The sequence below is a fragment of the Urocampus carinirostris genome, chromosome 8, assembly GCF_059441175.1.
Source record: "Urocampus carinirostris isolate Australia breed hairy pipefish chromosome 8, RoL_Ucar_1.0, whole genome shotgun sequence".
Classification (NCBI taxonomy): Eukaryota; Metazoa; Chordata; class Actinopteri; order Syngnathiformes; family Syngnathidae; genus Urocampus; species Urocampus carinirostris.
This window is the reverse complement of record NC_142356.1, coordinates 29,962,839-30,447,814: the sequence shown is the minus strand read 5'-3', so window position 1 is coordinate 30,447,814 and position 484,976 is coordinate 29,962,839. Positions and strand designations below refer to the sequence as shown.

The 484,976-nt window shown below is 39.5% G+C and overlaps 24 protein-coding genes and 1 pseudogene across 45 annotated transcripts; 11 read left to right on the top strand and 14 right to left on the bottom strand.

The window, feature by feature from the left end:
- Positions 1–574: 574 nt before the first annotated feature.
- LOC148361586 (uncharacterized) lies at positions 575–13,328 on the top strand. 2 transcript variants are annotated; one of them, XM_088342321.1, is made up of 11 exons: positions 575–779; positions 1,023–1,047; positions 3,265–3,845; positions 4,243–4,558; positions 6,154–6,195; positions 6,279–6,379; positions 6,440–6,501; positions 7,986–8,137; positions 9,269–9,424; positions 12,288–12,532; positions 13,156–13,328. In XM_088342321.1, exons 1-11 carry the CDS (start codon positions 675–677, stop codon positions 13,252–13,254), a joined length of 1,884 nt encoding a protein of 627 aa, XP_088198447.1. In that variant the 5' UTR covers positions 575–674; the 3' UTR covers positions 13,255–13,328. The 2 variants fall into 2 exon arrangements, with proteins under 2 accessions (XP_088198447.1, XP_088198448.1); XM_088342322.1 differs by having other exon boundaries at positions 13,125–13,328.
- Positions 13,329–15,977: 2,649 nt separating this feature from the next.
- Positions 15,978–35,555, bottom strand: vps54 (VPS54 subunit of GARP complex). Of its 3 annotated transcripts, none has more exons than XM_088342318.1 (24): positions 35,370–35,555; positions 32,704–32,863; positions 30,987–31,228; positions 29,502–29,589; positions 29,384–29,418; positions 28,690–28,827; positions 26,912–27,297; positions 26,648–26,774; positions 25,281–25,304; positions 24,812–24,919; positions 24,689–24,744; positions 24,517–24,613; positions 23,438–23,691; positions 22,897–23,029; positions 21,693–21,874; positions 21,510–21,622; positions 20,838–20,901; positions 20,657–20,762; positions 18,871–18,958; positions 18,681–18,802; positions 18,526–18,606; positions 18,340–18,447; positions 18,166–18,260; positions 15,978–16,890 (listed from the first exon to the last, which is right to left on the bottom strand). In XM_088342318.1, the coding sequence occupies exons 2-24, from the start codon at positions 32,855–32,857 to the stop codon at positions 16,788–16,790; spliced, it is 2,904 nt and encodes a 967-aa protein (XP_088198444.1). In that variant the 5' UTR covers positions 32,858–32,863; positions 35,370–35,555; the 3' UTR covers positions 15,978–16,787. The 3 variants fall into 3 exon arrangements, with proteins under 3 accessions (XP_088198444.1, XP_088198443.1, XP_088198446.1); XM_088342317.1 differs by having other exon boundaries at positions 32,704–32,867; positions 35,370–35,554; XM_088342320.1 differs by lacking the exon at positions 25,281–25,304 and having other exon boundaries at positions 32,704–32,867; positions 35,370–35,554.
- Positions 35,556–36,822: 1,267 nt separating this feature from the next.
- Positions 36,823–52,945, bottom strand: LOC148361584 (UTP--glucose-1-phosphate uridylyltransferase-like). Of its 2 annotated transcripts, none has more exons than XM_088342316.1 (10): positions 52,768–52,945; positions 48,657–48,772; positions 47,798–47,905; positions 44,270–44,455; positions 43,914–44,047; positions 41,514–41,799; positions 38,705–38,902; positions 38,372–38,614; positions 38,166–38,270; positions 36,823–37,961 (listed from the first exon to the last, which is right to left on the bottom strand). In XM_088342316.1, exons 2-10 carry the CDS (start codon positions 48,753–48,755, stop codon positions 37,854–37,856), a joined length of 1,467 nt encoding a protein of 488 aa, XP_088198442.1. In that variant the 5' UTR covers positions 48,756–48,772; positions 52,768–52,945; the 3' UTR covers positions 36,823–37,853. The 2 variants fall into 2 exon arrangements, with proteins under 2 accessions (XP_088198442.1, XP_088198441.1); XM_088342315.1 differs by lacking the exon at positions 52,768–52,945 and adding an exon at positions 51,065–51,204.
- A 1,391-nt stretch (positions 52,946–54,336) lies between these two features.
- On the bottom strand, positions 54,337–71,529 carry LOC148361583 (malate dehydrogenase, cytoplasmic-like). 2 transcript variants are annotated; one of them, XM_088342313.1, is made up of 9 exons: positions 71,368–71,529; positions 63,511–63,609; positions 61,471–61,567; positions 58,593–58,768; positions 57,400–57,522; positions 57,150–57,326; positions 55,622–55,735; positions 55,447–55,536; positions 54,337–54,687 (listed from the first exon to the last, which is right to left on the bottom strand). In XM_088342313.1, exons 1-9 carry the CDS (start codon positions 71,419–71,421, stop codon positions 54,565–54,567), a joined length of 1,053 nt encoding a protein of 350 aa, XP_088198439.1. In that variant the 5' UTR covers positions 71,422–71,529; the 3' UTR covers positions 54,337–54,564. The 2 variants fall into 2 exon arrangements, with proteins under 2 accessions (XP_088198439.1, XP_088198440.1); XM_088342314.1 differs by lacking the exon at positions 71,368–71,529 and adding an exon at positions 65,647–65,812.
- A 4,987-nt stretch (positions 71,530–76,516) lies between these two features.
- On the top strand, positions 76,517–98,827 carry ifngr1 (interferon gamma receptor 1). The gene is made up of 4 exons (XM_088342312.1): positions 76,517–76,780; positions 91,183–91,488; positions 94,357–94,514; positions 96,132–98,827. The coding sequence occupies exons 1-4, from the start codon at positions 76,711–76,713 to the stop codon at positions 96,666–96,668; spliced, it is 1,071 nt and encodes a 356-aa protein (XP_088198438.1). The 5' UTR covers positions 76,517–76,710; the 3' UTR covers positions 96,669–98,827.
- On the bottom strand, positions 98,143–114,222 carry ltv1 (LTV1 ribosome biogenesis factor). Of its 2 annotated transcripts, none has more exons than XM_088342311.1 (11): positions 114,011–114,222; positions 112,576–112,707; positions 112,278–112,472; positions 110,629–110,716; positions 109,841–109,961; positions 107,298–107,526; positions 105,935–106,062; positions 105,731–105,867; positions 102,650–102,702; positions 101,092–101,292; positions 98,143–98,660 (listed from the first exon to the last, which is right to left on the bottom strand). In XM_088342311.1, exons 1-11 carry the CDS (start codon positions 114,011–114,013, stop codon positions 98,547–98,549), a joined length of 1,401 nt encoding a protein of 466 aa, XP_088198437.1. In that variant the 5' UTR covers positions 114,014–114,222; the 3' UTR covers positions 98,143–98,546. The 2 variants fall into 2 exon arrangements, with proteins under 2 accessions (XP_088198437.1, XP_088198436.1); XM_088342310.1 differs by having other exon boundaries at positions 110,629–110,719; positions 114,011–114,221.
- A 3,333-nt stretch (positions 114,223–117,555) lies between these two features.
- On the bottom strand, positions 117,556–140,587 carry capn9 (calpain 9). The gene is made up of 20 exons (XM_088342309.1): positions 140,333–140,587; positions 135,456–135,525; positions 131,349–131,467; positions 131,069–131,202; positions 130,589–130,757; positions 130,437–130,520; positions 130,277–130,362; positions 128,558–128,635; positions 126,898–127,058; positions 125,930–126,087; positions 124,444–124,652; positions 120,435–120,471; positions 120,265–120,345; positions 120,081–120,138; positions 119,389–119,453; positions 119,112–119,180; positions 118,336–118,414; positions 118,056–118,172; positions 117,919–117,977; positions 117,556–117,837 (listed from the first exon to the last, which is right to left on the bottom strand). The coding sequence occupies exons 1-20, from the start codon at positions 140,525–140,527 to the stop codon at positions 117,811–117,813; spliced, it is 2,055 nt and encodes a 684-aa protein (XP_088198435.1). The 5' UTR covers positions 140,528–140,587; the 3' UTR covers positions 117,556–117,810.
- Positions 140,588–147,068: 6,481 nt separating this feature from the next.
- On the bottom strand, positions 147,069–159,490 carry taf5l (TAF5-like RNA polymerase II, p300/CBP-associated factor (PCAF)-associated factor). The gene is made up of 6 exons (XM_088342308.1): positions 159,326–159,490; positions 156,660–156,804; positions 153,741–153,845; positions 152,164–152,510; positions 150,585–151,007; positions 147,069–149,433 (listed from the first exon to the last, which is right to left on the bottom strand). Exons 2-6 carry the CDS (start codon positions 156,799–156,801, stop codon positions 148,648–148,650), a joined length of 1,803 nt encoding a protein of 600 aa, XP_088198434.1. The 5' UTR covers positions 156,802–156,804; positions 159,326–159,490; the 3' UTR covers positions 147,069–148,647.
- A 2,335-nt stretch (positions 159,491–161,825) lies between these two features.
- On the top strand, positions 161,826–179,527 carry ccsapa (centriole, cilia and spindle-associated protein a). Of its 3 annotated transcripts, none has more exons than XM_088342304.1 (5): positions 161,826–161,947; positions 163,949–164,316; positions 165,342–165,655; positions 167,636–167,841; positions 179,400–179,527. In XM_088342304.1, exons 2-5 carry the CDS (start codon positions 163,968–163,970, stop codon positions 179,458–179,460), a joined length of 930 nt encoding a protein of 309 aa, XP_088198430.1. In that variant the 5' UTR covers positions 161,826–161,947; positions 163,949–163,967; the 3' UTR covers positions 179,461–179,527. The 3 variants fall into 3 exon arrangements, with proteins under 3 accessions (XP_088198430.1, XP_088198432.1, XP_088198431.1); XM_088342305.1 differs by having other exon boundaries at positions 161,830–161,947; positions 163,952–164,316; XM_088342306.1 differs by lacking the exon at positions 179,400–179,527 and having other exon boundaries at positions 167,636–168,147.
- cdc6 (cell division cycle 6 homolog (S. cerevisiae)) lies at positions 172,713–183,774 on the bottom strand. Its single transcript, XM_088342303.1, has 12 exons — positions 183,610–183,774; positions 182,396–182,656; positions 181,723–181,989; positions 180,781–180,980; positions 179,662–179,810; positions 177,846–177,952; positions 177,612–177,751; positions 175,318–175,418; positions 175,182–175,243; positions 174,865–175,037; positions 174,652–174,792; positions 172,713–172,915 (listed from the first exon to the last, which is right to left on the bottom strand). Exons 2-12 carry the CDS (start codon positions 182,646–182,648, stop codon positions 172,826–172,828), a joined length of 1,683 nt encoding a protein of 560 aa, XP_088198429.1. The 5' UTR covers positions 182,649–182,656; positions 183,610–183,774; the 3' UTR covers positions 172,713–172,825.
- Positions 183,775–185,322: 1,548 nt separating this feature from the next.
- Positions 185,323–210,197, bottom strand: LOC148361576 (WAS/WASL-interacting protein family member 2-like). 2 transcript variants are annotated; one of them, XM_088342300.1, is made up of 8 exons: positions 209,637–210,197; positions 203,846–203,986; positions 203,644–203,776; positions 194,755–194,847; positions 193,276–193,884; positions 189,198–189,440; positions 186,695–186,796; positions 185,323–186,603 (listed from the first exon to the last, which is right to left on the bottom strand). In XM_088342300.1, exons 2-8 carry the CDS (start codon positions 203,891–203,893, stop codon positions 186,560–186,562), a joined length of 1,272 nt encoding a protein of 423 aa, XP_088198426.1. In that variant the 5' UTR covers positions 203,894–203,986; positions 209,637–210,197; the 3' UTR covers positions 185,323–186,559. The 2 variants fall into 2 exon arrangements, with proteins under 2 accessions (XP_088198426.1, XP_088198427.1); XM_088342301.1 differs by having other exon boundaries at positions 210,059–210,192.
- A 1,392-nt stretch (positions 210,198–211,589) lies between these two features.
- On the top strand, positions 211,590–217,756 carry mrpl21 (mitochondrial ribosomal protein L21). Its single transcript, XM_088342298.1, has 2 exons — positions 211,590–212,078; positions 217,117–217,756. The coding sequence occupies exons 1-2, from the start codon at positions 211,803–211,805 to the stop codon at positions 217,411–217,413; spliced, it is 573 nt and encodes a 190-aa protein (XP_088198424.1). The 5' UTR covers positions 211,590–211,802; the 3' UTR covers positions 217,414–217,756.
- A 3,915-nt stretch (positions 217,757–221,671) lies between these two features.
- c8h6orf120 (chromosome 8 C6orf120 homolog) lies at positions 221,672–225,488 on the bottom strand. Its single transcript, XM_088342299.1, has 2 exons — positions 225,361–225,488; positions 221,672–222,651 (listed from the first exon to the last, which is right to left on the bottom strand). Exon 2 carries the CDS (start codon positions 222,579–222,581, stop codon positions 222,033–222,035), a length of 549 nt encoding a protein of 182 aa, XP_088198425.1. The 5' UTR covers positions 222,582–222,651; positions 225,361–225,488; the 3' UTR covers positions 221,672–222,032.
- A 2,488-nt stretch (positions 225,489–227,976) lies between these two features.
- npepps (aminopeptidase puromycin sensitive) lies at positions 227,977–256,854 on the bottom strand. Of its 3 annotated transcripts, XM_088342295.1 has the most exons (24): positions 256,693–256,854; positions 251,776–251,939; positions 246,330–246,414; positions 246,156–246,233; positions 241,943–242,064; positions 241,271–241,378; positions 239,567–239,767; positions 238,730–238,826; positions 238,619–238,652; positions 237,598–237,712; positions 237,361–237,525; positions 237,175–237,279; positions 237,037–237,097; positions 236,636–236,745; positions 236,492–236,555; positions 235,495–235,643; positions 235,282–235,416; positions 234,857–235,088; positions 233,047–233,189; positions 232,610–232,666; positions 232,434–232,541; positions 230,928–231,083; positions 229,794–229,841; positions 227,977–229,709 (listed from the first exon to the last, which is right to left on the bottom strand). In XM_088342295.1, exons 1-24 carry the CDS (start codon positions 256,769–256,771, stop codon positions 229,563–229,565), a joined length of 2,763 nt encoding a protein of 920 aa, XP_088198421.1. In that variant the 5' UTR covers positions 256,772–256,854; the 3' UTR covers positions 227,977–229,562. The 3 variants fall into 3 exon arrangements, with proteins under 3 accessions (XP_088198421.1, XP_088198418.1, XP_088198420.1); XM_088342292.1 differs by lacking the exon at positions 256,693–256,854 and having other exon boundaries at positions 251,776–252,135; XM_088342294.1 differs by lacking the exon at positions 256,693–256,854 and having other exon boundaries at positions 234,869–235,088; positions 251,776–252,131.
- Positions 256,855–256,985: 131 nt separating this feature from the next.
- On the top strand, positions 256,986–271,691 carry mrpl45 (mitochondrial ribosomal protein L45). Of its 2 annotated transcripts, none has more exons than XM_088342297.1 (9): positions 256,986–257,108; positions 257,267–257,374; positions 261,537–261,735; positions 262,475–262,592; positions 264,578–264,676; positions 265,022–265,070; positions 268,768–268,917; positions 270,654–270,827; positions 270,905–271,691. In XM_088342297.1, the coding sequence occupies exons 2-9, from the start codon at positions 257,312–257,314 to the stop codon at positions 271,001–271,003; spliced, it is 951 nt and encodes a 316-aa protein (XP_088198423.1). In that variant the 5' UTR covers positions 256,986–257,108; positions 257,267–257,311; the 3' UTR covers positions 271,004–271,691. The 2 variants fall into 2 exon arrangements, with proteins under 2 accessions (XP_088198423.1, XP_088198422.1); XM_088342296.1 differs by having other exon boundaries at positions 257,036–257,079.
- An 867-nt stretch (positions 271,692–272,558) lies between these two features.
- gpr179 (G protein-coupled receptor 179) lies at positions 272,559–300,701 on the bottom strand. 3 transcript variants are annotated; one of them, XM_088342290.1, is made up of 12 exons: positions 300,537–300,701; positions 299,601–300,446; positions 298,253–298,361; positions 282,980–283,076; positions 280,466–280,674; positions 280,259–280,327; positions 278,819–278,928; positions 278,466–278,704; positions 277,848–277,986; positions 277,662–277,764; positions 276,793–276,933; positions 272,559–276,535 (listed from the first exon to the last, which is right to left on the bottom strand). In XM_088342290.1, the coding sequence occupies exons 2-12, from the start codon at positions 300,383–300,385 to the stop codon at positions 272,924–272,926; spliced, it is 5,613 nt and encodes a 1,870-aa protein (XP_088198416.1). In that variant the 5' UTR covers positions 300,386–300,446; positions 300,537–300,701; the 3' UTR covers positions 272,559–272,923. The 3 variants fall into 3 exon arrangements, with proteins under 3 accessions (XP_088198416.1, XP_088198415.1, XP_088198417.1); XM_088342289.1 differs by having other exon boundaries at positions 299,601–300,701; XM_088342291.1 differs by lacking the exon at positions 300,537–300,701 and having other exon boundaries at positions 282,952–283,076; positions 299,601–299,731.
- A 2,620-nt stretch (positions 300,702–303,321) lies between these two features.
- Positions 303,322–324,654, top strand: socs7 (suppressor of cytokine signaling 7). Of its 2 annotated transcripts, XM_088342287.1 has the most exons (10): positions 303,322–304,927; positions 305,053–305,117; positions 306,777–306,884; positions 308,386–308,520; positions 311,490–311,635; positions 313,859–314,027; positions 316,391–316,519; positions 316,747–316,882; positions 319,376–319,502; positions 322,452–324,654. In XM_088342287.1, the coding sequence occupies exons 1-9, from the start codon at positions 303,648–303,650 to the stop codon at positions 319,476–319,478; spliced, it is 2,271 nt and encodes a 756-aa protein (XP_088198413.1). In that variant the 5' UTR covers positions 303,322–303,647; the 3' UTR covers positions 319,479–319,502; positions 322,452–324,654. The 2 variants fall into 2 exon arrangements, with proteins under 2 accessions (XP_088198413.1, XP_088198414.1); XM_088342288.1 differs by lacking the exon at positions 308,386–308,520.
- A 6,743-nt stretch (positions 324,655–331,397) lies between these two features.
- sp2 (sp2 transcription factor) lies at positions 331,398–351,766 on the top strand. 3 transcript variants are annotated; one of them, XM_088342286.1, is made up of 9 exons: positions 331,534–331,771; positions 333,834–333,910; positions 334,624–335,400; positions 337,139–337,360; positions 338,089–338,226; positions 338,302–338,389; positions 345,336–345,519; positions 345,690–345,883; positions 349,957–351,766. In XM_088342286.1, the coding sequence occupies exons 1-9, from the start codon at positions 331,747–331,749 to the stop codon at positions 350,055–350,057; spliced, it is 1,806 nt and encodes a 601-aa protein (XP_088198412.1). In that variant the 5' UTR covers positions 331,534–331,746; the 3' UTR covers positions 350,058–351,766. The 3 variants fall into 3 exon arrangements, with proteins under 3 accessions (XP_088198411.1, XP_088198412.1, XP_088198410.1); XM_088342285.1 differs by lacking the exon at positions 331,534–331,771 and adding an exon at positions 331,398–331,494 and having other exon boundaries at positions 338,089–338,389; XM_088342284.1 differs by having other exon boundaries at positions 331,535–331,771; positions 338,089–338,389.
- Positions 340,740–340,861, bottom strand: LOC148361569 (U2 spliceosomal RNA; annotated as a pseudogene).
- Positions 351,767–352,016: 250 nt separating the features above from the next.
- abcc10 (ATP binding cassette subfamily C member 10) lies at positions 352,017–382,306 on the top strand. Of its 2 annotated transcripts, XM_088342282.1 has the most exons (25): positions 352,017–352,387; positions 353,802–354,006; positions 356,526–356,812; positions 358,007–358,677; positions 361,622–361,834; positions 362,875–363,000; positions 363,090–363,317; positions 365,068–365,224; positions 365,782–365,927; positions 366,025–366,104; positions 366,281–366,452; positions 368,534–368,632; positions 368,707–368,896; positions 369,857–369,934; positions 370,002–370,208; positions 370,333–370,471; positions 371,906–372,086; positions 373,327–373,670; positions 376,476–376,645; positions 377,739–377,899; positions 377,962–378,215; positions 378,380–378,525; positions 378,646–378,743; positions 379,183–379,295; positions 381,546–382,306. In XM_088342282.1, exons 1-25 carry the CDS (start codon positions 352,348–352,350, stop codon positions 381,700–381,702), a joined length of 4,662 nt encoding a protein of 1,553 aa, XP_088198408.1. In that variant the 5' UTR covers positions 352,017–352,347; the 3' UTR covers positions 381,703–382,306. The 2 variants fall into 2 exon arrangements, with proteins under 2 accessions (XP_088198408.1, XP_088198409.1); XM_088342283.1 differs by lacking the exons at positions 352,017–352,387; positions 353,802–354,006; positions 356,526–356,812 and adding an exon at positions 357,339–357,493.
- Positions 382,307–386,447: 4,141 nt separating this feature from the next.
- On the top strand, positions 386,448–399,446 carry LOC148361566 (uncharacterized). Of its 2 annotated transcripts, XM_088342281.1 has the most exons (6): positions 386,448–386,867; positions 386,950–387,026; positions 393,362–393,402; positions 393,483–393,603; positions 393,949–394,118; positions 394,233–399,446. In XM_088342281.1, exons 3-6 carry the CDS (start codon positions 393,400–393,402, stop codon positions 398,547–398,549), a joined length of 4,611 nt encoding a protein of 1,536 aa, XP_088198407.1. In that variant the 5' UTR covers positions 386,448–386,867; positions 386,950–387,026; positions 393,362–393,399; the 3' UTR covers positions 398,550–399,446. The 2 variants fall into 2 exon arrangements, with proteins under 2 accessions (XP_088198407.1, XP_088198406.1); XM_088342280.1 differs by having other exon boundaries at positions 386,448–387,026.
- A 2,175-nt stretch (positions 399,447–401,621) lies between these two features.
- mrpl4 (mitochondrial ribosomal protein L4) lies at positions 401,622–410,285 on the top strand. Its single transcript, XM_088342278.1, has 9 exons — positions 401,622–401,822; positions 405,380–405,461; positions 405,529–405,700; positions 406,691–406,742; positions 406,818–406,935; positions 407,004–407,110; positions 407,171–407,280; positions 408,760–408,833; positions 410,069–410,285. Exons 1-9 carry the CDS (start codon positions 401,769–401,771, stop codon positions 410,212–410,214), a joined length of 915 nt encoding a protein of 304 aa, XP_088198404.1. The 5' UTR covers positions 401,622–401,768; the 3' UTR covers positions 410,215–410,285.
- hyls1 (HYLS1 centriolar and ciliogenesis associated) lies at positions 409,506–421,663 on the bottom strand. Of its 2 annotated transcripts, XM_088342277.1 has the most exons (12): positions 421,554–421,663; positions 419,052–419,168; positions 418,453–418,554; positions 418,325–418,389; positions 416,441–416,568; positions 416,312–416,367; positions 412,497–412,630; positions 412,373–412,418; positions 411,989–412,040; positions 411,827–411,908; positions 411,730–411,756; positions 409,506–410,791 (listed from the first exon to the last, which is right to left on the bottom strand). In XM_088342277.1, exons 2-12 carry the CDS (start codon positions 419,149–419,151, stop codon positions 410,657–410,659), a joined length of 927 nt encoding a protein of 308 aa, XP_088198403.1. In that variant the 5' UTR covers positions 419,152–419,168; positions 421,554–421,663; the 3' UTR covers positions 409,506–410,656. The 2 variants fall into 2 exon arrangements, with proteins under 2 accessions (XP_088198403.1, XP_088198402.1); XM_088342276.1 differs by lacking the exons at positions 409,506–410,791; positions 416,312–416,367; positions 416,441–416,568; ... (2 more) ...; positions 419,052–419,168; positions 421,554–421,663 and adding an exon at positions 412,808–414,365 and having other exon boundaries at positions 411,693–411,756.
- A 1,536-nt stretch (positions 421,664–423,199) lies between these two features.
- col9a1a (collagen, type IX, alpha 1a) lies at positions 423,200–458,934 on the top strand. Its single transcript, XM_088342275.1, has 32 exons — positions 423,200–423,330; positions 429,142–429,216; positions 431,484–431,522; positions 431,592–431,654; positions 437,477–437,530; positions 437,633–437,668; positions 437,740–437,763; positions 437,931–437,984; positions 438,058–438,111; positions 438,200–438,232; positions 438,416–438,472; positions 438,564–438,617; positions 438,750–438,803; positions 439,559–439,612; positions 439,681–439,734; positions 439,922–439,975; positions 440,057–440,110; positions 441,323–441,376; positions 441,465–441,518; positions 443,167–443,211; positions 443,302–443,355; positions 443,424–443,477; positions 443,546–443,599; positions 449,703–449,774; positions 449,873–449,908; positions 449,985–450,029; positions 450,128–450,160; positions 451,197–451,343; positions 456,509–456,563; positions 456,639–456,827; positions 456,969–457,046; positions 458,560–458,934. Exons 1-32 carry the CDS (start codon positions 423,265–423,267, stop codon positions 458,766–458,768), a joined length of 2,058 nt encoding a protein of 685 aa, XP_088198401.1. The 5' UTR covers positions 423,200–423,264; the 3' UTR covers positions 458,769–458,934.
- Positions 458,935–460,446: 1,512 nt separating this feature from the next.
- On the bottom strand, positions 460,447–481,735 carry nup133 (nucleoporin 133). Of its 2 annotated transcripts, none has more exons than XM_088342273.1 (25): positions 481,491–481,735; positions 480,360–480,475; positions 477,638–477,741; positions 476,932–477,165; positions 475,347–475,517; positions 474,726–474,881; positions 472,875–472,945; positions 472,652–472,799; positions 472,412–472,562; positions 472,187–472,341; positions 470,452–470,543; positions 469,706–469,869; positions 469,523–469,617; positions 469,056–469,280; positions 468,093–468,215; positions 466,711–466,810; positions 466,196–466,447; positions 465,905–466,038; positions 465,194–465,352; positions 464,966–465,101; positions 463,754–463,872; positions 463,321–463,401; positions 463,169–463,236; positions 461,665–461,753; positions 460,447–460,644 (listed from the first exon to the last, which is right to left on the bottom strand). In XM_088342273.1, the coding sequence occupies exons 1-25, from the start codon at positions 481,604–481,606 to the stop codon at positions 460,508–460,510; spliced, it is 3,396 nt and encodes a 1,131-aa protein (XP_088198399.1). In that variant the 5' UTR covers positions 481,607–481,735; the 3' UTR covers positions 460,447–460,507. The 2 variants fall into 2 exon arrangements, with proteins under 2 accessions (XP_088198399.1, XP_088198400.1); XM_088342274.1 differs by having other exon boundaries at positions 463,169–463,233.
- Positions 481,736–484,976: the final 3,241 nt, after the last annotated feature.

Here is a 484,976-nt window from a genome sequence, read left to right as displayed (position 1 = left end):
TTTTTTCTTTAGTTTATCCATTTTTATTATTTTTTCTTTTTTTTTGTTTGTTTCCCCCTATTTTTGAATAGTTTTTTTACTGTGCCTCCCATTTTTTCTTTTTTCCCCATTTGTCTTTATTTTACCCTTTTACCCATATTTTTCCCTTTTTTCCCTTTCAATTAGTTTTTTATTCCTTTCCCCCATTTTCTCTTTCTTTGTGAAAGCATGGACACAAAAACTAAAAGACAACTGTGCAGTTTGGTCAATTTGAGTCTCAGTAGTTTGTATCTTTCCTTGTGTTTTGTAGCACTCGTTTTCCATTTTCAAGGGGTCAAATATTACATACTGTCCCTTTTAAAAACCTACGCTCTTGATTTTGACTGTTCCCTTAGCTATTCATGTTGATGTATTATTTAAAATCAATTGTTTGTTGCCAATTTTGTTTGCAGTACTACATTCTTAAAACAATAGACAGCACGTAATAGATAAATCATATTGACTTGAGATAATGGCAGCGATTTACATTTTAGCGACCTCTGTTGGCGACCGATGACACCACAGCCAATCACAATCAGGCCACTGATGAATTGCACTTGCGGTCGGCAAACAAGCGGCCGCTAATCAACAAGAAGAGTTGACGTCACTCACATTTTGTGACATTTCATGTATGTTTCAAAACACAACAATCGCAAATGCAATCTCAACAAAGATTTGCTCGCAAAGCGGCGTCGCTTAAAAGTCACGCCCTGGTCCTGGGCCTTATGTTCGGGCCTCTGTGGACCTCCTGCAAGGCGCAGGTAAGACCAGCTCGGAACCCTTTTGTGTGTCACTTTCTGTTTACTACTAGTTTGCCCAAAAAGTGCACTGCTTTCTACACTTTAAACGGTAGTGTGTTCATGTCATTGAATATATATATATTTATATATATATATATATAATGTGTGTGTGTGTGTGTTTCACAACAACGTTTCTATTTTTTACTTTTGTGTTTCGGTAGAGAACACTAACTGTATGTTTACTTTTTTGGTTTGCTGTGACAGGAAGACGAAGTCAAACAGATCAATGGTCAGTCAAACTATTTTGTATGTGTCCTTCTTGATACTTTTTTTATTTTGGTGAGCTGTGTTTTTAAGGTTTCTTTCATTTCACACATGGATTCTTCTTGCAAATCCATCCATGCATGATCGGGACCGTTTATCCTTAGCAGGGTCACAGCTTTGGGCAGGGGGCACCCTATTTCACAATTTCCTCTCTCATTCACACCTAGGGACAATTTGGAATGGCCAATCAACTTGACATGCAGGTTTTTAGATTTAGAAAACTCATGTTAACTGGATATCGTAGTACAGTACTCTCATTTTTCGTGAGGTTGTGTTCTGACAAAGTCTCGCGATTATGGTTGACTGTTTTTTCAAAATGTTATTTTAAAACTCAATTATAAAGGCTTTGTCCCGGCTGATCAATAAGTATCAAGTATCTGGGAATGATTTTAGCTTGATAAATCACCACTAGATAACCAGAATGGCTTTGCTCAGATCTTTGTCCACACACTGAGGAGCCACCGTTTCTTCCTCTATCCAGCGATTGAGAGTGTGTGGGTGGCCCCCGAGTGTCCAAAATCATGCGACGATGGCACGGGAAACATCGGGCATCGAAGTTCATGCGTTTTTCTTTGAAGACCAAAGTAGATTTGTTTTAAGTTTCAGTGCCATGGGTGTAACCAGCCTGTTTTGGGGGTGTTTAATAACTCCCAAATTCAACCCAAGGACCCCTAAAAATTATAGCTTTTTTAAGAAATTAATTGATGTAGAAAAGGAAATGCTATGACTGTGACAAACACTTGATTATAAAATCTGTACAACGCAGCGTCAGAAATACTCCACTGCCTTGAAATGGTTCAGTTTATTTGTATCCTAGCACCGCTCTTCCGTAATAATGAGGTGTTGAATAAAATGTATTATAGAAGTAACCAGCCCGTTTTGGGGGGTGCTCAATTTATGGATACTGTTGTAAAATAAAATGTAAAATAAATGCAATCTCCTTAATTTATGAGTATTTATAAAAAAATAACATTAGTATAATAGTTCATGTATTTACCTGTTACTAAAATGTGTTTTTTTTGTTTTTGTTTTACTAAATGAATGATATATTTTTGTACCACTAGAATGCACTAAATATTGCACTGTCCCTTAAAGTGAAATGGGGAAAAAAAAACATAACAAGCCTTCACAGGTTTTGAACTTCATTTTCAAATTATTGTGAACATTTTTCATGCAATTAGTATGTAACGGCGTGCTGATTGAGGCATGCAATTCTCATGCCTTATGGCAGAGAGCGCTAGTGAGCCCAAACAGTAGAATTGGTGACAGTATTGGCAAATTAGCAGTAAGGCAAGCCATCCTGTAATGTGGTGTCCTGTTGCCTGGACTTTTTTTTTTTCATAATGGAGGATTACTCAATCATTTGTTTTAACAAATAAAAGTGTTTTACTTTTTTTTATTTTATTTTTTACAAATTATAAACTTGCATGAATTGCAATAAGGGGCGGAAATTATTTCGGCACACAGTCTTTACTTCACTTGTCATATGGATATTATGGAAAACTATTTTCCTTTAGGCCAGGGTTGGCAACCCAAACTGCTAAAAGAATCATATTGGACATCCTGAGAATAAGTAAAAAAAATGTCTGGAGCCATAAAAAAGCCTTTTATTGGGAAGCAAACACATACTTTATTTGTATTCATTAAAAGACATTACAAATGTGTCCTGTTTGACCACCTACAGAGACCATATATTTTTCATTACAATCACTTTTGAAAAAGTGGCATCAGAGCACGTTTAGATGGTCGAGAAGTCCAACTTTGTTGGCGACTGAAAGCATCTTCCTCTGACTACTGATGCTTGTGCCAGTCCAAAGCGATTTGTTGACATGAAGGCTTTTACAGAAATTTGTAATTGAAAAAGATTGGCGCGTATGTAATGTAGGTTCGTTAAGCTGTTTTACGTGTATGTCCAACTGACTGCAACGTCGTTGACGAACGGGCAGAAATGGAGCGGGGCAACTGTTTAGTCAATCAGAATGCTGAACACAATGCATGCTGCGAAGTAGCTAAACCATGATCCAGCAAGTTATTACTGTCCTGTACTGCATTTGTAAATTTGACTCTCATCACACACTAACTTCACCACACATGACTGATTAACCTTGTAAACATCTATCATGTGAATTAAACGCAACACATGCTGTCATTTGTGTGTTTTAAGGGTCTTTTTCTTTTTAAGGTCTTGCAGGTGAAGGTGGCGGTGCTTTCTACGCCCTGAGAAGTTGCCACCAGCGTTTAGGTGGTGACAGCGGCGACTTCTTTTCCCCAGACTACGTTTGCGCCAACCCTCCGCTCTGGTGCAATTGGACCATCCAGGCCCCCTCCGGGAAGCGGGTCCACCTACACCTCCAAGACTTGACCCCTGATGAGAACTGCCTCCTAAAGCGGGACCAGATCCACGTGGACGAGCCTGCCTTTTCGTCCAGAAATTCTGCAGGTCACAGGATCTTGGTAGGGTGCTGGCGTGAGGCCACGTACACGTCCCGCTCAAACACCCTCCACGTGGTTCTGCTGATCTCCGGGTGGCCAGGTCAGGAGTACAGAGGATTCTATGCGCGGTATCGCACCTTTGGATCGCCTGTGGTCCCTCCACCGCTTGATGGCATCTCTGGGCGGGACTTCCAGAACTGGGACAAATTTGGACCGATGAGTACAGGGGACCCCAAGGGGCGCCCCACAGCCATCGCTGACGTGTTTCCTGGGTTTGAGTATTCTGGTCGAGCTGCAAACTCGCCAGAAGACCTAGATGCACATGCTCAGGTGAAATACATTTTTCAAGCCTGTTATAACTGCTCTCACTTACAGGATCATTACGTTTTGACGTTTAGCTGTTGCATAGCTTTAAAAAAAAAAAAAAAAAAAAATACTTGATACCTTTGACTGGGCCTATTGGTCGAGGCATGATTATTCATGTTTTTGGGGTTTAGTTTCTGACAGTCTTTTACCTATGGTAATTGCAGTTTTGAAGTCACGAAAAAGTCCTTGTCTTGAATTCTAGTTCTTTTGACCTTGTTCTCTATGCTCGAACACGTCTTCTTGGTAAGCTTCTGTTTGGAAAAAGAAATGGTGATTTGTGCAAATGCATACAAAATTGATAAAATGAACACTCCTTTTTTTGTCCCTTGTTCACCCTCAACTCCTGCCTGATTTACTCTAGATGTCGTCGTCGACAACGCCAGTGGAGGAACCACTAGGGACCTCACGGACAGAAAGAAGCTCCTCCCAGATGCTATCTGACCCACCGGACCTCACGGGAGCATTTCACGAGCATTTAAATGGAGTCCCTGGCGGCTTCGTTCACAGCCTGCCCAAGCGCAGGGACGCTGGTTCAAATCTGCCTCATCAGACTAGTGAAATGGGACTGACTAAGATGGAGATCAAGGCTACATCCACATCTTCCCAACAAAAGCAACCAGGGTGGACTCCTCCACACTCTAAAGTAATGGAATCCCATTTGAATCACAGAGGAAAGTGTAAGTACTGTTAAGTCCTAAATAAGCCGACTTAAATGGACCAAAACTGAGCAAACTACAACCCCCAGACCAACATTCGGCCTGTCAGGCATTTTAATCAGGCCTGCCAAATGTGTCATGTATAAATTATTTTTTTAAAAGTGACTACTGAGAAAAAAAAATTATTTGGGGCAACTCATCCCCGGTGTGCCCAATACTCAAATAGCTGGCTACATTTTTATACACGCTGTTTTTGTCAGGTATCAAATATTTATCAAATTTAGTTCGTTTTTTTTTCACACCAGATTTAGAAATGTAGTGTTTAAAAAAGAAGCATTTTATTACTTGGCTCTAATTCTTAGTGTTTCAAAAGTATATTAAATGGTCTTTTTATAGATGCAGACACTAAATGTGTGTTTCTTTATCCCTGCTGTAATACAAAGACTTATTTAGATTTTCTTTTGTCTCTTGTTTTGCATGAATGGAATGTTTACAAAATGACTGTACATTTATTTTGCTGTATTTCTACAGTTATATTTATATTTAACCATGGCATCATTTTTATATCATATCGGTAGTCTTTTTGTTGTACTACTGTAGAAGCACCTCGTAAAGCGCTCTGGTAGGTCTTCAGCGATGAAATGAGGAAAATTCAGTGTGCCTACATTCATTTTTTCCCCTCATATATTCCCAAGGTATCTGATTGCAGACTATTGATAGATACAAAAAAATCAGTAATTGTCCTCCTAAGCTGGCACTTCTGCCAAAAAATGTTAACGTGACGCCGAATCAAAGTTTGCCCACACTTTGACTAGAAAGTGGCAAAAAATATATCACTATTTATATAAAATGAATAATCATGGTCAAAACGGCACATTACTGTTAAACACGAAACCCATTTTAAGCTAACAATATACAGAATTCAGAACTTATTTTCTTGAGGCTGTCGTCATCATTGCAGCCGCTGAAGCACATTCATGATGCGCGTGCAAGTTCCTGCATGTTGACGTTTTTGAGACCAAGGGTCTCAAACTTGGTGCCCCTTAAGGGACAGCTGAAGTGCCCGCAAACCTGTTCTGAAAATGGCTAACCAGTGATGAGGCAGTTGCTTTCTAGTAAAAATTATTTTTTTTTTTTTGTGGTTGACTGGATCTAACATAACCCTACTTCCAATAATTAACATGTTATACTACTGTTGTTACCGTATTACTAAGTTATCTATAAAGTTATTTTATAAATGCCCTTTAACTAGTAACAAAGTAGCTTGAGAAGCTTGGTCCTGAGCATTGTTCTCTAATTTGAAAAAGAAAATTGGGGTGTTGGACAGGTATATGAGAGCACAAGAGATTTGTCATGTAATAGATGCAACAAGGAGAATGGGTTGCCCAACCCAACGTGCATTTGTCTGCTAAATGGGCCTAGGGCAACCTAACTAAATTTCAGATAGTTACGGATGCCTTCAGGCATCTTGCAGGATTGATACAGTTAGCAGGCCAGTGGAATCAAACATGGGCATTTAATGCATATCGCCTCCTGAAAAAAAAATAAGGGTGCTATCACGAAATGACTTTTCTGTCTTAAAGCATATTATTAATCCAAGTACATGCACTTCACAGTCAATGTCTGGAACGCTTCTCAAGTTCTACATGAGCCTGGTGGTGAGTCCATGTCGGATCCAAAACTGTCCCGGTTTTCCCGCTTCACTTTTGTCCCCTGCGTCTTTCCCTTGCTATTCCTGTAGATCAGCTGTTTGAAGTGTCCGTGGAGGTCCAGCTCAACCGAGAGCGTGATCAGAACCAGGATCACTTGGACGGCTTGCTGATGAAGTCTGTCAAGGCTTTGGTATGACCAGTCTCTTTTAATTTCCTGACAACTTTAACAAACTTAGCTCGTCTTTTTCAGGTCCTCCAACACCTGGAAGGGATTAATGTCCCGCTAGGATTGACCTTTAAAAGGATTAAACGGTAGGTTGCTACTGCATTAAAAGAAATGAAAGATGGCTCTGCAGAGTTTTTGCCTTTAAAGAGACGGTGTATTTGAGCACTAGCTGTCACTGTATTGTGTAGTGCACATGTCAAACGTCCGGCCCATGGGCTGGATTTGGCCAGCAAGACATTACTGAGAGAAGCACAAAAGAAATGAGCAACAATGACCTGCTGTTTTCAGAATGTCGCCAAAGCCACGTCCCACTCTGTACCACCCATATTAGCTGTGCAGCATATGCTAACTACAGTTTATACATGAGAGGAAAAACCCAGCTCGATGTTATTTGACTAAAGATAGAAGTCACTCTGTTTATGGCAATGCGATTGGATGCCATTTATATCCAAAGCCTTTAATACTTAACTATACTGTTCTTTCCAGTGATTGACAATTGTTACCCACACTTTGTCTATGTGGTTGGCTCCTAAATGCAATAACATATAAATCACAGGACAATGCCATTTTGAACATCCACATGTTCTCACAACCAGTGGGAAATTTTAGCTCCTAAGTGTGTGCTTTTCATAACTCCTTTTGATTGAAATACAAAGAGCATGACCATATACATATTATGTACCTGCATGCCTCGATGGTTAATAAAGACATTAAATCAGCGGTCTCCAACACTCCCTAATAACACTGGAGTAGCCTGCAGACAGGTTCTGGAAATGGGTCATTGTGATTAACTAGTAAATTTGAATTTCTAACTGACGCGGTGTAGTTGACCTCTAATAATTACAACCTGGTAATGACATATCAAAATTGTAGCCTCTTGCGCCAATTGTAAAACAAAAAGTAAAAGTTTTAAAATGTTGGTGACCCATGCATGAAATCTTTGCTAAGGAATTAAAAAAACCTTAATCCAAACTTACACCCTTGAATCATTATCGTAATTTAACTGTGAGCCTCCAACCAAGGCACTTTTTATGCCAGTTACTCGTCCAAGAGCCGTGAGTGTGCTTTTTCTACCATGTGGCACCGATTGTATATATTAGTTTGACATCTGAGGTATAGTGCCAGTAAGAATACAAACTTTGGAGACTCTGTAACCAAACGGGCCCATTTTTATATTTTTGGGCACCTTTTACCAGAAAGGTTGCAAAAAATTGTCTGCTCCCTCTAGGTGCAGCTCATTTTATGTAAAACAATTTCTACGCGTATTTTAAACAATGCACATCTATATGATCAATTTTTGGTTATTATTTAAATCGTTTAATGTTAATTCTTTAGCACCACTAGAAGGTTCTTGATGATAAACAACTTTTATGTCACCCAAGAAACTAAACCACACACACAAGAATATTGGTGTGTTCATTACAGAAAGTCATGTACTGTTTTTTTTTTTTTTTTTTTTTTTTCCTTTTTTTAATTAGCTTTTTACAACTCCTTTTGTATACCTAATGAAATTCAGGTACAATGCAAATATGTGGTCATGATGATATTCTCATTACATGATGCGGTACAGGCTCCGTGCAGGGGAACTATACATCATGTGGCTGAATGCAGGCCGTGGGCAGGGCCACATTTTCTCCGGCATCCACCAGGACCTCCACAAGATGGTCGGAAGCAGAGTCGGAAATCCGCATCGTGGCGTCGTCGCGTCTGTCTCCGTTGGCGGTAAGGAACAACCGGCAAAATCAAAGGCTGTTTTAGGACTGTGGGTTTTTTTTTTTGTCTGTTGTGGATTATCTTCTGTACTAAACATATTTCATCCAATACAAACATAATGTAGTTATCAAATGTTAAGCTTTTTTTCCCCTTCAAGCGGCACTAGGGCAGTGGTGTCAAACATGCAGCCCATGGGTCAGATCAGGCCCGCCATTAGACTGAACCCAGCAGCTGAGAAAAGGGCCACATCAAACTATGAGCTGCAGATTTAAATTAATCCACTGGTTTTGCAAAAGCCAGGCGCCACTCCCAAGGCTGTAGTTTCTTACCACCATTTCTCAACCAGAGAACATTTGAGGAAACTCCCATCCCAATGTTTTTTTCTCCTACTTGGAATAAAACTATTGAATGCACTGTTTAAGGCAGTTTGGTGCGTGGATGTCTCTTAACTGCGACATTTTCTACTCAACTTGGCCTTTAATTCCCAGTAATTGGAAATTATTGTATAGTACCTGGGTGTTTTTGAAGCTTTGGCTCCTTTGATTTTATATAAAATCAAACAGGTTTCCCAAATCGTAAGAATTTTCATAAATACCTAAGCAGAAACTGACTCATCATTAAATCATGTGTACTTCAAATATTGTGTGTCCTATTTTATTGTCACTTTCCAGTTTGCATGTATTTCCCTAAGTTACATAAGTTAGTGGAACTCTGTTTTGCCTTTTTTACAATGTACAATTGATAAACACTACAAGAGATGATATCTTAATTCTGAGAAACTTGAATGTTTTATAATCTGTTACACCCCTGAATCAAAATTGTTTAATTGTGAGCTTTTAAAAGGCCCTAAAGCACACTTGTTATGCCAACGTTGTCAAAGTCCAGCCCCATGAGTGGTTTTTCTACCATTATGCCCCCCGAGATTAAATGAGTATGACACCCCTGCAATAGGAATTTGACATCTCCTTCCTCAGAAATTTATGGGCAGTTGTCAAATTGTGAAAACCTTTTGATTAGTAGGTGGAAGTCACTCAAATTAATTGTCCAAATGCCCTGCTTATCACTGTTAGTTGCTTGTAAAACATCAACAATTTTAGTCGCGCTGACTTTTCTTGTTGATTTTTCTTTCCCAAACTTCAGATGTCAACGAATGTGGCACACAGTTGGCGCTGTGCGACATAAACGCCGACTGTTTGGACCAGTTTGGCTCGTACGGGTGCCGCTGCAAAGACGGCTTCCGTGACGAGTCTCATTTGGGGCCTATGGGAACCGTGTGTGTCGATCACAAGCTTGCGGGTAACATGACAAATGCCAACATCTCATTCTTTTATTCTTATTTTTTCTATTTTTTTTCATCACAGCCTAAAAATGCCTTCATTGGTCTTCCATCTATAGTGCCCCTAGTTTTGTCCTATTCTCAACTATTTTTTGATATAATTCTGTCCTCAATTTTAATTTCCCACTTGTGTTTTCTATTGGTATTAGGTTTTGTGGATTCCTTGTCATGTGTTCTACCTACTCAGTCTTATTATACAGTTAACGGGTACGAGTCTTGTTCTCAACTACTTGGTTACACTTTTCTCCATCTACTGCGGATCTTCATTTTAGCCTTTTACTAAGTGAGTTTTTTTTTTTTTTTTTTTGTATTTTGGTAGACACTCAAAATGAGAAGGACATCAATGATTTTTTAACTGGCAAGGAGAACTGATAAAAAAAATCCAGGCTGTTCTGAGACCTTTTTCTTCTAAAATCTCAAGCAGATTTACCACTAAGGGTGTGAAATCAAAGAACAGCAACATTATATGACAATAGTGACACCGATGTAAATGATACATAATGGTAAAAGTAACATACTGTGGCATCATATGCAATCTTCTTTGCAGTTGACATTAGTAAAAACAAGTAGCTTAAATGTATCAATTCATTTGGTCCTTATTTAGCTTTGTTCTCTACAATATTTTCATTTTAACTTTGTCCTTAGCCTCAACTACTTTTGTCCTCAATGTCTTTATTACTTGAGTCTTCTCTTGGATTTGTCTTCTTTTCCTTGTTTGTATTCTCAACTGCTCGTATCAGCAATTTTCTTTTACCACTACTGCTTTTTCTATTTTTTGACTAGTGTTCAAAATGAAGCGAAGACATGTATGAATTTTGACTGGCAAGGAGAACTGTACAAAAATCAAGATAAGAAATTCCAATGTTCTAAAGGTCCTCCACTGAGCCTAGGCTAGGTTACAAAAAGCAGATCCGCCCTAAATGGTGTAGAGGAAAAAAAACTGCAACATTAGTGACCGATAGCGACTATGTAAACGGTGCATAATAGCCAAATATCGAACAACAAAGAACAATAGTCAAAATAATGAAACCCTGGCATCTTATGAAATCTCCTAAACGTGTTAATACATTTGGTCTCTTTAGTTTTCTGTTTTCCATAATTTAACCTTTTTGCTTTTCAACTACTTTTGTCATAGTTCTAGTTGGCACTTGTATTGGTTTTGTCATTTGTCTTGTATTCTGCCCACTATTATTATTATACAGGTACCAGTCTTGTTCTCAACTACTTGTGTCATCACTTTCTTCCTCCAACTGATCTTTTTGATCTTTTAGTTTTGTCCTAGTGTCCTCTTTTTCAATTGTCATGAGTCTTTTCCTCACTAAACACTAATCTATTCCAGGTACATCAAGTGTTGTCCTATTGCACTCTTGTCCACTGCTAACTTTTCCATGCACCAGTTTTGTATAGAATATACCTTTTTACAGACATGGGGACTTGAGACTTAGTGACTTGGACTCGAGTCGACTCGAGTCGCTGTTTTTATGACTTGTGACTTGACTTGGACTTGGCAATCTAAGACTCGGGACTTGACTTGTGACTTGACTTGCCCAAGAAAAAAATACTTGGGACTTACTTGGGACTTGAAGGTGAAGACTTGAGACTTACTTGAGACTTGCACATGTGTGACTTGGTCCCATGTCTGCCTTTTTATTGTCATTGTTACAAAATGGGTTGAACATATTGTGACAACGAAATTGGACGTGGCACTCCAGGTTCACATTTAAGTGTCCGCTGCTAGTCATGTGTACCCAGGTGTTTTTCCCAAATGAGTCTTTTGCTGGTCATATTGTTACGCTAACGCACATGCAAATTTTGTCTTTGTGTTGTAATATACTTGTGTTCTCATTGTCTGGTCTTCTAAAGCAATGTCCTCTTCTAGGTGGGACTAATTTTGTCACCTACTTGTTTGGTCCTCTATTCTGTCTTTGTCCTTCCACTTTGTCCTACTTTTATACAAGTGTTATCTACTGGCTGTGCCCTGTTCGTCTTTCTCTGCTATAGTGCCTATTCCAAATTAATTTTTATTTTTCTATCTACAGTAATCCCTCATTTTTAGCAGGGATTGCGTTCCAAAAAGGACCCTCAAAATCGGCCAAGTAGAAACTTAAGTTCTAATTTCGTATTTACCAAATTTCAATATACATTGAAACCAAAGAACAAATGCTTAACAAATAAAATCACCTTATATATATTTTTTTTTACACATAACCTCTGTACAGTACTAGATAGATTATTCATCCCCGCAAGGAAATTCACTATCCAATTATTCTAATTTTGAATCTAGCTGCTATATTACATTACTTGAATCCATTTTACTTCAGATGATATTTTGAGGACATTATTGGGAATACAAATGTAGCATAAAAATGCTTTTACCTTTTTAGCATGTCAAAGTTCAACTTTGTCAGCAATAGAAAGCCTCTCTTGCCTTTTGGTGCTTTTGCCTGTGCTGTGCGATTTGTTGACATGACGGCTTTAGGAGGAACTTGGCATTGAAAAAGATTGGAGCCTTTGTATTGCATACGTGTACAACATTCTTGATGCATACAATGGAGGGGCAGGATGACTATTTAGGTGATCAGAATGCATAACACTATGAATGTAGTGTAAAAAAAAAAAAAAAAGTTTTGAAACTGAGAAAAGTAAAATGACAGCGAGGGATTATCACACTTGTTTTTCTTTCTACTGTCCATCTAGTTGTGTCTTGTACTTGGTTTTCATTTTGAAATTGTGTCCCTCCCAAAATAGTTCTCCACGATCTTTTCTCATGAACTGGTTTTTCTCCCCTGTTTTTTTTTTTTCCACAATGTGTGTTTGTGTCAGATTGCAGTCGTGCACTATCTGATGAGACCAAAGGTGTGTACGTGCTGTTCTTCCTGCTCACGTCACTGCTGCTGACAACCCTGGTTGCCGGTTGTGCTCTTTATGGGCGGCACCGCTGCGGGTCCTTCCAGCCCAAAGACCAACTGTCCCAAAAAAGCCACCGCTTTCCCCAGGACACCACCTCAGACCTACCCCCTCCTCCGCCGCCAGCTAGAGGCCCACGGGACTCTTGGAACCTGCGCAAGGTGGGTGTTTTTTTTCGCAGCTGCAACTTGAAAATGTATGACAGTGTTGCCTTGACAGTAATTTGATTGTGCCCATCATAATTAAATGCAAAATCTGTTGTCATAGCCAAATTCAAGTACTTTCAAAGCCAATTTTTCTAGTACTATTCATAAAAGAAACCGAGAACAGGACCAAAAAAAGTTGGTTTCAAACACTAACTCTAGCCCCTAAAATTTAGAATCCTTAAAATTGGATCAAAAGCATAACTTGTAGCCTAAACCCTAGCTCCTAGTCATACACCTAATTCTAGCCGTGACCCTAGCTCTATTTTGGAACCCTAATATGGAGCTCAAACCTTAGTTCCTAACTAGTTGTAACCCTAGCCAACCCTAAAAATTTAGTTTAATTAAATCAAATTTTAAGCACATTTCAAACCTTGAACACAAAATTAAAATACAAAGATTTTCAAGTCCTCGTATGAACCCTGAATACAAGGTTAGCCAATAACAAACCTAAAAAATTATAAATCAAAGTGATTTATGATTTTGGGTCAAGGTAACACCGTACTTTAAAAAGTCATACAACCCTGGTTTGTATGAATGTAAAATGAAGGGTGTGTGTATCTCACTGTAATGTACGCAAGGAACAATGTGGGGCTGTGGATCTTCCGCTGCTTCGCTTCAGCCCTGTGAAGACATCTGATGTCTACCCAGATGCCCAGGATGGCAACAAAAAGTCATAAGAATATTCCCCCCCTCCCTACCTTGATTGCATTTTTTTTCCACTTTTGAGATCACAATAAAATAAATCAGTCAATTTGTTTTTTGACTCACTTGCTAATGTACTTTCAAAGTTTTTGAATTGTTTCATTGTTTTTCATACACGTTTACATTGTCAATTAATGACAAGAACTACTTAAATGTGCTTTGATTTACTACAAAATTATAGCAAATATTGGAATGTTTTCAGTGCCTGGATAGACTACTTATTTAACAAAGTATATTGGATTTTGTTTTCATCGCAAAAAAAACAGCTAACCGCCCCCCAAAAATTGGGGTGAGCTGCAATTTAAATATATTTCCTATCCTGATGTGTTCCATGTGTGCATCCTGATTCTGCAATATTTGTATAGTGGGATGATATACAGTTACTTGCAAAACTATTTGCCCCCCTTAAACTTTGACCTTTTGCTATATTTCAGACTTCAAACTTAAAGATATAAAACTTACTTGAGAAGCACCAACAATAAGTGGGACACACTTTATCAGATATTTTAAACTTTAACAACTAACAAAGTGGGTGTGCAATATTTATTCAGCCCCATAGAGTTAATACTTTGTAGCGCCACCTTTTACTGCGCTTACAGCTGCAAGTCGCTTGGGGTATGTCTCCCAGTTTTGCACATCGGTAAACTGAAATTTTTGCCCGTTCCTCCTTGCAAAACAGCTCGAGCTCAGTGAGGTTGGATGGAAAGCGTTTGTGTACAGAGGTTTTCAGTTGTTGGAAAACAAATCTCCGTCCCAGTCTTGGGTCTTTTTTGCGGATTTCATCAGGTTTTCTTCCAGAATGGTCCTGTATTTGGATACATCCATCTTCCCTGTCCCTGCTGAAGAAAACCAGGCCCAAACCATGATGCTGCCACCACCATGTTTGACTGTGGGGATGGTGTGTGGAGGATGATGAGCTGTGCTTTTACGCCAAACAACGCCTTGCATCGTTGCCAAAAAGTCAGATTTTGGTCTCATCTGACCAGACTACCTCCTTCCACATGTCTAGTGTCTCCCAGGTGTTTTTCTGGATCTTTAAGAAATTGCTTCTCTCTTGCCACTGTTACATAAAGGCCAGATTTGTGCAATATATGACTGATTGTTGTCCTATGGACAGATTCTCCCACCTCATCTGTTAGACCGCTGCAGTTCATACAGAGTGATCTTGGCTGTATTGCTGATCAGTTTTCTCCTTATACGAGTTGAAAGTGTATGCCTTACATTTCAATATTATTGCTTTCACAGTGCTCCTTGGAATGTTTAAAGCTTGATAAATCTTTTTGTATCCAAATCCGGCTTTAAACTTCTTAACAGTAATTTGGACCTGCCTAGTGTGTTCCTTGTTTATGATGCTCTATGCGCTTAAAACGGACCTTTGAGACAGTGCAGATGCATTTATACAGAGACTTGTTTACACACGGGTGGATTCCACTTATCGTTAATCATATAAATCAACATTGAATCAGAGATCCTTACTAAACTTGTAGACAGTTTCCTGCACTGAAAGTAAAGGGGCTAAATAATTTTGCACACCTTTTTCATTTTAAAGTTTAAAATACCCAATAAAGTGTGTTTTACTTCATAATTGTCTTATTTAAGAAATTGGTTTTAGATCTTGATGTTTGAAATCTGAAATGTGGCAAAAGGTCATAAAGTACAATGGGGCCAAATAATTTTGCAAACCACTAACGTTACATCTAGGTGGTTTTTTCACCAGTAACTTGACTTCCTTGTGGCATGCAGGTACCAATTATGTACATTTTCATGCTTTTGTATTTTCAATTATAGAAATTGTTAAACACTTGGTCTCAAATTTCCCACAAGTTGTGAAAACATTGCAGATGTTTAAAATTGTATTGTGCTGTGATTTATATATTATTGCATTTAAGAGACACTTAAATGGTGTAAGAAAAGTGTGCTATGAATACTATTGGGATGTATAGACATCCATTATGATAATCTTTGACTAATCATAAAACTTTCTATGCATTTTCCAGGATTTTTTTTTTAGTGCCATCCAGTAAATTGTATGCAAAGAAAAAAGTTGAGTGGCGCCAAAGCCCAAATATAATGAATTTGCTTGCAAACCACTGACTGCAGGCCTCATGATGCTGGTATTGAACACTGTGGCATGTATCCGCCCACGACAATTCTTTTGCTGCCCTCTGCAAAGCAATGCAACAAGAATATTGCCCTTTCTGTCTTGTTGCAAAATAAAGCCGTGGAATTGATTTACTTGTGTGCCTCTTGGCACAGCCAATGCACTTGTGGGGTGCTTCAAAGGATAATCTGAGAGATTCTCATTGAAATGGTAAACGATTCAAATAAAAATTTGTTCAACGCTCGACTATTATTGGACAGCTGTTTGAATCAGATTGTGACCTCTTTGGGAGAATGTATATAGGGGGCTGCCTCAATCCATTGCCATAGCACTGCATTTGATCATGGAGGGAGGGAGAAGTACACGTTGTGCAACAAAAAATTGTATGCCACGAGGGTTAATGGTACAATGGTAAAAAAACACTAGTGCTATGAATTGCATCTTTGCTAATACTTGTTTGAGTAAATAAACCATTGTGGTCAAGAATTGAAGAAAACCTGACTTTTCAAAGATTAGACTATACAATTGTTTTGCTTGGGTTCTTTGCCCCCATGAAGTAAATTTTCATTTGATATATTAGTGACACACACACAGCAATAATAAACCACATTTGTTTATTCAGATTCGTTTGGACGCCTTACATGCATCTTCAATTTCATACAGTCATACATTCACCCACCAATACACTCTTCCTCATGGCCATGCAATTACACACAAGATGACCTCATTCACACTGATTTGTAATATCTGTCACTCCCAATATCTGTTTCTCACACAAACTCAATTGTGTACAGGCACAATGTCTGCTGATTGTATAGTAGAGTTTTAAACAACTTGAGCCTTAGTTGTGAAAAGAACACAGTTTTCCTGAGCTGCCACCTAGCAGAGTGACAGTTTGGTCCACAGCTTCGTCATGGGAATGGGGGTTTGGTTTGTCTGCTCCTCGTGTTGTCATGGCAAGTCATACATAAGGTTTTTCATTTGTCTTTTCAAAAAGTTCATAAGTTTGTTAGGAAATGTCCCAACTATGGAAGTAGCTGTTAACAGAATGCTACTTGCACCATCATAAAATTGCACTGCTTGGTATGTGACCCTTTGTGTTGCACTCGGAGCTTACAAATAGTAGGGCTTTGGCTCACTGGTATTTAAGTCATTCCTCTAATGATAAGCACACTAGTACCACAAACTGTAGAAAAAAAATAAAATAACATTTTGTCAATAATTGCACTAAAGGGCCAAAAGTGACACTGTAGTCAAAGTAGGACAGATGCAGCCAGCATCCAAACCCAACACAACGTTGAGTTGGGAATCTGACATGGGCCTTGGACAGCTTTCCATCAAAGATTACAGCATGGTCCAACTAGTCATCCTTATTTTGATTCCGTTAATGTTGTTCTCGGCGTAGGGTCACCTCTTTTCCCAGATCTCAGCCATGTGGAGGTCTAAAGTCTCGAGGTTTTTGAGGGCTTGCACGTTCTTCGTGTAGAAAGCCACATCCGCCATCACCAGCCTGAGAACAGCACGATATGTAGGAAATGACCTGCTGTGCAGTAGTTCTCAAATAATGGGGGCCGCAAGGCTCTGTCAAGGGTTGTGTTTTATTTCAAGGAGCTTTTTAAAAAAATTCCTAAAAAAAGTGCAATTGCACCACCACTACACTAAAGGGCAGGGCGATGTGTGTTTTTGTTTACAGTATCATCTCTTTATGCATATACAAGATATCAACATTGAGTATGTACCTTAGACACTAAGTGGAGCATTTTAACAGCTATGGAGACAGGAACATATAGAAACAAAAGTCTCTTGAAAGCTAACAGAAATTTATGAGCTATGTAGCACAAACACAGACTGGTGTGCTTTCTATGTTTAAAAATTTTGGCAGTGGACATTACTAAGCCAAATAAATTAAGCAGTCACTTAAAGACATTACACCCTGATAAGACTATTTCCTTTTAGCAAAATGTACTGAACAAAGGCGTAGACTTGGCATGGTCAGAGGGTGAAATGTTACCAATATCAAGCTATCATTGTCTTGACCCTAACAATATATGATCAGTAATAATAAACGGTTGAATCAACCTTTTATTCAACTAGCAATTAGAGTATTCTAAGTGATGATTACTATTAAAGCTGTACATTTGACAATTGCCTAATTGTGGCATCCTTGTGTTACACTAGTGTTTGTCAACAGGTGGGTCAGGACACAAAAGTTGGTGCCTGACCAGTTTTCAGGGAGTCGCAGGCCTTTACCTTGGTAAAACGATGCCAAGAAAACAAGGGTCATTTAAACTCCTTATTAATAAATGGTGAGAATTCCCAACAAAACTGAGTTGACAGATGATATTTTACGCCAGAGAAAGGACCAATAAAGTTCATTTACACATGTTCAGAATGGAATGATACAGCGAATAATATATGAGGTAAGGATTTTATTATCCAAGACAAAGCCACTAAATCGAAGCAACTTGGACTTGCAGCTAATGAGCAGTATAAGGAATATTATTACATGAAATCATTTTGGTTTTGTTGGCCCTAAAAAATCTGGATATTCTGTTTCTGGTTTCAATTGCAAAACCCTTTCATTTGATTTATTTTCCTCACTTGGGTCACAACTTGTAATCAGGGTGTGATGGTGGGTCCTGAAGTCTGACCAGTTAAAAAGCACTGGGTTAAACTATCTTTTCATTTTAGTGACGCTGCCGACCGTTTCTGCCTGATTATAATACAACATTGCAGAGTAATATTCCTAAAACAATACTAATCCTAATGATTATGTGTGCATTACCCGTGCTGTGGCCCTCCATCATTGACAACACCGAGTCGAGCCAGCTGCCTCTTCAGGTTCATCTTCAAGCTGCTGTTTATCTGGACAAACAGCATCTAAGGAAACAAATGCCAGTTAACACCCACCTATGAGCTGATTGTTTTGGAAAGGCCTACGTTGAAAACGGCGACGTACCTGTGTCTGATCGGGAGGCAAGAGGTCGTTGATGGCCTCATGCATCTTGACCATTTGCTTGCACACGTTGCGGAAACACAATGACGGCATCGGGGCCTTCACCTCATACTGTGCAAACATCTCTTTGTTAGATGAATGAAAGAAGACCAAAAATCCAGAAAGTGGCTCTTGACATGTACGGTTTACCTTTGTCAGAAACTTCTCAAACACGCTGTCCATAATAGCCACCAGCTTGGCCCAGATCTCAGACACGTGGTCATTGTAATCCTGCAAAGCACAAAAATGCGAATAACTAAACACGTAACAAGGAAACAGATGGCTTGTGTGAAAGTACAGGCTACCTTGGTGATGTGGTCAAAGTGTCTGAGGACGCTCATATGTTTGGGCTGCAATTTGCTCTCAAAATGTCGCCTCATGACGGGAATGTAGAACATTACCAGCTGCAGGCAGCGTGATGCTAACGCTAAAATGAACACATACAAGTAGAATTTGCACTATTACTGACTCTTGCGCAGGTGCGTGTGTGCCTACCAAGGTTTTTAGTCGTGATGGTCTTGAGGCCGACCAACTGCAGTGCTCCTGCGCCGAGAACCAATTGACAACAACGAGAATTGAAGTGCTGCAAAACATACCCAAAATGCCTGTGAGGATACGTTGAAGACTTGTTTTGGACATTGCAAAGAAATATTTTTAAAATACCGGAAATTTCGGACTACAAGTCACTACTCTGCTATATTTTACAGGCTTTAAATACAGTGTGGTTTATTCGTTTTTTGGGGGGGGGCGGCATCAAGGAAAACAGCGAGATGCTCTTCACTACAATGCATGCGCTCTAAATACTGTGACATCTCATAATATGTATGATACCTTTTGATAGATGTTAGAACGTTTTTGCCAACATTTTTCATGTAATATATAACAGGAGCAAAACAGGTGATATGACAGTACTTTATGTAATATTAACCCCTTACTGTTCCAAGAACATTCACCTAACATCGCAATCCAAGAGGTACCCAAAGTAAATTCAATACTGTTTGGAGACGGTTGGATGGTTTTGGTTCATTTTAAAAGATAAAACTCTGAAGTTTTGTCCCAAACTGAAATAATCACTGCAAGTGCTACTAATTGAGTAATCAGAGTTGTAACACGCAAAAATAGAAGGTTTTTATTCTCATCCAACTTTTTTTGCAATCAAATGCCTGCAAAACAGTGTGACAAGGGCATCTTAGCAGGAAAACAGGTGATACAATAGCTTGAAGCCTTACTTAGTACCTAGTCAAATATGATCACAATCTGAAAAACTTGTGAGCAGTCCACAGTCCTTACAACTTATATTTGAGTATTTTACTTTGGCCAATTTTTAGACATCATATAAGAGTTTTTAAATGTTTGACTCTTTCTAAATGTAAATCCATTATTGTGCACACTTGTGCCTAATAGTGGTGCGTAAAAATTCATCTTGATTGGCTTTTCGCAGTTATCTTCGGCCCGGATTTGAATACACACCGTAAATGATTACATATTTATGTTGGGAATTTATCGGCTAACCAACGTGTCAGTCCACCTTTGAATCTGTAACCATTTTTGAAGCAGAATTGGTCATGACTTGATTTTCAATACAGGCCCTCAAACCCTGTCACAGGCTAAGGACCGCGAAAGAAAACTTGCAATTTGTCAAAAATGGTTTCAATCCAAATGTCATAGGCCAATGGCTATACCGGAAATCATCTGACGAGTCTGTTTATTTTTAAAGGGACGTTAAGAAACCAAGCAGACGAAGCTCGCTAAACAATGCAGGTGAATATTTTTTATATTTTTCCGTCGGGATCATGGTGTGTTTTGGAGTGGATTTTCGTATTGTAACCACACCATATTTGCGGTGAATCGTATCATGAGCCGAGTCTCAGGAAACGTTACGGCTGAGCAATACAGAATTTATAGTTTTCTGGTATCTTGTTTCAGACTGATCAAATGGTCACGTGATCCAAAAATAGGTGCAATAAACAATTCTGAGCAGAACTGTGTGCGGGGGCACGGCGCCGTTGGCAGTCCACAGCCAAAGGTGTCAACACCAGATTCCCCATGAGGTTGGTGCCAGGTGTGTGGCAGGCTTGAAATGTAAAAAATCCTGTGAATTACTTCATTTTTATGGCTGTTCAAGCCTGCGTCTTCAAACCCCGGCAAGGCATGTAAAATTACAAAATTGAGTTTTTTGAATTTGAGGATGCAGCTTTTAATCCGATGAGCTTTGTAGTCTGGAAATTACCGTAATTCATTATGTAGTAAAAATGTGACATCAAAAGCAAAGCACTGAGACCTTGAGGAGGTCAGCCAGTCGCGTCAACATGTCGGTGGCGATGGCCGGGATATCGTTGACACACTGGCAGTATTCCAGAAAGATCCGTATGAGCAGTAGCACTGTCCTGAACACAAAAAGGTTGTAGGAACGCTCGCTCTAGCTTCTGAACAGGTAAGGTGAGTCGTGTGATGATACATACCCAACTACAGCGTATTTGTGCCCGTTCACCATCAAGAAATCACCGGGCTTCCTGTCATCTGGACCTGATAGGCACAAAGTTGATACAAATATCAACAAAATTGTGTAACAAGAATGTGACAAGTGACAGCTGAAATAGAACAGCAACTTTTACAAATCTTTGGCGATGAAGGTATTTGCGATAAGATTAATATGTTTTCTCTGCGTAGTAATGGGATAAAAATGTAAAAATCCCAGCTGGATGACCCGCAGGGAGCAATGACGTTTCATAGGACACTGCCGTACAAACCAATTCCATCAGCCGTTAATCACTAGGGAAGAAGGAATGCGATGGCAGAGCTAAGCCACCAGAGAGTAGTAGTGTTGGTGTCATTTTTAAGCCGTCTCGTTAAAAAACATGACAATTTCCAGCATTCACATGCACTTCACCCAAAATTCAATCACATTTTAGTCCTTGAAATAAACATAAAAATTCAAGCTTTTTTAGGCTTTTAAGGACGTAGTATACCAACTCTGGTTAATAATTACAGTAATCCCTCGTTATTGCGGTTAATGGGGACCAAAACCACCCGCGATAAGTGAAAATCCGCGAAGTAGCGACGCCCCTTCAAATATGCTTGAAAAAAAAAATATATATATACATACATTTTTTTTTAAACTATTCCCACTGTACCTGCTGTTTTGCGCACAGTGAGTGCTATTGTCCCATCTGCCATGGAGTCCACCAGCTCTTGAAATTCAACGGGCACTTCCGCCTGCTTCCAGCGCTCGTTATCCAAAAGGAGACTGGGGGAGAACAGAAAAAGTTTACAATAAAAGCGGTTATCGTGGCACTTTGCCCAACGCGGTCACTCACCTGAGTTTGGTCTTGCGCTCCTCGTGGAAGCGGTGAACAAAGCGGTCGGCCTGACTCTGCAGCGCCCCCCGAAGGGACACGCTGCGCCTGCCACAAAGCCCCTCTGTATTCATTGCAAAACACTCCACTGCTAATGAGAGGTCCACAAACTCCGCTGAGCTGATGCGCTCCAGAGAGCCATCCTGAAATTTAAAGGAGGAACATTTAAAAACAAACAAATTCTTTGGAGGACGGGCATGCGCTGCCTAAACCCAAACATTCCACCTTTTATGGTTTTTGCATAAAATCTATTTATATTTCATTGGTATGTTTCAATTATTTTCAGAGAATGCATTTTGAAGACAGCCCGTCTTGTCTTCGTTCTCCTGTGATGTCATCTGAGACACTAGCATGCTTGCAGCAAGCCAGTCCCCTTATTGTTTAACGTGTTAATTAAAGAGGCATTGTGCCGCAGGTGGTTGCAGTAAGGGTACAACAAAGGGCGAGCAGCCAAAAAGCGGCTAACTGGCAAAAAAATTAAAATAAAACGCGGAGAGCCGCCAACAGCGGACTAACTGGGACCAATCAACAAAAGGCAGCAGTAGCCTTGCCGGAAAAACACGATGCTGGCAGACTGAAAAACACGCAGTGAGCAGCCAGGCTAACCTGGAACCCCAAAACAAATGGCTGCAATGGCAATAAACGCAAAACCACCAAGAAAAAAACCAAGAGACACGGGAGGACTGGCGCTAATACCTACCGCGACCCATGCGACCCAACCCCCCCCCCCCCCCCCCCCCCAAAAAAAAAAAAAAACACACAATTGAGGGGGCAAACAAGTAGCACATGCCGTGATGACAGCAAGTAAGCAAACACCATGCAGCCCTTGGAGGGCAAAGCACACAACCCCAACACAACAGTCACAAGGCCCCCGGCTACAGAATAAGCAAAGTTCCAATTTCTCCGAGCAGAAATGAGCAGCATCAGTGGTTGTTCACTACAATCACTGTTTTTGAGCTGGCCTCAAGTTGTGTTTATAGGATTTGCCATTTTCAAAGTGTTATGTTACTTAAATGATGTCACAGCTCTACAGCAAACAAGCCAGATAGGTCATCTTTGCTAAATATTTGCATAATTGTGGGGAGGAACACTAATCGTTCTGCGCCTAATTAAAAAAGAAAATCTGTTTGGGGACACCTTTAAATAGAATGCAACCAGTTTATACCTTGGCTCGGGCAGTGAGGAGCTTGACGCAGCGGTCGTGGCTGATGTCAGAGGCGGCATGCAAAAGCTCCTGGATGTTGTTCAAAACACGGTTCAGCTCCAAATCAGACGGCATCATGTCCCCAGAAGTATACCTGATTGAATTATATCAACAAAAGTCAGGAATGTTGATCTTTTGATCATTTCAAAAATTGTGTAATCAACTCAGAACTGGTTTGCATAGAGAAACCGGTATCGTTTTTTGCTCCAAATAGAATTTGCAAGTTGGTTGACCAAAGTAACAAATTATGTGCTGCAAATTTTGGTGTAGGAGCAGCTTCTGATGGACAAAGAGTACCTAAAAATAAAAGATCCACTCATTCTTTTTCCTAAAATGTTTCTCTTCAACTGCATATCGCCCGTTTTTAGGAATGCAAAATAGTAAAGAGGAACATTTAACTCAGCATTTGATAAAAATCCAGATTTCGATTGGATAATCACCCAATCAATGAGGCTGCTTGAGTTTAAAGGCGAGAACAAGAACTGAAGTCTGTGCAACTTACATAAGATTCGGATCTTCAGATGCCAACCCAGCATCAGCGATCGATGCTCCAGCTTGTAGGGCATGTGCACCGTGGATGGCATCACTGATAAACGGGCCATCGTGAGTCAGGTAGGCCAACTCAGCAACATCACCACATGTGACATCCACCTCGGGAGGCTGTCGATGGTCCATTTGGGACTTCTCCAGGGATGAAGTCTTCTGGTGCGATTCTATAACCTCCAAGACCACCAACTGGATCACACCAAGACTGGCCTGGGAGAAAAAAAATGAAGGTAATCAGGACTTAAGTAAGAATTTTACAGAAAACGTATTGAGAAATGATTCAAGAGTGACATTATGGACTCAAGTCTGCCTTGTCCCCCAAGAGGAATGAAACATTGACGCAAACAAGTGATAAATGTTTAAGTTTGGTAGACACTCAAAACAAGGAGAAAAAAAAATCAATACATTTTAAACTTGCAAAAGAGAACGAGAAAGGACTAAACAAAAAAGCCCTCATGATGCCAAATCCTGAATCTGTTAAATGGTAAATGGTCTGCATTTATATAGCGCTTTTCAAGTCAATGAAGACCTCTCAAAGTGCTTTACAATGTGTTTCACACTTACCCACTCACACACACACATACACACCAATAGCGGCCATACAGCCATGCAAGGCACTGACCTGCTTATTGGGGGGCATTAGGGATTCAGTGTCTTGCCCAAGGACACTTCGACATATGACTCGGAGGAGCCGGGAATCGAACCTGCGATCTCTAGATCCCAACACTTTAACTCCTGAGCCAATGCCGTCTAAAGGACCTCCCCTGATCCCTTATTACTATATCTCCCTGAAAAGCGTATACGTCCTAAAGGTTGTGGAAATCAAAGAGCAGCAACATATATTGACAGTAATGAAAAAAAGTGCAAAATAGTCAAAGTAATGAACATCAGTCAAAATAATGGTCAAAATAAACAACCCTGGCATTCTTTAAAGTTTCCTTTACAGGTGTCAAATAGTAAAAACTGAAACAAGTAAAATAAACTTACAACAAGTAAAGACCGTGTCTCATGTAAAAAACAGAAACAGCGACTGACCTTTATCCGGTGGAGGAAAAGCAAAAAGGATTCAAAGACGTCCTTGAGAAGTTCAAACCACTGAGGGAAGGTCATGAGACGCATCTGCTCGGCCAACCTGGAGGGAGGAAACGATCACAATGTGGAGGTATTCCGATTTGAATATGGACATTGTGGAGCTGTCTCAACTTACTTGGTGACAACTTCCGTGTCAATGTCATCAATGGACAGGAGTCTCTCAGCAACGCACTGTTAATGCAAACCTGTTAGTTTCCATTGCCAAGAAAGAATAATAACAGGAAAAAACGGGTCAGACCTGAGATACAATAGCCTTGGCCGCTGCCATCATCTCATCACCATAAATGTCCAAAAACTCCAATTTCCTCTGCCGCAGAAGACCGAACACTAGCGACTGAAGACGCTCCTGGAAACAGAAACGGGCACGAAGTGATAACAGTTATTGTGATGAACAGAATGTGTGCTCTCATAAAAAGAATAGACGGAAGCAATAAACTAAAGAATAATCACTTTAATTAGGAGAGGCAAACATTGATCCAGCATACCAAGCAATTCAAATCATTAAAAGTCCTGTGAGCTTATTGCATTAATCTGATAAGAGGTTTTATAATTTGAAAAGTTCGATGAGATTTTTTAAAACAGTAGACACACCAAAAAAAAACTTGTTTAAAAGTAAATTCCATTCTCAAAAAAGAAAACACCGATTACTGATCAAGCCATTGATTCCTAAGCAGTCACAGTTCAACATGTGCGCGTTTGTTTCCCACCTTCTGAGTGTTTGCCGAGTATACCTGTGACAATCACACAACACACACAGGCACTGTCAGGATAAAGGTAATGGGATACACGACAAATGCGACAAAGAATTTTGTGCAGTAGATCTGGATCCCTAATTTGGAAATTCACTTGTTGTTGCTTTTATATAATTCAAGCAATGAATTGCATGCCATTCAGATGTGATTTTACCACATTTCCAATGTATTTTGCAGTGGGTTGAGGGGCGGGCTGAAATTGTTGTAAAAGTTATAATCTACACAGATTAGTGCTACCTTTTACAGTCGCTCAAAACGTGACTGTAGTTTTAAACCAGGAGATGTCCCCAGTTGGTGTTCAACTGTCACCGGGCGTTTTGACCCTGAACCACAACGCTCTCGAGTTGGCAGGCCGGCACTGCCCAGTCACTGCCCATCTTCACCTCGTCCCCAGCTAAACCTCTCCCTCCTATTCCAGAGCTGGTTTCCCTTCCCCCACCAGGGTTGTGTGAGAAGGGACTCTTGTGGTTGAGGGGTGCGGCAGATGTAGAGAGTTCTCCTATACTGTGGGGTGCTTCCTGACTGGAGTCCTCCTACGTCTCACTGAGTGTTTCCACCATGGGCTGCATCGGTTTTTCCCTTTCCCACAGTTGGTCCTGGGTTGATGTATTATGAGGCCCCTTGCGTTTTTGCGATTTTCCCGCAGTAGCACTTCTCTTTCAACACATTACCGGGTAGTGTAAGCAGTCTCGTCATCTGTGTTTGTGCCACAGCCGTTACCATTGAATACGTCCTCCTGAGTCTCACTTGATTAAAGGAGGTAAAGTCCTAACAAGGTTCTGTAGTGAACCTGCTGAAGATCCATGAGCAGCAGCTAGGCAAAGTCCAGGTTGAGATTGCAGCGTGCTGTACAATGAGTGACATTAGAGATGCTGGTGTCCACTCAGCTAGTACACTGTTATCTAGTCTTATCTACCTTACACCAATGATCAGCAATGCAAAAACAAAAAAGCCAGTCTATAAAGTGCTAAACATCCTTACAAAACAAAAATCAAGCAGTACTTAATGCAAGTAAATAAACACTTGATTGTGTTTGATAAGTTTTGAACCTTGGTAAATTTGTCAGTTTCCATGGCTAATAACAGTAATTCTATCTCTTTTTAATTCTGATAGTTGTTCTGCTGCGTTGTCTGTTCATGCTTTTTCTGTTCCGTCCATCAATTGAGGAGTTTGTCTTCATCTGATGATGTATAAGGTAGATATGGGCTGCAGTTATATTGAATACAAGTACAGTTTATATCCATGCCAGAAAGAAACCTTTGCTGGATTTGTGACTTGATCTGAAGTGTGACCATAGATTTTGAGGTGATTTGCAAACAGACCTTTTCAAGGAGCTGTATATCATCCTTTAAGCTGCGGTTGAGCTCACTACGTGCATATAAGCTAAAGTCCTCCACCATCATCTTGTCAATCAGCTTTTCCAGCTCACACAACTGGGAACCCAGATGTCTGCACAAAAATAAGCACAGAAAAACATTGGGAAAAAAACAGAACAAAGATGAACAATGATGCCTGGCTAAGCAATAGTAATTTAGATTGCTTGTTTTGGTTCTCAAAATGGAAGATAGGTCTTTACTAATTGTCACCTGAAACTGTGGATGCCTTGCAACTCCTGCTGCAGGACTTCCTTAGTAGTGGTGATGAGCTCCAGTGCTCCCACAAACTCAGAGGTGGAGAGCAACAACTGCACAGTGGGCTGTGTCTGGTGCACAGCTGCCATCAGTTTTAGTTTGTTATGCAGCTTGATACAGTTATTGCGAGTGAGGGCGGCACGCAGGGCTGCTAAAGGGCCCTGGCACATGACACGGTCGATGGCAGCAGTGCGCCGCCGCAGCACGGCCACAGCCTCCTGAGTCTCTTTCAAGCGGTCCCGCAGCTCGTGCTGCGATGACATTGCGTGGAAGAAGGCTTCCGAGCGCAGCGAGATTTGCCGCGCAATGCTCACCTCCACCACGTCGAGGTAGTGACTCAGCTGCAACACATCAAAAGACAGAAGACAAGGATTCCTTTAAAGTAAAAGCTTAACGATGCGAAGCTCGAAAATACTCAGACTAAGAAAAACTGTCCGGAGTGACTTGAATGCAAGCAAACCTGCTTCAATTAGCATTGAGTTGAAAAGTTGAATCACTCATTGATGTGGGCTTTTGTCAACAATGAGAACACGTAATGTCACACTACATTCTTCGGCAGCTCTGGTATTGCACTTAAAGTTCTCAGGACTATTTTATTGAGAATTATTTGATTTGATTTGTGGATTTGATTGGCGACCCATGCAGTTTTTTTTCCCGGAATAACACATTTATTCTAATTTAATAAATGTGGGTTTTTTTGCTCAATACTCATTATGACCTTAAAACGGTTTTAATATAGACACCACTATATTCATATCTGACAAAGTACTGGGTAGGAACATTAACATTTGCCCCATTTCACAATAGAAAAAATAGCTTTCAAGCATCCGATGCAGAGGGTAATAAAAATGAAATGAAAAAAAGAACTTTATGGTATACATACATAACCTTATTTGAAGTTCAAAAGTGCCTTAGGTCAGGTGCACACAGCGGCCACAAATACGCCCTTACTCAACAAAAAAGTATTTTGACAAATCAACATCTGGTTAACAAATTGACTTTCAACTTTCTAGAAAGACAGGCATACTGCGATTGCCCCTCACATCAAAGGACCTTCAGAATCTTCAGGGCAAGGGGTGAATCAAATTAATAGTTTAGCTTCAAATAGTTTAACATTAATTATTATATTTGGAATTTATCACTTTATTTCTCAAAATTCAAGATCACAAAATTTGTTTTTAGTTTAAGGTTCTATTTATTTTAGTTCAAAACCTTCGGCCCCAAGCCAACTCTTTACAAAGACCAGGTTAGTCTCCAATTCAAGCCAAGCCAGTTGTAGCTTTTCCAGGTACGGCGGTAAAAAACGGTGCAAATTGGATGCATAGTTTTTGTAAGACGGCGTCTAAATAACTTTAATACAAGCAACTATGTCATTCTCACTTTATTTTATTAGCTTTGACCAACTTGTATCTCGCCTTCTTCTTCTTAGCCCTAGTTAGTCCCTTGTGTTGTGTTTTTATGAATCCTTTCTGTAGATTAGTATTACACATGCACATTATTCCAACTTTATTGAGCACTTGTGTCCAAAATAACATATACAGATTAAAATAAATAAGTAAATAAATAAATGAAGAGTAAAAAAATCAAATAATCTTTAAAAAGTCCTTTGTACTGTATGTACCACACCGGAGTTCCTTTTGTGGACTAGCTCATTAGACCAACATGTGTGGTATGGAAATGTGAACGGTGTCACTTAGAAATGTGCGATGTAATTACATCCGAAGCATGTGTACTTTTTCTTGAAGCAGTTTGGAGGATGCTAGGTCTCGGCTGTTGCGCCCACTGCCGCCACCATTGTTGAAGTGCGACCATGGCAGGACAGCGTTGAACGTCGATGGCTCCTCTAGGGTGAAGTCCGGCTTCAGGAACATCTGAAAAGTCATCACAGGTACAGACACAAGTGAAAGACAGAAACACATTCTCCTAGCGCATTTCTATTAACAGATGGCTATCGTTTATTTGATCAAAGGCAATTACTACCCAAAAGTAGTCTCAGTTTTTTTAGAAGGGCCAAAAGAAGACTATGTGACTTGATATGGTAATTTCAAGGGGTCCAGGATCAAGCTTTGAAATCATTTGAGATGGAATTACAGTTACTAGAACTAACATAAACTGAAAAAACTAATAGGTGAACACATGTGCTATTGCATTAGTTCAGGGTTACTTTTGGAGCGAAGAAAAGCCTTGCACGGAGACTAAATTTATGCATCTGTTAGCAAATTGCTTCAGGTTCAAGCAATACGAAGTAAATATTTAAATGGGGCGCCTTAGTCATCTTTATTGGAAGTAACAAGTATTATTAGCATGAGGTTAAAAGAATTGTTGGGACGTGGCTGAAAGTGAAGGTTTTAATGACCACAAAAACTTTAGAGATGAATACACAAGCTACCAGAACAGGAAAAGGGAAGTTGAACACAATCTTGTTACCTTTGGGACTTGGTCCAATTCTGTTCTAGACTTTTCTACATGAACCAAACAAGGGAAAAAAAACTTTAATCACATGATCAAGACAATCTGTTACATTGTAATAAGAGTATACTGTAACCTTGATATGTGCCGATACTAGAAATTGCTTCCACAATGTCATCTTTGATAGGACAAAGAGTCTTGCATCGCTCGTGGATTCTCTCTCTCTGAAAATAAAAACAACTGTCTCTTGATAGGGTCAAAAAACATAAGGAGACAGCAAAAGGAGGGCACAAAATGAGATGAAGAAGCATAAATTGACAAAATATGTAAGAATAAGAACAGTAATTGGTCATAGTTGACCCCATTACGGTGGGAATAAAGATGAGTTGATCAAGATTTGAAAATAACGAGGTGACAACTGAAAAAGGATCATGAGGCATAAGGTGTGGTTACAAGATTAGAGGTCAAGGTGCACGCTCACAATGCAATTTCTCCTAAAATAACATAACACAAGGACTCAAAACAATCGTGTTTGAAAACACGCCCGTCATCGAATGAAAAGAAAAATAAGGGTTTCCCAGACCTGCTATTGCGTGACACACAGGAACCAGAAGATCAACTTTAACCGTTCGACTGTTCTCTATGCTAATAAAAAAACGCCAGTGTAGTAACGTTTTTTAAACCCTGCTACAGAAGTCAATTACATCAAATGAAGAGGATCTCAATAATGTAAAGAAGCTTAGTGACCTCTAACAAATGATTTATCAAAAAAGGAGCATTGCTACTGATTATTTTAGAAAGGTAGTGAATAATATGACTGAAAATTCAAATCAATTATCTACGGATAAAAGATTTAGCTTATTTATGAACAATTATAAATGTGATGGAAAAATAAAACTTTTGACATATTTTTTTTGAAAGGGACTCCTTTTGCATCTTTACCCTAGCACCTACAAAACTAAAGTCCCCACAACTTTTTTTAATGTGACTGATTAAAACAAAATGGCATTTATCTGTGCACAAATGGCATTCCCATGAAAAGAACAAGCTTTCATTAACAAAGAAAAACTTACTTTTTTTAAAAACAAATTTGCCAGTCTTTTAGATCTGCATAAAGACATTGTAGCTGCTTGCACTTTTGGTTTTTAATGTGTACAAAGAAACGTTATTGTAAGGTGGGTACTGCAAAGCGAGACTGATTATTTTTGAGCCTCAATTAAATTTACAGGATTGGTACATGTTTTAGTAAACATACAGTAGATAACCTTAAATGGACCTTGTGGATCACACCACATTAAAATGTTTCATGAGCTGTAATTTCCCACTTATTGCCTGAAACATTATCATTTGTTTAACAGTACGAAGGAAGAAACCATAATTATAATCCAGTTTACATATTGGGTCACAAAAAAATAATTTAAGTGTGTTGGCATGGAACAACTATTTTCTTTTGCCAACTTTTAAATCGTATGGCAGGCTAGGCTTGGGCAGTTGAAAATAACTGGTCCCATTTAACTGGTACTTGTTGTAATTGCAAAAAAAAAAAAAAAACACTCTGTGATTGGCTGCAGGGTCCATGAGCACCCAGTGTTACCGAAACACGAAAATGGCTTGAGCTCACCTGTGCACTCTCCTGAAGGTAGGCGCTGAAGTGTTCCAGTGTTACATTGCCGAGGCAGAAAGATGGCATCACCTCTGTCTCGCCAAAATCCAGACCCCATGTTTTAGTGAAGAAGTCCGACTCACGTTTGGCCAACCTCGGGTCGTTGAGCGCCGCTGGCAGGTTGACCTTGGAACTGTAAACTGTCCAGCGGTCGTGCTCAGAGACCAATGAGGGACCTTCACGCAGGACTCGCCCATCACCTATGCAAGTATCGCACCCCAAAACACCAGAAGATTACATTGCACTGTTTCTTGCATTATACTTGAAATTTGTGATGTATTTTAAAAAATCCAATCACTTACTTGGGATCAATAATTTAAGAAAAATGGCAATTGCATTCAACTAATTGCAGTTTTCTAAATCTTTAAAGAAAACTAGTTTCCTTTATGTTGCTTAAAAGGTTTTAATTTAACATATTTGATAATTTATTATAATCTATTGATCATTTACAGTGTAAAACAATGCTCAAATCATTTAAATTAAAACTAACACATTTGCAAACTGCTTTTACTTTATAAAATACTTAAGTTATTTTGCCTGTTTTTGCAAAAAGTAAACTGAATTAATATTTTCGCACTTTCAGTGATCCATCCATTATCAACACCGCTTATCCTGAATAGGGTCACGTGGGGTCTGGGGCCCATCCCAGACATCTTCCGGCAGTGGGCAGGGGACACCCTGAACTGGTTGCCAGCAGGTCACAGCGCACAAGACAGACAACTCACTTGCTCATTCACACCTTAGGACAATTTTGACCAGCCAATTAACCTGTCATGCATGTCATTGGAATGTGGGAAGAAACCCACGCAATTAAGGGGAGAACATGCAAACTTTGCACAGGAAGGCTGGTAGCTGGATTTGAAGCCATGACCTCAAAACTGTGCTGCGGACACGCTAATCACTCAGCTGCCGTGCCGCCTACTTTCAGTGATAGCAATCTGAAAAAAACTTTCTTTAAATATATTAAGGATAGTATTTTCTTTGATTAATCAGCTATTTGGCAAAACAGTCACCATTTTTTCTTTAAGTATTCATCGATTCAAGGTCATGGTAATAACTGAATTATTCCTTAGATCTTGGCAGAGGACTGTTGAACTTTGAGAAACCACTGATACCCATGGATTTTGGGTTCCCTAAATTGGAAAACATCAGAATTGTGTTGCCATTAATCTGAATTGTCAATGACATTTAAAGTGTTTTAATTTACAGATGAAAAGTAAAGCGTGAGGTGGAGGTCAACCCAAATGTTATTAAATAGTAATAATAATGTTTTTACCAGTAATTGGGTTTCATAAAGCGAATGAGCAAAAAAATGTGCAGTTTTTTTCTGGAAACTTTTTAGCTTTGTCGCTAGCAATCTTTGTACAATTTTAGTTATCTAGCAAGCTATCTACCAAGCTTTTTACATTTTTTTGCATACTCTCGAGCTAATATTTTAACTTTCTTTATGATTATTATTTTTTTATAATTGATATGATCATGTTTGGCCTTTGGATTCTATGTGAACCAAGTGACACATTATTCTGTTGTTCTGCTCTGTAGAGCCCTTTGAGACTTGTTGTGATAAAGGGCCATACAAATAAATATGACTTGACTATTTGAAGTCATATTAGCATTCAAAAGTCATTTCATTACATTGGCGATGTGTTCAGCAAGGATTTTCATCTTTCCTTACCAGTGGGTTCCTTGGGGCACACATCAGGGAGAGAGCGGGTTGCCCGTCGACGGGAAGGGGAAAGGCAGGGCGATGGGGGGTTCCGCTCCTTGCAGAAGAGCCCATCCTGGACGGGGGGCCGAGGCACTGACGAGGAGATGGGGCGGGCTGCCATTACAAGCTAGCTGCACAAAGAGAGCATGCATTTACAGGTTGGAAGTCATCCGCTTCAAGACATAAATGTGATTTGAGATTTGTGGGCAATTCGTATAGGGCTACCATGCGTTAGCCGATGCGAAAAGGGGAGTCTGAATGTCATTTGGCCATTGACATCCCTGAGCGGTGGGTCAACAAAATAATGGTGAGCCGCCTGGCTTATAAAGTACTCGAGGTAACTACAGCAGAATCACATATGGAGGTGTCTGCAATAGTAAATTATCTTTGCAAAAGACAAAAGAATATTTGTATGATTATGACTTAGATCAAAAAATACTAGCTCAGGCCTTTGTGGGTTGTTTTTTTTTTGCATTAGTCTATCAGGATCAAGCAAGACAGACTTTCCAAAGGGAAAAAACAAATGAGTTGAGTTATGGCCTGGAAATTGGGGGAAAAAAAGACTTGTCTTCAAGGTTTCATTGTGAGTGTAGAATGTGTAAAGTTAATCAAGAGGTCGGATACCTCATTTCTAATCTAATGGCAGTCAAAAGTGGTGTCATGTGACATGTCCTTTGGTAACCCGTGGCACTATCTAATCTATCACTATCGAATAAGTGAGATTAAAAAAAATGCTCAAACAGGGCAAACATTTTCGGCACCATCAAGGCGAAATAAAGTACACTATCATTCTAATTAAATGCTAACAATTAACCCAATAGTGAACTCGATAATGGTAAAGGCGGTTACTTAATTTTGGTGTCATTTTGTGATATCACAGCAGAGCCATCTACATTATAAAAGGACTCCTCTTACCATGGCCACCACCTTTTTGACCTGCCGCCCTCTGGCAGGCACTACAGGTCCCACTTGAGAAGACAGAGCTATGCCCCTGCACAATAGTATTGCCCTTTACACATTGGTTAACTGCTGTCAAAAGTGTCGATACAAATTGTTCAAACCTCATATAGTTAAAATATGATATAATGAAATTGTGAATGTATTTAATTACTGTTAAAAGTGTCGATAAAACTCATTGTTGGAATATGATATAATGAAAGTGTGAATGTGTTTAATTGCTGTTAAAATTTTCGACAAAAATTGTTCAAACGTCATATTGTTAGAAAATGATATAACGAAATTGTGAATATGCTTAATTGCTGTTAAAAGTGTCGAGAAAAATTGTTCAAACCTCACATTTTTTATTTGCTGTTTTTCAAACCAAACCCTTAAAACAAGGACTAACAGGTTTTCGTCCCCAGGGCCATTAACATCCTAAACAGGCGCACAAGACTGTTGTTTTGAAAATGTTGGATTTTAAAGAAAAATAGGTTTTTATATATATCGATTTATTTGGGAGGCAGCACGGCGGCGCAGTGGTTAGCGCGTGTGCGGCACAGTTCTGAGGTCGTGGGAACCTCCTGAGTGGGTTCAAATCCAGCTCCCGGCCTTACTGTGCGGAGTTTGCATGTTCTCCCCGTGCTTGCGTGGGTTTCCTCCGGCACTCCGGTTTCCTCCCACATTAAAAAAAAAAACATGCGTTTCAGGTGAATTGGCCGGTCCAAATTGTCCCTAGGTGTGACTGAGTGAGTGAGTTGTCTGTCCCCATGTGCCCTGCGATTGGCTGGCAATTAGTCCAGGGTGTCCCCTGCCCACTGCCCGATGATTGCTGGGACGGGCTCCAGAATCCCCGCGACCCTACTGAGGATAAGCGGTGCAGCTGATGAGATCAGATGAGATTTATTTGGGATTTTGTTTCTGCGCAATACAATTGCACTACTTTACATTATCATATTGTTAGGATGAATCTTTTGATGCAACATAGTTACGAGCGAAAAATTGTACTAACAGCTTAGACCTGTCTCCAAGCACTACCTTGAAAATATTGTTGCCTATTTATCCTGACATTCTTTTACCTCATGTTTCTCTTTAAGTCTTTATTGCATGTTTATGTTGTTAATCCTGGAGTGCCATGTCCAATTTTTAGTTTTGTTGCAGACAACGTTCACTACAATGTTATCAATGACAGTGACAATTGTATTTCATATATCGCAGATAGAGTACTGCGTTTAAAATGTCACACTTTAATGCAATGCATGAACATTTTTCGCTGCAACTACGCTTTTTTGTGATAGTTATAAACAGCACCTTGGTTTTTATTAATTTTATGTCAATAAAGCTAGTGTTAAATATGCATTTCGGCAAATTTTGAGTGACTGGACTTGACACCCAAGACGAGCAGCTGACACGGACGCGTGTAGCTTTAGCATTAGCTCACCCGTTGCCGACACTTGTTTTCCCGAAGCGAACAGAACCAACGTCTGACAAGTCGAGTTAGTACCAACATAAATCTGGACAAAGTATGTATTTTAAAATGCCACCGCAGTAGTCTCGAGTGCCATAACTAACGCCAAAGCTAAAATTGACAGCAGCTCCATGTAAACAGACGCTAGGCTATGCTATCCAAACAGCTAGTCAGCAAAGCATGTACTCCGGTATACAAACAACAGTTTAGGTTTAGTTCCAGCACTTACCGGTCATCGGAGGATGGACAACAGCTGTCGTCGTCTTCGTTTATTTTGTTGCTCACCATCACATCACCGAGCGAGCCGAGGACATAGCGAAAACACCAGCGTCCACTTACAAAACCCATAAGCCGAGCATCGCGCACCATAAACGGCCAGCGGCGCGTTTCACTCACGGCTATATTGAGTTGGCGCTTTGCTGTCATCTACTGGACAAGCGCTCAACTACACCAGTCACTGATTCTGGAAAGAACCCCGTCTTTTCGCGTATCCTCATTCGCGTTCTAACCATTCGCGTTTTTGGTTCTGTCGACCATTAAGTTTCATTACTACATTTACCGAAGCGGTTCATGCTCATTCTAATGATCAGATTGTATGTTTTAATAAAAATAGATTCATTTGTCTTACGATGCAAAAAAACCCTCAACCATGACTGTTGGATCATCCTGCATAATGGAATTAATATGGGAAAATTGCATTTACTGCATTGGCTAATTCCTTCAAAATTGTAACCAAGCTTCATTAAAAAAACAAAACGTTAAGTCATGTTTATTTGAATAGCCCAGGGGTGGCGAACACGTGGCTCTAGAGCCGCATGCGGCTCTTGGCCAATAAGAATGCGGCTCTTTGCCTCATCATATTTCCTTTATACTGTGGTTCTTTGCCTTGTTTCATGTTTAGTTTTTGTTTTTATGTGTATTGAAGGTGGACACTTTCCTTGAAATCAACACAAGAACAATACTTGTTGTATTGTAAGGAGAGGAGTGTGTTAAAGGAAAAAATGTTTTTAATTGTGTGTGTTTGTCTGTCATGGCAGGTCAGTGCGTGGTGTGGCTCTTTAACTCTCACAGTTAAAAATGTCGGCTCTTTGTGTCAAACTTGTTCGCTACCCCTGGTATAGCCCTTAATCACAGAAAGTCTCAAAGTGCTGCAGATACAACAGAATGTTACAGACTACTGACTATCGTTACACTATCCCTGATCTAAAACCTACATGAGGGCAAGGGAAAAACTCGTAAGGTCACATATTGTTTGGAGACTTACCTGAAAATCACCTAGATGACACAACACAGTAACAATGGTAAGGCACTAAGGACCAGGAGGCTGAACTTGCCAAAAAGATTAAAAACGATTATTTGCGAAATATCATGCTTTCTTCTTGGACGTCGTGAACAGGACCAGGATCTGGATCCATATTGAAATAGATTACACACCTCGCAACCTCTGCCAATTACACAATTTATTAATGATTGCAATCTACAATGTCGTCTGCCTGCTACCAGGAACTGAGGTGAAGATATGGGATAGAGCCGAAATGGGCAAGATGAGATGAATTTAACAAAAAAGTACTAATAATCCCCCCCAAAAATTGTTCAACTGCATACACCGGGGGTCAGCAACCTTTTTGGTGTGGAGTGCCACTTTCAAATTTCCTTGTAAATCAGTGTGCCACAACAAAGAATGACTCGCACAACATTTTTTTAATATCCAACAGGGCTGTCATTTTACACCAGTCCAAATATATAACATGGATAGACATTTTAATCGTATAACTCAGTGTTTTTCAACCCTTTTTCAACCAAGGTACACTTTTATTTGTAAAAAAGTTCAGAGCCACACGTCTGTCGAAAACGTTTAAAAATGAAGTTTTGTCAAATATTTCACTGTGCTACCTCTAAGCAGATAATTATTATATAAAAAGAAAATAATACTTAAAATAAAAAAGAATGATGTGCTTTATGTTTTTATTTTTTACAGTGCAATCTTAAACCACTTTGTTAAACAAATTAAGTTATTAAATGTAGTGTGCTACCTCGTGAGCATATAATTAGTATATAAAAATCTACTGCCACCTAATGATATGGATGACTATTACAGTTCCTCGTCTGAAAATTGCAAAAATACTGAATAATGGCCTGATTTTTTAGAAAGATAAAATTGGGTAAATTCCAGCGGCACACTAGACAATGTCTCACGGTACACTAGTGTGCCCTGGCACACTCGTTGAAAAACACTGGTATAATAAATTTATCTTCCACTATTCTTGTTCATCAATCAACTAAAAAATGAATGTGAATAACATGTGGAAAGGCCTGTAGCCATCCATGACTAACTTTTTGACACAAGAATTAACCAGAATTAACCATTTTTCATTAACAATGAACTACAATAAAAAACAAGTGGTATGGACAGCTACTATACCATTCATCAATGATATCTTGTTGCAGAAAATATCAAAACTTGAAATAACAGCAGCAAAGCAGAAAGCACGCACGCGCACCCACACACTATTTTTTTTTTGAAATTTTAACATGAGGAGCCTCAGGCACAACAAACCAAGTTCATATTTATTATCCTCAAAGACACACAATAATTTCATACTTGGTGACCATTGAACGGAAAAGGGTTGAAGAAATCTTGCTTGTGGGTCAGACGTTGCGGAAAGAGCACTTTGGGTTTTCTGCAGTCGTTTTTGTTGCCGTCCTCTTATGGTTAGTGGTCTAAGATGCGCAGGTTTCCTGACACAATCTTGTTCTCCAACATGGCTCCAGAGGGGATGTCAATTCGGTCGCCGTGGTTGGCGATGATGATTACAGTTCCCTGCGCACAAGAACTCATAAACTCATGAAGCACTTTTTAGGGAAAAAAATATACACTTTAAGTTTTGCTGCTTCAGTTAAAATAATTTGAAAGCTTATATAATGCAATAGCATTTGAGATAGTTTCACTAAATCCGGTGATTTACAGTAAAGGTAAGCTTTTAGCCGCATTTCTGTTTGATTAGTTGTCTCTGCATAACTGTACCTTAAGTGAGACGTTTTTTCCAAAAGTAACATCTCCCGAGACAGTAAGGTGGTCCAACTCCAACATATCAGGGATGTTGTCAAAACGGGACAGGAACTCTTGAACCTAAAAGTGACAACAAAAGAGATCATAAGCATAGTGTTTAAGCTGCAACTTGCAAATATAAATGTAAGTGCACTTGGGAAAAAATGTCAACAAGCGCTTACCTTGGTAAAGCAGCTCCCTAGCTTGACGTGGGGCGTGGTTTGAAATTCCCTCTTTTCGCTCATGGTAAGCGAACCTGCGTCCAAGCTGTAAAGGTTGGACATGACCAGTAGGAGGTCAGAGGACGTCTTGACTGGCAAAAACCGAGAACGAGGCACGTTGACACCCATGGCATTGCGGAAACTCTTGATGCCTGCACCAACTGCCGTCTCCAGCTGGATTACATTCAGACCGCCCTCCAAAGTCTAAGAAGACAAAAAAAAACATTCAGTGATATCGTATACTAGTAACTAGACCAATTAGAAACATGATTGTATGATGTGTGCAAGCCTGACCTTGGGATTGACGATAACCTCCATGTCCATTGCATTGCTGTCCAACAATCTCTTAATGGCGCCCAGTGAGATCCACAAATTGTTAGTGTTGAAGATCTTGAACTTGGTGACAGACTTAAACTCGTCGACGTGAGCTTTGGGAACCTGAGCAATCTCCAGGAGCCTCAGGCGGTCTTCGTACTGGATCAGTGTGCCGCCCTGGAAGTCACACTTAGTCAGACTCGCTTCCAATTAGGCAAACCGGGCGGTTGCTTGGGCCCCCATCAACAGCAAGAGCCTCTAAAAGGGTCAACATATTTCACACAAAGCGCAAATTGTATTCTTTAACTTAAACACTGCCAAGGTGTAAGGACATCTTAACTCCCCCTTCAAGGGACCTGTGAAACAAAAATGTGTTTTGTCTTAAGCAAAGAGTCCTGGTTTGACATATGTTGAAATGGAGAGGGATGGGCACCACCGGTCGGTACTTGCCCAAAACACACCACAGGTAATGGTGCCCCATTAACCCTAGTGGTGAAAGTATCCAACCAACCACACAACCGTATATATATATTATAAGGCTAAAGGGGCAATAATGATAAATTAACCTGTAGCCATTAGTTACTCTTCTGTTAACGCATTGTTTACATTTGAACTGTACAGCTTTTTTGGGTCAATTTTCTGAAGTGTCTTTCAGTTAAAATATGTTGAAAACTTGAGCATTTATGCTTTTTCTTCGTTGTAGAAAAGGGCTTGTTTTTGTGGATTCAGTCTAATGAGACATTTTGCGTTAGACATATTTACCATGATAGGAAAAGAGTCAGAAATGTGTAAATTGACTTTAGGACATCACTAATTTCTTCTTTCTAAATTCAAATTGGTACTTTTTTGAATAATCATTATAAAAATCATGATATGATATTTTGCCATATTACAAAAGCTGCCAACATTGAAAATCATATTGGATTGAATGCTGATACGTTTATTCTGTTTTTGATATTAGAAACCTGCAAAGGAGATTGCATAGGATGCCCGTTTGTTAAGTTGACTGTTATACATCGCTGTTGTTATAGTATTGTGCACCGTTTACATCATTGTCACTATCTGCTAATCTTGTTGCTGTTCTCTGATTTCCACACCCATTATGGTGGATCTGCTTTTGCAACCTAGGAGATTTAATAAAAAGGGCTCAGGGAAGGTCATTTAAGACAAGTCAAGTCACATTTATTTGTATTTATATAGCCCTTGATTACAAAAATTCTCAAAGGACTGCACAGGTTACAACAACACCATCCCCTGATCTTTAACACCTGCTTGAAGGCCACAACTGTCTCCCATGCGCAGAAGAGGACACGTGATGTCACATGCAATGCGCTCAGTATTTGCTGAAGTACACATGGATGTTAACGGCGGAGCGTTGTACACCCAAATATTTATTAAATCCAGAACCTAGCTTCCGCCATTCAATGCTTGTGATTTGAATGTAAATTTTGTGTAACTCCTACTAGAGCAGGGATGTCAAACAGGCGGCCAGCTAAGGGATTGAATCCGGCCCGCGAGACAACGCAAGAGAAAAACAAGCTGCAGGTTGTAATATGTCCACTTGATGTTGCCAAAGCCAGGTGCCTCTCATTAACACTGTACTTGTTTTTCTCTTTCTCTCTCTGCCTCCCTTTTTCTCTCACTTTCTATCTCTCTCTGTCTCTCTTTTTCTCTTTCTGTGTTCCTGTTTGTCTCTTTCTCTCTCTGTGTCTTTTTACCTTCTTTTTTCCCTCTCTTCATTTTTTCCTTTTCTCTGTATCTCTCTCTCGCTTTCCCCTTCTCTCTTTCGATGTACTTAAATTTCTCTTTGGATTTCTTTCTCTTTCTCTCCCCATCTCTATTTCTCTCTTGTTTCTCACATTCTCTCAATCTGTCTATCTCTCTTTTCTATTTCTCTCTCTTTCTCCCTTTCCCTCTTTCTTTGTCCCACCCTCTCTCTTTTTCTCTCCCGCTCTTTCTCTTATTTCTTTCTCTCATTTTTTTCTTTGTGATCTAGTAGTCCGGCCCCCGAGAGAATGTTTGTTCTATCGTGTGGCCCCAGAGTTAAAATGAGTTTGACACCCCTGCACTAGAGGATACTATCGCTTTGTCAGTGAGCGCCACTCCCTGTTTACAGCGGCGACGTCGAGCAACATGTTGTAAATCCAGTTGTATTTGATGCGACTATGGCAGTTCAAGTGTTCATCTTCCATGAATTGGTGAATTCATGACACTCTGTGTTTTCGTCCGCCATGCTTGTTGATTTCTCCACTTCCTTCTGCCTCATTAAACACAGAATAGTGACGTGTGCCACTTATCGATGATGTGAGGGTCGCACAAATGAGTCTGGAGCGTTGACAAAGCAGTCGTCTTCCAAAAGATCAGATATGTATCGGATTTGGGACAACATATATAGCGTTTAGGGGTACTTTGATGGATCAGTGCAAAATAATCTGATTTCAATGCAGTGTGAACGTAGTCTTAGATCAGGTTGGAATTCCTCTTCTGAGGTTCAAGCTCTCTCCTGTTCTTCTTGCAAGTTCAAAATTCATTGATGTTTTCTGTCTTTATTATGAGTGTCCACTAAACTATGAACTTATCAAAAGATAAAAAACAATCCGATTTAGAAAAATGTTTGTAGTAGCATTTACAAGCACCATTTTCAAGTCGAAAGTGGTTCTTGTCATGCCCTGTGCCAGCCTCTATTCAAACTAGCCATTAGGAAGCTCAATCTATTCTTGCTATGCCACTGTCCACAGACAATAGTTACAGAAGGCAACACGTGCCAGGCTTTTAAAAAACGACACACCTTGACATCGGCGCGTGTCTTATCAGTGACCTCCATGATGAATTCGAAGCGCCGGTCCGCGGGTTGGCTGATGAGGTGTCTGAGGATGTGCAGGTCGACAGTGGCGCCAAGATTGTCAATGTTGGACACGAAGATGTACTCCTTGCCGTCGTCCAGAAGCTGCTGGAGCAAGCCTGAGTTCGCCAAGCTGGTATAGATGTCCCCGTGACCTGGCGGGTACCATGCCTCCATGCTGTCCAGAGTCTTAGCAATGGGCAGGAGGGACTCCTTGTTGATACGCGGGTACCTAGGTACACAGGTGCCACATGCCTGTTTCACTTCAAAAATGAGGGGGTGGGTGTAACAGTTTTTATGTACATACAAAATTCTTTAACTTTTTAGGCCCGATTAAATGATTTTACTATTACTGTGTGGACCTTTAGTTATTAATAGACCATTTTGGTTGTCTTAATGTTTTTAGACCCCTTTTAGAGCTAAAACCTGGTTGTCAAGTTTAAGTTCAAATTTAATTTCAGATTATGCAATCATTTGTAATGGTCAAGGTTTGAGTAATGGCTAGGGAACGCATTATGTCTTCAGAACACATCGACAAGGTTTGAAAACATAACTGTGTATGTATGTATACCAGCTCAGTAGCCTAGATGGTAAGGCGCCGCTTTGAGACTGGGAGGTCGGTGGTTCGCGCCCCGGCCGAGTCATTCCTAAGACTTAAAAAGTGGTCGGCGGCGCCCTCTGTTGGCTGCGGCTGCATCGGCTCGCTACAACGGGTCAGGTGCAATCGACATTTCGTTCTGTGTACATTGTTACACAGAATGACAATACAAGGAAATTATTATTATTATTATTATTATTATTATTATTATTATTATGTGTGTATCTGGTCATTTTGAAAGTGGACTTCATGTGATTGGATGTATTTATGTTGTGTTCTTTGAGCGTTTCAGGACTTACCCTTTTAGCATTTTTTATTTTACAAGAGAAACTAGTTGAATATGGTACCAAACCAAAAACCTAAACAAGGCTGATTAGAACAGGGGTCTCCAACGTGGTGCCCCCTCAAGACAAGTGGATGCCTGCAAACCTCAAAAATAGTTCAAGTGCTTGGTCATTGAGAATACATAGTCAAATTATTTTTTAGTGGTTGACTGAGTCTATTTGACCCTACTTTAAAAACTTTAACCTGGTGATAACATAGTATCATCTTTGCTCCCTCCATCTTCTCTATCTAAGATTGCAGACAAAACTTCTCTTAGTGAGGAGCAGAAGTTTTGGAACATTTAGTGTTTTAAGACGCAGGAACAACTGAGAAAGTATCCTAATAGTTTCCCCAAATGAGATTTTACGTATTGTAAATACAATAGTGCTCTTACTTGTGATATTACGGTAGGATGTTCTCCATCATGTAACGTCATCACTTGCATACTGCATTGTTTTAAGTTATTGTAGATGGCTGCCATATTTGGTTAAATGAGAGCTGTGTTCATGTTCGCCTGTTGTTCGTAGATAAATGTCCAATAGGCTGACCGAGGATGTTCTGCTCATCTTCTTTACACACAAGAAGAGACAAAGTAACCCACCACTTTTGACCGTCAGTAACGATAAAGGCGTTGTAAAAGCGGGAAAAATAAAGTTAGATTACCCTATTGCTAAAAAAAATAATGCCGTGTTTATAATGCCGCTATTCCACTGCCCGTAACGGAGGTCCGCGACTGACTGCTACCGGTTTCCCGCCGTGTCGGATGACGGTGGCACCTCAGAGTTCAGGTGTCAGCTGGGCAATCCCTCCCACTCATTCCCTGGAACAGTCGGAACCCAATTATACTTTTAATCACTCAACCACAAAGTGGTAAACACACACTTTCTCATCCCAAGGTTACTCAGACGATGAAAGCAGGTTATAGACTGACTGTACATAATGCTCTAACGTAATGCCGCATTGCGGTAATTTACATATGCCAATCGACATATTGCATTTATCAGGTCAGAAATCTATAAAGTCGGGGGAAAAAAAATTACTTTACGACACAACATTCCACACTTTTGTTAGTTACTTGTTATACAGTTAATAACTCTACCACGCAAATAATACTGGGAAAAATTAAGACATTTGAGAGTTAAATTTAAGACTTGTATACAATTTAAGACCTTTTCAATGCACTAATCTGGGGTAACGCTGGTATAAAACAATTAATACAGTACTTAAAAAGAGGGAATTTTTCTTTGTTTAGGTTTAAAATGAATTTTGGGGGTAGGTTTAGGGTTAGGCAATAGATTGTGATTGTTAAAAGTTAAAGAGAAATAAATGCATTGTCTATTGGCGTCTTCACAATGGATTAAGTACAGCAATGTGCAGATGTAAAATGTGTGCATGTAGTATAATGCCCATGCGTGCCATTCTACCTGCTCTGGTTGAAGGTGTGTATCTTAAGTCGGTGATGTTTGTATTTCTGAAGAATTTTCTTTGTTTCTTGGTCTGTGTTGAAGGAGTTCATCAGCACCAAAGGAACGTCTGCATTGTATGTTTTGTTTAAATGCTACAAATTACACACAAGAAAAACAAGAGACAAAGGGTTACAAAGAGGAGGAATTGGACGAAAGGAATCTGGCATTATATACAGTACAAGAGGAAGATAATATAATAATAATAATACAAATTGGTGGATGAACGATATTATTAAAAAGGAGCGTAAAACAGATGCAAGAATAAGTAAAAGTGAAGGAAACAGGAGAAGAATAGATGCATTGAAGTGGCTAACCTCAATCTGCTTGACGGTGAGGTCGAGGAAGGTGTTTTCGTTGCGTACGCTGATGAGACTCTTGGGGCCTTTGCAGCCCATGCTGGTGCCCAGGCCTCCGTTGAGCTTGACCACCGCCAGCTTGTTGAGGCATGACGCTACGTCCAGCGGCACGTCAGCTGCCACGATTTTCTCGTATGCAACCACCTTGGCAACAAAAGGGCACTCATCACAAGTATCTCCAGCATGGACACAGTCTTTGGTGGCTGCACTCGAAAAAAACTAAATTCTTACCACGTTGGTAGAAAATGAAGCTCATTTCAAGTATTATTGTACTTATTATAATTTATTTATCTTGTTTGATTTAAAAAAAAAAAGATCAGCCAATCCCTTGACGTCCTGGGTTGTAGGAGGCACCACAACCTGTAGTGTTGCTAGAAATCATAAATATTTTACCATTAGATTCACCTGTGAGTTAACTGTATTTTTTAGTCAATCCACTTTTTCTCTGACCCTTTGTCCATTTGACTTAAGTAAGACCTATGCTTTGAGATGGCTCTGAATCTGGAAAGGAGAACCTTGGGAACAGGCAAATGCCCACATGTCACGGAGTCGATCGCCCTCGGCTGGGTAACCTGGGTGACGGTAAATAATGTCTTGAGACCTGAAACACCCCATGAATCCAGGAAACATTACTAATGATGTGTTCAGGTGCATCAGTAGATGTATTTTAGACCATGCTAGAAAAAGAGCGTTCATGGTTTGCCGATCCCTAACCACCTGGATCGTCATGGCACCACTAAGGTCGCAACTCTGTACAGCTTTCTCCACTGTGAATTAGTTCTTGGCCTGTTTTGGGGTCCTGGCAAACCGGACACCAGTTCTTTCTTGATGCTATCAGCCCAGTTTTCGGTCTTCATCTCCTCATGCTCCCTTGGCCAGTCCTGATGATTTTGTGACGTGACCATACCAATGCAGTTGACAACAATTCTTCATAAGATCCAAAGAGCCCTTCATGGTATTGCGCACTGTTTCGTTTGTCTCATTGGCTATGTAGCTGGTCCTAGACGTTTACTGTAGTATTGCATCTCAATGGCCTGGATTTTCTGTAAGAAAGCTTTGCTGTAAGAGACAATGTCTCACAAGCATAGAGAAAGATTGAAATAACCAGCGAATGCATCAGTCTGATCTTTGAGTTCAATGCTATGTTCTTTTTCTACAGATGGTTTTAGGTTTGACAATTGCGGCTGTGGTTTGAGTTTTCGTGGCCCTGATTTCTGGTTCTGCCCCTCAGCTGATATGTCAGCTCCAAGATATCTAAAGTTGGTGACAGGTTCAAGCTCTTGTTGGTTGATAGTGATGTTTGTGGGGATACCTAGGGGGGATTTGGTCATTACTTTAGTTTTTTTCTGTACCGATTTCCATCCCATACTGGGTTGATGATTTGTCTATGCAATTGACCAGCTTTCTGAGTTCTTGTTTTTCTCCTGCCAGTGCGGCAATGTCAAAGAATAGAATAGAAAAAGAGCATTACCAATTCTGAAAGATTATAATATAATCTGCTTTGGGTTTAATTGTTATTTTAATATTTTGACTTTTGGTCTTTGAACTCGTTTACTGGCATTGCGTGTCAGATTTGGCTGGGCTGTTTTAAATGGGTTACATGTTCTCATTATTTGCTAAGCGCCCCAAAACCAAGACAACAGGGCTGGCTTCACATGACAAACATGATAAGAAGCACACACCGCCAGAGGAGTGAAGGTCAGGTGCAAGGAGTCAACATGGACAGTGACACAACACACAAGGTCGCCATGTTGTGTTCTGACCCTGATGCGCGTTCCGACATAGCTGCTGTGCAAAGGCCAGCAGTTGTCCAAAGGTCTCGTGCTCAACACCCAGACAACGACTATTCCTGGCGCTGACCTTAACTTGCGCTGCCGCTATTCCATGAACGTGTGGGTGTGCGTTTAAAGTGACGGCGCGTTCTTTCTTGAACTGAGGAGAGTCGAACCAAAGAGGACAATAGCATTTGGCTCAACTAAACAAATGTGATCTCCGTTTCGAGCTGATATATAAGGTGGATCGAACAGTCAAACGACCCAACTAATCATGAGCAGATGTTACATATTTTGAGTCTTCGATATTTTGACTTGTTTTAATTGACATTCTAACGGTTACATAACCTATACCGGTGTAGAATACCTACTAGTCGTTTTTGTCATATATTCGCTGATTAAGTTTCATTTTATATTAGAGATTTTCTATGCTGTTAGCAAATGCACCTTGAAGACTGTGGGGACAAAAGCTGCACTCTCTTATAGCAGTAAGCATATGTTGAGAAAAAATGTTAAAGTATTCTGTGTCCTGGATTGTTTCTTATTGTGCTCTGAACACATAAAGTAAGTTAATTCGATCACATATAAGTTACACCCTGTGCTACAAATCGCATCTATTGTGCATAAAATGTAGTCTAAGCACCATCAACTGTGCCCATTTACTATCAAACTATTGTCATTGTCTGCTAGGATTCAAGTTTGTGTATGATGTTGTGTCAAGTTATATTGGTATGCTAAGAAGGCTAATTAAGTATTTCTTGTGGGACCACTTCACTGTAAAAGGCAACCTGTGAGGAATTCTTTAGGTGTGTGAAAAAATAAAAGACCAAATTAAAAATATTGAAAATTAAAAAAGGCTCCAATTACATTATAAATGTCATTATCTATATGCGCGTTATTGCTATTAGAGAACTATAAATGCTTTGAAGATGTTGTTAAGGGGAAAAGCACTATATAAATGAAGTTCGGTTTACCATCAAAAGTCAACTGTATACAGACGCTGCCCTACTTATGGACGAAATAGGTCCCGGATGATCATTGGTAAGTTGAATTTGTTTGTAAGTTGCTCCAGTGCTATATTTTGTATGTTTAACGTTTTTATAAGTATGTTTAAGGCTTGTATAAGTAACCTGTATTGTTTTGTACTAAAAAAATAAACATTTTATAAAATGATATGCTCTATAAAGATAAATTTCAGTTTAACTTACTTTTGGAAGATGCGCTTCAAGAGGTTGTCCATGGTAAAAAGTGACAGAAATAAAGCGTTCCGACCATTTTCTCAACCGCATCGAGCTTTCTTATTCCAATTTCATTTCAAAAGAAATGGCTCGCCTCTTCTTTACACCAACTATATTGAATGGATGCACGAGATATTAAACAATGAAAACGTCAAAGTTCTTAGCGCGCCAGAGATACAGTAGAGTATACGTAGTACTCTATATTTACACACGAACAAGGAAATAAAAGCCGGATTTCTTCTTCGGGTTGATGCTGGGTGACCTTTTACATTGCCACGCGGCGGAAATAAGCACTACAGTAATGTCCTGTACTCGGAAAAAGGTGCACACAATACAAAATCTAACTTACAGCAATGTCCGGGTATTTTTTGACATCCCGAAAAAAATGTTCGTATCTATCGTTTTACATAAGTCGAATGGTTGTATGTTGGGGAGCGTCTGTATTTATAAACATGGTTGAGAAGGAAGATACTCACAGCTTCCTCAGGTGGACGGCTGATTTTGGCCCAGTCCACTGCAGGACCTTTGACTTGCAAGAACCGTTGGAAGAGCCTCTTGAATCCCTCAAAGTCTTTCTTGCAGCTCTAAAAGCATAAAGAAAAGTACCCTCACTCAGACGGATCGTAAGCAAATTAGCTTTTTAGGTTACAATTTGAGTTGGGAAAACAAAGTAGTGAATTACGTGTCAAGTCTCACATTTGTTCCAGAGTTTCTGTTTTCAGTCGTATTTAAACAACGGGTAAAGAAAATAAGCTAAAAATTTTGATTATATATAAAAAAAAAAAAAAAGGATAAATACTTTAATTTACGGTTCACGGCTCGGGGCATTAGTTCCTATGGTTTGTCTTGGGCAAGTACAACCCGGTAGTGCCCATCACTCTCCAGGCCTTTATTGGGGGGGAAACCTTTTGCTCCCTCACATGAAACGGATAGTTCTGGTTTGCATGGTTACCAGTAGTAGGAGAAGTCTCCTGATCTGACTTGGATACAGCACCTTCCTCATCTGGTTGCTGTTGTTTTTCATAGAATAGTATGTTAAAAAACATATTATAAAGTCGCAAACAAAGACAAAACATATGAAATATACATAAAAGAACCATACAAAACATGATAAGAATGCAATAAGTAAAAAGTGCATCACCGAAGGCTACAATAGCAGTGCCAAGATATCTTGGACAGATAACATCCTTTGGGCTATACTTTCTTATAAAAATGGAGCAAATTTTTTCATTGGTGTTTTCACTAGGGAAAGATAATTCCTCAAACAGCCTACTTAAATTAAATGAAAAGATCAATCATTTTCACCATAAACTTTGAACTATCATTTCCTCTAACCTGTGCGTGTGCGTCGCCTGCTGTGGTGACGAGTTCGTCCAGCTCGCGGCACATGGACTCTTCGTGCTGCTGCCGAAGCTTCTCTTGGAACTCCGTCATGGCTCCTGCTGCAAGGTCTGCACAAAGGAAGTGCAAAAATTGAAGCACCAAAATACAGGCTGACTAGAGATCAGATCAGGTCAAAAAATCTTGGCCTCACCCAGGCCCACGGGTGTTAAAAGCTTGACCCATCATTGATGTATTTTTTTTAAAGAATGGACAGGAAAATCTTAAGGCTGTCTATCATTTTGACAGCAGCAATACATCCTTAAGAATCTACCATGGCACTTTAAGAGAAATGGAGAGAGGCAGAGAGACAAAGAAGAACCATGTAAAGTAGATAATAAAAAAGAAAAGAGTCAGCAAAATAGAAGACTGGCCAAACCTGAACCATAATGATTGACATTTCAAACCTGACCCGGGTCGAAATTCGGGTCGGGTCTGCCGTGGACTCGGGCTCAAAATGTTACCTCAAATGCCCAGTGCGGGCCATGTGGTACATTGTCCAAATGATTTGAAACGGCAGTACAGTAAAAAACCCACTACTTTGTGGTTATACATTTTAAAGCTACTTGTTTTAATAGGTTTTTGAGAATCGAACAGTTATTTCAAACCTTCATCTTACAAACAAAAAACAGATTTCATTAGTCATTGAAAAATTGAGCATTCTACTCCAAACTGCATTGTTTTGCAAGTTAAATCATTGGCAAAAAAAAAATTTACAATACTGAAAGATTAAATTGAAATTATGTCGAAATGTAGTGGTTTTGTAGGCCTGGTTAAATGGAAGGCTGATTCGTAACATACATCTTTGAGTTTTGGCCAAAATAGAGATCGGTGATAATTCATTGCATTTTCTAATAAAAATCAGCCTACTTGTCCAATGTCACCCAAACTTTTGATGGATGGTCATATTGTTGAATTACTTCAAACAAATTCTTGTAACCATCAAGGTGTGAGTTTGTGTGTGCTTAAATTTTCTGTTCTTCTGACACATTTCATGCTTAGTCTTCTGCATTAAATACATATTGCATGTGTTATTGCACAGCCTTTTATACATGGATTAAAAATATATCATAACTTACATATTTAGAAATTGATTTGCACATTTGTATTTATACTTTTTATAATTTTAATGCAGTTTTTTAATTTATGGATTTATTCATGTATATATGTTGCTGTTTTCGCTTCCATTTATCTTAGAAACGGATTCATTTAAAATGTAGAGTACACTACTGTATACTCACCTAGACATTGTCGGACTATGGGTGATGTAGTAAAAGCAAAAACACTTTAAAATTCACAATGCACTTTCAAAATTTATTTCAAAGATGAATTTATTTGAATATTTTCTTACATATTGAATTTTTTTTTAATTATTTCAAAGAAATTGTACATTACTAAATCTAAGCTATAAGGCGTCCGTCCCCCAGGAAGTTTATTGAACTCTGCACTTAGTGCATGCAGAGTCAACATTGTTTTTGGATGTTTGTCCTTTTGATTTGAAACTGTCGGTAATAAGTTAATAATTAGAATTATTTGAATTGTCTTTATTGTTATTGATAATAACGTTGTAACAGTTGTTTACAATTACATTAGACGTGTCACTCAAGGATAAGCACGCAATAAAATAATAAAAAGAGAAAACTAAGATGAAAGAAAATGTCAGGATGAATAGGCAAACATTTAAAAGGTAGTGCTTGGAGACTGGCCTTAGTTGTAAGTACATCAGAACAAAATTGCAAGGAGAAATATAGATCTTTGGGAGTAACATTTTTCCAAAAGTCAAGAAATAAAATATGAATACACATTTTTTTATACATGGGCCAAATATATATTTCTCACTATCTTTTGACTTGTTTATTTATGGTGGTTATGCCCGTAGGGAGAAAACTGTCGCTGAGGTTGTTAGTCCTTGTTTTAAGAGACCTGTATCGTCTTCTATGAAACATGCATTGTTTAAAAAATAAAGAGCACCAGTCCATAATTGCTGTATAGTTAAAGCTTTTTATCAACATGTGGTTATTTTGCTATTTGCAATTTACTATGATGTCAGGTAAATGTCCCCATATAACACATGCCAGTTTGTGACTTTTTTAAACTATTTTTCTGAATTCATGCATGAAGTTTCTCATTTGCAGTGTGGACTGAAAAACAGTCTGTCCTAAATTGTATAATCTGTGATTAATATAATCAAAACCTGCCTTTGTAAAACCAATGGTAAATGGTAAATGGTCTGCATTTATATAGCGCTTTTCAAGCCAATGAAGACCTCCCAAAGCGCTTTACAATGGGGTGGGTTCTGATAGCCACTTGCTAAGGTTGACTATGGAAGTATTTTTTAAAAAGTGATGAGAAAATAAACTCACCTGCTACCGTTAGAGTAGACATGGTGTCACACAGCGATTTTAGTGCTCACACATCCACACTTGTCACAAGCTTACTCACTGACTGACTGGCAGGCTGCGTGACTGAGGGTGGGAGTGGGGGAGTGAGTGAGTAATGCCCCTTTTCTACTACACGGTTCTGGCCTTCCTCGCCTCGCCTCAGCAGGCCTTTTTTAGTTTCCCATTATGAAAATGTAACTGGTTCCTTGTCCCTGGGAGCCCAGCTATGGGTACCCTCTCTGTTGAGGCGCTAGACCCCGGATAAGGGACTTAAAACGTCTCGTGCGTCAATGCAGACCATGGAATGGTGTGCCACCTTGGGACACTGCTGACCCATTGTTGCTTGTCTAAGTGTGAGTGTGATTCTGGTTCACGTCGAAGATTTAAGCCGAAAACTCGCGCCAAATATGACGCTGAAATAATGTCAAATAACAGCACCAGCCTATAATAGAAAATGTACCCGGGGAGAGGCGAGAAAGGCCAGAACCGGGTAATGGAAAAGGGGTTTAAGTGAGTGAGTCCAGTAAACAAATGGAGAATAGTGGCATGCCCCTCGCATATTAATCACTTTTCTTGAAACGATCTTTGCTGTGAAGGCTGACAATCAATTATCAGTAAAGCAAAGTTCATTTTACAACATGTTCCCCAAAGCCGCTAGCAACCCACTTCTTAGATAGCGTCAATTTGCCATTGTTGTGGCCCTTTCTAAAGCTTTAGTGAAGGATGTGCTAACTTTTTGACGGGTTCAAATGGGACAGCACTTTGTTACTATGGTAAGACTTGTCACAACAAAGCCGTTTACTACCAAGAGTAACAAGAAAAGGAATACTGTAGAATCGAGCATAAAAGGATAGACGGAATTTAGGCACATTAATAATTCATACGAACCACAAGTGCGTTTTATTTTGATTTAAGTTTTCTGTCATTATGTAAACATACGTTGCAGAAATATGTTGGACAATTATGTGAGCTCCCTCGAGGTGACGCTCATGTTGTGTCATTTAATGCAAATTTCTCCAACCATGCCGATTTTGAAAATGTAGGTTCATATTGTTCATGTGTTTTGGTTTACTTTTTTTCCTAATCGATATTGGGGTTTTTTGATGAATGGAGAATTTTTGAACACTTGGAGGCGCTAAATAAAACCCAGTGTTCCTTTAATATTAAGTAGTGGTTTTAACCCAACATACTGTTTTCACGTGTATGCCAATGAACGTCGTGATTGTACATCCATGCATTAAATGTGTCAAGACTAATAAGAGATGCAAGATAAAGCGAAAACATGTCATTATCGTTAAAAAGATAGTTGAGGGCATAATTTGAATTTGCTTGGTTCCATTTTATATTTGTGTCTGAACATTCAAACTTCGTGCATTGTAATGTGAGCTTTAAGATGACATTTAGACTGGCCTCAAATGTCAGAGTTCAAACTTTTAAGTCTGGTGTTATTAATAATAGGATTGTCTAAATCGAATTTATAGAAATGACTTATGAAATTTAAAAACACACATTTTTTTGTATAGATAAAATCTTTAATCGAAATAATGACGCAGAACCTACGTCGTATTGGTAAATTAAAATGTATGCACCTCAGCTTTTATTAGTACATTTAAAAGCTTGTATTTCTTTATTGAACATAAACAGACACACAGGTGGACTCACATGGGCTTGCACCACTTTCTTACCTCAAAACAAGAAGCGAGTCAGCCTCAGCCAAGCAAAGCCGCAGATGTCCAGAAACTCATCGAGCAACACAAAAGTTATCTTTAACGGGTCGAATATAGACCTGTCATCACTTATTGAGAGCTAGCTCAAGTAGCAACTAGCTTAGCATTCACGAGATGACCCCGCCTAATCTGTGACTGTCTCGCTTCATCTGATTTGTCAGATTATTCTGTCAATCATGGGAAGCGTACTGGATTTTTTTAACTTTACGAGCAATACGTTTCTATTTAAATTGATAAATCATGTTGTTGCCACTTGGTACCCTGTAAATGATAAATTAATGCCAATTCTGTTTTCAGAAAACATAAAACATTGAGAAAAAAAGACTGTATTTTCCACACTTTTAGGCGCACACCCCAAAATACATTTTTCATATGGAAGGCGCATCGGACTATAAAGTGCATGGAATGAAAACTATAGTTAGATCTACTGTTGTCTGTATTAATCCATGTATAATCTTTGCAATTTCATATACTTAAGCTACATTTATTATTGATCAGTCTGACAAATTGAATAACATTAAATAGAAATCGAATCTGGACTGCAGCGGTGAGAGTGCAAAAACCAGGGTTGGGTAGGGTTACTTTAACTTGATTACTTTCAATTACTTTTGGATTACTCCAATACCAAATATGCTAATAAAAGACAAAATAAACTAAATATGAATAAAATTACTCAATTTTGTGCAGGCTCGGGGAGTAACGGAATACATGGAACGGCAAAAATGATGTTGGCAAGCTGTTTGGATTTATTTTCATTTTGTTTCTGTCGCATTTTATGTTGGTTTTGCCAGAGATCAAAGACAGAAGAGAAAGCTTACGTGTTGTGAGTCATAATTTTATTCATATTTAGTTTATTTTGCATTTTATTAGCATATTTGGTATTGGAGTAATCCAAAAGTAATTGAAAGTAATCAAGTTAAAGTAACCCTACCCAACCCTGGCAAAAACCTAATACAAAAAAAGCATGACGAGGGAAACAAGTCCTAGGTGTATCTGATTTAAACACCAAGTCCGATTTATAGCTTTCAGGAAGACTTTCTGTTTTCTCGGTTCTCTAACATTCATTTCTGGCCGGTAAAAAGATTTCAATGAAGAGATCAAATCTAATACCTTTTCACATATTAGCTGTATCAAGAGGTTAAGTGTCGGCACTTTCACTGCCACAACCCAGGTTCGATTTAGTTTGCTTGTAATGTTTTCCGATTTTGTTCAGTGATGTTTTTTTTTTCAGTGATCCATTATTGCACAAATAAAAACGCCACAGTATTTTGCGGTATACAAGCCTAAGCGGGTTATAAGGCACACTTAAATTTCTGGCCAATTTGTGGTTTTTAGGTGCGCCTTATAGTCTGTAAAATATTGGTAAATCTTGTTAAGACAACTGAAATTTGAGTCTCATGAGTAAGATGAATAGTCTTATTTTCTCTTTTGTATTCATTCAGTTTTCTTTCAATCTTTTATTTTATGAAGAAAAAATAATTGAATAAAAAAAGAGTCACTTTAAAAAAACTGAAACTGAAAGTAGTCTGTGGTTAAGCATTAGTTTTTATTATTTTGTTGTTGTTGCTTGCGAGTTTTTCCTCCAACACGAGTTTGTGATGAATGACAGCTTTAAAAGGTCTGGACTACTACACACAGACACGCGTTCACATACACGGACATGGAAAGTGTAGGTGGAAGTAGGGCGCGTGGTCTGGTCAGGCTCAGTCTTCATAACCGTGAGGAGCTGTGGAAAGGAGAGTGTACCGGTCCCAGTCACTGGGAAAGGAAGTTCATGGCGGTGTCTCGTTCCTCCACAAGCTCAGCGGCCGTGGCGTCCATCTTGGCCCGGGAGAAGTCGTTTATGCTGAGGCCGTCTACTACCTTCCAGCTTTTGTTCTGACAATGAATAACATATCACTAGTTCAGAAGATTGTTCAAACATAAAGGTTATTGTTTGAATCACCGAATGTTACAGGGAAATTAAGGTGCTTTATTTGGACAATAATTGTGCTCTGCTGGTGAAAGATGATGAAAAATATATATTTTTTGGCTGCATATCATGCAAATCACATTTATTTGCATAGCCCTCAATCACAAAAAGTCTCTCAGGGCTACACAGATCAACATTGCTATGTGAACGTGAACAAAACAGGCCTACTCAAAAATTTGGAACAGTATCCCTTCATAGTCGAAAATGTTTCCCAAATGATTTAGGACCTGGCATCTGTATTATCACACTCATATCAGAAGGCTTCGTGAGCAAAGTGCACTGCGTTGGGCTGCAGGAGACACTCGCTGAAGCTGCTCATTTCTGAAGAGCGGGAGGACGCTTTAATCCGACAACAATGGCGACCCAAAGATGAAGATGCTGTATCTAAGTCAGATCAAGGGAACTTCTCCAGCTACTGGTAAACATGGAAACCAGTCTGTTTCATGCGAGGGGAGCAAACCCAACCACAAAAACAGTCCTGGAGAGGGATGGGTGCCACCAGTCTGTACTTGCCCAAAACACACCACAGGAAGTGGTGCTCCAATGACCCAGGTGGATAAGGGATCCGTAAATCAAATCGTAATATTGCAGACGTGTTTCAAATGTATGCCTTGATTCAACCGGGGATCCACTGTACTTGAATAAAAGGGTGATTTTGCATTTACTTTAATCTGGACAGGAAAGGAGTAGATGAGGTCCTCTGGGATGCCGTAAGAATTTCCTGCAGCATACACGCCCATAGAAACAAATTCACCCTGAAAACAGAAAGTTAACAACATGAACAAACTGTCTGAGAACCATAAAAGTCGCATGATCAACTTTCACATGGCATGTTCCCACCTCCTTGGTACCAAACCAGAGGTCCCTCATGTGGTCGCAGATGGCCTTGGCGGCAGACATGGCGCTGGACAGCTTCCTTGCCTTGATGACGGCAGCACCACGCTGTTGCACTGTCTGAACATTAAAAAGAAATGTTTATTGTTTAGAAAAAAAACGGGAAAATGCTCCAACGTTATTTGAGTGCTACAAGTAGACCTAGCATTGCAAAATTGTGATGTTTGTGACAGAAAGACTTTTGGAAAATAACTTTTTTCACCCCAAAAACATTTATACAGTAAAATTATATCAGTAAATACTAAAGATGTTTGATACTATTTTTTTCCAGGCAAAGAGCAATAAAGAATATCAAAACCAGGAGTAATAATTGATATCAATACAACAAAATGATACTAGCATAACATAAAATTCCCTACTGGCTCTAAAAGAAGTGAGTGATATTTTGGAAAAGTAGTTTTTAATTACAACATATATTTCCCTTAATAATGCATGTATTCAATGTTAAATTAAAGTTCTTTTGATTCCAGGTTTCTGTTTGCCGAATGGCCATGAGAAGGTAGCTGTAGGCTATCATCACGATTACTGATGCCTGAAAAAGGATTTAGAATCGATGCACTGATTCAGTTTTCGCCAATTTCTAGAAATTACGTTTTTGTTTTTTATTCTAACTAATATCCATTGTGACAACCCAAGGGCCCATCTGATAGGGAAGGCTGCAGTAAGTGGGCGAAAACAACCTTTTATAATGGCCAGGGTCGTGAACCACAGCAATCTCCCATTGCATGCCTTCGAATCAGTTGGAGCTTGGGGTGTGGTCACACATGAGGCAAATCCACTGATTGCCCACGGAGCAGCATTTAAACGCTAGAGGGAAGGAGAAAGCTGACCAGGCTGGTGAAGCCAATGCGCCAATCCCTCCATGGCACTGCAGTAAGCAGTCAGTGGCCGCATCCTTTTTGAAGTAAGAAGAGGAACTTCCTTTTGTATGGGCCGAAGACGAGGCAGAAGGCTGGCTTTTGGGAGCGTTTGAAGATTTAAGGTTTAATTTTGATACTAACTGTTCACCCTCTCTGCCTATGGCGTTCTCGCCCCAGGAGAGGGACCTTAAAGAACCCGTGTTCAACCACTGAGCAAAGCCTCCGCTCACCACAGAAAGCCCAGCTACATTTAGAGAAGAATCGGAGTAATTTTTGGACCACCCCCTTATTTTCCCAGAATGTTTTGGTAATTGAAAAACCTCTTTGTTGAACCCTGGAAAACACTCTCTTGTGTAAAACCTACCTAATTCCCCGGGTTGCCACACCATTTTATATATTGTTAGAACGCTGAACTTCAGCAGATTCGAATGATTCCAAACATTTATAAGATAAAATCCTATTTGCAGGCACGGCGAGCCTTTAAGTCAAACAATGGCTATACTCCAAATGGTTCAATTACAGCTTCAGTTTTACTTTGGCTACACCTTTTAAGGAGTTCAGGTAAAAATGCCAGTTACCGTTTTATTATGGTAAAAACGTTTTGAATAGCTCACCGAGATAAAGCCACCCCTGAGCCAGGCGTCGTCCTTGACGCAATCGTACCCGGCCACCTCAGCGCCGTGCATGTTAACTTTGGTGTGGTGAATGTCCGGGTATTGAGTGGAGGAGTGGTTGCCCCAGATGATGACGTTCTTGACTTTGTCAGTTGACACCCCACAGCGCAGCGCTACCTATGGAACCAAGGGGAGCCGCGCAATCGTCAACGGCCTTTTCCCTGAATGCTTTGAACTAGTGTGAGCGTACCTGTGAGGCCGCACGGTTGTGGTCCAGCCGAGTCAAGCAGGAGAAGTTCTCCTTGGGGATAGATGGAGCGGACTTGGAGGCGATGAGGCAGTTGGTGTTGGCTGGGTTGCCTACCACCAGAACCTTAACGCAAAAGCAAAACGATGAATGTCTGAGAACCAGAATCTGTATATCATTCGTTTTTGACTACAGTAATCCCTCGATTATCGCGGTTAATGGGGACCAAAACCACCCGCGAAAAATGAAAATCCGCAAAGTAGCAACGCCCCTTCAAAAATGCTTAAAAAATAATAATAATAATAATTTTTCAAAAATGTTATTATTATTATTTGCTAGACCCGCGAAGCTCTGAACCCGCGAACATGGAACCGCGAAGTAGCGAGGCCCCACTGTATTCGTTTTGACGTTTTTGCCACTAGAAGTTGCTAAATAATACACACTGTCACTTTAAATACCAAACATTAAATACCAAACATTAAATACTGAACAGGTTTGTGGGAAGATCGGCCGGGCTTTCAGCCGCTCTGCCCCCCAGCTCTGGAACTCATTACCAGCTGACCTCCAAAAATCCGCCACTTTGTCCACCTTCAAATCCGGATTTAAAACCCACCTTTCAGATTTTGCCTGTTCATAAATATCTGCCTCACATACTGCCCCCTTTATTTTAACTCTACTTCGTTTCATTTTGTATTTATTACCTGCCTAATTTTATTCTTGTTTTTGTTGCTTGACATTCTGTGTCCAGCGACCTTTGGTGTCCTGAAAGCCGCTTTAAAGTAAAATGTATTATTATTATTATGATTCCGAATAATGATATTATTATTACGTGGCATTATCCGAAGTGGTCAGAAGATCCAAGAAGACACGATATAATTTTTTTCTATTTTAATTTGTGCACATAAGCAAAAATCACAACGCGTTATCAGTTATTCCCATAACAGTTCAGAAACAAATATAGACGGAGTAAACTGTTTTCTGTCTTTTTTGTTTCCCGATTTAATCAAATTGGAATGCTGACGAAAAGGACGAAATTTTTTCCGCTGACTACATAGTAATTTAACCACATGTCAAATTCATGGCGGACTAGTCAGACTAGCGGCTGTTGAACTTGCATCTAACTGCACTGTTTGGGTCTTCCCTCAACTTTTTTTTTAATTGAATTATCTTTACTTTCATCAATAACAACGTAGTACCTTAACAGTCTTCTTTGCGTACTTGTCCAGGGCGGCGCCCTGCACCTTGAAGATGGCCACGTTGGCCTTGAGCAGGTCCTTCCTTTCCATGCCCTCCTTCCTAGGCATGGCGCCCACCAAGATAGCGGCGTCGATGTCCTTGAAGCCTACCTCCGCCTTGTCGGTGGGGATTACCTCTGAGAACACAGGGGAGATAGGTTGTTAACTTGTGGCATTGGTGTATTCATTGAACACTTTGTTGAATAATCAATGCATTGGGCAAACTAAAGAAGTTTAAATTTTAACCGTTTCTTCACAATACATCCAAGGGCTGGGCAATAAATAAATGTACATGGTCTACATTTATATAACGCTTTTCAAGTCAATGAAGACCTCCCAAAGCGCTTTACAATGTGCTTCATACTTTTCCCTTTTACACACTAACTAACCGATAGGAGAGTCAGCCATGCAAAGTAACTACCTGCTATCAGGGGCATTAGAGATTCAGTGTCTTGCCCAAGGACACTTTGACATATAACAGGGAGGAGCCGGGAATTGGACCTGCGACCTCTTGATCCCAAGACGAGTGCTCTACATCCTGAGACAATGCCAAATCTTCAAAGATGTTGTCAACTATCCAATAATAGCCACTTGCTAGTTAACTGTAGCATTTAAGTAAATTAGTCACAAGTTATGAGAAGTTTTTTTTCCACTAGCTGTGAGTGTCACGGTTTTAAATCTGGTTTAAAATAAATTCTGCTTTTTGGGAAATTTTGAATAATTATTTTCTTAAAAACGTATTTTTATATTTATATTACCAAATAATATATACCGTATTTTCCGCACTATAAGGCGCACCTAAAAGTCTTGTTTTTTTTCAAAAGCTGACCATGCGCCTTATAACACAGTGCGCCTTATATATGGCTCAATATTAAATTCGCAAGGTCTCGCAACTACGAGAAACAGCCGCCGACTCCATTTTTCGCGCTGTGCATACTGGGAAATATTAAACGATTGGTAGTTGCCGGGGCTCGTGTTGTATTTGTTTACTAAGTGGCAAAATGGCTACCCCATTAAACTGCTTAATTCATATTCAACAAATACAGTATTTGTCTGAATCCAGGGTTATGACTGGTGAAGATGTAAAGCACAATTTACCTTAAACAAACGCAGAATTATTCAGAATGTCACGTTTGAGAGAGAGAGAGAGCGAGAGAGAGAGAGAGAGAGCGAGATTCTCTTTCATACGTGCATTTGTATAAGAAAATGGCTCCTGTTAAGAGACACGCGTACAACGCCGAGTTTAAACTCAAAGCAATCAGTCACGCAGCACAACACGGCAATAGAGCGGCAGCGAGAGAGTTAAACTTAAATGAATCGATGGTACGGAAGTGGAGAAAGGATGAAGATAAGCTCCGCCAAGTAAGGAAAACTCAACAAAGTTTCCGTGGCAATAAAGCAAGATGGCCAGAGTTAGAGGAGACACTTGAACAGTGGGTTGTTCAACAAAGAGCGGCAAGCAGAAGTGTCAGTACGATAACTATACGTATGAAGGCAACAGCGCTGGCACAAAAACACCGGACGTGTTGGATGGCCCATTCACTGAGATATGGTCAATTCGAACACAGCAGAAGAAGAATTCGAGGGATTCGTCGATGAGGAGCTTATAGAGTGATCTTTGTTTTTCTTTTGTGTGTTTACGTTTTACATTTTACAGTTATTATGTTATTGCTTTGCACTCGTTGTTTTTGCACATTACGAGTGTCACTTTATTGCGATTGCACTAACGTTTCATTTAAAATAACAGTATCAGACGTTTTTTTCTTTGCGTGTTGACTAAATGGACAAAAAATAAAATGATATGTCGATGTTGTTCAAAGATGTCAAAGATGTGTCACTAAAATGCTTTACCTCAGAGAAAATAATAAAACAGCTGTTTATTTATTTTGGGAGTGAATGGAGTTGTGGAAAGCTTGTTTGTTAATAAAGTTTGACCTTTTTGAATATTTTGTTGACATTCCCTTGAGCGTGGCAACATCTAGAGGTTGCATGAAGTAACTACATTCTCTACTGTAGTCAAGTCGTCACATTTATTTACCGTAAATAGCCCTTAATCCCAAAAATGTCTCGAAGGACTGCACAGGATTACAATTACAAAATTGCACAATTACCTGATCTTAAACCAGCATGCACTTATAGCGCCTTATAATGGGGTGCGTCTTATGTATGGCATAAGTTTTAAAATATATCATTCATTGAAGGTGCGCCTTATAACATGGTGCGCCATATAGTGCGGAAAATACGGTAATTAACAATTATTCAATAATAAATTACCAAAATTATCCCACATTTAATTATTGTTTAAAACCAATTAAAATAGTGATTGTCCAGGCTGACTGATTGAATTAAGATTTTTGGAACGTATTGCCCACCCCTAATACATTCATATATTGTTAAATTGTAGTAAAGAAATAATCATTTAAGTACTCAAGCATATTACTCAACAATGAACACAAGCAATCTGGTGCAAACAGGGATTTGGGGGGCAATAAGGTCTTATGTTCAATATTTTAGTACACAAACAGAGACCTAGTAACACACCATGTAAGTTTACAATCATTCCCCTATTGGGTGATAAATAACCATTGAGATGCTTCCACAAGGTTGATAAGTGATGATAACAAGCTTGCTGTTGTCATTATCAAAATGGACTTCAGTCCCTATTCACTGCCCCCTTCCACTCACTGCTCTGATTGGCCAGCTTCTGAGTGAGCTCCTTACTCACCTGGTCAACGCACTCAAAAGTTCTGCGGCGACCCTGATCTTTGCGCCATTTTTTGAGAAGCCGTTCAAAAGGTTGTTATGCAAACTGATGACTGACCACAAGATAGAGGCTTACCCCTAAGCAGTGGCAGGGCACAGTCCTGCAGCTCCATCACAACGCCATCCAGCACCGGCAGCATGGGAGGAATGTCCAGCAGAACCAGGATGATGGGCTGACATACACAAATTACAAGTCAAATCAGGCAAATTACTTGATTTGAAAAGGTTGGACTGCCTCCTTTGATTTTCTGATACAATTATAGGAAAATATACCAACAGTATACCATATTTCCAAGATTATAAGCTGATACTTTTTTTCAATCGAGAGCTCATACAGAGATGAGGCTATTCTCTAGAATTTTCTTCCACCAATACGAGTGTTCTAGCTCAGGGGTCACCAACCTTTTTGAACCTGAGAGCTACTTTTTTTGTTACTAATAGTGTGAAGGGCTGCCATTTTTAAATGAATTGCTAAAATAATAAGAATGTTGTTACAATTTTGTTGTGATTATTAAATGTAGGGTTAGAACAAGCTGTCAACCACTAAAACAGTGTTTTAAAAACACTGATCATGTCAATGATTTCTTATGCCAGTTAGAAATCAAATTTCCTGGAAAATCACTATGACCCATCACTGGTGAGCTATTTTCAGAACCATCCCACAGGCTACTTAAGTGCTTTTAAAGGGCTACCTGGTGACCATAGACATTTATGTTGGAGTGGCCTACTCTAGAGAAGTAGGATTAAAAAAAAACACAAAAACTCAATGCAAAGACAAAAAGGGGTCTTTTGTGTGGCAGATGGAATTACAAACTGTAAAATGTTTTTGAATTATCGCTTCTACATAATGGAACCTACATCAAGAAGTTCGTATGATGCGAGCATTGTGTTGATAAATACTTTATTTTCACTTAGTTCTGATGCGTTTTATGTAGCTAAAATGTTGCCATATTCAAAGGCCATGTTCGGAAAGAATCTGTTCAGTTTCATACATTTCAATTTATAGTTCTAACTGGTTCTGTAGATACAGTAAACATAATTTTTCAACATACAGATTGCGACTTATAGTCCAGTGCATCTTTTTTTTTTTTACCCTCAATAGAGTGGGTTCCGCTCATACAACTGGAAAAGCGGTAACAACTCTCCAATTTTTATCCGAGCAATATTTCTGAATAGTTGGAATTATAAAATTTTACACATTTAACATATCATGGGTATCAACCTGAAACAATTTGTTGAATTCTCCTGAAAAGTAATGACTTTGGAGATGCAATATTTCAGGCCAATGTCACTGGTGTATATAGTAAAGCCAATATTATATATGCCAAAATATATTCACAAAATTATCCATGTCCGTAGTTGTACATCTCAAAGGTTGTATCTTTAGTTCCAATATGACTACAAAATCTTACTTAGGCCTGCCACTAATAATTATTTCTGCAATCAAAAAATACATTTTTAAATTAAATGACGAATAAAAATCACTTAAAATAGTCAAACATTCAATCTTTTTTAATAAAACAAACATTCCGTAATGCTACATTTTATTTTTCAGGCTTCGTACACCTTTTTAATGGACACATTCAAGCACTTTCAAAGCCATTTTTCCAATTTATCCAGTACCCAGCATCTTGGTCCACTTGGGCGCAAAGGGGGCAACGACAATGCTATACAAACTGCCAGCTTGCTGTTAGTCACGAGGGAAGAAGAAATGTAGTGGCAAAGCCAAGACACTAGAGCAGGCATGCCGGTGAAATTTTTAAGCAGACTTGATTTATTTTCCTTTATTTATTGCGTGGTCTATCGAGTTATACTGCTGTGAAACATGGCAACAATTTTAAGCATCACCCAAAATACAAGCACCTTTCAAACATTGAAAAAACATTAAAATTAAAGCATTTTTAAAGATTTTAAGCACCTGTACGAACCCAGATTTTGAAAACAGTGAATAGGACTGCTAAGATGCTAAAATTTGAAGTAAAAAAAAATCAAAATAATTGAATGGCAATTTTGTTTTTTGATGGAATTCTAATGTTGTTCTTTATAGCTTTATAGCATGCTTACTGCGTGGGACTGTTTACATTCAGGTCAGCATCTCATTACATAGCAAGCTCACCTGCTCCTTCCCGAAAACGTCGCCATTCGCGATGCTGTAGAGCAGCGAATAGGCGATCTGTCCGGCCGCGCCGGTAACCACTACTCGGACTGGATCAGCCTGCGGACGGACAAGTGCAAAATATTTTCATCTATTATTCAGACAACGCCTAGCACCAAGTCAAACTCATAAAATAGCTGTGCACATCTTTGTCTAACAGTTTGCAGTTGCTGTAACTTTACATCCAAATGGCAAGCTAAATTTAGAGTTGATATCATGTCTGTGCTTTGTGCACTGCAGGAACTACTCCAAGTAAAAAAAACATTGGCTTTGTGCATTGTCACAAGGCATTACAAAAAATAAATTTGGACAGAAACAATTTTCAATCAAGTTTCATTCTTTTTTTGCTTCTTTGCCGTAACTTGGAGTGCATTTAGTGCAAGGAAGCCAATGCACATTAAGAAGCACTTTCAGTGCATTGTATCGATCCAACTAAGCAGTTGTGGTTGTCTTCAAATAGGTATTTCTTCACATCCATTCATATGTACATGCCTGCATTAAAAGTCTCTATTCACAATACAGTGTAGCACTGAGCAAGTCTTTTGTGATCTGGTCTAACATTTCATTGCCATGACCGTACTCACTTGAATGAATGAGAACTTAGCCTTAAAACCCCAGTGTGTATTATTTGACCACTAGATAGCACTGTTGTCTAATGCGAATGAAAACTCGTGCCACAGTAAGCAACAAAACGGCAGACAAAGTAGAGATTACACTATGTTATAAGAATACACACTTTTTGACCTCTTTTTTTTTTTTTTTTAAATAAAATGAACATTACTATGATCGTTTGTGTATTTTTGCCTTGTATTCAAATCAATATTTTGTTTGGGTTTTTTTTTTACTAGATGGAGTTTTTTTGTACCACTAGGAGACCCTAAATATTACACACTATCCCTCTAAATAAGACACATGTTTTGACTTTTGCACGACACGTACACTTCTAGCGAAAAAGGATACTCGAAACAAATATAATCCATGACAGATCTCTTCTTGAGTGAAAAACTTGACTTAGAAATCATGAAGCATATACCTTCCCTCCTAGTTATAACGCGGTTCACACACGGTCTCGCGGTTTCAGAGAATTTCAATGTGTATTGTAATCTGCATTCTGATTGGCTAAACAGTATACAGTAATTTCTTTTTTTGAACAGGGGGTCAGCAACAAGCAACTAGCTGCACGTGCCTCTTTGGTGCTCCCTTGTGGCTTGCACCTTAATACATACGTTTTTCTTTTAATTTGAGTTTTTTTTTTCAATGTGGCTCTTTGAACACTTTGGGTTGCCAAACCCAGTTTTAAACGACTGCTTGGGTAGTAAAAGGTGTTTGTTCTTTCAGTTTCTATGTATAATACGGTATGTAATTGGATACTTGTAAAAAAAATAAAATAAAAAGCTTTCTACTTCACATATTTCACCTATCAGGTTCTCTTTGGAAAGTAATCCACATGCTAACAGGTTCAATTTTCATATTAAATGAGATACGTTCACTCGTCTTCCGGTTGTAGGGTGCAAATTGTATCCATATTCCGAAAAAAAACCAAAGCAAGTTTGCACGTTGTTACGACCGTGCAAACTTCCATAATTAAAATGGATACTGAAATCGGTGCAGAACCACGAGTGCCACGTCCAAACTCCATTCAATGAAAATACTGTATTAACAGAGTAGGTACAAAAAAGCATCACTGTTGTTGTCAAAATTGTGTCCTGCAAATAATATGATTGCGTTGCTTGTGAATGGAGCCTTGATGAACTGTGTTCCCCCTACCGTCACAGTTTAAAACCATTAGGGGTTATTTTGCAACTCGCCTGTCGCGTGACAGAAGTAGGTTGACGTCACCACGATCCGAAAACGAGACCATAAAGTTATCTAAACGAATGCTTGGTTGCATCCACAAACCACATAACATAAAAACTGAAGCGGATAAATCGTTTGAAAATGTAATGAAACAATCGAGGAATAAATGAAAGTCATTCTGCTGCATAACAGAATAGGCCGCTCCATGCATTTATAAAAATGACCCCAACCCCAAAAAAACAAAAAGAAATAACACCCACGATACTTTACGAAAGTAATGACTGAATGGAAATGCTTTACCATTTTAGACGACGACGGGCGAGTACAAGCGCTTAGCGAGGAGAGGATGGAGGAGGACTCGAGTGCTTGGAGGCTTGAGGGTCACCTCTATCCAGGACGACGCCTCCTTCGTGATCCACGAATAGCGATGGGATTTGTAGTTTTTTAACGCGTCCACACCGGTTAGTCTCCCTAAAATAAACTACGTATACCACAATACATCGCGCTAACCTTCACGGGCCTACTTTCCCCAAACAAGGCTCATGACCGGAAATGTAACGGATTATGCAAATTAGAAAGCACAGTATGTACAGTATAGAATATATAACACATAGGTAATACTCAATAAAAACAACAACAATGATAGTTATTATAATAAGCGACTACTTTACACAACGAATTAATTGATCAAACTCGAGACTTTTAATGCAATAGGTGCGTTCAGCCCGTTTTATTGGTAAATTATTGTTTGTTTAGTTTGTTGGCTACAATTTCTTTATTTGCAATGTTTTCTTAATCTAATCTATGAGGAATTAAATATAAGCGGATCGAAAAATTAATAAATGTACGTACTGTGTTAGCGACACCATACTGCGAAATGTGGAATTGCAACTTGTATTCGCGGCCAAGGAGGGAGAAGATAGACCGTCAGACAGGCATCGTCTTGCTGATAGAAAAGTGAAAAAACCTGTCTGTGAAGTTGACTATTGATGTCTGCGTATTTTTTTTTTATAACATTATTGTTTCTATTAGTGTTTATTTTCATTTTTCTTGTTTTGGCTGTTTGTTGTCTTGTTTTAGCTTTTATGTGGATAACTGTGTGGGTTTATGCTATAAAACCCAATAAGATATTTAATTTAACATTATTACCCTTAACAATATTTCGAAGTGATAGATCTTTTTGTTTTTTTGGGGTACTTAATTTCTGTCAAAACACGGATCAGGTTAAGCATTTCTCACAACCATTAGAAAAGATTAAAAAAAACATAATAATTAAAGGGACTGTTTGTAATATTTAGTGCCTCCTAGTGGTACAAAAATATTTAATTCAGTAAAACATTGATTTGAATACTACAAAAAATCACGAGCTATCATACCAATGTCATTTTTTTGCATAATTCTTGCAAATATTCTATTTTTCTTTGTGTTCGTTTGCATTTTTATTGGTTTGGCTGTTGTGTAGGTTTAAGTTGTAAAAGCCAATACAACATTTGATTTAAAATGACCTTTCTAAAAAATATTTCTAAGTGATAGCTCTTTTTGTTTTCTGGGACTTAATTTGGTCAGATTAAAGATATCTAACAGCAATCAGAAGACATATATTTTAAAAAAACATAATTCATTTCTTTCTACAACTCTATCATTTCTATTTTACCAGAAACTCACACTGACCTAATACAGGGGAGGTACATTTTTAATGAATCTTGGTGCATTTGTTAATTAGGGGCTCTCTGGTCCCCACAGGCACCATAAATGTGACACCTGTTATATAAAGTATAATATTAGAATCCGGGCCAAAGTATTTCTTTAAATTTTCATACAAGATTCAAGTGAAAGAAAAACTAAAAGAAAAACAGTTCAAAAGCATTGCCAAATGCTTGCTGTGGGGAAGCTGGAGTCATATGATTTGGGAGCAACTGTTAAGCAGCATTAGCGTACTTAACATCCTTTAAGAACCTTGCAGCCGCTATGGCAACAAGTACGACTTAAACAACTGCACTAATCAATCTACATAATTAAAAACTTTCAATTGCATTCTCGAGTCAAAAATCTAACCTAGAAACAAATGTCCAAAATATGAATTGAGGCATCGCTGTGTGTGTGTCTTTGTAACAAGTAAAAAGAATATGAAAACAGCTTGTCCCATCTTAAAAGACATGTTGTGGTTAAATTATTATTGTTGTTCGGTAAAACAGTGTTTCTCAACTGTTTTTGAGCCGAGGCACACTTATTTAGTCAAAAAAAATCTTGAGGCACACTCTCTGTCAAAAATGTACGTATAATGTACAAATAAATGTACATATTTATTTTCTTTTTCTAAAAAAATAATAGTATAAAAATAATACTTGAAATGAGCAAAAAGATCTGCCAGTAAAACTTTTTATTTTACGACATTAACTTTTTCTGTTTGTCTTTTTTTAAATAAGAAATGATTAATCCAAATGAGTACAATTAAAAACAATATTTTTGTACTGATTAATTGTATCATTTTTATTGGAGGTACAATCTTGAACAGCTTCATCAAACAAAATAAGTTATTAAGAACATTTCCCTGTCTACCTCATAATTAATATACAGTATAAAGGGTAAAAGAATAGGAAACTGCTGCTGTAGATGAATGTTAAAGGTTTTTGGCCGACCACTGGAATAAAAGGAAATATACTGAACAATGGCATGCTTTTTTATGGAAAGATAATATCAGGAAATTTCCTGTGGCACACTAGACAAGGACTCCCAGCACACTAGTGTGCCCCGGCGTACTGGTTGAAAAACAATGCTGTAAAAGACGTACAAAGATCGGATACAGTTTTTAAAAGCTGCCGCGTAAAATAAAGATGACCCGTCAATCATGGGAGCTCAACTATTTCAAGAATCTGACCCTTTATTCTTAGTGTATTTCAAACAAAACTTAACTGAAAAGTGACAAAAATACAAAAAAGTGTTCTTCATTCTCACTTTATAAACACATTCTTCACAAGTATAGAAATGTTGTGCAAATCTAACCATGATGTTCCAAGATTACAACTCCAAAAATACAAGAGAATCCTACACTCCAGATGCTTTGAAAAAATATACAGGAGCTCTAGTTAAATAGGCTACGTCCAATGACGTTCTCCTGTCATCAAAGTGTACATATACTGTGTATACATATATATATATATATATATATATATATATATATATATAGAGAGAGAGAGAGAGAGAGAGAGAGAGAGAGAGAGAGAGAGAGAGAGAGAGAGAGAGAGAGAGATACGTAGATAGATAGATAGAAAGATATATATATATATATATATATATATATATATATATATATATATATATATATATATATATATATATATATAATTAAAACCAGCTTGGTGGCCTTGGGGGTACGGCGCCCTCCCAGAGTCTGGGAGGTTGTGGTTCAAGCCTCGGCCGAGTCATACCTAAGACTCAAACATTGGTACCCGTTGCCTCCCTGCTTGGCGTTCAGCATTAGGGGTTGGGGTGGGGTGGTCACCTAATGACTCCCAACACCTCAGTTCGGTTGAGCCAGGGGGGTGGGAATCCCCTCCTCTGTATCAATCTCCCAAAAAGAGTCAGAAATGACTCTAGCCACCTCCCACTAGGGGGTTATGGCTGCGGTATACATAATATATGTATATACAGTGAAGAAAATAAGTATTTGAACACCCTGCTACTTTGCTATTTCTCCCACTTGAAAATCATGGACAGGTCTGAAATTTTCGTCGTAAGTGCATGTCCACTGTGAGAAAGACACATAAACTAAAAAGAAAAATCCAGAAATCACAATGCATGATTTTTTTTAACAATTTATTTGTGTGATACAGCTGCAAATAAGTATTTGAACACCTGTGTGTCATCTAGAATTCTGACCCTAAAATACCTGTTAGTCCACCCATTAGAAGTCCACCTGCACTCCATCTATCATCCTGAATCAGATGCACCTGTTTGAGGTCGTTAGCTGGATAAAGACACCTGTCCACCCCTTACAATCAGTAAGACTTTAACTTGTAACATGGCGAAGACCAAAGAGCTGTCCAAAGACACCAGAGACCGGAGCAATTGCCAAGCAGCTTGGTGAAAAAAAGGTTCACTGTTGGAGCAATCATTGGAACATGGAAGAAGCTAAACAATCTTAATTGGAGTGGAGCCTCATGCAAGACATCACCTCGTGGGGTCTCAATGATTCTAAGAAAGGTGAGGAATCACCCCGGAACTACACGACAGGAGTTGGTCAATGACCTGAAAAGAGCGGGGGCCACCGTTTTACAAGATTACTGGAGGTAAAACACTGAGCAACATGGTTTGAAATCATGCATGGCCCTGCTTGTTACCCTGCTTAAACCAGCAGATATAAAGGCCCGTCTTAAGTTTTCATATGACCATTTGGATGATACAGAGGAGTCATGAGAGAAAGTTTTGTGGTCAGATGAGACCAAAACAGAACTTTTTGGTCATAATTCCACTAGCATGTTTGGAGGAAGAAGAATGAAGAGCACAATCCGGAGAACACCATCCCTACTGTTAAGCATGGGGCTGCTTTGGGGGTCTTTTTCTGCACATGGGACAGGACAAGTGCACTGCATAAAAGAGATGATGACTGGGGCCGTGTATTGTGAGATTTTGGGGAACAACCTCCTTCTCTCAGTCAGAGCATTGAAGGTCAGCCGTGGCTGGGTCTTCCTACACCACAACAACCCGAAGCACACAGCCAGGAAAACCAAGGAGTGGCTCTTTAAGAAACATATCAAGGTTCTAGCATGGCCCAGCCAGCCTCCAGATCTGAACCCAGTCAAATCTTTGGAGGGAGCTCAAACTCCATGTTTCTCAGCAACAGCCCGGAAACCTGACTGATGTAGACAAGATCTGTGTCCACGAGTGGGCTAAGATACCTCATGCAGTGTGTGCAAACCTGGTGAGGGACTACAGGAAACGTTTCACCTCTGAAATAGCAAACAAAGGCTTTTGTACCAAATATTAACATTAATTTTCTCAGGTCTTCAAATACTTATTTTTAGCTATATACCACAAATAAATCGTTGAAAAAAAATCATGCATTGTGATATCTGGATTATTCTTTTTCTCTCTCTCTGTGGATATACAATAAGGATGAAATTTTCAGATCCCTTGATGATATCTAAGTGGGAGAAATAGCAAAATAGCAGGGTGTTCAAATACAAATTTTCTTCACTGTACATGTTATATATATATATATATCAGTGTTAAAAATTTTCATTTGAATTCAAAATGTTTTTTTTTTTTTTTTTTTTTTTTAATGTAACGTATTACTGTGCTGAGCATCTACAGAGTGAGGTTCACAATTCTCTTACCTCAAGACAGAGGGCAAGAATTATGATCTGGCGCTCACCTCAGCTCCAGGCAATAGAATTTGTGATGTAATTCGCAAGCTGAAAACAAGTCTAGCCATCCAGTAATTATTTTTTTTCAAATTGCATGGACTTGTTTTCATAATTGAGGATTTCTCATCTATCAAGGCTTTTATTCAACGGAATCAATATGTAACGTAATACTATGATGAGGGTCTGCAGATGCGAGTGAGGCACGCAATTCTCTTGCCTCTTGACAGAGGGCATTAAGGGAGACTGAAGATTCTGATTTGGCTCACACCTCAGCCACAAAAAATAGAAATAGTGATAATATTAGCCACCCAGTGTTTTTATTTTTTCTTTGTATGAACTCTTTTTTTCATAATGGAGGATTGCATATCTATTTAGGTATAGAAGAGGGAGAAAGAAAGAGAACGTTTGGAAGGGAGTCGATTCCTTATTGATGGGGAGCTGGCTTATATTGCCATTACGTTCGTGAACGACACATAACTAGATGTGACAACGCACCAGGAAGTTTCCTCTGAGCAAGTTCACCTTGTGACGTCATTAGTTAAGAAGATCGCATCTGAAATTTGTCTGAGACGCAGAAAAAATATGACTGTACCGCATCATTGGACACAAACCATAAGGACAGTAAGGAAAAACAGGTGCAACTCACAAAACTCACCTGCGACGAAAATGTCCTTGTCACCAGATACATGGAGGTCAACAGTGTTAACATGACTCTTCAATCGCCTTTTTTCCAGTTTTCAGAATAAAGATAAAAAAGACGTTTCTTGTCCTCCTTTCCGCCACCAGGTAAGAGCGATTGATAGAAAAACAGGAGAGAAAGCTGCGCATGCGCGAAGGGATGCAGAGACGTGATGCTACACGCACCAACTCACACGTTCAGCGTCTAGTCTCCTAATGGGATTTCAAAAACAAAAATAGCTGCTACTAAACCGTTTTTGTGTCAATCAATCTCTGATGCACCCCCTGAGCACAAGTACTTTCTTATTTTGATTTGAACAAAGTGGAGTGTTTACAAAAATGACGAACCCTGAAAATTCCACAATAATTGGTCAAAATTGTATGAAAGTTACATTTTGCTACTTGCCGTAAAAAGAAAAAAGAATTACGTCTCTATTCTTTAGTTTGGACCCAGAAAATACAGCCTTGAACCTAAAGTTTCTCCAGTTTGAAACTCTTTATTGTCCATTGCAGTGGGCAACCAAGGACCATTACCGGGCCATGGGTCTTTTGGGACCGGGCCGCAAATAAAGGACAAGAAATGACAGTATTTCATTATTACACTGTAGATACACAGGGCAGCACGGCGGCACAGTGGTTAGCGCGTGTGCGGTACATGGTCATGGGTTATGGGTTCAAATCCAGCTACCAACCTTCCTGTGCGGAGTTTGCATGTTCTCCCCGTGCTTGCGTGGGTTTCCTCCAGGCACTCCGGTTTCCTCCCACATTCCAAAAACATGCATGTCAGGTTAATTGGCTGGTCCAAATTGTCCCTAGGTGTGAATGAGCGAGCGAATTGTCTGTCCCTGTGTGCCCTGCGACTAGCTGGCAACCAGTTCAGGGTGTCCCCTGCCCACTACCCGGAGATAGCTGGGATGGGCTCCAGCACCCCCGCGACCCTACAGAGGATAAACGGCGCAGCTGATGGATGGATGTAGATACATCATTTCTTTCAACCCAAAAAACTCAAAACGTTGACATAATTTGGGTGTAAAATACTGATTTGTTACTGTAGTATACCACGCTATTTGAGCAATGACTGATCTCCAACCTTTTTCAAGTCGCGGTTTTTTTATTTTGTCACTTACTGGCGCAAATGGCACCCAGTTAGATATGTATTTCCAAAATAACAACTTATTACTATCTTGGCAACGAGTTAATTGCTGGAAGTAGTGTTAAATAGACTCTGTCAAACACTTAAAAAAAATCACTTCACTAGAAAATCACAATGACGCCCCACTCGTGATCCATTTTCAGAACAGTTCAGCGGGCACCTCAGTTGACCTCATTGGGCACCATGCTAGAGACCCCTGCACTAGATCATTAGGATTGTAGATAACAGAGGAAAAAGCATGAAGTTTTGTCTCAACATCACACAATTTTGTAACGGAGCATTATGGGAAGGAGTTCAGCCGAAACAGCATTGTACCATATGGTACCATGAGTAAAAATCGTGTGATGATGAGATAGCATCTCATGCCTTTTCTAATGTTATCTGGGCCCCTAGTCTTACATTGATCACACAATCGATTCAGGCTTATTTTTATTATTGTTATTACAGCTTTTGGAATATAGTCAAACATTAAATCGGCCCACGATACAGAAAATATTGCCGACCACTGGTCTATAGGGTTTCAATTGAGTTCCAAATTGGGTTAGTTTAGTGTTTTTCAACCAGTGTGCCAAGGTACACTAGTGTGCCGTAGGACCTTGTCTAGTCTGCTGAGAAAATTGCCGAATTTTATTGCGGCAGTAAAACCATGTTGTTCAGTATGTTTGTTTTTTTCCAGTGATCAGCCAAATAACTGTAAGATTCATCAAAAAATAGGTGGCAGCAGATTACTTTTTTTCTCTTAATATAATAACTATTTGCTCGTGATGTAGTGCCTAATATTTTATAAATAATGTTGTTTGATGGAACTGTTTAAGATTGCAAGGCAGAAAAAAATAAAATTACAAATATCATATATAAATTTTCCTATTTTAAATATTATTTTCTTATTCTACAAAATAAATGAATAAATAAATGAAAAACTGTGGTGGGCAAACTACGGCCCAAGGGCTTATTATTCACGCCCCACAAGCAAAAACGGTGAAAATCTAAGAATAATATACAATGGTTAAAAAAAATGATTCAAATTAAAATTGTTTTGTGGCCACCTCTTCTATATAAATATATTTTTCATACATACATTGTGTACTGGGGGCAGCACGGCGGCGCAGTGGTTAGCGCGTGTGCGGCACGGTTCTGAGATCGTGGGAACCTCCTGAGTGGGTTCAAATCCAGCTCCCTTACTGTGCGGAGTTTATATGTTCTCCCTGTGCTTGCGTGGGTTTCCTCCGGGCACTCCGGTTTCCTCCCACATTCCAAAAACATACATTTCAGGTGAATTGGCTGGTCCAAATTGTCCCTAGGTGTGACTGAGCGAGTGAGTTGTCTGTCCCCGTGTGCCCTGCGATTGGCTGGAAACCAGTCCAGGGTGTCCCCTGCCCACTGCCCGATGATTGCTGGGATGGGCTCCAGCATCCCCGCGACCCTACTGAGGATAAGCGGTGCAGCTGATGAGATGAGATGAGACATTGTGTACTGCACGTGTACGTACTTTCAAATAATGTAATTGCCATTTTAAATATCATTCTAACCATGCAGTTTTCTGCATTTTTTGTCACGCATTTATTTTATCTATTAAGATATTTATCAAATGTCATACAAAAGAAAAATCACGTTTCCATTATGATTTTTCAAACTGATATTATTAACTATAGTTCTTAAAAAGCGACATATTACATTGGGACAGTTTAATTAGTGTTTGAAACCCAAATGGATGAAATGGTCTATTTGTAAAAACAGAATAAGGAAGAGAAACATTGGGTTAGTGTATTAAAGAGGGGTCGAAATAGGTGTAAGGTGTGTGAATTCATATAATCTGTAGGGGGCGACAAAGACTTAAGAGATACCTGGGATCGTACCCTCAAAATGAAAGCTCATTTATCACCCTTTGCTTTTATACGTTGACATTTAAATGTTCTTCGTGTTTATTAAGTTTTAATTTAAAATATCCTCATATAATTGGTCAATTAGGTAGTTTTTGTCTGTTTGGTCGCAAATGAGTGGTTGTTTGGCAGGGTTTGGGTAGGGTGACTTTAACTTGATTACTTTCAATTACTTTTGGATTACTCCAATACCAAATATGCTAAAAAAAGACAAAAGAAACTAAATATGAATAAAATTATGACTCACAACACGTGGTAAGCTTTCTCTCCTGACTCGAAAATAAATCCAAAAAGCTTGCCAACATCATTTTTGCCGTTCCATGTATCCCGTTACTCCCCAAGCCTGTACAAAATTTAGTAATTTTATTCATATTTAGTTTCTTTTGTCTTTTATTAGCATATTTGGTATTGGAGTAATCCAAAAGTAATTGAAAGTAATCAAGTTAAAGTAACCCTACCCAACCCTGTTGTTTGGTGACTTGTTTGTTGTTGTTTTTTTACGGGGGCGGTTATTTGTTTTCCTGTTTACACAAAAGGAAAAACTTTTTTTTTTTGCCTTGAATTTGAAAAGTAGCTTACTATATTTATCTGTTTTCATTAAAATCATAAAGAACAGGATAATGCGTGTACTAAATCGGGGTTCGCAAAATACTGCCCGGAGTCCAGATGTGGTCCGACAGGTTTTTAATATTGCCCGCCAAATGGAAATGGTTGCAATATAATATAATATAATATGATATGATATGATATGATATTGGATTATATAGGGCAGCACGGCGGGGCAGTGGTTAGCGCATGTGCAGCACAGTTCTGAGGTCATGAGATCGAACCTTCCTGTGTGGAGTTTGCATGTTCTCGCCGTGCTTGCGTGGGTTTCCTTGGGGCACTCCGGTTTCCTCCCACATTCCAAAAACATGCACGTCAGGTGAACTGGCCAAAACTGTCCCTTGGTGTAAAGAAGCAAGTGGTTTGTCTGTCTCAGTGTGCCCTGTGACTGGCTGGCAACCAGTTCAGGGTGTCCCTTGCCCAAGATAGCTGGGAGGGGCTCCAGCACCCCTGCGACCCTACTGTGGATAAGCGGTGCAGATAATGGATGGATGGATGGATGGATAATACATTACAATATAATAGTAAATAATGTACTATCATTAAAAAAAATGTCTCTAGTGCCAACTTTGTCCTAATAATACTACTACTAAAATAACACTAAATTGCCACAAAAATAAATATCAAATTTAAAACTTAATACAGGGACTTTTTATATCATTTTGCTTTCATTCTTAAATATATATATATATATATATATATATATATATATATATATATATATATATATAAGGATATGGAAAAACAACAAAAATAATATTACGGTACTACTACAATTTAAAAATACTACTATAGAAACATTGCAACAGAAATACTACCAAAATACTATTATATAAATACTTGAAAAATACTACCACAGAAATTGTATGACAGAAATACAACTAAAATACTAAAAAAAAAAAAAACACTACTGCAAAAATACAGTACTACTACATTAATACCACAATACAAAATACAACAACAGAAATATTGCAAAATAAATACTATAACAAAGATACTGCAAAAATACAACTAAAGTATAAAAATACTACAGACGTACTACAAAATTGTACACTGGAAATAGTACCAAAGAAATACTGCAAATATAAAACTACATAGATTCTACAAAGGTTCTACAGAAAAACCACAAAAATTCAACTACAGTTTTACAACAAAATCGAACATTACATTTATTGGTTAAAACGGGGATATAATAGATTATTTGTGTATAATTTTGAGCGTTTTAAAACCAATTTGATGAAACACATATATTTAAAAACAAATATGAAGAAATACACCACGTTGATGTCTGCATGTATATGTATTTCTTCGTAAATGAAAAAAAAAATCGGATTGGTCTCCAGGATCGGCTCCTTGGCCAATTTCTTTTGACCTAATGTGGCCCGCGACTCCAGAAACACATCCGTCCCAAATTAAGTAGCGTTCAGAAAATTATTGGTTTTAATTTGAAAGGAATCAAAATCAAGGTAACTTCCGCCAGAGGCCAGGTAACACTGATTTGATTCCTCATTATGAGCAACAGCGAGAAAGAAAGCGAATGCACTCGCCGTTTTGTCTTCATGGAGGCAAAATAACAGCTTAATTATAGTTAGTGAATAATGTCAAGTCAATTTTTTGGATCCTTGTCTAAGTTTTGTACTATGATTTTGATGTTTTATTAATCGATGCCCGCGTGACGGCCATGCCAGGAAATGTTGGGTTTATTTCGCTCCTGACACTGATGACATTCATGGGGTTGGCCACATCTGAAGGTTTGTTGACTTCTAAACGATTACTTTCTTTCCCCCATTCTATATTGCCGACTTATATCTTTCTTCTTTGTCCACACGTCTTATTTATTTGCAATTACCCAATTCTAATTTATAAGTGTGTTGGCACAGCTCTGTACCAAGGCTTAATGTATAGTCTGAAAAATCGTAATTTTCTAGATTTAATTATGTGTTTATATTGTAGTATATAAAGCATACAGCACTTTGAGTGGAAATTAATTACCTGAAAAGTGCTTGTTAAATGAATTTAATTTGATTTGTTGATAATTACATTGATTGAGTCTATTTCTATACATACTTTTGTTTTTAGGTGTTTTACTTTGTGTGCCCTGTTTGAAAATATTTCTTATTCGAATTCATTATTCTAAAATCAAAAGTCATACGCATTTTCTCATGTCTAGATTTTTTAAATTAAAAAATAAGAGTTAAAGGAATATTAAATTGCGATTAGTTTCGTTTTATTTTAAGAAAAAAAAGATGTTCGTGTAAAAAAAGGCATTTCTGTTTAGGGAGAATTTATTTACATTGGATGTTTCTATACAGAACTTCGAGTTGCATTTTAGTGTCGGAAAAGTACGGTATGAGTAAACTTGGATTTGGATTGAGAAAATGTAGCTGCTAGGGGTGTCAAAGTCAAATAGACGGAGGGCCAAAAAAAAGGATTCTGCTTCAAGCTGAGGGCCAGACTGATAGAAAGTTTTCAAAATGATCCATCTAGTCTAGTGAACCTAACTGAACCTACTGAAAACCTGAAATTATATTATAATATGACCAGATAAACAACACAATATTTTCTTATTGGTTTGTTAGTCATTTTTAATTTTCAACAGACACAAAAGACACATTTCCCTTGTATAAAAATCCCCTTAACATGTACATAAAATGAAATAAGTCTGTCTTATTCAGGCACAATCAGTAGTGTCAATAGATAGATAGATAGATACTTTATTCATCCCCCCCAGGGAAATTCACATTTTCAGCAGCATCCCTTCGCTGAGAACACTACAATAATAAGGCAAAAGGAATACAATATACAAATACCCAATGTGACGTGCTAATACCCACTGTAGCGTGTTGTATAGAGTATTTAAATAGTGCTACATAAAATACACACTGCAATAAAAGTACGGTAATATGCAATGTAGGGGGTGTGGTTTAATGTGGGCCTTTACTCCGCCGGGTGGAGTTAAAGAGCCTCATGGCATGAGGATAGCACCAGTGGGCAAAGTTTTTCGTGCCATAGGCTGCAGTGGGTTGAGAATTTTGATAAATTTGAAAATATTTGTTTAATTCCATCAAATCAGTTTTGAAACCATCAAAATTAGAGCGAAATCATCTTTTGTTTTCAATTACTAAATAAATATTGCATAATATGCAATGAAAAACTTGGAATAAAATATGGCAAGCTCAGGATTTTTTTGGGGGGCATGAATTTTGTTCGATATTATGATGAATGAAAAATACTTGATAAAAAAATTGCAAATACAAAATAATGTAGCCATTTATTTGAATGTTGACCTTGCACACAGTAACAATTAATTCTTAGTAGAAAATATGTTTTCTTTAATGGGGGACTGGCACCAATTATGCATCTTTTTTTATTAGTTTTACCATTTTAATCTTTTAAGAGCTGGATGATGCTTTAAACCGAACAACAACAGCGACCAGATGATGAAGGTGCTGTATCTGAATCATATCAGTGTGGGAATATTGGGAGAACCAATGGGCGAAACCTGTGTGCCTGTGTTGGGAGTTGACTAGGGACATTAAAGGTGGCCCCCATTCCCAGAGACGATGTATTGTGGGATACCATTTATGAACCGTGCAAATTCAACAAAAAGAGCCAATAGCCAGGTGAATCAGACGAATCATTCATTTCTGCTGTGTACAAACTGGCAAAACACTGCAACTCTGGTGCAAAGCAAGAAGAAACAAGTTGGTGGTTGGCATAATACACCAGGGACTGTCAGAAAGCCTGCAGATGGACATTGAATTAACACTTGCCAAAACTGTCCTACTTAACATAAAATTGATCAGAAATACATCAAACGTACCTTGTAAAAAATGCTCGCTGCAAATCCTGACACAATTGGAGGGCTGCAAGTCCTTCCGTTTGATTGCAGAAAAACATTGCTGTCTTCTGTCATTATCCAATAGGGATATGATAAAATTCCAAATCGGGCTTAAAACCTTGCCGGTTGGCACAGCTACAGCACAGCAATAAATCACCATTGTGAAAATTGTGGCTATATCCTTCGGTCGTCGTTATATGCCCTCAAAAAATTAATAACATGTGGTCATGGCTCTCATTCAGTGAGGGAAGGCAATGTGACATTGCGTGCAAAGGGTCAGTATAAGAATTATTCATTGTATTTACCGAAGAATCGTAGAAAACTTGCTTGGGGGCCACATCCGGTCCACAGGCCTAGACTTGGATACAGGTGTCTTAGAGGGAGCTACTGTTGATCTTTAATCTACATCACTTTTTGTATATTGCTGTTCCTGGTTCCCGAATCTCTTAACCACCAGGGTCGTAGGGGCACCACCTTCCTGTGGTGTGTCTTAAGCAAGTACAGCCTGGCGGTACCCATCCATCTAGAGGCTAGTATTTTGTTGAGGGATTTGCTCTCCGACTACTTCACATATTTATACTGTAGTTCTGTTATTCAATCATTTTATCTTTTATATTCTGTACCTGACATGCGTTGAACATGCATCTACTAGGTTAATTACATAAAATGGTACATCAATATGTGCGAATGATTCAGCAAAATGACTGATTCCTTTAGCAATACGTTTTTATTAGATGCCCTGTTTCGCGTACGTAAATGGAAAATGTATGTATTGTATACAGTAATCCCTCCCTATAACGCTATTTACTTCGTGTATGTTTTGTGTTCTGCATTCTGATTGGCTAAACGATGTCCCTGCTTATTATTATTTGATGGAAAAGTAGTGATTTGCAAAAAATGGTAATAATAATAAAACGTTTGTACAGTACTTTTATTTGTTTAACACATTTTGAACCTGTAAAATGATTTGTTGATTGGTTTCAGTGTACAATAGAGCAGGCATGTCCGAAGGCCCAGTTACGGCCGGTGATTACATTTTTACTGGGGCCTCTGTCACGAAATTAATAACATGTGGTCCGCCAGTAATGTTGACCGCTGTATGAAAATCCATTTTTACAAAAAGAAAATGATGTGTGCACCATTTAATAAGATACCGGCAGTAGTCCTTTGGACACCTTGCCCTTGGCTTTCTGTGAGAATTTTAGCACAGCGCATTTTCGACATGGAGACTGTAGATTAAAAAAAAGGCTGATTGTGAGGGCCGACGCCTTCAGAACAATTGGAAATTGGAGTATTTTTTTCACCAAAATCTGAAACAACTGCGTCCACCTCATTTGCCAAATGACTCTGGTTGTTTTCAAATAATATAACATCAAAAGGCACTGCCAGACACAACATGCCGACTACAAAAAGCAAACTGGAAACGAACACTGTGAAAAGGTAAAGCAACTGAAAGCTGTTTTAACGGCACAGCAGCGCTTTTTCTCTGGACCCTTCGAATCAAATGAAAATGCTACAAAGGCGAGTTACGAGGTCGCAACGCTGATTGCCAAGCACTGCACAGGTTTATTTTGGAACCTAATTCCCGCGATAAATGAGGAATCTCTGTATTCAAAAACAGAAATATGAGTAAAACAAACTACCGTAAATTCCGGACTATAGAGCACACCTGATTATAAGCCGCACCCACCACATTTCGGGAGGAAAACCGATTTTGTACATACACAAGCCGCACCTGTATATTAGCCGCATGCGTCCACATTGAAAATACTCAATACCAACACGAAATTGGGGTTTTTGGGGTTTTTAAGGGTTATTGTTCTATCTTCGTTATTCATTATCCATTATCCGTTATCGGTCAGTTCATAATACGCTACAAAGCCTAGGAGCTGGGACACTTACTCTCAGCCAAAAGGCCAAGCTAAGGTCCTAGCCCTAAAGCCTTGCTGCGATCATTGCGAATGCACCGTTCCCGGAGGTACTGCTATACCGGGCCGATGCGTGGAGTGGACAGAGCAAGCTCTTATTCAGTATACGAAATTAACCCATACCCGATACAGTCCTAAAAACACAGTCGGCAAAGTGAACGGAAAATGTTACCGGTACTTAAAATTTAATGCAGACCTGCAGAGTCCGGGTGCCTGTTGAAAGTAATCCAAGGAAAAAAGTGTATATTTCCAAAGGTAAGGGTGGGAAAAGTATACATCCACTATTGTCGGCCGCGTCCACAAACACGTCTCACCTTTACTCCACTTCCCGTCAGCCCGTGTTTGCCCCGCCCCTTCTTTCTCATTTGCTCGTTCAAAACATATCAGAATAAGTTTCTAAAATACATACATTACAAAAATATACAGTTGCAAATACATACAGTATTATACATGGTTACACATATTTACAAAGAAAGACAGTACACCTAGAGAGTTTTCAAAGCTTTAATAATATAACTTTCATCCTAAACCGTGCCTGTGAAGGGTAGCAAAACGCCACTAGCAACACGCTCACAACACAGTAGACAGCTATGTTAAAAAAACATACCATACCTGTAGTAAGACCGGTAAAACGACCTCATCTTCATCCTTATAACTGACGTCACCAAACTCGTCTTCCTTCAGTATGCGAAAGAGACTTTGTCACATAGACGTCGTCCCACCCTCTCCCCTTTTCAAAAACATGCTAACGTCACGCTCGCAAAGTAAAGTTTACGTGCGGTAGCTCTGTTTCCTTCTATATCGGACCGCTCGATTGCTGTTGCGTCATGTGCCTTTCTTTTTGCAATCTGCATGATGAGGATATGTCTATGCTAATTTAATTTGTTCACAAGCTAAGAAGTTGCAGTCTTAATCTTACCTTTTGTACTCGAGCGCCGCTGGCGGCCGTCAGAAAAATTACACAAATTGGCCGCATCACTGAATAAGCCGCAGGGTTGAAAGTTTGGGAAAAAAGTAGCGTCTTATAGTCCGGAATTTACTGTATTTGTAATGTGGTTACGCTGTTATAATGCACATCAATATTACAGGTTGAAAAAACATCAAAAATCTTACATTAAAATCTGTTATTTAGTTTTTTTGGGTGACACATTCTTGCACATCCGTTCTTTATAAATTCAAATGTGACTTTTAAACCATGTCAAATTTTATAATTCACATTCGTCTTTCTGTTTTGTAAATCCAGAATTAGTAACAGACTTAAAGGCTTTGTATCTTTATTGGGATCAAAGAGTAAAGAACACATACACGCCTTCATCTAACACAGTTGAGAACAATAATAAACGATAAGCATTGACTTCCCCGTTCTCTTAGTTTTTAGGACAAATTCTAACTCAAATACACATTGCTCCCTTAAATGATCAACAAATTTAAAAAGGTCTTATTTCGATATTCAATTAAATTATTGTGAAAAAAATGTATCCTGATCGGTGTGTGATTGGTAGACTTCCCTGCGAGGTAACATTTTAATTGATAATGTGTTTGAGAAATATAAACTAAGCCATAAAAGTTGGCCAGTATGTACCAGGCAAATTTTGATACAAACTTTGAAGATAGGAATGCGTTTGTCACGGGTATCGCTCGTTATATTGAGCAAGCTACAGTCCACTCTAGCATGGTGAGGTTCCCTTTTTATTTTGAAAGATTTCCATCTGACTGGGGTGCAGTTATAGATACTGCTGCATAGAGCATGCAGTTTGACATAAATGATCACTAGCTCTGAACTAGACACCCCTGGTTTTTTTTTCTTATTTTATTTTGATATATGTAAAGTTGATCGGACTAACGTGTAGTATTCTCATTATTTAAATGATCACAAATGCCATGGTGTGTATTTGTGCTATGTATCTTTGTCAGTCAAAAGGAATCTTAGTCAACCACATGACATTTGGTGGTTGCGTTATTTGTCCAGCCCCGCTTAAACTGTGATTAGACAGCTGGGTAAATCATTACATTGAAGAGCTTCGCATTTTTTCCCAAGTTGAACATACCCCTAACCTTAACACCAACCCCCTTGGGCTTTCAACCCACCTGGGTCTCATAAAAAATATAAGAGAAACACTGTTAGTTTATTGTCATCAAACACTCATGGTCACAAATCTAGTCAAATTCCACTCAGATCATTGCATTTGTGTTGGTGTGACCCGTGTGAGTGGACTGACAAATAGAGGAAGATGTGCTTTATTCAACTCTATCCAAACAGGAACTCCCATTTAGGCTGCTGCCGGTCTATTTGATTATATGAGAGTAAGACGGACTGACAGGCTATTTCTGAATGAAAGAAATGTTCCACTGCTGAAATATTAATAAACTACTATAAAGAGGGTGCTCATCTGGGAGGAATGAATCTTCTATTATGAATAAACTACAGAATGACGTAGACTAGTGAGCAGTAAAACCAATGAGCAACCAATTATTAAAATGGGTCTCTGCAGATAATACAATTGAAACAAAACCAGTAATACAATGTTAAAATATGAATTTGTTACATTACCACAAGGCAATATTAATCAAAATGTTGCGTTTACAGACGTGTGGGTGCTTTCTGGCTTTCCCCAATTTTATCGTTTAGCTCCTCAGTGGCTTTGCTTTGCCATTGCATTTTTGCTTGCATTAGTTTGGTCTAGATCAGGGGATGGTGTCATAAGAGACGGCTCAGCTAAAAAGTCTCTGTAGTGCGAAGTGGAAGGAGAAGAGGACGACGAGGTGAGCGGGGAAGATGAGGTAAAATTTTGGATTATTTGATAAAGTTTCAGGAGCGAGCAGAGAGAGTGGGAAAGGTGAGATGGCACAACATTCATTTGGACAGGTAACTTAAAATTAGTTTTACTTGGTTATATCAGTATCAGAAATTATTTTCCCCCCATTTTATTAACACTCCACTTATTGAAACATAAATATTTTGTTTGTTTGTTGTACATGATTCAATTGTTTGTTTGTTTGTACATGATTCAGATTGAATCGTTTCTTGTACATGATTCAATTGTTTGTTTGTTTGTACATGATTCAAATTGAATCGTTTCTCCGGCGCCGTCACGAATGGCAGCCACTCCAGCAGCTCCCGTGTTATTTTCGATTGTTCTCAGTTATTTTCGATTGTTCTCAGCTTAGGGATGCTGCTGGAAAAGTGAATTTCCCTTCGGGGATGAATAAAGTATCTATCTATCTATCTATCTATCTATCAGTGTCAGGGTCAGCCATTTTGTCACATACACTTTTGTGAAAATTACAATGACAACATTTATGTGCAGGGAAAAAGTCTGACTAGAACCAAAAGTTGGATTTTTGGAGTAATCCCATTGAAATGTTTACATGCCTAGAGACAATGTTAGTCCTGTCAACACAGCGTTTTTCGAGTACAGTAAACCCCCCGTTTTCTGCAGGGATTGCGTTTCAAAAAGGTCTTGCGATAGTCAAAGGCCGTGAAGTACAAACCTTCCATCCAGCCATCCGTTATCTGCACCACTTATCCTCAGTAGAGTCACAGGGGTGCTGGAGCCCATCCAAACTATCCTCGAGCAGTGGGCAGGGGACACCCTGAACTAGTTGCCAGCCAGTCGCGGGGCACACCGAGACAGACAACTCACTCGCTCATTCACACCTAGGGACAATTTGGACTGGCCAATTAACCTGACATGCATGATTTTGGAATGTGGGGGGAAACCGGAGTGCCTGGAGGAAACCCACGCAAGCACGGGGAGAACTTGCAAACAACGCACAGGAAGGCTGGTAGCTGGATTTGATCCAATGACCTCAGAACTGAGCCGCAGACGTGCTAACCACTCATCCGCCATGCCTAAGTAGAAACCTCTTTATATTTCTTTATTTAATAAATACTCTGTTATTCACTTCACCCAAAGAACATGCCCAATTTAAGGCTCACACGTTTGTTTGACAATTAAAAGTACTGCACTTTCTAGACTTTTTCATTTTTTACAAACTACTTCTGTACTGTATTATATTAAATTTTTGTTCCCAAAAATATCTCATCTCATCAGCTGCACCGCTTATCCTCAGTAGGGTCGCGGGGATGCTGGAGCCCATCCCAGCAATCATCGGGCAGTGGGCAGGGGACACCCTGGACTGGTTGCCAGCCAAACGCAGGGCACACGGGGACAGACAACTCACTCGTTAAGTCACACCTAGGGACAATTTGGACCGGCCAATTCACCTGAAATGCATGTTTTTGGAATGTGGGAGGAAACCGGAGTGCCCGGAGGAAACCCACGCAAGCACGGGGAGAACATACAAACTCCGCACAGTAAGGCCAGGAGCTGGATTTGAACCCACTTAGGAGGTTCCCACCACCTCAGAACTGTACCGCACACACGCTAACTACTGCGCCGCCGTGCTGCCCTCCCAAAAATATAATTAAAAAAAAAAATCTTTTGTACTAAAGGGCGGACTTGATTTGAGGACACTATGTTTTTACTTACCATGATACTTTGTCGCCATTATCTGGACTTTATGGGAAACTTAAGTAAGGCAGAAGTTGAAAACCTAAAATGTTGAAAGAGACATATTGGACCCAAAAAAGGCTGGAACAGCAAAAAAGCCTTACATAAGCCCTATAAGGAGGAAAACGGATACTGTATCTCTATTCATTTGAACACCATATACTTTTCCGTCGTCAAACATTTTTGAAAAAGCGGTAGGGAGCGCCAAAGATTCAGATTCAGATTCAGATCTACTTTATTGTCATTCTAGTACACGTGTATACAGAACGAAATGTCGATACATCTGACCCGCACAGTTTCCTCGAATGTACAGATATAAGTAAAAGTTGTATTGTAATTATGGCTACGTATAGTATTTTACCATACCATAGTGCCGATAGTGCAAGAGGAGTAGCTAACCAGATGTGCAAAATGGGCATTCAGGTTAACAAGTCAGGTAAACAGTAACATTAACACTGTAACAGTAACGCTGTAAGTACAATAGTGCAGAGAGCAAATGTGCAAGGAGTGGCAAGCTATAAAGAACTGCCAGTAGTAGTAAAGAGCGGCATGAGTGAGTTTAGCAGGTCAAAAAGTCCAACTTTGTTGGCAATAGTAAGCATCCTCCTCTGCCTTTTGGTTCTTTTGTCAGCCCGAAACGTTTTGTTGACATGATAGCTATTAGAGACACTTTTAATTGAAAAAGGGGGTTCACAATTGCATTTCTTTTTCCTTCATGGTTAATGGCAGCTGGCATTTGTTTGTAAGGCATTGTCCTATGAAGCTTCATCGCCTCCTATAGGTCGCACCCAAGAGTACTGGTGCATGCGAAACCTAACACGGCACTACGAACGTTGTATTCGTGCCAGGATTACAGATCAGTTATCGACATTTATCATGGGCCATGCCAAAAATTAAGGTATCATTTTCTTAGTAGTAAATTTTAATGGGAAGAACTTCCTGCAACTGAAAATGTAAGCTACATGTTATTATCACTTGGTCCAACACCTATATGGGGGGTAATTTGTTTCAAAAATAATTACACACATATTGTTTAGATCCACAAATATGCGATTTATTCAAGATCTAAAAACACATCTTGATAAATGCACATGCAAGATTACACATTGCATTTGTAAATTGTAAATATGATTCACACCAGAATTTTTTCTTTTGAGGATACTGGAGGAATTGGAAAATTGGCTTTGAAAGTCCTAAAAAAGTGCTTGAATTTGGCCATGAAAAAGGTGTACGACCCTTTATGAGCAAGTATTCAACAATATGCTGCTGCTAATGCTGTAGAGCAGGGTTTGGGAACTTTTTTGACCCAAAGAGCCAAGAAAACAAATATATATAGATTGATTTCACGACACACCATATACTTTAAGACAAAACTAAACAAAGCTGCCAAAATCCGCTCTCCAGACATGAGCTTATTCTTCAGTGCATTTTATTTAACTAAGTGACGTTAGATGATTAGATAAAATCTATCAAATAATAATAATCCTAGAGCCTGTGTCCCACATCAATACCACTTCAAATTCGTCTCCCTCCCCCAGTTACCTAAGAGTGGTGAGGCTCATTTTGGTCCTAAATAATAGTTTCAAAACCGGGTGCAAACAAAGTTATTTTTTAAGTATGTCAAAAATACTGCAAACCTCAGTGGAGGCGGCGCTGGTCAAATGAGAAAGATTGCGCATGCCCTGTCTATAGCTCCGCCCATTCCTACCGCCCACCCAATCAAATTGGTCTAGGTGCTTTGCTAGAGCCTCTGGGTAAAACGGTTGTTTTGGGTTAAAGTCTGTTCTGTGCCATCCATCCATTATCTGCACTGCTTATCCTCAGTAGGGTCGCGGGGGTGCTGGAGTCCATCCCAGCTATCCTCGGGCAGTGGGCAGGAGACACCCTGAACTGGTTGCCAGCGAGTCGCAGGGCACACAGAGGCGGACAACTCACTCGCTCATTCACACCTAGGGACAATTTGGACCGGCCAAATAACCTGACATGCATGTTTTTGGCATGTGGGAGGACACCGGAGTGCCCTTGAGGAAACCCACGCAGGCACGGGGAGAACAAGCAAACTCCACACAGGAGGTTCGATCTCATGACCTGAGAACAGTGCTGCACATGCGCTAACCACTGCGCCGCTGGGCTGCCCCCTGTTCTGTGCCTTCTCATCATAAAGTGTTTCATTAATGAATATAGCTCCCATATAAAGGATAATTCAACGATTTAACAGCCAAAACGGGGGCTGTTGTGGTGACACCTCGACTGTAAACTGTAGTTAAAATTTTGTCCTATAAGCACTGGACTAAATCCTTAGTGTTTCATTATTACTCAGATTTACATGCATCATAATTGACTCTGAAGGAATTGATATATAGTAAAAAGATTTTAATGTTCGTGCAATCTTAGTGCAATGTCAGTGCAATTTTTATTTTATCTTCGAGCCATATTTACTTGACCACTGCTGTAGAGTTTTAGTTCCATGTGAGAGTTGCAGCACCAAACAGGCAAAAATATCAAATACATTTTAAAGGTATAATTAATCCACAGTATCCATTCAATTATATTTTAAACCTGCAGCCCCAAAATTAATTTAGTTATTGGTGTACTATTAAGCCATTACTCCTTTTGAATTGTTGTGCAGAAATGCAAAATTCATGTTTGTTTGTTTGATCACACAGGTTTTGACTGTAACGTCTGTCAAAAAAATCAGCAAATATCATATTTAGCATATTATATGCTATATTGACAAAAGTAAAGTTGCAAAACTCTTCATTTCTACCCAATGCCCACATGGGTCGAGATTTGTCTCCAAAACAAATGTTCTCACAATTTACTCAAGATCTGAAAATCCTGTCTGGATAAAGGCATAAATAAAATTAAAAATCACATATTTAGATCGCAGATATATTTATAGCTATGCAAAATACATGATTCACACCAGATTATTTCTTTTAATGGTACTTGGGAAATTGTAAAATTGGCTTTAAAAGTCCTCAAAAGTGCTTGAATATGGCCATAAAAAAGGTGTTTAAACCCTAGTTTTTAATTTCTTATTAACTATTTAACTATTTTAATCATTCATTGCCATTGACGACTATAGACAACAAAGATTGTTTTTAATTTCTTTGCCGTTGACTACTATGCAGAGCAAATATCGATTTCGATGTAAAAATGTATTTGAATTTCAGGAGCATTAACCATCAACATAAAGTATTGATGAAAATGGGGATCGCAGTGAATCACTTAATTAGAATGTTAATGACGTGAGGGTAGCACAGTGAGTGAGTGGTTAGCGCGTCTGCGGCATAGTTCTGAGGTCATGGGATCAAATCCAGCTACCAGCCTTCCTGTGCGGAGTTTGCATGTTCTCCTCGTGCTTGCTTGGGTTTACTCTGGGTGCTCTGGTTTCCTCCGGCATTTTAAAAACATGCATGTCAGGTTAATTGGCGGGTCCAAATTGTCCTTAAGTGTGAATGAGCGAGCGAGTTGTCTGTCTCTGTGTCCCCTGCCACTGACTGGCAACTATTTCTGGGTGTCCCGTGCCCACTGCCTGAAGACAGCTGGGACAGGCTACAGCACCCCCTTGGGACCCTACTCAGGATAAGCGGTGCAGATGATGGATGGATGGATCATTGACATGGTCATCTATCTCGTGTATTTGTCTTCTCCTTGATGTGAGGCGAAAACATAGATAGATAGATAGATAGATAGATACTTTATTATTCCTGTAGGGAAATTCACACTTCCAGCAGTCAACATGACATTTTTTGAACTAATAATGGTTGAGGAAATACAATGACTGGAAGTGTTAATGTTGCAGAGCTTCTTTGTGTGTGTGTGTGTGTACAGTTGTAAACAGCCCAACAGAAACCGATCTAAGAAATATTTCAGACAGAGCTTGGTTTTTTTTTCAGTACCAAAGAAAACTCAATTTGCAGTCCAACGTTCCATTTGATAACAAAGCCAAACCTGAAAATCATCTTCATCAGGCTTTGTAATTATGTTAATGGAAGTCGTTTTTTGTTTTTTGGGTAATTTGGCAGACACAAAAAAGCAGTCCTGTTGAAAAGCTGCACAAAACAAACAAAGATTTCTATAGACAAATTGCTGTCACATTTAGGACAAGTTATTGTGTCAGAGTGAACCCTAAATTGCTATAAAACACATTAGAATAGTAATTAAACATAGAAAGAACAGGAATAAGATAGATAAGAGCGTATTGACCAAATAAAATGTAAGTTTACAGTGTTTCGCATAGAGTTTTGCTAGACCCCAGTGGGTGGACAGTCTAGGGGGGTCTGAGGGCATGACCCTCGGAAGAAATGTTTTCACATTTTAAATTCAAACTCGTCGACCTGGTTTATTTTTAGAGCGAAACAAAAAAGCTAGATCTATGATGAATGTGTGGCCTTGTTAACTATTAAATCATTAATGCACTAGTTATGAAAGGAAATGACACTGAATACAAGTCACACCCACAAAGCATGGTAAGCAAGACAAAAATCTGCTCGTCATCTAATTAAACTAAAAATAATGAATGTTTTTCAATGGTGATGCTGTACTATTTTAAGCTATGGTATCAGCAATTAAACAGACCAAATCACCAAGATGAATTTTAAATTAAATTAAGTGTTATACGCCTATCTGTGATTTGGTCAGTTACAGTATCAAATATCAGTACGGCTGCTATCGTGATTGCTGCTCTGACAGGATGCCTGTCGACCTCAGGCAATTTCTTGTTAATGATTGCAATTCCCCTTATTGAGCAATAAAAAACCTTACATACACAATGCAGCACCTACTGTATTTACTCGCAGCAAGACCGACTATGCAGTGTAAAAAACTAATTGTATAAACAATACACTTGGAAAAATAAATGCTCGATTGAGGATACCATCTGGTTTCGTACCACAACAATATTAGCAATCTATGATGACGTTGTTATCTGTTACCAGTGACCGAGACGATCTGGTTTAGAGCCAAAATGGGCAAGACATGATCGGTCTAGCAAAAAAAACAAAAATTCCCGTACACGTTACACCACGCATAATAAGTAATCAACCAACTAACCAAAAGAGAGAAGACAAAAAAAATGTGCAGGCAAGCACACCATGGCGTTAGCAATCTTTTATGTAGTGAGAAGTTTTTGAGACTCAGGCAAGACCAATTAGACCCTGGCAGCCTGCCAAAGACTTTCTATGGTATCAGAAACCCTGGTTTATGATGACAACTTACTATGGAGGGAGTCACCGGTTTCTAGCGTTACAGAGGTGTGAGAAGGGGGGTGTGCAGGAAGATTGACGTAGCATGAGAGACCATTATTGATACGTAAACACTTACTATACGCTTGCAATTAAAGTTACTGTTACTTTAAATAAACGTACACTCAGCACACCAATTTTCTTCTCTTTTTTTGGGGGGGATGAAGCAAAACGCTACAAAAACATTTCCATGGCTTTGTAACCAACGCTCATTGCTTCTTTATGCCATATGATAGTCACAGAGAGAGGTCTATTTGATTTTCCAAAACCAACCATGGCTTCTGTTTGAGACCAAATGTGGAGAAAACATTCTTAACGTTTTCCAATGTATACAGATATACACAGTATAGATATATACAATATGTGTTCATTGGTTGATTGTTTTATTCATTTAAAGCAAGGCTGCAATGAATTCAAAATCAACAATTGACAAAACAGAAGAAAAAAACGGCTGACAGGAAAAAGACTAAGCTTAATGCGCTGTCTTCCTTATAAAGGCTTATATAAATCGTTGGATTTTTTGCTTGAAATACATGTTATATATGGCTCTTTCAACATTTTGGGTTTCCAACCACTGACTCCGCTCCTTGTTTAGTTTGTTTTTCCTGATTTGTTTTTCAGCATTGCCACTGGCTCCGCCCACTAATGTGACAGTGAAGTGTGGCAACGGCTCAACTGCTGTGTATTGGGAGTACGCGGATGATGCCGTCGTCCGATTCACTGTCTACGTCGACAAGACCCTCGTGTGGTCCGGCTCAACAAAGCACGCTGAGGGCAACCTCAGCGATTTGGTGTGGAAGTCGATGGACAGCGTGATGAAAAAGCACCATGTCAGAGTGGTCGCAGTGGCCCCCGACGGCAGCATTTCTGCAATAGCCTCCTCCCCCACTTTTACATACAACGACTTGAAGATGGCCAACGTCAAGTGTGAGTGAACACTGTTAGCTTTTTATCGCCGATTTGACTTAATCATAGGGGTCGGATTTGTTCATGGTTGTTTAAATTTCACAGTTCACCTTTTACTATGTCGACTGACAGCAGTTTCACGCTAAATTGTACAGTGGCCGCTCTACATACGAAATTCATTCCCAGTCCGAACTTGTATCTAGATTTTTTTTGTATATTGAACAAATTTTTCCCATAAGAGTATACTGAAAACCAATGAATCTGTTCCCTGCCTCCAAAATCAATCATCCATGTTAACGCTAAATAGCTATAGAATACATGTTCCTGATGACTAAAACCCATTGAAATTGTATTCGAACAAAAAAATACAGTAATGAGATAAGATGATGATACCAAAATAAAATGTAAGTTTATTATGACCATTGATCCTTGAAAGGTGATAAAGACATTGAATTCATTATTCTAAGAATAAGGCCTTAATTACCATTAAAATGTCTAGAATCGAATTTTCAAAAGTCTTAAGAATGTCAGCACAGAGGCATAAGCGAGCTAAGCAGCTGCATAGGGCCCCGCAACCACTTTTTAAAAAAAATCTATTTTAAAATACTTCTACAGAAATACAACAAAAATACTACACAATAACGACAAAGCTAAATATTAAATATGGTGCTTAAAAACAGGGACATGATGTATTATTTTGCTTTCATTCTGAAAATTAAAATAGTATAGAATTACTATTAAAATACTACTATGATACTATGTTACAAAATACTGCTATCGAATTATATACTACAAAAATACTACAAAAAGATGACTGATATTAAAAAAATACTAAAGAAATTTGACAAAAATACTACTATGGAAATACTATAAAAATGCTCCCATTGAAATATCTCAAAAATACTACAAAAAAAGTACAGTAACACTGTACTACAAAAATGCTACAGAAATACTAATGACATACAACAAACATTTTCATATGGAAATACTACAAAATACAACAGCGATGGTACAAAAATATAAAAAAAAAAAAAATACAACAAATAATCTACTTTCAACAAAAGTTTTACAGAAATACTAAAAAAATGCTACTATGGAAATACTACATAAATCGTAAAAAGATACAACTACAGTAATACTACAAAAAAACTACAGAACTTAAAAAAAACAACTTCAGAAATACTAAAAAAAAAAAAAAAACTATAGTAATACTTAAAAACTAAATAACAAATGAAGGGCTTAAAACAGGCACCTAATATACTATTTTGCTATAATTGTTGTTGTTTCAAAACCAATTTGATGAAACTAATCTATTTAAAAAGTAGTATAACATGTCACACGCGGCCCCCGACTCCAAATAGGTGCCCACCCCTGGAGTAGAACATGGAATGAGTTCTAGTAGGTATGCAATTTATCAAGTAATAGGGGGCCCGGGGCCCCAAATCTATCTTTGCTTTGGGCCTCTTGAAGGCTTGGGCCGGTTCTGTGTGAACACATGAATATTTCTTTGAACTAAAAAGATTTGGTAATGTTTATCAATTGGCTTTTTTTAACAATTCACTGATTTACCTTTGGGCAGCGCAGTGGTTAGCAGTTGTGGTTAGTGGTTGGCACAGTTCTAAGGCCATGAGATCTAATCTTCCTGTGTGGAGTTTTCATGTTCTCCCCGGTCTTGCATGGGTTCCCTCCGGGCTCTCCGGTTTCATCCCACATTACAAAAACATGCATGTCAGGTGAATTGGCCGGTCCAAATTGTCCCTAGGTGTGAATGAGCGAGTGGATGGTTGTCTGTCTCTGTGTGCCCTGCGGCTGGCAACCAGTTTCGGGGTGTCCCCTGCCCACCACCCGAAAATAGCTGGGTTGGGCTTCAGCACCCCGCGACCCTACTGAGGATAAGCGGCGCAGATAATAGATGGATGGATATTTTACTTTTGTGGCAACATCACATGACCGCAATAACGGAACAATCAAAACGGTGATTTGGTTTTAGTTGGGCCTTTCGGAGCAGATGCGCGTCTTAGGTTTACCCACCACACACACACACACACACACAGCAACTTTGGACTAGTCAAGTCAAGTCATTTTTATTTGTATAGCCCTTAATCACAAAGAGTCTCAAAGGGCTGCACAGGTTATTGCAAACCACAGACTATTATTACACCATCCCCTGGTCTAAAACCTACATAAGGGCAAGGAAAAACTCAAAAACCTCAACATGGACAAAAACATTTACTTTGGACCATGTTAAAGTGTAAACTCATTGTTAAGTGGCTGTCCAACGAACATTTTTCGCCATTGCTAAAAGCTGTACTAGGTAATGAGTACTAGACGCGATGTATTGTGTTCAAGAAATAGTTGTGTTTTTTCCAACTGGGATTTTTTCCTTGTCGACTTGGTCTTAAATTTGATTTCAAAAGGCATTATAAGTCTTAAAAATTTCTTGAGTTTACACCTGATGATATTTCACAAAAATGATATGCAATGCGATAAAAAACACACCGCCAGTGCGTGGGATCAGTTCGGTATGGTGGAAACTGCACATGCTAACTGGGACAAGCTGAAGGTGGTATTGAGCAGTCTCAAGTGGTTTCTAGCAGTAGAGCCTAGAAATTCTTGTAACAGTACTTCTGTCGAATTTCTCGTATCTCGGGTAGCTCATATGTAAACCCCCACTGTGGAATTCAAGTTGACGGTTAGCCAGACTGTATTTGCCACATTGCTGGCTACCATTTCTCAACCGTCCTGCTTCATCAGAAAATGTATGAGCTCGTTTGAGCAATCCAACACAGCGTTAAAAGTAACGAATTCGCCGTTAATCTCGATTTGAGCCAAACGTTGTTGACGCGAGTCAGTTTAAATGAAATCCTTTTTCTGGGGTATGTGGTTCAGGCAAGATGGACTTTCCTCTCGTGGACGTGAAGGCTAGCGAGACAGACAGCGGGAGCGTAACGGTCAGCTTTCTCAACCCGCTTCAACACCACCCACAACTCCTGCATGTGATTAGGAGTAACAACGTCAATTTCAAGTTCAGCGTCACGCATGACAAGGTGAGCACCTGTTTGAATCTCAGGCTTCAAAATGGAAATAACCTTTTAAAAAATGTTCCACTTTTTTTGTAATTTTAAGTGTCCTAAATTCCAAACTACTGAGCGCACCTGATTGAAAGAGGCCTGTGCTAATAATTCAAGGAAGAAACTCAGCTTTGTTCTTCCTCGAGCCGCACCGGATTTTAGGCCGCAAGCTTAAATAGCCATGAAAATGAACTTATTCCACGTCCATTTCTAGCATAATTAAAAAAATATATATAAATACCGGCGAAATGTCTATGACAGAGAGGTAACACATTGTGCCGCTATTAAGACACTTGTTAGCAGACTGTTTTCGCAGCAGTCAATATTAACTAAATTTGCGGGAGTGCGACAGAAATATTCTCATAACAATGCAGACATGCAAAGCCATGATCTTAAGCGCTCCCATCCCTTGCACACAAGACAACGGGATAGACCGAGGCACTGGTATTGCTGCTACTACATAAAAGCAAATTATGATACATAAACGCTTGAAAACTTTCTTGGAAATATTTTAGTATGACAGCAGGTGATCAATTATCCGCTATATTTTTACTATCGGGCCAAAAACTATGTCATATTAGGCTGTTATCAGTCCGACAACAACCAGAGCGATGGTTATAGTGTAACCCTTCTTAGTTTGTTACTAGTGTCTGGATGAATGTTTATTTTTATTTTTATGTAGTACTAGCAATAGTTAGTCACCTCTATAACTTTGTCATGTGCGCAAGGATTGGGAGGGTGTAAGATCATTAACATGGCTCTCTATGTCTACATACTGTTGTGATTGTTCGGGCTTCTGAATTTTAGTCAGAACAATACTTTTAAGTTTGGTTTTTGAGAATTTTTCAGGCGCACTCCTGCGTGTCTCTTAATGCCAATTTTATAAATATCAACTGCTGCGCTAGTTGACTAACATTGACAGCTACGGCCTGTTAACAAGTGTCTCAATCGCGCCGGTGGACCGCGAGGGGGACGCCTCGCTCGAAAGATTCTTGGGCCCGGCGTGCCTCTGAAGTCGCGGCCCACACCCTCTCAACCATCCACCTGGTAAAAAAAAAATTCTTAAAGAATACAGAGATTTTCTCAGTTTTCGTGGTTAACAGGGACCAGAACCATCTGTGAAAAGTGAAAATCTGCGAAGTAATGTCGCACTTTTTTTTGTTTTTCTGTTTTCTTTTGAGCACCTTCATTTAAGCTGACTTACAAGCAAAAAGTGAGAAGAAATATAAAATGTTCAAGTTTTAAAAGGTAAACAGTAGTTTCGATTACTAAATGTTTTCTAGGGCTCAGCTTCATTAAAGCCGGCTTACTGACTGAGAGAGATATGTCAAATCGTGTTTATTTGTATAGCCCTTCATCACAAGGAGTATCAAAGGGCTGCACAGACCAGATTGGTGCAAACCACAGACTATTATTACACCATGATCTAAAACCTACATGAGGGTAAGGAAAAACTCAAAAAGAAATAGCAAACAATTGATTTCAAAAGTAAACATTACATATTTCACATTAGTTTGACATAATCCTCCATGACGCCATACTGTGACACGGCACCACTGCAATCGTTAAGTAACATCTTATCTTTCCTTTTAGTGGACGAATTATTCTTTCTGCCTTCGGGACCTGACCACGTGCCGGACGGATGTGGCGATCCCGCCGGGATCAGACAAGTGTGTTACATTGGAGGGCTTCATGTTCGACTCAGTGGGCCGCTCTGTCAAATGGGGGCCGTCGCCACGCACTTGTATGAAACGCCAATCCTTGGCCGGCCTGCTGCCAATGGTCCTGCCCGGCGTCCTGGCGGTGCTGCTCGTCGGATTGGCTTTGGCAGTGTGGAAGGCGGTGCATGAGACGAAACCCTCCAAGGAAACTCTCTCTGATTCCTTTTTTGCGATTCCGAGGAGTCCGGGGACAGGATACTCAGACGAAACCATCTGTAGAGTTGCTTTCATCCCTGAGGCAAATGACGACTTGGAGCAGCAAGATAGCGAGGCGGAAGAGGATGAGGCCGAAGTAGAGGAAATCGAGGAAGACGATGTCCCCATCGTAATTGAGCGCAATTACGATTGTGGTCACGTGGAGGTTGTTCTGGGGGAGGACAAGGCTTGGGGTTACACGGCAGAGGAATGAAATGACAAGATATGAAAGTCTTTCGTCAAGGTTTTTTTGATGCCCCTCGGTTCTTAAAGCTGTATTTTCTGACCACACTCTGCATTCGGGATTTGAATTTATTCTCTGTCGGCTAATCGAACATGTGGAAGCGTGTTTATGGATGATTATGGAGAATTACTTTTCAGCTAACCGTGGCCTAAAAAAATGAATCTCTTATAGACCTTTTATAAACAAAAAGAACAAAAACAACCTATATATATCCTCATTTCCATACTATAAATCATACGTTTCCCATCCATTTTCTTCTACGTATTTCGGGGTCGGGTCGTGTGGGCAGCAGCCTCAGCAGGGAAGCCCAGACTTCCCTATCCCTAGCCACTTCATCCAGCTTGTTCGACAGGATCGCAGGTCAACTTTTACATTGAGATTTCCATTTTTTTTTATCCTTTAGTTCCAATAAACTGTACTAACGTTTTGGGGATTTAATTGGTTGCACAATACAGAACTTTATTTAATCACACTTTTTTAGTGGAGGTACAATGTTGGCAACAAGATTGACTTGATATATTTGGAAACGTTTTTCTCTGGACTACTTTTTACATTTTCCACTTAAAAAAAAATCTCTTGTTCCCTTTTTCCCAAGCTTTTCACTCTTTTTGTTCCGTTGTTCTACATTTTCCTTGTTTCGTTTTTTTCCAGATATTTTTTTGTTCTTTCCTCATTTTTAAAGATATTTTATGCATAATGTTACATCAAAATACATGGATTAAAGCAACAAAAACAATCTGAAGAGCCGTTTGGGAGCCAGAAAAAGCTGTCTTTTTCAGTAGCTGAAAGAGACGTTTCTCGTTATCTATCGCGCCTACATTGACGTAGTCAAGCAGGTAAATTAGGTCATGTAGCTACGTGGTCTTACTGTGTTGGCGATAAAGTTCACCACACCACTCTATATATTAATGTTTAGTGATAAAGAATAATGCCCCTCGCCACCTCTAGTCAACCTCTACCTTCTGGTGCAAGAACTCCAGGCTCACATACACGCTAACTTTACTCTATTTTGTGCAGATATTGACTTAAAAATGCCGCGTTTGAATGACAGCACCAAGGGAACCGAAGTTGTTTTTACCAGCATGCATTGTAATTTGGGCCAAATTTGCTACTTGATTAAATTCTCTTGTGTGCCAAAAAGGTCTGGGAAGTGCGCAATTGCGCAGCTTAGTAGGAACATAGAAGATAACTGAATGTGTGTTTTCTTTTAACAACTGCTCTGGTCCCATTCTTCGTACCCTGGCCAACGGAGAACCCGTCCTGCTTATCGCGGAGACATTGAAAAACCTGTTTAAACATGAAAACGAGAAATACTTATAGTGCAAACATAACACTGTTTAGGTTTCAATCAGTCACCACACCCGTTTCAGAATGTCCACCCACGCAAACTTGGCATCACACCCTGCTCTAGAAGGTCAAACAGGAAAAACCTGTAAACTCCACACAGGTTAAAAAGCTTTTAATATGGTACACTGTTCCTGTATCATTCATGTTTTCCATATTAATTTGTGCTTATTTCAAGCAACGATTTGAATTTTTGTAACTCGTCCTACAACTTATTTTAGGGACGCTTTTCTCAATGAATAAGGGGGCATGTATTATTTATAATTGGGACTAAGATGCTCCAAAATAATCGTCATGGCAAGAAAAAAACAAACGCGCAGACAATATTAGATGTCAAGTCACTTTTCCCATGCGATAAACAAAGTTGTGTGTGACCTGACATCTGTGTTTCAGACCATTTGAATAATAAAGACAAACATTCAAGAGACTCCCGAAATGTTTGGATTGGGAAAAAGTATCCAGAAGAGCATAGAAAAACATCCGTTTTGTCCAGTTCAGTGTCTTCTATGACAGTTTGAGTCCCTGAACGTTTTTTTTTAGGTTGAGTAGCTGCTTTTCCTGGCGTGCCTTCTCCTCCTTGAACGCCATTTTGTTGGCCTTCTTCTCCAAACGCCTCTCCTGCAAATAGAAATCAAAGGTCAGCAGCGACTACTTCCTGATCATTAATCGTGGTTTAAGCGCGACTAAATGGACCGTCGTCTACGTGTGGTGCGTTCCGTTTTGTGCCAATTTATGAAATTGATGCTTGGCTATGTTGATAAATTTGTGCATGTGCACCAGTTATATTCTCTTGCATCACTTACGTTGTCATGCACAACTCACGATCCACCAGCCAAGTATACCAACAAAATACAACTGAAACAGTTATGGCTGCATCAACTCAAGCACAGTATAAGCACGTAGAGTTTTTCCTCATGGAGTAATTCTCACTACCATATAAACTCGCATATAAGCAGAGTTTAAAACTATAAATAAAACACTAGAATCAGGGGGTAAGCTTATATGTGAGTATTTGGTTGTATGTCACCACTGGTGAAACGTAAGCAGGGCATGAAAAGGATGCCGTTGCTTCTAGAACAACAAAATGGGACAAGGTAAGCATGCATACAAAATTTATGGCATAAGTGCTCTGAATTTTGACAAATGTTTTTTAAATTATCTTTACAAAACAGCGTGGCTGGAGAAAAAGAAAATGTCTGCCCTTCACTGCTGACTTCAAGTCAAAGGTAATAAACGGGGTAGAAGAAAACAAGCAACCTGGAAGCAAGTAGAAAGTTTGGTGTGGACAAAAAAAGGTCAGACGTTAGAAAAAGAATACGTCATTAAAAATTAAACCCAAGGTCAAAAGAGTAAACGGGTTAGAAACATGGACAGTACCCAGAAATGGAGATCTTCCGAGTGGTTTGACACCCAGAGACTAATTGGATATGGAGTGTCTCAGCTAAGTGTTTGTTTACAAGCTCTCGATATTGTACAAGTCAAGAAGCATGAAAAAGGTTCACCGCTTTCACCAGTTGGTGTACTCGTTTGATCAGATTCCATTTAATATGTGGTTATTTTAGCCCTTTGAGACCCAGATATAGAAAAACGTAATATAAAATGATTTAACAACTTTGATGGTGTTATAGAAGGCTTTTAGAAATGAAAAGGTTTTTATACTTATAGTACTTCTTAACTCTGATTAATCAGTACAAGGCAGCAAAGTGTTGTTGCTCAGCCAAAGTTTGTAGAAGTTGAGCACCAGTGGGCCAGGCTTCTACACAAATTTTCCACCCAGAATAATTGTAAGTCTGAACAATAGTACCTCAAAACTAATGTTAATGTGAAGAAAATCAAAATCAATTTCCACCAATTTTTGAAAACAATTAAAATAAAAATGTGGCCTACAAATGTATTGATGTCTACAATGAGAGGTCTTACAGGGTTAACCCCTTAACAATCCTGTAAAATTCACCTAAAATCCCAATCCAAGACACACCCAAAGTAAATTGATTGCTGTTTTTGCTGTTTGGAGAATATGGACAGTTTAGGTCTTTTCACTCTGAGGTTTTGTCCCAAACTGAAATAATAACTGCAGTTGTTAGTAACATTGAGTAATCCAAGTTAAAAAACATGAATATATAAAGTTTGTATTCTCACCCGATTTTTTTTTTTTTTTTTTTTTTTTTTTTTAGTTTTTGCAATCACATGCAAGTGTGTAGCATAGGTATCTCAGCTGGAAAACCCGCTGGGACAATAGAATGAAGCTGGTACATTGTCAAATTTGATCACAATCTGATCAAATTTATGCAATTTTCTTAAGGTATGTCGCAGCCATTCTAAAGTGGCCATTTACAGCTCTAAAACCTCCGCAACCATATTTTACGTTGGACCATTTTATCGACATTGTGAAAGAGTTGTAAATGTTCAACTTTTTCCAGAAAACAATCCATGATTGTGCACACTTGTGAGTGATTATCGCTCGTAAAAATGGATCCAGAGATCCATTACACTGCGTACTTGCCCAAGAGACAATACAGAAAGTGCTGCCTCGACAACCTTTGTGGTGAAGGTTTTTTGTGAACAGTGTAATATGCAATTATTTATGTTGGGAATTTCATTGGCTACCCAATCGCAATTGATCACTACTGGCTGATGATAATTGGAGCCAAAGTTATATGTCTTTTTTGTTATTTTTTTTAAATGAAGGCCCCTTTAGGCAATCGCAGGCTAAAGACCGTGAAAAAAAGCTTGAAATTGGTCGAGAAAGGTAAAAGGCTAACAGCCATATTAAAATTAATCTAACGAGTCGGTTAACTTTTAAACATACGTTCCTCAACGTTCCGGCAGGCCATTGAGGGGTTAGAGCAAATTTGGGGGTCGGCTTATATGCAGCGTAGACTTATATGTGAGCATTTATGATCATTTGTATCTTGGTAGTTACTTTCAATGCAACACAGTACTTTTTGGTGTCAGTACTCATTGGGGAAGTGAACTACTTTTAAAATCAAGAAACTAACGAATTATGCAATTTCAGTAATGCGCCCAACACGGATCTACACGTGCTGACCTTGCGCTCATCCTTGATAGCATTCTTGCGGGCCTTCTTCTGCTCCTTGTTTTCGTCTTTGTGCCGTGGAAGCGTGGCGGCACGGGGCAGGTCCCCATCGTTGATCCTGCACATTCGCTCAACTTGCTTGCATGTGGGACCTTTGGAGGGGAGGACGTCCATTGGGATGCCGGTCTTTGTGGAAATGCGGATGGGCTTTGCCTGGAGGGAAGACAGGCAGGCATAAGTTAATTTGGGGGAATTTCAGAGCATGGTGCCTGGACACCAGACGATCAGCAAACTTCATGTTGATATGTTCTTAGATATTCTGTGGATGTTCATTTAAACTAAGAGTCTCAACCCCAATATACTTGGGGGCCACTGGGACTAGGTTTTGAGTGAGGTTGGGCCGCATCTGGTTTTCAAAGGTAGAAACGCACCGAAAGTTACATGTAAGATGCATACAATGTTGTTTATGCTTCAGTTCAACGCCATTGGCTATCTCTTTCCACAACCCCAGCGGCCCCACGTTTCACATTTCAATATGAATTAAATATTTTGTAAAACAAAAAATGATTAATTGAAACCGCTATTGTGTTGAACGATATAGTCATACCAGGAAGTAGCGTGCCAATCGCATTGCAGAGTAGATTGTTCCTTGGTTATTGATGGTTCATCAATGCCATTTGCTGGACACTTGCAGTAACACTAGGTTGAGTGTGCTGTTTCTTTTGAAGTAATTATAATGCCTGAGATGCTCTTAAAAACCGCTCTTAAATGCTACTATGAAAAAACTTTAAAAATCAGGAAACTCATCATTGTCAAATGCTCAATAAGTGATAGCTGTTTAAAAAACAAGTTTTGTTCCACATAAAATATTAAAAGCAGAATATTCTGGCAGAATATTCCAACATATCGAACTTATTTTTTTGAAAGTAGAGAACTGTTCTTTCTTTCCAGATTCTTTTTAGGTGGATGTGGTTGATTTTTTTAGGTGTTGAATTTACTATGTGAAGTTATAGTGTGCTGGAAATTATGAGTTTTTAATAAATCAAAAAGTATATATATTTTACCTATTACAAAATATTTTAGAAAAAAGATGCTGATTAAAGTATTAATTTTCCAGGTTTTTTTAATGTCTACTTATTTTACTGATATGTATTTGTAATGTTTTAAATTATTTTATTCTTGTAAAGATTATAACTACTTTGAAAACTTAAGACATTTATCCCAACAAAAAAAAGTCCAATTATAACGGTTTTTGTCTCTTTTATAAATTAAGGTATGTCACAGAGTTTCTTAAGTGGCCATTTGGAGACGACCAGTTTACAGCTCTAAAACCTCTGCAACTGTATTTTACTTGACAATTTTTTGACATTGTGAAAGAGTTGTAAATGTTTGACTTCTCTTTCCAGAAAACAATACAGGTTTGTGCACACTAAAACACATTTAGGGATAGAATTTGTGTTCAACAACACACACAAACGTACACATGTGCATATTTAAAACCAGAGCAAGAACCAGTTGTGTTTCAAATTTGAGGATGTTCTTCGTGGCAGGTCAAAAAAGTGCTTGCTACCTTTGCAGGGAGCTGGATGACTTTGGGTCTGTTGTAGATGTTGGAGTAGGTACCTGCAGGAAAAACATTGGAATAAGTTAGCAATTCACCACTAAATGGTCAGTTACCAATTGTATGCCTGGCTCTTACGTTCATAAATCTGATTCAATCATACACGTTTACTGAGAACTCTTCATTTCGGTGTCCGTGCCCCCTGTCGGCAATTTGGTAATTTAGTTGGTAATTACACCGAAAATCAAAAAGATAATGTTTTATTGGAGGTGTTCTGTCAGTTTGAAGGACACGAAAGAGTGAGGTTCCGTGCAAGATCGTTAATTGTCTTATTCCACCCCGAACACTAGTAAGAAAAACGGTGCATGGGTTTGCAATATTCATGTATGATTTGACATTCCAAGTTGCATTTTATATCTTTTCATTTTTTCTCTAGGTTTTCATCCAATTGATGTGACTTTTTTTTAAACAAAAAAAACCCCTCAAAATTCTTAAACCATGTATAATATTTGACCACTAGTTGTTGCTGTATAGCAGGGGTGCTCATTATGTAGATTGTGATGACGTGGTGGATCCCGGAAGTACAGACACTGCCCTTCTTACAAACGAGAAATCCTTCGTAAGTTGAATTTGTTCGTAAGTTGCTTCAGTGCTACATTTTGTATGTTTAAGGCTTGTATAAGTAACCTGTATTGTTTTGTACTAAAACATTTCATAAGTTAATATGCTCTATAAACAAAGTTAAGTGTAACTGGAAGATGTGCTTTGAAAGTTAGGTGCCTTCCTCCTTAGTGGTAAAAAGTGGCCAAAAAAAGTGATCCAACCATTTTCTCAACCGCATCAAGCTTTCTTATTCCACTTCAGTTTCAAAAGAAACAGCTCGCTACTTCCTTACACCAACCATATTGAACGGATGCACGAGATATTGAACAACAAAAATGTCAAAGTTCTTAGCGCGCTGGAGATACGGTCCGGTATGTTTATACACAAACTAGGAAAAGGAAGCCGGATTTCTTCTCTGGGGTGGATGCTGGGTGACCTCTCACAGCGCCACCACCCACCGGTAGCGGCGAGAGGAAGCACTACAGTAATGTCCTCTACTCGGAAAAAGGTGCACAATACAATATCTAACTGACAGCAATGTCCGGATATTTTTTGACACCCCCCAAAAAATTTCGGTATTTACCTTTTTCCTTAGTCGAATGGTTCTAAGTGGGGGAGCGTCTGCAGTACTGCTAGAACACGTGAAACTATTCAGTGTTTTGTATTTGTAGGGACACACTGTTATTAAGTGTTCAAATGCAGCATGTTAGCATTACAGTAATGGTTATTATTTCTTTGCAATATCATTCAAAAAAGACTGACTTGATACTTTTTACTATTAGACTGTCGTTTGATTTTGAGAGAAAACATTTGATTTATTTAGGCTTGCATTAAGAAATAGTGACAGCATTCAATTACACAAATAAATCATATATTTTTCAACGCAGACTGCCCATGAATCTTTATCCATATTAGATAGTGTTTAGTTTCAATCAAAGAATGTATATAGAATCCCTAAAGCATTCAGAGATATTTCGACGTTTTGCAGTTTTCGTAACAAGTAGGTCATTTCGACCTGCTCGTTTTAAGTAGCTTGTAGGTGGCTAAACTGTGAGCCACCCCTTGCTTATAGTGTCGTGTAAGCAAAAACAAAGCATTGGTCCGCAACAAGTTTGGGTGAACGTTAAACACGAGACTGTACGGTAGTATATCGCCGTATTTGAGCAATGATTGATTACTCGAAAAATATCGCTGACCACAATTGCACAACATTAAACCCGGATCACGGCAGAGAGAGCGTCAAATTTTAACCACATAACCACAAGGGATTTAAAAGACATGTGAATTGCATTTACATTTTATGACATCATCACAGTTTTCACTCACAGTACCACATTGTTAAAAACATGGGCCCATGATTCAAATAATTTATTCACAACGTGAACTATAAACACAAAACTAAAATAAAATGTACAATGTATTTATTTAATGGTCTTCAAAGTCAGATTAATCTTCAGATACACCAAAGAGTTTTATCCCTCGTCGGGCTTTTAGTTTTTTTAATATCTTTCAGGACAATACTGCCACTAAAAACAGTGTGATGAGATAAAAACTTATTGCCTTTTCCTCTCTAATCTACTTCCCTAGTGTGACACTGTGGAATTAGGCTTGTTTTTATTATTATTGTTGTTTTCTCTGCCAATGTCGTTATAGGGTTAGGCTGCGAGAATACCGTCAGACAATAGACTGGTCCATGGTACAGAAAAGGTTGGGGACCACTGTTACAAAGCACAAAGGAGAAAACCAACTATGGAGACTCAAAGTCAACAAATCACAGCATTTATCTTCTCTTTTTTGGCGGACAATCATGTCAATTCCTTAGGTGAGCTTCATGTTATGTAAAATAAATGCACAATTCTGGACCTGCGAGTATTAAGAAATATCACTTTTATATGATAATTCATAAACTTTTGCTTACTATTCAAATCAATATCCTTTTTTTAACAAATGAAGTTGTTTTTACCAACATAGAGCGCTAAATAATACACAATGTCCTTTTGATGCACAGTTTTGTTGTCATTGTCACATGTCAAATGCACAACAAAATTTAAAAAAAAACATCCTCGTGGTGCAAGAAATTTTACAATAAAATGAAATACCACAGTGCAAAATAATTAGTGTAGTGGTATAAAAATAAACAACTTGAAAAGAACGGAATCCTTTGTCATATTGCACAATCCCATTTGAAGAATGGTTAACCAGCGTTTTATTTTGCAGCATTGAAGATGATTTTTGCCTTTGAGGAGAAACTATTTTTCAATGTGTTGGTTCATGACTTGAGAAAAAGTATGTGATATTCATTTAGCATTTGATTTTGTATGTTGCATTTTACATTGTATTATTGTGGTGTTTTTCTCTCTCACAGTTTCCCAAGAAAATGCATGTCTTTTTTTAAAAGCCCCAAAAAAATAATAATAAATAAAATAAAGTTTTCTACGAAGGTACTTGTTATTCCTAAATATAACCCACTGATTTTTTGTTACTCACTGATGATGCTCTCACAGTCCCACTTTTCCTCTGGTGCTTTGATGACCAATGTTTCCATCTCTTCTTCCTCATCATCTTCATCTTCTTCTTGTAGAACAGGAAGTTCTTTAGGGCCCAGGTCATCAGGCCTCACAGACCTGACACACAAATGGTCTTAGCATCAGACCATGAAACTACCAAGATGAAAGAAAAAAGTCTGCTTACTCTTTGGCTTTCTGAACAAAGTAGTCCTTAATGACTTCCTCCAAACGAGCACTGTCGGGTGCAATGTAACCTTCCAGTTCAGCGTTGTCCAGAGCACCGATCTCATCAGCGTCAAACTGTTCATAAAACTGTAACACGCACTCTGGTCAGTGCATATTTTCACACATTACAATAGACCAGTGTTTTTCAACCAGTGCGCCGGGGCACACTAGTGTGCAGGGAAACCTTGTCCAGTGTGCCACAGGATATTTCCCGATACTATCTTTCCATAAAAAACCATGCCATTGTTCAGTATATTTCCTTTTATTCCAGGGGTCAGCCAAAAACCTTTAACATTCATCTACCCGGCAGCAGTTTCCTATTCTTTTACCCTTTATATATTAATTATGAGGTTGACATGGAAATGTTATTAATAACTTATTTTGTTTGATGAAGCTGTTCAAGATACTCCAATGGAAATACTAAAATTAATCGGCGTAAAAATATTGCTACTCGTAGTACTCATTTGGATTGATAATTTCTTATTAATAAAAAACAAAAACAAAAAAACAAAAACAAAAAAAAAAAAAACAGAAAAAGTTAATGTAGTAAATTTAAAAAGTAATTGTACTGGCAGATCTTTGTGCTCATTTTAATTATTTTTATATTTTTATTCTTTAGAAAAAGAAAATATATATGTAGTAAAACTTATAAAGGAGATATAGTAAAATCCCAAATTACTGTAAAATTATCAACAAAAATAAATAACCTGTATTACCTCCATATCCACGGTGACCACAAACAACAATAATAATGTTACAATTTAGGCGACATGATCATTTAAGCTTTAAAATTAAAAAAAATATGAATATCCTAACATTTGACAGTGTCTCAAGATGTTTTTTACTAAAAAGCTTGCCTCGGCTCAAAAAAGGTTGAGAAACACTGGAATAGAAGACAACAATGTCTTAAAACTTAAAAAAAAAAAAAAAAAAGTATAAAACATTGCAAAACATTTCAAACTGGAATTTTTAGCTAAGCACCCATTTTATTTACTTTTTTTTTTTTTAATAAGATCTGATCATTTCCAATTCATTCTGACATGTTACAGAGACGCCAAAGCAGTAATTCCCAGTTTCTTTAAAAAGAAAATGTGAATAAAGGGGCAACGTGTAGGATTTAGGTCTATCCAACACTAACTGCAGAAATGTGGTAAACGAATGTGTTTTTACATTTTTTTGTTTTAAAGGTTGGATATTCCGTTTTTGGGTTTTTGGACTTATTACTGTTAACTGTCCTTGATAAGAAAAAAACAAGTGCAAAAAATACAAAAACTAGACCAGCACACGGCTTTAAGTCAAAGTAATACAAATAGAATAAAGACCTTTTCAAAGCGGTCATCCAGCAGGGTGAGCTGTTCGTTTCTCCGCATCACCGACGACGTCATGGAGTACTCGGTAAAGCGAGACTTGGTCTCCTCATCGTCAAACAGGAATTCTTGAGGCCCCCTTTCCTCGTCCGAAAATGCACCCCCCGAGCCAAAGTCGTCATCTTCGTCGTCAGTGTCCTCCCAGGAGTCGTCATTATCGCTGTCATCATCGTCACCAGCGTCCCTGTCAAAGAGATCGTGTGTCAGGTGTTGGGAAGCTTTGAAATGTATTCCCTAATATAGATACATAACCTCCCATTTGGCAAGGGATCATTTCCTATGTTACAACAGCAGCTTGGGAAAAGTATCAGTCTCAGCCAACCAGAGCACCTTGTTCCATATGTTATTTGTGTCTCCAATGTGGCACACACAGAACAGGCTTTTTTATGGTATTCTTCCAGAAAAGGCTTTCTTCTTGCCACTCTTTCATAAAGGGCAGATTTATGCCCAGTATCTAATAGCTGTATAATACAGGTTGTCCGAACCATAGCTGTGTATGCCTACAGGTCATCCAATGTCTTCATGAGCCTCTTGGTTACTTATCTGATGAGTTTTCTCCTTGTTTGGTACAAAAGTTGAGAGGGACAGCCAGGTTTTGTTATGTTAGCAGTGGGTTTTATGCTCGCTACATTTTAATATTATTGCTCGCACAGTGCTCCAGACGATGTGTATATATTAGGGGGGTTTGGTCACCTGATGACTCCCAACACAGCAGTTTGGGTCTAAAATGGCGGCGCCCTGTTTGGCTGCGCCTGCATCGGCTCGCAATGATTTAACTGTAAGGGTCAAGTGTATCGACATTTCGTTCTGTGTGCATGGTTACAAAGAATGACAATAAAAGTAAATTCTATATATAGCGAAATCTTGTATCCCATTTTTGCTCTGAACTTTTTTACAACTTACCGTATTTTCCGCACTATAAGGCGCACCTAAAAGTCTAAAATTTTTTCAAAAGCTGACCATGCGCCTTATAACACAGTGCGCCTTATATATGGCTCAATATTAAATTCGCAAGGTCTCGCAACTACGAGAAACAGCCGCCGACTCCATTTTTCGCGCTGTGCATACTGGGAAATATTAAACAACGATTCTCTTTCATACGTGCATTTGTATAAAAAAAAATGGCTCCTGTTAAGAGACATGCGTACAACGCCGAGTTTAAACTCAAGGCGATCAGTCACGCAGCACAACACGGCAATAGAGCGGCAGCGAGAGAGTTAAACATAAATGAATCGATGGTACGGAAGTGGAGAAAGGATTAAGATATGCTTGATTGCTAATGAGATTTTCGAGAAGGTTTGTTCAAACCTCACTTTGTGTTTGCTGTTAAAAACGTAATATTGGAATATAATATTGTGAATGTGCTTAATTGCTGTTGAGATTGTCATGATTGTTTTCTGTTTTTAGTGTCAATAAATTTGTTCAAACCAAAAAAAAAAAAAAGCTCAGCCAAGTAAGGAAAACTCAACAAAGTTTCCGTGGCAATAAAGCAAGATGGCCAGAGTTAGAGGAGACACTTGAACAGTGGGTTGTTCAACAAAGAGCGGCAAGCAGAAGTGTCAGTACGATAACTATACGTATGAAGGCAACAGCGCTGGCACAGGAACTCAATATTAAAGAATTCAGGGGTGGTCCTACTTGGTGCTTTCGTTTTATGAAAAGATGCAATCTATCCATCCGTACTCGAACTACTGTTTCACAGCAACTGCCAGCTGACTTCGTTTGTTAACAATAAAGTTTGACCTTTTTGAATGTTTTGTTGACATTCCCTTTAGCATGGCAACATCTAGAGGTTGCATAACGTAACTACATTCTCTACTGTAGTCAAGTCAAGTCACATTTATTTACCGTAAATAGCCCTTAATCACAAAAATGTCTCGAAGGACTGCACAGGATTACAATTACAAAATTGCACAATTACCTGATCTTAAACCAGCATGCACTTATAGCGCCTTATAATGGGGTGCGTCCTATGTATGGCAAAAGTTTTTAAATATATCATTCATTGAAGGTGCGCCTTATAACACGGTGCGCCATATAGTGCGGAAAATACGGTAATCACAGACCTGCCTGGTGTGTTATTTGGTCTTCATGATAATCCTGTATCCTTTCACAGACCAGGTGCATTTGAACAGACTTATTGACACACAGATCTACTCTGTCAATGTTAGGAATTTAGGTCATCATTTGAGCATTTAGAAGACATCAGGGAAATTGTGTAGCCAATTGGTTTAGCTGAGTAAGCAGGGGCCAATATTTTCAATACTATCGCGAGACACTGTAACACAATTCCCCGATCGGACGGCTTTAACATGATTAGAAAATATGTATACTTCAAGCAGATTTTACGTCTGTGGGCATATGCTGATCCATCACAGTTGCTTAGAACTCTGGCATCCATAAAATGACCCAGTCCAGTGAAATACGTTTCGAAATTCTCCCTGCTTTTAAAATAAACCAAAAACCTGCCAGAACCACTTGAATGAAACAATACTCACTTCTTTGGGACAGAGTTTGCTTTTGCGATGAAGTCGTCCTCAAGCGCATTGTCGGGATCATCAAAGTCAAAATCCTCATCCAGAGCAGCTACAATGTCAGGGTCCATGTCCAGACGCGGCCCTGATAAAAGTGCATTTTAGACTTCAAGATCATTACATTCTTGCTCTACAGAAAGTACACTATTTCTGATGAAAAAGATGGATTTCTTTGATTGATTATTTTTATTGATAAATGATTCGTTTATTCGAAAATTGTGTAGTCCTGGTTAAATTGATTTGTCAATTATATCCCCAAAAATGTTCTCATGACCTGTATGTCTATTTTTTATTGTTATTTAAGTGTGCATTCTGTGACGTGTATGCAAGGAAAATATTTTGTTTCGTTAAGTAACAACGATGAAAAAAACTATTTTTGTTTAGATTTTTTTTTATGCTGAGTGGCTCTGACGTGATTAGTATAGTACCGTGTCAAAATTGTAATCTACTTTTTTTGGTGATATATTTGCACTGATGTTGCAGTGTCAATTTCCACACATCCTGTTAAGGCCCGTCCTTTAGTTTGAATGGGTTTGGAAGAGGTGAGCAAATAAATAGCTAGAACTCTATTCAAACATTTGATTTAAGTAGCTGCTTTAAAAAGAGTCAAAAAAGTAGAAAATTGTGAATTTTCGTTGTACTTATCTTGTTGAAAACCACAAATGAGGACATTAGTCAAAAAAGATACTAGCAATGGCGTTGCCGCGTGACCCCAGTTAAGAGTGTCAAAGGTTTTGGCAGACCCAACTCACCTGAGATGGGAGCGGCTTTGTTAAGAAGTCCCACATCCTCTTCAAAGTCAGAAGCAAACACTGATGACGGCAGCTGGATGCCCACTGACTGCTACACAACAAAGAGTCACTTTTTTTTCAACTTTTTGACACATTCGCTCGAATGCTGGGAAAGTTGTGATAGCAAGTGTTTTTAGTTGCATGAATTACATCCACAAAGGGGGGATTAAATGCACATGGGTAACTTATGAAGTTCTTCCTGTGAGAGTAGAAACTCTCAATTACAATCAATCCTTTCTTAGAGCATGACGATAAGTTACATAGTTCTAAAAGGCACAATCTCATTTACATGTGTCATTACTGTATTTAACACATACATAAGGAACCTAATAATAGGGATGTGCTTTAAATACAAGCAGTGCACCCGCATTTCACCCTTTACGTTTTCATGGTGCCTGATACTACATCCTTCGACTCAGCACAAACAGCTGTGCATATTTGAAACTAGAGCTGGAGCAAAACTGACTTTTGTGCTTTATTTATCAATGAAAAAATCAATTTTTTATTCATCAATAGGCGTTGGCATGGTAAAACACATGGATAAAACTGGCCTAAAAAAAAAAAAAAAAGAGTAGGACCTAATTCCTCTATTTCCGATTTGTAAAGATCAACAAAATGTCCATCAAACATGCCAGGCTCACTTTCAGAGTCACATTCTGTGCCGTGCGGATACTTGGGAAAGCTCGAACAACAGTGACAGCATACACAAGCTCAAGTATCAACAATCTTCCCAGAATGATAGCAGGCAAAAAAAATCATTTGCATCACTTGATTTTTCTACATTGGCTGTGAAGCCCCAAGCCAATGAGGCGCAACTAGTGAGATGCCATTGGCGCTCAACGCTACTGTCAGACAGGCCTGTACCCTGCACACAAGGTGTCATTTTGAGAGATGCTTCAAGTTGTGTTGATCACGTGTCTGGATCACGTGACTATTCAAGATAACATCGGTTATGTAGCGTGTTGTCTTGATATCACAGCATCATTAAAAGATGTATGTGTATATGTACGTGAGAATCAATGCGCGTTGAAAGAAGACGGCATGCTGATGCGAAAAATACCATGGCAAAGTACCTTCGCGATTGCAATAGTGGAGCTAAGGATTTAGTAGGGATGCTCGCAGATGTCTGGTGTACACAGGCTTGACATAACATCAAAAACTAAAACAGCAAAAAGGCATAGTTCGATGGAGATCCGTGGAATAACGCACATATACTCGTTCTTTCACATAATATTAATGCCCACACGTCCCCCTAAACACACACCCAGTTCATGCTGCAATACAGGACGTGCCACACAATTGAGAAAATCTTACAGATTCACGTGCGCCTAATAGGGATAAAAATACAGTCAATTATTTTGAGAGGGTATGTTCTGATTGATAAGGTTAACATTTATTGTGACAAAATTATACCCTAATGGAAATGAATTTATACATTGTGTTAAAAAAATATTTTCTAAAAACATCTTGATGGATGCAAAAATAATACATGCAGTATTCTTTCTTAATAAGTAACCTATATGTCACCCACCGACAGTCTCAAATATTATCAATTGCAATTAATACCAATGACAGGATGTCAAGAATGCATTAACAGCAAATCTACTCACGGGTACAACCTGGTCCTCATCAGCATCACCGTCTTTGTTAACCCGAGTACCGCGAAAATGAAAGCGGGGTGAAGGTCTGGTGGCCAGCAGCTCCGTCTGTCCGGAAGTTTCCCTCAGGTGCTGCAAATAATCGTAGTCGTCATCAAAGAAGACGCCAAAATTCCTCTGCTCTTCCCGCCGCTTCTCTGCAGACGCCTGAAATGATTCACAAAATGAAGTCTATAAAATAAGCAAATAAAGCCCTCAGCCTAAGGGCTCCCGATAGCTGAGATAAACTGCAAATAAGAGAAAACGGTACCTTGGCGGCGGGGAGCAGAACGTGCTGTGGCGCTTTCTCATCTGCCGCTAAGGGGTCCCTCTGACTCCTGTGCACTAGGTGAAAGGTTACCGCCCTCTTCTTCTCAATAAAAGGCTTCTTCTTTCGGTGAGGCTGCCAGAAAACGCATGCAAGAAAATTATCCTACTTGTAATCGCACATCTCATCATGCTGTTTTATCCTTGCTTAAAACTCTACCCATACATTTTCCCCACAGGAGCAATTAGTATAAGGGGAGTATCTAGTCATTTCCAATACCTAATTTCAATACCCCCTCTACCCATTTCTAATGACTGAGATGATATGACTCATGGATGTTTAAAGTTTTCACAACATTGCTATATAATAAAAAAACAAAAAGATCAATCTAGTAATCTCTACTGCCATTCACGAATACTGTAGGCTGGACCTCGTTTTATGACTGGTAAGAGGCGATACCATTTATTTCCCAATCACGGATTTTCGAACATCCATCCATTGTCTTCCGCTTATCCGGGGTCGGGTCGCAGGGGCAGAAGCCTTAAAAGGGAAGCCCAGGCGTCCCTATCCCCAGCCACCTCCTCCAGCTCATCGGACGGGTCCTTGGTCGCCCGCGGAGCCTCCTGCCGGTGGGACATGCCCGGAACACCTCTCAAGAGGTGTCCAGGAGGCATCTTTACCTGGCTCCTCTCAATGCGGAGGAGCAGTGGCTCTACACGGAGTCCCTCCCGGATGACTGATCTTCTCACCTTATGTCTAAGGGAGAACCAGGACACCTTGCGGAGGAAACTCATTTCAGCCACTTGTATAAAGGATCGTGTTCTTTCGCTCATAACCATAAGTGAGGGTAGGAACGTAGATCGACCGGTAGATCGAGAGCTTTGCCTTTTGGCATAGCTCCCTCTTCACCACGACGGACCGGTAGAGGGTCCGAATGACGGCGGTCTCTGCACCAACCCGTCTGTCGATCTCCCGTTCCATCCTGCCCTCACTCGTGAACAAGACCCCAAGATACTTTGACTCCTCCATTTGGGGCAAAATCTCATCCCCACCCTTTTCCGGCTGAGTACCATGGTCTCGGATTTAGAGGTGCTGATCCTCATCCCAGCCGCTTCGAACATATTATCATAAATTTAGATATTGCCCAAAAAGGAATTATATTTTTTATATCAACACCGCCGTTTTGAGCCGAGAACTCATGAAAACGTAGTCATCAAAGTTGAATATCCTAAAACCAAAGGTAAATGCTGAATGTAGTCTTGGACAAACACGGTATCGACAAAAAAATAAAATATTAAAATATTAAAAAATGCAACATGTAGAAAAATAACGATAACAAGAACAACCATCCGAAATACCCGGGTGTTTATCTGAAATTAACAAAGTTAGCTTGATAGCTGGCTAGCAGAATTGTTTGAAATAAGGCTTCTGAGTTTACCATTTCTTTGTCGTTTTTCTCAAATAGGGCCCCAGCTCACGTAGGTCACACTGATCGCTAAAGTAGTTTAGCGTTTCAAATGTAATGTCATTAAAATTCAACAGGAAAAAAATAGGTAGACATGTGTATTGGTCACGTTGAGCCAGAGAATCTCCATTTTGTTGTCATCGTCAGCGGAAAGGATCCCCAATTGTCCGGAAAAAGAAGATAGTTACAAAATAAAACCTCGCGATAATAATATGTAAAGAAAATCCTCTTAAATGTATTCGAAATGTATTCCTAATACAAATATCTGGGTGCAAGAAATAAAAAATGTTGCTTTCTCATATGTTGCTTTATATCTATGTGGAAAGCCAGCTATAGGTGTCATCATCGTTGACATAATCGCTGAATTTTTCCCTAAACACTTATATAAACATAGAAAAAGGAAAAAAAGACAAAGCAGTTTGGATCTTTTAGGGCAGGTAATTACCGGTACTTGTTGGTAATGCTAGTGGTGGGCTGTTCAAGCCTGCAGGGCCTTCTCTGCTGGCCTAGATATATCTGAATCATAATGTAGGCGTAAAATGTGAGGTGCCCATGTATGTCAGTAGGGGCGCTTAATGTCACGAGAGTTTGTGCAAGAGTGTAGGGGAGCGCCAGGGTTTAGTTTGAGAGTTTGCTGTGTTTCAATTAAACGGGTGCTGAGGGTTGCCGGTCTCCTAAGACTGTTAGTGTTTCTGAGTATTTTTTCATGAACGAGGAGTAATACATCACTTGCTCTAAACCACACGCTACAATAAGATGTTAGTACAAAAATACTCGAATAATTCCAAATATTCTTTCAGATTCCTTTCATTGCTTTCCCCCCCGGTTGTGCTGCCTCCAGATGTGTGCTCTCATATTTAAGAAATTTAACCAATCACAATTCAGCTATTACCTGTGGCCAGGGTCAGTTATCTACCCAGAGGCATAAAATAATTGGTGATGTATCTTTTGGTTTAGCCAATCCGATTTCGTGTTGGCGGAGCCAGGGCCGTATAGAAGGCCTAAGGAATTGTCAGCGGTTTCACAAACCACGATAAGCTACGAGGCAGTAAGAGTAGTAGCACAACGAAAAGTTTAGTCCTACTTCTTGATACATCCGAAACACCAGGATAATCTGTTCAACATTGTAATTCAAATCTTATTAAGAATAGTAAATATATATATATATATATATATATATATATATATATATATATATATATATATATATATATATATAGACGGGATGGCTGCTCCTTACTGCCAGAGGATCTTGTTGGGAAACTGAATGGATTTGAGATGAAGGCTGCCCATCTCCTGGCCCCCTCCCTACCTCTCTTTCAGTGCCACTCTGCTCGGCGGAGGGTGGTGAGTTTATCCATCCATCCATTATCTGCACCGCTTATCCTCAGTAGGGTCACGGGGGTGCTGGAGCCCATCCCAGCTATCTTCGGGCAGTGGGCAGGGGACACCCTGAACTGGTTGTCAGCCAGTCGCAGGGCACACAGGGACAGACAATTCGCTCGCTCATTCACACCTAGGGACAGTTTGGACTGGCCAATTAACCTGACATGCATGTTTTTGGAATGTGGGAGGAAACCGGAGCGCCCGGAGGAAACCCACACAAGCACGGTTAGAACATGCAAACTCCACACAGGGGGTTCGAGGTGAGTTTATATATACTGAATATAATGATATTCTTTGAAAATTGTTAAGAATGTTTTCCTATTCTTTTTTTGTCCCACAGATACCATATCATTTTAAATTATCAAACCTTTTTGAGAAACCACAAAGGAGCCACTAAGATGCAGCTCCAGAACCACTTGTTTCTCACACCTGCCCTACCACTACTTGCTGAAGGGGTATGTATGGATCACCAGATTTTTTAAAATGGACAAATTTAAATCAACTTGTATTTTCTATATTTGTAACATAAATGTAATTTACAGTGGGAGCTTTACATGCGCAAGAGTATTGCTGTTATCATCCAAATTTTATGGCTTTGTAGTGCGATGGAAACAGAGGTAAGTTGAGGCGTGTTTTTCCATCAACTTTTGGCAATCGTAAACATTTTGTCCCCAAATCATAGCATTTTAGTACACTGGAACAATTCAAAACTAAATGCAAACATTTTTTTTATTCTAGTCAAATTATGTCCCTGATTCTAGACTCACTTATAACTTTTATACAAAGGTAGAATTACAGTTACTCTCTATCTTGAGTATTCTGTTAGGTAACACAAGTAAAGAAGCAGTTTTGACTAAATGTAAATGCCGTCTAAATATTTTTGTGAATACAACTATTGAAATAAGTGAAATATTTATGAAATATTCTGATTTATACATGCTGGTTTTAAGGAGAAACAATGGAAATCTCAGGCACCAGGCCTTATTATGGTCCGTTACTACTTTAGTGTAAGAAATGTCAGACGCTCCTCGACTTATGATCATTCGACTTCCGTAAAATGGTAGATACGAAAATTTTTTGGGAATGGAGAAAAATATCCAGACATTGCTGTGAGTTGGATTTGGTATTGTGTGCAACTTTTTCCGAGTACTGTATACAGTGGAACCTCGGTTTTCAAACGCCTCTCAGTTCGAACAAATCGGTGTCCGACCAAAAATGTAGAGAAATTTTTGCTTCGCTGTTCGGTCAAAAAATCGGAGTTCGAACATTGGTAATGCGTGAGTGCGTACGCTAGGGTGCGATGCTGAGCAGCGTTCGGGTGTTTTAGCCCCTTATTATGCCTCCGAAGAAAGTCAGTGCAAGCAGCAAAGTTGCTACAGGTGAAAAAAGAAAAGTAGTGCGTACAACTATTGCATTTAAGAAAGAAATAATAGCCAAATATGAAGGAGGTGTGCGAGCGCCTTCTGCTGACCACCACAAAGGTAAGAAATCTTATTCATAAGATTACGATAACGCGAAGGTACGATTAGCCTGGGTTAGCTTTAAGTTTACGTTAAACATTAAGGGTGTTGGAACGGAGCCCCCTTTCCAATGAACCACTCACCACTTGTTGTGGAGACCCGGGTGCTAAATGACTAGTAAACGACCTGATTTTTTTATTTTTACACGTTAGGGGAATCTTTCGTACGGAAGATTACGATAACGCGAACGTACGATTAGCCTGGGTTAGCTTTATGTTTACGTTAAACATTCAAGGTAAACATTCAGGGTGTTGGAACGGATTAAAACATTTTACATTATTTTTAATGGGAAAAATGATTTCGGAGATCGAAGAAATCGGTTTTCGAACAGGGTTCTGGAACGGATTATGGTCGAGAACCGAGGTTCCACTGTAATAACATTCGTTTAGGAAATAACGGCTTATTGCAAGAAATCTTAGCGAGATAATTTTCCTGATTTTATAATTATATTTTTTTAGGGTTAATTCAAGATAAAATATCTCATCATATTATTTTTAAACAGGCATTTTCTTTCAGTGTAATGTTGTAAAGTTCCATGACTTTCTTAAACGAGTGACTTAAAACATGTGGCAGCTGGAGCAGTTTAGAGATCAAAAAAGACAATGACAAACATTTCACAGTTTCATTCACAATTTAGTAGTTTATTGTATTGACTTGAACAAATCAAAAAAGTACCAATCAATATATGGTAACTTCCAGCCCTCTAACCAACACGTCACATTATTTGCTCCTTTTCTGCCTTATAGTGAGCTAATTAGAAGGAAGTAAAAAAAAAAAAAGAACAAGTAACTTTAGTATGCCTGTCTTTTATAAGGACAGTGCAACGTTTGTTCTTCTGCTGGCATCTGTTTTGCCCATGCCGCCTTCTCACACATTCATGGACAAGATCAGAAACTGACAATGAAAAGCAAAGAGCAAATTGAATGTAAAACAGTAGGTCTGGGTAAAAATGGTTCATTATTTACACAAGCTTACCTGCAACATGTTCATTCGAATCCGGCCCTTGTTGTGCTCATCCATAGCCTGGAAAACTCCTGAGGGAGGACATAAAAACGAATAATCATCAATGATGTTTTCCACCCAATGTGTGCACGTTAGCTTCAGGAACGTACGAAACATGTTTTCCAGGCGGACGATGCAGGTAAGATAGTCATCAAAGTCAATCTCGTATTTCTCATCAGCAAACCTCAGGCCAACTAGCTGCAGCAATTGATTATTGAGCTGCATGCCTGCACAACAAGCACATGTCAAGGGATATAATTTACAGATCTGTCCTGCCACACACAGCAAGGATCATGCTACATTTACAGTTCTGATACAAACTCTGAAGTATGGAAATTCAAAGAAAAAAGGGAGCCATCGGAAGTTAAAAAAATTGTAAACTGTTGTAACCTGCAGCTTTAAGGGCACTGCGGAGCTCGTAGGAGGACATCTTTCCTGACCGGTCCGTGTCAAAGGAGAGGAAAAGCATCTGCAATCAAAATAAGACAGAAAAAAAAACAGAAGGAAACCAGAACCATAGCGAAATGCACAATAGCGAAAAGGACAGCCAAAACAATGAAAACACAGAAAGAAGAACCCAAAGTTTAATGGAACCAGAAGATGAACAAGAATAAGAACCATATAAAGCAAGGCCAAGAATGAGAGATAAACACATAAGAGAATACGAAGAACAAGACACCAGAACAGTAGAACCAGAATGAGATACAGTTTCAGAAAAACATTAACCAAAAGGAGAAAAAATACAATGAGGAAAAGGACAAAAATAGAAACCAGAAGAGGAAATGTAGAAGAACCAACGGAAACACAATTGAAAAATCAAAAAAGAACCAGGGGAAGAACAAGCACAAGAACAACCATAGAATCATAAAATGGCAGTAAAAAGAAGGAAGCATAGGAAGAAAAGGTAGAGGAAGGAGAAAAACCAGAACAAGCAAGAGAAGAAGCAGCAGAACCATAATAAAATAAACCATAAATGTAAAAAAAAGAACCTCAGATGAAGTGCAAGAACCATATGTAAAATATGAAGCAGAAGGAGAACCAAAAAAAGAACAAAAAACGGAAAATAACAAACCAGAAGGAGAACAAAAAAAGAATCAGAGGACGAAGGAACAAGATATGGTCATCATTTCTCATCATTCGTCTGTTCAGTTGGATGGCTAACGTACAATCCACTTCTTCAACTTCTCCCAGAAGACCTTGAACTCCTGGAACTCCATTTTGCCTGTGTTGTCCGTCTGGTCGGCTGAGTCAAAGAGGCAATGTGCACCAGCCACATCTCACTCACTCACTCACTCACTCACTGACTCACTGACTCACTCACTCACTGACTCACTCACTCACTCACTCACTCACTCACTCACTCACTCACTCACTCACTCACTCACTCACTCACTCACTCACTCACTCACTCACTAGGGCGATGAATCAAAAAGTTAGGGATACATCCATCAGGTTCATGATGCTGTGGCATGTGTGTAGGCTTAGACCCTCAAACTGGATCTCCTTCCCTGAGGACAGAAACACAGTTATGGAGTGCTTAGACTCTCAGTCCTAGCCAAACTTAGGACTAGTTGCGAGTTAATATCAAAGCCCAATCACAAATGTGAATTACTGCATATGTTGTGTGTTTTTTTGCAAGTGAAATAACTGCACATTAGTGAAAGCCAGGGGGCACGGCGTCTGAGTGGTTAGCGTGTCGCGGCACAGTTCTGAGGTTATGGGTTCAAATCCAGCTACAGCCTTCCTGTGTGGAGTTTGCATGTTCTCCTCGTGCTTGCGTGGGTTTTCTCCAGTATTCCGGTTTCCCCCCACATTCCAAAAACATGCATGTCTTTAATCGGTCGGTCCAAATTGTCCCTAGGTGTGAAAGAGCGAGTAAGTTGTATGTCTTTTGTAGCTGACAACCAAATCAGGGTGTCCACTGCCCACTGCCCGAAGACAGCTGGGATGGGCTCCAGCACCCCGTGATCCAACTGAGGACAAGCGTTGCAGATAACAGATGGATAATGGTAGGATAGTGAAAGCCGTTTAAACTGGCCATGCATCAATGAAAAAAATGATCGTTTACTGAATTGCAATTAACTCATAGAGATTAAGACTCCAGCTACAAATTATAATGGAAGGTTTTGACGTACGGCTGCCGAGGACACCATTGAGCATCTGCTGAAGTTCCCTGACTGAGATGGCTCGGTCCTGCACGCAAGAGAACACAGACGTAGATTTAAACATAACTGCACAAGAAACAACATCACAGTTGTGATTATTTAGCATAGTCATATATAAACATATATAGTTTTTATATCATTTTTTTCAAATTACCGATCCCGCCAGCTGATCAAAGAGCCTCCTGAGGCCTTTCTCTTCATCCGTTTCATCATCGGGAGCACTGGGAGGCGGAGGCTGCAGGGCGGGAGCGACAAATCAAACACCGATTCACTGTTGGAGAGGGACCCTGGGCCCATTGAGTGACGCCAATATTATGTGCTCACCTCAGGCAGGTCAGCGTCCACATTGCTGCCCATCTCCCTGAACATAAACAACAACGAAATGTTCACATTCAGTTTGTACTTATACACGTTTAGAAAACACAGAAGGAATTTCCTGAAAATAATTTTGGGAATTTACAACTCTTAAATTTGTGTATTTTTAAGTCAGTGCTTCTCAACTATTTTCTGTCACACCCCCCTTGGAAGAAGAAATCTTCTCATGCCCCCACAAGATTGATCATTTTTTTTAGTGATCAGGTTATATTGGCGGGGACAAAACAACGATTGCTTGATATTTATGGTCTGTCCATGACAAATCTATGCTCTTTAGGCACATTTTTGCCGGAGAAAAATTCAAGCGTCATCAGCGTGATTGGGTTGTAATGTCTTAAGTGACGAATTAATTTATTTGGCTTCATGCTGTCCCCTGCAACTATTTCTAACGCAGCAAGCACAATGGTCTTTGGACGTCTCCCGCCAAGCTCGCATTAAAGTGCTACAAAAAGAGACTGTTTTGTCCCTCTTTGCCTGTCCCTGCATCCATGTTGATGTCTACACTTCATACTCAAAGTTTATACTCTGTGCTTAATGCACTGCGTGTCTAACACTCGGCCACTGAGAACGCCTCTGAGTAGAGTATAGGAGGTGCAACTGCTCTTTACTCTGGGAAAGATAAAAAAAGTCAAATGCATACCTGTCAACCTCCACGGCTCCATGCCCGTACAAACTGTCGTATTTTCCCGTACAAAATACAAAATACTCATTTTAAACTTTTTTTTTTTTCGGAATGTTGCATGGTGGGAAATCCCCAGGCGACAGACGCATGCGCAAAGTAGCATCAAACCGCTCGCTTCGTTTGCAACGAAAAAAAACGATACCGAGATAAAGTTTACCGCGGCGAACTCGTCTGACTTGATCGATTTGCTGTTTCGTGATAGTCAGCGTATACCGGATGGTACCCAATATTGACAAATTTGCGTTTTCCCATAAAGATTTTCTTGTACGTCGTACACGTCTTAAAATGCATGATAAACGTACTTTGTACGGCAAAAATGTACAGGTTGACAGGTATGCAAATGCGCACACGCCCCCCCTTAACAAAGCTTCGAGGCCCCTCGGGGTACCCACTCCACTATTTGAGAACTACTGGTTTAAGTGAACATGTGAAAAATAACATTTCCTAAACACATTGTCAGGATAACCCCATCCTCAAGTTCAATGTCAAGGTCAAAATATTTGTCAAAATAAAGTCCTAAAATATTTATTAAATCATTGTTGAATTCATTGTCTGACAATACCTGTTTGGTGAAAATTGACCAGGTGTTTCCTGAGATATTGAGTTTAAAATGAGGGTGACCACAGCCCTTTTTGTGGACAATTTTAAAAGGTACGACCCGAAATTCACAAATTCTTGCTCCTACCTACCTAAAATTTAACATACAGTGTTGCACTATCGCTATAAACAAGTACACCAGGTTTCTTCACTTTTCCTTAAATTCAAAGTCGGCTTGGTGTAATCCACAGAGTGATTTGATATAGAATGACCCTATAATTGGTTTTACTTATGCAGGTAATTTATTTTATTCTTATTTACCGTATTTTCCGCACTATAAGGCGCACCTAAAAGTATTGGTTTTTTTCAAAAGCTGACCATGCGCCTTATAACACAGTGCGCCTTATATATGGCTCAATATTAAATTCGCAAGGTCTCGCAACTACGAGAAACAGCCGCCGACTCCATTTTTCGCGCTGTGCATACTGGGAAATATTAAACGATTGGTAGTTGCCGGGGCTCGTGTTGTATTTGTTTACTAAGTGGCAAAATGGCTACCCCATTAAACTGCTTAATTCATATTCAACAAATACAGTATTTGTCTGAATCCAGGGTTATGACTGGTGAAGATGTAAAGCACAATTTACCTTAAACAAACGCAGAATTATTCAGAATGTCACGTTTGAGGAGAGAGAGAGCGAGAGAGAGAGAGAGAGAGAGCGAGATTCTCTTTCATACGTGCATTTGTATAAGAAAATGGCTCCTGTTAAGAGACACGCGTACAACGCCGAGTTTAAACTCAAAGCGATCAGTCACGCAGCACAACACGGCAATAGAGCGGCAGCGAGAGAGTTAAACTTAAATGAATCGATGGTACGGAAGTGGAGAAAGGATGAAGATAAGCTCCGCCAAGTAAGGAAAACTCAACAAAGTTTCCGTGGTAATAAAGCAAGATGGCCAGAGTTAGAGGAGACACTTGAACAGTGGGTTGTTCAACAAAGAGCGGCAAGCAGAAGTGTCAGTACGATAACTATACGTATGAAGGCAACAGCGCTGGCACAAAAACACCGGACGTGTTGGATGGCCCATTCACTGAGATATGGTCAATTCGAACACAGCAGAAGAAGAATTCGAGGGATTCGTCGATGAGGAGCTTATAGAGTGATCTTTGTTTTTCTTTTGTGTGTTTACGTTTTACATTTTACAGTTATTATGTTATTGCTTTGCACTCGTTGTTTTTGCACATTACGAGTGTCACTTTATTGCGATTGCACTAACGTTTCATTTAAAATAACAGTATCAGACGTTTTTTTCTTTGCGTGTTGACTAAATGGACAAAAAATAAAATGATATGTCGATGTTGTTCAAAGATGTGTCACGAAAATGCTTTACCTCAGAGAAAATAATAAAACGGCTGTTTATTTATTTTGGGAGTGAATGGAGTTGTGGAAAGCTTGTTTGTTAATAAAGTTTGACCTTTTTGAATGGTTTGTTGACATTCCCTTGAGCGTGGCAACATCTAGAGGTTGCATAAAGTAACTACATTCTCTACTGTAGTCAAGTCGTCACATTTATTTACCGTAAATAGCCCTTAATCCCAAAAATGTCTCGAAGGACTGCACAGGATTACAATTACAAAATTGCACAATTACCTGATCTTAAACCAGCATGCACTTATAGCGCCTTATAATGGGGTGCGTCTTATGTATGGCATAAGTTTTAAAATATATCATTCATTGAAGGTGCGCCTTATAACATGGTGCGCCATATAGTGCGGAAAATACGGTATTCATTATTTTCATTTATTCAGTGAACTAAATGGTTCATTAGTTGTACTGAAATGAATAAAAACATTACATTTTATCTATGTAAATATTGCCAACAAATACAATATGATAATAACTGGTATCAGAATCCTGTTACGATACAAGAGATGCGTGTAGGTCTTGGCATCTGAAAAAAAAAAAACTAGTATCGGGCACCTCAATTGCTTAACTAGCAATGGTACTTTACATTTGTAAAAGTTAATTTATTTCCAACAAAACCTTTTAAAACTCTACATAATACACAAAATGTATATATGCTAGTGATCTTTTTACCAAACACCAGTTGTCGGCACCACAAATTGATGCCCACCTTTCACCAGGTGAGCATTTTTGGTAAGCACTTCATTAAGTGAAAGTTTTTATAAAAATTACACACTTCATATCTTAGACTTTAAATATCAGTCAAAGTGTATATAGTCATTGTAAATGACAGTAAATCAAATAATTTAGTAGCTTATGTATATTTTTACTTCCTCTTTTTGTTCTTTTAGTAATGGCTCCAAATGTGCATGAGAAAATATGGAAATTACTGTTCTCGGAGAAACCAACTGCAAGGGGGGTTAAGCGCGATGTTTTGATCATGTAAATATATACATATATATATATATATATATATATATATATATATATATATATATATATATATATATATATATATATATATATATATATATATATATATATATATATATATATATATATATATATATATAAATCTACAAAAGGCCAAGCTGAGTGAGCTAAAGTGCAGAATGCCGTTCTCCTGTGCATGTGAAACAGTGTCTGTTTCCTTTGTTCTGGATTGAACAGTCTAAAGAAGGGCCCGGACGCCTGCCTTCCTCTGCTATTGCTCTGTTTATCAAACCAAATATTGTATTTTAAGTAGTCAAGTTGCAGGGACGTGGGGACTCACAGTGCGGCCACCTTCTTCTCAGAAAAGATGCGCACCAGGAAGTCTGCCTCACAGTGCGGCTTGAAGGTGGTCGGCACTAGCAGATAGCGTCCTGGCGGTAGCGTGAAGCGCTCCGACACTTCGCGCAGATTGATGTAGGTTTTGCTGCGCGCTTTGGACGCATGCGTGCGAAAGAAATCTTTTCCCTGCTGCTCTGCGTTGTTTGGAGCCTAAAGTGGGAAGGAAAATACTCAGATGCGAGCCATTAATACCGACTTTTCAATCTTTGGACTTTTTTAAGGTCTATGTAAAGAGTGGCTGAAATTCATTTCTTCACAACTACATTTTCGTTCATAGACACAATTTCTTCCTCAGGGACAGCACCACCCTAAACAAATGCAAAAGACTGTAAAAATATATATATCTTGCCTATGTACAGACAAATGGGTACTCATATCTTATTTATCGACGTATTTTGGAATTTTTGTTGCTGCTAAATCTTATTGCGCTACTTACAGTATTTAGTGCACTATTGTTACGATGCACTTACAACTTAACCCAGTCTTGAAGCAATATCTTGTAAATATTTTTGCCTGTTTAACTTGACATTTTTTTTTATCTTATTTTTATTTTTTAATGGGACGGTGAGTATTATTTGACCACTGGATGCCCCTGTGTGTTGTAGTGCAGGGATGTCAAACTCAGTTTGGCTCTGGTTCCAGTCATCCATCCATTATCCATTGTCTGCACCGCTTATCCTCAGTAGGGTCGTGGGGCACTGGAGTCCATCCCAGCTATCTGGGCAGGGGACACCCTGTACTGGTTGCCAGGCAGTTGCAGGGCACATAGAGACAGAGAACTCACTTGCTTATTCACACCGAGGGACAATTTGGACCGGCCAATTCACCTGAAATGCATGTTTTTGGAATGTGGGAGGAAACCGGAGTGCCAAGAGGAAACCTACGCAAGCATGTGGAGAACACGCAAACTCCACACAGGAAGGTTTTATCCCATGACCCCACAAATGTGCCACACACGCCCTAACCACAGCGCTGCCATGCTGCCCCCTTCATTGTCATATTATGAATTTAAAAAATCAAATAAAATAAGATTATTAAAGGTACATGAGCAATTAGTTTTTACTACATCAGATCAAACTACTACGCCGGACCTACTAAAGCTGAGAGAATATACTTTACTGTTCTTTAGCGGCCAGAGGGAGCATTTTGGTAAAAATGACCTACAAACTCGCTCCTTTTTTTGACAGTCAAAAATGTATGGCGGGCTGGATTAAATCACCCAAAGGTCCAGATATGTTTGACAAACCTGGTTTAGAGTATTTCAAGCAATAAAGAATAATTGAATATGAAAGCCTTTAATCCATTTTTTATGAGCACAAAAATGAAAGCTGTGGGCTTGTTTGGAAAGGACGGGGACTGATCTGGACAAATTGAATGTGTTCAGTTTTTATCTCGAGCGAGCAAAGTGACAGTGGCCAACTTCTGACCTCATAGAGGGAAAACCCGATGGTTTCCAGGTCCATGCCCTCCTTCCTCAGCTCCCGCCGGTTCTTTTGCATCAATGCGATGACCACGCTGCACATGTCGTCTTCGTCGTCGGTATCCCTTAGCTCCAGCTTGAACTGAGGGTTGGTCCAAAAGGTATCTGCAAAAACGTGCGCCACAACGCCTTAGGAAATGCATGTCTAAACTCCGGCCCAGCCAGTTACGGCCTGTGATTTTTTACTGGCCCGCGGCCGCTCTCATAAAATGAATGATATGTGGCCCATTAGTAATGTTGACCGCAGTATAAAATAAATTTGTGCAAAAATAATTTCACTATTTCACCAGACGATGGCAGTAGCCCTTTTGCAACCTTGCCCTTGGCTTTCTGTGAGAATTTTAGCCCTTCCCATTTCCGACATGCCGACTATAAATAAAAAGAAGGAAAATTGACTACGAGGGCTGCCTCTTCCAGGATAAATGGAAATTTGAGTATTTTTTCACGGAAATCCGAAACAACTATGTCTGCCAAATTTGACAAGAGACTGTAGCTGTTTTCAAATAATATAATACCAAGAGGCAGTGACTACGACAAGCTAACTGGAAACGAACGCTGTGAAAAGGTGAAATACAAGTATTCCTGGTGTATGATACAGGGATGCATCAAGATTATCTTAGGGGTCATAGAAAAGCTTCTCGCGGGCCATATCTGACCCACGAGCCTTGACTTCAACACATGTGGTATAGCCAATAATAATGCCGAACACAATGCACAATACAAATCTGTAAAGTAGCAAAACTGTGAAAAGCAAACCGGGTTATAGCACAGAATACTTTACTTCAAATTTGATCAGCTTACATTTTTCAACTTTGCTGCAGTCAATTAAATTAATCTTTTGATTGCAAATACTGAAATTCCAGACTCGTCATGTTTATGTTTAGTATTTTTGACCGTTTTCGGGTGTCAGTTTACCGATGTAGTTCCTGCAGCCGCCAGCTGTGGAGCCGCGGATCCACTGGCCCTCGAACAATTGCGTTTCCCAGTGGCGCTTGGTGTTGTCCGTCAGCGCGTCTGGTGTCATATTGCAGATCTCCACCTTATCGAAGTTGGACTTGAAGTCATCAAACGACATCCTGATCGCACACATGCAAACACATGCCCAAGTTGTATAAACTGTGACGCTTGTTCGATTACAAGTCAACATTATTAAACTTTCTGCCTTTAACTAATTTCATTCATTGATGGAAATTCCGAGACTGCAAGTTTCGGGGCTTTACGGAATTTGGAACTTTGTTACTCTCTGCCGCTACCCCCTGGCTTTCGTCATCATTGCAGCCTCAGTCTGTTTGTTCAAGATGCGCATGCAAGTACAAGCATTTCTGAGTTTGATTCAGCTTTCTTGGGGTTTGGGCTCTACTTGAAGCAGGCCTTAGTTACTTTCATCATTTTTGTGGTACATAGAACATAGAAATAAAAAAACGTGTGAGGGCATGACGTCACTCTCCATGACTTCCCCCTTTTCCTACTACCCAATGAGTCCCACCCTGAACAGCTCTGCTAAAAGTAAGATAAAAGCAGATAGGTTCAGTGGAAAATGAAGTGTAAGCTCTCTTTGAACTCAGTTGGGAATCCTTAACACACTTAATAGAGAAAATATTTAATTTTGAGATTTTTAAGGTTAGGAAAATATTCCCCAAGTAGCATTTAAAGGGACAGTGTGTATTGTTTAGCGCTGCCCAGTGATAAAAAAAAAACAATGTTGAAAAAACATAACAAAACAAAACTGGTTTAAATAATAAGTACATACCAGTATATATCAACATCATGTAAAAATGCATTTTTCAACTCCTCTAAAATCAAGAACTCTGCTTTTATTTTACATAACGTGTAATTGTCCGCCAATCTTGCCGCTATGGGTGCCCAAAAAAACAAAAAGCTCAAAAGAGCTGGGCAAAAAGCTAAGAAAATGGTGTGGTCTGGTAATTTTTTGTCTCTATAGTTTGTATTATTCCGTGTGCTCTTTAGCACTCATTTTGGGTTGAACTACACAATACAGTGACATATAGAGGTCACATAATGCACATTCTCCCTTTAAGAGCACCATTTTTTGGTTGAAAGGCGTTCGTAGACAATGATATCAGTTTGAAAAATTGCAAACAACAAACTAGCTATTATTAATTCATCATTATCATCACTAACTTTATCAAACACTTTTGGAATTAATATACCTCCTTAATATTTGTAACCATAATTGTGTCTTTATCAATATTTGCAATACAAAAATGAAGATTGCTTGACTTTCTTTTTTTAATTTTTGTCATTTTTGTAAAACTGGCGTCGTAAACTAAGAGTCTTAGTATATGGAAGCTCTACAATCTCCACAACTAAATTGTGTCATTAAAATATACCCAAGCACAATAATAACCAGACAACAATATATATTGCAAAAATAAAATTATAATAAGATAAATCATACAATTATAGATGTGATTAAAAAGCTAAATTAATGAGTTCTGGGCTCAAATAAAATAAAAAACATTGGCGTGAAAATACCATTACTCAGTTTGTTTCTTTCATTTTAACTGTCTAAGTCATTTTAGGAATATTGTCAAACAGACCAAGATTGACTGACCAGAATTCACCATCTTCAGTGGAGCGCTGCAGAATTCGATTTTTCTCTGCTTGGTCCACGTAGTCCCACTCTCGTGAACTGACGGCAAAGATAAAAAAGAAAAACAGAATGGTGAAGTTCATTGTTTGCTTCATTTCATCCAATTCCCAAAAATAATGATTGGTGGAATAAGCATGTAAAGGCCAATATATACCCTACTCAAGCTATCGCTTGGGAAAACATATTTCAAAAAATAGACTGGTTACTAGCCCATGACCAAATAATTGAATAAAATAGCACAAATATTGATAGGTTGCCAAATGGAATGTTCATGTGCAAACATAGAGAAAAAATGTGCTTGGCAAGTATCGGCACAAACATTGACAGATTGCTTGGAATACAACGTGGAAGTTAACATGCTAACAAGCTATCACCAATGCCAGCACAAGTGCAAGATTCGAACTCTGAACTCAAAAGGGTGACATAAACACGTGAAACGTGTATTTCTGGGGTGTCAAACTCATTTGAGCTCTGGAGGTCACATTGTAAAGAAACCACTCTCACATAGGACCAACTGGTAAATTGACAGCATAAAAAATGTGCCTCAGCTGTAGGGGTGCTGATCTTTCAGAGGCTCACAAATGAATTATGATTTGGATTCAGGGGTGTAAGATTTGATTATAAGATAATATTTGAGGCTATTTTTCCCTAGTATTTTCAACCTTTTTATCGACTATGAATTGGTAAAAAAAGAAAACGTAGTTTATATAACTCAGCCTCCACATGCAGGGACTAAAATAGCACACAAACACTAATTTAAGTGCAAAAAAATGTAAATGTATTTTTTTTTAATAAAAAAAATTGTCTGTGCAACCCTTTGAGACTTTTTGTGACAGCTATACAAATAAATGTGACTTGAATTTAGGAACTTCGCTATTTAATGTAATATATATCAGTGTTTTTGTACCAATGTGCCAGGGCACACTAGTGTGCCGTGAGACCTTGTCTAGTGTGCTGCTGGAATTTTCCCAATTTTATCTTTCCAAGAAATCAGGCCGTTATTCAGTATTTTTGCTTTCTTCAGATGAGGAACTGTAATAGTCATCCATATCAGTAGGTGGCAGTAGATTTTTATGTACTTTTTATATACTAATGATCTGCTCATGAGGTAGTACAGTACATTTCTCTAACAAAGCGGTTTAAGATTGCACTGTAAAAAATAAAAACATAAATAAAGCACATCATTTTTTTATTTTAAGTATTATTTTCATATTTTTATATACTAATTACCTGCTTATGAGGTAGTACAGTGAAAAATTTGACATAAGTTCTTTTTTAAACATTTTCGACGGACAGTGTGCCTCTGAACTTTTTTTATAAATAAAAGTGTACCTTGGTTCAAAAAGGGTTGAAAAACACTGATATATATATTATAGAACAGAGCTCTAGCTTCTTTAAACCCTTGTGCTATTATTTTTTTCTTTAAATGTTCTATGGCTCAAAGTCAGCAAAAACAGGTACGGTGGGTAGTTTGCACCTGGCTGTGATGACATCCAGTGGACATATTAGAAACTGCATGTCAGTGTTTGTTGTGATGCAGTTCATTTGTCTCTTATGTTTCCCTCAGCATTGTCTTGCAGGCTGGATTAAATCTGTTGGCGGGCCTGATCAAGCCAAATGTTTGACACCCCTGGTCTATTTAATAAGCCAAAATTTGTAGTGTTTTTGTCTGAGCTGTACCCGTCACTCCAGGGTCCGTTCCACTCCACCTGACCCCAGGGGTTCCTCACGCGGACCAATTTGACCCTCTGCCCTTGGACGTTGATCTGAAAAGTGAGCAGAGCACATCATGCGACCTTCAATTTTGTCTGTGTTGAACGATCGTCGTCAGTATCCTCACCTCTTGCAGGCCAGTCACGGAGTAGGCGTGACCTTTCACCAGGCCGCTGCTCGTCTTGGCCTCCGATTCAGCTGAGCTGCTGATCTAAAAACCAAAAAGTTTTGACTCACTGGCCTGGATCAGTGTTTTTTCTGATTGTTTTTAGCGCTTACATCAATTGAGCAACCCATCATGGATCCTCGGTCCAAGCCCTTCCTCATGATGTGGAAGAGTTGGTCGCTGGAATTCTTGGTATCGTGAATCTCGCCCACGCCGCCCGTGAAGTCTTCCATGGCCTCCATGGTGCTTCCGCCCTTCAGAGACTCGTAGCTGCCGTGCAGTCTGGAGATACCAATATTTGTCTTGAATTTTGGACACTGCCAAGGAGATTGCATAGGATACCAGTTGGATATTATGTGGCCCCCACCTTAATATGTAATTTTAACTTCAGTGCGTCCTATGCAAATTTGATATGAATGTAGCCGTGACTCAAAAACGTTTGCCAAGGCCTACTATTGCTGTATGCAGCTTTTCTCAGAACCCAGGCAGTAATCTATTTTTTTAGGTGTGCCGACAATTTTCTAGAGAAATGATCCACTTAAAAGTTGTGTTGTGAAATATGTTCTTCTTCTTGTGGCAATCAGGGCACATACTTGGCATAAGCTTTCTCCAGCAGGGCGCTCCAGAACTCATTGTTAGAGGCCGAGTGAAGCAGAATGAGCTGTCCTCGCACCGATGGCAGACGGTCGTCCACCACCACATCGAGCCACTTGTTGTGCCGCCAAAACTGTTACAGGAAGGCACGGGATCAATAATCGAACGGTGAAGACAGAAGGTGAGCAGATCAAATCAATCCAGCAGAGTAGAATGTTTTGCTACTTTTTTTTACATCAAACAAAAAGCTGAATGAAGAAAAAACTTAAAATAACATACCTGAAAGTGGAAAATGCCAGCATAGCGATGTTCAAAGCCCTGGTCATGAGGGACCACCCGGGCTAGAGCATCCTTTTTCAGAGTCAAGGATGCGATGGCAGCCAAGAGCCAACAGTCTCCTAAGGACCACACAAGTGCATTGTAAGCAAACCAAGACTGTACAAGCCAAAATCTACAATTTTACAGTTTCTTGATGAGCCAAAGGTAAGAGTTGCTCCGTGGTTTTCAAGATTGGACGCGTTTTAGTGACACATAGTCACCTCAAGATGGGAGTAATGACTGCTGGGGAAACTTAGCATTTTTTGACTCACACGGAGAACATAAAGCATTGGCGTGGGGCATAAAAGTAAATTTATTATCTTACTCATCTTATTTCTGTATTTTTATGTTCAATTATGATTTGAATGTGTTTTTATTGATCAATAAGATGTGTTTTGTAGCTATTTATGGTTTACTTAAATCATTTTTTGGGGGGGACGAATTAATTGCTTTACAATAATTTCTTATGGGGAAAATTGATTCAAGATATGAAAAATTCAAGAAACAAGCCTTGGGAACTTTTTAATCTTGTACGTAAAGGGACCACTGTATTTGAATTAGATAGTTACAGTTTGAAACAATGGCAAATATAAATACTCTATCATAATTTAGTTCATTATGCTTTGAAAAAAAATGACAAACTTGCAAATTACTGAGCTTTTACTTTTACTGTAAAACACAGTTAAAACAATTTTTTTATGATATTGAGTTCATAAAAATGAGAATTATTTTTATTTATTTAATCAAAACAAATAGTGCAGAAAAATTTGCATTTTTTACCAGAGACTACACTAGAAATTTAGCCCTGTTTTGTGAATATTACATATACGAAAGAATGATAAATTATTGAATGTTCATTTTTCGACTGCTACTCTCCTTCATTAGAGACACATGCAGAAAACGAAAAAAAAAACCATTTTAATTGAGAATGAGCAACTCACTCGGCTGCATTTTCAGATACTTAAAAAAAAAACATAAACAACATCTACTTATTATGAAATTTTACTCAGAAATGTCAATTTTATCATTTTTTTCCCTTTCATCTTCACTCTCGTAATTACCTGTTTAGAGTAGGTGTCTCAAACTCAATTGACTTGGGGACCGCCGAAGCTAGGGTTGGCCCAATTAACAGGAAATGCATGTTTTTGGAATCTGTGAGGAAACCCACGCAGGCACAGGTAAAACATGCAAACTCCGCATGGGGAGGTCGGTAGGTAGAATTGAAATCTGGACCTCCGCATCGTTGTGCTACGCACCAAACTTCCATCTGCCGTGCCACCTTATCTTTAAAATTTCTCCATAAAAAAATGTCTAGTAATTATATAATTTAAATATAAAAATATATCAATAACTAACACGGCAGTTGAGTGGTTAGCGCGTCCGCCGCACAGTACTGAAGTCATGATCAAACCTTCCTGTGTGGAGTTTGCATGTTCTCCCTGTGTTTGGGTAGGTTTTCTCCAGTTAATCAGGTTTTCTCCCACATTCCAAAAACATGCATGTCAGGTGAATTGGCCGGTCTAAATTGGCCCTAGGTGTGAATGAGCGAGTGAGTTGTCTGTCTCCACGTGTGCCCTGACACTGGTTGGCAACCAGTTCAGGGTGTCCCCTGCCCACTACCCGAAATTGCCTGGGATGTGCTCCAGGTAGCCCCCTCGCAACCCTACTGAGGATAAGCGGTGCCGATAATGGATGGATGGATCAATCACTAATAAATACATCTATAAATGGCACCAGCACTTGCATTCAACTTTCATAATAAGGTGTGGGACTCAAACTAACTATCTGGCAGGCTGAGGGTTTGAAACCTCTGGTTTAGATATTTAAAAATCCTTTACAACCTTGCACGCTGTGACTCAGAAGGGAAGGAGGGGCAATTTGGGCTTGCAGGGCCACTAAAAGGGGGAGGGGGCTGTTAGAGCCTTCATTTGTCATTGCACCGTGAAGATATGCACTAAATTAGGCATGTCAAACTTAGTTTGGCTCTTGGTAGGCTGGATCCGTAAAATTAATGTAAACTCTAAATATTTTGTTTTGATTTTCATTATTATGCTTTATCATTCAGCTTACATTAGTAACCAATCCTTCATATTATAATCTTTTTTAAACACAATACATTTACATACCTGCAAACACTACCGTCGCATGTGTTAGGCTACTGCTTTTTGCACTTTAAAACTGCTTACCTCTTTTAAAAGAGAGGAGAAAAACGCTTTTTCAAATTTAAACAACAACAAAAATCTCGACTCAATACTAGTACTACTTTAGTCTACAGCTGCTTTATTTTGAAGCAAAGTCTTTGCGCATGAATAAACCACTCCAATGATTGCATCAGATATTCGTTTTGGTATAAGTTTGCCACTTTCGGCTTTAAACGTGCAAATGTTTTTATTATGTAAATTTTGGGGACGAATTGTTTTTCGCGGGTAAAAATAAAGTGTGCAAAAATGTATCGCTTTTGAATGTCAAAAGCTTGGCATGCACGTGTTTGGTATTGAATGTGTTGATTGATTTATTTTAACAGTAGAGTGATTGCATTTTAAAAACTCAACACTTCCCTCTAGGGGCAGAAGAAATAATTTACTGTAGTTTGGATTTTATAAAAATAATGACTTTAGCCAAAAATGACCAAAAGCAGGGGTGTCCAAATTTTACACGAAACGGGCCAGATCTGGTAAGCTGAAAATGTGTGAGGGGCGACTGTTCAGCCTGGAATTCTTGGAACAGTCTTAGATAACTTCTCCCTCCGTAAAAAGTTTGGAGTGTTTGAAAATCAACGTCGCGACTTCGTAGCTCGCCTTTGCAGCATTTTCATTTGACCCGCAGTTAAAACAGCTTCCAGTTGCTTCACCTTTTCACAGTGTTCGTTTTCAGTTAGCTTTTTGTTTTCGGCATATTTTGTCTGGCAGTGCCTCTCAATATCATATTCTTTGAAACATCCACAGTCTCTCGGCAAATGGCATAGGCAAGTGGTTTTCTGATTTTTTTGAGAAAACATTCAAATTTTCACTTGACATGGAAGCAGCTGCATTCACATTCAACTTTCCTTTTTTATTGACAGCCGCCATGTCGGAAATGGGATGTATCTATAAGTCTCATTGAGAGCCGAGGGCAAGGTGGACGAAGGGCTACTGCCATCATCTGGTGAAATGGTGATTTTATTTTGTGCTCAAATTTATTGTATACCCTACTTTCGGCAACATAACTGCCAAGCCAAATATAATTAATTTTACAACGGAGGCCGCTAGCCCCCCAGTCAGACTTTGGATAAGCCTGACCTAGAGAATTGCCTCTTTTTTTGAAAATACTCAGAAATTGATGGCGGGCTGGATTAAATCACCCAAGGGGCCGGATCAAAATATATTGGTTCTCTAGGGGCCCCAAACAATCGCCTGCTTTGTCTATATATGTGTTGTGCTCGGCTCTGAAAGGGAGTTCAATGTTTTCCCCCTTCCATCACTTACATGGCATGGCACTGTCCTACCTGCCACATCGTTTCATGAAGCCATCAGCTCACAGTATTTGAAATTTTAGTTACATGAACGTTATTGTTAAGCTCATTACCATGCAGTGTCACAGTGATGCAGATAACTAAGTGTGCTATATAGTGACGTGTTACGCAGGCTGCTGATTTATTGATTTTGACTTATTTACATTTTTTTCTGTTGATGAGACATCTTTGAAACATGTTTAATTAGAGCAACGTGTAAGCTCCACAATTTGACACACCTATTCACATTGGCAGGGGCAGGGGCATGTTTACCCCCATCCCTCTGTAAAATGTTACATACAGTTCGGTAACCCTTATGATACCAAACTGTATGTAACATCCTACATGCCGACATTTCTTGTGTAAATTTTGTGGAAATTATAACTATAACCTTATCCTCCTTGTTTTATAACCTTATCTTCTCTGTTCCTTTATCTTCTTGGGTTTTTTACCTCACAGTGAATGTGTGAAACTGGAGTGTCATGCCCAATTTCGTTGTCACAATATGTTAACCCATTTTGTAACAATGACAATAAAGGTAGATTCTAGTCTATTCTATTCTGTTCTATTCTACATACCCAACTGTCCCTGGCAGATGTCTGTCCGATTGGCGTCGTCCACGATAAACTTGGGGTTGGAGCACAACTCCTGAGGCGACACAATGGACAAAAAGAGGGCAGGGGTTTGAGGAGTAAGATGGATTATTTGTGAGTAAAGGAGCAGCCAAAGAATGAGTAGAATGATGAGAATGAGGAGGAGAAGAATGAGAACAAGTTAAGTGACGCATCATCTGGCAGGTGTGTTCACATTCCAAGCTTATCAATCAAAACACACACTCCACATTTCTTACTGGGGTGTGTGCATGTGTGTAGAGTAAACCGACGGAGGTGGAGCAAGGACATCAGCCAATGGCAGTTTTTCAAAGAAGCAACACAACTTTCCAGCAGAATGGCTTTGTAAAAAAAAAAACGCACTTCATTCAGTCACCAACACTGATGATGTTAAGGCCTCCCGGTATGACATGCATGCGAGCGAGTTGGGTGTCTTTGACTTGACCTTCTATACGGCTTGCAAAGCTTCCATGCACAAACGTCCGCAAGCCCACACAATTACACGTTGTGTCGTTGATAGGCAGCGTAATATGCAATACACAGAAATGCAAAAAGGCATTGGTAACCGTGTTTTGATGTGTAATGTGTCATGCAATACATGCAAAGAGATATGTCACTTGTGTCTTTGGTGTGACCTACTGTTTGAAGTGCATCTACATACCTGTCAACCTGAGCCAATTGCTCCACTTAGTGATTGCAATTCTTTTTATTAAGAGCACCTACTCACTCACACGGTAGACTATGTAGAATACCACGATGATGTTAGCAATCTTCAATGACGTTGTGAATATTATGCACCGTTTACAGCATTGTCCCTATAGGCTAACAATGTTGTTGTTCTTTGATTTTCCACACCCTGCTTTTTGTAAACTAGGAGATTCAATAAAAACAAAGGGCAGAGGGGAAGGATTTTAGAAAAGATTTGGAATTTGGCATTGTGGGTGTTTTTTTTTGTACAGTTTTGTCCTGTTCCCCCTCAAAGTTCAAAATTCATTGATGTCTTTTCTCCTTATTTTTAATGTCTGGCAATACAGTACAAAAAATCCTGCTGCAGTTGTGTTTTTGATGTTAAATATACCAAACAAATGAGAGTGTACATTAAAAGTACAACAGTTGTGTTTTCGATGTGCCGCTTTATATAGAAAGCACTCTCACTAATGAATCTTTGATTTGCCTGGAAAAAAGAAGACGAAAACACATGCAAGATTCGTCTCTTTGATAGTGCTTGTGCTGTGTAATGCATACACTAACAATTTGAAGTTTCATGTTTTGGATGTGTCACATGACATCAGGGCCATAGGTTTGATCTTGGCATTGGTGGGGACAAAGCTCACTTTCTAAGTGATGACATAATATTGGTGGGGACAAAACAATGTTTGCTCGATGTAGGTGGGAACACTTCCACTCCATGTCAAAACTGCACCCTTGTATGACATACAAAATACACAACACGTGGCTTCCATGTCAATTGCAAAACTATCATGCAAAATAAACAATGGTGTCTCTATGAATCATTATTTGATGTATGCTGCATGCGCTGTCATATTGAAGATTCACATCCTTGATGTGCCATATGACATACAAAACACACCAACGCCATTTACTATGTATCTTTTGACAAACACTACACAAACCCCTGAGCAAACTTCTCAGTTCTAGGAATTTTCTATTTTTAATCTACTTTAGGGCAGCATGTTGGCGAAGTGGTTAGCGCGTGTGCGGCACGGTTCTGAGGTCAAGAGATCAAACCTCCTGTGTGGAGTTTGCATGTTCTCTCCGTGCTTGCGTGGCTTTCCTCCGGGCACTCCGGTTTCCTCCCACATTCCAAAAACATGCATGGAAGGCTAATTGGCCGGTCCAAATTGTTGCTAGGTGTGAATGAGTGAGTTAGTTGTCTGTCTCTGTGTGCCCTGCGACTGGCTGGCAACCAGTTGAGGGTGTTCCCTGCCCACTCCCCGAAGATAGCTGGGATGGGCTCCAGCACCCCCGCAACCCTACTGAGGCTAAGCAGTGTAGATAATGGATGGATGGATGGATACACTACTTTAAGTTCATTTTAGGTTTATACAGGGAATGACAGTAAATTTAATGTATTGGGAACATTGCAAAACAGATTATCTGTGCTAGTACTATATTTTCAGTCACTACATTAATGTGGCAGAGGATAAAGCATCAAGTCAGTATGGGATGAAAATAATCACGGAAAAAAACAAAAGTAATGAATGACCAACTATCCCAAAGGTATCACTACAAACATCAACATCAACCACAGAAAAATAGAACCTGTCACCAAATTTAAAGATCTTGGAGCTGTCATATCAGAAGTTGGGTCGGAATCAGAAATCATGGCTAGGGTAGCTCAAACCACAGCCGCACTTGCCAGACTGGAGGGACAAGAACATAGCAGTGAATTCAAAGGCCAGACTCATGCAAGCGCTAGTCACTTCCATCTTCCTTTACTCTTGTGAGACATGGACTCTCACAGCAAAACTGGTAAGGAAAATCAAAACCATGGAGATGCGATGTTACAGGAAACTTCTGTGCGTCAGCTACTTAGCCCATGTGACAGACGAAACGTCAAACTCCATCAGAGGGCACATTGGACCCTACGAAGAACTGTTGTCAAGGGAAACCTCAGCGGTATGGTCACGCCACGAGATCACCAGGACTGGCCAAGATAATTGTCCAGGGCACAGTCCAGGGGCAGGAGGAAAGGAAGACCGAAAAAGAACTGTGCCGACAACATTCAGAAATGGGCTGGAGCTAATTTTGCCACGACCCAAAAACAGGCCAGGAATCGTCAACAGTGGAGATGGCTGTCCAGAGTTGTGTCCTCATTGGTTCCCAGACGACCCAAGCGTTTAAGGGGTTCGTGGACTGGGAACACTAATGTGACATCTGAAATGTAATGCATGTGCACAAGTACATTCAAGGCTTGTGTATTTGATGTGTCATCTGACGTACAATGCACACCTACACACGAGTCTCGCCGTGATGTGCAGTGAAGGTTGTGTCCGGTGAAAACAGACAGATTTACAAATAAATGGACTGTGAAAATCTTATTCATCATTTTTTTTGGCAGAGGTAAAAAGCGATGTATAAACTGTAGCATAGGAAAATGTTTTATTGTCTTACCTTAACTTAGAAATCAAGTCTATGCGCTGCTCCTTTTGAATAAAAGCCATTATTCATTTAGTCATTATCTGTGATGAAAAAAGTCTATGCAATCAGAAAAAATACTTGATAGCCTGACTTGTTGTAAGCTTGCTACTAGTTGGATCCCTTAACCGCACCGTAGGGGCACCGTTTACTGTGGTGTGTTTTGGGCAACTATAGCCTAGTTGCGCCCATCCCTCTCTAGGTCAACATCTCTTTCCATCCAGGTTTCAAACCAGGGACGTTTTGCGTGATGAATAAATGTGCTAACCACTGCACTACTACTTCTATTGTTCAGGGCTGCGGTGTGCGCCAGAATCCTAGATCACCATCACCCTCAGCCATGAGGCAAGCGAACTGCATGCCTCACTCTGCATCTACAGATGCTCAGCACAGCAATTTGTTACAAACTGATTCTCTTGATATGCCGAGTCTTAAATTTATACCTCGGCAATACATGAGAAAAAAAGATAATATAATCTAATACATTTTTTTCTGATTTGAATTTACATGCACAAGTTATATTTCTATTTGTTTATGAAAGGACCATTTCACCCAATTGGTTCTGAAACCCTCAAAATATACAAATATATATATTAATTTAGAGATAAAATATTTAATAAAAAAATAATACCAAAGCAATATCTCCCCTCTTTAGCTCTAAAATTATTAATTTGCTTTGAAAACTTCATAGCAATAGAACTACTTTAGTAATTTTTAATTGCAAACAAATGTGTTTTAAAAAAGTACAGGAAAATGTAGCCGCTATTTGAATGATGACCATTAGTGCAACGAAAAATACTGTTTTTTATGCGGGCACACAAAGGGACACAGACTAAGAAATCCAGGTGAGTGCAATCGTAGTGCTTTAAACAGTGACTTCTGTTTTAAGTGAAATAACTTAAGGATGGGCGTAAATGTGCTCTGGTTGATTAATAGTAGCCAGCATACAGTGGGTGGTTCTGAGTGACGCGTCGTTTTGGCGACATCTAGTGGACATATTTGAAACCGCAGGTCGTTGTTTTGCGGGATGCGACTTTATTTTCCTGCTGGATAAAATCAGTTGGGGGCCGTAGTTTGCTGCGTTAAAACTTCATATTAAGGCAGGGGTCTCAAACTATCATCCTGCAGGCTGCATTTGCCCCTGGGCAGTGAGCTTGAGACCCCTACACTACCCACTCACATTTTTTCATTTGATGTGTTTGATTAGATGTTGGATAGAAGACTTAAGATTAATTGGTAGGTTTCTGTAACCTCTCTTTCTTGGTGTCTTCCCGTCAAAAAGAAGTCTTGCACACATTATGCAGTATGAACCAATTAAGACCATTGAGTCTCACATTGGCACATTGAAGATGCAGAGTTTCACCCGCTAAGACGGTATAAGACTGGGCACTACCTTAGATAAGACAGACTGCTTCTGAAAAATGTCTCCACAACTGTGAATTCAATCTTCCTGGCATCCAGTAAAACAATTAAACGAGATTATGGAGTCTCCTTATTTCTATTATAGCGAGTATTTAGGGTAAAAGAAGCTGGCAGAGGTTCAGGCTGAACCCTGCAAATGCATCATCCAGCACACACAAATCAACTCTCCAATCCTGACTAATGCCTACCACTTTAGGTATAACCAAATGTGTCTGTGATGCATCAGGTATCTATGCAGAATTAATGGAAAAACTGCTACATACGGGTGGCCTCTTCCACTCCAGCCTGACAGGAATAGACTGGCTGAAGAAGAGTGATGAGTCTTGGGCCGGGAAGTCGGGGTCCTCGAACAAGACCCGTTTCTGCAGACATTCCTGGCGCAGCTGCTGGAAGGAGCGGCCATCCATCTGCGTGTTGATGGCATCGTGGCCTCCCGACAGTTTGGACTCGACGGGCATGATGTTGGCAGCTTGACAAAGGACCGAGACTGAGGCGGCTCGAAGCGGCCGAGTGGCGTCTACGGCAGGTGACGATCGGGTCACCTCCTCCACGCCCACCTTGCAAACGGGTTTGTCCTCTCGGGCCTCGCCCCGCCACATTCTGAGCTTTGGAATGGCGGCCAAAGAGCACAAAGAGGTAATTTGACAACAATCTTGAACAAGCACTTACTGGTAATAATGAACTATCTCAAAGCTTCCTGCCATAGTGAAGTTGTAATTACTAACCTCATTAATGAAAAATGTCTGAAATTTAGCGAGTAAGGTTTATTTTATCACTATTTATGAAGAGTGTCAACATAGACTTCTCCTTCTGACACATACCTTGGCCATTGTGCCAAAAGCAGAGAGGAAAAATGTGTGTTCTAAGCAGCCTTGACAAGAACTTTGCAAGGTAGTAACTAATACATACTAATCTCAGTGAAAACATGAAAAACTTTCATATTCTTTCATTCTGACGCATCCTCTTAAGTATTTATTTTTTAACAAATAATTGTAGTTCAGATTATATTTTCTTTTCATGTGATTCATAATTTTTGTCATAGATATTAAAAAGTCACTTTGTGTTGTGGAAAAGTAACAATGTGTTGTACACTAATTGAACGACAGAATATTTTTCTTTTGTACGGTTGACCATGCAAAAAGTTTGCCAATATATTCTAAAATGTTATGCATGAAATACATTTTTGTTATATCAGTTATAAGTTAAAAAGGTAGCTTTAGTTTACTTACAAGAAATTAAGTTTTAAAGGGACGTTTTGCATTATTTAGATTATTCTAATGTTAATGTTTGGTTGCGTCATTTGAGGAGTCCCTAAAAAGTTGGAAGTAGAATATTTTCTCTATTAAGTATGAATTAAGCATTCACAACTGAGTTCAAAGAACCCTTATAAAAAATTCTAAAATATCTATATTGCTTATAATAATAAGAAAAAATCTATCAGATACAAGTGCATTTTAAATAATCTGAGGCCACGAAACTTGCATATATTTTACATAACTTGAGCTGCATCTGTAGGGACGTTACACAATTGTCGTGTCACGGACCAGGAACAGAGACGGGACCCAATTGCGTTCGTTTTACTCAGCTTTATCTAGAAGGAGGAAAGGGTTTGCACCCACGATCCGGTGATCGTCGGTCACGGGTAGCAGATCGCTGGGAACGCAGAAGTGGCACTTCCGTGTCGAGCGAAGGCATTGTCGAGAGCGAGGAAAAAACAGGTCGATGGCTGGGACGGAGGAGCAAAAACGTAAACGGGTTCAGAAAAGAGGTCAGCAACGGGAATCAGACGGAAAACAGGGCAGGATAGAGTCATAAGTCAAAAGAGCTGGCCTTGTGTGTAGCTAAGGTTCGAAGACGATCTGACGAATGTTAACAGGAAGGCGGGACTTTAAAAAGAGGTCAGCAGCCAATCAGCCTCCGTGGCTGTTGGCGCCAACGGAGCAGACTCAGGTGCCCCGCATCAGTAATCATGACATGTCGACATGTTACACCGATCCCTCTCTCACCTGTATAGGGCTAAGGGGGCTGTGAGGATTACATTTTTGGACTTCTCCAGTGCCTTCAATACCACACAGCCTCTGCTACTGAGTAGGAAACTGACAGAGATGGGAGTTAGCTCACACCTTGTAGAATGGATTACTGACTACCCGACAGGCAGACCCCAGTATGTGAAACAGGGGGGCTGTACATCGGACACTGTGGTTAGCAGCACAGGATCTCCGCAGGGGACCGTGCTCTCTCCGTTCCTATTCACTCTATATACATCGGACTTTAAGTACAACTCTGAGTCCTGCCATGTGCAAAAGTTTGCCGATGACACTGCGATCGTGGGATGTATCAGAAATGGGCAGGAGGAGGAGTACAGGAAATTGATTCAGGACTTTGTCCGATGGAGCGACGCAAACCACCTGCACCTGAACACCACCAAGACCAGGGAGATGGTGGTGGACTTCAGGAGAACCAGAACTTACCCGGTTCCTGTAACCATCAAAGGAGAATGTGTAGAATTTGTCCAGACCTACAAATACCTGGGTGTGCAGCTGGACAACAAACTGGACTGGACTGCCAACACAGAAGCTCTATGTAGGAAAGGGCAAAGCCGACTTTACTTCCTCAGAAGGCTGGCCTCCTTCAAAATCTGCAAAAAGCTCCTGAAAATATTCTATGAGACAGTTGTGGCAAGCGCCCTCTTCTATGCCACAGCGTGTTGGGGAGGCAGCGTCAAGAAGAAGGATGCCTCTCGTTTCAATAAACTGGCTAGGAAAGCGAACTCTGTTGAGGGCAAAGAGCTGGACAGCCTAACAACAGTATCTGATAGACGGGCACTGGAAAAGCTGCGGTCAATCATGGACAATTCATCGCATCCACTACACAGCATTATCTCCAGACAGAAGAGCAGTTTCAGCGACAGACTGCTGTCATTGTCTTGTACTACAGACAGACTGAAGAGATATTTTCTTCCTCATGCCATGAGGCTCTTTAACTCTACCCGGCAGAGTAAAAGCCCACAGTAAATCTTATTGCAATATGTATTCTGTGTAGCACTATTTAGTTATTCTATATAACACGCTACAGTGGGCATTTGCACGTCACACTGGGTATTTGTATATTGTATTCGTTTTCCTTTATTATTGTATTGTTCTCAGCTCAGGGATGCTGCTGGAAATGTGAATTTCTCTTCGGGGATGAATAAAGTATCTATCTATCTATCTATCTATCTATCTATCTATCTATCTATCTATCTATCTATCTATCTATCTATCTATCTATCTATCTATCTATCTATCTATCTATCTATCTATCTATCTATCTATCTATCTATCTATCTATCTATCTATCTATCTATCTATCTATCTATCTATCTATCTTGCTGTTAGAAAAAAACAAAAAACCTGAGCAAAAACAAGGAAAGAAAAAATGATGCATCTTGGTCACTTTGAGTCTTTGTAGTTCCTATTTTGCCTTGTGCTTTTTAGTGGTTGTTTTCGAATTGACCTACACAATACAGTGACATCTCGTGGTCAATTATTACACACTGTCCCTTTAAGCAGCCTTGACAGGAACATGATAACTTATAATTATTATATAAATGTCAAACGCTAATAAGTAATAAACAGAGTAACACAGTGGAAAACTTTGAATAGTTAATGTTGTAGTTGTGATTCATATGTTTTACTCATAGACATTTAAAAAATGTTGTGCAGGACTATATAAGCATAGGACATATCAAATGAAACTTGAACCAATCAGGCAGGACCTTTTTCTTTTGAACTGTTGACAATGCAAATAGTCTCATCTCATCTCATCTCATCAGCTACACCGCTTATCCTCATTAGGCTCGTGGGGGGGCTGGAGCCCATCCCAGCCGTCTCCGGGCAGTGGGCAGGGGACACCCTGAACTGGTTGCCAGCCAATCGCAGGGCACACAGGGACAGACAACTCATTCGCTCATTCACACCTAGGGACAATTTGGACCGGCCAATTCACCTGAAATGCATGTTTTTGGAACATGGGAGGAAACTGGAGTGCAAGCACGGGGAGAACATACAAACTCCGCACAGGAAGTCTGGAGCTGGATTTGAACCCACGACAGGTTCCCATGACATGAACTGTGCCGCACAAGCGCTAACCACTGCGCCGCCGTGCTGCCCCATGCAAATAGTCTTCAAATAAAATTTCCAATACTATGTATGAAGGACATTTTTGTTATAACAGATTTATATGCTGTATATGAAAATGGGTATTCATATCTTGATATTAGATTTGTTTGGAAATTTTGTGCCGCTCAATGTTATTGAACTATTTTTCATGACAGTGTTGTTACGATGCACTATTTGTCATGTCAAGTCATGTTTTTTTGTATAGGCCTTAATCATTAATAGACTCAAAGGGCTGCACAGACCACAGATTATTGCAAACCACAGACTATTTTTACACCATCACCTGATCTAAAACCTACATGAGGGCAAATAATACACAGAGTCCTGTGTTTTGTCAAGTCCTTGCATGATTTTGTATACTACCAACAGAACCTTGAAATCACATCTTAAGCTAACAGGGAGCCAATGCAGGTTAGCTAAAATCGGGTTAATGTAATCAAACTTTCTTGTCTTGGTTAAAAGCCTCGCTGCAGCATTTTGTATCAGCTGAAGGCTTTTGATTTTGGACTTCGGGAGACCGGAGAGTAGTGCATTATAGTAACCGACTATTATTACACCATCCCCTGATCTAAAACCTACATGAGGGCAAGGAAAAACTAAAAAAACCTCAACATGAGGAAAATGAAGAAACCTTGAGAAGGCACCATGCATGAGGTAATCCCCCTTCCATGATGACCAGGCTGCAATGGATGTTGCAATAACAAATAATACACAGATATTGTCAACATAAAATATAGGTTATTCATATGCTATACAATAGATGTGTTTTTAAGCCCAGATCTAAACAGTTCCACTGAGGTTTGCAGATCGAACCTCAGAGGGAAGAGCATTCCACAGCACCGGGGTCCGAATGGAGAACGCTTTTAAACCTGCGGATCCCTTCTTGGTTTTTGGGATCACTAGTAGACCAGCATTTTCAGAGCGAAGGCTCAGGACCGGAACATAGGGGGAAATTAAATCTGAGAGAAATAAGGAAGAAGTCCATGCAGGATTTCGTATACTACTAACAGAACCTTAAAATCACATCTTAAGCTAACAGGGAGTCAATGCGGGTTAGCTAAAATCGAGGTAATGTGATCAAACTTTCTTGTCTTAGTTAAAAGCCTCGCTGCAGCATTTTGTACCAGCAGAAGGCTCGTGATTTTGGACTTCGGGAGACCAGAGAGTAGTGCAATACAGTAATCGAGACGGGAGGTAACAAACACGTAAATTATAATCTTCGCATCCGACTGAGACAGCATAGGGGGAATTTTAGCAATGTTGCGAAGATGGAAAAAATATGTTCTAGTAATATTCTTAACTTGTGTTTGTAAGGACAGATTGGGGTCAAATATGACACCTAAACTGCGATTGCCTGGCAAACAATTCAGGGTGTCCCCTGCCCACTGCCTGATGACTGCTGGGATGGGCTCCAGCACCCCCGCGACCCTACTGAGGATAAGCGGTGGAGCTAATGAGATGAGATGAGATGACACCTAAATTTTACTGAGTCACTCTGGGTGATATTACATTTGTCAATATTCAGCAGTTTTTGAGAACAAGTTATGGCATTTAGATTTCGGTCTTTTCAGAGTTAAGGCGCAAGAAGAGTGACATCCATTTTTTAATCTCAGTGAGGCAGGCCTCCAAATTTTCACAGTTTACTGTGGCAGATTCCTCCATCGCAAGATATAGTAGAGGTAGGATCTGAACCATAAAAGGACGGTTCCTGAGAGACCAATCCATTTTTCCAACCGTTCTAGTAAGATATTATGGTCCACAGTGTCAAAGGCAGCACTAAGGTCCAGCAGCAGCAAGAGTGATGAAGCGCCGGAGTCCATTGCCAGTAGATCATTGGTTACCTTAATCAGAGCTGTCTCAGTAGAGTGGTTAGCCCTGAAGCCTGATTGCATAGATTTAAAAAGATTGTTCTCAGATATAAAATCATTCGACTGCTGTGCCACAATTTTTTCAAGTACTTTAGAAAGAAACGGTAGGTGTGACACAGGTCTATAATTACATAAGCTTTCTGAATCATGGTTGGGTTGTTTCAGTGTAGGTTTAATAACAGCAGATTTAAAATCCGCTGGAACTGCACCTGAGGAGAGATATATGTTTATAATATAATAATAATAATAATAATAATTTCCTTTGTATTGTCATTCTTTGAAACAATGTACACAGAACGAAATGTCGATACACCTGACCCGTTGTAGCGAGTCGATGCAGCCGCAGCCAACAGAGGGCGCCGCCATTATACCAATTAGGTATGTCTCGGCCGAGGCGCGAACCAGCGACCTCCCAGTCTCAAAGCGGGCACACTACCATCTAGGCTACTGAGCTGGTATTTGCCTTGTTAGCGATGCTACAGTGCCGAAAAGGATTTCGGGGTTATTCTTTTGTGCCCCAATCACCTTCGAAAAATAGGCTGATTTTGCAGAGGCAAGGGCTGCTTTATACTTTAACAAGCTGCCACACCAGGTTTGACGGAAAACCTCAAGCTTGGTAGCAAGCCATTTTCTTTCAGATTGCGCTATTGTTCTGAATCTGATGCACTCACAACTTAGGCCAGTCTCCAAGCACTACCTTGTATTTTGCCCATTTATCCCAAGTCTTTATTACATGTTTAATCTGGCGGAAAACAATGTTCAATTGTAATCTTAATAAATCTAAAAATGTAGCTTTAGTTTACTTAAGAGGAATAAAGTCCAGCTATTTTGTTAAAGCATAATAAAAAAAGAACATTTGATTTAAAAAAAGGACCATACAACATTCGCTTCAGATTTTCCGAGTCTAGAGATAACTCTAAGGGAACAGAGTCGTTTCTTATGTCACATAATTAATTGAATTGGAAGCCATGAACGGTGACAAACTACAGTTTACTGAGAAAGTTCAAACCTGACAGGTATCAATAACATCCAGACAAACAACTTTGTATCAAACACAATAAACCCAGAGGGCCTTTCTTGAGTACTGGAAGAACAGAAACTTAAAAATTACACTCGTGTAATTACATTCTGTGTGTAGAACTCAGTACTTAAATATTGTACATGAAAAAATGTCTTCTGAAAAACAAGATCAGATCTAGGAAACATTCAAAACAACCGACTATGACACATCATTATATCATCTGCCAGGACTGCTCTAATTTCAAATAACGTATCGTTGCTCATCAGGTTCCGTGCTATCAGCGATAGAACAAAAAGCTCTTTTACTACACACCAAGAAATGCAATTACCGGTACTGCAACCTGTTTGACCTAACACGAGTATTCCAATAACCCAACATAACAACGTTGGACTCAAGCTTTTATGGTACCTAAATTAAACCAAAAAATGTCATATAATAGCCTCATGAAACATTTGAGGCAAATGTGGTGCTTAACTGGGAAACTTAATGACACATATTTGCAGGCTAATTGCAAAAACAAAAACTCAACTTTGATAGTATATTGACTTGTGTATTGGTCATAAAAACTGAATTATCAAGGAACATTAATTTCCAATATTTTTGTAGAGGAAATGCTGTGTAAAAGTACCCTTTTTCTGGAATAATAGCCAAAAAGCGCATTTAAACATAATTGCAAAATGGCTGCCCTTGAAAAGTTGTAAAACAAAACTTTGGTTCTTTTCTTCATATTCCACAAACATAACCAGGAATCAAACCCTGTCGCAGTGGTGAGTGGCCTGCTGGACCACCATAGGTACAAATGACATACAAAAAAGGCATTAGAACACACTATTTTTGGTCACGGTGGTAGTAATTTATACAGTGCACTTTTTCTGCATTCAGATAGGTTAAACAGTTTATTCACTTCTTCACCTGTGTGCAAATAATGTCCCGATTTAATATGTATACGTATGTAAAAGAGCTTGTATAGTATTTTGTTAAAAGACTCTCCATTTTCTGTTTCTGTCTTTTGCAATGTTATTCACTTACGGGTGAAGAAGTAGAGAGACTGTTTAACCTATCAGAATGCGCTATGCAAATCGATGTTTTTGGCACTGTGAGTAAAAGTAGAGTGATAATGGGAAAAGGTCCAAAACCTTTCCATAGTCATCTGTACCACTAATGGCCTAGTGTTAAAGTGTTGGCGTCCTCTCCCCCACAGCCCAAGTTTGAATCCTGGAGCATGAAATGTATTGCAATGAGCCAGCAATTATTATCATTTACAAAATAAAACCTCATGTGCATTTCCAATATTATCCACAAATTTCTGCCGTATATAAGCCGCACTTTCGAATTTTGGGCCAATTTGGGGTTTTAGGTGATCCTCATAGTCCGGAAAATATGGTACATTAATTACAGCTGCCAGTAGTGTAGGACAAAATGATTGAGATGGATGGGAAAATATGCTTATATGTAACAAAAGTATAAAACCGTGTTTGGCATTTCACAAATCCTTATCTTAAAGGTGAAGGTAAATCTGTCTGCAAGGTTTACTCCTGCGCGCTGCCCGTCACCAGAAGCAAGTTGCACGCCATGAATTGCACGTTCAGCACGTTGCCTGTGTTCCCTGAATACACGCCTACTAGCTCTGCGGACGAGCCGTCGGGCGGTGCTGAACTGTGGGCGTTGCGTACGTCCCACACCCGCACCGAGTTGTCCGTGGACGAGGACGCCACCAGGCTGCTGTCGGGGCTGAAAGACAATCCGGTGACGCTATCGCCGTGGCCCCGCATGTCCTTGAAGAGCGCTCCTGAGGCCAAGTCCCACAGCTTGACACGCTGGTCTTCGCCGCCAGATGCCAGGTACTTCCCATTTGGCGAAAAGGCAAGCGCCAGTACGGGGCCTCGGTGGCCGGTAAAAAGGCGCACCGAAGCCCCCTGTTGGGTGCTCCACAGTCGAACAGTCTTATCACTGGAGCCGGTGGCCAGGTAGTTGGAGTTGGGGTGGAACTTGACGCAGTCCACGTCGGCCAAATGCCCGGCATAGACGCGAAGGGGGTACGTGCGTGAGAAGTTCCAGAGGCGGGCGGTGCGATCGTGCGAGCCGCTGGCAAAGTATAAGCTGCACGGGCTCACGTCCACGTCCCACACCGGGTAGGCATGGCCCTGGTAGAGTGCCGTGTTGGTGAAGCTGCCCAGGTCCCAGTAGCGCACGCTGGTGTCCTCAGAGCAGGACAGAAGGCCAGAGCTATCCGTCAGGAAAGCCGTCCGGAAGACTGGCCCGCTATGGCCACGCAAAGTTTTGATCTCGCTGCCTGACGCGTCCTCCTCGTCTGTCTTGGAAACACAACGAAAAAGTCAAAACAGCATTAGTTTTGACTGTGCTGTACTAAAGACCAACGGAGGGCAGCAATAGAGTGACATCATGCTCATCATTTATAGTGTAGCATGAAAAGAGTGAAAGAAAGAAAAGACTTGCTTCAAGTAGAGTCCAAACGCCAACCAAAATCCCCAAAGAGTTTAAAAAAAAAGAAGAGTTTAACTGAACAGATCTATGAATTGCACATACATCAAGAATGAGCCGACTGAGGCTGCAATCATGACTTCAAGCCAGGAGATGGCGGCAGTGACTAAAACTAAATTCCATATACCATACAGCTCCTTTTATATAAACGATCCCAAAATTACATTCGGAAGCATTCTTTAATAGATTAAATGTATGTTTTAAATCTAACAGAACCTTAATTGAAAATAATAAACTCTATACGGTTCTCGATAGCAGAGTTTCTCAACTGGTGGGCCAAAAAGGAGAGCGGAGAGCCATTTTCTGTAACTGATTGGCATGAAGGGCTGCCATTTTGAGACACATTTCTAAAATAAAAACTTAAGTTGTTCTATGATATTATCAGGTTGTAATACACATTTGATGTACATTGAAGCAGTATTACACAATAACATACCAATAGCATATCAAAATTATTCACCATATACACAAAGTTTTACTAAAAAAATGAATTGAGAAAAAAAAACTGAATGATTTGGAAGAAATACAATTTAAAAAGATTTATCCGTTCAACCTACACTTAAACGTATTATCTGTTTTTAATTGGTATTTCTTTATGATTACCTTACTCTTCATTTCATGACTATTTTACTATTTACAAATACTTTTTGTGAGTGTGTTTGGGCGGGTTGGGCTTTTGGGGGGGAATTTCAACTAACTATTTTAATTGGAAAAAAAACAAAGGGAAAGAACACTGCTACTCTAGAGCCATATTCCTGCCTGTTTCCCTTGTTTCCCTTCTCCAACACTGCTGCAGCTCATCAGCAAGCTCTGTTGAAGTCAGATATAAAATTAGCAGCGTTGGAGGAAAGCTACTTTGTCAAAAAGACTCTCGAAGAAGAGAGATCCCCCAGATTAAGGATCATGAGTTACTGCAGGTCTTAAAACGACAAGCAAAAAGCAGGCCTTGGCTTGCAGTACTCACTTCCTCCTCTAGCACATCGCAGGCCAGCCTCACGCGCGACACATCAGTGATGTGCGGTTTGGCCTTCAGTTTCCGTGCGCGGAGGCTCCACAGCTTGACGGCGGAGTTGTCGAAGCCTGCGGCAAGCAGGCGGCTGTCTGGCGACACCTCAGCCGTGTTGAGCAACTGCTCCGTGTGTTGGAAAGCGTAGAAGCAGACGGTGGTGAGCGAGGGAGGGCCCTCGCGGACTTTCTTGATGCAGTCTCGGAGCGCTTCTAGGGCCGCCTCGTTTTGTGGCGGGCCGGCAGAGAGCTGATCCGCTGCCTCGCCGCCATCTTTTCCGCCGTCCGATTCTGCCCAAGTAGAATTGGGGGCACCGGTTGGAGGGGCGGTGCCGGCCACTGCTCCGTAAAGTTGGTAGTCTGTTCGCCTGGAGGCACTCACCTGTAGGAAACAGTTATGCGCATTGAGACCATATTCCTTTTAGTGTGCATGCTAGCTGTTAGATGGATAAGGATCAATCATAGAATCTTAAGTCAGCTGCTTAATTAGCAAAATGATAGCTACCAATCAGCACTTGGGTCAAAGGTTAAATTTTTGTACACAGGGCAAAACTACGATCAGAAAATAGGTGGATGATTCCAGCATCTGTCTGATATGTAAATCAGGTTGTTCGAGGGTAGGCGCTTGATTTGGGACGTCCGACTTCAAAATGTAACTTTAAAGCAGATATAAAGTTACTAGCATCTTGACAAAGCACAGTGCAGCATTTTTGTATTAACTTCCACAAGAAGAATCAAGGTGACAGTTTCACTGAGAACACCGCGGAGGATTACGGTACAGTTACAATTATAAACAATATACCCCGCTCTACACATTAATTTAAAAGAACTGTATGGAACTGCCGCCATCTCCTGGCTTATGTCATCATTGCAGCCTTTGTCAGCTTGTTTAAGATGCATGTGCAAGCACTTGCATTTCTTAGATGCGCTCAAATAAACTCTTCATTTTTTATCTTTCTTGGTGTTTGGATTGGCGTTTGTACTCCTTGACTGATATGTTGGGAGTCGTTAGGTGACCAAACCCCCCAATTCCAACCCCTAATGCCGAGCACCAAGCAGGGAGGCAATGAGTACCAATGTTGTAAGTCTTAGGTATGACCCGGCCGAGGCTTGAACCAGCAACCTCCCAGGCTCGGAGCGGGCGCCCTACCCCCAAGGCCACCGAGCTGTTTTATTACCCAACCATAATCATGGTTATTAAATCATCAGAATGCCATATCAGCTCAGGCCTATGACAACACATATTTACAAATAATCATAATAAACAATATTTTAGACTCAAACACAAATCTTTACCAGACACGACAACTACAGATGGGAAACTTTTCATGAAACCTGATGACTGTGTTTGTGATAACCGCAAGAAATGTGATGTCACAATGATATGCGCAAATACCTCAATTGAGTGGCAGTAAACCAAAAGTGTGCTCATACAGGGAAATCTTAAGATCATAAGTCGTCGCCTACCAGTGTCCGGAAACCTCTCACTTTTGAGTAATGTCTTAAAAAAACAGGGAAAAAAAACCTCCCAAACTTACCTCCAGCTGCAAGTGGGTGCCAAGAACTCTGCAAATGGCGCTGTTGTCTTCGCTCTGTAGGTAGCGTAGCAGGTAGCCATGGGCACCCTCGCTAAGGCGCACCACGTACTTGTGCTGCAAGAAGGCGCTGAGCCGCGGGCTAGCCGCCACATCCTGAGTGCTGAGGACGTGGCGCAGTTGCTCCACGGTGGCACGCTGCTCTCCGTCTTGCAGAAAGGCGGCATGGAAACGGGCGTAGAATCCGTCCACCGCAGACTTCAGGCCACAACGCACCATGTCCAGGTGCAGGTAGACGAAAAGCGGGTAGAGGACAGCGCTAACTTCCTTAGCCCACGAGATGTTAGCTTCTGAGACATCAGACAAATATGAAATACAAATTAGTGGGCAAACTCATAAACTCATTAATAACTGAAATTAACCAAACTATTGATTATTTTGTCAAATAGTTGTATTGTATTGTACAAAAAAAAAACTTAAGTCGGTAAGGCTTCAAAAAAACATTTGACGCTTTAACATGACTTGATCTTGAAGATATAATGCATAAAAAACAAGCTCTATTATGTCGGTATTTTATTTTATTTTATTTTTTTAACTTTTCATTTCTCACACACAATTTGACAGAGGGTTGAGTCACCCATCATACAGCAACATTTACGTCGGTATCTTCATAGATTTAAGGAAAGCTTTTGAAACCCAAAATAAAAATCACAATATACTAAATCAAAAGTTACAGCAATATGAAATACATAAAATAGCTCATCACTGGGTAAAATCAAATCTCCCAGACAGATTTCAATACAAACAGACTGCAACAACTGTTCAAAACCATTAGCTGTGGAGTCCCTCAGGGGTTTGTGTTAAGACCTTTCTTGTTTTTATTGTATTTAAATGAATTGAAATGAAAATATATTCTATTTGCTGACGACCCCACAATGTTAGGCTTGGGTACAAATTTACAGACATTCCGGATGGAAAAAAATGTACAACTTAAAGTCAAGGAATGGTTTTATAAAAACAAACTATCATTAAACGTATCAAGAACAAAGGTTATGCTTTTTGAGAAACAAAAAAAATGTTCAAATAGCAGAAGTTAAATAGTTTAAGTTTCTCTGAGTGATTATTAGCCATGATATTATCTGGATACCCTTTACAAATAGTATACAATACAAATTAGCACATTGCATTAATGAATAGATGCAGAAGCATATTTCACCTGAAAACACTTCATATAATGTACAGTTCATTAGTTTTGCCTTTTTTAAGTTTTTGTACAGAGATTTTAGGAAATGAGTATAAGAGCAATTAGAAAAGCTTATTCCATTAAAGTAGAAAGCTATTAGGATTGTGGATTCCGCTGGGTATCAAGAACATAAAAACATTATTTTGTTAATTAGTGGTTGATGTAGTTTCTTTCCTGTTTTGCCCAAATACAAAGCGACATAAAAACATCAAAATAAAACTCATCCAATTGTGTCAATTTCGGGTCATTCAAGAATTCATCAAATGTGGCAATAATTTGTGCAAACCATTCAGTAAACATATGAAATGCAGAGGGACAGGAATTCATGACAACCAACCTGACAAGAAGTTGCGAAGCCTGGTATACTGCGAATCATATTGCTGGGGGTCGCACTGACAGGGCGCTGCAGACACAACGTTGGCACATCCAGACTCGCTCTGGACTGTATACACACAAGCAAGAATATGCACAAATGAAAACACTCCCGCAAATTGTAACATTTTTAAAGGAAAAAAAAAATGTTGTGCATACATAAGCCGCACCTGACTATAAGCCGCATGTGCCCAGATTGTAAAATTAGATATTTACAAAGATAGATGGTACATAGAAAGAGTTTTGATAATATACAGTACCATAACTCCTTAACGTTAAGACGGCCAGCCGGTGAGCTACCAGACTTTTGATAAATAAATACGTGTCTGTACGATGTCCACAGTCACTGAAATAAGTCATATCATTAGAAAGCTTAAAATCTTGAGATTCAAGATATAATGACCATTTTAAAACATACTCATCAAAGAAACAACACAATCAGTCTGAAACAAGATAGCCGAAAACTATAAGGCCGGCGTAACTCAAAAGTACCTCTCCTAACCAGACTTCAATTTCTTTGAATGTCCGCGAAAATGGCTTGGTAACATCAAAGACAATCCATAGAATCCAACCGTTTAAAATATTGACGCCAAAACACAAGATAATGGTGACATATAAATAGGAATCCGCCCTAAACCTTTCTGCTTCTTTGGATGTTGCTTCTTGTAATGCGTTCGTTACGCCAGATTATTACCGTTTAGAAACAAACAGAATCGTAAAATTATTTCTAATATGGTAGTTAGTGCTCCCTTTCGATTGACATCTTTTCCATGATGAGGGACTTCTTTTGCTTGTCTTATTCATGCACAAAGCAGGAAATTACATTGAAAGTGCATCTTCCTCGACACATTGAATTCACCGTTCTCACTCTTACCTTTACTGCTCGGCCGCCCCTGGCAACCATTAGAAAAATTAATAAATTAGTAGCATCATTGCATAAGCCTGAGGGTTGAAAGCTTGCTAAAAAAAAGTCATGGCTTATAGTCCGAATTTTAAATTCCAGAGTACAAAACGCACATGATTAAAAGCCGTATGCTCAAGTGCAAAACTCAATTTTGTCTTTGTACAAGCCGCAACAGAATTTAATCCGGAGGCATGAACAACCACCAAAATGAACCAATTTGCGTCTATTTCATACATTTTAAGCCAACCGCGTGGGGAAATTGACATCTTTGGCTGCAGAACTCCAACGGACGTTTTTCAGCTACGTCTTTTTCAGTTCTGAGTTTTTTACATCATGGAACGATTCCAAATGGCGCTTACAAAGACAAGCACATATTTAGTACTTCGCAAAAAAAAAAAATTGTGTGAATGAGGGCTGCATCATGTAAAATGTAAGCCCTATATTTCTAGACGACAGCGCCAGGACAACCATACATTGGAGCGCAGTGCCAGATTGCAACACAGACGTGTCTTTTTGAGTTGTAATTGTCGTTTGACACAGTAATGGACCAAATTGCATTCGCTTGTTATCATTCTTCGAAGATGAAAGGAAACTTTGGTGACCTGACATTGATGCCGATGATAAGGAAAGAGAAGTGTAGCGTTTTTGATACATTCCACTAGTGTTCAATTTTGATGGCTACATTTGTGTGTGAAAAGTGGAAATATCGTGAGTACGTAGTAAATATTAATAATGAAGTACTTTCAAGCCTCCAGTTTTGCTCCTGTAATGCATTTTATGAATAATGTTGGCAAAAACATGAATTAATTTCTCTCGAAATGTTTTATAAATGTTTCCAAACATCAACGCAGTATTTTGTATTTAAATCACATGTGTTGCAAAAAAGAGCATCTTGCCGTTTACCTCCCTACGGAAAATAAAAGAATAAGCCGCACTGTATTTAAGGCCGCAGTGTATAAAATGTGGCAAAAAATTAGCAGCTTGTAGTCCAGAATTTACGGTACAGTGGAACCTCAGTTTTCGAACGCCTCTCAGTTCGGACCAATCGGTGTTCGACCAACAATTTCGAGAAATTCTTGCTTCGCTGTTCGGTCAAATAATCGGAGTTCGAACGGCGTACGGGTGTTTTAGCCCCTAATTATGCCTCCGAAGAAGGTTGGTGCAAGCAGGACAGGTGAAAAAAAAAACAAGTTGTTCGTCCAACTATTGCCTTTAAGAAAGACATAATAGCTAAATATGAAAGAGGTGTACGAATTTCCGATCTTGCTAGTGAATACAGCATGCCTAAATCTACTATCAGTACGATAGTAAAGAACAAGGAGGTTGTGAAATCGAGTGATGCGGCTAAGGAAGATAGTGCTATAAGCAAGCAACTGCCGCAAGGTTTGGAAGAGGTTGAAAAACTTTTGAGGATTTTTATCTCCCCATCGTCCACCACAAAGGTAAGAAATCCTATTCATAATCCTTTTTTCATTTTTACACGTTCATGTTAGCATAATCTTTTGTACGGAAGATTACGCTAACGCGAACGTACGATTAGCCTGAGTTAGCTTCATGTTTACGTTCATAATAATAATAATAATTTCCTTGTATTGTCATTCTGTGTAACAATGTACACAGAACGAAATGTCGATTGCACCTGACCCGTTGTAGCGAGCCGATGCAGCCAACAGAGGGCGCCGCCGACCACTTTTTAAGTCTTAGGAATGACTCGGCCGGGGCGCGAACCTTCATGTTAAACAGTCAGGGTGTTGGAACGGATTAAAACGATTTTGCATTACTTTTAATGGGAAAATGATTTTCTGTGATCGACCAAATCGGTTTTCGAACAGGGTTCTGGAACGGATTATGGTCGAGAACCGAGGTACCACTGTACTTCTTTTTTTTTATTGGATGTCTTACATAAAGACCACATTTATCTTAATTGATTTTGGAACCCTATTTTCTCCCCACAGTTTGGATTTAGTTTATTTAACTGACCCGTGAGGCTGGCAGCCATCTCCTCAGCTGTCTGGAAGAGTTTTGTGGGTTTCAGGGTGCCATCAGCGGAGTCCACATACTGCCTGCGCTTGAGGTACTGAGCCACGGCATACTGGATCTGTTCCGTGCGGACCCGCTTCATGACCTGCCAAAACCACAGTTGACACTTAGGATCAAGGAAAAAGGAAGTGAACAATAGCACTTTAGTTCACTCCTAGATTGGTTATCCATCCATCAATGATTCTTTAGGAACAGTCTGACTGTGTTTTCATTTAATTTACATTTTTCATCACACATGCGACACAAAATAGGCAGATTGTGTAGTCATTGCCTGGAATATTCATGTTAGTCATGTATAGGTGCATGGAAATATTATTAAGGTAAACAAAACTCCAGGTAGCAAAGTAACCTCAGAACATAACATTTAAATCATCATAAAAAAGGATGTCACAAAATGTTTTGCGCCTTAACCCAGACAAAAATTGAGATGTTGACTGTTGGTCCAATTAATTTTTGTGACTTGTTGTCGAATACTGCTCTTAACCTTATTCTTCTTTTTCCTCGCCTGATCTAGGCGTTGGTTAGCATACACGGTCGTACGACTGTGCACAGTAAATGATAGTTATACCCAACTGATATGTGGCAACACCTGACATCCAAACCCCCAAATCCAACCCCTGATGCCGAGCACCAAGCAGGGAGGCAATGGGTACTAATGTTGTAAGTCTTTGGTATGACTCGGCCGAGGCTCAAACCAGGGAAACCTCACAGTCTCGGGGCGGGCACCCTAACCCACAGCCAACTAGCTGGTAAATACTGCTCTTAACCTTGACAAATGTATAATAAACCAAAGTGACTCGGCCAGAAATCTAGGTGTCAGATTTAATCCTAATCTGTCCTTTTGCTTCAATAGCTTTTTTCCAACTTCGTAATATTGCGAAAATTCTCTCAATTGCTGTCAAAATCGAATTATAATTGATGCGTTTTTACTTTTTGGTTCTATTACTGTAATGTATTGCTCTCTGGTCTCCTGATGTCTAGCATGAAAAGTTTGCAGTTGTTAAAAATGTGACAGCAAGACTTTTGATTACCACGAGAAAGTTTGATCATATCACCCCAATTTGAGCTGACTTGCACTGGCTCCCTTGTCCTTTCGAGATGTGACTTTAGGGTTCTGTTACCAACTAACATACAAAATTTTGCATGGTCTTGGCCTCTCTTACCTTTTTGATTTTGTCGTAACCTATTTTCTACTCGAAACTTCAGCTCGGAAAATACTGGTCTACTTTTGACGCCAAGAGCCAAGAGGAAACCCGCAGGCTTGAGAGCGTTCTCCATTTGGGCCTTGCAATACAATAAGCTCTGCAACCTCCGGGAAGTATTTAGATCTAGACTTTAGACACGATTATACTGTATTCTAAAGCTCATGATTGATACTGCCCTTATTCTTTTGTTTTCATGTCTTTTCCGACTGTCTGGCTAGTTGCCAAATGAGCGAACCCGGATGAGTAAGCGGACTAGCACCTGGATCTGAGACAAGTTATCATCTGCATTGATTATAATTAATGCGTTTGTTACCTCCTGTCTCGATTACTATAATGCACTACTCTCCGGTCTCCCGAAGTCCAAATTCAAAAGCCTTCAGCTGATACAAAATGCTGCAGCGAGGCTTTTAACCAAGACAACAAAGTTTGATTACATTAACCCGATTTTAGCTAACCTGCATTGGCTCCCTGTTAGCCTAAGATGTGATTTCAAGGTTCTGTTGGTAGTATACAAAATCATGCAAGGACTTGACAAAACACGGGACTCTGTGTATTATTTGCCCTCATGTAGGTTTTAGATCAGGTGATGGTGTAAAAATAGTCTGTGGTTTGCAATAATCTGTGGTCTGTGCAGCCCTTTGAGACTCTTTGTGATTAAGGGATGTACAAATAAACATGACATGACTAGCTGGCTGAAATGAGAAGCTTCATCATTAATGTCTTGGACTTATTGAATACTTTTAATTATTACCTATGCTTATTGATGATATTGATTATATTTGATGTTTTCTTGTCCAAGAAACATCCACTGCAGCCTGGTCATCCTAGAAGGGGTATTACCTCAAGTGGCCCCTTCTCAATATATTTACCTCATGCTGAGGTTTTTGAGTTTTACCTTGCCCACATACAGGTTTCAGATCAGGGGCATGTTGTAATTGTGGCCTGTACAGTTCTTTGAAATGTTTTGGGATAAAGGGCTACACAAAAAAATGTATCTTGATTTGAATACATATAGATGGAAAAACTGGACAATGCATACAGCTGAACACAAATGTCACGAACTTACTACATTCAATTAACCAATAGGTTACCTGGGGAGAAACGAACCTTAGGGGAGTGTTTAATATTTTTAATAAGCAATAAATTGATATTAATAACCGGAGCACATTGGACATAAAACGCACCATTTTGTTATTTCACGCGGCTACCGTTTACAAAGAAAAATGTGAAATAATATAAGACATATAAAGCAGGAACTTAAATGCTGACAAGTTTCCATTAAATGTATTATTACAATAAGCTAATTGCTAACTTTGCTCATCTATTCAAGGGGCCGGACCCAGTCGACCCACTGCTCCTACTTTTAATAAGTTTTAATTGCACCAGTGACAGCCTACTTACTGCATATTCTTTAGTTCTCCTTAGTGATCTGCAACTGGTTAGACAACAAATGCGTTCGAACAAACGAGAACGCTGTGTTTCTTCTTGTGGATTTTATCAGGTCGTTCAGCCTCCAGCTCAGCCTCCATGTTTTTCTTATTTTTCTTGTTTACCGCTTCAAACGTTACAGGAAACGTCAAGCGTCGTTAGCGACATCTTACGATTGGGAGGTGAAGGACAATATGTTCTGAAAACTGTGTATAGCAACCCCCCCAAAAAACACCCTACCTGTATATTCGTTCTCTAAAAACAAAACAACTCACAGAACCGTCATGAATATTTTTAAACATCCTCAAAATAATTGTGTTTTGTTGAATCAACAGATTAAAGAAAAGTAAACAACTGAAACTGGTTTAGGGTTATCATATACGAAATCTTGTGTAGCTTTAATGGAAACTAATTTAGTCTTAATCTTTAATCACTTATCTTTTCATTTACATCTTTGGGGTTTTCATGATGTAATAATAAATAATGTACAATAATGTATAAACAATAATTTGTGTATTGTATAAATATTAAAGTGACAAATTATATTAGAATATATTACAATATTGTCTGATTTTCGATTAAAGTAGTAGCACAACTTTTTGTGTACCCTTTCCACCACTTGATAATGCTTAAAACAATCCATCCATCCATCCATCCATTATCTGCACCGCTTATCCTCAGTAGGGTCGCGGGGTGCTGGAGCCCATCCTAGCCATCCTCGGGCAGTGGGCAGGGGACACCCTGAACTGGTTGCCAGCCAGTCGCAGGGCACACAAGGACAGACAACTCACTCGATCATTCACACCTAGGGTCAATGTGGACCGACCATTTATCCTGACATGCATGTTTTTGGAATGTGGGAGGAAATGTCTGGAGTAAACCCACGCAAGCACGGGGAGAACCTGCAAACTCCACACAGGAGGTTTGATCTCATGACCTCAGAACTGTGCCGCACACGAGCTAACCACTGCGCTGCCGTGCTGCCCAACTTAAAACAAATTAGCTTAAAATATTTATTTACAACATTAACTTTTTCATTTCAAGATTATTTGAATACTCCCGTAATGCCACAGGCTATAAACAGTTCTCTCTTCCTCAACATTGAAGTTTAGTTCCTTTCTAATGTGGGATTTTGAACGTATGCAATATTGTTTAAAGGATGACCAAGAATTTTAATGAATAAATACGCAAATAACTATCGAAAGTTAACTGAGATTTAAAGGGACCGTGTGTACTATTTGACCATTAGATATTGCTGTTTTGTGTAGTGCAACTAAGAATGAGTGCTAAAATGAAGAAGGAACAATACAAACTACCGAGTGAGCAAAAAGCACATTTTCATTACTCGTTTTTGCCCCAAGTGTTTCGCGAGGTTTTTGGTTACCCATAGCAGCAAGATGGTAGACAATTATGTCAGCTCCCTCTAGGTGAGGCTAAGTTTGTGTAAAATAAATGCAGTGTATTTTAAATACACGTTTGTATGAGAGTTCATATGTTTGTTCTTTTTCTTTTTGAATCAATATAGTTTCATTTTAATGCAAGTATTATATTTTTACGATTAGGGGGCGCTATATGATACGCTCTGTCTCTTTAAGTATCCCATAAATACACAAAAGTTTATGCAGTTGAATTGTTTTCCAACCAAACTTGTGTATAATTGTTTGAAAAAAATCCATGTATATCTTGGCATCTTAAAGTTAGAAATTTGGACAGAAAATATTCAATGTTTCAGTCAACCCTAGTCAATAATTTGCCTTATTAATTATTGCAATTCCCCATATTGAGAGATAATAAACCCTACAAACACAACGAGGCACCTGTATACTCACAGCTTGACAGTCTTTTTTAAAAACTTGACATTATGAGTTATCTACAATGACGTCATCTACTGTCATTGACTGAGATGAACCAGATTAGAGTTGAAATGTGGGAGACGTGGAAAACGAGTTTTTCGTTTTATTATTTTCCTGTACAAAAGTTGTTATACGGTGTACGGGAAAAACACTGAGAAACTGTATGAGTTGATAGGTATGACATTGCAATATTTTTCCTTTTCTTTTTTTTAGATTATTTCAATGTTAAAGCTCCTGTGTATAATATTTGATCAGTAGATGGCACTTTATTGTTAAAGCAAACGAAAACCAGTGCCATACAGCACAGCATAGCAGCAAGATGGCAGGCAAACATTGTGGGATTCTATAATGTAAGAGAAATACAGATTTCCTTGACCTATATTTAATTTTAAAAAATAACATTTATATGATAGTTATTATATTTTTCTTAGTATTCAAATAAAGTTTCTTTTTGCAGAATGAAAGTTTTTGTACCAATAGGAGGCACTGTCAATGTCCTCTACGTCCTTCCTCGGCCTAATGAAGGCTGAAACGCAAAATATGTTCCACTTCCTCTATACATAGTACTCTGAAGGTCTAAACCGGAAGTTATTGTCTACATTAACGCTTGCTTGCACTTCGGCTGTTTCTTGGGGGTCTGTCTGCACAGAACTGGACCGATGCTGATGCTCTTCTAAAGACATTCACACCCATCAAGCGATTCACAAAATAACTCAACCTACATCTCTAGTGGAAGTTCTGTGTGAGTAAATCTGTTTAAATTCGCACTCGTTATCGCCGATGGCGCCATTTAAATGACTGCCGTGTTTACAACCCGTCTGAACCGCCGGAACGCGTCCGCTGTGGATGACATTTTTTATGAGTATAATGTTTCATGATGAAGATTTTTTTTCTCAAAATATAAAATACCCCTCTTAGAACGCAACCAGCTCAGGTGAATAATAAATAATGGATGGTTTTTCCACTGAAGCTGACAGGTTGCTCTTCGCGTGACCGCTCGTGTGTAGTAGATCCTAATCTGAGCTCATCCAAGTGGGGGCGTGGCATTGGTCTGCACCTGACAGTTGACGTCACCTGAGACGTCTTGCCGTAAACCGCTGCAAAATGTCAAAAAAAAAAAAAAAAAGCACTCAATTTACAATTATTTCCAATTAACAATAATGTTGGGCCTGTTACTGAAAAACAGTAACTGGTTACAGTTACTCGTTACTTCATTTAAAAAGAAATTCAGTTACCCCTCCAGATTACTGGCACCAAGAAGTAGCACTATAACATTGGTAAAAATGGCGGCGCCCTCTGTTGGCTGCGGCTGCATCGGCTCGCTACAATGGGTCAGGTGTATCGACATTTCGTTCTGTGTACATTGTTACAAAGAATGACAATACAAAGGAAATTATTATTATTATTATTATAAGGCACACTGTGTTGTAAAGTGCACCAGATTATAAGGTGCACCCAGCCAATCAAGCCTTTTGTCGTATACTTTTCATACATAATTTGCAGGCTATTTTATACGGGATGATACAGTAAGAGCTACCCGATAACCGTTGGCTCATATAAAAAAAAAATAGGGGTTAGGGTTAGGGTTTGGTTTAGGGTTACGGTTAGGGTTAGGGTTGTGTTAGGGTAAGGGTTATGGTAAGGGTCATGTATATTATAAAAAATACATTAAAAAATATAAAATGACAAAAAAATAGGGGTTAGGGTTGGGTTAGGGTTAGTGTTGGGTTATGGTAAGGGTTATGGTTAGGGTCAAAGATAAAAAAAAAAAAATAGGGGTTAGGGTTAGGGCTAATGTACGGGTTAGGGTTAGGGTCATTTATTATAAAAAATAAATAAATTATAAATAAATAAATTAATTATTGATGAATTATTTAAAAATATGAAATATAAAATGACAAAAAATAGGGGTTAGGGTTAGGGCTAATTGTAAGGGTTTGGGTTAGGGTAAGGGTTATGGTTATGGTTAGGGTTATATATTATTAAAAAAATAGGGGTTAGGGTTACGGCTAATGTAAGGGTTAGGGTTTGGTTTAGGGTTACGGTTAGGGTTAAGATTAGGTTAGGGTTAGGCTTTTCATATACTTACAGTATGTAAAAGTGCAAAACAATGTCTGCAATGAGAATCGTATTGCGGCAGTGAGGGCACCAACATTTTTCAACTAGACCACCAGTGGTACGGATGACGTACGAAAAGGTATGATAGCTTATCTCATTATCACACTATTTTTACTCAAAGTGCCATAAACACTGACTTGCAAAATTTATTCTAATCAGTTCAGTAGTCTCTTCACTTCTTCACCTGTGTGTCAATAACCTCTCGGTATATATATATATATCTGTTTACGTACATAAAAGAGCTTATGTAATATTTTGTTGAAAGACTTTTTGTTTTCTGTTTCTGTCTTTCCCAATGTTATTAACACACAGGTGAAGAAGTGGAGTGACTGTTTAACCTATCGATATTTTAGATCAATCATTGTTCAAATATGGAAGTACACTGTAAAACTTTGTGTAGTAATACAGACCTATATTTACTGTAAGCATATCCAATATTTTCCGATGTATTCTGAGGTATATAAAGTACGTCGGGTATAAGCCCCACTTCCAGATTTCTACCAATTTGGGGTTTTAAGTCCGCCTTATAGCCGGTAAATTACAGTGGATAAAGCTAAAGCTTTCAATTATGCTTGTAAGTAAGTCATTCTTTCTTCATCTCACGTTCCTACCCATGCCTCTGTAGCAGTACTGGACCCGTCGCCATGGTGACCAAGAATGTCCGAACAGAGTACATGAAGAAGTTTCGGGAGCCCAAGTGGGAGACGTTTTCAAAATGCTACGAGGACTCGCTCAAGTACCGCCTCACCCGACGGGTCATGGAGCACTCGCACAAGCCCTGGTTTTGGGAGGGCTGGGAGTTTAGCTCTGTTCTGTCCAGCGGACAGTCGACACCCAGGACCTCGCCCAGGCCTCGACACAACCGGGTGGCCCCCTCCCCCGCGTCACAGACCAACAAGCAGAGGTCCAGTCCTGATGCCGAGCAGCCTCCGGACCAAGAAGAAGAAAGGGAGGGATCAGAGACGGCTGATGCGGATGCAGTGGTAGCTGCAGGTATGACAAAAAATGAAAATTTGTGGTCATTGTTTGTGAAAGTTGAGTGCTTCAATATCAGAGTTAAGGGATTCAAATGCCGACAGGTTCAATTCTTTACAAATGAGTACAAACACGGGAAATTTTAGATGTTGAACAGGGGTCGAGAACCATTTTGACCCAAAGTGCCAAGACAGCAAAACATTTGGATTTTTTTTTTCAGTTTTGAGAGAGCCAAATCATACATTCTAAGACAAAATTCAACAAAAGCTAATCCTTCAGTTTTTTTTAATTTCCCTGACAATTGATGATTTTATAAAATTTATGAAATATCACTAATGCCAGAGCCTATGTCCAATATCAACAAATGTACCGCTTGAGATTTGTCTCCCACCCACACTTATGTAAAATTGTTAAAGCTCATTTTGACTGTAATTTCTTAGTAATAATGGTTTAAAAAAAGGTGCGAGCAAAGTTCTTTTGTAAAATTGTCACAAAATACTATAAACATGCAGGATACAGATGTATTTACCTTCGGCAGAAAGGGAAAAGGGAGTGAGTTATATGTGCAGAGATACACCTACCCTACTGTTCACCCAATCAAATTGCTCCAAATGCTTGGGTGGTGTTTTCGGGTGTCTACAGTTTGTTATGTGGGTTTTTAATATAAAGTGTGTCAACAATGAACATAGATTGTTTGTAATGAGCTTCCATGTGCAAGATTCCATTGAGATGTAATTCTGAAACAGGGTCTGATGGTGTGACACCATGACTGCAAACTGTAGTTGACTAACTTTGCAATGCTTCGGCTATGTATGAATATTTTATGATTGGAATATTACAGAGTATAGTAGCATAGGCCTTAATTTAACTCTGAGCCGGATGTACTCATAAAAAGAACCATATCTGGCTCGCAAGCCATACGTTCCTGACCCCTGATATAGAAAATGTTTTTTTGGGGCTAAAACTCGACTAATATCAATATCGGATTAGAGAATCTGAGAATTTGATGTATTGTCAATCCGTGTTCTTTGTATTTGTGACAGAAGAGGATCATACAGAAAATGTAGTCCCACCTCCTCCAAATGGAAACAGCACCTCCGAATGCTCGAACACCCCTGATGGGCCAGACGCCCAAAACGGGCTGCCGGTCTTGAACTGTGATCCAGCCAATCTACCAGAGGTAACACAGACACGGCACCGGCGTCGTACGACGCAGGGAAGCCAAGATGGTTGCTATGGCAACAAGACGCCCACCAACCACAATTCTGAGCGGGCTAAAAGTCAGCCTCCACCGGGGGGTGCCAGACACAACCAAGAAAGCCAACCCGAACTCAGAAAAACTGCCACGCCCAACAATGTAAGTATTTAAGGTTGAGGTGCCCTGTTTGAAACTTATAGAAAAAATAATTACCTTTTAAGCATTGTGATAACAATGCCCAACTGAGTTCAAAATAGCCCCAATGCTTTTTTTTTTTCAACTTTCCCAATCTGTTTTTAATCGGACTTTTAGCACAACTGTTCAGGGCGAAACTCATTGGGTAATAGGAATAGGGCTACGAAAGAGGTGGTGGAGAGTGATGGCGTGCTCTCCCCTGTGTTTTTTTTAATATTTGCTACTATTGCGTGAAAATGGTGAAAACAAGAAAAGGCTTGCCTTAATTAGAGTCCAAATGAAAACCCAAACCTCAAAAAAGATGAAAAAAGAGTTTATTTGAGCACTTCTAAAAAAAAATCAACTATTTGCATGTATCATAAACGAGCTGACAGAGGCCGCAATGGTGACACAAGCCAGGTGATGGGAGGCAGCTAGTAGAAATGTCTCAAATGTGGTACAGCTCTTTTAATACTACAGTAATGCTATGCTAATCCTTGAAGAAAAGTGAACCTTCCCGATGCAGATTTTTCTTTCCGGTTCTTATTTCAATTTTGGGCACAAGAGAATTCTGATCATTGATCTCTCCAACCACAAACTCGAAAGATAAAATCTTTCATTTCATACTTGCAGATCCAAGCTAGCTGAATTCCTTTTCTTTTTGAACACACTATTTTTATGTTGGTTTTGTCAGGATTTTCCTTTTTTAATATAAATCAAACAATGAACTTTGTATGTTTGGCTATGAAGTGTCTTCACCCCAATCACTTTAATAAGACCACAGTTGCAAGCACAAATAGACAGCAGGTGGTGCCAGAATTTTTACCACTCTACCTCTTTCAAAAATGAAATTTTAGTTAGAATTGTTTTTAAAATTACTGAGTTTAATCATGACAGACGGTAGTCTTTTAGAAAAGTTGCACCACAACCTAAAACATTGACAAACAGGCTCGGAGACAGACTCTTCCTCAGGGCCATCACCACCCTCAACAAGCATGCAGAATTGTGAAAAATATATATCTTCCCAGTTTCATTGAACAATGTGTATATCTTATTCATCGATTTATTTTGGAATTATTTGTTGCTGCTAAATGTTATTGCTCATTTTTCATTGCACAATTGTAACAATGAACTGTCTTCAGTGCATTATTGTGACAACTTCAGTCAGTATCCAGTATTGCCAATTTATCTCTTTTAAGTTTTTATTAAGTGTTTATCCCTGGAGGGTGTTGGGAATTAAATATCAAAATGTATCGTTTACCAAATTGTTCGAATTAGTTATCTGACTCCATTAACCAAACACAACCTACACTCACCCAACAATGCGCGTTCGTTTCTTAATGGAAAAGATGAACAAGAATAGCCGACATTTTCACACGGGGGCAGATTTAATTTCATTAACAATTGAACTAAGTAAACTCCATCGAATACGGACAAATTAGTCGAATTAGTCTCGCTCGAGTCTCTGTGTAGCCTTCTCTGAAGTCCTCTAGCTTTCTACTCTCGGCCCACGTCTCCCCGCAAGATGGCGTCTCGACTCCTCCCATGGGCGTGCCAAGGAAGCCCCCCCTGGGCGTAGCGATGTCTGGAAAACTCAAAACAACACAGAGCGTTTCTACGTCATCAGGGCCTTGTTCTCAAAACATCACCTGCTGTCCTCCGTCAGAGTCCTCTTATCAAAATTCCCTAGTCAAAATATTCTGCATTTGGAACGGCGTGACCTGTCATTGAAATACAGCCTACTCGGTGAAAATCTTCATTGCACTAGATAAATGTAACTTGTATTCAATCGTATAAAATCCTTTAGAGTCAAATGTATAAAATCCTTCAAGGGCCATGTCTAATTTCTTTGTAAACAATGTTTACCACGTTTTTATCAGTAACAATAAAGTCAATTCAATTCAAAATAAGTGCAAATGTAAATTCACTTTATTTACTTGTTTCTTCCTTCATATTTAATTTTAGTGTGAGCGCTGCGATGCAGGCGTCCAGACAACGACGACGATTCGTCCCGCAGCTTCCGATCGTCGCCGCGCTCGATCAGCTGATCCGGGCAAGTTGAGACGTTCGCAGCGGCATCAGATAACCGCCTCCGCCTCTGCCATTGCAGTGGCAACAGTGGATGAGCGCTGGGTAACGGAGTACATGCGCTGCTTTTCAGCACGCGTTAGGTAGACAACGCTTGTATTATTTGACCACTAGATGTCACTGTATGGTTTAGTGAAACACAAAAACAAATGCTAAAAAAAAAGAATACAAATACAGAGACTCAAGGTGACAACAACGCACCATTTTCTTATTTTTATGACCAGCCTTTTTGAGGTTTTTGGGTACCAGCAAGATGACTGACAATAATGTCAGCTCCCTCTATGTGAGGCTCATGTTATGAAAAAAAAATGCTAATTTCTTGACCTACAAGTATTTTAAAAAACGCTTATTTATATGACAGTTCATGTCTCATCTCATCTCATTAGCTGCACCGCTTATCCTCAGTAGGGTCGCGGGGGTGCTGGAGCCCATCCCGGCAATCACTGGGCAATGGGCAGGGGACACCCTGAACTGGTTGCCAGCCAATCGCAGGGCACACAGGGACAGACAACTCGCTCGCTCATTCACACCTAGGGACAATTTGGACCGGCCAATCCACCTGAAATGCATGTCTTTGGAATGTGGAAGGAAACCGGAGTGCCCGGAGGAAACCCACGCAAGCACAGGGAGAACATACAAACTCCGCACAGTAAGTCCGGTAGCTGGATTTGAACCCACACAGGAGGTTCCCAAGACCTTAGAACTGTGCCGCACGCGCGCTAACCACTGCGCAGCCGTGCTGCCCGACAGTTCTTGTATTTGTTCTTATTATTTGAGTCAATATTGTTTTTTTAAAGTTTTTTTTTTTAACACTAGGAGGTGGTAGTTAATACACACTGTCCCTTTAAAAAGAAAAAAAAAAGAGTGGAGCCTCACAAGAAAATGTCCAAAGCACAATGGACTCAATGTGCACCAAGGCTAACAACATATTACCCCACCTATTTAGGAATGGATGCTAACCTTCAGGCTCCTTTTAATCTAAAACTAAGGGATGTTTTCAAGCAGAGCCGACCCAGCACGCCAGATTGAAGAATATTGAATATATTGCGATCTACAGTATTACATCACTGTGTCAGCCTGAAATGGCATCAAAATATTTTAAAAACATGTATCGGTTGCATCACTAATGGTCGCTTGTCCGGTGATGTACAACGTCAGCTCGGTTGTACTCAATGGAGAAGTAAATTATTCACATTCAATAGTACAATAGAATAAATGAAATATTTTTTCTTTGTGTAAAAAAGCAAATTATTGTACAGTAATACCTCCACTTACAAATTTGATTTGTTACCAGGTCGTGCTCTTATCTAGAATTGCTCGTATCTCAAGCAAATTTTCTCCATTAGAAATAATCAAAAAGCAAATAATCCGTTCCCGGCCTCCCAAAATCATCCATGTGAATTCTAAAAAGCTAAAAAAAAAAAAAGATCTTCCTAATCATTCAAAACAAATTCAAACAGTAATCGAACAAAAAATACAGTCATAAGATAAATATGATGATATTAACAAAACAAAGAAAGTTTATTATGATGACTTACCATGGAGGAACTCGTCATTTTCTAACGCAACAGAAGTGTATGCATACACTTGAAATGAAAGTTACTGTAACTTAAAATGAATGTACACACAAAGCTTTTTTTACATCACGATTATTTTATTCTTTCATTTTAATAAGGCGTAGCGCTGCATAAACACACCGCGTCTTTGTTATCTGCACTCGCTGCCTCCCATGCCGTACCACAAAGTGTATGCCAGTCCTCTCCTTGACTTTCTTAAACCCTACCCGACTGTCCTTGAATAAAATTCCAGTCATACCTGACAAAATCCCCCCCCCGATGACAATGCTCTCTATCATGTATTTTGTATGGAATGTAGTCTCTATCATGTCATGAAAGTTGGTTCTCAATTTGGAAAGAATAATAACGCCCCTAGTCGGTTTTATAGATTTGATGGCGTCTTTCTGTTTCAATATCGTACTGCTTTGCAAGGTCCCTAACGTGCTCTTATCTTACACCCTGCTTATGTTTGTCCATTATTTGCTACTTCATTTTCAATAGACATCATCCCATTTCCTTTTCCAGAACCCCTGTCTAGGGTCACAAAAACTCTAGGAAAAGGAGATGCAATGGGATTTAAAAAACAACACAAAAGCCAGGGATCAGTTGTTTTATGATTGAAAACACATGGGCTAACGAAGAGTTGATGTTGGCGGTTAACAGTCTCTAATGGTAGTATCTGGAAATACTCATGATTTGGATTTTCCTTTGTATTTCGGGCAAGATTTTTGCTCAAAATACATCTGGTATCTAGGGTATCTCAAATGTAGAGGTGTCACTGTGTAGTGCTTTTAATCGTTTGCCAACATTTGAATTCCATTCTATTAATATATCAATGGGCAGCACAGCGGCGCAGTGGTTAGAGTGTGTGTGGCACAGTTCTGAGGTCATGAGATTGAAACCTCCTGTGTGGAGTTAGCATGTTCTCGCTGTGCTTGCGTGGGTTTCCTCCGGGCACTCCGGTTTCCTCCCACGTTCCAAAAACATGCATGTCAGGTTATTTGGCCGGTCCAAATTGTCCCTCGGTGTGAATGAGCGAGCGAATTGTCTGTCCCTGTGTGCCCTGCGACTGGCTGGCAACCAGTTCAGGGTGTCCCCTGCCCACTGCCCAGAGATAGCTGGGATGGGCTCCAGCACCCCCGCGACCCTACTTAGGATAAGCGGTGCAGATGATGGATGGATAATATATCAATGCGGTCAATTTACACAAATTGCTGTGCTTTTAGCATTCATGGGATTGTAATGCTTTCGAACAGCAACAAGTTATCATCCAGGATAAATGTGGAAGTGATTCAGTCATTTAGACTCCGAATCGTCAACATTCCAAAGAAGGCAGCACTTTTTAGAAAAATAAATTTATTAAGTCAAAGGGACATTTCGATGAAACCTGATGAAGGAAATTGAACGATTCTATTCATTGATCATCACTTACTGTGTTAAATCCATCCATAATTGGTTTCATATACAGCATGTCACAAAAGCGAGTACAGTACATTTCTACAGAGATTTCATTATATTTAATAGGACATCACTGAAGAAACATCGCTATGACATAACAAAAACAAGTCTGTCTACAGAGGCCACGGCTTACTGGAATGATATCCTCTGGTCTGATGAGACAAAGATTAATTTATTTAGCTCAGGTGGTGTGAAGCATGCGTGGCGGCAACCAGGTGAGGAGAACGAATATGTTCGTGTCGTGCCTAAAGTCAAGCATGGTGTTGGGAATGTCATGGTTTGGGGCTGCATGAGTGCAACTGGAGTTGGGGAATTGCATTTCATTGAGGAAAACATTAACTCCAGCCTGTACTGTGAAATACTGGAACAGAGAATGATCCCCTCTCTCCAGAAATTGGGTCGCGTGGCAATGATCCAGCCTGACAATGACCCCAAATACACTTCTAAGATGACCAAGGCTTTTCTTCAAGGGCTAAGGGGATGGACCAGCCAAGCGGAAGGTGGATAGGCACAAGATCTTGAATATCCCCAAGCTCAGTCATGTTGACATGGAGGAGTAGAAGAGAATTGTAGTGGGAATTTGTGAGGCTCTGGTAAAATCCGAGGAGAGGATTAAAGTGCAAAATCATGGTGTCCACACAAAATATTGAACTTCAGGAACTTTTACTGAAGACTGTACTCACTTTTGTTACCAGGGGTTTAGCTACTAATGGCTAGATTTTAAGTTTTTTGAGGGGAACATAAATTTACACTGCTATATAAGCTTTCCACAGACCACCTTTCATTGTGTCAAAGCGATGTTTCTTCAGTATTGTTCAGTTAAACATTATGATGAAATCTCTGCAAAAAATTTGAGGGGTGTACTCACTTTAGTGACTTATTGTATCAAGCCAATTTACTCCACTTTGAAACCCTAACTAGGACACTTTGTGAAATGGACCCCCACCCCCCATTTAAAATCCATAACCCTAACTAAATTATTTAGAAACAATGCTAAATTGGGAACCACACTTTGAAATCCTAACCTTTGAAAAACGACCATAAATAGAAATGTTACAATGAAATTGCTTTGCTGACATCTCGTTGCCAAAGAAATCTTGAAGTGAATGTTTTATGTACAGTACTGCATTGATGCCATCTTTTGACAATCACATTTTCAAAAGAACTTTCATTTTCAGTGGTACTCAATGTATTTACAGAATTTTAAATATATGTCACATTCGATTATTGGTTTATTCATAGTGGAAATTAAAATCTATTACTTGGTAACATTTAGATTGAATAGCTTATTAATGAAACTGCTTTGTATTAGGGCTATTATCACTCGTTAGTAAATACAGCAAAAGTGGTTTACACAAATTGCTGTACAGAAAGTTCTTAAATATGTTACATTGAGGTTTTGTATTGGTAAAGATTATGTACAGTGTTGACCATAAAATATTACCTTTTCAAATGACCAATGTTTATACTGTAACAATAGTTTTGGATATTTGCAAACTATGAAAACCTTTGAAGATTTTTGTCCCTGGACGCGTATGTGAACTGACACGTTTGTACGAACTATGCAAAAGACACCGAAATGTCTTTCATAAACTGGACTTGTGTGAAATATTTGTATTTGAGATTATAGAAGTGAATTGTGGTGTATTATGAATTTAAAAAAAATATTTTGAATGTTGAACAATTAATGAAACGTTTGGAACTGAAGATCTTGTTAATGTATTTCACTGTAAAGAATGTTTCTGCACTTGGTAGCTGTGATTTTTTAAAAATAGTTTGGTGCATGTGAATGTGGCACACCAAACGACATGGCATCACCCAGGGATGTTGACAATATGTCTTTTTTTTAATGATTTGACTTGAAAGATAAAACATTTCATCAAATCATCACTCGCTTTACAGACACTCACACAGCATCCATCGACAGCTTAAAAAACTCATCGGGTCAAGTGGTTTATTGAGAGTAATAAACACTGACCAAGGATAAAACGTTCTCAGCAAAAATGAGAAATTAAAAAAAGTACTAAAATAAAGAAATTAGCAGTTGTAAAATTCATGGGAGTCCTGCAGCCAGGATGCTTCCAACCAGTGTTTGATCCTTGAGAGCGTTTTCTACAGCAACCTCCTCGATCTTCAGAAATATCTGAAAACAAAAACAGGGACAAGATGTTCGCTACAATTAGTTGGATGAATGGTTTCTTACACACAAAACCTTACTTTAAAACCCTAACCCTCCACGACATCCCTAGCCATTAGATGAAGAGACAAGAGATGTGGTCATGGAAATATAAAATGAAAAATATATTAAATGGTTATCCAGACGCACCCCTACTTACGAACATTTGAGTTACGAACAACTGTAGATACGAACATTTTTTTTCGAGATGTCCAAAAATATCCTGACAGATTTTGTATTGTGTGCAATACGTGCAGGGCAGTACCGTAGTGCTTCTTTCCGCCTCTACTGGCGTGTAGCTCTGTGAGAGCTCACCCACCCCGAAGAAAAAAAATCCAGCTTCCTCTTTCTGTCACAGTCCCAGTTCGTGTGTAAACGTACAGTACTGTATTTCCAGCGTGTTAAGACGTTGACATTTTTATTGTTTAATATCTCATGCATCCATTCAATATGGTTGGTGTAAATCAGGGGTGGCAAACACGTTTGACACAAAGAGCCGAAATTATTAAATGTGAGAGTCAAAGAGCCACACCACGCACTGACCTGCCATGGCAGACAAACACACACAATTAAAAACATAATTTCCCATAACACACTCCTCTCCTTACAATACAAGTATTGTTCTTGGGTTGATTGCAAAGAAAGTGTCCACCCTCAATACACACAAAAAAGAAACTAAACATGAAACAAGGCAAAGAGCCACAGTATATAGAATATACGATGAGGCAAAGAGCTGCATTCTTATTGGCCAAGAGCCGCATGCGGCTCTAGAGCCACCCCTGGTGTAAATTGTAAAAAAGGTGAGCCGTTTCATTTAAAAGTATAGTGGAAAAAAAGTAGCGAGAATTACTAACCAATTCTTCCAAAAAGGAACAGTTACTGAATCGCTCTATAGTAAAAGTAACTAGTTACCAGGGAAAGTAACCATTTCTGTTACTTAAAAAAAAAAGTTGTCAAAGATTTTGAAATTTTCTGATCAGTATGAAAGCCAGTTGAATAAAGTAGTTGTGTTATAGAACCAAGTCATATTTATTACACCTCCCCAGCAATAGATTTATCACTTGGAGTGCAACAAAAACAAACAGTAAACAAAACAAAAACGTACTTGTTGAACTGCTTTTAAACCGTCAGTAACGGCATCGGTGTTGTATCGGGGGAAATAATGAGTTAGATTACCCTGTAACTGAAAAGAAAAATATTCCCATTACGTAACGGCGTTATTTATTGCTGTGTTATTCCCAACACTGTCAGTACTACATACAGTGTTCCTACAGCTTAAGGCAAGTTGAACTCAATTTGAAATTGAATTTAAGTTTAAGTTAACAAAAAAAATTGAAACAAAAAAAAAACATTCTTGCACACTATACATCGTCCCTCATAATTCATACAGCAGCTTCTCATTGAATGTACACTTTGCCATGGTCCAAAGTAAACGTTTCTCTATTGTGGATGAACCAAGACAGAGGTTCTGAAAGGCCCGACTGAAACCACATTACCCTTTTGATAGTTTCGTTATTGTGGTCAGGCAATGTTGCCACAAAAGTAAATCGGTGAATTATTAAACAAGACAGTGGATAAATGTTGCCAAAAATTTAGAGTACAAAAACAAATCTTACATTTTAATGCCATTTAAGGCTTTATTTTTAGAATAATGAATTCAACGCCTTTAAAAGACCAACGATCCCCAGGAATCCTGTACATACCTTTGTGAGTCTGGCTTCCTTGGCCTTCCTAAGCGCGAAAATCCCACGACTCTCCAGCAGCTCGCAAAGCGTCAAACACTCAGACTGACTGACCGCGCCAACCTGACGGCGAGCGCAAAGCCGGCTGTGGACTTCGTGGAGCTGCAATGGTATAAAAAGAATTAGCATTTGCCGAACCGGGCGCAATAAAATGCGGTTGTGGGCTGTGCTCACCTTGCCCATTAGCACCTCCTTACTCTTGCCACCGCGCACCATCATGAGTAGGCAGCACGCCAAAAGCTTTTGCTGGAGAGGAAAACTTTCCCCATCCACGGAAGACAAGCGATCGCCATATACCTCCGAAAGGACGCTCGCCACCTGGGCAACGCCAGCGGACACGGTCGAATCTGCAACCACACAAACACTGAGCCAACAAATACAGTGGTACCTCTACATACGAGCTTTAATTCAGTCCAAGCTTGAATGGTTCAGGCACATTTTCCCAATATAAATAGATAAAAACTTGGACACCTGACAAATCAATCTCTTACCCGCATCTGCACGCCAGTCTGCCTTCTTCCGGTGTTCTGACTGGACGATCTCCACGGCTCGCCTGCCCACACACAAACAAGCCGTAGCGTCAAGCCAGCCATGAGGGAGAACTAATAATCAATCATCAGAACAAACCTGCAGATATCCAAAGCCTTCCTGGCGTCTCCTGAGACTGCTGAGACCTTCCTAGCGCAAAACTGCACAGCTGCCGAGTCCAGAACCCCATCTGCACATGCCTGATAATCAAAAAATACACTAATTACCGTGTGCCAAAACACACACCGTTGAAAATCTGGACACTTAAACCAATCGGTTGGATCTAAAAAGAAAGACATTTAGAAGAATTACTGATGTCCTTTTCGTACCAAAATCAGTCTAAGAATATCATATTGGGCTCCTAGTGACTAATGACTGTATGTTCGATATTATTTTCTATACAAGTAGTAGCACAAAATTGAGAGGCAGAGTGCTTGGAGATAATCAGTCGCATGGTTTAGGTTCTTGTGATTGTATGGGCTTCTGAACATAAGGGAGTACATTGAGTATTGTTGAAAGAATTTTTCTTAGTTTTTTCGCACTGCTGCTTGTTTGTGTGTGAATGCAAATACAGTGGTACCCTGGTCCTCAACCGCCTCAATGATCAACCAAATCGGTGTTCTACCAAAACATGCGCGCAAAAAATGTTTCGATGCCCAACCGAAAATAGCAAAGTCAAAATAGCCGAATGAGATTTGGCGCGCAACGAGTGGAGCCGAGATGCACTCGGCTGTGTGAGTTAGCCTAGCTTTAGCGCCATTTCAATCTGGACATTCAATGAGTGAAGGGGTAACCCATTTTCAAACTTATTTTTTTCCTAGTTTGGGTCTCAAGAGCAACAGTGATAAAGGGAAGGATAAGAGGAAAACAGTGAGGCTAACTATTAGACTGGAAAAGAAACATTTTTATGACAACGTCATGTCACATTTTAGAAAAATAGTGCAAAAGAGGAAGAAGCATCTGACAATAGACAGGCTAAGCAGTAACGTTCCCACACCCATTCCTTTATGCCATCACACCACTGTTCAAAGGTATGTAATAGATACAAAATAGTTTAGATTTCTTATTTTTTATGTTTATTATGTACATATTTATGGTCTTTAATGTTGTTTAGATCATGTTTTCCTAATGTTTTAGCTTTTTTCAATGGGTGGAACAGATTAAATTACTTACCATTGTTTGCTATGGGGAAAAAAATTTCGGTACTCAACCAACAACCAGAAACGCATTATGGTTGAGGACCGGGGTACCACTGTATAATTAAGATTTGTTGTCCAACAAAGTGTAATTACTGCACTTATTTGACTGTTTTGTACTCATTCAACTTGCGCATCCCAAACGAAAACGCTTTTCACACAACATGTTTATTACTCCGTTGCAAAGACTCTCCCGTAGTTTATGGCAAATTACAAAATACGCCTGTTCCATGAAAACTAACGTAGGAGGGTGGGAATAAAGTAACATTCATTTTGTATTGGAAATGTTGATTATCAAAGGGGCACTTTTAATAATTTGACCACTAATTATTGCCGTTTTGTGTAGTATACCCGAAAGAGTGCTACAAATCACAAGGATGAATGCAAACTAGTGACTGAAAGTGACCAAACCGAACTTTCCCCTCCTTCTCATTCTTTTGCCTAGCATTTCGCAAGGTTTTGGGGTACCCGTAGCAGTGAAAGTTGAGGTGAGCCCAATCAGGGATCCTATAGCTTAAGGGAAGTTAAATTAATGACTTTTTAATGCCTCATAAAATCAAATTTAAGACCAAGTTGACAAAACATATATGTGAAACGGACAAAATTAAAAAAATTATAATTAAAAAAAACATTTCTTGCATACAATACATGGTGCCTAGTACAAATGACCTGGCACAGCTTTTATCCGTGGTGAGAAACTTCATTAGGGTTAGTGACTAAACCCCTCTAGTTTAAACAAATATTCTTAATGTCCCCACATTTTTAAGACTTTCAAAAATTAGAAATGATAAGAAATTTTAATGCCAATTAAGGTCTTATCAAAATAATGAATTTAATGCTTTTTAAGACTGCACAAGGAACCGCGGGTACCCTGATCATATTATGTACAACAAATTTTCTGGACGTACGAGTATTTTTTTAATAAAATGGATGTTTATACAAAAGTTGGTGTTTTAGCTCATTATTCAAATCAATATTGATTTTTTTAATGAACTTTTTTTTTATTACTAGGAGGCGCTTAATACACAATGTCCATCCGTCTAAGTTACAATGTAACCAATGCCACAGATTTTGTGCATTCAACGCACAAGTAGACAGGGTTGATTAGAAAGGCCCGTGTCAAATTCTTTTTACCAGCCAAAATTCCAAACTGTTTTAATTAGCATGATTTTCCTTCTCGTAGGGACAAATAGTTACCTCTGCGAGTCGGTCTTGCACGATAGCGCCGAGCTGTTCCCGGGTATAGGGTGGGAAGTTGAGTAGCTGCGGGCGACACCGAGGCCTGGCCTGAAGGCGTGGCAGGATGCGGTCCGTCAAGTCCAAAGCGTTGGCGATTCCTACGTCACAGCAGCGGAAAATGTTATTCACTGAAGCTCAAAAGTTCATGACAATCGAGGTATTCACTCAATTAAGTAATGCGGGTGTTCGTACCGACGAGACAGAGTCTGGACTTGGGCAAGTGCGGCCACTCAAAGATGGTATACAGGACGTCCTGAGTTTTGCTGTCCAGCTGGTCCAACTCGTCCAGAACTAACAGGCTAAAGGAAATCGACATTGGGAATTAGTTTTTTTTTTTTTTTTTCAAATTGCACTCTTGGAGCATTGTTGCATCAGTAAATCATGATTCAGTTGCAAAGCCACTTTTGCAACCAAGTGGTGATATCCAGCCATTAGACCGTCAAGTGAACTATAACAAAAACATTTTTTTCACTTTGACAAAAGCACTTTCAGTTTGTTGTTGCCTAGCAAACCTTTTAAGAGAGTGATCTAAAGGATAACTTGGACCAGGGTTCAGGAATCTTTTTGACCCCGAGCCATGAATTTTGTGATGAGAACCACGGCATATATTTTAAAGACAAAATTCAACCAAACCGCTCTCCAGACATAAATGAACTCTTCAGCAGTTTATTTCGCTCTGTGACGTTTGACGATTCGATAAAATCTGAAACAGGAATGCCAGGGCGTGTGTCTCATTCATTCATTATCTGCACCGCTTATCCTCACTAGAGTCGCTGAGGTGCTGGAGCCCATCCCAGCAGTCTCCGGGCAGTGGGCAGGGGACACCCTGAACTGGTTGCCAGCCAATCGCAGGGCACACGGGGACAGACAACTCACTCGCTCATTCACACCTAGGGAGAATTTGAACCGGCCAATTCACCTGACATGCATGTTTTTGGAATGTGGGAGGAAACCGGAGTGCCCGGCGGAAACCCACACAAGCACGGGGAGAATATGCAAACTCCACACAGGAAGGCTCGATCTCATGACCTCAGAACTGTGCCTCACACGTGCCAACCATTGCGCCGCCATGCTGCCCTGCGTGTATGTCTCATATCAATACATAAATCAGTTAAAATGTGTCTCTAATGCAGTGACTTAAAGGGACAGTGTAATATTTACTGCATACTAGGGGTTCAAGAACCTTCTTCCAGAAAAAAAAAAAAAAAAAAAAAAAAAACATTGATTGGAATAGTAAACAAAAATACATGAACCATCATAACAATGTTAATATTTTCAAATACTGATGTCAAAAAATTTGTTTTCCTTTTACATAGCTAATCCACACCTAGTGGTTGCTGCCATGTTCGTCTGGCATTTTATTGCTACGCTGGGCTCCATTGGCAAAGGTTTTCGTTGACATTCGACAATACAGTCCCGTCAAGTGGTCAAATATTCCAAAATGAACCTTAAAGATCGGCGAGGCTTATTTTGATAGTCGTTTTTGTCCTAAATGGTTTCAAAACAAGATGCGAGCAGAGTTCTTTTCTTAAAGTGTTAAAAAATACTGCAAACGATAAGGATATGGATGTATTTGGGGGAGCAAGCTATGTGTAAAGAGATCTGCCAACCCTACCGCTCAAATAGCTCTGGGTGTTTAGCTAGCGTTGACATTTTTGTTCTCAGGGTTTTCATCATAAAGTGTCCCCACAGTGAACATACATACAGACGAGACTGACTAACTGGACCTTCTTTTCCCCGGTCTAGGGTACGGACCTCAACCGAGAGGGTACGCAAGGCCGGGCTCCCAGGGAATAAAAACCAGTAACTTTTTTGTAATGGAAAACAAAGAAAGGCCCAGGCAAGCGAGGAAAGCCAGAACAGTGTAGTGGAAAGGGGGCATTGAAGTTCAGAAAATGTAATGGTTTATCCTGAAGTATAATCTTGTTGCGTAAATTGTTTACCATGTTATCAATGACAATAAAAAAAAAAAAAGAAATCAACTGATAGCACGGCAACGGGTACTCACACAGCAGGTCCGGGGCTGGTTAAGTGTCTCTGCAGACCCTTGTGGCCAGCAGACACTTTCAGTTTCTGGGCCAGAAGAGGGAAAATGGCGTGCGAGCTGCGGAGGCTCATGCAGTTCACCACAAGAGTCTTCACATCCGATAACTCCTCCTGAATTGCAACACAACCAAACAACAAAAGCTGTCGGTCCAACAATTAAACGACAAAAGGGAAAGTTTACATCAAGAAAAATACAGCTCATCTTTTTTGTATTAACATTGAGATTTTTTTACCATCAAATTTTATAATGGACAAAATAAAAAGCTAAATGTGATTTTTAAAGCAAGCCATAACACAGTACTATTTTTTATGAGGTCAATCTGACCTGAAAAAACAAACAATTGATGTAAGGAAAAAGACGGGACAAAATGAGTTATTTGTAGTCACAATTAGTCAACTTTTTAAGAATAAAATAAAAATGAAAAGCTAAAATTCCAAATTCAATCTTACCATTGATAAAAAAAGTACCGCCTTTTTGTTTTGTTTACTATTTTGATATATATATTTGAATTTTGAGAACACGCAACGGCAGAATTTATGGCAAACGTGTGCTGAATTTGGATAATTTCATTTGTAAAAAGATTGTGGCAAAACACTATGAAGAAAAGAAATGTCAGTCCTCCACTGCTAACTTTAAGCTAAAAGTGATGAAAGCCGCTTTAATAAACAAGTAACTGGGAATTATCAAGACATTTTTCTTAGAAGAAAACAATTTAGAACCATGGAAAAGGGATAAGTCACTAGAAATTGAAACAAAGGCCAAATGTTCGAACAAGGGGACACAGAAATGGAGATCTTTGAGTGCTTTGAAGCCCAGAGACTAAATGGATATGGAGTGTCTGGGCTAAGTGTTCACTTGGAAGCTCTCAAGAAACTTCCGCAGGTTAGCGTACATCCACTTCTCTTAGTCTGTAGACAATTCAGGGGGGTCGGCTGATATGAGAGTATAAACAGTAATAAACAGTCACAATCTGTCAACGTTTTAGAAAGTCTCTCCAAATTCAAGAGAAAAATAGAAAAGAAAATCCACTTAAAAAATTGTAGGGAAAATAGTCTTCATAGAGGTCCATTATATGTTTACCTTCATGTCGCGCAGGACGCAGTCAAGACAGGCAGTCTTCCCAGTCCCCGGCGCTCCAGAGACGTAAAGGCTTCCGGGCAGCCGTCGCACGGCCGTTTTAGCCAGGAAGTCACGAATGGCGGCGCATTCAGTCTCTCGGGAAAGCAGCCTCTGTGGTGCTGCTGTATGCAGCGCCTGCTTGGCACTCGCTAGCCCGGTCTCTGTTCCAAAGAAAATCCAACCCCCATAGTTAGATTTTGGAGCAATTTGGCTCATCATTTACACCAAATCGGTTTGCGTCCCGTTAAGACATTCGGGTGAAAAATTTCATCGTGATCTTCATTGGTTTTAAATGACCCTTCAAGTTAAATTTACACAAATATGGACTAGATCATCTGATCTGGTAAACATTATTTAATCTGGTTTACATTACTCTAAACAGGACAAAAATGTGAGTTGTACAAAAAAAATCGCGTTTATAGAATGACATGTGAGGTTTAGATTCAGCACGGGATTTTGAAACCAACACCGACTTGGGTGCCTAACTTGTTTGGGCATTTGGGTTGGCCAAGGTCACATTTTTTTTTATTATAATCTTGTGTCTTTTGCTACTCATTCCCCTTTTTTTAAAATTTTCTTTGTTTTTGTGTATGTGTTTGTCTTGCCGTCTGTCACCCCTTCAGACGGATATGACCAGGGTAGATGAGAATTCAAACACGAGAGGGAAGACAAGTCTGCACTATCAGCGCTCAGAATTTTAGCAAGTCAGGTCTGGGTTTAAACCGTTCAAATCAAATTTTGATCAGGTTTAACAAAAGGGAGTACAAATGATTTTAAATTGGGTTTATACTCATTTTAGATGTGGTTTGGATAACATTTCTACCAAGGTCTGATCCTGATATCCCAAACTCAATTATGGTTTGGACTGAGGTAATAATCACAATGCACAGAAATAAAATTTACTTTGAGCAAAAAGTCGACACGCTTCTGAAGCAGTTTTCGTCTTGTCCGGGCTTGGGCGCGCCGGACTTCCGGAGACTGCTTGGTGCCGCCTGGGCGAGGAGGCAATGGCGGGGGAGGACGGCATCAGCTTGCGGTGAAGAGACACGTCGGCATTTTCATCAAAATTCAAACGTCGTGGGGATGACGCTGGAAGTCGCGCCGATGCTTTGGCTTGCTTGGGAGGCGATGCCAAAAAAGCAGCGTCCACGTTGAGGGTGTTGTCGTCAACTTTAACAAAAAGAGCAACAATTGACAGGAAATAAGTTGTGCTTTCTCAACAAATGAACTTATTCATTTAAAAAATCATGGAGACTTTCACACTTCAAAAAGTCCACCACGTTTCTCTGACCCCCCTTTGCTTCAGAGATCGGCCTCTCAGGCCAGTATGGCTGTAAACAGGATTTGTACATCATCGTAATGGCCAAATTTAAGAAATGTACCCCTTAAGGCCTTATATCCAAGTCTGCTGTGAATCATGTATTTTGCAGAGCCACAAATATATTGGGTGTGCATTTATCAAGGCATATTTGCAATTTACTCCAGATGTAAAAATCACATTTGTTTTGGAGACAAATCTCTCACACTTCTAGGACAATATCATATAAACTAATGCCAGCTCATGCTGACAACTCACCCAAGCGCTTCCGTGGGCTGAGGGGAAGCCTAATTGGGATGTCTGGCGACCGGGGAACAGACACCACGGCCGGCTTCCTCGGCGACGGAACGAGCTCTAGTCGTTCCGGTGACTGCACCAAGGATGTCAAGGTCCCCTCAGGATTGACCGCTTCCACTTGCTGTCTTTTGGTCTTGGACGCCATCCTAATCGACTTGCGTCTGGGGAAGGACAGCGTGGGCTGTGTACAAGTCTGAGAGCGAGTGCTAGGCATTTGTAAATCTAAAAAGCAAAGGAATTAAGACAGAGTTAGTACACATTATACATGGCCAAATTCAAGCAGTTTTTAAAGCTCCTATGTGTTGTATTTGACCATGACTTGCTACTATGTTGTTTGGTACAAGTGAGGGCCATTGATACACCACACAGAATCACAGCAGTTTGCCGGAAGAACATGGCGCAGACCTAAGTGGGGATTCCACGGTGTAAAAGAAATACGTTTCTCAAACTACGATTTTTTTTCCCCCAATAAACATTAACATTGGTATGATACCTTATTTTGCTTAGTATTCAAAGCAATGTTCTTCACTGATTCTTTATTTTTAAAATATCACTCGGGGAACTAAATATTACATTGTCCCTTTAAGAACTTTCAAATCCACCTTCCAAATCCTCTAAAAACATAAAAAAAAGAAAAAAAAGAAATTGGTGTATACAAGTTTGCAGAGCCACTATATTGTTAGAAATCAATTTTTAATTGAAAATGAAATTTAGGAAAAAAATAAATAAACAAGGCGCAAAAATATATATCCGAACCAAGCAGACAGTACACCGGCTACGCACTAAAGTTCAAAATGAGTGATAGAATGAAAATTTTCATTAGGGCTGCTGAGTAAAAGGTTAATATTTGTAGTTAGTGTTAAGAAAGTTTATTGCTTTCACGGTAGCAACTAGCACAAAATGAGAAACGCGGGAGTCTATTCTGCTGGCGCCAAACTAAAAATGATCACGAGCGGCAACAAAATAACCTAATAGAATTTTCACACACTATGACAAAATGTTATTAGTATTGAACACAAGTTACACGGCATATGGTTAATTTATGATAATATCAGGGAATTGGATTAAATGTAAGGCAAGCCCAAATCCCACCTCAAAGAAAAACGCATTAATTCGCGCACTTGCGCGAAAACTAAAGGCAATATCTCCAGGTTTTACAGTATTTGCAAACGTACCTTATAGTGTCGTTTGAGGAAAAACCGCGTGGTAAACTTATGGCGCAGTGCTGTTCTTCTCTTTGCTTTTCTCCTTCTGTTCCACTCGCAAACAAATAAATTTAGCGCCAAACATTATCCGCCAGGGCAGCTGTTTCCGGGCAACCTACTGATCGCTGATTGGCTCATTTCTTTCGACAACGTTCTTATTGGCTTGGCACAACGGAGGGCGGATTTGATGTCTTTAGTGACGCTTGGAAGACAAGGCGGGAAATTCAACAGCTCTTCATTTTGCCGGGAAATTCGGAGACTTGCGGATTACATGAGACATTTTTGTTTTGCAAAGTGTATTTTGAAGGCAACACGAAATATGACTGAAAGGCCATAAGCATGACAATCTTAAAACTATTGTAAGGTTCAGTCTGAACTTTGTTTATCGTAAATGCGCGCTATACATAGGACTACTAAAAAATAAACAGGAGACTGCAAATTCTGCAAGGCCAGCTCTGTTGGCCTAGGAAAAATATCCAAAACGTGTAATGTTATATTTTTTCATGAATACCGATTAAATAATTCCAAATTGTCAGCTTCCTTTTTTTCCCCTCTTGCTTTCACATTGAAGCAATTCACCGATCACATGTGAGCTATGACTTGTTGCCAGGGTCAGTACTCTGCCCGGAGGGCTTCACAAAGACATCTGAAGGCCCTGAGGCATAACATCAATGTTTGATAAAGTTTATCATTCAGCCAAACAGATTCCGAGTTGTCAAGTCAGCGCCTGCTAGCGGGCCTTAGGAAACGTCCCCGGTTTTTCAAACGACGATTCGTGTGGGGGCGTTGATGGAAGTTTCACAAAGAAAACGTGAAGAAAACATTCCAATGTCCACTGATTCTGTCAAATTGACCTTTTCAGCCCTAAAAAGAATAAAAACAGATACGAGAGGACAGGCTTGACTTTCAGCATCAACTTAGATGCAGTAGAAAATCACGCACATCTGCCGATGAGAGTATTCGAAATCTTTATGAGGAAAGACAGGAGGATGGAATTGTACACAACTAAAAATGATTTTTTTTCTGAGAAAAATATGGCTATACCGAATTCCCAAATAATATTACAATACTATAAGGTTATTGATGTTTATTATGGGTCAGAGCTGTAGCTTAAGTAAATGTTTTATAGCCGTAAAATAGTTATTTATGGTTGAAAGCCTGTATGTTAAATACACAGCCGACCACTGTAATACATCACAGTGGAGCCTTTTTCAGCATAACGTGGAAAAAGTCTCCCTTATTTAATACAGATGCTCGTCTTCTACCAGGGGTCAGCAAGCTTTTTGGAAGCTGAGAGCTACTTTTTATTACTGATTGGCGGGAAGGGCTACCATTTTGATGTAGATTTCTAAAACAACTTATGTAATCACTACATTGTTAACATGTTGTATTTATTAGGCATCATGTCAGCCACTAAAACATTATGTCAGAAATCAGCTTTTTGATAGGAAGATATCAAGCAAGGACAAGGCAAATCAACGTAGCGGACCAGTTCAAGTTTTCCATCTAATATGCTATGATAAATCCACTACCAAGGCCTTCTTTAGGTTTTTATCAGATATTTTTTGTTAAGATCCCAAACTGTCTGTAGATTCAAGTTCCTTATCACGAGTTGTTGCGCATGTAGAGGAACATTAATACATTGAACCGTATACCAAGAAAAAAAAAGACAAGCACTCGCTGTCCCCTTTTCCCCAACAGGAATATATTTATTGAAAACATTTTTCAAGTGATAAAAAGATGGCTGATTAACAGGAAAAACTTAGTCTGCAAGCGTGACCCTGATGATGTAGTCATCGTTGCACAAGCTTCTCATTAGAACTTTCCTATATTACACTCTTTGTACAGCACAAAAATAGATCAATGGTAGCTAGGATTATATTGTAAATATACATTTGCAAATAGACTTCGATATCTTTTCTTTAAAAAATAAAAATAAACGTAGTACAGGTACCGTTAAGGGAATGACACGTGTAAGGCAACTGAGGAGCAGCAGGCTGTGCTGCGTTTCGATTTTTTTTCTCGTCTTGTGGATTCCTAGCGAATCGTAATTGTTTTTTTTTTTCCATTTTAAGCTGAATGATCAATGAAAGTGACGCAAAACATGCTCCCTCCTACTGGCACTTGAGTGTTTTTCTTTTTCTCAATATTTCTTGTTAGCTGCTAGCAACTACAACCTGTACAAATTCTTGCATAGCAAAAGCAGCTGATGGATGCCAGCTACTTCCCCCCCTCATTCTTCCCGAAACTATCCCTTTACAGTCGAAGAAGGGTGTCGAGCGGGCGTCATGCTCCTCTGCTGGCCTCTGTGCAACATGAAAAACAGAATTCAAACACCCCTCTGGGCCTTAACGTTCAGAACAGCGAGAACCAGAGGGGGTGAGTCTCAAACAGGAATTAACACCCCCCATCCACCCCTTAAAACCCTTTGACACCCTTTAAAATCTGAAGCTCAGCAAGTAGACGAGGCATCAGTCAATTGACTTTTGGACTGGCTTCATTTGAGCTCCGTTCGCCTTTGGCACACAGATGCAGTCGTTCCAAGTGCACTCTGGAGCAACTTTCCACAAAATCAAGAAACAAATAAAAATAGAGAACCCACGTTCGTGCATGATAATGCGAGTCTGTCCCACACAATCATTGCTGGCACCCGAAGAAACAAAAACAAGTGTACAAAACGAGGGAATGTGCAGTTGGGAACGCTTATGGAATTTTTTCTTTCGTTTTTGGTCCTCTAACGTTAACAAAACAAACAAAAAAAAAAAATGACGAGGAGTTTCTCCTTTGTTTCAAGTCCACATGGCTGGTGCTTGGTGTGTGTGATTGTGCGTGTGTGTTTGTGGACCTCGTATTCCCCCATCACACTCAAACAGGCCAGGTGTTGAGCTGATGAGTTCAAGTACTGAACTTTGAGGTGAGTTCACCTTCCAACTGGGGGTGCAGGTGGGGCTCCTCGCAAAATGCCTTGGAGGGGAGAAAAAAAACAAGCCACACTCATTCAAGGACAACATTTTCCTGTACTGTGTGCATACAGCAACTAAGCTGCACTGCTTACCCTTGCCACTCTTGCTGGGGTAGACCTTGTTGAAATGGCGATACTCTTCTGGGCGTGGAAGGTCCTCCATGGGGTGGAAGTTGAACTTGGATTCAAAATCATCTAAGGAAAATCAGACAGTGACATTGGCTCCCTTTAAATTTTTAGCACGTAGTTAAGGGACTAGGGCTACAACGATTAGTCAACGTTGTCAACAAATACATTTAACAAAAAACAGTCGACAATAAATTTAGTTGTTTACTATTGTCGGCAAACACTTCTTTCAAACAGATTGATGCCTCTTTATTAATATTATCTCTGCTGATAATCGCTAATGCTCAATAGTGACTCTGCCTTGAGTGCCAACATAAACAGAAATGGTAACGTCAAGATCAAACACACGTACGAAAATTTGTCAAGTTTGGGAGCATTGTGGCCTGGATACGATGAATACAAATTCTACCGTATTTTTAGCACCATAAGGGTCACCAGAATATAAGGTGTAGCCCTTTTGTAATATATTTTTTATACATGAGGCGCCCCAGACTATGGAGCACATAAATTTGAGACTTCAAGATCCTCAGAGGGTACAGGTGCATCTTAATGCATTGCATTAATATCTATCGCCATCTCAGATCAAAAAACATTGAATGCAATGGGAATTGAACCCAAGTAGTTGCGGTGAGAGGGCTGACATGTTATCACCAGACCACCAGTGGTACAGTTAACACACGAAAAGGTATTTAAGCTTTTGTCGTCATCACACCATTTTTACTCACAGCGCCGCATAACCGATTTGCATAGTGATTTCTGATAAGTTAAACAGGCTCTCCCTTCTTAAAGTGTGCATAAATAACTTATTAGTTTAATCTGTATATGTAGGTAAAAAGAGCTTAAAGCTCGGAGGGACTGTTTTACCCATCAGAATGCACTGTGCAAATCTGAGAAATGGGGAGACTGTTTAACTTATCAGAATGCACTATGTAAATTTATAAAAAAATAATGTTAGAGAAAACAGTCTAGAAATAAAATACTACAAAATGTATTTTATGAACGTATAAAAAACTGAAAGGTTATTGACGCACAGGTGAAGAAGTGAAGCTAATGAACAGAATGCTCTATGCAAATCAGTGTTGTGACACAGTGAGTAAAAATAGTGTGATTAAGTAAGGCCTTGTCGAATGCTTATGTACTATAATTTGAACCGTTTCAGCAATCTCACTGCAATTACTTGGGATTGATTTCCGTTGCATACAATGGTTAGCTATTTAGGTCTGTGATGTTAATCGATTTTAATCAATTATTGCTCAGATACGAATCACCTATCAATAATTACCATATGTAGTTCCTATCTTGTCCACTGTATTCTGCGCCATATAAGGCGCATTAGGAACACTTTCAGATTTCTGGCCAAATTAGGGTTGTTTGGTGTGCCTTATAGTCCGGGAAATACGGTACGCGCAGTGTTTGCCAAGCAGACCTCCAGTATCATGGCATCAGTCCAGCAACACAAAAACATTTAAAGGGGATGTCGGACAGTTGAACGAAACAGAACCAGACTCACCATAGTAAGATTCAAGTAAGGTTCAAGCCACTACGGTTTTGTTGACATGCATTATACATCTTATATGCGTATATCTAATCTTCTAGGTAAGTCCCAATTTGTGTGTGTGTTCGCAAATGGCTTATAGGCTCCAAAACGGCTGAACTGATTTGTGTGAAAATTTACTCAGTTGTACTTTAAATAACTGGGAGTGCTTTTAGCTAGATTTTGTGTCAAGCCACCCTAATAAATACGGACAAAATCGATAAACATATGCTTTCGTCTACAAGCGGCTCTGGAGCTGTATGCGATCATGCGGCTCCCTGGCGCCTTTTCAACTTACCACGGCCCCAACAACCTCGCCCAAGTAAAATGCCTGGCAATGCCAAACCTGAGCCATTATGCTTGTTTCGCTATAAAAGAGAGCTTGAGCATTATGACTGTGCCTAAAACCTATTTGAAAGTAAATGCATGCAGTCCAAAGAACTTCAGTTGTTAAATGTTAAAAATGACAAACGTCAGTTGATAAAATCGTTAGATTTTAAACTGTTTAGAATTGTTAAGTACTTTTGTTGCAGATTTTGCAGTAGACCACTGAATGTTCCCTACAAATGCAAATATTTGTTTTATTTACTGTTCTTGGTTTAGAGGGATAAAACAATACTTAAATATTTATGTATTATTTATTTGCCTGTCCCTAAAAAAAGGGCAGATGTTTATTTATGGATTTACCAAGCAGTGTGCATAATTGGTTTTAGATTTTTATTGAATTTTTGTATAAATCCGCAGTCAGTTCAATAAAATATGTATTTTTTTGTTTATTATCATTTTAGACGTAATCAAATCAATATCATGCTAAATTTAAGAAAAAATGTAATGATTATCCAATTAGTCGACTAATTGTTTCAATAGACGACTATTAAAATAGTTCTTAGTTGCAGCCTTATCGTTGACACCAACTGAAGTTAGACAAGGACTCACCCAAGATGGACTTGGAAGGGGTGGAGACTGTGGAGTGACCGTTCCGAATGGGTGGAGGCGGGGGTGGCGGGCCGGCGGGTGTGCGGGAGGAAGATGACGAGGAAGAGAATGAGGGCGGTGGCGGAGGTTTGGCCCCTCGGCCCGTGGGTTCAGAGGGGGCCGAGCTGTGGCCGCGGTACGGTGGCGGTAGTGGTGGAGCGTCCCGGTTGCCGTTGCGAGCATTGGACAGGGGCACCTGGGGGGCTAGGCAGAAAAGGGGTCTTTGTAAGATGTTAAAGTAAAATTAAGCCTTAGAAATACTTAACAAGTGATGGGTTGATTTGAAACCATTATTTACTGTGTTTTCCACACAATAAGGTGCGCCCATTATAAGGACAACACACCCCAAAATAGTCTTTTTGTGTTTTTTCATATAAGGCGCGCTATGAGGTGCATGTAATTAAAATCACAGTAAAGGTTAGGTTTACACAATTTAAAAAAGTGCCGTATTTGCGCAGTGATTAATCCGTCGGAATATATCATGGATTACAATTGCATACAATTGTACAACATTGAAAGCATCGGGAATCATGGAGGCATGGAGTGTGTCGAATCTTATCCACTAGACCACATGGAATTTAGAACCAAATACTGGCGTTAACAATTGGCCAGGCCGCGAAAATATTGTCAGACATCAAACCTGTCTGATACAGCTGACTCACAAAGTCATTACAAAGTGCACGGGATGCTGAATTTAATAACGATAAAGGCATTGTTGGAAGTCATTCTGAACTGAATAAAGAAAATGGCATTTTAAGAAGTATATCACGTCGTCCAAAGAAATGGACAAATAAGTGCTTGGCCGCACATATTTAGAATGTGTATCACCTATAATGTTTAGTTTGAGCTGAGAAAAAGTGAAACAACATTCTATCTATTCTAACATATTTGGTACTGATACTAAAAATAGCGCGATAATGAGATAAGACCTAATGCTTTATCATGTGTTGTTTGTATCCAGAGTGGTCTAGTCGATATGATTCGGTGCTTTCCCTGCTGTGATCTAAGTTCAATTCCAGTTGCATTCTACCATAAGCACCTATGAAAATACTATCCGTGTCCCTAAGGAACTGGTGGTTAGAATTTGGTTCCCTTATCACAACTACATTATTTGATCTCTGTTGCGACTGTTATTCTCCAACTATGGTCAGCAATGAATTGTATCGACTGATGAATAATTGCACAAGTATTATTATATTTCCAGGTTTGTCCACATACAAGGCTCACTGGTTTATAAAGCGTACCAGATTATATAGCACACCGGATTGTAAAGCGCAAGTTCCAATTTTTGGCCAATTTTGGTGCGCCTTTTAGTCTGGAAAATATGGTAATTTTAGTTGACGTGTTAATACTTAGGAGAGGCCTTGATGTGGTGGACAACGATTAAATGGAAATTTGAGACGGAAAAGCAAAAGGTTTAAGTGTCCGAATAGTATTGCAAATGTGCATGTTTACATAACTATAGTGGATGTGTGAGGAAAATGGTGATTGTTACGAGGAATGCGGAACAACCAGAATTCTTCTAGCCCCTGGTAGCAGCAGGGACATATGCAGATTACATATGAAACAAATCAAATCTGGTGCGGATGAGAATTTAAAATTTTTCCGTTCATAAAAAATAGTTATAACAATCTTACATTGCTCTCTTTGTTCAACAAAACAACACGTCAACTTGTTTAAACTTGTAGAAAAAAACTCAAACTTTTTGCCAAGCCTAATTTGGTCTTTTCCAAGTATTCTCACTAAAGTTTAATGACTCCAATGTTAAAAAAAACATATGAAAGGCTGGGAAAACATTACCAAAGAGGAATCACATCTTTGGTGTACGTAATTTGTATTTATGTCTTGGAACAGTTATTTAACGAAAATCAAACAGATATGACATCCCAGTCAATAGCCTAACACAAAAAAAAAACCCCTGAATAATTAGTCACTTGAAGCTATGCTATTAAATCAGCTGACACCCCTTGTTAGAAAGTTTCTAAGCATTTATGACAATACTCTTTGTAATAATAATGTATTTTTAATTGAAATAGTTGCACAACTTGGCCTTGTGTTGTTTCTACCTGAGATATAGCTAAAAAATGGCATTTGTGTATGGGTTTTATGTATTACAGATAAAAATGTGTACAGCTTTTACTTAGCCAATAAATGTGTGACATTAAATATTGGAGCACTTGTATGTTTAGAAATTACAGATTTCCACATGATGAACCCACCCCATAATCATATGCATTTTCTACAAAATGTATTTGTCAATGTTATGCACACAAAAATATAACAGTATTGTACCCTTATAGTTCTTACTGACAAAGTATTGACTTATAATGTGTTTATTTTTTTCTCTAAATATTGCATGCAGTTAAAAAAGTTATCGATTATTGTTTTTCAGAAGCAGGAATTTAAGTCAAGTAGAAGTCTCAAAGGGCTGCACGGACCACAGACTATTATTATGATCTAAAACCCACATAACGGCAAGGAGTGTTATCTTGTTCTTATTTATTTAATGAACAGTATTATTTATTTTGTGGCTTTTGTTTTGTGAAGAATCCAGAGAGGGTTATTTGGCTGTTATTTATTTCATTGATGGCATTACTTATTTTCTGACTTATGTTCTCAGAAGAATCCAGAAGTGTTAATTGATTGTGGTTTTCTGGAAAATATTACATTTTACATTTAGGCACTGCTGCAATTGTCATGTCAAGTTAATTGGTCAGGCTGGATCAGGCTTTAATACCCATGGGCCTTGGTCGGGTTTTTTAGGCCCGATCTTACCTCTAAATTGGACTGGTTACTTAAAAGGAGTGTGTAATATTTAGTGCCTCCTACTGGTATAAACACTTTCTTAGGTAAAAAAAACAAACAAGGCATTGGTTTGAATACCAGGCAAAAATACATAAATTATTAAACTAATGTTAATTTGTATAAAACATAATGATACATCAAGAAATCTGTATTTCTTCTGGGGCAGCAGTGGCTCAGGAGGTAGCGGGCTCGTCTTGGGATCAAGAGATCGCAGTTCGAATCCCGGCTCCTTCGTGTTACATGTCGAAGTGTCCTTGGGTAAGACACTGAACCCCTAATACCCCCAATAAGCAGGTTAGCGCCTTACATGGCTGCACGGCCGCTATTGGGAAATGTGAAGCACACTGTAAAGCGCTTTGGGAAGTCTTGACTTGAAAAGCGCTATATAAATGCAGATTTTATTTGATTCTATATAGTGGAATCCACTAATCCGTGTTTGTCTTTTTGCTTGCTTTGGCACTGGTTTTTATTCGCAATTGACAACAGTGGTCAAATATTACACACTGCAGCTTCAAACCAATAACAATGCAGGTCATTTATGAGGATAGTACCCAAGCAGCTAAGAGACGGTACAGTTTGGGTAATACATGCAATAATTGCATTGTTTAAAATATGTGAAAAAAATAATTTCATATGGTGCTGATATAAACACTTTACCTGATTAAAGATGTAATGTATTAATAGTTGTAGGATTTTAACAGTTCCCAGTGGGAAAAAAAATAGTTATTGTGCATTCCCTCTTGGAATATTGATCCATCTTATCTTCTGCAAATGCGCGCCTGAGATTTTATAATTGCATTTTTACCATTTAAATGTGTTTGTTACTTTTGTCTGATTTGTGATATTTTTGTCAAAGACGTGAAATAGTGTTGCGGAAAAATCATTGCATTTAATTTAGAGAGCCTTATGGTCTAGCTCAGCAGTTAGGAACCTATGGCTTGTGATCCAGATATGGCTCTTTTTATGAATTAATATGGCTCAGAGATAAAATTCTAATTGTGAAAATTAATTCCAAAATGTTCCACATATGACTTGCTGAATTTTGTCTTAAAATATATAATATGGTTATCTCAAATACACAAAAAAATATATGTATTTGCTTTTATGGCTATATGGGTCAAAAAGGTTCATGACCTCTGGTCTAGATTTAACCTGCATTAATCACTTCCTAAACCATGAAAGCGTTTGTAGTACAGACTTTTTCCAAACACTGAATTGTTTTTGCATTTGGTACCTGCTCTCCGTCCTGGCGGCTCCCTAGCGGGGGGCGGCGGTCGGCTGACCTGCAAAGACGGCGATGAGGATGGTGGGGGTGGCGGGGCATGATTGCGCCCCTGTGCCGTGTGCTTCTTTGTCAGCGAATTGTGCCTCTGTGGCAGCTCAGGAGCACTACCGTCAATTTGGGACGGACCGTTCGAGACTGCGGTGTGCACCCTGTAAGGCGGCGGTGGGGGCGGTGCTGCGGACCCACCGGTGGGGGGCCGACTGGAAGATAGGGCATTTTTGAGCGCGTTTGAAGGAGTGGGACCTCGGTTGGGTGTGGGAGGTAACGGCTTCTGTGCCGAAGATGAGGGAGCGTTGGCGCGGCCGCGCTGGTCGCCTCGGTTGAAAGGTGGCGGCGGTGGTGGGGCTGACGTGCTGTGCTTCATGCCAATGCCTGAAGAAGAGCTGCTGCTGGTGTTGTTGGGGGCGCGAGTAATGTCGGGCAGGGAGGGCCTGTGTGATCGGTTGGGCTCTGGCGGAGTAGGTGAGGCTGAGCGGCCCGATGGAGGGCGAGGTGCTGACGGTCTGGATCCTGGCGGTTTCAGGGCTGACCTGCCTACTGAGCCGCCCGATGAACCATCTGGGAGACGCAGGTCACAATACTTAAGTCAGGAAACAGTTAATTATTGGATGGAATTGACGTAAAAATAAATTTCAAATAACTAAATACAAATGTACACCACAAGTGCAGATTGAACAGTGATGGGAGTAAAGCGTCACAAAGGAACACAATTACTTCTCTCAATAACAAGTATTGTTACACGTTAATAATAACATTTTTAAAACTTAATTGTCTTGACAACATTGTGTGTTATTCTGCAACTTTTAAAAGCAGATCAAGAATTATGTCTTCAACTGTTTTGACTGTTGTTTCATCGCTTTTCAAAGTGTCAAATAAAACTACATCCACCAGCAACCGAATGCTGATTATAATAAGCAGGAAGGCAGCGCATGTTTATGTCTTAATACAAAATACAACTGGATACAGTTACTGTAAATGGGTGCTGAATTTTAGTCTTATTTGTGAAATAAATTTAGCAATACACCAGGTCTGGTGAAAAAAAAACATATTGTACATTATTTAGACACTGAGAATGAAATCTTCAACTGGTTTAATCAAAAGACAAAATGGATGTGGAGGTTTTCGGCGGTTTTCGTTTAAAAGCTCTAAAGATTGCATAAGCCAAGAAATATGAAGTGTTGCTTCCACAGGTTGGCGTACATGTTTTCTTCTATTCATTTTATTATGTGGACGTTTTTGAGCAGTTTTAGGGTGTCAGCTTCAATGTGAGGATATACGGCAATTTGTATAAAGATAGTAACTTTCAGAGTAACACATTACATTTGGTTGTCAGTAATCAGGGGGGTAACACAATTACTTTTTGAATGGAGTAACAGTAAGTAACTATGTTCAGTAACGGTTAATTAATACATTCAATTTTTTGTTTACCTCCAGCTGGTCGCAGTTTTGGCATACCTCCTTGGAAGAGGCCACCCATCCCCATTGGACCACCTCCTCCACCTCCATGGCCTCCTCCAGATTCTATAGAAACACAAAATTGACTTTGATTTGAAAGAAGCGGCCTTGAAGACAAGAGCTTGACTTAGTCGTGGGATGAGCAGAAACTGCCACAAATTACAATCTGATCTATCAGGAAAATGAGTAATTCAAGAATTCCATGGGATAAACCATGTCATTATGACCGACGTATGAAAGTCAGGCACAAACTTGCCAGGTGATTGTTTGACGTGGCCCATTGACTTTGTCCACATTCTTCTTCATGAAAAAGCAACTTCGAGTGTAAAATACTGAATAGTAACAAAAAACAACAATAGTGTTTGCAACGACTGCAGCCAAAAACAGGTCCATCTTGTGGTGGGTGTCAGCCAAGTAAAAATATTTTTTTTACTTGAACATAATTGACAACAAATTAAATAATAACAGTTTATCTCCATACTAGATCAGCATTTAGCTGTGTTTCAGGCTATTATCAGAAAAAACATCAACAGAAGTAGCACAACAATGGTTGAGGTGGCCAAACATTTTCAAAAAAGGCCAGATTTGGTGAGGTAACAAAAATATGGGAGCTAAATAGTCCGGTTAACAGGAAATTATTATTATTTTTTCTCCGTGTGTCAGGGTTGTTTTCTTGTTTTAATTTGGTATATGTCTTTCCCGCAAGAAAAATTAAAATAGACGTAGGCAGTTAAAGCTTCTGCATTAGCCTACTTCTTTTGGTCACATGTTTATACAGTATAATATATCATGGTACTGTACGGCCATTTTGTGCAAAATGACATTGTTTCCTTTTGTTAAATAATGGTTGATGCGGTTTTTGTGTAATGGGCCCATGGGAAAAGCCATAAAAGAACAAACAAACATTTTTTTCATTTCAACTTTTAGGAAACCTGTCTTGCATATGAGACTTTTTCTTAGTATTCTCAAGATGCTTAAACATGGATTGTGGAATGTGACATAAGAAAAAACAAAAATCTTGGTTGGGTCTTCTAATGTGCTGTGGACTCTGGTGGGAAATTTTGAATATATGTTAGTGTATATTTAATATGTTTCTGACCAAGCCTTGGCACATTGCCAAAAGTTCTTCAAATTGTCGATTGCAAAGGCCCTTTATATAAAAGGTCTTAATGAATAATATATATATACAGTGTTCATTTTACCTCTGATAAGTGATGCATGCTCAAAAATCTATGGGTCCCAACAGATATCTATGGGTCCCCAAAATTTAGTGTTATCGAGGTTGAAATTGTAAATCTGCGACAAATATATAATATAAATCTATATATTCATTCAGTTTTAATCATCACAGTTTATTGGTAATACAAATCAGTTATTACTTCAAGATTTTTCAGCTCACAACAATATTGTAGATTATACATAATAATATTGCTGAAATAATTATATTAATCTATATATATATTATATTTTCATTCAAGCACGGCAGCGCAGCGGTTAGCGCGTGTGCGGCACAGTTCAAGTCATGGGAACCTCCTGCGTGGGTTCAAATCCAGCTCCAGACTTCCTGTGCGGAGTTTGTATGTTCTCCCCGTGCTTGCGTGGGTTTCCTCCGGGCACTCCGGTTTCCTCCCACATTTCAAAAACATGCATTTCAGGTGAATTGGCCGGTCCAAATTGTCCCTAGGTGTGAATGAGCGAGTGAGTTGTCTGTCCCCGTGTGCCCTGCGATTGGCTGGCAACCAGTTCAGGATGTCCCTTGCCCACTGCCCGATGATTGCGGGGATGGGCTCCAGCACCCCCGCAACACTACTGAGGATAAGCGGTGCAGCTAATGAGATGAGATATTTTCTAATCATCACAGTTAATTGGTAATACAAAGCAGTTATCACTTCAGATTTTTCAGTTCACAATATTGTAAATTATACAAAATAATATTGCTGAAATATTAGTCTATATATTCATGCAGTTTTAATCATCACAGTAAATTGGTAATACAAAGCAGTTATCACTTCAGATTTTTCAGTTCATATATTGTTTGTGGTCACGCCACAGTTGTAATGCCTTCTCAAGGTCCAATCCATTTACATTCCCCTCATAGCGTAACCAGGAATAAAATTAAGTCAATTTTGGCAGAAAAGTCCTTATCTTGCTTTTGTTTATTTTTTTTCGTCGAGTCGTTCGCTTCAACACACGTGTTTTCCTGGCCTCTCGCGTTTTCCTAGCGATCTTCCAAAGAATTTCTCCGTCGTTTTCTCGTGCCAGAATTATTGCCGTTGTTATCACTTTCGGCATTATGTTTCGACTTATTACTGACACTGAAAAAAATTACCAATTTTGTGTTGATTTTCACCTTAAATCGACGACAACCACCACAACAATGACGTAATCTCGAAGCAACGAGATCTCGTTTGCTGAGATCGCCGTGCAGACGAAAACACAAACCACGAGACCAAAACAACAATGGCGGATCTGCCTAACGAAAAGTTTGGAGTGCGGTAAATCTTTGTTAAAAATAAAAGTAATCGGGTAATATTGACAATTTTGTTTTGAAAAAGTTGCGTCCCGGTGACGCACGTTGATTTGACACTATGCGTCCCCAGCAAAAATGATGCGTCTAGGACGCAGGGACGCGGGCAAACGAGAACACGGTATTTATATATAATGTGTTAGGGCGGGGATAATTTTCAATTCAGCGTGTAAAAATATACTAATAATTAAAATTATGCCCTGCGCACGCACCCGGGTGTCAAGCGACGCTGTTCCAACAAACGAAGAAGAGTCCCGTGGCGTAGTATGCTAGCGATGGGAAAGAGAAAGAAAACTCGTTCAGGCGGACCGTTTTGCTTTAAAACAATGCCCGATCAAAATAATGATAAGGCGAAAGTGATAAGTATGCGTTGCAAAGCTGAATTTAATTGCATCGGAGCACTTCTTCCTTCATGTATCAGCTGAAAGCCAAGCACCCTGGTGCGGTTGTACAGTCAGAGAGCGGACCTCGTCAAACAACTTTGGACCAGTTCGGAGCAAGAGACGGTTGTTCTAGAATGTTTACATAAGGAACTTGAATATTTTGTTTATAGAAGATTTGTCTTTGACACCACAAGCTTTATGAGCTTTTCCTTTACTTGGTATCCATGTTGTTAAAATATTTAAGACAACTTTACATCAAATTTACAGTTCAACAGTGTTGACATAAAGTAATTGAATATCTTATGAAAGCTATCTTTGGCATTACAGTTTGAATGCACGTTTATTGTACTTGGTATAGGCCTATACCATTTGACATAATAAATGTTATCTTATTTTTCTATGCATATTTTTTTCATTTTTACTGCCATTTGTAAAATCTGGATTTTATAAATTAATCACGATTAATTTATGTCAAAACTGAGATTATTCAGTTAATTTATTTTAACCGATTCCCAGCCCTAATATCTAATCTTAACTAAATTCAATTTTTTAAAATTTTGTTTTATGGATCAAATGATAGTTAGCTCTCATTTGATCACATAAGGCTGCGGCTGCATCGGCTCGCTACAACGGGTCAGGTGCAATCGACATTTCGTTCTGTGTACATTGTTACACAGAATGACAATACAAGGAAATTATTATTATTATTATTATTATTATAAGATGCAGGTCAAATAAAGTAGCACAAAACTACAGACCATTTTTTTTTGGGGGGGGGGACTTCAGGTGGCGCAATGAGGTAGACGGCAGCAAGGAAAGTAGCTCTGACAAAAATCACTAAAGAGTAATGTAATACTTACTTGGAGAAAGACAGAAAGGGTACAAATTGTGACTCATATTTAAGAGAAATTCTTCAACAAAACATGGTCAAGAAGGGGAAACTTGTTGAGGAAACGGGCGCTAAGGAGAAAAAGATCGAGGGAGCAGAAGGAATGTCATCGGTCGACGAGGGACGTGACTCGGCCATCCTCCATGAAATCCGTAAATTACGGCAAGAACACACTGAAGCAGCCAGTGAGAACAAGATTGCTATGGCAAGACTGGAAAAAAACATCGAAGAGCTTCTGGAGCGCACTGTGTTGCTGGAGCGGAGGGTGGAAAGCATGGAGGAGCTACATGCTAACACGGAAGAGCGAACGTCAAGACTAGAACAATTTACAGTCTCCTTGCTCCAACAAACCGCCAAACTAGCAACAAAGTGTGAGGACTTGGAGTCGAGATCACGACAGAACAACATTAGAATACATGGCATTCCGGAGGGTGCCGAGAGGAACGACACAATCGGCTTCATAACAAACTTTATTAAATCGAACATTCTGACAACAGGACATATGGATTTGCGCATTGCAGAGCTCAATAGCCTTATTACAAGAGACACATTTGACAGAGATTGAACATAAGAAGCTAAAAAGAGAATGGGTGAACCAGGTGTTCTACGCATCCTATGGTAAAAGAAGGAGAGTAGCAATTTTACTTGGAAAAGGGGTGGCGTTTAAAGTCGAAAAAGAAGTGAATGACAATCTGGGGCGATATATAATGATTATAGGGTCAATGGCCGGTTGGGAAATATCAATAATGAATGTTTATGCACCAATTGAGGAAAAGGGGACATTTTTTCAAGTATTAGCTAAAGTAATAACCAACTGTGCGAAGGGAATGTTACTTATAGGAGGTGACTTTAACACTGTACAGAATGGCAAAGTGGACAAGTATCCTTCAGTACATGGAACAAATACAAAGAGGTCGAGGATGTTGAATAACATAACTAAAGAATTGGGATTGATAGATCCATGGAGAGAGAAGAATCCCCAAACTAAAGACTATACTATCTATTCAAACCCGCATGGCAGCTATTCGAGAATGTATTACTTTTACATTTCAAGACAACATATGCATACAGTAGTAGAGTGTGGTATAGAGAATATTACTATAAGTGACCATTCTCCAATTACTTTGAAACTAAGTTTAGACAATGAACCCCATTTTAGGTATTGGAGGATGAATGTATCTCTCCTCTCAGATAAAAACGTAGTACAGGAAATAAAACGGTGTATAAAAGAATATTTCCAAATCAATGACAACAATGAGGTTTCTCCATCAATATTATGGGAAGGAGGGAAAGATGTAATAAGGGGGAAATTAATTGAAATATCGTCCCGACTGAAACGAACACGCTTAAAGAATCAGAAGGAATTGGAGGATAAGATTAAGGAACTAGAAGAAGAACATAAAAAAAACACCAAATGAATCCAGATTACAGGTATTAAAAACATCCAGAAGCAAATTAGATGAACTTTTGACAAATAAAGCAGAAGGGGCTCTGCGCTTTGTGAATCAGAGATACTATAAATTGGGCAATAGAGCCAGTCGACTGCTAGCCTCCCAACTTAAAAAGGCCCAAACAGATAGAATTATATCACAAATAAAACATCCTATCTCCAAACAATGTTTAGTAAAACCCAAAGGTATAGCAGAAGCATTTGCAGATTATTATAAAGAATTATACAAGGACTCAGAAAATGACTTAGATAACTACACGGCACAAAACTTTTTAGGAAAACTACATTTACCAACACCAACAGGGGGGATACATTAGAAATTATTCGCCCCATTACAAAACAGGAAATACGAGATACAATAAATAACTTAAAAATAAATAAATCACCAGGAACGGATGGATTCCCGGGGGTGTTCTACAAAAGCTTTAAGGAAGAATTAACACCAGTACTGCATAAAGTATTTAACTATGCTCTAACAAAAGGAGATCCCCCCAAATCATGGTCGGAAGCCATCATAACAGTCTTGCACAAAAAAGGAAAAGACCCAATATTGTGTGAAAGCTACTGTATAGACCAGTTAGTTTACTTTGTAATGATCTAAAAATTCTTACAAGCATACTGGCAAAAAGAATGCAGAAATTTATAGCGAAATTAATTAGAAATGATCAAACAGGGTTTATTCCGGGAAGGCAGGGTGCAAACAATATTAGGAGGATACTAAACATAATTACGAGCACAAAATCTAAGACCCAACCCTCTATGTTACTGAGCTTGGATGCACAAAAAGCTTTCGATAGGGTGAAATGGAGCTTCTTACATCAATCACTTATAGCTTTTGGCTTCCCTCAAAAATTTGTTGAATGGGTGAAAAAAATCTATAAAAATCCTAAATCTCGTCTTAGAGTAAATGGTCACTGTTCAGATTTCTTTGATATCAAAAGAGGAGTCCGGCAAGGGGATTGTTTAAGCCCACTCTTGTTTGCAATAAGCATAGAACCACTCGCAGAATCAATTAGACAAAATGAGCAAATAAGGGGGATATTTGATGAAGGAGGAACAGAACATAAAATATCGTTGTTTGCAGACGACCTGTTGGTAATGCTGAAGGAACCTTCGTTATCAATACCACCACTGTTGGAGAGCCTTAAAATATATGGAGAAGTAGCTGGGTATTCAAATAATGAGAGCAAATCAATAGCAATGATGATATCAGGAAAATGTCCAACAGATTTGATTGAAAGATTTGATTTTAAATGGACAAATAAAGGGTTTAAATATTTGGGGGTGACCATTACACCACATTCCACACAGCTGTTTCATGCAAATTATGGAATGTTGATAAAAGAAATAAGGAAAGATTTGGAAAAATGGGAAATTTTGCCCTTAAGTCTTATCGGAAGGATAGAAACAATTAGAATGAACATATTACCAAGACTATTATTTCTGTTTCAATCCCTTCCAATTCTGATTCCGGCATCCACATTTAAAATGTTAAATAAATTGATAACAAAATTCCTTTGGCAAAACAAGAAACCTAGAATAAAATACAAAACCCTGTTAGCTCCTAAAGAAAAAGGGGGCCTAGACCTACCCAATATTAAATATTACTATTGGGCAGCTCAAATTAAAGCACTCATCTTGTGGATTACTACAGACAAAGATACGATATGGGTGGACATGGAGCAGCGATCTTGTCCAAATATGCCTGTGGAATCGTTACCATACATATCAGTCACGAGGTGGAAGAAATTAAAAATCCAGAATGAATGGATTAAGGGAACTAATAAAATTTGGTCAACAATACCAAAAAAAAATTAAAATATCAAGATCTGTGAATAAGGCTACCAAAATAGCGAAAAACCCAGACTTTAAACCTGGGGTTATGGAGGTAGGGTTTCAAAAATGGGCCCAAAAAGGACTGATGTTGATTACCCAAGTATTGGAAGCACAGGCAATGAAATCATTCGAACAACTCCAACAAGAATTTGACCTACCTAGAAATGATTTTTACAAATATTTGCAACTAAGGCATTACCTCCAGAAACACGAGGAATGGGGGAAAATATGTAAGGAGCCAACTAAGGTTGAGGAATTATTAATATCATATACAAAAGGACAATCAATAAAGGGGGTTATATCAAAACTATATAAAGCCCTGAGAATGGATCTCAGTAATGAGGACATGGCAGTTAAGGAAAAATTGGAACGGGAAACTAATGTAGCGATAAAAGACAACGAATGGGAAAAAACATTGAAAGAGGGACACAAAATAACCAACAGCCCGACTTGGAGGGAGTTTGAATGGAAAGTAAAAATGTGATTCTTCTATACACCCTCTATCACTTCAAAATATAAAAATACCTCAAATCTATGTTGGCGTAACTGTGGGGGGGTCGGAGACTTTACGCATATTTTCTGGAATTGCCCTGTAATATTAAATTTTTGGAGAAGTATCCAGAGAGAAATAAAATTAATTACTGGCTGGGAGTAGCGGTTGGACCCAAACGCTTATGTAGTAGGAATTTTGCCAGAAGAATTACTATCTGGTCAACAGAAATATATACTAAGGGTAATGCTTCTGGTAGCAAAGAAAATGATCACAGTGTCCTGGCTGAAACTACAACCTCCTGGCATAAAACAATGGAGAGACAAATTAAAGCAAATGTACATTATGGAAAAAATCACTGCAAGACTTCAACTGAAACTTGACCAATTCGAGAAAAGATGGAAGCCTATCACACAAATTTTACTTGATGTCTAAACACCTCCCCCTATTTATTATGGGTTTTTTTTGTGTATATTTTATATATATATATATATATATATATATATATATATTTCTTTTTGTATGGATGTATTGTATGAACATTTATTCTTATTTTCTATTAATAGTATTTTTTCTTCTCTGTTGTTCCTTCTGTTATTTATGAGTGTGTCAAGTGTATATATTTTGTGTTGATGTAAGATGGTGGAATCAAACCTCTGTCAAAATTGGTGTGAGAAATAAAAAGTTAAAAAAAAAAAAAAAAAAAAAAAAAAACTACAGACCAATAATTGAAAAACTGTGATTCAAGTGAAGAAATACATTATACCAGGCATGTCAAACATAGGCTGGTGGATCGGATCCGGTCCTCCATAAATTTGTGAGTATATCAAAAATTAAGCAAGTCATTTGTATCAAAAGTTATGATTTTTTATTTTTTTTAATAAATTCAAACCAATTGCTCTCTCGAGCCGCGTTGAGTTTGTTTAGCGTGGAGAGTAGGTCTAAGTGTAAAACGGCATTCACTTACCTGTAGAAAGAAACTTGTTAACACATTCGATGCGAAAACATGAAAATATTTTCCCCATTGTTTGTGAATAAATGTGTTGTGTTTAGAAAAGATCCCTTGTCGTTTGTGATTATATGTAGGTTAGGTTACTAGTGTACGCTGAATAAACCGTAATATTAATTTAAAAAAAAATAAAAATTTGGAGTTGACATTCTTTTACTGATGCAGACGCCATGAGAACAGAACCTTTAGATCTTGCCCTTGAGCCAAACTCAATTTGAAATCCCTGGATTTTACAGTCAAAACATTAGGAAATTTACTTCAGGCGGACAGTAGCTCACTTTCAAGAACGGGGGCGCTTCGGTCATTGACAACGCCCACTTTCCTCAGCCGGGCTCCCTTGTGGATGTCAGACAGCAAGGCACCCCTACCCTTGGCCTCTGATGAGTTAAGTTTTGGAGGGGTTGTGTTAGCCTGCCGGAAGAGAGATCGTCATGAGCTAAAGGACTCTCACTGGCAAAGGCAGACTGAGGACTCACTCACCTCAAGAAAAGTTGGGGGAGGCGGTGGAGGGGGAGGAGGAATGGGCATTCTGTCCCTCAGTTGGCACTTTCTACCCCCGTTTCTTCCTTTTTAAGGATGATGTCCGTACTTTAGCGCCTCTGATGCTATATGCTCCCAATCCTAAAGAAAAATAAGAAAAATACAAAATTAAGTACAAAAAGACAACAAAGAGAACAGAAACAGAAATTAGAACATGCTCCAGTGTGCCTTATATGTGAACAAAATTGAAAATGTGCAACCATATATGTGCAATTATTTATCAGTTTATAAATCACTGACCGCAATTGCATAACAAAGGTGGCAACGTGGATCGAACAGGATAGCAATGTTAAGTTTAACGCATCCTAAGAGCACCGCACTAGGGACATGGTTGTTCACAATTGCATAATGTTGGATGCAACTGGAATAGATCAGGGGAGAGCGCCAAATCTTATCCAGAAATGCATTAAGTCTCATCTCATTATTACACTATTTTAGGCACTGTACCATATATGCAGGAATAAAAACACATGACGTGATTAAAAACACAGTATTCAATTTTGATTTATTCTGTTCCGGCTCAAACTAAGCATTGTAACTGACAAATGTTTTGAATATGTGTGGCCATGCGATTATTTATATCTATCAGGACAACCCAAGTACTTCCCACAACGCCGCTCTTTGCCCAGTTCCAAACGACTAAATTACTTCCTGAAAAACCTTTCTCTTCATTCAGTTAATAATCGCTTTGTAAAGATTTTGAGAGTTGGCGATACAATAGCGTATTTTAGTAGTCCCCAACCTTTTCTGTACAATGGGCTGGTTTAATGTCGGAATATTCTCGTGGTCCGGCCCAATGATAACATCAACAATTTCGTACCGTGGCTAAAAATAGTGTGATGATGGCATAAAACCAAATACCTTTTCATGTGTCGTCTGTAACCCTAGTGGCCTAATAGTTGGGATCTGGCGCACATTTAATTGCTGTTGAAAGTGTCGATAAAAATTGTTCAAACCTCATATTGTTAGAATATGATATAATGAAATTGTAAATGTGTTTAATTGCTGTTGGAAGTGTCGATAAAAATTGTTCAAACCTCATATTGTTAGAATATGATAGTGAAATTGTGAATGTGTTTGTGTTTGTTCAAACCCCCGCTGTGACTCGGGTTAAATTCCCATTGTTATTATACTATGTATCTTATGCAACTGTGATCAGGGATAAATTCCCACTGATCAATGAACGCAAAAATATACTTCATTTCTTTCCACAATCCTAGCCCTTTCTGTAGTTTAAATTCTATGTGCCTTATAATGCGGTGCACTTTGTATACAGAAGAAATATCACAAGAGGAATTTTTTTAACCTTAATCTCACAAAGACATTGCATTTAGGTACAATGTAAATATTTTATTTGTAAAGGCTAAAATGTATATAAAACTTTCAGTTTAATTTGTGGGTTGGCCTTACCAAAATATTCATGTTAACGATAGTTTACACATTCCCATTAAAACAATCACAAAAGTAACTAATGTTCTACAATAAATAGGAAATGTTATATATATATGTTATAATATTATATCCTTGCAACATATGCCTATATTTACTGCGAAGTATTGAAGACCCTTAATATTTTATAAAGACAAATTGATTCACTTGATCAAGCCATGTAATTTTTCCACATTTAAACAATAGAAAATCTCATACTGGCTCTAAATACTTAACCCTGAAAGAATACTCCAACGTCAGTTCGGGCCAGTATGATAGTAGCCGTTGTAAAAAGCCTGAGCTTGAGACCACGCTTTGAATAAATCAAATGGCTTTTTCCTGCTGGCCATTCAATTGCTAAAGCTGCAGCATGTGACTCATGTGTGCATTGACTGACTAACAAAACTCAGTTCTCCCGCATCTACCCAAACAGGTTTTCTTTCCTGTTGCTTCACTGCGGAATCCAGCCAAGCGAGCTGGCGAATGCACAACGATGCGTCCGCTCAAGCAGAAACTTTCTTGACGAGTCAAGACAGGACGAGGGAAGGCACTCTACAACCTTCGGGCACTTTATTTAGTTTTGTTTTACTTTCAATATCAACAAATGAACTGAAAAGTAGTCTTATGTCTGCTGTTGTCACAGCAAGGGTACTTTTGGACAAATGTATCTCCAAAACGGAAGCTCTTTAAATGTTTGTCAATCGCATTGACAACTTAAAGATTCCTGTTAAACATTTGAAACAGACCCATGTTGCAAAAAAGCATCAATCCATCATCCATCCAGAAAATAAGTTTCAAATAATGGCTTGTTTGGAAAATGACAGTACATAAAACAGTCCTTTCAAAATGAAAAGATTATAAAATCATTTTTAAGATTATGTTTGAAATAAAACTTTTTAAAGATATGCACATTAAACAATGAGCCTACTTTTATAATTTTCTCTTTTTTCAAGTGATAACGATGTTTATTGATGTTTCAATTGCATTTCTTTTACGTTTTTTTTTTTAAATTTCCCACCAAATGACTGAAAATGAGATTACAATTTCTCAGGTGACAGTTGATCATGGCTCACCTGTTGCTGATCTTGGATTAATAGTTACACTAGCAACTTTTATCTCACTTTCACTCAAACTTAAGGAGCAGACATTATTTTGAAACTCACATTCCATAAACATAAGTTTAAAAATAATACTCTGTTTAGATTAGTGGGGAATCTGCAACATATACATAATATTCATGTTAGGAACTGTTTTGGGTCATGTGATGTCCAAGGTCTTGTTCAAGTTCAAAAGAACAATTACAATATGTTCTGATCTTCTAAACTGATCTTCTAAACTATTGGAGATCATTTGAACTATCTCGGATAATTTTAATATTGAGATGAAGTTCCTTATTTTCTGTAAAAAATATATAAAAACAAATATGTCATACATTCTGGATTATTATCAACTGAAATATTGGATTAAAAATTGTTTTAATCTTGATGATTCTGGCATAAACTCAAATACCCCATCTTAAAATGTTAGCCTGCTGAGATATAGTTTTTAAAAGGTGAAAACAGAAACACCATTGTTTTTTAAACAAAATTCAGCAGGCAAACCCAGGCAAACACTTGCACGAAAACCTAGAACAACATTGTGTTTTATGTTGTGTCAACATGCTTGTCAACTACTTAAACTACTTTCATGTTAGCAGAATGATAGTAAAAGAAACATATTTCCCCAAAACCACTGATAAGCTAAACTCAGATGACTGAAAAGGCCTGATAACAAACCAGATTTTTTTAATAAGGTCCATCATCAGAGGGAAACATCCAAGACATGCTAACCAAGTACCCTTGATGAGCCAAATTGTTTCCGTCTTTCATCATTCATATCCATCCATGCCTTTTCCACTCCGCTTATCCTTACTAGGGTCACGGAGGTGATAAGAGTCTTAGCAGCCATTTTCAGGCAGTGGGCAGCAGACACCCTGAACTGGTTGCCAGACAGTCGTAGGGCACAAGGAGACAGACATACAGTACATCCATTTACATGCTCATTGACACCTAGGGACAATTTGGCCTGACAAATTAACCTGACATGCATGTTTTGGAATGTGGAAAGAAACCCACAGAGGCGTGGGGAGAACATGCAACTGGAATCAAACCCTGGACTTCCGCATTGAGGGGATGCACTCTGACCTCCCAGCTGCTGTGCTCCTCTGAAAGATTAATAAATCTAATCATTTTATACAGCTGTGTTTCAGAAGGGAAACATGTAATAAATAAAATGTTTAATATTTCCCCATATCTTTATTATTGATGCATTGGATTTTTGGTACTTCAAAATTTCCTGCCGAAAATAAAAATCATCAAAAATGAATTTGTGGTTTAGGCCTGCAAAAAAAAAAAAAAAAAAAACAGACAAAAACAGAATGAAGAAAACGCTCTTGGAAAAAAAACGACGTGACAACGTCACGTCAAACAAGAGACCAGCCTTGTGATTTTGGCCTCACCCGGGGAAAGTTTCTGCTTGACACGACTACCTTTTTTTATTTGCCACGCAAGAAAGGAGTTGGAGAACAGTGCCAAGCGACTTCCAACAAGATAATTTATTAGAGAAGCACCAAAATATCTTCACTAATTTTCGGGAGAAAATTAGCAAAATACATTTTCATTTTAGGTCAGAAAAGAAAAAACGAAACAGGGCTCCAAAAGAATGATGATATGATGATGTCAGAATAAAGGTGAGGCGAGCAAACCTCGCTTTCACTTGGACAAGTTAGTGCACGACACAGCAGCTTATTTTTCATTTTGCACACGAGAAAGAAGGTGATGAAGCGAGCTGAAAAAAAGAGCTTTCCATTTTTTTGCCAACAAGACATTTTGTTAGACATTTCAGTGTATCTTGGCTTTTTGTTTTTGTTAAGCGCTAGCTAATGTTGGCTAATTGTTACATGCTACCTCTACAGAGCTAACTTAGTTCAGTTGATTATTTTGTATTGTTAAAGTACATATATATTTTCTAAATTGTACTCATTTTCCTTAATTAATTCCATTTTCAAACAGCTTATCCCTACTAAGGTCGCAGGAACACTGGAGCCAATCCGAAATGACTTATGAATCAACTTGATTTAAGGGACAAAGACCAGAGAAAACCTGAAATTTATTATTCTATTTGAGAATTTTGGGTCGGGCTTACGATCTTACCTCTACTCAATTGGGTATCGTTAACACATAGTTTAAAAGTTGAATGTAGATTATTTTTTTCTATTAAGGACCCATCAAAAACACTCCACCTAAAAGTTGTAGTAAGATTTAAATATACCATACTTGAGCCGTTAATGGGACATATTTTCTGCCAACTGTTTGTGTGCATAGTATGTAGAAGGGAAGCAAGTGACTGTATTTTGCATCAAGAATCAGATTTCACCTAAAGAGTCATACAAGCAAAAATACAAAAAAAATGTTTGAATCTGCTTCGCATGCACCAAAATCCGCATTAAATCACCCGACTCTGGAATGCCACAGAGAAACGTGCAATGGTTAAATTTGATCTCCGAGCCATAGGTACTCATGAAGGGAGCCATAGGTTCCTTGACCCCAGCCTTACTGTATCGGTGTATATCTTTAGTGTTCTTAAAGCCCCAATGTGTAATATTTGACCACTAGCTGGCACTGTTTTGGTGCGAGCGAGGGCCAGTGCCTTAGAGCACAGCGTAGTGGCATCCTGATGGAACTTCGTGAGGATTCCACTGTGTAAAAGACATACAAATTTCTCAACTTATTTTTTATTTTTTTTGTCAAAAAAAAAAAACACTGGTATGATAGTCCATGTATTTTAGCGAGGTGTTCAAAACAATGTTGATTTTTTTTATTTACTGAATAAAAGTTGTTTTGTACAACATTGAGGCACTAAAAATTACACACTGTCCATTTAAAAGGTGGACACAAGTCTAGTCGCCCCCTGCAGAGGAGACGAGTGTCTGCAGGGATGAAATACTCACGGAAGTCGTTCCTTTGACACGTTCAACTAACCCATCGCACTTTGAGCCTGCATTTATCTCTCATGACCTCGTTTAAGAAGAAGAAAACAATAAAAAGAAACACTGCGGGGTACAATTGGCTGACTTGGAGGGCGCCCCAAGCTTTCTCCCTGTTGGCCAAATCAGTCACATTCAGGCTACATGATTCATATATAAATGCCATTCCGTTACATTTAATCAAGATTAAACAGTTGAAACTACTTCGAGTACGGACGACATAGTGTCAATGGATAGCTTCAAGGCAGATGCAGTTTAAAAAAAAAATCATGTACTCACCAAACTCGACGTAGAAGCGGAAAGGTGACGTTGCCCAAAAAACATGAACAGGAAAAATTCACCTTGTGTCAAATTCCCCCCCAAAAAGTTGACAGGCCGCTGGCAAGACAAGAAAAAGCCACCAGCACGGCAACCGAGATTAACGACGCCCAGCTACGCTTCACGCTCCACGGTCAGATGCAGTTAGCCCGATGGGCTAATCATCCGTAGTTGTCTATAGTTGCAGCTACCAGGTGAGCCCTGAAGCTAACGTGCTAAAGTGAAGCTAACAGCTTAGCATTTAGCTGTTTACTTTCAGCTGATAGCGACCAGCAGCGTCAGGTTCGAGCGACGACTTGTGTCGTTTGTATAAAGATGGGTTCTACCCTTTTAGAGAGACTTCTTCACAGTTTGTCTCTGAAAAAGAAAAGTTTTAAGCGCACCGTTGACGCAGTGACGGACCCATTTCTTCTTGCTGGTTTAGCTAATGCGCTCTCTTCTTCAAGCAGCAGACTCCTCAGCAAGCCCGGAAACAAACCAAACCAAAGCAGCCAGCCAGCGAGCGATACAAAATGGAGGGGAGGCAGCTATGCTCGCGGTGCGTTCAAGAACCATGGACGATTGATGGTTAGAAATATGTATTCGGGAGTTTTGCAGACTTGCATAGGAGGCTTAATCCTAATTAGGATACATCATTTTATATTAATATTGCTGATTATCATTGTTAGTCATTTCCTATTTTAGTTGATCAATACAATGGTAGTTTGCACTGTATGTATGACTATGTTTCAGAACTCGTCAGGTTTGGTTTGAAATGTATATTAAACTGTTACATTTGCACCTTACGGATAATTTATAATAAATTCAAGCAAACTGGGAAGATATCTTGTTGACGGTAGTACCAACGACGCCTTCGCTTTTCTCCCAACTGGTTATTTGTCGGGCAGCATGGCAGCGCAGTGGTTAGTGTGTGGCACAGTTCTGAGGTCATGAGATTGAACCTCCTGTGTGGAATTTGCATGCTCTCCCCGTGCTTGCGTGGGTTTCCTCCGGGCGCTCCGGTTTCCTCCCACATTCCAAAAACATGCATGTCAGGTTAATTGACCAGTCCAAATTGTCCCTAGGTGCGAATGAGCGAGCGGATTGTCTGTCCCTGTCTGACCTCATGACTGGCTGGCAACCAATTCAGTGTGTCCCCTGCCAACTGCCCGAAGATGGCTGGGATGGGCTCCAGCACCCCTGCAACCCTACTGAGGATATGCGGTGCAGATAATGGATGGATAGGTGGTTATTTGTCGTTCGCGAACGGTTTATAAACTGGCTCTTTGAAGCGAACAACGGGAGCCGACTCCCAGATGTTTTTAATTTAATGTTTTTTTCTATTGAAGTGATTGGTTATCTTAATGTCCAGAGGAGAAAGAGTACAATACAGGGACACAAAGAAAAGTTAAAAAATAAAAAAGTCAAAGCAAGAAAATATTTACATTTGCACTCGAAGCACGTCAACTGAGTTGTTAGCGCTTCCGCGGCATAGTTTTAAATTCATGGGTCCAAATCCAGGAACCAGCCTTCCTGTTTTATGTAGTAGTAAATACATTTTAAATTGTAAATTCATAATGTTCATAATATCGCATTATTTATTAAAAAATACATTAACTATTAAAGCAAAAACAAACAAACCGAAGAGCCGTTTGGGAGTTGAAAGAGCCGACCTTTTTTAGTTAGCCGAGCTAAAAAAGCCGGTCCTCTAAAAGCAGCCGGAATTCCCAATACTACTTCCGACGAATTTATGGACACAGATCCAAATTTCAATGTAAACATCTGTATTCTCCATAAGGCTTTCCATATATTTTTTTTTTTAGATGAATTGATATAGTTTTTCATGGGCTTTCGGTTCCTTAGCATTTTATTTGGCGGTTGTTTTAATAGTGTATACAGTACTCAAGTACTGTATATCGTTTTCCATCATTTGATGCGACAGATGGCACCTCTTTACGGCATGATTACGACACGCAAATTAACTTAAAAAACAAACAGGCATACAGACGTCTTATTTATTGATGAATCAGAAACCATTTTTTTCTGTGTACGTGTTTGATACATAATTAAGATGGTGAATGAATGTCGCCAATAATAGTAAACCTTTTTTAAAGAACAACTCTGACCAGCGCATTCTTTCCGGTAAAGATGGCGCTGACAACACTGAGGAGGGCATGGTGGTTGATGACCCCGAGAATATCTGTCCTTTGGCCAGTTACCTCCCGCTCACGGAGCTCTGTTAGCGATCACTTGGTGCCTCTGACCTCGCTGTCCAGACCCCCGTGGCCGGAACCAAAGATTGTGCCGGAGGAGGAACAGCGTCGGCAGCACGCCGCCGTCACAAGCGTTGTTAACAGCAAGATCGAGGCAAACGACTTTGGTCGTCTTTTCGCCGTCGTGCACCTTGCAGGCCACCAATGGAAGGTATGTGGATAAAATGCATATCTGTTAATCTCAGCCAATTGCTCCACTGTTAAATAATCGCAACTCCCTTCTTAGCGATAATTTATCTTACATACACAACGCGGCACGTTTTTAGTCAAAGACTTGAATCAATTGTGCAGTTGTGGCATTGATGGAGGGGACGTGTCTCCAATAATATTTAGCAAACATTGTTTTGTCCCTGTCAATATTATTCTCTCACTTCATAAATAACGCGCAACGTCCCCATTAATATCGAGCAACCCGCTTGGTCCTGATTATTACACGTGATCACTTATAATTATGTCTATGTCCCCACCGCTGCCAAGATCAACCCTAACCCTGGTCTAGAATCACTGTTCACAGAGCCCTTAGGTACCTGGGTCGTAAGGGGTACCACTTGCTCCCCCACATGAAACAGATCCTACTGGTCTCCATGGTTACTAGCAGCAGAAGCCCCTTGAGCTGACCCAGATACAGTACCTTCATAATTTGGTCACTTTTTTATCCCGGTGTAAAGCGTCATCCCTTCAAAAATGAACCGGTGTTGTGCCGAGAAATGCATCCCTTCCGAGATTTGCATCCCCTCGCTACTACAACCACTTTTACCTCGTTTTAACTCACTTTTATATCACATTTCGGGAATGCAATGGCGAACGTATAACCAAAACCTCTTCGTCTTGCATTTGTTGGGAATGTAATACAATTTAAACCATTCCATCTTTGTATTTGTTGTGAATATAATCGAACGGTAATGCACACCGTATACAAATCCCTTTTGAGCAGGTAACGTGTTCATTTTGCCTTTTTCAAATCCCTCGTATTTAAACAGTTTAAATACGAGCGATTATTTGTTCATGAAATTTGAACTCTTCAACATGATTTATGTGTTAACTTAGTAATCACATTAGTTAGATATGATGATATTCTCAGTGATAGTTTTTTAAAAGCAAAGGCAGTCCAATGTTTTTTAATGTGACTGATATTGAGTTGACTTAAACTGTAATTTTATATGGGATAGTTTAATATACATTGAAAATTTATGCTGTTGTTTTGTCTATTTCTTTGTCATCTGAGTGCATTGAAAGTACTTAAAAACACGGAAAACCCATGAGCTCCGGGGGGCTTCGCCCCACTTGTCCCCCCACCAGGGCACTGCCCTGGACCTAGCTGGGTGCCCGCGGCCCCCAGACCCCCGGCTAATTTTCAGATAATTTCACTTTGGTCAAATCACATCCCTGTAAACTGTTATGCACTCTGCTATAAAGCTTATTTCAGCATAATAAGCTTTACGGTAGAGAGCATAACAGTCCTCAAAAATGATTTATATACGGGGTACATTACTGTTCAATTACATTCACAACAAATACAAAGACTGAATGGTTTAAGTTGTATTACATTCCCAACAAATGCAAGACGAAGTGGTTTTGGTTATATGTTCGCCATTACATTCCCGAAAAGTGATATAAAAGTGAGATAAAACGAGGTTATAGTAGGTTATAGTAGCGAGGGGTGCATTTCTCGGCATAACACCGGATCTTGGCATTGACTGGCAGCGGCGTATGTGTGACAATACTGATTCTAGAAAACTTGATAATTCCCAAATTTAAAGTAAATCACAATGCATCACTTGTGGCTTTCATATTTTTCTTGAAAAATACATTTGTGGCAATGACGTTACATCCTATGCTTTTGAGTCATGGTAAAGGACTTTGCGTTTTGTATGTTTTTGTATCTATATGCAAATTGTTTTTGTACTCATTTAGTTACTAAATGGATAAAAATGAAAATGTTCCTTCAAAAATAGTAATATAAAAAAAGATATACAATTACTCTGACAATAATAGCAATCAACTGCTACCATTGACTAAGATCGGTACAGCAAAAAGGGAGTAATTATTAAAAAAAAAAAAAAAGAAAAAAAAAAAACTACTAAAAAAAATTGTAATACTGCGTACACAATTTGAAATGATTAAAAAAAAAATTAAAATACTGTGAAAACATATGTTCACAGGTAAGAAAATGGTAAAGATTTGTAAATATAGGGCAGCATGGCGGCGCAGTGGTTAGCGCATGTGCGGCACAGTTCATGTCTTGGGAACCTCCTGCGTGGGTTCAAATCCAGCTCCAGACTTCCTGTGCGGAGTTTGTATGTTCTCCCCGTGCTTGCGTGGGTTTCCTCCGGGCACTCCGGTTTCCTCCCACATTCCAAAAACATGCATTTCAGGTGAATTGGCCGGTCCAAATTGTCCCTAGGTGCGAATGAGCGAGTGAGTTGTCTGTCCCCGTGTGCCCTGCGATTGGCTGGCAACCAGTTCAGGGTGTCCCCTGCCCACTGCCCGGAGATGGCTGGGATGGGCTCCAGCACCCCCGCGATCCTACTGAGGATAAGCAGTGCAGCTAATGAGATGAGTACAGACGCTGCCCTACTAACGAACGAGATGGGTTCCGGACGATCGTGAGTTGAATTTGTTCGTAAATTGCTTCAGTGCTATATTTTGTATGGAATGCATGTTTAAGGTTTATATAAGTATGTTTAAGGTTTGTGTAAGTAACCTGTATTGTTTTGTACTTAAAAATTAACATTTCATAAAATAATATGCTCTATAAAGATAAATCAAGTTAAGTTTAACTTACTTTCAGAAGATGAGCTTCAAGAGGTAGTGACTTCCTTCTCCGTGGTAGAAAGTGGCCGGAAAAAAAATAAATAAATCCAACCATTTTTTTCACCGAATCAAGTTTTCATCTTAAAAGAAACGTCTCGGCTCTTTACATCTATCATATGGAATGGATGTACAAAATATTAAATAATAAAAATGTCAACGTTCTTAGCGCTGGACATACAGAAAAGAATGTTTACACACAAAGTAGGTAGAGGAAGCGGATTTCTTCTTCGAGGTGGATGCTGTGTGAGCTCTCGCAGCGCCACACGCCAGAAAGAAGCACTACAATAGTGTTCTGTACTCGGAAAAAAGTGAACAGAGTGAAAAAAATCAAATTTACAGCAATGTCCGGATATTTTTCGACATTCTGAAAAATATCTATCTACGAATGTTCGTAAAAAGGGGAGCGTTTGTAATAATCATGACGGGTAGAGTAAATTTGAGTACAAAACTTACAGTAGTCTTCTAGCAACAACCAAGGAACCATAGTGTTTTTATCACAACTATATTCAGGTGAAAGGGGTACAAACATAAATGCTTGACATCATTTTGTGGAGTTAATAAATGTTTGAGCTTATTTGAAGAATCGGCAGGCAAGACATGTATTATATTACCATTTTGTGACCTGTTGATAGAGCGTGTCCCAAAGTACTGGACTGTCTCAGAAAATTAGAATATTGTGATAAAGTTCTTTTTTTTCTGTAATGCAATTAAAAAAACAAAAATGTCATACATTCTGGATTCATTACACATCAACTGAACTATTTCAAGCCTTTATTTTAATATTACTGAATTTGGCCTACAGCTTAAGAAAACTCAAAAATCCTATCTCAAAATATTAGAATACTTCCTCAGATCAAGTAAAAAAATAATTTTATAACAGCAAAACTAAATCAAACATTTGAAAATGTCCATTGATGCACTCAGTACTTGGTTGGGAATCCTTTTGCACGGATTACTGCATCAATCCGGCGTGGCATGGAGGCAATCAGCCTGTGGCATTGCTGAGGTGTTATTGATGCCCAGGATGCTTCGATAGCGGCCTTCAGCTCATTTGCAGGTCTGGTGTCTTTCATCTTCTTCTTAACTATACCCCACAAATTCTCGATGGGGTTCAGGTCAGGGGAATTAGCAGGCCAATCAAGGACAGTGATGCCATGGTCAGTGCACCAGTTACTGGTGGTTTTGGCACTGTGGGCAGGTGCCAGATCATGCTGGAAAATGAAATCCTCATCTCCATAGAGCTTTTCAGCAGATGGAAGCATGTAGTGCTCTAAAATCTCTTGGTACACAGTTGCATTTACTTTGGACTTGATAAAACACAGTGGACCAACACCAGCAGCTGACATGGCTCCCCAAACCATTGCTGACTGTGGGAACTTCACACTGGATTTCAAGCAACTTGGATTTTGCTCCTCTCCAGCCTTTCTCCAGACTCTGGCGCCTTGACTTCCAAATGAAATGCAAAACTTGCTTTCGTCTGAAAAGAGGACTTTGGACCACTCTGCAACTGTCCAGTGCTTCTTCTCCATAGCCCAAGTCAGACGCTTCTTCCGTTGTCTTGAGTTCAGAAGTGGCTTGACATGGGAATACGGCTATTGTAGCCCATTTCCCGGACACGTCTGTGAACTGTGGCTTTTGATACCTGGACTCCAGCTTCAGCCCACTGTCTTTGAAGCGCCCCCAAATTCTGGAAGCGGCTCTTCTTCACAATTTTGTTAAGGCTGCGGTCATCTCTCTTGGTTGTGCAGCGTTTCCGGCCACATTTTTCCCTTCCAACAGACTTTTTGTGGATATGCTTTGAAACTGCACTCTGTGAACAGCCTGCTCTTTGAGAAATTTCTTTTTGTGTCTTACCCTCCTGATGGAGGGTATCAATGATGGTCCTCTGGACAGCAGTCAGATCAGCAGTGTTCCCCATACTTGTGATTTAGTTTACTGAACCAAGCTGAGTGTTTTTAAGGCTCAGGAAACCTCGCAAGGTGTTTCGAGTTAATTAGATGATTCAGGTGATTAGTTGAATAGCCTACTTGTATACTTTTTCATGATATTTTAATATTTTGAGATAGGATTTTTGAGTTTTCTTAAGCTGTAGGCCAAATTCAGCAATATTAAAATAATAAAAGGCTTGAAATAGTTCAGTTGATGTGTAATGAATCCAGAATGTATGACATTTTTGTTTTTTTAATTGCATTACAGAAAATAAAGAACTTTATCACAATATTCTAATTTTCTGAGACAGTCCAGTATTTTGCCGTTGTATTAGAAACAAGCAATTTAACAGCGTAGCCAAGTTGATGTCAATGGACCAATTGTGTTTTGTGTCAGTCTCGTGATGATTTCTGCACTTGCCTCCTAAATGCTGCTATTTGTCTCAGGTGACAGACGAGGACCTGATCCTGTTGGAGAACCACTTGGATGCAGAGTGTGGCGAGCGTCTACGGCTGGAGAAGGTTTTGCTGGTGGGGGCACGTGACTTCACCCTGGTGGGCCGGCCACTGTTGGCCAAAGATCTCGTGTGCGTTGAGGCCACTGTACTAGAGAAGACACAGTCATGGCCCAGAGTGCACATGGTCTTCTGGCGGCGCCACCGCTTCCAGCGCAAGAGAATCATAGTCACACCGCAAACCGTGCTGAGGATCAATAGTATAAGGCTAGCTCCGACACTCACGTGACTACACCCTTTGAACTAACCCCCCATTACTGCAAACTGTGTGATAATTGGGGGCACTGGTTGCATGGTCCAATCTTCCCCAAAATACAGACTTGTCACAACTTGGTGTCATTAGTACGACTAGTGATACATGACACTTGGCAACATTTATATATATTTTTTGCTGCTAGTGGCATGTATCTATTGTCAACCTCATCACTACGGGGGGACCATAGCGATCCTGGCCTGTCTCACAAAGGGTTTATGCCCCCTCAATGGAAGCCTGCCGCCCTTTTCTTTTTTTTTTTAAATTACCATTATTGAAATATTCTTCATCACTAATACATTAAAATATATAGAGACAAGTGTGGTTTATTTTGATTATTGCCTATACAGTTATGTGTCCTTGCTTTCCTACGTCAACCGTGAATTTTGGAACAATATGAATCTGAGAGTGAGTTTATGCTCAGGACCTTCAGTAAAGGATTCAACTATTGGAAACCGGCAAGGGCTTAAATAAGCATGTAACTTAAAAAAAGAGCCTGTGAAACAATGAAAAGATTCTTGGAAAAAATTAGAGAAATGAGAAGATATTTCCACTCTTAAATTAAGAACAACCGGCTCCAATAGATATTACCGTATTTTCCGCACTATAAGGACTTGACCTCAGAATAACTTTAGCCAATAGTGATCGATTCAAATGATGATTGACACATTGGTTAGCCAATGAAACGCCGGTAAATAAATCCCAGCATCCACCGCGTACTACTTGGCGTTCGGGGGAAAATCTAGTCGGCGGCTGCAAGTTATTTGGAAAACTTTGCAACTTTAAAATTGATCCACAAATAAGGCGCACTGTATTATAAGGCGCATGGTCAGCTTTTGAAAAAAATAAAGGCTTTTAGGTGCGCCTTATAGTGCGGAAAATACGGTACTCGTCAGCAGTGGTTGATATCGTGGAAATTTTCTAGCTGTGAATAAACTGCTGTTATGAGATGGTGCTCGTGTTTTCAGTTTGCCAAAGGACAGTGACTCTATGGGTCTGTTATTGTCTCTTTACAAGTACTCCATGCGCACAAATCTGAAACCGGGCAGGATTACAAAACTAATCCCACTCAATGCACGCTATACAAGGCCAAGCCAAAGATACAGAATAAGATAATCAAAATAATGAGCCAACCTGTGACAGAAGAAATGGTGAGAAGTCAGGGATAGCTGGAATTAAATTAACGTGAATGGCACATGGGATCCTTTGGGCCAAGAAAATATATCCACAGTTGGGCATTTGCTCTACTGCTTGAAGTAAAGAAACCTGATATATGATTAGTGCTGTGAAAATAAATGCGGCTAATAATTGTGCTTCGGAATGATGTCTGGTGACAGCCTTGTGTATTGGCTTGTGTTGTTTTGCATCAGTAGTACAACTAGTGCTCTAAATTGTTTGAAAATTACAACATAGTGCAATATACTATGATTAACAATCGTGCACATGACTAGTGAGGCATGCACTAATTACATTACTGGTACAGTAATACATGAAAGTAAAATGTTTTTGGTCTAAACCAAACTAAGCCAGATTGATTCGTACAACTTGTCCTCTTGTCAAACTAGTGCGATACTCACTACTCGTATATGAACTGATCAGCGCACTAGTTAAAAAATGTAGTTTACTGTGGCATCCTAAAACCTTTGGACCCATGTATTTGAAAACAATAGATTCTGAATGCTCATAGATGTGACTAATGTGGGAACATTTCCCCCAGAAACGTAATTTCAACATAGGATAATTTAAACGCAGCTGGAGGTACTGCTATATCACGATGCAGATTATAAGACATGACTTTTTTTCCCCAAGCTTTCAACCTCGCCGTTAATCCAATGATGCGGCCAATGTATGCATTCTTTTCTAAGGGGACCCGAGAAGGAAGAGTGACACTGGTGGAATATATGTGTTGAGGAAGACAAGTTAAATGTAACTACGCACTTTGTCCATGAATAGAACTAGCATGAAGAGAGCCCCATCATGGTAAAAAAGGGTCAATCAAAAAGGGAGGGATAACTACCATATTGGGAATAATTTTACGAGTGTTTTATTTGTAAACAGGAATAATGTGGTGAAACGCACAGATTACAAGAAGCAACGTCTATGAAGCAGAAATGTTTATGGCGGATTTCTATATCTGTCCACATTATCGTGTATTTTAGAATAAATATTGTACACTGTTGGATTCTATGGAGTGTCCTAGATGTAACTAAGCAATTTTCATGGACATTCAAAGAAGTTGAAGACGACCAGAAGACGTAATGGTCAGTTACCTCGGCTCTATGGTTTTGGGTATTATTGTTTCAGACTAATAGTGTTGTTTCTCTGATATGTACATTTTGAAATAGTCATTATGTACCAAATCCCAAGAGTTTAAGCTTTTCAATGATTTGTTGCATGATGTATTTCAGTGACTGGTGACATTGTACAGACACGCATGTTTATCACAAGTCTAACGGCCCATCGGTGGGCCGTCAGAACGTTGAGGGGTTAAGGTATTGTATATTATTTAAACACTTTATAACACTGTGTACCGTCTTTCTCTGTAAATATCTAATGTTTCAATGTGGGCACATGCGGCTTGTAGTCAGGTGCAGCTTATGTGTGTCCAAAATGGTTTTCCTTTAAAAGTGTACTGGGTGCGGCTGATCAGGTGCGCTCTACAGGGAGTGCAGAATTATTAGGCAAGTTGTATTTTTGAGGATTAATTTTATTATTGAACAACAACCATGTTCTTAATGAACCCAAAAGTCTCATTAATATCAAAGCTGAATATTTTGGAAGTTGGAGTGGGGCTTTTTTAGTTTTAGCTATTTTAGGAGGATATCTGTGTGTGCAGGTGACTATTACTGTGCATAATTATTAGGCAACTTAACAAAAAAAACAAATGTATACCCATTTCAATTATTTATTTTCATCAGGGAAACCAATATAACAGCTCAACATTCACAAATATACATTTCTGACATTCAAAAACAAAACAAAAACAAATCAGTGACCAATATAGCCACCTTTCTTTGCAAGGACACTCAAAAGCCTGCCATCCATGGATTCTGTCAGTGCTTTGATCTGTTCACGATCAACATTGCGTGCAGCAGCAACCACAGCCTCCCAGACACTGTTCAGAGAGGTGTACTGTTTTCCCTCCTTGTAAATCTCACATTTGATGAGGGACCACAGGTTCTCTATGGGGTTCAGATCAGGTGAACAAGGAGGCCATGTCATTAGTTTTTCTTCTTTTAGACCCTTTCTTGCCAGCCACACTGTGGAGTACTTGGATGCGTGTGATGGAGCGTTGTCCTGCATGAAAATCATGTTTTTCTTGAAGGATGCGGACTTCTTCCTGTACCACTGCTTGAAGAAGGTGTCTTCCAGAAACTGGCAGTAGGACTGGGAGTTGAGCTCGAGTCCATCCTCAACCCGAAAAGGCCCCACAAGCTCATCTTTGATGATACCAGCCCATACCAGTACCCCACCTCCACCTTGCTGGCGTCTGAGGCGGACTGAAGCTCTCTGCCCTTTACCGATCCAGCCACGGGCCCATCCATCTGGCCCATCAAGACTCACTCTCATTTCATCAGTCCATAAAACCTTAGAAAAATCCGTTTAGAGATTTTTCTTGGCCCAGTCTTGACGTTTCAGCTTGTGTGTCTTGTTCAGTGGTGGTCGTTTTTCAGCCTTTCTTACCTTGGCCATGTCTCTGAGTATTGCACACCTTGTGCTTTTGGGCACTCCAGTGATGTTGCAGCTCTGAAATATGGCAAAACTGGTGGCAAGTGGCATCTTGGCAGCTGTACGCTTGACTTTTCTCAGTTCACGGGCAGTTATTTTGCGCCTTGGTTTTTCTACACGCTTCTTGCGACCCTGTTGACTATTTTGAATGTAACGCTTGATTGTACGATAATCACGCTTCAGAAGCTTGGCAATTTTAAGAGTGCTGCATCCCTCTGCAAGATATCTCACTATTTTTGACTTTTCAGAGCCTGTCAAGTCCCTCTTCTGACCCATTTTGCCAAAGGAAAGGAAGTTGCCTAATAATTATGCACACCTGATATAGGGTGTTGATGTCATTAGACCACACCCCTTCTCATTACAGAGATGCACATCACCTGATATGCTTAATTGGTAGTAGGCTTTCGAGCCTATACAGCTTGGAGTAAGACAACATGCATAAAGAGGATGATGTGGTCAAAATACTCATTTGCCTAATAATTCTGCACTCCCTGTAGAGTCCAAATTTACAGTACATAGATTGTACCCCAAGTACAACTTGTTTATTCTTCCATCAACATTGCATTATCAAAGAGTGTCATTTTTAACTTTGAATTGGTCAAAAAAGGCCTAAACAGGCTTTTGGAGAAACACCAAATGATAAGGTTTCAGTGAAACAAGTACAAATTTTCTTGTGTGTTTTTCAGGTATTGTAGGCAGAAGTATGTGTTAAGTGTATTTTAGTATTCAGTTTTGAAAGTGTGCAGCCTGTTTAACATGTGTTGTACATTATACAATTGTGTGCCAAGTGTATTATTCCAATTGAAATGTAGTGAATACTGCCCACTGGATCTAATTTCTTTGGCAGACAAGATGTGAGACTGTTTTCAAAATAGGATCTCCAGTATTATTTCCAAAAGTCTGATGAGATTGGTCCAGAACATGGAGTCCTCCTCACCAAAGTCTTGACCGTCAGAGTCTACCTGTGCTTTGCGGGTGTCTTCAGCTGAGGAGCCCTGGGAAAAGGGGTCCGAAGGATTAGAGGAGTCACTGTAAACCCTCATTTCAAAGTCGCTGCGCCGGTGTGACGGGTGTCCATAGATGGCGACGCCCACTGGCCGGACAAAGTCTGCAGGTACGATTATGGTATCTTGGCCGCAGGTGGTCGACTGCAACTCATAGGCGTCATAGCTGGGCCGAACCAGGGTGTCCGAAACATACAAGTCTGCGTCCCCCGTCAGACTCAGCATGAGCAGGACAACGGCGCCGTCATGATTGAGTCGCAGGTAGCTGTAGTTACCTGCACCCACCTGGCCCCGCACAACATGCAGCAGGATCCATTCGTCGGGGATTGAAGCATCCTCCGACCGACACAGCGGGTAGCAAAGATGCAGCAGGAAGACAATGGCCGGCGTGATGAGGTGCAGTAGCATCATCACAAGGTCCTGCGTCGTCGGTCAGCCGATCGACAAGCACCAGGGATGTTGGACGCTGCGTCAGACGCACCTGCCCAATCACTTATTCTAAGTTTACATGGCCACACAAATGTGCACACTCTTAAACTGTTGACAGATTTGACAAAAGATATAGGGGGTAAGGAATACCAACCATGATTTTTTTATCAATTTGCCGTTTAAATAAACCCTTTTTAAGCCAATGTCATTACCGGATAACCACAGGATGCCTGAGCATAGTTGTCCGAAAGCAGCGGGAGTAGCAGTACAAGTTTGAATGGAGCAAGAGAATATTTTTATGTTGCGTCATGTTTTTAAGAGTCCCAATTTACAAAAACAAACCAGGTGCAATTCCCTGAGGAAACAAGCTTTTTCAAAAGCACCGTAGGTGTCTGTGGCTGCAAGCCTTTAAAATAACTGACTGGACCAAAGACATCAATAGTCATGTGCACGTTTGGGTTGCCCATTTCATATTTAGCAAGTTTAAGTGGCTTGGTCTGGTTTGGATTTATTTTGACTTTTTTTGGTAATTGTAAGTAGGATAAATGCCTCCTATAGACTGTTAGTTCTCTACTACTGGTGCTAGCTAGCAGCTCTTTGTTAATAATGATAATAATACAATCATGAACATTAGTATACTTTTTATCTAATATCTATTTAATAGTAATACATTATTATACTGTTAATAATGTTTATTTTTTTATTTCGATTAGTATTGTTGATGCCATCAACACAAAGAATGCATTGGAGGTGGGTGCAAGCAAGGCAAGGAAAGTAAATTCTTCTAAAGTTAAACTTATGCGTGAACTAAGCTACTATAAATATTAACTGGTCATCAAAGCCACATTTTTCGTCCATTTAATTTCTGACAAAAGGTATTTTACTCGTTAACCCATTTCAGCCGGCGTTGTATGTATAGGAGTCAAAAAAGTTACACCCAAAAGCTACATCAAGTGGCTCGCACAATCTTTGTGCAGCGTCGATCAAACTCAAATAAAGTCGCAATCTTGCTGCTTTGACATACTTTGTGCTGTTTTAAGATGTTACTATTTCATTCCTTTAATTGGGTGGTATTAACTGTCATGACTTCCGACGTTCTCCCTCAACAATGCGCACATAGCTAGGCTACGTCAGACTTGTTTACAAACACAGAAAGCGGTCTATATTTGTATTATTTTTTTAAAATACTTTCTTGGAAAAACTTAGAAGTCTACTTTTTTTTGCCCACATTCTTATGTGTGATCTATTGTTGAAAGTTTCAATCCAACCCAAATTGTGTTTTCGGGTGAAGTCTCAGTGTCAAAGAATTTATAGATAATTTGAAGGTTTTTTTTTTTTTTTTTTTTTATCCAAATGCAATCATTTTCAATCACCAATTTTTAAGCTTTAAATAGAGATTGGCCATTATTACCATTAACATCCAACATTACCTTAAGATTACCTTGAGACTTGAGGCACGAGTAGGCAAATGTCACTATTAAAACTGTCAACTCTGGTACAAAGTAACATCAGGTGTTGGATCCCTTAACCACTAAGGTCGTAGGGGCACCCTATGTTCCCTTAAACTTACACTAAAGATGCCATTGCACTGGATTAATAAAGGAGCAGACAAATTATTATTGTGAACATGTCATTTACTGTTACTTTAGGCAACCCGTTTCTGTGTTTAACAGACATTATAAAGATCACATAAAATATGTTGAATATTTTGAAAAAATTGGGAAACTGGGCCAGTCTGATTTGTATTTCTCTCAGGATAATGCAACGCTTACCCAACAATCGGCAAATTCAAGTTTAGATATCAATGGAGCAATTTAGAACATTGTGCACAAAGAGTGAAATAGCTCTTTAACACAACAACAGATGAGTTAAATTACATTTGTTTTTACACTAGCATTCAGCATCAGTGCGTTAATGGAAGGGATTGACCTTTTCTTAAACATTTGTTACCTTTCCCCCAACAGAATTTAAGACGTGCCATTCTATCGAGTTGAGACTGAGGCTAGCCAAGACTAATACGCAGAATTTGATCAATTTGACTAACTACGTATATTTGGTCAACTTGATGTCCATTGAAAACTTGAGATTTTAAAATCTGAAAATAATGTATTTCTGTGCTTGCATGACAATTTTTATATACAGTAACGTTGCACCAACAAATATGGCCTTACATTGTTTATTGCTGCAAAATGAAATGGATTGGACATATTTCAAATTATGATTTGTTGTACAGATATTCATAAATACAATTATAAAATTAACCTATTGACTAGAAAAGATGACGTGATTTGTTACGTTTTGGGTTGAAAATGCCATGGTTTTACATCTTACTTTAACACAGACCTGTTTCAACTTAAACAAATATTTGCACAGCTGTTAAGTCAAAAGAAACAAACCCGGGGCGGGCTAAATTTGTCTTTAAGTGTCAACAAGTGACACACCGACGCTTTACTTGTATGCATCTGCAAGACAAGTTTAATAACGTTTGGCATTTTACCCCAAGCAATATCTAGAACTCAAATTTACAGTCGGCACTCGCTCACGATGTGCATTTCCTATTAGTGACAAAATTGGACTAATTAGCTTCTTAGCAACTAGCCGCCAAGTAACTACGAGTTCAAACCACCGTACGCAGAAACCTTCGCGTTAACAACCACAAAACGGGAATAAGTGCAAATCGACATGAGAAACGACGGAAAATATCCATACGTTCGCTGTGACACCGTCAAATGTCTATTAACACACTTTTGGGGTCACTTACGCAGTTGACACTTGACAGTTCCTCATGTTCTTCTTGAGCCCAACAACCTGTTCAGTTGAGCCAATATACTCTTCTTCGCTGCGGAACTAGCACTGAGACATTGAACAGTGCCCCCTAGCGTAAAAAGCGTGGAACTGCGACTAAATTGAAATGATTCGGAATTTTAACAATTGAGTTTCGCGCTGCTATTAATTACCATTTGTGGTTAATATTACTTTTTTGTGCAGTGCCACGAACAAAAACATGTTCCTCCCGGTTTTTATATTTATCACTTCATATTTAATCACACTGAACGGCAAACTGGTAGGAACTGTGTTTCCATTGAAAGTTCTTTAAAGGGACATTGTGTATTATTAATTTAATTCATTAAAAATAAGAGATTTGAATACCAAGCAAAAATACACGAATCGTCATACTATGGTGCAAATTTTAAGGTTTAAAGTTAAGTATGTTCTCTATCAATAATGTGTTAACAATGCCCAACTGTGTTCAAAGAGCAGTTATGCTTTTACTTTCCCATTGCGCTTATCTATTTTTATCTTACTTTAAACAGAGCTGTTCGGGGAGCAACACATTGGGTACCATTTGGGCTACAGCACCCCCGCGACCCTACTGAGGATAAGAGGTGCAGATAGCGGATGGATATATTTAATGTATTATTTGCACGCGTATCATGAATGAGCTAACAAGGCTGTAATCTGGATTTTAGGGCATTAGATGACGGCAGAGAGCAATAAATTTTGTCCATCTCCTTTAGATACTCATGCATCGAGAAATTCAAATTTATTTTACAAAACATGAGGCTCAAGTAGAGGGAGCCGACAAAAATTGTGCAGTGTTGTTAATTAGTCTCTGTAATTCTTTAATTTCAGCTGCACTGTAAAATACAGGAACATATAATGGTCAAATATTACTCACTGTTCCTTGGAAGTCTGAAAATGTGATTTGTGAGTTTACGCAATAAATTTTTTGTAGGTATGTTTAGTATCAATTTATTTCAAAAACAAGCATGTGAAAATTTAATTCACATGCTATAGCAAGAGGCTGGAGAAATAAAATACCTATTTTTTTAAAGGTATGGCATATTATTTAGCAAATTCGATGTAGTAAAAAACTTTCTTAAAATATTAGTTTATAATGTCTAAAAAGAACCAACCATGCTGGAGAGCATCTGGAGGGGTTTACATCAACCAATTGCATATATTTTGGCTTTGTCCAAGAATAAAAGATTACTGGGACAAGTTATGGGATGCTCTAAAGAAAGTTGTGGGATATGGGATACCAACAAAATTCAAAATGCTCTCTTAGGGATATCTAACAGGAGTAATATGGCAGGAAAAAAAGAGGAGTACCTGGTAAAAGTTCTTCTGAAAGCAAGCAAAAAAGTAATAAGATAGGTATACACAAGATGTCCTCACTGTGGAGAAGCTGGTCTTTACTCGAGAGGTAGTGGCAACTACCCTACGACCGGATATGATCCTTCTTTCTAGGAGCTACAAGTCCATCATTTTAGCCAAACTCAATGTTCTCTGGGAATAAAGGCTAAACATATCTCACCAGGTAAAGAGGGCCAAGTATCAGGACATTTTGGATGAGACAACCATCGCTGGTTGGCATACCACCCTCCATCCAATTGAGGTTGGCGATCAGGGTTTCCCCACCACATCTATGCGCAGTTTCCTGCAGAAGATCGAACTTAATTATTAACTATCACAGAAGGCTATCAGGGAAATAGCCACAGTAGCCAAAAGCAGTTCCAGGCGGCTGTGGCTGTAAAGCGGTTGAAGCAGGACCCCTTGTGCAGGTGAAGACTAACTCAGCCCTTGCTTCCACGCGCAGGAGAGGTGTACAAGTTACGGGCGAAACACCTGAGACCCTGAGATACCTGCTGAGGAACACTACAACACTTCACCAGTTAGAACTTTAACACCCACATCCATAGTTGCTCCTGCAGTCTCTGCTTGTAGGAAGGCACCTCCGGTTTTTATTTAAGTTATAAGGAAAAATACATGAACCAAACATGCTGGAGATCATGTGAGGAGGCTTACATCGACCACATACACATATTTTGGCTTTGTCCAATAGTACAAGATTACTGGGACACGTTATGGGATACTTTAAAGAAAACTGTGGGATTATGGTATACCCACAATATTCAAGATGTTCTATTTGGGATATCTAAGAGTGATATGGCAGAAAAAAGATGAGTACCTGGTAAAAGTTCTTCTGACAGCACGCAAAAAAGTAATAAGCCTATGATATACACGAGAGTTCCTTTCCGTGGAGCAGTGGGTATGCCCTGTGGAAGAATTATTTTTAATGGATAGGATAGCATTTTGAATAAGAATACAGGAGACCCAATTCAGTGACAAATGGGGAAAATTGATGGACCACAGGAAAGCAAAGAACACCACTTCCAAACAATAAAAACTAGACTTGAGAGTGGTAGATATTTCCGAACACTGCACCATTCATTCACCTTTGTTGTATTTAAAAAAAAAAAAAAAACATTCTTAAGCCTATGAACCACCCCTAAAATAGGGCAGTCAGTAAGATTCTTCTTCTCCGCTGGACTAAGCTGGCTGCAATTAGTTTTGATCCACCACACACGCACAATTAAAAGCCATGTTGTATATTTTTACTTTAATGAACACCGAGCATATTTCAACCAAAAACTAAAGAAACCAAACAATAAATATTCCTGGATGTGGTATCGGAAACTTTGCTGTTTCCAAAAGCACATCCAACCATAAATTCCATTGTTCTATATTTTTATCGGTAGTCAAAATCGTCATGTTTATGTTCCTCTTTCAATCACATCTGACTGCAGTCAAACAGTTTCAGGCTTCAGATCACCGGCGATCTCACCCTCAAGAAATAAAGAGTCGAAACATGGACATTTTGTGGAACTGGGGTCAGTTTCATTGTCTTGATTTCTCAATATTGAATGATGTTCTGAAGTGTTTTGTTCATATATATACTATGAAAATCTGCAATCTCTATTTTAGGCCAATCATAGCGCTTGGGGGGAAAAAGGCAGCAACATGGAGGATTCAGGCCATCCAAACCATTAGTATCAGCATTTAAGTCCATCAGTTAGATGCATAATATAAAAGTTTGGAAGAGAAAGGGACACAGAGACAAATACAGCAAGGAAGGAAAAGAGGAAAACTTTCGATGCCAAGTGTGCTGTAAAACTTAAAAGGAAATAAAAACACCAAATTGAGTTGGAAAAACGATTGCTGAACTGTATTAGAACTCATTTTTATTATTAAAAAAGTATTCTTCAAATAATTTGTACTAGACCTTGTGCATCTTGTCATAATTTCAAACTTCAACCTTATTTTTTACTCATCGGTCTATAGACACGTCTAAATATTTTGTTTCCATTTATGCAATTTCCTTGGATATTAGTCTCAAAACTGTATTTTCTTACTCATCTCTTCTGCCGAGATGTTTCTGTATTTTCGGTAAATGTATTTTACAACAAATTTACATATGCAATAGCCAACATTTCCACATTAGTGTTAAAGATTTCTTTTTAAAAATCCTCTCATTTTGTACCCCCCTAACACTAAATTAAAAAAAAAAATCCCAATATTATTAACTTGTACTGATTTGATTATATAAAAACCTTGTGTTTTGTTAAATATTTTTGGGTTGTATTTTTTTTTAAAATCTTCATCTATATATCGTTTACATATTTTGCATGTGATTTTCCTAGTGTTTTCTACTTTTGTTGAATGGCCTATATTACTGTTGTATTATTTGGTACTACTTTTTAATCCACATTTTAATTTGAAATTAAAAAAATATATTTTCCTAATAAACACCAAATCAAGATTCGCACACATAATTGGTTGGTTATGAATATCATTATTCTTGTTATCCTTGACTGCACTGATTTGATAGTGTAAATCCATGGGTGTGTATTGCTGGAGAGTGCGAGTTGACCTCCTGGAGCCTTTCCAACACAGTTGGCTGATGACACTCATTGAATCATGCACGTTAAAAAAAAGGCTTCACAGTTGTCTGGATGTGGGCGAGTCTTGGCGGCTTTGGAAGGGAAAAGATTGGGTTGGGTTAAAAGAGGGTCTAAAAACAAGTATCCCTGTCAGTCCAGGTGCAAATGTTGTAGCAGTCGATGTAGTCCGTGGGATTCTTGGCTTTTCTTTGCAGGGGAATGGTGCCAAGGCGGCAGTTCAAACGGGGGGCACTTTGCGTTGCATTAGATATTGGTGGATGTCATCGGAGTCTCGTTTGAGCCAGGCGGCATTGAGCAAGATGTTCTCACAGCACTGTTGCACAGTGCGCTCCACCGCCGGCGTCGGGTGACTATCAAAGAAACTCTAAGCGGGGAAGGGAAGTTAGATATTACTCCCACACCAGGACACAGATATCAAACAAAGGAATAGCGCAATAAGGGATCCCACCTTGACATCTGTGGCCATTTTGTCTATGGCAAATCCGTCCACCGTCAACTGAAAGGACAATACGAAAACAAAAAAAAAATTGAAAAATGCACGCAAAGTCATTTGTTCCAATACTAGACAAACTGAAAATATTCACGGTAGAATAGAGCTGTGCGATACAACAAATCTACAGTTATCCCTTGATTTTTGCAGTGAATCCGTTCCATAACCACCCATATAAATACATTTCTGCAGAGTAAGAACCATATACTGTGTGAATATATATATATATATATATATATATATATATATATATATATGTTTGTACTATAGCATAACAATTTACCTGTGCTCATAGCTGTGTATGAGCAGTTTTACCTATCTGGGATATTTTTATGTCGCAAAGACTGTGGGACTTCTACTACAGAGACGAATGATACACACAAACAACTGCTTACTCACAAAAAGCATCTTGTATATTAGTTGATTCCTCCGAGATGTTTCAGTTTTATTTTCTGTCTGCACAGTAAAAATGCTACAGTCCATGTATATATATATATATATATATATATATATATATACAGTTTTATCCATCCATATGAAATGTAAGTCTATGCTATCGAGCACGTACTAGCACTGCTTGTCAACAGACGGGACGCAGTAATGGAGCCCACTTTAGAAGCAAAAGCAAACAAGCACGGTACTTTGTTGATTTTGGTGAGTTACTAGATTAAAGTCATCTTTTAATTAATTGGTTGAGCTTGCCGCCAATCAGATTGCTCACACATGGCATATTTACAGGGCTATTTATTTTTTCACTTGCCATGCAAACGATTCATCGCAATTGCTCCAATCAGCGCCAGGGAAAAAGAAGGCAGTCGGCAAATTGGTTTAACTGACTGGCTGGCTGGCTGACTCTTTCCAAATAACACTGGAATTCTGCAATATATGCAAAAATCTGCATCTCCAGGGGCTATACTTAAGTAATGATAATTCTGTGAGTGTCAATTAATGATGGCGTTTTAATAAAGGTAGTTGGGTCTGGATGAGTTTTCTTTATTCCTTAGGCAGTCATTTTATCGTGTGTTCTTATCGGTGCCACTTTTATCCCTAATCATAATTTTGCTGAATAAAACAAATTATTTAGACAAAGACCTTAATGAGCCGGGACAGTAGGAATCCACCCTGGTAGTGGTTGTGAAGCTCTTCCCAGTTGTCCTTTACAAACTTCCAGGCTGCTTTGCGACCCTGTTTGCTGCTTCCGGCTACACCTCCAATTACAGACACCGTGTCCTGAGGACGAACCTCTTCCTGAACACAACAAGGTACACACAGCTGAACAGACTATTGTGTTGATAAACAGAAAACAAGTACCGCCACCCAAAAATCGGAGGCAAACAATTGACAAAGCCATACACAAAGCACAAAAAAAAACACGGACACAAATGGCCACTGGAGACTCCCAGCAAAATAAATGATGAATTTTAGAGTTCTATTCAAATTATTTCTGGTGACAAGTTCATTGTGACATTCAAGCAATGAGTGTCTATCTCATGGGCACAAAAATGAATGTTTAAACTGATTCATCCTTGTCTGAACATTTTGTCGGCACAGTGGTTAGCACGTGCGCAGCACAGTTCTGAGGTCATGAGATCGAACCTTCCTGTGTGGAGTTTGCATGTAGTCCCCGTGCTTGCGTGAGTTTCCTCCGGGCACTCCGGTTTCCTCCCACATTCCAAAAACATGCATGGCAGGTTAATTGGCCGGTCCAAATCGTCCCCAAGTGTGAATGAGCGAGTGCGTTGTCTGCCCTTGTGTGCCCTGCGACTGGCTGGCAACCAGTTCAAGGTGTCCCCTGCCCACTGCCTGAAGATAGCTGGGATGGGCTCCAGCACCCCCGCGACCCTACTGAGGATAAGCGGTGCAGATGATGGATGGATGGATGAACATTGTGTAGACTAGTGCCAACCCAGGCATCCATCAAACCATTTTCTGCAATACTCATCATCACTAGGGTCGCAGCAGTTCTGAAGCCCATCCCGGCCATCTGCGGGTAGTAGGCAGGAACACAAGGACAGACAACTACTCACACTCACTCATGTCTCAGGACAATTTGAACTCGCCAATCAACCTGCCACAGGGAAAACATGCAAACATCTCAGACTACACACCTTTAAGTGGGGATTACTCCACTGTATAACAGAAATACAAATTTCTCGACCCATGATTTTTTTTTTCATAAAGATGAACATTGGTATGATAGTGAAGGAAAGAGGAAGGGCAGGTAGGTAGAATCAAGCCCAAGACCTCTGAACAGTGCCACCCTCGGCCCTGCTAAAGAAAGTCAACATTTACAATGTGGAATGAAGTAAAACAGAAAGACGGGTAAAATTTGGCCTTTATTGTCAAGGCCGTCCAAAAATTACACAAAAGAGTGACTTGTGCAATAAAATCAAATATCTAAATGGTTTTGTAAATAGTAAGAAAAAAAAAACAACTACAAAAAAAACCTCCCCCAAATTCTGATCGCTTTTAGTAGCTGGAAAATTGTTGGAAGTAATCTACTATAGTTCAGAACATGGACCCCGTACATAGCTAGAAGGCTCCCAGTAAACCAACACATGCATTTTAAACAGGCAATTTTGAATTGGTTTATTTTACCGAAAGGGCAAAAGTGAGCACTCTCTGGATGAGGTCTGGAGCAGCGATGGCGCCGAGTACTCGCTCAATTCTATTCTTCTCCTCTTGCATGTCAGCTTGCTTGTGGAGCTAAGATGGAAAAAATATACTAAGAGAAAACACCAAATCAGGTTTAGCCTGACCAAAACCCGTCTCACCTTCAGCATTGTATCTAAAGTGCTGCTGTCACCGTGCTTTAGGACTGTTAAATAAACCTAAAAACACACAAAAATACAAACAAACAACCATTCACAACTATAGGCAGGCAGTTTGTAATTTTATGATGGCTACAGTGACAGTCACCACAGCCATCCTTTGTTTTGCAGTGGGCAGCTGTCCAAGCTTAATATAAGTGGAACGAGCAGCCTTTTGCAGTGTTTAAAGACAAGACTTTTATGCAAATTTCAGTTTGCTCATTTGTAAAGCAGATCAACAGGAAACCAGCAGAATTTAAATTTTTAAAATGTAGGTGGCGTCAAGAGAGGTACTCATGAATTCCCCCTAGTAGACACCTAAATACTTAGGGCTACTTGCATAGCGCCAGTATGCAAAAGCAGAATTAATTCTATTAGTGCAACATTGTGGGGAGGTTTACCGGGCTCCTGAGGTCCGCAGATAAAATGTGTTTGCCTTCCACGTGGTCTTTGAATCTCCGCCGGGCCTCCTCCAGGGTGGGCTTGTGTCCCACCTTGCCCAATTTGCCAAGAACAAGACCCCTCAGCAGGGCGTCCAAATGGCCTGTGGGGAATACAGGTAAACATTTGAGACCACAAATAGGTGTAATATTATTGCCTCACTTTTACTGTCATATAAGAAAACTTTGGGCACACCTGAACCTTTAATATTTTCCTTTATAAATCATTGGTTGGTCAAAACAGCATTTTCAATAAAAACTTACTTACGATATTTGAGACATAAATTTAAGTATATGGGATTTACAGGAAGATTGCAATTACTTAAACAAAGTAGACAGGTGCATAACAGTGGGGATTTCGGTTGTTTTATTGATTTAAATACATTTAGCACTACTGTATTTATTGGAACAACATTTTTGAAAGCTCATTTACCCTTGACCTACATACACAAGTGAAGCAAGTCATGAGAAAGGGTATTTTAAGGTGGTCAGTTGCAAGTTGTTCTTTTCTTTGAATGTTCTCTGAAGGGTGGAAACATGGGAGTTTAAAGCAACTGTCAATTGACCTGAAGACAAAGATGTTTGGAAATGGGGGAAGGATACAAAAAGCTAGCTCAGAGATTTGTCAGTTTCCAGTTTGAAAAACGTCGTGAGGAAATGGAAGCAGAATTTTACTTAATGCCTTGAGTGGAGGGTCAAGAAAAATCTTAAATAAGCAGAGGTGAAAGATGGCGACAACAGTCAAACTCAACCCACAGACCAGCCCTAAAGACCTAAAACATGATCTTGCTGCAGATGATGTTAATGTGCATCATTCAACTATTCGCCATTCTTTGCAAAAGGAGATGCAGTGTACGAGAGTAATGCAGCAGAAAGTTTCTGCACACAGGCCACAGAGTCGATTAAGGTATTCACATTTGGACAAACCAGTTTCATTTTGGAATAATGTGCTGTTGAGTGATGAAATTGAGCTATTTTAACATAAGAAGAATAGCTGTACAATGCAGAAGAAGAGCACAAAATTCCAAGATAAACACTTGTTACCCACAGTGAATTTCAGTAGTGGTTCCATCATGCAGTGGGGAGGTGTGGCCAGTACAGGTACTGACATTCTAGTTGAGGTTTGCATGGATTACAGTCATTATGAGCAGATACTTAGAAGCAATATTCAAGTATCAGTTACAAAGTTGAAGTTTTGCCGGCGCTGGCTACTTCAACAAGACGACAACGATCTCGAACACTGCTCAAAGTCTACTAAGGCATTAATGCAGAGGAACAAGTACAATGTTCTGGAATGGCCATCTCAGTCCACAGACCTCAATATTATAGAAATTATGTCATGTGATTAAAAGCAGGCTGTGTATGCTTGGAAACCATCAAACCAGACTAAACGGGAGAGATTTTGTAAAAAAGAATGGTGGAAAGTACCCACAACAAGAATTTTTACCCTCATTGAAAGCTACAGTACAGGAAGCATTATGTCTGCAAAAGAACAAACCCAAATATTGATTGAATTCTTTGGATGGGGTGCCCGAATGCATGCACCTGCCTCGTCTGGTTTGATTGTGGCACACTTTCTGTAAATCCTAAAAATGTAGTTTCACTTCTCAAATATCAATATGTCTGATATTGCTAATCCGAACAACCAAAGACTTATAAAGAAAAATCTTTAAAATATCATAGGTGCCCAAACATTTTCGTACGAATAAATGAGAGGCAATAATTTTACGGCTATCACATGAATACTGCAGGAAATGCAGCAGGGAGCTACCTTTGCGCTCACCTTCTCCAGGTTTGCAGTCCCAGCCCAGGCGAAGACCAATGGGGGTAAAGAGGTCTCGAATGAACTCCTGAATGTCCTCATAAAAATCCGTGTGAGACAGCAGCGAGGACAAGACGCCCAGGTTGGAGCTGAGGTCGCTCCACACTGTGTAATTAGGCTCATTGACGAACGCCTCCATCAGACGCAGTACCTCCACAGTGCTGATCATGCCTGCCCGGGACTTAAGCACAAGACATCTATTATTTGTGTGACAAAAATGAAAGATCTATTAAGTTGGTAGGAAAATAAATCTCAATAAAACCATTATTATGTTTAGTATTCACTTCTATGTGGATTTCTATATTGAGTTTAAACAGCAAAAAAGCAAGTCACCATTTTCAGTTACAGGGACATAGGTTTAACAATAGTCTCACCAGGGAGAAGAGGTCATTTTGAAGGCTCAGGCGGTCCACTGGCAGAAGGCTGAGGTCTCTGATACCGGGCAGCAGGCTCTCCAGCATGGGCGAGCTATACTGGATGCGATAAAATCCCACGGTGCCAGGATTTATCTGAAAAGCGCGCAGTAGGCCAGGTCAGGCTGAGAAGAGCTGTTATAAAGCAACTGAGCCATATGCAGGTGTGCTTACATTGATCCACTGATCGGGCTTGATGCCTTGCAGGGTAACAGTGGTCTGGGGTTTGTCCAGTAGAACCTGGAGTTTACTGCTTGTGGGGTCCTGGCTGGTACTAATGCTGATGGGTACCATCCATTGCGGACATTCCTCATGCGTGAATGCTGAAGTCACACGAAATGTTGTTTATAACAATAGTAGTGTGTGTTAAAAATAGTAGTGCATGAATTCCTTTAAATTAGGTTTCCTTTTTCTATAACCCAAAGAACATTTTAATATCATAAGCCCATTACCATTTATAGCGAGTTTATGCATTGAAGGAAAGGATAAATAAGGGTATCTCTACTATCGAGAGCCCCGCCATACAAATTAAAAGGACACTTATAGGCAGATACTCAGTTGATGTTTTGCTTAGTAATTGTGTGCCAGTATTTGCAGTTGTGGAAAAACATAACTTGAATATTTTCCCTACACATGTTATCTGGGGCACAGGCAATGTGATTTTTTAAAAACAACTTTAGTACAAGTATAATTTACTGAGAAAAATATCCTAGTAGACAAAAACGTGATAATAGTCCTTCGATAGTGATTTTATCCAACAATAAAAAGTAAAATTGAACATCAATTAATTTGTAATGTTGTTGTGGCGGCTTAATGTGAAGAATGAGAAAAGACAATTTACGAATTTCAACTGACAATCAAATCAGAATAAACAAAGAAAATCAGGAAGGAACATTAAAACAGCAAGGGGACACACACATTTTTTAAGAAAACCTATCTTACTGAAAAAGATAAACATTAAGAATAACAAAGTAATAAAGTGCTGAAAAAGGGGGAAAACTGCATTTGTGTCTATTGTACCCCTCATACAGGGTCAAAATGCACTTTTATTGATTCTACCCTTTTCCACGATTTGTTAAAAAAAACATGCATCATTCTCAAAGTGTTGATTATTACAACTACAGATGCATCAAAAAACATTTTGGCGAAACAACAAATACGAAGCACTAACCATTATGTGGTCCGCTAGCATAGAACTTCTTCTGAGAGATATGAAGGATGCAGTCGTCACCGTTCTTTGAGCAAGATAAATGAGAAGTCAAAGGGGAGTTAAATTCAATTTTTAGTTTGAGGTTTATGGAGGTAAAAAGCTTACATGCTCCTGCTCCACTACAATAATGGGGAACCCCATCTGTTTGGTCCATGAGCTCATCACAGTGGCAATTGGTTTTCCGCTGGCTTCTTGAAGACACTCCCATAGATCCTCTTAAAACCCAAAAACAAATCCAAGTTGGTGTCACCTTTTTTAATTTAGTAACATTCATTTAACAACACGCATACTTGCAGATATTGGCCAATCACTTATTGTTTTTTGATAAATATATGCAAGTCTGAATTCAGACAAGGGCTGGGCAATATGATAAAAATACTTCACAAGGAACAGGCTTGCTCTAATATGATGTTGAAATTGGCAATCAACAAACAAGTTTTAAGTGTAACTGTTAGGTGCCACACTGTAAGAACTTCTTTAAGATAACGTAACAACCGTAATCCTACCTGTTGAGGCATTTTTGTACTGGAATTTCAATAAATAGGCATTCATGCCTTTCCTAAAGTCCTAAAGAAAAACAAGGAAAATATGTAAACCAAGAGATGCACAATTTTGAGAGGAAGAATGCTTTAAAACTGCAGGACCTCGTCACCGATGTAGTTGTGCAACATTCGAATTACTGACGCCCCTTTGCTGTAGGAGATGGCGTCAAAGATTTCGTCCACTTCGGACGGATGGCCGACATTTACCTAGGGAGCGCAAAAGGAAAAAGAAAACTGTCGGTGCACCAAAGTAGCAATATGGCGTCCATCCGCCACAGGGCTGCCAACCTCAATCGGATGGCTGCTCTGTAGCGCATCCAGTTCAAGAGCGCGTGTGAAGTCAGCTGACACGAACTGCGTCCAGATGTCGTATTCTGGAAAGCAGTGCTCCACACAAAGATACTCAATCCATGATGCAAAGCCCTCGTTCAGCCACAAGTCAGTCCACCATTCCTAAAAGCAAACCCGCTTTGAGATAAAAACCACAGCACAGTGGTTTAATTAGTGCAGACGTCTCTCAGTTACCATAGTGACCAAGTTCCCAAACCACTGGTGGGCGAGTTCATGACCCACCACTAGTGCAACCCACTGCCTGGAAGACGCACACGAATTCTTTGGGTCGATCAGCAGTGCTGTCTCCCTGAAGAAAATAATTATGACTTTATAAACTTTTTTTACATGTTGAAGTATTTTGGATTTTGAAAGCTGTGTAAATGACATTTCTGGATGGTGATTCTTATTTTCTACATTGAATTTCACAATTTTAGTAATATTTTACATTCAACTCAATATTTTATGATTTTGGTCCTCTTTCCTACCAAATTACATTTACGATTTTTCATACAAGGAAGTAAATTTATAACGTCAAGATACCGATGCGAAATTAAAAGGTAAGGAGCTGCTCAAATAATGCCCGGCTGAATAATGATTAAAATGAAAACAGTAGGATCTCAACAGAATGTTCTAGTGACGCAGGCAAAAACCGCAATGAGCAAGTTTTTAAATATGTAGTCTACTATTGTACAGCATTTCAGAGAGTGTCACTCCCATGGTACCAACAAAGTACTTTATTCAATTTCTTTCCTGGAACTGTGCTACCATACTCTTTTTCTTCCTTCCTTTCCTTGTATGTACAAATCCCTTCTCTTTCAATAGATATGACACTGTGAAGGTTTTTAAAGTTTGATCAAGAAATAAACTCAGTTTTTTGTTACTGACAAAACTAGAAACAATATTACAGCCCGAATATTAAATATATGTAGATGTACAGTGGGACCTCGCTACTTCGCGGTTCCACGTTCGCGGGTCTAAAAAAAATAAATAGGTAAATAAATAAATAAATAAAAATGTGGTTTTTTTAAGCATTTTTGAAGGGGAGTCGCTACTTTGCAGATTTTCACTTTTCGCGGGTGGGTTTGGTCCCCATTAACCGCGATAACCGAGGGATTACTGAATATTGTAAATGTGCAATTTCATTTAACTGATTCCATGGATTCAAAATAAACGAAAAAAAACAAACAGTTTAACAGCAGGAAGGTTGATATACCTGTAGGTAACAAGGCCCCAGTTTTCCATGGCACCTGAAGGTAGCAGGGAGGAACTTATTACAATTTTTTTACAGAGACTTTTCTGCATAATGTCATCAAGAAGCACTCACCAGCAGCAAAGTCAGCAATAGCAATTAAATCAATTTTAGGCAAAGGATAAGGAACACTGAAGTAGTCTTTGTAGAAAGGTAACGTCTTTGTTGCTACCTAAACACAGAAACATATTCAAATAAGTTTTTTTCATGGGTCAGGCATTAAGATGAATGATTGATTTGACTGATTAAATCAGGTTTGTTGTAAAGGAACGAAGCGTGTTTCTGCAGATGTGCATTGCTTACACTCACGTCGGCAAATATGCATGCTCACTGCCAAAAGCAGAGACCATGTTGTCAAATAAGCAATACTGTTATGATATTTACTAACTTTTTGGGGCGTGACGGGTGCAAAGATAGGAAACCTTGGGTTTCAAGAACTGCCTGATTTTCTATTGCTCACGCCTCCAATACACTTTATTTTAATAAACATGATTGTTATCGGGTATATACAGAGCTTGCTGACAAGCAGATAATTTGGAGTAAGCCGTTTTGGCGGGCACAAGAAAAACTGGCAACACAGTGTCTTATCTGAATAGTGCTGATCTAGGAGCTATACCTTTTTACAGGAAAACATATCAAAGGAGGAACAAATTTGTTTTGCATGTGAGTTTTGACATTTAACTATTAAAAAACCCTTGTCGTAAACAAAACGAAAATAATTAAACTTCATGTTAATTCTACTGAAGTCAATGCGTAATACTTAAAAGAATAGCTTGCCCGGGGGAAAACAAACGTTCCAAAGCTTGGTTTGAACAGCTTGTTTGAAGTAAAATTGATTCCGCAGGGTGGAAATGAATAGCAGTAAATATGTTTCTGTTTAGACACCCATTTATAAAGGAAGGCCGGGCTAACCTCCAGTGCAAAGCGACCAAGCTCAGCCTTTCCCACAGGCGTGTAGACGCGCACCAAAACACCATCTGACGACTGACTCTCCACAAAGTCAAACTCGCCGATGACGAATGCCACCAGGTATGTGGACATGATAGGCGTGGTGCCAAACTTGACCTCTACCAGGTCCTCCTCACTGGGGTAGGGCTGACGATCGACAACGTTCTGAGGTCAAGAAGAAAAATGGACATACATGATGAGACACGAAGACAAGAAAAGAAAAGTCAACCATTCCCACCTCTCTGCAAAGCACACCCGCTCAGTTATTCATGATATGATCTACTTCCTACAGGTACCTTATTCCACGGACTATATGGCCCATCTAAAACCCCGTATTGGCCCGAAATTTGAAAGTGCGCCTTAGAAAGGCCTGTAGCTATCCGTGGCTTCAACTTTTTGCCACAAGAATTAACCAGAATCAACCATTCTTCATTAACAATGAACTACAATCAAAAAAACAAATGCTATGGACAGCTACCATACTATTCATCAATGATCTCGTTGCAGAAAATATCAAAACTTGAAATAACAGCAGTAAAGCAGAAAGCACGCGCGAGCACATACACATGTATACACAAACTTCTTTAAAATATTCGCCATCAGTAAATAGTTTTCCGTGCTTGCTTCAGTGGTGGCGTTTCGAGCAGTAACAAAGGTCTTCAGTCTGTTTGTTTGCCGTACCTGGACACTGCGCGTTTTAATGTCTTAGCCATGTCAGACTTATCCTTGAATTCATGGTCCGTCTCGTAATGACGTTTAACACTTGCTGTGCGAGGTACAACGCTCTCGAGGCATAATGCACAGAGCGGCGCTGTCTTTTTTTTGCACAAAATCTCATTCGTCTGTCCACGCTGACTGAAAAGAATGAGATGTTTTCGCTCGAGGAGCCGTCATAATTCGTTCATTTATCACGAGTGTTTCATTGGTTGGGTTAAAACACGGATCTCTCCTCTGTGAGGCGCCGCGCACACACACAGACACACGAAGTAAAAGAGGATGGGTGGTAACGTAAAGCCTCTAAAAAACAAAGTGCGCAATTGAAAATGTAAATTTTTAAAATATAATCATTATTATTTTGCGCTCACATCCCATGGCACGCGTGTCATAGGATGCCGACCCCTGCACTGGTGGTTAGGTTTTCGCAGTCCCACCACTGAGACCTGGGTCTGACCTTTTTTTTTCTCTAGGTGCAGAAAATACAGTAGTTGTTTCGTTTGCACTTTCGCCTTGAGCACATGCTCCAATGATGTTCCTGGCTTATTTACACACAAACAATTGAAGTATATATAGCACAATAATGACTTATGAATGTGGGTTAGTTTTAATGCTTGTTTGAGGTGAGATATAAATAACTTTAAGAATGCACACTCAAAATATTTAGTGTGTTGATGGTGTTTAAGGTATGTGGGTTACGTTAAACTACATTATATAATTTTTATGTGGTATCACTGTTGCTAACTTTAACCCTCAATGCACTTTGAATGTTTGAGTCATCTTTAAAAACCCATCATATTTATTCATCGGTTTCCAACTCCCCTTGTGTATGAACGCGCAATCTAATTATAATTCAAAAATGATGCTTTTTTTCCTCATTGTTTGCATTATAAGTGTTTTACGGTTGTCATTGGTTGAGGTGGGGTGGGGTGAAGGGACACAAATGACACGTACCATGTTTGACAAGGCGACGCAGTCCTTGGGAACAATCAGCGTGATGTCAAAAGTGGCTTTGATGGCTGGCTCGTCCCAACAGGGGAACGCTCGGCGGGCGTCTGTGGCCTTAAAAGGGTCAAGAAAACAAAGAAGGACAGGCAAGTTCAATGGCAGGTCAGATCAATGGTGAGAAACATGTTGGTCAAACCCCGGTCCCATTTATTATCGATTCAGAACACATTTTTGAGTTTATCAAGTGCAACACATAATCCTCCTTGAATACAGAATTCCTAACTTATGATACCTTTATACGTAATGTTTGGTGATCCCTTCTGTAAAATGAAGATCTACAGAATATCGATGTAATTTTTTTTGTTGGAGTGGCCATATTTAAGCACCTGTTTACTTTTAATAAATTGCACATATTCTGTAAATCCTAGAAACTTCATTTCAATTGTTTAAAATCACTGTCTGCTATATAATAAACCAATGATTTTTTAAGACAAATCGTGAATGATCAGGGGTCCCCAACCTTTCATAGGACTGCATAGTATATATCATGAATAAAAGTTGAAACAACTCTTTGTTGAAGAAAATGCGGGGCAAAGAGTTGTGATTAAAAATGGTGCATTGAGATTGTGTGTCATTTCATACATTTGTTTCAAGCAATTTTTCCCCACATTATCTTACCTCAAATTGTGTGACAGCAGCATAGCAGGTCTCTCCTGTTGTGTTAGTGTATTTACTTCTGTAGAATCCTTTCATTTTGTCATTTAGCTCTCCTGCAAACTTGATCTTCAACACACCGGAACCTTATGAGCAGAAATACAGAAACGTGACACGCCTTTATAATTGATTTAATACATAAATGTAATGCTGGACTGTTATCGAGTCATTATGCGGCGTTATTGCGAGACTCTTGTGACGCAACAAAGAAAACCTGGTCTTTAATGTGAAATTGGTTAAACATTGATTGGCAAGGCAAGCATAATTCATTAAGGGGAGCGCAACTGTGAGATGTATTGGGGATCCGATATGAAACACACTGGGTAAGGCTCAAGTTGTGATTGATTCATGCATTGAAAGGAGACAGACACAAACAAACAGAGGCTGAGAGAGAAAGAAGAGAGTGCTCACTGGACGGAGCAAAGATGCGCAGCTTATACACAAATAAGCATCTTACAAAATAAAAACAAAAATATGAGCCAATTTCATTGGGGTCTTTATGACAGTTGTATTACACTCTTTAAAAGAAGTTTGTCGTTTGGCTGTGTGCATGTTGAGAACTAGCCTGTGACATTGCAGGCTACTAGATCAAGTTTGCCACTACCAGAAAACGTTAACAAGATTCTGAGCTTCATTCATTGGTGAAAGAAAGTCAAGTAAAGACGTTTTAGTGGCTTTGTCTCAAACCATGACTTTATCTGTATTGTTAATTTGGATGTTCAAGGGCATTACAGCCTAAATTTAAATAATTTGACAGTATCATATGGACTTTATATACAACTTTATGCCCTTACAACATTCTTTAAAGCCTGGTCTGCGACATCAGTGGAAATGTTTAATTCTAAGCTCAAAACACACTTCTATTCTATAGTATATGAATAATCTATTTTTTATGCTGACAATATTTGTGTATTATTTGTTATCGCAACATCCGTTGCAGCCTGGTCATCCTGGAAGGGATTACTTCATGTGCGGTCCCTTTCTCAAGGTTTCTTCATTTTCCTCATGTTGAGGTTTGTTGAGTTTTTCCTTGCCCTCATGTAGGGTTTACATCAGGGGATGGTGTAATAATAGTCTGTGGTTTGCAATAATCTGTGGTCTGTGCAGCCCTTTGAGACTCTTTGTGATTAAGGGCTATACAAAGAAAACATGACTTGACTTAGTCATCATACAAGGAGGATTACCTCATGAGCGGCACATTCTTAAGGTATCCTAATGCTGAGGTTTTTGAGTTATTCCTCGCCCTCATGTAGGTTTTAGATCAGGGGATGGTGTAATAATAGTCTGTACAGCCCTTTGCGACTTGTTATTGACAGCTACAGTGGCTTGCGAAACTATTTGGCCCCCTTGAACTTTGTGACCTTTTGCCACATTTCAGACTTCAAACAAAGATATAATACTGTAATTTCTTGTGAAGCATCAATAATAAGTGGGACCAGTGATCCCTCTAAGCTGCGCGCGTGCGCAATTGCGCACTGCTCGCACATTCTCGGAGCACAAGAAAATCTAGCCAGCGCACAAAAATGAGGGTTCAAAATTACTTATTAAAAAGCGACTTAAGTCAAAGTTACAGTGCATGAAGGTAAAAATACACGGGTTCCCCTGACGTTGTGTCCTAAATGCGGTATTTTAAAGTCGATCGAAGTTGAGTAAAGTTAGTAGAGTATGTCGAGAACCGGCTTCTTCGGCTCGGCTCACTAAAAAGGAACCAGCTCTTTCGGGTCCTAAACGGCTCTTCACGTTGTTTTTGCTTCTTTAATCCCAACATGACCACATATTAAGTAAAATTATGCACAAAATGACTTAAAGGAAGGGGGGAATAGAACAAAAAAGAAAAACATACCAAAATGAAAAAGCTGAGAAAAAAAGAAACAAAAGGAAGAAAAAAAAAGAAGGAAAAATTTAGAAAAAAGCCAGAAAAAAAGAAAAGAAAGAAATGTAAGAAAAAAGTAAATAGAGAACAAAAAGAAAAAAGTAACAGATCGGAAAAAATAAACACAATGAGATTTTTTTTAAAGGAATTTAAAAAAAAAAGGGAGAAAAAAACACTGAAAAAGGAAGAAAAAGTTTGTGTTGCATTCAAATAATTTGCAATTATATCAAGTGAATCTTGTCGCCAACATTGTACTTCCACTAAAAAATGTGATTGAGTACAGTTCTGTATCTTACAACCGACTAAATAAGCCCCCAAAAATGTTAATATTATGCGACAAAATATATCAGGAAATAAAAAGAAATTATATCTTGTGAAAGAACTGTAAGAACAAACGACGTCTGTAGGCCGTACAACCTTTGCAATAGTACGGTGTTCCGCAGGGTTCAGTGCTCGGCCCCCTACTTTTCAACATTTACATGCTTCCGTTAGGTGATATTATTCGCAAGTACAATATCAGCTTCCATTGCTATGCAGACGACACTCAACTATATCTTCCGTTGGAGGAATCTTCCACACTAAACTGTGGAAATTTGGAGGCCTGTCTCACTGAGATAAAAGAGTGGATGTCACTCAACTTCTTGCGTCTTAACTCTGAAAAGACTGAAATGTTAGTCATTGGTCCTTCTAAATGCCGGGACTTATTCTCAAAAACTGCTGTGAACATTGACAAATGTCACATCACACAGAGTGACTCAGTTAAAAATTTAGGTGTCATATTTGACCCTGAACTATCCTTTGAGATGCATGTAAAACAAATTACTAGAACTGCCTTCTTCCATCTTCGCAACATTGCTAAAATCCGTTCAATACTGTCTCAGTCTGATGCGGAAACAATAATTCATGCATTTGTTACCTCCCGTCTCGATTACTGCAATGCACTACTCTCCGGTCTCCCGAAGTCCAGAATCAAGTCTCTTCAGCTAGTACAAAATGCCGCAGCGAGGCTCTTAACCAGGACAAAAAAGTACGATCACATAACACCGATTTTGGCTAACCTGCATTGGCTCCCAGTTAGCCAAAGATGTGACTTCAAAGTTCTCTTAGTATTGTACAAAATCATACATGGACTTGCTCCCTCTTATCTTTCAGATCTGATCTGCCACTATGTCCCGGGCCGAAGCCTACGATCTGAGAGTGCTGGTCTTCTGATGATCCCGAGAGCAAAGAAGTCTTCTGCTGGTTCGAGAGCGTTCTCCATCCGGGCACCGGTGCTGTGGAATGCTCTTCCCCCTGAGATTCGATCTGCAACCTCAGTGGAAATGTTTAAATCTAAACTTAAAACTCACTTCTACTCCATTGCATACGAATAACCTACTCCTCTTGTCGGTTGAAAATAGTTTGTGTAATATAGTGTAACAATCTGTGAAGCCCTTTGAGACTCTTCGTGATTTAGGGCTATACAAATAAAAATGACTTGACTTGACTTGACTAGTACATGAGTCAATTCATTGAAAAGAGAAAAATAATTTAGCATTGCCGTAAACTCAGCAAAATGTAACTTGATGTCAAGTTTTGGACATGTTTGATAATTAATTATCTTGCCACACTTGGGATTTTGGTGGCTCACTGTTGTTTCAAGCGTTGCTCACTGACTTTGTGTGAACGCTCAGACCCGTGGAAAATTAGAGGGAACATTGAGTGGGACACAATCATGAAGTGGAACACACTTTATTGGATATTTTAAACTTTTTTTAACAAAAAAAAGAAAAGAAAAAAGAAAAAGTGTAACACTACTTTTCACTTTTTGCGAGTGGTTCTGGTGCCCATGAACTGCAAAAACCGAGGGAGATCTATACTTGTTCACCCCACTGTATATAGATGTTTTAAAAAAAAGATAAATACATTTGTAATAAAGCATTTTAATATTGATTAATCTTGACTAATGCCAGAATTGGAGCGAGATTAATCTAGATACAAACTTAACGTAAGAGCAATTTTGAGGCAAAAAAATGTGCCATGTTCCCATTCGAATTGTCATCCACGTAACGTTTCAAGTCAAGAGTCAAACTTAACAAGGTAAATTTTAAATCATTTTAACGCAGTGGTTGCCAAGCTTTTCTGTACCACGGACCGGTTGAATATATCACAATATTTTTAGGGCCAGACCAAGACGAGCATTCCGACGCCTGCCCCTAATGAATATTGCCATTTACGAGCAAACCATCAATTACATAAATTCTTCGCCATAGGGACTTCATAACTTTCAAAATGACCTTCATTTTGTAAACCTCATTTTCTCACCTTTCGTCAAGGCACTAGGAAAGGACAAGGTCACCTTCTCGTCCTCGTTTTGATAGTTGAATCCAGTGGCGTCAATTTCTAAAATAATACATTTAAAAAATGGTGAGCATGTCATGTTACTAGTGTTCAATTCAAATTGCGAAGTGGTCGTTGGATTTAACAAATTAAACTTACCGTCTCCCCCTTGAGGTGCAAAAGAGGCAGTGATAATGTCAATGTCGGCGCAGTTCATCACAATCTGATTGGTGGGTTGCGTCACCTGCATGTGCAACACAAGTAGGTACAAAGTTCACAGGTCTTCGGGGCTTTTTAAAGGATAGCTTTTGACCAATAATGGACTTTTTTTTTTATTTGTGTATGCAAGTAGTTGTGCTTGGGAAGCCAGTCCAACATTTAGGTGTTATGTTTCACATTTTGTGCTAAAACCTTTCTTGGCCATTGATGTAATAATTTGAATCAATTAATGACATCGTCTCAGAAGCTTAAACGTTGTGTGCTGCCCTTTGTGTATTTTGATATGAAGTAAACAACTTAATGTAAAACACCAGATGTAGCAGTGTAAACTTTGTTACACTAGTTTTAGTTTACTTATAGCTTAACAAATATTTTTGGTTTATTTTGCCTGAAGCATTCAAAACATTTTTGCACAGGTTGTGGACATATTGGTGGTAATATCAAGAACTGAATGAAAATTAGTCTGTATCTACAAGTGGAAAGTTGTATGGATGCAGCCTGGATTAAGAGTATACCGTAATAATCAGTAGAGTTAGTTGCCTAGAGTAGACTGGTTTCCAGGGGTTGACCCAAGACATTTTTTTACCAATAGGCCAAGTTTCAGAAAATCCCACCGGACAGCTGTCTAAACAGCGATGTCCTAGCATTTGTGTGTTTGAAACCTCTCCTTTTTGTCTTTGGATTGGAAATAAAATCATGTCAAGAAAGAGAAAGCATATCTATAAAGGTTATTTTCCAGCAATGAAATTCAGGCACCTTGTTGGGTGTAGTTTATTAGTTCCATTTAAATACAAATGTTTTCTTCATATCATGTATGACTGTCACATCAATAAGACCAATGAAAACATTACTTTTTACCCACCTCAACACATTGGGATCTACAGATCAGAATGCATTGCACCGTTAGGCAAATAGGAATACACGCCATTGATAAGTCTTTTTCTTGACAAAGGTTCATTTTGTGGTATTGATTGTACTGTTACGATTGGCTATTATATCCATTGTTTTAGGAAGTGCTTCTCATAGGATGTAAAGAAAAATACAGAAAGATGGGTATTGTGCTTCATCATCAGTGTAACTGCTGTTTTTTGCTCCATCTTGATGTAAATCTAGAAATTGCACCCTGATTTATACAAAAGGCAATTAAAGAGCCACGAAAATGTGCAACCAATTGTTGAACAGAGTAGTTCATCTGTTAATCAAAATGTCATTCTCAATTGAATCACTTATTTTAGGCTGATTACTATGTATGCGTGACTGTTCTTTTAAAAGAATGTGTCTTGAAGGGCCTAATCCAGTGCTTCTCAATCATTTTCTGTGGTGCCACAGTAGGAAGAATAAACAGTCAATACATTTGTCCTATAAGTCAACCCTTTAGGAGAAAAAGTGGTTTAATCCTTTTTGCAATGCTTTGATCGATTGATCTTTTTTTTTTAAAGTGATCACATAATATTTGTGAAGACAAGAAAAAAATGATTGCTCCATATTGGTGATGACATGTGAGCCCGTTCGTGCCAAATCAACGCATTAATTCAAAACGTTAAAAAACATACCCATCTCAAGCGGCTTAACAGCATGATTGGGATGTAATGTTTTTAAGTGATGGCTTAATTTGTTTGCCTCCATTATCTCCGCTGCCAACAACTTTAGACCCAATAAGCAAACAGATCTTTTTCTAGTCTGAAGTCACACTTTGTCACTTTTCCACATCTGAGCTTTTGGGAGGAACTTGATCCCCGTATCAACACTTGCAACTCTGTGCAGAGCGGTGATACGGAGTGTAGAAAAAACGTCTTCACCTTGAGCGCACAATCTGCCAATGAGACTTCTACTCCCCCCCCCTTATGTAGTGCACTTTATTCTTGGACAGTTTGAAATAAAATCCCGAGGTCACACTCGCAACCCTGACAAAGCTAGACACAGTTGAATTAGTTAAATCACAGTCCCCCCCCAAAAAAAATAAATCTATATTTATTTTCAAATTATTTGCTACATATCTCGTCAATAAAACATCCTCTGCTTGGCTTTAGCTACTAGGGACTGTGACAAATTTGAACATTTTACAAATTTCTAATGTTGCATGTATCCATTTACCAGCGCAACTATTTACAAGCAAGAATGGCACTTCTTGTGACCTTGGAGAAAGCACGGTGATTTCCGTTTTTTTTCGCAACCATCCCATAGGAGATGAACTACTAGACAGCAATGGTACCTCCAGTGTGTGGACTCCATAGCTGTTGAGAACCCACCACAGCCCCCCCGTGAGGATAACTGGTCTAGAAAATTGATGGACTTAGTCTGTTGTCCTTGCCTCAACACACTATGAACTTGATGCAATGCGAGGAAAAATTCGGGCAAATGCACATACTCAAGATGCACTAGCACATAACAAAAATGCCGGTAAGATTTAGTAAAATGTAAACATCTATAACAGGCATATGACACCCAAATAACAAGCGTATTACACAAAAATTCAATTATTCACTTTTGCGGTTAAAAAAAAAAATGAATCTTTTGGCTTGAACCAAACCAGTTTTTTGGAAATGACAGAAGGCTGGTTGACTGCCAGGTTGCTAAAGCATTGTAGGAAACCCAGCAAGGAATACCTATGCATGCCCTTCATTACATTTGAATCAACCTCAAATAATAGTTTAGGACTACATCAAGTCTATTGTTAGACTTGGGGCGGCAGTAGCTCAGGAGGTAAAGCGCTCGTCTTGGGCTCAAGGGATCCCAGTCCGAATCCCGGCTTGTCCGTGTTACATGTCAAAGTGTCCTTGGGTAAGACACTGAACCCCTAATACCCCCAATAAGCAGGTTAGCATCTTACATGGCTGCAATACAAGGCCGCTATTGGGAAATGTGAAGCACACTGTAAAGCGCTTTGGGAAGTCATTGACTTGAAAAGCGCTATATAAATGCAGATCATTTCATTTCATTTAATTTCATTTCATGTTATACCACAACATTAATTATACCATTAACTTTATCGTCAAGTACTTGCGGCATGGTTAGCATGTCAGCTCAACAGCTCTGTGGTCCCTGGTTCCAATTCCTCATGTGGATTTTGCATGTTCTCCCTGTGTTTGTGTGGGTTTTCTTGGGAAACTCCAGTCTCCCACTTACCAAAAACATGTATGGCAGTATGATTGGCAAGTCCAAACAGTCCCTAGGTATGAGTGAGCGTGTGAATGGTTGTCCTCTTTGTGTGCCCTGCGAACTGGCTGGCAACCAGTTCTGGATGTCCCCTGGCTCCTGCCCAAAGACAGCTGGGGTGGGTTCCAGCTCCCCCACGACCATACTGAGGATAACTGATGCAGAAAATGGATGGATATAAAAGGATAAATGAAACTTCATTTATGATATTTTAAGTGTTCCCTAAATTCAAACTATCCATCATGATATCTGCCTCAGGATCAGGACAACTTGCTGTGGTTGACGGAATAATAAATTCTGATGTTTACCAGAAGATCCTGAAGCAGAACTTATGGCCACCAGTTCGTGCCCTCTAACTTAAGCGCTCTTGAATCACACAGCAGGAAAATGATCCGAAACACACCTGCAAGTCCACCTCGGGATGGCTCCCAAAAAAATAAACAAAATGAAGGTCCTGGAGTTGCTAAGTCAAAGTCCGGATTTAGAGTTGCTGTAGTGTGACCTTGAACTGTCAGTTCATGCTTGAACACCCACAAATATGGCTGATTTGAAACCTTTTTTTTTTTTGAGTAAGAGTGGGCCGAAATTAATCCACAGCGCTGTGAAAGACTCATTACCAAATATCATAAATGTTTCATTTCTGTTGTCGCTGACAAAGATGGCCCAAGTCGCTATTAGGTTCAGAAAGCAATTATTTTTTTCCACATACAGACAACTAGGTATTGATTTTTTTTCACCCTTAATAAAAAAGAATCAACATTTCAAAAGTGCATTTGGTATTTCCTTGGGTTGTGTCTGTATAATATTAAAATTGGTTTGATTATCTGAAACTTTTGTGAGCAATAAATATGCGAAAAAAACAGAAACCAGAAAGGGGCAAATACTTTTTCAAGGCACTGTAGGATATTACGATAATAGCTACCAACATAATGAGTTCTCACACTGTGCAACGAGGCTTATGAACGATTACAAAAGTGATGAATTAAGCCCAAGTGGAAAACAAAGCTGTGTCAACTAATGATTGCAGTTAATTTCAGTGTTTTACAGGAAGAGGCTACCATAATTCACCGGAACAAAGTGAATTGGATTTCATTTAACTGCTTATGTTCAGGTGTGTATGCATTGTCAATGATTTCAAAGTCATGACTTGGTGAATTATGACATGAAACGGAATGTAACCAATCAAGAACTATACTCTAGGATAAGGAAAGAGGCAGTAAATGAAACCAACATGCCCTACCCGGAACTTTTGTGCATTAATGGGTTATTTGAAGGCAAGTAGTAGTAATGACAAGTCAAACTATTGCCATTCTCTAACACTTGAAAAACACTTGGGATTGGAAAAAGCCAAAGCAGCATACCATGTAGAATATAATATGTCTTCAAAATAAAAGCATACTCAAAAAATTACGATTGGTAAGGGGAAGTCCACAACACAGATTCCTTCTTTACAGAACCAGAGTGAGGGATTTTTATTAAAGAAAAAAAACTTCTCAGATATTACTTAATTGGGTATTTTCATTCGAATTTGTTTTAATCATGTGAGATGTTTTTGATGGTTCTTGAGTTGAAAACTAACGGGATATAGTTTGTGTATGTGTGATTCATTTTGTGATGTCATTAGTGTACACCAGAAGCTCAGACACATAAAATACCAAATCCGTAAAATGCATTTATGTTAGTTGTTTTATACTTCATATCCAGTGTCCAAAAATAAACAACCTTTAAAATGAAAAAAGAGCGTAAGCGCATGCGTGTGGTGAGGCCTTGCCAAACATTAGCAAGATCTTAAATATCAATTAACCGACTGCAAATGACAATACTTTATACTACCACACATGTAATCGTGTGTTTAGCTGTCAATCACCTGTAATAGAACTAGTTTCCTTATTGAGACAAAACGAAAATAATGATTGCACGCGCTGGTAAACGTTGTTAGCTAGCGAGCTAATCGCTAACCGCTAAGCTAACGTAAGTGCAACTCTTGTATTGACTTAAGTCACCAAACACAAACTGTGCACCATTTGCTACAAAAAAACTCAATATCTGGGATAGGTTATTATAATAATGTTCGGGTGGCCATTTTTGTCACAATTGGCGAGAGTTTTTTAAGAGACGACAGGTGAGCAAATCGTCAACCGGCTGGTATATTACATAAGGGGAATGGGCGAAAAAAAAACAGTGCAAAGTGAGTGACAGGCGTGTTGTGTCACGCTTGCCTTGCACTCACCTCCACCTTCGCCTGCAGCTTGCCGCTGAACGTGAAGTTAACCAGGTCAGGATGCAGACATAGTCCGTAATTGACAGGGTACACGTCCGAAGGTAGCCGTTCAAAGGGCCTTCTTTTGGCCATGGTTGCTGTACACTGAGCGGCCGCTCTCACTATCTTGTGATCTGCAACGAAATGTTGTTTGATTTTTATTCGTGCAAATGGGGGGGCACTTGGAGTTCGGCGGCTGCTGAGTCTTTGCACTAGCAGGGAGGACTGCACGAGCGTGCGAGTCAAAAGGAGCGACATTAACCGGAAGCCTGTCTGCACCTCGGCTCGCCCTCTCCCTCGCTCTCTCCTACACTCTCTCTCTCTCCCACTCTTTCTCTCACACACAATCTCTCTCTCTCTCTCTCTCTCTCTCTCTCTCTCTCTCTCTCTCTCTCTCCCACTCTTTCTGCCTCCATCTCTCTCTCCCCACTCCCTCTTTATCCCACTCTCTCTCAGGACCCCCTTGAACGGACCCGATAGACCAGGGGTCGGGAAACTATGGCTCGCGAGCCATATATGGCTCTTTCTATGAGTATCTGTGGCTCAGAGACCAATTTGATTGCATGCAAAATTTCTCCATCTTGTTTAAAACCGTAATTGTCTATCCTATCAAAGTGCACGTAAAGCCAAACCAAAGCTAAACACGAGAAAAACACTTCGCAGTATATATATAGGGCACGTTTTTCACTACAATTTACAGTCAAGGTGTCACACAAAAAAAGGGGGAAAAAAACTCGTTTTGGCTGTACAACGCTAAACAATCCTTTATTTAAAAGTTCACTATATAATCTGTGTTCAGTGTTCAGATACTTTATGATGAATCCACAGAACTGTAAATACGCCAAAACACCGGAAGAGAACTTAGTCATTTGATTGGGTGAGTGGGAGGGATGGGTGGAGCTATGCAAAAAGTACAAGCATTCCCTCCCATCTCTCGCCAAAGGTAAGCACATAAGGCTCCCTATTCTCAGAATGTTGTGACGTTTTTACAAAATAAATGCTTGCATCTGGTTTTGAAACCAATATGTATGAAAAAAGGGTCAAAAGGAGTTTAACCGATCTTGAGTAATTGCAAGAAAGAGACAAGTTTAAAGTGGTATGTTTGTTGAATTTGGGACAGGGGCTCTGGCATTATTCTCTTTTCATAATTTTTATCAAATCATCAAAAATAAATGTGCTGAAGACTAAGCTTTTGTCTGGGGCGCCGGTTTAGCAATTTAGTAAATTTGTCTCATAATATATGGTGTGGCTCTTTCCCAAAATAAAATTAATATTTTTTGCTTTTATGGCTCTTTGAGTCAAAAAGGTTCCCGACCCCTGCGATAGACCATTTTCGAGCCTATTTCATTAACGAATCAGTACAGAATGCGTGCTGCATTGTTGACCCTAACAGTTGGAGTTGCAGTGCGAGTTAGAACGGAGCGAGAGAAGACTGTTGTGTTTTTAGAGTAGCAATTTTAAAGAACAGCATGCCCCACAGTTGTGCACGGGTGCACAAATAACACTTTTAAGGAACCCTTTTTTTGCAATTCCAAGAGGGAACTGGCGTTTTTAAGAAGGGTATCCTTGATAATGCTTGAATTTAAATCTTTCATTTCCAAGGTGTAGTGTTGTGTTCTCATGACTATTTGGGTGATGTGCTTGAATATTCTTGAAATTACAGGTATTGCCTTGGTTCAGGAAAAAAAGCTTGATTGACCCTTTGATGCCTGACTTACTAGTGCATACACGCTTCCTCCATGTGTCTGGTGAAAATTAGTGGGAGAAAAAATTATAACACTAAGGGCATCATGTCGTAAACATGTTTTATGAGGAATGCCTGGAATATGACACTATTACAACTTTTTTTAAAGATTTGAAGAACAACAACCCTGAGGGTCCTTTTTGACTCCACATATGCATCCAAGGGTTAAAAATGACGCAGACACCGCTCTGATGGCTTTGCCATATGATTTCTACCCCCCGTGATTAATGGCGGTTGGCATTAGTTTGTATGGCATTGTCCTATGAAGCATCATCTTCCACTTTGGTTTGTGGCCAAGAGGATAGATGCATGCTACATAGGACTCTATAAAAATGTGTATTAGTGCAAGGACTACGTATGTAATGGGGATTTGTTATGGGCCATGCAAAAATGAAGGTAGAGTTTCTCAGTCGTAGATTGTAATGGGAAGAACTTCTTCCAACTGAAAATGAAAGCCGCATTTTACCATCATTTTTAACCAACTCCTATATGGGAAGAGATTTGTATCAAAAACATATGTAAAAATCACATATGTAAATCGTCTATACAGTATAATTGTGTCTTGGCAAAATAAAAGTAACAAAAGTAATCGTGGCAATCTGGTTTGGAGTTACTTGAATGACGAATGCCTTCGTAAGTGTAAGTAGGATAAGAGCTGGGGAAATTCTGAGTGTTTCCCCCCAATGCCTACTACAAACAGTAAGTTTGCTACAACTGGTACTAGCTAGTGGATCTTTTATAACAGTTAATTATAACAATAATTATAATAATAATAATGTATATTTTATTTTATAGACATTTTATGATTAACGGTCATTATCGTAGTGGAAGTATCCTTACTTAACACCAGCCCGTTATTTAGACCAGTTCTGGCAGGTAGTTGATAAATCTCAGAGCTGTCTCCTGAATGCAAATTAAAAAAAAAACACTCAAAACAAACGTATATTTTAAGGCTTATAAATTATGTTGACATCAGGAGGTTGTCAACAGGATATTCTGTTATTACCTATATTTCATGTTGATGTCTGTGTATTTTCTGTATAGCCCTTTGAGACTGCTTGTGATTAAGGACTATAGAAATAAACATGACTTCACTTATTATTGATCGCACCAACACTAACAATGTATTTAGGGTCAGTTCAAAACAAGGAAAGTGATAATTCTAAGGTTTAACTTAAAGAGTAAATTAAGAAACTTTAAATATCAACCTATCTGAGCCCATATTTTGTGTCTATTTAACATGTTATAAAAAGGTATTTAACGCTTTCCCTATTTCAATTTTACGTTGTATATGAGGCGAAAAAGTTACGTACTAAAGCTCCACAAAATGGCTCGCACAAACCGTATAGCGCTGATCAAAATAATGTTCTTTTTTGGGTGTTGTTGTTGAATTTGATCACTAAAACAAAGTTGCTATCTTGCTGCTTGTCCAGACTTTGTGCTTATTGGTATTTTACGATTTAGTATGATCCACAATCTTTTTTGCCTATCGGCTGGTACAAACTGACATGAATTCCGCCCTCCTGCCTCATCAATGCGCGCGCAGCTTCACACTTATTTACAATCACGAAAAGGGGTCTCTTTACAATCTTTCACCAAGGAAAGTACACTTCAAGTGAAGGGCGGTGAGGTTTGTGTCTGGTGAAGCACAGTCAGATTTATAAACAAAGGAACCTAGATTTCCTTCATCATTCTTTTGGCAGAGCAAGAAAGCAATTTATAAAATGTAGCATGAAAAAAAAACGTTTTAGTGTCTTATCTTAACCTAAAGAGGAAGTTTGTGGGGTGCTCATTCGGAATACAAGCATCAATAGATAGGTTCATCCATTATAAAAAATTCCATGCAATGATAATTTTTTTTTTAAAAATACAGGATTTTTGGACTTGCTCTTAGCTTGCTAATGCTATCACCAATACTATTTTAAAAGGCTGAGGTCTGCGCTAAATCTGAATCCTTGGTCTCACACTCACCCTCTGCATGAGGCAAGGTAATTGTTTGCCTCACTCTGGATCTGCATACGCTCAGCACAGTAATACATTACATATTGCTTGTTTTGAATAAAAGAGTGAATAGAAAAGTAATCCTCAGTTATGAAAAAAAGTTCATACAACAAGGTAAAAAATGACTGATGGCTTGACCGTCTGTCAGCTTAATAATTCTAACACTAATTTTATAGTTTGGTGTTGAGATGTGTGCAAAATCAGAATCCTTGGTTTCAGTATCACCCTTTGCCATCATGCTAAATCTAAAAATTTAGTGATCTTGAAATAGAAAATCCAATAATTGTTAAATAATCAGAAAAAACTTATAATACCGAATGAGTATAACTGTTTGTAAGGTTTTTAGTTTTATATTTCAATGATAATAGGTGCACAATCTCCTCTGCCTGCCCTGTCTGCACGTCACTGGTTTAAGTTAGACTTTACTGATTCAAAATAATTTTAGCTAACAAAGCATGATGACTCATTCTTACTAAGTAAATAAATAATACATACTCCCTGTATTGGGTTCATTTTGACCCATCCCAAAAAAAATCAAGTATTATTTATTTTAACGATGTTTGAGCAGGTTTGTAACCCATGTGCCACATGTCAGTGGAAGAACAACATGGTGGGGATCCCATGTTGTTGACTGGCCCTGGCCACTCATCAGTTTGGGGAATATTTACAAATGTGACTTGTTGAAAAAAAAAAAAACACTTCTGAATAATGGAAAAAAAAAAAAGAATTGGAATAACTGTATTTTTGTTTTGCATTTCCTTATTTGTACCAACCCCTTATGGACATACTACTCTATCCTTACAACAGATGTGTAATATACAATAAAACACCCTATACGGGTTCCATATTTTAAATAACCATTTTTTTCACTTAAATAATCCATGTGTTTATCAGTGAAAAATTGGACCCTATAGTCTTGACTCCTTCATGATTATTTAATTTCTCTGGTCTCGGTTTTGTGATAAAGCAGAGGGTTTAATCATAAATCTATAATCAATTCATTTTTGAATGGATTGCTTGTTGTGTTGGTTATCCTAAATATTACAACTGCCATAAAAATATATTTACATCTACATATTAATAGCGATCACCCATCAATATAAACAATTCATCTATTAATAATAAATATAATTCATACTCACGCTGTACGCAGACCTGTTGCTTATTGTTCGTGTTCCGAGGACTAATTTTCAAATACATTAAACACGATATGAACCTCATAAACAAACATAATATATTTATAAAATACAGTCCGTTTTTTTTACGTTAATTTTGAAAACGTAGTGACATTTGTGAAAAATGAGTAAACCCCCTTAATTTTAAAAGGTGGGCAAAAGGGCACAGTGCAGTGCATGCGCGTGTGACGTCACTCCATTTTGTGCGCTCACCCTTTGATGACATATGTGCACGAAGCCACGAACACCGTGACGTCATAGGATGGTTGGCAGCCAAATTAAAATGCATAACCTTTTTTTTCAGGGAGATCAAATTTATTCTTTGCAATGAAAAATGTGACAAACGTGTTGAAAGTGAGAACATATAGAATCAATTTACCTCGGTAATTTTTGAAAATATAAATTATACATTTTTGACTAGCTGAACTATATTTGTTTATTATTTTTCTAATTTATGTTTAAATTTGTTACTTCTAAGATTATGGTTGATGTAAAATTGTAACATTTTGTATCCCATGTTTTAAACATGATTTTCGTTCAGAAAACACTGCCGGAAATCATTCTGTTCAGTTCCTATGCGAACAAAATGGCAGCACTCAGAGTGAGGACTCTAGCTGCTCTGCAGAGATCAACACTGACAACTTTCAAGGTATACCCCAGCAATAGCTCTCTTTAAGCAAGTTCGTCGGATAATAAACTGTAGAAAACAAAGCTGATTCATTTTTGTCGATCTTTTCTTAGCGTTAATATCACGCTAATGTAGCGTTAACCAACTCTCACAGGGTCTTAGAAGAGGTGAAGCTTAACTTGATTGGTGGAATTTACATACTCAATTGTCGAAGGCACACACTAAAACGATACGGAAATACTTAATTTTATTACATTTTTATACCCCTGCTTCCAATTATAGCTAGATTAAGGGGTGGTTGAGAAGAGCAACATTATAAAGGACTAGGAAGAGGGGTTACCCCATGTGCAGTCCCTTCTCAAGGTTTCTTCAGTTTCCTCATGTTGAGTTTTTTGAGTTTTTCCATGCCATCATGTAGGTTTTAGATCAGGGGATGGTGTAATAATAGTCTGTGGTTTGCAATAATCTGTGATCTGTGCAGCCCCTTGAGACTTTGTGATTAAGGGCTATGCAAATAAACAAAACTTGACCTGACTATTTTCACCCTGGCCATTGCCTCTTTGACCTGTTGCCCCCTGGTAGATACTACAGGTCACTTAAAACAAGGACAAACAGGCTCAAAGACAGTTTCTTCCCCTGGCCGTTACTACCTCAAATAGGTGCACAAAGCTTTTAAAATATATATATTAGGACAGCACGGCGGCGCAGTGGTTAGCATGTGTGTGGCACAGTTCTGAGGTCATGAGATCGAACCTTATGTGTGGAGTTTGCATGTTCTCCCCGTTCTTGCGTGGGTTTCCTCCGGGCACTCCGGTTTCCTCCCACAGTCCAAAAACATGCATGTTAGGTTAATTGGCCGATCCAGATTGTCCCTATGTGTAAATGAGCAAGCGAATTGTCTGTCCCAGTGTGCCCTCCGACTGGCTGGCAACCAGTTCAGGGTGTCCCCTGACCACTGCCCAAAGATAACTGGGATGGGCTCGAGCACCCCCGCGACCTTACTGAGGATAAGGGGTGCAGATATGGATATTTGGACTTATTTGGGAATTATTGTTCCTGCTAAATGTTATTGCACTACTTTTCATTGCTTTACTGCAGGGGTCGGGAACCTTTTTGACTCAAAGAGCCATAAAAGCAAAAAATATTAATTTTATTTTGGGAAAGAGCCACACCATATATTATGAGACAAATTTACTAAATTGCTAAACCCGCGCCCCAGACAAAAGCTTAGTCTTCAGCACATTCATTTTTGATGATTTGATAAAAATTATGAAAAGAGAATAATGCCAGAGCCCCTGTCCCAAAATCAACAAACATACCACTTTAAACTTGTCTCTTTCTTGCAATTACTCAAGATTGGTTAAACTCCTTTTGACCCTTTTTTCATACATATTGGTTTCAAAACCAGATGCAAGCAGTTATTGTGTAAAAACGTCACAACATTCTGCAAATAGGGAGCCTGATGAGCTCACTTTTAGCGCAGATGGCGTAGGGCGAGAGATGGGAGGGAGTGCTTGCACTTTTTGCATAGCTCCACCCATCCCTCCCACTCACCCAATCAAATGACTAAGTTCTCTTCCGGTGTTTTGGCGTATTTACAGTTCTGTGGATTCATCATAAGGTATCTAAACACTGAACACAGATTATATAGTGAACTTTTATATAAAGGATTCTTTAGCGTTGTACAGCCAAAACGAGTTTTTTTTCCCCCTTTTTTTGTGTGACACCTTGACTGTAAATTGTAGTGAAAAACGTGCCCTATATATACTGCGAAGTAATGCCATCACATTAAATATTGGTTTGGCTTTGCGTGTACCTGAATAGGATAGACAATTAAATTTTTTTAACAGGATGGAGAAATTTTGCAGGCAATCAAATTTGTCTCTGAGCCACAGATACTCATAGAAAGAGCCATATATGGCTCGCGAGCCATAGGTTCCCGACCCCTGCTTTACTGTTATGATGCACTTTTTTTTCTTTGCACTACTGTTCTAACTTAGGCCAGTCTTCAAGCATTACTTTGTAAATATGTTTACCTATATTTCCTGACAGTATTTTATCATATTTTTCTCTTTAAAGTTGTTATTACTTGTTTACTCTGGAGTGTCATGTCTAATCTCGTTACAAACAAGGTTTTACAACGTTGGTATCAGTTAACTTAAAGACAACTCACTTCAATTAAGAATATCATCATTGTCACAACATACGACTCCCAGGAAGACTTGTTCTTTATTAAAAATTCAAGAGTAGATGTCTGTGTTTTTTTTATATTTTAATAATAATTATACATTTTATTTCAAAGCTCCTTTCAGGACACCCAAGGTTGCTGTGCATAGAATACAAAACAGTGATATTGATAGAAGCAAAAGATGAAAACAAGCAAATAGGTTAAATGAAAACAAAGTAAAGTAAAAAAAGGAGGTGGGTGTGGGGGACATGGGTAATGTGAGACATTTTAATAGATAGGCAAGCCAGGAGAGGTGGGTTTTAAATCTGTATTGAAAAATGGAAAAGATGGCAGAAATCCAGAGGTCACGTTGTAGTGAGTTCCAGAGCTGGGATAGCGTACATTTAATTTTTCGTTAATTATATAATATTTCCACACATCTATAGTTACATAGCATAATTTGCCTTTTTCTATTCTTTTTTTTTTTTTTTTAATCTGACAATTATACAGTGCAGTCAAAGACCGGAATGCCAATCTAAATTAGAGCTGCAACTAACTATTATTTTCACTATCGATTAATTGTTCCATTATTTTTTTGATCCATTGGTGTATCTGATTTCTGAAAGACATTTTTAATTTCCTCCTCTTTATTCAAGTAATTAAATTTTGGACGGATAGAAAAATTGTGCACAAAACAACAGACTATTCTATGATATTAAGTGTTTGTCAATTAACTTGACAATAAACAGAAATACATACAAATGTATGTTATTCACCTGCAAATATGTATGATACTTTTTTCCTACCACATTATCCAAAGATCATGTTATATTTTGACTTAAAATAAAAAAAACACAGAATAAATAGGAATTTCATTTAATGTGTATCAAGTTTTTTTTTTTTTTTATCCACAAAAAATATATCAAAATGTAAATCTAAACTCACTTTTCAGACTTTTGTTCGTATTTTTTTTTTCTGGTTACATCTTTCAATTCACAATATAAAAATGATATAGATTACGCTTAGGAATCTGCCCTTTCTTTAGAAGTAGACATGACATTATTACTATTGTTCTTTTTACGTTATTTTATTGACTTATTTTCTGTTTTATGGTCTGTACTTCTGTAGCACTTTCTGTTCCCCTGAAAATGGTCAAATTTGTGTCATGGAACAGTCAAAACACTACAAAGTTAAAACTTTCATGCCAATTTTGTTTGTAACGAGGCAATGTTTAATTATTATTATTTTTTTTAAAGTAATATTTTTTAAATGAAAATGGTCTTGGCGCCCTCTGCCAGACCAAACTGGTATTAAGACTCTCTATGTGCGCTTTTATTTGCATTCATTAAACGTACTTAGTGGCTCATAAATCACGTGATATAACCAATGGATGATCTATTGTTCTCAGTTATTTTCGATTGTTCTCAGCTTAGGGATGCTGCTGGAAAAGTGAATTTCCCTTCGGGGATGAATAAAGTATCTATCTATCTATCTATCTATCTATCTAATTAGTTGCCGACGCTTTTACTAATCGATTTTAATCAATTTTATCGATTCGTTGTTGCAGCCCAAATCTAAATAAGATAATACACTCAACTGGTCTAGGTATTATTATTTTCTTTCGATTATTATTAAATAAAGAAAATGAAGGTGCCACGGTGGCGACTGTTGAGCACATCCGCCTCACAGTTCATAGCTTCAAGGGTTCGGTTCCAGCTCCCCATATCCGTTCGGTTTTCTCCTGGTACTCCAGTTTTTTCCCACATTCCAAAAACATCCATGGCAGGTGTATTCATGAGTTCAAATTGTCCCTTGGAATGTATGTGTGAGTGTATGATTGTTGTTCTTTGCATGTCATGCAATTGACTGGCAATCAGTCCAGGGTGTTCCCTGCCCACTGTTTAATATCAGCTGCAATGGGGTCCAGCACCCCGTGCGACCCGAATGAAGAAAAGGAGTTCGTCAAATCGATGGACGTAAAAATGAAGGAGTTTTAACTTCTTGTCTTCCCTATAGGTTTCTGATATTTCAGCGGGCGTCCCTTGCCACCCCATCCCTCTTTTTGTGCCTGTGCGGACCAAAAAGCGTCACTTCATCCCCCCGTCTGTGGGGAATAAGGGCAAGAAGGGTGGAGATCCGGAGGCCAAGGCGCGAGCAGCTGGCATTGTGTTCCGCCAGCAGTACATGGAGAGAGCCATCAACGTTGCCTGCACTGGTACAACTCTTAATTTTTTTATCTATAACGGGGTTGTGAGAAAGTTTTGCGTCTATTGATGATTACATCTAGCATGGAGCTAAAACGGAATACATTATTTGTTATTTTCAGTCCGGGAGCGCAACACTGCGTGTCTACCACCAGGAGCAGGAGCCCCATAGCGTATTTTTACTGATAAGGCTGGAAACAAGAAACATCATCTTTATTTTTTTCCCCCTATTTTATTTTTTTTATCTAAACCTAGAGTGTGACATACTCAGTCTAGCATTTCTTGGATCATTTTCCAAGCATTTAGTTCGCGCAAGTTATAAAAATGACACGTGATCAACGATGCGCTTTTCGAAACTGAAAGACAGATGTTTGTTGATAACAAAGATCATGAATATTCACAGCTGTAAAACAGAATTGGGGCTGAACAATAACCAATGTATTCCCAAGGTTAGAACAAGGAATGCAGTGAATTCAGAATTTTGGGCTCAAAATGTAATAACGCTTGGCCGAAAAACATAAAAAGCAATCCGTAAAGCAATAACATTTCTGTTCTGCAAATTATGACAATTACTGCATCTTAGTAGAGGCCTGCCTCTTACTTTTACACTACCCATTGATGACCCCCCTTGTCTTTTCGTAGAGTTCAGTGCAGCTTGGCCTCTTGTGGCATAATACTGGAAGCACAATTCAAAATTCAGCACTCATTTTTAAATATGAAAGTGTTTTATTCAAATACGCTTTCCTGTAGCGGGAATCTTCGACCCCTATGTTCCTCCTGAGGGCGACGCTCGGCTTTCTTCTTTGTCCAAAGAAGGATTGAAGCAGCGCACAGAGCAGCTACGACAAAGTGCCTCATCACAGCTGGCGTGAGTTTCTCTTGCTGTCAATTTCCACTGTTTCTAATTCAGTTGTGCGACTTTTGGCATTTTTACACATGTACATGAAAAATTACAACTGGGATGGCAGTGCAAAATTTACTCTAGGGAAATGTTTCCATTATCCAGACCAGATTTCTTGTACCATTTACACATCGCGTGTTGCATTAATACAACAATTCTTTGAGTGTTCATGCTTAAATACAGGGTTCATACAGATGCTTGAAATCCTTGAAAATGCTTGAATTTTATTGTTGTGTTTTAAAGGTCAGGAAAATGCTTGAAGTTTGGATGTAGTTCTTGAAAACCCTTGAAATTGTTGCCAATGCCATGTTTCTTGGCAATCTGATTATAGACTATGCAATAAATGAAAAAAAATTGTCAAAAAAATTCCATGAAATTGCTGCCGACACGCCGGCTCTGGTGGCTTGTCATTATGGCGTTGTCATGTGAAGCGTCACTGCCCCTACTCGTCGCACCCAAGAGGACAGTTGAATTTAGAAAACTGGCGACTTTCCAACAGCTCCTCAGATTTTTTGTTGTTTTAATGATGTATTTTCAATAATAATAAAACATTATGCACCAAATTATTAAGTAATTTCATATGTTTTGCTAGGGGTCCCCCCAAAACGTATGAAATATAATTTAAAATATTCACAAATAAACATGACTTGACAGATATACAAAAAAAACACTGAACATCACAAAAGCCATGAAAATGCAAAACTATAAAGTAAAAATTAGAAACATTATCTCTTCATCGATATAAATGACAAGTTAAAGAAAAAATATACAATTCTATTTTCCCCCTTTTAGACACAGATCCTCTGAAAAACACGCAAAAAATATAAGTTAAAATAAGAAAAAGCTAAAGATCAGCAGTCTATGATTGAAAGATAGAATGCAATCTGCTTCGGAGCAATCAATATCATTAAAATAAGGGCAAGTTTGGCTCATCAACAAGATGGCGGACAATTATATCACCTCTTGTCTAAATCAGTGTTCTCAATTCCTTTTTACTTGAGGGCTGCTAGAGCAAGGGTCTATGTGGGGTTGGGGCCTACTCGTATTTTCCACAAGAAAAGTTCTGATAAAAATCTTCCTTTTTAACACATACAGAACTATTATTTTCATCTTCCAATGATTACCCAACACCATTGAGCCCTTTCCTGTTTGTAAACTAGTGTGATGTAGCCAAACTGCAGTGCCTTGTTGAAGCAGAATGGCAGAATTCATGTCAGTTCATCCCAGCCATTGACACAAAAATATCCTAGAAGGAATATCTCAAAGTAGCACAAAGTATGTGCTACCAGCAAGATGGCGACTTTATTTTAGTCATCAAAGTCAACAAAGAAAGCTGGATTTTTTTTCCCTTGAGGGCACTGGAAACATTGAAAAAAATAGCCTTGAAATTGTTTCAAAAGTGCTTGAAATTGGCCAAGAAAAAGTGTACGAACCCTGTGGATAATTGAAGACCTGTACTCTGGTTCTTAGGTTTTCTCAGTCTGTATTATGAGTAGTTTAGCCTTTTTATTTTGCAGAGATACAGATACTGCGTTGAATATTATGACCCACAGTAATAAAATTGTTCTGAGGTGTATTCATCAAATGCAAAACTCTTCAAATAGAAATGTTTGCAAATTTCTGAAAAAGGACAGAAAGCGTTCAACTTGGGATCTCTTACAGCAAACACACTTTTTTGAAGGACAAACTTTTAAAAGGTTCCTTGTTCAACACATTTTGATTAACTTTCAGGTATAATAGTTTTTTTTATTCATTTTTAGAATGGTAAGTTTAAGTTTTAAAATGGAAAAAATATCAGTACGTGCAATAACTTCACATTTTGCCACAGATACATCCCAGTTTTAAGTTGATTTTTTTGTTGGTCGCCAATGCTGATTGAATCTTTCTGCAAATATACCAAATACTTTTGCCAATTTGTAAGCCATTTAATGATTTTATTGTGATTCTTTCAGAATTCGGAAGATCAAAGAATATGACTCCGAGTTCTCTTCCAAGGATTTTGCGGAGAGAGCCCAGGAAATTTTCATTGAGGCTCACAACGTCCTGTGCACGTATGTAATGACCACTGAAACTCTTATAGGCTGAAAAAATGGTTAGGCTGACAAAAAAACCTATTTTTTTCCTATTAAAACTTGCTAGTCCTGTTTATCTGGGACGACACGGGGACAAAACTTAACCAGATAAAATATTTTTTTCAACGGGTGTGGATGCCAAATTACATGTGCAGTTCCGTTATCTAGCTATCTTAGTCTGGTTATGGGTGAAGGTTTTACATGTATCAACTCATAGGTTAAACTACATTATTTTGGCTTAATTCAGAAATAAATCCACAATGAAAAAAATTCTGGGTGTCGGACGACGTTTAATTAAATGTGTTTGTACATTTTCTTTTCCAGGTTTAACAAAGAGAAGCTTCACTCGCTGGTAACGGAGCGCTGTTACCCGGTATGCCATATTTATTTACAAAGTTTTACAGTTAATGCTTTTCAAAATGTAATGAAAGTATTACAACAACAAAAATCTAAACTATATCAAATCTAAATTAGTATGAAGACTCCCTTTTTTAATATGGCTTTTAAATACCATATTTTCACAACTACAAGACCGTAGTTTCGCGCACCTAAAAGCCTTTATTTTTTTAAAAAGCTGACCATGCACCTTATAATACAGTGCGCCTTATATATATGGATCAACATTGAGTCGCAAAGTCTCGCAACTAAGGCAAGCAGCCGCCGATTTCCCCCCTTAGGCGAAGTAGTCCGCGGTGTATGCTGGTATATATATATATATATATATATATATATATATATACCGCTGTTTCATTTCCTAACAAATGTGTCAATCATCATTTGAATCGGTCACTATGCTAAAGTTATTCGGGGGTAATGGAGGCGGGTCTTTTTTCACATTTACAGGCTTGCATAGGCTAAAGCGGGGCAAAACAAAGCCTGCAATTGTCCGAAAAAGGATGTAAATCACATGTTTGGCTGCTCTACTGCCTGGAGAAAACATTTTTTACTAGTCTGTATTTGTAAACAGGTAATAGGGGGCTAAACTGACAGCTAGCAACAAGCAACGTCCATCGATGCAGATGCTTCTCGGCGGATTTTTAAAAAAAATATCAGGATTATTGCGTGTTTTGGAGTGTGTAAATATTTTACACGGTTGTATTTACTACACTCACGGATGTTAAGAGGACCATGGTTGCGTATTATTATTGAACGTGATGGCTGCAAGACGACTTTGGTGAGCTACCTCTGCTTTATATTTTCCAGGTATCTTGTTTTAGACTGATCTTGATGTTTCTGTGATGAGTTTATTTTTAAATTCAATTCAATTCAAAGTGTTTCCCTAAGCAATGAAATTCTCTCTTTGCTGTTCACAAAGTTGCCAGCGAAAAAGAAAATAGAACATTTGAGTGATTGGTGACATTGTACAGACACTATGTCTGAGACACGTATTTCATTGCGAGCCGTCAGAATGTTAAGGGGTTAATAAGGTTGACTGAACTATCTGACTGTTTTGTTGACGTTCCCACTGTAGCGCCTTATAGTCCGGTGTGCCTCATGTATGGAAAATATAGGGAAAAAACTATTTTTGGGGGGTGCGCCTTATAACCCAGTGCGCCTTATAGTTGTGAAAATACGGTAATTTTTTTGTATTTAGTTTCACTTTTAAGCTTTTCACATGTTATACTTTTATCTCACTTTTGTAATTTTTGTTCTTTAGTTGTTTTTGTTTTTATTTTATTTTTATTATTTCAGTGTGTTGTCATGTCTTGGGGCTCCACACTGGTAGGGTGTCGTTTGAGGGCGATCTACTGCCATCCCTATCAGTGTGGATGAGCCTGCCTTAGGTCCCATTCTTCACATATTAAGTCTGTGCCATTCCCTTATTGTATTTATCTTAAAATTGTATTTGTATAACTATTTCTTTTCTTTTTCCTTCATTTTAACCATTGTTTGGTAGTCAGAGTTGTCGGGTGGGGGAAAAGGACGGGATTATCTTTTCCTTATTCTTTCTCCTTGAATGTCAATTCATTGCCTGAAAAGTGCTTTACAAATCAATTTTGATTTGATTTCAAAGTACACCGACAATTCATTAAAAAACAAAAACAAATTACAATTGTAGCAAAAATGCCCTTTTCGATTTTTTTTTGACTAATTTCATATATTAGCTTTTGCATTTGTAAAGGGGCACTGTGCAATATTTGACCATTGAATCTCGCTGTATTGTGTATTGCAACCGAAAGAGTGCTACAATGCACAAGGAAAATTACAAACTATGGTGATTTAAAGTGACCAAACCGCACCATTTTTCCGTTGTTTTTTTGCTAAGCCCTTAAAACCCTAGTGTATAATATTTGACCACTAGATGCCACTATATTGTCTAAGGCAAACCAAAACCAGTGCTACAGAGCACAGTGTAGCAGCAAGATGCCAGACAAACATGGCGACTAGGTAGGGATTCCACTATGTAAAAGAAATACCCATTCCTCAACCTCTGCTTTTGGTATGATATTTAATCTAATTTTGCCCTAATATTAAAAACACTGATTAAAAGTTTTGTACCACTGGGAGACATTACATATTAAACAGTGTCCCTTTAACAAGCTTTCTTTTTTTTTTTTGGGGGGGGGGGGTACCCTTAGCAACAAGATGGCGGAAAATCACGTTAGCTACCTCTAAGTGAGCCTCGTGTTTTGTAAGATGAATACAAATTTATTGATTTACCAGTAATTCTTATATGTTTCCCTAAATATTTAAATTAATCCTGTATTTCTTTTTACCACTAGGAGGTGCTAAATAATAAGGGTTGGGTAGGGTTACTTTAACTGGATTACTTTCAATTACTTTTGGATTACTCCAATACCAAATATGCTAATAAAAGACACTAAATATGAATAAAAAAACTAAATTTTGTGCAGGCTTGGGGAGTAACGGAACACATGGAACGGCAAAAACGATGTTTGCAAGCTGTTTGGATTTATTTTCATTTTGTTTCTGTCGCATTTTATGTTAGTTTTGCCGGAGATCAAAGAGATCAAAGCCAGGAGAGAAAGCTTACCACGTGTTGTGAGTCATAATTTTATTCATATTTAGTTTCTTTTGTCTTTTATTAGCATATTTGGTATTGGAGTAATCCAAAAGTAATTGAGAGTAATCAAGTTAAAGTAACCCTACCCAACCCTGTAAATAATACAAAATGTCTCTTTAATTTCAATATCGAATGATGGTATTGAGAAAAGCAGGTTGCCATTTTATTTTAGAAATATTAATACAACTTTAGGGAAAAAAGTCAAACTACTGATGTCTAAATAAAAAGTAATGAAATGGCATGAGGCAGCACGGCGGCGCAGTGGTTAGCGCGTGTGCGGCACAGTTCTGAGGTCGTGGGAACCTCCTGCGTGTGTTCAAATCCAGCTCCCGGCCTTACTGTGCGGAGTTTGTATGTTCTCCCCGTGCTTGCGTGGGTTTCCTCCGGGCATTCCGGTTTCCTCCCACATTCCAAAGACATGCATTTCAGGTGAATTGGCCGGTCCAAATTGTCCCTAGGTGTGACTGAGCGAGTGAGTTGTCTGTCCCTGTGTTGGCTGGCAACCAGTTCAGGGTGTCCCCTGCCCACTGCCCGATGATTGCTGGGATGGGCTCCAGCACCCCGCGACCCTACTGAGGATAAGCGGTGCAGCTAATGAGATGGGGAGATGAAATGGCATGACAAAATAACATACCCAAATTAATTAAAACTACAGAGTGTTTTTAAAAAATCGATATCCTTTGAGATGTAAACATCACAAAAAGTACATGATTAGGCAAATTAAATGTATAAAGTATTAATGTTAAAGATCATAAGGTTTATTCTTCCAAATATGAATGAGAAATTCAAAAGCATGTTGATCATGTCAACGATTTCACAAAGGTTTAACACGGCTTATGTCAAATAAGTTATCCAGGCCCTGCCAAATATGTTGAAGCATATCATTTAATATACCCTGTATATTCAATGTTATTTAAATATATATATATATATATCTATATATATATATATAATGAACCCCCCTAAAAATATCCGTGGGAAAAAATCCTCCAACTGTTACAACTGTTCTACCTACTTATTGAACTTCATCTGCTGGCCACTCCAGGAGATGACACGGGGCAACCGCTACAAGACCCTGCGTTGGCATTTGGTAGAGTCGCTAGAGATGCCCCGCGTAGTCCACGCCCGCAGCACTGACATGGTTTCTAAGGGCAACCTGTATGGACAAGTTACAGTACGCATGCACTCGAGACAGGTGAGAGTGTTTTATTTGCCTCGAAAACTTGGTGCAATTAACTTTTATTTGTTTTCCGTCAGCAATACAAACTAATTATTTTTTTATTTCAGAGATAAACGGTCATGATCATAGTTTTGTATTGTTGAGTTTTAACAGTTAAACCAGGATTCAGGATGGTTTGTTTTATGGAAAAAATGTGGGTTATGATACCCAAAACATTCAAGGTGCTCTATTTGGGGAATCTAAAGAAGAAATATTACAGAAAAAAGCTGACTACCTTGTAAAAGAAATTCTGACAGCTAGCAAAAAAAGTGATAACAAGATTATGATTCAAACAAGAGCTCCATACTGTGGAGCAGTGGGTGTGCTCTGGGAAGGGAATAGTTGTAATAGCAGTGTCTGAAATTCAAGACAAAAAGTTACCGGAACCAGGGCTGACAACTCTGAAAAGGTGCCTGTCCAGCCATAAAGTTCCCTGCCCCATTTTTCACAACTTGAAACACAATAGGATGACTAATCGCCCAAAAAAATGTTGCAAAGTATTAAGGATTGATAATCAGAATATATAACAGAACAACACTTTAAAATTGAATTTATTATAAATCTACTTATCACATTCATTGCCATGTATATGACATCGCTGTTTTCCATCTGCCATCAGTATGTACCTGTATTTACTCATCTTCATGCAATGTTTGCTACAAGCCACATGAGCTCCTCTTTCCACAATGCTTTTAATGTACGTTTATGTTTTGTATCATCATACATCTTTTTAGCTTCTTTTGAATCTTCTGGGGCTGAAGTTTTGGCTTGATTCCTAACCACTTATCCATTTTTCTTGTGTTCCAAGTTGCATCTACTTTGGAAAATGATGTGCAAAGGCACGACCTTGTGATGCTCGGGAAAGTCTGGAAACACAAAGTTATTCGATGCAGGCTTCTGATTGGCTGCAGAGTATGCAAATTGCCAAACTCACTAAAAATTCAAAATTTCCGAATCGAACAAAGATTTTGAAATTGGAATAAAGAAAACGTTTGATTTGAAGGGGGAAAAAAATATTTTTTTTTCCTGAAAAAGTTGTCGGCCACCCGGGCGGAGACATTTTGTAAGTTGTACGCCCGACGTAAAAGATGCACGCCCCGGGCGTCCGGGCCAACGTTGTTTCAGACACTGGTAATTATAGAGGACCACATTTGAATAAGTGTACAGTAGACTCAATTCATAGATCAAAGAGAAAAATGGATGGACTATAAGAAAAATAAGGACACCGTTTACGAAGAATGAAGATTGGCCCTTGAATAATGACCCGAGCATGGTAGATATTCCCCAACACTGCAATTTTTTTTTTCATCCTCCATTCTGTTTTAAAGATGCAAATCTTCTACATACAATCAATCTTCTTAAAACTCCTCATGCACAACTTATACGCTGGGAAAAATATCCAAGAAATCGTAGAAACAGACATCATGCTCACATGTATATTCTGATACATCTCATTGGCTAAAAAAGGGAATTTTATCTCCAAGTCAGATGTACCCATGATAAGAGCCACACCAGGCTTTCGAGCCATACATTCCCAAACCCTGAGTTAAAAAATACAGTTTAGAAAGCAATACTCAATTTCTCAATTTGCATTGTGAACATCTTGAATATGTTACAAATATATTTTTCATTTAGTTGAGAAGAAGTAATTAATGAGTTTGAGGAAAAAGCCGAAAAATGACTTAACATTGCTTGTGAAATCCTCCTGCCAGACTTTGGCCATCTATGACCGTTTCGGACGTCTGATGCTGGGCAGCGAAACTCAACCTAAGGACGTGTTGGAATATTTGGTCTTGGAGCGGCACCTGGTCAACCCCTACGGATGCTGGCGACTCCACGGGAAGATTGTGCCATCCTGGGCCCCCGCCAAAGACCCCATCATTAGGGTAAAAAATACTGAGAAACATATAAACTTCAGTTCAGCATCGAGTGTACTTTTTTAAATAACCTTTTTTTTTTGCAGACCATCATGATTCCAGGTCCAGACTTAAAGCCTGGTGAAGAATTTGATGCCGTCAACCATCAAATTCCCAAACCTGAGGCAGTGCAGTGGTCGAAATGAGCTCCTAGGTGGTGCTGCCACGTCTCCCAGTTATAGGATAAATAAAACATTTGAGTCTACTTTTAGACTGTATTACTTGATTTTTTTGTCTTTGTTTTAGACTGTATTACTTGATTTTTTTGTCTTTGAATAAAAAATGCGTCTGTATTTCAATTAATTACAGATACAATCAACTTCAAAAATAACAATTCTTTGACCAAGGCTGCTTAAGTTTAGGTAGTCTTACAGTGTCCAAACAAGCATCATAGCAGTTAAACAGCAAGAGTCAGCACACTGTCGCCACCTGGCGAATTTCAGAGACTTGACAAACAAAAACAGACAAAAGAACCAATCAGCAAAAAGCAGAACACTCCTCTTTTTGAGCGCATTCTACTTTGACTTTGTGAAATAGGTGGAGCCGATCTTTTAAGCGTAGACTGCTGTGATCATGTAATGGCGTCCTTAGGGTTAGACTGTTGGTGTTGCACTTTTCCTAATCTAATCCATGGTCTTATTATCATCATGAGTAAAAAACCTATATGTGAAAAGCCTATGGAAAAATCAATGTATGGCTCATGGATGACTTTCATTTCTTGTGAGATGGTCAGTGTAATTGTGCAGCAATATGGCAATTCCATGAATCTTGTCAGATTTGTTATCGAAATAAATAAATGCTGCAAGTGCAATTAATTTCTGCATTTAACAATGATATGTGTTTGAGGTCATTTAAACTGATTTTATTACAAAGGGGGAACTAATCCCTCCTAGACCATTATTTTGATTCAGCCTCCATTGCTGAGGAGAGTAATGGCTATAGATGTTTCCCAGGCTACTACAGCAGAGACCTTGTACATTTTCACAAGGAAACATGCTTGTAAGACATTGGGAACTTTTCAGTTATTTTTTTCAGTTTCCGGAATGCAACCTTTGGAAAAATTTTGATTTCTGACCCAAAATTGCTTCAAATTAGTCTTGATGCTAATGATTTCTAAGAATACCCTCGATGGTAATTGAACAGTTCGTTTTAAAATGATTTATTTGATCTGAATTTAAACTGCCTCTCAGCAAACTAGGGATACAGCAAATGTACATTGTTTAAATATTCCAGGATGAATTAAGGATTTTTGAGCAAAATTGAAAAATTAACATTTCTGAATAATATAATAATAATAATGGTGGTTCAATCTTAGGTGGGCCTCTGTCCAACTTGTGGTCAACTTTGCGGCAATGCCATCACATGTTTTTACGAATGACTTCAAATTTAAAGCATACTTAGGTTTTTCACCATGTTGGTGTCTTTATACCACCACATAAGCACCTGATGCGGCTGGTTTCTCTCTCTGTCTGTCTGTCTGTCCGTCTCTCTATCTCCCTCTATGTATATACATATATATATATATATATATATATATATATATATATATATATATATATATATATAATATAAATACTGTTTTTTAACCCAGTCAGCCCTCTTTTCTTTTTTTCTCAATTGTTTTATAAAGTTCTTGATTTTCAATTCATGGTAACCCTGTGTTTTGATAAAAAGGAAAAAAATAAATGTCAATCGAAAAAGTACAAAAAGTGACCCAATTTATTTTTATAATCAGTTTTTGCATGATAAGGGTGAACTTTAAATTCAATTACATTTTTATGTGTACATGATCACACAAGAACATGGTTGGATTACTTGGAATTTTCTATGTGCTCTAGAGCATTGGCCCCTTTGGGAAAGGACGTAGGGGGTCAGTAAGAAAGGGCTTTGAAGATTCATGGCTCCCACTTTTTGTAAAGGGACATGGTCAGTGGCTTTGCCTCAATTGGAGTGCAGAATTTTGCAAATGTGTCTTCTGAAAGGTCCTCAAAAGGCTCCAAAAAAACATGTTTCTTTCCAAATTCAGACGCTTTATGTGTGCCTGATGATCCCGAAGGTGCTTCAGGTCACAAGTCGGGAGGGAAAATGAGCGCTTCTGCAGCACATTCGGCATCATCTTCCTCATCTTCCTCTGGAATGTTCTCGGGCTCCCATGTGAAAACATCTGAGTTATTGTCAGTGAAAGATCCCGATGGGCTTCTAGACATATCCCAGGGACACAAGGCGTCACGGCGACCCAGAGCCATGCTGGCCTTAGGCTCATCTGACTGCTCAGTCTTTGTGCCCTGATGTTCCTGTGTGTCTTCTTTGTTACTGCTGGGAATGGTCAATGTTTGGGGGTCCAGGATATCACTGGGGCAAGCCTGAATACCCGGGCCATCGATGTTTTTTAGATCTTGCGCTCCTCCTGTTTCCCATGGGCAAACATCTTGATGCAAACTTTCTTGCTTTCCCAGGTCTACATTGTCTGCTGCCTCCCATGGGCAGACACTAGTCCTAGAGCTGTCCTGCCTAATGAATACCTTAAGTTCCTGTCTTGCCATGTCAGTTCCAGGAATATCCTGTTTTGGCAAAACTTGAGGGTCCTCTGTTTCCCATGGACAAACATTTCCTCTTATGCTGTCTTGCTTTTTAAGAGACACGTCTTCCACTTCCCAAGGACAAACACTTTGTCGAGAGCTGTCCTGCTTTTTTATAATTTTAGGCTCCTCTGCACCCCTTGTAATATCCTTGTTTTTGTTAGCATTTGTTTCCTCTGTCTCCCATGGGCAAATGTTTTCTCGCAAACTGTCCTGCTTTTTAAGAACATTTGGTTGTTCTGTTTCCCATGGACAAACATTTTCTCTGGAACTGTCCTGCTTTTTCAGAACATTTGGTTCTTCTGTCTCCCATGGACAAATATTTTCTCTAGAACTGTCCTGCTTTTTAAGAACATTTGGTTGATTTGACTCCCATTGACAAATACTTTCCTTGGAACTGTCCTTTTTAAGAACATTTGGTTGTTCTGTCTCCCACGGACATACATTTTCTCTGGGACTGTCCTGCTTTTTCAGAACATTTGGTTCTTCTGTCTCCCATGGACAAATATTTTCTCTGGAACTGTCCTGCTTTTTAAGAACATTTGGTTGATTTGACTCCCATGGACAAACATTTTCTTTGGAATTGTCCTTTTTAAGAACATTTGGCTGTTCTGTCTCCCACGGACATACATTTTCTCTGGAACTGTCCTGCTTTTTCAGAACATTTGGTTCTTCCGTCTCCCATGGACAAACATTTTCTCTAGAACTGTCCTGTTTTTTAAGAACATTTGGTTGATTTGACTCCCACGGACATACATTTTCTCTGGAACTGTCCTGCTTTTTAAGAATATTACATTCTTCTGCATCCCATTGACAAATGTTCTCTTGAGAGGTGTCCTGTTTGTTCAGACTGCTGGCTTGATGGACATCACTTTGAGTGCTGTCCTTTTGCTTTGGAACATTATTGGTTTCTAATTTCCCTCCTTGCAATGTCTCACTTTTTACGATTGTTGCATCCTCACTCTCCCATGGGCAAACATTTGCGGAGGCACCATCTTGTCTGATGTTTTCGGACATTTCCGAGGCCGTTGTGTTGACTGTTTCTGACATTTCTGTCTCCCCTAGGCAAATGTTTCCTCTAACATTAAGGGCCTCTACTTGGCTTTCCGAGATCAAGATACATTTTTGTGGTGTGTTAATTTTGTCCTGTTGTTCAGCATCCCAGGGACAGATATCTGCCTTGATAGTAATTTGTGAAGGTGAAACTTTTGATTCTTCTTTCCTGTTCTCCAAATGACATTTATCCATTTGTATCTCTCTTAAGTCCCAGGGACAACTTTCTTCTGTTTGATTTAATCTCCTGTCTAGATTATTTGAGGGAGATTTAGCAGATTGTTCAACAGGACAGACCGCTGCTTTTGATGCTTCCTGTCGTGAGGGCACCTTTAGGGATCCCTTCATCTGTGTGGGATTAACATTCTCATATACAGCCTCTGTCTCCCAAGGGCAAATGTTGGCATACTCACTGTCTTGTTTGATGATTGGTACATTTTTTTCTCCAACCTCCCATGGGCATATGTCTGAGGATCGCTTCAATGACAGTTGTGTCTTCCCCGGATTGTCATTGAAATTTTCAGATTCATTTTGTGACTCCCACGGACACACGTTTGCCCGACCGCTGTCACGCTTAGTCAGTGTCTCATGTTGTTGAGACATGCCAGTTGGTCTGGGTGTTTCAGTTTCCCAAGGGCAGACGTCAGCCTTTATGCTTAGCTGCCTCTTTGCTGCCTGCACGAGTCCTTCCCTTGGACAAACATCGGTGTGAGAAAAACTCTTTAACACTGCCGTTACCATTCTTTGACTTCCTTTTCTGTGAGTCGATGGTGTCCTTGAGCTAATTGAGGTAATGCTACTTCGTTTACTACTCTGCCTTGATAGGTATACATTTTCATAAGTGACATCTTTTGGCACATTGTCTGCATCTCCAGGATAGATGGCAGACTTAACAATCACTAACCTTCTTGGACTCCTATCAGACGAATCCCCGGATGATAGTCTGATTGCGTTCTGCTTCACGAGGCATGGTTTTCCATCTGCAGTTGTCATGCTTCTTTTTTGCAGCGTCCTCTTCTCTGTGCTTGGACGCCGATTGAATGCAGCTGACCTAGAAGCTGTGGAGACACTGTCTTGGCTTTTCTGGGAACCTTCTCTGTTTAAGGTTTCATCCTTGCTCGACTCTCTAGCTGCTTCCACTGATGTTAGGAAGGATTTGACAGAGAGCCACTTTGTAGTGGTGTTTCGGAATGAAAAAACTCGTTGATCTTTGTTGACTTTAGGTCTCGGAGAACCTGGTGCACTTGCAGAGACTGGAAGATTGGGGACCTCTGGATCTCCTTTGTCTTGTGACAGGTTGTTTTCCACAGGCGGTAAATTATCCCAGGGACATACAAGAGCAACTGGTGAGGTCGGACTTTGCGTACTGTCCTCCTGAGAATTTGCATAGGTGACACGCTTGTGGCTCTTCTCAACGGATTGTTCTGGCTCTACTTCCCAAGGACAAACATCAGCTTTGTCAAAAGACCCTGACTGTAGTGCACTCCTTGTCTGCTCACTAATAGATAGGATTGATCCATTTCCCTTTGACATGTTCTCGATCGAATTAGTCGATGTGAGACTCCATGACTTGTGAAGCCTAGTATGGTCAGGGAGGTGCAAGAAATTAGTATCAATGGTCAGATTTTGTGCGCTAACTGATTTGCACACAGCTGGGTGCATGTCCAACGAATCTGTTTCTGATCTTTGAGAAGATCTCTTCATAATGTCAGCACTTAGCCTCGAGGAGTCCCATAAAGAAGGGGCCCTGTCCCGTGTATAATAATTATCACATTGGGACTTGTGAATAGATGGTGAGCGGGATTTTACAGAACTTCTTGTGCTGATGTTGTCTGGGGTCCTCCTGAACGAGCCGGATAGATTTCTGCTTCGGAGAGATCCTTCTCGACTGCACTGCCGGCTCAGGGGGATCTCTGCAATGCGCTTGATAATTGACCGACCCAAAGCGCAACGAGAGCTTCGTTTCTTTGAAAGGTGAGGGTTTTTGTCTTTCATCTTCTTGGCTTTGTTAATTTCCAATTGGACGTACAATCTCTTGAGTTCATCCTGGCGAATGTGAGGCATGTGACAAAAAGGGTATAAGAGGACAGACATGAACATAACATCAGAGGAAAGGTTAAAATCTGAAAAAGTAGTGATGAAGTAAGATAATGCGAGACCTCATGTACCGTTGAAGTTACGATTGCATTTTGAAAAAAGAAAATCCCACATGCTGTCATAACTTATGTTTGCTCAATTTTGTAAATTATACAATTTTTAGTGTGTTGCGGTCCTGTTGGAAAACAATGTTTTTCTAGGTTTACCCGAAAGTCATCAGGGTCCACGCTGCGCTCGCTCCAGGCTGAGCGAAAGCTGCTGTTGAGGTAGGAACGGCGCAAGTCCACCTCGTCTTCATACACTTCGGCAGCAATCTCTTCCCTGCTGGGTTTACTCATGTGCAAAAACTGTAAAACAGAAGCACAACAGATTGATCAGTTTGTCCAACCTTTGCTCCAAGATAAATAACTACTTTTTGTCACGGTTGCCATGGCACCCAATTGGCCCCGCCCATGTGGCACCAGCTGCGGCTTGTTAACAGATTGGCTTTCTGTCTATTTTAAGCTCAGCGCTGTCACGCTTCCTTTGTCAGCCCGTCAACGAACTTCTGCCCCGCAAGACGTGGGTTTCGACTCGATCTTGTTCCTGTTGGTATTTCCTGTCCGGTATTGTTCCCGTTTATTTTGACCTGTTTAATTTCGGTTCTAGTTTTGTTTCCGTCTATTTTTTTCTCTTTTATAGTTTTCTCCAGTTTTCGTTCCCGTCTAATTCCTCCTGTTTATTGTCGATATCCTGATTCATTATCTATCCTGTCTGTCCTGTCCTTTCCGGTATCGACCCCATCTGTCCGATATCAACTCGGGCAATTGGAATCGATCTCGTCGGTCTCTGGCTTCCTGTCTTTCCACGCCAGACCGCTGCCAAACGTGAATGACTCCTCATTTCCCGTAAAATAAAAGGCTTGTGTGAGAACGTCACGCGTTTGGGTCCTGATCCTGTTCTGGTTCTTGACACTTTTAGTGTGTTATTTGTTGTTTTGGACACTCTGGTTTTGGTGGTTTACATGCATAATCTTTAAACCAACACTGTTCCCTTAAAAAAGGTAAGTTTACATGTCCTGAATGAAGTTATATACCTTTGGGATGAATATCAGAGCTAGCGTCACAGTAATGGTCACGTGGGTATGCGTGAAGGAGAGGAGCAGCATCCAATCAGGATGCAGAGAAGGAAACGTAAATCTAGGATGAAACAGACTTTTTTAATTCTAATCCTTTCTAAATAGGTTTCTCTTATTGCTACCCAGACTGAGTTAGTTACCCACCGGCATAGGTGAAACATGGTGGACAGAAGCAGCTCGTTGTGGATGGCGATACCCATGTAGCGAGGTTCGTGGAAGGCCGAGGGCACCGGTCGGACAGCGGTCCACAAGGAACTGCCCCAGCACAGGAACAGAAGCTCGGCTGGTGGAGAATGCTTTCGGTCAGTGACAATTATGCTAAAGTTATAGTTTCATTTTCAAACTACAGGTACAGTTTAGAAATATAGCCGGCCAACACAAACCCAAGAGTGGGGTGTCAGTCAATGCATAAGGTTGAACTTAATAAAAGTGGGTTGCAACATTTTCTAATGGCAAAAAAATTAAGTTAACTTTGACTTTTAAAATTAAATGTGTTAAATGAAAACAAGGTATTTCAAACCAACAATTTTAAAACAAATGTCTGGCGATGGTTTAGTCCATTATATCAGAAGATGTGCAAAAATAATTATTGCTTGTGTTGGTTCAAAACAGGACTAAAATAATTTTCATCCAAATGCTATCCAGATGATGAATTAATAGTGACAATAGTTGACGATAAATCTGATAATCGCCTCCAAGTAGTAGCACCACCAATAAAAAAAATGTAGTGAACTGAATGGGAGGTCGCTTGCTCGTCCTCACCAATGGCCATCATGTAGTCCCAGCGGTCCAGGTAGCAAAGTTCAAAGCCCTGACCCTGCGCTGTGGTGGTGCTCACGATGACAGGAATGTTTCTGTCTCGGTTCTGGAGGACACCCACCGTCCAGGCGCAAAGGAACCAGCTGGCCGTCATCAACATGACGCCCAGGATCCGCAGCAGATGGAGGCTGGACATGTAAGGAACCCTCTGGGCAGTGCGTGACAGGAACACCTTCAGAACCCTGCAGAAGGAGATCATCGCCACTGGAAAATGTTGAGGTTTTTGAAACCTTATCCAAGTTGAAATCTGAACCAAAGAGAAAAACTAAACCAAACTATGATTTTGTTGATCTGACCTGTACATTTTGAGAGTGAGTGTGCCATAGACTATTGAGAAGCCCAACATGCGGACCCAGCGGAGCAAGATGCATCTGAAGGTGCTCGGTTTGAAGTAAAGGATGAACACCTGTGGACAGAACATTGCAACCAGTTAAACTAGTTAGCTGAGCGCACATCATGAGACGTTTGGGTTGATGTCTTTAAAATATTGCAGTTATGAAAAAACACAAAATGGTGTTACTTCTGACCTTTTTAAAATGATGTTGAGACTGTAAACAAACCCCATAGTCTAGCTAGCGGCAACCATTTTCAAGCAGTGGAAACATAAATCGCCTCTCTAAAGGGAACTGCCTGTCGCTCTCCAGTGCCTGTGCCACCGACTAGTAATCCAGGAATTACTGTGCACCCACTTGAGATAAGAGCATTGGCTAAAAAAAAAAAATAAGAGTGCAAATGCGCATAATTGTGTTTACAGTGCACGCGCATGTCCTTTTAATCAGGACAAATGCTGAGCTTCCCATGGAGGACTGCAAGCAACACCATGGAGAATAATTATTTTCTTCTAGTTAGGAATGGCAATATGGTGTTTTTTTCCCGAAATATTGGTAGTCATGAAAGTGCCCAATTGTGGTTATAATCAATAACTACAAAAGAGAAATCATAAAAACAAATTCAGGCCAAAGGGTTATAGAGGAGTAGAAGGATAGAAGTTCTAGGAATGTATGGGGTAATGTGTTCCATAAATAGTATTTTTGCATGTTTTTCACCATTGTTTAAGCCACAATGAATTCTAGGTAACAGTGACTAGATGGTTGCTGTGGCTCTCGGTCACTCTGCCTTTCTCTTGCAAGTTCTCTTTACGTCTCCTTCTGTCTCTCTCTCCCTTCTATATTTCTGTTTGGAAATGTATCCATACTCTAATCTATTTTTAGTTCTGGTTTTATAAAAGACACTAAAAACAGTCAATGCTGGTATTGATCACCTTCTGCGTAAAATTACCCCACTCTAACATATATTTCAAACCTTGAACTGGGCTACAAATCGTACTTTGAAACTCATTTTTGATCAATATTTTTTTTCAAATCAAACTCTAGAAATCTAACCCTGTATATCGCAAACATAGCCCTGTAAAAAGATTATTATCAAACTCTCACTTTGGTCTCAATCCCAAGTAAAACCCTAATAACGCTGTAAACACATACCTAAACAAGGACATAGCTTTGAAAGGGGCAATTTGAAACCCAGACAATTTAACTTTAAATTCAAACTCAAAACACTGTTTGAAACCCTACGCTATAACTTGAAACCCTTATTTGAAAACTTTACCTCTACATTGCTAACTTTAAAAACCAGATTGGGAGCCCAGCCCAATCTACAAATTGCAAATACAAAAGCCTCCAGTTTTATACTTCTCTGAGGCAGTTTTGAAGAAGGTTTCTAGTATGTGTTGTTCTTACCGGGAAGTAGAGGAGCAGTGAGCCAAACAAGATGGCCTCCAACAGCAGGAGGCCTGATGCACGGATCCTCTGGGAAAATGGGAAGCACAATTTAAAGCACGAACAAACTGATTTTTGGGCTCATACAAAAGCCAAACATAGTGCTACTACACTAGACAAGGCGGGGCAATGATCTGACTGCAAATGTTGAAATGGTTGCGTTTTTACCTTGCTTCTGCGATTTCGGTAGGCGGCCAGCATGCTGACAAAGACCAATGCCATGAAAGTCCCCTGGGCAGCCAAGACAGCCGCCCGCAAGGGACCATCCTCCTGAACCCGACAGGGGGCACCGTCCTGACACTGCCCGCAGCCTGGCCAGCACGGCACGCAAACTGGCAGGGATGGGTAACACTTGCCGCTCCCGCCACTGTCACCATCTGAAAACAATTGATTGCTTTTTTTTTTTTTTAGATACACGGACCCTAAATCAGTACCCTTGCTTTAATTTCAACCCCAAATCCAGTTTAAAACTCAAACTTTGCAACCTTGAAACCTGAACTAACAATCACAGTTTTAAAGCCAGGGACTCAAAATGTATTTTTCGAATCTTTACTTGTGATCTGATGAGACCTGCTGTATGGTTCTCATAATTTCTCATGAAATTATGAGAAAATGAAACCCTAACCAAAGCCTCAAAACAAAAGCGCTGTGACTTTAACAGAAGCTACAGACCCTAATTAAACAGCAAAACCCCATCTTACTTTCAATACGACTTGCACAACGGAACACTTAGCTCTTGTTAGAAATCCCCACACAAGTTTGGGCCAGAAATAAAACAAAACCCAGGCTTCAAACCAAAAACAGATCAGGAACCCTACACAGAACTGAAAACATAACAGACTCTCAAGCCTTAATTTCAACTCTCAACAAAGCTTTACAGTGTCATTTAAAGGCATGATGTAGTGGTAAAAATTCACATTTGAAACTCATTATGTTGTAAATGTAATATTTTTCTTTGAAGAAACAAGAAACTGATTTCTTTTAATACAGCAAACCCTGGACCAGGGGTTATTTTACAATTAGAGCTATGGGGGTGCTGAGCACCCACAGTGTATTATCTCTCTCCCTTCCCACCAACAACAACATAGAAACATTTTGTAGCCATCAAAAATATTAATGTAGTCATTTTAATGAGTAATGAATGATAATATAATTAATAAATAATCGACCTCCGTGTTCCCCAACACAAGCTGTTTTATTACCAAGAAGATAAAAATTCAGTATCATAAAAATAAGTATCAAAAAATAACTTTTTTAATAGTAAATGGTTTATAGATACAGTCACTAGGGATCGACCGATATAGGTTTTTCAGGGCAGATTCCGATTATTAGTATTAAGAGGAGGCCAAAAACAGATATTTGGAGCTGATACTCATTTGCTGTAAAAGCTTAAAAATTGGCGTAAGGAAATCTAAATAATGCAAAAATAATAGTAATAATAATTTTTGTAACAATTTAATTAAAGCTTTAAAAGCTCTCCGAAACCTTTTACAGTAAATAAATATTAATTTCCACACAACTAAAATGACTAATCTTTCACTTCAACCAAAAACTAGCAGTGCAGGAAATAAAATTGGGTTAGAAGCAACTTGTATAGAGGTGCATAAAAACTTAGTTAGCTCCTTGATTTTTGTTTTGTACAATAAATAAATGAAAATTTCTTTTCAACCAAGATGACTTAAATTAACTTAAAACATTGACATTTGAGCAGGGCTAGCGAATTGAAAAGTGTGGGCACTCCTGTTTAAGAGCGTGATTGACGAACTAATGTTATGATAAGAGCTCATCACTTCCACTTTCGTGTGCTTTTTATGCTCTTTCTCAATCACGAACACACATGCTTTACTGACCAACTCATGTTATGATAAGAGCTACGATATCAGTCTCCACCTCTGAAACAAGTTAAATACACGTAAGATAGCGTTAGAACGCTATCTCTTAATCACAAACACGCTTTTCTATCAAGGACATATGGATGTCGGGACATGTAAGATAAGATGCCGCGCTCTCTTATGCTCTCTTTTTCTGCGTTAGTGGCTCTGCCCCTGGTCGCTTATCCAATCACAAGGCGCTGGGTGGGTAGCGAGGTGAGAGGAGGAGGAGGGGAGGAGTAGGAGCAAGGGAGAGGGACTAAATAATCGGCTCATCAAATGTATGAAAATGTCGAAACAGATATTGTCAAATTCCCAAATATAGTGGCCGATAATCGTCCTACCCGGTAATCGGTCAACCTCTATAGATAATCAAAATGTGATGATAATGAAGTAAACTGATGAGAAGTAAATGAATAATTATCAGAATACAGCTCAATGCTGTGCTATGAATCAAATGGACTGAACTATTTCAAGCAGCTGCGTATTTCTGACGCTGCATTGTTCACATTTTTGTTTTGTTTTACTTTTTGTATTTTTTTATCTTGCGTTTTTCATCAAATTTATGATTATTCTGTCCTTTATTAAGGAAAAGAGAGGTTTTAATTATGCTCTGATTTCTGAGGGTGCTTGGGTTGAATTTAAGGGTGTTTGAGCACATGCAAACTCCAGACAGGGAGGCTGTTTGCTGGAATTGAACCTGGGAACCCTTAACTGTGAGGCAGACGTGATAATCAGTCATCGACCGCGCTGCAGCTCCAAACTTGACACTTTAATTTTCACCTTTATGATAGCCTTGAAGATGCCGTACCTCCGTCCTGATCAGCAGCATCTGGATTGTAGTATCCGTCTTTGCAGCGGCAGCAGTACTGACCAAGCCGGAATCCTCGACCACCAATCGGCACACACTGCAGCAAGCAAGTCACAACTTTTTTTAGATACCCTTCTACCACCTAAACTGATTTGCCTGCAAGTTATTGATAAAACTATAATGTTATTTCTGTTAAATGGGTAAAAAATTATGGATCAGAATATTGCCCTGGCTTAGCTGTGTGTCTTAGGTTGAATGCGGAATTCCCAGTATTATGCAAGATTAGAAAGGTTCTAGAGTGTCGAGACTTTTTTCCCAAGCCGACTCCACCGACTACGAACGGCCTTGCACAGGAAGTTGGCAAGAAAATATTTCACAATAAACTGTTTTTGGTGCAGGGGCAAATAATATTTAACTTCTGACATGCTATGACAGAATTGCCGGCCTCTAAATGACTTAATCATCATAACTGGGTTTAGGGATCAATAATTTTATAATTGCTAAAGGAATTTCTTTCCTCGTTCCTGTTTTCCAAGACTAAGACAGCTTGTATCAACAATGTCCTTTTTATTCTTTTGTTTAATTCAATTTTCTTGTCATGTTAATAAATGTAGTTTGTTAGGATCAAACACGTGTATTATTTATTTGTGTGTCTCTTTTATTTTCCTTCTGGACTGATCAATCAGTATCCATATCAACGAATTTCAAGCTAAAATGAAAATATGTTCAGAGGATTGCTTCCTTCATGATAAATGGTAGACACAATATGAGGGAAACTGTAAGCACTACCTGCCGGCCGGATCGCTAGACACCGAATTAGATTCTCAACTAGACAATTCCCGCGGCAATTGTAAGAGTTGTGATTGATCTGGAAGATTATCCCGGCATGTATATATATTACCCCGGTTGTTAGCATTATGAGTTAGCATAAAGTTTTTAGCTCAGAGAGATGTTTCTGTCATTTTTTACTTGGTTCTGTGGGGGGACTCCGCCCCCAACACACACCCCCGGTACTGGCAAGTTCATTTGAGATGGGCCCACAACCGTTAGCAACAAAGATATGCCTTGTGCTGGTCTAAAAACACATTCATGGTAAAACCATAGTAGTAACACTGTTATTACACTTTAAAAACTTTTAAAATATACATGTTCAAATAGAATGGGCCGTTCGATTTGAATTGCCCCATCCGGAATGCATTGAGCCCATTCAATTTGCTGAGTCGTTAGCATGTTAGCATTAGAATAATTTTTCAGCATGAAGAAGTTAGCATTTAGCTGTTAGCATCACTTTTTAGCATGTATCCGTTAGCATAACTCATCAACATGAGGCCATTAGCATAATTTGTAAATATGAACTCGTTACAATATTGCCATTACCAAATTTTTTTAACATGAAGAAGTTAGCATTTAGCCGTTAGCATCACTCTTTAGCAGTTACCCATTAACACAACTCATCGACATGAGACCATTGGCATAATTTGTAAATATGAAGTCGGTAAAATATTGCCTTTACCAAAAATTTTTAGCATGAAGAAGTTAGCATTTAGCCGTTAGCATCACTTTTTAGAATGTACCTGGTAGCATAACTCATTAACATGACGCCATTAGCATAATTTGTGAATATGAAGTTGTTAGAATATAGCCATTACCAATTTTTTTTATTTTGAAGAAGTTAGCATTGCCGACAGTGTTTACAGCTAGCTTGCGCTAATACTTGGGCTGGCTATGCCAGCCCAACTAATCACCAACAGTGTTTACAGCTAGCTTGCGCTAATATTTGGGCTGGCGCAGCCAGCCCAACACTTTAATATTGGCGCACATAGCTGTTAGCATCCTATCGCTAGCATCCACTCTTTGGAATTCACCATTTACCCATGTTAAAAGTAATGTGGGGTTGGGCCCCCTCAAGCCACCCTGGACAGTCCCTGGTTCCTATGACTACCCTTGGGAAAAGCCTTGTTTACCATGGCTCCCCATTATATTGAATTGGCCCATGGGAGACTCTCAAAATACATTAGAGCGGATGGGGACTTTTTTTTCGTCACCGTAAGGGGCCCCGGTGACTCGTATCGCTGTCAAGAGACAACCCACAAGAGTCCCGGTCGGGCCGGAATTTTTGGTACATGAATCGTTGGGTTACTCCAAAAGCTCTGGGAGGAGAGGCCCATCAAAATTCGGCGGAAGAAGATAGATATAATAATAATTTTATTGAATAAGATACAGCACAGGGCAATGTAGTTGTGCCTGCAAAGCAGGCACAACTAATTAAATAAAGATAATACAGTATAAAGCAATTAGTGAGGCTACGTCTTTGAATCTGCTAATTGAAAGCAAATGTCAAAAACGTTGAAAAGAATTTACTCTTTAACATATAAAAGGTTTATCTTTTTCCTGATTATGATTATAATAATCTAAAAATGTATGTGGTGCCCGAGGCAAAGCTTTGAAAAAAGGAAAAAAGATTCGCCCCTTCAAACGACGATGATTTGGTCGAGATAATGGATAAAACCCAATTCTGAAACAAATTACAAATCTCGTGATGAGAGAATTGATTTAAAAGTCCGGAAATTAAGAGACACACATAATAAATAAATAAATATGAATTTTTGTGCAGACAACAAAAATCCGCCTTTGAAGCAAAGAAAGATTCGTTAAATTTTCGCCCCTAAGAGTTTTTCTTGTTATTTTCTTTCGTCTCAGAAAAGCACATGGTCCAGACTAAGCTAACCAAAACCAAGCCACCATCTTGACGAAGGAGGGTCCAAAAAAGTACGTCCAATCACAAAAGGCTCGATTTGCCACCAAGAGTTAAATCTTAGGCTGGCCCTAAAGTTTCCACTTGCCCCCTTGAGTTTTTTCCACACTCTCCTCACTGGAGAAAGAGGAATCCAAGTCACACAGTAAACATTATTGTCACGTTCAAACTTTTTATAAAATGGTGTCATCAGCACAGTTTCTTACATAAAAAGAGGATTTAAAACTGTTATTTCTGAATTGTAATGGGTCACTTCATTCGGATTTAGAACACTTTGAAAGTGCCCTCTCAAATACCATCACAAAAATTCCCTTCCGCTTACAACACATAACATGGAGGATAAATAGATAGATACTTTATTCATCCCCGCAGGGAAATTCACAAAAGCATTGATAGTATTGTTTACTTGGCCAAGTGCCAGAACAATTTTATTAAACTGTTCGAATCCGCTGAGTGTAAATTCAATTTTTAAGCAGCTACCAACTGAAAATATTTATTTGCTCCTTAATTGAAAGAATGTTGTTCACATACCTTTATTGATATTGTAAAAAAAAACAATCAGCAATTATACATACAAAATAGAAGGTTTGGATTCTAAGAAATATTTTATGTCAGAACCCGAACAGACGGTGGACCCAGACGCGTAACGTTTTCACACAAGCTTTATTCTACGGGAACAGGGTAGTCATACGCGGGAACACAAATGCCAGCGATTCGGCGATCGCTGTGCAGAAGAGATCGAAACCGGACAGGACAGACGGGATCGATACCAGATACAGGATACAGAAGCATATATCAGACAGAGCGGGACTGACAGGATCGATTCCGAATACAACTTCAAGATACCAGACAGGACAGAATTGATACTGGTACACGAGCAGGATACCGGACAGGACAAGACAGATGGGATTTATACCAGATACTGGATACACGAGCAAGATACCGGACAGGACGAGACAGACGGGATCAATACCAGATACTGAAGACTGGAGCAAGATAACGGGCAGGACGAGACAGACGAGAACGATTCCGAATACTGCTGACTGGAGCAAGATACCGGACAGGACAAGACAGACGGGGTCGATAACGGATACTGAAGACTGGAGCCAGGACGAGACAGGCGGGATCAATACCAGATACTGGATACACGAGCATGATACCGGACGGAGTCAAAATAAAAGTCTTGCAAGTAAAGAGGTTCGTTGACGGACTGACAAGGAGTGAATGAGAGTTTAAATAGGAGGGAAGCCAATCAGGTAACAAGCAGCAGCTGGCGCCAAACGGGCGGGCCCAAGTGAGCGCATTGGGCAACTGTGACAATTTTAACAAGTGGCCCTCATTAAATTGAGCTTGTGTCATTTCAAATAATGATAATACCTATGTCTGTAATGTGATAACAAAGCAAAAAAGGGTGCTTTTGGTTTATATAGCATGGAAAATCAGCTCCTAACATAAAAGAAATTAGATTCACCTGTAAAAGTTGGTTTTCAAACAAAGTCTGTTTTACTGGTCTCATGAAGCCGTTTGTACTTTCCTACCATGTTCAAACTGAATAGTAAGGCTTAATACACAAACTATGACGGGAGGGTGCCATTTACCCCTGTTTGGCTGGAGCAAATTGTTGCAGACAAATCTGGTCTTTGAATACATCCAGGATTCACAAGGATGCGATGCGTCCGCGTTCAGGGACAAGATCCACCATCGTTAGCGAAATTATATTCGACAATTTTGTTGTAAAATTTGTTGAGTTCGGTGTTTATTGATGCACGCTGTTTGTGAACAAAAAGGACCTCACTGTATTAGAGAGGGGCAGTTCTCTTCTGTTCAACGAGGGTCATGCCCTCTTAGCTGTGGACTATCTCGCGGGAGGCCGCCTGATCTTTAAACCTTGTCACCGCAGATCTCTGAATGACCATTTCCCCTCACTAGTGCTGGAAAAAATACCTAGAAAATGGAGTTAGCTCACTCTTAGCCCTACGAACTGGCTCTGCTAACCCACGCTATGAATTGCTGGTCGAATATTAGCCTTAGCTCGTAGCCATAGTTACTAATAATTGCACAAATACTACTTACTGCTGCCGTATTTAAACGAGCTCAGTCCTGAATAATTAATTTGCCTTAAATAATGATGGCTGATTCATCGATTGTTTACTGTAGCATTGTATATTAGCCTAGCCTTCCTGTGAGAAGCTTTGATGTACTTTAAGCTCAAACCGCCTTGAATAATGATGGTAAAAACTAGCCTTGCCTTAACAGCTATTATTATATGGTAGAATCACAGGCCTGTTTGACAACCCTTGGTTTGATTGGGCAAAGTTTTTTAAGAAAAATTGTCCCAATGTGACGTTAATGTCAATTAGCTTAACCTTGAGAGGTGTTCATTAACAACAGCTTACTGTAGCATCGATATGTTTTATAACCAAAAGTGTGCGCTGATCACTAGGTAAAACGTTCGCTAAAGATCTGTACTTTTCTGGTTTAAAGACATATTTCTGCAGGCATCCTCACCGGAGTGCTGATTTTTTTTTCGCTAAGCTAGGGCGATGTGTACCTACCAAGTACGACTAATTGATATTTCACTTCATTTGTCTTAGTTAAAACTTACTTAAGATCACCTAATCCCCTAGCAATTTAATTTGTCAGACACTTGCTTAGTGCCCAGCACTGGCTCCACACTTTAGGTGAGTACTCTCACCTGTGACTCCTCTGCACCACCCACTGGGTATCTACTCCGATGTAAGTTTTTTTGAAACATCATAAAACTTGTGCAATATCTATTTTTTTCTTATTTTTATTTTTTTTACAAAGAAACAAGTTACAAACATCTTAAAATACGAAAAATGACTCTTAAAAAAGAAAAAGACTCTGCCAATATGATGATATTGTTTTTTTCTGCAGTGAATAGTTACCTTCTATTACAGCAAAACATCCGTAATCTACCATCTGATATATCTGATAACATTTCTTATATCAATATAGATTTTTCTTAGCAACCAAAGAAATAGGTTAATTAAAAAAAATACACTCAAAATACAAAACTGTTCTGACAATAGGGGTGAGAATTTTTCATCTTGATATACTAATCTGATTTAGAGGTTTTTTTCATTAAATGTTTGATGGGTATATTAAAAATAAAAAGTATGTATCCTAAAAAATACTTCATGTAAGATCTAACTTTTTCCAACCAAAATGTCACTATAGATTAAGATTGCAACCATGTTATTTTTTTTTAATTTACCTTCATATTTTAGATAAGGGGTATGTAGGGATTTTTCTAGCTTTAATTTTGAAAATCGTTACGATTGAAACAAATTATTCTTTACTGCAATCAGTCAACACATTTGCCTCTAGGTGATGCTTGTGCGCCACCATAAATCTTTTTCTTCTCTGAAGGATGCTAGAATTTCACTGAAAAAAAAACCGTTCTTCCTTTAAGTTCTTTGAGTTCTAATATGAATTACAAATACCTCAAAAACGGATTCAATGAACCAGGCCAATTAAAAAAGGACACACAATTTATTAACAGAGAATTAATCAAATAAAAAAGGGGGGGTCCGAATATTATGGGAGTTTTTGATCGCTGAAAGTCTGGAAGTTAATAACACAAAAAGAAAGTTTCCTCTATAACCCTTGTTGATTTGAGGAGATTCACGTGTACAGGAAAAAAATGCTCAATCCCAAGAACCAGCAAACATGGAGTTAAATCTGAAGCCGTCCCCTTACTTCTTGTTGTGCAGAGATTTGCTCTCTTGGGCGTGGTCTCAGATATCTGATACCACCAGGATCGGATGATGGTGTTTGAAGTTGCTAAACTTGTTTGAAAGCCAAAGAAGTGAGAAATCTGCGTAATGTTCTGTACTTGAGAATGTCTCTCCAATCGACATAACTACGTATGGTTTTATCAATACATAAATAATTCAAAACTTCATGTTATCAGATTTCATTATGGTACATGGTGAATTGGTACATCGGGGAACTGTCAAAAAGGTGACACAGTAGTTCTATCCATTCCAAGGTGAGTTATTTGAAAGAATGTGGAAGTCATTTTCGCATACCTGTCAACCTCCACGGCTCAATGCCCTTAAAAAATGTTGTATTTTCCCTTACAAAATACAAAATAATCTTACACCAAATTTTTTTTTCAAACGTGTTTATTTATGTAGTTTAACACGTTATATTGTACATGTGTTTCGTTATATCTTACATATTATTAATTAACATTTTTTGTTAGATACTGAGTTGCTCGACATGAATGAGGTTTGTTATAAAAAAAAGTTCAAAAATTAAGTAGCTTGGACCTTCACTGTAGAAGGAAAAAATACATGCAAATATAATTAAGTAGAATAATACATTTTCTTATTCAAATTATTAATTCATTTTCTGCATTAAATTACTATTGGTAATATACCAGCTTGGTGGCCTTGGGGGTATGGCGCCCGCCCCGAGACTGGGAGGTTGTGGTTCAAACCTCGGCCGAGTCATACTTAAGACTTAAAAATTGGTACCTGTTGCCTCCCTGCTTGGCGTTCAGCATTGGGGGTTGAAATAGGGGGGGTTTGGTCACCTAATGACTCCCAACACCTCAGTTGGGTTGAGCGAGGGGACTGGGAATCCCCTCCTCAAAATCAATCTCCCAAAAAAAGTCAGAAATGACTCTAGCCACCTCCCACTAGGGGGGATATGGCTGTGGTATATATATATATATATATATATATATATATATATATATATATATATATATATATATATATATATATATATATATATATATATATATATATATATATATATATATATATATAATATACTGATTAAAGGGATAACCACAAACCTGTCTTTTTTCATTTTCTCCTTTTATACTTCCTTTTTTTCTAAAGTTCTTTATACAACAATAATGATTCGTGATATAATGCATCAAAGCAAGTGAGCCGTTTGAGAGCTCTCTTTAATGAGTTGAGCCGAAAAAGCCGGTTCTCTAAAAAGAGACGGACTTCCTTTCACAACACAACTACCACATGAAATCCGAGGCGGCAGATGCAAGCGCACGGTAGCATCAAACCGCTCGCTTAGTTTGCAACGGAAAAAAAAACAATACCGAGAACTCGTTTGACTTGATTTGCCACTTCGTCATAGTCGGTGTATACTGAATGGTACCCATAATTGATAAATTTGCGTTTTACACGTCTGTGTGTTGTTTCACATTTTTTCAAACGTTTAACCTGATTATTATTTGATGATCAGCAGTATGCAAGAAGAGTTGACGTCTCTTTTACGCAGCTGGTACTGACATGGACGCTTGTGTGTACACGCACGCACATTCTAACTTGTTTGCTAATCTAAGTTAAAAGCTAAATGGACATGTAAAACCATGGCTGAGTGTTTTATCCTTTTCTGAAGGAAACATGTCCAACTACCACAGACACACACGCACGGAATCTCCCATAACCCCCCTCTCAAATGGCATAGGCTGAGCTTTAATGTGATATGGATTATATTATTATTACGTAACTTAACTCTTGTCCTTTATATTCACACAGCAACATGTTTGATGCTCTAACACTGTGCGTTATTGTGCTAAGCTACTTAGCTGAGCCTTAGTTCACTACAGAGAAATAAGGGGAAGCCAGATGACAAAACACTTTTTGTTGTGGCTGCAGCATGAAGATGATCTTACTTTAACATGTTAGTTTCTTCAATGATGCTAATGAAAAGAGGCAGGGCTTTTAAGTTGCTCAGTTAGCCAAGCCTTGGTTGGCGTGGGGATATCGGGATACAAGCAACATCATTTAGGGCAGGGGTGTCAAACTCATTTTAACCCGGGGGCCACACGATAGAACAAACATTCTGTCGGGGGCCGGACTAGTAGATTAAAGAGAAAGAAAAAGAGAAATAAAGAAATAAGAGAAAGAGGGAGGGAAAATGAGAGAAGGCAGGACAAAGAAAGAAAAAGAGAGAGAGGGAGAGAGCGTGAGAAACAAAAGATAAAAATTCATGAGGGAGGGGGGAAAAGGGAGAGGAAGAAAGAAATCCAAAGAGAAATAGAAAGACGGAAGGAGAGAAAAGAGAAAATAAAGCGCAAAGGTTATGAAGAGAGAAAGAGAAAAGAGAGAAAAGGGGAAAAGGAAGTTAGAGCAAAAGAGGTTAAAAGACACAGAGAGAGAAAGAGACAAAGAACAACAAAGGAAAAGAAAAAGAGAGACACAGAGGGTGAAAGAGAAAGAGACAGAGTGGAAGAAAAGGGGTGGAAAAATGAGAGAGAGAGGGAGAGAGAGAGAGAGAGAGAGAGAGAGAGAGAGAGAGAAAGAGAGAGAGAGAGAGAGAGAGAGAGAGAGAGAAATAAAAACAAGTACAGTGTCTTTGTGAGAGGCACCTGGCTTTGGCAACATCAAGTTGACATTTCAACCTGCAGCTTGTTTTTCTCTTGCGCTTCTCTGAGTGTTGTCTCGCGGGCCGGATTCAATCCCTTAGCGGGCCTGATCTGGCCCGCGGGCCGCCTGTTTGACACCTGTGATTTAGGGTAACCACATTCAAATGATAATGCAGAAACTGAGGCTTTGTTTGGTTATAACAACATTTTAACATTTCTGGTAAGTGGTAGATCCATTTCAAGAGCAAAGAGTAAATCTGCATACTGTATTACAACCCAGGTGCAGTCGAATATTTTGCCCTCAGAGATAAGAATTGCAACCTCAGCGGAAGAGTTAGAATTCAGATTTAAGACATATTTATATTTTATTGCTAATGATAGATGCAGAGTTGTAGACCTTTTACTTTTATTTTCTTGTCTAGTTCTGCTGCCTGGCTGTTTGCTGAGTGAGGGGACATCACATGTATTGGGAGTTTGCAGACCAGCATCTTGATCTCGTGCAGGTAATCACCTGGAAACTTTGTTGTTGCATTCATTCAAATTTGCATGAATCCAGAATTACAGAAGTGTAAAAATAAATCCAGACTAATTTAATAACTTGATCTAGTCTGTTGCACGTTTGTTTAGCCAGATCAAAGATAAGTGGCTATGTCAACCATCGTCAAATAGACCCCTAGGATCCATCACCAAATCATGGATCGGAAAATGGAAAAGTGTCGCCTATTGTCTTTTATAGCAGCTAAACAAGAGCGCCGTATTGAGGTGTGAAAGAAACTATGAAGAAAAAAAAACGGTCACACAGGCACTCAAAGAAAGAAAGACACGGGCTCAATAACACTGGATGCTTTTTATAAAATATGATGACTTGCAATCTTTCAGTGGTGTAATTTCTGCTTGTCATGCGGGACGTTTGATTGCCATCCAAATGTTCTATTTCATCGATTTTTTTTCTCCTTTGAGTCTTTATTACATTTTTATCTTGGAGTTCCATGTTTAATCTCATCGTAAACAATGTTAACTATGTTATTGTCAATAACATTAAAGACAATTTCTAATTTTAATTCTCACCATTTCTTTGTTTTTGTTTTATTCTATTGATCCTTCATAAAAACAAACTATCTCTCTCCATATATAATATATATTCAGTTCAGTTCAGTTCAGATCTACTTTATTGTCATTCTAGTACACGTGTATACAGAACGAAATGTCGATACATCTGACCCGCACAGTTTCCTTGAATGTACAGATATAAATAAAATGTTGTATTGAGTTGGAGTATTGAGTACTAATAATATACTAAATAATTATGGCTATGTATAGTATTTTACAGTAGCGCAAATAGTGCAAGAGGATATATATTACAGAGAGAGATCGAGAGAGAGAGATTGAGAGAGAGAGAGAGAGAGAGAGAGAGAGAGAGAGAGAGAGGGAGAGATTGAGAGAGACAGAGACAGAGACAGAGACAGAGACAGAGACAGAGACAGAGAGACAGAGAGTGACAGACACAGAGACAGACACAGAGACAGAGACAGCGACAGCGACAGCGACAGCGACAGCGACAGAGACAGAGACAGAGACAGAGACAGAGATTATGTCAATTTGACAACCGTCCTTAATTGGCATAGCAACAAAATAAATGGCCTGACAGAAATAAGTTTTTTACATAAATGACTACAGAATTTTACTTGCCTATAACAAGACCATTGCACATATTATTGAAATTACAATACTACATGTGTAATGTTAATTCAAAAAAATTAAAATAATGCAATGTATCAAGAAAGTCCATGGTAAGGCTATAAAACCCACTAATTTTTTCGCACGATACATTAGAATTAATTGAAGGTTGTACCTCTGAGGATAATCCTAGCCTGGTTGTTAGCCTGGTCTGTAGCAGGCTAGCCATAGAAAATAAATCGCCATAGTAATTCAGCCTAATTTTACCTGCTTTCATGAAAACCTTTTGAATCTAAATTCAGCCAAGATAACAAACACTACGCGGTTTACCGTAATACCTTATCTTGGTTTTGTGCAAAACCCCCTAGTTGGTGCTTATGTTTATTGTTGATATTGTGTTTTCTATCAGTGCCCACTCGACATCCAATTCAGCATGCTTGTCTAGGAACGGTGATTAACCCAAGTGTTTTCCCTTCTCAAGGTTTCTCATTTTTCCTGATGCATATTCTTGTTTTTGTTTTTCCTCTTCCTCATGTAGGTTTGAGATCAGGGAATGTCTTAACTATCACACACGAGAGCCTGTAGAGCCATTTGAGACTCTGATTGAGGGCATTACAAATAAATGTGACATCAGACTTGGCATTGACTCAGTTAATGTGGGTATAAGACTGAAGACAAATTTAACAAGTCTTCATTTATAGACAAATCAAAGATTTACTGTAAATATGAATGTATGTAAGTATTTAGCTTTTAATGTGAATACTAATGTGTTTTACATGTCTTGATTGGTGTTAAAAGATAAAAGGTTCTACACACTTTGTGTATCTGCAAAACCCTGCAGGTAGGCAAGGCAAAAGGTGCACGGTGGATTTGGAAATAAATGATATACTTTCAGACCTCTGCCTGTTAGGGGAAATGTGTCACCGCGCTGGATTAATGCCATAATCCCCCAGAGCATCTGCAGCCGCCATCTTTAAATAGATCGCTGGAGAAACAGTCACTGCTGGAATTATGAATGGATCTACCAGGGCAAAAATAGTTTAGGAGATACGATATTTAGTACAATTGTTTTATTAAAATTCAGGTTTGTATTTTTTCTTAAATCCCAAATTTCAGTTTGCTCTGAATGGCCTTCAGTATTAGTTTTAGATTGGAATTTCTAGGGGATTCTATTAAATACAGTAGTAAGTCTCTTTTAACAGAACGATTATACTTAAATAAAACACATTAAAAATTGAGCACAAGCTAAGACAAAAAGGGGGGGTGAAGAAAATAAATGGAGCTCAATAGAAATTGTAAAACCACTTAATTGCCTTTTATCACTTCATGACAAATACAGAATGTTACTGTCAGGGTAATATTATGCTACAAAGTAAAGGTTATCATTCATTGACATTTGAATAATATTATTGTTATACAGAGTTCAACTACTGCAGTCATGTTGCCTCGGGACTTGCAGGCCGTTCTGCAAAGAGTTTTCTAGTCATTCTGCTGTTACAATTAGAACAGGTATATATATTTCTAATTTCAGACAAGAAAGGCACACAGTATTGTTCAACTGCACTTACACTAACTGGTAAAATTGAAAATTGTACTTGTTTAATGCAGTTGTCAACTACAATATATAACCCCTAGCAAAAAGTATGGAATCACCATTCTTCGGCAAGCCCTCACTCAGACATTTTATTCCCAGATCACAAACATGAAACAATCGTAAGGTCATTTTAAAGTGCAACATATTGGCATCCAGAAACACTAAAAGAAATTGGAAAAAGGAAACACTGCAATGGTCAGTAAACTGAACTTTTATAGAGCACGTGCAGGGAAAGAAATATGGAATCACTCAATTTTGAAGAAAAAAATATAGAATTAGTGCATTTTGAGTAGAAAATAATGACACACCCAGTCAATTTCCTTGCCTTAATTGGGCACCTGGCTTAGATTGAGTCTGCTCAGTTAAAAACAGTGCAGTTATCAAACCCTGGAGGGCTCCTGGACTAAGTGGATTGGCAAGATAATGGCTCCAAAAAGACATATGTCTCTTGAGACCAAGGATAGGATTGTCAAACTTCTTGAATAAGGTAATTGTACTCATATAGTTGCTAAAGATGTGGGCTGTTCACAGTCAGCCACATCGAAGATTTGGACCCGGTATAAAAAGCATGGGAAGGTTGTTAAAGTCAAGTGTATGGGTAGGCCAAGGAAGACTTGTAGGCATCAAGACAAACAACTAAAGGCCATATGTCTTGAAAACAGAAAATGCTCAACAAGACCAATAAAGAGGAAGTTGGAGTCAACGTATGTGACAGAGGAAATGGTATTTTTATACAAGAAAGCTAAAAGGAAACCATTGTTGATGCTTAAACAGAAAAGCACAAGACTGTAATGGGCTAATTAGAGACAATCATAGACTTTGGATGACTGGAAGGTTATCTTAAGTGATGAGTCACAAAACTGCATTGGCCTTTTGTTTGGTGCCGGTCCGGTGAGATTTACAAAGAGGACTGCCTAAAGAAAACATCAAAATTCCCACAGTCCTTACTGATATGGGGCTGCATGTCAGGCAAAGGCACTGGAGAGATGGCTGTGGCCAAATCCTCAATAAATGCACCCGTTTACATTGACATTTTGGACAGCTTTCTTATTCCTTCAATTAATAAAATGTTTGAGGATGATGAAGTCATTTTCCAAGACAATGTATCATGCCACAGAGCAAAAACTGTGAAAGAATTCCTTGGAGAAAGACTCATCCAGTCGATTTCATGACCAGCTAATAGCCCAGCTTTCAACCCAATTGAAAACCTGTGGTGGAAACTGAAAAGAATTGTCTTCAGCAAGGCTTCACCCTGCAAAGATGATCTGCCAACTTCAATCAAAAAGAGTTGGCACCAGATGAAGAATACTGTTTGCCACTCATCAGGTCCATGCCTCAGAGACTGCAAGCTGTCATAAAAGCCGCGGTGGAGCAACTAAATAGTCAAGTCAACTGAAGTCATGGTTATTTGTATAGCTATTTATCACAAGGAATTTCAAAAGGCCGCACAGACCACAGGGCTGCACAGACCACAGATTATTGCAAATTACAGACTATTATTACACCATCCCCTGATCTAAAACCTACGTGGGGGCAAGGAAAAACTCAAAAACCTCAACCTGAGGAATGGATGTTGCAATAACAAATAATACACAGATATTGTCAACGTGAAATATAGGTTATTCATAAGCTATAGAACAGAAGTATGTTTTAAGCCCAGATACTAGTGATATGTTTTGATTGTTATTTCTTCGTCTGTTTCCAATGATTCCTCAAAATTTCCCTACACTTGCTCTATAAAAGTAACATTTACTGACCATAGCAATGTTTCTTAATTTATTTTAATGTTTCTGAATGCCAATATGTTGTACTTTGGAATGATCTAACAATTATTTCATGTTTGTGATCTTAGTTTTTTTTTTTTACAGAATAAAATGTCTTAGTCAGGGCTTGCCTAAGACTTGTGATTCCATACTTTTTGCAATGGGTTGGAGCAATTCTACTATTGTGCTTTAGTGACATATAGAAGTAGTAAAGGAAAAGTATCTTTTGATCCAGTACTGTCCCAGATTTTGGTTAACATTTTAGGTATGTGTTTTATTGTATTCTAAATTTGAACTGGAAACCTTTTTCGTCCTGGTAGCACCAGCAACATGCCAAATAGTCTACAGTTCAATATCATGCAGTCAGGGGAGGCAGGTGCGGCTGTAACTCAACTGACATGATTAAAATATAAATCTAAAAATATTGTAGATTATTATATTTATTTAGTGATAACGTTCTTTTTCATTTAACGCTACAATTTGGGGATTTTCTTTTTCAAAATCGCTAAATTTTCACAGTATCTATGAATATTATCAATATAAATAGTATTAAATGAATTATTGTGCTGAGCGTCTGCAGATGGGGGTGAGGCCTACAATTCTCTTGCCTCATGACAGAGGGCAATAGTGAGATGAAGGATTCTGATTTGGTGCACACCTCAGCCCCAAACAATAGAATTAGTGTTAGCATGAGCAAGCTAACAGTGAGTCAAGCCATCCATCAGGTTTTTTTTCTCGTTGCATTGACTTTTTTCATGATGGAGGATTACCTATCAACTGATGCTTTTATTAAAAAAGAAGCAGCACATAGACTTTGTTTATAAGTCAAGGTAAGACAAAGAAACTTTCTTTCCTACATTTTATATACAACTAGTGTGTTTAGCCTTTTACCTTATGTAGGTTTTAGATGGTGTATTAACAGTCTGTAGTTTGCAATCTGTAGTCTGTGCAGCCCTTTGAGACTCCTTGTGATTAAGGGCTATACAAATAAACATGACTTGACTTGACTTTACTTAATTGTCTTATATGTAAGTGTGTTCAAGAAGCGTACTAGTATCCATATAATACTGCCGATTAGATGCAAATAGGCCAGCAGTTTAAATATGTTGTCGTTTACCTCCATACTGGTGCGATTGCACTGGTGTGTGTCTGCAAACCATCCCTCCTGGGTGCTGCACTGGTCCACATCCATGTCCTGAATGTCTACGTCCAAGCGAATCACACCCCTAGAACACGACAAATCTTGGTTATTGATCCCAGTACGTATAAGGAGTTGTTAGACAACCCTGAAAATGGTGTAGTCTACCCCTTTTTCTCCTTCTCAGGGGTTGCCATTTTGCCACTTTCCAGCGGCTTAAAAGTATCATCCAATCACATCAGAGATCAGGACATTTATTTAACTATGCTTTGATTACTTTCCTGAGCCCTGAGAAACTTTGCAACTTTCTCAGTTGACAGCAAATTGCAAAATGGCCGCTGCCTGCAAGGGGGGAAAAAAAGTTTGGATTTTGTTGCTCAATTCATAGTTGTCATGTTCTGTCTGTCTAGGCCTCAAGGGTTTGTGGCTCAGACGTTTTTGAATATTTTGGGTTTCCTAATGGGTATCTCAACAAGACTTATCATGTCAACTTGTGTCTTGATATTTCTCTCCCTCAGCTTCTTGTCCCTTGTTCAGGTATCTCTCATTGTCTCTCAATGTGTCTTTAGGTCTCCGCTTTACTTTTTGCCTATCATGTTGTTGCTTCTGCATCCAACTTTTTACAAGAAATAAAATACAATTTTTCGTGTGTGCTTATGAAGTCTGCCCATGCATTACTTGCGAGAAGCATGGGCTTACACATTGTATGTACAGATATACTGTGGCAATTCGCCGTCATAATAAAAAAATGAAAATGTAATGGAAAAATCAACCAATTCTCTTAAGGCTTTTTTAACGAGTTGGACAGAGTTAGCGTGTTTAATTTGTTTCTGTACTACAAGTCAAAGGTTCATTGTGACATGCCAAAGAGGAAAACAAACTTGCATATAAGGCATTGGATGTACTGAATGGGTTTATATAAACAAGAGGTCACCTTATGACAGGAATAACCCAAACCAGAGGTAAGATCATAAGTCCAACCGCGAGCCTGACAATCATTACGTTTGGGTCGGCCGGAAATTTCTCATGCAGCCTTGTTTTTTTTTGTTGTTTTTTTTTCTTTTAATTATCCACCAGTCATTGTTTTTGTTTGTCTCTCTGCCTTCTCTCTTAAAGTACCGCGCTAGATTCTTAAGGACGTTTTATTGCTATGGTTTCAATTTTTTTTGGGTGTTTGAATTTTGAAAAGCGGTACATTTTAAAAAATATCAGTTGGTGTTTTTAAGGGGAGAAAAGCTGTAGTCTAGTGCATAAAGTTGTGGTCTTGTTAGGTATGATACTGTTTTTTTGTTTTTGTTTTGGGGAAATGTGTTATGCGTGTGCAAACCTGAACTCAGGAGTGAGGTCGGGCTTGAGGCCATAAAAAGCGGTGGACAAGGTAAGCATCCACCTGGGTACAAAGCGCCCATCTTTGCAGTCCAGGTAGGGGGCGGGGGCCCAGCGGACGCCACTCTTGTTGCTTACGTAACTGTCGCCCTGACCCCACTTGGGGGTCTCCAAGGTACTCAAGTCATTAAGCAGGACCCTCTTGGCGAGGTTAGGGTATTGGGCTGAATCTGGGAATTTGAAGTTTCTGAACCAGCCATCGTCCGGGGCCGGAGCCGGTGGATGAAGCCTCTCCCAGGTCTTAGATAGGTCCTGGAGAAGGACACTGGGTGCTCCCATGATGGGGCCACGGCTGGCCTGGAGCACCAGCTGGGGAGCTTTGCTTGTCGGGTCACAGTCAAATGTGAGCAGGGCCCGGCGCACCGGCCCGGCAGCCTCCAGCATGGATCGGACCAGGGCGTGGTACCACTCGATGTCTTCAGGCACTGAACTTTCACGCAGGTCGCTTGCCTGGAAGATCATATTGAGGAAGTTTGCTGTGTTGGCTAGTGAATCCAGGGTCGGCCGGAGGGTAGCAAAAATGCTGTTCGGAAGTGGCCCCGGCTGTCCGGGAGGACTGTAGGCCCGAGAACAGCGCGCCCTCCCCACGGTGTACGTGTCCCCGGTGTATAGGAAGGTCTCTGCCGGTGACCAGTCGTCCTCTAGCTGAGCTTCTAATATGGCTGCCTCACCATCTAGAGTACTTGTTGGGTCCACAGAGGTCTCAGAAGGTTCCGGTGAGCTCATGTTGAAAAAGTTGCTGCCATTCACCACAGATCCTGAAGACAAGTCTACAGTCACCTGTCCTCTGACGAGTAATGGCAGTAAAATGAAAAAAAGTATCATTTTGCAAGGTCTCCTTGTCTTCTTCTTTGGCTGCTCTCATTTACAGACATACCAACAGAGGATGACGATGCATGTCCTCTTCTGTGCCCTCTTCTTTTTGTTGTTAAATGTAATGTCTGGAAATAAAAAGGTGTTCCCCAAATTTGTTGATATTCTTCTGCATGTTGCTCCAAAGACTTTTCAGAAGCTCTGACCGTGACACTCATTCATCCTATGGCTTCCCATCCCTCTCTCTCTCTTTGATGTGTTCTTTTTGTTCCACCCTTCCTCTTCTCACACAGGGTGCTTGCTGAAGGTGATGAGAGTGAGAGGACATCTGCTATGTGTGTGCGTGCGTGCATGTGTGAAAACAGGGTTAAGCTGTGCATCATTTGGGATTAACGAATGCAACATAAAGACCTCCTGGATGCTCCTTTACTGTTTCCTTGTACATGCACCCACGCGTGCACACCCACACATACAAATGGACACGCATGTGCAGCTTTACACACTCTTTAAGTGCACATGGAGCTTTTGTGAGGTGTGAAGTAGGCAAAGTCCCTTGTTTTTTGTAGCCATGGCAACAGCTCTTCACAACTTTCACACAATCATTCACTCGCACCGCAATCACACGCACGTACATGCACTTCAAGGATAACTTTTAGTGACTCATTTTTATTTCATTAAAAAAAAAGATAATTTGTCGGGAAAAGTATATTAAATTTCAGGGGGCTGAGGAAGGGAAAATCCCCCACAATTGCTTGTTTTTAAAGGGAGGGGCTATGGGGATGTATTTATGACAAAGCCGACAGCGTCCCCAACCACAACTAAAGGCCATTGCAATATTTTTAAACATCAGCGCGAGCGAAGGTATTTTGTGACGTCCTCGATGAACATGTAGCATGTATATTTAGTTGTGCTGCCACCTCTTGTACAAAAGAAGAACTGCTTCAACACGCTTTCTATCTATCTATCTATCTATCTATCTATCTATCTATCTATCTATCTATCTATCTATCTATCTATCTATCTATCTATCTATCTATCTATCTATCTATCTATCTATCTATCTATCTATCTATCTATCTATCTATCTATCTATCTATCTATCTATCTATCTATCTATCTATCTATCTATCTATCTATCTATCTATCTGTAACGGGTGTAATAATAACTTTTATTTTATTGAAATTCCTGCTAAAATATGTGTATAGTTTTTGGTAAATGTCCTGCAATGCTGAGTCCAACAGTGCCATCTGCTGGTATGGGGTGGGGTTTGGTTTTGGCTTCTAACATGTGACCAGGAGGCGGGGTTTGTTGTCAGTTTTACCAGAGTACTACAAAGGTAAGACATATCTTTCGGTGCTCCACAAAATAAGTTAATTTTAAACTTTATAACCCCAGCTTGACAATATCAATCACATTACTATGCATGGTGAGAGATTTGTCAGCTGGGGTTATAAAGTTTAAAATTAACTTATTTTGTGGAGCACCGAAAGATATGTCTTACCTTTGTAGTACTCTGGTAAAACTGACAACAAACCCCGCCTCCTGGTCACATGTTAGAAGCCAAAACCAAACCCCACCCCATACCAGCAGATGGCACTGTTGGACTCAGCATTGCAGGACATTTACCAAAAACTATACACAAATTTTAGCAGGAATTTCAATAAAATAAAAGTTATTATTACACCCGTTACATATCTATCTATCTATCTATCTATCTATCTATCTATCTATCTATCTATCTATCTATCTATCTATCTATCTATCTATCTATCTATCTATCTATCTATCTATCTATCTATCTATCTATCTATCTATCTATCTATCTATCTATCTATCTATCTATCTATTAAACAAAACCCAGACAAATACAAAATTGTATTATTATAGTAATTTAATGATTATAGTATTTTTGTAGCATGACTGGAGTATTTTAAGTGACTTTATAATATAGTATTATGTATTGGTATTTTTTCAAGTATTTCAGTAAAGTGTATTTGATGTATCTCCGAAGCAGTATTTTTGACGATTGTTTGTGGTATTTCCACAATAGTATTTTGGGAGTAAACAATTCTGTAGTAGTATTTTGTAATATAGTATTACTGTAATAGTATTTTTATAGTAATTCTATACATTTGTATTATTTTCAGAATGAATGCAAAATATTATATGAGGTCCCTGTTTTTAAGCACTATGTTATTTAGTTTGTAGTCATTGTGTAGTATTTTTTTTGTATTTCTGTAGAAGTATTTTTGAGTGGACACACAAAGTGCCAATGGGGAGGAGAATGTTGGCACCAAAAAAGTTAACCACTCTTGGGGGCCCCTCATGGTTAGCTTATGCCTTGTTACCAGATATGAAATGTGCACTGCAAACGCAGACATGGCTAATTTTGTCCTCGTTCCTATATCAGTTATTTTAATGGATTCTTGTCAAAGACTCCTACAGTGCTTTTGAAAACCCCTGTTCCCTCAGGGAATTAAAAAAATGTGTTCCCTTAAATTGTGATCCGTGCACTTGTACACCGAACATCTGGGCATGTTTTTTTGTAATTTGCGAGCCTAAAAAGCAACTCAACATACAAATCTTCTTCCATTCAAACTCGAAATGCTACTCCCGCTGTTTTGTGTCACAAAGTGCAACCATCCTGTCTGATCCGGCGATGACGTAGGGTGTAAAAAGAGGAAAGGCACTGAATAATACACACTGTCCCTTAAAGTACCTCCTTTTCCATGTTTGACATTTAATATTTGTAATAACAGACTCACATTTAAAATGTTCAATTCTGCGGGAATTTTAATTGAGGACGGGGAGTCAGTAAAGATTGATTCGTGTGCTCGTCACGAGTGATGCTGAGCGCGCGGGTGGGGCCTGGATGAAGAAAAGGGTGCTGTGGGGTCGCGCTGCCTGCTGCCTGCCTGCACTGTGTTCACTGAGCGGGGACTAGAGATGATTTTCGAGGCCGGACTCGTGCGCCAGAACCCGCGCGCCGCCGCCGCAGAGAATGAACGTGGCGGCTGATGTCGCCCTTGTCGTCTGCTTTTCGACCTCTTGTCTCGCTGCACCGAGGGAGCTGCAGCCCGGCTTCACCTCCGCGGTGTTCGCTTTGCTCCGCTTTGGTCGCGATGTGACGCGCGCGTCTGCTGCCGATCGCTCGCCCGCCATCCACTGCACACAATGACGAGCGACGCGCAAGAAATTTCGCCCGACTTCGTCCTCATGCGCCTGGTCTCTGGTGCCGAAGAAGAACGGCTGGATGCTGTGAGCAGCACCACGCAGCCTGGGGCGCTGACTCACAAAGCGGCCTTTGATTTCACCCGAGACGCGGACCTAGAGCGGAACAAAGCCCCCTCGATTCGCGGCCCGGCCGCACATGACGGCGGCAACGGCGAACGCCCAATCTCGCCTTGTGCTTCTCCGAGGCCGCAGAGCCCCCCACAGGCCCCGGTATGTGAGTTCAGCTCCAGTCTACGGCCTCAGCTGCTGGTCTTCTCTGATCTCATGCGGAATGGGGGTGGGATTTTAGAACTGAACCAGCAAAGGACTCCTCAGAGTTTGAACCTGCACATCCCATCTCCCGGCTGCTCCGAGACAGTCCCGGTTAAGACACAATCAGAGGAAGTACAGCTGCACCAGGATCAAATTGATGGAACCTGGGGGATGTGTAATTCGGTCCCTGCGTCCACCAAGCAGCAAGGATCTGTTGAGATGTGCCACGGACATCGACTTTTAGCCACCCCCACTGAGTGGCCGTCGGCGAGCTCCACCCCGCTGGCTGTCATCGACCACAGATGGACGTGCGTAGACCAGGACCAGAAGGGAGCTGTGTTGGAGCTAGCCCGGAGGTTTGGTGAACTGGGGGTGGGCGCGGTACCAAAGATGCTTCTCAAAGCTGGAGAGCTCCCGCATTGCGCGTGTCCAGAGGCGCACTCCGCAAGTGAAGAGCATGCCGGCGATCCAACCGTCACCAGCGATGCTCTCTTAGTTCTGGAAGGACTCGGCAGCGATGGCGTGCCCGGGCTGGGTCTGCAGGACCAGAGTCTGAAGGACCGAGAGCGCCACAGACACTATTTATTTAGCGCAACACAAGAACTCGAGAACAAAATCAGTTCTTTTCGTGCAGAAGTGACGGCGGACCAAGATATTGGCGAAGCAAAGTCCTGGGCAGCGCACGAAGTTATGAAGAAATTCCCTCAGGACAGTAGCCAGGCTTCCACCCCACGCAGGATGCCTGAGAGGTGTGCCAGTGTCCCACGGACGACAGGTGGAGCAGCCAAGACCATGAGGATGACCGCTAAGTCCAAAAAAGGCTCACTGAAGGGCCGTCTGAGCAAATTGTTCCGCACCAAGAGCTGCAGCGGCTCATCGCACCTCCTGGACCAGGACCGCAAGACTCCTATTGAAGGGCTGTCAGGCGTACACATGAGTGTGTCTGGACCGTCACTGGACTTGGACAGGTGAGATGTAAATCAAAGACAGAAAAACTGGAAAACCAGTGTCTATTGATAATGTTGATGATAATTGCAATTTACCTTCTATAATACTCTGATAATTATTGTATGTGCATTTTACTTTTACTTAGTGTGGATCAAGAGCTGGCCAGCAGCAGCAGTGCCTTCTGCCCTGCCTCCTTCTCCACCTTCACAGGTAATGCCAATTTATTCATCACACTCTCTCTGGTTGCAAATTATTTCAAGTTGACAATGTCAGTCAGTGTTTTAATCCAACAACCAATGTTCCCTCTAAGCTGCGCGTGTTTGCAATCGCGCACTGCCCGCACATTCTCAGCGCACAAGATAGTCTATCCAGCGCAATGTTCCCTCTAAGATGCGTGTGTGCGCAATTGTACACTACCCAGAACTTTTCTGCGCACAAGAAAATCTAGCCAGCTCACAAAAATTAGGGCTCGAAATTGCTAATTAAGAAGCGAATTAAGTTACAGTGCATGAAGGTAAAAATACATGGGTTCCCCTGACGTTGTGTTCTAAATGCGGTATTTTGAAGTCAAGGTCAAAGTAAAACGAAGTTGAGTAAAGTCAGTCGAGTTTTTCGAAAACAGGCTTCTTCGGCTCGGCTCACTAAAAGGAACCGGCTCTTTCGGGTCCTAAACGGCTCTTCAGGTTGTTTTTGCTTCTTTCATCACTATATGACCAAATATTATGTAAAATTATGCACAAAATGACTCAAATGAAGGGGGAATAGAACAAAAAAGAAAAAAATACCCAAATGAAAAAGTAGTGTAAAGTTGAGAAAAAAAGAAACAAAAGGAAGAGAAAAAAGAAGGAAAATTTCAGAAAAAAAAGCCAGAAAAAAAGAAAAGTAAGAAACAAAGGAAAACAAGGAAATAGAGAACAAAAAGAAAAAAGTAACAGCTAGGAAAAAATAAACACAATAAGATTATTTTTTTAAAAGGAATTTAAAAAAAAGTAGAAAAAACGGAAGAAGAAGAAAAAGTTTGTGTTGCATTTAAACAATTTCCAATTATATCAAGTCAATCTTGGGCAGCACAGCGGCACAGTGGTTAGCGTGTTTCCGGCACAGTTCTAAGGTCTTGGGAACCTCCTGTGTGGGTTCAAATCCAGCTACCGGACTTCCTGTGCAGAGTTTGTATGTTCTCCCCGTGCTTGTGTGGGTTTCCTCCGGGCACTCCGGTTTCCTCCCACATTCCAAAGACATGCATTTCAGGTGGATTGGCCGGTCCAAATTGTCCCTAGGTGTGAATGAGGGAGCGAGTTGTCTGTCCCTGTGTGCCCTGCGATTGGCTGGCAACCCGTTTAGGGTGTCCCCTGCCCACTGCCCGATGATTGTTGGGATGGGCTCCAGCACCCCCGCGACCCTACTGAGGATAAGCGGTGCAGCTAATGAGATGAGATGAAATGAGATAAAGTCAATCTTGTTGAACTTCCAAAAAATACATGTATTTAAATACAGTTCTGTATCGTGCAACTGACTAAATAAGCCACCCAAAAATGTTAGTATTATGCGACAAAAGACACCAGGAAAAAAAAAATGGAAATCTTGTGAAAGAATTGTAAAAACAAGTGACGTTAGTAGGCTGTACAACCTTTGCAATAGTACATTAGTCAATTCATTCAAAAGTGAAAAATAATTTTGCATTGCTCAGCAAAATGTAACGTGATGTCAAGTTTTGGACATGTTTGATAATTACTTAGTTGCCACACTTGGGATTGCTGTTGCTCACTGTTGTTTCAAGCGTTGCTCACCGACTTGCTCAGAATCGTGGAAAATTAGAGGGAACATTGCCAACAATTACTTTATTTGTCTGTGTCTTCATTCTGGGCACAGGGGAGACTATGTCTCTAGTGGACGTGGACGTCTCTCGACAAGGGACCGCCAACACACCTCACCCGCCCACACCGCCACCTCCACCGCGTCGAAGTCTCAGCCTTTTAGGTACTTACTACTGTATTTTTGTTTCTTGTTCCCCACCCTTCCATTTCTGTCTGTATCTCTACCACTCAGCCTTTACTGTTGTTGTTTTTGTAAATTCAATATTTCCAGGCAGTGTCTACTGTCACCCTGTCTTTCCCTGCTTCTGTCTTGCTCTACTACCTGTTTATCCTTTTTCTTATTTGTTTTTACTTCCTGTTTGTTTCTTGTTTCTGTTCTCTTCTGTTCCACTTCTTTTATACGTCTCTCTATAACTTGTCGATTTCTTGTTTGTCTCTGTTTTCTTTTCAAAACTGCTTCCTGACTTTTTCACTTTAGTTTGCATGTCTCTTAAATACTGAACCCACAATTGGCCTTTTTGCCTTGCCGCTTATAAGCTTACATACGTTTGACAGCCTTAAACAGGCGCATTTTAATGTTAGATCTACAGACGTCTACAGTTGAGTTGTGCGTAGACCATGCCATGTGGTCCAAATGTGGTCCGAAAAAGCAATATAAAGGTGTAATATTTTAACATCCTTTCAACCAGTGCTAGGTGGTTTTTCAGGCTGAATAGGTTAAATATTACAATGTTATTTACCAAAGGCCATCTGGAAAAAAATCGTTACTCAATGTTACCTTAATGGTACATTTTGTAAGTGACAACTCAAAATAGAGTATCGAGATAATAGACTTTAATGGTTGATGCGAACGGTGAAGTTCATTTTTTAACAGTCTCTTGTTAATTCATAGAGGGTGTAAAATAATGCCAGGAAAATAATTCACAGAATGGATGTTGTCAGTAAAAGAAATGTTAGATGGTTGCTCTCTATTCAATTACAATTCCATTACAGTAAGACCACGGTTATCGCGGTTAATGGGGACCAAAACCATCCGCGATAAGTGAAAATCCTGTATATGAGCAGAGGTCCAGGCTTTTGTGTAGCTACTGATACTTGCTACATTTTAACTTTCTTTCTGCCTCTACTTCCTGTAAATATAAGTTTACCACCCGCCTCTACTTAAGTCAGCTATTTTCTTCTTTAAAAATATAATAGAATAAAATGTATACTTTAATTAATAAAGAGTTGGAGTTGTTTTCACTATCCTATTGACATGACCTACATTTTCTATCTGATGTAATACTTTTATAAACAGTCCAAATAGTACATACAGATTATACTGCACTGCATCAGTATTTGTTTATATCGCAAGCGTTAGGGATCAATACCTCGCTCTTTTATCCTTTTCTTGTTCCTTCCTTCCTTCCTTCCTTCCTTCCTTACTTCCTTCCTTCCTTCCTTCCTTCCTTCCTTCCTTCCTTCCTTCCTTCCTTCCTTCCTTCCTTCCTTCCTTCCTTCCTTCCTTCCTTCCTTCCTTCCTTCCTTCCTTCCTTCCTTCCTTCCTTCCTTCCTTCCTTCCTTCCTTTCCTCCTTCCACCGCTCCTAAAATGCACTCCCTCCATCCTCCAACATTTCTTCCACCTTACCTTCCTTAACCCCTTTCTCCTTCCCGTGCATGTCAGATGGCATATCAGGTCCACAGTCGGGAGGCTTCCTGTTGAGTGTGATGGGCGCATCCCTGCAGTCCCTCCCCTTGCCACTCCCCCCTCCCAATCCTCCCTCGCACGCCAGCATGCAGCACAGCCTCAGCCTCAACGGTAAGATGCTACAAAGGCAGGGTGAAAACAGTTTTGAAAGAAAACGGCAGTGTGTGACAACATTCAAATTGCAGAAGAGTTGTATTATCTTACGTTAACATAAAGGACGGGATAAGTCATTCATTCATTTTATCTACAGTATATCCTTATCTTATTGCCTTAACTCATCTTAAGTTAATCTTGTATTTTTATCTTTTAATATTCGTCATATTCTTTTATGTATACATGTACAGTATACAGTTTCTTATTTTCTATTTTTACGCTGGCAACTGTGTGGATGGCAAAGTAAGAATTTAACTGTGCAGGAAAACGTGGTTCTCTACTGTGCATATCACAGTAAACACTTTGAATTTCAATAATACGATGGAGAGAAACACCCATGCCTGTCAACTTATACTGTACCTTTCCCCCTCGTATTTTATAATTTGATCATTTCAAATTGTGTACACCGTATTACAATTTTGTTCTTGATTTTTTTTTTAAACTTGTTTTTGTTAGATAGATCTCGTCTTGCCGATTTCAGCTTATCACAGTCACTGGTAGCAGACAGTAACGTTATCACAGATTGCTAATACTGTTGTGGTATAACCATAGTCTGTCTTGCTGTTAGTAAATAGGTGCCACATTGAGTTTGTAAGGTTTATTATCACTTAATGAATGGAATTGCAATCGTTAATAAGGAGGTGGGGGGCATTGGCTGAGTTTAACAGGTATGAATACCAGCATTACAAATATAAATTCTTACCCCACTGGCAAAATATTGTGTGATTTCAATGATATTTCTATTTCATTTTATGTTGTTTCTTTAAAAATAAAAATAAACATCCTTAAAAAAATTGTCATATTTATCAGATGGTGGAATATTTTGCTCATTTTAGAAATATTTTCTACCACAATTCGAAAGAAAATGCTTGGAACAATCTACCAGGTGCTAGAAAAAAAAATTGCTTGTTCTAAATGTTCATAATTTACCAGAAAAATAAATGAAAACAGTTTATGATTATTAAAATTGTACCTAAAGTAAGTATTTTTCCTGTCAATTGAAAATTGAATTGAACTAAATAAGACTGGAGACATGAATGTGGATTGTGAGCAGCTAAGCCCTTACAATAATGCAGTTTATGACCATGAACTTTACCCTCTTGAAAAATTAAGAGTTGTGTAGATCATTGGAATAAATAAATCCAAAATTAAAGAGAGTGGTGGCCAAAAATTTGAATTTGTGCACCCCTACATAAATATAAAATCATAAATTGTGACTGGGCAGGATGAGACCTGACAAAGGTACAGTGCCGTGAAAAAGTAATTCCTGATTTCTCTGTTTGCATATATATCATCAAACCAATTTTCATATCACACAGAGAGAACCCAAGGAAATACAATATTAAGTTTTAATTTAGATTTCATTTGTTCAGGCTAAAAAAATAATAATAATCAAAACCCATCTGGCCCTATGTGAAAAAGTAACTGCCTCTGATCCTAATATTGAGGTGGGCCACCTTTGGCAGCAAGAACAGAAGTCCAACGTTTACGATAATTGGTAATGAATCTTTCACAAGGTCGTGAAGGAATTTGGCCGAATACTTTTTTGCAAAATTGTTTAAAAACTTCCATATTGTGGGGTTTTCTATTATGAACTGCCTGTTTTAGGTCACACCACAGCATCTCAGTTGGATTTAAATCCGGACTTTGACTTGGCAACTCCGGAACCTTCCTTTTTTTTAACCATTTAGAGGTGGACTTGCTGGTGTGTTTTGGATCACTGTCCTGCTGCATGATCCAAGAGCACTTGAGTTTGAGGGCATGAAATGATGGCCAAACATTCTCCTTTAGGATATTTTGTTAGACACCAGAATTTGTTATTCTGTCAACCAAAGCAAGCTGTCCTGGTCCTCAGGCAGCAAAGCAGCCCCAGACCATCACACTGCCACGACCATGCTTTACTGTTGGCATCATTTTATTTTTATCAAATGCTGTGCCATTTTTACTGCAGATGTAATGGGCTGGACACCTTCCAAAAAGTTCAATTTTTGGGTCATTGATTCACAGAGTTTTTCTCCAAATGTCTTGGGGACAATCAAGATGCTGTCTGGCAAAAGATGACTTTGTGTCCTTTTGTGACAGCAGTGGTTTCCGCCTGGGAACTCCAGTGTCTTTCTTATACCAGAGTCATGAACACTGAACTTAACTTAGGCCAGCAAGACCTGCAATTCCTTGGATGTTTTCAGGGTTCTTTTGTAACCTCCTGGAGAAATATTAGATGGTCAACCACTCCTGGGAAGGTTTTCCACAGTCTCCAGTTTTCTCCATTTGTGGATTATGGCTCTGATAGTGGTTTGTTGTTCACAGCCCTAAATCCTTGGAAATGGCTTTGTGACCTTTTCTGGACTGATAGATTTCAGTCACTTTTTTTTTCAAATTTCTCATGGAATTTATTTGGATTGTGGCATGTCAATTGTGCTCTTGAGATGTTGTAAACTACATCACTTTGTTTATTAAATTGAATTTAAGACAAGGTGTTGGCACAAATTTGGGGCGTGGCCTATGGAATTGAACTCAGCTTCCCCCAAACTTTAGTTTGTCACAGTTACTTTGTGATTTAACAACTGTTTTTTGCACAGGGTCAGATAGGCCTAGATGTTTTGTGCCTCAATAAATAGAATTACATTTCCAAACTGCCTTTTTTTCCCATCTAGTTGTCTCTGTGTGATATCAAAATTGGTTTTGAGTGATGAATACGGGACCCCCCCCCCCCACACATAAATAAGGAAGGGGTAAAATACTTCTTAGCACTGTAATGAAAAGACAGCGCTATACTGTACTCTTATTTCGTTTTACTAGTAATTTGGAATGAGACACAGCAATCAGTATGACATTTTTGCGATAATGCAGGACCAGATGACACAATACAGGACAGGACACAATGGCAGTCTGGATGCTCAAGCCTTCTCTTTCTTGTCCTGTTACAGATGCTTTCCTGCGGGCGCTTCCTCATGTCAACCCAGCTCAGGTGGAAGCAGCATCCGCTTCCAGGCAAGCCGCACCGCCCGTCCTCTGTGCTCTCCGGAGGTCAGAAGGCAGCAACTTCACCGCAAGCCTCAGAGACCTGGAGAAGGTAGTGATCCGAATGTCATTTCTTGCTGCCACATTGACCCACGCTGCATATTGAAAAGTTGATTCCTGATTGACTTTGGTGGTCATATATGCCTAATTATTTTTTATGAGACATGTCTAAATCTATCTATCTGAATCTAACCTAATCTATCCAAACTAATCCAACTTTATAAATCCAGACGTGTGTGTATGTATGTTCGTATGAGACTTATAGGATCAAAAATGTCTGAACCCATTTTCCTGAAAATTCATACATTTGTACTTTAAGCCCCCGCAAGTGTCTTTAGCTAGGTTTTGTGTCAAGGAACCTCCAATAAATACCAACAAAATCGGTAAACGTTTACCTTTGTGTGATCTGCTTTTGTGGGGTCTCTTATGCCCTCTGGGGGCCAATTTAGGTACTGTAGCTCCAGACCGCCAACCACTCCAAGCAGACAAATCCAATCTACTATCAGCTCAGCAACACCGGGCCATTTTGCTGTTCTTCCGTAGATTAATAAGGCATTCAAAAAACTGGATGCTAATGTAATGTTCATGCTTGGGTAAGCTGTTTTTGATTGGTGTGAAACTTGCAGCACAGTTCTTCAAAAAGCTATAGGGATGGTGCAACACAAAAAACTAACATTTTTAATCAATCAGATCAGAGGTCAGAAAGAGTTTCAGGAATTGAAAATTAAAACCTAAGGAGTTACCCACGCCCATTTTTGCTGGAAATGGCAAAATTTGGCAGGCTGTATCTCCAAATCCCTGCTCCAATTGAGCAAGAATTTTACATTTTGTTAAATTACCGTATTCTCCGCACTATAAAGCGCACCAGATTATAGGGAGTACTCCCCCCAAAATCATCTTCTGTCATATATTTTTCATATATAAAGGCGCACCAGATTACAAAGACGCATGAAATTTAGACTACAGTAACAGCTGCTCTGATTATTGGGCATAACCATTAGGCTTATGGTATACATTAATGCAAAGATTGATCAGTCAATAAGTGTCCCTGACCAAAGTCGAAAAAAATTGTGTGTTGCAGCCGTGAGAGTACCGGCACTTAACCACTAGACAACCAGAGTTACATAAAGGCATTACATTTTGTCACATTATCATAAACTGTTTTAATTTATTTTCCTTTACTCACTGTGCCAGAAACACTAATTTCAAAAGTGCATTTTGTTTTGCATTCTCTCCACTTCTTCAACTTTGCTACAATAACGTTGGAGTTTGACAAAAAATAGTGTGATAATGAGATAAAATCGAATGTCTTTTCATCCAGCATTTCACTGGTGCTCTTGTGGTTAAGTGTCGGCACTCTCACCGCCGTGACCCGGATTTGATTACTGTTGCACACACTGTTTTGCGATTTTGGTCCGCAAAGTTTTTTGATTGATCAATCATTGGACAAATACATAGTGTAGTGTCATACACATGAGAATATTGTATGCATTTCCAACCTTACCCACTGTGTTAAGGCACCCAGGGTTAAAATTTACTTGGGCAAAGGTAAGAATTGACCTTAGTGGTAAGAGCAAGTAAATGTTTTAATTTGACAATTCAAACAACCTACATATAAAATCAACAGAATAGTTTTAATCACTCTAAAGCTTTTTCCCCCCATATTAATTATAACAGTAATTTAACCAAAACATGTTGGATAGATCTCTTGAGGAATGGAATAGGTGACCTTGGAACAGAATCTCTTGTGTATTATGCAGTGCCATGTTGTTCATTTGCCACCTAGGCCTTCAGTGATGTCCTACAAGTATCCATCCAAATACCATCATTTATGGCGTCACGGTTTGAGTTACATTGCCTTAATCGTGTAGAACACGGGCTGTTTTCTAGACCATTTGCATATCAATAAACTTGAGTCAGCATTTGAAATGTATCACTATTCATAATAACCTTTAAAGAAAAGAGAATTTAAATTGAATTTTTCAAAAAGTTTTCCTCCTCACAAGTTCTTGTTTCCCTTAAAAAGTTCGTCTTGAAAATGGCCTTTTTTACGCCAGTAAAGAAGGGCTTGCTGGCCCTGATCGCACACCACTATTATTTTGTGTGGTGTAAATTTGAATTATTGTCCCGTTTTCATTAAGAAACGGTGATAATTCTATTGAATGTATTCTTAAAATTGTATTTAAAAGAAATTATATTAATCGTTCATCAAAAAAAAAATTCTTATCTGAGGTCCCAGTGTGTAGTGTTTAACGTGCGCCGTGTTGGTCCAAAGTGCGGCTGGTACTGGGGTCCCATGAACTGGGAGGACGCGGAGATGAAGCTGAAAGGCAAACCAGATGGCTCTTTCCTGGTCCGCGACAGCTCCGACCCGAGATACATCCTCAGCCTCAGCTTCCGCTCACAAGGCGTCACGCACCACACACGCATGGAACATTATCGTGGTAAGACACGGCTAAGACAAGTGCTCACTTTGGGGTTAACACCCTTTTTGAATCTTAGAAGTACTTCTTTGTAATTTGTGCAGGGGGTATACGAGTTTTACATGCAATGCGCTGTGCAGTTAAAATGATTATCTAAAAAATAATATTTCAGAATTATAATTATCTATGATTCTACTACTACATGATCATATTTTCAACATACCGTAGTGGCGTGCAGTGAGGTTTATGTCTAGTGAGGCATATTTGGAAATAAACGAACCTACATCTTCTTCATCATTTTGTTGGTAGCGCAAGAAAGCAGTATATAAACTGCGGCATATATATATTTTTTATGGTTTTACCTTAATTTCTAATTATATGCGATGCTCCTATTGCATAAACTCATCAATGCGTAGGTGATCCTCCATTTTGGAAAAAAAATCTATTCAACAAGAAAGACATTACTGGATGGCATGACTTGCTGTTAGCTTTATTATACTACATCACTTCTATTGTTTTGGAGCTTAGGTGTACCCTTTGCCATGACCATGAGGCAAGAGAATTAAAATTTGAATTCTATATTTCTTTGGTGACAGGTAAGGGCCCGGTCACACAGCCGTTTGCGTCTGAATCACGGCCAGAAATTTCTGCCTGTGAAGCAGACGCTGTTGGACGCTTTGAGATCGCCATACAGACGGGATACAGCAGTGCTCTACACGCGGTACGCGGTTGGCAGCGCGAAAAAGTTTTGCGCTGTTCAAAACTTTAGGGCTCGGCCACCGAGCCTTTCAAGGGCGTATCGAGGCTGAATCACGGCCAGAAATTTCTGCCCGTGAAGCAGACGATGTTGGACGCTTTGAGATCGCCATATAGACGAGATACAGCAGTGCTTTACACGCGGTCGGAAATTCACACGCGGTTGGCCGCGCGAAAAAGTTTTGCGCTGCTCAAAACTTTAGACCACGTGTAACCGCGGGCGGCACACGAGGTAATGACGCGGAAATGACGCAGAACGACGTGCTCTGGCCGCGGCCAGGGCGTGGTTACACATGGGAAGGGCGCGAAATTTCAGCGGGTAATCGTGGGTGGAGCACGGTCATAGCATGTTCTGCGCCTGTATCGCGGTGTTATTACGTGAAATTAGCGTGTTACGCGTGTGACGGTCAAACGCCTTTCTCCGCGTATATACAGCGCGATTTGCTGAGCACACGTCAGTTGTGCTCGAGACGTCAAGGGGGTGAACATGGATCCCCGTCAGCGTAGTGACCCTGTCTTAATCCATTTTTATTTCTTGACATTTCTTTTCGTTTCATAACAAGATAATGAAATAAAAATGAAAAACTATTACAATAATAACATATTGGCTTCTTCGGTGCCATAGCTTGAAATCTTGATCTTCACGGGACTGTGTCTTGAGCGGTTATGATTTCTACAGCCTGGTGTTATGCCGAGAAATGCATCCCTGCCGAGATTTGCATCCCCTCGCTACTACAACCACTTTTACCTCGTTTTATCTCACTTTTAAGGAATGTAATGGCGAACATATAACCAAATCCACTTCGTCTTGCATTTGTTGGGAATGTAATACAACATAAACCATTCCGTCTTTGTTTTTGTTGTGAATGTAATCGAACGGTAATGCACACCGTATATAAATCGCTTTTGAAAACTGTTATGCACTATACCGTAAAGCTTATTATGCAGAAATAAGCTTTATGGTAGAGTGCATAACAGTTTCAATACGAGCAATTTGAATAGAAAAAGGCAAAATAAACATGTTACCTGCTCAAAAGTGATTTGTATACGGCGTGCATTACCGTTCGATTACATTCACAACAAATACAAAGACGGAATGGTTTAAGTTGTATTACATTCCCAACAAATGCAAGACGAAGTGGTTTTGGTTATATGTTCGCCATTAAATTCCCTAAAAGTGATATAAAAGTGAGATAAAACGAGTTAAAAGTGGTTGTAGTAGCGAGGGGATGCAAATCTCGGCAAGGATGCATTTCTCGGCATAACGCCGGCTCGGCAGCTTTTATACCCGTGGTCCACACGTGAAAATGACGCAAAAATGACGCGATGAGGAAGCGGAACAGTCGCCGGCGTCTGTTTTGCGGGCATACCACCGATGAACAGCGGGTTGGCCAATTTTGCGCATTTTCCATCGCGGGCAACCACGGGCAAAAAAACCTGCAAAATTTTACCTGCGATACAGACGCAAACGGCTGTGTGACCGGCCCCTAAGGCAGAGCCTAACCTGCCACATGTCACTGCATTAAGCTAGCATTAAGCTGCTTCTTGTTCTAAAAGTTTATACTGTATGAATTTCCCTTGAGGAAAAGCGAAATCTCACTTGTGCTACATTGACGTTTGTGTTTTAGGCACGTTCAGCTTGTGGTGTCACCCCAAGTTTGAGGACCGCTGCCACTCGGTAGTGGAGTTCATAGAGCGTGCCATTATGCACTCCAAAAATGGAAAATTTCTCTACTTCCTCCGATCCAGAGTACCAGGTACTCCGCAATGTGGCCAGGATTGTTTTGTTTTGAATGCTGTATAGTCCAAGTAGAAATTTAATTGCAAACAGACGTTTTATGAATAGAATGCTTTAACCTGATGAATACCACCAGGTGAAATAAACTGTCCCCAAAAACATTACAAAGAGAAAGTTGCCTTTTTGCTGTTTTTTTTTTTTACACTTTCCTGTATTTTTTCCTGTACGTTGCGCTGCTTGTGACAGGCCTTCCTCCGACGCCGGTGCAACTTCTGTATCCCGTGTCCCGCTTCAGCAACGTCAAATCCTTGCAGCACCTCTGCAGATTCTGCATACGCCAAATCGTGCGCATTGATCACATCCAACAACTTCCACTGCCCAGGTCCGTTTACTGCGATTGCAGTACACATTTTGGTTGATGATTCAAATTATGTTTCACAGTTTTTATGAACCGAGTTGATGGGTTTCACGTTGGACATGGCACTTAAGCCCCTGGTGTTGAGTCTTTGTTGCCATTTTTTTTTTCTCCTTTTATCCCAGAGACACAGTTACAATCAATTTTAAACACAATGAATTAACAAAATAATTGAAACAAAGAAAGAAAAAAGGGTCTGATGGGAAAAAATTATTATCTAGATAAGGACAATTTTTAGGTCAAGTCATGTTTATTTGTATAGCCCTTAATCACAAAGTTTCAAAGGGCTGCACAGACCATAGATTATTGCAAACCACAGACTATTATTACACCATATTACACCGTCTCCTGATCTAAAACCTACACTAGGGCACAAAAACTCAAAAACCTAAACATGAGGAAAATGAAAAAACCTTGAGAAGGGACAGCACATGAGGTAATCCCCCTTCTAGGATGACCAGGCTGCATCGGATGTTGCCCCCTGATATTGTCAACATAAAATATAGCTTATTCATATGCTATAGAGTAGAAGTGTTTTCAAGCCTTGATTCAAACAGTTCCACTGAGGTTGCAGATCAAATCTCAGGGGGCAGAGCATTCCACAACACCGGGGCCAGAATGGAAAACGCTCTTGAACCTGCGGATCTCTTCTTGGCTCTTGGGATCACTAGTAGACCAGCATTTTCAGAGCAAAGGCTCCGGACCGGAACATAGGGCGAAATTAAATCTGAAAGATATGAGGGAGCAAGTCCATGCATGATTTTGTATACTTCCAACAGAACCTTAAAATCACATCTTACGCTAACAGGGAGGCAATGCAGGTTAGCTAAAATCGGGGTAATGTAATCAAACTTTCTTGTCTTAGTTAAAAGCCTCGCTGCAGCATTTTGTACCAGTTGAAGGCTCTTGATTTTGGAATTTGGAAGACCGGAGAGTGTGCATTACAGTAATCGAGACGGTAGGTAACAAACACATGAATTATAATCACCGCATCCGACTGAGACGGCATAGGGCGAATTTGAGCAATGTTACGAAGATGGAAAAAAGCTGTTCTAGTCATATTTTTAACGTGTGTTTGAAAAGACAGAATGGGGTCAAATATGACACCTAATTTTTAATGTTCAGAACAGTTTTTGAGAACAAGTCATGGCATTTAGATGGACCAATAACTAACATTTCAGTCTTTTCAGAATTAAGGCGCAAGAAGTTGAGTGACATCTAGTCTTTTATCTCAGTGAGGCAGGCCTCCAAATTTCCACAGTTTAGTGTGGCAGATTCCTCCATAGGAAGATATAGTTGAGTGTCATCCGCGTAGCAATGGAAAGTAATATTCTATTGCGAATAATATCACCTAATGGGAGGATGTAAATGCTGAAAAGAAGGGGGCCAATTACTGCACCCTGCGGAACCCCACAGGTAACACTAAAAGGCTCAGATGTAATTTCACCATATTTAACACAGTGAGAGGTGGGATCTGAACCATAAGAATTTTGAATTAAAAACTTGACATCATTGTAAAAACATGAAAGAATACCCTAGACAATTAAAAATCTTGTCTAAATCCTTAACCCTAGCAATAATCTCAAACTGAAAATCTAGATTGCATCTTAATCTAAAACGTTAACCCTTGTTTTATTTGGTTTAACACACTTCAAGGCATTAGCATGGGTCAATCTTTTTTTGCTCAATCTTTTCTTTTTTAAAATTTTGTTTTACTTTTTTATACCATGCAAAGGCATAGTTTTAAGGGTTATGATAAAATAAAATTCAAACAACAGACAATAAAGATTTAAGTTACTACAGTATATATTTTTCTTTCCACCGATTCCCCACCTGCCCCGTGGATCTTGAAGGGACATTGTGTATTCTTTAGTGCCTCCTAGTGGTAAAAAACGTAATTCATTAAAAATATATATCAATTTGAAGAATAACCACAACTAGATGCGCTGTCATATAAACGTGCATTTTTAAATATGTTCGTATTTTGAGAAATTGTATGTATTTCACATAACCCTAATCTTCAAAAAACTATGTTTTTATCCATAATTGGAATTTAAAATCCCCCATTTCAATTCCTTAACCAGCTTTGAACGTTAATATGAAAGCGTAACAATCAATTTATTCTAGAGTGTGCAATCTTAATTGTGTTCAATTTTAAAACCCCATTTGGAAACCCTAACAGAAGTTTGAGACGATAATGTGAAGACATAGGCATAATGCTTCAGTACCCGAACCTTCATATTTGAAGTTGTGTACATCATAATATGAAACCTTGCTCAAAACTCTATCTTTTCCTCTTTTATACACTCTGTACACTTATCTTTAGAAGCCAAACTTTAATTTTAAGTCAACCCTAACTCTATGAGGACAGGGGTTACAGTTGTGAAGGGGATTTTTGTTTTTTGTTTTTCTTTCAAAAAGGTATAAGGTTTTAACTGAGAATTTCCCATGTATGTACAGGTCGCTCGTCTCGTATCTAAGTAAGTTTTATTACTACGACCCCGAGGAGGAGATGTACTTGTCAATCAAAAGCATCCGGGCGGCGCTGGACGATCACACGTAGCACAAAATTCCACAACAACAACACGTATGTATTTTGATGTAGGCTACTCTCATGTCACACACTTTGTGCCTATTTTTCATTCCTCACGTTTTTGATTGTAATTCATCCGATTTCAGCATAATACGTTTTAAATTTTGCATTTTTATTCCAACTTCCTCATCGTATTGGCTTGTTTATTTCATCCAAGGAAGAAATTTCAGTGACTTAAGTCCTGTCAAAAAAAAATCCATCAATTCCTTTCAAATAGCATTTCCCAGCATTCTGTATCTTTCAATATCAGACCATATGTTCACTCGTCATAACTTATGCTTTAAATCAGGGGTGTCAAACTCATTTTAACTCGGGGGGGCCACACGATAGAACAAACATTCTGTCGGGGGCCACACTAGTAGATTAAAGAGAAAGAAAAAGAGAGATGAAGAAATAAGAGAAAGAGGGAGGGAAAAGGAGAGAGGGCGGGACAAAGAAAGAAAAAGGGAGAGAGGGAGACAGCGTCAGAAACAAATGAGATAAAAAGAGAAGTCGTGAGAGAGGGGGAAAGAAAGGGAGAGGAAGAAATAAATCCAAAGAGAAATAGAAAGACAGAAGGAGAGAAAAGAGAAAAGAAAGCGCGAAGGGTAGGAAGAGAGAAAAGGAAAAAAGGAAGTTAGAGCAAATTAAGTTAAAAAGACACAGAGAGAAAGAGACTAAGAGCAACAAAGGAAGAGAAAAATAGAGACACAGAGAGTGAAAGAGACAGAGAGAGGGAGAAAAGGGGTGGAAGAGAGAGAGAGCGAGAGAGCGCGCGCGAGAGAGAGAGAGAAATAAATACAAGTGCAGTATCTTTGTGAGAGGAACCTGGCTTTGGCAACATCAAGTTGACATATTTTAACCTGCAGCTTGTTTTTCTCTTGCACTTCTCTGAGTGTTGTCTTCTCTGTTCAATCCCTTAGCGGGCCTGATCCGGCACGCGGGCCGCCTGTTTGACACCTGTGCTTTAAATGGATAGTGTCTATTATATAGCACCACCCAGTGGTAAAAAGACCTTGTAGTTTACATTTATCTTTGTGCTTTGTTACATTCGTTTTCGGTTGCACAGCGCAATACAGAGGTAAAATATTACACAGTGTCCTTTAATTCATTATCTGCACCACTTATCCTAAGTGGGTTCATGGGGGGCTGGAGCCCATCCCAGCCGTCTTCGGGCAGTCGGCAGGGGACACCTTGAACTGGTTGCCAGCCAGTTGCAGGGCACACAGAGACAGACAACTCACTAGCTCATTCACATAGGGACAATTTGGACCGACCAATCAACCTGACATGCATGTTTTTGGAATGTGGGAGGAAACTGGAGCGCCCGGAGGAAAGTCACCCAGGCACGGAAAGTACATGCAAACTCCACACGGGGAGGCTGCAATGGCTGGCCTCGAATCCTTGAACCTCTGCACTGTGGGGCTGTGCGCTAACCACCCAGTGCCGCCGTGTCCTTTAATAAAAATAATAATATGGGTTTACTCCGGGCACTCCGATTTCCGCCCACATTCCAAAAACATGCATGTCAGGTTGATTGGTCGGTCCAAATTGTCCCTAGGTGTGAATGAGCGAGTGAGCTGTCTGTGCCCGTGTGCCCTGCGACTGGCTGGCAACCAGTTTGGGGTGTCCCCTGCCCACTGCCCAAAGACGGCTGGGCTGGGCTCAAGGACCCCTGCGACCCTACTGAGGATAAGCTGTGCAGATAATGGATGGATGGATGGAAAAAGTATTACCGGTACATGTTTCACAGTCTATACATTTCAAAGATTTTTCCGATTGTAAAATTTACTAAAAAAAAAAACATCCGTTATCTATCTTGATAAACTAGTTGAATAGATAATTCTGTTTTTCATAATCATTTTTACTCTTCTATTTTATTACATTTTTATATTTTTGAATATATTTTAACTACAAATGACATTAAAATCAATGTTTTTTTGCTTCATGTTGGGTTTGCTTTCAATGTATACAGTAATCAAAAACTGCAATATAAATTGTGTGGTCTTTTCTCATTTTAAGGTTTCATGTTTAGTTAAAATGCAATTGTCTTGAAAAAAATGAAGTTTAACACAAAATATGTATTTTATATTGTATGATGTTTTATGCTTGAATTTAAAAGTTGAACAACATTCTAAAATATATCGTTAAATTCCAATCAATAAATCTTAATGTATTTGTAAAGCACTTTTCAGGCAATGAATTGCAACTCAAAGTGCAGTATAAATACTTTTAGTGTAGCATGAGAAAATAAAATCCCCTCATTTTCCCCACCCAACAACCCAGAATGCCAAATACACAGACACGCAATGGTTCATAATAATAACAGTAATAATAATAATAGCTGTCGGATGAGAAGGAGAGAAAGGAAAGGTGGAAGGGGGGCCTTTTCCAATGCAAATCAAAATGCTGTCCCAAAATTAATACCTTACATAATTAAATACAATTATTGCAAGGCACAGACTAACCATGTGAGGAAACGGACCTGAGGGAAGCTCATCCAATTTGAAAGGGGTGGCATCAATTGGTCACAGGAAAGAATTTCAGCCACTTAGCCTCACTACCAGTGTGAAGCCACCCCATGAGAAAACACTGAAATAAAAAAAAAAAACTACAGAATAAAACATAAAAATGTGAAATAGTAAGAAATAGATTACGGAAAATGGTTAGAAGTATAAAGAATCAAACTAAATAAAGATGATCAATAAAAGCCTCCTCTCAAAGATATCAACACACATTGCAGACCTGATGTGCTCCGGCAGACCGTTATGTAAGTGAGGACCAAAGTTTCTGAATGCTGCTTCACCACAGGTTTCGGTTCTCACTCTAGGAACAGTTAAATGTCAAATTTTTTAAGTTAAAAAGGACAGTTAATCGACTTCCCTTTCAAATGTTATTCTACCACTCAGAACAAGAAATTGGATTATGATGAATTTGATGATGATGGTGCTTTTTTATCTTTAGAGCGCTGATCAAAAAGAGTGTTGGACCGAAGAATGACCTGCTCCTGCTGTAGCTGCTCTTGGTTCTTGTTCTCCTCGCGTTGACTGCCACCGAGCCAAGTTCGGGACAAGTTTTCTGGCAGAAGGCCTCAAGTGTCTTTCCTCGATGATCCACTTTGGGACAAAACGGCAGACAGACGCAAAAGTGCTTTTTGCTTCGATTGTTTATTCGTTTGAACTATTCCTCTCTTTTCTCTCCAGCCTTCTATTTCACTTTCTCTTTCTGTCCCGTGAGACGATGGTCGAGATGTTCTCAAGGCAGACACATGCTTGTGTACATGCACTCTCATGCACACACTTTTTGTCTTGTGCTGCATTAGTTGTTTCAAAACAAGCAGATTTTCAAAACTCCCAGCAGATTTTTCAAAACTCCCTCAGTAGCCGCCAGTTTCACTTTTGACGTTAAATAATATGGCTATATCTAGCTCAAGAGAACCCACTCAAAAGCATCGATTAGCCATGTTATTTTGCTTATAAATTACCATTTTTGGGTAGGTTTGTCCATTGATAGAAGTTAATTATTTTTTTCTTGCCCCCAAAATCACTTTCACGCTTTTTTTTTTTTTGAGTGAATAGGCTGAATGATACCCAAAGTTGATCAGGAAGTCATACATTTTCGTTTCATTTGGTCGACGAGGTCATTCAATTTAAAAAAGTTGTGTTATGATGGTTGGAGAAGCTCCAAATGTGGACAAAAGCCTTGAGTTACCAGTTCTAATGGGGTCGAGGGAAATGACAAAAAGCGCTCCGCAGGGGGAGGACAGGAGATAACGGGCAACAAAAACACAGTCCAAGAAATCAGCGCTGGCGGGCAGAAAAGTCAATGATCCGGCGCTAGGGATCTGTCTGTGCTGTCATATTTGGATGGTTTAATGCGCGCGCCTAATCAGTAATTAGTCCCCTGGTGCCCCATGAGGGTTGTTGGTGTGGTGAATTCTCACATTTTGATGGCAAGTTGATGAAACTAAATGCACTAATCCTCAGGGAGTCAGTTACTTGCATAGTACTTTTCACGTCAATTTTTGGCATTCATGTGAATAGGAAAACTAAAAAAAACTTTGATGTTAATTCCATTGGTGCGTGTCTGTCATAACAGAAAGCATCAATAAGTACAACCTAACAAATCGAAAGGGATAGTGGCCATTTTAAATAGGTATGCATTTCTAGTTTCCTGGTTAATTGAGCGTGGAAAAATAGGGGTGCTAGTTTGTCACGCCATGGTCTCCTTATATGGAGAAGTGGCTGCAAAGCGATGGCCAATGTTTCAAAATAAAAATGTTGGAAAAAAACTTGTGTTTTAGGTTGAATTTTTACTATTTGGAAAACCCTTTATGCATATATGTTGACAGATTTGAAGTTGCATTGCATTTTGGGACATCATCCTTAAAGGTGCATTGCAAAGGTTGATTTTCTTTTTGAACTTGCGACTACCCCATCTGACCCAAAGTGCAAGTGCAGCGACAGTCTGTATGTGTCTTGTTTAGGGGTCTCTATCCTTTTTCAAGCAAAAGCTAATTAGCGCAAGGGGCACCCAGTTTGATATGCATTCCTAAAATAACATTGTGTGATTACTATATTGTTACTATGTTATTACCAGGTTAATTATTGGTAGTGGTGTTAAATAGGCTCAGCCAACCACTAAAATAAATAATTTTACTCAAAAATCACAATGACCAAGCACTGGTGAGCTATTTTCAGAACATGTCCGCAGGCACCTCAGCGGTCCTGAGGGGGCACCCTGGTGCCAGAGGGAGACCCCTGGTCTAGCTGGTAGATGGTCCCACTTTACTAATCCCCTAATTAAGAAACCAAGGCAGTGACAGTTATAAAATAAGACGCTTTTTGTACTGAAGAAAAATATTTGGCGTAAATATTTTGATTTTCATATTGCACCTTGAGAAATATTTCTTTTTTTTTTTCTCGCAGCAGGAACTCTTTTTTTGACGCTGTCAAAAGGCACAAAATGGAAAAGGGCACAGAAAAGTTTTGGAAAGAACGTTTGCTGTGTATGGTTATTCCGGTGTATAATGTTAATGAGAGTTTTTACACGAGCGCATGTGTCTGCCCTGGGTTACCTACATGTGTTGAAATGTGTTTTGCTTGTTGTGTTTCTCACACACTTGACGCTCAATTTTTTAAATTAACATAAAGAGGAAAAAAATATATCTGACGTCTGCTTTTTGTGTTTCTTTTCTTTTCTCCACCGCTAACCTGGGCAAAAAATAAATACAAATAATTACCACATATTTATATATGGATTTATATTGTATTTTCCGGACTATAAGGCGCACCTAAAAATCCCAAATATGCCAGAAATCTGAAAGTGCACCTCATAATCCGGTGCGCCTTATATACTGGAAAATCTGAGAAGATTGGAAGTCAAGTCATGTTTATTTGTATAGCCCTTAATCACAAAGAGTCTCAAAGGGCTGCACAGATCAAAGACTGCAAACTACAGACTATTATGACACCATCCCCTGATATTGTCAACATAAAATATAGGTTATTCATATGCTATAGAATAGAAGTGTGTTTTAGCTTAGATTTAAACATTTCCACTGAGGTTGCAGATCAAATCTCAGGGGGAAGAGCATTCCACAGCACCGGGTCCTGAATGGAGAACACTCTCGAACGTGCGGATCTCTTCTTGGCTCTTGGGACTAGTAGACCAGCATTTTCAGAGCAAAGGCTCCGGACCGGAACATAGGGCGAAATTAAATCTGAAAGATATGAGGGAGCAAGTCCATGCATGATTTTGAATACTACCAACAGAACCTTAAAATCACATCTTAAGCTAACAGGAGCCAATGCAGGTTAGCTAAAATCGGGGTAATGTGATCAAACTATCTTGTCTTAGTTAAAAGCCTCGCTGCAGCATTTTGTACAAGCTGAAGGCTCTTTATGTAGGACTTCGGGTGACCGGAAAGTAGTGCATTACAGTAATAGAGACGGGAGGTAACAAACGCATGAATTATAATCTCCGCATCCTATTGAGACAGCAATGTTGCGAAGATGGAAAAAAGCTGTTCTAATAATATTCTTCACGTGTGTTTGAAAGGACAGATCAAATATGACACCTACATTTTTGACTGAGTCACTTTGGGTGATATTACATTTGACAATGTTCAGAGCTGTTTTTGAGAACAAGTCACAGCATTTAGATGGACCAATAACTAGCATTTTGGTCTTTTCAGAGTTAAGGCGCAAGAAGTTGAGTGACATCCATTCTTTTATCTCAGTGAGGCAGGCTTCCAAATTTCCACAGTCTAGGGTGGCAGATTCCTCCATCGGAAGATATAGTTGAGTGTCGTCTGTGTAGCAATGAAAACTGATATTATACTAGTGAATAATATCACCTAATGGAAGCATGTAAATGCTGAAAAGAAGGGGGCCAAGTACTGAACCCTGTGGAACACCACAGGTTACACTAAAGGGCTCAGATGTCATTTTACCATATTTAACAGTGCGTCCTATCTGAGAGGTAGGATCTGAACCATAAGAGGACAGTTCCTGAAAGACTAATCCTTTTTTCCAACCATTCTAGTAAAATATTATGGTCCACAGTGTCAAAGGCAGCACTAAGGTCCAGCAACAGCAAGAGTGATGAAGCGCCAGAATCCATTGCCAGTAGAAGATCATTGGTTACCTTAATCAGGGCTGTCTCAGTAGAGTGGTTAGCCCTAAATCCTGATTGCATAGATTCGAAAAGATTGTTCTCGGATATCAAATCATTCAGCTGCTGTGCCACAACTTTTTCAAGTACTTTAGAAATAAACTGTAGGTTTAACACAGGTCTATCCTGCCTTTGAGAAACATTAAATGTGGTCTTTGAGCACCCTCTTGTGGTAAACATGTTAATTGTTTGCTGCTAAAAAGAAACAAGAGAAGCGCAGGGCTTCGACGGCAGCGCAAACGGCAGTCAGACGGCAATTTTCGAACGTTCCTCTTTCAATGTTGCTTTGTAAAATAATTGTAAGTAATGAAACTTTTTTTAATTATTTAAATGAAGATTTTTGTTTATGGTAACGCTTTGTAAAAAAATTCTATACTCTTGTTTTGAATTTTGTTAAAATGTACTACAGACGGTAACTGTTCTGCCTGTGAGAAACACAGAGTGGTCTTCGGGTGCCCACACTCGGTTAACATGTACATTGTTTGACACTAAAATTAATTTACGTGGTGAAACCAGGTGTCATAATGAAACAGGTTATTTTAATTTATATTTATTTATTTATTTTGTATACAACCATAGCTCTTACTGTAGTTTTCATTTCACGCGCCTTACAGTCCAACGCATCTTATATGAAATAGGAGCGTGACAAAAAAAACCGATTCATGTATATGTAGAGCTATATATATCTAAATCTATCTATCTCTCTCTCTCTCTATATATATATATATATATATATATATATATATATATATATATATATATATATATATATCTATATATATATCTATATCTATATCTATATCTATAGATATAGATATAGATATATCTATATATATATCTATATATATATATAGATATATATATACGGTATATATTTTATACAAGGGAATACACACACAAATATGTTAAATATGAATTTAAATTTGATAGCTTACACTTGTGCTGTTTTTTTCTTTTAGAGACACTATTTTATTTTCTTATCTTACAGTGTAAACTGTAAATAGGGTCATGAAAGGACCACATTTGTGTTACGTTGACATACCTGTCAACCTCCACGGCTCCATGCCCGTACAAACTGTCGTATTTTCCCTTACAAAATACAAAATAATCGTACACCATATTTTTGTTTCGGAATGATGCATGATGGGAAATCCCCAAGCGGCAGACGCATGCGCACAGTAGCATCAAATCGCTCGCTTTGTTTGCAATGAAAAAAAACGATACCGAGATAAAGGCTTCTGCGGCGAAATCCTTTGACTTGATTGATTTGTTGTTTCGTGATAGTCGTAGTATACCGGATGGTACCCATAAATGATAAATTTGTGTTTCTCTATACAGTTTTCCTTGTACGTCGTACTCGTCTTAAAATGCATAAAAAACATACTTTGTACAGCAAAACCTTACAGGGTGACAGGTATACGTTGACTTTGAGTTCATGACATCTTGTGGCTGTAAACCTGTTGCAAAGTGGTCATGTTATGTTCTCCTTGTCTCAGTTGAAATAAATTTCAGCTTTCGGATTGACTGCCACAGACTAATGTGCATTTTTTGAATATTATTCAAGGTTTATCTTCCAGAAGTGTATTATTTAAGGCGCTTGATTTTTAGAAAATTCAATCAAATCACAATCATCTATTATATTGAATTGCAATACTTGTAGAATTGAAGTTATCGAGAATCGTGATATAAATCGAATCTGTATCATGATACAATCGAGTCTTGAATAAAGCTGTCAGGCACCAGGAATGGAGACGGGAACCCAATTGCGTTAGTTTCTTAGTTTTATTGAGAAAGGAGACTTAAGCTGGCACCCACAATCCAGTGATTGTCGGTTGCAGGGAGCAGATCACTCGGAACTCGGAAGTGGAACTTCTGTGGCGAGCGATAGCGGTGTCGAAGGCGAAAAAACAGGTTGGGTTGCCGGGGCGGAGGAGCAGAGATGTGGTCAAACAGAAACAGGTCGAATCCGGTAAACGTACGACAGTCAAAAACAGGAGGGAGTCAGGGTCGGAAGGCTTGCCTTAGGGGAGCTGAAGGTTCGCAACGGTCGGACGCCGGTAACAGGGAGCCGGGAGGGTTAAAAATTAGCAAGGAGCCAATCAGCGACCAGGGCTGTTGGCGCCAACGGGGCAGCCAGAGGTGCCCCAAATCAGTAATCATAACAAGAGCATATTGTACCACCCTTAATAAAAAATAGACTTATTTTGGGGGTGCGCCTTACAATCAAAATACATGAACTATCATAATAATGTATCCATCCATCATCAGTGGCGCTCATTCTCACTAGGGTCACGGGGTGCTGGAGCCCATCCCAGCCATCTTTGAGCAGTGGGCAGGGGACACCCCGAACTGGTTGGCAGCCAGTTGCAGAGCACACAGAGACAAGACAACTCACTTGCTCATTTACACCTAGGGACAATTTGAACGGCCAATTAACCCGACATGCATGGGAGGAAATCGGGTTGCCCGGAGAAAACCCATGAAAGCATGGGGAAAACATGCAGATTCCACACAGGAAGGCTGGTAGATGGATCTGAACCCATGACCTTAGAACTTTGCTGTGGACGACCTAACTACTCAGCTGCCGTGCCGCATACTAACGCAAATTAAAAAAATAATCATCATAGAATGTGTATTTCATTAACAGAGTGGAATCCGTAACTAGAAGTCGCCGCCATGTTTGTCTGGCATCTTGTTGTGTTTTTAAATCTGAAAAAGGTGAAAAGAAAGGGGAAACTTTTTTGAGGATAATCAACATTAAATATTAAATAAAAGGAGAGTTAAATAAATTGCAAAGAGTGATGGTGATTTAAAAGTCGAACTTTCATGTTCCTTCCAAATATCTTTCTGCTGGTGTCAAAGTTTCAATCAATAACATACCTGTCAACCTCCACGGCTCCATGCCCTTACAAAATGTTGTATTTTCCCTTACAAAATACAAAATAATCTTACACCATTTTTTTAAACGTGTTTATTTATGTAGTTAACATGTTATATTGTGCATGTGTTTAGTTATATCATATATATTGTTCATTAACATTTTGTTGTGAGATACTGAGTTGCTCGACATGAATGAGGTTTATTATAAAAAAAAGTTCAAAAATTAAGTAGCTTGGACGTTCACTGTAGAAGGAAAAAATACATGCAAATATAATTAAGTAGAATAATACATTTTCTTTTCCAAATTATTAATTCTTTTTTTGCATCAAATTATTGTTGGTAATATACTGATTAAAGGGATAACCACAAACCTGTCTTTTTTCATTTTCTACTTTTATACTTCCTTTTTTTCTTAACTTCTTTATACAACAATAATGATTCGTAATAGAATGCATCAAAGCAAGTGAGCCGCGGGGCTTTTAACTAGGACAAAAAAGTCCGATCACATCACACCGATTTTGGCTAACCTGCATTGGCTCCCAGTTAGCCTTAGATGTGATTTCAAGGTTCTCTTATTATTATACAAAATCATACATGGACTTGCTCCCTCTTATCTTTCAGATCTGATTTCCCCCTATGTCCCGGTCCGAAGCCTACGTTCTGAGAGTGCCGGTCTTCTGGTGATCCCAAGAGCAAAAAAGTGTTCTGCTGGTTCGAGAGCGTTCTCCATCCGGGCACCGGTGCTGTGGAATCCTCTTCCCCCTGAGATCCGATCTGCAACCTCAGTGGAAATGTTTAAATCTAAGCTTAAAACTCACTTCTACTCTATAGCATATGAATAACCTACTCTTCTCGTCGGCTCCAGAGCAGGGGAATGTATAATAATATTCTGAAAAATAGTCTGTGTGATATAGTATAATAATCTGTAAAGCCCTTTGAGACTCTTCGTGATTTAGGGCTATACAAATAAAAATGACTTGACTTGACTTTAATGAGTTGAGCCAAAAAAGCCGGTTTTCTAAAAAGAGACGGACTTCCTTTCACTACATAACTACCTTATGAAAGCCGAGGCGGCTCGTTTGCAACGGAAAATAACATACCGAGATAGATGCTACCGCAGCGAACTCGTTTGACTTGATTGATTTGCCGTTTTGTCATAGTCGGTGTATACCGGATGGTACCCATAATTGACAAATTTGCGTTTTTCCGTACAGATTTTCTTGTTCGTCGTACACGTCTTAAAATGCATAATAAAAGTACTTGTACGGCAAAAACGTACAGGTTGACAGGAATGCATAAGGTTTCAATCACTAGCCGCCTGAGTGCAATTGGCTTACATATACAGTGGAACCTCGGTTTTCGAACGCCTCTCAGTTCGAACAAATCGGTTCTCGAACAAAAATTTCGAGAAATTCTTGCTTCGCTTTTCGTTCAAAAAATCGGAGTTCGAACGCCGGTACGCTAGGGACGACGCTGAGCGGCGTACGAGTGTAAATTGCCCCCACCCCTCGTGAAGAACTGTTGTCACGGCAACGCGCACTCCTTTTCTGTTTTCGTTTTTCAAAAGCGGTGAAGGGAGTGTTTTAACCCCTAATTATGCCTCGGAAGAAGGTTGGTGCAAGCAGCACAGTTGCTACAGGTAAAAAAAGAGGAGTAGTGCGTACAACTATTGCATTTAAGAAAGAAATAATAGCAAAATATGAAGGTGTGCGAGTTTCCCTTCTTTCAGGAATACAGCATGGCTTCTTCCGACCGGTGAGAAATCCTATTCATAATTCTTTTCTTTATCCTTTAACTGCTCACCACTTGTTGCGGAGACCCGGGTGCTAAATGACATGTAAACGACCTGATTTTTTTATTTTTACACGTTCATGTTGGCATAATCTTTCGTACGGAAGATTACGCTAACGCGAACGTACGATTAGCCTGGGTTAGCTTTATGTTAAATATTCAAGATAAACATTCAGGGTGTTGGAACGGATTAAAACAATTTTACATTACTTTTAATGGGAAAAAACGGCTTCGGTGATCGTACAAATCGGTTTTCGTACAAAGAAATGGAACGGATTATGGTCGAGAACCGAGGTTCCACTGTATGTCATTCTCTTTCTTACCGCTCCACCCTTCAAATAACACATTGGACAGTCGTCACGTCAATCACACTTCAGTGACATACTAATTGGTTACAAACTTGCAAGCAGATACGCCCCCTGTGACCAAATTTGCCATACGCCATTGGTGCAGCTGGCATCCATCGATTGACGTCACCAAATATCCATCTCTGATTGGATATATTTAATTTCAATCACTCAAATGTTTCAATACAATTGGTCACATTAATCGTCATTCAGGCCTCCTTTGTGCGTGGATTGGCGCAGGGTTGCGCGGGCGGATACCTCCTGGGGCTCGCTGCGTTTCGAGGCTGAACGGACAGCGAATGTCGTCATGAGCGGTGGGTAGGAATTCAAACATTGGCGTTTATATTACCTTCTACTTGGTTAAACATGAAATTTGCTTGGTGCGCGAATACGCGGCACAGTTTAACGGCCAGGGAACGGAAATGATTAGCGGGCTGTGGCGTTTTTGGGTGAATCCCAAACGTTGGACTTCCTGAATTGGCTTTCCCTTTTCTGTTTTGCTATCGAAGAGTTTGACTCGCTAACTACGCGGATGCTAGTAGCATTTAGCTAGCCCGTGTAAGGTAATGTGCAAAGCTGCTGTGCTAAAAGGTAACCTAAACTAGGGTGATTTTGGACACCTCTTTCCCCCTCAAAACAAATATAAACACCGTGTGTTGAACCCTAATGATTGTTGTGCCCAACTGAGATCATCTGCATAAGAAATTAACCAGCTTACGTTCACCGCTACCGGGTTCCAAAGCTGCTTCTGCTGCCTCTTGTATTTATTTTGTGTAGCCCAGGGCTCTGCAACCCCAAATGAAAGAGCCATAACAAATTAAAAAAAAAAACAATAATAGCAAAAACATGGCTGAAACAGCAGTACAAAAATACAAGCCTTGTTTTTAATCAAAACAGGAAGATCATTCATACTTAAAATACCGTCATTTAATTCCTTCAGAGCAAGACGTTTTTATCGATTTGGAAGAGCCGGTGCCAGCCAATTTTTGCCACTTTGACTCATTTTAATAAAAATTGTTCCGAACCATCTAGGCACAGGGCACATCAAAACGAAGCTCGAACTCTCTTCTTTCAATAGAAAGTAAATCTGCATGTTTCTCCCTTCTACCATTGTTTCGTAAAAAAACAGTTGAAGTTTCTTGAAAATGCTCCTTTCCAAGAAAATTTATGAGAAAAATCTTTTTTTGTGTGTGCGAAAATATTCATTTGAAGCAGAATTTCACTTCTGTGATTTTTATTGTGATAATCCTGATTATTTAAACAATACTTTTCATTAACACAAAGGAGATTTTCTTTTAAAATAACATTGTATTGTAAGAACACTGATTTGACGCATAAATGATGCTTGAACTTTCGGTTCTATTAGGTGACCATGTTCCTGCGTATGTGCATGACAAGCACCCTTCTTTTACCAGATTTTTTTTTTTAAAGGATTAAGCTCTGTTGAGGCGTTCACTGCCTTTTACTATTTGTCTATGTCTCATGATTTTCACCACACTGTTTCACTTTGCCTACTAGCCAATTAGGGCCTACGAATGCTTATTCGCAGGTAAAAGGAACACTAGGAAATTGGGCTTCCTCGATGTGTGGAAAAAGATCTGATCAAAACCATTATTGCCACCTAATGGTGATTTATCATACTGAAATCATTCCCGGAGGGTTGGTACCTACTGATGAGAAGCGTGAAACTCAAATGTTTTTAAAATTAAAACTTAGAAAATGTATTATCTACATTTTGGAACTCCGGGACAATGGTTCTGAAAAAGTACTATGCTATGGCATTGAATGAGTTAAAATACATATTTAAAGCAATTATTTTTACAGCATTGTTTAACTTAACAATGTTTTTGTCATGTTTGTATTCCCACAGAAACTGTATTTTTAAAGAGTGCCACTCCTTCCATCTTTTTCCATTTCTAAACATTTCTGACAAAAATTAGGGAGCCACTAGAGCGGCAGTATACGGCTCTGAATTAACAGGTTCCTGACCCCAATATAACCCATGGGCTAATGTTTTTGGACAAAACAAATCAGCCAATCCAAGCAAGCTAGATGGATGCTTTGGGGCTTGCTTTTTGGTGTTAGGGGTTAACAGATAATCAAGGAAATTAGCACCATGTGCTAGATTAGCACCATTAAGTGGGAGGCACCTGAAATTGTTCTCTAAATTTGATCTGTGCATTTTTGGAAAATACGTTTTTTTTGTGTGGAAATGCATTATTCATTTTGTGCAAAAAGTGTAATAGCATGGTATAGACACAACAACATTTCCTTAAACCGTTGAGTAGTGGGGGATTGTATTATTTCAAAATTATTAAAAAAAAATTATAAGTTGTTTTCTCATTTTGATCTCCAGTGTATTTTTGGAATAATTGCTTCAGCCTGCACTGTGTTGTTTTGTTGTTGCTTAGCAGCACCAGCAGCTTGGTAGGTCAGGTTATTTGTGCTTGGCGAGACTACTGCCCAATGAATTGCACTGAACCTAATCTTGAGGGTGCATTCCTTATTTTAATACTTTAAAACTGGCAAAAAATAGTTTTTGTATGAGCCTTCCACATAGATTAATTAATTAAACTTGCGTTGGATTATCACTAGGGCAGCCTTGAAACTGCAATGTGATCTGGAGTGTTGATCTAATTTCTGTGTTTTTCAGATTCAAAGGACACTATGGCTACTGCTGTCGCTGTAAGTCCCAGTGAATATCTCCAGCCCTCGACCACCGCCACACAGGTGAGGCAACATTTAATAATGATGCTCATAATTACCAGATGGGTTAACTAATTGCGATTCTAGTTAGGAAATTTGCTAAGGATAAAAAAAAAATGACCACACGTTTAAAATTGATTTAAACATTTGCTTGAAATCACATGGAAAAATGTACGCCAAAATGTATCTTCCTTTTAGAATATTGTTTTGATTTTCCAGTTTGTATTCCATTCTTTTTCTTCCTCTTATCTGGGAAAATTTGGTTTGTTTTACAATGATTTTTAAGTAAAACAAATAAACGCCAGCAGAACATTCCCTTATTAAAAAAAACATTCTTAAAACCAAATTATTTATTCAATAAAATATTATAAATAGTACATCTTATTATCAAGGAAAGTTTAACATATGTGGATCCTCCTCTTTTCCCGAAATGAAAAATGCAACATTTTGATCAGTCTGAATGATTTTGCTCTTAAAATGACTTTGTTTTTCTGTTTTTGTTCATTAATATCACTCATGGGCTTTTGGAATTCATGAAAATGAGTTTATTTTACCTTTACATCTACAAAAAAGACAATGTTAAACCTTTTGCGATATATGCATTATTTAATTGTATGGATTTTAAGAAAGTATAGTAGTCAACTTGCAAAAAAATAAATCAAAAACTCACAATTCAAGACAAAAACATATCAATAGTAATTATACTTCTCGTCTCCTTGTATGGTTTCTGTGTGCAGGCAGACAGTCAGCCATCCCCTTTGGCCTTACTGGCTGCCACCTGTAGTAAAATTGGCCCCCCCGCTGCCCAAACTCCTGCCGCTTCCCCACCAGCACAGCCGCAGCCTCGCCGCCTCCTACCAATCAAGCCAGCTCCTATTGCACCTGCGCCCCCCAAGAATTTGGGGTTCCTCCAAGCCAAGGGCAATGTGATCCAGCTACCCGCTGGCCTGGCCCCCAGCACGCCCGGCAGCCCCATCGTGCTCACCATCCAGCAGAGCCCGGGTCGCCCCAGCCCACAGGCCCATTCCAACATCCAGTACCAGGTGTTGCCGCAGATCCAGGGCAGCCAGACCATCCAGGTGATGCCGCAGGGAGGCCAAATACAGCTGATACCGGGCACCAACCAGGCCTTCATCACCACCCCCATGTCCGTTCCGGCCCAAGCGGCCGCTGCCCCTGTCGCCACCCCGATCACCCCGCAAAAGACTGTCGCCATTAAACCGTCGCCCAAAATAAAAAAGTTGAGCGCCGCCGCTTCAAACATGGTACAGTTGCCAGGTGGACTCACGTTGCCGCTCAATGTAGCGACAGGAGAAGCGGGCGGTGCTCAGATTATAACTGAGTCAACGGCTGCATTGGCGCCTGCTGTGGCAAATAAACCACGAAAAGGAAGAAAGAAGAAAGCGATCATGGCTGCTCAAATATCCGCCTCAGTGCAGTCTGCGCAAGCTCCCTCTCCGCCCCCAGAGCAGATGGAGACAATTGTGATAGAAACTGCTGACAACATCATTCAGGTTGGGTAACCTTACAGCATGCTGATAGAAGGACTGTGCATAAATTAGTGTTGATTTTGATTTCAGTTGGTATGGAACAGCGAGTATTAAGTTTTATTTTTTTTTTGTTTTTTTTGTTTTTTAAATAGAAAAGATGGGGAAAAATTGTACTGTCCCTTTTAAGTGAGAGTACTGTATCATAGCAGTTTGTGGGGTGTGAGCTTTGTTGATAAAAAATATTTCTTGAAGGCCCTTAATTCTTTTTTGATTCGGCTCGAAGTATATATATATATATATATATATATATATATATACATACATGCACGGCGGCGCAGTGGTTAGCGCGTGTGCTGCACAGTTCTGAGGTCATAGGTTCAAATCCAGCTACCAATCTTCCTGTGCTGAGTTTGCATGTTCTCCCTTTGCTTGCGTGGGTTTCTTCCGGGAACTCCAGTTTCCTCCCACATTCCAATACATGCATGTCAGGTTAATTGGCCGGTCAAAATTGTCCCTAGGTGTGAATGAGCGAGCGAATTGTCTGTTCCTGTGTGCCCTGCGATTGGCTGGCAACCAGTTTGGGGTGTCCCCTGCCCGAAGATGGCTGGGTGGGGCTCCAGCACCCCTGCGACCCTACTGAGGATAAGCGGTGCAGATAATGGATGGATGGATATATAAGCGTATGTATATTCTATGGTTAGCCACTCGCCAATAGCAGAACTGTTAAGTAATACGGTCTAAGTAATACGGTCTAAATGAGATGCTCTCGTATGTTCTATGTAACCTGTTGACCCTCTCATGCCAACATGAATGTCAAAAAATGAAAGTCGATTGTTCCAGAGATAACGTTTCTTTGACTAGCTTTAGGATGTTCGCCGATGTACAAGTTTTCTTTGGGGTAACACCAATAGATATAATATTTTGAAAAAATTACCTTTTACCACTGTGCACCGCCTGGACTCTGGTTTCAGCAAGACATTTTTAAACGAAACAAAGCTCAGACTTTGAACACTTTTGAACAGTGGCAGGAAATATGCCTGGAATACATGTGATGTGAAAAATAAGTTAATGTTAGGTTTGTGAATATCCTCATTTATATGTGCTATTGGTATGTTCTATGTATTATCTTAATCACATTCCATATTTCATCAGATGGAGAATTATTTCTTTTTTTTCCCCCCTGAAAATTAAGAGATGTGAATTAATTTGAAAATTGGTCGCTGATTCTATTGTGGTATTTGGTATGAGTCAAAGCCTCTTTTATGCAGAGATCCTTACTAAATTTCTCACCGGAGTACAGGGCAGCATGGTTAAGATTAGTTAGGATATAAAATAAAATTTTAATTTATGAAGGAGGATGGGTTTTCTTGTAACAGTTACAAAATGACATTACAGTATGATGGCATAAAGTTAAAGTGTCTGTTTTTACTATTGCTGTGTGTTTGAGACTACAAAAAATATTACTATTCAATTTTAACACTCTGCTTCAGGTTTGTATTGCTATGGTTCCACCTTATGGCACCTGTTGCTAAGGAATGAGCTATGTTGAAATGACAGTGCTGTTTACTGCCTTGTTGATATCTTGTGGCATATTTATGGACTCCTACACCTCTTTAGGCCGATCAGTATGGGCTGCATGGCCCGGTCCCTTTCTCAATGGAAGAGCAGGTGAACGCTGTATGCAAAGTAACGATGTAGAAATAACTTTTTCATTCTGAGCACATCTATTGACCCACCTTGTGTACCTTTATTTTGCTGGCAGGCTGGTAACAACTTGCTGATCGTGCAGAGCCCTGGCCAGCCGGCAGTTGTGCAACAAGTGCAGTTGGTGCCCCCAAAGCAAGATTCTCCTGTTGTCCAGATACCCCAGCAGGCCCTGAAGGTGGTGCAGGCTGCCTCTGCCTCACTGCCGCCAGTCCCGCAAAGGCAGTCACCTGTTCCCTCGAACCTGCAGGTGGCTTCCCCGGACACAGCGCCAACACAGGTTGGTAAAGTCAAATTCATAATTTTTCATGTTTTCATTGGCCTCCCAAACAATAGCGGGAATAAAACACAGCTGTAAATTCCTCAGTCGATTTACAGTTAGGGGAGGATATATCACAAAATATCTCATCTCATCAGCCGAACCGCTTATCCTCAGTAGGGTCGCGGGGGGACTGGAGCCCATCCCAGCCATCTCCGGGCAGTGGGCAGGGGACACCCTGAACTGGTTGCCAGCCAATCGCAGGGCACACAGGGACAGACAACTCATTCGCTCATTCACACCTAGGGACAATTTGGACCGGCCAATTCACCTGAAATGCATGTTTTTGGAATGTGGGAGGAAACCGGAGTGCCCGGAGGAAACCCACGCAAGCACGAGGAGAACATACAAACTCCGCACAGGATGTCTGGAGCTGGATTTGAACCCACGACAGGTTCCCATGACATGAACTGTGCCGCACAAGCGCTAACCACTGCGCCGCCGTACTGCCCTTATCACAAAATGTGCCTTACATAAATATTATTCTATGCAATAAGCTGTTTTTCCCAAGCCTTCTGAAATAGTTTTCTTGCAGTTGGTATTTAGGTATTTTAGGTATTTACAAAAGACTCCTATCAATTTGAACAATAATTGGCTTTGGATTTTTGAAAATCCTTTTCACTTAACGTCTTGAGGCGGGAATGCCTTATTCCGGGGTTAAACTACATGAGAATGCTTTCTTTTGTCAGATCTTTTTTAAGACAGGAGCCGGCGAGTGGCGATCAGTGCAACTTCAGGACGCCGTCTCTGCGGCACCTACACCAACCACTCCCATTGCTACTCCTGTATCGCCGCCTCCCATCACCACTGTCACCAAGAAGACACAGGTGGGTGGCAGAAAGGAACGCACCCTTGCGAAAATTGCACCAGCAGGTGGGATCATGGCACTCAACACGGCACAGCTCTCGTCAGCGGGGCAGGCGGTGCAGACCATCAGCATCAACGGAGTCCAGGTGCAGGGAGTTCCAGTCACCATCACCAATGCGGGAGGTATGTGACTATTACGTCTGGAGAAGCGATGTAAGACTTGGTTTTGCTCAGCCAAACATGCATGTGGGACCACATTGATGTCCTATTTTTTAAATGACAGGGTCAGCTCTTGTATATAAAGTTCAAATGTAATTGCTAGGCAAAGTAATGCAAGTGATTTTTTTTTTTTCCTGGTCACTGAAGATGTTTGCCCTTTGTAACACTCATGTGAGTGGACACACCCTCTGGAGATATACAGATATCCTTCGGTTATCGCAGTTAATTGGGACCAGAACAACGCGCGAAAAGTAAAAATCAGCGATGTAGGGTTGCCCCTTCAGAAAAGCTTGGAAGGGAGAAACTTCCCGAGATGACATAATTAAAAACAGAATTGCAGTTGAATAAATTGTCTTTATCCTGATTATACAAATTAAAACGAAATTTTAGGGATTCTCCTTTCAGAGTAAGAAAGCAATTCAGAGAGCGGCTGGCCTGCTGCTAGCATTGAGTAACCGCAACTTCCGCAAAGTCTCCGCGATGATATAAATACAAGAGTCACGACTGTAGTGAGTCACGACTGTAGTGGTCTCCCCAACTGTTGTAGCTCCATGTCATCCGTTTTATGAGTAATGGATCTGGTGTTAGTCACTTGCCAGGTTTGGCATTAGTTGCTTTAGAGCAGGGGTCGGGAACCTTTTTGACTCAAAGAGCCATAAAAGCAAAATATATCAATTTTATTTTGGGAAAGAGCCACACCATATATTATGAGACAAATGTACTAAATTGCTAAACCCGCGCCCCAGACAAAAGCTTAGTCTTCAGCACATTTATTTTTGATGATTTGATAAAAATTATGAAAAGAGAATAATGCCAGAGCCCGTGTCCCAAAATCAACAATCATACCACTTTAAACCTGTCTCTTTCTTGCAATTACTTAAGATCGGTTAAACTCATTTTGACCCTTTTTTTCATTCATATTGGTCTCAAAACCAGAGGCAAGCAGTTATTTTGTAAAAACGTCACAACATTCTGCAAACAGGGAGCCTGATGTGCTTATTTATGGCGCAGACGGCGCAGGGCGAGAGATGGGAGGGAGTGCTTGCACTTTTTGCATAGCTCCACCCATCCCTCCCACTCACCCAATCAAAAAACTTTAAGTTCTCTTCCGGTGTTTTGGCGTATTTACAGTTTGTTCTGTGGATTCATCATAAGGTATCTGAACACTGAAGACAGATAATATAGTGATGTTTTATATAACGAATTATTTAGCGTTGTACAGCCAGAACGAGGTTTTTTTTTTTTTTTTGTGACACCTTGACTGTAAATTGTAGTGAAAAATGTGCCCTATATAGACTGCGAAGTACTGCTTCATTGTTAACTTTGGTATGGCTCTGCGTGTATCTGAACAGGATTAGTAGTTTGTGTTTTGGACGAGATGGAGAAAATTTGCATGCAATCAAATTTGTCTCTGAGCCACAGGTACTCATGGAAAGAGCCATAGGTTCCCGACCCCTGCTTTAGAGAGTTATTAGCGTAGCCATTACAGAGGGCCGGACTTGCAGCCCCGCTCCATCTTTCTCTCCCGACGCAGTCTCATTTTTTTCATTGATATCAATGATATTAAAGGCAATTAAATTCAAAATCTGCAGAGGAGTAAACCAGCGATAAGTCGCGAGGGGTATCTGTAAATCAAATTCCAAATAAGTTGGGGAGTTGCATTTAACAAAACAAAAACAGAAAATTATTATTTCCATACGATATCTTAATGTACAAATTTTAGACAAGAAACTTTTTCAAATGTGCATACATAATACAATACTTTACACTGATTCCATTTGATTACTAGATCATGATAATATGACCTGCCTATTTTATGCATGATCGGGGATCGCGATAAATGGCCTAGATTGCCGAATGATCAGTGATAAAATTCATCAAAAATACTGCCGCAAGAGTGTGTTTTGGTGATGCAAAAACTAAAGATAGTATTTTTTGTTAATATCTAAAGGGAGAGTGTGTATTTGGTGCTTCTTAGTGGTTAAAAAAGTGGCTATTCACTTTAGAAATAAGCTAAAATATATAAATTATCATGTACACATGCTTTTTTTTTTACAATACTTCTAGGTCGAATAATTTGCATTTATTTTCCCTTAGATGAGCCTCTCCTACAGAGGGAGCTGACATAAATGGCTGTATTTTTTTCTGCTGGGGGGAGGGATTTTTAAGGGTTATTGTTCTATCTTCGTTATTAATTATCCATTATCTGTTATCGGTCAGTTCATAATACGCTACAAAGCCTAGGAGCCGGAACACTTACTCTCAGCCAAAAGGCCAAGCTAAGGTCCTAGCCCTGAAGCCTTGCTACGATCATTGCGAATGCACCGTTCCCGGAGGTACTGCGATACCAGGGCCGATGCTTGGAGTGGACAGAGCAAGCTCTTATTCCATCAATTGATAGTACACTTGATCTTAGCCAAAAGGCCGAGAAGCTATGGTCACGTGAAAACCTTTCAAAAGACTGCACAAAATAGAAGATGATGGCGCTTTATGGTCACTTTGAGTGTCCGTAGTTTGTATTCTTCCTTGTGGTTTTAAAGGGATTACAAAAGACAGTTTGTTAGGAACAGAACGTGTAGTGTTCCTCCCTACAATCATGCAGACATGTTCCAAAATATTCCACGTGCCATGGATCTTGAGAAATGATTCCTAAAAGTTGACCGCCTGACCTAGTATCCCCTGGAGCTGTGACGGCACTGTGTGACTACAAGGAATCAAAACAATGGCAGGTCCCGTTGAAAAACAGACGGCGATTGTTGAAATCGAAGAATGCATAGCACTCATTTACGCTTGGAGTAGTTGGAACTTTGCTTACCGTGTCACTGGGGAACTTCTTCATGTTTCGTCCGAGTTGCGTGCTTTACCTGCCGTCATGCACAGCGTGCATTACTTTTTTCCCTTCTCCTTTTAGGTATGTGATTGTAACTTTTTCCTTTTGTGTTTTTCGCTGCGCGTCATGCATTTAATAAAATATCGTCCAGTTAGCTCGCCGTTACCGTGCGAACCCAGAAAGCTTCCAGTTTTATGTGTTCTAGGTTTGTCCCGTTAACCGTCAGCTAGCTGGCTAGCCTGCTGTGCTCCTTGTGTTTCTCCAGCTGGGGTAATGTTTGTTGCCATGGTACGTTTTTGTTTTTGGCTCCCGGTTATCCCTGGCTGTTTACTGCAAGTTTTCGGTCAACCAGCCTCCCGTTTTTTCCGCTGATCTGTACCAGTTACCCCTTTTTAGCAGCTGGCTAGCCTGACGTGTCTTAGCTGGTTTAGCCCGGTGTGTTATTTTTGCCAGTTCTCCCCATTTTGGCTGCTCGCCATCGGATGTACAATTACTGCACCCAACTAAGGCACAACTTCCAGGCATTCTCCACAAAAACTACCAAAACTTTGCTTAAAACACCCACAACTTTTTCGACTAATTAACACTTAAACCAATATGGTGACTGGCTTGCTAGGGTGCTGGTGTGCTTCACATGTCACAGCTCAGAAAATGAAAGATTGAGACAGACGGCCTCCAAATGCATTATCTATGAAAATAATTTATTAATTTTAAAAATGTACTATTTTCTCACATTTTGTGTCATTTAAAATATAGGTATCCTTTTAGGCCCTCATTTTCGGTTGCTCTATACCAGGGGTCGGCAACCTATAACACGCGTGCCAACGGTGGCACGCGAGGGGTTAACCAGTGGCACGCGAGCGCACGCAAAAATAATTCAAATAATAATGATTTTTTTAACCGTATTTTTACCTGAAATTTAGACATTTTCACTGGTGCGCCGTGTTTACGGGAGGGCCCCTCCTCTGCTTCGTGAGTGCATGTCTGCGCCGCGCCTCGTAGAGGAGGAAAAGATCCATGTTTTGACGCAGCCACAGAAAAACCGGCGCGCGATAAATGAATGAATCATGACGGCTCCTCGAGCGAAAACATCTCGTTCTTTCCAGCCAGCGTGGGCAGATGACTTGGGCTTTGTGCAAAAAATGACTGTGCTGTTTTGTGCATTATGCCTTGAGAGCGATGTACCTCGCACGTCAAGTGTTAAACGTCATTACGAGACGAAACATGAATTCCACCACGAGTCTGACAAGGCGGAGACATTAAAACGTGCTGTGTCCAGGTACAGCAAACATACATGGACCCTGAAAACCCTTTTCACTGCTAAAAACACACCTCATCACATTGCTCACTGCATAGCAAAGCATGAAAAACATTTACTGATGGTGAATATACAGGACTGTCTCAGAAAATTAGAATATTGTGATAAAGTTCTTTATTTTCTGTAATGCAATTAAAAAAACAAAAATGTCATACATTCTGGATTCATTACACATCAACTGAACTATTTCAAGCCTTTTATTATTTTAATATTGCTGAATTTGGCTTACAGCTTAAGAAAACTCAAAAATCCTATCTATAGAATATCATGAAAAAGTATACAAGTAGGCTATTCAACTAATCACCTGAATCATCTAACTCGAAACACCTTGCGAGGGTTTCCTGAGCCTTAAAAACACTCAGCTTGGTTCAGTAAACTAAATCACAAGTATGGGGAAGACTGCTGATCTGACTGGTGTCCAGAGGACCATCATTGATACCCTGCATCAGGAGGGTAAGACACAAAAAGAAATTTCTCAAAGAGCAGGCTGTTCACAGAGTGCAGTTTCAAAGCATATCCACAAAAAGTCTGTTGGAAGGGAAAAATGTGGCCGGAAACGCTGCACAACCAAGAGAGATGACCGCAGCCTTAACAAAATTGTGAAGAAGAGCCGCTTCCAGAATTTGGGGGAGCTTCAAAGACAGTGGGCTGAAGCTGGAGTCCAGGTATCAAAAGCCACAGTTCACAGACGTGTCCGGGAAATGGGCTACAATAGCCGTATTCCCATGGTCAAGCAACTTCTGAACTCAAGACAACGGAAGAAGCGTCTGACTTGGGCTATGGAGAAGAAGCACTGGACAGTTGCAGAGTGGTCCAAAGTCCTCTTTTCAGACGAAAGCAAGTTTTGCATTTCATTTGGAAGTCAAGGCGCCAGAGTCTGGAGAAAGGCTGGAGAGGAGCAAAATCCAAGTTGCTTGAAATCCAGTGTGAAGTTCCCACAGTCAGCAATGGTTTGGGGAGCCATGTCAGCTGCTGGTGTTGGTCCATTGTGTTTCATCAAGTCCAGAGTAAATGCAACTGTGTACCAAGAGATTTTAGAGCACTACATGCTTCCATCTGCTGAAAAGCTCTACGGAGATGAGGATTTCATTTTCCAGCATGATCTGGCACCTGCCCACAGTGCCAAAACCACCAGTAACTGGTGCACTGACCATGGCATCACTGTCCTTGATTGGCCTGCTAATTCCCCTGACCTGAACCCCATCGAGAATTTGTGGGGTATAGTTAAGAAGAAGATGAAAGACACCAGACCTACAAATGCAAATGAGCTGAAGGCCGCTATCGAAGCATCCTGGGCATCAATAACACCTCAGCAATGCCACAGGCTGATTGCCTCCATGCCACGCCGGATTGATGCAGTAATCCGTGCAAAAGGATTCCCAACCAAGTACTGAGTGCATCAATGGACTTTTTCAAATGTTTGATTTAGTTTTGCTGTTATAAAATTATTTTTTTACTTGGTCTGAGGAAGTATTCTAATATTTTGAGATAGGATATTTGAGTTTTTTTCAGCTGTAAGCCAAAATCAGCAATATTCAAATAATAAAAGGCTTGAAATAGTTCAGTTGATGTGTAATGAATCCAGAATGTATGACATTTTTGTTTTTTTAATTGCATTACAGAAAATAAAGAACTTTATCACAATATTCTAATTTTCTGAGACAGTCCTGTATTAAAGAAGCGCACGTGTGTGGGTGCATGCGTGTGCGTGCGTGCTGCTGTTCGATAGTTATTTCTGTTGCACTTATTTACAAGTAGCCTTCTGCCTTGCTGTTATTTCAAGTTTTGGTATTTTCTGCAATAACATTCAATTGATGAATGGTATGGTAGCTGTCCATAGCACTGTTTTTTTGATTGTAGTTCATTGTTAATGAAGAATGGTTGATTCTTGTGGTCAAAAGTTGAAGTCATGGATGTCTACAGGCCTTTCCACGCATTGCTCACATTCATTTTTTAGTTTATTGATGAACAGGAATAGTGGTAGTTAAATAGATCAGTTATACGATTTTAATGTCTACCCATATTGAATATTTGGACTAGTGTAAAATGACAGCTCAGTTGGATACAAAAAAATGTTGTGCGAGTCATTAATCTTGGTGTGGCACCCTAATTGACAAGGAAATTGAAAAGTGGCACTCCTCACCGAAAAGGTTGCTCACCCCTGCTCTAAACAATACATCGACATCTAGTGGTCAAATAATGCACACTCTCCCTTTAAACCTTATAGTAAACCTGAGCCACAGGGTTCACAGTATTTGAAAAAGTAGTGGCTTAAAAGGCTAAGACATGACAAGAAGACTGATTAAGTCTAGGAATGCTCATTATACCTGTTGGCAATATTTTACCGATAAAGTAAATGGGAACAGTTGCGTGCTCTAATTGAGTTTTAGAAGAGGTTCCATGAATTGCTCAATCACTAACAAAGATTAAGGTGAGGTTCAAAATATAGATTTTTTTTTTTATACATGGGCAAATACCACTACTAGGATTAATTAAAAAAATACATTTGAGATTAATTTAACCTGTTCATGATGTTGCCTGCCAACTGCCAAAAGATGACTGGGATGGGTCCCAGCACCCCGAAGACCCTAGTAAGGATACTCAGTGCAGAAATAAATTAATTTACAAACTATAAAAACTTGATCGCATCATGAAAACCCCACATATGAAATAACTCTGCTCTGTGACTAAACTTTTTTTTTTTTTTTTTTCAAAATCCATTAAAGGCTAACATGAAGACATGCATCCATTTCTTCTTTCAGGCCAACAGCACTTGACGGTGCAAACCATGCAGGGTGGTGGCCTCCAGCTGGCGGGTGTAGCAACTCAAAGCCAGCCTGCAATCCAGGTGGACCAGACGCTCACCCTGGAATTTCCTGGACACACTGGGGAGAAGAAAAGACGCATGGCCTGCACCTGTCCTAACTGTCAAGACGCTGAAAAAAGGTATTAAGATTTTTTTTCTCATGGTATTTAAAAATTTCTTTCTCTGTTTTAACTCATACGGTCCTCAAATTTACTATTTCCCTGAGTAAGATATTTCCTTGTTTTGACTTTGTTTGTGGTTAATGTTTATTGATAAGTGACATCTGAGTGTTTGACGCCGTCTCCTGCAGGCCAGGCGAAGTGGGCAAACGGAAGCACATCTGTCACTTTCCTGGCTGCGACAAAACATTCCGCAAGACGTCACTGCTACGAGCGCATGTCCGCCTGCACACGGGTGAGCGGCCATTCGTCTGCAACTGGGTTTTCTGCGGCAAACGTTTCACTCGCAGTGACGAGCTGCAGCGGCACGCCAGGACACACACAGGTAAGGCCCTGCAGTCTCTGCACTTACGCATCTCAATTTTTTCTATAATAGCAAACTGTCTGTTGTCAGTCTTGCTTTGTTAAAGTTTCAAACAGGGTTTTACTTGCGTTTTAAAAAGGCCATGCTGCCACCTCCAGCTTTGTTGCTCCATTCAGTAAAAAGGATTGATTCACACCACTCAGTTTATTAATCAAATGCATATGTTATGAAGCAGTTCGCCTACTGCAGTGTTGGCGGCATAAAACAGGTAAAACGAAAGTAATAAATGTAACTACGCTTCTATTTATATAGAAGCAGCATTTTATGCCAACTATATCGTGCTTAAATTTAAACAGAGGCGCTTGAGTGAGTTCTGGATGACCTGTCTATGCTACATTGCTGGTTCCAAAAAACAACAGTACTCTGTATTTAGCCAAACACCACATTGTGCATTATATAATGGAGAGATACTATATAGGCTGGGGGTCAGCAATCTGTGGCTCTTTAGGGCCGCTGTTGTGGCTTTTAAAAAAATTCTTGGAAACTGTAAATAGTCAATATAGATTTTTTTTTTTAATCTGGTTCGTTTAAGGACAAACACAAAACAATCCTTCTGAACGTTGTTCAAAGCTGTAAAATATTTATAATCGATATTAAATGAGTAACGTATATGCATAAATCCCCTTTTTATTAGCTACAGTAAGACCTCGGTTATCGCGGTTAATGGGAACCAAAACCACCCGCGATAAGTGAAAATCCGCGAAGTAGCGGCGCACCTTCCAAAAAAAAAAAAATTATACATATATATATATATATATTTTTTTTTTAATTATTAATATTTAGACCCGGTTAATGGCGACAAAACCACCCGCTAAAAGTGAAAATCTGCGAAGTAGCGGCGCACCTTCAAAAAAAAAAAGATCTCATTTCATTATCTGCGCCGCTTATCCTTATTAGGGTGACGCCGCATCCACCGAACTTGCTCCGTCGCGCGGCCCGGGAGTGACCTCCGCCGACCAGCCGGCCGCCTTATCCCGCTGACGTTCCGCCGAAAAAACCCGCAAAGAGTGAAAATCTGCGACGCCCCTTCAAAAAAAAAAAATTTTTTTTTTTTTACCATTACAAACCGCGAAGCTCTGAAGCCGCGAACGTCGAACCGCGAAGTAGCGAGGTCCCACTGTATAATGAATATTACTATTTAAAGTGGGCAACACGGCGGCCGGGTGGTTAGCGCGCAGCCCCACGGTGCGGAGCGTTCAATTTTAACTACGACAGTTCTCCATGTGAAGTTTGCATGTTCTCCCCTTGCTTGCTTGGGTTTCTCCAGTTATTACGTTTCGTCCCACATTCCAAAAACATGCATGTCAGGTTAATTGGTCGGTCCAAATTGTCCCTGTGTGTAAATGGTTGTATGTCTCCTATGCCCTGCAACCGGCTGGCAACCTGTTCAGGATGTCCCCTGCCCAATGCCTCAAAGATGCCTTGAATGGGTTCCAGCACCCCCGTGACCCTAGTGAGGATGAGCGGCGCAGAAAATGGATGGAAGGATGGATTATTTAGAGCAGGGGTGTCAAACTCATTTTAACTCGGGGGCCACACGATAGAACAAACATTCTGTCGAAGGCCGGACTTGTAGATTAAAGAGAAAGAAAAAGAGAGATAAAGAAATAAGAGAAAGAGAGAGGGCAGGACAAAGAAAGAGAGGGAGAGAGCGTGAGAAACAAGAGATAAAAAGTCGTGAGAGAGGGGGAAAAGAAAGGGAGAGGAAGAAAAAAATCCAAAGAGAAATAGAAAGACAGAGGGAGAAAAAGGAGAAAAGAAAGCGCGAAGGCTAGGAAGAGAAAAAGAGAAAAGAGAAATGGAAAAAAGTGAAAGAGACAAGAAAGTGGGAGAAAAGGGGTGAAAAAGAGAGAGAGAGAGAGAGAAATACAAGTACAGTGTCTTTGTTCGAGGCACCTGGCTTTGGCAACATCAAGTTGACCTATTTCAACCTGCCGCTTGTTTTTCTCCTGCGCTTCTCTGAGTGTTGTCTCGCGGGCCGGATTCAATCCCTTAGCGGGCCTGATCTGGCCCGCGGGCCGCCTGTTTGACACGTGTGATTTAGAGTATCCGTGTTCCTTATTCATTCATCCACTATTGCGCATCCATATAATTTGTAAATGTTTATACTTTGCGGGTTAAATCTATTTTGTTCTGTATACATGTGTACAAGAATGATAATAGAGTACCGTATTTTCCGCACTATACGGCGCACCGGGTTATAGGGCGCACCCCGAAAAAATAGTTTTTGGTCCTATTTTTGACATACATAAGACGCACCGGATTATAAGGCGCTACAATGGGAACGTCGACAAAACAGTCAGATAGTTCAGTCAAACTTATTACCCCTTTAACATTCCCAAAGCTTGCAAAGACGCAAATACGTGTCGAGAACACGTGCGGATGCGGTGTCCGTACAATGTCACTCAAATGCATCGTTCCATCATTCGGAAGGTTAAAGTCTTGGGATTCAAGAAATGCCAACCGTTCCTTAGTTACTATTTTCTTTGTCGCTCACAACTTTACTGTGCATATGACAATAAACACTTGGAATTGAGTTTAATTTAAAAATAGACACTCCATTCCATCCATTATCTGCACCGCTTATCACAGAAACATCGAGTTCAGTCTGAAACAAGATACAGGGACAATATAAAACCCGGAGTAGCTCACCGAAGTCGTTGTGTTCATAATAATGTGCAGCCAATGTCCTCTTATATCCGTGAGTGTAGTAAATCCAGGAGAATGAAATATTTACAAATACAGAATAGAAAAAAATGCTTTCTGTATGCCGTCAGCCACGTGCTATACACATTCATCTTTTTCGGCCAATTGCAGGCTTTGTTTTGCCGTTTAAGCCAATGCCAGCCTGTAAATGATAAAAAGGATCCGCCTCTTGACCTCCGAATAACTTTAGCCAATAGTGATCGATTCAACTGATGATGGACACATCTTTTTCGGCCAATTGCAGCCTTTGTTTTGCCGTTTAAGCCAATGCCAGCCTGTAAATGATAAAAAGGATCCGCCTCTTGACCTCCAAATAACTTTAGCCAATAGTGATCGATTCAAATGATGATTGACACATTGGTTGGCCAATGAAACGCCGGTAAATAAATCCCAGCATACACCGCGTACTACTTGGCGTTCGGGGGAAAATCTAGTCGGCGGCTGCAAGTTGGTTGGAAAATTTAATGTTGATCCATAAATAAGGCGCACTGTATTATAAGGCGCATGGTCAGCTTTTGAAAAAAATAAAGGCTTTTAGGTGCGCCTTATAGTGCGGAAAATACGGTACATATATCTGAATTCGAATCTATTTTCATTGGGATTTAAAAAGGTTTATCTCATCTCATCAGCCGTACCGCTTATCCTCATCAGGGTCGCGGGGGGGCTGGAGCCCATCCTAGCCATCTCCGGGCAGTGGGCAGGGGACACCCTGAACTGGTTGCCAGCCAATCGCAGGGCACACAGGGACAGACAACTCATTCGCTCATTCACACCTAGGGACAATTTGGACCGGCCAATTCACCTGAAATGCATGTTTTTGGAACGTGGGAGGAAACCGGAGTGCCCGGGGGAAACCCACACAAGCACGGGGAGAACATACAAACTCTGCACAGGAAGTCTGGAGCTGGATTTGAACCCACAACAGGTTCCCATGACATGAACTGTGCCGCACAAGCGCTAACCACTGTTTATATAAGGCTTTAATATTTTTTAATTATTTTTTTTTTTTTTTTGCAGCTCCATTTTAGTTTTTGTAGTATGTTATGGCTCTTTCAATATTTTTAATTGCGAATTCCTCCATAGGACAGCATACTTGGCACCGTTTTTGTCATTATGTGACCCAGTGTTTGTTTTTAGCATTGGTGTTATATCTAAATATATTGATAAATACAATATTAATCCCCCCCATTATTAAAAAAATGTTATTTTTGATGATTTTGTTAAATATCGACTATGTACCCACTGATCGCATTATGAAAACCACACATATGAAATTGCTGTGTGTTGATGCAAAATTGAATATTATTTGTGCGTGTGTGTGTTTATAGGAGACAAACGCTTCGAGTGCAACCAATGTCAGAAGCGTTTCATGAGGAGCGACCACTTGACCAAGCATTACAAGACTCACATAAACACCATAAAGTTGTGAGAAAGCCACATGAGTCAACACTGAAAAACTGAAGTTTGTCACCTGGCCCATAATGGGACCTTCACCCAGCTCCAAAAGAAAACAAAAACAGCAAAAAGCCCCTCTGACTTTGTTGTTGCACCATGTAAAAATATATGTCATGGGAAGATCCTTCCTTATTTATGATTCCATTTAGCAATGGACAAAGATGGCATTTGTGCAGTTGCAGGACTCATAGTGGCTCCCCAAACATTTTGCTTATTGCCTGCCCCTTGTGCACTTATAGCTCCCAATGTCATTTCTAATAGTTATTTTTAGTCTTAAATTTGTGGTTTGCTTTTGCAAAACTATGCCAAGCAGATTTTCCTGATTTCCACGGTCACATTCGAATCCCCTTTAGCACTGTGTTGCTGCAAAATTGATATAGTAGAGCTGGAATTCAAAAGGGTCGCAAAATCCAGCGAGCTATGGCAATAACATATGTCCCTTGTAAGTGCACTTATCTTGATTCTTTTGTTGAATCGAAGAAACGTTTTTGCCATCTAAAGTTGCTTTTAAAATTGGTATCGAGTAGTGACTGGTAACCTCTGATTAAACTTTGGGCCAATATTGTATCGTATTTGAAGTTATTGGCTCTTGCTATGCCTTTTTATAATCAGTAAGTGAAAAGGGGAATAGAAAATTGCCAATTATTGTGCGCACTTTAAGGGATACCTTGGTCTTTAAACATCCTCTTTATAAAAAATTAAATAAGAAAAATCATATATTCTTAACTGTACGTAAGTCAATATTGTTGTCTATAAAACACATCTGTACCATTGAAATGAATAGTGTCAAAACATTTTCTTGACGGCTTGGTACATAACTGTGAACTAAATTGGGGAATCAATTAGTTGTCTGCAAGATACTGGAAATGCCTGGATAGCAGAAATGTCAGGGGAATGCCAGCTTTACTGTTTAATATCAAGTTTTGCTCAATCTTTGTTAAAGGGGCTTTTATTTCACATATTCTATGCCAGTATTGTTTTATGTAATACATTTTTCCATATAATGCTTTCTATAGTTTTTTTTTTTTTAACATAAGCTAAAAGCGTTTCTACCAAAGCGTGACAATCACATCAAAGGATGCAAACGTTGAAAGCATTAAACCTGCACAAAGGAGAGTCAGGGCACTGGTTCTCTTTTCGTCCTCATTCAATGATCGAATACCCAAAGGTGGAACTGGTGCCATTTTGCCGTGGTAATCGAGGGGCAGAGCCTGCAGGGATTATTTATGTTTGCCCTCTTCTTCAATACTATACTGAAGGAAGAAGATGTTGTACAAAGTGTGTTGAAATATGTGTGACATTGTATATTTACTGCATTATTTCTTTTTAAAAGACCTCTAGATACAATTTTCTAAAATAACATCAATTTAAGATGCCTTAGAGAGCTATTTAATTTTTTTCCCCCTTATTAATTTATGTTTTTTTTTTTTGTAATCTAACGTGCATTGATTTGTTCAGTGTTCAAACATGTACAGTCATTCAATATTAGTAGTTACATTTTTAACACTGTTGCTTGATGGTGTTTCAGGAGAAGCCAGAAAACCAGCAGTCATTTTATACCGTGTATAAATATATTATATGAAAAGTGTTGTCTAACAATGTATGTTGTGAAACTACTATTGTATAAATGTATTTATGATCCTAAAATGTGTCGATGTAAATAAAAGTTTCCATAAAAAAGAACTAAGACTGAAATACTCATCGGATCGGCTGGAAGACCGAAACGTCATCCGTATGCGACAAACGAACGTCAAATCACCGCTGATCATATTTGTTTTTTTTTTAACTAAGAAAAATTGTTTTAACAAGCTTATTGTTAGTAATGCATATTTGATTGTTTTAAAGCGTAAATAAAACCACGATATTCTGCGTCATCTAAAGGCGACGGTTGAGTCAATTGTTTGCCTTATTTTCCCGTCATTGTGTGTTGACGTGTTGTCAAAGTTATGGTCTGTTATTGTGTTGTTTTTTTTTTACTTATTTTGTGAAATAGTTTTATCTTAGCCTCCCGCATGCCTTACCTTTTCGTAGTCCTACAGTTTGGACACTTCCGGCATTCGTCCAATTTGTTTGTCCTATTTGTCTTTTAATAGGAGTGCCGACATTTGTCTTCTAAACACCAGAAACCTGCACAAATGTTGGCTTTAAAACGTCAATACAAACCTACGTTTGACGTAGACTACCACCATCTTCAATGCGGATAAAAAACAGAAAATACGAATCACACAGCTGATTAAGATGTGTTGGAACGTAAACAAGCAAAAATGGAGAACCTTTACAATGGCATCGATCAACTATCTAAAGGTGAGGTTAATTCTCAGAGATGATCAACATTAACACCCGAATCAACTCGGCATTCTCTCTCCTCACCCCTTTCTAGCCACGTGTGTCTTTACACAGCCGGCTACGTTTGGTATTTTTGGATGCTATTTTCACAAATTACATAAGGACAGGCATGAAAAGGTGAATGTACATGTAATACTGATATCTTAAATAACATTATTAATAAATGTATCGGGATTTTGAACTAATTCCAACAATTCTAGCCAACTGGTTGACTAATTCATCCCAAATATCGATTATTGTACAGCAGTGTACACTTTTATTTATAAAAAAGTTCCGAGGCACACCGTCCGTCGAAAATGTTTGAAAATTAAGTTTGTCAAATATTTTACTGTACTACCAGATAAGCAGATTAGTATATAAAAAGCTGAATATAATACTTAAAATAAAAAGAATGACGTGCTTTATATATGTATTTTTTACAGTGCAATCTTAAACCGCTTTTTTAAACAAATTAAGTTTTTAAATGCAGTATGCGACCTCATTAGCAGATAATTAGTATATAAAAATCTACTGCCACCTAATGATGTGGATGACTATTACAGTTCCTCGTCTGAAGGAAGCAAAAGTACTGAATAAGCCTGATTTTTTTGGAAAGATAAAATTGGGAAAATTCCAGCGACAAACTAGACAAGGTCTCACGGCACACTGGTTGAAAAACACTGCTGCACAGTATTCTAATGCCAAAGTTACAGCAAACCGAAGGCTTTTGCTGGGAAATCAGGAATCTTTTTTTAAATTTCAAAGACACCAACGATTGAGTAAAATAAGACGCAATGGGTTTAAACCATTTCTACTTTAACATTTAAATTTTTTAGAACAGGAATTCGGGGAAATAAACAACTAGGGAGTGACAACAATTGGAGTTGAGTACAAATAGAGCAGTGTTTCTCATCCTTTTTTGAGCCAAAACACACTTTTATTTTTCATTAAAAAATCCCGAGGCACACTATCCTCTCAACATTTTAAGAAATATTCCCCAGCACCAGTTTCAATTTACAATTTAAATTTGTCAACCTGGCTCAGGATATATTGCAGGTTATCCATTTTGTTTAATAATTAGGAATTTTACCATATTTTTAACCCGTTGTTTTACATGTGAGCGCATCTTCAGGAATGAATTCCAATTTATGCTAATAGCATTGTTGCATGCAGTTTAGAAAACATAGCACATTGATACTTAAAACAATGTTCTATATACATGGTATATTGTACATTTGATACCACACAGACCACTTAAGGATTTGTTTTCTCTTTCAGTTCCACTAAAAAGGACGAGGCAAATTTACAAACACCTAAAATTAATTCCTACACTATTTAGCATTTTGGGATGTAGAGAAATATAACTGAACTTTTTTTTTGCATTGTTTTTCAGATGAAGATTTGGGCCAATTAGAGTACAGCATGGGGGGCTTCGGGCCCTCGGCTTGGCTGGTTGAGTTTTGTCATACAAACAACTCACAACCATTTCCGTTGTGGCAGAATGGACATGTAGGGGACTGTTTCAACCAGCTGGTCCTTGGCATTCTTCCTCATACAATCATGGCTTCCTTTGCTGCCTTTTACATGGGTCTGGCCAGGTAAACGAACATTACAATTCCGTGAATTGTCTAATTCCACCGATAAGAATCCGAATGGCATGTAGTCCATAATATTTGGGTTAAGGCATACACTATGGGTTTCGAAACATTAGTGAAAACCAATGACAGTGTTGGAAGTGGCGTGAATCATTATCTTCTCCTCGTGATATGGACACCTAATGAAAATATTTGTTAAGCTCTTTGGTCAACATGGTAACTCAATTCAAGTGATGCCTATTTACTGAGATTAACTTGAGGTCTATATACTGCATGTCAGCTGGATTTAAAGATAAGTTAAAATTTTAATGGATTCTAATGTTATTGATTTTGACCTGTCTATAAGTGAATGGCACAGATTTATTTTAAGATTATTGCAGCCTTTGTTAAATGAAAACTTCAGTCTGAACTTAATGCATTTTTCAGCCCTAGTAAAACCCTTATACTGTAGAGTGTAGATGGCAACCTAAACGTACCTTATGTGATTAAAACATTTTTTTCAAATGAGATCATATTCTGAAATGATTTTTATGTGACATTTAATTTTTTGTCTACTTAGGTAACGTAATTATTCGTGTATAACGTGCAGTTGCCCTGAAACCTGCGCCCCTAATTTTTGATTAAAAATCGGTATAAAATTTTGGTTCACATTTTCTCAGTTAAAACTTCGCTGTTGGATGAACCGGGAATCCAACCTAGATCATGGCTGTAAATGCACCGTATCCTAGCCACTGGACCACCAGTGATCTACTTGGCTCATGAAAAAGAATCAGATTTTATCTCATCATCACTCTATTTTTACTCAAGGTACCAGAGACAAATGGCGACCAGGGTTCACTTTTTATTTTCAATTCTATAACCTGCACTTAAACTTTGAGTTATTTTTGGGGTAATAAAAATGACACACAAATAAACATGGTAACAAATATTTTATTTCCTTAAATGGGATTTTCGTCGGCCGTTTTTTTTTACAAAATTTGTAAATCATGTTAGATTTTGCACGTTTGTGCATTGGTTAATTTCTGTGATTACTGGTGCTGAATTTGGACATCGTTATATGAGTGGAAACATGGCTGTATAATCAGCTAAAAAGAGAGACACAACTAGTAGATCTACATCTTACAAAACCAGAAAATATCTTGAGAAACTGATCCATCATTACAAAAGCATTATCAAGTTATTGAAATGAAAAGAAGCATGGCAAGGGCCTTATAGTCCCGTTTAGATTATTTCAGAAATAATAGAACCAAAAGAAGGATCCTTCACAAGCCAATTTGCAACAATGGTACAAGGGCAGCACGGCGGAAGTGGTTAGCGCGTGTGCGGCACAGTTCTAAGGTCATGAGATCGAACCTCCTGTGTGGAGTTTGAATGTTCTCTTCGTGCTAGCGTGGGTTTCCTCCAAAAACATGCATGTCAGGTTAATTGGCCGGTCCAAATTGTCCCTAGGTGTGAATGAGCGAGCGAGTTTTCTGTCCTTGTGTGCCCTGCGACTGGCTGACAACCAGTTCAGGGTGTCCCCTGTCCACTGCCCGAAGATAGCTGGGATGGGCTCCAGCACCCCAGCGACCCTACTGAGGATAAGCGGTGCAGATAATGGATGGATGGATGGGTACAAGTGAAGGTTATTTCAAAATTACATTAAGGGCCTCTATATGTAATGTATTTACTATTATTCCGAAAGGGAAAAAATGATGTTTGGGGGAAAATTCATTTGTTTTGTTTTAGCTTGACTCTTATGTTTTAGATATTTCAGGGGTTGACAGGTAAGAAACAATTTTATGTTCTGACTTGCAAATGTTTATCGATTCATTTTGACTTGTGTTTGGTCATTTGTGTCAAATTAAAGGGTCGTGGGCCTAATGTGGCCCCTGAGTCAATGCTGAGAGAAGCACAAGAGAAAAAAATAGCTCCTTTGGGTCAACGAGTTGCAGTTTTGACTATCTAGCTGTATTTACCCACTACGATTGAGCAACCGGAGAACATTAAGGAAACCAATCCCGGTCTTATTTTACTTGAAATAAGAGTCACTGACGGGCTGTTTAAGGCAATATAGAAAATGAAATAAATAATAGAAATAGCACCTGGGTGTCTTTGCTTTAGCTCCTTTCTATATGATGTCTTATCAGTGAAGTTTCCACATTTAGATAAACGTTTTTATTAAAAATTAAAAAGCAGAAAGACTTAAACAATTATATCAATCACTTAAATTAGTGTTTGTGTTGTACCTCTGTCACTTTCTGTTCTGCATGAGTTTTGCAGAGTTAAATAAACTCTAGTGGAAATGAGTTCAATTGTTGTTTTTACAAAAGCACGGTTGATAAACACTATAATAGTTGTTTTAAATTGAAATCTCACATACCTGGATCTTAACTACATTGTGAGCCTCAGAAAAGAGCTTCAACCCTCCAGCTGAGGCACACTTTTTTATGCCATCAATTTACTGGTTTGGCCCTTTTCAGAAAGGTTTTTCTAGCATGTGGCCCCCCAAAGCTAAAATGAGTTTGTCACCCCTGTGTTAGGTGCCAACACCCGAGTACGCGGCCTCCTTTTAGCCAGTACCTGCGCTTGCTGTCATCTGTGGTGATGTCGTTGATGTTTGCTGCTGAAGCGTCATTGGCAGTGGTGGCCCAGCAGCCCGACTTGTACCCTGTCGGTCTTGCTGCTGGGTTCGGAGCCCTCGCCTGGCTGCTGCATGTTGGCGGGATGGCCACACTCCCGCAATGGACACGGGGGCCTCTGCTGTTGATCCTGTCCGTACTTCTGGGTGTGCCACACCTGATAGTCACCTTCCTCACCTACCTACAAAGTATGACATTTTTAATTATTTTATAAGAAGTTTAAGACATTTAAGATAAAAAAAAACATTTAACAATTGTTTGAAAAAGTCCATTTGCTCCTGGCAAGAGAATAGTTGATCATTCATCAAGTTTTTAGAGAAAGAAGGAATGTGAAAAATTATGTGATAAAACATAAAAAGTATAATTATGCACTTGCATTAGTTTACTCTCCAGTGCTGGTTTCCATTTTTACCAAGATCAGGAGGCTTCTCCTGATACGACTCAGATACAGCACCTTCATCATCTGGTCACTGTTGTTTTTCAGTATAAGGCGTCATTCGATCTTAAGAAATGAGCAGTACTTCAGCATCGACAGGCAGAGACATGTGACAATACTAATACTAGATCCTTAATCACATCGTACGATACGCATTGCATCACTTGTGGCCTTCATGTTTTTGTTGAAAAACAAACTTTGTGGTGAAGATGTTACGTCCTTTTGCTTTTGTGACATGTTAAAGGCTCTTTGTCTTGGATATTAAGACATGTTTCTGCAGTGCAGTGGTTAGCACAATCTACTATTATCCTTGTAAGGTCCACAGTTCAAGATTGGGTGGAAACATTTGTTGGCCTGGAAAAAGTGATGGGTACCACCAGGCAGTACTTACCCAAGACACACCGCAGAAGATTGTGCACCAACGACCCTAGTGGTTAAGGAATCTCTCTGTCTCTCTCTCTACCTCTCTTTTTCTCTCGCTCTCGCTCTCTCTCTCTTGCATTTTACCTTAAATTTACCCAGGTATTTTCTTTGTCGCATGCAAAGATAATATAGCATGAGAATGTCAATAACATCCCAGCTCTAGGTGTTTGTGTGTGTTATCAGTTTACAGTGCTTTTAAAAAGGAATACGGCCACCGTTGAAGTTTTCACCTGTAGACAATGTAAAAAAAAATTATAATAAACAAGTGCGACATAATTGTGAAGTAAACAATATATATTGGCTTTTTCATATTTGTTTTTTATTTGTTGATTTATTGGCTGTTTCATACTTTTTAAGTTCAGCTTGACAGTCTTTTTCTTTGAAGCATGAAATATGGCTAAAGGTTTAGGCAGAAAACCTTTGCCTGGTACTGTATATGACCATTTATAATCAAAATTAGTTTTTAATTAGTTCAATTTGTAAGTTGTGGTAGTATGTTAACAGTTTGTTTTTACCTGTGTAGCAACCATTCCTTTGAGGTCAAGCGAACCCCTGCCATTGGCACGCTTGATCCTGGCTGCCGGCCACATCTTTGCCGTGCTGGTTTACCTGGCGGGAGCATCATGCCCTACTTCTCGTGCTTTGCACATCCAAGATGAAGACGCGGCGCCGCTGCTCACCGAGGAGGACACGGATGATATTGTGGCAGAGGACGGTAGCGGTCGTTTCTCCCACCTTTTCTACCTGTGGTTGACACCCCTCCTGCAGCGAGGTCGGCGCGGCCAACTAGACCGGGTAGACCGACTCTACCATCTCCCTCGCGACCTACGTACTGCTGTCATCCGTCGCCGCTTCCACAAAAGTTGGGCCAAATGCCGCTGGGGGGAGGCACCTGACCCATGGCCAAGTCCGGTCCGCGACTTTGGCGAGGAACTACCTGAGCTGGACGGCAACGTGAGCCTACTACGCGTTCTGCACGTGGCCTTCGGGGGACGTTATTACTCCCTGGGATTGTTAAAGCTGTTGGTGAACATGCTAAGGTTCTGCGGGCCGCTTCTTCTCAGCCTCCTGTTGGGCTTCATGGAGGATGAGAAGGCCCCTGTCAGCAGAGGCGCTTGGTGCTGCGCGGCTCTCTTCACCAGCGCCCTTCTCTCTACTTTCATACAGAATATATTTGCCTATCAAGTTTCCAAGGTAGGATGGTTTCTTTTAAGCAGCCAGTACAAATTGCACACATTTAAAGGTGGGGTGTGTCATTTGAGGTGTCCTTAACAAGTTGAAAGTTAAATATTTTCTCCATCAATTATGTGTTAATGTCCAACTGAATTTGCAGTGTCCTCATGCTTTATTTTACACTGCGTGTATCTGTTTTGGTTTTCCTTTCATCGTATCTATTTGAGGCGGAACACATTAAGTTCGAGGAATGGAGTGGCAGAGGGGGTGCTGAAGAGGGACGCCGTTCTTATTCCCGCAGGGTTTTGTTTTATTTTTATTTGTCAATGTAGCATGGAAATGATGAAAATGAGAAAAGGCCCGTTTCTACTAGAGTCTGAACACCAACCCAAACCCCCAAAAACATTAAAAAAAGATTTGAGCATGTCCACCATAAATAAGCTGACTGAGGCTGTGATCATGACTTTAGGCCAGGATATGGCGGCAGAGAGTAAAAAGTACCAAAATTACGTACAGCTCATTTGATTTTAGACTGGAACTCACCATTGTTGAAATATTTGATGAATATGCTGATCATTATTTGTATAATGGGATGCACTGAAAGTATTGTCGTTTTAATCTAACTTGTGTAAAACACAATATTAGTTAAAACAAATTCATAATAATTTCATTAGCGGTTTGGCTCATGCTGTTTTATAAATTAGGCAACAATTATTTTCATTATTTTCCAAGACAAGGCAAATTGCTGGCGGTGAGCTGAAACCATTTACAAACAAAATTATCACTTAAGCCAAAAACCAGTGATTACTTCATGCATATAAGCAATTTTATGTCTGTAGACATCAATGGCATTCTGAGGGGAAAGTGTTGGTGACTCAGTAGATTAAATAATACATTTTAGAAAAGAAACCGTAAATTTGCCAAATTGTTACTTCTAAAGTTAGGTTCTGACTAGGAGTCGGTACTACCAATATGTGTTATTGGTATCTGTTCTGATACCAGCCTTATTCCAAAGCAGAGGGTCAAGTACAGAAATTGTAAAGATAGAATGGCCACTATAATTTAAACATTTCAAGTTTTATTTTACTGGTATGCCCTGCGACTGGCTTGCACCCAGTTCAGGGTGTCCCCTGCCCACTGCCCGAAGATAGCTGGGATGGGCTCCAGCACCCCCGCGACCCTATTGAGGATAAGCGGTGCAGATAATGGATGGATGAATGGATGGATTTTACTGGTATGCATACCAAAAGAAACATTATTTTTTAATTTGTTGACAGTAAACCAAGCGCCTTTATATAATTATTTTACAAGGACGTCTCTTTAGGTACTTGGGTTTTGATGTGGCTGCAATTGGTGGAATGGAGTATGAGGTATTGCACAGAGTGAATCAAGGAAGCAAGGTTTTGGGTCCTCTTAGGAGAGTGGTGAGTATTAAGAGTATGAGTATGGATGTTAAGAGAGGACTGTTTGAGAGTGTGATTGTGCAGACTGTGTTGTATGGTGCAGAGACTTGGAGCCCGAACGCAGATTTGAGAAGAAAATTAAATTTTTTTGAGATGAAGTGTTTGAGGAGTATGTTAGGAGTGACAGGATTGGATGGATTGAGAAATGAAATTGTGAGAGACAGAACTGGAGTCGTAGTGGAAGTGAGCAAGCGTGTGGATAAGAGAGTACTCTGTTGGTTCGGACACATAGAGAGGATGGATGAGGAGCGAATGTTGAACAGGATCTACAGAGCAGAAGTAAATGGAAAGAGACTTAGAGGAAGGCTGCGATTGACGTGTATGGATGGTGTTATGAGTGCACTGCAGGAAAGAGGTTTAAATATAGTGGAAGCTAGAGCTCTTGTTGGTGATAGGAATAGGTGGAGAGCTGTTGTGAAAGGATAGTGGGATGTTTAGACGTGTTCTAAGGGATGGGCAGGGGACCCGTATGATGCGGCAGGGGGAAAAAGTAAATGGAATGAATACATAAATTGCCTTTAATTTCAGGCAACAGCGAAATATTTAATTTTGATTCTGAATTAATGAATGAAGTTTATTTGGGCACATCACAAACTAAAAAACGACATCAACCACTAATTAACAAAAGGGAGCAATGATAATTGCAAGAAATAACAAAAAAAGAGCTGATACACCATCATTATACATAAACAGGGAGTGGGCATAAGCCAAAGATTTTAAGTGCCCACACCTGTTAAAATGTATTTTTCTTATTCAAAATCAGAAAACAGAACTTGACCCCACAAAGGAAAAATAGAAAACAAGGAAATTACATTTGGGCAGCATGGCGGCTGAGTGGTTAGCACTTTCGCGGCACTGTTCTGAGGTCATGAGATCGAACCTTCATGTGTGGAGTTTGCATGTTCTCCCCGTGCTTGCGTGGGTTTCCTCCGGGCACGCCGGTTTCCTCCCACATTCCAAAAACATGCATGTCGGGTTAATTTGCCGGTTAAAATTGTCCCTAAGTGTGAATGTACGAGCAAAGTGTCTGTTCTTGTGTGCCCTGCGAGTGGCTGGCAACCAGTTGAGGGTGTCCCCCTGTCCACTGCCTGAAGACCTACTGAGAAAAAGCAGTGCAGATAATGGATGGAAATTACATTTCAGAATTAGTGTCACTAGTGAATCGGACAGCATGTGTTACGCAAAGTAAATCATTTGAAAAAAATATTTTAAATCGTTTAAAATTATAATAACATTGCTATTCTATCATGTAAGACAATAAGAATGTGTGAATATTTGCAGTTGAGAAGGGCCAATTCTGAGGATTTAGAATATTTCCAGTGCAAAAGGTAAAAGCATAAACGGATTATGAAAATAGAAAATTGGAAAATCACTTAGTTGTCAACTTTTTTAGAGATTTTCAGACAGATATATAATAAATTCATTCTATTATAATGCATTATATCCTCTTTAAATGAAGCAATGTCCGTTAAAGTATGTTTTTTTTTTTTGCTCCGGTTTAGGTGGCGCTGTCCGCTCGTGCCGCCCTAGTGTCGGCCATTTACTGCAAGGCACTCCGGGTGGACGGCGCCAGTCTGGCCCGCATGTCCTTGGGCCAGGTGGTCAACCTAATGAGCGCCGACACGGACCGTGTGGTCAACTTCTTCAACAGCTTCCATGAGCTGTGGAGCCTTCCCTTTCAGCTCGCCATTGCCCTCTACCTGCTTTACCTTCAGGTGAGGCACTGATCTCAATATGTGTGCGAGTCCGTTAAAGGTAATCCCAAATTCCCAATCAGCATTCAAAATGTGAGAAAATAGCACATGGTTTTTGCATAAAATCTCTATACGTTTCATCGGTATATTCCAATTTTTTTTCCGAGATGATGCATTTTGAAAACAGCATGTCTTTGTCATCCTGAGCTGTGACGTCATCTGAGGGACACCAGAACCCTAGCAAGCCCGTCGCCATACACTTGTCCGTCTTAATCCTTCGAGGAGATTACGAGTGTTTTAGAAGTCTCTGTAGAGAATGCCTAGGTGTTGTGTCGCAGGTTGATGCAATAATGGTACAACAAAGGGCGAGCACCCAAAAATGGGGTAACTGTCAAAAAACTGGGGGTGGGGGCTAACCTGGGGGAGCTCAAAGAAAGGCGGAAAAACGCGAGGCTGACCGACCGAAAAACACGCGATGAGCAGCCAAACTGGGGTCGAACAACGAAAAGCAACAACAGCCAGGAATAAACCAAGGGACCCAGCAAAACTGGCGCCGGGCTTGGCGGCCAGACAGCACACTGTGGGCAGTCAATTAGTGCTAACCGAAAGCAAACAAAACAGGAAAGCCCTCGGGAGCCACAAAATTAAAGGGAAGCTGGCTGGACAAAATTATCCCAACAGCGACACACACAGGGAAAAACACAAACGAAAAGCCACAATCGCCAATCTCCAAGAAGAAATGATCCGTACGCAATCACTGTTCATGAAAATCGCTCCATGTTTTGTAGCTGACCTCACATGTTTTGTTGAAGGGATTTGACATTTTGAAAGTGTTGTGTTCCTTCAATGACGTCACAGCTCTACTGCAAACAAGCCAGATGGGCCAACTCTGAGACAAAATTTCCCGAGTCCCCCAGCGCGTCGAATAGTTTCCAACATATTTGCATCATTGTAAGGAGGAACACTACACGTTCTGTGACTAATTAAAAAAGTCTATTTGGGAACACCTTTAACTGTTCATATTAGTGTTTGAAGTTTATGTCAGATGTGATGTTGGTTAGGTGGGTGTGGCCTTCCTGGCCGGGCTGGGCGTAGCCCTGCTTCTGGTCCCCCTCAATAAGTTCCTGGCATCTCGCATCCTCATCAACAACCAGGAAATGCTGCGCCACAAGGATGCCCGGGTCAAGGTGAGCTCCCAATTCCGATCGGCAGGAGGAAGCACCAAAGCAGTTGTAGTTCAGCTGTTAAACAGGTCTCTCCGATACTTTTGTCCCAGCTCATGACGGAGATCTTGTTTGGGATCCGCGTCATTAAGTTCTACGGCTGGGAGGTTCACTTTCTCCAGAAGGTATGGAAATGTCGGCGCAGGGAGCTGTCTCACCTGAGAGTCGTCAAGTACCTGGATGCCTTGTGCGTGTACACGTGGGCCGCGCTTCCCGTGCTCATTTCCGTCCTCACCTTCCTTACGTATGTGCTCCTTGGACATCAGCTCACCGCCACCAAGGCAAGTAAAGTTGTGAGCTTGACTTTGCATGTATGTCTACAGAAGCCTGGTAGAAAATTGGTAGGAAAAATTATGTCGAATGTCTCTCTCATCTTTCCAACGATATTTCTCTTCTTGTTTCACGGGGAGTTTTGCTCATTTAGGGTAATAATGCAAATAATTTACCTAAACAGGAAAAATGATGTTAAAAGTACATTGTGTCATAATTAACCTCTAGATGGCACTGTATTGTCTAATGCGCACATAAACTGCCAAATGAGCACAGCTTAGCAACAAATGCCAGACAAACATGACGGCGACTACTAGGATTGGAGTCCGCTATGTAAAAGAAATACACATTTTAAGACCTATGAATATAAAAATTAACATCGGTATGATAGTTGAGTATTGGTGCCTGTTATTCAAATATTTTTTTGTTTTGTTTCTACAGAGCGAAACTTTTTTTTCACCACTAGGAGGCACTATACATTACACACTGTTCCTTTAAAATTATAAATGTCTCATTTTATGTACAGGTAACTATTTAAGAATTGTTTTTAAAGACAAGTTTAAGATAAGGAAGAAATGTTGAAAATGAGCAACGTTTTCTCCATATGGAACAATATAATTTGCTTTGGACTGTAGAACAATCAATATTAAGTAAACAATGACATTCAAATGTAATGGATTAGCAACATTATCTGTCATTTTGGCAAAAGGGGTTTAAAGATAAATTTCAAGTTGCCATAGTTTAAAGATTTTAGAATTTGACCTACAGCTACAGGTTCATAGTTTAGTCGATCTATCTAGTAGACACTCTAAATAAGGAGGGAATACATCAATGGATTTTGAATTTGCAAAGAGGACAGACTTCAGACAAGAAAATTCCAACCTGTTCTAAAAGCCCTCCCATATCCCTTTTCTTTTATTTAATCTCCCACGTTACAAAAAGCAGATTCGTCCTAAAGGGTGTGGAAACCAAACAACAGCAACACGATTGGCCGATAGTGATGGTGATGTAAACAGTCCCTAATTGTCAAAACAACAATGAGTTATAATATTCAAAATAATGAAATGGCATTCTATGCAATCTAATATTAAAACAGAATATACTTATCATTTACTTTTGAATATGTCATACCCTTAAACATATTTGAAATTATAATACAACTGTTGTAAGTATTTTTTTAAGTGTGCTATAACATATTTGTAAATACATTTAATTATTATTACTATGTAATATTACATGCAATATCGACTAGATGTCCTGAGTGAATTTGTCATTGCTTACAGTTAATTATTTAAACATTTTTTTAGGTGAATTAATTTACCTGTAATTCTATACAAATATTTCATTTTAAAAATTATTTTAATATCTAAAGCATGAATATAAGTATAGACTTCCACATTAAATTATATGATGAGAGTAACGGATCCAAATATTTTCCATATTAACGCGTAATACAGCTTTGATTAGTATAATTCAGAAATTAAACTAAGCATGAAATAAATTAAATTGTTGGTTTGTCTTGAAATGTAACTGTTACAAATTTCAGTAAAGTGTAAAATAAACAAAAATAAAAGCTGGAAGGGGCCCAGGATTGGCTGGTGGCCAATCCAGGAAGTCCCCTCTCCACTGCCCAAAGTTGATTGAGATAGGCTCCAGCATCCTCGAGAAACATAAAGCGGTTAGGCAATGAATGAATGAAAAACACATAATGAACTTAGTGGATGAGTGTAGCCATTGATGAGACGTTGCCTCCTCCCTCAGGTATTCACCACTCTTGCTCTTGTGGGCATGCTTATCGTCCCTCTCAATGCCTTCCCATGGGTGCTGAACGGCACCCTGGAGGCCAAGGTGTCGCTGGAGCGCATTCAGCGGTTTTTCGAACTGACTAACCGCAATCTGCAGGCCTACTATGCACTGGGTATGACCAACTTCTCACTTTTGTGTATTTATAATATTGTGGAAATTTTGGGGTGGGATCGATAACTCATACATACAGCGTGGTGAAAAGAAATTTGCCCCTTTCTTAATTCTGTGTTTTTTGCACATTTATTACTCACAAATAATTCAGATCATCAAACCAATTTTAATATCACACAGAGACAACCCAAGGAAATACAAAATGCTGTTTTGAAATGTTCATTCAATTTATTAAGGTACACAAATGATCAAAACTCTGTAGGACAAAGTGAAGTAGGCTACAAAATTGCAATTACATAATTGACATGCTTCAATCCAAATAAATTCCTGAAGAAATGAAAGAAAAAGTGATAGAAATCTATCAGTCCGAAAAGGTCACAAAGCCATTTCCAAGGCTAAAGGGTTCCAGTGAACCACTGTCAGAGCTATTATCCATAAATTGAGAAAACTAGGTGAAAATCAGGAAGGGGGAAAATACTTTTCCGAGGCACTTTAGTGTTTACAAATTTGACTCTCTTTTTTTTCCCCCAAGCTGTGTTAATTTGTCAATCGTTGCAGTGTGGCCTGAAGACAACAACACAGCGGTGCTATTGAGTCAGGGCACATTTAGTTGGCAGGGGGCTCATGGGGATGCTGAATCAGAAAGTGGTGTCCCCCCAGGACGTTTGCTCCTACTAAAAAACCTCAATCTCATTGTTGCAAAGGTAAACTATAACCAAACATTTTGCTGGCTGTCGTTTTGTAACTGTATGTCAACATGACCATGTGTATTGGATCCTCTATTTGTTTTATTCATATTAGGGTTCACTAACTGTGGTGATTGGAAAGGTGGGTTGCGGAAAAAGCTCTTTACTGGCCGCCATCAGCGGAGAACTCAATAGGTAAAAAGCAACAACATAACAGTCAAAATTCTGATCTTTAATTATAAAACACATTTCTGTTTTCCACATTACGTAAGTTGTATGCAAAAGTGCAGTCATGGTTAAAAATGATTTGTCTTTTGAGCACTAACATTTGCCTGATTCAAGTTTCACTTACGTTTCTGCGGTCTGGGCAGGCACAGTGGCTTGGTGTACGTGGCAAATCGTGATCAGGGTCTCGGCCTGGCCACGCAGGAGGCGTGGATCCAACACGCCTCTGTGCGGGACAACATCTTATTTGGGAAAAACTATGACGCGACCCTCTACCAGGCTGTGTTGGAGGCTTGCGCCCTGGTTGATGATCTCGCTGTATGTTGGCCTCATACATGTTGTTGGTGAAATTTCTTGATGTAGCAGATTGTAGATACCTTATTACAATAAAAAATATTTTGTATTTTCCGCTCTAAAAGGCCCCATCGATCATAAAACGCAACCCCAGAAATAGTCTTTTGTCTATTTTGTATATTTCATCTGTAAGATGACCTAGAGTTTTAATAGTGAATAAACAGTGCACAATTTATACACTTATGGTATATATTAGTGATTGATTGATCAGTTAATAAACATTGCTGACCAAAATTGCTAGATATTTTATGCAACAGGAATTTAACCTGGGTGGTGGCTGTAAAAATGCTGAAATGTGACCACTAGCGATACAGGTGACATATTAAAAGGCATTCAATGTTATCTCATTATTGCACTATTTTTACTCAAGGTGCCTTGAAACAAGTCTTAGAGAATGGATAATACATCTGAATCACTGGTGGTCCAGTGTTTTGTTGTTGGCACTCTCACCGCTGCGATCCGGGTTTGATTCCCATTGCATACAATGCTTTGTGATTATGGTCAACGATGCTTTTCGATTGATCAATCATTGCAAAAATAGGGTACAAAGAGTAAAACCTTGTGTAATAACCAGGGTTGGGTAGGGTTACTTTACCTTGATTACTTTCAATTACTTTTGGATTACTCCAATACCAAATATGCTAATAAAAGACAAAAGAAACTAAATATGAATAAAATTACAAAATTTTGTGCAGGCTTGGGGAGTAACGGAATACATGGAACGGCAAAAATTATGTTGGCAAGCTGTTTGGATTCATTTTCACTTTGTTTCTGTCGCATTTTATGTTAGTTTTGCCGGAGATCAAAGCCAGGAGAGAAAGCTTACCACGTGTTGTGAGTCATAATTTTATTCATATTTAGTTTCTTTTGTCTTTTATTAGCATATTTGGTATTGGAGTAATCCAAAAGTAATTGAAAGTAATCAAGTTAAGGTAACCCTACCCAACCCTGGTAATAACACACACGTGTTATTACTGAATGCATTTCGAATCTTATCCACCGCATTTTGCTGTGCATAAGGTGCATCAGGGAATAAGGTGCACCTTTGACTTTTTAGCCAATTTGATGTTTTTAAAAGCGCCATCGTAGGAAATTCGGTACTTATGATAAGCTAAACAGTCCGCCATCTTGCATTGTAGAACATTTTGCTCATTTTAATTATTTCGTTTTCTAGAAAAACAAGTTAAAAGTGTAGGATAAGAAATAACTAACAGTAAACAACATTTTATTCCAAAGGTGTACAACTTTTTTTCCATCTTCAGAATGATCCGCTCATTTAGGATGTACGGTCAAATACTTTATATTCCCGTCAACTGTTTGCACAACTGAACTTTTTTCCATTACACAATTTCCAAGTTAAAGGGACATAGTATTATTTGACCACTAGATGTCGCTGTATTGTGTCGTGCAACCGAAAACCTGTTCGACAAAGCGCAAGTAATATTACAAAAAACTACACTTTTTAAAATGACTAAACCACACAATAACTTTTCATTTTATGCCCAGCATTTCCCTTTTTTAAAAAAATTCGGTACCCTTAGCAGCAAGATGGCGGCCTATCATGTCAACCACCTTTAGAAGAGAGCCTTTTGTTATATAAAATTAAAGTATAAATTTCTTGATCTATGGAAAAAAATGTATTTTTCTATGCTAGTTCATGTATTCTTGATTATTATTCAAATTAATAAATTTCTTTAATGAAGTTTTTCTTTACCACTAGGAAGTGCTAAATAATACACAATGTCCTTTTAAAGTGATCAATTTTGCACATTTTTAGCCTCCCTGGTAATTTATTATTTTCTAGCCAATTATAAGTTATAACTGCTCAGCTTATTTTCATAGATGTATGTTTCCACATTACCCAAAATCCTCGCCACACATTTTTCCATGACAAAATTCTTAAAATTACATTTTTCATATCTTCATTGAAGAAATGTTACTCTACTACTCATCAAATCAGATTACATTAGCACTACATTATGCACTAGTTTTACACATATTTCACACAGATCCTTTAATCTTTCCCAAAAACTGTTTTGTGGCAGATTCTGGTCAACGGTGACCGCACGGAAGTGGGTGAGAACGGTGTTACCCTGAGTGGAGGCCAAAAGGCTCGACTTGCCCTCGCCAGGGCCGTTTATATGGTGAGGTGCACTCGCCAACCAAAGTTAATGAAAGGAACGGTAAAAAAAAAGAATAAGCACGTTTGTGTGCATAGGATAAAGATGTGTACCTCCTGGACGACCCATTAGCGGCGGTGGACTCTGAAGTAGCTCGGCACCTTATGCGCAGGTGCATCCTGGAACAGATGGCGGGAAAGACCAGAATCCTTTGCACACACCGCCTTGAACTTGCGGACGCTGCAGACATGATCGTCCTCATGGAAAATGGCACCATTGTCAAGACGGGTAAAGATGTTTTTTTTTTAATTGCACACTAAACGTGGATACAAAAATGCTGCAAAAAATATATAACTAATCACTAATTCTTAACACATTCAGTGCTTTTGACTGATATTGACATCAAGACTCCAGTTCCTATTATTGTAAGTGGGATGCAATGAATATTGCTATAAAATACTAATTTTCACTACATTACTATTAGGCCGACTTGAACCCACATATTATGAGACTTTATTTTTAAAAACGCACTTTTTTAGGTTGTTCAGGTGTTCAAAACAGGGGACAAATACCATAGAAACCTTGTCTTTTTTCTTCTGCAATGAAGTATCTAGATATTCTGATCAACCTAAAGCAGGATCAGATCAGCCAACTTCAAATGTGCATTTTGCAACACTTCTAACATGTCTGTACGTTTCTCTGTTCTGTCTTTTTTACCGATATAATATCATCATTTTGAGAAAAACTATAACACTGGTCTAAACTAGAAAGGCTGTGCGCTGTTAGGGCCCAAATATGGAATTGTGTAAATATATATTTTTTGAAAAGCTTAACAATAAGTTGCAAAGAATCCAAGGAGAACACAAAAGAAAACTGCAGACTGGGAGTTGAAAAGCAGCTTTTCAGTCATCCTCTTGCTCTCTTTAGCTGACCAAATGGTGAGTCAACAAGACCAAAAGTGATGAGGCAGCTTTTTTGGGGGCGTTTTTCTCATTTAGGGTAACCTACCTGACTGCCTGTAAAAGATGGTGGTTATATCTTAACTCCTTGTCCATTTTCTTGGGTGGACAGACACACAAACATTATATGTAAATAAGACTTAGATCCTGAATGCAAACGTTATCACTACCCTCACCTTGCTTGCAGGTGATAAAAACGGTAGGCCTTCTACCTGGCTTCATTATTGGTCCGTTAATGACTAATAAAGACAAAAAGCAAGTGACATGGCGGTCTCAATGTTGTGTTTAGGTTCGCCAGCAGAAATACTTCCTTTGCTACAACCTGAACAAGCCCAACACAACAAGGGGAATGACTCCAGAGAAGAAGGTGCATCAAGTGCTTTGACAGTTGTCCAAATGTTTTATTTTGATGCTGGTTCTTATCGTAAGAGCAGAAGGCAAAGACAAGGAGGAGAGGGACAACGAGAAGGAAGTGATGCAGTTTCCAACCAAAGAGCTCCGTATGGACGATGAGGACAGCAGTTGGAACTTGGAGCAGAAAGAAGTGGGCAGTCTGGCATGGAAAGTGTACCGCGCCTACTGGGCAGCAGTGGGGAGAGTCCTGGCCACCTTTGTTTTGTTGGCCCTGCTCGCCATGCAAGGTTTGAATATGAGATCCCATTTTACAATGTCTACTTGATACACCTTCAGTCCCTTGTTGAAAGAGTAGCCAAAATGGTGGACAGCTGCTATTGATGTGTTTGTGGTGTGTGCGGTGTGAAACAGCTTCCAAGAATGCATCGGACTGGTGGTTGTCTTACTGGATTGCAGCATTAAAGAGCAACTCGTCCACTGAGAGCAACCATTCCTGCTGTGGTTCCATTGACTCGCCCCGCCTGCTGCTCTTTTCAGGCGGGAGTTACACGTGAGCACATCATAGTTATTTTAATTGTACATGATGAATAATCGAGATTATTGTAGCAAATATTTGGGTGAATTCATTAGTTTAATAAAAAATCAAATAACTTGAAGTGAGGAGTTTAGTATTTAATTTAAGCTTGTCCCCAATTTCGGAGCACCATTTCAGGTTTTAATTATTATTATCAGGAGAATGGTTAAAAGCCTCAATAGTTATAAACCTGAAGGTGACTGCATGCCAATTTAGGTGTTATTGTATCCTTTTAGCTGTTAATGTCATTTTAACACAAAAGTATTCAATGAAGCTGGAATTATGAGCATGTTTTAATGCTACTCCACAAAAAATAATTTATGAAAACGCAACAGAAGGAACTAACTGAGTCTGAGAGAAGGAAAGCTGGATAAGCTTATACATTGACTGTTTGGGCTTGAAGAATGGGAGAATGTATTGGTTTGGTCGGCATCACCGAGAACTCCTGGAGGGTACATTTTGGAAAAACCCAAATCAGCAAAGGTGATAGTTCTTGAATATAAACAGCCGTTGTTTTGCAACTTGCAATCCTAGTTTGCTGAATTACTGCAGATCAGGATTCAGTGTCGTACTAGGTTTTCAAGCGTTGCAGCTTTGTGGGAGCAATTTAGATGCTCAGGCATGTTGCACTAGCTGCATGCGGGGGAGCATGTGTAGCCCTCACTTTTCATAAATATCAGCAAAAACATCAAGAGCTCAGAGATTAACCAGCCTGTATTGCTAACAACGACAAAAGCTTAATAGAATGTGGTTAGTAAGAGGACCATAAATCCCCAAAGCACCCTCCTGCCACTTGTTATTCTTTGGGTTTTTTTCTTTTAATGGAGAGCAGTGCAATTGAGCTTCACCCATCTTTGGCAACAAAAGTAAGAATCTGTAAAAAATGGAACGATGTTTCACTTTCAATTAATGCAGACTAACTGAGGACTAACATTGGCAAATGTTAAGACTCCCTTTCTAAGCTAGATTTGTCAAAACGAATGTCGATCATATGTTTGTACGTGCATACAATTAGACACATTGGCAGAATGTAACGTTTCGACACATTAAACAGGCATGTATGATTTTGTAGTTCATTGTTCTCTTAAAGGAGGGACACTTTATTGTTATCTGCTGAAATTAGGTGGAACCTTACCTTTCGTGAAGTCTCTTATGTTTCTTGCATTTTTCTGGGTAAGAACGGGAGATTTTGCATCAGTTGTTCATCTACTTTACTCAAAAAATAACACATAAATAATGGTTTTGTACCTAATTACAGTATTGATTCACAAAAATAGCAATGATCATTTTAGGAAGAAGAGCATATTGCACATACCTTATCCCTAACCCTAACAGTCATGCCTTGTCAGTCTTCTTCCTTCACAACTTGGTTGCAAATCAACTTTGTAAACCCTCTCTTTCTCCACTTAGGTCTCCTTTTTTGCCGCCACTCTTAGAGCCAAACAGCAAAGTCCGTTTCTACCTGGGCGTGTATGGTGCTATTGTGGGGGCCAACAGCCTCTTCACCCTTCTGCGAGCTTTCCTCTTCGCGTACGGCGCCCTCTGTGCCGCGGCCGCAATCCACGACAAACTCCTGGATCGTGTCATCAAGGTAATTGTGGAAAGCTTATTCCTGTTTGCAGACTTATTTTGAGGTATTGGCACTCCATGCTTGATAAGTAATGGCTGCACTCTTTTAAGACGACGAAATGGAAAATATAAATGGCATCCATTACTTTTATAATGTGATTGATATGTTTGCTGAAAATTATCTCTTGGTCTGTATTCACCTCTTTTAATTAATATGTTTTCATGTATCAATACTACAAAAAATGTAAACATAATATCAGGTGTTAAGATCTTCCATTGGTGTTTGGGGAAAAAAGTGGGATCAAACAATCAGAAAAAACAAAACGTTGGAATGTTTGATCTTTTTTTCTAGACAGATACCTGTACTCAAATATCGAGTAGTCCAATACCAGTAACAATAGCATTAATGCATGTATTGACCTCACCAGTTTCTGAAATAGTGTAGTTTTAAAAATATAAAATTATAACCATTAAACTCTGATACCTAAAATATGACATTTTCAATACTCATAATCTTTACTAGTCCATCACTACTAAAAACTATTAGGTATACAATGCCACTTAGTACAATATTAAAATTTCCAGCAGTCATTTATACATACCAAAAATACATAAAATTCACTCTCGTTCCAAAAAGACTGATGGTTTTTAAGAAATACAATTTACATTTGTAGTTTCTAATTTTATTTTTAACAGCCACTACGTCACAAGTACCAATACCCTAAATTTAGGCTGATTTTGGCAACAGTATCTTGAATCGTTACCTCCTATTACCTATGGGTTCACAATACTACATTTTCTACAGATACTGATACTTAACTTAAGTAAATACCAACTAATATATATAAGATTAATTCATAAAACCCATTTACTTCTGTAGGTAAATTGACTCATAATTGTTTTTTTAAATTCCCAACATTATATACATAAGATAATTGACAATATAATATTTCATTAACTTCCAGTCCTGAGTGTTAAATGACCATTAGAGTGCACCCAATACTGATAAGGGCATGGTTTGGAGTAGATGCATTAAAAATAAGGCTGGTATATTACTGATAACAATCAAAATTTTTGGTATCCTGACGTCTCATCTCTTCAATAAACTAATCTAAAATAAAGCTTTACATAGAAAGTCCAATGAGCATAAATGAAAATAAACAGAAAAAAATAAAAATCTGTTACGAGATAACTTTGCATTGAATTGCTAAATAACGAGGGAGCACTGCACAATGCAGAAATGGCTGCAATTGTGCCCGCAGGCCACGGTGAGCTTCTTCGACACGACACCATTAGGACGCGTCCTCAACCGCTTTTCATCGGACGTGTACAGTGTGGATGACGGCCTGCCCTTTGTCCTCAACATCCTGCTGGCCAACTTCTTCTCTCTGCTGGGCACGCTGGTGGTGATGAGTTTTGCACTGCCCTGGCTGCTGTTGGCTTTACCTCCCTTGGCGCTGCTTTATTGGCGCACGCAGGCATTCTATCGGCACACCTCTCGGGAGCTCAAGAGGCTGTTCAGTCTCACGCTCTCGCCTGTCTACTCACACTTTTCTGAGACACTCACCGGACTCACCACTATTCGGGCCAGTCACAGCTGTCCCAGGTATGTGCATTTTTTGTGCCGTATTTTCTGCATTAAAAGGCGCACCGAATTGTAAAGAGCACCACCCAAAAAATAGTCTTTTGTCACATATATTTCATACATAAAGCGCACCAGACTATAAGGTGCATTCATTTGAGAATACAGTAATAACAGCCGTGTGTACGAAATATCTCATCTCATCTCATGAGCCGCACCAGTTATCCTCAGTAGGGTCGCGGGGGTGCTGGAGCCCATCCCAGCAATCATCGGGCAGTGGGCAGGGGACACCCTGAACTGGTTACCAGCCAATCGCAGGGCACACGGGGACAGAAAACTCGCTCGCTCATTCACACCTAGGGACAATTTGGACCAGCCAATCCACCTGAAATGCATGTCTTTGGAATGTGGGAGGAAACCAGAGTGCCCGGAGGAAACCCACGCAAGCACGGGGAGAACATACAAACTCCGCACAGTAAGTCGGGTTTGAACCCACACAGGAGGTTCCCAAGACCTTAGAAATGTGCCGCACACGCGCTAACCACTGCGCCGCCGTGCTGCCCTGTACAGAATATATTTACGCATTAATATGTGCCGCAAAACCAAAATCCCCGAACATTGTACATGAATTCGTGGCAGTGAGAGCGCCAACACATTACCCCTAGACTAGATGGTACAGATAACATTTGAAATGGCATTAGTTGCTCAGTGACGGTTTAATATGAATACGTTCATACAAGCTTGTATAGTATTTAGTTTAAAGACGTTTTCTCCATTCTCTTAACATTCATTGTTGAAGAAGTGAATTGACTGTTTAACCTAGAACGCACTATTAAAATCTTTGTTCCTGGCACCATAAGTAAAATTAGTGTGATAATAATAAGACCTAATGTTTTCTCATAGGTTTAAACCACTGATAAGCTTTCGACATGCCGACTGCCGCTTTTCGGGTTTGATTACCATTGCATACAATATTTTGCAATCGAGGTCAGCAATATTTATGCATTTGATCAATCATTGCTCAAATAGGCAAACATAATGAACTACTTTGTATGCTATCACTGCAATACTTTGTATAGTAACGCATACCTATAATCACTGTATGTTAGGGTGGTCCTTAATGGGGGTCGAAATTTTTTTTTTTGGAAATATTGGGCTCTGACCCCCCGCATATGTTCTTATATCGATAAAAACACACTGTGTGCAATTTTGAACAATTTGGAAAATATTTAGAGGTAGCTCAACGACTTTGAAATTTCCCAAAATGGTAAAATTTTGGCAATTTTCGAGAAAAAACGGAAATCTTAACCCTATGTGTACGGCGTTTTAGAACATCCAATTTCAGTCCATTGCTTATAATTGTAACACAAGAAAAGTTACAAGTAACTTTGTACACTAGGTCTGATATAATGTGCGAAAAATCCTTATTTTTCATACCAAAATTTCAGAGGCCTTGAGCGACCTCTAAATATCCTTTGACTTTGATGAAACTTTGCCTAATGACGTTTTGTATATATTGGAACATATTCAAGGGGTCAGAGCATGAAATTTTAAAAGTCGAAAAATAAGGACCACCCTACTGTATGTATTTCCAATTACATCTGCAGTATTTTTCGGTATATAAGGCACACTTTCAGATTTCTGGCCAAATTAGGGGTTTTAAGTGTGCCTTAAAGTCCAGAAATGATGCTACTTTGTTGGGTTACCCTCTTTTTATTTCTTCTAAATTTTATATATACCGTATGTATTTTTTTTTGAATGGTATTACAGACATTTTGGAGACACAAAAGACTAATATTGAACAGGCTGTTCAATACTTTGTAACATTAATAGTAAATTATGATAGTAATGACAATAAGAATAAAAAAAATAGGGTAAGGGGGCAGCTTAGAGCTCCTGATTATCCATATTAAATAGCAGAATGTCGACGTGTCATAAAAAGGGTTGCCAGGTCTTGTAGAAGGCCTGTAGGGAACGTTTAAAGGAAAATTGGCCTTTCTCAAGCCTCACATTTTGCAATATTTCCTGAATCCATCTGTTGGGTTTTAGAGGGGATGCGTGGATCCACGTTAAAAAGAATTAGCCTCCTCGAAAGTGGGGTGGTAAAGGAAATGACTGTATGTGCCAGTCTAGATTGGATTGGGAGTGGTGGTACTCCAAAAAGGTTGTTTAATTGATTTATTGGGAAGCCCAGAATTTGATTTAATTAAGAATATTGTGCCCGGAAGCCCAAAGTCATTGAGTTTGGTACAAGATCAAAACATATGTAAGTAATCGGCCAATCACTGTTTGCATCTGCAAGAGTCTGGCCTGTCTGGGCAAGTTTTTGCTAGTCTCTCAATGTTTTTTATTTCATGTGCCCCAGCAAATAGAGACACAACATTTACCGGTAGTTCCTTCCTTAACTCATTAAAAATAAAAATCAAGGTTGATTGTTTTGGCTGTCAGACCATTTTGAATGAACGTGCAATTTTGTTATATCGACTCCCATCAAGTTTGTGCCGTGTGCCTTAAGCTTGAAAACGAAATTGTTACTCGTTAGTTATTTGAATAGAGAACTTTTTTTTTTTTAACAAATGTACCAGTTTACTGCTAGGTGTCATTGGAAACTCTCACTTAAGGAAAACCAAAAATTTGCATCAGAACAAACAAAATCCATTTCCATTCCAATCACTACTTCCAAATGACATAGTAACCACATGGTGATATGAATACAAAGTTTTTCCATTCAATGATTTAATGCTAACTCAAATGACAAGAGGCTAGTGCCCAGAGAAGATCAGAACAAAGCAGCATCATTGACCTGGTTGCTGTGTCGCGTGTTGTCAGGTTTGAGGAGGAGAGCACGCGTCGCTTAGACAAAAACCAAAGATGCTTGTTCCTAAGCAATGCCACTACCCAGTGGTTGGACATCCGCTTGCAGCTCATCGGCGTTGCCGTGTTGACCGGCCTTGCCTCTGTGGCAGTAGTACAGCACCACTTCAATGTTGTCGACCCAGGTGAGCATTTATCAAACTTGGAGATTAAAGAAATTCTACATCCGTGCATTGCAGTGTGTACTCTAATCCAGGCCCCCGCTTTCACATGAAGGTTTGACGTCAGTGCGGCCCACACAAGTTTGTTGCAAATGCTACCTCAATGCTAATTAGTTAGGCAGGGCAGTGAGACAGAGGAAGAGACCGAGTTTGGGACAGGCAGGCAGGCAGGCAGACAGACAGACAGACAGACGGTTGGAGCAATAGACGTAGAGACACCACATGCAAATAGACTTGTGAATAAACACTTTAACTCGCATACTTTTACCGTTTTGTTATATTCCCTGTTACTATTTTACTTCTGATTTATTCTCTTATTAATTCTCATTTCAGTTATTTTCTTACCTTTATATCTTTTTTTTTTGTTTTTTTTTTAAAAGGTATTTGAGAATAGTGGAATATTTAATGCAACACTTTGCTTACTACCTAACATAGGCAGCCCCTGAGTAAATTTGAGACCCCTGCTTTAATCCCTCCAGGGTTAACACGGGTGCTTGAAACCCTTGAAAATTGTTGCCATGTTTCTTGGCAGTGTCTCCCAATAGACCAGGCATTAAATGAAGAAAAATAAAACAAGTCTGTTTGATGCCGACACTGCTCTCTTGTGGCATGAATTAATCCATAGCTCTACTGTTTGTCGCCATCGGGTGCTGTCAGTGGAAGAACAGGAAAATTTGATACAAGATAGACGAATTGAGACGGGGGCAAAAACTAATGCAATGGGGGCACAGAAACTCCATTTCATTTTCTATTCCCCATTTAGTAAATGATAGTTGCTGGTTTAATATTTTACTTAGGATTAGTCAGGTTTATTGATATTTTTTTCCTACCAACAGCGCTCTGTGACCTCAGACAACAAGGCTATGGATTGATTCACTTATTCCTATGGTACAGGATGAGTTGGAAAATTAGCTTTGAAGATGATTCAAAAGGGGTTGAATTTGGCCATTAAAGAGGTGTACTAAACCTGTCCCTGATTTTTCACGGTTAATGAAAAGAAACCACCTTACAAACAACTAATGGTGTTCTGACATCTTGGCACATGCATTTATTTTAGGCCTAGTGGGCTTAGCGCTCTCGTACGCGCTCTCCATCACCTCTCTGCTGTCGGGCCTCATCTTCGCCTTCACGCAAACTGAAATGCAGCTGGTGAGCGTGGAGCGAGCTCATGAGTATTCCAGCCAGATCCCAGTGGAACTCCAGCAGCAGGATCAACAGGTACGCAGGCACCAAGAACAAGGAAAGCTTTAACCATCTAAGTGGCCGGTCTTTGTTTTCAGCTTCCTCCATCGTGGCCCCAGTGTGGTAGTGTGGAGTTCCAACACGTGGTCCTGGTGTACAGGGAAGGTCTTCCTAACGCTTTGGATAGCGTAAGCTTTGCGGTGCAAGCTGGCGAGAAAGTGGGCATCGTGGGCCGCACGGGCTCAGGCAAATCATCTTTGTTCACGGCGCTCTTTCGTATGGTGGAGGTGAATCAAGGACAGATACTCCTGGATGGTTTGGACGTCCGTAGCGTTGGCCTTCATCAGCTCAGGTGAGGCCATCAGAAATGGTTATTGAAATGTTTTCAGGTCACCATAAAGGATGTTTTGATTTACATCTATGGGCATCTCAATATATAAACAACTACATCGCGATTCAAGGTCACAGTAAAGGCATGCTTTTGTTCTGTTTGACGGCTTACGTCATCCTCGACAGGACCAGTCTGGCCATAATCCCTCAGGACCCTTTCCTGTTTAGCGGGACTCTCAGAGAAAATCTGGACCCCCGTGGGCGGTACCAAGACCAGCAACTTCTGGAAGTCCTGGACCAGTGTCACCTCAGCTCAGTGGTCAATGCCATAGGTAATGCACTACATTTAGATACTCTGCATTGCTTTTTTGGATTTTTGTTTAAAAATAAAATTGAATATCACTCACGCTAATAATATTTAGCTTCATATTTTACTTGTCCATTCGTCCCAGGTGGTCTAGACGGTGAAATTTCAGACCGAGGTCGGACCTTCTCACTTGGCCAGCGACAGCTGCTGTGTCTATCCCGGGCGCTGCTCACCCAGGCAAAGGTTAGACGGCAGTCTTAAGGCCGATTGGAAATGAAATCGTCTTTTCTTTAATAACGACATAGTGCGCATTGTTTACAACGAGATTAAAAATGGCATCCTAACATAAACATGTAATCATAACTTAAAATACAAAAATAAAATAAAAAGAATGTCAGGATGAATGGTCTAAATATTGACATGTTTGTGCTTTTAGAGTGACTTATGTTGTAACAATAGTGCATTAAAAAGTAGTGCAATAACAATTAGCAGCAATAAACTTGAGAATTAGGTCAATAAATAAGATATGAATACCTGTTTTTCTATACATAGACATGGTATATATATTTCAGTCTCGTTTCGGATCGTTTCGAATGATGATGGCCCTTGGAAAAAAATGGTCCCTGAGCCTGTTAGTCCTTGTTTTAGGGGCCTCATTTTCTGTAATGTTTTGATGGTGCAGGTTCTGTGTGTGGACGAAGCCACAGCCAGCGTGGATCAGAAGACTGACAAACTACTGCAGAAGACCATCATCGACAGGTTTCGGCACCACACTGTCCTTACCATCGCACACAGGTATGTGTGTGGGGTGCTTCGTGTTGGCAAAAACAATAGCTGTGAAGAGGGACAGGGGCATATCAATGACACTTTATTTTTTTCCCCTGATAAAGTATGAAGTCATAAATAATATGTTAAAACCATAAATTGAATTCAAGCCATATTGCTAAGACTGCCTAAAGGCAGACTGTCCAATTGATTTTTCATAAAAACTGCGAATTAGTAAAATATGTAAAACCAAAATCCTGATATAATGTACCCCGGCCAGTGATGTCAAACTTATTTTCGCTTAAGGGCCACATGGTAGATAGAAAAAAACACACTCATGCGGGCCAAACCGCAAAATAATGGCATAGAAAGTAGATCTGTTGGAGGCTCACATTTAGATAACGATTGTTAATCCGGGGGTGAATATTTAGTTCTAAAACAATTATCAAGGTTTTCCTTGATATATATACAGTGGAACCTCGGTTCTCGACCATAATCCGTTCCAGAACCCTGTTCGAAAACCGATTTGGCCGATCACCGAAAATCGTTTTTCCCATTAAAAGTAATGTAAAATCGTTTGAATCTGTTCCAACAACCTGAATGTTTATCACGAACGTAAACATGAAGCTAACCCAGGCTAATCGTATGTTCGCGTTAGCGTAATCTTCCGTACGAAAGATTACACTAACATGAACGTGTAAAAATAAAAAAATCAGGCACCCAGGTCTCCACAACAAGTGGTGAGCGGTTAAAGGATAAAGAAAAGAATTATGAATAGGATTTCTTACCGGTCGGAAGAAGCCATGCTGTATTCCTGAAAGAAGGGAAACTCGCACACCTTCATATTTTGCTATTATTTCTTTCTTAATGCAATAGTTGTACGCACTACTCTTCTTTTTTCACCTGTAGCAACTTTGCTGCTTGCACCGACCTTCTTCCGAGGCATAATTAGGGGTTAAAACACTCCGTTCACCGATATTAAAAACGAAAGCAAAAAGAAGTGCGCGCTCACGTGACAACAGTTCTTCACGAGGGGTGGGTGCAATCTACACCCGTACGCCGCTCAGCTTCGCCCCTAGCGTACCGGCGTTCGAACTCCGATTTTTTTGAACGAAAAGCGAAGCAAGAATTTCTCAAAATTTTGGGTCAAGAACCGATTCGTTCGAACTGAGAGGCGTTCGAAAACCGAGGTTCCACTGTATTTTTTTTTTTTTTACTTGACAAGCATTGAATTTCATATAGTGTTGACCAACTGTGCTTCCGTAAACAAAAAAAGCAAAACCGCCATTAAATTCCTTTCCACTACTGTACAGTTCATTTAACTCAACAGGTACACAAAATTACGAGCAAATGATTTAAATGATTTTTTTAATGATTTAAAGGTTTTTGTGCTTTTTATCTATTTTTTTTAATGAAAATGTTTACCTTAGTTTGGGAAGTTCGCTGTTAGATTTTATATTCCTATTAGAAGGGACTTTGAAGTTTTGCAAAGACGCCAAGGTGCTATTTTTAAAATTTTGTATTTTTTAGTGCAGTGGTGAGCACATTTACCTAACACACGAAAGGTCCCTGTTTCTAGACCAGGTGGAAACATTTGTTGTCCTGTAGAGGGATGGGCGCTACCAGGCTGTACCAAGACACAACACATTAATTGGTGCTCCTACGACCCTAGTGGTTAAGGGATCCAACCACCCACCATTTTTTTAGTCCAGGTGTTAACAGAAAAATTGCTATTATAAAAAGCGTAGTTTATTGGTAAATGTTGTTTAAGAAAGAAATTCATGTACCACTCATACGTGCAATCTTAATGCCTTAAACAGCATGTTTTTTATATATATTTCAAGTAAAATACCATAAGGATGGGTGTTTCCTCTAATCTAGTAGCTAAATGTTAATAGGCAAATAAAACTAGAGAGGGTGTTTTTTGGGGGAATCACACCTAGTTTTAGCGACATCCAGTAGACATATTTAAAACTGCAGGTTATTGTTTGACACAATGTGGCTCATTTTTGTCGTGTGCTTCTCTCAGCTTTGTATTGCGGGTCGCATTAAGTCCGTTGGCAGGCCTGATTCCTGCCCGAGGGACGTATGTTTGTCACTGCAAGGCCTAGTGCAGGGGTATCTTTAACTAAAACTCAAAAATAAAGGACAGCCTTACTCATTAACTTTTTTTGGGTGGGTTTTAATTTTGAAAGAACTCATAATTATTGTTTCAAAAAGAAGAACATTGTTGTCCAGATACTTTGCTAGTTGACTGTACTTAGTGTGTTTGTGCGACAGGATCAACACAATCATGGAATGCGATCGAGTGCTGGTGATGCACGGCGGCAAGGTAGTGGACTTCAACACGCCGGCCGCTCTTTGCCAAAAAGACAACTCAGTCTTCCAGCGGCTCCTTGGCAGAGGGAGGACAGAAACGACGCACTCCACACTTTGATGGCAACCTGCCCAAAGTTTGCTTTTTGGGAGTCTTTCACGTTTGCACAATGAGGAACTCGAGCTGAAAAAGTACTGTGCAGCCTTGAGCTATGCATCAAACTATATGATTTTGTCGACACATAGTTTGGACAATGTACATATAACAATATGAAATGCATCGTTTAATGTTTAGAATTCATAATAAAAAAGCAAAATCTGACCGCTCACCAAGAATCACAGCAACCTCAAAAGCGAATTTGCCACAAACCGGTTTGGGCGAGGAACCAAGAAACCGCTCCAAATAGACACAAACATGTCTTACCTGATGTGTTGTTCATTGCAAAAGGCTTTCCCGAACAGTAACAAAGGTATTGTCCTGAGAGGAACCTTTTTTTTTTCACCACATTGTGGTTATGCCGCCATCTCAACGCCGGCCGACATCTTGTCTGGTATTTTCATTCAATTGCGTTATGTCCACAGAGGAGTTGAATGATCTAGGTACGTAGACTTTGTTTACAAAAATGTAACAACGGTAAATCCCTTCTTGATGCTAACGATTCTCAAAACAAATGCTGCACTTTCCCACTTTGCAACAACAAATACAGAGTTAACTTAGAAAGCAATTCAAGTCATGTTTATTTGTATAGCCGTTAATCACAAGGAGTCTCAAAGGGCTGCACAGACCACAGATTATTGCAAACCACAGACTATTATTACACCATCCCCTGATCTGAAACCTACATGAGGGCAAGGAAAAACTCAAAACCTCAGCATGAGGAAAATGAAGAAACCTTGAGAAGGGACTGCACATGAGGTAATCTCCCTTCCAGGATGACCAGGCTGCAACAAATGTTGCAAGAACAAACAATACACAGATATTGTCAACATTAAATATATGTCATTCATAAGCTATAGAATAACAGTGTGTTTTAAGGGGCAGAGCATTCCACAGCACCCCAGGGCCTTATTGGAGAACGCTCTCGAACCTGCAGATCTATTCTTGGCTCTTGGGATCACTAGTAGACCAGCATTTTCAGAGTGAAGGCTCCGGACAGGAACATAGGGGAACACAAAAAGATGAAAATCCAAAATGATTAGGAATTTTAGGAAACATGTAATTTGGGGACACAAGAGCATGTTTTTCTGGCTACATTTTAGTCTGTTTTGAGTATATATTTTTATTCAAGGCACCCCAAATAATTCAAAGTCTTGCACATGTTGCCCATTTTCGACATTGTTACCTGGCGTTGCTGTGGAGACGCCAAAACTTCCTGTACTGAGTCACTCTGGTCTGCACAAAGTACAAGGAGTGCCTTTGATTGTGGGAAAGGAAATAATTGAAGAAACAGACTATTTGTGAATCATGTTATAAATATTTCAATAATTTTGTTGCAATTGTGGCTCTTTAGCCCCACCTTTTAAAATATGGATATTAAAACAAACTTTTTGTGTGTGTGGCCATTTCAGAAAATATACCCTCTTGTGGCACCGCAACATCCTAATTTACATAATACTGACTCCACAAAAGGGGCCCTTCTCATGACCATGAGGTTCAGTTACCTGAATATCCAAAGTCACTTTAAAGCCTAAGCAATAGATCAGCAGCCAGACTACACTTGACAAAAGGTAAGCATAGCGGCAGTTAATGGCATAGACCAGGGGTATCAAACTCATTTTAGATCAGGTGCCACTTGGTAGAAAAAACACTCACAGGGGCCAAATTCATAAATTTATGGCATATAAAGTGTTCCTTACCTGTAGGGCCTGGCATCATTCGGAGACTCACAATTATGATCTGCATTTTTTATTACATAAGACTAATGGGTAAGTCAGGTCATGTTTATTTGTATAGACCTTAATCACAAAGAGTCTCAAAGGCCTCACTGACCAGATTATTGCAAACCACAGACTATTATGACACATTCCCCTGATCTAAAACCTACATGAGGGCAAGAAAAACCTCAACATGAGGAAAATAAAGAAACCTTGAGAAGGGACCGCTCGTGAGTTAAACTCCCTTCCAGGATGACCAGGCTGCAATGGATGTTGTAATAACAAATTATAAACAGATATTGTCAACATAAAATATAGGTTATTCATATTTTATAGAATAGAAGTGTGTTTTAGGCCTAGATTTATACAGTTCGACTGAGGTTGCAGATCGACTCTAAGGGGGAAGAGCATTCCACAGCACCGGGGCCCGAATGAAGAACGCTCTCGAACCTGCGGATCTCTTCTTGGCTCTTGGGATCGCTAGTAGACCAGCATTTTAAGAGCAAAAGCTCTGGACCGGAACATAGTTTAGGGTTGTAAGATTCCTCTATAAAACCATTATTTAGGTTTTTTTCCTCAAAAATTCTTTACCAATATTGAATCTCTTAAATTGTAGGAGCAATGTATTCAATTGTTATTTAACTCAGGGCAACTTATATAAGCAAACTGCAAATTGACAAAAACAGCTCACACTTTTTCAGGTGCAAATAATTCAAATGATTCATTTATTTATTTATTTGAAAGTCATTTTCTGCTTTTTTCCCATAAAATGTTTACCTGAATTTCGGAACTTAACTCCGTTATAGAAATGAGCTAAAGCTTCTTAAAACTTTTGCAAAAAATACCCGTGTGCTATTTTTTGATTTTGCAGTTTCAAATGTCGGTACTTTCTTAAATGTTCTCTGGTTGATGAATTGTAGGAAGCACATGCAGCTACTGTGGGTGGTTGGCTTTGCAAGTGGCGCCTGTTTTTGGCGACATCCAGTGGACATAGTTAAAACTGCAGGTCATTCTTTTTGTTGCGGCTCATTTTTCCCTTGTGCTTCCCTTAGCATTGTGTCGCAGGCCAGTTTAAATCATGTTTGACAATTTAGTTTTCATATTTTGTGTAGTTGACACAATTGTGGAGAACTAGTGACTTTGCCGCCATTTCCAAATTTTCTTCGTGACAATCTTCACAAATTTAACTTTTTTTGTTAAAAACATGGATGTTTAAAGACAAACGTGTTCCTGTGCACACATGGAGCTTCTTGACATGTGATCCTGCTCATCTTTAGTCTACTTTTTCGTGGAAGTCCGGTTCTTCATGTTTTCGACCACCAAAGACGTTGACTTGGTCATTTGATGGGGGAACTACTTATTTCATTTTTGAAATTTTTTTCATGTTTAAAAACGTTTTTCTGGACAAGGTCTGATGTTCGAATCGAAATCATGAAATTGCGTAAGGCAGGGGTCAGGAACCTATAGCTTACGAGCCATATAGGGCTCTTTTCATAAGTACATAAAGCTCGGAGATTCAATAGAATTTGCACAATTATTTAGTTTATTGTTACATGTAGAGCTGAGTGTCACGCAATCAAAGCCGGGGCATAAAAGATTAAGAGGGTTCGGTCCAGTGTATATAATATATATATATATGAAGGAATTTTAACTACAGTTCACAGTTTTGATGTTGCACCAACAAACCTCGCTTTGGCTGTAAATCGCTAAATAATCCTGTATATGGAAGCTCACTAAGAATTCTATGTTCTTAATTTTTAAACTTTATAATAAAAAGCCACACATAAAACTTTAAACACCCAGAATCTCTTGTGCATTTAGTCTGGCCCCTCTGGTTTCAGTATTTTATTGGCGTGAACACAGCATTAATGAGGGTATTTACCATAGGGAGAAATTCTTGTACTCAGTGCTTGAGACGGTACCACCTTAGCTGTTGTACATTGTGGGGCCATTTATACATGCCAACTCCACATTGATTCCGTCCTGAGCAAGGGGAAACGGGTATTGATTAGATGACATCGCATACCTGTCAACCTGTATGTTTTTGCCGTACAAAGTACGTTTATTATGCAATTTAAGACTTGTACGACGTACAAGAAAATCTGTACGGAAATACGCAAATTTATGGGTACCATCCGGTATACACCGACTATCACGAAACGGCAAATCAATCAAGCCAAACGAGTTCGCCACGGAAGCCTCTATCTCGGTATCGTTTTTTTTTCCGTTGCAAACGAAGAGAGCGGTTTGATGTAGTGAAAGGAAGTCCGTCTTTTTTTAGTGAACCGGCTTTTTCGGCTTAACTCATCAAAGAGAGCCGGCTCTCAAACGGCTCACTTGCTTTGATGCATTATATTACAAGTTATGTTGTCTAAAGAAGTTGAGAAAAAAAAGGAAGTATAAAATGAGAAAATGAAAAAAGACAGTTTTTTGGTTATCCCTTTAATCAGTATATTACCAACAATAATTTAATGCAGAAAATGAATTCATAATTTGAATAAGAAAATGTATTATTCTACTTAGTTATATTTGCATGTATTTTTTTCCTTCTACAGTGAACGTCCAAGCTACTTCATATTTGAACTTTTTTATAATAAACCTCATTCATGTCGAGCAACTCAGAATCTAACAAAAATTGTTACTTAACAATAGATATGATATAACAAAACACATGTACAATATGACATGTTAAACTACACGTTTGGATATATTTAAATTTTTTTGTATTTTGTAAGGGAAAATACCACAGTTTGTAAGGGCTTGGAGCCGTGGAGGTTGACAGGTATGTCATTGATATTTTTGAACTGTTTATAATATGTAGCGGAGTAACGCATCAAGTTTCAACGACGTTTGAGTTAAACCTTGGTTTCATCAATAACTAGGGTTGGGTAGGGTTACTTTAACTGGATTACTTTCAATTACTTTTGGATTACTCCAATACCAAATATGCTAATAAAAGACAAAATAAACTAAATGTGAATAAAAATACTAAATGTTGTGCTGGCTTGGGGAGTAACGGAACATATGGAACGGCAAAAATGATGTTGGCAAGCTGTTTGGATTTATTTTCATTTTGTTTCTGTCGCATTTTATGTTAGTTTTGCCGGAGATCAAAGAGCTCAAAGCCAGGAGAGAAAGCTTACCACGTGTTGTGAGTCATAATTTTATTCATATTTAGTTTCTTTTGTCTTTCATTAGCATATTTGGTATTGGAGTAATCCAAAAGTAATTGAAAGTAATCAAGTTAAAGTAACCCTACCCAACCCTGTCAATAACGCGTTACAGTACTGGTTCCCGAGAGACGTCATTGAGTTCCAGGAACGCGTTACTCCACACTGGTTTCGAACAGTAAACACTCCTCACTGCGCATCGCCAGGGTGTGTGTGTTTATAGTACAAGTGTATCAGTCAGGTGAGCGCGTGCGCCCGTTCCTTTGTCGATTGCGTCTGAGAGGGGTGTGTCTCGCATGCGTAACCCGTTCGTCCGCTTTCAGGTGCTCAAGTGATCCACCTGTTTGCCGCCGCTACCGCGCATTCCTGCTTTCACACACGCGTGCTGATGGTGCGTCAGGTCAGTTTGGATTTTGTTGAGTACTCGGAATCACTGTGTTCTTGTACTTTGCTCTCGGTCGTAAATGCTTTTAAATGGCTTTCGATCGGGGGACGGTGCAATAATCGTCTGTAGTTTGCAATAATCTGTGGTCTGTTCAGCCCTTTGAGACTTCTTGTGATTAGGGCGATACAAAAGAACATGACTTGAATTGCTTTCTAAGTTAACTCTGTATTTGTTGTTGCAAAGTCAGAAAGTGCAGCATTTGTTCTTAGAATTGTTAGCATCAAGAAGGGTTTTTACCGTTGTTTCCAGACTATAAAGCACAGGTGTCAAACAGGCGGCCCAGATCAGTCCCGCTAAGGGATTAAATCCGGCCCGAGAGAAGCGCGAGAGAAAAACAAGCTGCAGGTTGAAATATGTCAACTTGATGTTGCCAAAGCTAGGTGCCTCGGACAAAGACACTGTACTTGTATTTATTTCTCTCTCTCGCTTTCTTTTCCACCCCTTTTCTCCCACTCTCTCTGTCTCTTTCACTCTCTGTGTCTCTTTTTCTCTTCCTTTGTTGCTCTTTGTCTCTTTCTGTGTCTTTTTAACTTCATTTGCTCTAACTTCCTTTTTTTCCTTTTCTCTCTTCCTACCTGTCACGCTTTCTTTTCTCTTTTCTCTCCTTCTGTCTTTCTATTTCTCTTTGGATTTCTTTCTTCTTCTTCCTCTCTTTTCCCCCCCCTCTCACGACTTTTTATCTTTGGTTTCTCACGCTCTCTCCCTCTCTCTCTTTTTCTTTGTCTCGCCCTCTCTCCTTTTTTCTCCCTCTTTCTCTTATTGCTGTATCTCTCTTTTTCTTTCTCTTTAATCTACTCGTCCGGCCCCCGACAGAATGTTTGTTCTATCGTGTGCCCCCCCCCCCCCCCCCGAGTTAAAATGAGTTTGATACCCCTGCTATAAGATGACTAAAACGTCAATTTGGCCAGATATTAAATTGATGATTTATTTATTCGAAGAATGTGCATCGATAAAAATAGAAATGAATTCCGATGTATTATTGTATTTGTGCAAATATTGATCATTGGATATTTATTGCTGACCACAATTGCCTAACAATGGTGGCAATGGGGATCGAACCCGGATAACAACAGTGGGACCGCCGAATCTCAACCACCTGGCACCTAGAGACATAGAAGATGTAGGAAAAGGCAATAGGTCTACTCTCATTATCACACTATTTTAGTCGCAATTCCAGATGCAAATGTTAGAGAAATGAGAAAACAAAGAGATTAAAACTCTGTTTCATTCTTTTCTTCGCCCAAACTAAGCATTGTTCGTGACAAGCATTGTTGAATATGTGCAGTTCAGAATCTTGTGCGCTTCGTAAGCACTTCAGCAATACAGTGGTCCTAAACCTAGTCTACACCACTGATCGGTTTAATGTCTGATAATATTTTCGCGGCCCGCCCCAATAATAACAATAACGTGATACCGTGACCAAGAGTAGTGCTATGATTAGATAGAACCGAATGACTTTTCATGTAACATGTGTCCATTGTAATCTTGTGAAGTGATTTTCAACCACAGTTCCGCGACACACTAGTGTGCTGTGAGAGATCGTCAGGTGTGTCGTGAGAAAGTATCCAATGTCACTTTTTAAAATTAAAATTTTATAAAACGTTTATGAATCATTTTTTGCAATTATTATGTCATTATAAAGTGTCTGTGCTGTAAAAACTGGGGGTATTATAAATTATACTGTAATTAAACATACTGTTCAGTGTCATTTTATACCATTTTTGGTTAGTGGTGTGCCGTAAAATTTTTCCAATGTAAAAAAACGTGTCCTGGCTCAGAAAAGGTTGAAAAACACTGATCTAGTGAACGGAATCTGGCACGCTGTGTGCTGCGACCCAGATTTGATTCTCTTTGCATTCAATTTCTGCAATTGTAATATGTGATATATCCCTAATCACAAATATGGTTGCCATTCATTATTAGTTCAACCCCAGCCCTTATAAAAAAAAAAAAAATCATATGTGTCTAATAGTCCGGTGAGTCTTATGTATAACAACCATGTTACAAAAGAGTCATTTTCTGGTGTGCGTTATAGTGTGGAAAATAAGGTATTTGGGTTTGCAGTATTCTACCATTCGTGTAGGAAAACACATTTGTGATCGTAAACTAGTCAAATTTTAGAACTTTATGAAAGTTTTATAGTGTCACAAGAAACAAATGGGTCGTGAGTCACAAGTTGTCTTTTGTGTTTTTAACCTGCAAAGTTAGCCCTCAGAATGCAAAAAAGAACCCCCCACAAACTTTTATATGGATAAAAACTGGGGGAGAAAGTATAAATGTGTGAGTTATTTATACAGTTTATCAAGCACCATTCTTCATTTTTTTCCCGATTATTGACAGGAAAGCACTGTCCCACTATTTTTGCTGACATTGCACAAGTCCGTCATTTTCACAAGCCGTAGATGCAAAACAATGATTTTTTTTTTATATTACCAGATCAATACACAAGATTTCAAAGTGTTCACTTTGAAAGCTCCTACAAACAGGATCATGACACATTTGTCACTATCTTGTCAAGATTTTTTTTTTTAAAAAGGTTGGCACTCAAAAAAGGCAAACGGAGTTGGATCACATGCTTTTGATCACCCAGACAGTGGTAAGATGAGTTGTTGGCGCAGAATCTCGTCTCACTGGTGCGTTCTGTTCTCTTAGAGATTCAAGTCTATATCAAAACGCTAGATGTAAAATTTTCTCACGGTCATTTTTAAGAGGTGATAATGGATTATCAAAATGATCAATTATTAATTTTAAAAAGCAATTTACCGCACCAGAATCTAATTTGACGAGGAAGTTATCCAGAATTTTACCTTCTCATCAGGAAATTTACTCTCAAACATGCTTACTGCAAGCAACATTCGTCCCTGCCCTCTAGTTCTTGTGGAAAACTCAAATTACGGATCATTGTTTCACGCAAAACCATTACGAAATTGAAATTATTTTACATCTGGTATTTTTCTCATTTACAATTTGAAAAGAATACTGTATATTGTTTTGGGGCAGCACAGCAGCGCATTGGTTAGCACATGTGCGGCACAGTTCTGAGGTCATGAGATCGAACCTTCCTGTGTGGAGTTTGCATGTTCTCCCCGTGCTTGCGTTGGTTTCCTCCGGTCACTCCGGATTACTCCCACATTCCAAAAACATGCATGTCAGGTTAATTGGCCAGTCCAAATTGTCCCCAGGTATGAATGAGCCCTGCGACTGGCTGGCAACCGGTTCAGGGTGTCCCCTGCCCACTGCCCCAAGATAGCTGGGATGGGCTCCAGCACCCCCGCGACCCTACTGAGGGTAAGCGGTGCAGATAATGGATGTATGGCTATTGTTTTGGGGAAAAAAATCAAAATATTTTATAGTGCATGCAACGTTACTTGATTTTGAGTGTTTGCTCATATGATACATATGATATATGATACAGTATCAATTAATTGTGGTAATTACAACAAATCATGAGTTCCATAAATTTACACTTAAAACTTTGGACGTTTAATACGGATTTTTTTTCATCCCGATATCAATACTCAACTACAGTAATCCCATGAATATTGCAGGGCTTTTGTTCCAAAAGAAATCCTAGAAGTAAAACCTGTGTATTTTTTTTACAATTATGATACAATCAGATACTGTACACTGAACTGAAATGAAATGATCTGCATTTATATAGCACTTTTCAAGTCAAGACTTCCCAAAGCGCTTTACACTGTGCTTCACATTTCCCAATAGCGGCCGTGCAGCCATGTAAGGCGCTAACCTGCTTATTGGGGGCATTAGGGGTTCAGTGTCTTACCCAAGGACACTTCGACAGGTAACACGGAGGAGCCGGGATTCGAACTGCGATCTCTTGATCCCAAGACGAGCGCTCTTCCTCCTGAGCCACTGCCTCCCCTAAGCCAAAGAACAAACCTTTTTTTATACAGGATTAAGTATTTGTTTAACAAATACTGTATAAATGTTTTTAATGTATTGATTTTTTTTTTAACAAATGACTACTGTATTGTCAAATAATAGTGAGCCAATCAAGATGCATGAAACAAATCCGTGAAGTAGCGAAGCCGTAAAAAGTAAATGGTATAGTCTGTGTTATAGTGAGAGATTACTGTATTAAATAATCATTAATATCTGATAAAATACACTTCCATCTGAAAAAATGCTGACATTTTAAAATAATTGCCTGAAACATGATAATGTTTTTTTCAAATTGTATTAAATTAAATGAAGTCCTTCCTCCAATTTGTATTCCTTATTGTTTAACAGCCACTAAAGGGGCAGCGGATACTGGTATCAGACCTCGTTACGAGTACCGAAACCTTTTGAAAAGGGTTGCTTTTGACACCAATACGATAGCTAGTATCGGTACATGCCAATAGAGACTTCAAAATTTGCATTGAAATATTCTGCATTTTTTTCAATCCTTATGTTTTCAAGACGACAGATCAAATGGAACGTACTGTATACAAACATTTCTCGAGCTAATAATGGCGACTTTTGATTGACACTCTACAAAGTTGATGGCTCACTGGAGGAGTGTTTGTGATCCTTTTCTAACCGCAAGGAGTGTTCTTTAATCTTTCAGCGGCACATAGTGCACATATTTTTCTTAATCACCACCAATCAAAGGAAGAACTCTCGATTGAGCCTCCGAGTTTCCAGTGAGAGACTGAAACGGCGACAAAACAAAATGACGCTCCCAATCAACTAGTTTTCCTTGCAGACATTCCACTTTGCATTCTTGCTGGCGGCCGAAATTCCTTCAGTTATGCGGGGTTCGTACGGGTGCTTGAAATCCTTGAAAGTGCTTGCATTTTAATGCGGTGTTTTGAGGATTCAAAAAGTGCTTATGTTTTAAATAACATGCTTGTAAATGCTTGAAACTATGGCCATGTTTCACAACAAGAGAAACATTATGCCGACACTGCTCTCTGGTGGCTTCACTTGTCATTGCATTTCTTCCTTTATGACAAATGGCAGCTGATTTAGTTTGTATGGCATAATCTAATGAAGCGTCATTGCCCCCTAAGGGTCGCGACCAATAGGACAGGTTCATGCTACACCCAAACAGGGCACTATTAAATGTGTATTTGTGAAGGATTACGCATATATTATGGACATTTATCATGGGCCAATGGGAAAAATTAAGGAAGCGTTTTCCAGTGGTAAAATCTAAGTTACCTAGTATTGCAATCCATATGGGGAGATTTGTCTCAAAAGTATTTACACAAGTATTGTTCATATCCACAAATCTATCCATGATTTACTCAATATCTAAAAATCATATGTCTTATTTAATGCACACGCAAGATTAAAAATCGCATACGTAAATTGCAGATATATTTGTGGCTCTGCAAAATACACAATTCACACCAGATTTCCTCTATCAGTGGTACTGGAGAAAGAGGAAAATTAGATTTGAAAATCCTAAAAATTGCTTGAACTTGGTCATTTAAAAGGTGTATGAACCCTGGTTATAGAACTTTCATTCTTTCATTCCATTAACAAAAGACCCATGGCCAAAATTTAAAAAAGAAGCAGCTATTTTGGGCCGACTCAACCATTTCATGTGCCTAAAACTTCCAACCCTATTTCAGCCCCTCCTCAGTAAATGGGACCTATATGAATCGAAAAACAGGAACCACAAAAAAGGTCAGGGGTCCATGCCATCTGTATTAGAAATGGACATTTCTTTCATAACAGTACCCACCCAAACTTTTAAGGGACTCATAAAGCATAGTCTTAAATTAAATAAATCGGGCATTGTATATTCTATTACCTTCCCCAGGTGGTAGAAAAAAGCCTGTGATACGAGTTGAACTGGTTAATTTAACATTAATAGATATTATATTGTGCTGAAAAGTTGATTTAAAACGCTGTTTTAGCCCTTAAAAAATAGTCACTTTCTTCCTAACCATTCACTTTGAAATTGGACAGACATTATATCAGGAAAGGGCACATTGAACTCTCAAGGACCTATGCTAACAATTAAATAGAGAGGAAGCCCTTTTACTAAAAAAACTTGTTACCAACACCAGTTTAACCGGTCAACTAGAAATCGGGGAAACCTGACTAGCGTAACAGGACCCACTAAAATATCTCAAGAACTTGTCGTCAACATTGCATGGTGATCTGAAGCAGCCGTTCCAAGATTTTTTTTTTTTTAATTTTAGAAAATGTTCCTGGGTTGTTCTTTTGAACAGTCAACACAACATTTTGTGTAAACGTCTAGCAAAGTTATGGTACTAAATAAACTATGAATGTTTTCACGTTAAAAATTTTTACTTTTGTGCCCTGTTATTCAGGTTCATTTTTCAAGGTGACGTGAGATCCCCGGCGAACAATGGTAGCAAAAATTCCGAAATAAAAGCGGTTCCTTTTGAATTCTTGTGTTTTAAGATTTCCGACTTTGTCCCTTGTCCACAGGCGTCTCGACTAAGACGGCGCAGACTCTCTGACGCCTTAACGCTGGAGCGTTCTAATCTCGGAGCGTTGGTCATCGCCAACATCGATGAGATCGACGGCGCGAATCAGGACTTGAGGGAAGGTGAGAATGTGTCCGTACTTCCTTTCACTTAGCAACATCGGGTAGGTATGTACAGAATAAACAGGCCCACAAAAAACAAAATCGAGAAGTGTGCCCAACATTAAAATTTTCCAAGTACAGTAACCCAGTTTGGGGCCTTTAACCAGATTCCTTTAGCAGCTTGATAAAATATGTGGCAAAGAGATACATGGAAAGCAGGTTGTTTGAATATTCTATTTAAAGGGTTCCCTGGCACCAAAATACACTGACTGTCCAGGTTTTTTACATTGTTTGTGACATTTTGTCGTTATAACTACCAAATTTGTTTGGACTACACACCAACAATTGTTGACCTGTGTACCTCAGGCGACGAAGTGGTTGGGGCAACCATCAAGTTTGACCAAATGACCAAAGAGGAAGTGATTAGAGTCCTGAAGACGATGGAGCCTTATGGTGACAGAATCCAAGTGCTCACCAGGAACAACATGAGCAAGAGTATGGGGAATCTCACCCAAATTGGTGGCAGCCCTGAAATGGTAAATGTTCCCGCTACGTCAAGCCTTCCTGCACATTGGGAAAATCTGCAAATAACTGACATGTCTTTTGTGTGTCGTTCAAGATTGTCTTTACATCATCTTTGTCCTTTTCAGATGCCGCATGATTCTTACAGCAAGCTGTACAACGCCAAAATCAAGCGCTTCATGCGTAAGGACTTGTCCGAGGGTGAGAGCCCGAGAGACTTTGATCAGATGCCTACCTACCCCACCAAACACAAGATCAAACAGTATTCGGAATTGCCTCGTCTGGGCGTGGACTTTGGACGGCTGAGTCCCACCACTCTGGCCAGGCGTTTTAGTGCTGATTCAGACATCAGTCATGCTGCATACGCATCAGGAGCATTTGCACAGGGAGCAAACTTGAACCTCCCGCCTCTGGGCGTGGGCCAGGCAAAGGCAGGGGGGCGGGTTCAGATGCCCCAGCTGCTGAATGGCCACAGTCAATCTGTAAACGCAAGTTTGGAAAGGGCACATGCTGGACTCAGCTCTGGAACTTCTATTAGTGGAGATTACGTGGATGCCAGGATCGCTCTTAAAGATACAGACAGGAAATTTCAGATGAACAACCTCTCCAACAGCAATACAGAATTTGACCTAGATGGCTATGACATATCACCCACAATGCATCTAGCCGGGCCATCATCAAAATTTGATCTGAACGGTCACACTGGCCATTTTGGTCTTGAGGGTTCACCGTTAGATGTGGACAGCCCTTTAGGTGATTTTGACACCAAATCACCCAGGATTCGAGGTGATTTCAGTGTACCAAATACTGAAGTCCAGAGAGTCTCTATTCCGACACCAGCAGTTCGCTCCAAGGTCCCCTCTGGAAAGTACAAGGCCCCAAAATTCTCTATGCCAAAGTTTGGTTTACCAACAGTTGAGGTTCCAGATTTTGATGAGGATTTAACTGGCATGGACCTTTCAGGCCCAGAAGCCAGACTCTCCATTCCAGATGTCAAAGGTCTGAAGACAACTGACTGGAGTCTTAAAAGTCCAAAGATAGAAGGTGGCTATAATGGTGCAGACTTGGACATTAAAGGTCCTGGCTTAGACATTGATGCTCCTAATATGCCAAAAATAAAGATGCCTAAATTTAGTCACCCAAACTTCAATGGACCTGAGGTAGATGGACACTGGGACATTAATGCACCTAAATACAAGCTGAATGGTCCCAGTGCTGATTTAGGGATACCAGATGTTGATATTGGCGGAAAATTTAAAACCCCAAACCCAAAGATGCCTGATTATGATCTTGATGGCCCTGACTTGAACATCAAAGGTCCCAATGTCAGCGCACCTGATCTTAAAATGCCCAAACTCGGTCTCAAGTCAACCAATCTGGACCTCAAAAGCCCAAATTTAGACATAAATTACGGTAATCTAAACATGCCAGATCTCAATGGCCCAGATCTTACCCTAAATGGTCCGAAGATCAAAGGGGCTATAGACGGTCTAGACTGGGACGCAAACAAAAAAGCTCCCAACTTAGAGTTAGACTCACCAGATGTTAATTTCCCGAATGCCAAGCTAAACATGCCCAAGTTAAAGATGCCCAAATTTGGCAATCCAAGCCTCAAAGGTCCTGGAATTGATGGAGACCTAAAAGACATAGACATGGACATCAATGCACACAAATTCCAATTTAAAACTCCCAAAACTGATTTAGGGATGCCTAACTATGATATCAATGGTCCAAACTTAGACCTCGAGTATCCTGAGCTGGACCTTGTTGGTCCTGATCTAGGAGGTGGGTTGAATGCACAGGATTTAAAAATGCCTAAACTTGGTTATAAGAACCCTACACTTGACCTCAAGAGCCCTGATTTGGACATAAACCTTAAAGCACCCAAATTAAAAGGTGGAATCCGTGGTCCTGACTTGGGCTTGCCCGATGCCGACCTCAAAGCGCCCAAATTGGATATGAAAACTCCCGAAATTAACATCGGGTCACCGAAAACTAAATTTAAATTCCCCAAACTGAAGATGCCAAAACTCAGGCGTCCAAGCCTTAAAGGTCCAGACGTTGATGCAGACATTGATGGTTTGGATATGGGTATTAACAAGCCCAAATTGAAAATCAATTCTCCCAAAGCTAATTTAGGAATGCCAGACGTTGATGTTCATGGGAAATTCCTAAAACCAAACTTCAACATTCCTGATTTTGATCTCAGTGGCCCAAAGATTGATGGCCCAAACATAGATCTGAATACTCCTAACCTGGACCTCAGTGGTCCTAAACTTCATGGTGGAATAAATTCACCAGATCTTAAAATGCCGAAATTTAATCTTAAGACCCCCACCCTGGATTTAAAAAGCCCGAGCTTGGACTTGCCTGATCTTCAGGGTCCAGACCTAAATCTGAATGCTCCTAAGATAAAAGCTGGCATGAAGGGCCCTGACTTAGACTTACCAAATGCAGATTTTAAAACTCCTGACATTAGCATGGGTTCACCAAAAGCAAAACTGAAGATGCCAAAATTGAAGATGCCCAAATTTGGTCGTCCAAGTCTGAAAGTTCCTGACATTGATCCTGACATAAATGGTCCAAACATGGACTTTAATGCACCTACGTTAAAACTAAAAGATCCCAAAATTGATTTGGGGATTCCAAACCTTAATATTGATGGAAGGTTCAATAGCCCAAACTTGGACATGCCAGATTTTGATCTCAATGGCCCAAAGATAGATGGTCCTGATCTAGACCTTAAATCGCCAAGCCTAGACCTCAGTGGTCCTAATCTCCATGGCGGGTTGAAAGCACCAGGTCTGAAAATTCCAAAACTCAATTTGAAAAGTCCCAAACTTGACCTCAAAGGTCCAAATTTGGATTTGCCAGAATTAAATGCTCCAGACCTCAACCTAAAAGCTCCGAAAGTAAAAGGTGGCTTGGGTGGTCTGGATTTGAATTTACCCGATACAGACCTTAAAGCTCCCAAGTTAGATCTGAAAACTCCAGACCTCAACATTGGTTCACCAAAAACCAAATTTAAGTTTCCTAAGCTGAAGATGCCCAAATTGAGGCGTCCCAGTCTAAAAGGTCCAGATCTGGATGTTGATCTAGATACTCCAGATCTTGATATCACTGCTCCCAAACCAGACTTGGATGTTGACATTAATGGGAAACTCAAGAAACCAAAAATGAGTATGCCAAAACTAGATATAAAAAGCCCAAAACTTGACCTGAATGCACCAAACTTGGACCTCAAAGCTCCAGATTTGGACTTTAAAGCTCCAAACCTGAAAGCACCAAAATTAAAAGGTGGACTTGACGTTAAAAGTCCTAACATTAAGATTGGCTCACCCAAAGCAAAAATGAAAATGCCAAAATTAAAACTGCCCAAGGTCAATTTACCAACTGTTAATGGACCAGATATTGATGGCCCAGACTTCGATATTGATGCACCGGATGTAGATTTTGGAAGACCATCGGGCAAACACAGGAAGCCACATTTGAAAGTTCCGGATGTGGAGCTGTCGGGACCAAACGTAAAGTCAACAAAATATGATGGGAAGATCAAAGGCACCAATGTTGATGTTAAAACCAAAGCACCAAAAGTCAAAGGATCTTGGGAAAGATCAAAAGCAGACATGGACCTCAAAGCCCCACGGATGGACTGGAACGCCCCGGGAGCAAAATACCGAAAGCCTCATATAAAGACACCAAATGGCTACGATATGGACCTGGAAGGAAGTGTGCAGGGTCCGGACCTCAATTTTACTGATGTAAAAGGTCCAAATTTAAAACCAACAATGCCGTATTTAGACATGGATGATATCAACCTCAATGGACCAAATGTTAATCTGTCAGGAACCAATGCCAAGCTAAGAACTCCACATCTGGATGTGGACAATACATCGCTCAATTTCAGGAAGTCGCTGCACGGTGGTTCAGGCGTTCCGCTACCCGGTTTGGACTTGGACCGAGACTTAACCCAGTCTCACTTTGAGGCGAGGTCTCGAGCCTCGATTGACAGGTACATGGACTTCACACGATCTGACCTAAATATTGATGACTTCACTGGGAAGTACCACGTCCTCAGGGGCAGAGGCTCTTACCAGGACCCCCAGATGCCTTCTACCTCAAAGGAGGTGACAGCTGACCTGAGGCTCGATCAATTCAGCGGCACCCATCTCAACGCAGATTCCATTTTGAATCCTGCCCACGCCGTGAAGGCTGCCCAAACATTAAATGATGGCCGCTGGTCCTATTCCCAGAAAAAACCTACGGACACCTCAGACGGATACCTTGTGACCGTTTTCCCCACTCAAGAAGAAAGCGAAAAGGAGCCAAATCAAAAATACGGCACGCTCGGAGGCCTTAACTTTGGCTCGGGTGACGTCAACCTAGAAGTTCCTGATCAGGACGAGCTGAGAGGCTCTACATTCCTGTTTTCCAACCTTGTTTAGTCCTGCCACGAGATTTGTTTTTGTTCATGCTCAAGAACAAAAAAACCTCAATCAAATGGAGGTTTTGTGTAAACAATATCCGTCAACCTCAGCCAATTGTCCCCCCTTAATAATGATTACAATTCCCCGTAATAAGGAATAGCAAACCTTATGAACGCAACACGGAACCTATTTACTCAAAGCAAGACAGAGTGTGTAGAATGCCGCGACAACATCAACAATCTACAATGACTTGTCGTCTGCGACAAGTGACTGAGACGATCCGGATTCTAGCTGAAATTTGCAAGACAAAGATGGATCTTACACAAAAAACGAGTCCTTCTTTAAATAAATTCCCGTACAAAAAATGTTATACGGCGTACTTGAAATGATCAAAAAAAGTATAAATCAGGGGGAAACCGTATAAGTTGACAGGTACAGCATGCCCGGATACTTGTTCTCTATTCTAATTTTGTTGGCACTGTGCAATATTTTATATATTTACTTCATATTTATTGTCAAATTATTTTCTAAATATAATGTTTATTCAAAGGCACTCGTTCTAATGTTCCAGGTTGCTCCTCTGTTTTTGGTTTCATGGCATTATGTTTTTACTTTATTCTTCTAGTCATCTAACATTTTCTTCGTTCTTGTAAAGTTCTGTGGTTTTGCCCTTCCAGTTTTGAGGAGCGTCTGTGTCAAAGTGGTAAAGTGTGCAGACTAAACTTCAGGAATGTGTAAATACTATAGGGTAGAAATTAGGCCATCGCCTATACATTTTACCCCTCCTCAAGTGCCTGTACACTGTACGTCATGTACTTAAATACTGTTTGAGTGTCGTAGATTGGTTCAGTTGAAGAATTTAACTGATGTGTGCACTGTCTGTTGAGTTGATAAATAAAGTGAGGATGTAGTTTTCAGTTTCGTGACTCTTCTCTTCCTTTTTGCTAACATGAATTGTCTAATTATGCACCACTTTTATGCATAAACATCTTGTACTCTGTCTTGATACAATTTACAGGGATATTCACATGCACCCTTTTGGAGGTAAGATCGGGACTAAAAAAAATCCAGCCCGACCTTACCCGATAAATTAACTTGATTTGAGGGACCGAGCCTAGAGCAAACCCCATTTTCATTATTTGCCAGGACTCGTGAAGGGGGACGGGAATACAGCGCGCAAACCCTCCACAAAGAAAAAGAATCATATAACAATGGCGGGTGGATAATTATTATAATTATTTTTTTTTCAAGTCAGCGAGAGAGAAGCCCAGCCCAAACCCGAACGTAATTATTGACATTTTAGGCCCAACACTACTGTGGTCAAGCTTGACCTTAAGATCTTACCTTTAACATCTTTACCTTAGGGCTATCTTCAGCAAATAGTTGACTGAAATTTCATATAAGTGGAGTGTCCACAGAAAGCAGAGTACAGTCCAGATGTGGATTTGGATGGAGATGTCACCCAGACTCATCGTCAGAAATCAGTCTTGGGCCCATATCAAATGCATGGGAGGCATTAATATTACGGGAAAAAAAAGAAATCGAGTTTGCAGTGGGGGCTCTTAGTGGGGGGACCTGGCCCCCCACAGGCCACCCATAACGACAGATATGATGTCACCCATGCCATTGGCACCATTATACAACCATAACTCCCACAGATCACAGTTGCTGTTGGCTTTTGCCTTCATAACAACTGTGGTGATGCATTTCCTCTCTGGATTTAAAGACATGACTCCCACAATTGAATTTGTCTCAACAGAACACAGAACACCCTTCCGTTTTGAAACAGTCGATCTTGGATGACCTTCAGCACAGTGAAGACAAATCTGGTGAATGTGGCACCCATCTCTTCCTAATTATTGTGTTCACCTGTGAGAGTGCTGTCTTTATTTTCTTTTTAATTCCTGCCCAGCCACGGCCCATAAATGTTAACCCAATGATAAATTCCTCAAAACAATCGCAGTAATCATTTTTTACAGAATATGCAATTAAATCTACGTTTGGGTTTTAGTTCACAGCTCCCATAACTATCTGGGTCCTGTGGTTTGCCTTTGGCAAGTACAACCTGGCAGTGCCCATCCCTCTTCAGGACATTTTTTAAAAAATGGTAGGGGTATGCTCCCCCATATGAAACAGAGGACTGTTTTCCATGGTTACGAGTAGCAGGAGAAGCCTAATCTGAGTCAGATACAGCACCTTCATCATCAGATCCCTGTTGTGTTTCAGTGTAAAGCTTCCTTCTGCTTTTCAAAGATGAGCCAGAGATCCTGAATAACTGTTCTTTTTTTCCCCCATAAATTGTGAGTAGGCCCGGGCAGTGGTTAGCGCGTGTGCGGCACAGTTCTGAGGTCATGAGATCGAAACTCCTGTGTGGAGTTTGCATGTTCTCCCTGTGCTTGCGTGGGTTTCCTCCAGGCACTGCGGTTCCCTCCCACATTCCAAAAACAAACAACAGGTTAATTGGCAAGTCCAAACTGTCCCTAGGTGTGAATGAGCGAGTGAGTTGTCCGCCTCTGTGTGCCCTGCGACTGGCTGGCAATTGGTTCAGGGTGTCCCTGCCCACTGCCCGGAGATAGCTGGGATGGGCTCCAGCACCCCCGCAACCCTACTGAGGATAAGCGGTGCAGATGATGGATGGAGGACTTAATATAATTCTGCATCTTTATTCAAATTACTTATGTATTTATTCGCTTGTTTGAAAACGCATTGTTAAACCACTACATTGCTGCTACATTGCTGCGCTCGGTGACACTAAACTTCCATGACTTTTGGCAATATTTTACTCATTCTTTTTGCTTCTTGTGCTCAACACATAATCCTTTTTTTGTGTGACATTTGTGTTGCAATAAAAAAAATCAAAAACTACTACCAAACAAGATAAAATGCAACACAACTCCTAAAACCAAACTATAAAACGATGTTTTTTTTTAAGTCCAAACTTTTCTTGTGTTACTTCATTTCTGCACATTCTTTCCAAATGATTTTACGCTTTATTTATTTCTCTGCCGTGTTCTTGGAGGAAACGCGTCACTTATTTAGTCAATTTAGTAGGAACTTTTAAAACCGTACCCCAACTGATTCTCGCGAGATTTGTTTGCGACGTAATAATCATGCGACATGTTGAGTCACACGCCCGGAAAACGCGACTGATCCACAATTGACAACTTTGGTCGACCTCCTCTCTTGGGAAGCTAAAACCTTCCGTTTCGCCTCATTATCAACTCCAACGCCTAAACAATGTTTTTGCGGTCTGCTCTGCTGCTGTGTGGTAGAGGAGCTGCCACGACCAGGGTGAGTGTTTCTGCTTGTTTTTACTAGAATCTCGGAAACGTTAGCATACCTGTCACCCCCCACGGCTCCATGCCCTTACAAACTGTCGTACACTACTTTCCCTTCAAAATAATCTTACACCATATTTTTTTTCCAAACGTGTTTATGTAGTTTAACATGTTATATTGTACATGTGTTTCGTTATATCATATATATTGTTAATTAACATTTTGTTGTGAGATCCTGAGTTGCTCGACATGAATGAGGTTTATTATTTAAAAAAAAAAGTTAAAAAATTAAGTAGCTTGGACGTTCAAAAAAAAAAAAAAAAAAAACAAATACATGCAAATATAATTAAGTAGAACAATACAATTTCTTATTCATACTATTAATTCATTTTGGTAATATATTGATTAAAGGGATAACCACAAACCTGTCTTTTTTCATTTTCTCATTTTATACTTCCTTTTTTTCTTAACTTTTTTATACAACATAATAATTCGTAATAGAATGCAGGTGCAGCTAATGAGATAAGGTGATCTAATGCATCAAAGCAAGTGAGTCGTTTGAGAGCCGGCTCTTTTTAAGGAGTTGAGCCGAAAAAGCCAGTCCTCTAAAAAGAGCCGGACTTCCTTTCACTACATCAAACCGCTCGCTTCGTTTGCAACAAAAAAAAAACGATACCGAGATAGAGGCTACCGCGGCGAACTCGTTTGACTTGATTGATTTGCATACATGTCAACCTCCACGGCTCCATGCCCGTACAAACGGTCGTATTTTCCCATACAAAATAATCTTACACCATTTTTTTTTTCGGAATGATGCATGATGGGAAATACCCAGGCGGCAGACGCATGCGCACAGTAGCATCAAACCGCTCGCTTCGTTTGCAACGAAAAAAAAAACTATACCGGGATAGAGGTTACCGCGGTGAACTCGTTAGACTTGATTGATTTGCCGTTTCGTGATAGTTGGTGTTTACCAGATGGTAGCCATAATTGACAAATTTTCGTTTTTCCGTACAGATTTTCTCGTACGTCGTACACGTCTTAAAATGCATAATAAACGTACTTTGTATGGCAAAACTGTACAGGTTGACAGGTATGCGTTAATACCCTGTTATCGCGTTACTGTCTTCAATTGATCACAACACATTTGAATAAGAGTTGCATGTTTAACAGCCAAACTATTCTATGCGAAATTGCATACTTAATCATCTAAAAGATATTCAGCACGATAAGTGGTTCAGAAAATTGAATAATATGATATTAATCATATATTTAGTTGAAAATGTTTGTTTCTCACGAAAATATTCAATTTCTTCCCTCTACTTACGAATTCAATTCGCTCTGGGGAGTAGCTTCGTGACCTAAAATCGTTGTAAGGAGAGACACATTTTGACTGTAAATGCGCTAATCCGTTCCAAGCTTCTTTCTACAGTATGATATGTTTTTTTTTTAATAAATCATACAAGAGCATTAGATCAGCCCGTGTTGTTATATTTCCATTAAAAAAATCATCAAGCAAGACTATGTGCCATTTCTCACCTGCAACAAAACTACTCAATCAACAGGCTTCAAATCCAGATGAATCTTGCTTTTGGTGTCACATTAAATATTTACACATACAGTTAAGTTTACACCTGACTAAGTTCAGCAAAAATGGATATATATTCGTGAATACTCTATGCACGCATCACTTACACCAAATTTTGAGACTTGACTGATTTTTGTTGTTCAACCTAAAGATCACATGTATAAAAACTTTAATTCCATTTGAATCTGATGCAATACGATTAGCCTTTCTCTGAAATGCTATAGAATCGCAATGAATACATATTTTACATTGCATAGTGCTTAGGTTGATTCCACTAGACCAGTAATTTTCAACCAGTGTGCCAGGGCACAGTGGTGTGCCATTATACCTTGTCTAGTGTGCCACAGGAAAATGACAAGTTCTTCTATCCATTATTTGCACGACTTATCCTCAGTAGGGTCGCAGGGGTGCTGGAGCCCATCAAACTATCTTTAGGCAGAGGATACCAGTCGTAGGGCACACAGGGACAATTTGCTTGCTCATTCACACCAAGGGACAAATTTAACCGGCCAGTTAACCTGACATGCATGTTTTTGGAATGTGGGAGGAAACCCATGCAAGCACGGGGAGAGCATGCAAACTCCACACAGTAAGGCTAGTAGCTGGATTTGATCACGACATCAGAACTATACCGCGGATGCGCTAACCATTCAGCCGCAGTGCCACCCATGCCCAATTCCGTTTGGCGTTGCAACTGTAACATTCAACCTTATCAGTTTTCGGCAGCGAATTATTTTTTTTTCTTTTTATATACTAAAAATATGCTCATGAGGTACTAAATGGATACATTAATATCTTATTTTTTTATGAAGCTGCTTGATTGCCCAGCAGAAAAATAATAAATCATGTAAAACACGGGATTTGCACATTTGTAATCACTATTTATTTTACAAAAAATAGTGAGTTAGAATGTAGATAACAAAATTGTTTCACTAGAAGATAATTATTGCTTATTTAAGTATGTTATTTTTCTAGAAAAACAAGATACAAATATCGTTGAAGTTGGAAAAAAGGTTGAAATTGAAAAGATAGTAAAATCACAAAGCAAAATGATAAACTAAAGTGAATAATCTGTATTACTTCCATTGCCACTGTGACCACAAGTAATAAAATAAAGCTTTTTACTGTCAATTTAAACTTTTTTTAAAGAAAAATTGAAACATTTTCAACGTACTATGTGTGTCCAGGTTTTTCAACCTTTTTATGTGAAAAACATTGCACTAAACGTCCCTCGGTTGGTTGGCTCAAACTCCTAGGGTCGCACCATTTCCTGTGGTGTGTCTTTGTAAGTACAGCCTGGTGGTGCCCATACCTCTCCAGTCCAACATATGTTTCCACCTGGTCTCGAACCGGGGACCTTTCTTGTGCTAAGTGAATGTACTAACCGTGACAAGTTTATTCTATTTTATTATTGGATCACTGTAAAGGAGATGTCATAGGACGGCAGTTTATTTTATTACGCACTGTTGTTCGTTGTTTTGACTATTACAGTAGTGTTGCTATTGGCCAATTATGTGTCTCTTCTTTGATATCCACACCCTTTAGGGTGGATCTGCAACTTAGGAGATGTTATCAAAAAAGCTCAGGGGAAGGCCTCTGGAAGAGGTTGGACTCTCTTAGCTGAAGGCTTGTCTCCCTGTCCCCCTTGCAAGTTCAAAATTCATTGACCTCTTTTCCCCTTATCCTGAGTATCTACTAAACTTTAAATTTAGCATCAGATGAAGTGAAGCAGGAAGTTCCAATCCATCCCTTCATTTTTGCTGAAATACGTTCTGAGCTTCTGTGTATTGAGTCCATTGGGACTGTGTTCCATCATAAAACATGTTTTCCCTTAAAAATGTCCACGCAGTTTCGACGGTTTTAAGATAAATGACAGATCTTCTAATTAACAAATGATCAATTTGTCATACTATTGACTTGTATATGTCATGAAACATATTCACAGATAGCTCGGGTATAAATCGCATCATATTTCTTTGTAGTGTGTGTCGTCACTGGCTGGTGAAAACGTTCTCCCGCCTAACTTGCTGCTGCCTGCCGACCTGCGATGCCCCCCAAAAAGCAGTGAGTTCAACGTAATCTTGTCCGACTGTTTTTGTTGTGAACAACGGATTTATTTCCTCCGTTGAAGGGCGGCCGAACCCCATGTCGGATTCCTCGCTCCCCCTCCTGAGGCGCTGCGATGCAAACATTCCTGCTCACCGCAGTGCCGTGCAGCTTTGGGTGGACACCTTGGAGGGACGAGGCGACGACCCACTGGGCCTTGCAGAGCTGCATCCTGATGTCTTTGCTGTCCCCCCCAGGTTTGTCTATTCTACCTGAAAAAAAATGCACTTGTTACGCATGTAGGGATTTTTCTAGCTTTAATTTTAAAAATCTTTAGGATTGAAACAAATTCTTTACTGCAATCGGTAAACACATTTGCCTCCAGGTGTTGCTGGTTCTCCACCATAAATCTTTTTATTTCTCTGAAGGATGCTAGAATTTTCTACACTGATAAAATTAAATTATGTAATTACTGGAGTTATTTTAGTTATGAAATGAATTACTAATGATAGAAATAAAAGAAGGGTAGATGGACTTTGACTGCTGAAAGTTACTAGCGCAAAAAGAAAGTATCCTGCTATAATGCTCGTCGATTTGGGGAGATTCTCTAGTACAAAAAAAAAACGCTCATTCCCAAGAACCAGCAAACATGGTGTTAAATTTGAAACCGTCCTCTTACTTGTTGTTGGGGAGAGATTTGGTCTCGTGCTTCGGTTGGTCGCACGGTGTGGCCCACGTGTTGAACTCAAGGCCACTTGCAGGCCTGCACGGCCGCATCAAGCGCTGCGATGTGGGGCAGTAGAAAAAGATGGGGCAAACTATCCATCGGTTCCTCTTTTTATATGGACCAGGGACGTTTGACCACATCATCCCTTTATGGGCGTGGTCTTAGATATCTGACATTCACAGTATCGGGTCATTGAAGTTGCTAAACTTGTTAGAAAACCTAAGAAGTGAGAAATTTGCGTAATGTTCTGTACTTGAGAATGTCCCTCAAATCGACACAATTACATACGGTGAGAACTTTATTTTATCAATACATAGCCTTGGATGTTTTAATTACAAATTTCCATTGCAAAACTTCATGTTATCAGATTTCATTATGGTACCAGGTGAATTGGTACATTCGGAAACTATCTAAAAGGGGATGCCGTCGTTCCATCCATTCGAAAGTTCGGAGTTAATTGGAAATCAATTTTGTGCTGGGCTTATTTGCTCTACACGTAACGGTTTTCTATCTGTTCAAGACTGGACATTCTGCACAGCGTAGAAGTTTGGCAGCGGAACTTCAAACGCATCGTAAGCCTCGTCCTCTTGTCCTGTTTTCGCCTCACATCCCGGTCCTCTAAATGTGTAATCGTGTATGTGTGACAGAGTATAGCAAATACCAAGGTGAGATCAGAGGTACGGGGTGGCGGCCGCAAACCGTGGATGCAAAAAGGCTCCGGACGTGCGCGACACGGCAGCATACGCTCGCCCCTGTGGAGAGGAGGTAAAACAACAGTTTGTAGCCTGCATTTTGTGGCTTGTTGCGGTTCTGACGTGAAGTGTCGTCATCAGGGGGTGTGTCCCACGGCCCCCGGGGGCCTACTAGCTATTACTACATGCTGCCCATGAAGGTGCGCGTCCTGGGGCTTAAAGTGGCCCTGAGCTCCAAGGTGGCCCAGGTAGTGCACATGTCGTGGAGCATGATATAGTATTAGAATTAAAGCTGCGATCTGTTCTAGGGTTTTCTTTATGTTGTGGACTCGCTCAACATCCAAAGTCCGGACCCACGGGACTTGCTAGACAACATCAGACTTAAAAACTGGGAAGAGCCGTTGCTCATCGTTGATGTGTAAGTTGTGAATAGTTTGACCTTATGTTGTTACCTTGTCAAGTGTTTCTTCATTTTAAACTAAATATCACGATTTCAGCTCTAATGTTATAGAGCAGAGGTTGGGAACCTTCTTTGACCCAAAGAGCATTAAAATATAGTTTTTTTCTGAGAGCCACACCATATATATTTTAGGACAAAATTCAACTGCTGTCCAGACTAACACTAATTCTTCAACACATTTTATTTCACAGTTTGATTATTTGATCAATTGAATAATAATAATGCAAAAACATGTATCCCGTATCAATATAAAAATACCACTTAAAATTGGTTTCCCTGCCACAGTTACTTATGAGTGTTGAGGCTAATTTTGACCGTCATTTTCGTCCTAAATAATGGTTTCTAAGCAAGGCGCAGGCATAGTTCTTTTGTAAAAACGTCTCAAAATACGGCGAACGATAAGGATATTGTCGGATTTACCTTCGGCACAGACTCCACCTCTACCACTCACCCAATCAGATTGCTCTGATTGGCTTTCTGCCGTTTGTTCTGTGAGTCTTCAACAAGGATACTGACGTATTAACCTTCAGTGCAGACAGTGCTGGGTGAGGAATGCGTGCCCTGTGTATAGTTCCGCCCATTTCATCAAATTGCTCTAGGTGCTTTGCTAGAGATTCTGGGCGTTTAAAATGTCTTTTGTGGCTTTTGATCATAGATTTTCTCAACAATGAACAAAGATTGTTTCATTATAAAGGATTATTTAGCAATTTACTGCCAAAACAGGATCTGTTGGTGGAACACCATGACTGTAAACTGTAGTGGAAATTGTGTCCTATATAGGCACTGGACCAAATCCCAAAAGGCAATCTTGTCCCTGCTTTGCACGTTGGACAATCTGCTTCGTATATAACAATACATTTAGTAGCGTATGTCCCATTTTATCTCCAAAGCCATATGGACTCATGAAAAGAGCCATATCGCTTGCGATGCAAAAGGTTCCCAGCCTCTGTTATAGAACTATGCATTTAGTAACATATTAGTTGAATAGACTCTCAAAATGGGGAGAGAAAATCTCTATTTTGAACTTGCAAGGACTGGGTGTGAGCCCAAACCTCAGATAACCAATTTCAACCTGTTCTGAAGGGCCTGCTCTCTACAAAAGCAGATCCATCCTAAAGGGTGTGGTTATCAAAGCACGGCAACATGATTGACTGATCTTGACAACTATGTAACATTACATAATGGTCACATCAATGAACGAAAATGTGCAATCAGTTAAAATATCGAACTGACATCCTATGCATTCTCCTTTGCAGGTATCCAATATTAAAAATGAATATATTTATCAGTAATGCTACCTGACCTTTGTTAGAATGTCCAAGCATAAACAAAACAATGTTTACATCTAATGCTTTCTCATTCTACTTGTCTGAACTTTTACAATTCTAACGTTTTATCAGTGATTAGCTTTAAATATTTCTGTATGGGTTTCTGCAGAGGTGATGATTTTCCCGAGAACATCATGAAAGCCACAGCCACCCTGAAAATGGTCAACCTCATCCCAGCTCTCGGTGAGACAGACATTAAGTGCTTTTTGTCCCTACATGTAACTTGTAAAGTTTTAAACATTTATGGATGAAGTAATATGTCCTGAAACCCAGGACTTTGACATACTATCCCTTGTTCTTTTTATCCCTGCACTCTCCTTTCAGTCTGCTTGCTATCCTTTCTTACTCGTTTAGTCAACACACATTCCAGACTACAGAGCGAACCAGATTTTAAGCAGCGGGCTGAGACAGCCATAAAAATAGTCATTCAATTTCATTTGTTTCATTTCATTTAAAAAAAAAAAAATCAGCGGGGAAGTGACTATTACAGAAAAGTAACATTGTTCTGAGATTATGACACTCGTTTACAGACTGTATGCAACGTTTAATCTTAATGAAATTGGAAGTCATATGTCGGAGTGAGGCAAAAACATTCTCATAACAAAACTCAATGTGTTGTACTGACTAGAATTCATAAGTCTGTACAATCACAACAGCCTGTAGACATGCAGAGTCATGCAACTGATTTTAAGCTCTCCAATCCCTGGCGCAAATGAGAGAGACCAGGTATTGCTACTACATAAAGAAATTATACATAAATTCTTGTATGAATTTATGTATAATTTTGGAAATGTAAAATTCTAATCACCAATTTAACCCTTTCACACGACTAGTCATGTCGGCTGATCGAATATTTTAATGTGGCAGCAGTTGACGATTATCGGATGTTTCCTGTTGGGCTGAAAACTGTGACGTTATCAATCCAACAACTGTCATTCTAATAATTATCGTGAACCGGTCCTTACTAATTAATGTTTGCATGTATGATTTTTTTATGTTGCAATACTTGGTCTCCTGTCTCACTTTGTCATGTGCGCAAGGGATGGGAATGCTTAAGATTAGTCACATGGCTCTTCATGTCTTCAGGCTGTTGGGATTGCATGGGCTTTTACATTTAGTAGCTACGGTACACATTGAGATACGTTTTGAGAGTGTTATAAACCGCAATTTAAAATGTAGAAAAAAATAGTCCAAATTTTCCGGTAGTAGTTCTCATTTTAAACGGTAATGTGCCCTAGAGCACACAACTTTGACATGAAAATTGTCTGGTCCACAGTTAAAATACTTGAGTTGCTGATATCTGCTCAGTCACTTCAGACTCACGATTGTTTCCTACTCATTCATTTAACTAACCTAATGCTTTCCTGCCATTATTTGAGATTCAACTGTTTGTTATCCTTGTGTTTATGGCGTCTCAGGTCTGAACGTGCACAGCCTCTTGAAACACAAAGGTTTGGTCATCACACTGGAGACGTTGCGCTTCTTGGAGAGAAAGCTGCTTTGGCACGACGAGCGCTACACGCCGCTCTACCCTTTTAAATTGCCTTATACTGACTTACCCTAAACCTCATCTTGCACTTGTATGTTTATTGGATGCATTGTTTAATAAAAGTCAAAACGGTGAATGAAATGAAAGTGTGTGTGTGTGTGTAGTTGGCATACATGTTTTTCTCTTGCTTGTCACATTGGTACTTGTTCGAAGATTTAAACCTGTTCATTCACTATACTGGTTTCTTATAAATGACAACTGTTGCTTTTCACTTGAATTTCTGTCCTGTGTGCATCTCAGGAAAAATAGGTCCAACTGGTCTGAAGTCCGGGGAAAACTCAGAAGGTGCAATTGACGTTCTGCACTTTTTTTTCATAAACGTTGCAGTGCATTGCTTTTTGCCTCAAGTTTTCTGTTCTATTTTGAAGAACAAAAAGGTTCCCCTATTAATACATGTACATTCCAGCTCATGCCGTTGCTTTGCTGGTTGTCCTAAAAAAATTCAACTTCAAGATCCTTAGAAATTGTAGGGGAACTTGTGTGGTAAATCAGGTTGTGCCATGAGGTTTCGGACCTCCCAACGCAAAGCAGATCGCTTCTTCTCTGTTGGCACCACGTAGCTGTTGATGGCTAAATGCCGGCGAGCTTTAGGCTGAACACAAATCGGCTATTAGACTTTCCTGTTGTACATGGTTGGGGGCGCAGGGGTTCTCAAACTATGTGTCTCGGGTCATTAGAAATTAAATATGGCTATCTGAACAAGAAACTTCATGCAGCTTTTCATGTTAAGGGCTCATAAACTAACAGGGTTACCACATATCCTTAAATTCTTAAAAGGCCTTAATTGGCATTAAAATGTCCAATATACAATTTCCTACATTCTTAAAAATATGAACACTAAGATTTTTTTTTTTTTAACAAAAATTAGTAAAAAAAAAAAAAAAAAAAAAAAAGGCCCTTTTCATGCATCATAAAAATGCTTCATGAATGTATCGGAAGAGTTCTTTGGAATTATAGTTATCTGCCAGTTTTGAATAAGGATCCATGGTGTTCTGTAAACATCATTATTTATTGGTTTACATGTCCAACACTTGGAGCAGTGCTCAGTTTTTCAGATGGAGAGTTTTCAACTGGACCAAAATGTGATTTTAAATTAAAATTGCCTCTAATTCACATGATGCTTTTTTGTTTCTATTGTGTTCTTTTGTCGACTTGGTCTTATATATGATTTCAAAAGGCATTAAAAAAGTCGGATTTACCTTGCCTTAAGCTGTATTAACCCTGACCAAGTTCGATTTTTTTTTTTTTGTGGAGAAACGGCCAAAAGCTTCGAGGTTCTTTACAGAAACAGATGAGATGAACCAATATTGTTTTCAACTGGCACAAGATGGCGTCCGTCCAAAAAAGCATGTTCCATAATTGAGCAAGAAGTAAGAGCTTTTAACAGGCTCAATGCAAAACTGCTCATTGGATTATTATACTGAAATGCCAGTCCCTAAAAATGTAAATTGACAACAAATTCACACATTAAAGCAATTGCCGAAGGACATCAGTTTGAGAACCACTGCTATTTATTCAGTTTTTACTTACAGCCGGTGGCTGGTACGCGAGCCGCTCCTGCAACAAAAAAATTGACATTCTTGTTTAGGAAGCACTCTAGAAATACAAATAAAGACAAAAGTCTTACCCTGATTTCCCAGCGAAGTTTCTTGTGATCTTGCTCTCCGGGCAGCTTAAACGTATCCCACAGCTGCTTGTACTGGAAGTACCTGCCAAGCCACAAAATGGTCCCGTCTTTTTATTTGGGGTCACAAGGAGGCACTGGTCTGGGTAAAGTTTGAGGTCTCACCTGGTCACAGGATCCATCTTCTTGGTCTGCTGCACCATGACCGGTCGAATGACTAAAACGGCAAAAAGAGAATACTTCTCATTGACTGAAATAGTCCATATTCTAAAGCCATTCGCCAAATGATTCCAAGCATTCTTTGGTAAGGTTCAATGTAATGGTAAAATAATCAGAAAAAGACGTCACAACATTTTTTGAAGCTGAAAGATATTAGTTATTGATTACTGTGAAAGTTATACACGCTTGTCTTAAATAACATCATCATCATGTTGTTGCCATGTATCACGGCCACACAAGTGCAGTTAAAAATGCGCTCTGCCAGCCCCTGCTCACAAATTTAGTCATAACTCAACCAGTTCACAACACAAGTAAGGTCAGTGGACTTACAAGATTTGGGTTTCGTGCGGAAGTCGCTCTCGCTTCTTGTTCGTGTCTGGGACAACAGATCCAGCATTAGGCATACATCATATCATTAAATATTATGCTCCCATTCTAATAACTAAAAATGTACCGAGTGGGTAACATAGGATCCAAAACTGCTGAGGGAGACTCCTTCCATTTCCTCACTAAGGACACTGGCTTTGTCATCATCTGCATCTCGTAAACGCAAATCTGAGAGACGATCCGGCAGCAAACTTGATCGATCTGTGGAAACTCCCACAATTTCACACAAGCAAATAAGAGGTAATGATTTCCCCTAGAACATAAACTAAAATAAAATTTAGCTTTAACCACTGTGTGCATGGGGCAGAAATTTGCACCTAAGCTAAAGTAGACTTGAATAGGTCACTGCTGGTGACATCACCATGACATCACACGCACCCTGATGTTTGAGATTTCCCTCCGGTTCAAAGTTGAGAACGTCTGCGTCAGAGTCAATAAACTTGATGTCTTTGTTGCTGAAGTCTTCCTCTGTGTGCTGGCTACTGCGGGTTTCACCGAGGTCCTCATCAACCAGAAGACTGCCCACTGCTACATCTTGTTGGTTTAGTTCTGATTTCCCATGTGTCGTCTTTTCTTCTTTGGGACAGACTTGATGATCTTCACCAGTGTTGGAGTGGAGGCCAGAATGAGGATGATTGTTATCCCCGAGCCTCTTAAGGTCATGAAGGCAATTTTCTTCTCTGTTGTCATGGTGGAGATCACAGGGAGAGATCTCTGTTTGCCTATTATCCTCAGGTGGAATACCTTCTCTCTTCAAGAGAAAATGCTGGTCCTCCTCTGGGTTCTTCTGAATTTCACTCTTGGTAGCATGTTGGATGTCATCGAAAGGGGCATGATTTTTTTCTACTTCTTTCTTCTTTTCTCTCGCATTGTGACAATTAAGATCAGGACTGATACGATGGAGCGCCACTGATTTATTTTCATATTTACTTCCTTTATCAGAATTAAGATCACAGTGATATTGGTAGCCTTTCGGTTTATTCTGTTCTTCACTCCCAGAGTCAGGGTTAAGATCAGAAATAAAATTCTGGTGTTCTGCATCTTTCCTTTTATTTTCAGTTCTTGTATTAGAATGATTAAAGTAAGAATCTTGATCCTTCTCCAGTTGCTTGTCTTCTTCACTCCCAGGGTCAGGTTTAAGGTGACAGGAATAATGGTCGTCATCCTCTGGTTTCTTCTCATTTTTGCTCCTAGTAACAGGATGGAGGTCAAAAAAAGAAGTATGACCTTTCTCGGGTTTCTCCTCATCGTGACTCCTTAAATCTGAGTGAGGATCACCCTGATACTCCTTTGATTTTGTCCCCAACTTCTTCTGCTCATCTTTGCTAATAGTGCCAGCATTTGGATCCCATTGAGGCTTTAGATTTTCTAGTTCTCCGTGGTCTGTGTGAGGAATGCTGCCTTCACAATAGCTTTTCTCTTTTAACGCTTGTCCATCATCATCATCATCATCCTCATCGTCAAAAAAGCTGGCCCAGGAGCTGGTGTCCTCGTCATCTCTCATCTGGGAACCTTCTGTGCAACTGTTGTTCTCTTGTCCCGCCTGCTCATTTTCTGGTCTGAGGCTACCGTAACCGGACGTTATAACTGAGGTCCCGTTACTGCGAGCATATTTATCAATTTGTGCATCGTTTTCGCTCCCGCTGTCTTCGCCGCTTGCATCTTCATTGCTATAGGCGCCGTTCTCAGTGTCAGTGTCTTCATCAGTGGACATTTTATCACTGATATCTACAGCTCGAAGCTTTAGAGCTTCATCTTTGTGCACACCCGTATAATAGTCATCATTGTTGCTGGAATGGTCACCACTTTGGACCTCTGGCCTTTCTTCATCGTCAGACCCTTGCTCCTCCTGACTGGACAAAAAGGAGGAACTGAAGGAGCTCCCATTATGGTCCTGACACATTCGATACATGTCGTCCATTTGTTGCAGGGCGGCTAAAAGGAGGAGACGGATGTCTGTAGCTCTTTTATAAGCTGCTTAAGGTAGAAGACTGTCAACAGAGGAGCTTGAGATGCCACACTGAGGACGCCAGAGGGATTACAAGTGCATGCTTCGATTAACACTTGAGTCACTTGTGTTTGGAGGAGACACCAACAGTTCAAGTAACGTTGTCCATGAATTATTCGAAATAGGATGCTCTCCATTACAAATAATTACGCCCCAGTGCACACCCACTGCTCCACAGTGGGGGGAGGGAGGTGTCTCATGTTTATACCATAATCTTGTTATTACTTTTGTGCAGGCTGTTTTTACAAGGTATTCATCTTTTTTGGGTAATATTTCTTCTATTAGGTACCCCAAATAAAGCACTTTGAATGTTTTGGGTATCTGTATCCCACAATTTTATTTAAAACAAACCATAATTTGCCCCGGTAATCTAATATTTTTGGACACAGCCAAAATATATGCATGTGGTCGATGTCTTCCTCTCCAAAAGCTTTACAGCATGATTGTTAAATCTCTAGAAAACTTTTCTTAATTTTGGGTGTAATAAAAAATCTGACCAGGTTCTTCCACCACTTGTCGTCAAAGTCAAGTCATGTTTATTTTGTGTAGACCTTAATCACAGAGTCTCAAAGGGCAAAGATGTGCAGATTATTGCAAACCAAAAACTATTATCACACCATCCCCTGATCTAAAACCTACATGTGGGCAAATAATACACAGATATTGTCAACATAAAATATAGGTTATTCATATGCTATAGAATAGAAGTATGTTTGAAGCTTAGATTTAAACATTTCCACTGAGGTTGCATATCGAATCTCAGGGGGAAAAGCATTCCACAGCACCGGGGCCCAAATGGAGAACCCTCTCGAACCTGCAGATCTCTTCTTGGCTCTTGGGATCACTAATAGACCAGCATTTTCAGAGCGAAGGCTCTGGACCGGCTGTTATTTTTGAATGCATCACTCTCCTTTTCACATTTTCTTCTAATACAGAGTGAAGAATGCCCACTACATGCCATCAAACATTCATATCAGAAATTGATTTAAAAGTTTTACCTTTATAGGCTCTTTCAAAAATGACCTTATGACCAATCCCCAGTTATGTTTTTGAAAGTCGTCTTTCAATTGAAGGTAACGAAAATAGTCCCTTCCCTCCAACTTAAATGTATTTTTCAACTCCACAAAACTCAGCAGCTTGTCATTTCCAACGATCTTGCATATTGCTGTAAAAACTTTGCATTCCCATTGTTGGATCCCTTTATCGTTTTTTTCCCCCCGAAAAAAAACTCGTCGTCAAAGACAAACCAACTCGAGATTCTTGCCTCCCTTTCCTAATCATCTTATTCCAGATTCCTATTGTACTGTTTGTTAATATTCCCGGATAATTATTTACATTTTAAACATGTTTTAATGAGCTATTAAATTTCATGCCCATGTGTTTGCCATCCCTAATTCTATACTTTCCATTTTTGAATGTTTTAACAAAGAACTCGGTCTTGCATTTTAGTGTCTTAAAAGTGCTATCCAAATTTGGATTTGTGCTTTGAAGCACTTGTTTTTCAGTCTCACTTTACAATACAGCAACATCTAGTGGTCGAATAGTACACAGAGTCCCTTTAAAGAAAACTGGTATAAATGAGTACTCAACAGTTAAGTATTTGTATCGGGCTAAAAAAAATGTGATATAAAATCCCAACGTATTTATAACAATAAAATAATGTCATACTGTGCATTACCATTACTTATGTAGTATTTTTTTTATTTTGTGATGAATAAAATATATATTTGCATTTCCACTGACTAAAGCATATTGAATAGGTGCAGAATGTGCATATATTCATGATATAGAAAACCTGTAAATGTTCATTTTGTGATTGAAATATCAGAGAGTGAGTGCAACTTATTGCGACAATTAAAAAAAAAAAAAGTTACCAGAATTTTCGCTGTAGACCGATTCGTCGCAGATCATCGATTGTCCTTCCCGCTTCCTGCTCGTCGACAAACGAGAGACGCCTTTACCCAAGTGGAAATATTTTTACCACAACCATTTCTATTACACACCTCAGAACTTTCCTCTTGATAAAATGTCTGCCACGGGTATCTGGTACCAAAGTGTCAGCTACAGTGCTCTGGGAACTCCCTAGGATTTCTTTGTGGTCCTGCTGCGTACTTCCATCTTTATTTAAAACCTGCCAGAAGTTAACAGTGATTCATATGTTTTTGGTATAACAAATGCTAATCTATCAATTGAGAAAGGAAAACCCAGCATAAAGCTTCTGATATTACAATATTACTGATCCATTTACATGAGGGTCAGGAATGTATGGCTCGCGAGCAAGGTGTGGCTCTTTTAATGAGTACATCTGTTTCGGAGGGAAAAAAGGCCAGGAGCGCAAAACCGTGTTTCTGCCACTAGCAGCAGGATGCCCATAGCGCTTTTCTTCCAAAAGGCTGGTATGAAGAAAATGCCATTAGGATTTTCCATGCATCTTCACCAATGTGATGCATCAGAATACACATGCAAGTTTGACGTCTGCCTTCTGTAATTTCCTGAATATTTTTTCCAAACATAGTGTTTATGCAAGTTAAGAGAAACATGACAAATAATCAATGATCAAACATTGGGACTTTTAAGATGAATTGTTATAGATTTGAAATCATGTTGATGATTTGTATCTATAAAACGGAATGGAGGACAAACAATGACCAGTTGATTTAACATGTCATCGCATACCTGAGGGTGAATAAATTTTGTGTCTTTCTTGTTTGCAGTATTTAGTGACATGTTTACGAAAGATCTCTGCTTGCACCTTGTTTTGAAACAATTATTTGCGACAAAAATGACGGCCCAAATGAACCTGAATGATCTTAAGTTATTGTTGGAGGGAGACGAATCAAAAGTGTGATATTCGTTGATATGGCACGAGGATCTGGCATTATTATCATAACAATTTTTGAATTACTCAAACGTCGCACAGTAAAATAAAGTGCACACAAGAATAAGCTTTTTTTCTAGAAATCACATTGGTGGCTTTGTTTGATTTGGTCTTAAAATATATATAGTGTGTATGTCACTGAATATCAAATAAAAAATGAAATATTTTGTTTTCATGGCTCTTTCAGTCAAAACAGGTCCGTTGCCCTGCATTACACTAATACTACCAATTTTTTCGGGGAAAGGGTTTAAATATGTGAAACGACTAAGATCTAAATTGTTCTTATTATGGATGCTCAATTGCTTACCCCAGGGGTGTCCAAACATTTCAAAAAGTAGGCCCGATTCGGTAGGCTGAAAATGTGTGAGGGCTGACTGCTCAGCCTGTCATACTTAAAACAGTCTTTAATAATTTCCCCCTCCGTGAAAGATTTGCAGTGCTTGGCAGTCAGCATCACAATCTCGTAGCTCGCCATTGTAGCATTTTCATTTGACCCACAGAATCTCGTGGGGAAAAAAAAAAAAAAACAGCTTCCACTTGCTTCACCTTTTCACAGCATTTTTCTGTCTGGCAGTGCCTCTTGATATTAAATTCTTTAAAAAAAAAAGCCACAGTCTTTTTGCAAATTAGGCGAACACAGTTGTTTGAGAGTTGGGTGAGAAAAATACTCAAATTTCGACTAATGGAAGCGGCGGCCCTCACAGTCAACTTTACTTTTGTTTATTTACAGTTGCCATGTCAGAAATGGGGTGCGCTAAAATTCTCAAAGGAAGCCAGGGGAAAGGTGGCCCAAGGGCTACAGCTATCAACCTGGTAAAATGGTGATTCTTTTTTTTTCTCTGCATGTGCCAAACAGCAACAAAATGATGATAATGACAACAATAACAACAACAACAATACTAATACTTTAAATTAATAATTAAGTTAATATTTCATGAGAATGGTGAATAGCGATGTGAAATTCTCAATGTCTTTGCAGTTTTTCAAAATTACTGAATTAGTTTCTCACCTGTGTTTCACCATGCTTTTTGTGCAGATAAAAGCTTCCAGATGTGCCCATGTTCGGCAGGTTTACTGGAAAACACCACAAACAGGTTAAACAGTGACTCGAAGTCACAACACATCACACACACATACCTTTTTCTTTGGTGAAGGCAGGAGGTCGGGGTGCCACCATGATGTTGGCAGACTTGGGGGGGTTATTAGGTCGACCGCCATTTTTAATCACCTGTTCCAGATCTGACAACAAGCATTTTAAAAGTAGCATAGTGGATCGAGGGACAGAAAGTGAGAAAGCGAGAGCAAGAGAGAGGAGGGAGAGTGTGAGAGAAAGACATTGTGAGAGAGCGAAGAGCGATGTAATAATAATAATAATAATAATAAAAGCCAATTACACCTATCATAATCAGATCCAAAGAGATTGTTGACAAAGGAAAGGGGTGACAGAAATTTTATCGGCCAATTAAATGCATAGAATTATATCAAAGTTCCCATTTGGGGTGCAACGATTAGACGACAAAAAGTAATATAAATAGTCGTAAATGACTCCATTTGTTGACTACTGTTATTATTCATGCTAAATTTAAGAAAAAAGGTTATAGTTATCCGATTATTTGTTTCAATAGTCAGTGATGAGTCAACAAATAGATCAGACTAAGTTCTCATTCAACAATTGATTTGCAAATTCTGATGATGCCATAGGTCATTTGCCGTACTTTAGTGAGACGTGGTCTCACCTTGCTTCAACTCCCGCAATCTGTGTTGGGGTATATTGGTGTATCCCAGCAGCACGAGCTGCTGCTGGATCTCCTCTTCAGAGAAGTCCAGGTTGTCCATATTAGTCAGCTGAAATTCTGAACAACATTAAAAAGTTTCTTCAGAGATAACTTTTAACTAATATTTGTCATTTTCACTGATGTGAACTTCAATTGTTGTTCTGCACAAACCCGGGCAAATTATAGTATACAGTATATGGTATTGAGGATTTTTTACCATTAAGTTTTTGTCCTCTACCCTATGATATCATGAACCCAAGAGGCACATATAGGCTTCAACCAGCAAGAGCCCTCAGAATTTGTATTACTCGTGTATTTATTGTTTTCTTCTTTTCAATCATGTTGCAACTATTATCACATCACAAAATGGACAAATCACTTGAAAAGAAAAAAAAGGGGTAACAAGTTGAAGCCGAAGGCTTATAAGAGACCCGTCCCCAAAATAATCTTCTATCAATCATGTAAACAAATTATCAAGTCATGTTTATTTATATAGCCCTTAATCACAATGAGTCTCAAATGGCTGTACAGACCACAGATTATTGCAAACCACAGACTATTATTACACCATCCCCTCATCTAAAACCTACATAAGGGCAAGGAAAACCTCAACATGAGGAAAATGAAGAAACCTTGAGAAGGGACCGCACATGAGGTAATCCCCCTTCCAGGCTGACCAGGCTGCAATGGATGTTGCAATAAATAATACAAATATATTGTCAACATAAAATATAGGTTATTCATATGCAATAGAATATAATATATTATCAAATCTTACATCATTATAACGATCATTTGATAGTCCATTTAGAAATGATCGCATTGTTTGAAAAGAGATATATTTAGCAATTTTTCCCCCCATAATTCACCTCCTGCCATTAACACAATGTGAAAAAATATATATATAAAATAAAAATATAGGCATCTCGTGTAATTTTTTTAAATGGAATCGGACGTGAAACAAGAGTGAGTTACAGTCATTATTTTACATCAATCGTTTTGCAGTCGTTAAATTCTGCGCTCTGACTGCCGCGACCTGGGTTCGATTCCTGTGGTCAGCAATATATTTCTAGACTGGTCATTCATTGCACAAATATGGTAACATACTACCGAAAAATGTGGTGTATAACAAGGGCCAAAAGTATGCGTATATGTTCCTGTCCGGAGCTTTCGCTCTCAAAGTTTTTGTCTACTAGAGCCAAAAAGAGATCTGCAGGTTTGGTAGCTTTCTCCATTCACGCCTCGGTGTTGTGGAATGCTCTGCCCTCTGAGATTCGGTCTGCAACCTCAGTGGAACTGTTTAAATCTAGGCTTAAAACACACTTCTATTCTAGATCTTATGAATGACCGATGTTTTATGTTGACAATGTTTGTGTATTGTATGTTAATGCTACATCCATTGCAACTTGATCATCCCCTTTTCCATTATTATTTTATACAATATTTTAAATATCTTAGATTTTATTTTTTATTTTTATCTGTTTTATTTAAATGCAACATCCATTGCAGCCTGGTCTTCCTGGAAGGAGGATTACCAGATTTGCAGTTCCTTCTTAAGATTTCTTTATTTTCCTCATGATGAGGTTTTTGAGTTTTTCCTTGCCTTCATGTGGGTTTTAGATCAGGGGATGGTGTAATAATAGTCTGTGGTCTGCAATAGTCTGTGTTCTGTGCAGCCCTTTGAGACTCCTTGTGATTAAGGGATTTTTGGTTTGAACAAATTTATTGACATCAATAACAGAAAACAATCTTGACAATCTCAACAGCAATTAAGCACATTCACAATGTTATATTTCAATATGACGTTTGACAGCAAACACAATGTGAGGTTTGAACAACCCTTCTCGAAAATCTTAATAGCAATCAAGCATATTCACAATTTCGCGATTAAGGGATATACAACTAAACATTGAATTGACATTTATCCGCATTTATCCGCAAGAGCTATACTGTAGAAGTTTTAGGGAGCACGCAAGTAGACGTTTTTAAAACGTCATGGGATTTACATCATTTCATTCAGCTGATTGTTAGATAATTAGAACTTGAGCAAAAACTGCCGTTTTCAACATTTACACGATCACATCACCCACCCTCATCCATACATTATACTGCATTTAAAAGATCGTCCAAGACCAAAAGCCCTCCCAAAAACCGTTACAGTGATCTAGAAAAGCCACGCAAACATATTTACACGATACTATCGCACTTCACTGTTATATATAGAACGTATTCATCTAATCAATTCAAAATGTAAAGGGAGGTTATATAAATAAATTGCACAATAAATGTTTAGTAGACCGTATTACGTTTTTGAGCGTTTCAGTGCATTCGTTGCAAACACAAAACCACACGTTTGGAGTACTTTTAATTACTTTTACATGTAATTATAAGCAGACTAATGATAAAATGAATTGTACGAAGCTAGCTGTAGTTAGCAACAGCCTTTGTTTTTGTTTTGCTCACCCAGCAGCGCCGCCGCAGTCCAAAAATGACCCTCAAAGAAGGTAGTTGAGCCCGATTTGTCTTTAACGCTCCCAAAAAAAATAGTTTAAAGTTGTTGTATTTTGATGTGTAATGATGTTGTTGATGTCACTTTTCCACGCGACGTCAACAGAAACTAGCACCAAGGAAACACCATAACCGTTTACTAGCTTTTAAAAAGGACGCTCTTTCTTATTCTACGCATTCCCGTTATCCAGCCGGTGAACATCTCGTTATCTTATTGCCTACTAGTGGCTGAAAAGATAAACATTTTTTGAGTGTTTTTCCAGGCTCACTTATGAACGAAAATAGATATCGAATGGACTGTTATTTTTTCAAAATAAAACCACTTACATCCAAATTTGGGTTTTAAGTAGACTGTAGTAAAATTGTAAATATCAATCTGATTTCTGTATGTTATTACAACTTAAAGTCAAGTCAGTTTTATTTGTATAGCCCTTAATCACAAGAAGTCTCTAAGGGCTGTACAGATTGCAGACTACCATTATACCACCCCTGATCTAAAACCTACATGAAGGCAGGGAAAAACTCAAAATCCCTAGCATGAGGAAAATGAGGAACAAAACACCGCAAACCACAATAAATGAGCTGTATTGAATTTGGAACTTTGTTACTCTCTGCTGCCATCTCTTGTTTTGTGTCATTATTGCAGCCTTAGTCAACTTATTCATGATACAAGTGCGTGTGTTTCATTGATGTGCTGGAATAAATTCTTACTTTTTTCCCCCTCTTTTTGGGGTTTGGATTGGCATTTGGACTCTATCTGAATAAAACCCGCGGGGACGAGCATGAAATCACTCTCCCCAATCCTCCTATATAATGTGTTCCGCCCCGAACAGCTCTGCTCAAAGTAAGATAAAAGCGGACAGGCTTGGTGGAAAATAAAGCAGACGGGCTCTTTGACCTCAGTTGGGCATCGCTAATACATACTTTTTAGAGAAATATCTCATCTCATCTCATCTCATCAGCCACACCGCTTATCCTCAGTAGGGTTGCGGGGGTGCTGGAGCCCAACCCAGTAATCATCGGGCAGTGGGCAGGGGACACCCTGAACTGGTTGCCAGCCAATCGCAGGGCACACAGGGACAGACAACTCACTCGCTCATTCACACCTAGGGACAATTTGGACCGGCCAATCCACCTGAAATGCATGTTTTTAGAATGTGGGAGGAAACCGGAGTGCCCGGAGGAAACCCACGCAAGCACGGGGAGAGCATACAAACTCCGCACAGGAAGTCTGGAGCTGGATTTGAACCCACGCAGGAGGTTCCCAAGACATGAACTGCGCCGCACATGCGCTAACCACTGCGCCGCCGTTCTGCGTTAGAGAAATATTTTGCTTTCAAATTTTTGAGGACATCTCAAATGACACACTCCATCTTTAAGCCTTAGATAGTCTTTTATTAATATTTTCACGAACTGACTCAATCTTTGAATTGGAATGAAGCAGTTCACCTTCAGGGAAATACACAGAAGTCAATGTACTTTCATTCCATCCGGATTTAGGCCCATTCCACCCCCCTCTATACAAGAGAGGGAGTCAGACAGTGGGTGGGGGCTTGGCGTCCTGCTTGGGGACGAGGGGAGGTCTACAGGTGCCCACTCTTGAGTAATCTGGTAAAATCTGGGGAAAAAGGGGACTCGCGGTGACACGGTCAGTCCTGGGACGACCATGGATCCATCCAGGAGCTGCCGACTGCTCCTTCTCCTGCAAATGCTTCTCGTTGCCTCTGCCCAGGTGATGAAAATTGATACTTTTATCCACCAGCACAGCTTTACAGAGGAATTACTGTTAGGTGTTATGTGTTCAGCTTGAAAATGGAACAGGACAGGATGCTGAGATTCACTTGCTGATTGTGTCTTCTTGATTGTGAAATTAGCAAGGTTATTTCTTATTGGACCAGTTTATGTTTGCATGGGGGGCCTGGCTCGGTTTTTGTTATAAACCAGATCGGGAATTCTAATGTGGTAAAATTTGGTACGGCGTTTAGTTTAAGTGGAGCAAAGGCAGGATGAATGGTGAAGCAGCATGTGGCTGACAATCCAATGAAGTCAACAACTGCATTTGTGAGTGATTGTGATGCTGCTCCATTACTCGAGGTTTTGCTGTTCTACATCTATGAAAAATAATTGTATGTTTGTGATGGCGGAATTTAGAAATAATTGAATTTTAATGATTCTAATCTAATAACGCATTTCAAGGAATCCGAGGATGAATAGTATAGAGCAGTGGTTCTCAAACTAGTTCCCCTGGGGGTACCTGGAGGCGTTTTGGGGGCACGGTAATCCCTCACTATTCATCTGTTTAATTTTTCTCGCTCCTTTACTGATTTGTATTGTGCAATGTGTTCTGCATTCTGATTGATCAGAGCAGTTTCCCCGCTAATTATTATTCCATAATACACTCAGTTGTAAAAAAAAAATAATAATACAAAAATAAAAAGAGAGAGAACAAAAAAAAAACGTGCGCAGGATTTTTACCAGTTCCACAAATGCTTGTTCCTGAAAAAAAATGTTTATTTTGTTTTAGTGTATAAAAGAGAATGTCATTTTTTATAGGCAAAAAAATCACGGATTTTGCCTATAAGGATTCAATTTGGAACCTTAAACTGCAATAAACAAGGGATCACTGTGCTGGAGACATCACTTGACTAGATATTTAATTGAGCAGATATCAAGTATTTTTCTTATTTTACTGTATTTAAAATGTATTTTACTACAAAATAAGAAATCCTAAACATAAACGTATAATCAAAATATCGCTTGTTTTTGGATATTTTTCCCTTTTCAAAACATATTTTTTGTAGAACAATAAGCTAATTTTCTGTATTTATTTTAGCCGAAAATCAGTTCGCAAAAATATAACAAAAAATAAGAATTTAAAATTTCATTAAGTTTTTCATTGAATTTTCTGATATATATTCCAAAATAATACAACTTTTTCAGACTCATTTCTCTTGTTATATTTTTTTAAATGTTTTTCGGAATAAATAATTCTTTAATCATCCAACCATTAACATCTGACTATTCTTTGTAGTCTTCAGGGTCTCCTGTAAACAGGACATCCACAAAACACCTCACCAATGAAGCGTAGTATTTTAAGAAAAAAGAGAAAAATCCAAGCATTGTCATTTAATAAAAGTAAGTTGCATACATGGTAAAATGGGAGAAGAGTACCTATATTGAGCACGTTTTAAAACAGGAAAAATGAGTTTAAAATGTAATGAGAACAAAATACCAAAAACACTATAAAAGCAAAACAAAAGTAAATTAAGATGAACAATAATTAAATTGAGTTAGTTTGTTAGTTAATTAGTTAGTAGAGTGTACTGTAAAAGATCCTCACTTAAGCACAAGTGAGGGAGGGACTACCTCGACATTATACAGTAAGACCTCGGTTATCGCGGTTAATGGGGACCAAAACTACTCGCGATAAGTGAAAATCCGCGAAGTAAAGTAGCGGCGCACCTTCAAAAAAAATTTTTTTTTTTATTTATTTATTTTTTTAATTATTATTTTTTAGACCCAGTTAATAGGGAACAAAACCACCCGCAAAAAGTGAAAATCTGCGAAGTAGCGACGACACTTCAAAAGGGGAAAAAAAAAAAAAAACAATAAAAACAAATTTAAATTATTATTTTTTTAGACCCAGTTAATGGGGAGCAAAACCACCCACTAAAAGTGAAAATCTGCGAAGTAGTGACGACCCTTCAAAAAATAAAAAATAAAAAAAAAAATTAAAAAAAAATGGTTGCCGGCCAATCGCAACTCACTCGCTCAGTCATACCTAGGGACAATTTGGACCGGCCAATCCACCTGAAATGCATGTCTTTGGAATGTGGGAGGAAACCGGAGTGCCCGGAGGAAACCCACGCAAGCACGGGGAGAACATACAAACTCCGCACGCGCTACGGGAGTGACCTCCGCCGACTCCCCCCTCCCCTGTCCCATCCAGCCGGCTGCCTTATCCCGCGTCCGCTGACATTCCGCCGAAAAACCCCGCAAAAAGTGAACATCTGCGAAGCAGCGACGCGCCTCAAAAAAAATATTTTTTTTTTTTTAACCCTTACAGACCGCGAAGCTCTGAAGCCACGAACGTCGAACCGCGAAGTAGCGAGGTCCCACTGTATTTCTTCAGGTAGCAATGAAAAAAAGTTGAGAAACAATGATATAGAATAGTGGTTGTCAGAATGGAACACGCACAGTAAAAGTGACTTTATGAACTACTTCAGTAAAAAAAAAAAAAAACTTTGATTTTCCGTCTTATCGTGAGTGTACAGTATGTGCCTCTGCTTTGTGCGGTTTGTGTGGTTTCTATCGGCAGAAATGATCTGTTCTCTTTTTAGGGTCTGATATTTGCATTGCTACTTTAGTTACCATCCAGCATCAGTACAGTCTGCGAATCATTTAAGAAATCCTTTTTTCTTTGCATGTTTAGTTGTAATTTTTAACATAACCCCCCAACCTGTTTTCTTAACCATTTGTTATGAGCGGGTTCATGTTGACTGTCTTTGTTTGTTTCTGCTTCTAATTTCATATTTTCTAAAACTTGTTGTCTGTTACTTATTAGCAGACGTGTTGCTATACAAAATTGTACCTATGGAAGCCCAAGAGTGCCATGATTCAATTCATAAAATGAACATAATATAATAATTAAAAACAGCCTATTGAAATAAGAAGCATTTAACAAATTATGTTAATCAAAATGTAATCATAATTCAGTTCCACATCCATCCATTATCTGCACCGCTGATTCTCAGTAAGGTCGCGGGGGTGCTGGAGCCCATCCCAGCTATCTTCGGGGAGTGGGCAGGACACACCCTGAAATGGTTGCCAACCAGTCGCAGGGCACACAGAGACAGACAACTAACTCACTCATTTACACCTAGCAAAAATTTGGACTGGCCAATTAACCTCACATGCCCGGAGGAAACCCACGCAAGCAGGGGGAGAACATGCAAACCGGCCAATTCACCTGAAATGCATGTTTTTGGAACGTGGGAGGAAACCGGAGTGCCCGGAGGAAACCCACGCAAGCACGGGGAGAACATACAAACTCCGCACAGGAAGGAGCTGGATTTGAACCCACGACAGGTTCCCATGACATGAACTGTGCCGCACAAGCGCCGCCGTGCTGCCCGATATGAAACATATATCAAGAAAATAAGGTTCAGAGAAAGGGAAAGAAAATAATTGTTTGTAAAATGATTGTATTCATTGTTTATAGATTCATGAGGACCAGGAAGAAGTACACTAACTTATCTAGTCCAACTCTCATGTTCATGTAATATAATAAAACAACTATTTATACAAAATAACATGTCCCAAAATATAATAGTAAAATAAATACAACATGCTAAATATATGAGATAATATAAAACAATATGTAACAAATAATATTTACACAATGTCCTTTCATGCAGCCCATCATAATATAGTTTAAATTACAGGCAAAACAACAGTAAGGTCAGTCAAAAACATGACACCCTGATAAGTTAACTGTACAGTTTAATATACACTCGAATAATGAGAAAAGAATTCAATTAATTTTGAGTCTGCAGAGAGAACAGGAGAGGATTGTGTAAAAATCCAATCCGTTCTAAAGGTTGAAGAAGAACAGACTTTTTTTCCGTTTAAAATACCGTTTCCTGGAGATGAGACGGATATAAAAATACTGGAGTTGAGAACGTTGAGGGTTTTATTAATAATAAAACAAATGAAAACAAATACAACTGAATATTCTGGTATTGTGAGCATGATCAAGGCTGTAGTGGTTTCACAAGTGCGCTTTCAAAATGGTTGACAAATATTTATGTACCATAGGGGCAGAACACGGTGGTCTATGACAAAAAAAACCCGAAACATAGTCAATGGAAAATTCCCAATTTCCCAGCTTCTCACCAGTCCTTTGTTCGGACTGAATCTTTCAGGTGGTTTGATGAGACTCAAGGCCACCCCCCAACAGTAAATCAGAACACCAGACATGGGGACTTGAGACTTAGTGACTTGGACTCGAGTCGACTCGAGTCGCTGTTTTTATGACTTGTGACTTGACTTGGACTTGGCAATCTAAGACTCGGGACTTGACTTGTGACTTGACTTGCCCAAGAAAAAAATACTTGGGACTTACTTGGGACTTGAAGGTGAAGACTTGAGACTTACTTGAGACTTGCACATGTGTGACTTGGTCCCATGTCTGCAGAACACCACTTAGAACAAAGTAGAGACAATATAACGACTAGATAAATGGATACAGTGAGACGTCAAGTGACTAAAACAATAATAACTTATGGATTTTCTGAAGGTCCATCACATACCACTAAATGATTAACATTTTAGAAATATTTGTTCGATGATTAAAAGAATGAAAAGGATATACCTTGAAAAGTCTTACAATTATGACTACATAGGCAGTGTCACACTTAAACATTATAAGAAGGTCCTCTCTGAGTCTCTTTTTATAAAAATATCCTAGGTGACAAAAAGCAGATAAAAAAAGACCAAAAACAGCAACATGATTGGGAAATAGTGATAAAATAGTGATGCAACAGTGCACAAGTGCTCAAGTCAAGTCAAGTCATATTTATTTGTATAGCCCTTTATCACAAAAAGTCTCAAAGGATTGCACAGAGCACAACAACAACAAAAACTAGTCAAATACAACATCAGCTATACAAAATATTTTTGTGGGAACGGGAATATTTTAAGCTAAATATGGAAAAAGTAAATAAGTATTTTGGTTTACATAGAATCAAAATGCCAAATATGATTATATAAATTATAATAATATTGTAATGTAAAGTTCATACTCAGGTAAAAAAAAACTATAAGGGAGCTAGCTAAGGGAGCCAGACCGAAATAGATGGCTAGCTAGAAAGGAGGCCGAAATTTAGCTTGATGACTTGCAGAAAAAGATACAATATTAGCTCGATTGCTAGCAAAACAATGTAAAAAGATCTAGTTTGCTAAATAGCAAAATATGTAGGATGATAGTTAGCTGCAAAGCTAGTCTACACAGTATACATTGCAAGTTGGTTCTGTAATTTATATCTGATATGTTACCATTGTTAATATGTTGTCCTTACCAATGTTGGTATTTTGTTCTGACCATTACTGTATTAGCACTTGTCCTTATAATTATTGTGTTGAAATTGTAAGTTTGAACTGTCAGTTATTTTCATTGTTTGGAATAGTGCTGTGTTATTGCTTTAATTTATAATAACAAAAAATAAAGATAACCAGTTTGCAATGTTTAAAATACAACCACATTGTGCATTGTAAGCAAGCAGAATACAAACAACATTATTTTCTTATCACACCCTTTTAAAAGAGAAAACGTGCACACTATAGATATAAGGTGAAAGTATTGTGTTATTATGAAAAGTGCAAGTCATAACGGCACACTCACACATGGCACCAATCACTAATCCCTGCCAATGTCGACCGACTGACCACAGATCAGCAGAACAAAGGACGTCTGTGTAGAGTGCACATGTTCAATGCTTTCTGTCAAAATAATGTCTTTTTTCTTTCAATATTTGTTCTACAGAGGGGCCCGGTAGGTCCAAGGGGCCCTCCGGGACCACCAGGAATTGCTGGGGTGCCCGGCGTGGACGGCATTGATGTGAGTTTGTTCGATGAGTATTCTTTTGCAAAGTTCTGCTGAGGAAACCCAAGGAAAGTTCGTGCCAGCGGAAAGCTGCTTGGAACAGCTTCATAAAAAAGCCTCTTTTCCTTCTAAAGCCACACAAACTAGTTCATAAACCCGTTTTTGTGTGTGCGGGGGAGAGTGCATAAATGTTAATACAAGGGGACATGTCATAGATGTATTCCTCAATCTCAATGGAGCTCCTGTAATTGTAGGTGGTTTGATAAAATTCAAGGCAAGACTCAAGGCCTTCCCCCAAGTATTGGCATATCTGTAAAAAAATGCCTGTCTATCAAAATTTTGAGCACAGCTCTGCTTAAATCAGGATGTTGAAAGTGTAGTATGGCTACGGTTGCCGCATTTTCAGTTATCAATGAGAGAAATGCATAAAAATAATACAATTTCTTCAATTTATTAGGGATTTCTTTTAAATTTAGTTTGAACTCCACGCTGCAATTGAGCATGATGTTTTGGTTTCTAAACATAGGATACATCCATCCATTATCTGCACCGCTTATCCTTAGTAGGTTCGCGGGGGTGTTGGAGCCCGTCCCAGCTATCTTCGGGCAGTGGGCAGGGGACACCCTGAACTGGTTGCCAGCCAGTCGCAGGGCACTCAGGGACAGACAATTCGCTCGCTCATTCACACCTAGGGACAATTTGGACCGGCCAATTAACCTGCCATGCATGTTTTAGGAATGTGGGAAACCCACGCAAGCAATGGGAGAACATGCAACCCCCACACAGGAGGTTCGTTCTCATGACCTCAGAACTGTGCCGCACACGCGCTAACCAATGCGCCATAGGATACATTTGTATTGAAATTAGACAATGTTTTTAGATAGTTTGTGAAGATTATCAATTGATTCAATTACTTCAATACATTTTTCAATTGTTTTTAAAGAATTACTTAAATTATTTAGCAACCACAATTTGACTGAATGTTCAAAACTGTAGCTCACCAACAGACAACAGCGAAAACTTTTCTTTTTGGGGAAAGTATTTTGATAAAACTTTTTTTTACAAGTAGAACTACTCAATTCTAAGTCTTATCTCATCTCATTAGCTGCACCGCTCATCCTCAGTAGGGTCGCGGGGGTGCTGGAGCCCATCCCAGCAATCATCGGGCAGTGGGCAGGGGACACCCTGAACTGGTTGCCAGCCAATCGCAGGGCACACAGGGACAGACAACTCACTCGCTCAATCACACCTAGGGACAATTTGGACCGGCCAATCCACCTGAAATGCATGTCTTTGGAATGTGGGAGGAAACCGGAGTGCCCGGAGGAAACCCACGGAAGCACGGGGAGAACATACAAACTCCGCACAGGAAGTCCGGTAGCTGGATTTGAACCCACACAGGAGGTTCCCAAGACCTTAGAACTGTGCCGCACACGCGCTTACCACTGCGCCGCCGTGCTGCCCTTCAATTCAAAGTGTTTCACAATATTAATACAAAGTACTCATATGTCGACTATTTTAATACACAACAATCTATTCAAAACAAAGACTATGAATAGCAGTTGTTAGTACTGATACACAATCAGGTGTGGTCTCAGTTCACTGATAAGACCTGGTATCGCTATGCACTACTCGCTCATTCATACTATTGAGCACAAAATTGAAAATAACAATTCGAAAAAGTGCTTTTGAATCGTATGCCCCGTTGGTTTGCAGCAAAAGAATCTGATTTTTAATTTAGAAAACTGTAAATTGAAGCAGTTCTGAGAAAAAACTCAATTGTACTAAATAGTCTTCATTGTCATCGATGACAACGCAGGGAACATTGTTTGAAATGAAATTAGACATGGTACTCCAGGGTGAATAATGAAAACTCAAAAGAAAATCATAAAATAAAAGAATGCTAAGATTGATAGCCAAAAATATTTTCGAGGTATGCTTGGAGAATCACCCAAGTTTTAATAATAGTGCAATCAAGATAGTGTATTGTAACAGTAGTGCAATAAAATGTAAAGCAGATTCTTTGGCAAAATAACGGAAGTAAACGAATTATTATATATTAAACTCACCATTGGTTACGGCATTTGAATGCTGAAAAAAGAGTGTGAAATATATATAATGCAAACTTCAATTTCCGTACAGATATAACATCTGCAGACTTCTTTTCTTGGCCCCGAAAAACATGTCTACCAAATTTAATGTTGACTAATCAACTGCCTGTGACAGCTCACTTAAAAAAAAATCCAATGAGAGTGTCCTCTTATGTGTGTGCATTTTTTCAGGGCGAAAGAGGGGTGGACTCCAAAGTGAATGGCGGACCAGTGAGTGACCACAAAAAGACACACAAACACACACGTAGAACACACAAGCATACTATACTTCTTTTTCAGGGTCCTGTCGGGGATAACGGAAAAAACGGAGCTCCTGGAGCACCAGGACTTCCGGGAGCAGACGTAAGTGAGACAAAACGATAACATGAAAAGATGAGGTACACAAATAATGGGGCAAATTAACATTTCATCTTACTACCTGAATGGAATAATGACCAATTGTGACCTTTAATAACGAACTGAAACCACTATTTAGTCTATCCAAATATTTAGTTTTTTTCTATCCAAATATTTAGTTTTTTTCTATCCAAATATTTAGTTGCGATAACTTATATCAATTGATAACTTTAATATGACAGGTAAGAGGGAACAGGACAACCCACGATCTGCGAAAATCCACAAAGTAGCCCCCCTTCCATCTTTTTTAGGGGACATAAATACTTACCCAAAAGAACGGTCTACAGAGGAATAGGCGCTGCCAGGCGGTACTTGCCCAAGACACACCAAATTATGTGGGGTCCCTACGACCTTGGCGGTGAAAGGATCCATGAACTGTGATATGATATAAGTGTGTGTATATAAAACTGTATACAAAAATGTAAATACTATCATTGTACAACATTAGAGAATAGCAGAAGAGAGTTTAATTATGATGAATAAAGTATCTATCTATCTATCTATCTATCTATCTATCTATCTATCTATCTATCTATCTATCTATCTATCTATCTATCTATCTATCTATCTATCTATCTATCTATCTATCTATCTATCTATCTATCTATCTATCTATCTATCTATCTATCTATCTATCTATCTATCTATCTATCTATCTATCTATCTATCTATCTATCTATCTATCTATCTATCTATCTATCTATCTGTCTTATCCTTAGCGTAGTCTAATGAAACAACTCAATTTTTTGTTGATGCTAAATGTGATCTGCCAGGCTCTGCTTGCAGTAATAGTCAACTGGGGATAATGCATTGCTGCGGTGCGGGTGCTGTTCATTTTAGGCAGGCCAGGACATACCTCCCGATAAAAGTGCCTTCTGTATATATATATATATATATATATATATATATATATATATATATATATATATATATATATATATATACATATATATGCTAATAAAAGCCAAAAAAACTACATATGAATAAAAATATGACTCACAACACGTGGTAAGCTTTCTCTCCTGGCTTTGATCTCTTTGATCTCCGGCAAAACTAACAGAAACTGCGACAGAAACAAAATGAAAATAAATCCAAACAGCTTGCCAACATCATTTTTGCCGTTCCATGTATTCCGTTACCCCCCAAGCCTGCACAAAATTTAGTCATTTTATTCATATTTAGTTTCTTTTGTCTTTTATTAGCATATTTGGTATTGGAGTAATCCAAAAGTACTTGAAAGTAATCAAGTTAAAGTAACCCTACCCAACCCTGTATATATATATATATATATATATATATATATATATATATATATATATATACCGGAGCCAAATCCCCCTAGTGGGAGGTGGCTAGACTCAAGAACACATTCCTGATTCTTTCTGGGAGATTGATACAGAGGAGGGGATTCCCAGCCCCCTCGCTCAACCCAACTGATGTGTTGGGAGTCATTAGGTGACCAAACCCCCCAATTCCAACCCCTAATGCCGAGCGCCAAGCAGGGAGGCAATGAGTACTAATGTTGTAAGTCTTAGGTATGACTCGGCCGAGGCTTGTACCAGCAACCTCCCAGTCTCGGAGCGGGCGCCATACCCCCAAGGCTACCGAGCTGGTCATTAACATAACATGCCAATTACATTTTCTTTGCAGCCTCAGTTTGCATTGTTTACAAAAGGAGTTTGAATTTACACTGAGTTAAAATTTACAGAGGTTGTTCAGAACAGGATCTCTTGCATCTATACGGGTGCAGTTCAATTCAAGCAGAGAATGGACAAAAACAGCTGACGCGCACAACACAAATTTGCTCTCTCCCAACTCGCACCAAAAATCGAGTGGGGAAAATGCTTCCCAGCCAAAACAAAGCAGTTCAATTTATGCCGGCCAGAACGGCATGCTTTACATACCGGTAATTGTCTTCTGCCAGTCCCCACTTGCAGCAATTTGGGATCGAGGATAATGCATTGCGGCTGCACCAGGGCATTTTAGGCCCGAAATAACGTCAAAAAAGAGCCTTCAGGCCCAACAAACATGCGCTCTGTTGGTCCCCGCCTGAAGCAATTTGCAATAGAGGATAATGGATCGTGCAGTTCAATTTTGGGTAGACCAAATGGCAAAAAAACAGCCACCAGGCAGCAATAGGCGAGCAGTGACAATGGATTGGTGCTTCACAGGTGGATGTTCTAAGGGCATCAACAGACAATACACAGTCAACATCAATTAAATGTAATAACAGGAATCATGCAAAACGTCCAGTTGACAGCAACAAGCTTTGTGTCTCAAAATGCCACACCGATGCAACAGCTTCTATATGATGGTGTGCATCACACCTGTCGCTATGGGTGGGCCATCATGCGGCCTTTGATGACCAAAAAAACAAAAGTAGGAGGTCAACATCATTTATAAGCTAAAGAATATATAATGAGTGTAACTTAAGTATAGATTTAAACACTTCCACTGAGGTTGCAAATCTTTTAATTAATTATCGGTGTGCCTGCGTTAATGAAATTCAACTGAAATAAGAGGTAACAAAAAAAGCATATACTTTATTTATTGTTATTAGAATTAAAAAAAAAACACATCTTGCATATTTTACGTTCTGATATCCTTCTGGCCGACCGATTTCAAGCACAAAGTGTTTTCCAGACTCACACCAAGCGAAAGTATAAGAAGTAAAACATGCACCGTGCTCCCTGGCAACTTCCTGATTAAACAGGGCTCTTTTTGTGTGGAATAAGTGGGTGGGGTGGAAGGGATGTCTTTGGGGGATGCAGCAGAATGTAGCCAGTGTGTCATGAGGCTCTGTTGCTAGTGGACTCGGCCTTCCATTGCAACATAAAACCAGGAAGACGATTTAACGGAATTCACCAAAAGCAAAACACGGAACTGTGTGTCGCTGTATGTGTAACCCAAAAACCAGAAAATAGACAGTCATGAAAATAGGTCAGAATTTGTGGAATATCCGTTTGTATGAAAAAAAAGAGATCATCTTGGAAAAGTGAAATTGCAATTTATATATTACAGTAAAGTTTTATGAATATTTTTTTGAAGACAACACACTTTTGCCCAATTTGCGGAACCTACAAACATTTTGGATACAATATCTTCACCGTACCAGAATGACAAATAATTGTTGATTCAACATAAATTTTCTGTGATATCCTGGTGAGGTAGAATCACTTGTTTTTTTTCTTGAGGGGCTAATGATTGGTAGCTGTCATCATTAGCAAGACCTCACTTTTGAAATAAGAGTTTTTTTTGAGGAACAACTTTTCTTCCTCTGCATGTTCGTTTTTACATCCAGGTCATGAGACGAGATGTCAGTCAAAATAGGAGCTGAAAATGAACAGTTCCTTCGAAGGTTTTATCACAGTATATTCCGGGCATAAATAAGCTACATGCAATATCTGTAAGAATTCACAAATGCAAAGACTGAAGTGGTTTTCCATCATTGTTATACAAGAGGGGCAGTAAAATAAGAGGCTGACAAATGAGGTAACTATGTCCGTGCAAAAGGTTGTCGAAAAAGTTTCCAATGAGCCACTTTTTACCATTGAATGAGTTTAATCAAATCCTAACTTCATACATTGCTAACTTTTGGCTAACTTATTTTAAGGTGTCTCACAAGTTATAATGTGGTAGATGCTAACTCTGTGCTAAGTAGTACAGTATGTAGAACATCAACAGCGGCATGGTGGGGGGTGGTTACGGTGCGGAGATCTACGGTTCAATTCCAGCTAATGTAGCCTCTCCGTGAGGAGTTTGCATGTTCACCTCATGTCTGCGTGGGTTTCCTCCCGTATTCCCACATTCCAAAAACATTCATCTCAGGTTAATTGGCCGGTCCAAATTGTCACTGGGTATGATTGAGCGAGTGAGTTGTCTGTCTCTGTTTGCCCTGCGACTGGCTGGCAACTAGTTCAATGTGTCTCCTGCCCACTGCCTAAAGATAGCTGGGATAGGCCCCTGCAACCCTAGTGAGGATTAGCAGCACAGGAAATGGATGGATTGAACATCACTGAGAGACAATGAAAAGAAGTGTAAACTAAGGTCATGGTTTACTAAATGGAGCCAGTAACGGAAAAGGTGCTTCTCCACCCATGCATTTGGGATCCCCTGAACTGGAAAACATTGGAATTGTGTTTTCTTTGCTTATTTAATGAACCTTCTTGTCAGTCATTTGAACTGTCATTGAAATTCAAAGTGTATTACTGTGTAACTTATTCTGACACCAAAAAGATTGATTGTTAATTCTAAACCCTATCAGTGCAGGTAAACGTAAATTTTGCTACTAAAAGTAGGTTGACAACGGAATTAGAGTAGATGACCGGTTATCAAACTGAAAAATAGATAAAACATCCATCCATTCATCCATCCATCCATCCATCCATCCATTATCTGCACCACTTATCTTCAGTAAGGTTGCGGGGGTGCTGGAGCCCATCCCAGCTGTCCTCGGTCAGTGGGCAGGGGACACCCTGAGCTGGTTGCCAGCCAGTCGCAGGGCACACAGGGACAGACAATTTGCTCTCTCAATCATACCTAGGGACAATTCGGAACCGGCCAATTGACCTGACATGCATGCTTTTGGAATGTGAGAGGAAGCTGAAGTGCCCAAAGGAAACCCACGCAACCCACGGGGAGAACATGCAAACTCCACACAGGAAGGTTCGATCTCATGACCTCAGAACTGTGCCACACACGTGCTAACCACTGCCCCGCCATGCTGCCCGAAATTAAACATATTTAACAAAATAAATATTACCACTCCTCAAACCTAGAACAAGTCAGGTAGCTTTTCTTTGCTCTGTCTAACAGCATAGGAGCTACAATCAGGTATTGGTGAGGTTTGTATTTGAGAATGTATCGCTATATACAAAAAAATGTAATCAACATTTTTTTCTCCTCCTGGCCCTTTCAAAAAATGTTTAAGCCAATGCGGCCCGCGACTCAAAAAGTTTGCCCACCCCTAGTTTACTGGAAAGATCTGGTCTAATGAGAAAGATGAATTTATTTGGCTCAGATGGAGTGAAACGTGTGGTGGCAACCAGGTGAGGAGTACAAACATGTTGGTGTCGTGCCTAAAGTCAAGCATGGTATTGGGAATGTCATGGTTTGGGGCTGCATGAGTGCAACTGGAGTTGGGGAGTTGCAACACAAACTCAAGGATGTAGTGTGAAAAAACTGGTGCAGAGAATGATCCCTTCCCTCCAGAAACAATGGTCCAGCCTGACAATGACCCCAAATAGACTTCTAAGATGACCATGGCTTTTCTAAAAGGGCATAAGGTAAAGGGGATGGAATGGCCTGGTACGTCTCCTTATTGAAATCCATTAGAACATTCTCAAGTGGAAAGTGGAGAACCACAACATCTTGAATATCCCCCAGCTCAGTCATGTTTTCATGGAGGAGTGGAAGAGCATTCCTGTGGCAATTAGTGATGCTCTGGTGGAATTCATAGACAGAGGGATTTAAGTAGTTCTGCAAAATATGGTGGCCACACAAAATACTGAACTTCAGGAAATTTTACTTAAGGGGCTACTCACTTTTGTTACCAGGGGCTACTAATAGCTATGTTTTGAGTTTTTTGAGGTAAAAATAAACTTACACTGCTATTTAAGCTTGTACAGACTACCTTTCATTGTGTCAAAGCGATGTTTCTTCAGTGTTGTATTAAACATTGTGATAAAATCTCTGCAGAAATGTGATGAGTGTACTCACTTTTGTGACATACTGCAGATTTCTGTCAGCAAAGTTCTTGTCTTGTGTAGGGACCTGTTGGACCTCCTGGAAATCGAGGATTAGTGGGAGTAAAAGGACCAAAAGTGAGTTCCTGGTTAATTAAATTTTCTTTACTTCAATCTAAGAAAGAATGATATTCTTCGACAACTGAACATTTATCACCGTCTGCATTATCTTTCTCTCAGGGGGATCCCGGACCACCTGGCCCAGCAGGAAAGCCCGTGAGTACATGAGTGGTTGTACATGTGAATATTTGTTAAATTGTAATGAGTATATGATTTACCTTTTGCAGGGTGTGGGACCAGCTGGCTTGGATGTGAGTACCAGATTAACAGAAAATGTACAGCAAGGCAAACCTTCTTGAAAACACATGCCAACACTTTTCCCTGACAACTCTCCACCTCCACCACTTGGAAGCAAAGTTAAATTGTCTTTAAAACAAACAAAAACAAACTTTAAATTAATTATGTATTAAATGAGCAGGGTATTCCAGGGACTGATGGACTTCCAGGAGAAATGGGCAAAGTGGGCCCCCCAGTAAGTACTAACATGGCAACCATCATCTTCAATTTGCTACACTGAAGAGATTCAAGTTGTGTGTCATTGCTAGGGAGCAAGTGGCAAGAGGGGCCAAGTGGGCGCTACAGGAGTCGTGGGACCGCGGGTAAATTCCACTCGGATGGTGCTACAAATGTCTTGTTTCCTGGAGCCAATGATTGAATTGCGACAATGTTTTAATAATTTCGGCCCAGGGTCCACCAGGAGTTTATCAGGGACAGGAGCTGGTGAGTTTTACACAAGAGCACTTGAAAATTTGTCGAGTTAGGAGTCTGTAAGTCAATTCCTAGGAATGTGTTACATCAAGTAGCAAATTTGAATTTGTTAACTAAGATTAGCTGCTTCAGATGAGATCATCAGCCATACAAGCCAGTGTATTTAATGGTGTATAATTATTGTTGTTGTAATAGTGTCCTAGCGCTTGTCCAGCAGGACTATCAGGACACTCTGGACTTCCTGGCATGAAAGTAAGTTTTCAACCTTCTAAGTAAAATAAATAAATAAACACGCTTTGTATTGGTGTTTTTGTTTGTTTGAGTGCTCTTTCTCTGTGTGAAGGGTCACAAAGGTGTGAAGGGCGAGTCAGGAGAGCCTGGTCGACAAGGACACAAGGTGTAATTCTTGTTCTTTACCTTGCCGTAAAACTTTACTAAACTGATTTATTGTCCATATTTTGCATTGATAATTCATTCATTTTCTATATATATCTCTAGTAGTTTTCTGAATGGTCAAAAATTCTTCCAGGGCGAGGAGGGTGAACAAGGATCTCAGGGGGATGTTGGATCTCAAGGACGACCAGTAAGAAACATCCACACCGAGACCATCACCAGAATGATTAATCATTCAGTCGGTCAGTTAGTCTTAGGTGGCCCCGGAGTAGCACTGATGACCAATTGTGGGACCCACCAGTATTAGGTTGCCCATACTTGTTCTATTGTAATTCACTTAGTTAAAAAGTTAGCGGGTGAAAGAACCCCATGATTATCAGGTAGAGTACAATTTTACCCCACTTTAGTATGTGTCCTATATATAGCCATAAGAAAATATAATTCTGTAAAATTTGGGGCTTATATGTATTAATTAATTTGATATTACTTAAGACTTTACACAAAGGTTATGAAAATAGCTATACTAGCATAAACTCAAACCAACTAAGAAATGTAACAGACTTTTACAAGTGGTGCCTTCATAAACAGAAATGTGGTCCCCCCAAAACCAGTTCTAATCCCAGCCTATATATTTAAACCCATCAGGAGCACATGTATTAAAGGTGTCAATTCAGTTGGGTGTTGTTCAAGATGCTCTCTCAAGTTATATAAATACTCTGTTTATTGAGGGTATCCTAATCACAGCTAATGTTCATCTATGTAATGCTAACTATATGGGAACGCGACACTAACCGTGCCCAACTGATAAAATAGTGAAAGTAAGTCTGTAAAATTCCCAGAGACAATAATCATTTTAAAGTAGATATGTGCCTGACTCAGACAGTAATGACAGAAATAACGACTAGTTAGTATTAGCTAACACACATTCTGACATTCTACCTCAAGGGCCCGGCCGGACCAAAAGGCTTGTCGGGAATTGTGGGCTCCAAAGGCGAAAGGGTAAGACACTAAATATCCAGTACATTTACAGACTAAGTGTCATTTGTGACCAAGGTGTCTCTAAACAGGGACCCCGAGGGAAATTGGGAGACTTGGGACCTCAGGGCCGCCAAGGAGCTCCAGTAAGTTCTGTCACTAAAAATAATTTCCCGGTCCTAGAAATATCCTAAATCCAGGGCATGAATTGTGTTCCTAGGAAATTTTGATACAGTCATAGAAAGACTGTAACATAAAATCCCTAATCTCTAATTGCTGAATATATGTGCAGATGGTTTAGACGAATCATGTCTTTGTTCTCGATTGTTTTAGGGAGACTTGGGTCAAAGAGGAACCATCGGGGAGACCGGACCCAGGGGGGTGCAAGTAAGAACTTTGAGTCTATTAATTGACAGTGTGCCATTCTTTTCATGGTCAATTTAAAACATGATCTCGTTGTCTTTGCAGGGGGATCCAGGTCCTTCCGGATACAAGGGACCACCAGGACCAAAGGGAGAAGCTGTGAGCACTAGCTTTTAATCTAGCTTTGACTAAAAGTTACAGGATCCTACATCGTATTAATCATTGCAATATAATATATGATATTGAGAGATAATATTTTGGTGTTGTGTTTTTTTTGAAGAAATATCCTAGGTTTCATGTTTTTATGATTTTATTATAACAATAATATGTTTACCACTAAGAATTGTGTCTTGTTCAGGTTTAAGGATGGATAAAATTATGATTATTGCTTGTTTTCTTAAACGGTGTCTCTGAATGTTTTCCACCCTGCCATTTTCTAACAACATTTTACCAACAAATCTTTTTTTTTTAAACGTTCACAAACACATACATCTATAGCATATGAAGTTAATATTATGTATAAATATATATGTATTATAATATTAATAATATAGATTATTATTGTTATCACTACCCAACCAAATAACCAATAAAATAAAATTGAGCATGTATGTTACCAAAAGTTATTGAAAATAGAAAATAACATTTGAAGGGCATTCTATTTCTTGATAAATGATTGCAAATACTCAATAATCAAAGTGCTTTTTATTAACATTTCTTAGATTTTAGAGAAAAGCCAGGGTAAGAGGAAGTTGCAGACATGAAATGTTGCTCCAAACACAGAATCACCCTTTTTTTAAATTCCCATACAGATATTGTTATACTGTGCACACAATTTGAAATGATAAAAAAAAACAAATAAAATATGGGGAAAACTTATAACGTATGGTCAACTCAAAGTTATGAGTTGCTAAAGAGCACGGAAATTCACATCAATTGATGGTTATTCCATTATTAACTATTCATCTATTATCTGTACCGCTTATCCTCGGTAGGGTCGCGGGGGTTGCAAAAAGCCCTTAAATTATCAGAGACTATTTATTTTAGTCTCTTCAGCTAAATGTTTGCCAAAATAATGCTCAGCAAAATAACCTTGATTTAAAAACGTGCAGCTCACTTTCAACAGACACTTAATCTGTTCTTAAAAATTCTACCTTAAAGTTAAAAGAGGCCAACTGACAACATTATTTCTACAGGTCTTACTTTGTTTTACTTAAAGCTAACTTCACTAAATTATTGCAGTGAAAATAAAATGTCAAAATTGGATATCTTCCAGCTAACTTGGTTTCAATGTAGCCGTTCAATGCACACAGAAAGCTATCTATTTAAGCAATTATTTGCAAACTGCAGGAAATGTTGTTGCTTTCACAGGGTCTTCCAGGTCCAGACGGTCGGGAAGGAATCCCTGGACTTCCTGGTTCTAAGGTGAATGAGTTTTAAAGCTATTTGATCACTGTCGAACCTGAAGAAGCCTTTATGTTGCTTTCTGATCAATATTCGGTGCTTTTTTAAGGGACTTCCTGGTAAGAATGGAGCACCGGGTGATGGAGGACTACAAGGTCTTCCAGTAAGTGTGGCTGGTTGCTATTACTCGGAAGCAAAGTACTTAACAAATGTCAATTCTAAGGATTTACCATCAATATTATGCTTTGTGCTTTCTCGTTATTCTGCTCGATATTGCAATTGTGGAATATGATTCATGAAGAAAAATCCTCCTGATTTTATCTTCGCCAAGGGGCAGCCATTTGGGTACTTTCTGTCAACTAAAAAGACATGAGAGTTGCTCAGGTTTAAAGTAACAACAGATCAACCAACTGTAATTCTAACCAAGATTTAAAGAAATAACATAAATAAGTAGAAAGTGACAAAGACAATGTATGGGATATTATCTACTTTAACATTTTTGTTAATCAAAACACTCACTTAAAAAAACGCCATCCAAAAAAAAATTCCTACCCTATTGGCAAAGCAGTTTGCGCATGTTAAATGTTTTTTTTTACTGATTTAAACACATTTTACATTGTTTTTCTAAAAAAAAAGTGATTATGATTTAAATAAGCACAATTGGCACATCTCACTCAATGCTGATCTTAAAAGAGAATTGTTTTCTTCAAATGTGCAATTTTTGTAGGTCTTTTTTAAAGACTTTTTCTTCATTTACAAGACCAACAAGATAACATATCTTGAAATTAGAAAGTGTATCATTAAAATAATGTGGGGTTTTTATTTGCCAATGGAGTAATAATTTATTTGAGCAGTAAATATTGATTATTTTATGAATTCATTAATGTCTGCTTATTGTTTTTCAAATAATGATAGATTAAATAAGGTAAAAATTGTCATGATTACTGATGTGACTCAGCTGTGCCCGTTCATTTGGCGCCACCCGCCACGGGATCTGATTGGCTTCCTGTCACTATTTGAACTCAGTCCTGTCAATCCCTTGTTGTCAGTCCATCTGCGAACCTCAGTGAATACTAAGCAAGCCTTTTTCGACCCTGACTCCCACCTCTCCCGTTTTTGCTCCCATCTGTGTCCGGCTACGACCTGTGTTGCTCCTGACCACATCTGTTCTCCGGTCCCGGCTTACGATCTCATTTTGTCCCCCGCGACGTCTACTCCCCCGTTCTGGCTCGTGACTGTCCTCTGACCGCACCCACGCCTTGCTCTCCCAGTCCTGGCTACCAACCCGTTTTTTTCCGTACCTGACACGGCCATCGTTCGCTACAGAAGATCCACTTCCGCGTTTGGGGCATAATCCCAGAGAGCAACTTGCTTCCTGCGTCCAGCGAACACCGGATCATGGGTGCAGCCCTTTCTCATTCCTCCAATAAAATTTATGAGAAACGTAACGCAATTGGGTCCTGTTTCCGTTCTGGTCCTGACAAAAATATGCTTTTGTGCATTCATTAAAAAAAAAACGTTGTACTTGACGATGGAGAATATGACCAAACATAAATTGATTTAGTCACTGATTTGGTCCTTAAAATCCACCTGAAAAAGAAGTACCTGCCAGAAATCTCCCTCTTTGAGCAAAAAAAAAAAAAAGGAACTCTCTATGTTTGCGTGGAGAAAAATCAAAATTTTTACTCTTGGAGTTCTAAAATTTCAATTACACAGTCTATCTATTAAAATAGTTGGGCATTTTTCCAGTTGTTTATGAATTGACAAGTAGTTACACCACAAAGACTTGTATTTTCTTGCTCTGCTTGTAGGGGGTTCCAGGTTCATACGGCCAAAAAGGAGTTAGTGGTGCCAAGGTACTACGTACAAGCACTATTGATTAGCATTATTACTCACAACATGATTGATCAAGCTTGGTCACACACGCTCTTATCTATTTTTCTCAGGGTGTGTCGGGTGACCCGGGTGTTGCTGGACTGATGGGACCTTCCGGGAAGCAAGTATGGATGTCTGGAAAGTCTTCTGGTTGATGTAGGCTTAACTCTGACTCGAAAAGGTTTGATTCTAGGGTGAGCGTGGCGACCAGGGCGAAGTGGGACCAATCGGACCCAGAGGAGGACCGGTAAGCGATCTTCGTGGGCAAACACTCTTTTGGTGGATCTCAAGTTGAATGATCTGTGTTCTTGGCAGGGGGGACGAGGCAATCGAGGACCGGATGGGCCAGCGGGGTTGCCAGGACCTCGGGTGAGACCTCTAAACTTCTGCTAGCAAAAGAGAAATAACAATGCAGAGAAAATTGGTTCAAAATTGGTTTGTCTCTAGTATCATTTATCTTGAAAAATGCAATACTCTAAACATATTGTATTTTGGCTTTAAATGATTGATTTTGCAGTCCATTGTTAATGATAATGATTCATCAGTCCAAAATGAAAATATATGAACACACAAATAAATGATGCAGGTGGTTTGATTCTAACAAACTACGTTTTATTTACATGGCATGTTGACAAGAGAAAACTCACATTTCTACCTAACCAAAGAGAAACCGTGTGGAAAAAGGGGATAGGGAGAAAGTACTGATCAATAAACCCAGTTTTAAGGCAATCAACTTATTCAAATGATCAGGAATTATTTCACGGAGAGTCTGGTCACTTCCTAAGAATGGATGCATCCATGGGCCCTCCATGGTCTTGTGTGGCCATTTATGACAAAGGAAACGTCTTGTGACCAAATTGTGGGTCTTTCGAGGTGTTGGTAGAGTCTGTGGTTGGAAAAGGTTAGGGAAAGTGCACCTGTGGCTGTTCAGTCTCCAACAACAATTACAGTATGTAGCCAATTATTATATTCATAGTCATCTCTTGGCTTAATGTAATGATTGCAGCCTTAGCTCATTCTTGATGCTCGTGCAAGTATGTGCATTTCTTAGGCACACTTGGATAAACTCTTCTTTTTTCATCTTTTTGGGGGTTTGGATTGCACAAGCAGCTTGACAGAGGATGCGATGATGAGGGCGCCGGCGAGTAGAAAATTTCAACATGCCAAGTCAAGTCAAGTCAAGTCAAATTTATTTATATAGCCCTTAATCACAAAAATGTCTCAAAGGACTGCACAGGATTACAGTTACAAAATGACACAATTACCTGATCTTAAACTAGCAAACCAGCATGCGGGCAAGGAAAAACTCAAAAACCTCAGTGTGAGGAGAAAAGAGAAACCTTGAGAAAGGACCTCACATGTGGTAATCCCCCTTCCAGGATTGAACAGGGTGAATTACAATTAGCATTACTGTACACAGAATAGTAAACACTAGGTAAGATGTTGAAAATGTCCGGAAAGAGCATGACATCAACGACGACGCCAGCTGGTAAATGCAGGGGTTGACATGCTGCAGGTCAGACCCCGGTCCGCTGACCCATCCCAAATCATCCTTCTCCTTCGTATCAGCCAGGCAGGCCTCAGAAAAAGACAGGACAAAACAGAATACGAGGTGGGCATCAATCATATGCTTTGGAATAGAAGTGTGTCTTAAGCCTCAATTTAAAAACTTCCGTTGAGGTTGCAGATCTTATCTCCAGAGGCAGGGCATTCCACAACACCGGGGCCCGGATGGAGAACGCTCTCGAGCCCGCAGACTTCTTGGCTCTCGGAATCACAAGTAGACCGGCATTTTCCGAGCGCAGACTCCGTGCAGGAACATAGGGGGAAATCAAATCAGAGAGATAAGAGGGTGCAAGCCCATGCAAACATTTATATGTTAATAAGAGAACCTTAAAGTCACATCTTAAGTGGACTGGGAGCCAGTGCAAGTTGGCCAATACAGGTGTAATATGCTCAAACTTTTTAGTCTTAGTCAAAAGTCTAGCTGCCGCATTCTGAACCAGCTGCAAACTTTTAATGCTAGACATCGGGAGACCAGAAAGCAATACATTACAGTAATCAAGCCGAGAAGTAATAAACGCATGAATTAAAATCTCTGCATCTGATTGGGACAGCATTGAACGAATCTTCGCAATATTACGGAGGTGGTAGAAAGCTATTCTAGTAATATTTTTCACATGTAACTGAAACGACAGATTAGGATCAAATATAACACCTAGATTTTTGACCGAGTCACTATGGGTGATATTACATTTGTCTAGGTTCAGGGTAATGTTTGAAAACAAATGACGGCAGTGAGCTGGACCAATAATCAACATTTCAGTTTTTTCTGGGTTAAGGCGTAAAAAATTATTTGACATCCATCTTTGAATCTCAGTAAGGCAATCCTCCAGATTTCTAAAACTTAAATGTCCAGTTTTTTCCAGTGGCACATACAGTTGAGTGTCATCTGCATAGCAATGGAAACTAATATTATACTTGCGGATAATGTCACCAAGCGGGATCATATAAATACTAAAAAGAAGGGGGCCAAGTACAGAGCCTTGAGGAACACCACAAGGGACATTAGATTGTTTAGAGGTCATATTGCCATAGTTAACACATTGCATCCTGTCTGACAGGTAGGACCTAAACCACGAGAGTACAGTTCCTGAGATACCAATGCGTTCTAGACGAATCAATAATATGTTGTGGTCGACCGTATCAAAAGCAGCGCTGAGATCCAGCAGCAGTAACATTGATGAGGCACCAGAATCTATTGTTAAAAGGAGATCATTGGTTACTTTTGCAAGGGCTGTCTCAGTAGAATGATTTGCTCTAAATGCTGACTGGACAGTTTCAAAAAGGTTATTTTCTGACATGTAGTCATTTAGCTGCTGTGCAACGACCTTTTCAAGTAATTTCGCAAGAAATGGCAGATTTGACACTGGCCTATAATTACCTAGGCTTTCTGGGTCAAGGTTAGGTCGCTTAAGCGTGGGTTTAATGACGGCAGACTTGAAGGCTACAGGAACAATACCCGAGGATAGCGATATATTAATAATATTTAAAACTGATGGTCCTAAGATCTCAAACAGATCCTTTACCAGTGAAGCTGGAAACGGATCAAGCAGGCACGTAGTTTGTTTGGCCCTACTGACCATCTGTGTTAGATTATCAAGGGACAATTCATTGAAACTGGAGAATGTTTCTAAACAACCGCTGACACAGTCCATACCTAGCACCTCCACATCTTTGATATAGGAGGAGGAAACAGAGCGTTCTTTTAAAATTTCATTCCTGATTAGTTGAATCTTTTTATTAAAAAATTCCATAATGTCATTAGCAGAATGAGTGCAACCATTTGGGTTAAGTTGTTGTCTGGTAAGTTTCGCCACTGTGTCAAATAAAAATTTTGGATTATTCTTATGTTCAACAATAATCTTAGAGAAATACGAAGCTTTAGCTGAGGCAAGAGCTACTTTATATTTCAGCAAACTGTCACACCAGGCCAGTCGAAAAACCTCCAGCTTAGTAGTGCGCCATTTTCGTTCAATTTTTCTGCAACTTTGTTTGAGTAACCTAGTTTCTTCAGTAAACCAAGGTGTATTCTTCTTGGGTCGGAATTTATACTTTAGGGGCGCCACAGAATCAAAAACATTTACCAAAGCAGTATTGAAGTTGTTTGTAAGTGAGTCAACAGACCCAGTGTACGAAGGGAAGGCTGCAGTTACCGTAGGTAATAATTCTTTTAAGGCTAACACCGTTTTAGGGCGGATATTGCGACTGCTAAAGCCTATATTTTCCTTATCACAGTAAACATTAAACAACACCTCACATTTAACAAAATAGTGATCAGAGATGGCATTAGGATACGGTAACACTGTAACATTTGAGGCTACAACGCCACGGGTCAGGACAAGATCTAGAGTGTTCCCATCTTTATGAGTTGGCACATCAACTATTTGATTGAAACCAAATGTATCCATCAGTGACTTAAATGCAATTGCAAGTGAATTTGATGGGGAGTTTATGTGAACATTAAAATCACCAATAATTACAACATTATCCGCATACGTAACTAAGTCTGTTAACAAATCAGAAAATTCTTCCAAAAAATTTGAGTATGGTCCAGGTGGGCGATACACAACAACTACATAAATTGGTGTTGACATTAAGGACCTCATAACAAGTGCTTCAAACGTTTTAAAACTAGTAGGGGTATTAGAAGTAAATTTCAACCTATTTTCCGATATAAGAGCAACACCTCCACCTTTTTTGCATGGTCGTGCCAAGTGCGCACTCACAAAGGTAGGGGGAGAAGCCTCATTTAACACTACAAACTCATTTGGTTTCAACCAGGTCTCACAAAGGCCAATAAGGTTAAGATTGTGTTCATTAATAAGGTCATTAACAAGTAAAGCTTTGGAGGCTAGTGATCTAATATTAAGAAGGCCAAGCTTCAGCACTGTGGACTGAGCTGAAACCTTTCGCGAGTTTTGCACCTTAGTGGTAACCACCACTAAGGTGCCAAACATCACCTTTAGGCATAAATGGGGGATATGCTGTCTGGTTTGTGTAGCACATATGTTTCGCATTGTCCTGGGTAAACGAAGAAACACAAATCTACACTCAGATCCTCAATGGGTAGGTATGTTTACATGCAGGCAATAATCTGTTATAATTGGTCTATTGTCTGTATTCCAATTATGTAAAGCCATGTAAACACCACAGAAATCAGATTAAGGTTTTAGTCCAACTGAGAGTATTCCCATGGCAGTTTTTGGCTTAGTCTTTTATTTTCTGATAATCGGTGCATGTACATGTATACACATTAGGTCCAATTACTTCTATGCACACACAGTTTCCCTCATCTGGCATATTTTTATGCTACAAACCACGGTGGGAGTTGTAGTACAGAGACAAATGATACAAGCAATCTTCTTTTTATTCACTAAAGAAGCCTCATGTGTATTGGTTGATGTCTTTGGGTCATTTCTATTTTATTTTCTTCCCCCACGGTACAAATGCCAAATGTCTATTTATCTATATATTTTGGATGCCACATTTCTAGCTATCCAATTTAATGGGAATCTATGTTTGGAAAGCCACGTACAATCACATCTTGTAAAATCACGGGACGCAGCAATGGAGCTCACTTTTGGAGCACGGATGAAACAAGCAGGTACTTTGTTAAATTTGTTGAGTGACATGAATGAAATCATACTTTATTTAAAATTGAAAAGCCACATTTTAGTGTAAGAACTGCTCAGAGAATATGACTTATGATGCTAGTCTAAATATTCGCTACATGTAAACGTAGACAATGACCCTTGTCTTTGCCACAACCACCACTCTGCCTCTGGGCTTTTCCTTATCTTGTAGCGTCTCCTTTAGGAATTTATGTTCTACAACACGACATAAACACATATAATTGGTTTATTCCCTCCCAAAAATAATTTAGAGGGGGTGTGACTAGGTAAAAGCTAGGGCAATCCCAACTTAACTTCCTAAAAAGGGGGTTGTGTCTCATATGGGACTAATGGGATTGAGCCCAAGTCTCAATTTCTTCCCCCAAAAAACACAAATAGTATTTTTTAGATAATATTACCATTTGTTTAGTTACAATTGCTGATTGGGGGGTTGTGTCACTTACTCTTTCACCTTCCTCTATGCTTTGTGGATGAATTGGACATTCATCACCTCCTCATAAACCCACTTTGCTAGAATAAAGAGAAAAAAATGGAGGGTAAGGGGGAGTGTTGGGATTGAGCCCAAGTCTCAATTTCCTCACAAAAACACAAATAGTAATTTTCTGATATTACCATTTGTTTATTTACACTTCCTGCTCTTAATAGAACTCTTGTTTTTCATGACTAGACATATGAATATATCTGGGTGTATAGTGCCATTGTGGTCATGGTTACTGTGGTCTGGCAGACCTGGATGATCAAGTATCAAAGATAGGGAAAACACAGGAGTGGTGTCTTGCTCTTTTCTGTGTCTTGGTCAAATGGTAAATGGTCTGCATTTACTGTATAAAGCACTTTTCAAGTCACGGAAGAACTCCCAAAGTGCTTTACAATGTGCTTTACACTTACCCATTCAGACACACTCACAGACTGACAGCAGCATCAGCCATGCAAGGCAACTACCTAACTTATCGGGGTCATTAGAGATTCAGTGTCTCTAATGACACTCTGACAACATGGGGGAGCTGGGAATCGAACCTGCGACCTCTTGATCCCAAGACTTGCATTATACCTCCTGACAATTAAATCTTATCAAAAAATCTGTAGCTATTCATTTTTGTAGCATCATTCAGAAATTATTGTGTCTAAAAAAAACATTCAACAAGCAAACACTTGAGAGAAATAGAGAAAGAGTCCAGTGTTCCCCGAATACCTAAGCAATCAAATGGGGGGGTCAGTTTCCCGTGCGCCGAGCTCACAGTGGCACAGTGTTTAACTTATTTCATGTTTCATGAAAGGGAGGCAAAGGCGACATAGGCCTTCCCGGACTCCCCGGGCCTGCGGGCTATCGAGGACAGAAGGGCGACAGGGTAAGAAAACACAAAATGCACCAGAAAAATGTTTACGTCATGTACATGTTGCAAACATACTAGTTTTACTTTATTGTTTTTATTTCTACCTTGCCTAGGGTTCTGTGGGTCTGGATGGTCCAAAAGGAGACCAGGTGTGTTTTCCTTCATACTCCAAAGGTATCTTGCACATTTTTTTGCGGCATAACTAAGGTGTGGCGTCCACTCCAGGGACCGCCAGGGGCCGAGGGGACGTCGGGGTACCGAGGAGACATGGTGAGCTGAAATGGACTGCAGAGTCTTTGTCTGTCTTCGGACCCGGTCCACAAATTTCTTCTCTCGTCATCTTCCTCAGGTTGTGTCTTTTGTTACAGGGGGATCAAGGTGAACCTGGAGAGAAAGGAGCGGTAGGTGAACACAACAATAAACTTTTTTTGATGAAAAATTTTATTTTCAAAGAGACCCTGTGTATGGTTTGACCACTAGATGTCACTGTATTGTGTAGTGCAACCAAAAACAAGTGCTACAAAGCACGGGGAAGAATAAAAACCACGGCGACGGTAAATGACCAAACTGCACCATTTTTCTTTGATTCTTTTGCCCAGCCTTTCACAAGGTTTTTGGTCTTGAGGGTACCCATAGCAGCAAAATGTCGGACAATATTGTCAGCTCCCTCTTGCTGAGCCTTATGTTATGTAAAATAAATTCAAATTTCTTGACCAAGGAGTGTTAAAAAAATGCATTTCATGTATTTTTGCTTATTAAAATATTGTATTTTTTTAATGAAAGACGTTTTTTTTTACCACAAGAAGGAGCTATACCATACACACCGTCCCCTTAAAAATACTTATTCAAAACAAAAACTTGATTATCTGAAATGCTAATCATGTGAGAATAGACATCCATTTTTCAAGATTTTTTTTTGTATAAAACTAAAACATACTTTATTTGAAACATTCAGAAACAGCATTTTTACAATATAGCATTTTTAAGCATAATTTTTTAAAAATATTTTTCCCAATATGACATACCTGAGATGAAATAAAACATTTTTGATTACAAAATATTTTGTGTAAGACCCTCTCGCACACCCTTCTCAATGACGCTTTGTGCGATGGATAATACTACAGAATTATTTACTCCCAAAATACTATAAAAGAGCACTACAGTAATATTACTTTGTATTTCTTTTTTATTAATTTCGAACCAGTATGACAATTAAGGCAACATATATTCTAATTTTTTCATAGACGTAGTTTAAATATGTAGGGTAGACTCCTAAAGTAGGGTGAATAATAAAGCATAATACTGAAAAACAATGTTATTTTGAGTTAAAATCATTTTTCTTATTTGGCTCACCTGAGAACAGAAAGTCTGCATCCGGCCCCAGAGCCAAACTGAGTTAAACGTGCCTGTTTTTAATTTTGGGGGGCTGGTGTGCAGATTGGCCCGCCAGGTGAGTCAGGAAACAAAGGACCAGAAGGTGGACGAGGGCAACAAGGCAAGGAGGGCGAGCCGGGCCAAGCGGGCCCACGAGGCCTGCAGGGCGACATGGGAATGCCGGGGCTGCCCGGTTCTCAAGGACCCGCGGTGAGATAACGTTCTAAATTGCCCTTTTTTAACATATATCCTGCAAAACAACTCCTTTTTTAAACAGGCGTATTTTCTGCGCTTGCCCATTTGCTCAAATGCAGCATTCCTATGGATTTCAATTTGTCAACTTTTCTTAGCCATTTCATGGGCGGACATTTTGATACTAGCTGTCGGCTGTAAATGATATCACTGCTCGTCGCTCCGTTATCGACCAACCATTACTTACTTGTGAGCTGCGATTGATCAATACCCCACAGACAAATTTCCATAGACAGAGAGTAGCAAAATACTCAACCCTGAGATTGATAAAAACGGCTGATTATTTATTTGTTTTCATTCATTTTACACAAATGCAGTACACTATTGATCTATTGACGTTTTTATTTTCTTCATGCCCTTCAACCTCCACGGCTCCATGCCCTTACAAACTGTCGTATTTTCCCTTACAAATTACAAAAAAATCTTACGTCAATTTTTTTTTTTCAAACGTGTTTATTTATGTAGTTTAACATGTTATATTCTACATGTGTTTCGTTATATCATATATATTGTTAATTAACATTTTGTTGTGAGATCCTGAGTTGCTCGACATGAATGAGGTTTATTATTTAAAAAAGTGCAAAAATGTAGAAGGAAAAACATTTATGCAAATATAATTAAGTAGAATAATTTTCTACTTAAAGGGACAGTGTGTAAACACAAAAAGGAGTCATTTTGCATGCATTCCCCTTCGGGCGTTTTGAATTCAATCCCTCGAAACGCCTAAAAAAAAGCCAATTTTCTTATTCAAATTATGAGTCATTTTCTGCATTAAATTATTGTTGATAATATACTGATTAAAGGGATGACCACAAACCTGTCTGTTTTAATTTTCCCATTTTATACTTCCTTTTTTTCTTAACTTCTCTATACAACATAATAATTCATAATATAATGCATCAAAGCAAGTGAGCCGCTTGAGAGCCGGCTCTCTTTAATGAGTTGAGCCGAAAAAGCCGGCCCTCTAAAAAGAGACGGACTTACTTTCACCACATCAAACCGCTCGCTTCGTTTGCAACGAAAAAAGTGATACTGAGATAGAGGCTACCGCGGCGAACTCGTTTGACTTGAGTGATTTGCCGTTTCGTGATAGTCGGTGTATACCAGATGGTACCCATAATTGACAAATTTGCGTTTTTCCGAACAGATTTTCTCGTACGTCGTACACGCCTTAAAATGCATAATAAACATACTTTGTACGGCAAAAATGTACAGGTTGACAGGTATGTTTTCTTCTACTGATCATCTGATACAAGGCTATAATTATTTCAAAATCAACAGCTCTGATAAACATTGACAAAACAGAAAGAAGAAAAGGGCTGATGGGAAAAAAACAGAGCTTATCTTGGTCTTGTCCCCTTGACAATCTAAACACTTTCCACAAAAATCAAAACATGAATACTTTCCTTAGATTACAAGGGAGTGACAAAACATGTCAATGCCCCCTTTATTTATGATAATGTTACTTTAGATTACAAAGGCTGTTGTTTATTCTCAGAAAAAAGGGACTAAATCTAGCTATTTGCTAATGTGGTAAAGGTGAAATTACTTTTTTCAGGATGTTTTTCTAAGCCACACTTATATTTATTCATGTACATAGTTTCCTCTTTACTTTTGATGTACAATGTCCAGTGTTGAGCACGTTACTGAAAACAGTAATTAGTTACAGTTACTTCAGGTAAAATGTCAATCAGCGCGGAGCATCACCTCCCCCGCAAAAGCCCACCCACCCCAACAGGTTACTAACACCAAAGAGGAGCATGTCACTCTGAAAGTAATTATCCTAATTACAAAACACTGTTTATTCTCACACTTAAGCTGACCCCCTTAATCTGCTTTAAAATGGCCACATAATAGGATAAAAAGAGGAAAACGTGTACACCAACTTGTGGAAGCAGTTTAGATTTGCGTTTGCAAACGAACACCTGCATGAGACACTCCATATCCATTTTGTGGTGTGGATTCAAACCACTCAAAGATCTAATTTTTGGACTAAAAGAAAGATTGTAAAAAAAAAGTTCACTGTATGTTTAATTGTGATCGTACATCCTGTAGTGTCAGGACCAGAATGGCGACAGGACCCACTTGCGTGCGTTTCTCTTAATTTTATTGGGAAGAAGGGAAAGGATTGTACACACGATCCGGAGATCGCTGGTCGCGGGGAGCAGGTTGCTCAGATGCGGAAGGGGTTTTTCCGTGGCGAGCGATGGCTGTGTCGGGAGCGGAAAAAGGTCGGTAGCTGGGACAGGAGAGAAAAAAACGTGGTCGGGATCAGAAAATGGGTCAAAGCCTGGAAACAGACGGGGGCCAGAACAGGAGTGAGTCAGGGTCGAAAAGCTTGCCTAGGGTGAACTGGGTTTCGCAGACGGACTGACAACCGGTAACAGAAAGACGGGTGCATAAAAAGTGACAGGGAGCCAATCAGCGTCCGAGGCAGTTGGCGCCAAAGGAGCGGGCACAGGTACCTCGCATCAGTAATAATGACATGTGGTAATTAAAACAAAATATCATTTTCCTATTTGGGTACTGTCCAAGACTTGTTCTTAGTTTCTCCAGTTATGATGTATTGCAAACATTTTAACAATAAGAAAACCAAAATTCAGCACACTTTTACTGTAAATGATGTGCTCACCTTTACAGCATTGGCTTCCCGTAAGTTTCTCGTGCCTGTATAAGCATGCCCCCCTCCCCACGCGCGGCCTACCATTTACTACTGGTGACACACAGCCAAATCTGTACATATAAACTGATGTCACGAGTCCCAGATTACCCCAGTGCCACACATTATTGATTTAAAGTGGGCTAGGCCTCACCCACGGGGATTTATAAAATAAGGAGATTGTAAATTTTAGAGATTGTCTGTTGGAATGAGGCTCTGTAGACCACTTTGCTTGAATCCCTTCACGGATATGATTTGGGCAAAAGTAACTCACGCCATAAAGCACACCGGTATACAGGTACCACACAAAGGTTCTTGTCCCCATGACAACACACTGCACCAATACTGTACATTTTCTTTGGTTTTACACCATGTAGATAAATAGATAAAACAATAGAAATTGTGTTCAATAGTTTTCAAAGTACTGTAAATTACATTTCTCCCGCTTATATATGAGGGTATCACACTGACTACCTGATTTAAGAGTTTTGTTTTATAGTTGTAAAATTGGCTTGGATGTGAGTATATATGGCAGGGAGGATATCTATATGAGGAGAAATTCAGCGCCCAGCATACGGGTGGCCTGTATAACTGTATTCAGTTGTATTTTGTAGTTAAAAATAAACACCCTTCAGAAATTGGCTTACTTGGTCCAGTGATGTATGTGACAACATAGGTGAAGTAAAAATACTCATCAATCAGAGGATAATATGTGATGATATATACTTATACATGTGGCGCGACCCTAATGAGGATAAGCGGTACGGCTAATGAGATGAGATGAGATGAGATGAGATATACTTATACAGTAGTACAATGAAGTATTAATGCATAGGTAACAAGAGAGTTAAAATATTGTATCGATAATGTGTTACTATCGCTATACGGGAAGCCCTAACCCCCAGTGGGAGGTGGCTAGAGTCAAGAACACACTTCACCAAACATTCAATACCCTTTGCTCTTCCCAACCTGACACCGATCATTAAGCCCACAGCACGACAAGGGGTGAGTTGTTTTTTCATGCAACCCTTCATCAGCAGAAAGGCCCGAGAACATACACTGGTTTACCCCCTCTGCATCATATATCATTCATTCTTAACCATCCTTCGCCATTCACATCTATCCCTAGCACGTACTCTTGCATCGAATAGATTAACTGACCTGACAGGACGTTTCACCCGCTTCCTCTCATTCTATTTCCCACCTCTTCTGAACTACATACTCTTAATGTCCCTCATCCATTCTTTCCATCTCAGAACATTTTCATCAACCCTTTTAGCAAGCTCTCTCACCACACCAGTTCTTCTCTTTGCTTCCTCATTCCCTAATCTGTTGAACCGTGACAGCACGAGAAAAGGAATAACATTCTTTTTGTTAGGAATTAAAATATTAAATATGTACCGTTTGCCAAATTGTTAGAATTAGTTATCTGACTCCATTAACCAAACACAACCTGCATTCTCCTAACAATGCGCGCTCGTTTCTCGATGGGAAAAGATGGACAAGAGACCGGCATTTCCACACGGGGGCAGATTTAATTTCTTAAAGTACTGTACTTAGCTAAGTGAACTCCGTCAAATATATGGCCGAATTAGTGTCGCTCGAGTCTCCGTCAAGCCTCCTCTCTCGATCTTCCTGCTTTTCTCCTCTGCCCAAATTTTTTTCCGCAAGCTGGTGTGCCGGCACCTCCCATGGGCGTGCCAATGAAAACTCCCATGTGGGGTCCAAACACCTCGCCTCGATGTCTGAAATGGTCAAAACATCTCGAGCGTTTCTACGTCACCAGGGCCGTCTGCGTCGAGAAATGCTGATTATCTTATCAGCCCTTTGTCCCAAATCCCCGCTGTTCTTGTAAACATCTTTCTCCACTAGGTTGCATTGACCTCGCCCCACATCTCAGCCAGTGAATATATTTTCCATTTAAAATGTAATTTGTATTTGATCGTATAAAATAATTTATAGTAAAATGTATAAAATCCTTCACTTTGTAACGCCTTAGTCCAAACACTGACAATTTGTCTTATATATCGCCAATAATAGTAATAGATTGGGGGATTTCAATTCAAACAACCAAATCTACTCATGTTTACTTCGTATGAGTAATTCAAATACAATAATTTATCCACAATTTTTGCATATTATTTTCTTCCTTTCACTGGTTTACCCCTGCCGCATCATACGGCTGCCCAGCCCATCCTTAAGAACGCGTCCACTATCCCACTATCCTTTCCACGTCCTCTCACGTTTAATGACCCTATTTTTTCATTTTTATTTTTTTATTCATTTATTTTTGTTATTTATTTCTCTTTTATTTTCTTTGTTATTGTATGTGTGTGTTTTGCTGTCGGTCACCCCTCTTGAGGGATATGACCAAGGTAGATAAAAAGATAGATAGATATATAGATAGATAGATAGGTAGATATTTTCTTCCTGGAACGAATCATGTGTGCTTCTGTCCATGCAGGGCAAATCCCCGACAGACACGCACATCAAACAGGTCTGCATGAGAGTCATGCAAGGTTAGTGGCCGTAGTCTTGAATATTTTCATCAATAGCATTATCAATCCTCACGATCCGTTTTTACCGGCTCACAGAACATCTGGCCCAGTTGGCGGCAAGCCTTAGCAGACCCGAGTCGGGCGATTCGGGGTTGCCTGGACCTCCTGGGCTACCTGGACCCCCGGGACCCAGCGGGGAAAACGGTCTACCCGGTCACACCGGGTCCCGAGGACTTCCTGGTCTCAAGGGACCCCCTGGACTTCTGGGCCGCAAAGGACCTAAAGGTAAAACTCCTTGCCATTGTAGGAAACGGGTTATTTTTGAACTATGATTTAAAAGAAGTCGTCGTTTTATGTTATTATAGGAATTATAATAAAATATGTTTAATCTTTACAAACATCTCATTGTGAAATATCGGTCTTCAGGGGACCAAGGAGACAGAGGGGATAGAGGCCCCACCGCCCGTGGCCCCAAAGGCGATGCAGGTGCTCCTGGTCTTACAGGTAAAAATAACTTAATGGTCTTGAAAGTTGTTTTTTTTTCCTCGTTATTTTTATATAAAGTCACATACAAAATGGTGTCCTCCCTGTTTCAAATATTAACTCAAAATTAGGATCAGATGGTATAGTAAGCTTTTATGTGCATTTCTTTACACACACACACACACACACACACACACACACACACACACACACGCACACACGCACAAATTAGAGAACTAGCCAAATTAAAATGTAGCTCTGTCATAGGAAAATCATTTTGAGTTGCGAGACACATTGGGTTAAAAAACTTGGCAGAGGGGGAAACTTATTGATTTCTCATATGAAATGATTGAATACCTCAGCAATATCCGTGGGATAATATACTTATCCAATTTTTCTCGTATGCATTTATGAATAAATCCACTCGTACATGGTATATTTTATTTGATATTTGTTTAAACATAAAGTTTCATCCGAGTGGTTTTGAAACACTCAGAATTAAAGCAAATTATCATATTTTGTCTCTAGTCTAAACACTTAATTTGATAATATGCATCAAAAAGTCAGAATACACTTTTTGCATGAAAATCATTGAGTAATTTGATATATACAATAAATACATGTATAAAAAAGAAAGAACAGAAAATGCTTCATTTTTTAAGGGGTTAGGGCCTACATGAATGGATATTGTTTTTTTTACCCTATCGTCACTCTAATAACATAACTGCCTCAGTCATTTTTAGGACTTCAGAAAAAAAAACGTTTTTCAGGATGGACCCAAGTGGGGGAAATAGGAACTGGGGCAGGGGTGCTCAACATGAGGGATGGTATTTGATAACCTAAGGAGGTACAAAGTGACAAACAAAGTTTAACAAAACAACAAAATGTCCAAACAAAACCAAACATGGCACGATCCAAACCAGCAACAAAGACCATAAACTGGAAAAGGAGATGCGAGGAACAAAGTAGCAATCAAACAAGTGGGCACTAAACGACGAACAAAATGTCCTAACAAGAAGCCCGGAACAAAAACAAACCTGGCGTGGCGTTGGAAAATACAAAGACCCAAGTAACAAATGAAAGCAAGTGGGCGCAAACAATAAAATATCCAAACCAGAAACAAAATCCAAATCTGATGCAGCAATGACACTGGAAATGAAAATGACCTCACGACGTGTGCTGTCCTATTAGGGACTTGGGATCGTGCCCAGTTTCAAAACCGGTTAGCGCTCTCTGGTGGGAGTAGCCGTACCAGATCCTAACAACACGCGTATCCCATAAGAAAAAGTCAAGATGTTGAGTTAGGCAGAAATGCCTTTTGTTATCTGCAATATGATCGGTTGACCAACTTGCACATTTGTGCAGATAGTGCAGCTTTTATGGGAATTTGATTCAGGCAACAATCTCAATTTGGCCCCCAAAAACATATGCACTCGTTATTAGTGTAACAATATATTATCATTACATTTTTACCATTTGGCGAGACGGATGTACGCATCACTGTAAACCTCATTTAATGTGTTCCCCCCCATAGGACAACCAGGCCGGTCAGCGTATGGCAGCGACGGGCGCGACGGCTTACGTGGACCTCGTGGGGCTCCTGGAATTCCGGGGGTTCCTGGTCCCCCGGGGCCATCAGGATTAGCGGGTTACTGCGAGCCATCGCAGTGTTTCCTTCAAGCTGGTGCTTCGGCCATCGCGGGGGCCAAAGACTCTTCCGTCAAGGGCCCCAGTGAAATGTGAGCAGGTTAAGCGTTTTGCAACCTTCAGGCCAACCGCAATAAAACGCCAGAAGAAAATGTGGCCTTTTGTGGACGCTGTAAATGTGTCAATACATTGAATACTTGTCGTTGATCCCAAAATGTTTTACTGACTTTATTTATTTGAGCAAAATTCCCCAAGGAACGAAATAAAGGTCATTTTGATAAACAGTGACATATTCTATTCACCTACAAAGCAAATGATGGAAGAAGCAAATGGATTTACGACCAAAATGTATTGAAAGTTTTCTTTCCTAATCCATCCATCCATCCATTATTTGCACCGTTATCCTCAGTAGGGTCGCGGGGTTGCTGGAGCCTATCCCCGCTATCTTCGGGCAGTGGACAGGAGACACCCTGAACTGGTTGCCAGCCAGTCGCAGGGCACACAGAGACAGACAACCCATTTACACCTAGGGACAATTCAGACCGGCCAATTAACCTAACATGCATGTTTTTTGGAATGTGGGAGGAAACCCACGCAAGCACGGGGAGAACATGCAAACTCCACACAGGAGGTTCAATCTCATGACCTCAGAACTGTGTCGCACACGCGCCAACCACTGCACCGCCGTGCTGCCCTATTTTCCTTATGTATCATTATCTCATCTCATCTCATTAGCTGCACCGCTTATCCTCAGTAGGGTCGCAGGGGTGCTGGAGCCCATCCCAGCAATCATCGGGCAGTGGGCAGGGGACACCCTGAACTGGTTGCCAGCCAATCGCAGGGCACAAACGGCCCACAAACCGGGCTTTGTCCTCATACACCCCCTCCCCCGCCGGATTTCTTCTTCCGGTTCAGTCAATGAGCGCAGTCCCAAGTGCTTAAGAGGAGCCACTTTGCATTTCATGGCAATAAAGAGTCTGAAAAAAGTTGGTATAAAGGGAAGGAAAAGTGGAAAATGGTGACAACGATGGAGTTGAAGAATGATTGCGTACAACGAAAATAGTATTTCCCCCCCATGTTCCGGTCAGGAGCCTTGGCTCTGAAAATGCTGGTCTACTAGTGATCCCAATAGCCAAGAAGACAGCCGCAGGTTCGAGAGCGTTTTCCATTCGGGCCCCGGTGCTGTGGAATGTTTAAATCTAGGCTTAAAACACACTTACATTCTACAGCTTATGAATGACCAATATTTAATGTTGACAATATCTGTGTATTATTTGTATTTGCAACATCCTTTGCAGTCCTGTCATCCTGGAAGGGGGATTACCTCATGTGTGGTCCCTTCTCAAGGTTTATTCATTTTCCTCATGTTGAGGTTTTTCCTTGCCGTCATGTAGGTTTTAAATAAGGGGATAGTGTAATAATAGTCTGTGGTTTGCAATAATCTGTGGTCAGTGAATCCCTTTGAGACTCCTTGTGATTAAGGGCTATAACAAATAAACATGACTTATCTGCCATTGAAACCCTGCCTAAAGGTAGTTAATGGTTTGAAATTGATTTATTTATATTACTTGTATACAGTATATCAGTCCCTCACCTACTTTTTCAAATAAATATTGTTGCTTAGGTCCATGTTTCATTAATATTTTGGGTATGTATTACTATTAGTATGTGGCTAATTTAAAGCAGTTTAGCGGGTCTGCTTAAATGCAATGTAGCCATATATCTTCAAGAGGTTATCCAATGTGTTCAGAGAATAAAAAGGCACAACTCTAAGTAATTACAAAACTCACAAATTTTATTTAAAAAAAAAAAGAAGAGAATCTGAAGCTGGTCCTTCATATCTGCGCCTGCAGATAATGTTCGTAGTTTGCTCGCAAAACAAACTCAAAGTATGGTTTGGATTTGAGATAGCTCAGCTCATCCAGCTCCAGCAGCTCTTTGACCTCCGGCAGGTACGCCTGCAGACGGATTCCTGCAATAACACGGAAGACATTAAGAGCAATGACATGATATCCTATGACAGACTAATTACAATGGCAGTAGGTTCTATTTTTGTTTTTCTGAAGAACAATTTTTATTTTTATTCAATGCAATTTCTTTAATTAATGTAACATCTACTGTATGTATTTCCTATGAATAGCAATTCTTTGCAGATCACTTTTAGCGGTTTTGCTGCGTCGCAGATTTTCATTGTCCTTTTGGGTTCTGCATTCTGATTGGCTAACAGTGAGGTAAAACCGCTGTTTACCCGCGCTTCATTGAATTTCTTCACTTTGATATTCGGAGCACTGCACAGAGATCATATGGCGACAAGGTTTTGATTGGAAAGTCCGATTCCCAGGTCCGCACCAATTCTAGGCCAGGTGCTAGGGCGTGAAGCCGTCGCATCGTCCGCAAGCACGTGGTGCTTCACGAGGCCAACGCGTTATCAAAAAAAGCATGGAGTGGCGGGACCCCGAAGGGTGCCACAGCTGGGGAGATCCGTGGGACGGGCCATGCGTGCGTCCAGAGTCGCCGTCGACACCCACCACACAGACACCATCTGCCTCTGCAGATGGGGAAATCTGTAGGAGGGGGATTGTGCGTGTCCAGAGTCGCTACTGACACCCTTGCACCTTCTGCATTTGTGTGGGGCCATATTAAAGTTGTAAACAAAATAAAAGTTTGCAGATTTTGACTATTGTGGGACTCTTTGGGAATTCAACACTCGTGAAAAACGAGGGATTACTATAAGCGAATTCTCCAAATAAAAATGAAAATAGTCATTTAGTCACTTAGAGGACTGTGACTGACTTTTTCAGACCAACACAAATGAATGAAATTGCTGGAAACATCTTGAAATAGGCTAATATAGATGGTTATTATTGATTATCTTCCTTTGGTATTTACTCATAAGACAACTCATAGAAATTACATAAAGTCCACATTTATTATGACAAAAAGACCGATGACAAAGATTCATCATAAATGAACAGAAGCGACCACGACATACCCTCCTGGGCGAGCATGTCGAGAATCTTGACAAAAACACTATCTTTGGCCGCATCCAGCGGGTCGTCGTTGCCGTCGACAGAAGACCAACTGGAAGGAAATAAAAGGAGATCAACATTCGTAGTTCTGTTGAGCATTTTTGCAGCTTTGTAAATTCTGAGTGGGCCACATTTGCAAATTTGTCATCAGTCAAAGTGGGTAGACAGAATTGGAAAATTGCATGTACTTGGTTAGAATATGTAATACAGTAATAAAGCTTAGTCTTACCTTGGCAGTCATTTGGTCAATGTTTGAATTCATAACAGAGTACTAGAATTTCAGTATAGTTAAAAAAATATGGGCCACCTCTACAAGAATATTTCAAATATGCCTGGCGTTGTTCCAGCTACATGAAACACATACATCCCTCATTATTACCTTTAACATGTTCTTATTTCAGTTATATTTAAAATATCTTATGTTAAATTTATTTAAGGGACAGTTTGTATCATCTAACCACTAGATGTCGCTGTATGGTGTAATGTAGCCAAAAACTATTGCTAAAGAGATCAAGGAAGAATACAAACTACAGAGAATCAAAGTAACCAATATGCACATGTTACTATTAATTTTTTGCTCAGCCTTGTTAAGGTTTTTAGGTATCCGGAACAGCAAGATGCCGGGGAATTCTGGAAGTATTAAAAAAAAAAAAGCATGTTTATATGATAATGAGAAAAAAAACACATCCATCCATTATCTGCACCGCTTATTGTCAGTAGGGTCGCGGGGGTACTGGAGCCCATCCCAGCCATCCTCAGGCAGTGGGCAGGGGACACCCTGGACTGGTTGCCAGCCAGTCACAGGGCACACAGAGACAGACAACTCACTTGCTCATTCACACCTAGGGACAATTTGGACCGGCCAATTAACCTGACATGCATGTTTTTGGAATGTGGGAGGAAACCCACGCAAGCACGGGGAGATCATGCAAACTCCACACAGGAGGTTCGATCTCATGACCTCAGAACTGTGCCGCACTCGTGCTAACCACTGCGCCGCCGTGCTGTCCAGAAAAAACACATAACCCATCTAAATCTTTTTTTTTTTTAAACGGATAAGGTTGTTATTAGCATTCATGGTTCACAGATCCATTAACCACCAGGGGGCGCTTAAATAATGTTGACTGTCCCTTTAGATTAACATAAAAAGGTAAGAAATTTCTAATAATAAATGAAAATTTATAACAATAAAATTGTACATGCTACTGTTTGCATGTTTTACTCAACTCATCTGAACCTGATTCTTATAGACAACTATAGTTGCATAAAAAAGACCTGTATACAACTTATGAAAAGAAAATTGTAATTTAGTTTAAAATGAGATATTTGTTGCTCTGCTCTATTAATTTGGATTTGTTTTCCCAAATTCAACTTTGAAGGGGAAAAAGGTCTCTTTTTATACATTTGTCATAATTTGCATCTATGTACTTGTGATGATAATGCAAATAAAATCTCGCTTTTGCTCACTCGTCTCTCCTGAGAGCTTTTCCCATGATTTGGCACTTGAGTGAATGGATGTTGATGCCGTCTTCCTGCTGATAGAGAAAGAGGCGAGGGCGGGTTTGCAAATGCTGTCAAAGGGAAGCAGACTGTGAGCAACGGAGCGGACAGGAAGTGACCTCGTGAATGTACTGGAGGAGGTCCAAAGCCTTTTTGAAGTCGTACTCGTTTGCCCGTCGGTTGTCGTTGCAGATGTAAAGCTGCGACAGGCGAAACACATGAGGGGGAAAAAGACGAAAGTCAAAAGTTTAAGTCTGCACAAAGAAACACGCAAAAAGCATGTTCAACGAGTCATCTTGTATTTGCCCCATCCCTGAATTCCGTTTTTTGGAAATTTGGATTCCATTTAAAAAATAAAAAACCTATCCAGGCCTACAGTTGTGGTCAAAAGTACTTGTGAAAAACATCTTGTCATGGCTCTCTTGAGTTTCCAATTTTTTTCTACAACTTAGATTTTTCTCTGATTAGTACAGATAGTATAATAATAAAACAATATCAAACAGCATTTGATACCCAGCTAGTTCACTGAATTATTGTCTCAGGACCTCTTACCTCTATTAACTGATAAGCGCTGAGCAGTGGCATGGTGTCAGGATTTATCTGCTTTTCCTCCAGAAGTTGCCGGGGCAACGTCTCCTGATGTAGCAGGTAGCGCTCCTGCTCCACTATTTCTGAGAAGAAATAATGGAAGCACATTACATACCCTTTAAGTTTGGTGGGGGCATTTCTGATATATAAGAGGAACAATAGTCATATTTTGTTTATGCAAGTAGGTGGGAGGTGGAGGGTGTTGCATTTATTTTATTGGCAGAGTAATGTTCTGAGCTTCATTTATTTTGGGTGGAAAGATATTTGCTTTGTACATTTCTGTTGTTGATTTTAATTTTGGAGGAAAATATATTGCTGTTACATTTCTACGTTTTCTACAACGACCATACAGAGCAACAATTTTTTTTAATTGAGGGAAATTTGAAAAAATACGCACTCAGAAATTTAGGGAAAAAGAGGTTGAACATATGTCATTTTCTAAAAGAAGCATTCGATTTTGCACCAACATTTAAGTAAGCTTAAGTTTTTGAGTGTTTTTCTTGTGACTTTATAAACTCATAAGTTTATAAAGTGGCACATTTGTGAATTTATTTTAATCTTAAAAAGTTATTTCGATTGAAAAACAAATTTACGACTGTATTTTGCAAAAGTAAGACAATAACTGCTTAGGATGTCAACAAAAAGTTAGGTGGAACAGTTAGAGAAAAAAACAATTGGTAAAAAAAGTAAGGAAAAATATTCAGGGAAGAAAATGGTATGTTAAGAAAACATTGTGGCAAAAACTAAGGACATTTTTAACTTTTTTTCCCCACATTTATTGAAAGTGTATCATTATCAATATATTCATTGACATCCCAGTTCAAAAATAATATAACTGCTGCCATGTGAAAAAAAAACTAAATCTCCAAAATTTGTTTTGTATTCCCTCAAAAATGAATACAAAACTGAATATGAGGATGAAATTAACTATCTATTATCCGGGTAAACAACAAGGAGATTGTTTATGTTTACCAGAATACAGCTACACATGATGCCCTTTTTTTATTTGGATTTTTTTAACTGAATAATACCGTTATTAAGATGTAACTTGTTTTTTTGGTTGAACAAACAACAAGAGAATGAAAATATTTAGTCGTAATTAATGACTACAAATTTTAGGGCCAGCCCTAAAAGACACCTATGGTTGCCTAAAAGACTGATACACTAGTGTCTTACCGTCAACTTGTTTGGCCAACCCGTCTTCCGGGAGATCAGATGCCAGTGCCGCCAGCTTGCTGAGAGCCAGTAATGTCTTTTTCTTGGCAAAGTAGCGTGTCTCCACATTGGCCTGTTTGTACAGCGTGCCATGGGCCTGTGTGCCAACAAGGCAGGGCATTAAAATAACCACAGTATGACAGCAAGACTCTTATGGTAAGTAAGTAAGGAAAGAAAGAAAAGACATACACTGTGGTAGTTGTGCACATGTATATCGTGTAGCCAGCTGAGGTGTTGGTGTGCTTGCAAGAAACCTGCCAGCTGCTGGTGCTGAGCAGTCGGCTGAGACAGAAGCTTTCCTCGTTTGCCTTTTTCCAAATACCAGCGAAATAGAAAGTCTGCAAAGTTCTGCAAGGCACAATACGTTTTAGAAAATCATATTTTGCATGATTCCCATCTAAATGGCCTGACTGAAACCACATCACTGCTTTGATAGATTCGTTATTGTGGTCATGCGATATTGCTATGACTGTTAATTGGTGAATTATTTAAAAAGACGTTTGCAAAATCTTTTTAGTTCAAACAAATCTTATTAATGTGTTTATACTTTTAAGACTTTGGAGAATTGGATTTAAGACATTTAATTCCAATAAAGGCCTTATTTTTAGATCAATGAATTCAATGCCTTTTAAGACCTTAGATCCGCAGGAACCCTATTTTTTTAAATATGTGGGAAAAAAAATCATATCAAAAGTTGTTCCTGTTTCAAAACAAAACCCTTCACAAAACAAAAAAAACAAACCCAAAACAAAATAATACAAAAACAGAACAAAACAAAAACATGATAAACGGATATAAATACAATAACAACAAAAACAATAAATAATGGAATAAAAAGTTCTGCTTTAAACTAGACTATGTCGACAACAAATGTAAAAAGATATAGCAAAAGTGGAGTACCTGATCTGTAAACTTGCTCATGTAATGCTGCAAGCGGCTCTGGTTGTCAGTGAGCTCACACATTTGTACCAGGATGTCAAAATCACAGTACTTCTCAGCCAGTGCCGCCACCCACTGGTACTGACCCAGCTCCACTAAGGCAAAACAAAAGTCACAAAATCCGTCAGAGATATTAAAGTAAAATAATAAAGTTTATACAGTGCATTTCCATCAACATAAAATGACAGTATTATTCTGTACACAATTGCTAGGCCCTAATTGCAAGCACTGTATGCAAGCTAATCCACTCACAGAGAGGTGCCAGTAGCTCGGAGCGCCGCTGACTGTACTCCATCTCAAGGCTGTTATAGCGCTCTTGCCCCTGCTGCTGCTTCAGGGAGTTGAGCTGGGCCACGTAACCGCCCAAGTAGAAATCCAACAACGACACCAGCTGCTCGCACAGTGCGTTACGCAACTCCGAGTGGGCATGAGGGTACATGGAGCGCAGGATAAGCTCGTGCTGCCGGGAGATGACTGTGCGGACGCCGCCTGTGCCTCCCATTGCTACCAAAAGACGCAAAGAAAACAAGGAGTATTTGGTTTGACTCATTACAACGCATGTCAAATAATAATGATCAAAGTGTCAATGTCATAAGCAGAGAACATTAACGATCTGTACGGAAATGGTACAGAAACACAGTAGAGACACGATATTGCAGAGGGTTAAATTAATACAACTTGTGCATGGCACCAGTCCAGTGCTTTCTCAAAAACTAGGAAAGATACTCATTGTTCAGGTGAATCTGGGGACAAATGCCCAAACTTACCCGTCCATGGAATGTACTCAGCGTCCACTGGGCGATGTGCAGACGCTCTGTACATGGATGATTTGCTCTCTCTGTATTGCATTGCAGCTTGAAGCATATCCTGAAGGGAAAAACAAAAGCACACTCAGCCAGTAAAAAACACGCATGCGTTATTTTTTTCAATTACTATAACTTAAAAAATAATCAATTTAATTTTCGATAGAAATGTAAGTTTGTCAAATTCAAGTCAAGTCAAATGTATTTATATAGCCCTTAATCACAAAAATTTCTCAAAGGACTGCACAATGACACAATTACCTGATCATAAATCAACATGCTGTTTGTACTTGAGTATAAATGTTTAAAAATTGGATTGCGGCCCATGGGCACACAGGATGCATTTTTGAGCCCTCATGCGATCATTCCAGAAATGGTGCTCGTCATTGAATATTTTCTAGGTATAACAGTGGCCGACACTAGAACTTTTCACCATAAATTTGTTTGAAAGTCTAAATTTAACTTAAATTGGAAGGTATAAATTCCAAAGTCCAGGTAGAAGATGCAAAAAAATATAGGAAAACAAGATTTTTTTTTACTTGTTTCACTGTGAAACTCCAGTGGCAAGTAATTATGCTGATTTTTAATGGAATGCAAGTATTTTAAGAATGATTTTGAGAAAATTTTGTTCACAGTACAGTTCAAGAAAATGTTAAAATATAAAAAAAACATGTGGGGAAAAAACGTTTTCACTGGCTGATCCTTTGGCTCATTTTAAGTATTTTTTTTCATTCACAGAAATAAAATATGCGTGCACTGTCTATTTTTCTGTCATACTGTCTACATGTGCGTCTTAGTGTAGTGTGCCCTAGCATAGTGTTTTGTGTTTTTTATTTTCTAGACACCGAGGGCTGGGAGAAATTTCAATTCTGTTTGGCTGCAGAATTGACAATAAAGCGGACTTTGAAAACAATGCCTAAAATTATCCACACTTGCACTCATTTTAAGTACTTATTTCAGTAAAAGAACAAGTTAAAATGCTGTCAAATAAGAAAAGAAATACTTGAAATGAGCAAAAGGATCTGCAAATAAAAACGTTTTTTTAATATATATTTGAGAATATATATATTTTAACATTTACTTGAATTGTACTGTGAACAAGAATTTAAATGTATTATATGTTCCCAAATACCTGACTTGCAGCCATTTTTTGAAAACTAAGATTTTTTAAAATATTTATTTTCTCCAGTTTATGTCATACTTTTTGCAAATACAATAAATAAAACCATTTTCTACACAATATTTTGATTCTAATGAAGCCGCAGTGTACTTTTGCTGTTTGAGATTATTTAACGTGTGAGCGTCTGACAAGCAGTCTCCTTTTTGATCAACAACTACTCACTCACCTTGATGATGGTGTTGACAGTCAGAACCACTTCAGCCCATTGCACTGAGTCTACTGGGTTCTCTTTTAAGACCCTCTCCTCTTCCTCCAGAAGGCAATCAAAGATGGTGGAGATCTGCGAGACCTGGGGTATATACAATTTGTTTTTTGTAGTATGTTACTGTACTGTATAATTATTGTTCTTTTAAAATTAAAATAAAAACTCAACCTTGTTTGTGTCATTTATCCAACATCGTAAGTGAAAACATATTTCTAACAGTTACTATGCTGATTAAATCATGGCACGTAATCATGGTAAATGCGAACTCACGACCAAATAAGATCATCGAGTGCTGGTGGAAAACATCGAAGCGCACAGGGAGCGCAGTTGCTGTGTTTTGCGGAAACGTGGCTCACGTTTAGCATTCCGGACGCTAACGTGTAGCCACCCGGAGCTACCCGGAGCAATCCGGCTTCAACGCCGCTAAACAGAGACACGAAAGCCGGGGAGAATCGGAGAGGAGGCGGACTTGCTAACACGAGGTGGTGTATCCCTGGATTTTCACAAAGAAAAGTTTTCCATCTGCCGCAGGGATGTCGAATTTTTGGACTGGCGTGACGTCATCCACTTTGCTACAAGCACCCCTAGGGCATCATGTTCATCTGTTAATAAACAACAGGGTAGACTGCTGGAAGTGTGAATTTCCCTACGGGGATGAATAAAGTATCTATCTATCTATCTAAACTAGAATTTCACAAAAAGCTCATCTTCACAACCTTTAGGCTAGAAACAGGTGAATTCAAACCAATATCCAAAAATATTGTACATTTTGAAAACTTAAAAACCATTTGTTTCGTGTGTTTTTTTTCCGCTAGATTCCCAATTACGTTTAATTATTTTTTCTTAGATAACTATTCACAGTTAAAAAGCTCAAATGGAACGTTGTATTGGCTGTGCCCATGTTTCATCTCAACGTGGTCTCACCTCCCGAAAGAACACATCGGCTGCAGTGAGGCTGGGCGGCACGGAGGTGTTTTTACTGTGCAGCGCTCCAACAATGGCCCGGTTGACCAGCTCGCTGTACTTGGTGTGATGGTTCTTTAACACCATGGCCGCTTGCAGTTTCTCCGCATGCTCGCATAGAAGCAAGCGTGTGGCCATGGAGGACGAGCGCACGCGAACGCAGCTGAGACGGTCCAGGAGACTCACCTAACGGGGAAACACACATGATTGAGTTTAGTATAATGCTTAGAAATCATGTCAAGATTTTAAATTGAAACCAAAGGAAACCCTTTCACACCAATCAGTAGCCAGTGCTTTTTCAGTGCTATAAAACTAAAATTAGCAGTGGTCCCAGCAAATGATACAGATCAGTACCCAAATGGCACTGTCACCAGTAAGTTTTAAATGGATCCACAAGACCATGAGGACCAGAGGTGATCGTTGTGAACCTGATACAGGAAGTCCATGAAGCAGGTATGAGCCTTCATCTTATCCTCAAGCTGATGGAGGATAATGAGGGATGTCAGTGCGAACCCGGCGCTCTCTAAACGAGAAAGATGTTTTCTGATTATATAAAACCTCACCAAAATGTCAAGATACCGAGGTAAATCTTGAAATTTCCTGGTACTCACCCTCAGGCACAGACTCAGCCCAGCGAGGGTCTGAGGCCGGGTAATCGTCCAATAGGTCCAAGTTGATCTGGGTCACAATGGAGTCCAGCTCGCTGCCCTCCACCACATTATCACCGGACGGGAAAAGCTCGTCGGTAAGGACTTGAGCGCCCAGGAGGTCATTGCTTAGAGAAGATGGTTAAACATTTCAGGCAAATTCAATTAAACAATTGGAGAGAAAGTGAAAAGAAAGAACACATTCTAATATGAGTTGAATATTCTGCAAGAAACCGGGTGGAAATGTTTATCATCACATAATAAGTAATAAGTCTTAAAAACTGAAATAAAAAAGGAAGCCTAAATGTAAATTTCAAGAAGCTTTTTTGACGTCATGAGACATTGGATGGTTTGAAAAGAGGTGGAGGTCCGCAAGGAGGAAAGGTTCAATTAACTACTTTTAATACAGCACTTTCGTATCTATACAATTTAATGCACAAAAGTTTATACACCGTTGGTCAATTGGTACGATGCAAGGCGTGGCTAGGTTAACTTTGAGCAAAACTAGCTTCAGTATCTTGCTCAATGACACTTCAAAATGGTCACAAGTGCTGTAGATCACACACAATCTCAGGTTGCGTAGTAAAATAATCTGAAATTTAAAAAATGGTACCACCAGTTCTACAAGGGCCAAGTGAAAGGCCTCTGAAATTATTGTTATATTAGGAAAACACACAAGAACAAAAAGTCTGTTTATTGTTGTTATGTACCGGCAGAACTTCAAGAATGCTTCCTTCAGGTGCTTCAGTTTGTCCTCTTGAGCTACTGGTTCAGCTCGTTCTGGCTGCTCCATCATGGACACCTTTGATGGAAACACCAGTAGACATTATCAAAGCATTTTTGAGTCAAAATATATATAGTTTGACTCCAAAATATATGTTGAGCCAAACTATAAATAAAAAAAGTCAATAAAATTGATCAATAAATAAAATGAATAACTCGCTAATTGAATCAGTTTGATCCAGTTTTCTTTTGTGTGGGTTGCTTAAAAAAATGTTGATATAATCTAAAAACAAACTTCGCAGTTCGAAGATGTTAAAAATCTCTTCATTGACAACACAACAAGTAGTGACTAGAGACCAAGCAAAAAGAAAACTTTTTGTGAGGGTTGCTTTATTTTGCAGGTCGATAACTTGTCACGCAGCTCAATGTAATATTTTGAGAAAACGATACAATGGCGACCAGAGTGTGTTGGCGCAGAGGAGATGTGGCTAGAGTCATGTGATGTTGGTCAGGATTCGGAAACCTTTGTCATGGCCATATTCAAGCAATTTTCAAGGACTTCAAAGCCAATTTTCCAATTTCTCCAGTACCATTTAAAGAAAAAAATCTGGTGTGAACAATGTATTTTGCAGAGGCCAAATCTATCTGCAACTTACATATGCGAATTTTAATCTCGCAGGTGCATTCATCAAGACATGTTTTTTAGATAGTACATAGCGAATATATTTGTTTGTTTTTTTATCTCCTTATATGGGTGTGGGGTAAAAATGACAATAATGTGTAGCTTACATATTACCACTGGAAAACGCTACTATAATTTTTTGCATGGCCCATAAAAATGTCCACAATTAATACATAATCCTTGCACTAATACACATTTCATAGTACCAGGTTTTTAGTGTGCATGCACCTGTCCTCTTGGGTGAGCCTCTTTATAGGACAATGCCGTACAAACTGATGCCAGCTGCAGTGAATCGCGACGGAAGATATGCAATAGGAAAGCAAGGCCACCACAGAGCAGTGTCACCATCATTTTTAAGCAGACTTGTTAAGTAACACAGCAACAATTTCAAGCACTTACCTTACCCAAAATGCAAGCATTTTACAATCCCTGAAAACAACATTTAAATTAAAGCATCTTTAAAGATTTTAGGCACCCATACAAACTATTTATTTGTATTATTATAATTATAATATTATTATTACTACTACAGTTATCATCATTATTGTTTTTATCATAATTACTATCATTACTTTAGTAAAAGTATAAACATGTTACATGCTGACCTGTAGCAAGACTGTGAAAATATTGTCAAACATTTAACTTGTCCATGTAACACAAAAAGTTGTGGTCCCAGGTTCTAAATTCCTGTCTGACAAAATGTATTGGAAGTGCACACACTAATGGGCTGCATGTACTCTTCCATTTCTCCAGACTTGCAAAATCTACTAAAAACTTAAAAGTTTAGTAAACAAACCTAAATATTTACTACCTACCACTGTCCCGGCATTAGAAATACAAAACAATAACTTCTATTGCTGCCAGCAAAGAGTTGCAGGGTGTTTTACTACTCCTTCAGTTCAAAAACTGGGCTGGGTGATTCCCTACTATAAATATGGTGAAATACTTATTGGTATTTAGTTATCACTTTAAGAGCAATAAAGCCGAGTTGGAAAGTACTAATTTGTCGTGACACGCATATTGTGTTTTTAGTTGATTACTTCGGATTGCCCAGCAAGTGATGAGCACAGCGAGTCCTCCACAGTCTCGGGCAAGATGGAGGCGCTTTCGCGGGCTACCACCGCAACTAAGCCACTATTCTGGGAGAAGAAGACGGGCAAGTTGGCACAGCAGCCGCCGCCGCACACCCCATCACCTATGAAAGGAATACAAGCACACTCCGATCACCTCCAAAGCAATGTGTGCAATTTTGACTATGAACCCACCGGGCGAATTGAAAGGGATCCGCTCGTCAGGAACAGCCACCCTGCCGCCCCCTGTGGAGCAAGCGAAAACAATCTCCTTGTTATAGATAAACGCAGTGGTGCCGGGGTAAGGCGGCAACAGAAGGCGTGTGCCCTGTAGGTCCAACTCGCTCTGGGGAAAATGTCATACCAAGGAAGGGCAAGTGTCATTATCTGTTGCGGGGTGTGTGCTTCCAATTTGCCCTTGTGTGGGGGGCTCACTTTGAAGTGGGGGTTGTAGTTGGTGACTTCCAGGATGAATTTATTAGAGATGGTCTCGCCGAGGTCCTCCAAGGTGACCAGGCAAAAGTAGACAAGGCAGGGCTTGTCAGAAGGGTGCCAGGTGGCAGCCAGGACCACGAGCCTAGTTCTAAAGCATTGGGATCGGTTTAATGTTTGATGACAAGACGAACGATGTGGACAACAAGACACACAGATGACTCACTGGCAAGGTTTTACATCCAGAAAAGTCACATTAACACCATCACGAATTTCCTCATAGTTTTCCTCTGAACCCTGTTGAAGATAGTAGAGCATTTGACAAACAAACAAAAAAGAGAATCCTCTTTTTCAGGCAAATATTCTGCATAGTGGCCAGGATAAATATTGCCATGGATGCACATACTTGTACAGGACTGTCTCAGAAAATTAGAATATTGTGATAAAGTTCTTTATTTTCTGTAATGCAGTTAAAAAAACAAAAATGTCATACATTCTGGATTCATTACACATCAACTGAACTATTTCAAGCCTTTTATTATTTTAATATTGCTGAATTTGGCTTACAGCTTAAGAAAACTCAAAAATCCTATCTCAAAATATTAGAATATCATGAAAAAGTATACAAGTAGGCTATTCAACTAATCACCTGAATCATCTAATTAACTCGAAACACCTTGCGAGGGTTTCCTGAGCCTTAAAAACACTCAGCTTGGTTCAGTAAACTAAATCACAAGTATGGGGAAGACTGCTGATCTGACTGCTGTCCAGAGGACCATCATTGATACCCTCCATCAGGAGGGTAAGACACAAAAAGAAATTTCTCAAAGAGCAGGCTGTTCACAGAGTGCAGTTTCAAAGCATATCCACAAAAAGTCTGTTGGAAGGCAAAAATGTGGCCGGAAACGCTGCACAACCAAGAGAGATGACCGCAGCCTTAACAAAATTGTAAAGAAGAGCCGCTTCCAGAATTTGGGGGAGCTTCAAAGACAGTGGGCTGAAGCTGGAGTCCAGGTATCAAAAGCCACAGTTCACAGACGTGTCAGGGAAATGGGCTACAATAGCCGTATTCCCATGGTCAAGCCACTTCTGAACTCAAGACAACGGAAGAAGCGTCTGACTTGGGCTATGGAGAAGAAGCACTGGACAGTTGCAGAGTGGTCCAAAGTCCTCTTTTCAGACGAAAGCAAGTTTTGCATTTCATTTGGAAGTCAAGGCGCCAGAGTCTGGAGAGGAGCAAAATCCAAGTTGCTTGAAATCCAGTGTGAAGTTCCCACAGTCAGCAATGGTTTGGGGAGCCATGTCAGCTGCTGGTGTTGGTCCACTGTGTTTCATCAAGCCCAGAGTAAATGCAACTGTGTACCAAGAGATTTTAGAGCACTACATGCTTCCATCTGCTGAAAAGCTCTATGGAGATGAGGATTACATTTTCCAGCATGATCTGGCACCTGCCCACAGTGCCAAAACCACCAGTAACTGGTGCACTGACCATGACATCACTGTCCTTGATTGGCCTGCTAATTCCCCTGACCTGAACCCCATCGAGAATTTGTGGGGTATAGTTAAGAAGAAGATGAAAGATACCAGACCTACAAATGCAAATGAGCTGAAGGCCGCTATCGAAGAATCCTGGGCATCAATAACACCTCAGCAATGCCACAGGCTGATTGCCTCCATGCCACGCCGGATTGATGCAGTAATCCGTGCAAAAGGATTCCCAACCAAGTACTGAGTGCATCAATGGACATTTTCAAATGTTTGATTTAGTTTTGCTGTTATAAAATTATTTTTTTACTTGGTCTGAGGAAGTATTCGAATATTTTGAGATAGGATTTTTGAGTTTTTTTCACCTGTAAGCCAAAATCAGCAATATTCAAATAATAAAAGGCTTGAAATAGTTCAGTTGATGTGTAATGAATCCAGAATGTATGACATTTTTGTTTTTTTAATTGCATTACAGAAAATAAAGAACTTTATCACAATATTCTAATTTTCTGAGACAGTCCTGTATATTACTCATCTTTCTTAGAGTGTATTATGCTTATTACTTCGCAGATATTGGCTAGTCCTTACTCACCCAAATGGCAGCGGTGATGCGCTCAGTCAGAGCTCGCTGAACATCCCAGCTGACCGTCTGTTGCTCTGAGTTCTGGTCCACTTCCCATTTATTGAGGCGGGAGTTGGTCAGTGTGTAGAGTGAATTGGTTGACCCCGCCCACAGCACACTGTTGATCTACAAAAACAATCAAAATCAACTAGCACGTGCCCAGATGTTACACCATTTAAAAAAATAAAAAGGAAAAAAAAACACTCTCCCATGACGCAAACTCCATTTTTATTACACTGATCATCACCATTATTTTATAAAGGATGTCTTTGAAGGTTGATGTAAATGATGGAGAAGCATACAATGCATAAACGAGACTCAACAAGTAAATTTTTAATTCAAAAACTGAGCGGGGCTACTTGACAACGGGCTTTTTACGAAAGTTGTAAAAAAAATGTTGCTAGTACCCAGCCTGTACCTTGGGGCTGTAAACAAAAAGAAAGGATTTATTGCATTGAGCATTTCCTAGACAACATTTCAGTATGCTCCACATTCAATAATTGAAATGCAAACAAATTCTCCCTAAAATGACCCAAAGAGAACATTTTGCGAAACCAGGATTTTGAAAAATTATTATTTTTAAAAACTCACAATGTCGTTTGCGGCTGGTGACAGTATGCCAAACAGGCTGGACACTCGGCGCCCGATGCCGGACAACACGCCCTGCCCCTCTTGCACTTGTCTGTACTGAAGCCTTCCGGAAGAGTCAATACCTACACGCAGCATGCGACTCTTTGCTGAAGACACCACAAAGCTGCCACCCTGACAGGAGGGATGAACAAAATGTGGACAAACATCAGAAATTTTGTGGTTGCTTGCAATTATGCTCAGGTCTAAGGTTAAATGAAAGCCACTTAAATTTTTTCAGAATTACGGATGTATTGATACATTTTGTGTACTGTACTGAAAAAAAAAATCACAGCTGGGGTTTTATGGGACAAAGCCTTTAATGTGTCACAAAATCAAGGAACCCGACAAATTGTTAATATCGTTACACGCCGCTACCTGTCAATGCTGAGGTCCAGCTCATCTCTAAAGTGCAGAATGGCACCTTACACTTAAAATCAACAGCAACCAGATGATGAAGGTGCTGTATCTTGCTACTGCTAACCATAGAAACCAGTACTATCTGTTTCATGTGGGGGAGCAAATCCCTACCCTAAAAGCAGCCTGAAGACGAATGAGTGCCTACAGGCTGTACTTGCCCAAGACACACCACAAGAACTGGTGCCCCAAAGACCCTTGCGATTAAGGTATTCGTGAAGTATACTCAAAGCAGAAACATTGAAAAGTTTTTTATGGAATTGCGTTTGGGCAATTACATTATTTTGATGAATTTGTCATTTCAAATGTTTGAGTACCAGCCATTATTCACATAGAGGATCAACTATTGCTGGAAATCTGGGATTATTTTGACTGATATTTCAAGGCCTGGAAAAAAATTGTGTGTTAGGGCTATAAAAGCATTGAGACATTGGTCAAGCTACTGGTATCTTCTATTTCTACTTTTGGCTCAAGTTGATTTTCTCAGAAAGGAAGGTGTCACAGCCAACTAGGAGCCAAAGTTTGACAGTTAAGTAATGGACTGGCTTGATTTGACCATCATGTGCAGTCAATGGCATTTGAAGAGTTAAAATATTAAAATGTTCTTAATCATGAAACCGAGGGTAGGAATTCGTAAGTTTAATTAGAGTTAGTCAAGACTAAAATTGATTATCAAACAGTGATTATTATAGGGTTAATTGTGGCATTTAAGTAAGTTACTCAAAAGTTGTGGGTAGCTTTTTTTTTTATACAAACAATGATTTATTGTTGGTTGAAAATTTTGCAAGGGGGTTATTTTGTATCAGTAAAGTTTTCTTTAAATAAATGTTTACCAAATGGGGTTTATTTTTCAAAATCCATTAAAAGTGTTATTGTCTGGTCTGAATGATAGAAAAATGATATATATTTTTTGGCCCTTCTGACCATCTCCACGTGGAATTGTATTGTTTCATCTGAATTTGATTAATCAAACCAACCAAAACTAAATGGGAATTGCTGTGCAATGATTGCTCATAATAGAAAAATAGCACATATTAAAGATTCATGTGAAAAACCGTATCACAAAACATCGCAGGATCTACTGTACCTGCAAAAAGTGTGAACGTGAGTGTAATTAGAAGGTGTGTCTTACCGTTACAGCAACTACAAAAGTGCACAAGTCTGCCAGGTCCAGATCAGCCTCGACGTAGTTTCCCTCGAGGGATAGGCTTGGCCACAAGCGGGCAGTGCCCTCTGCAGCCACGGCTAACACGGACACACTTCGGACGGGGGCCACATCCAGCGGCTCGTCTGAGGTCACAGCCACGTGTTCGGCCGAGTAGAGGTACTCGCTGGTGGGAAGTTGGAGCTCCTTGCACAGACACAGCTGCAGAGACAACAGCGGGTTACCGTAAAAACACAAGAGTCCCTCAAAGATGAGGTTGAATATGACTTTTCAAGTCTTAGGATATTGTTAGACTTAGATTCATCTGTAAATTATTTTGCTAGTTATTTAAAAATTGGATAAATCATGTTTTTATTCCTTTCAAAACTTGTATTCTAAAACAACAACATTTTACCAATTAACCATTTTTTATCCAGTTAGTAATTTAGAAAAAAAAAACACTTGTTTTTCTAATTCAATTGCCAGCCTGGGGATGAAAAGTTTTACCTACCAAATAATAACATTAAATAAACTCAAGCAAAAAAATAAAAAAAGAATGAATGAGTACTTAACCAAACATTTTTTTCTCATTTAAAATTTAGTCTTGACTTTAAATAGTTGAGTCTAATCTTCTCAACCACACTGCAGTCTATGCAACTTGTTGGAGTGGAACGCATAGAAAAGGCAGACATACCTTGGCCACGGCCGTCTGGCAAATCTTCCAGATGATGAGTCTGTCTCCACAAACCATCCAAGCCCAGCCACTCTCGCTCACTTTCACCGAGATCTCCTCGTCGCCTAAAGAACAGCAACATGAATCTATTGTTATGTCACACCCAGGTGGGAATATATTTTACAATTGACCTATGGCTAAGCCCCGCTCCCTTTAGTCACTTGGCAAATATTTAAGAGCGCTACGGCAAGTGTCACAGTAAGACAGATTTCGCAGGAGGCATTTGATGCATTTCTGACCCATAAATATCACATTTCATCTCAGTCACCAAGAGGGACTGAAGTATGCATTGGAGGGTTGTATTCATTATTTAGTTGTTGAGACAGTCGATGAAAAGCTTCAGCTAGTCTAAATCTAAGCTGCATATTTTCCCAGGACAAACCTTTTTGCCATCTGTAGGCTACCAAGAATGACTCTCCGTTAGTTTGGTGCGACAGAATGTATGTTGAATTATTCAGCATGACATTGCCAACATTTGTTATCTTAGTTATTTACAGTTAAGTTAACAAATAAGCTAGGCTCACACTACGGAGCTTAATGCTCTATTCTGTTTTTTGGGTGAAATCCAATGTTGACTAGAGCCCTTTAGACAACAGCTAACAATCATGTAAGATTACCAATATACTAAAACTAGCATATAACAGGCCACTAAACTTCTAGTAAACAAACATGATTTATAACACAGCCAAGAGATAACTTTAGCTAGCGTCAGACTAACATTAGACATTATACATGACTTTTTATTTAGCTCCAGCATAATGACAATATGTTTCCTCAAAGACTGTGTTGACTTACAATACAACAGATGCAGACATCCTTATTAACAGTATCCACATTGAGTTGAGGCTGTGGTCGACGCATACGGTAACTTTGTCCGAAGCAGACACTTGTCTCAATTTAGTCGTGGTTAAATCGGGTAATAAAAATACCCCGCCCAGCCTTTCAGGATACCTTGCAACAGATTTACATGTACCCTATGCACACCATTTGACGACTTTAAAGGTTAAAATGTAGGAAAAAAGACACACAAAAAAACAACTGACCTAACTGTGATGTAATTAAATGGACATGCCAGCAGAAATTGTATGGAGTTTGCTATGAGCACTGTGATTGGCGCATTGCGTTTGAGGGTGGGGCTTAGCCATAGCTCAATTACGGATTAAGTCTGAATAGTAAAGTTTTAAGCAAGACCCAAGGTTGTTTTGCACAACATTGCCTATGTACTTATCGTGCAAGGTGTATGATGTGAATGTTTTGTCAGTCTTCAAATCAAAATTTGATTAAAACTAATTTGTGACAAACTAGAAATTTCTACCTGATGATACATGAATCATTTCCTTTGTTCACAAACCTTAGAATTTGAACTACCACCAGCTTTACCAAAGTACCGTATTTTCCGCACTATAAGGCGCACCTAAAAGCCTTTATTTTTTTCAAAAGCTGACCATGCGCCTTATAATACAGTGCGCCTTATTTATGGCTCAACATTAAATTTTCCAACTAACTTGCAGCCGCCGACTAGATTTTCCCCCGAACGGCAAGTAGTACGCGGTGGATGCTGAGATTTATTTACCGGCGTTTCATTGGCTAACCAATGTGTCAATCATCATTTGAATCGATCTTTATTGGCTAAAGTTATTCGGAGGTCAAGAGGCGGATCCTTTTTATCATTTACAGACTGCCATTGGCTCAAACGGCAAACAAAGCCTGCAATTGGCCGAAAAAGACGTGTCAATCATCATTTGAATCGATCACTATTGGCTAAAGTTATTCGGAGGTCAAGAGGCGGATCCTTTTTATCATTTACAGACTGCCATTGGCTCAAACGGCAAACAAAGCCTGCAATTGGCCGAAAAAGACGTGTCAATCATCAGTTGAATCGATCACTATTGGCTAAAGTTATTCGGAGGTCAAGAGGCGGATCCTTTTTATAATTTACAGGCTGCCATTGGCTTAAACAGCGAAACAAAGCCTGCAATTGGCCGAAAATACGCATGCGTATAGCATGTGACTGACGGCATAGAGAAAGCATTTTTTTCTATTCTGTATTTGTAAATATTGTATTCTCCTGGATTTACTACACTCACGGATATAAGAGGACATTGCCTGCACATTATTATGAACACAACGACTTCGGTGAGCTACTCCGGCTTTCTATATTATCCCTGTATCTTGTTTCAGACTGAACTCGATGTTTCTGTGATAAGCGGTGCAGATAATGGATGGAATGGAGTGTCTATTTTTAAATTCAACTCTATTCCAAGTGTTTATTGTCATATGCACAGTAAAGTTGCGAGCGAAAAAGAAAATAGATACGAAGGAATGGTTATCATTTATTGAATCCCAAGACTTTAACCTTCCGAATGATAAACGATGCATTTGAGTGACATCTTACGGACACCGCATCCGCACGTGTTCTCGACACGTATTTGAGTCTTTGCAAGCTTTGGGAATGTTAAAGGGGTAATAAGTTGGACTGAACTATCTGACTGTTTTGTCCACGTTCCCATTGTAGCGCCTTATAATCCGGTGCGTCTTATGTATGTCAAAAATAGGACCAAAAACTATTTTTTCAGGGTGCGCCCTATAACCCTATAGTGCGGAAAATACGGTAAGTCCATAGTCCTGAAAATTGTCAACAGACGCCTTAGGAATAATGTCACATCTAACACGAACACATTACCCTTGAGCACAGTCAGGGCCTCCATCACTTTGACAGGAAGCAAAGAGCCGAAGGTTTGCACATCATAGTTGAGGAAGTTGGAGGAAGCATGGCTCTGCTCGCGAGTTGGCGTAGGTCTGTTTTCCACACACACGCAAACACACAGAAATAGTGAGTAGTAGTGAGGAGACACATCGAGCTGAATCAACAATTTCACATATTCATCACTATAAAATGCTAATTTTTCACACAAAAAAGGCACATATTTTCCTCCAATCACCGGTCAGTGAGAATTCCAGCACTCATTCCAATCCCATAAAAACATCTGGTTCCATTTTTTTTTAATAAAACAGTGGCAACATTTCACTGTCATTTGTTATCTCAGCCATGTTTGCAATATAGCAATAACATTCGTGAAGCTGGTTTGGAAAACGTTGAAAAAGAAGTACTTTGACAGCAAACATCTGGGGAAAACATTTAGACACCAGGGCTTGTTTCTTAGACTACCTGAAAGTTATGACTATATGCATGGTGTTTAAATGCAGTCCAACTCAGAACTCAAATAGTTGCTTTAAATGTAAAATGCTTGTTTTTTGTCAACTGAGCATCTAATATCTGGGTGAGAATCTCCTCAACCAAAACTTCGAAAAGAATAGGCTTTACCATTGTGTCAAAACTAAGATAAAAGAACTAAAAATATAAAATAATAATAATATAATGTATAAAATATGTATTATTGTGCATAGTTAACTGCAAGAACGGTTGCTAATTTCTTAATTCTGTGGGAATTATTTTCTGGGGGGAAAAAAATGATTTGGTAAATCTACTGCTTAACTTAGGAATTATTAGTATTTCTTGCATCCTTGTCGGCAGATAAAATGTGTCTTACTTAGTGATGACCTTTATTTTCACACTTATTTAATAAAATCCAGCCACCACCCTTTATTTACCCAGACTTATGCACATTTTATTCACTTAGGGTTGACAGGTCCATTGTTCACGATGGCCTGCCTTATGTTTCTTAATTTTAATGGGACCATTTTGAGCACTTCAATAGTCTCTTGGGCAGAAAGTACATATAATAATATAAACAAACAAAACGATTCATATAATATCGAAATCACACAGTACAGTTAAGAGAGTGGTCGTTACCTCGCCGATAAAGATGTTCTCCGCGGGGTGAGCAGCAAACTACCGGACGTTCTTCCGACCGGGGTTCTGTTCTGCTGCCGGCGAACCGAACTCGGGCCCGAACGTGGGGAAAACATTGATACTGTAGGGCCCAACTATCCAGCGAAAATTATTACCGCTGAAAAACGGCAAACGATTCCAAAGCCGTCAACACACCTACAAATACCGCGCGGAGAAGTCGCGTGGAATATGCGTCATTAGGCTGCTACGGAAGTAGACTACAGGTCACATAAAAAGGGGGTAGTCGCCCTCGGTCATTTTACGCCATCCCTCTCTTTGCTCTTTTGCGATATTTTTTGTCTCTATGCGGTTGCATTAGTTTATTCTAAGACTGTTTTATGCCTACGTTAATACCTGTCAATCTCCGCCAATTGTTCCCCAAATTAATGATTGTGATTTCCCTTGCTAAGCGACAATAAACATTACAAATACAAACAGATATTTACTCACAGGAAGACTATGTAGAAAATAGCGACAATGTTACAGGATCCTTGAGAAGTCTTTAAGGGCGTTGAATTCGGTATTCTCAAAACAAGGCCTTAATTGGCATCAAAATGTCTTAAATCCCATTTTCAAAGGCCCTAAAATTATAAAAACAAATATATAGTAATATGTATTAACTGTCCACATCCAGGGAGTCAAGAGATTTTTTTTACAAGCATGTTTTTTTATGATGCCCAAATTCAAAATTGTTCTTGAATATAACAGTAGGACGGTTGTGTTTTTAAAATAGTTTTACGTTGGACCAAATTGTCATTGTTTTCATGCATTATGATTAAAATGATTCATGAGATTTGCTGAAGAGTTCTTTGGAATTAGTTATCTGCCAGTTTTGACTAAGGATCCATTAAGTACTGTAAACATATTTTTATGAATTGTTTTTGTTTTATTTGTATTGTCTATTTTTGTCAATTTGGTCTTAGATTTGATTAAAAAATAAAAAAGATTGCCCATTGCCCACTGAACTTTAAATGAAGTTAACTTTATTCCTGGTATTGGTTCATGGTTTACAGATCCCTTAACCGCTAGGGTCGTCGAAGCACAATTTCCTGTGGTGTGTCTTGGGCAAGTACAGCCTGGCGGTGCCCATACCTCTCTTGGTCGGTTACCAGTAAATAAAAAAATATATTTATAAATAAATTCATAAGTTAAAAATAAAATCCACGACTTTGGCAAAGTGACGCAAAGAAAATTCTCTTCACACTGATTAGATAAGCATTTAAAACATTTTGCTTAAAGGGACAGTGTGTGATAACTTTTTTTCTTCCTTATGGTGCAAAAAAACTTTCATTCAGTAAAAAACAAAACATTTATTTGAATCACAGGCAAATATACACAACCTATCATGCCAATATTACAATGTTAATTTTTATTAAAAACAATCACAGGTCGTGCAATTTGTATTTCTTTTACACAGTGGAATCCCTACCTTCAAGTCATATGTTTGTCTGGCATCTTGCTATGCTGTGCTATGTAGCACAGAGTTCCATTCGCATTAGACAACACAGTGACATCTAGTGGTCAAATATTACACACTGGAGCTTTAAATATAGGAGCATTTGGTGTAGATTTGTCTTAATACCATTTTCTATTTTAAGTACCGTAGATGAAATGACAGGAATATTTCAAAATACACTTTCAGCATTACAATGGAACTATTGAATCACAAAATTTTATATATTATTTATGTCTTATAGTAGGTTGAAGGTTTCCTTTCTTTGGTAGCATAAGTCTTAGCGATTGGTCCATGGCGATGGCCACTGTCCTGTTTGCTAGAGCTTTCTGCAAATCTTTATCAAAATGTCTATAGTTTGCTCACCACCATTTCATTTGAGTTGTGATGAGATGTCGATTCCTGGAGACTTTCTTTTCTAGAGTGAGTTAATTGCTGCCTCCACCTCTTCTCTAATGATAGGGAGGTTGTCACTTTCCCCTGGGGCTGTATTCTTAACGACCTCCGGGTCTCCCTGTGTCGGGTAGTTGTAGAGTTTGGAGCAGTATTCTGTCAATCTATTCGTGATCTATTTTTCTTCAGTTAGCTTATTCCCTGCCTCATCCTGAATGCTGCCGACTTTTACCTGTTTTGTTTGTGTGAGGTCTTTTACAATCTGGAAATCTGTCTTTGTAACGTTCTTGTTGAGGCACTCCTCTAATCCCGCGCATTTGTCTTTAATCCACGTATTGTGATGAGCCTGCTTGAGATTGGACAACATACTAAAATAGAAGCCTTGATGTTTTGTGCAACAATAATTGCACACCGTACATATACTTCTCAGCTTCTATTAAACGTGGCACTCATCAGTTATCATTTCTATTTTCCCATCTGGTCTCACATGATTCAAAAGGTTTTCTTCCATCTAGTAGATTAGTTATTTCTCAACTTTCCCTGTTTGGTTTAAGGTGCAGACGTTGCTTGTGCAAAGGTAAGTCTTCATATAAGTCACATACTTATTACCTTTGACCTAATAGTTAGCGGAAGGCGCAGTCCTTTTTGACCCCTGGGCGACAACCGAGCCGGTATCGAATGAGTTGTTCTCAATAATGTGACGTGTCTTTGTTAAGTACAGCCTGGCATCCATACAACGATCAGTTTCATCAGCCATGCAAGTAAAATTATGCTAAAAGGTCCTACTGAACATACTGAAACCACAGGATGAAGAAAATCCTATCTGAAGAACAGGCAGGTTTCAGAGAGGGAAAGAGCACCACAGAAATTATTTTTATTCCCTGCATTCTATGTGAGAAGTTTCAATACCAGAAAACCCCTATCACAATTTTGCTGATTTCAAGAAGGCATTTGACAGCATTTCTAGCCACTTTATGTGCCACCATGCGGAAGTACAACAGCCAGACACTAATTCAGACAATTGAACAACTGTATGCCAATGCAAACAGTGCAGTAATTATCAATGGTAGCATTGGTGCATGGTTTCAAACCCCAGTTAGTGAGACAAGGTTGCATCCCCTCTAACTTTATTCAACACCTTCCTGAAGAGGATCATGTCTGAAGATCTGGAGTAACATGAATGTAGTCAGTATTGGGGGACACAACATCACTAACATCCGTTTTGCTGATGATATTGCCGGATTAGCAGGTGACAAACAAGAATTCAGAGATCTGGTCAATCGCCTGGACAAACAAAATTAATGACAAAAAATCCCCAAGGTATAACCACAAACATCACCATCAACCACAGAGTGCTAGAACCTGTCACCAAATTTAATGATCTTGGAACTTTCATATCAAGACAAGGGTCAGAACCAGAAATAATGACCAGGATAGCTCAAATCACAGCCGCACTTTCCAGACTTAAACCCATCTAAATAGGACAAGAACGATGACATCAAAATTTACTCATTCAAGTACCGTTTCTTCAATCTTCCTCTCAGCTTGCGAGACATGGACTCTCACATAAAAACTGGAAAATAAAATTCAGACCTTGAAGA

Bases quoted from the DNA above. Each gene is read 5' to 3' on its own strand.
- LOC148361586 (XM_088342321.1), top strand. From the start codon at position 675: ATGCAATCTCAACAAAGATTTGCTCGCAAAGCGGCGTCGCTTAAAAGT. The intron at 3,846-4,242 runs GTGAAATACATT...GATTTACTCTAG, and splicing joins ACCTAGATGCACATGCTCAG to ATGTCGTCGTCGACAACGCC. The intron at 6,380-6,439 runs GTATGACCAGTC...CGTCTTTTTCAG, and splicing joins TGAAGTCTGTCAAGGCTTTG to GTCCTCCAACACCTGGAAGG.
- vps54 (XM_088342318.1), bottom strand. From the start codon at position 32,857: ATGGCAGCCCGCCCCATCTCCTCGTCAGTGCCTCGGCCCCCCGTCCAG. The intron at 28,828-29,383 runs GTAACAAGATTG...ATGACTTTTCAG, and splicing joins AATTGGACCAAGTCCCAAAG to ATGTTCCTGAAGCCGGACTT. The intron at 26,775-26,911 runs GTGACAATTAGT...ATTTTTGTGCAG, and splicing joins CAAGGCATCCACAGTTTCAG to ACATCTGGGTTCCCAGTTGT.
- LOC148361584 (XM_088342315.1), bottom strand. From the start codon at position 51,086: ATGTCTACTCTAACGGTAGCAG. The intron at 44,048-44,269 runs GTTAGCCACTTC...TGTAATTTGTAG, and splicing joins TCACCGTCAAGCAGATTGAG to CATTTAAACAAAACATACAA. The intron at 38,615-38,704 runs GTCAGGCTTGCA...TTGTCTTCTTAG, and splicing joins AGGTTATCGTCAATCCCAAG to ACTTTGGAGGGCGGTCTGAA.
- LOC148361583 (XM_088342313.1), bottom strand. From the start codon at position 71,421: ATGTTAACACTGTTGACCTCCATGTATCTGGTGACAAGGACATTTTCG. The intron at 61,568-63,510 runs GTGAGCTTGCTA...TGTGTATGTCAG, and splicing joins ACGTTTTCGGGAAGGAGCAG to CCCATCATCCTGGTTCTGCT. The intron at 55,537-55,621 runs GTGGGAACATGC...TTCTGTTTTCAG, and splicing joins TCTGGTTTGGTACCAAGGAG to GGTGAATTTGTTTCTATGGG.
- ifngr1 (XM_088342312.1), top strand. From the start codon at position 76,711: ATGCCAGGAAATGTTGGGTTTATTTCGCTCCTGACACTGATGACATTC. The intron at 76,781-91,182 runs GTTTGTTGACTT...TTTGTTTTTCAG, and splicing joins GGGGTTGGCCACATCTGAAG to CATTGCCACTGGCTCCGCCC. The intron at 94,515-96,131 runs GTGAGCACCTGT...CTTTCCTTTTAG, and splicing joins TCAGCGTCACGCATGACAAG to TGGACGAATTATTCTTTCTG.
- ltv1 (XM_088342310.1), bottom strand. The intron at 110,720-112,277 runs GTGAGTAGATTT...TTTGTTGTGTAG, and splicing joins ATGAGGACCAGGTTGTACCC to CAGTCAGTGGGCATCCAGCT. The intron at 109,962-110,628 runs GTGAGTTGGGTC...CACTTTTATCAG, and splicing joins CAAAGCCGCTCCCATCTCAG to GGCCGCGTCTGGACATGGAC.
- capn9 (XM_088342309.1), bottom strand. From the start codon at position 140,527: ATGCCCGTCGAGTCCAAACTGTCGGGAGGCCACGATGCCATCAACACG. The intron at 120,346-120,434 runs GTGAGCACATAA...CCCGCCCTGCAG, and splicing joins TGGACGCTGACCTGCCTGAG to CCTCCGCCTCCCAGTGCTCC. The intron at 119,181-119,388 runs GTATCCCTAACT...TCAGCCGACCAG, and splicing joins GCATCATGAACCTGATGGAT to ACGGACAACACAGGCAAAAT.
- taf5l (XM_088342308.1), bottom strand. From the start codon at position 156,801: ATGAAGCGGGTCCGCACGGAACAGATCCAGTATGCCGTGGCTCAGTAC. The intron at 151,008-152,163 runs GTAAGTTTGGGA...TGTTTCCTACAG, and splicing joins GCACCCACTTGCAGCTGGAG to GTGAGTGCCTCCAGGCGAAC. The intron at 149,434-150,584 runs GTGAGTACTGCA...TGTGTTTCCAAG, and splicing joins GCGATGTGCTAGAGGAGGAA to ACAGACGAGGAGGACGCGTC.
- ccsapa (XM_088342304.1), top strand. From the start codon at position 163,968: ATGGTGACCAAGAATGTCCGAACAGAGTACATGAAGAAGTTTCGGGAG. The intron at 164,317-165,341 runs GTATGACAAAAA...TATTTGTGACAG, and splicing joins GGATGCAGTGGTAGCTGCAG to AAGAGGATCATACAGAAAAT. The intron at 165,656-167,635 runs GTAAGTATTTAA...ATTTAATTTTAG, and splicing joins AAACTGCCACGCCCAACAAT to TGTGAGCGCTGCGATGCAGG.
- cdc6 (XM_088342303.1), bottom strand. From the start codon at position 182,648: ATGCCTAGCACTCGCTCTCAGACTTGTACACAGCCCACGCTGTCCTTC. The intron at 181,990-182,395 runs GTGAGTTGTCAG...TTTTTGTTAAAG, and splicing joins CAGCCCACGGAAGCGCTTGG to TTGACGACAACACCCTCAAC. The intron at 174,793-174,864 runs GTGAGCACAGCC...ATACCATTGCAG, and splicing joins AGGAGGTGCTAATGGGCAAG to CTCCACGAAGTCCACAGCCG.
- LOC148361576 (XM_088342300.1), bottom strand. From the start codon at position 203,893: ATGCCCATTCCTCCTCCCCCTCCACCGCCTCCCCCAACTTTTCTTGAG. The intron at 194,848-203,643 runs GTGAGCTACTGT...GTGTTTCTATAG, and splicing joins AAGCGCCCCCGTTCTTGAAA to AATCTGGAGGAGGCCATGGA. The intron at 193,885-194,754 runs GTAAACAAAAAA...TGCGTCTCCCAG, and splicing joins AAAACTGCGACCAGCTGGAG to ATGGTTCATCGGGCGGCTCA.
- mrpl21 (XM_088342298.1), top strand. From the start codon at position 211,803: ATGGCGCTGACAACACTGAGGAGGGCATGGTGGTTGATGACCCCGAGA. The intron at 212,079-217,116 runs GTATGTGGATAA...TATTTGTCTCAG, and splicing joins TTGCAGGCCACCAATGGAAG to GTGACAGACGAGGACCTGAT.
- c8h6orf120 (XM_088342299.1), bottom strand. From the start codon at position 222,581: ATGATGCTACTGCACCTCATCACGCCGGCCATTGTCTTCCTGCTGCAT.
- npepps (XM_088342292.1), bottom strand. From the start codon at position 252,063: ATGTCGCTCCTTTTGACTCGCACGCTCGTGCAGTCCTCCCTGCTAGTG. The intron at 232,667-233,046 runs GTAAACCTCCCC...GTGTGTTTTTAG, and splicing joins CTGCGGACCTCAGGAGCCCG to GTTTATTTAACAGTCCTAAA. The intron at 229,710-229,793 runs GTGGGATCCCTT...TTCCCCGCTTAG, and splicing joins AAATGGCCACAGATGTCAAG to AGTTTCTTTGATAGTCACCC.
- mrpl45 (XM_088342296.1), top strand. From the start codon at position 257,053: ATGAAAAATGTGACAAACGTGTTGAAA. The intron at 261,736-262,474 runs GTACAACTCTTA...GCTTTCCTGTAG, and splicing joins CATCAACGTTGCCTGCACTG to CGGGAATCTTCGACCCCTAT. The intron at 262,593-264,577 runs GTGAGTTTCTCT...TGATTCTTTCAG, and splicing joins AGTGCCTCATCACAGCTGGC to AATTCGGAAGATCAAAGAAT.
- gpr179 (XM_088342289.1), bottom strand. From the start codon at position 300,484: ATGATACTTTTTTTCATTTTACTGCCATTACTCGTCAGAGGACAGGTG. The intron at 280,328-280,465 runs GTAAAAACGCAA...CCATTTTCCCAG, and splicing joins ACCGAAATCGCAGAAGCAAG to AGGATCCGTGCATCAGGCCT. The intron at 276,536-276,792 runs GTAAACCTAGAA...CACATTCGCCAG, and splicing joins TGGACCCTGATGACTTTCGG to GATGAACTCAAGAGATTGTA.
- socs7 (XM_088342287.1), top strand. From the start codon at position 303,648: ATGACGAGCGACGCGCAAGAAATTTCGCCCGACTTCGTCCTCATGCGC. The intron at 311,636-313,858 runs GTAGTGATCCGA...GTTGGTCCAAAG, and splicing joins GCCTCAGAGACCTGGAGAAG to TGCGGCTGGTACTGGGGTCC. The intron at 316,883-319,375 runs GTCCGTTTACTG...ATGTATGTACAG, and splicing joins CAACAACTTCCACTGCCCAG to GTCGCTCGTCTCGTATCTAA.
- sp2 (XM_088342284.1), top strand. From the start codon at position 331,747: ATGTGCAAAGCTGCTGTGCTAAAAG. The intron at 333,911-334,623 runs GTGAGGCAACAT...TTCTGTGTGCAG, and splicing joins CCTCGACCACCGCCACACAG to GCAGACAGTCAGCCATCCCC. The intron at 345,884-349,956 runs GTAAGGCCCTGC...GTGTGTTTATAG, and splicing joins GCACGCCAGGACACACACAG to GAGACAAACGCTTCGAGTGC.
- abcc10 (XM_088342282.1), top strand. From the start codon at position 352,348: ATGGAGAACCTTTACAATGGCATCGATCAACTATCTAAAG. The intron at 356,813-358,006 runs GTATGACATTTT...TTACCTGTGTAG, and splicing joins CTTCCTCACCTACCTACAAA to CAACCATTCCTTTGAGGTCA. The intron at 373,671-376,475 runs GTATGTGCATTT...GCGTGTTGTCAG, and splicing joins GCCAGTCACAGCTGTCCCAG to GTTTGAGGAGGAGAGCACGC.
- LOC148361566 (XM_088342281.1), top strand. The intron at 393,604-393,948 runs GTGAGAATGTGT...TGTGTACCTCAG, and splicing joins GAATCAGGACTTGAGGGAAG to GCGACGAAGTGGTTGGGGCA. The intron at 394,119-394,232 runs GTAAATGTTCCC...TGTCCTTTTCAG, and splicing joins TTGGTGGCAGCCCTGAAATG to ATGCCGCATGATTCTTACAG.
- mrpl4 (XM_088342278.1), top strand. From the start codon at position 401,769: ATGTTTTTGCGGTCTGCTCTGCTGCTGTGTGGTAGAGGAGCTGCCACG. The intron at 406,936-407,003 runs GTAAAACAACAG...TGTCGTCATCAG, and splicing joins CTCGCCCCTGTGGAGAGGAG to GGGGTGTGTCCCACGGCCCC. The intron at 407,111-407,170 runs GTAGTGCACATG...GATCTGTTCTAG, and splicing joins TGAGCTCCAAGGTGGCCCAG to GGTTTTCTTTATGTTGTGGA.
- hyls1 (XM_088342276.1), bottom strand. From the start codon at position 414,350: ATGGACGACATGTATCGAATGTGTCAGGACCATAATGGGAGCTCCTTC. The intron at 412,419-412,496 runs GTACATTTTTAG...CTGTTGTCCCAG, and splicing joins GATCCTATGTTACCCACTCG to ACACGAACAAGAAGCGAGAG. The intron at 411,909-411,988 runs GTGAGACCTCAA...GTGGCTTGGCAG, and splicing joins AAGATGGATCCTGTGACCAG to GTACTTCCAGTACAAGCAGC.
- col9a1a (XM_088342275.1), top strand. From the start codon at position 423,265: ATGGATCCATCCAGGAGCTGCCGACTGCTCCTTCTCCTGCAAATGCTT. The intron at 429,217-431,483 runs GTGAGTTTGTTC...GCATTTTTTCAG, and splicing joins CCGGCGTGGACGGCATTGAT to GGCGAAAGAGGGGTGGACTC. The intron at 440,111-441,322 runs GTGAGCACTAGC...TTGCTTTCACAG, and splicing joins CAGGACCAAAGGGAGAAGCT to GGTCTTCCAGGTCCAGACGG.
- nup133 (XM_088342273.1), bottom strand. From the start codon at position 481,606: ATGTTTTCCCCACGTTCGGGCCCGAGTTCGGTTCGCCGGCAGCAGAAC. The intron at 472,800-472,874 runs GTGAGTCATCTG...CCAATGCTTTAG, and splicing joins CTGGATGTAAAACCTTGCCA to AACTAGGCTCGTGGTCCTGG. The intron at 466,039-466,195 runs GTGAGTGGATTA...GTTTTGCCTTAG, and splicing joins CGAGCTACTGGCACCTCTCT to TGGAGCTGGGTCAGTACCAG.